The sequence below is a fragment of the Aythya ferina genome (assembly GCF_964211825.1).
Source record: "Aythya ferina genome assembly, chromosome: 20".
NCBI classification, from domain to species: domain Eukaryota; kingdom Metazoa; phylum Chordata; class Aves; order Anseriformes; family Anatidae; genus Aythya; species Aythya ferina.
This window is the reverse complement of record NC_140318.1, coordinates 6,338,906-6,790,871: the sequence shown is the minus strand read 5'-3', so window position 1 is coordinate 6,790,871 and position 451,966 is coordinate 6,338,906. Positions and strand designations below refer to the sequence as shown.

The following is a 451,966-nucleotide window of genomic DNA, read 5'->3' as shown; positions in this document are numbered from 1 at the left end:
AATACACCCCTCACGCCCCGCTGCAGGAGGGGCGTTGTGGCATGGCACACGGCACACCGCCTCTCCGCCACCCGTCCCCATCCCATAGGGATGTCCATGGACGAGCATTGGAGCCTCTCGTTCCTCTGGGAGCCAACACAGGGCTCTTGGGGCTTAGACAGCCTCACCTGGGCCCACCACACATCCCAGGCCGTGAGCCCCTCTCTAGCACAATATTTTGGGTTTGTCTACGAGGGAAATGCTGTCGGCGTGGCTGCTCCAGGCGCTGTAACTCGCTACACTTCCCCCAAATCCATCCCCTTCTCAGAAATGAATGGGGCTTTATTCCGGCCCCATAATATAATTATTATTCCCCAGCAGCTATTGCCGAGCCATTTCCCCCAACCCTTCTGGGCCTGGCTTTGTGCGGGCACAGCCCCGGGGAGCGGGGGCTCCCCCCTGGGGGCACACAGCTGGCGGAGGGGGCGGTTTGCTGCTCCTGGGTCTCCCCCAGCCTTTCCCACCAGGTTATTGTCTACGAGAATGGGAAGGAAGAAGCAGAGCAGAGGAACGATCGTCAAGGAGCAGGTTGTCTGGAACAAAGAAATTCCTTACTTTTAAATAAAAGCCGGGCAGCCTCGGTGGCTGCCCCGATACCACAGTCAGTGCTGCAGGGACGGACAGCCCAGCTCCCGGCTCCTGACAGAGGCATGAGCAGCACAGCGTCGTCTGCTGGATCTCTGATTTCCAAAATATTATATTGTCTCCTGCTGGGGAGCAGCCAAGCAGGAGAGAATATAATATTAAGCAAATCGTGACCCCTCTCGTCTCCACATCCCCACATGCCCCATGCCGTCGCCCCGTTTGGAGGAGGCTCAAGGAGACCCCATGTGGGCCAGCATCTGTGGGCATCCATGGGCTGCTGCACATCTGGCCCAGCTGGCTGCCTTCCACGCTGGCTGATGAGAGCTCATAGAAAGGGTTGCAAAAAGAAAACTTTGGCACCCATGCCCTGCTGGTGGCCCAGAGCCCTCGTGGTGACACCGCAACCTTCCCAGCACCAGGCTGAATCCCCCCGATTCTGGGCAGGGGCTGGGGAAACAGCCAGCAGGGAACCCGGTGCAGGACTTGCTGCTCACCCCAGTGATGTCTGGTGTGGTTGCAAGTGCTGCACAGCTCAACGTGAGCCCCAAAAGATGAGCACCCCAAAACCCAAATCCACTTTGGCATCCCTCAGGCACAGCGCTGTCCTGCAGCAGTCCCGCTTCCCTCCTCTCCATGACCTCAGTTCGAGATGGGAAAGTGAGAGGTGTGCATTGAGCGAGGTGGAACCATGGGGAACGAGCTGACAAAGAGCAGCCTGGGTTGTGTGGGGCAGCCCAGCCGCCATGCCTGCTTCTTGCACAAGTTCGGAGGGTATCGCCACCCTCCCTGGAATTGTTCCTATTCCATCAAATCAGCAAGATTTTCTTCCCCAGCGGAAAGTTTCTGTGAGCTATTTAGCAACCGGCTTTCTCTGACCTATTTGCAAGCCCCAAGCCTCTCTCCCTCCACCACCCAGTGCTCGAAAGCTTTGATAATTCAATGAGATGTTAATTCTGACACCCAGCATAACTCACGAGACAAAACCTTTTTTTTTTTTTTTTTTTTTTTAATTATCATTAATTGCAATGCAGGAGTAATGAATCTTCTCAGCAGCTTTATTACCTCCCATTAGGCCAAGGTGTACCGAGTCTTTTCTGAATTTGTGGCAGCTCCTTGGTAGGCAGAGCCCCAAAATGCCAGCACCATGCACAGCACCCATGGGATGGGGGCACGGCAAAGTGTCAGCATGGTGGGCGAGGGCAGGTGGCTGCCCCCTCTTTAAAAAGCTGGCTGCTAGAGGATATGGGCAGCTTTAGGTACATCACGGTCCTCTTTTGGGGGAAAATCATGCTTTAAATGCAAAGGGTCTCCCCTGTGCAGCACTGAGAACTTTTCCAGCTTTGCTCCAGAGCCAGACCCAGCAGCTCTTTGTAGGAACTGGTGTGTCTCATCCTGCCCTCCTTTGCAGAGCCCTGTAAAGCATTGCCCTGGTTTTAGGGACACTGCTATGTTCCCCAGGCTGCACCTCCATGGTGAATAGTTTCATTAATCCACATGCACGTTCACCATTTTTTAAAATCCTCAAACAATCCAAGGCGTGATGGATGAGACTCGGAATTCCCGAGAGCCTTCGTGAACGAATGCATCACGGCGCGGAGCTAGCCCAGGGCTCGGACAATGATCCTCACCAGGAACTGATTTAAAACAGAAGCAAAAGCCACGGCTTTATTTTCACTGCCAGGGCCAAGCAAGATGCAAGCAGCATGTGTGCTGAGACACAAAACATTTTAAAAAACATTTCTGTTTTTATGATCAGGCCTAACGCTAACAAGAAGACGTCAGAACACGTAGCTTTATATCTCTGTGTGTTTTAGAAATAAAACGCATACGTGCTTGCTTCAGAACAGCCAACATCTGGCATCTTTCTTGCAACTTCCCAGCCAGCAGCACAAGTCACCAGCCGACGAGGCTGCGAAATGCCACACGCTGCCACAGCCGCTGCTCCCAACCTGGGCATAAACAAAGCCAGCATGAGCACAGGTCTGTCATCATTTCGAATAAATGCAATTAGCAGCCAGCCCTTCTCCCTCGCAGGGGGGAGCACCGGTGGCACGGAGTGGGACGTGGCAGCGGTGCAGGCAGCGCTTGTAGGTCCCAATTCTGCACGCGCTTAAAGAGCGGCTTGACTTTAAGTACATCAAGGTCATACAAACGGAAAGCTAAGCTCCTTTTCACATCAAAAATCTCCCGCACATGTAAAAGACCGAATAAATTGCCTCCTGCATATGTTCATCACTGCTCTCTGAGAGGCTGGATTGAAACAGCTCTGCACTGCTGACTCAAACTGCTCAGAAACTGTGGCACTTTGCAATGTGCTTTCATCTCCAAAGTCATCCAAAATTTCCCAGAGAAGGTTTTCAGAGGCCTGGATCGAGGGTGACTGAGTTTGCTGTGCTAACAGAAGCACGGCAGCAGGAGGCTGCCGAGGGTGCAGCTGGTGCAGCACCGCGTGCGGTGCCAAGGGGCGATGCGGGAAACAGCAGCTCGCGCCCTCGCAAGATTGAAATGAAATCAATCCGAGCAGGGAAGTTAAAACTAAATCAAGCAACTCATTGAAATTGCTTTGGAAAAAAAATATAAAAAGCCCTCTGAAGGTCAAAATGAGTGGCTCTGATTTCTTTCCCTGTCAATAATTTCCTACGTGCTCCCACAAAAGGGTTTGATTTCAGCAAAACTGCATTCCCTAATAAAAATTGCTCCTCCTGAAGTGCTTTCTCCTCTTCCTGCTGCCAACACAGCTTTGCCTGCAGCTGGGCCCCCTGTGGAGCTGCAGTTGGTGGCACTGGAACTGCCACCACCACGGCCCCCAGGCTCCTGGTGCCTCCCTCAGTGCTGGAGCAAGACCTGGGCAGGAGTCTCCCAGCCAGAGGGGCTGGGACGGCTCAACCCAAGCTGCACCCACGGCTCAGCAAGGTCTGTCCCACTCCATCATGCTCCAGGGAACGGGCTTTAATTCAGGACAGTCTTGGGGTTGGTTCTGATTTACAGCATTTCTGCCACTCCCAGCAGCTCCTGCTCTGAGCTAAATGAGGCCAGCGATGGTCAAATCTGTGGGGTTTGGGGGAGGAGGTGGGTTTTCTTGAGCCATCTTTTTCCACCAAGGTCATCTCAGCAGGATCCTCACTCCTGCTTCTCCACGGGCTGCCCAGGGCAGCTTGCAGGCCCCATGGGAAGCATCGTTCCCATATACACACCACGTTTCAAACCCAGATGTTTTCCCTCACCTCCAGCTTTTTCCTCTCACTGCAGCCCTGCAGCCCCCAGCATCACCCCCGGCCCCTCTCCCATCAGCAGCCCCGGGGATGCTGCGCTCCTGGCTTCCAGAAGCATCCCTCTGTGGCTGCTGCTTTCTGCTCCCTTTTCAGTTCGGATTATTTCTGCGATGTGGGGCACAGACGGGAGCAGCTCTGTCGCTCGGTTGGAGCAGCAGAGCATCCCTTCAAATGAGATTTAGAAAAGCAGTGTGGGAGAGTTTCTGTACTGCACATCCACAGAAGAGAGCAGCAAATCCGTCCCTTGTCTGACAGCAGATCGTGCAGGCAAGTCCTTGAGCATGAGACACCGAGCTACCAGGGATTATACAGTTCCTTTGAAAAAAAGAGCTTTTTTTCCAGATCCCTTCAGCAAATCTCCTGCTATTACCCACCCTAAATCAGCAGTAATGCTTTCAATCTCTCCCACTTTCTGCCACGTACAAGCATTTTGCCTTTCACTGCAGGGCTTGGGTTTTGTTGCTGATGCTGAAAGCGCATTACTGCCTGGGACGCAGGGACCGGGGCTTGGGGGAAGGGGAGGGGGTGCAGCCCAAATTAAACAGAGCAGGTTTTGTGTTTCCCATTTTTCCACACGTCTCTGTTTTAATGAATCCCCACGGGGCTGAACCAAGGCTGGGGCTCGTACTGACGGTGGGGAACAGCTCTGGGGCGCTCAGCATCGCGTGGGGAGTTTTGTCACTGTGTGGAGAAGCCACAGCCAGGCACTGCCACATCCCAAAACCCAGCCATGATTTTGGGGGACCGGAGGCTCTGGGCTGCCTGATCCAGGAACTAGGATTTGAAGGGCAATCGGCTGAGCCAGATGTAAATGTGACCATGAGCACGGCGGGGAGAGCAGGAGCAAAGAGGTTTCTGTATGCTCCAGGATGACAGACCCACTGCACAACCCACTCTCCAAAAGCCAGATCTGATATTTCTACCCTGACAGGCCCCAGGGCCGTGGTTATCTACATTCTGCATCAGCACAGCAAACCCCTTCTTAAACTGATTTAATTAACACGAGACAGCCACTTGTCCGCACACAAGGGGCTATTCCGACCGACCGGACCCCAGCCAGCTGCTCTGCACATGCAGGTGGTTGTGTAAAGGGGTTGCTTTGGATACTCTGTGATTTTATTTATTTATTTTTTTTCTTAAAAGCCAATAAGCAAAATGCAAAGGCCCAAATGGAATTTTTACCTCTTTTCTTGCCTACATACTTCCTTTTGAGTTAACATCATTTATTAGCAGCCTGGTGGCTAAACCCAAACACATGTGCCGGGGTGTCCTTCCTGACGGCACCGCAGGGCTGAGCGCAGCCCCGCAGCTGTTTAACCCAACCAGCCCTGCACAAGGCCCTGGCCATTAAGCACTGGAGCTTTAGCTAACATGTGCCTTTTAGAAAAGACCCCAGACTTCATTCCAAGGCACCAAGAATGAAAAAACAAACAAACAAACAAACAAACAAAAAACAAACACTATTTCGCTTTGGATTTGTTCCAAAATGTTAGACCTGGTTTTGTTGTGTTTCTTTAAAAATAAATAAATAAATAAATAATAAATGAGGTGATTTATTTCCAGTTTGACTTCGTCTGGCCCTTGCTTCCAGCCGCCCCTTTGTGTTTTTCTCCCTTATAGGTTACAGAACCTGCAGTACCCAGCCTTTCCCCCCTGTGCAGGTATTTATCCTCTGTCATCAAGTCACCTCTCAAGCTCTTTTTTTAATAACACAAACAGATGGAGGTCTTTAAGTTCTCCCTGTGTATGGCTGGTTCTCCATCCCTTCAATCATTTTTGCAGCTCTTTTCAACACTCTCCAACACCCTCTCTTAATTGCAGACACCTGAACTGGCTGCAAAATTCCCAAATCAGTCTCCCTGGCCCCATAAAATAGAAAATCCTCTCCCACCTCCTGCGCACCATTTCCCCTCTCACACATCCAGGAATGGTTTTCAGTCCCGGCTGAGTCACCCATCACCTGGAAGCTCCCATGGAGCTGGTGCCCTGCTATAACCCCCTCAAGTCTTTTTACAGAACCCAACCAGCCCAAATTACCGTCCTTTGCTTAAAGTCTGAGCTCCTTCTTCCTTCCCAAGTGATTCTCACTGAACTGCTGTGATTTCACATTTATTCGGGCCATAATAGTGGTGTTTGGGCTCTTACTGGAAGCGTGCAGCTTGTTACACGCCAGATGCTGGCATTCCACCTTGGAAAAGGGATATTTTTTGTGCCAGGTGTCACCATTTCCCTGTTATCCCTTTTCTGCCCCCAGCACCCTGTGGGGCCATGCTGTGGGTGCTGCTTGAGAGCACAGGCACCGCCTGCAGCCAGGCTCAGGTCAGGGAGCCCAGGTTGGAGCCAGCTGGCCACAAACTGGCCCTGCCCAGCATCTCTGGGACCTGCTGTCATTGCCCTGGCCATGTGCTGTGGCAGCACTATGAGACTTTTTTTTAAAGAAAGCTAAATATGCTGGAAAAATCTTTTTGCACAAAGCACTTCTCGCTGGACAGCTGCTAACATCTCCCCCCTCTTCAACCAGCAGGGGATTCCCCCTGTGGCAAACACTGCTTTTGCAGGAAGAAGACTCCCAGGCAGGATCCTTTTTCCCTGGGAAATGGCTGAATTGCCATCAAGCGAGGCTCCAGCCCCTGAGGAGGGGACGGCAGCGGCCGCTGCATGGCAGTGTTGCTCCACGCAGTGCGCAGCTGTGCAACATCTGCCTCCCAGTCCGGGCTCTCCGAGCATGATGTGACAGCACTTTGCGGACAGCCAGGCAGGCCTGGTGGTGGGACACGGCAAGCCAGAGGTCCCCAGCTCCTACCCAAGGCTTCCAGGCTGGGAATTGCATCCCTGCTCCGGGAGAAGGCGGCTGGCCGCCTGGGGGAGCGTGACCCTGGGCTGAGCCCCCTGCGCAGCACAGCGTCCCCCACATCCCTCTGTGGGGCCTAGCTCAGCACAGCTGCATGGATCAAGGATCAGCAACCCACAAAAACCCTCCAGAACTGCAGAACAAAGACAAAATCCCTCTGTGATGGGTAACAGTCCCCAGGGTGAGCAGCGTGGGGTGCTCAGTCCTCCACACAGCCCCACACAGCTCTTGCTGAAGCCAACAGCAAGGCGTGCTTTTCGCTCCCCCCATCCCCTCCAGGCCCTGCTGGAGAAGAAATCTGTAATTTGAGGCTCAGGTTTTCCTCCCATTGCCTTGGTAACGTGTTTCCTTGTTGCGTCCATCACCTCAACAAAACGCACATCAAAGGCAGGAGGAGGAAGGTGAAGCACAGCGTGGCCGCCCCAGGAAGCCCCATGGCTTCCAGCCGCAGGCTCAGCCCCGGGATCAACCCCACGGGCAGCCGGGCAGACCAATGGTTTTGTAAAAAAAAAAAAAGAGAGACAAAAGACATCAATTTTGCTTTGGTTTAGTGGAATAACAGTCCTGGCGGTGCCTCACGCAGGGGCAGAAGGGGGCTGGGTTTATGCAGTGGAAATCGGGCTGTCCACAGGCGAACAAAGCCCGTGTTGGCTTGGCGGTGGGGGAAGGTGTTGAATTCAAAAGCTGCAGATTTGTTGGCTGCGTGCCTGAGTGCTACAGCCCGCCAGGAGAGCCTGCCCAGGTGTTTCTCAAGGCCTGACTTGTGCCCCAGCAGCCCAGGGGTTGCCCCCCCTCGGTTCGGGAAGCCCAACATGGGGCTCTGAAGGAGAGGCCATCCTCGGGATCAACAGCGCTTCCCTGCACTCCCCTTCCCTTGTCTCCACGAAAGGGAAACAAGCATCCAAACAAACTAAACCTTTCCAGACCTCTGGGAAGGTCCTGAGGATTTATTTGTTGAACCTCTCTGTGGCAGTGCTTCCCTAATGTTGTTACATGGCACCGTTTGCTGCTGAGAAAGTAGAGCAGCTGGTTAAACTTCTTAAAATGAAATGAATAAAATAAAATAAAATAAAATAAAATAAAATAAAATAAAATAAAATAAAATAAAATAAAATAAAATAAAATAAAATATTTTTAAAAATGTGCTGAGCAAAGACTCATGGCCACAGGAGGTTCTGTCTGCAGGCCTGGGCTCACACTGCCCATCACCATACAGGCAAAATCTCCTGGGGGGACATTGGACCAAGCTGTCCCTTCGAGCCCCCTGCACAGATAGCATCAGGTAGGGCTGGGCAACAACCACCCTATCACATGGCAGACGTCCCCAGCTGTCTCTTGGGAGGCCATCTGAATGATGGAGCTCAGTGGGGCAAAAAATGTACAGGACAGGGGGGTCTGGGAAGCTTAAATCCATTCTGTGGCTAACCCTTAGCCTGCTGGCATAGACATTGCTTGCAGGAGAAAGCCTCACGATGCCCCTCTTCTAGATGGCTGTGCTAGAAGAGGGTTAATCTGCTCCTTTCTCCTTTCAAGTCCATTTGCTGGTGCAGTATCAGCAGAACGCTGCTGTGCTTCAGAAAACAACAGGCCAGATCCTGGCTCCCTTTGGGTCTGAACCCAACAGGGAGCAATCAAGCCGGAGCTGTGGAAGCAGCAGCAAGTCCTGACCCTGTTGTGGTCAGCTTGCAGGCTCCATGCCCCACTGCAGATTACTCACACCATAAGTATGAGCAAATGGGGAGGATGGCCATGGGGGGCTGGATCACAGTGATGGAGGCAGAGAGCAGAGACATGAGAGCCCCTGGGCATCAACTGCACATCGTCCATGCACTGTGGTGCCCTGCAGCCTGCAGGTAACGTGGGCAACACAGACATTTCTGTGCAGCCAACAGCTTTGCTCGGTGTCTAACATAAACTTGGGAAATATTTCCTGAGCCTTGAAGTTATATAAAGTGTGTTCCCTGCAGTGTACGGCTTCTCTGTCGGCACGGTCGTGCCTATGCAAGGAATATCCATGGTGATGGTGCCCACGGCATCTCGCCTATACTGCCTGCAAATAGCAGGAGTGCAGCTCTCATTTAAATAGGTGCAGGTGCTTGGAAAAGTGAGGAAACAGAGTCTTTATTCTGTCGGCCAATGCTAGCATGTCAAAATGAAAACATCAAAAGACAGCGTCCATTTCTACATCAAAAGACTACGTCCACTTGACAGAAATGTCATGTCAGGGACAGAAGGAGAAACACATTGCTCCTACCGAGTCACAACATCCTCTTCCCAAACTTTTTGAACAAGTTTCCTTGAGTTGTTCCATTCTGAAACATTTTTTTAAATCTAATTTTAGAATATAAAACAAATCAACATGAAAACAAAAAAATGTTTCTAATTATTAAAATCATTTTGACCAAGAACTAAATATTTTTTCCAGTCTCTCACAGAGAACTTCAAAACTTTCCAGTTTCTCTCCCAGCTGGAACAAAATTCCTCTGCCAGGTCTCAGTCACCCACACTGTCTGTCCAAGCAGCTCAGGGAAGTTCTGCAAGCACAGACAGTGGAGCGTTGCTTTAAAACCCTCTGCCTCTGCTACCAAGACTCCATCCTGAGAAGAGCAAGACATTATGACATACACCTCTGTTACCAGAATCCACACAGATCATGTGAATTATTTTGTTCTTCAGGGCTTATGAGGCACAGAAGTCTTGGATGGTGGAAGCACAAGGGCCATCACCAGCTCTTCACATAAAGAAGGTGACTGGATTCGAAAGACACCTTCACATTTATGCAGTAGAAAGTACATAGCTGGTATTCCCAAGATTTGTCCACTCTCACTATTTAACCACCATCAGGACTTGCAAGGAAAATTGTGAAAGGGATTCCATCTCAGCAAGGCAGAGACAATACTCCATGAATAAATACAGACACATGATTTTAAAGCCAGCCTGGCAGCCAGCCCTGATACAGAGAAAGGGGAGCAGAGAGCCAGAACTTGTGCCTGGTGACCCACTTTGGCCATGAGAGCTGTGAATACAAGATGGTATCTGGTATCTGGTATCTGGTAACTTGCTGCTGCTCGGTTTTTGCTGAGGGGTGCAGCCCCTCTTCCTGCTCTAGCCCTTCCCCACACCTTTTGGCAGTGTCCAGTGCAAGAGCAAGGGCCCCGACTTCTACAGGAGACCTGTCACGGCCCCCACAAGCGTATGCCATATTGCAGGTTGTTTGGTTATTGTGCTCAAATGGTTGAGGGACTGGACAACCTCATGGAAAGAAAGGAAGTGGGCATTCCTCCTTGTAAAACCAGGGCTTTGTCTTTCTGCTTAACACAGATGAAGGGCTCTGTTTTTCCCTGGAATCTGAGGGTCCCTGGTGGGATGCTCAAAACCACACAGCCAAAGAGAAATCCCCGGCTGCTACCACAGGCTCCTGCAGACCTCTTGCAGTGTATATACCCATTAATTCCCCCAGAGCCACAGCCTACCCACCGATTTTTGAGCAAACCCAACCTCCCCAGTCAGCAGTCAGTGCTTGCAGCACTGTCTGGGATATTGTCCTTGCTGTGGGCTCTCTGGGAGCAGCCTCCTGCAGGTGCCTTCTCCTCCTCCACCATCCCTGCTGCTCCCCCTCAGGCCCCTCTCTGTGTAAAGAGCCCCGCAGATGCCAGCACCAGCCAAATGTCTCCATGGATTTTTTTTTCTCAGCCCCAGAGGGATAAGCTTTTGTTGTTAAACCTCTTGAAAAAAGAGATTGCTTTTTTAAGAGTGTTATGGGAGGAAAAGCACCACTTCAAAATTTAAGCAAAGGCAGCATGAATAATACAGACATGCAGGAGCGGGCTACTGTTCCCAGAGGGTGACAGACATGGGAACATGAAGGGAAATGCTTCATTAATGCTTCAAAAATACGGTGCAGGGCATCAGCTTGCAGCCCAGTTCATTACAGAGCTGCTCTGCAGCCAGGGACGCTTGTGCTGGGGCCTTGGCTGGGGCTGCCCGACCAGGGCCACCTGCCCTGCATGGGGACTGATGATCGCCCCCAGAGACATCCTTCCAACCTGTCCTGAAATCACCCAGCCTTACAATCCCACTCTCCCTTATCCAGGAACAGATCCAAAGCCAAATGTCTGTAGTTTGTGGGGGAGAGTTTTCTCCTTGTGCTCCCCTGAGTTCTTGAGGACTTCCAGCCTGACTCAGTGTGGCGCTGGCCCTCGGCACGGCAGCGTGGGAGAGGACCTGTATTTATGGGATCTGAGGCACTCCAGGGAACAAAACCCCACAGATGTGGTGGCCTCACTCCCTGAGGAGGCTGTGGCTATGTAGGATCACCGCCCTGAGGCCCACACCAAGCACCCAGCACCAGCTTCTGCTGCAGCTGCGGGCAGCGCGGTCCCCCCAGGCCCTGTCCCAGAGCCCATTTCTTTCCTGTCTCTCAGACAGCTGTTTACATTTTTGTTTGTGTGAATAATCTCAAATATGAAGGCTTTGCTTTGCTTCTCCCCCCATTAGATAATATTAATTACTGTAGGGAGCCAAGTAGCTTGGAAAAAAAAGGGGGAAAAAAAAAAACGTTCTGGAAAAGTTGCAGGCCTTGCAAGTATTTAAAGGGCCATCTGCATCTCCTCCAAACTGTAAAGACAAATGCGAGCAACAGTAGCACATATTTATTCAGTAGACATCACGGCAACATTTTTGCTCCTGTCTCAGCCAAGAACTAGCACCAGGAATGTAAGGCTTGCTGTTTCCCAGGTCCTCCTCTCCTTTGGGAATGCAGTAGTGAGGCTGTTTGGATGCATGGACCCGAGACCCAGAAGAAGTCCCTCGGGTTTTGGGGTCAAGTGCCAGCTCTGCCCTCTGCCTCCTCATCCACATGCACTTCACCTCATCTGTCCCTTTTGAACTGCTGCATGTCTTTTCCTCGTAGGTTTTCCAGTGACATCCTGGGCTGACCTCCCACCTGTAAGATGCTTACCCCGTGCAAACAAGAGGTATTCCTCTGGCAGGCAGGGAGGCAGAGAGGCAGGTTTCCAATCCCCACCTCCTGCCCCACTCACTGCTCCACCTCTGGGCATCTATCAGCTCGGCTGAGACTGCTTCAGGGTAGAGACTCTGTGGGTTTAGGAAGCCGAGGACATTAGGAGAGAACAATGCAGTCCTGCAGCCCTTGGTTAAGGGATTGTTTATTGTAATACAAACAATATTATGAAGGTTTTGATGCACATATGTGAGAATCTACTCTACTGCAGCTGCATGGCCATAGCAAGCAGGAACAGCACAGGCTGCCTGAGGGGAATGTAGATTTGGGATCAGGTCTGAGACCTCTCACCACAGGCAGGCAACAACCAGACAGTTTAACAAACCCACAGGCTCACTTGCAGAATGGCCAGCAATTCCCTCTGAGGTACAAAGAGGCAATTGGTGACGTGGAGGTGGGTCCTTATGGCTGGGACAGGGAATGCAGCCAGCAGGAGAGCACAGAGCCAGTCACACCACGATTTAGGTACCATCCCCATGGGAAACGTCTCCTCATTTCACATCTGGACATTACTAGACATAATAAGGAAGGACCAAAATCCATTTTAAAATGTGGAGTGAGACAGACTGCTTAAGAACAATAATAAATATCAATAAGTTTATTAATAATTCATCCAGTTCAAGCAAACGTCTTCTCCAGGTGGTTATTCCATCCTGCTGTCTCTCTTTGACAATGAGCAGGGCTGCTTAGGCCTGTCCCTGATTTTTCGTTTGGAAACCAGCCAACAAAGCCTCCAGGTGGATGCTGCTGATTTACAGCCCATCTCCGTTTGCAGCTATATTTACCCTGAGTTTTTTGTGACTTACCTTTCAGAGCAGTCATCAGTTTTGAAATACAGGAAGGAAACGGCAGCGATTGGAGGAAACCTAAAGTGAAATTCAGTAACAAATCTCCTATATTAATTCCCGCTCCATCCTTCTGCTTCCTCAGCACTCACGTTGGGAAGTTGTGCCCATTACTGGCATGCTTTTCGACAGAGATATTATATTGCTATAAATGTCAGACATTTGAAGAACAATGCTATCTATTAGCATGTAAAAGAGTACTATTGTCTGCAAGTTACTAGGTTCAAAGACAGCATTGTGCTTGGCAAATTGCTTTCTGCAGCTCCCAGCAAACCGTCTCCAAGCGCCCTGTCACTGGGAGCTGATGGCTCACAGTGGTTAGAGACAGAGGTTCTCATCCAGCTGAAGCCAAACAAAAGGAGAAAATTAGGTAGGGAAATTGTATAGAGGTCTTCAATATGCTTTTGTTGTTTTTGTAAATAACTACTAACTTTTCCTTTCGACCTCAGCTTCTAGATCTTTCCATCTACTTGCAGTAAGCACAGACACCAAAATGAGAGAGGCCTTCAAAACCCAACCTAAGTCATCTGCTGCAGAGGGAGCGCTGCTCAGTCCATGAAAAGGAGCCAGGTTTAACCACCCAAACACCTGGTCTTTGACTGCAGGGGAACTGTGCTTCTTGTGCAGGGTGGTGGATGGCTTCCAGCTGCTCCTCCAGCAGCTCTGAGCCACTTCCCATGCCCAGCCCCTTGCAGGAGCTCAGGGCATCGCTGCTGTGCTGCAGAGTGTGTGCAGAGCTGCTGCGTCTTTGAACCTGGGTTGCAATGACATCTTGGCATGCTCTGGAGTGCCACGTATAAATAGTGCTCATCTCCTACAGCCCTGCTGTCACCCTTTGTCTTGCAGAGAGGAGAATCTATTTCTCTAGTTCAGTAACTACACCAGGGCACTTCTGCTCTTGAGCCACCCGATTCTCCCTTCCCCTCCAGCAGCACCACTTGTCATCAGCTCCCATCTGTTTCTTCCCACTCGATGAATTCAGCAGAGGGACTTGTGTTTGTGGGTGTTGGGCCCACACTTATGACTTGAAATTTGACTGTACAATGCATGAATCAAAGATAAATCTTTGCTGTGTGAAATATTACAGCAAGCACCCAGCACCCAGGGGTGGCACATGGATGGCTGCAGGGGGAGAAGATGACCTGAAAGAAACCTTGTGGAAACAAGTAAGGGTGTGAAGAATATACTAATGGGTATGAAACTACATCTGGAAAGCCTACATGCAGTGATTTGCCCCAAATCATGCTGCTATTAGGAGTTATTACCCCACTGGAGCATGCAGTTTTGGTAGTTCAAACTCTGATGTCCTCCTTCAGAGGGGCACAAGAGGGGTCCCTTGCCAATCTCCACCAGCCTCAAAACACTTCCTCAAAGGTCCTCTGGTTCCTCTGCTCCACCTTTTTCCCCCAAGGCCCCTCTTCTCAGTGCTGGAAGAGCTCAGCTTCCATGTGGGCAGTGAGACTGGTGCTCACATGCATCTTGGTATGAAAGCAGCAATAACCCCTGTGACTTTGTAGAAACAGGGGCTGGGGCACAGAAGCCGAGCTGGCTCTGAGGCCAGGACTTGGGGGAAGCAAACGCAGAGCAGGTGGTTGCAAACTGCACTTAGAGCACCATTAACAAGCACTGCCGATTAGACTAAACAAGGGCTCATCAGCATGCAGTCCAAAGGCCACAGGCTGTGAAGGGAGGATAATAGATGAACAACAAGAAGGAGGGGAGATGAAAGGAAAGCGGAGATGGGAATGAGTTTTAATAATATTGTTTCCTAATTACAGCCCAGCAGAGGGAGCAGATGCAGGCTGTACGACAGTCAGAACTCAGCCAGGAACGTGCTGGAGCTGTGGCAAGCACCGGCTGACACAGGGGACACAGTGGTGGCACAGCTTGGTGTTGTGCCTGTACCTCCTGAAAGCCGTGCTTGCCCAACACCCTGCTGATAGTGCTTCTTTTTGGGCTGCAGAAAGCAATTCGAGGTCTTCTGACCTTGGGCAGGAGCTGCCCTGGTGGGGTTGGTAGGAACAGCAGCAGCTTCTTTGGGCTGGGGATGGAAAGGGAGAAGGTTTTGGGGTGTCAGCTTTGTCTGAGTTGTGCTGGGCCTCTGTGGAAAGCAAGAGAAATGGCACACACAGTGCCTGGCATGGAGACGTGTCTACAGTACCAGGTGTGGAAGCATCTCTCCAGCCATGGCACATCCATCCTCCCAGGACAGCAGGAACCTTTCTCATTAAGTCCCAAAATATGTATGAGGGGGATTCAGGATCATCCTCCCAACATAAGAAAACAAAACGACTTCCTGCACAACCCCATAGCACTGTTGGGCCTATAGGGCAGCACCCTGAACCTGTCCCTAGCACACAGATGGGGCCAGTCGTCACCTTCCCCATTTCACAGAGCAATGCACGTGCAGGAAGAAGATTTCAACCCCCTGAAAACCTCTCCCCCAGCTTGGTCCGGTGGCTGTAAACCCCCTACGCTCGTCCGAGCTGTGTGCAGAAACCCACAGGATGAGGAGCACTAATGCGTGTTTTGGCCCCGGTCCAAGATAAACGCCGGCTATAATAACCCTCGGGGGGAAAGCCAAACAGAGGAGCCCATTGTTAGGGACAGCCCGGCACGTTACGCTTCATTTGGGCCAACAGCACTTCCCGCACGAGGCTCAGGGCACCGGCTGCTTGATGTGGGCAAGGTGGGCTGAGGCCAGAAATCGGAGGAAAAGGGGAAAGTAGGGACAGGGAGCTTCACATGTTGGTTCTTGCATCAGCCTGGCCCACAGAGACACAAAAAAAGCTTGGAAGAAGAGTAGCTGGCAGGTATGTCGGGCTGTGCTGGTGTCAGCTGGAGGTCCTGGTCTCTAACAGGGGAGGAAGCAGCGGTGGTGCCTCCTGTCCCACGCTCCCTCTGTGCATGTGTACAAAGAGGTCCTGCTTCAGGATCCCCTCTGGTGAACTCTTGTCTGGTTCCCTTCAGAGAGAGCTACAGAAGAACAGCGCTGGGTGAAACCCTGTGGCTCTCTGCTAGGCATGGCACGAGCTGTGGTCACTTGGGGAAGCTTCCTCAACCCCTGTAGACATGGTGAAGGGACCCAGGGTAAGGTCCATCCCTGCCCCGTGAAGGGAGGTGACCTGCGGCCTTCTCTGTCTGCAGGAGATGGTGGGGGGCAGCCGTAGCAGAGACGTGCCCCATGTCCCACTCATGGCAGGGCTGCTGACAGGACACAGTGGGGCCATGGGCCGGGTGATGAAGGGACCCCAGCCATGCGGTGGGGCCTTCTCCTGCCCCTACCACGTGGAGGGTATCCTCACCATCCCCAGCAGCCACGTAGGGAGCGGCAGGATGTTTGTTTTTCTGATGGCTTGCTTGTGATGCACGTCCTTCTGGCAAAATTATGAATTGATTATTATTTAGGAGGACAGTGCTGCAAAGAAACAGTGACCCGCTCCCCAGCAGAGACAGGCAGCTCTCTGCGGCACCCAGAAGATCAGGATCAGGGTGCTGCTGCCCTCATTAGCACATATGAAAACTGCTGTGGCCCACATCTTCAGGTCAGTCATATTGTTCAACACCTAACTTGTGGCTCGAATGGGCTGTAAAGCTTACATCTGGTTTAAAAAAAAAAAAAAAAAAAAGTGGAGGAGGGGAAAGGGGTTACTGCTGTTGTCTAGTCTGTGGGTGGCTTGCTATCACATGGAGCTGGCGTGTAACCACTGCTACGAGGAGCTGCAGGCGGCGTGCCCACATCTCAGGGTACACGCGGTGCGGCCAAGATCCAGGGCTCAGCCCCAGCAGCTGTTTTTGGGGTCAGGGCTGGTGCCTGCACCACGCTGTGCTGCTCAGCAGCTCTGGGGAGCACCTGGGGCCCTTTACACTTGTAAGCTGTTCTGATAGCCCAGAAAGGAAGTGTTAGATGTGCAAAGAGCTAATCACAAATGAGCTGCTGGGTTGTTCACAGCATGGCTGAGCGGTTCCTGCGGGGACAGCAGTGCTGTGCTCCATGCAGGTCCATGCAGGGGGTGCAAGTGGCCATGTTTGTGCAACAGAAGGTGCAGTGACACCTGAGAGAAAAATAAAAAGGGTGTTTTAGGAGCCAGGAGGGAGAGCAGATGGTGCTGGGAATGACACAGGTGCCCCGAGTCACAAAGCTGTGTGCTCTGATGTGGGATGAATTGCCACCAGCTGGGGGAAGCTGGAGGTGGGCTTTGGCACTTGCTCCTGAGCACTGGGGGTGTGAGGTGTGTCCCAGGGAGGTGCTCAGCTCCTTCTGTTGGTTCCTTAGGATTGCTGGCATGAGGATGGGTGCGTGTTTGGCTGTGGGCAGGTAAGGTGAGACTGGGTGATGTACCCTGGTGGCACAGGACATAGCCCTGCATGGGGGAATGACTGGGGGCTAGAGGTTTTCCTATGGGGTTTCAGGAGGCTTGTTCCCTTATGGAAATGCCTATCCCTGTTCCCTAGCTCCAAGGCTCAGTGGCACTCTGGAGGGGGCTGGTGCCACTCAAGGTAGCAATGGCTTCTCTATTTTTTTTTACCACTCCCTGACCTGTATTTCAGGGAGTTTTAAAAATCCTAGCAGTGGAATAAGCTGTTGGGCACCAACTTAAATAGATACTGGGCTGGTGGTGAAGATACAAACTTGGGGCATTCCCAAGCTTCCTTTCCCCAATTCCTTGTCCTCGCTGGCCCCTCAGATGTGCTGTAGCACTGGTGGATGCAGGGTGCCCCCATGATGTAGCCTGAGCTGTGCTTTTCCTTGGTTTATTTCAAATCCCTGTGGCTCTCAGTCTGCTTGGAGGGAGGGGAGGATGGAGGAGATGGCCAGCTGGAGCATGAAGCTCTGGCCTAAGCATGTGCCTGACTGATTGGGGTGTCTTGTTTGGTTGATTAATGGGTGAAGATCAGGGGAAAAAAAGCCACCTGTGTCCCCCTGCTGGGAGTTCAGTGCTGTGTGAGAGAGGAGCTGCTGGGTGCACGTCCTCTTTCTCCATGGATAACTGCCTGCCACCATTCAGTTTGTCACCACAACATCGTGCACATCAGCGCTGTGTCCTCTCCTCCTGTGTGAGCAGAGAGGGCGGTGCCCAAGCTGGAAAGCAAGAAGTGATGAGAGCAGAGTCCCCAGCAGTAACAGAGATGCTGCTGAGGGACATCAGCATAAGGCACCGATCTCCTCCTGTAGCAAATGCCAGCAGGTTTCTCTAATTTGCAAAACGCACATGGCATGTGCCAGCAGATGAGGCACGTACTGGACGTCTGTGTGTGTTTTTTGCCCTGTGCACTGGAGATGGCAGCAGAGCACTCCTGGCTCCTGTGCATCTCAGGCTTTTAAATATGCTTCTCACTTTGAGACCAGCTTAAAGAAAAGTCGGAGCACTGATGGCTTTTTGAAGTGCTCGCTGTGCTTCTGATGTGCTGGTAAAAAGACAGATTGGCTCTTAGGAGGGAGCTTTTCATCAAAGTGTGTTGCCATTGATTTTACTAGAACCGTTGTTTCTCTGAAATGCCAAGTCTATTAGCAGATTTCAGGGCTGGAGGCAGCTCTTAAATCATCTGGTCTTACCTCCCATACAACCCAGTCCTTGCATCTCTGTCCTTTGGGCTCTGTGCTGAGCTGGTGCTTGATAAATGAAGAGAAACCTGCTCCAACCTAGAGGCTGTGTAGTCTAGGGGAAATGGATTAGTTACCTGGCCATTTCCCTCATAGTCTTTGTTTGTTTGTCAAATAACTTATACTAAATCATGACTGCAACTGAATTTGCAGGCTTTGTGGCTTTGTTTTGCTTGGTTTTTAACCTCTTGTTTCTTGGTTGGGTTGGTGGGAGCTCACAGCAGATGCTTGACACTGAATTAAAGATGTCTTTGGTCCAACCCCATGTGGTAGCTCTTGAGATTGTGCTGCAGTGTACGAAAGTAGCTGTGTGGACCGGCCCAGTGCTGGGGGAAAGCATCCCAGGGAAGCACCTATAAACTGGAGGCACTTGATCCAGCGCTCTTGCTGCAGTGATGCATCGCCTAGGAGGTGAGGAGCTTGGCTTTGGCAGTGTGAGATGTGGCAGTGCCCATCAGCCCTGTAGGGACATATTTAACTCACCTCTATAAGGGCTGTGGCTCAAGCTACCTGCCTGAATAACAGCTCATGGGGGTCCTGACTGCTACTGATATTATCAAGCTCCCACCAGTATGTACTGCTGAGCAAGGAAAATGATATTTCTAGTTTAAAGTTTTTTTTGTTTGTTTTTAACAGGGGTCAGCCCAATAAAAGGTGAAGGACCTTTGTAATTGGAAAGAATAAAAGTGAGAACAAGCAACCTTTCTTTGTGGTACAACTTTCATTTTTGGTTTGAAAGGACCTAGTGTTTCATAGGGCTTATTTGGGGAAGGACAAGGATAACTGTTTGGTTCAGTTCCTGGCTAATGCATAGGCTGTTTTGGTATTTTCTTAAAAACAAACTTTTAAATAGCTTTTTGGCTTGATTTGTTATTGGAAATCCAGTTGCCTTACGCATGTTTTTTTTTAATTGTTTTGATGAAAACCAGCATTGAGTGGAAGGATGTTGTTCCGTGCTGCAGAGCGGGTGCAGCTCAGCACAGCAGACCTCAGCTGCCGATTTGCACGCTACATCAAAGCCATGCAGGGAGGTAAGAGAAGAACAAATCCGTGTCAGTAGGTCTGAACACATGATGCAGAGATCTGCACTTCCTGGGGGGTTGCAGGAAACGTTGAATATCGTTGGATGCTGCTGCAATATCTCACTTGAGCTGCGCCACAAGAGGGCAACCCGAGGCCACGAATGCTCTGATCAAGCCCAGGAGATGCTGGTAGATCTGGGGAAGGATGACATGCTGGAAAATCAAAGAATCATTAAGGCTGGAAAAGCCCTCCAAGATCACCTGGTCCAAGCATCACCATACTACCAATGTCACCCACTAAACCCTGTCCCTAAGCACCACGTCCAACCTTTCCTTGAACGCCCCCAGGGACGGTGACTCCACCACCTCCCTGGGCACCCCGTCCCAATGCCTGACTGCTCTTTCTGGGAGGAAATGTCTCCTCATCTCCAACCTAAAAATGCAGCCACCGCCTCCCAGGTGCAGAGCAGGACCTGCCAGTGGTGGTGTGTTTTGTGGGTGTCTGTGCAGCAGTGCCCATCCCAGGGGGCTTTCTCAATGGGAGCAGTTTGTTGGTGTTGGCTCCATTTGCTCCGGCTGCTTCAGCATCGAGTGGATCAACGCAGAGGCTGCTGCTGTCAGCCCGGGGTTAGCGGGCTGTACTGTGCCCTGTGCTGTTAATTACTATCTGTCAACACCAAAAGCAGTAAAATGGCTGAAACCAAAGGCATGAGACACGTTTCCTAGCAGAACTTGTCAGTGTTACATTGCTGCGTGTCTTGGAGCAGCAACAGGCTGGAGGTCAGCTGTGTGACCCCGTCCCCTTGCAGAACGGCCGCAATGGCTCTGGTCCATGCATGGGGAGCAGAAAGCAGTGAGAAGGGGTCATGGCCTGGATCCCACTGCAGCAAAGGGAGTTGCAATCAGATATTTGGTAAAAGCCCTCTCTGGGAAGGGTGGCCAAATGCTGGAGCCACTCATGGGGATGTGGTGGAGCTTCTTGGGCTGCTCGAGGCCATGCAAAACCAAACACCACCCCCTGCATCCTCCTCCGAGGCCAGGGGTGCTGCATGACTGCAGCAGCAATTGGGATTGGAATTGGGATTGAAGACACAATTCTCAGCTCACCACCGGCAGTGCCAGGGGAAATGACCCTGTGGAAGCAGACAATGGTTTTAAACCCTCCTGACAGAGGAAGTGTCAGTCTGGAAATGGGTGGAGTGAGCAAAAAGAGCCTTAGAGCTGGTTTAAAATGGGTGGATTTTCAGAGAGGGAGCTGGAAAAAAGTATTTTTGCATGAGGAAGGGGCTTTCTGGGGCTGGCTGCCCCCAGCCCCGGGTCATGCTGGGCTGAGCAGCCCTGACTCAGAACAAGGGCTTGTTTAAATGGTGGCAGGAGCGCAATTAAAACCGAGACACTCTGAATTTAGAAGTACGTAACAGCAGGAAAAACAAGCCGCGATGAGTTAAAAGAATTGACTTAGGCCAGCGAAGGCCAGTCCTGAAATAGATCTCGAACAGGGCTTGTTGAAAATGCTTCCATCAGAACAGTTTCCTGATGGAGAATTTGGCATTTCTACTCAAAGAAATCTTTCAAGAAAAGCATCTGCTTCTGTGGAAAATTTCATCTTTTCGGGCTGGAAAAACGGAGCATGTGAAAACCAAAATCTTTCAGCCCAGGGAAGCGTCGTGCCAGTTTTCAGGCATGCTCCACCTCTGCAGTGAGCTCTGCTTCTGGTTCCTGTGGTCCCATGCTCCTCCATACAGGAGGGGAAACCCCCAAATTAACAAACCCTCACCCCCGATGCTTTTGGTAGCTGTTACACAGAGAGTTAAAGCCCCCCTGGTGGGGCTGGCTGCAAGGTCAGCTTCTGGAGCACTGTGCTGCAGCTCCCCTGGGGCACTGAACTCTCTCCATCACCTCCATGCCCCATCCCTCCTGACGTGGGCTGCTGGAAAACCTGTCCCCATCCCATGCTGATGTTTTGTGCATCCTGGGAGGTGCCTGTCACTGGGCTGCCAGGAAGGAAAATTCATTTTTACCAGCTTTATTTTATTTCATGGAAAATAGTTCATCATCTAGGTGTTTGTGTATCTCCTTGCTCCTGGTGGGAATCCAGCGTGTCAGATGGAGATGATGTCCACCAAGGTCCACGTGGCAGGGTCAGAGTTAGCCTTGGAACCTGTGTGTGTTGCCTCAGGATGTGTTGCCCCATAAAACAAGTGTTGTTTAGTTTGTCTAGGCTTTACTGTGCCTTCCTTTACCAGCAGTGAGAGCTTATTCTTCAAAAGCATTCAAGGAAATGGGGAGGTGCAGGAAGGAGCAGTGACACTGGGTGGGACCTGTGGTCAGGTGCTGAGGAGGGCTCAGAAGAGGTCTGTGTGTTATGGATAATACCTCTTCCAGGTCCAGTGCACAGGGTAAATAAAATGGAAGGAGGTCAGTGTGCTCATCCAAGATGAAAATAGATTGTCTATATGTGCTTTAAACTTTAAAATCTCTGAATTGTTGAGCTCCTTCACAGCAGTGCACCAGTGTCTGTGGTGTCTGGCAGCTCCTGGAGTTCCCAAGTTGTCTTCTGCTGGTGTGTTGGGCTGGAATAAGCACAGGACATGGATGTTTTGGGTTTTGAGGGTGCTTCTGCATTCAGCTGGACCCAAGAAGAGGAAGCAGTTTTAAGTTTTGATGCCCGGGATAGCCTGAGTGTCGAGATGGGTTTGAGCAGGGTGGGGCTGTTTTGCTTCTGCACGAAGGCCAAACCCTGGGAAAGGGAGGCACACCTAGCCCTGGGTCTGGAGGAGACCTTCAGGGGAGTTCTGAGCTCTCATTCCAGTTCTCTCTCACTTCTGCTGTGTGTTTTTTTTTTTGTTGTTTGTTTGTTTTTTTCCCCCCTAGAGTCTTTGGTGTGAGTAAATGATGCTCACCTGATGGTGTGAGGATGTCTCGCATGTCTAAGACTATGCGATGCTTTAAGGTCCTTGAGCAGAAGGACTTGTAAAAAATAAAATAAAATAAAAATCTGATTAGTTATAATGTAGAACAACCAAAGTTGAAACCTTGCTCTGGTGCAGAAGTGCTTACATCTGTTTTTAAGCATTGCCTTCAACAGAGAAGGCTGGGAAAACTCCAGGGCACTCACAGAACCAGATACTTATATTCATGCTAAGGAGTCCAGACCTGAAAGGTTACGGGGGGAATGTCCTGAATGCTTTGTGCTCCCGAGACTGTGTCTGCACCAGGCTGGCGAAGGCTCTCTGCAGTCAGTAGAGGGAGTGTCTCGTGGCTGACTCCTGACAGTGAGAGAACTGCTTTAATTCCTAGCAGCCCTGTGCATGCAGAAAACTTCACAGAAAGGGGTTTTTGTGCGTGTCTTTGCCTGGGCATTGTCATCAGATGGGCTTGCTGCTGGCGTGAGCGAGGGGCTGAGCTGAAAACCCGCCCAGACCCTGGGACAAATGTGTTTTCCCCACGTGAACTTTATGAAAGAACTTCTCAGTCCATTTAAGAAAACAAAAAAGTGTTAGGAGCAGAGGCTTGGCCAAAGCTTGGGGTCCTGGTGCAGAGACTGGAGGGAACAGAAAAGCCTCAGTGGAGAGCGTTTCTAAAAAAACAACCCTGTACAGGCCAGGCTTGTGCTTCAGTACTAGCTCAGGGCCTATTTACCAACCTTCCCCTGCTCACGGGGAAGAGGAGAGATGTGTTAAAGAGAAAATAAGAAAGAGCCCTGTGCCTGGAGCAGCAGTGATGGGGAGCCCCAAATGCCACTGCCCTCTGTCCCCTGGGATGCTCCATGCTCCTGGCAGGGGACGAGCTCTCACACTGGTCCCAGGAGTCTTTTATTTTATTTTTTTCCCCCACATCTGGGCCTGGATCTATATTATGACAAAGCCACTCAATCAATAGCGCTTGTGTGCCAAATCTCACCGCTGCTCTCAGGAGTAAGTGTGCTATTGGCAAAAAACACCTCGTCTCTTCCAGATGGCCAAGGCATCCTCCAGCGCTGGGGAACTATCGAGTCTTCCTGCGCTGCCAGGATTTCTGAAAGATGTAACTGAGACAGAACATACTGCTTTAATCAGCTGGTGATATCTCAGTTGACTTTATTTGCATCTGCTCCCCACCGATCCTGTGGAGCGAGGCAGACCCGAGGTCAGGCTCTGTTGGACTGGGGCTGCACGAGCTTGGATGAGCTCCCTTGGACAGTCGGTGGTGCACAAAGGGCTGATGAGAAAGGGATTCAGCTCGGTGTGTTGGCACTTGTGTGTGGTGCTTGTATTAAAAGTCCTTGCTGTCAAGCCAGCCATCACTTATAATTAGCTTTTACTTCTTCTGTGCGCCTCCTGGCAACAGTGGCTCTTCCCAGGCTGCCTGTGGGTGCAGGCTGTGGGAAGGCTGCTCCGGGCGTGCGAACAAATAGTCAGAAATGGCTCAGGAAGAGGAAAATGGCCCCTTTATCCCCATCTCCAGCTTTGCCAGGTCATCTCAGCAGGAGCATCCCACCCGTGGACTCACTGGGGAGCACTGCTGGGGGGAGGCCAGGTGCCCCTGGGTGCGCTGGGGAAGTGCAAGGGCTTTGGGGTGGGCAGGTTTGTAATCACATTAAGGTGGGTCTGTTTTGGGGGAGGGCAGAGGGAGGGTGGGTTTTGTGGAGGTGCTGCATGGCCGTGCTGGCCGAGGAGCAGAAGGAGGAGATGATCTGCTGATGAGTTGGAATGAGCAGGGCCTCGCAGGCAGGAGCAAGTGGTGAGTCCTTGAAGCAAGCGTGCCATCAAAGCGTTTGTGGCATGAGCCTGGCAAATACCCCATTTCTGGGCATTTTGGTGCATGAGATCTCTGTGCAGGCAAAGCCTTTTGGCTGGGTGCAAACCCAGAGCAGCGTGGTGTTGGGGAAGCATTGTGTGCTGCTCTCATGTGCAGAGGTCCCATCGATGCTCCGTGCCACCTTCTGGCATGTGCCCACAGGTGGTGGAAATGGTCCCAGGGCATCTGCCACATGGGGAGTCTGGGCCCTCAGCTGCTAGGAGGTCTGCCCACACAGGAACACAGATTACTGTGCTAATTGAAGCTTTAAAGTCCAGGAAATAAGATTTTCTTTGGAGCGGAGAGAGGCCGGTCTCTCTGGCTGCAGGGCGGAGCGCTCAGCATAGTGCTTTTTCTGCCTGGGGCATCATTGTGGATCGCAGCTGAAGGGACAGCAGCAAAAAGCGTGGAGAACAGGTGAGATCAGAGCATATTTATAGTAATGATAACTCACGTGGCAGGCAGGATGGAAGAACCTCTTGCTGCTCTGATCTCAAGCGCTCTGTGGACTGATCCCTTTGGCAGCCAGGCGTAAAACTGCACGACGGAGATGGCTTGAGCAGGTTGGTGTTACTGACAGGCACAGTGAAACAGCACCTAGGCTGGCAACGAGTTTTCTATTCTGAGGGGATGCCCAAAGCTTTGGGATATCCTAAAATACAACTCGCCAGGTTCTGAGACTCTGTGAAGGACCTTTTTTATTTTTTCGTATTGCCCTGAACACTGTAGCATCGAAAGTTGCAGACGCTTGAAAGTCAGACCGAGACTTCCTCGCAATAATCCCCCCAAGCATTGGAGATGTCACTGTTGTCTAGTCTGTGTATCCTAGACATTACTAGTTCCATCTGATTGCATTTTTATGTTTGCAAATAGAATAATCTAATGACCTAATTTCTGAAGGAAGACTGTTATTTATTAACCATGATGTAAATCCTACCAGCATCAGAATAAAGAACATCAGGCTTTTGAATTTGTTATTTTTAAAGATCCAAATCTCAGGGGCAATTAATCATTTTTCTGACATATTGAATTCAGTCATGTGTTATAGCAACAAAACTTCATATGGGCAGTTTATGATGCAACATTAACTTGTCAGCAAGAAGGACAATTCATGACTGTCTACGACTAGCAAGTGGCAGGCATTTGGACAACTGTCCCATAGTTTTGCAAGCATCAGCAAATTTTATTGGCAAGGTCTATGTAGGCAGAGTATAATATACGCTTTTCTCATATATATTATTAAGAAAGAAAAAAACAACAAAAAAATATAATCCACTGCCAGGAGTTTCCACTTATTTTCCATAACGAGAGCTGGAGGGTCTGTAAAATCTGGCCTCATAAAGAAGTTGCATCGGATGAATTTTTCTTTTACGAGGAAGATGGAAGAAATCTGGGTTTGTTCAGATGCACGAGTCTTCCTAAATTGTAATTCATTGGCTGTGTTACTGCCACGCAGAGGGCTCTGGCTTAGATGGGGCCTGGAGTGGGTGTCTGTCCCTGAGCCTCTGTCACCCTTGTCACTGGGCTGCGATGCTGGTTGGGGCGAATGGAGCATAGCAGCCCCAGGAACAAAGCTGCAAAACTGCAGGGTTTGGGAGAAATGATGGCCTTGGCACACCAGCAGCCTGGCTGCTCTCAGGGTCTTTGAGATATCGCAGGAAGGAGCTGCAAAAGGTTGGACAGAGGAGAGGGATGCGCTTTGCTGTTGTTTATGTTGGGGGCTCTGAAGTGTCCTTGAAAGTGCACGGAAGTGGCTTTGCTTTGATGCAGTAGAGAAGAGAGAAGCAGAAGATAAATGTGGGAGGAGGGATCACACAGGGGAAAAGCAAAGGGATCAAGAAGAGATCTCCATAGCACTGTTCTGGGCAGATATGTGCTGGAGCGAGTCCGTCTGCCAAGGCCAGAGGCTGGGCTGCTGCAGGAGCCGGGCTGTGAGCGGATCTGGGACCTGAAGCAGGATTTCAGTAAGTTGGGGACATGCAAGGGGCCGTGGTCTCGGAGCAGCAAAGCCCATGCAGTTATTGTGCTGGGGTCTAGCCAGGGAGCAGGGAAGGAGTTGCAGCCATGGTCTGGCTTTGGCAGCAGAGCTGGGAGGTGAGGGTCACAGCAATCGAGGACATGTGGGGGAGGCTTTGTGGGGCAGGAGGGAGAGAGATGAAGGAAAATTTTAACTGTAATTAGGCTGGGTTCAGGGCTGTGCCTACACCGCAGGACATCAGTGGGAAATCAGTGGCACTGGAGTAGCCTAAAACTGCTTGATGCATTCCACAAGGCAGGAGGGTACTAAGGCTAAGTGGAGGTGGTTATGAACGGCTCGTCTGTTCACAAGAGGTTTGCACTGAGCCTTATTGCAGGAGTGAGATGATGGCCTGGAGGAAAGTGTGGGAGTAGTGCTGGCCTGTGCCCAGGTGCGTGCGGACCCAGCCGAAAACGCCCAGCCCTGTAGAGCCGGCTGCATCCAGCACGGGGTTGGGTGTGTGGTGGAAAAAAGCAGCGCTGGAGGAGCCCGTTAGGTGGGCACCTGGCTTTAAAGAACACAGCTGGAGGAGAAACTATAAAGGCAGTGAGGATGGGAGGCTGCACAGTGCATGTGCAGTGTCATGTGCATGGCGTGGCCTCGTGGTGGATCTCCGTGGCCCAAGCTGCGTGAGGAAGATGTGTGCAGCAAGGCTGTTTCCGTGTGAATGGCTGCAGATTGAGTGGGATATTTGGGCTGTATGTATGGCATGTCCTGGCTGCTCCTCCCTGGCCACAGATCACACCCTTCTCCTGGCAAAGGGAGGCTGGCCTCCTTCTTCCCATTGGGAGCAGGGAGACAGAGACTGCTTAGGTTTAGGCTGGGTAAAAGGGGCTTCTGTAGCAGCGATCTCTGATGGAAAGCACAAGTTACATGCTGCCTGGAGGTGGAAACGCGTGGCCTCCAGGATCATCGTATACCTCCCAGAACGCTTGTTTTTTGTTGTTAGCAATCAGCTGATCTGAGGCAGTAATACGTTAAAGACTTGCTTATGAAGGGCATAAATGCAAATTGTCCCAATGCAAAGGAAACATCAGGAGTGTAAGAAGTGATGAGCTCAGCTGAACTGGGAGCTGCTCAGTGCCCCGAGACTCAAAGAAGCACACAAAAAGTGGAAACTAGATTAAATGAATAGGTGCACCTCTGAAAAAACAGTAGCAGGGCAAAACCGTGGTGAGTAAGACCAAGCTTTCCTCTGCCTCCTGCCTTTCCTGGAGGGAAACTGATGGTGAAAGTTGCCAGAGCATTTCACAACCTCAGCTTGTCTGTCGTGCCGCATGGTTGCAGTTTGCTATTTCGGTTAATGCTGTACAGCCACTGATGGTGTGGGCTCACGATAGAGATCTTTAAGTAACTGGCTGGGATGAAATTAATCCTGAAGTGTCCAGAGTAGTGCCAAAGAGATTTTTGAGCACCAGTTTGTTCTTGGCTCCTTTCAAGGGCTGCTGAGGATGGCTGAGGTTACACAAAACTGAAAGGGCAAACCTAGTACTTGGCTCTGAATAACGGGGGAGGAAAATAGGAACTGCAGGGCAGAGTGGCTTATCTCTGGTTTCTGGGTTAAAGGAGCAGCTTGTGGCTGCCTAGGGGATACCAAGGCCTTGTCAAAAACACAGCCTGCTAAAGCAAGCAGTCTGCTTCAGTAACGTGGGGAGGGGGCCCGTGGGTGGGTAGGAGCAGTGACCTTGTAGATAAGGTTTCTGATGTCTTGTTACTTGATGTTGTGAATGAGCTAGGAAAATGTGGTGTGGGTTGCAATGTGATGTATGTATCTGTAGTTCATTTCTTCCAAATTATTAATTTGGAGAACATTGCCAACCTGCAGGTATGAAGAACTTCCCGTATTCCAAGGAGATCAGGAGTAGTGCAGTGGTGTTTTGTCATGGTGTTCGGATGCCTTAATGATCTGGATGATAGTGTAGGACAGTCATGTAGAAGTTGCAGGTAACAGCAAGGTGGGAGGTTTTCAAGTGTGCTGGAAGATGAATTTCAGCTTGATCTTGAGGGAACCCCTCCTAGATCAAAACCAAACCCTGTGTGATTCCCTAAAAACACAGGTGAATATGTTTGGGAGCAGTCCACTGCATGATTGCAGGAAGGAAAAAACCTGCCAGATCCTGTTCCTGCAGATGACCGTCCCAGCCTTGTTCTGAAGGAAAATGGGGCTTTGTTGGCTTTGCCAGGAGGTCCCCAGAAACCCCCAAGAAATAGGAGGGGAGATAAAAGTGAAGGTACCGCATTCAAAGTTGAGGAGAGTTCATGGGAGATCCCAAGATGAGCAGGGTTTTCAACTTCTGTGCTGTTGATTGGGACATTGGGACAGGAGCTGCCATAATTTGGCAGCCGGGGCTTGCTCTGCTTCTGCTCATCACGGTGCCTGGCCAGGAAAGTGACAGGGGTGTCTTCAGCTGCTCCTTCTCTAGCAGGCTGCTGGCAAGGCCCAGGATGTAATTCCCTGCACCTGCTGCTTGGGAACCTCTCCAGATCCTTCCAGGTTGTGACGAAGTGGCTCTGCGCTGCTCCTTTCCAAGAGAACAACGTGATCGATGCGTATCTGCTGAGACAAGTCGGTCTGTGCAATGTCAGCGGCTTGCGGAGTCCTGTAGCGTCGGCTTCTTTCGGGTGTAAATCTAGGTATCGCTGTGATAGTTGGGAAATGGAATTTCAGTTTGAGCTTGCCTTTGCTCAGTTCCAATAAATGGCTATGGGTTGAAATGTTTCTTCTGGTTGCGAAGAGGCTTTCTGCATATTTTCCTGAGCTAGGTGGCTTTCAGGTGAGCACCACAAGGAAATATCTGCATTTCAGTTGCACCTCTGAGCATTTCCAAATATACCCCTGTAGTCTCAGAGGGGAGCAAGGGTGTTGAATGCAAGGTGATGGATTTCTCTGAGCAGTAAAATCTTTCCCCTGGTGACTTTTTCTTTTTGAGTTATGGTCTTGTGTGTAACCAACTGTTCTGGTAGAGCTTGGGAAAGAGGCGTGCTGGTGGTTTGCCTGTCTTCTCACCAGATATTACCTTTTATTTTCACGTCTATTTAACAGCATGAGGAGAGGTGCCGTTCTGGCACTGCAGTGTTGTCAAAGGCTTGGTTGCAGTCAGCTTCATGGTGATGCACATTCTCATGCTGTTTCTGCATGCATCTAGGGATGCTTGAGCTTTCTTCAGAAACCTGCAGCTTCAGGAGCCTTGTGCATGTACCTGAGATAGTGTGGGCTGGTTGCTCCTCAAGAACTGGCTGCGAAACATAAATGTTGTGCTGTGCTTACTAAGATATTGTGCGCAAAAGCTAGCACCATGTACATCTGCTGGAGTGTCTCTTTGCAGCGTCAAACACTAAGCAAACTCCTCAAGTCCCCACCAAGCCTTGCTTTGCAGAGCTGGGGCAAGCCAGGTAAGTGCAGGGAGTTTATTTTAATACGGATGAACTGTTTCAGCCTTGGGAGCTCTCCAAGCAGATGCCAGCTACGCGGAGACAGAGGAGCTTGCTTGTTCCTGTGCATCTCTTGTGCCCTGGGCCTCAAATTCCACTGTGCTGATGGCACAGGCAGAGATGCCCTTGCTGGTTTCCAGCCAAGGTAGCGATGTGTTTTCCTGCCTCTGTACATCTCCCTCCAGCTCCTCCACTGCCCGTCCCAGAGTGCACAAACAGACCCTGTCACCTCTGCTCTGCAGAGCCTGATTTTTCATCATCAAAGTCACACCGAAGGGAGGGAGTTTGCACCAAAAAGCCTGCGTTTCTTGTTGCTCCTGGTTTGTAGCCAGAAGACCTCAACAAGCCATCTCGCTGCATGCCAGCCGGCCAACAGAAAACCTCCTGTCAGCCCCCTTGCTCCCACACACAGCATTTACCCACCAAATTCCACAAACTTGCCCATAAAATGCAATTAAACGAGATGCCCAGAACAGTTTGGACCCATAATGTTTTGCTGACTGCTCAGCAGGGCCCGATGGCTTGTCTGAAAGCTTCCTCCCATCTCCTGCCTCTGCCTTAGCACGTCGCTGCTCCCTGCAGGAGGCTGAGTGGCTGTCCTGGATGGGGTCGGGGCTCTTGATTGCTCCCTTTCCCTGCTTGCCAGTCCATTGACGGAGGCTGCGTCATCTTGAGCAGGAGGACCTCCATCTCAGGGAGTTGGCCTTTGCTTATTAAAACCCATTTCTTTCAGGATTGCCTTTCCACAGCTTCTGGATTCAGAAATACTGAATCCATGTCAGAAGAAAACGTGTTCGAAGGTGACAGTTGCTTCAAGATCCAGCTGTTCCTTTGCGCGTGGGTGCCTTCCTGGGGGCTGTCATTTCCTCAACCTGTCTTTTTAATTATTTTTTTTTTTTGTCTCTGGTGGATGGTATCGGAGCGTTCCTTGGCTGCAGCATGCAAATCCTACAAAATCCCTTGATCCCCCTGTCTAGTTTCAGACTTGTTTATGGAACAGAGTCTGTGTAGGTATTAGTGGCTGGTTAGCAGTGGAGGAGCAGAGATGTGTTGCAGCATCAGACTGGATTCTCAGTGGTACTTGGCACAGGTAAAAAAAAAAAAAAAAAAAAAAAAAAAAAATCCTGTCCTGAGGATTGCTCAGAGGATGTTCCAGCCCCGGCTGCTCTGGAGGCAGAATGTGGCTGAGCTGGGTAGCCTTAAATATGAAAGGCAAGTTTGAGCTGTGATTTCTTGGCCACTTATCCATGTTGACTTGGCCGTGAGACCTGATGGCACAGCCGTGTGTTCAGTAAGCTGGCATCTGCCATCTGGCAGGGCAGTGCTGCAAGTTTCCTCCAGTCTTGTGCTCCGTCCCCTCTGTTTATGTGAAGCCAGTGGGGAAATGCAGCATTAACTGATACATTGATGGTTATCAGAGCTGTTTTGCTTTTATTTAATCCAGACTTTTCAGCCTCCCTCTGTCTGATGGAACAACGTGTAACCGAGCACAGCTAGTGCCTTGTAGGAGCGATGACGTGCTTGGGAACAAGTGACTTTCTGCATCGTGTGCCACGGGCTGTTGACACAGGATCACCCTGCTGATGGATCCCATGCTTTTCCCTGCAGACTGTGGCACAGCTCTGTGTTATGTTCAGATCTGCCAGTAAGATTACCAGGAGGCAAGTTAATGCAGCAGGAGGGGGAGACCTCAGATGGGCTGGTACAGCACATCCCAAACTTGCCCTGCGATGAAAGGCTGGGGACCTCTGGATGTCAGCATCTGGGGCCTGCCTGCAGGTGCTGGGATGGTTTGGGACAGCTGTGCAGGTCCTCTGGCTGAGCCCCCAATAGAACAGAGAGCTCTGAAGCACACCCCTGAGAGCAGAGAGATGCTGAGACTATTTCTGTTCTGATGGGACTTCTCTAGAATTCCCTGTGGTTGTGGTTCTGCCTTAATTATCCCAGATCTTGATGCCATATGTTAATTTCCGAGTGCTTTGCTCAAGAGAAGAGCCCAGCATTTCCCTATAGGTTCTCACTTCATTAATGTATTGTCAGCCCATAACAGAGCATTCCCTGCTGTTAAAGCAGCCCCAAGACCAAGATAAAACTCCTTGTGGACATGGGGAGGCCTGAGCCAAGACCCTGAGGAGCCCACAGCTGCCTTCCTGTTGAGAAATCTGAGATCGGAGATGGTCATCTCTCTGCAACCCCTGTTTTTCCTTCACCTTTTCCTTTTTTTTCCTTTTGTGTTTAAAAGAATGATATATATATATATTCCTTTGTATAGAGGAAAATTCCTGCACACCTAGCTTCTCTTGTGTGTGTGGTGTTTTCACGTGGCTCTTTTCAACCTGGCTTATTTTGGTGTTTCCAGGTCAGAAACAGGAGGACATCACCGCCCCCGGTCCCTATTAGCGAGGGCCTTGTTGGCCATAACAGAGGATGCCTAAGGCATCCTTCCACCTCTCCCACGCCAACCTTCTCCTGCACAATTCCTCTTTTCTTCCCCAAGTGAAAGAGCTGCCTGAGGGCTGTGGGGATCACCTGGCTGTGGGCATGAGCCCGGGGATATTTTGGGCAGGGGCATGCGAGGGCTGGGTGCGTGCTGTTTGCCTGGGAGATGTATCGGGGCACTGTAGCTCCACGAGGACCTTGCCATGTTACACAGCAGCTTTGTGGCTGAGCAAAAATAAATGAGTGACTTATCCCACTGCCAAGGACCGTCAGTGGGAGGTCAGTGTTTGATATTTCCACACCCAAAAAAGCAGCCCCAAGCTAGAATTACAGTACAAAATACCCATTCAGACCTCTCCAGCCTTCTGTTTTCATTGACTTCCATCCCCTGCTTGTACACACAGAGTCCCTTCCTTTCCAAAAGAAAACAGTACCGCTGATAAGGGACACTTATCTCAGCAAGTCATTACAGAACAAGCAAGCTTTTGTGTTTGCATCTGATTCCTGCTGCGATGTTAACAAACTCCTCGTATGGAAGCTTTATTTTCCACTCTAAAGATGGCCCTTAGGGTAATATGCGAGGTGCATTATATATCTCATAAATACTTCCCACAGATGTTCCTTCCTTCCTTAAAAAAAAAGAAAAGAGAGGGGGTGACTTCTTAAGGTTTCAGCGTTCTGTCTGTTCTGTAGAGTGCTTTTAAACAATGATCCCTGGCTCTGCTGCACATGGATATTTACCCTTCCTGTGCTCTCTGCTGGGATGTTGCTGCCCTTTGATCCTCTCGAAGCACTAGCCGGTGCTGGAGTTTTCTCTCTCGTTGCAGTGGGTTCTCATTATGAACTGAAAGCTCATCCTCAGTTGCAGCAGTTCAAATTCAGTGTGCTATTTCCCTCTGCACATGCCAGGGCACAGCATGTGCCATGGGTAAGTATTGAGGTACTATGATTATAGATCTTCATAATGAAATCTGTGCTGCAAACAGGATTTCCAATCTAACTTCAGTGCTCAGCACGTTCTGAGGTAGACCCTAAAGCTGAGAACTTTGCAGAAGAAAGGTCTTTCATGGCAATTGAGGATGGATATTGGCTTCCTGTAATTCTGTGGGCCTTCCTGTCGAGGAAGGTTGGGCTGATCTCCAGGTGCCAAGGAAGCTTCCTCTGCAACCTGGGAAAGGGGAGGTAGAGAAGTACCACCAAAAATCCAGCAGTCGGGAGGCTGGATGTGGCCTCTCTGCGGAGCTGTGGTGAGATGAGAGCCAAGCTCAGTGGTCACAGTGCTCCCCCCAACCTTCCACCAGCCGCATGGTGTGCAACTGGAATTAGTTCAGGCCAAGCGGCGAGTTGGTTGCAGCGCTGCAGTAAGGGGGTGGGAGGCAGCTCTCCCAGCATGGTGTCAAGCAGCTACTCTGCATGCAGCTACTCCGCATCAACCTCGTGCAGCCAAGATCTGATGCAATTCTAATTTTCGTTATGTACGCAAAACAAATTGGAGTGGGCTATAGCTATCCTTGACAAATAAACTAAAAACAAGAGCTGGTTGGAAAACGTCCCCCATCCCAATGGGATTTTTTTTTTTAGGCAAAATCCCAGATCGGAATATTCCAGTTCTTCCACGTGATGCTTTGCATTATGTTCCTGCTGCTCATCGGCAGGCTGCCTCGCTCGCGCCCACCGCTCCCTGGTGTGCTCCTGTCCTGGTCCCCGTGTCGGGGGAGCCCCTCGCAGCAGCAGCGTGCGGGATGCTTCGTGCCTGGGAACGTTGCCTGGTGAGCAGCAGAGCGACCCTGAATAGCTGATTACAGCTTCCCATGAGATATCGCGTGCTCTGTGCTTTGTTCAGCAATTTCTGATGTTCCTTCGGAAGGAAAGGTCACACAACTCTTAATGTGAATGAACTTTTTCATTAGGAAAATTTCTTATGGATTTTCTTTTCTGTTTTGTTTTCCTTTGCTTGCCACCTTTTAATTAAAACAGCCCTGTTTTAAACAAACCACTCTTTAAAGAGGTTCTGTTGACATATTCAAAACTCCCTCCATCTTAAATCCTTTTAAAATAAGGATTAAGTCTGGCCACTTCCAGTCACCTGCCCAAATAAATGAGCTTGCAGTGTACTTGAGTTCAATAACCTGGACTGCTCTGGTCAAAGGAGAATTTCTAAAGCCATCAGTGAAGTGTTCCTGGTCAAAGGAGATACGAACAGCAACCAGCTTAGTGTTGGGTGTGTTGTACCTGCTCAGGGTCCTCTCCTTGGATCGTGCTGGTTCTAGCAATGTGGAAATGGAGGTCCTAAACTGCTGCATGTCCTACAAGTGTGCATGCCTGGCAGATCATTCCACGTGGTGCGTGTAGAGTTCTGAAAGAACTGAGTAGGTTCCTCCTGTACCAATCACTTTTCTTGTGATATATTTGAAAGCCTGAATAATTGGAAACACTTAAGTAGCCTTCAGGGAGATTACTGGCATGCCATGGCATATAGGCTATAGCTTGTTAAGCTCTTGGTGAAAAGCTACATATGTTTTTGGCCTTGCCTTGGAAAAGAGAAATTGAAAACATGGTAAATGACAGAGCTGGGACCACATCCCAGAAGGCTGTATCTCTCGCTGTCTGTCTCTTATCCACCCTGGTGCCTGCATGTTACCCTTCTCTGTCTGCGGCTAATGGTTGCTGTTACTCAAACTTTGATAGCGAGGTGACCTCGGAAGAAGCTGACTCTTAAAAACAGCGGTGTTATGACATGTTGGATTTGTGTTTTCTCTGGTATTTTCACCTTCCTGTGCATCCCAGTTCAGTTCCAGCCAATTTCTCAGCACGGGGAGCTCGCCCCATCACTGCAGTAGGAGCAGGACGTGGCTGCTGCAGGTACCAGCTGCCTCTCGGTGGGGGACTTGTGATGAAGGCTGGGCAAGTGCATCTGTCCCCTCTTGCTGAATTGAGTCTGTATGGGGGGAACAAAACCACAACCTACGATACTTCTGAAACAACTCCTTTACTAATTTTAACTATTGCTGGCAGGAACAGCTTTCACGCCCTTGTACACGCTGTACTGCGTTAGCCGTAATGATTCTCTACTGTCATATAATCTAATTGCAAAAATGGGCCAAATTCTGCCGATGGCACGAGGCCAGAGCAGAGAGCTCCAGAGCCCTAATCTCCCTGGCTTTATATCCTCCCCTCTTGCATCTACTTTTTTCATCTCCGATGAATAGAAGGCTTCATCTTTTTTAAACTCCAGCAGGACAACACACATGTGGACTGACTCTCCCACAAACTCCTCAGTAACACTCTCGCTGTTTGGGGGAAGTAAATATGCGAATTTCAAAAGTCTTTCTGTGTGGAGAATCTGTTTGGATTTGAACAGGAAGTGGGGAGCAGGCATATAGGTAGTAATATTAATGAAGTTTTTTATAAAGACTTCATTCAAGGCTTTCAAAGAAAATATGACTCTTATGGGACCCACAGTTTATCTGCCAAGTCCAAGAATCTGGTTGGAATTTAAAATATATATTTAAAGGTCTCAGAGAAGTAGCAGATTAGAAAATAGAGCAGCTTGGGAAGGGCACATGGGAAATTAGTGCCAGAAGAGGAGATGGGTCCTTGGGGGCCGAGCTCTGCAGCAGGGTGCTGAGCCACCAGACAATAAATGCTTTGCTTGGCTATGGAGTGGCAGGAAGAGGGGGTGACTGGTGTAAATCCAGTCACCTCTTCCAGCTCTTGTGCCACGTTCAAGTGGTGAAGGATGTGCAAAAGGCCTCCTGCTGATGGATGTGTGCTTTTGCAAGACCTCGAGTTCAGACTCCTTCCTTCCTTCTTTCTCCCACACGCTCATTTTCTGCCTTAAAAATGCAGCTAAATAATTTTCATCATTTCCTTGAGGGTCCCAAGGTTGCTTGTTGTGGGACTGGGGGACAAGAGCGTGCAGCAGTCAGGTGAACTGGCTGGGAAGGAGAGGTGTCTGGCGGGGAGCAGCCAGGGGCAGCAGCAGGGCATTTCTGATGGGTCTTCTGTGTCTCTAAGGCCCCTGATGTGTCTGCATCATTACTCTGGGGGGCAGAGAATCAATCTGAAAAATCTTTTGCTTATTTTGGGGAGAACAGGCTCCCTGATAGTGGCACAGAGTTTTCCAATCATCCCATCCAAGCCTGGGAGGCTGTGATCCTCCTTTATATGGGAGAATCACAGGGAGAGCTTGCTCCCTTGTGGTCCCTCACAGCCTTTATTTTTCTTGGGGCTGGTAGTTTGTTTCCTAATCTGCACTGGATTGTGATCAGAGACCTCTGCTGGCTTGCCCATTCCCTATGTCTCAACCCAAGCCATGGTTCATTCATGCTTGGGTGCTTCCAGATGTCCTACTCGTGTCCCCTTTCCAATGTGCACCCGTAGCTTTCTCCAAGCCTCTCTAAAAGCCTGTGTTTGTTGTTTGTGTCGCATGAAAGGCGATGTATGTGTTCACTGCTTTGGGTCAGATGTTGTTAGCCTGGAAAATAAGCAAACAAGCAGAAGCTTGTGAAGGATCACTTCTCAGCTTGGCTGTTTAGTTAGCAACCTGTGTACAGCTCGACAGCTGGGCCTTGCACGCAAGGTGTCAGGTGTGGCAGTGGTCCCCACCAGAAAGGCTTTGACAGATGATGTGCAAACGCCCTGTTTGTGACAGTTTTACTCTTACCTGGCAGTGATCCTTCTTGTTTGTACGTTGCCCCTGTGCTTTGCATTCCCAGTGCAGGCAAAGTACTGCGACTTCAGGCAAATGGCAAGAGCACGAAGCTGCACCCTGGTCTTGTTTAGAAAAGTCAGCAAGGCTAATTTGGAGCGAAGGCAATCTCTGTGCATGGGTCAAAGACCCCAAGAATGTATGCAGGAGCACTCAAGGACGCATCTGTCCAGCCTCGTGCTCCTGTCCCTAGCAAGAGCAGCCAGGAAGAGGGTAATGACCTGCATAAAGTGATAAGTTTTCCCCAAAACATGTTTTGCTGGTGACTTGATTCTAGGGGCTTCCTCAGGCACTGATGGTGCCTTTTGGATTCCACACTTAGCGATTGATATTTTTCCAATTGTTTTTTGCCATGTCCCAAAACAAATGGTTTTACAGCTCAGCTGTGCACTGTGCCCTACTGTAGGGCTGCTTTACGCTCTGTGTGAATGTGTTCATGTCTCCAGAGCTGTGCCTGATGTGCAGGCCTGTATGAGGTGATGGAGCTCATCATTGCGTGCTGGATGTGATGCTTTGGGGCCATCAGCAGCAGTTCAAGGTGGCAGGACTGGTACCAGAAATGTCAGCTGCATTGAGCTTCTGGTATTTCTTTCACCTGGTATCTCTGTTCTACCTGTTCTACCTTTGCTGGGTCCTGGCCAGGTGTTGTTGTTTGATGCAGTGGCTTTGAGGTGTTAGTGATAATCCTCTTTTCTTCTCCCAGCCCCGCAGTCACACTGTAGCACAACAAATCTGTCTGCTGCAGAGGATTTGCAGGAAAACTCTGTCTCTATTTAAGCTGATGACAAAGCTCCTGGGGGTTTAGGCTGTATTTCCATATGATCACAAAACTGTCTTTCAGTGGCAGCAGGAATAACTACCTGGAGAACAGGATCAGGCTCCATCAAAGAATTTGTCAGGTTTTAAACAGTAGCAAAAAAAGAGGTTCCTGTTCTTCTGCATTCGGTAAGGAGACATCAAACAGCATGACCCAAAGTACATCTTGGCTGATGTACTTACTTGACTTTCTTTTCACTGAAGAGCACATCCTTACACTTCAAGTCAACGCAAGACCAAATATCAGTGTTTACATAACAAAAATAACCCGAGGATTTTTTGCTTCAGCATCAGATGAATGGAAAGGATTTCCAAAAAAACATGACTTGGAAATAGATAATAAAATCAGTGAGCAAGCTGCTCTCATGAGCAAGCCTACAGGGTGAAGTCAGGATTTTTTTTTTTAAAGGCTAAAGTAAACTCTGTGAAAATGCCCACCCTGTTGAAGGAGGTTTTTTGGTGACTCCAGTGGCTGAAACACCCAGAAGAGGGTGGATATTTTGGCATGCTGGACAAACAGAGGCTAACAGGAGCAGCGAGCTTGTGACTCCCTCCGTGTATAAAATGATGGTGATTCATCCAGGTTTTTATTTTAATAGCAAGGCCACCAAGCCAGCTAAAATACATCTGAGGTGAATGCCATGGAATAAAAGGATCAGCTCAGGACAGCAGAGCGGTGACGGGATGCCAACGCCCCGTGGTGGGTACCAAGACTGGAGGCTTGTCCCACCAGCAGCCAGGTTGCCAGGCACAAAGGAAAGAACGGGCAACTGCTGCTGCTTTGGCAGGGATGGAACAAAAACAAGCACTAAGCAGTCCAGCCCTTTTGGATTTTCATCATTTTTGTCTACCTTCTGTTAAGTTTCCATAGGCTTAAAACTGGAAACAACCTGGGGCCCTCTTCTCCCCCGCATCCCCAAACCCGACTATTTCTGTGACTTGGCTGGGGCCAGAGGAAGCTATTTCAGTAGGAAATGGTTATTTTAAGACAATCTAGAAAAGGCGATGGCTCTTTGCCAAATTAATAACATAATGCAACTAAAATGTTGCTTTTCGTGTAATGCTTCCAGGGCTAGCACAAAACCAGAGTGCAGTGAGTTTATGGGGCTGCCGGTCATTACCCTGCCTGTAGCGGTGCTCCCCGCTCAGCTGCTTCACCTCCTTCCTCCTCCTGCAGCCCAGGATGTCAGGGGCTGGAGCAGAGCTGTTGTTTCTCCACTGGCCTTAATTCTAGCCAGCGGAAAGGCAAGTGACGCATATTTGAAGGGGTGACTTAAGGCTTTGGACCTGCTGAAAAAGAGCAGCTCTCCTCCTGAAAGCTGAGCAGAACTGTAATCGTGGCACACACAGGATTTCAGATCTCTTGGAAATAATATTTAAAAATTTGTATTTACTTCAGAGAGCACATCTGTGCTTCTGAGTGGTGTTAAACAATATCCAGGACGTGTGAAGGGAGAAGCAGTTGTAGGAAGGGCTGCGTGGCTGGCATACAGATGAGCTCTGAGCTATGCTGCTCCAACCTTCAACCAAATTCTGAGGGCTCCATTTCTCATGCTGCTCTGTGAGACAAAAGGACACATGAATTTTGAGGTAAAATGAATATTAAGGACTAGAGACTGAACCCAGAGCTGTCCAGCTGTTTGTTCTGGATACAGGTTGATTTTTCACATATATCTGAATGAGATTTCAGCTCCAATTCCTTGCTTTTTTTTCAATGTATATAAACGAAGGAGGTGTTTATTGCTGAAGGAAATGCAGTGGGAAGAGCACAATTTTTTTTGGCTTTCTGTCTGGTCTCCACAACAGTGAGAGACTGTGAAAATACAAACAAATCTTTATTTCTGGACTAATTGCTTAAAGCCAGGAGCTTGCAAAAAGCTGAGAATAACTTGATGCAAAATGCAGTTCTGTCACCCCGTTTTCACACTCCTCATTTCTCCATACACTTCTGTTCCCTCTTTCATGTTAGTCCTTCCCTGTAGCCCTGTCCAGGCTATTGAAACCTGTAAGCTCATCCAAAAACTACTGAAGGACACAAAGCTTTCTTTTGACTTAATGAACTTTAAGTACGTAAGGCCTAAACTAACATGGTCCTGCTCCCAGCCCATCTGTGGAAACAAATTCAGACACCAATTCAAATGCTGGTTTGGAAGCACTTTTGACCGTTTACATAAAACTCTGAGATCCTCAGGATTTTGTTTTCGTCCTTAACGCTGCAAAACAAGCCCTCAGCAATAGAGGAAGACAGGGGTTGATTTGATTTGTTTGGGGAATCTACCCTTTTTCTGAATGTTCACAGGCTGGACTTGCAGATGGCACAGCTGATGCCCTGTTCCCTCTGCATGCCTTTGAGCTGGATGCCAACCACCTCCCCAGACCCCTGCTGCTTCATTTAACTAGTTGTGCTGGGGGGGAAAAAGGATCTTTTTTTTCTTTTTCCTCCCTGTCAAAACACTGTCTGACACTTTTGGCTTCTGTTCTGTTTTGTGCAGCAAGCCAGTCCTGGTGCCTCCAACCAAGTGGGACATCACAATGCAGACTTCTCCCAGGGAGGTAACACTGCTGAGGTTCGCTCTGCAGACAAGATGTGAAGGTGGGCTCCTCTGCTAGGACAGCTTGTGCAAAGGCTTCCCCAATCTGAGCTCTTCCACTAAACAATGAGTGCCCAGCTTAACCCAGGGGGAGGAAGTGATTCTAATTTAATCATCGGTTGGATTTTAAATGCACATTACAAGTAGATGGTGTGAGTTAAAGATATCAACATCAGTTTAATAGCAGAGCTGGAGATCCTCGTGTACTTTCAGGTATGGAAGAATGGTGAGAAAAGAGGGGTGTTTTCCACACAGCCCCTCCAAGTGTTCATCTCCTGTATGTGGCACAGAAGTGACTCTGGAGGAGGAGGAGAGCAGCCTTACTATGGAGTGTTATTATGGGACAGACTTTGCCATTTAGGCATTGAAGGAGGTAATGGAAAAAAAAACTCCTGTGATTTTGTTCCCTGGCTTCTTTCTCTAGCCTCCTTCCAACCCATGTACTCATCTCCAACCAGAGCACTGGAAGCACCCAATGGTTCTTGGTTTGAAATCGAAATCTATTCTTTTTTCCCCTCTTCTTAAAGTCTGTGATCTTCCAACAATTGATCCCATTGGCTTCAGAGACTCAAGGCTGGGAATCACTTTGTTTTAGAGTAGTTTTCCTATAGGTTTTCCTATAGTTTTTCTCTGAGGCTTTTTTTTTTTTTTTTTTTTTTTTTTCTTCTTCTTCTGCTCTATTAGTTTAATGCATTAATTTGGCACAGAAGAGGTGGAGCCCATAATATCCTGTTCCTGAGGAAGGAGTGCTGGATAACACTGTGAGCCACTGTTCCAAGCATGGGCTTATTTACTTTAATTAGAAAGTGCACTTGTTGAGTCGTCAATTAATTAGGTAAAGCAGCACCTACTGAGAGCAGATGAAAGAGCTACTGTGTGAGAGGAAGGAGGGAGGGGGAGACATGAGGGATGAAAAGGGAAAGATAATACCAGCGCTGGAACGTAAATGGTGTTGGGGATGCCAGAAAGAGATCACAGGTACAGCTCTGTTACGGCCTAAATTGGAGTCACTGTGCCTAGACTGGCTTCAGGTACGGATCTTGGGCATTTTTGGAGTCATTCTGCAGACTGCTTTATAGGGGATCATTGACCAGGGCTTGGGGATGGATTTACTTTGTCCTGTCCCAGGCCCTGCCTAACCTGCCATGTTCTAGAGGCTATAGGTCAGGCAGGAATATCTTGACTAGCTCATGGTCTTTTGGCTGGCAAATGACACAGCAAAAAAAAAAAAAAGTACAATAGTTTGTTTTAGAGAGGAAATAGTTCATTCTGACTTAAAAGACATCTGAATATTTTTGCTGTTTCATTCCCTTTCTCTCCTTTTGCATTTTTCTTTGAATATATCCAAAATTTCAAAGCAAACAAGCTAAAGTCAGTTTTGAAAGAAAATTTTCATGTTGTGATTCCAGAAACAGGCTATTAATACCAGATGTTTAAAAAGTCATAAATGTTTTCCAAAAATAAGGAGACTTAAATGATACGTCATGCGTAGTCCTTCCCTTCTGACTTCTGTAGTGTGTAGGATTCGTCTCACAGATACGCTTGCATGAAATGAAATAGAGGTTTTGGGGGTTTCCAAGCAGAACTTGAAGTTCTTGCACAAGAATCCAAAAGCTGGAGTTTTAAGCAATATGCCGAGCATCATGAGACTTGTGATAAAATCAGTCTGGGTTGCCAATTTTAAACTTAAACCCATCTCCCCATCAAAAAGGTTCCCTTGAACTTCAGCCCAGAACCACTGGAAGAATTCAGTGGAGCTGGGCTGAGCCTTGGGACTGACCCTTTGCCTGGCAGCCCCGTGCTTGTGGTAGCTTGAAGCAATGTAGCTAATCAAAAATGTGTTCAGCGGCTGGTCGCAGTGCTCTCCAAAAGTCTGTGCTGACAGATCAATACTCTGGCGCAGGACGCAGATAATGGGTCTTCTGTGATCTTCCGTGCACAGGAGGCTTTTTTAAACTGCCCTGGAACGTATGCATAGGAATATTTCAGAGGCTTCAGATGAAATTTTACGCTCTACTGACGACTACACAGCAATTTCCAGGGAATTGTAATAACATAATAAACCAGTCTTCTCAGAGGTTGAAGGAACCTTTCCTCAGCATTTCTGAGGTTCGCTGTCATTCCCAGTCTTTTCCATGCAGAAGTGCAAGTGTGGTTCCACGCTGGATAAAGGCGGTGTTCGTGGTGGGCAGCAGGAACACTGTGAGCTGTTGTAAGCCTTTTCCTGAAACCCTGGAATATTCCTAACAAATACATTTGTGTAATGGCACAGGATTAGGTAATGGCAGTCTTTGGAGCCTGACTCTGCTTAATGTTCGTTTCACTCATGTTCCACTGTGCAGTGTCTCTGAAGACAGAAGCTTGGTGCAACAGAGAAGCTTTTGGCAAATGAGGCAGTGAAATGATTACTACAAAAATACGAACACTTGGGGGAGAGGGTTGGGTTTGTGCATGTGAAAAATAGAAAATTTTGGAGTTGCGCTTACTGTCCATGAGTATAAGAGGGACTCACCGCTCTCTTCCTGCTGCTCTTCTTTCGTTTCTCTCTTGGCTTTGTGAATGTTACAACAAAATCTGAACATTCAGATCTGAAGAGTCCCTGCTGTCTGTCTGCTTCCGTGCTCAGCCCAGCTGCTTTAGCTCTCTTTGTTTTTTATGTCTTTGCGTTGCTGATGCTTCAGTCTGTAAAATGCTGCGGTCCCTTTTATTGACTCTGTTCCATCAGTGTATCCTGAAGCCTTTCCTTTCTTTTTTTCTCCAACATGCAATTTAGCTTTAAATAATTATTGTGAGTTTAGAAATAAATAAATAACTCATGTATAACTTTGTAAATCATCCTTGGAGGTTTTGTACAACAGAGACAACTTCTGAACCATAATGACTGAGGTTTCCGAGGAAGCACAGGGATTCAAATCCAAACCTTTCATTAATTTTAATGAGGAACAGAACATGTGGGTGTGCATCTCTAGAAGTGCTTTAAAATACTTAACTGTTAATGTGTGAACAATCCTGCTTCAACCCCCCCCTCCCTTGATACCATAGTCTCCTGACCTGGTGCTGCTTCTCTGGAGAATAATAGCAAATGTCAAAGCAAGGTTTGCTCCCTTCATGGAAGAGGACCCTGTGGTGTGGATTGTTGAGTGGTTTGATGCCCCACCAAACAGGAGAGAGAGAGACAATAATAAATTTTTAAAATATACATATTTCAGCCCAGCAGCAATACCTGGGCTTCAGGCATAACCTTTGCCATAGGAATTGATTCTGAAGCCAAAGCAACAAGGAAAAGATCTTCGGCTAATGTAGGTCTAGAGCCTTGCGTGTAACTAACAAATATCCCCACCACAGACACTTCTTAGCTGCAGGCCCACCTGCACTGAAAAAAAAAAAAAAAAAAAAAAAAAAACAAACACAAAACTTTGGAAGATGTGTAACTCTGGAACTGGGCAAAGAGGTTTGGATGAATAATTTACATGCTAAAAGTTGTTCACTCCAGGTCAACCAAAGGTATTTGTGAATTTTGCCCAATCCTAAGTGCTTTTCAGCTGGGTAAGGAAAAGTTGAAGCAAACCCAGAAGCTTTCTCCTGTATTTGCACATCAAAGTGTTACTGTCTCCATTTCAAAAATTGTTTTTTGTTAACTTTGAAAGTGATCAGAAAATCCTGGCGTGCTGTGAAACCATAGAATCACAGAATGGTTTGGGTTGGAAGGGACCTATGAAGGTCACCTAGTCCAACCCCCAGTACGTGGGGTTTTGTAATACCCCGGGTGCTGCTGCTTTCAGAGCCAGCATCGCCTGTGAGAACAGCCTGACTGTGCTGTAGACCTGGCACAAACCACTAAAAAAAGCTTTCCTACTGGTATTATTGGTATTTCCATGTTTCTGAAGGGGATGCAGTTTTTCAGCTTTGTATTAATTTGATGAAAGTAAGACAGTTTTGCTTGAAAAAAATGCTCATGGGAGCAAACACCCAATATGATGGCAGTGCTGATTGGGAAACTTGTTTCAAGACCAAATGAAAGACCCTTCCACCTTTGGCATCAAAGCAATGGAACCTGGTGAGGTTCTGCCAAGTCCTATAGCAGCTAAAACCATGTACGTGTGCAGTAACTTTGGTGAGGGGAGACAGAGAACTATACATCGAGTAGCGTTAATCTTTGTTGGTTATTCTTACAGCGATCTGAATATTTCTAGAAGTGACGCGAAGCGTAGCCTGTCTGGTCCATACTCAGTGAATTAAAAAAGCAGTCTAAAACTGCCTAACACTGCTTCTCTGATTTGTCTGTACCAAGGGATTTAAATAGCAATGGATTTTTTAAGGTGGTTTTATATTTTTGGTGTATTTTCCCAAGCTGCCACCCTAAAAAGAGTTGCCTTCATTGAAGTACCAAAGCCAGATGACTTGACTCATGCAGTTGGTCACAGCTAAATTCAGCTTGGACTTCAAATGTCAAACTTTGAATTTGCACGCTGTGCAGGGCTGTTAGAGACAAAATATTCATATTTTCTGAGATGAGGAAGCTGCCATGCCTTCCCCAAAAAAATAAGCAGATTAAAATGTTGTATTTTACATTGTCAGGAAACTATTTCCATTCGGTTCTACTCAGTGCTCGTGTACCAGGCTGGGTTACTGGGACACTGAACTGAGGTTGTGTGGATTCAGCCACAGATTGTAGGGAACAAAGTCTTACAAAGGTTATCGTGTTCATTTATTTCCAAAGGCCAGCAGCAATATCTGAAGATGTGCTGTTCTAAGACATTTGATCAAGAGCTAGAAAATTAAGCCCATTAAAGTATTGATTGAGGCTCAGTACTGAAGTAGCTGCTGTTTGATTTAGAGGAACAATTTGACTTTGCCCTTCTCTGCTGTGAAAGTGGAGAAAATTAGGAGTGCTAGTACCGGCCCTCCTGCAGCAGAAATATCAAAACAGAGCCAAATAGCCCCAGGCAATAAGCTGCCAAGTGGTGGAAAAGGAAAAAAAATCATCTTTAGTTGTGCCAAAATGCCAGAGACCTTGAATGATGCTGCTGTGAAGACGAGCATCCTGTGTAGACTTTGTGTTGTCCCATGAGGGGCTCATGGTTGGCACGGCTCAGGCTTGCTTTCATGCTGGCATGTCACGTAAATCATGTGCAGCACCTGGATGCTCAGCTTTCCTTCTGGAAAGAGTGCCAACGGGTGAACCTGAAGTGAAGGGTTTAGGAAGGGATGTGGAGATTCAGCAAGTGTGCCCACAAGAGAGCTTGTAGTAGGTCTTGGGGGAAGAGATGTCTGGTGGCAGAAGGTCCCTTCTTGGGGACCCTCAGGAGCAGAGGGTTGTTCCTACAAATGCATGGGTTGCTTCTTGCAGGTGTAGCTGTCTCTGGAAGGATGAACTAACCTCTGATGGGCTGTGGGCATGGGGAGGTGCTGTGGTGTGGCACTGGGAGCAGAGATGCTCCGGAGCAGGAGGATGCCTCGGGTGCTGGTGCCAACCTCCACCTGAGCTTGGGGGCAGCAGAGCACACCAGAGCTTCCCGAAACCTCTTTCATCTTGAGAAAGAGAGAGAAAAAGTGCTTTGTGGAGGGAAATAAATAAATAAATAAATATTAATATATATATATATATATATATATATATATATATTAATGCTATGGGATGTGCATCATGATGTTGTCCATGGCAGGGTCCTCCAGCAGGCAGCAGCCTCCTTTTCTCCATGGCCCCAGTGGGTTTGGAGGCTTGCTGCAGACAACTGCTCCTCCAGCTCTCACCATACAGCAACAGGCACCTGGGTTCTGCTCGCCACGAAGCACCAGCACACCACCGGGGTGTCTCCAGTAAGCCCGTGTCAGCTGCAATGTGCCATCTTAAGACTCCATTGTTCATGCTTAATTGCTCACCAAGTCACAAGGGGGCACCCATGGCTAAAACTTTAATTATCCATGGAGAGCTGCGAGCCTTCATGTCCTGTCGGGTTTCCTCTGGCCCCTCAGCTGGCTGGGACTGTGGGGCTGCTGCCTTGTGGAGAGAGTGGGGGCAGCCACAGATGTGAGGAGAGGCAGGAGACTCTGAAGTCAGGTTTTGGCAAGGTGAGAAAATTTCCAGTTCCTTTCTGTTGGGAATAGGGGAGAAATCCCAAGACGCTTCCTTTTGTCTGGAAGCGTAACTGAAGTCTGCTAAAACCATGAAATAATAAGGTAGGACCATTAAAATGATCCTTTTAGGCATTTTTTCCCCCTCCAGCCAATGTTGAATCCCTTTTAGTTCATGACAAATTCAGCACCAACTGTTACACTAACAAGAGACAGTCCTTTATAATTAAAGACAGCTTCATATTTTTGCAATTCAGGGATGGAATTAGAATTCTGGAATAAAAGTGGAGCTTTCTAGTGATCTTCTGCTTATGATGTTTATGTAGCAACCTAGAAGGTTATAGAGCTTTTACAGTTACATAAGGACTTGAAAATACCCACAAGTAAGCTGGTGCTTCTCTGAGGATTGAGTTTTTATTGTCTTCATTTCTCTGTTTATTTTTAAGTTGCTGATTAACTCTCAATACCACTGAACATCTTTATTCCCCCGGGCCCTTCAATAAGAAACGTGGTTTTCTGCGTTTCTAAAATGGAAAGTTGAATGGAGATCTTGGCTGTCTTTCCCCCACCTTCACCCCTTTCTCCTCTCTGGACTGCGCTGACTCCACATCTGTATTAGCGTGTCGTTCCAGCGACATTACGCATCCCTGTGTGTCCTTAAAACTGCAGCTTTAGAAATTTGCAAGATGAATTGCGTTGGCAAGCAACAGCGACAACACTAGTAGTTCTTTCCTCCCCAGCTCCAAGAATGGAAAGAGCTTTTCCCACTTTGATCAGGAAAAGCCTGAGCAAACAGATAGGCTCTGGGGCATCCCCCGGGGTCACGGAGCAGGAGGCAGGGACGGAGGCTTGCAGCAAGGGGTTGTGTGCAGGGAGCCTCCTGCTCCAAGGCACGCATCTACAGACTGTCACTCACACTTCTGATGGGTGTATCACGATAAGGTAAATGAGCCTGGAGAAGGTGTTATGCAGGGAAGAAATCCTGGTGCTTCCCAGTGAGAAATCTGCTTGCTGCAGGGCTGGGTGCCTGGAGATTCCCTTAGTCCATAACTGCACCCCTCTGCTCACTGCTGTTCTCACCTGGCACACAAGAAACCCAGCAAAAGCAGAGGTTTCTAATTACCCTCTTCTAAAGCAGACCTGTCTAATTTCTGCTGAGTGAGCAGCAGCTCTGATTAATTTGGAAGAGGGAGGAAGGGGGTGTAATAGGTAAGGAAGCGTGGATGAACTCCATGCTTCGTTTTGTAATTCTGAGTTTGCATTTTGGTGCCTTATTTTGTTGTTGTTGCTGTTCTTTACATGTTCTGTCCAGCATGAATGAAGTTTCCTCTGGGAGAGCAGATCAAAGCTAGAGCTATCAGCTTCTATCAGATGGACCTTCCAAAAACAAATTAGCAAATCTGTGGTAACTCGTTATCTTCAGGACACGCTGATGTGTGTAAAGCCCACCAGGCTTGCTTGCATACAGCCTAATTATGGTAAAATAGGGAACACTCAGTGTGATATGATACTCTGTAGCCTGTAAGAGATGTGAGGTAGGATATAAAACTCATGGCTTGTGTGACTGGGGACTAGAGTCCCCTTGGGGCTCTCTTTCCCCAGATCTTTAAAAATTTCAGCTGTGGTGCTTTCAGCACTGGGAACTTTTCTTTGCTCTTATTCAGCCTGAGCCCAGCGAGGGCCCCAGTGGGTGCCCAGGGTTTCTGTAACGTGTCAAATAATAGGAGAAGGGTGGACATGACCAGCCTTCTGGTACGGTGTTCTGCTGTATGCACACACAATTCTGTATGCTGGTAACCTTTGATGTGTGTGATGCAAGAGAATGTAAAAAAAAAATATATAATCTATTGTAGTTTAAAAGATGTGGGGGGAAAGATGAATGTAATAGGAAAAGGGTTAACGAGGACACAGAAGTGCGGAAGAGGCATGTGTAAAGCAACCATAGATACTGCAAGTCCAGGAAGAAGGGGCAAGCTCTATTTTGAGCCTCCAAATCCATTATGAATCCCTCTCGCCATCCGGTGTGATCTCCGAACTCCAGCAGATCCTTGTCAGCGCTTGTTCGGGGATGCACTAACCAGGAAGAAACGTGTGCGTTCTGCAGCCGCCTGGCCTCCTCTTGAGGAAACACCTGGGCTGTGTCAGGCTGAAATGCGAACCACCTGCAAGACGGGGAGGTCAGCTCATGCTCCGAGGCTAAACCCCAGGTCTGGTTTGGGCTGGTGGGTGGGTGCTTCAGAGTGTGCTTTGATGTCCCTCCCATGGCCAAAAGGAGGGCACAAAGCCCTGAGGGAGCAGTGATCCTTCGAAGCCAGCCCAAGGCATTTATCAGGGCTGCCGTTGTCTTCACACCACCGCAGTCAAAGCAGAGGTTCTGGGGGTGAGCAGCTCGCAAGGAGGGGAGAGAGCAGCACCTGGGCAATAGATAACCTTGGAAAAGTTGGTCTTAGCTCGTCACTTCTTTTTCTTTTGGAAAACCACTGGAAAGAGCTAGGTTGCTTTGTGGCATTAGGACACTAAGCTCTCCTGCCGGTTGTGTGTAGGTGTCGTTGAAAATGAGGAATCTCCCGGTGTAGGAAATAGGGTATAAGACTGTGAGAATGATGCTCGGTATTTGTCAATCCACGCTTTACAACCAGAAGGAAAAAAGTAGCTGATGAATAGGAGAACATGGGGAAAATGTGAGGTTTTCTAATGGGTATTTTGGGATGTAGGAAACCCTTTCCTATGCATAGGAAAATGTCTAGGTTCTTGTGGGGTGCAAACGTGGAGCGCTGTTGGAAAATCGAGCTGTTGAAACAAAGGCTTTTGTTCTGGGGTCACAAGGAGGGTTGTGACTGTGGAAGCACCTTGAACCAGTCACTTTCAAAATCTTTGGCTTTAATGTGTAACTTCCCTCTGTGTTTACAAAGTGAGATTAAGAGCTTTACTTCCATTACATTAACGAAAGCTGATTTTTAAAGAGCCTTACAAATAATGAAGACCCAAAATCCCTTCCTCAAAATGCAGGTCTGCCTCCAACGTGATGTTAGGGTGAGCTGTTGCTTCATTTCCCCCTCCTGGCTTTCATCCAAAAGCAAAATGGTGTTTTAGGTATCCAACCCTCCGAACCCAATTTTTCCTTCTCGTTTTCCTTGAGCAAACTGGGGCTGGACACGAATATATTCTCCCCACTTGTTTTATTTAAAGCCCATCTTGCTCACATTTCAGTCAAACAAAGGATAAACTCTTTTCGGAACAGGATCGTGACATGCTAATCTCAGGGGTTTCAGCTGAGATTTCTTTGAATTTCCCTCGGATTCAGTGAGCTGCTTCCTCTGTGCTCCCTCCCAGACCCAAGGAGGTTAAAGGATAATCAAAAGAGAAATCTTAAAATTTGCCTGATTTTCAAAGGGTCCCTCCCAGAGATATCTGCATTGGTTTCTCCTTATTTCCTACCTTCTCTTGCTCATTGTGGATCCTTTCTGAAAAAGAAGTGTGCAGATAGAAACCAGTAATATAAATTTTAAAGGTGAGTCTTTTTATTACAGTTGAGCTGGAAGGATTAATGGTAAATTCTTGTAGAGCAGGCACTGTAAGAGCTGTGGTTGCTGAGCTGCAAGCCCTGAGCAGGTTAGGCTCCCTTTTTCTTGTCTGTACTGGACACTGGGAGGCTCATCCAAATCCACCTCCGCTCAGTACCACAGGGCAGCCCATTGTGCTCGAGGAAGATGAAAGCAGTCAGGAACCTGGCTTCAAGAATTATCCCCAAACCTCCAAGCTTTGTAACTCGAAACGTTATTTTAAGATCCTCTTTGAGAAATGTGTTCAAGCCAGTGGGCACGGCAAGGGTTGGGAAAGTGCAGTAAAACCCCAACACAGTCACTGAATCCAAGGCAGATTTTTCAGAAATACAGATTGCTACCATTTGGTTTGTTCTTTTTTTGAATGAGAAAAGGGTTCTCATAGTCCCAGGGCCTTAGGAAACCTCTGTCATTGCACACTTCTGAGGCTGTAGCAGTGTTGCTGACCCTTAAGCCCTGCTGTGCAGCCTCTGCTGCCTGTCTGGGGAGACACGAGGATCCAGCTGCAGCGCCCTGCATCAGCATCCCATGTGGGCTGCTTCCCAAAGTGCTGCCCGCAGCTTTTCTGCGGGTTTGGGCACTTTAGGACAGGTACCGCTGTTAGGACGTGCCTTTCTCTTCTGGATGGCTGTTGGAGGTCTGTCTGTTCCCTGCACGATGCCCACGCTGCCTCGCTCAGGCTCCGCCACAAGATCTGGATACTGGCTGATGCGGGGAAGGCAGCTGAACCCAGCAGAACTGGTGGCTTGTGGTTCATCCACATAGCCTAAATCCCACTGCTTCTTTCCAGCAGCGTACTCTCCCTGCAGAGCGTGCTGTGTTATTTACATTTCTGTTCAGCGTGTTCTTCACTGTCTCAAAGAACAAAAGCTCCTTGGTATGGATGGGTGAGAACGCATAGCTTTGTTATTAATATCGGGACTTTTCCTGCTTGGACTCTTTGCATTGGAAATAACATCCAGTGATTAATCTAGTCCTGGCTTTGTTCTTTTTATAACCAAGGGATTGGCTTTTGGAGGACATCCTGCTTTTTTGGAGGGATTTTGCAAGGTTGATTAATCGGCAGTAATAGTAGCTGCAGTCACCAGAGTTTCTGCAGTGATCGGATGGAGATAAGCAAGTACACGCCGGTGGTAGCTGCCGAAGACACCAGATGCCAAAACTGCAAACTGGTTTTAAACAGATCAGAGGGGCAAAAGCGTTCTGTGGGCTCCACAGTCAGCTTGGACCTGAACGTCCTCTTTGTTTAGCTGAACAAAAACCAGATAAACAAAACACTGAAGGCAATTAGCATTGTTTGCTTGCCTTTGTCCCCTCTTCTCCCAAATCATTGTAAAATTAGGAATAGTGCCAGTGAATTCTGTAGCTATTCAGTGGACTGAAGCTGGTGCATAGGAGATGAGAAACAAATCAGTGTAATACTTCTGTTTTCAATAACCAGCCCATTCAGATTAGGTTTTATTCCATTTTCTTTCTCTGCTCTGGATTTAAGGATGTTTTTTCTATCACCCTTGTAAATGGGAGCACCAAGCATTGCTTTGGCCATGTATCCAGGGGCTGGTGCCATGTTTCTCCTGGGAAGGCTCCTCTTTTGCCCAGCACTGGCAGTCTGCTTCCTTCAGAGGTCTCACTGCAGCCTCTCATGGTCTCAAGTTGTGGATGTACCCCTCACAAATCACAGCGTGTCAGCGGGGACGTGCGCTGGGCCTGCTGTTAAGTGGCCAATTTCCTGGAGGCGAACGCCTTCAAGTTCACAGCAAAAAAAAGGGTTAGTTCCAACCTCTCCCCTCCTACAAAAGCTTTTTGTCTCCCGCTGTGTTGGCTGGGGAGCAGCTCCCATCGCAGCTCATCACTGAGCACCGCAGGAGTGGGATGGTGCTGAAGCTGGGCAGGTACCAGCCGTGCTGTGTGGTGCACAAGGCACTGTCCCTTCATGGGGGAAAATTATGGAGCCTACCTGACCTTGCTTTCCTTGTAGCCACATCCCTCGAGCACCGTGCAGTCCTAGCCTGCAGTGGAGCCCGTCCTTTGCCTGCCTGTACGTGGTGTTCAGCAGCCACACCGGAGCGGTGCAGGTGTGAAACATGTTCCCTCTGTCAAATGTTTACTCCTACAGGTCCTAAAGGTTGGGCTGTGGTTTTATGCATGAATATCCTCGCTCCAGTGTAAATGAGGGTTTTGCGGTCCAGCCTATTATTGTTTGGAAAGGGCACCAGGAAGCACTGCACAAACACGGCTACGTGACCGCAGCAGACAGTGATGGGCTAGTGGGGCCTTAGGGTAAACACAGCCCAGGTGGCACAGCTTCCCCCAGCCCCACAAGAACATCTTCTGGTCTGGGGGGGACAAAGATGGGGACTTCCCATGCTGACAAAATGAAAAGCAATGAGAATGTTTTACGGATGGGTCACTTCTGGTAGCCCTGTGCTTTTTCTCCCCAGCTCAGTGTAACTTTGTGACAATGCCCAAGCTGTTGGGCTGCCTGTACCTCAACTCCCTGTTTAATCCTGCTCCTCCCTGCCTTTTCGAGGATGCCACAAGGCCACATTCATGGTTTGTGGGGCCCTGTGAGAGCAGTGCACAGAACAGGCCACCAACCACCAGCAGCTGTAGGACAGGACGGGACGGCCCCATTAGCAGCGTGCTTGGGCGGTGCCACGTGGCGATGCTCACAGCACAGGATCCCTCCAGAGCCACTGGTGCTCAGCAGCCTCCTTGGGTTCCCAGGGAACACCCTTCATGCTTCACCTTCTCTAACCCTTTTAGCATTGCCTTAGACGTACGGGCTTTGATGTGACTGCAGCTGTTGGCGGCATGGAGTCTGCCCAGAGGGCAGCGAGCTGCCCACAAGCACGGTTCCTTCAGGATGTGCCAGCACAGCCGGCAAGCAAACAGGGCTGGGGCAGAGCAGCCCAGGCATCTGCTAACTCCCAGGGGTGTCACACCTCTGCCTGAGAATCTTTCCTGCTTTCCTCCCTCCCAAACCAGTCCCTGCTACCTGGGGAGATGGGGAGCTCACACACGCCTGGGGGCAGCGGGGCTGCGCTGAGCAGTGGTGGTGCACAACACGAGTGCTGATCGCACAGCACAGCTCCTTCAAACCAGTAGTGGGAGGAAGGCATAGGGACCGGTTAACTTGTGCAACCCTACTCTGGGGGGGGCAAAACCCAGCCCACACAGACCAGGTCATTGCTGCTGTTGGGATGAGAGCAGCAGCTGCCCCACTCCGTGCTCCTCCGGGCTGCGGCAGCCCACGAGCGAGGCTCATCTTCAAGCCTGGTGCGTTAATTAGCTGTCCCGAGTTGAGGCTGATTGATGTCAGTTTGCTACCTTCACTTTGTGTGGTTATTTCTGGCCAAGGGAAGATGAAGCTTGCAGTGGGTGTTTGGTATGTCAATAACTATAATTAAGTTTTTGTGGTTCCCTCGCAAACTCTGGAAACTATAATTTTCAGCATAGTCCCCTCCTAGCATTGCTAGGGGGAGAGGGTGGTCTTTGTTGGACTAAAAAAATATATATATATATTAAAAAATCAGGGCTAGAAAATAAAATGCTGATCAGAGCTATTTACAAATATTTTAATTTGACGTTATTTCTCCTTTAAAGAAGGAGGAAAATAGAAAGCTTGGCATTTCTTGCCCTCTTCTAAATACTTTGGGGAAAGTTTTATACAGAAACCAGTTTGTTCCTGGTGTTTAATAGTGGCATGTTGGGGGGAAAAAAAAAGCTCACGATGAAGAGGTGAAGAGTACAGAGAAGCTGTGTGTCCTCTCCACGATGTCTCCTTGCTGACCATGCACGTAGGACCCACGTGTGTTTCGCAGTGCTTACTGGGCACAGTGGTGTTACGGGGAAACTCCATGGCCTTGGGGCACAGTGGATGGAGCAGGAGCCCTGGATTCTTCCCCTTAAGTCACACCCTTAAGTACCTGGGGCTTTCTGTAGATCGAGTGAACAAGGGAAACCATCACCACCGTGTGGGTGGTGATGAGTTCGGGCTCAAAATAATTGCAAAGTGCTTTTAGGATGCTATGATGAAAGCCATGCTAGGCACATCAAAGAGGTTTTAGGACCGATGACCTGTTCATCGTGCGTTTGCTTGGGTGTATTGTGCCTGTTGCTCTGAGCAAGGCAAAGGTGAGACCACACTGCCCATGTCCATCGGTCAGTGCCCAAGGACATGCCAGCTGCTTGTCAGCAGGGCTTTCCACCTGGGGCACAGCCCCGTAGGAGCTTTAACAAAGCGTTGTTGCCTACAAGGGACACTGGAGATGCAAAACACTCACTAGTCCCTCTTATTCCATTCTGCTGATTAATGCAAGTCCTGCAGTGAATTTTGGTCTGGCTTGAAAGCTAAATGTGGGATTTGGTGGGAAAGGAGCCACAGTCGGAGCTGTTTGGAGAGGAGCATCTGAAGATACACTGAGATTAAAACTTGTCCTTTAAAATCTAAACAAGAAATAGTTTAACGCGAACTCATAATAAAGAAATCCCTGAGAGGAACAGTGTAAGAGAAGAAAGGCAGGTGTTGAAGCTGCCTGTGAAGCAAGATGACACTGATAAAGCATACATTTTGTTTGTGGATGAAGAAAATGTTGAAGCATGGCAAGCTTGCCAGTGGAAAAGTTTGCTGATGACATGCAAATGAGATGTTCCATACGAAGAGGGATTTGAGTGTTTTCTGAGAAACTGGAGAGTAAACAGTGATTCTCCCTTGGTTTTTGGAGTGTAAAACTTGACCCTGATGTAACCCTTGTCAGTCACAAGACTTCTTCAGTCCCAGAGACTTTGGGGAATTGGCCAATGGGGAACAGGCTTAAAAATGGCTCGACTGGGTCTGTACAACGGCCCCTCTATCGTGATGCTACTGCATGAAGCAAAGGAGGACCTACTCCCTTGGCTATGTTTCTAAAATATATAAGGGCCGAATTTGCTGTGCTGCTATGCAAACATAAATTTCAGCTGAACTCACTGAAATTCTTTGAAGTTCTGTTGCTGTAATTGCGCAGTGGAAATGCTGGATTTCGTTTGAAGCTGCTGGTGCGAATCTCTGCCCTTTTGCCAATAGAAAGTGGCAGAAGTTGCCCCATTTGGACCGAGACAATGCAGTGAATTGGAACTTACTGTGTGCTTTGCTGTGCTTTGTAATGGAAAGTCAAAGTTACTTTGCTAACATTCACTCCTCTGTGACTTCTATTTTCTTCTCAAGGCGTGGAGAGGATGTTAATGAGTGTTTGCGGTATTTGTGTATTTATTTCTGTTTGCAAATATACACAGATGTGCTCCTGGTTCCACATGGTGAATGGAGGATGTCCAGTTGCAGTCATGGCACTCTGTCAACTTATATTTGATTAAGAACAAGTTTGGTGATTTAAATCCTCCTAAGCCACATGGGAAGGTGGATACACTGCCTGCTCTAGAACAGCTGCTCCAGGAAGGTTCTCCAGCAGCTCGTGAAATGCATCCCAGTGAGACTCTGTCCTGTAAAAGTGTTAGGTATCCTGTGCAGAAGGAATCAGAATTCCTCTTTTGAAACAATAATAAAATAGGATTGGAGGATATATACTTTTAATAGGAAAAACATATCTAAAATAAAGGCTTCTTGTTCCGTCTTAGTCACGGTACAGAGATGCCAGTCATGCTGCACACACAGTGCTCTGCTTGGCTGCCGTGGGGTAGCTCACACCGAAAATCTGAGCACTGCAGAGCTGTGTGGGATTTCATCCAGGTGCGTGGTTCAGGGGATTTGTCTTTGGCAGAGAGAAACTACCTTCAGTAGCCACACTGATGGGATCAGAGTACCTGATGCTCTGATTATCCCTTTAATAAGAGGATTTATGAATCATATGGAACAGACAAGTCCTACAGCCTTAACGTGGGTGGAGGGCAAAGGCCAGCAAAGCAGTCTGTCATGGAGGCAAAAAGCCTCTCTCTTGCTGGTAGGGCTTTACTGGTCCAAGGAGCTGCACTGGAAAGGCCAGAGTTAGCCGTGGGGCTACGCCAGTGGGAAGTCCTGGTGAAAACAGGGCATGTTGTGACAGCTAGAGAAATCAGTGCAAGGTTTTCTGTTGGCCCTGACAGGCTTTGGACAGGATCTCCATGCTGGGAGAGCTCAAGCAATGCTGATTGAGTTGTTTATACTGTATCTAACCCGCTGCAACATGAACCATTTGTCATTCGGCAAGTTCATCCTCCATCAGGGCTGAGCTGATGGGGACGGGCCAGCCCCTGATGTACCCAAGCCTGTGTCCATCAGATACCTTGGGGAGCAATGCAAAGGCTCCTGAGCTTGTGGTCCTGAATGGAAGATCCCACTGTGAAGCTGACCTGATGCACACCACGCAGTACGGCTGCACTTAAGTTACAAGGAAAATAAATAAATCCCCCAAGCTCTGAAAGCAAGCAAACAAACAAACAAAAATTCTCTTCCATGAAACCCGTTTCAATCATTTCATTTTATTTTCCTCTCCTCCAGGGAGGAGAGGATTTAATTCACCAGTGGGTGTATAAATATTGACTTGATTTTTTTTTTTTCCTTTTGGAATTGGAGGAGCCGAGACACAACCGGGTCTCTTATTAGTTCTTACCCAAACATAAGTAAATACAGTCTTTCTGCAGTGGCTCCAGTTTGGAGAGCTTTACCAAATGCTATTGCTATTGAAGTGGAGAGAGAGAGCAAGAGTGTGTAGATGTGAAGAAGTGTGTTTGCTGGAAGAAAAAGAGCCTATTAGCTTTGAAGCAGATTTGTATGCCCTCGGTTAACATACCGAGTATGTCAGAAGAGAACTTCTCGGTGAAAATGGGCTGTGTTTCTGCTTTATGTGTTAACAATTCAAGAGGAGTATGAAGAAATCGAGCATTGTTCTGCTCTAAGTGGCACAGATTGCGTTTCAGACGGTGCAGATAAAGTGCTAGGAATTGTCTGCTGTACTCCAGGAGATGTATTTGAATTGTGTGTTTAATCAGCAGCTTTTTTTTTTTACATGGGACTTTTCAGCCAGATAAAACTAAATGATCTCTAAAGAACTGTGCATCTGGGCGACTGCAGGTTGTGGTGAATGTAAAAGCTGGTTGGGAAATAGATTTACACTTTTTCTTGCAGGAGAGGCTGCTGCCAACTGCACAGTAAAGTAATAACAGTTTGCTGGCAGCGCTTCATGTCTGAAGGTCTTAAACCTCTTTACACATACAATGATCTATATCACAAGCTTCACTCGGGAGATGAGAACGTAACGGCACAAAAGCAATGGCTTAAGTTGCTTCAGGTCACCCTGCAGGTCAGTGGGATAGTGAAAACCAACCCTGAGCTCTGCTGAGATCTGGGTTAGCTGTCATCCCTCAGCCACGGCCCCCTCCAGGCAGGGGAGAGCCCGACCACAGCTCCAGGCCAAGCAGCTGTTGAGAAAGGAGGCAACTCCTCTTCCTCACCAGGCAGCCACATCACCTCCCATTGGAAGCAGCGAAGCACAGCCACAAGAAGCTGGTTGCAGCAGTAGCTGCCTGCAGTCGCTGGAAGCGGTGTCACGGCAGCACGTTTTAGCTTGGTTAAGCAAAGAGATTCCCTGCTCTGGTTCAGTTGTACCTGGGAGTTACTCTTAGACTACACAAATCAAGTTGTTTTGGTGTTGACACTTCAGAATTTAGTACAAGTTTTTGTTTAACATACATGTGTACGTGTGAGGAGCTGTCTCATCCTTGTCTCTGCTTAAAAAAATAAAAAGTGTTTCTGGTGCCATTAGTGAGCCCAGAGCAGGGTGGAGTCCAGGAGATGCTCAGCTCCATCCAGTCTCACCGTTCCTTCGTTTTGCCATGTACTTATTTCCACTTCAGTTTCTTCTGCCACAAGGCAGGTATGATTTCCCTTTTACAGTGAGCTGCTCCCACAGCCCTGCCCAGCACCAGGACACAGGCGTTGTCCTTCCTACAGCAGCTGAAGCTGACAGTTTTCCACTTTCAACATCAAATCAGACACTAAAAATGCATCATGTTTTACTTGAAGGAAAAAAAAAAAAAAAAAAGAAAAAAAAAAGGAGAACATTTGTTTTCATTTTGTTTTAAATAGTTTTGCCTTAAACATTGTGTCATAACAAAAAGTTGCTTTGGCTTTTTCTAGGCTCTTCTTCCTTTCCCCTTCCCATTGAAACTGCTCAGAATCTGACTCAGGCTTTGTTTCAGTCTGTCTGTCGTGCACAGAACCAGACGTTTGCATTGCATCCTGCTGCCTGGCGGAGGCCAGGGTCCAGCACTGCTTTCTGCCTTCCCGCTGCACTTGGCCAAGCTCCGCATCCCCGCGTGCAGGCACCCGACTGCACAGAGCCAGCGGCACCTCTCAGACCAGACGTCGCACATCTCAGTGGTCAACACCTTCCAACATTTGTTGCCTGCAGCCTCTAGTATTGGTCTGCTGCATTCAGAACAGGTCAGGCTGCTGGTGCCTAAATCAATTCTGCACTGCACGTGCTTGCACAAGCAGTGATCCGCACCCACGTCACTGCTCCTGGGATGTCCAGAAAGCTGACAGCATGCTAGAAGTGGACAGTGCAGCCCAAAATTCAGAAGCAGTGTGGATGTCTGACTTGCAGAATTTTGACTTAAGTTTTAAACACCAGGTTGTGCTCCCTGCCACAGTAAAATGCTGTTGTAGCAGCAATCATGGTGGTAGTTGTCCTTAACCTGCGGGAAATGATTAAGATCAGCAGGCACTGGTAAGCACTGGGGTACCATCCATCCCTGCTTCAGGAGACGGCGCTCTCAGGGTGGTTCTGTTTCATGAAGAAAAGATGTGCTGTTTCTTTAGAGAAAGATCCTGTTACTTGACCTGGCCCAGTTCAGCACGTGTCCACCTCCACCAACCCATCGGGGTCATTTGGCATGCCGGTGGGAAAAGCATTTGTGCTTGCTGGTGCATTACTGTGTTTAACTAGCAAACCTCCAGACGGTGGAAGAATTACTGCTCCACGGGCAGCAGCCCAGTGTTGATTTTGATGGTGGACTGGATTTGTGGTTGTTGTGTTTTTTGTTTTTTGTTTTTTTTTCTATGGAGAGAGGGGGAAATTGGCCTTGGTTATCTGCTGTGCAGCTCAAAATGTAGCACTGGATCACCATGCAGTGCCAAAACCGTTGGAACAGCGTGGTCTGGTGCTTAGATGTAGGGATGCTGCTCAGAACTTGTATTTTCCAGCAGCACCAGTGACTGAATAATCCCTAAACAAAATTTAGGAATCTGCTTAGGACAAATAAGGGAAATGGGATGTTACCAAAACCAGGCAGCCTTTGCCTGGTACCTCAAATGAAGGCAGTCAGGGACTAGGAGCTGTACTATCTTCCCCTGGAAGCATGCAATGCACTACCCTGTTGTGGCTTACCTGTCAGTTTGACACCACATGCTTGTAACATCAGTTGAACTATCAGCTTTGCAGCCATCTGTAACACTGCAGTTCCCTGAATGTCTAAATAGAAGCGTATGGCGGGATTATAATCAGCAGTCAGCATTTCCTTAGGAAGGGTGGGCTTGGACTTGTATCGCTGTATTGTGTTTCCTTTCATTCCGATGGAAAAAGGCTCAGTTTAATGATTAACAGCAATTCCTACCTCTCAGCCAGCTGGGCAGCCCAATGTGATATGGCATAGCCAGAAAGCACAGAAAGATCAGTCTTTGCCAGACATGGCATCCCCGCAGCACCGGTCAAGAGACAAAAGCCTTTAGTGTTCCCGAAAAGAATTTAAAACATTTTACATCAAACGGCTGCAGAAGTTCAAACATGTCACCAGTAGCCTGTGGCACGGGGTGGGATGGGGTTTGTCAGGCTGCTGAGAGGGGGGAAATTGCACTGGGTACTAACTTGGTTGGATATTTGACTTCTGAGCTTTCTGTACATCTCCTGTAGAAGTGATATTCTCCATAGTGAACAAGAAACATAACCCACAGCAGCTTTTCCATCTCAAAGTAGGTGTCAGACAGCAGTCCCTAAAATCAGAACAGAACTGCTACATGTTCTCTCCTCAGCTGAAGCCTCATGTTCTTACAGAGGTAGCTGAAGCCAGACAGAGAAAACCAACAGGTGAATTGGCTGGACCCCAGCTGGGCCAGCTTTTGCTTTCATGGAGTCCTTGACTGTGCCATGCATGAGGAGCCTTCTTGTCAGCCACATGAAGCTCACCAGCAGTTTCTGCTCTTGCCTGGTTCCCTTAGGGTAGGAAAGACTTGAGTTCAGGGCTTGGACTAGTGCCAGTTTGCCCAAACAGAGCTCACAAGCATGAGAAATGGCAGTACGGTCATGTTAAATATGGGATCTGAATGCAAAAGTTGTGTTGGGATTAGGAGGTCCTGAGTTGGGCATCACTTCCCTGCAGCAGAGGGGCTGGGCTGGTCCCAAAGGCAGCAGGAGGGGCTGTGGGTGCTCACTTTGGTGCCAGTGGCCTAGTACAGCCCTGAAGGCAGGGCCCTGTGTCCCCAGCTCTCTGGGGGCTCCTCAATGCCCAGGCTGCTGGCATGCGACATGGCTGCCAGGTCAACCCCGGCCTAGGACAGCCAGGTGCACCCTGTGCTGCTGTGTGGGCTGGGGCTGAGTCCCGGTTCTGTGGGGGGTTAATCTTTTGTTCCTGCTGGGTTTACAGGAGTGGATCCATCCTTCCTCTGGAACTCTGCTGTGGGCAGTGTGTGTTCCTGGGCCACGCAGCATGGCTGCATCCCATCACCACTGGGCCGTCATTCCTTCATGGCAGTGTCACTTGCCACAGGGTGGGTTCCCCTTTCCCTATGGCTCCAGCAGTCCTTCGCCAGGCACCAAGGTTAGATGGAGCAAATCCTCAGCCCAGAGGGCAGTGAAAGGCTCTTTATCCCATCTCGCCTTCGCCTGTTTGTTTGATCCCTCCCACAGGCTTTTCCTGTGCTTGGGGTTTCACACCGCCCGTGCCTTCTGCCCGGTCATGCCACAGCCCTCAATCTGAATAGGGCATTTATCTAAATATATCCAGACACATCCCTGTAATTCCTGGTGACTACTGGGGGCAGCGAAGGATGCGGGACACTCTCCCAACTTGGGCGTAAGAATGACCGAGCTGTAATTCCCGAGCTGTCGCCTTGCAGGCTGAGCAGGAGGGCAGGCACAGGTTAGTGCCTGGGTTTCCTCCGGTCCTCGGAGCCGGTGCTAGGAGCTGCGTGATGCCACCTCGCCACAGCCCCTAGGTGCCTTCACGCCTGGTTTTCCAAGAGGAGCGAAGGGACGGGGCGGTATTAATGAGGGCCTTGATGCTCAACCAAACTACGGACCCAGAGGAGAGGTGGGTGCGGGTTCTTTTGGAAACTGGCTAAACACGGATGAATATTTTAAAGGCTGTATTTGTTCAAGCAGTAATGACATGCTGCTTTTTTTTTTTTTTTTTTTTTTTTTTTTTGAGAGGTGTGTTTTGTCAAAAGCAAGTGTTCTGTTCCCAGCTTTTCTTATTTTGGCTAATTAAACTAGGGCGGTCAATTCCCTTTTTTCCCTTTTTCTTGCATTTTTTTGTATTTTTTTTTTACATTTCACTGCTGTGCTGATTTACTTGAGTTTATTTAGTATTTTAAAATGGCTTCTATTTAAATGTGGAAGGAAAGAAAAATAAATCTGCTAAATATATTTCTATTCAGATCATATGTTGTGGCTTTTCTCTTTTTGAAGAATGAGGTCTAATTTTTGAACCTGAATTCACTTGGCACTACTCTTGGCTTCAGCAATGTTGGGTTTCCTTTTGTTTTAAACTAATTCCCTTTTTCCTACTGCTGGGCTACATTTATGTCTGCATGCTAGCAAAGCTTTTATGCATGTGTTTGGTTTGAAACCATTCATATGAGCAAAGTTAAGTACGTACATAAATATTTGCAGGTTGGGGCTCCAAGTGTGTTTCGTTGTGGTCTCTGCAGCACTACGGTCCTGAAGCTCTGCCAGTCCTTTTGCTTACCGCTTACCTGTCCCTGCTGCATCTGCGTGCATCTTCCCAAAAAGCTGCAGCACGCCTTTTTGCTTTCATTTCTGTCCCCTTGCTCTGGGAAGCTGGACCCTTGTTGTTCTCTGGGATAGTACGGTTTTCTTTGAGGGGAAGGACGGTTGCTGAATAATTGCTGGTTTTGGAAAAGTTAGAAATTAGAGAAGAACAGTAGGCTACAAGGCGCAGTCAACAGCACAGGAATTTCCATGCGTTTCTTTGCAAAGTTGTATGCATATATATGTATAATAGCTAAAGCTTTAATTGTAAAACACTCTAGGCTTGGCTAGAATATGTTTCTCAGCAAGGAATGCATGACTGAGAAACATGGAAAAACAGCTGGGGAAAAAATAGCTGAGAAAACAGAGTTTTATGTGGTTTCTGACACACTGTGTGACTACCTTTTGTCCCTCAAGTCCCAGTCCTCAGAGCTGGTCTGGGTGGGTTGTCCAAGCTCCCGGGACTTGAGAGCACTGCGACAGGTCTGTCCGTGCACAGGAGCTCCCAGCAAGTGTCTGGGCGCATAACGTGGCTGCACGCTTCTGGGAAAGTGTCCCTGAGGAAAGTGGACTGTGAGGCTGTTACTTATTTATCCCAGTCATAACACTGCTTATTTCAAATTCCTTTGTGCTTTATTGTTATTGCTTAAAGCTTCCTTGATAATAGCAAGCGAGAAAGAAAAATGCAGATGTTTCAGAGCAAAGGCATGAATAAAATCTCCTGCCTATAGAAACTGGGAGATGCAAAACCACAGTCCCTGCAAGCAACCACGACTCAGCCAAATGTCTGTATTAAAGAAAAGTGCTCAGCATGCCTGGTAACAGGAGACGTCACAGGAGGTCTGAGCTCTGGTGGAAACCTTAACTTTTGGCCACGCTGAGGTCACCTTTTCGAGTAAAACCTGCAGTGCTGAGTCAGGCCAGCGGCTCCTTGAATTTTCTGCTCCCAGCAAAACCTTCACATTCAGGGACTCGGTGGAACAGTGTTCATCCTACTTGCAGCTGGAGGTTTTTTTTGAGGGGGTGTATCAAGGTTAGGGCCCACAGCCAGATGCTGTGGTTCTGCCTGGTCCTTTCCCCCATCTCAGGGGGCGTGCAGCCCCCTACCCATGCAGAGCAAACCCCGGGGCTGGCTCAGCACCTGCAGGATCCAACCTTTGCAGCGTAACCCTGGCAGCCCAGGCACCCCAACCTGCCCTCCTTGCCCCCAGCTCTGCCGGGCAGCCTCCAGCCTCCCCCCCCCCCTTCACATCCCTTGCTGCAGGGGTGCCCCAGTGCCCCCCTGCCCGCAGGGCAGCGCTGAACCTGCCCCTCGGAGGCTGGATCTCCTCTCATTAGCTGCTGTTTGCTGAAATCGGATACCTGGGGCACCCCAGCCAGCCAGCGGAGTCCCCTGGCTGCAGCTATTTAAAAGGACAAGGGCAGCCTTATAATTTCCACCTCTCTCCCATCCGTGTCCCTCCCGCTCGCAGCCCACCTTCCCTCCTGGACCCGCGGGGCCCCTGCCTGCGTGCGCCCCGGGGAAGGATTACCTGCTGAAATTTGGGGGGAATTCGGGTTACCTGCTGAATTTGGGGGGACCCGGCCCTGCCAGGGAGCCTTGGCTCGGCCAGGGGCCCTGAGCCTGGCAGGCACCCCCTTGGCTCCAGACACCTTGGGACTGAAGGGGAAGGAGGCAGGAAAGGGCTTGGGTGCTTGTGTTTTTTCTTTTTCTTTTGTGTTTGCTCCTTTTGCTTTTTTATTTTTATTTTTTATATAAGTAGTATTATTTTTTAAGAAGTAGACGTTGTTGTAAGCTGCTGGGACAAATGAATGCCAATGAAGGTGGGGCTGCAAGGAGACGTTGCGCAGCCTCCCGCCTCACCAAGTAAGTGCCCAAGGCAGCGACGCTGTGCGAGGGGCAGGGCTGGGGGGCACCCGGGGGCTCGGCTGCACGAGGGGACCCCCAGAGCTGAGGGCTTTGCCGTGTCCTGGCGTGGACAACATGGACAAGAGGGACCTGCCTGTCACCTTGGCTGCGCACGGTGGATGGGGTTTGGGTGGGGGGGATCCTGGCTCGGTGGTGTTTTGCTGGAAGAGTCCAGCACAAAGTCCCCTCTCGTGGCACAGCCGCCTGGGTGGGCTTGGGATCTGCTTTACTCTGCTGGGCTTCACGTAAGGAAACTCCTTCCCCCCTCCCAGCCCCTCAGGCTCCAGCCTCCATCACCTGGCGGTGGGAGGAGAGGGGATCTGGGGATGCCCCCACCTGGGTCCCTTTGCTTCCTCCCCATGGGAGTAGGACAGGGCGAGGAGGGGAGCGGGGGGCTCCTGCGCGTCTGAGCCCCCTCCATGGGCTCTCAGCCTCCTCCAAGCTCCACACCCACGGGGAGAAACCACGTCAGGTACCTCGTACCGTGGGTCCATCGCTGTCCCGGTGCGATGGGCCGGAGCTGCTTTGGGCAGAGGGTTCGTGGCCGGGCAGGTGAGCATGGCCAAGCAGCCATCTCCATCAGCAGCCTCCCCCAGAGCTGGGCCTTCCTCCATGGAGTCACCCTCTCCTGCTCTGTGCAGCCTGGAAAGGGTCTTGGGTTACTCCCCTGCAGCTCTTCTAGCCTAAGTTTCAATTTTTTATTTATTTACTTTGTATTATTTTTTGCAAGTGCTTCAGTACTACAGAGGAGGGCAGCAGAGAGAGGCAGCAGGGACATCCTTAAATAATTTTCATTTCTGAAAATCTGCCTTTTCCTCTTCTCTCTAAGTCCAGAGGAGAGATCTTTGGGGGGGTGGGAGGCACATCTGCACTGCAAATAAAAATAATAATTACAACCACCAACCAAACCAAAAAAAAAAAAAACGTAACAGCTAAGAAAAAATACACTTTCAATCAAGGATTTTGGAAACCAGGGATCACAGCAATTGTACTATTAATAAGGAGGAAAAAAAAAAAAGAGAGGCAAGAAATCCAGCGACCATGGGCCAGCCTGGCTTCCTAGCGTGTACTTTCTGTTCTCTCTCCTTTCTCCCAAGGTAATTGCAGTCTGCCGAGAGGGAGTTAAATGGGATTAAAAGATCTGTGTAAGCAAAAGGACCCAGAAGAGAAGGAGGAAGGAGTGAGCCGTCCGGGCCAGGGGGTGTCTTTGACACAGCTGAGCCCCTTAGAGAGGCAGAGAGCTGAGCTCCTGGGAAGGATGTACCCACAAACCGGCCTGTTCCCCTTTTTCTGATGGATTGCCGCAAAAATTGCCCGAAAGAGACAATGCACTAAACGTGATGGAGCCGGAATCAGAGCCGGTCTCCAGACTCAGAGCTACAGCAGCAGGCAGGGGGTGAGTACAAAGTCCGACTTCTCCCGGCGCTGGGGAAGGGCATCCCGGGGGGAAATGGGGGTTTTGGGGGGCCGGGGGAGCCCGAGGGGCGCGGGCTGGGAGAGCGTGCCCGGGAGGGAGCCCCGCTCCGCTCCGCTGTGCTCGGGGCGGCTGGGGATGGGGTGGGGGAAGACATTCCTGCTGCCAGGGGACGATGTGAAAACTCCTGGGCTGCAGAGGAGAATGGGCTGGGAAGCGGGGAGGCCACGCTGGAGCGGGAGGGTGGGAATGGGGCTGGGGTATGGGGTCGGGGCTGAGAGCGCCTCGGTGAGGAGTGGAGCTGGGGGTCAGGGTGCTGGGTACGGCAGGAGGAACCCCCGCTTCCCAGCCCTGGGGAAAAGGAGCTCCCAGTATGGGAACTGGTCCCAGGGGTGGGCCACCCCAGTGCGGGTGCTGCACCCGCATCGAGATGCAGCAGCGGGCGATTCCACCTCCCCGGGGTCCCCCAAGGCACCTCCACCTTGGGCAGGCACCGGGAGGTTCCCAGCCCCATTGGGGAGCAGGCTGGGAACGCTGCTCCTTGGCCCTGCACCGCGGGACGGGGGCACGAGTACCTGGAGATCGCCACCGCAGTCCTCCGAAAAGTGGGAGAGCCATGGGGAGGGCTGGGAGGCACGTCCAGGGAGGCAGGCGGGTGCGTGGTGGCATGTTCGTGTGCTTCGTGTCCGCGCGCACAAAGCTATCTTCCCATCTCTGTACCTACAGGGACATGAAAAATGAGGTTCCCCACCCTGCCTGTCCTCTTTCTCATGCAGCCGGGGCCAGCTTTGAGGATTTTCATTGTTAAATTTGTTGTTGTTGTTATTTTGCTGGGGACTAGCAAAGGGTTAAGCCCTCTGGTTGCGTTGTCGGATGTAATGATGATTTACCGACACTCCCTTGGAAGGACTGGGATTCTTCTGCCTGGCAGTTTGAAAAAGTTGTGTACAGGATCCCTGCGCTTCTGCCAGACCGGGACGGGCTGTGAGATGGGGGGAAAGGACAGAAACAGGGCAGGGAGATTTGGGGGTGCCCCCCCTTTCCCCGCCTGCAGCCCGAGGTCACCCCGCTCCCCGCAGCCGCCCCGTTAGCGCGGTGCCGGAGCTGGACGGGGATGAATGTGCAGTTTCCTTTGTAGGCTCAGCACACGCCTGCCCTGCATGCGTGTGTCTGTGTGTGTAAAGTTATGTGGCGGGGTCCGAACCGCTCCCAGAGCCTGCAAGCAGCTCTCCTTGGGAAGTTGGTGCATGTTTGTACGCTCACAAGGACTGAGCTTCAGGGCTTTGGGGCTTTTTCTGGCCGGACGTGGCTGTGGTGTGTCTGGAAATGCTGGTGACTGCACCGTCCCCCAGCTGCACCTATTGAACACTGGGTGCTCTCTGGAGCCCAGTGCCTGCCTGGGAGCGTGCGAGCGTGGCTGTGTCCCAAATGGAGAAGTCGACAGGGGAGGAAAGGGGAGCAGGGGGACGGGGACTGCTCTGGGGCACCAGGAGCAGCACTACGAGGCAGTGAGGGGCAGGGCCGGGTGCTGGGGAGACGCTTGGCACAAGGCAAGGTCCCTTCACGCTACCTTGGGGGCATGGTGGCCAAGTTATCTGCAGTCTCACTGCAGATGGGGACAGGGGAACCTTGTTCGAGCCCCAGGGCACGTCAGACCCCACTGAGGCCGGGGCAAGGAAAGGGGCGCCCGGCGGGGCTGCGTGCCCGCAGCAGGGCTGGATCTGCCCTCGCATCTCTGTGCCCCAGGCTAACACCATGCGAGGTGCCACGGAAATCTGCGCTGTGGTCTCTTCTGGTGGCTCAATATGTGCGCCTTTTGTTCCCAGGATCTGCTCGGGGTTAAATACCTTGCCAGCGTGCTGCTGATCCGTTCCCTCCTCGGCAGAGGTCGCTTGCTGCCCTTCGCATTATCTCCCGATGGGCTTTTCGGTGCTGGGCTCCCACTTGCCCGGCGGAGCTGTGTGTGCATCCCCCTGTCCCCACAGCTGGGTGTTCCTCTTGAACCCTGTAGGCTCGGGGAGGGTCCTGGGAGCCCGGAGCTGCTCACCAGGACACCCTGGTGCTGCAGAGCCTGCCTTGGTGTGCTGAGCGTGGTGCTCCTGAAGGCAACCCCTAATGGGAACCTCCTGGTGCCGTCGCTCGGAGCACTGGGTCCCCACGTGTCCCAGCACCCCTGCAGCATCCTCTGGAGTAGGGCTGGTGGCTGGGGAGCTGCCGGACTGCGGGACACCCCCGGATGGGAACAGCAGAGCTGGCTCACCGGTGGAGGGGAAGCAGCTGCAGAGTGAAGGAACCGAAGCCTTCTGGCCCAGGCAGCCAAAGCCTGTAAAACCAGGAGAACACAAAGCTTATGGGCTTTACAAACTTAAAATGTTATTCCTGATCGTTTCTGTTGATGCATTTTCAGTGAGCACAAGCTCCCCAATAACACAGAAGAAGGTTTTGCACTCTGCCGTTCATTGAATGTGTCCAAGCCGTAGCACTCGTGCTCTTTAGCTGCATCTGCACCAGCCCGGCCCCTTCCAGCCCTGGTGCTGCATGCTGGCCTCCTGCTCCTGAGCCTCAGCTCGCCCTGCTTGCTGCTGCAGCCCCAGGTGATGGCCCTAATGTTGTGCTGGGGCTGCCTGGCCCACCCGCTGGGCCCCTCACGGTGGTACAGCACCCTTCTGGTGCCCCTGGGGAGGATGGACTGAGTGGCAGGGCAGCCCTGGAAGGGATGGAGGAAAGGCCGGCTCCTGTTTCAAGGGGAGATGATGGCCTTGCAGGCAGGGCAGGTGATTTGGGACAAATTAGGGCAATGCTGGGCAAACGGCACAGGTGGGCTGGTACCTTGGGGCGAAGAGGAGGCAGCAGCACAGACTCTTGGAGCTGTGACCCAGGAGGGAAGGGCAGTGGTGTGGCTGAGGTCCTGTGCCCAGGTTCCCCTCTGCTGCCACCTCGATGTGCCACCCTAACAGAGCCTCAGCTTCATCCCCTTTCTGCTTTGGGCTGCGGGGATAAAACTGCCCTGCTTCAAAACACCACGTTACGTTGCGTTAAAGACCAGGGGACGCCCAGGTCTTGCAGTAGCAAGTTGTATGAAATTTCTAAATAGAGATATTTTTTTCTTTCTCTCTCTGCCAGTTTTTTGGGGGCATAAGTAGCAATGATGGACACTTAGTGAAGTGCAAATGGAAACAATGGGGAATTCTATACAGCTCTGCCAAACCCCATTGACAAAGTGAAGGAATGCAAAGGCATTTGTTGGAAGGACAAAAAAGGAGTTAGATGACAGATCACGCTTAGCACTTCTGTTTGTCCAGGGCTTCAGTTACTAGCTGCAGACACAAAGGGAAGGGCCGCAGTGAGTGCTCTCACTTCACACAGCAGCAAAGCCAATAACCCGGGCAGTGATGTTGAGCAAAAGGAGACCGAGCAGCACGTTGTCAGGAAAGATCCCCTGTTGTGGGAAGTTGCTGGGGGGTATCCAGAAGGGTGTTTGGGTCATCCCAGCCTCATCAGTCGGTCTTGCATCTAGTGATGAGGAAGCAGGTTGTCAGCAGCAGGAGCTCAGAGAAGCAATGAATACATGAATTCCTGGTTAGGAGGACAAGGACCAGCTCTTTGAACCCCATCAGTCCTTGGTCTGCAGGTAACAGCATAAACCCATGGAAAAACAACATGAGGAGCCTGGAGGAGGGAGGGTTGGCCGCACTGGTGTTTCATCTCCATGTGTTGTGTACGGCAGGTCTGCGTTACCCTCATGGAGAAATGCTACGTGGAGCTAGAGGCACGGGGGGAGCAAATACCAGGCCTGTATGCACCCACACCTTCCTTGTGCCTGGCTGTTCAGGCTGTGCTTGGGCCCTGCTGCAGTATCACTGCCAGGCACCGAGGTCCCTCCCCTCTGCGAGTGCGATTCTTCCCTTTCATCAGACCCTGATGGATCATTCTTCACTGCCAGGGGCCTCCTTCTGAGTAAGCAGCAGCTTTTTCTGGTCCACGGTTGCCAAAGCCCTGAGATAGAGCTCTACAGGCACAGCTCAGAGGCTGTTTTCACCATGAATTAAGATGAGATTTGGCCAAAATGGTGCTGGAGAAAGCCTGGGAACTTCTGGTTTTGCACCCGTGTTCCAAACCCTGGGGCAGGGTGCAGTGATTGGGACATTCCTGTTTAGGATCCCCACAAGGATGGGTGCAAGTCTGGCTGAGAGAGTCCCATCTGGGCTCCTGTAAGAGTGGTGGGGCAGTCCTTGAAACCTTCCTTTGAAACCTGTTTTGTGAACTTGTTGCTGGAAGATATTTTGGGGAGCTTTTCTGAACATTAAAACCTTACAGAGAGAGGTACTGCCTTACATTTTTCCCCACTTGATATTGGCAAGTTTTAGGTAACTCTTAGATTTCATAATTTAAAATGGCCATGAAAACATATCTGTCTGGACCATATCTGCTTGTGTGCTTTCTCCTTTTTTCTTAAAAAAAATAATAAATAAGTGTAGGTGCTGAATGGGGGTTTAAAGTGAGCACAGTTTCAGTCATCTCAGACACGCTCCCCTTAGCATGCTGAGTTTCTCAGCAGAGCCTGGGTACACCAGGCAAAATCTTTGACTGGAGGTCAAAGCTGGTTAATGCTGCAAAAAAGGGTCTAGCACAGAACTATGCAGGGTCAGAACAGGGACATCCACATAATGATAGGTTCCCATCCCTCTCTCCTGAAGCTGAGAGTGAGAGAAGAAATACCATAGTTTCCAGGGTGATCTAGTACAAGATGAGATTTCTACCTCAAAAAGCTGGGCGTGGAATCGATTCTATGGTGCAGTTTATAATCTCAGTACATAGGCTGTGATTTTTGTTTCCTGTTGGCTGCCAGAACTGCTTGGGAGTCTTATAAAAAGTCACCTACAGTCATGTGCACGGGATCTTAAACAACATCTACATTTTCTCTTGTTAAGAACTCTTGTTTGTACTGCAGCTAGAAATGTAGATTTGCCTTCCTTGAAAAGCAATTTTCAGCATCCAGCTGGCTTTCTAGTCTTTTGGACAGGAAAAAAAAATACACCTGAATGGAGGAGAGTGTGGGGGGAATCGTTTTTCCACTCTGCAAGAATGTTAGCAGTTTCAAAGACATCTTGCACTGTAAATGAAGGCAAAAAAAACACTGTTTTGGACCCTTGTAACATTTTGTTCAGCTTTGACCCATCATCTACTCAAACAAGATGTAAAATACTTTCGACTTCCTCTTTTCTTTTCTTTTTTAAGCAAAACTTTTAATTAAAGAATGCTGAAATTGTGCCAACCAATTCCAGAAATTGCAAAGTGTAGAACTAGCTGATCGATATAAGCGTTTTACAGATTGCTTCAGCTTTGTCAAACTTGCACTTTTTTATTGGTAATTCCCAACCAGGTTTGTTCTCAAGGCTGTTATATTGCTCTTGTCTTTAGATTCATCATAGTCCTTTTCTCCTCTGTTACAGAAGCTGTTGGCTGTCAGGTAAGAACTGATACGTTCAGCAGGATTTTTTCTTGGCTTTTGCTCTTGAGGCTGCCACCTGAATGTGACCGTACTGGGGCTGGGAGTAAGACACGCTCTGCACAAGCCATGTGGAGCAGTGATAACTTCTGTAAGCCGCTCTGCCACAACTTACTGCTGTCTGAAGTCTGATTTTTAATATGCATTAAGATAGTGAGTAAGTCTGGAAGCTGAGAACCCAGGGCAGAGTTTTGCTAATTAGTACACTAATTAGCAGTCGTGATTTCGGTGGATCTCCAGACTAGTTCTTAGCACCCTGTACAGGGTCCTCCAGGAGGTGCCAGCCCCAGCAGAGGTGGTGCGGGGACCTTTGGGTTAAGTTTTATAGGAACTCCTCAGGGTGTTTTTTTTTCTAGCTGCTACCTGCATGCCCCTGATTCTCACCGGGGAGATGCTGAGGTCACCGCTGAGTCTGAGAAGTGTTACTGACAGCTTTGCACTTGTTTCCCTCTCTCTTGTCTCTTGCTTTCAACCGTGGTAGCTCTGGACAGATCCCTGGGCTCTGCAAAAAGTACCAAAGCCAAAGTGCTCTGTAGTCAGTAGCTTCAATTTGCTGTAAAGGGAGTTTGTGTCTCCACTGGAAAACTTTTAGGGTTCGTGTGAACCTACATTGTAGGTGTTTAGGGGTGCTTCTTCACCTAGTAACTGTAGCAGTAGGATCCTCGTTTGGGTATTCGTAAGCCCTGTGCAATAAAAGAAATGAACGCCTCTAGTGGGTGCTTCTTGCTAGAGTCTCTGTGGAAATCACCGCTTGTGGGAAGAAGCAGAGATAAAGGAAAGGTGCGCTTGATAGCTCTATAAAAGGAGAAAACTCTTCCTTTACTACTGCTACTCAAACTGCTTATGCAATCCTGTTGCTGCAGAGTTGTAACGGAAAAAGAGCCTGCATTATAAAATCCTGCAATAATTAACAGCCCCATCAGTCACAGGTCTGCCATTTGGAAGCTGCTTTTGCTTTTTCCATTAAGTTGGTAAATTTTGCCAAAGTGTTTTTCTTCAGCGCTTTGGCACTCGGCCCCGCTCTCAGCTCGTACAGCATTGGCTGCGCGAGGGGTCCAGGAGCAGGGCTGGGGCCAGCTGGATCCCGTGCTGTGCATTCGTCTCCTTTATAGCCCCGGCGGTGTCACTGGAATGGAATTACGTGCTGGATTTTCCCTAAGGCTTGTTCTCCTTGCTGTGTTGGTCAACAGGAATTTTGGACACAAGTTTGGGTGGTGCCCAAAGAGTTTGCACCCCTCCGAACGCAGGTGGACTTGGGTTAGGTGTGTTGTGTGCACCAGGCTTTGTACAGAGCTGGACAAATCTGGTCCTCAACAGAGAAAAGGTGTTATTAATGCTTGGGTCTTCTGGCTTTGGAGCCGACATTGTGTTGGTCGCCCCCTTCCCCTCGTGCTCTCATCGGGCAGTCAGGCCCGGTTGCTGGTACCCGGTGCGGCCTTCACTCCATGCACGTGTGGGAGTTGCATCCACATCCTAACACTGTGATCCTTTGGAGGTGAGCACAGAAATGTAGGTCTTATGTAAAGGGTATCTTAGCCTCTTTTAAGTCATATAAAGGTTTCAGCTAGAGCTGGCCATGAGGAATCATTGTATTCTCTTTGCCTTCCTACTCCTCTTGAATGAGCGAGGCCAAGAGCTCTCCTGCACACAGCCACGTCTCCAGGCCCCGAGAGCTGAATTCTGTGGGATTCAGCAGGCAAAAAACAGCCCCATCACCCCAGCTGAAGGTCTCTCGGGTGCACCGAATGTTTCCTGGTTAGCGTATGGCTGGCTACAGGACACGGAGAAAGATTTGGCTACTCCACGCTGCTGTTCCTTCGTGCGTAAACTAAAGCAGGCCCAGAGCTCCTGAAATGTGCAGCCCAGTGTCAGGGTAATGGAAACAGCAAAAGACTGATGAGCTTCATCTCATTTTTTTCCCAGCCGATGTGGGGCCACTCCAGTATTTTGTCCCTTCGAGCTTTAAAATATTAGTTAGTGGCTGGATTCCTGCACAGATTTTTACATTCGAGGCCAGGTTTCCCCGCTGCTGTGTAAATCACCATGGCTTCGTTTTAGCTGTGGGAAAGGGTCTCCTGCTCTAGGTGAGGATCTGGCCCAGGGTCTTGCATTGTCTCAGAGGATTTTATTTTTTTTTAGTTAAAGCTGAGACTTGATGGCAGGAGAAGAGTGGTCTATAATCCCATTTGATAAATGATTCGTCTCTGCCAGATCTGAAGAGAGGAGCAAGCTCCACTTCGGCATCGCTTTGCAAATCCCACTGTTCTCACTGGCTTGGCTGAAGTGAAGAGCAACTGGTGGATGTCCCACACTGCTTTATTCTGGCCGGGGACTTTCTGTAGTTTACTTTTTTTTTTCTCAGTTCCTCCAGCTGCCTGATGCCCTTGCTGATCAAGCAGTTAAATCTCATCTCAAAGACAAGGGAATTCAATCTCCAAACTTTCCACTGACAGTTTTAAGTGAGCTTAACCAAGGAGTTTCCTATGTTTGTTATTTGGCTCCAAATCAAGGAAGTTGGCGGGGGAAAGGGGGCTTCAGCTGCCTTTCTGGTAAAACTTTTCCTCTCTGCTGCTGTTTTCAATGGCACTTGGATGCTTAAAGTTTAGCTAAAACAGAAAGGTTTGCCCAGTTCCTTCTCAGACATGAAGGAGTCTGCGAGAGCGCTGCGCTTGGGAGGCTGCAGCTCTTGCTTTCTAAAACTCCCTGCCGTAACAAACTAATGAGAAAGTCATTAGTGGCAATGGCATAGGTTAGAAGCTGTCCCCCACCTTGGTGTTGGTGTAAAACAGGAGTCGATCTCTGTAGGATTTTACATGTTCAGAATATTTTGAAGTATGTAGTAAAGCAACAAGACTCCCATTTTGTTTGCTGAGATGCAAGGGCAGGTGATCTGTCCCTGCGTGGCAGCCCCTTTCCTACCTGTGTCCTCACAGACATGCACATGTACTGCTGGCATGTCTTTTGGCCTTCCCTTCTTGAATTATTTCTCCATCCTGTTGCATTTCTGCTGCTCTGTCCTAGGCAGGATGAGTGCCAGCAAGCAGCAGTACTGAAAGGACTGCTGACCTGGCACTGGGGATGCTGTGTCTAAAAACACCGGTCTGGTCCTCGTTCAGGATTTGATCAACAGCCCCTAACGCTGGTGGGAAAACCTCCCGCTGAATTAATGGGGGGTTTAGAGGACTTTGAAGCAGCAGAATGAAATCTCAGTCAGAAACAAGCACCATTCTACTGAGCACCCATTTCCTAGAGGTGTGTGAACACCGCCATTGACTTCACTGGACTTGTGGTCCAGGAGAAGGCCTTTAACAGGGCTGTTTTCTGTTGTTAACATTGTAGAAACTCATTATTTTTTCTTCTTTTCCAATTTTAGGGGATTCTGCTTTGTCTGGACTGTGTTATGTTTTAGCTGGTTCCTGGGATTCACACAGGGAAATTCTGAAGGTAAATCACACTTTTTTCCCCCCTCTTTTTCAAACAAAGTAAAAGCAAAGGACTTGTGCATCAGTTTAGGACCATCATTTAATAATCCCTGAGCCTAGTGCACGGAATTAAGTGCATTTATTGCTGATCATTGCAGTGATCCACGTGATGTAGATGACGCAGTTAACAGCCGGCAAAAGAACCGGGTTTTTACAGGTGATTACATGCCCCCCAGGACTTTCAGAAGTGCCTGTCTGCCTGGTGGAACTGGTGGGAATGAAGCCCTTCAGTGTATCTAAAACGTCACTGGCATCTACCTGCATTTGCTAGTGCTTAACTGCTTTTAGGAAGTGCCCCTTGGGGCCGGGGCATTAAGGAATTAAGCACCTCTGGCAGATGGATTTTTCCTTGACCTGAATGCAACCCAACCACTCCTGGTGCAGACACGTAATGTTGTGCATACAGAAGTTATGGGAGCTCTAAAAGTGAAAGCAAATTTCAGGAAGAAGTATCCCATGGGAGTGGTTGATAGGAGAATTACTATGTCTGGCTCGGTCCCCGTGCTGCAGGGAGAGAGCTCTATAGGGAGTGACCAGTCTCTTCACCCCAGCTCCTCTAGGCATCCCTTCCCAATGCTGATGGAGACAGGACAAAAGGTTGGGCTACAATAATCAGTGATCCCCATGTGATGAGGCAGCTTCAGAGTCAACAAAAATAAAAAATAAACGCATCTTTTACAACTGATAGTGGTAGCTGAGCCTCTCTGCAACATCTGTTTGTCAGGGAGCCAGCCCTTAAAATAGCAACACCTCTTCCACGCGGATGTTTTACGCGGGTACATGCTGGAACTGAACAGCTTCCTGCAATCAGGAGACAACAATAAGTGGACTAGCAGGCTCCAGGGCTCTCCTCTCAGTCTCCAAAGCATGAAGGAAAAATAGAAAGTTGGTCAATGCTCAGCTGTAAGCCAGCCCATGGAGCACTTTTTACAGAAGAAAAAATAACATCCCTGCCATCAGTAATTTTGAAAAATGTAATATTTTCCGAATTCTGCTTCAATGCAAAAGAGGTGAACATCTGGCTGAATTACTTAGTCAAGCAGTTTTCAGAGCAAGTTTTATGTCAGCTCATAAAGAGGCAGAATAAATACTGTGTCTTGGCATCTCCTATTCAAGGAGGTTTTAATATGCTGTTTAGATTCGTCTTTATCATGGGAGGAAAATGATGGATAATTATGGGATGGTGCCATCTTTTTTGATTGTTACCATCAGCTCAAAGGAAACTCTTTCACTTCGCTCTTAGTGCGGCAGATATCTCCCTTCTGAGATGCTTCCTCCGTGATAAAGGAATTACAAAGTCCTGCACAATTTCCCTACAATCAGAGACAGGGGACCAAAAAGCAAAACCTTCCAAGGAAGCAAAGGCTGTAAGGAAACCCTGGTGATTTGAGACTCTATTATCACTCAGGATTTTTGAATGAGAGATCTACAAAAACAAATAAGAGCTTGTTCATAGATGTGCATGAGGATGAAATGAGGCCAATGCTAGAGGCTATTGATGACCTCAGTTATTGCTGTAAGGCTCAGAGATCTTCCTGCATGCTGGAAAATCAGGGAACACCGAGGGTGAGTTTTCCCTCGGCATTACAAATCCAAATGATCACGAGGTTAGTGAGTTCATCTGATGCGCACTAAGGGTCTGGGCAGTGACTTTTGGAAATGTAGCGTTTGTTCAACCCAGTTTTAGTTGTGGGCACCAGATCTCAGCTGCTGGAATCCAGGAAGCTGCGAGTTATTTCTCTCCTGCCTTTTGGCTTCTTCTTTCTTTATAAAGATTTTTATGTAGGGAAAGGGGGAGGGAGAGAAAGGCGAAGGGTAGCAATAAAACACTTTATCCCCTCTTTCAGAGATGATCGTGTGCTCGTTGATGTGCTGCGTATCTTGCTTCATGCACAGAGTCTGGTAGAAAAGTTTTCCCCAGTTGCTCAAGCGTTGCTACAGGAATGCTGCAGCGAGGTTTGAGGCACCTGGGAGCAGGCAGCTCTAAGTGAATGGATTTTTTTAAATAATGTGTTTTGATGGAAAAATCTACAGAGGAAAAAAAATGGAAGGAGGAAAAAATGCTTTGCTAAACTTGGAGCTATTTAAAGAAGCCACAATTACCTTGCATTTTACGTTAGCTGATGACATCCCGTCCTCCCTGGAGACATGCCCCACCAGCCCCGGGCTGTCGGCATGGGACGAGGAGGCAGACGGGCTGGGTGCACAGGAGTCCAGAGCTGTGTGCCTGGACCTGGGGCTGGAAAATCCACATCCCTGTCCCGTATGAGGTCTGTTTAAATCAGGCTTTGCGTAGGCATCTAGAATTTGGCTCTACCTTTGTGGGTTTTCAGGGAGAGGAGAGGTTGAGTCGTGCTTTTTTTCCTTTTCCTTAAGCACTGTTTGGTGCAGTTGCTAACAAAGCAGTTGGATTGGTATTGTAAACAGCAGCGGCATCCTTTGAGCAGGGAAACATCCTTACATCTTCGCACAGCAGCTACCAAATGAATAGCTCTCAGAGTGTAAAGCTTCTCTGCCTAGCAGAGACACACCGCAGTCTGTCTCTGGGAGTGAACCTAAAAATACATGTAGAAATTGGAAGCTGGAGTCTAGCTCCCAGCTTAAGCAGTAAATTTAGTTCCTTAGGGCTAAATCCTGGTGCCTTTGAAGTCTGTGGCAAAGGTCCCACTTGACTTTGCTAGAGCCATGCCTTGGCCTTTACTGTTTCATGGGCTCTGGGAACAATCCAGCTTGAAGATGCTGCTGTGATTCCTGCGTTCAGTGGAGAGAGAAGAGCAAGGCTCTACCTTTGTGGGGTGAGGGACTGCCCTGTAGAGCAATACGTCAGAAAAACAGTGAGGGACCAAGGATTTCTTAGTACAAAAGTACTGTTATTAACACTCGAACATGCTGTGCACTGAATTATCCTCTCTTTATGGAGTGGGAAAATATCTGTCCCGTTGCACATCTGTCTGACACATCTTCTCCAGGACAGTCTCTGCTAGCAAATGAGTCAAGCTGCCTTGAAAAAGGGAAGTGGGAATAAAGCTGATCTCAGACAAAGAAAATATTGATTGACTTGTTCTTGCATACAGAAATGGCCATTGTTTTTGCCAAAGACAAGGAACAGAGGTTTTCTCGCTATTCTCCTCCCTTCCTGACCAGAGACATTACAGGCCTCGGACTGGCTTGAGTCTACAGCCCCTCTGGCCAAAAGTGAGGATCTCTTTCTAGTGCCGGTTCTCCAAATATTGAGAATTGTGCTGAATATTTAATAGTTGAGGGTAAAAGAGGCCAAATTCCAAGGCCCCTCTAGAAAAGCAGCTTTTTTTTTTTCCTCTCCTTTGGACAACCTTTGGTTTGCTTTTTTTTTAATATAGGAAAACTACTGCAATCCCCTGATGTTAACTGATGTGCAGCCATAATTGGCACTGCTGCACTTCTGATGGTTAAATTCTTACCTTGAGAGATCAGGGTTTGGATCGCACAGCCCAGACAAGCAGCCTGCTCAGGCTGGCTTCCCCAAAGAGCGCTTAATGCAAGAGTTGGTCATCGAGTAATGGGGGCTGCATTTGGGCAGGGAGGAGGGAAGGAGATAGAGCTGTCCTAGCTCATTTTAACAGTGATTGCATCACGCTAATCATCATCGCCTTGCCTTCATCTGTCTTTACCATGTGGTTGCCATCTTTTGTTAGAGTAAATGCTAGAGCTGGAATAAGAGAATGAGATTTTGGGCACATGAAGCCCTTTTTTCAGGTCTGGGCGTATTTACCTTTGCAGCTGTTCTCTCATAGACCTGAGCATCTTCCCCAGTTAAGTAGCTGAGCTAAAGCTGCAGCCAGCTGGCTCCAGTCTGTGTTGCTGTTGCCTGCTAAGCTGCTTTGGACTCCAAGCTGTGTGACTCCTGTTAGACCTCAGGGCCAGGAACCAGAGGACTCTGCTTGCATGTCTGCTGCAGGCTTCTCCCAGCATCAGCAGCCAAAGATGGGTGCCTCTGGGCAGCAAGTGTCCTGTTCTCTCTTGGACAAGGCACCCAGCTCTGAGGGATGTGCTGGAGGTGACTCCTACCTGCTCAGTGGCAGCCACAGCTAGTTTCTCAGCTCTCCACAAACCACGCCTGGTTCTTCCAACTCATTTTAATAATTTAAAGTTGTAAGATGATCCTCTGGGAAAAAAAATCACTGCTGTTGAGAACCTTAAGCAGTTCAGTGAAATCTAGGTGCAGTTTTTTCATGCTGGGAGGCACCTTTGCTTCCCTAAACTCTCCAAAGTCTCTAAGATCAAAAGCTGCTGCTTACTAATCTGGAGACACAGATACAAGGCTTTCGCTCCCTTTGAAAGTTCTATTCCTTGCCTTCTGGGGATAGAACATGTTGCAATCCCAGCTCAGTCTGTTGTTCAAATTCCTTTCCAGCTGTGTGGTCAGTACTCAAAATTAAATCCCAGGGAAGTGCAGTATTGGTGCTCAGTGGGAAATTTCCTCGCAGTGAGGTCAGCTCCCTCCAGAACATCTGGAGCCGGTCTCTGGTGAGACAGGACAGCTAGCCAGATGCACCATGGAGCTGTTGCATTTTGACAATTGTTAATGACCAAGTTGAGCATGCACTTGCTGTTCACACTATGTGCAGGAGGAAGAGTAATGCACTCTCTATTGTCATTACTTGAAAATACTTGTGTTAGATGATGGTTGAGGTTTCCTGAAACCTGTTGCACGTTTGCATGGACTGGCCTGACCCCTCGTAGACGTCTCACATGGATCCAGCCCTTGGGTTGCCCACCAGCTGACATGTTCTCTGCGCTTCCCTTTCAGATGTGGATGTTCTTCAGAAGCTGGGCCTGGCAGGGAGAAGGCCGTCAAGCGGATGGTCCTCGTCACGTGCAGTTCCTCAAGGGGTCATTCCTTTCAAATCAGGGGTCATCTTCACTCAGCGAGCGCGTGTCGAAGCACCGATCAGCACCATCCTGCCCGCAGGCTCCAGTGTTGACTTGCTCCTAGTGCTGAGCCTGTGCTCCCACCGCATCAACAATGCTTTTCTCTTTGCTGTCAAGAGCAAAAAGAAAAAACTGCAGCTGGGGGTCCAGTTTGTGCCTGGGAAGGTCATAGTATACGTAGGCCACAAGCGCTCTGTATATTTTGATTACAATGTTCACGATGGCCAGTGGCACAATATGGCCATCGATATCCGTGGCCAGACAGTCACTTTATTTACTTCTTGTGGGAAGCGCAGAGTACATGCGGATTTGCATTTTAAAAAGGACGAGGCGTTGGATCCACATGGGTCTTTCCTCTTTGGGAAGATTAACCAGCACTCCGTGCAGTTTGAAGGAGCCATCTGCCAGTTTGATATTTATCCTTCCGCCAAGGCAGCTCATCATTACTGTAAATACCTGAAAAAACAGTGCAGGCAAGCAGATACCTACCGGCCGAACCTGCCCCCCCTCATCCCCATCCTGCCCAGGGATCCCAGCGCCTCCCCGAGTACCCCACAGCGTATGGAGCCCTCGCTTCAGGGTCTGAAGAACTTGACCACTGCCACCCCATGGCTGGAGTTCGGCAGGGTCACGGCACCCCTCAAGCCTCGAGGTTCAGGTGCAACAACCGCCGCGTTGGTCTTGTCCCCTCTGCCGAGACTGACCACCAAAGCCACGAAGGTCACAGTGGCCCCGTCTCCTGTCCCATCGAGTACCGAGACGCAGCCACCCACTCGTTCGCAGCCTCGGGGGACGGCGACCACCCTCAGGGTGTCCCGGCCCACTCCCAGCACGCGGATGGAGAAAACTCCCCTTCCCACTGCCAAAAAGGCCCCACCAGCAAGCCAGAACCCTGCCACGGCCGGCAGGAAGGAGTCCAAGCAAGAGACCAAAAAGAAGATGAACCAAAAACCGACCATCGAGTCCTCGGAAGTGCCCAGTACTGTAAAGCCCGCGAGGAGGAGGATTGATAACACAACCAGCAGCGTCCACTTTGTCACCCTAAAGCAAACCCCGCAGACCCCAAGCAATGGGCTCCTTCCAAAGAAGCATGCGTCGCCCCCCACCAGGAAGGTGGATCCCATCAGTGTCCCTCTGGTGTACACCAAATCACCCCTGGGGTCTGCCCGTCCCGTCTCCAGAGCCCGGGCACAGGCCTTCAACCTCACCACCCCAGCTGCGACCGATGGCTACCAAATCTTTGACCCCCTTGGACCCACTCCGTTTCCATTTTTAGTGGGATTTCCAGGAGTGAAAGGAGAGAGGGGACCCCAGGTAAGTTCAAGCTCTTAATAACTCTTCCCAGTCCCAACTCCGCTGGCTGGTTGGCACACCAAAACCTACAGGGCTTTCTGTAAATCTTAGCGGAATGTGGCAACTCAAAACCTTAGCCAAGCACTATTATCTCTCTGATGACAGATTTACTGTGTATCTCAGGGTAAGCATTGGTGCTCTGTGAAGGCAGATGCCCCCTAAAAGTTGGTCATTGAAGTTGTTGCTTGATGTTAGTTTAAAAACAAAAAGGAAATCCCATCCTACAAATTGCTGATTGCAGTTCTGATGGCCAGGCTGGGGTTCTGCTGTGCAGCCCTGGTTTTACTCAGGGTTCCCGTTACTTCCCAAAGAAAATCCAGATGCCTCAAAACAGGCCACAAATTAACTCTTTCTTAACCCTGGTTATTATTTTGTGTTGTTCCTAAAATTCACATTTCTGGAAAAGTGTACTATTCAGCAAATACAGAGATTGCTTCAGGGGTTGTTGTGCGTTTTGTTTTTTTTTTAACAAACCCTTCTCTATTCTTATGCTGTAACTTATTTTTTTAATATATTTCTTAAAACGTGCAACGAGTTTCCTTTATAAATTTAACTACTGCATTCCACGCTCAGTAACCACTCTCAGGGTGTGTGTCTTGGCCATCAGAAGAGCATTCACATGTTTAGTAATGCTAAAAGCAGTCAGGACACACTAATTATCTGCTAACATGTTTTTTTTTTTAATGCAAGAATGCAAACAGGATCTTTAATCTGGCCAACGTTCAGGAGGATTTGGTGTTCCAACCCAAGCCTTTTGCTATACTGTGTATATGAGGGGGTTGTACATGTATAATAAGTTTCTCCCAGACAGACTTTGGTTGCCAAGTTCCAGCCTAGAGCAAATTTTTACAGCTGACTTCTTAAAATAGTGAAAGAAGGGTTTACAATGGAAAATTTGAGACTAGCTTAAGGAACACAATCAACAGCACTTGTGTCTGCAGATGAGCTGCTCATTGTTGCGACTAATACCTAAAATGCAAGGGTTGTGTTTTGCTAAACCCTCCACGAGTGCTTATCTTCAAGGTTTGCATCCCCCTGCCTTCCGCATTTTGAAGCAGCGTGTTGGCTCTCTCCTGTAGGGAAGGATGCCTGACTTCACAGGCACGTCCCCTTGTACTCATCATGCTTGGGGTTTTGCTAAATCCCTGAGTATGCAGAGGGAGCCTCAGCACTTCTGTCTGTGGGCAGTTTTCTCTGTTTCTTGGGGATGCGTTTCAGGCATCTTTCCAAGAGCAGAAGTTCAGCAGTTGTGAACTGCTCCTAAAACACCACTTACCTGTACCGGGCATAACTGTGTGGCCTGCTGAGCTCTGAAATCCCAAACTTCTTGCCCTACAAATGTTACAAGGCTGACCAAGCTCCAAGCCCATGCTTCCCCCAGCAATTTAAAGAGCGAATTATTGAACTGGAGTGGAAAATCCCTCTCAGCTTGTGAATCACTGCAAAGAAAGTGATTTGGGCTGAGGGGAGAGATGGCAGGCTTTTTCCATCTGCTGTGGGAACAACTGGAGTCCTGAAGCCAGGCAGAGGAGAACATCTTGACGCTCTGCCTGGCCTTATCCTCTCTGGCTGCTGGAAACCGAGCCGGCACTTAGGGAGGGAGAGGTTACAGCTTGGCTGGAGCTGGCGGCCGCGCGGTGTTCGATAGCTGCTGTGACTCACATCGCTGCACCACGCTTCCCTCAGCGTCTCTGACGTGGGAAGGGAAAGAGGAGAAAGGACCAGGATCGGGATGAGGAAATTCATGGAGCGCTCCCATGGCCAGACGAGTGTGTTTCAGAGCAAGCAGTGATAAATGCTCCTTGCCTGAGTAATTACCTGGCACCGTCCTCGTGCTGTTGGGCAGGCGTTTGAGGTGAGGTCAGTGCAGCCCTTCCTGGCCTGGGGGCGATGCCGCAGCCCTGGATGGGGCAGGCCGTGGGCTGGGACCTGACATGTGAAGTCTGGTGCAAGGGTGGGAGGACAAGGTGATTAATTCACTTGTCTGCTTGTGCTGCCTGGTACGAGGTCTTTTCGAGACCCTGTGAGGACTTCAGGTATCCCACTGCGGGCAGAGGAGGGTGTAGGAAAAGCTTTTCAGCAAGGGCTGGGACCACTTTGGCTGTGATCTGCGTGCCGAGACAGACTGGCAGCCCCCTCTCCAGGAGAGGAGAGAGGACCAGCTTTCATCCAGATCGTCCCCAAATCAGGGTGTGATTGACAGATGGGGACGAGGCAGCGATGACTCAGGCGCTGTGGTCTCTGTGGAGTTTGTGAACGGTCCCAAAATAACCGCGGTGCAACCTCAGCCACGCAGAGGGGCCCCTTCGCCACGGTTGAGGGATGTGTCCATGTGGTTAGAGGAATACAAGCAAGGGGCTAAAGGGGACACCTTCACCTGGTAGTAAAAGGCAGCACCATCTGTGGATTAATCTGCCCTAAAAGACCACCACGGTGCTGTGCAACAGGAAACGGAGGCACTGTCCCACATGCAGAGCATTAATGCTTCAGGAATGTTGGGTTTTCTGGGTAGCCAGAGGAGGGAGGATAAAATGCGCTTTTTTAAAAAAATAAAAAATAAAAAAATTGCTTGGGAACCACTAATAACCACAAGCATTTGGGATCTCTGCTCTGAATCTCTTCTGGAGAGGGGAGGAATGGTGCAAAGAGCCCCCAGGCCTGGCGCTAGGGCAGTAGCTCAGCACTGACTCAGCACCTGGCAGGCATCCCGCTGTGTGTCCCCAAGGGCATTGTTCAGGTCTTGGGGTCCTGCATGGGGCAGGCAGGCTTGCAGCATGCCCCCAGTGCGTGAGCAGCTTGGAAAGCCATGAAAGAAGAAAAGACAAAGTTGTGTTTTGGGGGCAGCATCTCCAGTCCTGGCAGGGCTGCGATGGGACGCGCGTTGAGTCCTGGCATGGAAGGGGTGGTGGTGGCTGCCTGGGGCTGGGGCTATGGCAGCAGGGGGCTTGTTGGGGGGCATATGGGGCTGCAGCCCCCTCCCCTGCCCACCAGCAGGGATGCTCATGCTCCGGGCATGCCGTGGAGCTGCAGCAACCCCTTGCCCTAGTGCAGCCATGGTCTTGCTGGGCTGCATATAGCATTACCAAATGAGCGTGCTTATCAGACACGTAGGAGCGCCAGCAGCCCCTGTCTGGATGGCCAGGTCCCCGCGTCTGAACCCCGGTGGCAGCATCCCAGACAGGTGTGGCAGGGCGCTGGCAGGCAGCATCATTGCAAAGGCAGATGTTTCTGAGCCCGTCCCAAGTCTAGACTGCTCCAGCTGCCATCTTCCGCATGAGGAGTTTGTCTTGGAGCCCGGCTGCTTTTGTAGAGCAGCAGTCCTCGCCAATTCAATCAGCGTGGAGGGGAGAGAGAGGTGATTGGGAACGCTGATAAAATATGAAGTGCCTATTTCCAGTCCTCCTTGTACCAGAAAAAGCTGCTCAGGCTGACAGTCTATGATAAATTAAGGAACACACAACGTGTTTGAATGTCTCTTAATGAATGAGTCATGTTTTCTTTTGAAAAAAAAAAAAAAAAAAAGAAAAAGAAAGAAATTGCATGCTTTGTATAATACATGGGAAAAGTTTTAGCTTCACTTATGCAGTTGGGTCATAATTTTTTGCTAATTTAACCAAAATTATCCCCAAAGGGAAAAAATCTTGTAGGCAAACGGCTAAACATCAGAGAGCTCTTAAGTGCATAAGACAAAGTTCATTTTGAAGAGTAGTCATTGAGAGTGTGACTGAGATAGATGTACTGCAAAGGATGTAGGGATGTGTTATACGAATATATATAGTTATAGTTATTTCATAAACCTCTAAAAATAGGAAGTGAGTGATAGAGAATGGGATCCCTCTATTTCTTCACACCCCTTCAGACTTCCTGCCAGGGTCTGGGATTGCTCGAGCCTCTGGATTTCTCATGCAAAGTCTGTTCCTGAAACGTCTGTAAAAAAGCATTTTTTATCAAGCTGCAACCCAAATCTTTTGCTATGTGCTATTGTGCTGCCATGCTATGAGGAATCCAATTGTGGACAAGGACTTTTCAGTGAGAGGTGTTGCCCAGACCCAGAATAAACATCTCTTTCTTGCGGAAATGGTATTACAGGACTGGCTGCCCACCAGCATCTTGGTTTCTGCCAGAATTTCGAGGGCTTTTGTTTATAGCCTGGTTGAAACCCAGATGTGTCCTAATTATAAAATAATAAACCTGCCTCGGAGAAGAACATGACCAAAGTGCTGGACTTTTTTCTCCAAACCTCCAGATCTGTTTCAGGCAGTTGTTCAAGCTGGGTTTTGGTTCAGGTCTTGTCTGCTTCCCTGCGGAGTGCCTGGCAAGAGCAGGGAGGTGAAGAGGGGCTGCTGTGTCTTTTGGGATGAACTTTTCTTTTCTGTTCTCCTGAGCAGGGAAATTCTAATTCCAGTGCTGCCCCTGCAGCTGCTCAGTCCCTTCGTGCTGCTGCCTCCCAGATGTTCAAGGCTAAGCAGTGGATTTGGGGCAGTGGCCTGGCATGTGAAATGTGCCTCGTCTGCCTCCAGGAAGGAAAGGCAGGTTCTCGGTCTGCAGGGATAAATAACATCACTGCTCAGGGTGCCAACCTGGGGAGAAGCTTTCGATGAATTTTTTGAATTTGCTTTTAAGGTGACTTTACTACATGTGTGAGCGTCTGAGATGGAGGAGTGTTGCCTCTTCTCTCTCCTGTTTGCACACAGCAGCGTGCCCAGCTCTGAAATGCAGCCGTTTCTGGGATAGAGGGGAATGGAGCCACTGGTGCTGAGCATGGGAGGCAGAAATACAGCAGAAAGACCTTAAAACACAGATGTGTCAGCCCGTCAGTGTGCTCTGGAATGTGATCTGAATCGTGTCCTGGGCGGTCATCAGCTATTTACTGCCAGGCTGAGTACCCGTCCCTGGGGAAACAATTACAGAAATACTTTGCTAGCTGAGCAATCCGAATCAGTAATCACTCAAAAGGAAGAGAGTCATTTCCCAAACCACCAGCACCGATTCATGTACCGATTATGCTTTCCTCGAAGCTCTCCCCAGACAGGCTCAGCCTTGCTCTGGTTTTGAGACCTGAAGACACCTCTGCTGCTGGGTGCTGCTGGGGCAGGGGGAGCCCTGAGGAGGGTCCTGGTGTGGGAAGGGCAGGGGGATGAACAGGCTGATCTCAGCAGCAGGAGGAAACAGTGAGATTTCGCTTGTCCTCAGGGCCTGATGCATTTCACTTTCAGACAACCTAGCTTAATTTGCAATTTGAAGCACAAAAAGCTAAGAAAAAAAGTCCTTTTTGCGCCAGAAAGTTTCCCAGCAGCAGCTTAGAATAAATCCTGTAATCATTTGGTGGGATCAGGCATCGTTGCTAATGCTACCGTGGGAAACTGAGAAGGGTTAAACTTCCATGTGGCTGCCACGAGCTGCTCCACAGAGCTGTTCAGGCTGGTTAACAGCTCTGCTGCTTGGCTTGAGAAGAGAGAGTATCTGCTTCTGCCACGTTTCTCCTTGATCTCCCATTTTGCTTCGTGTGATAGCGGGCTGTGTGTTCCCTGCCACCGGTTTGCAGCAAGGAGCAGGCAAGAAGCCAGGGAGACAAGACCCAAGGTGCGAGGAACGGCAGCTTGCTGGAAGGCTGCGGGAGGCTGTTGGCTGTGCTGGTGTTGCAGAGCATCCGTGCAGAGGGAAGGCAGGAGGAGTGCTGTGCTCCTCCAGCTGCCAGGGAAGGGAAATTCTGCCTCTCCGAGCCCTTCCCACTGCTCACAGTGGGCTTCCCCAGGGATGTTCTCAAAGGTTACGATGGAAAAGGTGCACACGGGCTCTGTTTGGTCCATTTAATGCTTCCCTGCATGCCCGCAGCAGGGTGAGGATGGAGTATGGGGACTGTCTGGGCACTACCTGCAGGCAGAACCTGGCTCCTGCTGCGTGGCAGCTCTCACTCTTGGTGTCTCGGAGCTTTGTGTTTTAAGTGAGACAGCATCCATCGTCTGTAAGTAGCTGGGCCCCGGTCCAGCCTTATTCTTCTCTGGCTGCCTCTACGGATGTGCATTTTTCTGCGTGTGTGTTTCAGCACTGCTCTCCCCAGGCAAAGCCAGTTGTCTGACGTGGGCCTCGTGTTTGAAAACCGGAGCTGGATGACACAGAGCCTCATGTATGGGGCGCAGGGCAGAGGAGAAGTGAGTCACGAAGAAGGCACGGTGCGTGTCCCATCCAGTCTAGCTACCAAGGAACCACGTGAGAAAGAAGAGCATGGCCTTGCAGCGTGTCATGTTCTACAACTACACGTGTTCAACCAGCTACCCCAGTCATCTCCATCTTGCCTTGCTTATTTATCTGTTGCCATGCTCTTCACGAGAGGAAAAGAGGTTGAAGGATAGGCAGCAAATTAAACTGAAGCAAAGTGGAAGGGACTCCAGAATTCTGCACAGCTCCTTCTGTGCTGCCCCAGCTATCTGCTAACTCTGTATCCCCGCTCCAGTGCAGGTGTTAACTCTGTATTTTTTTTTTAGCTTCATTGTGTTCTGAACAGCACACGTTTTTGGAGAACATTTTAACTCAAGTGGCCAAGTGCAATTGCAGCTGCTGTTAGCAGGAAGGTAGAAGAGGTCACCTCGAGTCTGGTATGCAGGAACACATTTCTCAGGCAGTTGCATCTTCTCTTTCACATCTCCCTGAAGTTTTTTGGTGGAGAAGAGGTTAAGGACTTGAATTAATCTTTGGTAAACTCCATTAACTGTCACTACATCAGTTGCATTCATCTTCTGATAGTTATCTTCCCAACTGAAAGGGCAAGGGGATTTTTTTAATAAAAGCCTGGATTCTGGAGCACAATTATGCGTGGGGCTTAAAAAAATAGTACAATTGTGTCTATTTGCACAGCTGTATAATTGTGTTATGTGCGGAGCCCTGAGCTGGCACAATGGCAAATTAAAAAGTTGTGTGTATTGCTAAAATGAGGGTCAGCTGTATCAGTGAGGGTTGTTGATACAAGGAGCAGTAATACTGTGTCAGCCAGCAGCAAGCAGCTCGCAGAGGGGTCAGATAAAGTGTCCCAGGCCACAGAGGCTGGAAATCTCCAGGACGGGGAGCAGTGTTGGGTAGCAGCAGTGAGCAAGAGCAGTAGAAGTGCATCCTCGCGTGTCTCAGAGCAGGGCATTAGCTGTTCCATCCTCTGTAGGCTTTTACACCTCTAAATCAGTCATTTTTTTTTGATGTTTTTACAGCAGATAGAAATAACTACAGAAAGAAACGTTCTGGTTCATTTGATGTCCTGTCAAATTACTAGCACAGAGAGAGACTTGCCCTGGGCTTTGTTTACTCTTCCCTCTGGCTTTTCCCTACTGTCCTGAGGTTTGGTTGGATGTCTTTTAAAATCTCTCTCTTACACCGATAGTTTATTGCTTACCCGCTGTACCTGAGGCTGGTAACATCAGGGGAGTGTTCCTTTGTCAGTTACCTGTATGGTTCGGGCAGGTTTTCTCTGTTTGCAGTCTTAGGCTGGGCAGGAGCCTTCGGGTAGGGATCTCCAGGGTTTGTTTTTGTTACTAAATCCCGCACTTGACGATTGGAGAGCGTGAACTTTCCGCTCCTCAGGGCCAGCAACGCGCAGCAGAGCCTGAGCAGTTCTGCCTGGAAGCCCTTCAGCAGCGACGGGGTCGGCCCTGCAGCGGGCCCTGCCGTCGGGCATTGCGTTTCTGCAGGGAAAAGCTGCTGGGAAGGAAGCGAGGCCGTGTCGGCACCGTGTGGTCTCAGGGCACGAGCAGCACCTGCTCTGTGCACTGCACCCAAATTCCCCACAGCACGCTGCTCCCTCACCGCTGCGCCTTGGAGAGCTCAGGCCGCCTTCCAAACATCCTTCAGCCGCCTGCTCTGGACCTCTGTCCTCCCTGAACGCACTGAAAGCCCAGCTTTTGTAACCAGCTACTAGAATATAAATCCTCTGGGAGACGCTTTAATTAACAGCTATTGTTGTTAGCCATGTTTGGCTTGAGGGGAAAGGCGTTTTGCAGAGCTATTAGCAGTTGCAAGCGGCTCTCCAGAAATCGGAATTCTCCAGTCCATTGAAAAAAATAAATAAATACATAAATGAATAAATTCCAAGAAGTTCAGACCTCGCTGGTTAAATGTTGTTTCCTAACCTGTTTCAGATCAGCGTGCAGCTGGGCAGCTGAATATCTCCAGCTTGTTCTCACCCCCTTACAAGAGCCCCCGCTTCTCTGACCCGTCTCCTTCCACCTCTCCTGTATTTCAGAGCCATGCTTAGGAATTCCCAACACCGACACCAATTTTATTACATTTTATAACACGCTGCTTTAAAATATGAAGTGCTTGGGTGCAATTAGGTGGCAACTCGTGTCGGAGCTGACAATACCAGTACACCTTCAGGCGGTGTGTGTTGGAACCCGTGGTTTATTCCAGCCCACCCTCGCCAAGGTGCTAACACGTTGCTGCTGCTGTGTGCCAGCACGGAGCAGGAAACTGGGGCTGGGAGGCAGTTGTGTTACCCCTGCCTTCCAGCACGGGTCCAGGAAGCTGGAAGTGTGAAACATGGCTGTGCTCAGGGAAATGTGGCCCTCAGCAGAGAGATGTGAACGCTCTGTCTCTGCTCTGTGGAAATACGTGCTTCTGCAGATGTTATGGGCACGGCTTTTAGCCCCTTACAGTGATAGTATAAATTGAAGGTGGATTCTGGCCTTATCATTACATGGTCCATGTCACCAGGTTTTCTCCAAATGGTTGTGTTATGGGTATTTCTGAAGCAGTCAGGAGCAATATCCTGATGTAGAGCTGTCAGTAATGCTTATTTTTATTTTTTTTAGGGTCCCCCAGGTCTGCCGGGCTTACCAGGACCACCTGGCAAGAGAGGTTCCCGGGTGAGTGGTTTAAAAACTTCTGTTTCTTTCCATCTGTACTTGTATCCATGTGTCCTACTGCTCCAAGGGCTGGTGTGTGGTCCTCTGGCTGAGCAGGGATTGCTTCAAGCCCCACTGCTGAGGTCTGCCCTTCTTCCTTTCTCCCCTTCCATGCTAAAGGCTTTCAGGATGCCACAGCTTGGTGATCTGCAGCCTCGCTGAGCTAAGGTTTGACCTCAGCAAAGCTGGGGACGAATGTTTCCAAATGGCTGTCAGAAGGATGAGGAGCCCCATCTCTCATTGGGTCTCCGGGATCCCTTCCTTCTTGCAAACTTACTGGTACTGGCTTCGGCTGCTTTTTGCCTGTTCTCCACTCTTTCTAGACTGCTTCCTTTGCAGTCCTTCGCTGTCACTGTGCCTTCAGTAGTAGGACCATGGTCTAAGATCAAGGACTCAGTAGCAAGGGCAAACTTCTGTGTTTCCCAAACCAGAGACCTGCTCTCTGACTCATTTTCAAGATCTAGAACAAAACACCTAAGCTGTCCTACAAGATCTGTTGCAAATTCCTGACTTTTTTTCCCTCCCCACACTAAAGTCTGGTGCAGATCTTTGAGCAGTGGATGCCATGCTGAGGAAATGCCTGGAGCTGAGCGCAGCAGCTAGCTGTGCTATGTGAGAAAAGCTTTCTGCATTGGCCTAGCTGCAGAAATAGTCTCTCAAAGCTGGGCAGCGTGCCCTACCTCGATACGGTTAACTGTTGGCACATTTTCGTGGCAGCAGTGTGCCGTCCTGCAAGGTATGGTCGTGGAGCACATTTCCTGAGCGCTGCACTGATGTGGGTTGGGAATCCAACAGATGTAAGTGTCTGAGGCTGAAATAAGGGAATATTTGGATTTGTGATCCAGGCAGCATCCTGGCCTGGCAGCAGAGGGAGATTTGCTCACACATACTTGGCTCAAACTCAGCCCTATGTAATGTCTTTAAAGAACAACCAAGAGGCTAAGAGCTAGAGGGTTGTGCGTTCCCCGAGGACACTTGTTACAGTCCTGTGAGATCTTGCAGCAACTGGTGAAGATAAATGCACCTCCTTTCTGTAACAGTAAAAAAAATAATAATAAAGGTCTGCAGGACCAACTGCAGCACAGACATGGATATCAACAGACCTGAACGCTGACTGAGGCTGTAAGCATAGGGCACTAGATCGCATCAGGCTTGAAACAAAGCGTTCCACATCAGATACGGGTGTTCCAGTGCTAGGTTAAAGGCAGGACTAGATGATCTTAGAGGTCTTTTCCAACCTAAACGATTCTATGATCATGTTCTTTGGTGAAATATCAGCACAACTGGTTATGCAGCTCCAATGTCTTCTGCTTACCAATGTCTGAACAGCGACCACATCAGCAGATGGCCTGGAGTTTGCCATTATTAACAAGTCCCCATTAAGGCCGAGAGCTTGGTCTTACCCCAACTCACTGCTCACAGGGGGTGTTTGGTGTTACTTTTTGCAATCCTGTGGTGTGTAAACAAATTCCGTGTCCGGAGCCCCAGCTGCATCCCCTGCCTGTATGAATGACCAGCTTTCATCTCTAGCTCTGAATTCCAGTACCTACCAAAACTCGAGTTTTTCTAGAAGGAAAAAAAAACATCGTGGAAACCATGTCACAACTCAGTGTTACTCCCCAGCCGTGGCATGCTCCATCCTGTATTTAAGACAATCCCCTGAAAGACAATGAGCAACAAAGGATTTCTGAGCTCAGTCCCTGCCAAAGGTGCTGAGAATCAGCCCAGAAAAGAGTTCCCAGTTAGGAAGTGCTCAGCACAGCTGAGCCTGGCTTGGCTCAGGCTGCTGCAAAGAGGCTGTGCTAATTTTGGGAGGGGGCAAAAGGGTCACTCTGTAAATGTCTGGCCTGGAGCACTGGAGACAGAACTGCTCTGTGCGTAAGATATTTTGACTTTGCAACACGTTTCTAGTATTTTTTTTTCCCGTGGCTCTTCAGGGTTTAAAGATTTAACTGCAAGGAAGAGGAACTGCCAGAAACTAAGACATGCTTAGGGGAATTCTTGCATCTTTTGCTTTTGTTGTGCATGACTCACTTAAAAATAAACGTGCAACACGGCCGGGGGGATGTTCTACCTCTGCTTTACTTGCTCTTCAAACGAAGCAGCCACACAATTTTTACACCAGCCCAGCCCAAGGGCAGCCCATGAGGTGTCCCGTGAGGCTCCAGCCCAAGCTTGGACCTCCCGAGGTGGGGGTGAGTACTGTGTGCAACTTGCAGCGCTGGGTGCCAGGGGAAAGGATGGATTTCTTCTTGTCACCAATGCAGTCTATGGCCTAGAGCATGAGACATAATTGCCCTTGTTGTAGCTTGCATAATTTCTATGTTATTAATGCCTGTACAGTAACTTGGCTTATTTGAAAATCTAGCTGCAGCAATTGACTCATGACCTTCTGTAGCTGTGAAGTCCATAAAGTGTCTGTCTTGTTGATGTAGCGCAGTATTTCTACTCCTTTGAATTCTGTATCGCCTCTGTTTTATTTCCTTTTCTCTCCTCATATTGGTCAGAGTAAAATGAAAGCTCAGCTTAGCCTTTGCGTCGAGGGTGAGACTGTGGTCAGCGACAGTTTGTAAGAAAAGCTGGCTGAAGCCATGACTCTGCCTCCTGGTTTCCAGCAGATAAATCTCTCTGGACTCATGCAGAGTCAGAACGTTGCTCTCCATGTAAGCAAATGCCCTGGTTTACAGTAACAAATGCCAGTCTGTAATAGCATGAAGGAGGCTGGGTTTGGGCGCATCTCAGCGCTCAAGTGCAGCACGGCTTAGAAGCCAAGTGGGGAGCAGCAGTCTTCTTGAAAATGCCATTTCCGTGATTTTTAAATGTTGACCCCCCATTTTAAGACAATTAAATCAGTTGTACAGCCAATCACTCAGAATCAGAGGTCTGTTGAGAGACATTCAGGATGCATGCCCCCCTCTGCAACCACGAAGGCAGAGAGGTTTATTAAATACAAGCCGAGTGTTTCTCTTCCTCCCTGTTGCAAAAGGGACTGACTCCAAGGGAAGGGAGTTAAAATGCTGTGTGTTAAAGTGCCTGTTGGAGGGGAGGCAGTTTTAGCAGGGAAGGCTTTCCCCAGGTTCCTGTGATGTGGAAGCACTTTGCCAGGCACAAGGTGGGATGCGTTTTCCGAGCAGCATCACTCAGGCACGCACACAGCCCCCAGAGCAGCTCAGTGCAGGTTGTGCATCACACTCCAGCCTGGAGCAGGTTTTTTTGGTGACCTTTACACTCCTTCAAACACCAAGGTTTAGCGGGGAGGTGGCAGCTGGGCTGGATTCTGCTGGCGGAGCTGTGCTAACAAGCTCTGCAAGCAGCTGCCAACAAGGGGCTCCCTCTGGAGCCGTGGCTGCTGTGCTGCCGGAGCTTCTCCGCCTCACCCCGGCCTCGAGCAGCTTCGCTGCAGGGCTGCCCATGTGCTGGGCTGCCAGCATCTTTGTGTTGGTCACAGAGTGTGGCTCATTGCAGTCCTCACTGGTGTAATTAGGCCAGAAAAGTGCCCACAACTTGATTTGACTGCAGAGAATCCTGCGAAACATGGTACTTGGTTTTAACTGGTGCTTTTCAGACAAGTGCTTCATAGACCCTCATTATCTGTCGACCCTTTAAAGGAGACCCTTATTATTTGTCCTCTTCCTGTGTGATGGAGACTGAAGTCAATGTGTGACAGGAGTCCAGTTGTTGGCTTCACTCCCAGGGCAGCAAGAAGGAGCCATGGTCTGAGCTCCTAAATAACGTAGGGAGCCAAGTCCCACTGGAAGTCAGCCTCCCCTTCAGACAGGTGAGCTCTCAGGTACCAGGGGAGCGTTTTACCCAAGGGAGGTGTTTTACCCACGGCCACGCAGAAGGCCGGAGGCACAATTTGGAATAAGGCCCCAAAGCCTGGCATGCTGCAGTTGTTCCAGCCCCTCAGCCCACTGCAGCACAAACCCAAAAGGATGGGTGAAGGAAGCACACGAGCATTCACTGATGCTCTGGGATGCCCTTACCATCCTGCTGTGAACCGTAGCAGCTTGAGAGATTGCAAGGTCCCGGTATAACACGTCCCTGTTACATTTGGCCTGTGGTTGCAGAAAGTCTCCCTTTCCTTCAAAATGCAGGGCTTCCCCCCTAAAACAAGCAAGAACTTAGTCAGCTCTTCAGGCTCCCCGGTATCCTCATTCCGTGAGGAAGATTTTCCAGTTACTGAAAAGAAGTGTTTGTTTGGCTTCACTATAAATATTTAGCTCATTTTTCAGTGAGCCAAAGGTCAGAGTGGGATCTGCAGGTCAGGAGCAAAGAAGTCGCTTTACTCAGTGAAACCTCACGACATAATGGGTTTTGAATGAGTGGTCATTCCTCTGACTGAAGCCTTCCAGCATTTAGCAGGAGTTTGGAGGGTATTTCCCCCCGCCTTGTGACTGCTGAAGGGATGGGGGCAGCTGTGCACAGTCCCACTTTTGTTAATTTTTGTGGGCTGTGAAACACTACACATAAAAGCGCTTCTGTGAGCAGGGTCCCATCTCCAGGCACGTCACCCCGAGGAGCTGGATGGTACAGCGCCGTTCTCAAGTGGCTCTCGTTCACGGGAAAGACATTCCAGGGAGATTACAAATACGTCACCTTTGGGAAACCCTCCTCGCTTGGAGAACACATTCAGGGATTGTTCTGTCCTCGCTGCTGCAGAGCCTTGGGCTGCTGCTGCCCCTTGATAACATTTTCCATGGAATTTGTGGTGCAGCTTTTGGGCGATTTCAGATGCAAGGCAGCTTGTCACTAGGCTGGGTTGTTTCAGCAGTTATAAAGGAGTCAAAGCAGGTGGGTAAAGGCACATTTGCAAATAGTAACGTGCTGTGGGATTTTTTGACCCAGTGGTCTCAGCGTTGTCCTATCCTGTGTGTAGAAAAGAGAAGCAAAACTAGTATAATGATGATAAATATATTTAGGAGGATCCTCATTTCTAGATATGAGTGGGGAATTGAATTAAATCCAGGACAGCCTGAGTATAATATAGCAATTAGCTGTAGACCTACAGAGCAATTAACTCTTGAATGGCTCCTCCACGGAACAGGAGCTATTTCGGGGAGCACCGGCTGCAGGTGGGCAGCTGTGCTGGGCACAGCAGGAGGAGAGGAACCAGCATTGGACAGGGTTTAATAGAGCAAGGGTGGGGAGCTCGGGGGCACGATGACTTTTACTGGGGTTTGCAGATCAGTGTGTGGATTAATTTATAAGGCCTGTCAGTTCAGATTTCGTACTGCTAACAGCTCCCGAGGCGGATGCTGTCCCGTACCTTTTGTTACTCAGCCCAGCTAACTGTACCACGCTGCATCTTCCAACTCTGCCAAGAATGTGGGTGTAAGCATAGATTCAGGACTAACCATGTTGGAACACATCAAGATCAGTTATTTTTACCATTTTTAGGACTCCTGCCAGGCTACGCCCTTTTCTCTCCGCAGTTACGAGAGCAGTTTAAAATGTCTACCACAGCCCCCAGATTTGGTTCCGGCAGTCACTGGTGTGCCAGGCTGGACTTCCCACCATCACCCCATCAGCAGGATGTGGCTGCTTCTCGCTAGGATGAGACCACGTTGGTCTTTGGGAACAGGATGGGGTTCTGATCATCCTCTGCTCGGATTACACACTACGAGTCTCGTTGAATTCGGTGTTAAAGCCTCCATCTTGTATGTCAGGAGCCTGGTTTTTTCATAATCACACATTTTATCCCTGAATACTGGGACCAGATGCTTTCTCCAGTCTTTCCTCCTTTACAGTTCCACTTCTGTTTAAGACTTTTTTATGATTATGTCGCTGTGCTTTGGTTTAGCTCTGGAAGCACTGCACCAAATTTGGCTGGAGGAACGATTCGTCTCCTATCCAGGAGCTCTGGGTGGGCGGCCGAGCTTCCCATGTTCCAGGTTTCCTCCTGGAAACTCTCCCTGTCAGCTAGGAGTCACACCAAGCTGTTCCCTCCAGTCTGACGCTGTTATAAGCCTGCCCCAGGCGATGGTGGAGCACAGATTTCAGCTAACTGCACTGACGTGGGCTTAGAGCCAAGCTGCCGACTTCGAAGTTGAATAACAGCTGAATTCCCTCCTCAAATCTAGCAGTAGCCTAAATTTATGAACCCTGTTCAGTGCTACCTAGATTATTGCTTATGTATAAGTGCTTTTTAGGAACTCATCCTTTATAAAGGCTTTCCTGTTCTGGTTTCTGCCACTTGTATTGATTTTCATCCATATTTAGGACCTGGAAGACTTGGGTTCAGGTGCTTTTGCTACTACAGGCTTGCTGAACCACCTTAGGCAAAACGTGAAGTCTCTGCATCCCACCCAGTGAAGTGGACAGATGATGCCGTGTTTTACTGGGGAGATGAAGTTATTCAAGACCACTGGGTGCCCGTGTGCTGTGGTTGCAGCAGTTATATGGGTTTTCAGATGATAATTTGTCATTCCAAGTCCTTAATTTTAATTAAAGTTCTTTCAGTTTCATTGAAAATTCACAGCCAGGCTAAACTATCAGAGAATTTCCGGTTGAAAATTTGGGAGGAAATTAAGAATGGGACAATAAAAGTATTTGGGTAAAAAATGTCCTTTGAAAAGTTCAGTCTCAGCCTTTTAATTGAACAGCTTGTTACAGCAGAGCAGCATGGATTGTGAAATAGTGCTGAGCACTCATCAACTGTCTATACCGCAAGATACAATAGCTAGACAAAAAAGCCTTTATTTTCTATTACAGTGTAGTAAAAATAAAACTGAATAAACATTAGCCCACTGATACTCTTTCAAAAGAGGGCAGGGGCACTGAACTTGGCTGGCAGTCGCACGTTTAATTGCAGCGATCTTCCTCGGAAATCAGATCCTGAAGATTTTGGCCCTACATATGCTAAAGTGCTTATTGGAAATACTACAGCTTACTGAGAAAGCACTTGACTGGCTTTTTATCCCCCAGCCTGTATTCCTCCTAGCTGGAGGGTACATTAAAGTGCTCCTGACGGTGGTGTAAAGCTCACACAGTGCTGGCAGAACAGGAGCCCTTGGAATTGAATCTTCAGGTTGTTTCATCTCCCAGGAACGCGTTCAAGAGGACTTAGAATTATTATTACTTCTGCCTGAAAGGTTAACAGATCTTTTGTGCTATATACAATCCCAGGATAAACTATTCTTAGCTGCTTATTCCAGATAATTCCTTAAATAGGCTTCGGAAAATATGCAGAGTGCTTTTAAAACATGATGTAAAAGGAGATACCGGTGTGTGTGACCTAAGGTGGATACCCTGACAGTGTCAATGGCTTCTGAGACCTATGCAAGAATGCCAAGTCAAATGGTTTAAACGGGGTCCTGCCTCCTCACCTCCCATTTTACTGTCCTGCCATCCGTTCTCTTCCAGGCCTCTAAAGACAAAAATCTGTTTGCCTTGTAGGGGAAAAGAGCTCATCTTAAATAAATAGCCAAGCAATTAAAATTTTCCTTTTTGTAACTACTTCTGTTCTCTTCCATTTTCACCAAAAAACAGCTTGTTACCACCCCCATGCCCTTCCTCTGCCCTCTGCCTATCTCCATCCCTTTTTGCTGGGACTTCTTGCGCAGCTTTCCTTCCCCTGACCCCAGGTAGCTCCTGTTCCTGGCCATGGGATGTTTGGTGTCACTGAATCGCCTCATTGGCATGTATCTTGTGGGGATAAGTAAATGTCACCTTCTGTACAGGTGAGGAATGGGTGGCTGCTGTTACCACCCGCGGGCTCCCAGGGAGGGCCCCGCTGATGCTGTGTCCCAGCGCTGGCAGGTCTGGCCTCCTGCATCTCTTGTGACTGCCGTGGACATCTGCCCCTTGACTAACGTTTTGTGTTTGTTGTGTTTTTTAGGGTCCTCCGGGTCCCCACGGAAACCCTGGCTTACCTGGCCCCCCAGGCCTGAAAGTAAGTATTCGTTGGCATGAGGAGTTTTGCCTTCTCAGAGCTGTTGCTTTCTCATTTCGGAGACGTACCAATAGGGGAAGTTCAGCCTTTTTTCGTCCTGCCCCACACAAAACGAGGAGAAGCTGAAGCCATTTATCCCCTCCCCTCTGCTCGGCACAGGCCCTCCAGCAGCACAGCACAAGCCTTTTCCTGTGCCTGCAGGAGACCCCGCTGTGTGCCTTCGTTCTTGGTTCTCCCTAATTTCAAACACTGCCTAATTAGGATCCTGCTGAAGCTCGCTCTGTGCCAGGGAGCACGCTGCTTTGCTGAGATGAGGGCAGCGGAAGCCTCCCACTCACAAAGTCGCACCACGTCCTGATTTGCTCACTTTATTTCTCATGGATTTTGTGGCCTGTTCATCTGCCTGCGCATCCACACAGCAGTGGGGGGCCGGCAGCACCCACATCTCCTCTGCCTTCCCCCTCCTAAAGGTCCCTCACTTCTCCTTCCATCTGCACAGTTCCTGGGCAGCCAGCACTCTTCCCAAACTGCTTGCTCCTAGATGTCCTCATCTGTGAGTCACCTGTGAGGTGTCAGTGCCAGAACCCCATGTTCTGCCCTTTTTATCCTGTGCACGTGTCCCCCCGTGGTGCTGGGGGCATCCCCACTGCCAGGCCTCTGCCCGTGCCCGGGGACGTTCACACACATTCAGCTCCAAAGGGGAGCTAATTCAGTCTGCTGCAAAATCCTGCAGAAAGGTGTTTGAATTCCCAGCTTGTTCCTGCGTCCAAGACTTTTTGCTGCCTAAAGTCTGTGAAGTTCTTGGGAAATTTGTTTGCTTTGTTTTGGTGTCATCGGTTACACGGGAATAGATTTATGTCTCGTAATGCCTTTCTGGGGCCAAACTGTCGTTGAGTTTCAAGGGGCAGAGCTTCGTAGAGGTTTTCACTAACAAGGAAGCTGCAGGATGTTTCAGCCAAACACAGAGAAAGGTGCAAGCAAGATTCCTTTCTTTTTATGATCTCATCAGTAGGCAGAGCCGTTAGAAGCACTGCTGATGCTCTGGGAAAAAGATTCTGGAAACCTGGCGTGCTGCCATTACGCGATTAAAAATTAGGCACTGGAGACGTGGTGGTGAGCAGCAGCTGTTTTAAATTCTGAAGTATGGCTATATGGCCTGCAAAGTGAGGCCGTAAAAGTTCTATATCTCAGTGTTCTGCATTTATTCTCCATCAGTGATTTCCAGATCACACTTGCTGAGTTTTACAAGTCAAATCAAAGTCCTTTTTACCTAACTTCCAGGCCTGCAAATTCAGCCTGATCCAATCTGTGCAATCAAACTGTTTTTTTATGCTATAGTTTTTTGGGGTTTTTTTTTGGACTTCAGTCCAATACCTTGTCAGAAAACATCATTTGGCTGTAATAAAGCTATATTCAGCTGGCCTCCTATTAGAAATTAAAACTTCCTATAGGTATTTCCCCCCATCCTGCTGAACAGTCCGTCTGGCAGCAGAAGCCCTCAGCTGGGGGATGGCTGTAGCAGGCAGCAGCAGAGATCTGGTGCCATCAGTCTGTACTACGTAGTGTAATTTTACCCAGGCACCATTTGCAGGATCAGACTGTTCTCCGTGAGGCTTTGTCACAAGAAGCATTGAGTTTGCAAAGGGATCTGAGAGCTCAGCCCGGGCCCAGGTGTAACTCCACCTCTAGTTGCTTCTAGAGCCTGCGAAGCCACATTTGCAAAACCTTTGCATGTGAAGCAGCTCTTGGAAGATGTGTATCAGTTCCCAGGGCTTTGACTTCCCTCCTTGCCTTAAGTTCTTAGGTGTTACACCAGTCCCAGAAGCTAGTAGTCACAGAAAAAGAAAAAAAAGGTATTTCACCTCCTTACATTTTAAATACCAATTCCCTTCACCAGGCTTGACAAACCTGCACCTGGAACCTGGTATCTTCTTAGCACATCCAGCCCATGGCCAAAATTATGGATTGTGAAGGGCAGCCCCAACCAGAATTTGTGCTGGGAGCCTTCAAGTGGCAGTGCCAGCAGGGCCAGGTCTTCCCTGGACAACCATTAATAACAGGGAAAAAAAGGAGCAACTTGGAAAGGAAACTGAACTTATGAGATAGATACAGCTTGGAAATGATGACTAACACCAAGTCATTGTCACTTAGGAAGTAACCCAAGAGCACAGTTTTTATGAGCTGAATTAACAGAGCACTCACAAGGTCGGTCAGTGCCTACGTACAGTGGATGTGATTCAGCGCTGCAGCTGTCCGAGATGTCCATGTGCATCTTTTCTCTGGGTACATTGTGCTGGCAAGCACCAGTGTTGTGTTGTCAGACTATTTCTGAATCTGTCCTGTGCAGAGCACACCTTGTTCTGGTGGCTGGAGCTGAGCACTCACAGGCCCTTGTACTGAGCAAGCTAAGCTTGTACTTAGCTCGCTTTGCACAGAGCTGTATGTAGCTGTTGAGCCAAATTCCCACCAATCTGTTTGGGCACGCTTCCACTGACTTCAGTGGCAGTACACCCACTTGTGCCACCCGAGAAATAAGCTCATCCTGCTTTTCTCAGCAATTTATAACGTGCAACACTTTAAAGAGGCCTTCCTGCCACTTCTTGGCATTTCATTTTTTTGTCCTTGGCAGTTGCAACATTGCTGTTGCATCTAATTAGAAAAGACTGATTGTAGCAGATAACCTCTTAAGCAGATGCAGACATATATTTGGCTGGGGATGCTGGCTGTGGGATCTGTAACCTGCTGGGGGGAGCAGGAGGGGCGTTCTTGCTAATGAATAGATGCAGCTCTGAGGATGTCCTAGGAGTGTTTGGGACCAGGAGGGAAGTTACCTGTCCAGCAGGGTGTTTTCCAAAGGCGCTACAAGAGTTGGGTTTGTGTTTCTTATCCAGAAGCCTTTGCCTCAGATGTTGGTATGTTCTGCTTAGTTAGCTGCTCTGGATAAATCTCTCTTGTTACAGTGTGAGGCAAAGTTGAATTTTCCTTTTAGTGAACGGTTTGGCTCTGATGCCTCTGATGTTTGGAATACTGTTAGTGGGATTGCAAAGCTGAGGTGTTTAAATTGCACAGCCATCAACTTCTCTCATGTAGGGAAGAAAAACAGAAGAAAGCAATTTCTTCCTTTACAAGAGGAAGGGGGAAGCGAGAGGCTTGTGGGCAAGGTGCTGATGGACAAGGTGTAGGGGCATTCTCTTGTTGCAGTTGCTGCACAAGAAGAGCTGGGCACTTAATCCTCAGTCTCAGCCCTCAACATCCAGCCATCTGTCCTCTCTGGCCCTGATGCAGTCTTGTTGATTAATCTCAGGAAATTGTGATCACACCGTGGCCGAGCTCCCCCCCTGTGTGAGGACTGCAGCAGTGTTGAAAATAGAAGTGTGGTATGAGACACAGTCCTCGCTAACATGGTCTGGAGCTTTCCAGGGAAAAATGTGAGAGGCTTGTATTCCTCTGCATGGCTTGGAGTCATCTCACGGAGCACGTTTGTGGAGGGTGGTGGGTGTCTACATGCAGCAGTATGTTGTGATCTTGACTGCTGTAATCTGTTCCAAGCAGTGATAGCACCCACAGCCTGCTCAAAGAGTGGGAGAATTGCCCTGATAGCAGCTGTGTGCAAAGCAAGATCGCCTGCATGACTTCAGTTACTGCTTGGAAGGCAGGCAGCCTTCATTCAGGATCTGTACAGACGCATCTGCCTTGAATCAGCAGTGCTCCCTACAGTCCGTAGCCAAGCAGTCTCTCCCTGAACCTTGCAGCTTGTGATGGATGGTGAGCAGGAGAAGGGGAGACAGACACTCTGCAAGGTGGGAAGTATGTCTGGGAAGTCATCGCAGTGATGCTGCATGGAAAATCAGCTGGCCATAGCTAGATCTTTGTGCTGTCAATGAGAAATGCCAGGTAGTAAATATTATTACTCCTTTGTACGATCTCGCTTTCCCTCCAAGCACTCCACTTGACAAAGATTAATTACCCCTTACAACTGTCCTGTGCTTTGGGTTAGTTTTGAATCCCAGGCTGCCGACGTGGCATGCAGAGATAGGGACTTGTTTGTGATCCCAGGGGCGTTACACAGCCAGTGCCTGATACTGTCCTGGCCGTGCCAGCACAATGTTATACAGACCTAAGCTGCTGGGTGTGCTAAGCCTTACCTCTCCCCTGCCAAAAGAATCTGGCACGCTTCAAATCTCTTCTACTTTTTCCTGCTTCTGTCTCTTAACCTGTTAGGTACACACGCCACCTTTCCACTGTTAAAGATTTTAAACCGGGATTTTCAAAGGCATCTACTGAAATTAGACGTTCATATGCTGCTGAAATTCCAGCCTGGGTTTGTCAGAAGGTCGGTCTTCAGTTGTACTTTCTCTCGTCATGGTTGTTGAACAAGAAAATAATGCATACTGCCACTTAAGATAAAGTGTGCCTCTTCCCTCTGCCAGCCTGAAAGCCTCACAATTGCTCTGGCTGCTGGTGCTGTCTAATTAGTGTAACTTTCTCTCCAGTTTCATCTATTCCCCACAGTTAAAGAAAGCAACAGCAGCTAGGAAGTTGTTAAGAAGGATGGTTTAGCCACAGTAATAGGCTTGGTAATTATTTTTGTGATGGTACTTGTAGACAAGGAAGAAATCACAGCTGTCTAGTCTAATAAGTGTCAAAAGTCCTGACGTTGCCATCTTCCAGATATCCTTTCTTTAGTCAATTTAATACTGTCAAATACTATTTAAAACTCAACCCTTTAGCAGCAGCACTCACTCACCCAAACCAGCCCCAGGAAAACAGAGCTGTACCTAGGGGCTGTAGGGATAGCTCTTTAGGAGTAGCACTTGAGATGCGAGGACGAAACAGAGATAAAACCATGTTTTTCTAATCTGGGGGCTTGGTGAAAGCAAAACAATGTCTATGAGCAGGATCCTTAGATTATGTCATTAATTTAAGGTTTTTTGTTTCAGGGTCAGAAAGGAGATCCTGGGCTGTCGCCTGGAAAAGCTCGCAGTGGACAGAAGGTAAGACTGACCAGACTGCACAGGCATTGAGACTGTGTTGTACTTATTGTATAAGCCCTGTGTGTTCATGTGGAGGTGGTCCGTACTGCAGCCATAAGCAACACAGACACTCAAGTAGATTGTGGACTTAAAATTAAGACTTAGACCCTGGATTCAGGACTAACGAGTCAGCTAAGGTAGTGGCCACAGTGCACTGAAGTGCTTGCTGCCACAGCTTCTTGTCATCCAGGTGTTTACCTGTCTTAGGTGTAACCTAAAGCCCAAACTTAAGTCCCTGCTGCTGCAAGCATGCGGCTGCTTAAGCTAGGTGCTTAAACAGTGGATATACATCTGTGTGAGATACAGCCACACACCGCCGTCTCTGGGCATGCAGCTGTAGAAAGAGGCAATCCCAATACACGCAATTAAAGCCTTGAAGGCAAAAGAAATGATGTTCTTGCTGAGGAGCAGTGCTTTGCCTCCCGTCACAAACGCAGCCCGCAGCAGACTGCTGCTCTGAGAGCAGCTTCGCTGTCTCGCTGGCAGAGAAGGAGAACTTCTCAGACCACTGCACTGCCAAAGTGTGGATCCTGCTGTGTGGTAACCAGAAGCCTTCCCACCAACGTCTCATCAAATTGACACAACGCACACACAACTGGGAAGTGTGGCTGCTTTCTGGATGTAGCAACTGTTAAGGATCAGAGTTCTCCTGCTAATTCCTTTCAATGAATTATGAGCCCCTTTTTTGCTGTTTCACAGCTGAGTGAATTTTACTGAAGCAGCAAGGCCTCACAGAAGTCTAGAAATGAATAGAAGAGCGATCAGAACTTCCCAACACCTACCTCAGTTACTTCTATCAGTAGTGTCTGCACAATACTTCGTAATTCATGTTCGGGGCAAGAAGCCTGCACCTCTTCCTTTCATCATATGCCTTGCTGTAAATTCACAGCTAATAGAAAACATCAGCCATGAAGAGCTCAGGCCCTTCATTTGAAACCAGATGCTGCAATGAAGTAGTGCACGCCACACAAACACGAGATGGAGGGTGACACTAGCACACAATGAGATGGCTAAATCTGAAACGATGCCTTTAACTTAACAGCACGAGATGCCTTTTGAAATGTCGGGTACTATATCAGAACGGCATCACATGGAAACCATCCACACGGACAATCTGGAACTGTTCTCCTGTAAGCATGCTTAATGTAAGAAAGGGAGAGATCCAGATCACTTTCAGCTCATGTTAACAAGGCTTTGTTCCTGTTAGCAGTAATAGAAACAAGAAATTTCCAGCAGGACTTTGGAGCAATGCCTAATTTTCAAGCTAGATACTCCAAGCGTTAGAGACCCTAAAGGTTTGATCCTAATCAGAGGAGGCCAAAATGTACTTGTGCTAATGGATCAGATGTTAGAGAGTTCTCACACCAACGTGTTCTTTCTATGATGATTTGGATTTGCCAGCTGGGAAGTGATGCAATCCCTTTTCAGAAGTGCAGGCCACTGAAAAACCTCTCCCAAGAGCAGCCTGTAAAGTTTCAATCCATGTTACATAGGCAGGTTAAATACTTACACCAACAGAGCCACCTGAACTGGAGCCATGAGCTGAGCCAGCGTGGTAGCGCAATAAGAGCAGAACCACAGGATTTGGCAGGGGGTATCTGTTGTTCTTGTTGCATATAAAAGCTAGAATTTTCTTGCCTTGGAGATTTAAACACCTATGGAAAGGCAAATGAAGCAAGTGGCTGAATGAGAGCCTTTTTTAAAAAAAAAAAAAAGGCATTCATTCTGCTGGTAAAAAGCTGGGCTCCAGCAGCAGCTGTAACTAATTAACTGGGTTTATAATTTATATGAGCCAGTTTAAAAAGATGGTGTTTAAATCTACACTTCTTATCCATTCTGTTTTTGAAGAGTCGCAATTAGAATCACAAATATCAATAGCTGGGTACTACCATAGGCAAAATAATTTTAGTAACAGTGTGCTAAGCACAGGGACAATGTTGATGAAAATTAATGCGACTTGCTTGCTTCCTACAGGGAGATGTGGGCTTACCTGGTTTGACTGGGTTCCCTGGACCACCTGGTAGAAAGGTAAGTGTGTGTCCTTTTCTAATGGCTAAAATCACTATTGTTAATTTAAATTGCCTTCCTCTAACTCTAGCTGAAAGATTCAGTTAAGCACTGGTACCCAGCAAAAAAAATCTTCTGCCTGTTTCACAGGTGTGTAAACCATGACACAGGGCTGGAGCAACTGCCTGGGGGTTGTAACAGCAACACTCTGTATGAGTACAAAATGAAATTCTGAATCCAGGTTTCTCTTCCTTCTTTCTATTTGGTGTCCACTGCACTGCATCATCCCTCTGTGCCCTGACACTGGGTCCTCATCAGGAGGCTGAGTTCAGATCTGGCTCAGCTCGTATGTTAACTGGGTGGACCTAGAACCTACATCAGTACTCAAAGGTTGGATTCAGGATAGGTTTAGGCACTCCAGGGGAAAACCTGACTGTCTCTCCTGCTAAAGCATGTTTCAAACAAAACATGTGTAGGCCTCCCCTCTATTTTGCCTGGAGACTGACAGCACCAGTCAGGTTTTGCTTTATTTGCTTCCACGTTGATGTTTCAACATTAGCATTGCCAACAACATGCCTCTGCCTAGAAAACGACACACGGGGATAGAGCACAAGATCCTTCCATCCTTTATGTTGCAGCAGAGCATGTACGTGTGTTCACATGTACAAGTCCACACCGCAGTACCTTAGTGATCCCTGCCTTGAGTCCGCACCTTTCATACATCAAGGACACTTCAGCTGACCTTCGAGCTCCAGGCTGTTTTGACAGGTTAGTTTGGTTTTCTGGAAGCTGTTGAAGGGAGCTGCTTGATAGTTGTGCTCAGCAGACATGACTCTCCTTCCCAGTGAGCCAACATTGACAGAGCAAAGCCGAACAGTTAAATTTAGCACTCTTGGTTCAAGCACTTTTGGTCAATGGGCCGTTGAAGATATACTGCTGTTCCTCAGGCCAATTAGCTGCACACAAACACCACCTCAAGTATGCTTTAAGACTGTAGGGAGAGAAAAAAGCTCTGAAGGAAGCTAAAAGAAACCCTTCCTCTCCGCAACTGCTCGCTGTATGCTTTATATTGGAATCAAACTGGCAAGGGTAGGGGACTGTGTTTATGTTTCTACTTCCAAAGCTGATCATGCTGTATGGAGCTAGGAGTAGAAAAGCGATTAATTAGCCATCTTTTGCTGTCACAAACAACTTCTAATAAATAAGGTGCAAAGAATATCATTTTCCTGGTATAACAGCTCATAAAACAAAACCTTGTGGTTATGATCAGCAAAATGCAATGTCAGGAGAGCAAGGCCTCATAGTGGAAAAAAATGGAGAAGGAATAGGAGATTGAACAAACATTCCTGAGTCCAGCACATGGCCTTCACATCTGATCTTGGCTCCCCTAGGACAGGATGAAGGCAGGGGTATGCTTCTGTTTCTCTGAGTAATGAACAAGTTGGATGCAGAATTTTTTCCTTTGGTACAGCTTAAAAAAAAGTACCTCCCAGTAGCACTAGCCTGGCAGTGGTTTTGGTGTAACCTGGCTTTTATTAGCATCCTGTATTAAGAAAAAAAAAAATAAATTACAGCTGTTGGAGAAATGTTTGGAAAAATCTTTTTTTTATTTGGATTCCCTGCTGGCATTCTCCCAGTGAAAATATGCTGGTGTTTGGCCGAAAATAGGCAACACAGCTTGGCTACCAGAAAACAGCTACGCCTTGGAAATGGACATCCCTCCCTCTGACTCCATGGGGGACAGTGAAAAGAGCTCTGAGGACTTTGATCTGAGAATTCTGTGTAGAAACTTTCGGAGAGGCAAAAGAAACAAAACACTTCTCTCACTAAATGAAACAAATGTCTCAGCAGCGTGAGCTGGAGCCACAAGCAAGCGGCATACGGTTTTGGACAGCATGGCTTACACCACAGCGCCTGCCTCGTGGATACACACCTTTGGCTCTTTGTAGGACCAGAGAGCCTGGTCTGCCATGCCCAGACATCTCAGCAGCACTCACTGCATCGTTACTCTCGGCCTCAAATGCTGTGGAGGAGCCAGTGGTTGTAGCAAAGTGCAAGGTTGTGCGGGACAGCAGCAGTGAGAGAGAAGCAGCTCTGCTAAAGTCACTCAGGGAGTAAAGGCAGAGCTGTGAATTGGTCAGTGCTTGAAAACACATCGTGTCGTGCCGATCTCACTCGCTGGCCTCTTTACTCCTTACATTTCCTATCAAAGTGCAGGATGGTTCCTTATAGCCAGGATAGCGTGAATTATAAATATCATCACAGATGAGCAAATCCTTCACTGGAGTGCAATTTCCTTTCTAAATCACAGCCCTTTGTGTTGAACACCCTGTAATCATCAGGAAGTGTTTGGATAAAAGAGCAAATGCAGTTGTTTTCATACCCTCTGCCCTGTCATTTTAGAGCTATTTGAAGAGGATTTAGCAGGTAAATGCTTTCACATTCCAGCTAACTTCAGCATATACAAGCTTTTCTGTTTTCTCCTCATTATAATTAACCTGAGACAGAAATAACTGCAATATACCGTCAAGAAACACACATTTGAAGCTTCCCAGAGCTCACTATAAATAGTGAAGAGGATATTTAACAGGATGCAACAGTAGTAGAGTACGTATTTAACTTCAGTGGAATTCACTTACCATTATAGAGATAGCAGTGCAGTGCTTGGTGCAGACATTAGCTCAGGTCATGCTTTGAGTGCCTGAGGGGCTCTCCCCCAGCCACCTGCCCTAGGTGGACGGCAGAGGCTTGAAATCCCTGTCCTGCAGGAACCCAGCCAGAGCAGGATGATCCAGAGCAGCCAAGCCAGGCACCTCTGTCTTGTCTGGATGGAATTAGACTTCTCTGGGGGTGTATATCCATGGAGGTAATTCCTCCAGCTCTCTGGAAACAAACGTAGTTCCTGCTCCAGGCCGTGGATGGAGGAGCTGGGCAGAGGCCCCAGGAAGAAACCCATGGGCTCCATGCTGTGCCAGGGTGCGTCTGGCCATGCTGAACCCCGGGCTGTTTGCACTGGCAGCTCTCTGGAAGGGGTGAGATGGGCACCAGAACAGACGTCCTCAGCCTCACAGCACCCTGCTGGTCCCTGCTGCAGGGACAGGCCATGTTTGGCCTTCCACACCCGGGCAGGTTTGGAGCTTTGCAATCCCAAACATCTCCCCTCCTTTCTGGGCCTTGTCCAGGAGCCAGAGAGCAGCTAAACGTGACAGGATCTCGAGGGGCAGACTGCTGGAGGTGTGCAGGGAATCCATCTGCTGGTGCTGCTCCAGCAGCTGCTGGGCACTGCCAATGTAGGAGCCACGGGCTGAAACGTGCTAACAGTGTTCGGAGAAAGGACCTTCTAGGAAGTTCAGATAAGGGCCAGCCGGTAGCCAGATGGTTTTTCAGATCATCCACCGCCTTCTCGGGGGTGTGCAGCTCAGAAAGAGCAGGCCGTGATACATCAGCAAGGTTGAGCAGGGGAGAGATGCGGTGAAAAGGGAATTGATGATTTTCCAGGCCAAAATGTCTGAAATAACGAGCGAGGAGGAATGCGAAGGGGAGTGGGTAGTAGCCAGGATGGCTGAGAGCATTGCATACCTCCGCCAGCGCAGGCTTAGGCTGCAGGTCTAAAATAGCCCATGGGAAGAATAAAAAAGCAGTTAAGCAGAGGTGTGGACCTGGGAGCAGGAACAGGCCTGGGTTCATCTGGTGAGGGAAGCGAGAGGCTGAGGCCGTGGCCAGGGCTTGGTCAGGGCTTCCAGAGCAGGGGGCTGCTCCCCGTGGGCTTCGCAGACAGGCAACGTGTGCGGGAAGCCCTGGGCTGGGACAGGGCGAGGAGCAGGGGCTGAGTTGCAATTAGCAGTTGTAACCCACCCTGAAAGCCTTTTGTTATTTCTGTAGCATGTGCGCAAGGATTATTTCTTGTTTGTTTTCTCTGCCCGTTTGTTTCAGGTTAAATTTTCTGCCCCCCCCCCCTCCTTTTTTTCTCAGTCTTTCTAGTAGCCCAGCTAAACAATCATCTCTCTAACCGAATTTAATCTTCTAATCTGCTCTGACTCCACTTGACGGAGTTTTGATTTATTTTAAATAGCTGAAGTAACATAATAAAGGGAAACAAAAAAATCTGAAGTGCCTGCCACTTGCAGTATTTAGCCCGTGTTTGGAGAGAGATTTAGCTAAATCCTGGGGAAAGGGAACTGTCTTAAAATACATACTGATCAGTCTGCAGCTGAACAGGCTACCCTTGTAAAGCTCCGGTGTCTGCATCTCAAAAAAAAAAAAAAAAAAAAAAAAAAAATAAGGAAACTGAAGCAGGTTTATGAAAGACCTGTGAGAATGATTTGAAGCCTGCAACACCTGCCAGCGAGCAAGATGGATTAAGAAACTCATTCAAACTAATTCAGCAGAAAGCAGGTTAAGAGAGAGCTCGCTCACCATTTTAGGTAGCTTGATAACGAAGAGCTCTGCATGTTGTCATACCTTGTAATAATTAGATTAGAAAAGCTGGAAGCTAGACAAGTTCAAGCTAGAAACCAAGCTGAAGCTTCCCATGACAGTAAGTGGTTTTGGAGCTTTTTCCTATGGCATTTCAACTTCTAAAGCAAAAGTGAGAGCTCTCTCTGAAATGCGAGTGACCCACTTCATGTAAGGATTGGTGCAAGAATTGCCAGATGAAATTACACAGGAATGATCACTGCTTTCACCGTGGGCTTGAGATCTGCAGTTGAGATCCAGGCTTTTCTGAAGGCAGCAGCTCAAGTCCCCCAGATTGCCCAAAGCCAATGCTTTACCCTACAGGCCTGTGGTTTCCTAAGGATGACAGATAACTGTGGATTACGAATAGCCAGACCTGACCGTAGATACAAATGTCTGTCTGTTGATGGAGCAACTCCTTCTCAAGTAGCCACCAGCCAGACCCTGGTGGTGCAGGCTGCTGCCACACTGCCTTGCAGCACAGCCTGGGACCACGGGCAGGATTTGGGCTGTGCAGACAAACTAGTACGTTAAAAGGTTAGGATCGTGTAGTGCTAGCCCATATCCAAAGACCTGCTTCTTGTCAGAACTTTAGTCCTACCTGCAAAGAGAAATTCAAACCAAACCTTATATACATGATCATTTTTGTTTTCTAATTCATCTTTTTCACCCTATTTCAACAGGGATATAAAGGCTACCCTGGACCACCAGGTCACCCTGGAGACCAGGTGAGTCTTCTCAATTTCCTCAACCTGCAAAGAGGGGTGGATTGACTGACTCTGCTGCTAGTTTGGATCCTGTACAGCCTGCTCAGTGTGGACAGCCAGCTCCTGCCAGGGGCAGCTTGGTACACACAGGGGATGCACAGTGAGCTCCCACACTGCCAGGAGCTGTGCACACACACTGAGCATCAGCAGGTTGGTGAGAGGACACTGCCTTGGAGTTTCTAAATTGAATTTCTAATTTTTATTGCTCGACCACGTTAGGTTTATGTAGTGGAAGAAATACCAGCTCACCATATTCCCCACTTTTTTTTTCTTTTACATTAATTTCATCTGGAGTTTACTAGCCGCATCATATTTAGTACTAACATGTATTTCCCCTCCCAAAGCCTATTCCCCCTCTTCCCTTTTCTATCCCCCCTTTATTTGGTTAAGTCTGATGTTTGCAGTTCAGAAAAAAAAGGGCAATGAATAGCAGGCCCTGTTAGCAATGATGTTAAAGGATATTATACATGAATCCATTTAGTTCTGAAGAATTTTGGCAGTGCTTCCTCACCAGTAAAATGCTTCCATATGCCAGATATAGATGCAGCCTTACACCTTCTCTTAGCCTCCTTGTTTCGAACTATCTGCTGCTTTCACTGCAGATGGAGGGAGAAGGAGAAATACCAACACTTGCTTAATGCATGGATCCTACTGACAGGGCTTCTGCTTGCTTTTTTCCCCTCATTAATTTATTTTGCTGTCCACTTTTAATATTTTCTTCTTTATAAATTTGCATAAAGTTAATTCATTCCACCCCCTCTCAAAGTAACTGAAAAGGTTTCTCAAGTGCAGCATTCACCTTACCTTGTCTCTCTTCTTTCCAAAGGGTGAACGAGGACCAGACGGAAGCCCTGGTGCCAAAGGTTATCCTGGCAGGCAGGTGCAGTAAATCTCATCGTGCTGTGCACAGACTAGGGATTTGGGTGTGCAGGTAGCTAAATATGTGCCATGCTAAATACATGCCCCACTAAAGACAGTGCAGACCCCTGGAACAAGGAAACTAAGAATCACTGAGGTTGGAAAAGACTTGATCAAGTCCATGTCTGGCTTTCCTTCTTCCCTGCCCGAGATCCTGTAGCAATGCCATGGCCTTTCACTGAGGGAGACACTAAGGTTGTTAGAATGTATTTTATGACTGTAATGGATAAAACCTGAATTTCTGTAACAAAATCTATATGGTTTTGGTTCACTATAAGACTATGAAAAAACAAATAACAGCAGAGAAACAAACATGAAAGCTGCTAACCCCTCACTTTTAGGCAAGTTCTTGCATCTAATGTTGAACAGGTTAGAAACCTGGGACATAAAGCGTATTTCTGAATTAAAAGATTTTAGCTAGTAAAATTTGCCTATATAATCATATACATATATATTCATATGTATAAAGTTATACGTGGTCCAATAATATGTATAAATCGAATTTGTGGCTGCAAAAAAAAAAAAAAAAAAAAAAAAGAAAATCAAATTTTTGTCTGCTATCTGAAAAATAAAATTACTAAGACAACATTAGGAATGGTGGAGCATGCAAAGGAAAATGGAGCAGGATCAGACACCTTATTTTCTTACTGATGTAAGATGTGGAGTAGTTGGAAGAAAAGTAAGAAGTAGAATTTAAAAGACCTCTAATTGGAATCTCTATGCAGGCAGGAGACAGGCCCTGTAGAATTTTACAGTGAAATGAGTTTGTCATGTTTTTTTTAAATGGACATATTATTGTTAGATTCACCCATTTTTGTATTTACATACATAATTAAGAAGGTAGGCAGATGTCAAAGACCCCAGGAAGTCTGCTGTCTTTCAGACTTCCCATGAGTTCATACGAGAGTTTTTACCCAGATGTACATGGTATTGGACTAAGCATGAGCTAGATCTTCAGAACAAGTCTGCATTCCCCCTGCCTCAGACTATCAGTAGTGTATGATCTATTTTAAATTCTAAATTAGATCGATACCTCGCTTAGCAAATTGTAGGTGGAATACACAGATGCCTGCTGGAGAATGCAGATGGTAGACCTGGAGGGAAGTTTTATGCACCTGACTAAATGCTGCATTCATACCCTGAAAGGCTCTCAGAGATGTGTGTGCCAAAGAATCTCCTAGGTGTGAATGTGCATTAGATGACTAATAGAAAACGGTCCGAGCTTTAATGGACATACAAGGCTAATGAATGCTGTTTAGCAATTCACAGCAGTGCTCTGCCCATCAGATAAGCAGGGTGAAATATTTGCGCTTGACATACGAAGAACAAAAGCACTTTCTTCAAATGTGGTTTGGGTCAAGAAAGTGACTTTTCTTTTTTAAAGCAGCTTTTTTCAGTATATCTGAATGCCGTGTGTATCCAGCATCGGGGCTGTTTACTTTAATGAGATTTTACTACTTGTTACTCCTGTCAGCTGTGCTGGCTCTGCAGTGCTATGGGAGAGCGAGCTTGGCTCTGTTTTGATTTGTGCATCATAGGCAGAATTGTTAACTTCGCCCCGGTGGCTGAGTTCTCTGACTGGCAATGATGCATGAGCCAGAAAAGAGCACAACTTGACTTTCAGATCCCAGGCTGTGCATGCAGTACTGCCAGCTAAAAGAAATACGGACATTGCCTTTTTTTATTATTATTACTCTTTTTGCTTCCAAAAAAGCCCAACAACATTTGGAATTGGATAAAAATTGATCTGGAAACTTGCTAGAGGACAATAAACATGAAAATTCATCATGCATTTTTACAGGGTTCCTTTTCACAGCAGTAGGGACAGAAATGGATGGTAATGCTGCAGAGGGCTAGAGATGTGCAGCACCTGCACTGCTACGTGACCTTGTAGGCTGTAAAAATGAGAGGGGCTCTGTCACTGCATCAGGGCCCGACTGTGTTCCCCAAACAGGTATCAAAATATATTTGTCACTGCTATGTGTGTTCAGTTAGGCAGGGAAATGAAACGAGAGCTTTCGGGTACAGAGGATCACTGTATGTTGCTTCTGAAGTGTAATGCAACCTCTGCGCCCTGCTGCATGAGTCTTTCTGATCTTTATGATCAGAAATCATTACTTGAGCCCCGGGGAAGGCTCACTACATGCAGCTGCCTCAGGTTCTGCAGAGGCACAGCTCCCCAACAATGGGAGATTTGTGTTTGTGTCATTTTGTTGGTTTTTTTTCCTCCTTTGTTGATACGCCTTGGACTCAGCACTGAAAGCAGAACCACGCAGGGACAGTGCTGGAGACTTGGCAGTGCTCGTTAGGTGAAGTTAAAGCCTGTCCACATTTGTCTTTGTTTTCTCCCTTCTGTTCTAGGGCTTACCTGGCCCCATAGGGGAAGCTGGTCCAAAAGGCAGTCGGGTAAGCAGCCTTTGATTTGTGTTTACTTGTTTCTACAAAGGGCTTCTCAAGAAACTGTATGCTTAATTTTGCAAACCTGAGACAAGTTCCTCTAAGTTGTTGGATTCAGGGGATTTGAATTGCACACTGGTTACTTACTGAAACACTGTTAATTTTTTTTAAATTAAACTCTGAATATACCAAGATTAAAGATCAATGATAGCTCTGATGATGTAAAGCCAACCCCTTACATTGCAGGAAGGGAAGAATGGTATACAAATTCCTACAGAAGACCAAAGTCTGAACTTTCTGTAAGCCCCAATTCCCAAAGGCCTCTTTAGTTTCAATAAATGTGGTTCAGTGGTCTTTGACCGTGCTGAATATGGGCTCTTTTGGGTATAGTCTTGAGTTTGGGAGTGATTTATATCATTATGCAGAAGGGTAAGCCAGCATCTTGAAGCCATGTGCAAATATAAACATTAATATTTCTGTTCTGCCTCCTTTTGCTCATCAAATTGAATTTCTGGGAGTTCTTCCTCACTGCAAAGGATTTTATTTTTTTTAACAGTTAAGACTCCCTTTAATCACATTTTGTTCTTTTCCTGCAATTGTAAATTCACAATGAGATTCTGACCCAATAAAATTCCCTCTCTCCCTGACACGTGATACTTTCTCTATATGCAATAAATTCAACCAGCTGGCTTTCATCACTGGGAAAACTGCAAGGAATAAACAAATGCTGACCCTCTAGCTAGCCGTATTCCTGAGCTGGGGAGGGAGAACACGTGCTCAGTGTCCTGCAGGGGAGAGGAAGGTCTGGGAGAGAACAAACAGCTTGCTCACCTCGCTTCTGCAAGCGGTAACATTTTTCCTGGTGCATCCGTTTCGCTGGCCTAACCAAGATCTCATGGAATTGTCAACTGGTAGCTGTATAATTCTGAGAGCACTGTTTAGCAGAAAGACTTGAAAATTATTTTCTGCTTTGTACCTGAGTGCTGCGTACTGAAGTATTTCTAGCTTCCCAGGAAAGCCACTCTCAGTTCAACTGCAGTCAATCAGAATTGGGTACAGATCTCTAAGGTGAGATCTCTGCATTTTGTGGAGTAAGGCAATCAGCTGTGGGCTCTTCTCCACCTCCCCATCTCTGTTTTTTTCTTCTGCAGGGAGTAGTTCAGGAGTCGCATGGTTTGTCTTGGGGTTCAGGAGGCAAAGGCAGGCAGCATCATTACAATGTGGCCGTATTTCCCAGCGGGATATCATCCCTAGAGGAAGCGCAACCCAAAGGGAGCGATGGACTGGTGAAAGAATTTGGTGGGGCTGACAGTAAGAGATTTAGTGATGATGGAGAAAGAAAGATGAGAGAAAATCAGTGTTAGCACTTGGCTCTTGTAACAGCGAGGTGCCACTGAGGGGGCTCCCTGCTGAAATTCACTTCCTCTCGATTCTGCATGTTTGGCACAAACAGTCCTTTGCAAAGGACCAGCACACAAGGTAACTTTGTGCTAACTGCTGAGCAAAGAGGATTAAACACAAGGCTTCAATTGTTGCAAGGGAAAGGAAATGTAGCATTTTATGCAGCGCGTCCTGTCTGAGCGGGATCTCAGAGGCGCACAGAAACATCGCGTACTCGAAATGCGACCACTGCTGCTGAGCGTGGAAGGAATGGGTTACTTCTGCCATCACTCCTGCTAACCTTGAACCAAGCTGCCTTTCCCTCAGGTATGCTCAGAGCCAGCCCAGGTAAGGTCTTTTGTTGCTGGCCTCTTCCTGCCCGGAACCCTCCTGATCCCTGGTGTGAGGGTATGTGCCCTTGGACTACATCGTGGAAGCCAGCACCATGCAGTCCATGGGCATATACACTTGCCTCAAGGTTTATTTCATCACGGCTGCCACTGACCAACGCTGGAGGATGCTCTGCTGCTCTTCAGGAAAGACAGACTGACTGGATGCTAATGGATAAATAGAGCTGACTACTTGTTTCTTCTTCCCTTTAGGGATATATTGGTCTCCCGGGATTATTTGGGCTACCAGGGGCTGATGGAGAACGAGTGAGTATTTTCTGAAGAAAACCTTGGTGTATTGCTTGACTGCAGTTCTTCAGAGCCTGGTGTAACCTTTTCTATCCTTGTTCCTGAGAAAAGAGGCAAGCATGCCTAGTGTTTGAACACTCCGTTAGCCTGTTTCTGCCCTTGCATGAAGATCTGTGTCCTTGTATGGTGCTGATATTCAGCTCAGGAAAACCCACACTTCAGGCAGGATCCTCAGACCACACTGATGTGTAGGAAAGAGCTTTTCTGTGTTGTGCTTCACTAAAAATCTGCCATCCTCCTCACCCTTGCAATCTCATCTTAGTGGGGTGGGGATGGAGAACAACGTGAGTGGGAATTTCCTGCTCTCACAGAAGTGGCATCCCAGCCACAGTATCCCAGCCTTTTGGGTGTCCAACTGGAGGTGTCTGGAAGGAGCCTGCCTCTCGGAAGCAGCAGTGCCTGGGGTTCCTGACGATGGCTTTCCTTCCAGTTGCATCAAGTTGGGCAGTCAAGACTGTGGGGCCCATGGAAGGGCACCTGTGGCTGTGTTCCCACGTGTCCTCCCTTCCTCCCACCCTCTCCATCATGCCTTCTCCAAACCCATGTGCTCAGAGCCTTGCAGAACCTCTCTTGCTTTTTTGCTCCTTTTCCCCAAGTCCCCCCACCTGCCTCATCTCCACCCATCCAAGGACTCCCTCTTCCCCCAGCACGAGCTCCTAAGGAAGGGCACTGTAAGATGAAGCCTGTTTTATTCTCACTTTTTCTCCCTCAAACGCAAGCTCCAGAAACCAGAGAGGCCCCGGGAGCATGTGGGAGTGAGTGTGCCTGCCTGGGAGGGGACTGCCCTGCGCTCGAGAGTCGCTGATTTAATGCTTGTATAACTAAATAAGAAACATAAACAGAAGTTCTCCAGCGAGCGCCTTGGCGGTGGCCTTCAGTCGGTTCCAGACCAGTAGCTTAATGACTGCTCCTGCTAAGCACAGCCTCAGCCTGTTGCCCTGGGTGGGGATGCTGCCTGCGTGTGTCCTCGGGGCCGTAGTTAGTGGGTGAAGGTTAATTGTCCTCTGCTCTCGCAGCTGACTGCAAGGAGCTGACATTTTGCTTCCCGAACAATGCCGCAGTCATTAGGCTGGTTTGCATTCCCCTTTCTCTTCTCGTTTTGTTTTGTGTTGTTGGTTGGCTGTTTGCTTTCTCAACCAGACCTATTTTTTTTTTCTCTGTGTGTTTTCCTTGCAGGGGATCCCTGGAGTTCCTGGGAAGAGGGGCAAGATGGGTAGGCCGGTAAAGTTTTTCCTCGTCTATTATGCAGACTTTGTTGAATGTAAACAAAACACACGGCTTTTGGCTGGGCCCTTCAGTGTCTTCTGATGGGAACTAAATGGGGAGATCAAACAAACCTTTCCATGTCTCTTTTCTCAAGCAGGAAGAAAACTGAAGATACAAGTACTGTTCTCTTCCTTTCATGCTCTGCCCACTGCACAGGCATTTCTGTTCTTTGTTGCACTGCCCATGCTCCCTTGGGTCCTGCACTGCTCAGATTCTCTTCTGCAGTGTCTTTCCTCGTGTTCCCACTGAATGTGCTGTTTAATTCGTGCTGTGACTGCAACATCCCAGGTTTCTGTGCTTGTTCTACTGGTCCCATCACGTTTCCCTCTGTTTGTTGTGATTCTCTCCAACCTTTGTATCACCTTGGTTTGTATAACGCGAGCATGCTTTGGTATAGGCACGTTTCTGTCCTTGATGGTACAGACAGGTGAGATGAGGACATGGTTGATGAGCAAGGAGACCAGGTAAACTTGAGCATGACCAGGAGGAAGAGGCGTCTGAAGGTAGGGATGAATAGAAGGTGGAACTGAAAGCTGCACAGAAGGGGGTTTGTGCTGCCTGATTGAGGAAATCAGTGCAGAGATCAGGAGTTGGTGCAGAGAGCAGACACATTCATGCTCTGGTGTTTCGCATCACCTTTGCACCTTGTTCTTCATGTCAGCCTGAGTGTCTCAATCTCCTGACACTGCTCTCACAGGCTCCTTGTAAAATATCCTCTCACCCACGCACGGAAAAACCCAGTGCTTTCCCCTTGTCCCCTTGCATGCGAGCGTGTGCTTTCCAGGATCCCCACGCCCACCGCGTGCTGTTCTCAGCGACAGCCGTGCAAGCAGCTCGACAGAGCCCCATTCATCTGGGCTGGCTGCTCTTCTCTCGCCAGGATGGGGGAAGGTCGAGAGGATTTTTTTGGGGGCGGTGGTGGAAACGTGTACCAAGTCTTACAGTTTTGTAAGCCGCTCGTTGCACCAGAAACCTCCGTGATGAATAACTGCAGCGAGCCGCTCGATGTAAGGATGACTCACTGACCAGAGCAAAACAAACAAAGCAACTGTCGTTAGGTACAAGGCTTTCTGCTCTCCGGCTCCTTTCTGCACAGCCCATGCTGTGGGCTCAAAGCATCCCAGCTGTTGTTTGGCTCGCGCCTGTAATCTTCCAGGCAAGGGTTTTTTGTCTTGTGGTCACTGTTATGAACAGGGCACTCCCCTGAGACCCAGGAGTCTCAAAACCTTGGAGGCATTCAGGCTTGGGATCTAGAGAAGGGACTAAATGGCTGCACGTGAGCACCTTTGTTCTTCTCGGCTCTCTCTGAGAGCTGTGGCTCCATCCACGTTTCGTGCCATCAGGTTTAATAAGAACTCCTGAATGGACCGATGCTGCTGCTTTGTACTCCCAAGCGTGAACAAAAAGGTTATGTGGCATCTAGAGGTATTCAGGGAATCCCTGGGAAAGCAGAAAGCAGGAACCAGCTGAGCTGGTTCTCTTCCCAGCACTTATCTCCTGGCCGGGGCTGTCTCCCAGCCGGCTTGCAGCGTTCGTGAGCCTGCTGTGATTTTTCTGGTCTCTCACATCCCCGCTCCGCGAGGTTTGCTGGCACGGCTGCTGTTCCTGTTCTACTTCAGTGCTGTCACAGCAATGGAGAGCTCTTGGGAGCCTTTATTAGCTACCATCCGAGGCTGGTAAATGCTCCGGGGAGTGGGGAAGGAGCTGTTATCAAACACATTCTCTACCTAGTTTTGCTCGGTATGAGACAGCAGCGGATTAAGAGGAGCAGGGGGCTGGGGGAGTTTGCATGTGACACCGTGGGCCTCCCAGAATGATGTAAGAGCAAACGATTAAAATAGACGAGCTGGACATGAGTCAGATTTTGAAAGCGTTCCAGGGAAGTTAAGTTCTGCAGAGCTGTGCGGGACACGGTGGATCTGTCGTGGAAACAGCCAGCCCCACCTCCAGCTCCGCTTTCCCCAGTGCACTTCCCACCGTGGGCACTGGGGCTCCTGGGCGAGGAGAGGCTGGGGCTGGGGTGGGAGAGAGCCGTGGTTAGAGCACAAAGTGCTGGGGAGAAGGAAATATCTGCCCTCTGCACATCTCCAGGTCTGCTGCCTGTTTTAGAGGTAGGCTGGAGGCCTGCAGCTGAAGGGGCTGGCTGCTGAAACCTTCAGTTTTGCCATTGCGATGGCTGGCAAAAATGTTTTTTGTAGTGTTTTTATGGATTTTTTATGGCATTCTGTTTGGTGTCTGGGGAAAAAAAAAAAAAATATATATATATATATATATATATATATTTATAAAAGCCACATTTCCATGATGGCAGCAGGGCCATGCTGGGGGGAAGGAATGATAGATGCTGCTGTCACCTTCCATCATGGCATGCAAGCGATCTATCAGTCTTAATTCACCTTTAGAACGGAGACATGCTGACACTGAAGTAACACGCAGGAAGAGGAGATACGGCTAGTTACCATTGGAGGTGGGAAAAGCTGAAAGTGGCGTGTTTTTCTTACACTATGGAAGATGGGTAGCTACAGTCAGGTACGTCTGTGCTGTAGATTGTAGTAAATTTCAAATAGAATATGATATTTTCAGAAGTTCTCGTGTCCTGTTAGAGAAAAACTTAAAGGGGGAACTTTGAGGAAACGTATCCAAAGAGCTTTGAGCTCTTTTTGGTTCCCCTTTGTTAATGGTGAGTGCTTGTGTCCCTTATTCTTTTTTCACATGTGTAGAGTATCAATAGCACACCAGCAGTGCTGTCTTCTGCCTGATTTTAGCTTATAAAGTGGGTTTTTTAGTAGTATTATTTTAAAAGAGATAGGAAGGAACAAAACTTAGTTCCAAGACACACTTAGTAATTCTTGTGTTTGTCTGAAGTCTGTTCACATCTTAGCAAAGACGCCCGAGGTTGCCTTCTGCTCTGAGAGCCCAGTGGTGCTGCTGGTCCTGTGCCTGGCCCTCTTGGAGCCTCGCTGTGCCAGGCACAATTCAAACACCTGGAGAAGGAAGAGCCCTGGCCCAGAAAGGCTCCGTCAGTTTGGGTCCTGGGACAGCAGAGGACCAGCCCAGCCCCAGGGCTGGGAGGTTGAGGTAGCAGTAGGGTGAGCCAGGTCATTAATACATCGAGCAGTCGTTTTGGCTTCCCTAGCAGTGCTGGTCATTACTTATTTATCTTTTGCTGCCCCGTACCTCGTGTTGGTGAGCGATACCCAGCTGTTGGGCGGTGTGAGGGGGCGTCCTGTGTGCCTGCAGACCTCCAGCCAGGGGGCAAACGCCTGCCAACAGCTCGGGCACTGCCACCTGGCTCTGCGCAGCCTGTGGTAAGTGCCAGCATTGCTGTTTGGAGGAGATAACGTGATGTGGAGCTAGAAGTACAGGCACAGAGCGAGGCTTTGCACTCGGGATGCGTGGCCGGGAGGCTGACAGCTCCGCTGGGGGAGCGGCCGGAGCGTGCCAAGGCCAGGTGGGGAGATGCTGCACTGCCCAGGGGGAGGAAGGGGATGTGGGGACCCATTTTCCCCACAGTGTGTGACGTCAGAGAAGCTGTTTGGCTCTTCCTGGGTTCGTGCAAAGTGGGGATAACACTCAGCTGCCCTTTGGGCTCAGCGACCAAAATGTGGCATGTGAGTGACAAGGATTGCTGCTCCGATGTCAGAGAAGAGGTTCGGCGTGGGGATTTTAAGCATTAGGGAACCCTATAGGGGTGACGCCAAAAGCCTCCCTTCCCTCTGCCTGTCGGCCGCAGCATGGAGGTCACGAGAGCCAGCAGTGATCTGGCAGCCGCTCTGATGTAGGCTCAGTATTTGTTGGGAGCATCAATGCGGTGGCAAGCTGCCGAATCTGGCATCCGTTCTCCAGGAGCTGACCACAGCCGGGGTCCCCCTTGCCAGCTCCCAGCTTGTAATGCGGCGGTGCCTTCTTGCCAAGCTATTTTTCATGTCTGCTGTCTTCTTCCATGTTGACTTATAAAGTTAATGTCTTAACTCATGCCTCCAGTGAATGCCAAGCCTCCAAATACTCTTTTTTTCTCCATCTGATAAGTTGTTAGAAGTGCATGCGATAGCCCTGCACTCCCTACTGCAGTGGGAAGGCTGTTGCATCATCTGAGAGTGTATTGCCTTGGGAGACCAGATAGCAAAAAGCAGGGCAGCCTTGGGGTTGTGGAGGTTTCATTTTACAGCCTCCCCCGACCTCCTGACGTACGGCTACGATAACTTGGTGGGGAACCTAAGTGTGTGTGGCTCTGCCAAGTTACACAGCCGTAGCTGTTGTCCGTGCAAACAATGGGGGGACGAGTTTTGCCATGTGTCTGGAAACGCTGGCATAACCTCAAATCACTGAGAAAATAAATTGTGCTCCCTTCTGTAGGGATTGAGACTTTAAACAGCTCCAGTCTTTTTTCTGCTTTGGATGAAGCTGAGGCCCTTCCTTGCATTTTAGAGGGAACCAAGCTAGAGTCTCCTGCACTACACGAGCTGAGATTTGGGAAGCTGTTAACAGCGTTTCCAAGTACCTCTTCCTTTACGAATCACTGCCAAACTCCTTCCCTGGAGTGGTCTCCTTAGAGGCGCAGAAAGGCTGCCCATATGGCAAACGTGGCACCTTGAGAGCTCTCACCTATGGCACCGAGTATTGTGGCTCACATGGGCTCAAGTATAAAAATACTTTAAAGAAATACTGTAATTAAATTGTAATTTTAATTTTAATTGTGCTGTTAGGGGTGTTTGTGCAGGTAAACCACCAAAATGAGCTTCAGGAGGGAGTGCAAGTGGGCTGTAGGAGCTGATGGAAAGGACTCAGGTAGCTCGCTCTGTCTTGTACTGATACCCCAGCATGGCACCAAAAACTTTGTGTCTTCTTTGGAACTGATTGATTTTTTTAAAAATGCTTTTAATCATTCTGTTTGCAAGAAATGTAAAGTGGAGGTCCTGAAAATTGGTAATTAGCAGAACTCCCTCGTTACTGAGAGAGACTTCTAACCTGTGTATTGCGTTTTTCCTGCTAACCATCTAAGTTGATTCTTTGCTATCATTTTTCTTTATTAGCTTAAATTGTTGAAATAATTTAGTTTGAGCAATCGGTGACTTCTTTAATGCTTAATCTGGTTGTTGAGACTGGGCAGCTGTTCTCTTCTGCCTTCTGGGCCAGGCTCACTGCTCTGAAATGCAGGACCAAGCCCAGAGCAAATCTCACGGTCTCTTTTTTGGCCCAAATTGCATTCCACATGTCCAGAGTTTCCCAAATCTCTGTGGTGAGACACTTGTGTGGTTACTGATCACTCTGATACCAGCACATGTTCTGTGCCCATGATTACAACATCCAAATAATCTGGCAAGCTGGACAATATTGGCATATATTTAATTTCTTAGAGAATAGGCAAAAAGAAGCACTGAAAGCATAGGCAAAAGGCTTTGAAAGGTGCCAAGACCCATAACTTCTGCTGAAACCAAGGATGTTTCCAAGAATGTTCTCGGTGATTCGTCAACTGTCATTCAGAAAGCTCGTGAAGAATTAAATCAACATCTCCTAAGCACGAGAGCATCCTTCTTCCTTCGGGGAAATGTTCATTCATAAATCAGACCAAAGTCCAAAATGTTTTTCATCAGAACTAAGAAAAACTAACACAACCGTCCCTGTTGAATCTGAAAGCATTTTGATCTTGACTTTCTTAAATAGGAGGCTGCTTGATTTGGAAATCTTGGCCATGGATAATTAGAGGCATTGGCAGATTCAGTGCTCTTCAGCATTAGGTAATAGAGTCTGTGTAATCTGTGCTCTGTTAGAGCCCCTCAGAAGCAGGACCAGATCACATACTTGCATAAAAGGAGCAAAGCTGATGGTTGGGAGGGCGGAGGGGCTGTAGGGTGACTTCAGTGGTGTCTGGCTGAAGGGGCTTCGGGGGAAGCTGGCTCACCGCAGGTGGAACTGGCTGCCCTGGAGGGCCAGGCTCCCGCAGCTGGAGGGGTAGCTACACTAAAACCTGCCACGAAATCTTTATCCAAAGGGGATGTGGCATGGAGATGTGAAGTGTGACACAGACAGAGAGCAAACCTCCCTCTGGGGTGACAAAAGAGCAAGCCCACCAGCCCCACACCCCGCAGAGGGGGCACCCCCCTTCTTTGCAGGGATGCGAGCTGTCACAGTCCTGGGTCTAGACTGAGCAGGAGGCAAAGGCTCCCACGTAGCTGCGTGAAGCAGAGCTGGCAAAGAGGCCAGCCAGAGCAGGGGCCTTGCCAGAGGCCCCGCAGCGTGACTCTGGCCTCTCGGGGACCCAGCGCTGGCCCCGAGCCACCCTGCTCACCCTCGCACCCACCTGCGGGGGACTCACGTCTGCGCCCTCCACCAGGAATGCTCTCAGAGGTGTCAGCTGCCAACATAAGCTACATTTGTTTATTTTATTCTCCCTCTTTTTTTTCTTTTTTCCAGTCAATGCCTTCTCTCACCCTCAGCCTCGTTTCCCCACCAACTTTTTTTTTTTTACCTTTTTTTTTTTGGTTTAAATTGTTTGACTTGCACGCTCCATCCCTGGGGAGACTCCTGGGCAGAGATTTACCTGGCCGGAGCCAACTGGCAAATGCAGCCTTTCGCAGACAAGACAGGAGGACTGGTTGGTTCGAGCAGCTTCACCTTCAGCCAACAGGAAAATAAAATCCTATTTTTGGAGAAGGATTCTGTTGGCGCGCAGACCTGCCAGGATTCCTTGCAGCAGCAGCTGCCAGACTTGCCTCCCTTACTCCACCAGGGAAAGTGTTTTAAACTGGATCAGATGGCGCATGCATACAACACACCCACCCACACGCGCACACCTGAAAAGGCCTCGGGGAAGCAAAGGGCTCGGTGTATCAGACCACTCTCGGTTTCCCCCAGGATGGCTGCTTGCGGGGCACGAGGCGAGAAATGGTGGCAACTGCTCGGAGCAGCCCTTTGGCTGACAGCAAGCAAGGGCAGGCTGCTCTGTTTGCTTTAAGCAGAGGAAGAAAGGAAGGGGAGGTGGAGGGGGATGTAATCCCCGCTGCAGGAGGAGCTGTTTCCAGAGTCTGTCTGGGTCTGGTTGTTCTCAGCAGGAGTCTCCTGGCATGCGAGAGGATGCCCTTTGCAGGGAGCGGGATGAACAAGGATTAAGGAACTGTTGGGGGACCTCAAGGTGTAGGTTTAGTCACTGGTCCAGCTTCAGGCCTCTTGGTGTTACCTGGGATAAATCAGCTTGCGTCTCTGTGTCTCGGTTCCCTCTCCAGCACTGGTTCCCTGCCTTCACCGAGTGCAGCAAGGACAAAGTCTGCAGCCACGGCTTGGGGTGGGCAGGGGGAGCACAGAAGCCCTGGGTCCTGCTTAGTGCGAACCATCTGCTTGTATGGTTTTTCTCCAGCTCCTCTTCAAGTTTCACCTCGCTTCTTTCATTGAATTTCTCCTTCAGACGATGTGAAATCCATTCAGCTGAGCTTTACTCATTTTTTTTTTTTTTTTTTTTTTTTTACCTTCCGTATTTCCCAGCTGTGAGATGGAGCCAAAAGTTTTGTCATACCTGCCTCCAGGCACGGCGGAGGAGCGCCCCGCTGGCTCCTGGCCGGCAGGACGTGTGAGGCGAACCTTTTCCTCCCAGCTCTGCCGCCCTTTGCCATCCCTTCCCGGTCCTGGTCCTTCTCCGCGTGTCCCCTCCCTCCCACAGAGCAAGCAGGATGCTCAGCAGGATGTTTTTCACTAGGGTGCTTTCATTTGTTATCCCAATTCTTTAGCAGAATTTCCAGGGACCAGGCTTCCCAGAAAAACAGCTGCACCCTGAGAAAACAGTGGACTTTTCCATACCAAAAAAAAAAAACCCCTCTGCATTCACTGCATTCACTTTGGGAAGGTCAGGAGACTTGGGAAAATGTGCTGAGCTCTGTGATCCCTTTTACAAGCCTCCTGTAATGGGCACGAAGCGAGCTGAGCTGCCTGCCCCCGTGTTTGGGCTCCTTGGGCTGCTGGAGCAGAGCACAGGAGAGGAGACGCAGTCGGACAAAACAAAGGGGTTGCCATAGTCCTTTTGCAATTCCTACACTGCTTGTTTCAGTTGAATAGCTCTAGTTTTGTTCCTGAGGAACATCTCTGGCCTTCAGGCTGAGGCAAGAGGGGAGAGGATCTGAAAAAATAGCTTTCACAGACGTGCGAGATCCAGGGAGTTAGGATGCTGTGGTCGCTGGAACTGTTCTTGTGGTTTAAACTGCTACTGCTTATCCCATGGAAAAAGAGGGCTTCCTTTTTCGTTAGGGGCTTAACAGATTGATTGCCTCCTGCTGTGAACAGCACTGTGCTACAAGGCCTTTGGAGTCTTTGGAGACATCCTTCTTCGTGCCACAGCCCCCAGCTTTGGTCTCGTTTAACGCACAAGGCTGCTCATACTTGTGTTGCCAAGCTCAAAGTGAGGGGTGCCTGGAGTTCATTGAACTGAAGCTGCTCTTTCCCTTTCTCTCCTCTCCTGGGTTTTATGATGGAGGCCAAAAATTACCAGGGGCCCAACCATCCTCCCAGAGACCTGTGGGCTGGGTGGTGCATGTCCCAGGAAAGCAGATGGCACGTTAAGGTGCTGGCAAGGATGGGACTCTGCTGCTGCCTGCTGTCCTGGGGCTGGCTGTTGTAGCTGTGATGCCAGCCTGCATCCTTCTGGGTTTTATTCTCTGTTTTCTGCCACTTTGACCTTTTTACAGCCCATCCCAAGGATGGGAGAAGCCCTAGCTCTGTGAGGGAGCCGCAGCATGCTGCTGTGAACGGGTTTCCATCTCGAATCCCTTGCAGGGTGGTGTTGGCCAAGTAGCCTCAGCCCAGGTACATACCCAGCTCTCTGCCTCTGAAACAGGAATAATCTGTGTTGTAAAATACTTGGAGATCTGCTGTTGGAACACCTATATAAAGGCTAGATGTTTATTAACTCTATTAGTAAATGCCTCGAATTTCCTGTGTCTTTATCTTTAAGCAGTGAGGTTAGTACTAGAAACCGAGACGTAAAAAGAGATTAGTGGGAAACATTCATTTAAATAGTTTCTTATCTGAGCACTTTTCTGGCAGAAAAGTGCATTGTTTATATCGCTTTGGAAGAGATTTAACCCAAATTTAGAAAATCCTCTTAGTCTGGAGCATGCATTTCCCTAGATGATATGCTGCTGTGGCTGTATTGATTTCATTTTACTATTCCAACTAATAAAACCTTCCCAAACTGGCAAGGCCTTAGCTCAACAGAAGACACCTCAGAAGCCCCAGGGCCAGGTTGCTCAGTGGCATCTGTGGGTCCCTTTGTGCCCGGCTGTGCCCCCTTAGAGAGGGAGGCTGTGGCTGGGGGTGTGCTGAGGGCTGTGCCTGCACTCTGCAGCAGCGTGAGTACAGTATCGGGCTGTGCACACTCATATTTTCCTTGGCAAGTTGTACGACTGTAAACAGCAAAATATTCCAAGGCAGTCTTTTTTTTTTTTTTTTTTTTTTTTTTTGTCTTGCTTGAGCAATGAGTTTTCCCTACAAATCTCTGTTCGGATCTTATTGATTCAGCATGTCACAGAGTTATTTTTCCTCTATTTTTATTAAAGAAGGTTGTACCCCCTCGCACCCCCCGCCTGCTTGTTATATTTGACGTCTTTGTCTCTAGATGGCAGAAGGCTTTTTCCAGTGGTTGCTTACCACAGCTTCTTGGCTTTGTGCACAGGCTGGAGGGATGCAGTGCCCAGCTGGAAAGGCAGACAACTTTCCCATTCGCCGTGATGCCTGTAAAATATAAGCATTGAGTCCAAACAAGCAAGCGATAGCTTGCATCCATTCATGAGAGTGTACTGTAGGGAACTGGTACAGAGGAGGTGAAATCCTAGCTCAGAAGTCAGTAGCAAAATTACAGTTGTCTCAGCAGATCCCCCGTATTTCACCTGGGGTGTGACCAAGCAGCTTTCTGCCTGGTTGTGTTGGCCACGAGTTGTGAGCCACTGAAGGTGAGTGGAGGTCTGGCTCTGGCGTGGCAGCCTTTTACGTGTAAATACAGTTCTTAGTTTCCATCCTGATGTCCACGGTCAGAACAGCGTGGAGAGGAAAACAGGATCGTAGCCCACGTCTAGGAGGGAGAGCCTGGGGCTAGGCTCTGCCTTTGCTCTGTCCATGGGCAGCTCTTCCAGCAGACAACCTCCCTCTGAGCTCAGACTTGAAGGAGGGGATGCCGTGTCATATTTTATCTGAAGCTGCTGGTGTTTGAGCAGGTCCCTGACAGCTCTCCGCAGCCTGCGCCCCGCCAGCCCTTTGCTGAATGGAGTGCAAGCTCAGGGGAAGGCTGGGGCTTAAACTCAACGGCCTCCTCCTTGAAGACAGAAGTGTAGAGACCAGCAGGGTTTGCTAAGCACAGTTATATCCCTGTGCTGAGCTCTGGCTGAGGGACACAGCACGACAGGACAGGGGAAAGCCAGCTGCTGGGTGCGTTGGTACGTGGGGCACAGGGGACTTGGTGCAGCACGGGGTCTGTCTGAAAGAGAACATTATACCATTGAGTTCTGGCTCAGTACCTCTTTTATAATGGTTTGATACCTTCCAGATTTGTATCGGATAGAATGAGATGATGCAGAAGGCCTTGTGGTTTAGTTAGCATGGTCTTTCACAGCTCCGGGGTGCAGACCGTAAGGAGCTTGGAGCCGTTTGTTCCTCTGGCACACAGCAAGGTCATAAATGCATCGGAGTGAGTAGTCCTGGCATCTTTGGTCAGCTCCATTAAGCATCGGCATGGGCTCCGGCGGGCATTAAGCTATTCAGCTAAAGGGGGAACTGTTAAAATGACCGTGGTAGTTAGTGGGATGAAATGACGCAGATTGACAGCCCATTTTTGAGGACAGTCATTGCAGCAAGGTTTGTGAATTCTTCCAGAACGTAAAGGATTTAGGATTGACTTTTAAGGAGGTATTGCATTTATCGGTAGGGCATTTCTTCCTAAAGAGGACAGGAAGGACTGTGTCATTAAATACGGAGCCTGATCCTCCGAATGTGGGATTAAGGTTTCACTTGTAAACTACACAGCGTAATCCTCAGGGCTGCATACCCTTGTGGGACATACTGAAAGTACTTCGGTGAACCAAAAGGAGAAAAAAGCACTGATTTTCACCTTTCTCTCTCCTTCGCACTCTCACGCTTTCTACATGGTGCTGCTATAGCCTTGCCTGCCATCTGAAGCCTGCCCAGGGCTGAGAGCTGCTGCTCAAAGGCACAGCTGATGGAGGACCGGGCACAGCCTGCGAGGCAAGGCATGAAAAGTTGGGTCCAGCAGCCTCAGCAAGGGGTGCTTTCCACAGCACGGCCAAAGAAAAAGCCTTCCTATCTCCTCGCTGGGTTTTCCTCTCGAGGCTTCCACCACTTAATGTGCAGCTCACAGCTGAGCCTTGTAAATGAGACTTCTGGTTACCCTTCACTGGCCCCAGGAGAGGGGAGTGAATCAGCTCTTGGCCCCGCAGAGCCTCTCGCTGGGCGCGTGCTGGTGGAGCAGGGGTGGTTTGGACGAGGACAAGCAGGTGGCTTGGCCCAGGCTTCCTGGTGACCTGCTGTCAAGTGTTGCGCTGCGTGCTGGGGACAGTTTTTAAGCTGGCTGCCTTCACACCAGGCTGCATCAATAAGTAATACTGATGTTTTCCTCCTCAGGGTTTTCCTGGTGATTTTGGGGAGCGAGGACCTCCAGGCATCGATGGGAACCCAGTAAGTTGATGGCTTTTCCCCTTGTTTCTTTTCATTGTGGTGGACATATCGTGCTAGTGAGAGCTGAGTGAAGCTTCTCAGCTTGGTGGCAGCTGATAGCATTTTGGTGTTCCTCCTGAAAAACAAATGTTCGCCCCTGCCCTGCTCGTGCATGCTGTGAATTCCTGTGTTCAGTTCAACATCCTGCAACTGCCGGGTAATCACGTTGCCATTTAGTTTCTGTCTCCCTCCATCACCTTTCTTACACCTTGGTCTTGATAGATGCTTTCTCATCCTGAGGATGTGATTAGAAGAAAAATCAGGTGAGAGAAGGTAGGGATTCTTCTCGTGAGGAGCAAGCAGTGGCCAGAGCATGTGGTCCATGCCACAGGGCCACAGGAATGGCCCTGTTGACTCTGGTGTGCTTGGGATGAAGCAGTATGTGAACAGAGCAGCAAGACAGGGCCCACAGAGAGAGGGATACATCGTCATAAGGCACCACGGATGGCTACGTGACTGCATGAGCCCTCTAAGGTGCAGTCCTGCTACTCAGTTGCAGAGAGATCTGAGACAGTGTGTAGAGAAATAAGCTGCTCCTATCCTGCTTTTCACCACATCTCATTTTCTGATGAGGGTTAGCTAGCTGCTACTGTATGGTTTGCATCTCACTAGCATGTAGCTGTGAGCTTCTAAAGTGCTCCAAGCTTCGTGCCTTTCCTCAGCAAAAGGGAACCTTCGGCACCTGTACAAGTGCCAGGTTGCCTGCTCTGGAGCCTGGGTGTGCTGGGGAACAGCTGCAGAGTTCTGGGCTTCTGCACCCCTGCCTCGTGCCTCCCCCAGCCCCAGCACTGTGGTGAGAGAGGTCTCCAGGCCCCTGAGTTCTCGGCCTCCCTCTGGTCTCCATCTGACCCCTGCTGGCTTTCTAAGAATGGGATGTGTCTCCTGGGAACTGGGTCAGGATGGTCCCGGAGACCATCTGAGCAGCTGGATGCTAATAAGAATTATTTTGCTCTGTTCTTGTAGCACTTCATGCCAAACAGTTGGGCATGTGCTGTGTTTTCCACTGCTCACAAAACATGCCATTGTGGATTGTAAAATTATCAGATGTATTAATTATTTGAAATTATTTTCTGAATGGCTCTGTCAGTTCTTCCTCAATTAGCAGACGAGGCGTCCTGATTCATCTTTGAGATTCATACTGTCTTGGCTGTTCGCACACAACATCGCAGTGTGGCTGTGGTGTTCAATGGAGTGATTTGTGTGAAGCAATCCGCGCCTTACACGTCTTAAGTTCCCATTCATCACATATGCGGCATAAAAGTTATTTTCACAAGCAGCCCCAGCCAGCAGGCCAAGCTCAGCTATGCTCCAGCCTTTGTGGGAATTGAGCAGAAGAGTTACAATTGCAGTGAACTGAAAGAATTAGATTCCCAAGAAATCCTTCTGCAGTTTTCCCATCCCTCAGTCAACATAAGCCGTGGGTCAGAGTGGAATCAGTAGTCCCAGAGTAGAAATCTTTCTAGATTGTATTGCTGTTTCCAGCCAGCCCACCAGGAAGAGCAGGAGTCCTGGAGGTCAGGAAGGCTCCTTTTCTACAAATAATTTGTTTTGTTTTCATTTAAATTCGCTAGTTGTCTAAGCCCCATTCAGAAGATGTGCTCGATGTTAGCCGAACGCCAGTTCCCAGAGCATCGGGGAGCAGCAAATGTACTTTCCGTTAATTCATCCAGAAAGATCGCTCTTCTTTCATCTTATCAACGGCTTTTAAATATTAATGCGCCTTGGAGATCGTAGAATGAAAACAGACTGTTTCGGCGGACTTGAAGGGAGGTTCACAGGGTCACGAGTGGAGTCACAGACACAGAAAAATGCCAGAAAGTCTGTTTGCGGAACAGACAGCTATGCCGGGCTTGTTAGGTGGAGCATGCAGCTAAATCACGGGCAGGCTGCCACGGGTCCTGAGCTGCCCCATCCTCCGTTTGATCCCCGAGCACTTAGGCCGCTGCCGTCGCACGGGGACGGCCGAAGCCGCCAGCCTCTGATCTTTCCGTGCCTCCCAGCCAGAGCCAAGGCTCCCGCGACCGCAGGGGCGTTCTTCCCTCCTAGCAGCTCGCTGAGAACTGTCAAGCCATTGCATTCCAGATTCCCGTTCCCGGAGCGCTTTAGCCACTCTAATTAGTGTCTTAATCACAGGAACTGGACATGGGAAAGGACTGTTGATTCATCTCCTTGTCTCGTGTCCCAGTGCCAGATTCATGCACTGCAAAGGAGGATGGAGCCCCGTTTCCCTCGCAGGTCAGGGACCAGCCTGTCGCTGCTGATGGCCAGGAAGGGAGCACCTGGAAATCCTTCCTTCCCAGCCCAGGGAACGGCTCAAACAACAATTTGTCTGGCCTGCCTCTCCCAGAGGAGTCCACCCCCTCCTCTTCCAAGAGGAAATCCTTTTGCATTAGACTGAGGCTGTGTGTTTCCACATTTACCCTTTCTCTTAAGGAATACCCTGGTGACATAATTCAGAAATCTAGGCAGTCCCACGCGGTGGGACCCAGAGCTGAGCATCCAGCTGATCTTCCCAACCACCCTTGGAGCCTGCAGAGCTCCTGGGGAGATCCAGGCCACCTTACAGCTCCTCTGCCGAGCATCCCCAGGGATGTTCCCTCTCCTCCCCGACCCTAGCAGTGCCAGGCCTCGCCTGGATGCTCGAAGCCGACCTTGTTGCAGTAGCTCTGAGGACACAGAAATCCCACCCATGAGGAACAATTGCTCCACAGATGTCCCAAGTATGCAGGAAAGGAACCGGCCATAAAAAAGCAATTTTAGGCTGGTTGAGATTATGAAACGCTTTTTGTGTGCGCTTGCCCAATAGTCCTTTACTCCACTTCCCATAAAATAAACACACATAACCCTTTGCCCAGGAAGGCCGAGCACGTTTAGTCACGTTGCGTCCCCTTCTCCTTCATTCTTTCACTGGGCAAATCTTGCCATAAAAGGGGAGCTTTATTGCACTGAAGGGGACTCCACCAGATGTGCGCCATAAACCGAGCTGGTCTGTCAAAGAAAGTAGCCAGTGTGATCCAGAGCAGGGGTAGGGTTGCCTGAGCCAAGGGGAAGTTTAGCAGTTCCAGTGCACTTGTTTGGGGAGGCCCTGCTGGAGCTGGAGGTGTGTGAGGGCAGCTCCTTGCTCCGACAAGCAGCCCGCTGTCTGTGCGGCCAGGCAGCAGGATATTGGCCAAGAGAGAGGCACAGGGACGGGCTGAGCTTCACAGAGGGGTTGGTGAAGTGCTTGGGGAGCTGGATGGGTGATTTGTTGGGGTCTAACAGCTTCTCTGCTGCCCTGCGCCAGTAAATGCTCCCAGGCACCTGCTGGCACCCCTGGCACCCGCCTGTCTTTGGGATGCTGGCACAGAGGGAGTTTGTGGTGAAGCTGCGAATTCAAAGCAGACCTGGAGAGCAGCCTCTGCCTTGAAATGGGGAGCTCTGAGCCACTTGGAAAGCCTCTAAGGGGAGGCCAGATGGATGAGGCAGCACACAGAGGAGGCTGCAGGTTCCCCATGTTACAGCACCTCTCCTGGGTGCTCTCAGGCGAGGAGCAGCCTCGGAGTACCCCATGTGCCAACCACACTGGCCCATCCGCCAGCACCAGAACCCAGCACACCCTCTCGTCAAATTGCCCAGTTTTATTTTCATCTGCATTCTCCTTTTTTCACAAGTTTTACTGTTTCTTACCACTATCGAACCCTCACCTTTCCCCGTGCAGAGCAGCACCTTGCTTCTCCATCCCACCCTAGCTTTGCAGCCCCTGTGCCCCCTCTCTGCCTGAGCCTTCCCATCCCTCGAGGCAGCTCCTGCTCTCCTGCCTGCCCCATGCATATAAAATGCTGCTTTTATCCAGCCTGCTGCTGGGAGGGGACATCAGCCTGCAAATAGCTGCAGAGCAACAAGCAGCCCTGTGTCTGCAGAGGCTGAGCACCCACAAGAGCAGGATCAGTGGAGTGGAGTCTCTCCATCACTTTGGCCAGGGAAAGAGGTTGAGGAGGGGGGAGGAAGGGGGAGGGACGGTGTTTTCTCTGCCCTCAAGCCCTTGAAACACTGAGCTGCCTTTCAGCCTCTGTTTGTCTACAAAGAGCCCATAACCATGTCGGTCTGTCTTTCCTTTTAGGGAGAATTGGGAGCCCCAGGTCCTCCTGGAGTCCTTGGACTCATTGTAAGTATAAAAACAAATGGAGATCTGGCTTCTCGTGGCTTTAACCCTTTTGGTGTGCATAACTACACACAGATTTTCTCCTTCCTGTGCCGGGCAGTGAAAGGGATAACTGTGCATGGGGGAGGCGTGACGGCTGGGGAGAGAGGAGTGGGCTGGTGGACCAGGAGGTGGAAGAGAGCAAACACTTTCTAAGCAAAAGGGAACAGAGTAAATATTTACTGTTAGAGCACTTACTGCTAGATAACTCGCCCTTTTGATAACATTTACCAGGGTATTTCTTCTAAGATGCAATATTCATTCCATGCTAGAATCTGTTGTCTTATAAAAAGCGAGTCCCTGGGAGCAGTAACCCAAGGATGCACAGTTCTTGCTCACTGGAGAGACCACGTGCAGGAACTGTCTGTCCTTTGGGTATAGAGAAATTTTGCGCATGCTCCCACTGTCCCACCACTAATCCAGGTAATTGCATACTTAGCCAAATTCCACCCTTCGTTACACCCCTCCCCAGCAGGAGATAAATGGCTGTAAGGAAGGGTGGCAGCTCATCCCCTGGCAGCTGTGGCGGGGGTTAGTGAATACCCAGCTGAACGTATTCTGGTTTATTTTTAGGGCTCAGTACTTGTTTCAAGGTATTTCCTTGCACAAGAAGTGGTAGGCTCTGTTAGCAACTATAGCTTTCTTTCAAAATAGTTCCTCCTCAGCTATGATAATCCGTGAAAATTTAATTTGCATTGAATGGTTAGAAACCGTCTCCTTTTGCCGTCCCATAACTTAATTACAGGAGCATGTAAGTCAGCCCAGATTAAGGCCTTGGCTGCACTGGGCATTGCACAAACACAGAGCACCAAACCTGGAGATTTTATACTCCTTGGAGGAAAAGCAGAGAATATGGTGGTATAAGTGTACCTTGAATTTGGGGGATTGGGGCAAAGGTAGATGGTTTCTGTTGTGGGCTTCTTCCTGGCTTTACTTCTGAGGCAGAAAGTCAATCCTTGGCAGCACTGTTTTTTTGGGAGTCGCGTGCCGCAGCAGTGACACTCAGCTGCTGGCACTGCTCCAGGCAGATTAAAACCTCAGCCCGAGATTCAGTTCAAACTGAGCAGGATCCTGTGTCCCGGGAGAACAAGCAGCTCCCGAATTTGGGCTGCCGAAGCGACCCTGGCGGGACTGATCTAAGGGTGATTCCTTCTGTTTCCCCAGGGAGAAGGGGGCACTTCCAGCCTGCCTTCTCCTCCCTGCAGGGCAGCAATCAGCTTCCCTGCCCTGGACTGGCTGCAGGGCACACGGAGGCATTGGGGTTTGCTCCTGGCTGGCTTATGTCCGATCCCGATCCCTTCCTTCCTCCCCTCTACAGCCCCCCGGGGACCGCCTGTTCCCTCCGCGTGCCCTGCAGGTGTTTGGGCTCATTTAAAAGGGTTTGGAGAGCAGAATTAGAGGTAACTAAAGCCTCTTGCTCTCCTAATTAGCTGTGCGGGCAAAGCTTTGAGTAAACGCCTTTCTACAAGAAGCCTTTATGCTAGGAGGCATGAAAAGGGCATCTGTTAGAGGCCGTGGCCCAGCGCTCCCGGCGGCGTGGCTGCGGGCCCTGACTGCGGGCCAGGGCCGCGCTCCCTCGGCAGGGCCGGCCCTGTTTATTGACACGCTGCCCGTATCACTGGCTCCCTTCATGGGCTGAGAGCAATCAAAGCCTGCTTCAATGTCGGCCACTGAAGGCTTCCTTTTATACGTGCGTGTGCAGGTACACACCACCACCATGAACTCCACTGTCCCGGGCGGCAGCTTCTCGCACAAGGCCCGATACGTGATGCCAGGCTGTCTTCTCCCTGCAGCCGAGTGTCCATGTTGCTGAGGCACCTCTGTCCTTTCCCTCCTGTTTCTCCCCTTTCCTCCCCAAATCAGGCTAGATATCAGTCTGAGTAGCAACCCAAATCTCTTGATCACTTCCTTTTCTTCTGCTGTTTGGGTCTGTGTCCTTTTTTAAACTCCCTTAACCTCCCTCTGGAGAACTCAGGAATACTGTGGTGGCTTCTTTCTGAGACCACGAGTAACTTCACCAAGAATAAATACACTCCAGGACTGTAGTAAACCAGCTCAATATTTTATTTTTTCAAATGGTGGAAGAGGGAAAAGAATCTATTCATAAAATGTATGAATTTAGGAAGAACAGACAGAACCAAAATCTCAGACCCTACAACAGTTGCAGACTTCAAGGTGTTTTCTTAATTAATTTATGATTATTTTGCCACTAATTTACCACCCTGAATTCCTTAACTAATAGAAGCTAAATGTGAGACGAACATCCCATGCATTTTTACTTAGAAGCTGTCCACATATAAAAAGTCTCTTGACTGGTCCCAGGATGCTGCTTCTGCTGGTCAGTGGTGTGGCTCCTGTAAATTGAGGGATACTGGGGGACTGGATGAGAGAAGAACGTGCCACCACATACAGATGTCTGTTGGCTTTGCACCTAATGACTTCCATAATTTTCTTTCTCTTACTAGGGTGACATGGGCTCTGTTGGACCTATAGGCTATCCAGGACCAAAAGGCTTAAAGGTGAGAGAATACCTGAGTTATGTGAGCTCTCGTCCCTCCATGGCAGGACTGAAGATCATTCTGTTCCTCCCTCGGGTGACCATCCTGAGGGAAAGGATGGTCCCCAGTGTTGCTTGTCCGTTCACCCAGGCACAGAACTGCTCAACACAACATCCTGCTGGTGGTCTGCAGTAGGTGCAAGTTACTGGAGAATGCCTGGGGCATTTTCCCTGCATGCCTCCAGCCCAAGAAGGGTGTTTGAAGGTTTGGTGGAGCGTGCTTTGGGAGCAGCCTGGTATTTGGCCTTGGGGCTGTGCCAGGCCAGTGCTGTGGGTCTGAGCCACCAGCCCCACCAGGGACATCGATGTCAGAGACCTGAGCAAGTCTTTGTGGTGGCTCAGTCTCAGCTTGAACTTTCTTTTGTTTCAGGGGCTGATGGGAAACCCTGGAGAACATGGACTGAAAGGTGATAAGGTGATCTGAATACTCCCTTATTGCACTGTGTTTTAATTTTGCATGGGAAACCCCCTTTCTAGCTTCTCTTTCTTACTCAGCACCATGGTACTGATTCCACTCTGGCTGGCTCTTAGCTCCCTCCCTTCCATCCTACCCCTTTCTTGAAACCAAAGTTTTGATTTTTCTTTCTTTTATGGTATCTGCCACATCCCCTTTTCCATGGGGCTCTAGTGTAGATCAGTTATGCTCAGCTCCTCTTTGGAGCTTCTGTGTCCCACTGATGATGATGGTAACCGTTAAGATTATCTGGTGTTTTGCTGGGCTTTTATGTTTTTATATTGGCTACACGATGGGATGGGGAGGAGGGTGAAGACCTAACACTGGAAGTGGGTTTGCATAAATGTGTTTGGAGGAAACGTGATATAACAAAGCAGCACAGCTCGCTGGAACAGACAAACAACTGGATCCCCAGGAAAACATGTTGTGTGTTAGGTACCTCTGCTCCTGTTCGAGAGGCTCACCTCAGCTCAGCTTCCTGCCGAGAGGAAATTGCCTTATGCCGAAATGATATAAATCACTTTGGAAAAAGAGAAAAGGAGAGGGGCATTGATGGCAATGATTTAGTGCTGCTGGCACAGAAACACGCAGCTTGAGCTAAATCAGCATGAATCTGCCTGTGTAAATGTCTCATTGTCATGAGAACCATCCTCCTACAGATACTCAGCTGCAGGATTTATTTAGTCTGAAAGAGTGGGAGGTGCAGTCATTTATTGTTGGCTCTGATTGCTCAGGAGGGCAATGCAAAATGACCATTAATTGTATTCTCCTCCTTCTGTGTGATGTTTTATTCTCTTATTAGATGTTTGCTTTTAGAGAATGATTTAGTAGCCCAAAACAGCACATGGAGGAAGTAGTGTCAAGCCAATTATTTCCACTCTTATTACGTTATAGCAGTTCTTTGCCAGGGCTCCTGTCTGCAGTTTCCATTTCTCCCCTGTACTGCCTTTTCGCTTTTGTAGAGAGGAAGGACAGGGCAACAGAAGGGCTTTTTCTCTAGGACAAGTTTAAGACATCGGAGATGGTTTCTTGACTCAAAACCAATTCCCAGAGGCCACAGACTCTTCTGACTGCTCCTCGGAAGAAACCTATTAAGAACTGGCCAGCATTTAAATCAGTGTTTAACAAAACTAAACTTCATGGACATTCCAGTATCCACTGCTTTACACAGACTGCTGTATTTATCCCCAGTATTTCTCCAGTTGCTGCTATCACAGTAAATGACCAGTTTTCAGCTCTCCCTGGAGCTATCTTCACAACAGTCCCAAGAGCAGAATTACCCACCATCTCCCAACAGCCCTGTGCTCAGTCTCACAGCTCCTCTCCTGGGGTGCTGGGAAACTTTCCTTTTCCTTCCAAGCTACCTCTCTCACTGCATTTTCCTTGGACAGGACAGACTCCCTTCCTGGCTTTCGTTACAGCCCTTTCATGATCCAGGACTGACAAACCATCTCTCCTGCTCAGGCTTCCTCTGTCCCTAAGGAGTTGACCTTAGTTTGAATATCCTGGGGCGCTATCAAACGCTCAGATCAGACTAACAATGATACCAGAGCTAAGAGAGAGCTTCCAAACAGCTTGTGTGTATCCTCTCCAGCAGTCTGAAGGCCAAAGGGATGGAAAACACAAGGCAAAGGGGAACCAGATTTACTTAGGCATCGATGGCCACAGTTCTCATCTGCTCTGGTGAATGCATGCAGCTCTGACATTGCAGGTTTTAGCCAAAGCATCCAAGTTTGCTGTACCTGCTTGCATGAGTTCCTCAGTTCTCCTTATGTTTGGGGGAGGATTTAGCCAGAAACAGCTTAGCGGGGTTTGTTCAGTTACTTGGTTCTTGGCCCAGTTTATAATGCATCCCTTCTCCAACTGATCAAAAGGCTGTTGTGTTCATTTACTCCAATAATTCTTCAGTGAATTGCGCCTCAAGACATTTTATTTTCTCTCACTCCAATTTGGGCTTCATGAACAAAAACACTCATCCCCTCTTACAGCTTGTTTACATTTGTGTTTTAATTGTTTATGCTCTGGTACCACTGAGAAATGTAAATGATAGCTGGTCTTGCTGCATTTCCTCAGTTAATAGCAAGGGAAAATCACTGCCTTCAAATAGCTCATGGTCTAAATGTACACGTGGTTGGAGGATGGGATGTTTATGCTCTTCATTAGGGCTTCTGAGTCACAGAAGTGATCGAGGAGGAAGATACTAGAGGTGGGAAGTGTACCCTGGCCTCTTGGACTCTGTTCTTTCTAGCATCATCTTTCCTCTTGTTGCCTGCCTCATTTCAACAAAGATGTTTTCCATCTCAAACTTTATTTAGAAGCTGTGTGATAAATCTTTCTTTATTCCCCCACTTTGTTTTGGCCTTATGCATTTCAGCTGAAGGTGGTCTTAGAACTGTCTGGCCTAAGGAAATCTCTGGTGTCGGAAAGTAGAGGCAGGATTTCTGTGTTTGCGTAGTGCCCAGCCCTCGGGCTGCAGAAGGACCCTGCATAGAGCTGATTTATGTTGGAGGCTCCATTCTGTCATCTCCAGCAGTCGTGTCACTGATAATTTCTGCTGCTACTGCTATTTTGGGGCTGGAACATCTTAACTGATTTCGCTGATTGCTTACTATTCGTTTTCTGTCCATTAGATTTTGACTTCATTAAAATCATCCATCATCATCTTCAGACAAAACTATCTTACTGCTATGACCAGAAACATAAGCAACCTGCCTGAGTCATGCACTTATTCTCTGTGCCTGTCAGTCTGAAAGTCTGCCTCCTGCCATTCTTGAAACATTTCCAGAGCATGATTGTGTGGAAATCTGCCTCTGCAGAGATCCTCATTTAAAGCTCGCTCACCTCCCAAGTAACAGTTCCCTTCTCTGCTGAGTGTTGGGGATGCAATTACCAGGTGAACTTAGCTAACTGATCAGAGAAAACAGTCCAGCCACTGCAGGCTGGTGTTTGCTGCCTGGAGCACACCCATCCTGCTGTGATACGCAATGAGTACGTGAGGTCCTTGAGCTCCCTTTGAAGAGCAGGTTAGTTCAGACTTCCAAGCTGATGCTTTTTGCCTGCAGTGCCTTCACAGGGAATGCTGCAGAAGGACGGGCTGGCACCATACCTTGAGGTTGCACGGCCCATAGAGAAAGTTGTGTTAGAGTCTGGGAGTCCTGGTTACATCCCTGCTCATGAACAGGGCTCAGGAAACAGTTCAAGATGTATCGTTTCCCATAGGAGCTGAGCTGCCATCTTCAACTGTCCAAGCGTCTTTCCTGAGACTTTAAGTGGGCACCCCAAATTGCTAGTTCATCTCTGAAAGAACCGAGCCATGTGCCAAGTGTGCTGAATGTGCAAGGTGAATGCATCCAGGTCCTAGCAAGCACAAATGATGCTCAGGCAGTCGACAGGAGCTGTCAACCTCACCAAACATCTCCATTCCAGCAGCACGTCAGCACCTTACCCCAGAGAGTCCCAGCCTACTGAAGGCTGCATCTTGTATGAGGATGTTAGTTGGATTCTCTTGAAAGCAGTTTCTAATAAACCCGTTTAGAAATGGAAGCTTTCTCCGAAGACACACAAGGGATTAGTGCAGAAGTTTCCCATTATCCAGCCAGAGGGGAGAGGGGTGAATGTTCTGCTCCACCATGGCTTTCAGAAAGCTGGTAAATCTAGTTAAACGTCACATTTAAAAAGGGAAAGAAAAAGAAAAAAAGGCCCTAGATATTTGGCAGCATCTGAAGTGCTAGATCAGCAAGGGCAGAGAGCAGCAAACCTCTCTGCCCCATGCTGACAGTAATCAGTAACCATTCATAATTATCAGCTCCTAGCAGATGAGAGCAGCCCCGAGGGTCGCTCCTCGCACCTTCCATCTGCCACCACCTGTGGATTAGCCCAGCTCTGAGGAGCAGCGGGGCTTTTGAGAGCATCCCACATCCTCCTTGGCAAAGGACGGGTCTTCTTTCTGTCACATTTTTACAGATCTTGGCCTCGCAGAGCTGACCATGCTGTGCCACACGCTGCTCCCTGGGGACCCTGCAGTGTCCTGGGGTACCTGGAGCACAGCCCGGCCCCATGCCTGGCCGGCCCCATCAGCTGCAGCCCACTGAGCTTTCTGTGGATGTGCTGATGAAGATTTAATTAGATGTCTGCGATCTCCTGTGCAGCCCATCTGTCTCAGTCTCAGTCCAAGTGTGTGGCCTCATGCAGATTTGTCCCCTTTGCACAGGAGCAGCTGGACCAGAAGCAGTTGAAGCCCAAACATGGTGCAGAGTGGCTGGGTGCCGTGTGCCTGAGGCTGCTGCCTCTGCCCCCTTGGGAAAAGGTCCTCACTGCGATGCTGTGTCTTTCAGGAATGCTGCTGCTGTTGTCCTTTGCCACGACAGGGGTTTTCATTGTATTTTGGGTGTTGTTTCCTACGTTGCCTTCAGTATTCTGTATTCTGCAAGGGGCAGCAGCTTTATGTGCAGAGCCTTTCTGCATCCTTCTCATAAAAGGTAGCCCAGAAGTTAATGGTGGCTTTTGCAGCTTTGGATTTCCCACAAAATGGGCCTGTCTTCTGTTTCCATTTCCATGTTTTCCTGGAGGCAAGGAGAGGAGGCAGACAGGGCTGTGTCTGCTCTTACAGGGAGAAGTGAAATTACTGCATAACCCTGAAACAGAGTGGTCTTGAGAAGCCACGTGATGTGATGAGCACAGGGGGAAGGTGGAGGAAGCGGAGGAAATCCTAGCTCCTTGTTCCTATGAAGGAGTTTTATGAATGAGGACATCTGTAACTAGTGAAGGACATGGCTCGGTAAAACACCTCAAGTAGTTTTGCAGTGTTAGCTCCCCATATATTGCCAAGCAGAAAACCCTGGAAGAAGAGATGTGGGATCAAGAGCAAAATGAGGTTTTAGCCCAGACACCTGCTCTGCGTGCTGCAGGCAGCAAACCTGCGTCACGCCTGCTGATCGGCCGCTTCCTTCACAGCCCCCTCTGTGCAGCGTTGCATGAAGAGGGGCCTCAGGGTGAAGCTGCGTTTCTTTTTATAGGTGAAACATGAAGCACAGGCAATATCCCATGGGCAGATCCCATTTGCAATTCCACATCGTGCATTCCTCCCCCTCCCCATGAACAGAGTGCTTGCAGCCCCTTCTTGTCATCTCAGCATCATTTTTTTTTTTTGTTAATAAATACTCTGACCTCTCCTCTTTACTTTGTTCCTCGAGTTAAGCACACACAGCCTGAGTCAGTGTCAGATTTATGTCCAAGGCAGCTAAAAGTGGGTGCCCTGAACCTCAGTTTTGCTTTGGGTTATTAATGGCCACTGCCAATGCATCGTTTGTGCCCCGCTGTTTTGCTGTGCAGGAAAATGAGCTGGGCCATACAGTAGTTTTTTGCCACCCCTATTGTATCTAATGCTTGTGGTTCATCCGAACCAAAGCTGTGTAAATAGCTGATTTTTTCCATTTACTTGCTTTGCCAAAATAAAAGGGGGAGACGGAAAATAGTTTAGATGAAGCAAACTGGTTTGACTCAAATTAAAATACTTCAAGCTAAAAAAAAGAGTAAATGCATTTAACTTTTTTTAAGAATGGCATTTCAATTTTGATATGTAAAAGACTTGTTTTGAAGATGATTCAGTCAAAAGTTCTGAGAACATTTACCAAAACATTTAAGCAAATTTAGCATGAATCCATGAAATGTTTCCGTCATTGAATCTTCATGCTTCTTAATTAACTTTCTTCTGGAAAAGTTGTGTCCAAAAAGTCTTTCCCAACTCAAGTCTTACCCGTTCACAATTTCATTATCCCATGCAAGTTGCCACAGTACTTATAATTACTTCAACCCTTCGATAACAAGTGGGTGGCTTTTGCCTGAGTAGAAGTAGACTTACTCTTTCATCTCTCCGTGGGCTTTGGCTCTGAAGCAGAAGTCCATGTGTCTTCCACGTGGAGTATGTTTAAACATAGATCCTTTTACTCTTCTGTGTCTTGTTCCCTTACTGGGAAGAACATTTTGGATGCGTGTGCCATGTATTGGACACAGCTCCTCAAGCAGTTACTTCTGGTGGGTCTTATCAGTGTACCCAGTTTTTGATAGTCACTCTTCCTTCGATTTCCTATGTATTGAATTTTTATTTATATATGAATTTTCTCTGCACCCTCCTTGACTCAGCTTTTATTTATGTAAATCACTGTACAAATGAGGTTGGGAGGGACCTCAGGATGTTACCTGGTCCAACAGCAGGGCTAAGAGGTAATACAAGATAGCCACTGTTTCTAAGAAATCCTTCCTTTAGGGATAATGACTTCTACACAGGGAGTCGGAATGCATTAGGAAGTCCTGAAGAGGGGAAAGACAGCTCAGGTAGAAAATACTGTCACTGATGCTGTGCTCAAAGTTGGGATCCCCATCCCAGCAAACAGCAGCCTACCCCTGCCAGGGAATCTCACCCAAAATGCTGCCAGTGGGATGGTTGTAAAGCGTTACGAGAAGTTACTCTTGTTTTCTTTTGGGAGAGAACTGATCTCTGGTGCCCACAGCAGGGACCCTGAGTATTGTTTTCTGTGCTGTAGAGCCTTATGAGAGAAAAGGTCCATTCATCAGGCGCTAAGCTAACTCTTCTGTTCAGCTGAATTTTAACACTTCGCCACCTTCACGGTTGCTATTAGCCAGAGGAACATAGCCTCTCTTCTTGCAGCCTCCATGGAAACACAATGCTTGCACTTTCATATTTTTCTTTCCCTGCAGTTTCATTTTTCAGTTCAGAATCAATGTTGGGAAATGCACACAGTGTTCAGGATCATTGTTACAGTTAATGCTATCTACAGTTTGTCACCAGTTCAGCTTTGAATGGAGCTGGTGATGAGCCTTTGGCTGTACATTGCACCGTCTAGCATCTACCTGGGCATTTGGGCTATTGCTGATGCCTATTTTAACTCTCTTTGGTGGTGTGTATCCAGGGTGATCAGGGAGGAGCAGGTGTGCCAGGAGATGTTGGCTTCCAAGGAGACAAGGTAATTGTTCCCCTTTTCTTCATCATTTTTTCCCCTTTTATGGGTAATTTGTGTGGCCACCAGCCTCTCTATGCATCTTCAAGCCATGAGGAGCTGGGGCTAACTGCAGCCTGTTGCCAGGTCCTTTTCTTTAGATAGTTCCCCTTTGGAGTACTCTGCTAAAATTTATGTCATTAGATGGATTTTGTTGTTACTTATAATAAAAAATGTTCTGCTAGTGGCTTTCCATATAAAGGGCCATATTCTCATGCAGAAACTGGAAATGATGGGACAGGGTTGGACTGGTGTGCCTGTGTGTGGTCCAGCGGCTGCCGACTCAGAGAATTTGAGTACTCGGTGCAGCAACTTAAACCCTGACCCAGTGAAGCACTTAACGCTGTGCGGAACTGCTGAGCAAATGACTGCTCCCCCAGGACTACAACGTGATGCTGACTTCAGCTGAGTAAGGCTGTACTTAGCACCGCACTGGGGCCTACATGGCCCTGAGCCACAGCCAACTGCAGCAGTTCATGTGCTCCTCAGGGCTAAAGTCATCCCCGGCTTTAGCACAGACATCTCACTGATACCAGGGCAATCACCCTGGCCCCTTGCAGGGCTAAGAAACTGCTTAGAAACTCCTCCTGTCTCTGCAGAATCTGGGGCTGGAGCAGGGGGAATTGGTGTTTTTTGATGCTTTGTTGTGTTTTCTCAAAACTCCTCTCTTTCTCTCTCTTTCTCAGGGTAGCCAAGGTTTGCCTGGGGTCCCTGGGGCACGAGGGAAGCCAGGCCCCCTGGTAAGTAACCAGATGTCCTCTGCTTCCTAATCTCCCTTTCCAAAGGTTGAGTGCCCAGCTGGAAAGACAGCTTGGCAGGGGTATGCTCTGCTCAACAGGAAACATAGCAGCTGGGAGCTAGCTCACTTTTCTCCATTTTTTTCTGATTTCTGCAGGGAAAAGTTGGTGACAAAGGTCCGGTTGGGTTTCCAGGACCACCTGGCCCTGAGGTATGTCCCACAGTGCTGAGGATTACTGTCTGGTGGGATTTATTGTTCTTTAGTCAATGGAGGTCCGGTTTTGTTCAAACAGGGAAATGGGACAAACTGTCCATCTTGTACCCTCTGACAACCCTACACTCACATTGCCTGATCTGCAGTTAATCTTTCTGCCTGATCTTTCCAAGCCCTTTTCTTCCTATTTTGTTACTTGCAAGTCCCATACGTAACATCTTGTTCTGTTCCTGTTCCAAAAGGTCCGTCTCCAAAGATTGTCCGTCCCTTGGCACACAGCATGTCACAACCCATCACCTCTCCCCATCTTTCACTTTTAACAGCTTGGCAGACACTCGCTGCAAAGCAGAACATCCTGTTGTTTTGCGGAGGGAAGCTCTCAAGGCTTTTCTTAGGAGCTTCCAAAAGTTGTAAGAAAAAGCAGTGGTGAACAGAGATAGAGCCCCACATGGTCTCACAGCCACCAGCCAGTCTCTGTGAACGCTAGTCTTTTTCATCATATTGTTCTTCGACCCTTTTTGTTCTTTGGCTGTTCTTCTGGGGCAGAAGATTCATTTCTCGAGTCTTACACCTCACTTTCCACCTACCCTCCTCTTTTCAAGCCTGGGGCTTCACTCCTCTGCTAGGATATTATGGGACATCAGTGGCTATGAGGGGACCAAGATAGGTTCATGACCCATTCTGCATCTCATGTTTTCCTAGTTTCTTCTTTCTCTATTTGTCATCGATATCCTGAAGGTTTTGTGGTTGTTTTTTTTTTTTTTCACTTCTTCGCCTGCAAAATACCATTTCAAGTAGAAAACAACCCTCACTGCCCTTAACAAAAATTTTTATGGTGATACCTTAAACCCGGGCTCGGCTTCCCCCCAGCGTATTGTGGTTTTTCTCCCTCATAAGCAACCAGACAATGCCTGTGAGATGCTAGAGAGCCTCTTCCAGCACGAACGATGGTCTGTTTTCCCTTCATCACTGCTCTGGTATTTTACTGGGTCTGGAAGGGCTCTCGGTCAAGTGCTGCCACTTAGCAATCTTTGCTCTTTGTTGCTATTGGAAATAACTGCAGATTCCTTTGTGTGCTCGGCGAAGGGGTGGTGGGTGGAAAGGAGCCGCTGCCTGGCTGAGGGCGGCTGCTAATGAGCATGTCAGCACCTTTCCTAATTCCTCGCCCGCTGCCCTTTGTCGCCGAGGCGTGCAGTTTGTTTCTCGGAGCAGTGAGATTATGCGCTGACTCATAAAGATTAATTAAAACCCAAATTGCTGTTTTTAGCCCTGTGATGACAGGAAGGCCCTCACAGCAATAAATCTCCTCAGATGATGGACCTAAAGGGAGCTGCTGGGGAAGGCTGCCCTTGTGTCCAGCCGATAGCGCGGCTCCCGTCGCGGTGTTTCCTTCCCTCTGCGTGCTGCGTGGTGGCCCACACACGGACACCACCAGCATACAACCAGTTTCTCAGCATTCAGCCTTTAACTGAACCTCTCACAGAGGCTGCAGAAGTCCTTTGCACCCAAACCATCTCTCCTTTTCTTCAGGGCTTTCCAGGGGACATCGGCCCGCCAGGAGAAAATGGCCCTGAAGGCCTAAAGGTGAGTGGAGCTGAGAGCGAAGCTCTGTAGGGGTGGGAGGCAGCCAGGGAAAACAAAGTAGTGGGAAGGGGGAGAGAGAAAGCCCTGGAGATTCCTCAAGACTGTCCTGGCCAGCCTTTCAGCTTGGTCTGTTTGGCTTGAGGTCCCTCCAAGAGTGGGGTTTTCTTTTTTTTTTTCAACTTTTTTTTCTGTAACAAAATTGACATTGGATGACGTCCCATGGCTGTGAAAGAGACTTTCTCATTTTAATGGCCCTTCTGAGCTTATGTTACTATTTTTCTGAGTATCTTTTCCTTTGGCTTCTTCTCAGGGGAAGCCGGGAGCACGAGGTTTACCTGGGCCAAGAGGACTGCCTGGACAAGAGGTGAGTGTCCTCAGACAAAAAGCAGATTGGATTTAAAGAATAATGTTGAATTTTGAAGATTAATGCACACTGAAGTGGTGCCTGTGTTTTGAAATCCTTCTGTCCCTCAGAATTTGGAAGTAAATGCTTATATTCACCGGTCAGAAACCCACAGAAGAGGAGCTTCCCCTAGGCCCTGAGGCCCTTGCTTCCAGTCACTGCTGGCATCCCTTGACCCTAAACTCTGCACCGGCTTTTCTTCTTAAGTCTGTTCCCCCACACCCACACACACTCCCGAACGGATGTTAATGCCCTTTTCCCTGCACATCCCTTTGCACAGACATGCCCTGACCTGGCTTTTGCTTTCTGCTCCTTTCAAGTGTGTTTTCTTTCAACTGTGAGACCTGCAGACTCTGCTGTCTCACATGGAGCAACGTTATTTGTAAAAAAAATGCAGAAACTGAAACTGCTATTTGCAAAGATTTGTTTGCCCCAGCATCTCAGATCTTGCAGCTTTCACCTTCCACTGCACAGGAAGACTTGAAGCTTAATTCCAGTCACAGTCATTGAAAAGGGAAAATTGTCATTGATTTAATTGTCCTAGAGCTGCAAATACTTCATGGCGGCAGCAGAGAAGGCCCAAGAGCCCTCCTGTTTATCCCATTGCAACTCCAGCGGCTACAGTGTAGTTTATTCTGGGTCAGATCAGTGTAAGCTGTTTGGAGTCATGATACATTTTGCAAAAAATACTTAGTGCACACATGGGCAGCAGCTCAGACTAATAGCACCAATCATTCTGAACTTTTTCTGGGAATTCTTTTGCTTGCTCTCCAAATGTGATTAATGCAAATTAGCTCATTTATTTGCACTGAAATAGGGAAAAAATATTCTAGGCAATTTACAAAGTGAATCGAAGCCCTGCATTCCAGGTTCAGGCAGGCATGACCAAGCTGCCTTCAATTTACTCTAGTTAGTGAGCATAAAAGTAAGATTGAAGACATGGACATGGACTTTGACGTGAGCTGTGCTGAGGGACTCTGAATGTGCACCACAGAATACGACTGTGCCTTCACTGCTTCTGTTACCTGTGGCAGAAGGTCAAGGCTGTGAATTACACCCTCTTTACAAATGTGGCGTACTGTGGGTGGCTTGTCTGAGCCCACCGGGCTGGGTTCCTGACTTCCAGTCCCAAGTTCAGCCTGCCAGCTCATGCCACTTCATTACCACGGCTGACCACCTAAATGAGAGCAGCAAGAACCGTGGCTGCCAAGGGCGCTTTTAATTTCTCTTGGCAGTTGGTTTTAGACACTTGAGATAATTTTTGTGAAGCTTAATTGAAGGTCTCCTAGAAACTGTAGATCTGATCCTATCACATTAGAAACTGGTGCAGAGCCAAGGGAGAAGACCGAGTCCAATTGCTGTGTGAGATTTTGAGATAGCTCCATCGTGTAGCAAGTGTAGTCCCATTTGAAAGCAAAAGGGAAACCTCCATGCAGTTGCCAAATGGTTCTGTGGGAAATTTTGCATCTCTGTTTTCGTGGGGCAAAAAAAAAAAAAGAAAAAAAAGAAAAAGAGTAGAGAGCTCAACAGCATCCATGTCCCTGCCAAATCACATGAAACAGAGCCCTGTGAGCATGTCCAGTGTATCCCATGGGCCAAATTCAGCCCATGATAAGCCCACCCAACTGGTGTTGACTTCGGTCAAATTTTGGGTGGCCTTTACTGGCAGGACTTGACTTCAGACTGTATTTCTGATGTGGGGAGAGGAGTTGGGGAGCCTCAGAGATGTTGAGCTCCCTTCTGTAGGGGTTCAGCAGGAGTCAGTTTTTAAAATGTGACAGCTGAACACACAGCCTGTGTTTAACTGCTGCTCATACTGCAGACCTTTCATTCTTGTGCATGGTGAGACCAGGCTTTGTCACTACTTTGCCCTTTATTTTAATTTCTTTTCTCCTCAGGGAGATGAAGGACCCTTAGGACCACCAGGAGTCCCTGGTCCAGAGGTAAGTTTTAGTGGTTTACTCAGTTACTACCAGCTCTGTTGACTTTGCCATGAAATTGTAGTTGAAATAACATGAAGCTTCAACCCTTCTGGCTTGAAGTGGGAAGTCATCTGCTCTTCTAGAAAATATTGCATTGTCCAATTGCTTGATCCAGGACGTATGAAAGTCACAGAACAGTCTTTCACAGGATGTTGAGCAAGACTGATTTTATAATTTGTTTAAAGTTTCAGACCTTGAAAAACTATCTAACATTCATGCACAAGATAAAGTACTTTGACTGGAAAGCATCTTTGTAAGCAGCTCTGTTGTTTGCTTCCTTGATTTATGGTATTTTTCAATGAAAGTAGAAGGAAAAGTAAGAAAAAAGACAGGACATTGAAGTAGAGTCCTTTTTGTCATCTACATCACTCTGAACATGGTGATGTATTGCAGAAATGCAGTTAGGAGAAGCAGAAAGAGTATTATTGTATCTGTGAGCCTGCCAGCTCACAGGGTTTTATAATGGTTATGAACATAATTGTTATTGCAAGATAGTGAAATATCTTGTAAATTGGAAACTGCTGAGAGCTTCTAAGTGGATGAGGAAATAAATTTTTATCTTGCATTTCCCCCATTATTCTATTAGATACTTTTATTCCTTTCTTGGAACAACGTAACAAATCCAGTTACCTCAGTGCCTGGGGGAACGCCGTAATTGTTCTCCTAGCTAGAGGGAAGGATCAACATGAACCCTTGGGTCTGCAGGTTTATTCGTGCTTTTCTAAATTTAGCTGTGGATGTCAACCTGGCTTGCTCCACTGCAGGGACACTCCTGCTCCCAAACCCTCTCTCGATGCCAGGGATAGAGCCCACAAGAAGCCTACATAGCCAAGTCCCTGCCAACACCAGGGAAGTGCCATCTTTGGATGCTCAGGAAGCTGGTGTCTTTGCTGGCATCACAGGAAAATTTCTGGAAGTCAAATAAATCCAACTAAATACTGCAGAGAATGAGCTAAAAGGCAGCAACAAATACCTTGGCTTGGTTGATTACAGTCCATGAATAATGTTTCTGATGTGATGTTTAAGCAATGGAATCGAGCTGCAGGGGCAGAAATGTGCTGAACCTTAGAGTAGCTGTCTGAACATGTTCCACATAAATCAAACCCAGTGTCACTCAAGACAGCATTTTCTTCTTGTGTTGCCTTGGCATCAGTGAGGACTGCTGCATCCTTAGCACGAGGGATTGGCTGGGAGTGTTGCTTGTAAGCTGCACCTTGTCATATGGATTCACAGACACATTGCTGTAACCCCGGGCAGCTGCAGGAGTCATTATTTAGCTTTTCATATTTATTGTGTATTTCAGGGTCGACCTGGCCGGAAGGGATTTCCGGGAAGACCTGGTCCTGATGGTCCAAAGGTAAGGAAAGAGTTGGTTAATGATCAGGGAAGCAGTGAGTAGAAAGGAGAAGAGGTAGAGGGATGTCTCTTTTCTCAATTTCATAGTGCTCCAAGCCTAGGGTATTCATTTCAGAGAGGACAAGGGGAACTGAGGTTTTATCTTTTTCTCTCAATTTTGGGGTCTCGGTTCTTGCTTGGTTTCCTCAGAAGGAAGAATGATGGTGTGTTTTTTGAGCCATGTGCTTTGTTATATAGTGTTTCTCCTCTGATATTCACCACCACAACCCTCCATCATCTCATGTTATTTTCCATTGTTTCTCCACATTTTTGTTCTAAAACAATGCACATCATTCCTATCTCTGCTGCCTAATTAGCAGCAGGAGCCATCCCAGGGCAGCCCGCTCCACAAACCCACACTCAAAAGGAAAGAGAAATCCCAACAAAAACAACCTCTTCAAACAGTAAATAGCAAAAATGTGGTCTGGCAGCACATCTGGAGTATCTGCCTACTGAGAAAATACAGCTGCCGTCACCCAGAGACAATACTGCTGAGTGGTGACTCTGGCCCCTGGATGGCCTGTCCAGGGGCACCGTGCTGGCCTTTCGTGCTGCCATGGCTGTCCCACATGCAGGTTTGGATTTCTCCTCTTCCTCCTGTTTTTCTCTTCAGCCCTCATTTTCCCCATTCTCTGAATTTCTCTGATCCTACACTATGATTTAGCTTGTGTGTGTCGTTCCTGTGGTTTTCCTGCTCCATGTGACAGTAATTTGCCTATGGTGGAGGTTTTGTAAGAGCAGAATCAGGGTGCAGCATTGCCTGGGAATATTTGGGTTGCTTTTTGTTATTGTGACCCTTCCACCAGCCGGTGAATTTTCTCTATCCCTTTTCCTCTGTCACTCAAGAACAGCACCTCCCCATGGCATCCACACTCTTGCTTCTACTAGATGTTCTTCAGATCTTTTGGTTAATCACTCTTAATCTGTGACTGATGCATTTCTGCCTTCATCTGTCCATTTTACTCAGCTGTTCAGATAGAAACATGATGGGGTAGAAACACCCTGGCTTCAAGAGGATCCCTGATGAGAACTCACACCTTATTAACCATATGGATAAATCACCCAGGACTAGGCTATGCCACAGGAGAGCTGGCAGCTTATGTTTCAATGTTTGAGTTTGGTTTGTGTAGGTTATGTTACCACAGCACAACCAGCAACTTTTAGGGGCATTTCACTCAAAACAGCACGTTTCATGTTTGTGTCATGTTTGTCTCCATGTTTGTGGCAGCTATGTTTCTTGCTTTGGATTATTTTTCAAAAAACTGGGCTTTGTAAGAAGTTCTTGTAAGAGGTTGCCTCTTGCTGGTTTTCCACAATTCAGAAGCAGCTTCCCAAATGATGGTGTACACAGAATCATGTTGTAATGAGTGAGGGGCTGACTGGGAGCAGCAGCTAACCATGTGCCTCCTCTCCTCTTGTCATGCAGGGCGAGCCAGGAAACCACGGCCGACCAGGGAAAGTTGGTGAGCAGGTAAACTCCTTGTTTTTCTTGTCTGTTTGATGGTCTCCTGTGTTTAACACCTTCTGGATGAGCAGTGTGCAGGCAGAGGGCAATAGCCAAGAGCTTCTGACCACCTCAAACCTCTCTGTGGTCCTGGTGCTCCAGCTGTGACATAGGAAACACGTCTCGTACTCTAGCTGTAGCTCTCAACAAACAGCACTGCCAGAGGCCATGGGGTCTGTTTTGAGCTAGAGGTTTTCCCATAGGCCATCTGATAAAGTCACAGTTCAGGTGGACGTGCTGGCCATGCTGGCAGCACTATAGCATGCAAAACTGGCTGTGCTTCTCTAGGAGGCAAAGCCTTGGAAATGAAAGAGATTATGGAGTTCTCTGTATTCCACTTATTCACAAAGGGGCAATTTCCAGGCTTTGCTTACGTAGGCTTTAAGGGTAGGACCCCCTGCTTTGAGGTGCTGCGCTGCTTTCAGAGGAGACAGCAGCCAAAGGACCCAGGCCCTGGGCAGGAGAGACACTGAGCTGCATTTCAGTGTACCGCAAGAGAGAACGTTCTGCTGGGTTAGCAGGGGATGTTCATTATCCCTGTAGGCTTCAGGGGAACCACAGGCATCAAGGAAAGAGAAACAATCGTTGCCGTGTCTGTGATTGAAACCAACCAGCTTGTCCACCACCAACCCTGAAATTGCAGCCGCGGAGCCTCCAACATGTTCTCTGCGTTCCTACATGACCACACCAGGCTGGATGCAGCCTCTGGCCCTGGCAAAGAGGGTGTCACTGCTCAGCACAGCTGTCCTTCCCAGCACTTTCCCTGCCTATGGTCAGCAAGTTTGGTTTGGTTTAGTTCGTCAGTCTCCCTGGCTTTTCTTTCCTCTGTATCCAACAGCTGAGGGTCACTTACTTGTGGGTTTCTGACCAAGCGTGTCAAAAAAAAGCCATGATGGATCCTGTTCAGTACCAAGCAATCTGATGGGCCTCGGTATGAATCAAGGATGGTTCATATCAAGGATTTATGGCTGGAAATTAGAGGCCCTTCTATACTATGGTTAATGATTTACTGCATGAAGAGCAACAACTGAAGAAACAAAGCTGCTCCACACACCTGAGGCTGCAGCCCAAGTGCTGTTTGCAGCTTTAGCACCCTGTGTATGGCCTTGGGGAGCACCTCCCAGTGCTCCGTGCCTCAGTTTCCCCTCCTGTAGAGGGCACAAGTCAGTGCTGCCTTCCAGTCTGGGGCCTGGTGAGAGGAGAACTGACAGGGAAACACCTTGGGCTGAACAGTGCTGAGCACTATGCCTCCTATTCTCAGGTGGCACCTGTGGATACTGCTGTATTACGGTTAGAAATAAATATTTAGAAGTGCTTTGAGAACCTTAACAAGATGTTGCCACTGAAGGACAAAGCATCATTAGGATTATTATGCTTTACCATCCCTCGGGACTGACCTTGGATGCAAACTGTAGGCACTGTTTGCTGAAAAGAAAACACAGCTGGCCTCCGCTGACACCGAAACCAGCACAGTGGTATGAAAGCTGCCTGTATTATTCTTAGTCAATTAGTCTCTGTCTAGAAATATCACCCAGAAAGAATTTCCATTTCCATACCAGTTAAGTCATTAGAAGAAAAATGTCGCAGCGGCTTAGTGAGAAATAACCTCTCTTCCCATCACACCTCTGCTGAACAGAGTGTTGGCTTTTCTGTCCTCCTGAGCCTCAGCATTTAGTTTTGGGGCTGCGTTGCTTTTTTGCAGAGCTCTGAGGGGTCAAGCTAACAAGGTCATTTGGTGCTGAAAGCCACCTTCAGCTTTTCCCTGTTTGCTCCTGGGGAGGCCTTGGAGGCACAACAGCAGTGGTCAGGCATCCCAGACTTGCTGCTCTGCCCTCCCTGTGAGTTTCCTCTGGCTGGAAACCCTCAGCATGACAGCATGAGAAAAGACCAGCCATCCATCTCGTTGCAGCTCTCTCCCCTTTCGTACGGACACCTGTTTAAGCTAATGTGGGAGTTCCTGTAGTGTTTCCAGACACTTGAGCTCTCATTGAGGAGCTGAGTTTTTAAGGCACAGGGCAGTTCCTGATGCGTTGTTTTTCCATCACAAGGATGCTGGCTGGGAAAGTTCATTCATAAGATGCCTGTCGTCTTCAAATGCTGGAAGAAGTCCAGCTGCAATCTCCCCTGTACCCTGAAATGTGTGATTTAACCCTTCCTTGCAAGTAGATGGAGGCAGAATAACATGATGAAGAACACGGAGCCACTGGCCCAGGCCACCAGCTTTCCCATCCCAGAGCTGGGAGTTCACCTCAGTGTCCATCCTGAAGGTCAGAGAGCCCTACAGGAGAAGCAGCACCCTGCACTAGAGGCTGAAAATATCAGTGAAGACCTGTGCCAGCTGAAAAAGGCCAAGGCTGACAAACGTCCTTAGTGGGAGTGAGGTCTTGTCACGGCAGGAACAGCTTTCTGAATCCTTCCTCCCGTCCAAGAAGCATGGCAATGTCGTGGTCATCCATGCCCCCATCACACCCTGCAGGGAAGGCAAACACTCATCTAGGGGGTATTTCTTCCTTCAGGCAGGAAGGATGTTGTCCCAACAACAGCAGATGTTATTCTGAAATAATTTGTCAAAGGAAACGAGCACTGTCGGTTCTCTATTCTGTGTGTTCTCCTTGCAGCACCCTTACAGAGGAGGGAGGTGCTGTGATATCAGTTCTGCAGGTGGGGTCTGACGTGGAGTTGACTTGAACAGGGTCAGATGGGTCGCTGAGAAGCAAGCAGGGAATTCACTGATGTTCCTACATCTCACAGCAGCGTCTTCCCAGTGCAACTACCTTTCCTTCCAGCGTCTCTTTCTGAGCTGCAGACCCACCTGGGATCCCCATTCAGGGCTTTATGAGCACTCGAGGGCACGCAGCCTCCTTGCTCTGACCAGGCACGATGTCCACGTGTCACCACATTCCCATCACCCATTTCCCAGAGGGACGTGGCCCCGGGTAGCTGTGGTGTGCAGAGGGTTAAACCGCATGGCTCCTCTTTGCGGGTCAGAGCGTCCTCCCTTAAACTGCGATATTTACTGTTTTACTTTCCCTTTCTTTCATCTGAATGGGAGGATTGTACATTTACTCCCTCCCGCCCTTTGTCCCTGCTTTGTTTTGTTTTGAGTTCTAGCGAACCAGTAAAACAGAAAGGCCACCATCGGTTCCTGCTGGGAGCGACTGGCGGTGCCGTCCCTGGGAGACCCTGCTCACGCTGCGCTCGCCGTTCGCTTGTTCCTCTCAAATGGGCTATGATTTATGCAAGGCCTCATTGCTGACTTGCTCTCTGTTGATGCAGCCAAGAGGGGGGGCTTAATTATGACAGGGCTGGAAAATAAATGGGGAAAACCAGGCAGGAGTTAGGAATTACAATCTGCTGGTCTCCCCCTTTCTGCCCCTCAAGCCTCCAGCAACTTTTTAACAATCTCCATCCTTTTTCTGCCATGTCCTTGGCTGGGGAGTACAGCAACTGAATCAGGAGCGACATGCTGAACTCCCCATCCAGTACAAATGTTTTACATTCCTTCCTGTATACTGTGGCCCTTCATCAGGGCAGCCACCGCTGCTAGGACTTCACGTGCATCATTACGCAATCTGCCTGCAGTCATGTGTGATGTAGAGCTTCTTTTCAACCCTGAGAACCGGGGGAAAAATGTTATGCCACAGCCATTTTAGTGTAATGCCCATAATTCACACACACTTTGATTTAAAGGTTGCCACCAATGACTTTTCTGGTTCTTAAAACCTAAATCTTCTGCTGCGTATATTCCCTTCAGCACCTGTACCATTCCGGCCAGTGAAGGATATCGTTACCCGATCTTCCCTGCTTGTTTCAGAGAGTCCCAATAACTTACCAAGATTTATCTTGCCTAGACGTATCTATTCCATGCTCTGTCTGCCTGCAGACAGCAGCGCTGGTTAATCCAGCCCAGAGCAGCCAGCACTGGCTGCAAACACCGCAGAGCTACCGTGCTGGAAGCCTGTCCACATCTCGGGGTCCCTGCTCTCCATCTGGCTACGGTGACACCACGGGATGCTCCTCTTCCTCGGTACGCTGGGAGCAGCAATGTCTTCCCTGGAGCAGCAACGTAATGTACCAGAACAGGCAGAATTTTCCCCATTTCTGGAGTGAAAACCAGGCCAGAAATGTTGGCTGCACTCCCCCTCCATCCATTTACCCACACAGCAGGTGCAGCGTTTGCCTCAGCCCTGCTTGCGTTGGCAGTGCTGGCAGCTTTCTGCCCGAGCTGCGCTAACAAATGGCACATCTGTGACAGAGAGAGGGGTCTCGGGAGGGTGCTGGGCTCGTGGGCCGCTTGCTGTGCTGCAATCAGGGCTCTGCATGCCATCTGGAGAGCACCACCAGCTTGGCCGGGAAGCACAAGCAGTACATCTCGCTTCATGACCCAGATTCCTGAGAGACTTCAGGGTGGGAGCTGATGCTGCCACGGACAGTGTGTCAGAAGTACCAGCCTGCAAGCCTGAGTTTGGGTGTACAAGTTTGGATGCACCCCAGCCCCTGCGAAATGTTTTTGGAATAGCCGTGTTCTGACCGGTAACAACATTTGCTGCAGGAGCAGGGAATCTCTGTTCTTCTGCAGGGACTGACCTAAGTACCCCAGAAACATCTTAGAGAGCATCTTCCCTCTCTTAAAGGGAGAAAGGAGAGGGATGTCTGCAGGTTTCTGATAAATTGGAAATGAATATATTTACTCTTTCTTGCTTCTTTTGTTTATCTCCTTTTTGTTTAGCAATACATTGCCTTGTTTCATCTCATTGCTTTTCCATCCTCCCCTCTGCCTTAGCATTTGCCAACTTTGTGGCCTTGGGCTATGGAAAACCTCAGTAACTTGAAGCAGTTATCAGCTATGTATCCGCACTTGTGTCTAATTAAAGGGATAATTGATTCAGCAGCCTTTAGCAATGCCACCCAGTGGCAACCTTGCATATGCAGATCCTGCAGGTTTGCCTGCTGTCCCTTGGGTTCCTGCGGCGGGCGATCTGCTGCTCGGTGGAGCGCGGCTTTGCTCTCGCTCCGTGAAGCCTGGCCACAGCAGCACATTTGTGCACTGGGTCTGCTGCAGCTTCAGACACAGCAAAGACGATGTCAGTACTGATGGAAGGGTTGGTGACATGGAGTCCCTGGCGGGATAGCAGAGCTCTCCTGGTAGTTGGTGCCTTCCTGTGATTAGTCAGTATTTCCATTGCAGCACAGCAGTTGCCTGGGACATCATCCCTGGATGAATTTCTGATGTAAGCATCTAACTCCAGGCTCTGCACTTGTTGCCTTCTCCCATGAGTTTTTCCAAATGCTTCTCACCTGGATATTGCTCCCATGCAGAGCCTGACAAGAGCTCTACGGCTCCACAGAAGCGCATGGCTGCTCACTGCAAGAGGCACAGCCAGATGGGCATCCAAGGGAGGGATGCTTCTGTGCCATCAGTGTGCCTCGGGGAGGAGCTCCACTGAGGTTTGAAGGACGATATTTAATTGCACCATGCGAAGGACATTAATGCATGAAGACTCTTGACATTTGGAGCTATTATCAGAAGTTACTCCCTCTGAAAGGCACTGGAGAGTGACCCTCGTCGTGGTTTATGTCTCTGAATACAACTGCTGGGTCTCGCATGTGGGAATAGCAGTGAGGGTATTTTATGACACAGCTTTATGTTGTGAGCGTAACTTCATGGAAAAGAGGCTTTTGGTGGCAGGGGGAAGACACACAACCTGTGAGTAGCTCCTCTGTAGCACCTTGCACCATCAGAGCACTGCTGTGAACAGCCACAGAGATGCACCGGCTGCACAGAGCTCCTCTACAAGCTGCACGTGTATCTTGGGCCAGCTGGGGATGGAGAAAGCAAAGAAACAGGAGTATGGCAAGGAAACCTTTGCTTCTTTTCTTGCTGTCCCCTTAGAAAGGGGATATCAGGGTGAAAACCTCCCGCTTTTCTGGGACCACACTCCAGAGCGTTGCTTTGCAGGTATAGCTTTTCCCCCCGTTGCGTTTGTTCGTTCTGGATGTTTTCCTGAGGGTGCCATTTGAAAACCTCCTTGGTGTTGAAGTGCAACAGAAGAACTTGCAATTTATTATGAAGATTTTGAATTACTTTTACAAAGAGAAATAGCAGGATGGTACCAGTGGAGAATCCATCTCCTGTCTCTGACATGCCCAGCAGCCACCTCCCGGTAGCCGTCAGGATGTTGTCAAACAAGCCTGGGCATGGCTGAACCGACAGCACCCTGCCAGCTGTGGGCAGGTTAGGAAGTGTTTCAACAGGAAGCGAATCCCTTTAGTTACAGATTCACTGGACTAACTAAATATAGATAGCTATCTCCCAATGACCCTTGCTGAGACTAGGGACGAGGTCATGGGAATTGCGTAGCGGGAGAGCCGGCAGTGGCAGAGAGGATGCTCTTCTGCATCCCCAGACCCAGAAACGCACTGGGGTTGTTGGGGAGGGTGCTGTACACCATTTCTCAGGGATCTTAGCTCAAGATAGCTTGTTTCCATCTCCCTAATTAAAAGCAGTTCTGTGTTTTTCTTCATTATCCAAAATGTTGTTAAATGCTGACAAATCCTGTTTAGATTTTTTTTTCCAAGATATGTTCTGAGTAGTGGGGCAGGTCTGCTGCCCTGCTGGCCCCTCTGGCTGTGTCCTCAGACTTTTATTTCCTACTAGCGTCCCAACAGCATGATACTATCCAAGGCAAAATTAGTTTGCACGAAGGTCTGAAGTGGCTCAGTTAACCCAGAGGAAACGTAGCCAGTGCAGCGGTAAAAATGACGGTGAGTCCCAGCTCTGTGCGACCCAGGAGCTCCCGCTATCGATGCTCCTGGGGAAGCTGTGCTGACGTTTGGGGAAATGCTTGCAAAACAAAGCCACACCACGGCCTCGGCCTTTCTACGAAACGTGCTTAACTCATCCCCTATAGCGTGTGTTGTGGCTCTTGCAGCTCCTCGTGCTGCCGTTCCAGCTGGCGCCCAAAGCAGAGCCAGCTGTGGAGTGAGCCGTTCCCATGGCCAGGAGCAGCTCCATGCGCTCTGGTAGCCAGGAGGAATTACTGAGCTGCATTCGAGGGATGCTCTGCTGCTTCAGCCAGCAAGGTGGACCAAAGAAATCGTTGACTTTCACAGCAAGTAGAACTGAGAATTAATGGTGCTTTTCTCTTTCCTCAGGGTCTAATGGGCTTCATTGGTCCGGTAGGGGAGCCTGGAATAGTGGGAGAAAAGGTAAGGTTGCTTGCAACGAGCTGGTTGCTCTTCCTGTTGCAGGATGAGGGAGACTGGGGCGGGGGAAGATTGAAGGGATTTAAGTTGTCGTGTCAGTGTAACACCCAGCTGGGAAAGCAGCACATCCAGGGTGTCTGAGTGAGTCGTAGGCCAGGCACAAGTCACCCATTTTGCATAGGAATTAGTATCCTTACCCTCCAAGGAGATGCTGTCAACTCTTCTCTGAAAACACCGATTATTTAAGCTGTATTCATTCATAATCTGCCAGAAGACTTGTATTTGACAGTCAATTCTGTTTTTCCTGGAGACAAAGGACCCATCAGCCCTGTGCTCCTGGTCACAGGGGAGGTCTGAGGGGTTTAGGTTACAGATGGATTCGTGCAGAGATGTGCTCACAAACCCAGGCTGCATTGCTAACAGGGTCACACAGGACCAGGGCTGAGCCTGCTCTAGACAGGAGGGCTCACCAAATTCCCAGGTGCAGAAATCATCAAAGAGCACAGCCGTGTAGCCGAGCAAAAGGCCTGTCCAAATGCTTCACTTTACCAAGGACCATGCTGTCTGCCTGCCCTGTGCTAGCCTTGGGCACGCTGCTAAGGGCTGGTGCCCTCTTGTGTACAGCACAGATACATGCTTCCTCCAGGAAGAAAAATGACTTTATTTTCCATAAAAAGCAAATGGCCGTTAATTCCTTTCCTATTAGAGTGTAAAATTATATTCAGGGGTAGCTTTTAAAGACAAATCATCTATGTCATTCATTATATTTCAGCTGCAGAGTGCTGGTTTTCATTGGTGGCTTAATTATTCACAGTCCAGCCATAAAGATAGTAAAGAGCATAAAATGATGCATTCCGCACATCAGCTCACTCGCTCTCTTTTATTACTTCAAGCCCTGTCCTCTGGGTAATGATGTCAAGCCTCTGTGACAGTTACGCTGTGTTCACTGCAAATGCTTTTTATTGCTTGTCTGCGGCAGCCCTGGGGAGCCCTGTGCTCTCCTCTGGTGGGGCAGTAGCAGAAGCAGGCTCAGTCCAAACTGCCAAGGCACACAAGAAGTAAAAGGAAGGACGTGATGAGAGCTGCGTTTTACAGGAGGAAAGCATAGGAATAAAGCATCTGTGAAGTGTCCAAGGTGGTTACGCAGAAAGTCAGTGCCTGAGTGAGCCCTGTGTGGGTCTCAGTGGCAGCTGCAGATCTGAATTGAATGGGAAATATGAGGTCTGCCAGGCAGGAGACATGGGAAGACCTTTTTCCCACTCCAGTAAACTCCAGTATCACATCTGTCCCTGTTCTGTGCCAATGCCTTGACCACATGAGCTCTATCTAGCTGCAGACCAACTGTAACACAGTGATGTTACACTGGTGTCCAAGCAAACCCGGGCTGTCCTTTTATAATCCGCCCTAGGAGATCTTCAGCACAGCTGCGACTTCTATCAGACTTCTCCTTTAACAACACAAACTCGGAGATGACAAAAATAACTATCATCAAATCAAAACCTTGACCAGGCCTCCAGTTGGCATAGCATCCTGCAGCTTACTATGTTGCTGCGAGCTAAATGAAGTGGGAAATATGCTTTCATTAGACAGAGCTGAGTCAGCAATCTCTGTCCCGAGAGCTGCAAAATTTAAGACCGAAGCCAGTAGAATCCAAAGATTATCAAAGAGAACAATATGGTTAATACAGACTTAATAAAATCCATACATTCACAGGAAAACAAAAAAGCCGTTGGTTTACAAGGGCCAACTGGTGACAACACATACTCTGGGGCTTGCTTTTTAATAAGATGCTCAGAGCCCAGAAAATATTTCCCCTTACAGTATAGCCCTTGGAAGGTAGGTCAGAGTTTGGGCGTAAACTCCTTGGCAGCATTTGCTAACTCCTCCTCTTCATCCCCCCGAGCACACAAACACAACACACCTAATTCCCGGTGCATTACGGGGCACAGGCATTCGTGGTGGGAATTGCCAGTCTCCAAAAAGCAGCAGCTGACATCCCATAGCCAGAGCTCTGCCCACAGCATCAGGGGGTGTGGTGGTGCTCGCAGAGCCTCACACCTCATCCCCCGTCCTTGGCTGAGCTGAAGGGCCAAGGATGTCCTTGGAGAAGTGAGACGTTCTGTTTGTGGGGATAAGTAGGACTTTTGGAATTAATAAGTAATTTTGGGGGTGTATGTTATTGATTTTAATGCCAAATGGTGGCTTGTTTTAAAAGGACTGGTGTCTTCAGGGCAGGAGCTGGGCTAAGGAGGAATCCAGCTCCGGATCCCTCATAAACACAGGCCTCCAGATCGTTGTTTGCACTGCAGTCTCACTATGAGCCACAGGATGGGACCCCTAAATGCCTATGATTTCCTGAAATCACCAGCCATCTGTCCCAGACAGCTTCTCTGCCTTTTTCCAGCGTGATTCTCTGCTCTCAGCAAGCCCCTCATGACCACAGCTCTCAAATCCATCTCTCTGAAAAGGGCAGGACGTGTAGGAACTGGGGTAGTGCCGAACAGAGGCATGCAGGCCGTGGGTGGGATGGGCAGGAGCTCTTCTGGGATCCAGCCCCAGCACTGCCTGGACTCGAAGGTGGTCCTGAGTGGGTGGCTCGATTCTTGTCCTTCAGTGGTTTGAAGTCGATAGAAAAGTCTCATCTCTTGGGTCACAGAGGGTCAGCTAATTCTTGCTGTAGTCCTTTAGCTACCCTGATGAGGTGGGTGCCTAAAGGAGGATGCTTAGCACTCTGTACTGGAAGCCTCTGGTGGAAATCTGACGGCACAGGCTGCAATCTGTGGGTCTTCCAGTTGTTGCATTGCTCTACATCCCCGTTGCAGCCAGCACAGAGTGCTCGTTAGCACAACTCCTCACTCTTCCCCATTCACTTTTGTCTCTCGCAGGGTGACCGTGGCTCAGTGGGACCCCCGGGCCCTCCAGGAGTCAAGGGGTCGATGGTAAGGAGTAAGTCTGCATTCTCTCGCTCTTGCTGCTGCCTCTCCCTCTGTCCTAGCAAAGGGTGCAGCTTCTCCTGCTCTTTTGGTTACGTGAGAATAGCTGCAAACTGGTCCTGTATCTGGGGGATGGAGGAGGCCATTTGTGGGCTGGTTATTGAGGTGTAACCTCTCCCCAGCACTCCTGTTCAACAGTCTCCCCAGTAACACTGGGTTTCCATGTGTGTTCTGCATCTCCCAGCAGCTGAGGACCTGTTGCATCAACAGATAACGAGGAACTACCCAGGTGCTATGGCACCCAAAGGCACCCCGAGGATTATCTTTTCCCAAATGTTCTGTCTACGGGCCAGACAGGGCCTGGGGGCAGGGATTTCCAAACCTCTGGTGGTCACATCCCAGCATGAGATGTGGGGCTGCCTGCACACACAGCCAGGCTGCTTTGCTTTGCCATTTGCACCACTCTCTGGGGACCCTTGTCGATGAGTTTAACAGAGAGGACTTAGTGAGATCCTGTCTTGCTCTGCCATGCACCCCCTGCATACCATAGCACAAGACCCAAAGACGGATTTTCACATTAATTCAGCCCCCTCTGTTCTGGGCTGCTCAGAAAATCTCGCTGCTTATATTGCTGCTAGAGTTGAGGTTGGGTTTTTTATGGTCTGGCATTTGCCATGTGTGTCCCAGCTGTTTTGCCCTGGCAAATAACAGACCTGCCAGACCTTGCAGGCAGCCAGCAGTGCCTCGTTTTCTGTCTTCTACCTTGGGGGAAGAACAGCTGAGCAGATTTCGGGAACTAACACCAGGCATGTCTTTTTCCTTCCCTTTCAGGGGCACCCCGGGATACCAGGAGCAGTGGGTTTTCCTGGAATCCCCGGACCAGCAGTAAGTAAAGGTTATCACCTCCTCGTAGTGCTACACAGCATCCTATATCCTGGGTGTTCATGGATTGAGTCAAGCAATCGTGTCCTGGCTGGTTTGAGTTCAAAAGACAGTTTGTGAACAAGACCTCGTGCGCTGTCAGAGTGGGGCAGCTGAGCAGCAGCCCCCAGATGTGCCCTTTGTCTGGATTTGCTCATCTGGTGCACACGCAGCTGGGGCTGGAGCAAGCAGTTGGTGAGGAGGTAGATTTTACTCTGGCTCCAGTTTCTCACAGCCTCTGTTTAGGTGGAGCTCCAGCTCTCCCAGCAGCACGAGTGCTGCCCCGTGAAGGCAGTGCACATTGTGTGCTGGAACCAGCAGGAAGGCAGCTTTGGGTGGGAACGGGGAACAGATTTTGCTCAGCGTGTGAATTCCCACGTTGTGGTTAATTGAGAGGAAGATCACAGCAGTGAGATGGGCAGTGCCAAAGGCTTGGCCTCCAGACCCGTGGCAGCTCTGCCCAATGCAGTGAGCTCAGGGATGCTCTGGGCACACCAGCTGCAGCCAGCTGCTGGCTAGGGACAGATTTCACAGCTGCGTGTCTATTGTGATGATGGAAGGAAAGGGTTTGAGGTCAAGCAGCGCCCTGGGGTGACCTGAGGAACAGCAACACAGCACTGGCCAGTCCCTTACAATCAGAGCCCCCAGCAGTGAGCTGCTGCCTGGCCCCTCGTGGCAGCATTTACGCTTGCTGTTGACAGAAGTCTAGGAGGCAGATGGATATCTTCAGATATCCCTTTTTAGCACGTTAGCTGCTCTGTGACTTGGGGATGGCCAGGGAATTAGGCAGGCTCCGTGCCTGTAGGCACTAGAGAGGCCGTGACAACGTCCTGGGCAGAGCTGGGCTCTGCACTGACCTTGTGGCACAGAGCTCAGCCCTGAAGCACTGCCCAGTGTACCCCTAACTAGTACCCTTGGTGAGGGCTGAATTTTGTCTCACTGGGACAACAGTATGGGTAAGGACATCAGCTCTGACCAGGGATGATGAAACCTCCCTGCAGAGCTCTGGGTGCTGAGACCATCCCAGGTCCTTCAGCTTCCCTCGGTGCCCTGTTCTCCTGCAGGCAAATAACCAACAGGTTCATCCAAGCAAAATGTTTCCTCCAAGGCTGCATTTAAAAAGTTGTAATTCAGTAAGTCAAACTTCCCCGCAAAGCCAGTAAATCAAATAATCCCCTAATATTAAATCCCCGCTCTTATTAACTCCAGCTGTTTCTGCCTGTTTCTCCACCAAACAACCCTTCATTATTTGCTTCTGAAGCCAGACCTGTGGTGTGTTGTTGTTTATTATCAACTGTTAAACTCTTGGAGATGAAGCTGTCCAGTGGGCCTCAGCAGCCCTGATGGCTGCTTAATTCGGTAGGGGGTGAATGGAAAGCAAAGGAATAGGCAATGGTAGGAAAATCTGCCCTTAATTTCAGCTCACTGAGGCTTGGGAATTTATTTTCTCTCTTCCTTCTCACCATCGTGGTATATCTTTTCTGTTAATTTGTAATTTTGAAAATGATGTATACATACTGGTATATTAAAGGTCACTCATCTCCTAAAATACTTTCTTGAAATTCTGAGCATGGTATTGAATTGCTCCCCTCAAAATTTTGCCACCACAATTAATCTTTTTGTGCTCATTTTTTTTCACATTGGGATAACTATTTGGGATAGCCTGAGATTTACAGGAGAATATTCTAAATGCCAACAAAGACTTTCATTTCAGTATGTGTTTTTCATAAAAATCTGCATAAAACAGGCAACTGACACATCTACTGCTTCTCCGTGCCAGTCACTACTGACCTCACCAGCAACACTGAGATGTGCTATAATTACAAATATAGTTACCATAAACTAACATTTCCATTTTGAGTGTGAACAGCAAAGCATTTGTATTCTGGGTTTACATGCCATGCAGAATAACTCGGCTCCAAAAGCAAGATCTTTATTAGCAGCAGTGGTACAAGCAGAAGGAAGATCACAGTCCAACTTTGTTCTAGGCCTTGGTGGAGCTTGCAGGGTTGACAGTTGGCAAAAACTCTGAATATATAAATAGCAAACTTGATGTGGAATTTTTGAGAGAGTAAGAATGTAATGTGTCATTCTGAGGTTTTCTTTTCTGACAGCAGAAAGGCACCAACTTCAAATATGGGTTATTCAAGTTGTAATGTAGAAATAAGTCCTGTTAATTGAACACATCATTCAGTGTTTGAAACTGATACGTGTTGAACAGAAGAATAGCTATTTAATTTTCTTCTGTATTTCCTGTATGCATGTTAATGAATCAAACATGTACAAATTCAGGATAAATGACAACATGAAGCCTTTCTGTAAGGGTGTGATGAACAGGATCACCCTCAACACCAACAGTCTGAATGAAATTAGTCTGTCTGCCAGCATGAATGTTTGTGCAGCACTAGCAGCACAACAGTTACTTGAAAATAAAATCAGAGTTTGGCTGAAAGGGTCAAACTTGGATACCTACAATGAGGTGCCTGATTTTGGACAACTGAAAAGCACATCCTGGTTATTATTATTTTTTGTACTGACACCGAGCAACAGCTGCTTTTAATAGTTTTGGAGGGAATTCTGGATCCTCAGCCTCTCTTCAAATCATACCACTTACACAGACAACAGGCTGCAGATACTTAAGCTTACAAACCTCAGCCAGCATCCTTGGCCTAAATGTTGATAATTGAGAGGCAATCGGTGAGTTCACAAAAAGACCATTTACAGACGAGGAAACATGGCCACATCTTTGGCAAGCGCTCGGGGAGCCAAGTGGCTGCTCCAGGCTCTGTGTCCATGTCCCCTGGGGATCACACGGGGACGTGGGGTCTCACCCCCAGTGCTGCCTGCCTCCTCCTGCAGCTTCACTCTGTTTTCTCTCCCCTCCCAGGGTCCAGCAGGAGTCCGCGGTGCACCAGGGACCAGAGGGATGAAGGGCCGCAGGGTAAGTGCTTCCCATGGATTTTTTACGCCTCTCCTCTTTCAGCCTTTGGAAGAGGAATCTGGTGGAGTAGTTTGGGGGTGTGAAGATGAGCAGTGATTGTGGCAGCACCTCCTCAGCTGTGTTTCTGCTGTGTAGAAGGGTCACTGAAGCAAGTCTTACCAGGGACGCGAATACCAAGGATGAGCAGAAGAGTGTTCAAGTGTGGTCTGTCGTGGAAGCAGTCCCTCTTGGCTTTTCCAGCCACCTGCAATGTCAGACAGGGTTTATGGATGTTTCTGGGGAGGATGGTAAAGATTTAGTCGTCTGAGGGTGGGCCTCAGCTGGGGAAAAGTGTGCAGGTAAAGGACCAACAAGGTGCCTTTGTTGCCAAGGGACAGTGAGCAGCTGAGGTGTGGTGTGATTTAACCAGAGGCAGATACAGCAGGATATGCTGTGCTAAGAAATAGAATCAGGAGCTGAGGCTGGCAGAAATGGGGCTGACAAGGAGCAGAAGAGCCTCCCCGTTGAGCCTCGCTGGAGGCAGTCACACCTTCTGGCAGTGTTGTGCGTGGTTTCAGAAAGGTGTGCTGTGTGCTGTCGGTGCTGCAAGGTACAAGCACGTCCTGTCTTCCCGTGTGATTTTCCAGTCCATAACACAAGCTCTGATTTTATCTGTGCGTATCTAACAGTGCCACACCATGAAGCATGTGTGAATACGTGCTTTGCGTGGGGAGAGCAGGCCCCCAGCTCAGCACTGGCGAATGGCACTGGGTAGCATTGCTGACAGCGCTGCGAGCACCCCTTACACCAGATGAATATTTCACACTCAGTGTCAGTTCATCTGTGGCTCTTCCTGCTCCATTTGGGTGACAGCCGACAGCAGAATGACCTCTAGACCTGCCAAAGCTGCTTGTTTTCCTGGCTGTGACATCCAGCTCATGTCCCACTGAGCTCCTCAATCTTTCTTCTTCTTCAGCAGGACATTCGTTGCAGGAGCATCTCTGCTGTGGGTTGTTTTTCCCTTTGTCCAGCTGCTTTACAAAGTATTAATAACAAGCACACATGGGTTCTGCTGAAGGCCCCAACAACAACATATTTTGCATTTCTCCCTCCAAGGATCTTGTGATATCTGTTTCCATGTTTTGTTTTCAAAGACGTAGGCTGGAGTAAACTAAACATTTTACCCACCCCCAGACTCTGCTTCTACTGCAATTCCTGCTTGGGGAATTCAGGACAGCGAAATGTTTCCCTCTACCAGAGCTCATACTCCATTCAAGTAGCTGGGACTGGCAAAAGGAAATGGAATAACCAGCTAGAAAGCTTTATAACCACAGAGTTATGTACCCTGGAACTGCTGTAACCTTTAAAAGCACAGCTAGACGGACACCAAAGACATCCAAGCTGAGCAGATGTATATCAGGGTTCAGCTTTTAGTGTGGGGCTGGGAAGAAAATTCCTTGGCTCTGCTCCCCTCAGTGGGAAGACTCCTGGGTCTCAGTCCCCAGCTCCTCTCTCAGGGGGTCCCTTGAGAGTGAGGTTTCTCTGCTACGCAGCCATGATTTGGGCTGCCCGGGCTCTCAGTGAGCACAACAGATGAGAAACTGGAGGCGTTCTGCCACGGGAGGCCTTGAGTGGACAGCGGAAAATATCTCAAGGTAAAACTGCAGCACAGAGCTGAACGGGAAATGCCTTCTGAATGAATCCCAGGCTGTGTGGGCTCTCGGAGAGGTGGGTCTTCTGGGAGCACTGGGCATTTCTGCCCAGCGTACAGAGGGACAGCGGAGTCCCCACTGCCTCCTCCCAGCCCCCAGCACCGAGCCTGTCCTTACAGCAGGAGCAGCACACACCTGCGGTGCTGGGCTCCTGGCTCATGGGAGGTTCACCCATGTAACTCCTGTTCAGCTTCTTACATCTCTTTTGGCCTAAAGTCCTTAAGCCACAAAGAGAGTACGGCTGACGGGCCGTTTTCAGCTCCACTTGTACTGGCAGGAGTGATGAAGGAGATGGATATTTATTATCTTGCTAGTAAAACCAAGAGCCAAGGTGGATTCAGCTCCCACGGCAGGAGGTGGGCTGGCACAGCAGGGACCTGCCTTCAGATGGAGCTGGATCGGGTGCCAAACCCTCAGGAGCAATCCTGCAGGGCAGCAGCTCCCACCAGCGATGTCCATCCCCAAAACGACATACCACATGGTAGAGATGCTCAGCTTGGCAGCCACAGGCTGCGTTTCCTCTCCAGAACCACAGTAACACAATCCCTACAGAATTTGCAAGACAGGCATCCTTTCTAAGATCCCCAACAGAGGGAAGGAACTCGGGCATTGCTTTGAAATCCTACAGATTTCAGTGAGTACGATGTGGGAACGTTGCTGTTGTAAGGACCAGCAGATCTCATGCCTGGAGGATTTCTGGTTTGTATCTCCATCCCTCACGTTTTGTTTCTCTTCATGCTCTCAGAAGAGATTCCAGGCACATGCTATTCTTTGTTTGCTTAGTTTGTCCTGCTATTCCAGCTCTTGGTTTTCTCAGGATGGGGAAACGATCCCCCAGTTGTAATTTCAGGCATTACGCTCTGTCTGTCCCCGTTTACAGAAGGGGTGTAATTCGATTCAGAGTGGAAACATGAATGCAGCCTCTGCCAGATGTTTGTGGATTCCATGAGCTCTGTGGATGCTTCGTTAAAGTAATTTCACTTTTGAAGAAAATGTAAATAGCAAGTATGGTTTTGATTGTAAAGAACAACGGAGACTTTTGGGGGCCTGTATTTACGTTGTGATAGCTTTTGTGTTGTCGAGATAGAAGAACAACTTTTGAAAAGAAATTTCCTTAAGAACTGTAACTTTCTTTTCAGTCATGACAAGACGGTTGTTCCTCCTTATCTCTTTGTTTTAATCAGTCCCACAGACGTGGCTTCCTCTCTTCTCTTGGAGAGAGGATGAGAAACTGGGACTTGCGAGTCCAGGCTCACTTCCCTTCTTCATCCTTCAGTGTAAAACCTGGGCACGTGGGTAACATTCACATAACGACAGCCGTGCACATGTTTAACCTAATTGCTTAGCCACGTCAAGGTTTGTGTTTGGAGGAGGCTGATTCTGCCGGTCCCTTACTCTATCTCCTGTATATTCCAAAGCCTGTTTCTGACGATCAGCTCCATGCAGGAGGACAGTGCCTGGCCTCCAGCGTCCTCTGCTGAGGAGTTTGGTATTGAGGAGCCTAGGAATTGACTGAGAGCCTCTACAAAAGGCAAAATATTGACTGGAGCACTAACTTTGCAACTCATACATAAAGCCACACCTGAAATCCTTCTGTAAAGTGACCTTGCCCTGTTCTGGCCAAGGTGTGTCTGTCCATGTCAACAGGATCTTACCCTCCCTGGAGGGGATGTTGGATATTGACAGAGGCGCTTTTCAGGTCCCAGAGCACATTTCTCTCTTCCATCCAGCCATCAGGTTCCTGCATTAGGCATTGCCCAGGTGCAGCCTGCAAAGAGGAGGCAACAAGGGCACATCTGCACCCTCCGTGCGGGGGGACTGCTATCTCCTGCCACCCAGCCCCGCTGCTTTGCAGCAGCACTGACTGCAGGACTTTAAACACTGGGAATTTGTGGTGTTCTGTAACAAACCTGGAAGCAGTTGCTTATTCCAGGCGTAGCTGAGAAGTTGCTTACGGAGAAATAGCAGAGGCATTTTTGGTTTGCTCCTAATTGTTCTTTCTAATTGGCTGACAAGCATTAGAAGTGTTGGAGGAAATGTTAGCTGCAGACCAGTGATGTCTCCAAGCTCCAGCTGAGTCATCTGCTTGCTTTCCACTTGGCCACACTGTGACAGTGACGTATCCACACTTGGATGAGGGGTGGCACTTGGTCTAGTGGCTCCTGTGCCGTGGTGGCACTGCCCCAGGACATCCCTGCACTGACCGTGGGTGAGCTGCTTTGGGATGGGCACGGCAGTGCCTTGGAGCTGCATTTTCATCCCACCTGGCTTTGGTGAAACAGGTGAGCGGGTTCTCAAATGCTCCCTCAGCCACAAACCTGTATCTCTCTGTGCCTTGGCAGTCCATGTGCAAAGGAGCAGACAGATCATGATTTAACCCTCCTTTTTTTCCTTTTTACATTGTAAATCTGCCCAGAGCTCGCACTGCTTGTACAGCCCTGGCCCATCAGGACCTCTCTTGAGCTGCATACCACCATAGGAATTGTAACACAACTAAAGAGAAGCTTCCTTCTCTGTTCATGGGCTCCTGGAGGTGCTGGGCTGGTGACCAAATCCTGCTTTCTCTCTGCACCCTCCGTACCGTGCTCTCGGGACGAGTGTGTGCCGCGTCTGCCCTCGTGTGCCCAGCCGGGCCGCAGGGGAAGGCAGTGTGCTGCGCGCCGCGGCGCTTGGCATGGGATGCTCCTGGAGAGCCGCCAGGACCTCGCTCACCCCTCTCTAACCAGTGTTGTCAGTAAAAAAGAGTTTAAAAGATTTCGCTAATTGGCTAAACGTAGCCTTTCCTGTCAGGGCGAATTAGGGGAAGCCTTCATCCTGGGTTTCAGCCCAGGAGGCTTGGGGAAGATGAAGCTTGCCACATGCGTTTGTGAACACGGGGTCACTTTCTCCTCCGGCAGGTCAGAGGCTGATGAGATGTGTTGTGATGGGATTAGCCAGGTGACTGCTGCGAAGGGAGATTGCCCTGGCAGGTCCTGCCATGCTGGTGACAGGGCTCTGCTGGAGGAAACGCGGATACTGCAAACACTGCCCCGGCCAGCCGAAGGGCTGGGAGCACCCAGCAGCCTCCAGCAGTGTGGAAAACCCCGGGGCTGGGCAGGGCAGGCTGCAGAAGATGGCTCTGAAGGGGCGAGATGCATCCTGCTTTGCTTTCCTGGCAGCCTGTCCTGGAGCGGAGACCTCTAACCAGGGTCACTGCTGCCGTTCCCATGTCCCACTTGCCTCTGGACCCTGTTCCTTCATCCTGTAAAACCAGGGCCAAGCTGTTGAACCCTTCCCCTCTGCACAAGCAGGTCAACCCATTGTCTTGGCTAGTACAGGTGTAATGCCCCAAACAACCAAATCGCTTCTCAGAGCCAAGGAGGATGGTTAGTTTTCGAAGGAGGGCAAGGAGCTGGGTAGCAGTGTGCCGGTGCCATCCACGTGCTGACACCCCACTGTCTTTGGCAGCCCAATTCCCAGCCTGGGGCAGGTTTTTGTGTTTTTCTGGGTCTCCTACATGCTCCCCAAACCTCCATGTGCTGCTCTCCCGCTGCTCCAACATACAGAGCTGGAGCTGTCGGGAGCCCTGGTGTTGAACAGCTTTCTATTTTATATCATTGTTCTTTGCGGTTCTCAGGGACATGGGTTAGTAAAATCTGCTCTGGGGTCTTGTGGGCAGCATGAGCCAAGGCAGCAGCCTCTGGAGCTGACAATAGCAGCCGTGGTGGCAGTGTCACCCCTCTGGTTGTGCCATCCCTGCCTGTGCACAGTTCCCCTCTGTCCATCCGTCCCGTGGAGCAGGCAGAGCACCGAGAGCCGTGGGCTGCTGGCATGCAGCACAGGCTCTTGGTTATTCCGCCTCTGGTACGCTCAGCGGCACGGGGGTTTGCCAAGCACAGTAGAAGTTTTTGCATTATTTTATATGGACAGTGTTTGTCTGCTGTAATAATTTGGCGAAGCTTCCCGTACATCTTCTGCTGCTACACTGCCGCTCTTTGTGCGTCTCCCTCTTCGCCTGTCATACTGGAGTTGCTTTTCTAACGCGTTGGCTCCCTAACGCTCTTATTACTTTTGGCACTCGGTTTGCATCCCGATTAAGCGCATTGGCTCCTGTTTTCCCTATTTCCACATTGGCCTGCTCTCAGAATTCCTCTTACCATTACATTCTAGCACCGCTCTGTGTTATTATTTATTATTTATATTGCAGTAGCGCCTCGGAGTCCCAGCTGAGATCACAGCCTGATTACGAACACGCCATGTGTTAATACAGTCCCTTACTATGCCCTTTGTGGACTTCTCTGTTTCCCTGCCCTCTCTGTTTATTCCCCATCAGACTGACCCATGGGTTTCTGGGGTTCGGAGGATGCAGGGGGCTGCACCTTGGGCTCTGCTACCGTGAGCTCGGATGCTCATCGCAGGTGCTCTCTCACCAAGCCCAGTGCTCTCCTGGCTCAGCACCCTCTGGAAGAACATCATCCCCTGCTGCAGGATGCCAGAGCCGTGCCACGAGCTGTGCAATTTCAGCTCATGGGGTCTGGGATCGCTCGCAGTCCATACTCACGTGGGTGCCAGCAGTGTCACATACACCTCGGGAGCTCCCAGCCTGTCGGACACCCGCACGCACCCAGGTGCTGGCACAGGACCAGAGGTGCCAGAGCAGGCACAACCTGGCTGCTCCCCTCCCAGCAGGCATAAAAGCATGAGCACCTGCCTGGTTCCTAGCAGCTGCCCCCTCCTTAAATAGCAGGTAATGAACTCAGCTGCCAGCAGGTTTAGCCCTGGGACTCAGGACAGTTGTGAAGGGGCTGTGTGGCAGGGGCTTTGTGCTTCTCCGTGTGCTCTGTAGCTTCATTGCCCCAACTGTGACCATGAGGCAGGTGGTGTGCCATGGGGCAGGTGGACCAGCAGGGCTTTTAGGAAGGAAGCGAAACCGTTCTGTGATTCTGTGATACCAGGAAGGCTGGGACTGTGACCCTGTGCATGGCAGAGCCATCAGCATGGAGGTGGTGTCTGAGAATTGGGCTGTTCCTGACGTGCCTTTCTCTTCTGGTCTTGGTTTGCAGCTGGTGGTTAGTTGAAAGGGTAATAAAAAGTGTTCTGGTGCAGTGTGCTGGTGAATGGTGAGAAATGAGGCAGAACAAAACACAGAAGGGATCTTCTGAGCCCTGGGCTCCGAGCTGCCCTGCTCAGCCCAGCGAGGTGTAGGTTGGCTTCCCCAGGGCTGCTCTCAGTGTCCTTCCACAGCTGGGGTGACTGCTGCATTCCCCATGAGCCGTATCCTCTACACAAATCCTGTAAAGCCTTAGCACAGGAGCGGAGCTCAGGCACCCAAACTTCAACCTCTGAGCTACAGCCCTGCCCTGCCTGCAAAGCCCAAATGCCCCAAGGGTTGGAAGTGCAAGGACAGCCATGGTGGTTGAGGCTGGAGTTATCCACAGGTGGAGCTCCCCAGAGCCATCTCCTTGTGTGCCCCAAACCTCACCTGGTGGAGGTGGGAGTTGTCAGGCTGCAGCAGGGAGGCTGGGAACCTTCCCCAAACACAGGCTGCACTGCTGATTACAGTGGCAAAGGAACCTTCCTTCTGCTCTTCCTTCTTTCCCTCTTTTTCTTAATTTATTTTCCCTTCTTTTCCTTTTTCCAGGGTGCCAGAGGGCCTGATGGACCAGTAGGCGAGCCGGGGTCACGAGGTGCCAAGGTGAGTGCCAGCTTGGCTGAGATTGCTCTTAGCAGCATTATGAAACACCCTGGACAGACCAAAGTCCCATCCTCCTCCAGAAACTGGGGCTGTCCAATGGCTCCACAAGAACCAGCCAGCAGGAATGAGTCCTCCACGCAGCCAGAGCAAAATCTTCCTCCAAAGCAGCATTTGCTCAAAAGGACGTAGGTCATGCAGCCAGTTGCCCAAACTCCCCACTGGTTGGGGTGCTCCTCAGGGCAGGATGCTGGGCGTCTGGCCTTTCAAAAGCTGCAGGGAACTGGTGTGGATATCTGATGCAGAAAAACACAAGAGCAGGTGGGGTGAGGCAAAGAGCTTCACCAATACAGCGTGTGCTGTCTTTTTGCCTTGCAGGGCCGTCCGGGGGAGCCAGGCAAGATGGGGCCAGAAGGGCTGCAGGTACGTCCCCTAAGGGACCCAGTGCCTGCCAATTCCAGCAAGGCACAAACCCCCTGGGGGTGCCGACGGTGCCCAGAGACCTGCAGCTTCTGGCCAAAGTGCTGCAGGTGTCCGAGCACATTTCCAGCTGCTAATGGCTGTAACCGTGTGTTCACAGGGGAAGATGGGCGAGACTGGGGAGACAGGATCGCGTGGCTTCCCAGTAAGTGCCCATCACTGGTGCTTTCTTTTATAAACTCGTTTTTACTCAAGTTCTTATATTTTGGTTCCTGGTCCAGGAGGAAGAACTTGGAGTGTCTCACACTTACAGGGCCACCTTTCCGCTCTTCTTACTGCATGTCACTGCTATGAAGCATGAAGGATTGCCATGGGGTTGGAGCTAACCTTGGTGTCGTTTATTTTTCTAGGGTATCCAAGGGCCTTCAGGACCTCCAGGAGCAAAAGGGGCACCAGGCGACCCGGCAAGTGTCTCACCATTCTCTCTCCATCTGTCTCTCCATGCACATACAGTCTTCATTTCTTTCTCTGTCTGTTTGTCCCCGCTACTGATTCCCATCTCCATCCTGGCCAGTTCCAGTGTGGTCAGAGATGTGAAAGACATGGCTTGAGTTCTAGGAGGCCTCAGGAAAGATCCGGTCAAACCCCTAGAAAGGAAAAGGGGACTGTGGATCAACCAGGGACAGTGTGGGATACAGTCTGGGCTGGATTTTGGAGGGGAAGAGAGGAAAGAAATGCAATGTTGGGTCTGGACAGGGTCAGATGTAATGAGAAGAGTTGGGCTGGGCTGAGGGGGGAACAGGAGGGAGTCTGACGGTGTCAGAACTGAGCCTGCAGCTTTGAGGGAGGCACTGGGAGATGAAATGTGCAGACAGACCTGCAGGAGAGCCAGCAGGACCACTGAAACAAGGTGAGGGGCCTTCTGCTGTCTGTGTCTGCGGGACTGTCCTAGACTGGAGGGAGAGGATTAACCAGACACTTCCAGGTTACCATCAGCGGTTGTTCTAGGTTGGAGCCAGAAAGGTGAAGGGCCTTCTGAGCTGTTGTTTGCCTGTTTTGATGCCTCAGAGCACCCATTACCTGTCCCTCCGTCTTGCTGGCCATCTCTGGCACACTGCGTAGCTCTGCTGTGATGTGGGAGGGAACCAGTGTTTTATCTTACAGGCTGCAGAAATGATGGCCCTTCAGAAGGGAAAACAGTTGCATGAAAAGAGCCTTGTGTCTCTGTTTTCCAGGGTCCACAAGGACCACAGGGGCCACCTGGGCCTTTGGGAGAAATCGGGCATAAGGTAGGTCTGGTCTTTGCTCCTATTTATTTTCCCTTTACATCGAGAGTGGCAGGACTGAGGGAGAATCAAGGGTGCAGAGGTGAAAGCTTTCACACCCAGGGACATGAGCAGGAAGGATTTCCCTCAAGTCTGAATATCAACTTCCAAAGCAAACAGTGAGAGCCAGAAATCCGAGCATCATTTTCATCTCAGGGCATGGGCACCCCGCTGGTAGGTGGGCAGCCCCATCTCCACAACAAGAGAAACATTGCAAAGCTGGCCACCCTCCAGCAAGCACACCTCAGGCGTGGCTCCACCACCACTCCAGGGACCACTTCTGTACCAGGGAGCAGAGTCAGAAACAAAATAGAGCCTTCAAAATAAAAACTGGTCTTTTCTGCCTCCCTCACTAGTCCCATTGCTGACCAGGCACAGTTTTGTCAGCCAGCCTGGACTGCTGCAGCAGTCCCATCAGAGGTCTGCAGCCAGTGGAAGGAGCTCAGAGAAACGCCTGCGCTGCTGACGGTGCTTTTTGGGTTGCTGTTGCCACGAAGCAGTGGCACAAACACACCATAACCAAGGCAGCAGCAGCTGCCAAACAGTGCCCTGATGCAGGAGATGCCTCCATGACTTGCCCCTAATTCATTCACAGTCTTGGCCTTATTTGCTTCTCGTTGAAATATTAGAGTTTTGGCTGATTATACCGGGGTACCAGTCCCCTTGGGTAGCTCCTTCCACAGGTCCTGAGCTGTGAAGCAGCCATGATGTTTCGCTTGGTTGTGGAAACAGCAGCAAAGGTGCCTTTTAATACAGTCTACTGCAAAGTGTATGAGTCAGGAAAGTTTCCATTCTCATGGCTGCTAGACTGGATGGAGCGAGCTCTCAGCGTGGTAAACCACACTGGGGAGCTGGAAAGCTGCTACCAAGCCTCTCTGGATGCTGCCAACCAAGAAAGTACAGAGGTTTATTCAAATCTGTGTCTCTTCCAGGAGCCTTTCCCTGCACTGGCACTGCTGGGGAAACCAAAGCAGGATTTTTGCTTTCATTGGAGCTTGAGTTTTCTCTTTGCGTGACTTGACCATTTGTTAATAAACCCAGCACTCACCCTGCTCCCTCCTCTGCCCAAATCCATTTCAGCAAGCCAGGAACTGGCTTTATTCCCTGTGCAGCCAAGTGCTCCCTTTGACTATATGCTCTTTTTTCCTTTATTCCTAGCTGCAAAGAGAAGGGGGATTGTTGTCCAGAAAGCAAGTATTATAAGAAAATAAAGCCCTCAAATCCCTTAAAGACAAGCTTTGCTGTCACATCTTGGGGCTTGCTTTCCAGACTGTCATTCCCCATTCTTACCAGCAGTAGCAGAAAATGTACAAAGATTAAAGCTCCCAATAGATCTCAGCACCAAAGGTGTTTAAGGAACTGTGGCCCCACGACTGCAAAGCTGCAAGTGGCAGCTGCACACCTAGTACGAACGATTTGCAAGATCATTCTCTCTTCTACCTTTTTATACCTTAATTTTCCATACTTTGCAGCTCAGGCACTCATTTTTGGCTGTCAGAGGGATACTGAGCCCCTCTGCCAGGGTTACCAGCAGAGGGTTGGAAGGAGTTACAGAGGAGCCTGGCAGAGGAGGCTGGGGGCGTGAGAGAAGAGCAGAGCCCCCGCAGGGACCAGGCACAAGGGGATGCTGGCTTCTTTGATGCTGCATACCCTGAGCCAGCTCCGGGGAAGTAATTACACTGCAACCAGGGCTGTGCTATCCCAGGAGGGCTCTGCTAAAGGAATTATGCCTTTGATCTTGCTTTCTACTTGGTTACAATGGGTTTTTTCATATTTTTTTTTCCAGGGACCGCCTGGCTCAATGGGACAACCTGGCCTTGCAGGTGAACCTGGCATGAAGGTAAGAAAAAGCCCTCAGTGCGATTTCTCTGTCAGAGCAGGGAGGTAACAGGCACTTTGGTTCCTACAGGGGTGGGTAGCATTGCAGGCTCACCCTCCAGCAGCCAATGTAGACAGCACAATCGATAAAGATAAGGTTAAAAGGAAAAAAATAAATAAACATTTTAACTTCAAGCCCTTGGCTACCAATTCCTGAGCTCCATCACAGCAGGGGAAGCTGTCAGTGCCAGGGACAAGCTCTGTCCCAGGGATCTTCTGCCTTGAGCTGAGGAAGGGCCGTGGCAATAAACTTCAGCTCTTTCACAGGTCTAAAAGCTGAGCAGAGAAGCGAGTCCTCGAGACCCAGAGATCCAGGCAGCTTCTGATGTGAAACAAGAAGAGTCTTAGGAAGGTCTCAAGCGTAAAATACCCTCAGACAAGGTCTTGCCACAGTTTCCAAGCCTCAGCTATGTGGGGACTGAGCTCCTCTAAGGGTTATGGGGGAGGGAGCCCTGCTCCAGGGCCATGAATGCACCTTCTTGTCCACATGGAAAGGCCTATAAAAACCATCTCTTTGTTTGAACAAAATCCCTGTGCAGAGCAGCTCAGAGGGGTTTTTATTTTATTTTGTCCCCCTCTCGGCTTGGTTTGAAGGTCTGCTCCTGTGTGGAGAGCTTGTGAACAGTCTCTGTGTGGGGATTAAATGCAATTTCCTCTTCGCTGTTCTTCGCTCCCCACCCCCAGCCCCATCCTATGCCATGTTTTCCTTGGCAAATCTTCTGACAATTCACTGGTGCTACCGTGTCTGTGGCGTCCTGATACTGCGCGGCTGTCTCAGCTCCCGTGCTCCCGGCTGCCCCTGCTCTGCCATCCCTGGAGCAGGACACGGTGATTTGCACAAGCACCCCTCTGCCCCCTGACAGCACAACTCCTTCCCCTTCTGCCCCTGTCACTGCATTTCCTGAGCTCTCTTCCTCGCAAAGCAGTTATCTTGGATGGCACACATGGGAGGCAGCTGCCCCATGTCCCTTGTACCCTCAGAGGGAAATCCCAGCCTCGCAGCCTGTCACCAAGATCCATCTGCCAGCTCCAGACACCTTCAGGTCACTCATTTGGGGCCCATTGAAGATTGTGGATCTTCTCTGCCCTCTGCAGTCATGCTGGGGCTTGGAGAGCAGTTGGCTGTCTCCTCCATGAGACTGGGATGAGATAAGGATAATTTAATTAAAGGGAACAGGAAGAGGAAAAAAAAATAGTGAAGGCTGCGTGGAAGCACAGAGAGGGGAAAAACAATTTATTCTCTACTTCCCATCAAGGAGCAATGTTCAGCCATGTCCCGGGAAATAGGGCCTCGGTACATGTAGCAGTTGTTTGGGAGGACAGACATTTTCATAACAAAAGACAAGAGCCCCCTCTCCCCTTCCCATTTCCCACCCTTTATTGCTGAGTGTGACACCACACGGTATGGGATATCCCTCTGGTCACTTTAGGCCAGCTGCCCTGGCGATGTCCCCTTCCCATCTGTCACCCACCCCTGGCCTGCTGGCTCTGGGTGAAGTCCTGGTGCTGTGCCAGTACTGCTCACCAAGACACAACACTGGTGTGATACCAGGGCTGTTCTAGCTATGGGTGCAGAGCACAGCGCTGTATGGCTGCTGCAGGGAACGTTACCCCCATCCCAGCCCCACTCCTCCATGCCCTGTCCTGGTGGGTGTCCCTGTTCCAGCCCCCGAGGGGTGCAGGAGGTGCAGGTGATGCCAACCTTGCAAGATGAAGGTGTTTGTGTGAGCACAGGGACAAAAAGCCAAAATGAGCAGCGCAAAAGGAAGCACTCCATACTCGTTAACAGCATCTCAATGTCTGTGGTGCCTTCTTTCTAGGGTGATCCTGGCCAGCTGGGAGTTCCTGGAGAGCAAGGCCTCATCGGTCAAAGAGTGAGTACAGTCACCTTCTGCTCGGGCTCCTCTCTTACACCAGATCCCAGAGGCAGCAGGCAGGGCAGCACTGGCTGCTCCGTGCCACATGGGAGGGAGAAGGGACAGGATGAGTTCATGGACTGAAGCTGGCCATGGCTCTTGTCCCTTTTCGGGACCAAGATCAGCTGTTGGAGCAGGATGGGGAAGCCCCAGGTGAAATGAGGGCAGACTGAGTCCCCTTTCCAGCACAGGGAAAGAGCTCCTCTCCACAGCTGGGTCTATGGAGAAAAAGCTCAGAACAGAGCAGGAGGCTGAGCTGCTGCTCTTGCCCAAGGAAGAGCTCGATCAGCGTTAGGGCATGGGATGGGACACATCAGAAGTGCTGGCCTGGGCTCCTCTTGCTGCAGCCTGACCTGCTGCCATGAATCATCTGCTGAAGGCATTGGGGGGGAGGGGGCAGAAAAAGAGTGTGTGGGCACAGCTTTATGTTGCTTGCTTCTGTCTTGCAGGGAGAACCAGGGCTGGAAGGGGACAGCGGACCACCCGGGCCAGATGGAATCAAGGTAAGATGTGTGATACAAAGGGTCTGCAGCAGGCAGGGCATTCTGGTGCAGCGTGCCCTCGTCTCTGATCCCCTCACTTCTTTGATGGGTTAATTTATTTAGAAATAAGAAGTGAAGATTTTTTTTTCCTGCAGACACACATAATGGACTCCTCGTGTTTCACTCCTCTACCCACATTTTTGGCATGTGATCAGATCTCCAAAAAGGTCAACTCCTTCAAGATCTAGTTTCCAACAATTTGTCTGTTTTATTTGAGTTTTTACAGATTGAATTTCCAGCTAATCAGGAATTCCTGGGGCTGGCAGGGGAAATCAAGAATTGTCCATCATTATCCCCTGCACCGCTGACCAGAACATTGTTTGCAAGGAGAGAAATCAGATCCCCTTCCTCTTGGCAAGGTCCCAGGTGCTTGCTCAGGGCTTGCATCGCTCTCTTTATCTGACTGCTGTGAGCTTGCTACCTTGCCTTTGGAACAGGACTCTGATTTCTGTCCCTGCACAGCCGGCCTTTCCAAACAGGCCAACAGTTTTGTTCCATGGAAAGAAAAAGCAGCCGGTCCCACAACAATGCACTTTATTGCTTCGCTCTGGTTAAGCTATTTGCCATGTGTCTCTAGTTCTGCTTATCTCTGAGGGCTGGACCAAAAGATTCCCCCTTAAAGACAGTCAAGTTGTCTGTATTCTTTTGCCACCCCGGTTGTCCCCAAGAGCTCTTGAACCAGGCAAGGTTTCCTCGAACTGAACTTGTCTCTGGGTAGCAGAAGGGCCGCTGCTCACTGCTGTAACCCAAAGAGACGTGGCTCTGCTCTAGCACAGCAAAGACTGAGTCCATCGAGGCTGGTTGGTGCACCAGCATGGTGCTGCTCTCAGTACAGAATCGGCCCTTTTGATGATCTCCATGAAACGTGCCATCAGCTATAAGAGCAGACATGGCATGATACCTATTGCTCCAACTGCAAACCCTTCGCAGGGTGAGATAACGCAGTTTTGTAGTGTTCAGTCAAGCCCTGGGCTGCTTCCTGCTGGCAGAAAGAGCCAGGTGGCTGCTCCAGACAAACCTGTCCTATTTAAAATCTTCCAGCATCCTGAGCTCAGGGCTTCTGGGTGAGGCAAGGGAGTTTCTCAGATGTTGTCCGCTGTCTCATTCACGTGGGAGGTTCAGGCCTCATCGCAGGAGAAGCAGAGTTCACATTACCCTGTGTAATGGGGGAGTTCCTTCTCCTCCAGCCAAGAAACTTTAAAAAAAAAAATGGTTTTGCTTATTTTTTTAAATGTCAAGTGTATTATGACTCATCCTCATTCATCCTTTTGGTTGCAGGCTCTCTTCCTCCCAGACTCCTGAAATATTAATTATGTGGTGTTTTTTTTACCTTGCGAGAGGCATTTACGGTGATCCGTGCATGGTGTGGGTATGAAAACTCCCACTTTCTCTTTTCCACAGGGAGACAAAGGAGAGCAAGGCCTGGAAGGAGAGAAAGGAGAAAAAGGCACTGAAGGACTGAAGGGAAAAGAAGGGCCTCCTGGATATCCCGGCATCACAGGTGTCCGAGTGAGTCTGAGAAAGCATCCTGCTCACCTCCGCCAGGCGGTCCATGGGTTTCCTGGAGCAGCCAGGGGTCTCTTCCCAGCTGCACTGGCTGTCTGTGTGCGTCACAGCCAGCCAGGTGCACGTCTTGGCCCAGCACAGCTCCTGCACCCTCTCCAGAGGGTCACTGTGATCTGGTTTCCAAATTTTGGTGGTTGCATCTTGCCCCAGAAGGACAGTGATGAGCGCTTTGTGCTCTTGTCTAAATCCCCTACGTGCAAGATGACTTCTGCCTTCCTCGTGGCTGAAGCGTGAGCCCAGATGTGCAGTACGGGCATCTTTTGCAGTGAGGGGACAAAAGGAAGTTCTCAGTGTTTTGTCTGGGAGGCTGGATTCCATTTAAACCTTAGCAAGAAAGAAATATGCATTTTTATTTGATTTATTTTTATTTCAAGGACAGCAAATACTGCAGACGTTAGTCCTGCTGTAACAGGACTTGCCATGTTGCAGCAAAACACGTGGGGGCAGACTGAGTGGGAGATGCAGGCACTGAACCAGGACACTGCTTAGGGCAGGAAGTCATCCAAGACATGGCTTGTTGCAAGGGTTGGCGTAAAACGTTATTTTTTTTATACACAAAAAAAAGCTGCATCCAGGGGGAGGGTTGGTCTTTGAGACGTGGATCACTTCTTTGGTCTGCTGCAGGCTTTGCGTAGGCTTTGGGACAGCTTGTGCAGCCTGGGCTTGCCTCTCTGCTGCATCTGCCCTGGCTGTCCCAGCTGGCCTCGGCCTGCAGTTTGGGGATGGCCGGGCTTTGCCCTCTGTCACTTAATTTGGGTGATTACTTGATTACTTCTGTTTTTCCCTTCCAAGGTTTCTCCCCTAAATATAGGTAGGAGGAGGAATTAGTAGGAAATGATTTCCGAATCCTCAGGGGATATCCTAGGCTTGTGTGGTTTGTCTGGAGGTCTGATCTCAATGCTATAGGAAACAGAAACATAATTTTGTCTCTGAGACGAGAGCTGCAGGGCCAAGGGTGTAGGGCAGGATCTGGCCTGGGCTCATTCGGTGGTGCTGGGTGCAGGATGGCGCTGCCCAGTGCCAACGGGCTGCTCTGCAAGTGAAGCCAGATCTCTCTGCTTGTAAAGGGGAGTTATCAGCCTGATGACATGATTTATATATTCTGATTATTGTGGTGGATCTCAGCTGTCAGAAGCGTGGACTCAGAGGCTCATCATGCAGGGCGATAGCCCAGACAGGTCGGATGCAGCCAGTGCTGCTGGAGGTGCCAGGCTCACCTGGGGCACGAGTTTTGCTGCCTCTGCAGCCAGAGAACAGGTCAGCTCCCACCCTGTGCATGCCAGGAGGCATGCAGGGACCCCGCGTCTGAGCGAGGTTGGTGGCAGCTCCTGGAGTCCCTCCTGGGACAAGGGGAGGCTGCAGGGCAGGCAGGTGTCCTTGAGCACGGTGTGGATGCTCGATGCTGGAGTGCATTGTTTCTCTCTTTGGTGATGTTGTGGCTGCTAAAAAGGAGAACAGTGTGAGGGGATGGAAGCAGCAAAGGAGCTGGATGTGTGTTGTTTTGGGGCTGAGGTGGTGGTTTGAGCACTGGCTTGACTGTAAAGTGGAAACACTGGCTTAATATGGCAGTCCTGCACCGTAAATACGCAGAACAAGGCTGTAGTCCTGCCCCAAATAAGGCTGCTTCCCCCTGTGCCCACAAGGAGCCCTTGCAGGGTTGGTGCCATCCCGTGGTCCCCAACGTCCCTGCTGCCTCTCAGCACATGGCCCTCCACGTGCTGCTCTTCTGGCTGCTTCACGTGTTGACATTGCGCGCTTCTGAGAACCAATAAAAATACCGAAATCATGCAAAGGCCTTATTAAGTTATAGGGCATAAAATATAGGTTCTCGCAGACTCCATCCCTGCTCTTTGCCAGCATGTCCCTGGGAACATGATGCCGTTTTCTGTTTTATTTATAAAAAAAAAATACTCAATAGAGCCAAGATTCCGGCTCATAATCACTCCCCCCTTTTTTTTATTATTTTTTTTTTCAGCAGAGTGCTATATTTCCATCTACTATTTTAACGTTTCTTTGTATATCCCCTACGTTGAAATTCGAGCAGACTTTCAGGGACCCACACAGGCTTGAGCCAGCTCTGCCTCCTGCCAAGTGCTTGGCCATTACCTAATGCACAGGCTGGTGTTCCTGCGCTCACCGAGCTAATTCAGAGATGGAAGCCCTCTGACAGAAGTACAAATAATTTTTCTCCTCCCATTTTTTCTTGGAGTTTTTTTATCCTAGCTTCCCATGGAGAGAATGTACAAATATTAGTGGGATCTTCCTCAGGTTTCTGCCAAGGTACAAAATTCATGGACCAGAGACGCAAACCACGAGCAATAACCACAACTTCTCCTTTTCAAGCAAGGATTGGAAGCTGCAATACAAAGTCAAACCATCCTCAGTGAGACAAGCCACACAGGCACAGCCAGCTGCAGAAGGGAGTGATGGACAGAGGCTTTTAAGGCTGCTGGAGAAAGATAGGAGAAAGCACATCAGGAGAAAATCTTGAAGGTATTCACACAAGGGCAAGTGCAAAGGTTGCACCATGTCCAGATCCTGTCCAGGATTTGTGCAGAACTGCCCGGTAGCATGGAAATCGCCTGTGGAAGGTGCAGAGGCACCCGCTCCATGGGGACGAGGCACACGTGCCTTGGGCTTGGGTGTGCTGTGGCTGCGGTGTGTTTACACTTTGCGCACGCTGCATCTGGTTTTGTTTAATACAGCCGACGTGACAGCAGTGCTGTGTCCAGTACCCGCTTTAGGTGGAGTTAAGGAGAACTTGTCTTCAGCTCATCCATCTGCAGTAGGGCTGTGCTGGGGCAGTACCCAGGGGTCTCCACCTGTGCTTTGCTGTGGTCTCACCTGGCTCCCCTGCCTTTTCCCTGGGCTAGAGGCAGTGGTTTGTGCTCCAGTGATGCTGAGATATCGTCGTCTGCAGAAGTGACAGGGGAGATGTCCATGCTGTTACTGGAAGAGACGCACAAGGATCTGGCTGCTCCCTGTGCCAACAAATTGACCTGCAGCAGGGAGCATGTTGCTTATCTTCTGCTTCTGGAAGAGGGTCGGGTTAGCTCAAGGAAGCTGACACCCATCCACGGTCTTGGGCACAGAGATGAGCTTCTGCAGCGCCTCGGCTTGGCTCTGTGTTGCTTCTCTGCACCGGTGCTGGAGGGAACCCACACGGCCGTGACCTCCAGGAACAGCACCAGCTCTGGGAACACCCTTTTCATCGCAGATCCCCGCAGCCACACCGCCTCCTGGAGAATTTTCCCTAACACCAAGGCGATGTTTAGTCTTGTTCTTAGTCTTGCTTATGTCTAAAGGAAAAAGACACTTCAGTATTGTATCCCCTTGACAGATGCAGGAAATGAGGCAGACGAGTGCTCTACAAGGAAGCAGACAAGTGCTCTAAAACAATCCAGCTTTACTGCTGGTACATTCTCAGTCTGTGTTGCACACATGGCCAAGGGAAAGACCTGATGCTGGCAGCTCCCCTGTAGCCCCACAGCAGGTCGAGCTTGGCTGGGCTCGTACAAACTCACACACCACTTGGCAACGGACCAGCAGAAGGGATGGAAGGGGAGAGCAGCGTGTTTGGCCCATGAAGTCCTACAACTCCCTGGGAGGGATGAGGGGACGTCCTGGGGCACCTCCACAGGTGCTAGTGCTGGAGGAGGCAGCAGGGACCTGCTCTGCCCTGCTGGGGCACACCAAGGAGAGGCTTTCACCGGCAGCTGGTCCCCACGGCAGGGCACAGCCTGGTTTCACTGAGCAAGGCTGTTTTCCAGAGAGCCATCCCGATGCTGATACAGCATTACCGACGGAGCACACCCGCGCTTCCCTGGGTGCTCAGGAAGCATTTTTCAAAGATTGTTAGCTTTAACTTGGCCCGGCCATCTCCAGCGTTAACATATCTGAAAATCGGTTTCCACTGTGGTTTTAAAGCTCAAACAAAAGCAGCAGGGAGGCCCCAGCCAAGTCTCCAGGGGTAGTTTGTACACATTTCAAAGCCAGTGGATTTCAGCAAACAAACCTGGCAGCCGAGATGGGCCATGAGTCTCACAGCTGCGGTTGGCAGGCTCGAGGCAGCTGGAGCCGTGATGCACAAGTATCCTCTGTCTTTTGGTCACTGCGTCCAAGTTCACACTGCTCCGTTCAACTCCGGGTCCTGCTCCTGCCAGTTGTCCCTCTGGTAGTGAGCGAGGAGTCAGAGCATCTGAAACACCAACATACAGCCAAGTGCAGGATCCAGCTGAGGTTTCACAAATCCATCCGAGATGTGCATCTGTTGTCCTACCTGTCATCTCCTCCCGGTGGTTTCCTACTTCTTCTAACACAAACTCGTTGCTGTCACTCAATCTTGACTCTCCTGGACTTGGCCAATTGACCTCTAGTTGGCTCATGTGAGCCGCAAGGAGCTGGGAACCTCTTCCCCTTGCAGAGCACCACTTTGGGCATCTCCAATCAGGCTGGAGGTGCAGGTCCCAGGCTGACAGCACGGGGAGCAGTTTTTCCTCTGGGGAGGAGAGCAGGAGGAGGCCGTACCTCTGCAGTTTGTGAGCAGAATGGGAGTGGAACAGCCCTTCAACCCCAGCTGTCCTGCAGCAATGCAAGTGTCACGCAAGCTCACGAAAATAAAAAGCTAATTCATCGTAACTGGTAATTGTATGAGGGGACATTGCCATCGAGTCTGAAATACCTGAACATTTTTAGAGAGTAATGTGTCTATACAGAGGATCCAGCTGCCGGTCAGTCCCGTTCTCCACTACAAAGGATGGAAGGAACCGAAGGTTGAAGTCAGGGTGTTCAGCCACCCAGCTGGGCACACAGCAGGGTCACAGAGGGTGACCCCTCCTGGCAGTGCTCCCTTCCAGCCCCCGTCCAGCCCTTCCCGTGGAGGACGACCGGCCCGCGGTGCCGGAGCGCAGGGCCCGGGCCAGTTGGCAGGCGGCAGGCCGTGGCTTTCCAGCTGCTCTCCGTGGCTGCGCGCTGCAGTTTTCGTAACGCGCTGGTTGTCATACAAGGCAGACATCTGATTGCAAGGCTTTTACAGTTCCAGGAAAGCAATTGGAGAGCCTGTAGGTAATGAAATACAACAAGCACAGAAACAAGAAAATCCCTCATTGTTCAGCAAAACTGGGAGCTGAGCTCTTTTCTTTTTCCACTTCCTTTTTAACCTGAAATCCTATCTGCAGTGTCATTCAAGCCACGTCAGGACATGGAAAGCTTTGAGCCAGCTGCTTCAGTGGCAGGAATGGCCATAAACAATGACATCAGAGAAGGTCTGGCTGCCTGTGCCGGCCCTGCTGCCTGGTGCAGATGTGCACCGCCAGGCCCAAAGAGCTCTAGGGCCTTGGTGAGTCCTTTTGCTCTGGTGTGACAAGGTCAGAGTCCTTTTGTTTGCTCTCCCAGAGGGTAGAGTAACAGGACTGGGCAAGAGTGAAGACCTGAGAAGGTGTTCGGAGGGAACTCAATGTGCTTTGAAAAGGGCAAAGCCACTCGCCTGAGAAATGAGAGAACTCGTGGCTCTTGGCTCCAGCACCATGGTCCCAGCCACGTCTCCCCAGGGCAGCGGCAACTCCACACACAGCCTTGGGTGGTGTCCTGAGGACAGCATCCTTCCCATTGACTTACACCCAATGTTCCTGTCCTTTTTCCATCATCTACAAGCCAAAATCTTGAAGCAGAAGGAAGACATGCTGGTCGGGGAAGACCTTGTGCTCTGAGCTCACATTTTCTCTACAGTGACACCATGCCCTGGTCACAGCCACGCTGGGGCTGGTTTCTGGGCTCTGTTATAGCAGCACTGGGCAGGAGCTAATTCCCATCTGCCACACTGCTCTGTTATAGAGCTGTCCAAACATCACTTACAGCAACGTTTGTCCCAAAGCGTTTTTTGTTTGTTTTTTTTTTTTTTTTCGCTCTTTGTTCTTTTCTGTTTCCTGCCCCTGAAAACATAATTCAAAGGTTTTCTGCAACAAAGCGCCTCGCTGCTGCATCCAGCCATTCAATCGAGCACATGAACTCAGCGACAGCTGGCAGCACCACGGCACTGCCATGGCACTCGGCTCAAGAGAGCACTGGGGCTGCCGAGGGACAGTCCCGGAGTCACTTCTGGTTTCAATCTCAGTTGTCCATGCAGGAATCCATGCCTTTTTTTTTTTTAATATATAATAATGTGCTGAGCTGTTGTTTCCTGGACAAGCTGTTTGTGCCCTGATGGATGGGTTGGGTGTGGAGCCCTTGCTGCAGGAGCTCCCTGAGGATGTGGGGCTGCCCTCTGGCTGAGCAGCAGGCCCATAATGATGCAGGAGGTCGGTGGCAGAGGCCAAAGGGGATCAGGAGTCTCCCAGCACCATTCCTGTGCCCTTTGCATCGTCTCAGCGTGGGCTGTACTGGCCCACAGGCTCTGGGTGCAATGCTGCAGCAGCTGAGTGTCTCTGGGGCTTGTGCATGACCCAGCTCCCAAGGCACAGCCACGGCCTCCATGCAAGAGGAGGGGACGCAGCGGGACGTGCTTCTCCTGCCTGTCCCTTCCAGTCCCTACAGCACCAGTTCCTTTGCTGGAGCAAAGCTTCTGTAGCTGGAGGTGCTGTGCTTGGCCGTGGCGTGTCATTGTTTAACAGCCTTGGAGCCGCTGAGTGTCATTCCTCGTGGGGACAAACATCCAGCAGAGCCATAAGCAAGTACTGGCCTTGCAGCAAAAATCAAAGGGGAACAGGGTTGCTTAGGAGTGAAGTCAAACATGCTTGAGCCCTTTGCTTTGGCTAGGGCTGGAGCAAGGGTCAGGGTGAGTGGCTCTGCGTGGCTGCAGCCCCCAGGTTCTCCTTCCCCTTCTGGAAGCGGTGCTGTGACCCCCGGGCAGCTCTGCCCTCCGTGCAGTCCTTGTCCTTCATAATCACTGCCCTCTGTGCACTCCTTTTCCCTCAGTACTCACGGCATCTCCAATGGCCCCAGGTTCAGCTGCTTCTGCCGCAGTCTAAACATCCCATTTTAGGGGAAGGTACGTGCTGGATTTTGTTGTTTGGGAGCTTTTATTGCTTTTTTTTTACCCTCATCTGCTATTCTGGTGTCCGTGACTCAGCCCACCCGATGCACTGAGTCCCCTGGAGCAGACCGCAGCCCTCCGGGGAGCCGGGCACCCCGCAGTGCGTGGGGACTCGCTGCCTGCAGCCCCGGGGCCGTTGGTCCTCGCCGCACGCCGGCCAGCGCTGCTCGGTCCCTGCCGCTCGGGAAGGCAGGCTGATCCCATCTGGTCTTCGTTTAGAGTTAATAGGAGTTGAAATGAGCCAGAATTTGAAATAAATCCCGTTGACTTGGCACGGTTTCTTTCCTGACTCAGACGAAGGAGACGCGCTTTCTGTGCAGTTACTCCAAGATTCCCCTCCTTATTGCGAGAGAGGATTTCGTTCCCCTCCTCTTCCACAACCCCAGGGCGTTCGTGTCCTTCAGAAGGAAGATGTTAACCCCTAGTGCTTGGAGGAGAAAAGAAAGACCTGAGCAGTGCCTATTAGTGCAAGTAGGAGTTGTACTGCCGGAGCGCTCTCTCTATTGCTTTCTTCCCAGTTGGCAGCCTCCAGAAGTGGCCAATTCTTTGGAGCGTTTTGGTGTCATCTGGTGGGAAAGCTTCCCAGATCCGTGGTGCTGAGGGCTTGCACTTCTCCTGCGCCTCCCACCCATCATTGAGCCACCTTTGGGTAGCACCTTTGTCTCGTGTGCTGCCTTAGAGATGAGGAAATAGGGAAGGAAGAAAAAAAAAGGAGAAAAAGAGAAATTCCCAGAAACAACAACTCAGTGGCAGTTCAGAGCAATCAGGCCAAACCAGAGTGGCTCAGAGCACATCGCACTGCTCCCCATGCAATTCTCTTTGCTGCCTTACACTATGAAACTGCTTACGCTGCTTAGAAGAGATGAGTCAAATAGACATCCCCATCCACAAAACCAAAGCTGCATATTTCAGAGCGACATTGCCTGCAGATAAGGACTTGCTCTAGAGCAGGGAGTTTGGGATACAAGGTTTAGTTTTGGATTCCACGCTTCAAGCTGAGGAACTCAACTGAGAAGGAAGTCATAGCGGTGCTTGCAGTAGTTTTTCCATCTGAGATCTTTTTGTAGGGTTTCCCAGTTTGCGTTTTCTTTGAATCCAGCCAGCCAGCTCTACCTGCGCTCACCACTTGGGTTCCCACAGGCAGCCCAAGAGCCTGTTGTTTCCCAGTGATCCCAGCAAAACCCTCTGAACCTTACAGTACAATCAGGTCTTTCTTCTCAAGAACAGTTGAGTCTTTCTTCTTTCCCAAACCCATGCAGGAGCTACTGCCGTGTCTCCTCCCCTTGCAAACTACTGCTAGGCAGAGAGATTAGGAAATGTGTTTCTTATAAATCCAAAACATTTATGTCTTCAAATGCCCGGCCCCAATAATCCCACTAATTTCCTGAGTGCTTGTGAGCTGTCCTCTATGGGGGGAGGCTTCTCTCGATCAAAGTTTATTAAGTAGAGGTTCTCATATGGAGATGTTGCTGAGCAGTAGGAAATGATATGGGGCTTTTTCATTTCCCTTTAAATGAGCTGGCTGGGCCTTGAACAATATGGGCATGGTCATCCTACGCTTCATGCTTACTACCCCTACTGCTGCTTTAGCTTTTCTGCCCTTCCTGCTTCCAGTGCCTCAAACTAGCACCGTTTTTTCCATCACCATTGGCACTTTCTTCTCTTTACTCCCTGGATGCATTCTGGTTCTTCTTTTTCTTCCTGCCTCACTTTTGGAAGAGGAGAGTGACCTCAGACTCCCTTTACTGACACCCAAAACACCCGAAAACATGCTCCACAGCAGTCTTGTAGTCCTGAACCTGCTTGAGATGGGATTTGGGAAGCTGTCTCGCCAGGTGCTGTGTCCTCCTAGAGCCTCCCTCCTGTGCCGTGCTTCAAGCCTGCAGGAAAAGAAGAAAGTTGTCCTCTGAAGTGCCAATAGCCACGGTCTCCTTGAGGCCAACCAGGCTGGGAAGTCTCAGAAACCATGTCCCGAGGCCTGGTGCATGCAGAGCGGAGCATCGCTACGTGCGGGGGAAGCCTGGGGCTGCACTGTAACCTTGTTTGCCCTGCTTGGGGCAGATATCCCTGCAGTTCAGCTTCCTCAGTGAGGTTTTCTGGATGCCTCTGTTTTCCTTACAAACTTATCGATCTGCATTGGACAATAAACCATCCACGTCTCTCCCATACGGGAATATCTAACGCTGAAGAAATCTTAAAAAATTGGCTCCTTACTGAAGCTGGCAATGAAATTTTAAACAAACTAGACCTAAGATGAACATTTTTGCTTTCCTCGGATATTTTGGCATACTTGAAGTCATGAAAAACTTGTAAAAACTGCTGCTTTCTGCTGTCCCTGGTCACAAGTACCACCATCTTCTGAAGATACCGATGTGTTTCTCCAGTGACAGGCACAGTGTGTAAAGAGAAATGGCCATTTAAAAATAATGCTGCTCCCAGAAGAAGCTTGGAAAGATTTGTTTCTTCAGAAAACCAGTGACCCAAAGCATACAACAAAATGTGTACAAACCCCAAGAATAAACATGTCAAGCGTTCAGTGTCTTGGCACACTAACCCAACTGATTTGTATCTAGGAAAAAAGAACCTGGAATGAATTATTGTTATGTATCATCTTTTCTGCATTTCTACCCCTTGTTGCTCTCTCTGCTAAAGGCAGCAGGAAGCCTGGAAACTTCACAGTGCAACGGAAAAGGTACCAAATGGTGCTGGGTTGCTGATGGATTTTGGAGACTCTGCATGAAGTGTCAATCCCGCTGAATTTGATTTATCAATTGATTTATTTTTTCCTGTTCTGGCCCCATTTTTTTCATCCCCGGACAGATGAATCAAAAGAACAGGGAGAAAGAAAACCTGACCTTTTTTTGAAGGCAACCAAAGTTGGTGCTGGGCTGGTTATTGCCCGTGTGACACGTGGCATGTGGTGGCACGGTGACTTCTTGGAGCTGTGCAAACCGCTGCGTGTGTGCCCTGCAAACTTCTGGGACCGCACCAAGCAGCAACCGCATCTGGAGCATCACAAGGAGAGATACCACATAGCTGGGAACCCCAGACAAATGCAGGACTGCCTCTAAACTCATCTGGGCAACATTCCTGCGCAGTTGGAGAAAGCACATCCAGGAAAATGAGCCATATGGTAGGCTTCCCGCGCACCAGCACAGCTCCGCTGGCCAAAGTCCTAGAAAGCGCGCTGGTGGAGCCCAGAAACATCCCTCGCTGATAGAGCTCGCTCCGCTCGAGGAGGTGGCTGAGGCTGCAAGATCCAAGCCACGTCTCGGCTGCCAGCGCTGCCAGCGTGGTTTGACCCATTTATTTACCCCGGCGATGCTTTTAACTGGCCGACAAGGGCTAGCACAGCGAGGGAGCCTGAAAGGAAGGGCTCTGTGGTTTACCGCGAGTCACTGCTGGTCGCTCAGCTATCGCTGACAGGAGGTGGAGATGCTGCCAAGTTTTGTTCTCCAGCGATGGAGAAGGAGCCGCACCCCGGCTGAAGGGCTCGGGAGAGCCTCCAGGAGTGGATGAACATCACTGCTCACCCAGGCTGGTGCATCAGGAGGGGAAAAGACAGCCCAGGAAGATTTCAGAGCCTGTATCTGTATCCCAACACGGAAAGATGAGCTGACGGAGCCCAGAGAGAGTGAGACCCTGTCTGAGCACTGCACAGTCTTCTATGGGTCGATTTATTTTTGTGCACAGGCCTTGGGCTGTCAAAGTGGGGTTTGGTTTGTGGTTTTTTTTTTTCCCACCTCTCTTAAATGACTCTGGCCCTGTAGCTGCAGTGCATGATTGTGGCAGGAACTTGGATGCTGGCAGATTTCAGGAGTGATGTGGGAATTTTGTTTCTCGTTAGGGAAGAGTTAAGACCCAAACCCATCTTCTCAAAAAGCAAAGACATTTTTTGGGTGCGGGGCAGAAGCACTTTTCAGTCATTGCTTCCATGGGAGATGTGTCCAGGTGGGGGGACCAGGCTCTACGTCCTGCTCCTCTGATGTCGCTGTGGGACGTCTGCATTTTTCGCAAACCCTGTAACACATCCTCGTCCTGGGGAGGCAAACACAAGTAGCATGGAAGTATTTGTTTCAAGAGATTTCACATCACAGCAATTCAGGAGCACGTCTCAGCGTGCAAAATGACTCTGCTGGAGAAGATCGACAGCTTGGCCCTCACCAGGGCCAGGAACAGATTTAGCTTCAAACGTCCTTTCTCCAATTTGCAAGAAATATCCACTGCCCAAACTTCCAAAAGATCTTAGAGCACAGCCCAGGGAGACCAAAGGAAAAAAAATTATTATGCAACTAATTGGAAATCCCAGTTGTGTCTTTGTTCATTCAGGTCTTGTTTTGACAGTAAACTTTTGTGAGTGGTACCACTGTTCCCTCTCCCAGTTTTCAAGCCACTAGGCATCGCAGTGTTCCTGCAGAGCAGGGTCTGTGAGCGTTCACATTGCTTTGCTGTGCCTCCAAGCACCGACACGTGGGGAAGCTGAGCGCCCTGGTACCCTGGCAGGGGTTGGGTTGGCTGGGTAGGGGTGGCCACTTCCCAGTCGGATGCTTTTGTTGGCGAGGATTTCTTTGTACTCCTGTCAAAAGTGTACATCGCGGGGTGACGCCAGGGCCTTGTCACCCACAATTCATCGCCTGTTGCGGCTGGGCAGAGTCTGTGGGAAACTAATCCCAAAAGTGCTCTCTGGGGAAGTGGCAGCACAAAACAGCCAACAAAAGCCCCGAGCAGACTGGAGAGGCAACAGACCAGGACCCGTGAAGTCCTCGCAGAGACTCGTCCTTTGTGAAGCTCTGAGAGTGCTGGCAAGGTGGGCTCTTGAAATGTTTGACTTATTTAAACGGAGCTGTTCCCTCGGGGGCAGTGAAGAGCTGCCACGATTCTTCAGGGCTATAATAAGCCTGAATTGCTCCTTTGTGTTAAGAGCAGGCACTCAGGAGGCCCGTGTTTGAGATCAGAGTGAAAACCCTCAGACATGGCCAGCTTTCCAAGTTGCTTTTGTTCACCTGAGAGACCGCTGCTGTCCTGCAGCATCAGCAGGGGTGCAAACGATACCTCCTTAACGGGGCAGGGGAGAGATGCTGTGCTGGTGTGTGGATGCTGCTGAAAAGCACGTGGCAGCTGCCAAGAAGTCTGAGTTATTTTCTTCAGTGATACTTCTGCTCGTTTCTGTCAAATCCAAAATATGTTGTCTGCCTTGCAGCCAACGGGGTCAAACATTGAAAAAATAATTTCCCTGGGCTCCCCAAGGAGAGTGTGCTATACTTAGCTGCTCGTCGCCGCTAATTTCGGTTTGTGTGTGTGCGAGGACAGCTGGTGGGGTGTGCTGCACGTGAGACATCCACGGAGGGGCACAGAGCAGGCCAGCGTTTCTGTCTGTCCTTGCTGTGGCTCCCACCTGAAGTGCTGCATCCCCGTGCATTTCTCGGTGCCTGAGCAGCACGCTGTGGTTTCTGTGTGCCGTTCCTTGCAGGGATAGTAACACGGGGAGATGGTTTCTGCATCGTGACCTGCGTATGGCAGGTAGATAGAAAATGAAACAAGCAAGTGTTTTGTCAATGTGAAAATAAAGAGGATTGCTGCTGAAGCAGTGGTTTCACTGCCATTGTTCTAAAACCCTCTAAAAAGTATTGATATCCAATTTGGTGCTTCAGCTGATGGTGAGGGAAACGACCCTTTGTGCAGCAGGGGCAGGTACCAGTTTTCAGTTCTTTGGGTGCTTCAAGGAGCACTGCTGAGATTCCCCTTCCAGGCCCTCGAGGACGGACGGACACACCAGGCGGTGGTTTGCCATCCCCTGCCTGTCCTTGCCATGTGGGGTGAAGATGAAATCCGCCGCCTTTCTGCCCTGCTGCTCTGTGATCACGGGGCACAGGAGTCCATGTCCACATGCTGCAGCAGCTGAAGAAGAAACTTGGCCATGCTCCTGCCAAGCACCTGGGAACTGTGCCCGTGACTGCCTCACCTCCTTGTTGGCTCCCTTGGGAATGGGATGGGATGGGAGAGGATGCTGTCAGGGTTGCAGGCACCAGGACCTGAGGACCTGGTTGGGACAAGATTTCTTTGCTTTCTCATTCCAACAGCTTTTTAAATCTTTCCTAGGGACCAGAAGGGAAACCAGGAAAACAGGGGGAAAAAGGCAAGCCTGGCCAGAAGGTAAGAACATCTCTCACTGATAACCTTTCCTCCTCTGGATCTCCCTTTTCTTTGCTCCTCTTTGATATTTATCTGCACAAGTTGTTTTGTCCTGCGTTAATGTCTGTGCCTTTGTTCTGCAGGGCAGCAAGGGCTACCAGGGGCAGCTCGGCGAGACAGGAGCTCCAGGGAAGGAGGGGCCGAAGGGGAACCAAGGCCCTAAAGGATCCCGAGGTACCCTGGGACCTATGGTGAGAAGAGCTCTGCAGATGGTTGAACACAACACGCAGAAACGTGACTGTGCTGGGCACGAGCCCACACAAAGCCCAACAAGGGCTCCAGAGCAGGGAGAGTGAAATGATGCTAGATGGGTTAAATTGACCAAAAGAGCTTAATGATTGCTCTGAGCAGCAGAGGAGACTCCACAGTGGTGGTGGTGCCCGTGAGCCCAGCTCACATTGCAGCATGGCGCTTCTTTACAAGTCCCTAGACGAGCTGAAGTACTGGGGATTTTTTCTTGAGAAGGGAGTGAGCTGATAAGCTATTTTTTGCTAAGATCTTTCCCTTTGAGACTGCACACTCATGGTAAGAGCCGCTTCCAAGTCAAACTGTGTTGTTAAAAGGAACTCTGCCTTGGACTTCTGCCCTGCTTCTACACCCACTCTTGATATAGTTATCTAAAACACTTACAGCAAGAAGAAATACAGCATGGGAAAGGGTTTGAGTTGGGGCTTGAAGGTAAGGTTTTCAGAGAGAACAACTCCGTGGCAGAGAGGGAAGAAAGTTAATTTGCTTTAGGAACGTAAGACAAGCAGGTGTGGTCAGCAGCAGTAAGTAACGAGCACCTCCTCACGCGTGGCAGGCTGGTAAGCAAACTCGTCGCAATTTTATATGGTAGAACTTAGTGAAAGAGCAGGAATTATTTATGAACCGGGAATCGCGGTGATGTTTCAGAACAGTAGCAAATGAGTGATGGAGTAAGGGTTCTGCGGACAGTGTTTTCCTGTGTCAAAAATTATGGCCTCCCCATATATCCTCCCTTAGATTCGTTGGCAAAGCCTCCGTGGATTATTTCACAAGGAAGCTGAGCAGTGTCCGAGCAGTGTGTTGGGCTGAGCACGTCTCTGCAGTCTGTCCTGAGGAAAGAGCTTCCTTCCACACTAAATGGGATTATCTGGGAAGGTTGCTCTTCACTTTAACCTGATGATCTGGTTAAAACCCTTTTGTGCAGATTGATAGAGATGCAATGAACAGCTTTTGCAATGCCCTCAGCACAACCCAGAAAACTCCCTTCCCGGCCTCAGAACCCACACCGCAAGGTTTCCTCCCTGCAGTTTAGGATTAGGTCATGCGTGAGGAGGGTCTCGCTGGTGGACTTCCTAGCACAAAGCCAATTTGGGTATAAAGCGAGGGTGTTTCAGATGGCTGCAGCAATGCTCCCCAGCGGCCAGGGGAGAGGGTGGCCGTGCTGAAATGCTCCCTTGCTGTGCTGAGCTTTGCTTTGTGCAGCCTGGTGTGTCCTCTTCCTGCGGCTGCACGCACAGGCTGCTCTCATGGTGCTTTCTGTGCTTGCCTCTCCAGGGTGCTCCGGGAAGGATGGGTGCTCAGGGGGAGCCCGGCTTGAAGGGTTACCAGGTAAGGTTTTTATTTTCATCCTCTGGCTTCCAGCTCTTCTGAGCTGTAACAAAACTGCCACTGCAGCACGTGGCTATGACTTACTTCTGATCTGAAGTTGGGTTTGGTTTAGTTGTTTTTCTAGTGTCTGTTTGCACCGTGTCAGCTTCTCCAGATCCAGCCTGTTCATCTCTGCCATGACCTGCGTGTGCCTCCACAGCTGGGGTGCACAGTACAGGGCTTGTGTGAGCTGTCAGGAAACCAGGCAGGACCTTTGGTCCAGCAGCTCTCTCCTGTCTCCTCACTTGCTGTCTGCTCTCTGCAGGGACATGCAGGACCACCAGGGCCGATTGGACCACCGGGGCCAAAGGGGGAGAAGGTAAGCTGGCGGTGTAGCCATCCGGTCTGTCATAAACATGAGCCAGCGCTGCTCTGCTGCTGCAGCATCAGTTACAGCCTCAGCACCAACGCTCAGCCCCAGGAGGCCTGCACAGCGCAGTCACACAGGCCACAGGGACAATGGTCATACCCTGCAGCAGAAACGCAAGCTGTGTTCTTGAAAGAGGCTCGTGCTATAGCCATCTTCAGCAGGAACAGCACTAGGATTGCTGTGTCTCAAAGCTCGTGCACCTCCAGCCCACCCATGCTAAGATGAGGTTATCGAAGCGGGGCAGAACCGGTCTCCATCACCCTTGTCCTGTTTCCCTCCACGCTGCCGTGGGCCGAGGGCTCTGACTCAGCCCAGCTGCGGCGAGGGGGCTCGGCGAGGGGTGCTGGGCTGACTCAGAGCCCTCCTTCCCTTTCCCCGTGCATTTTTCCCCTTCTGCTGAGTCAGCGCGGCCGTAACCAGTTCAGGCTGGAGAAGTGACTCACGCCTTAATGGTTTCCTGCCGGTGGGGCTGGCTGCCGTGCTCCCAGGCCAACCCAGCTGGCTCTGGCCCTGCTCTCGGTGCCGCTGGAGCCCCTCACGTGCCTGCAGTAGCAGCGGTGATGCTCCCTCCCCCAGCACAGGGAGGGAAGTGGTGGTGATTGGGAACGGGCAGCCGTGGGGTCCCAGCAAAGAGGAAAGATGTGCAAACTCCTTCTGCTCCTTTCCGTGTGTGGCTGCAGATGTGCGCCTGCAAGCAGGAGCTTCATTGCTTGTAAAAGGAGTTTGTGGGACTCGGGGCAGAGATCCCGAGGCCACGTCCGTGCTGGGCCTTTGAGTGCATCCTTTCGGTGTCAGGACACCCTGTTCGTGCTGCTCCTCTCACTCTGCCTGCAGGCTCCTCACGCTGGTGGCCAGGAGCTTTTGTGCTCCACCAACAAACCTCCCGTGTCTCAGAAACGCTGCAGTTCCTGCTGCTCTTTCTCCTCTCCTGCCTCTGTCACACCCGTGGCACAGCAGCAGCCGGTGGTGCTCCTGCTGCTCAGCACCTCCATCACTGCCTTGCTGCATTTCCACCCTCTGCACTCTCCAGTGCAGCCTGGCCAGAGGTTTCTCACTGTCTCTCTGCTGAAACTTGAGCATCCTGGCAAAACACTGGGAGCTGTGGCAACCAAGAGCAAAACTGCCACTGGCTTTAGAACAGGAGGAGTAACAGATGTGCAGACAGGTATCTCTGTTGAAACTGTTACTGCTGATTTTTTTTAAATCTCTCCACATTTAAATTTGCCATCTTGAAAGCTCCCATCACCCCAAATCATTAATTTGAAGTGCTTGGTAAGCTGTCTCCCCTTCACCAGCGCTGCTGTGACAGAGCTGCCTGTGTCCCTCTGCTCACCCAGCTGCAAGGAAACTTCACAGCCTGCAGCTCCTCGGAGATAGCACGGATCTTGTGTGGTCAGAGCGCAACAACGCTGTGCAATAGCTTAACCATGAATGATAAAATGGACTCTAATTGCAAGTATCCAAGCTGAAGCCTGGCAAAAACTCCAAAGCATCTCATGCATCTGCTGAGAACAGTAAGGCCTGTTAATGACCACGGAGAGCCAGGTCCTGCTCACACCGTCCCTGACGGACAGCAGGTCTGCTGGCACGCTGCAGGGAGAGCCCAGCCTCGTCTGCTCAGTCTCCAGCATCGTTTCCTGCAGCACCCAGGTTCTCCACAAAACCTGCATCTCAGTCTTCTTATCCATCCTTCCTTCTTATCTCCTAAGAGTTGCCTGGACCTCAGCCCGAGGACAGACAGATTCCTCCCCTCCAGACGTCTGTAACCTCGCGCACGCGTGCGCATGTTAAAATGGAAGCCTGGAGCTGGGAACAGAAGAAGAAACGAAAGTGGGTCCGTGGCTGTTCTGTGAGCTTTAAGCTGTGTGGTAGATGTAGGTTTGCTGAAGAAAGAGGATACAGGATGGTGGGGAAGGCCTTCCCTCCTGCAGAGCAGAAGGTGGAGTGGTGAGAGGCATTACTGTGAGTCCAGCTCCGCTGTGCCATCCCAGCCAGCTACTCTGCTGTGTTTAATACGTTTACAGCTCCTCAAAGAGGCCTTGCTCAGAGCAGACGCCTGCACTTGGCAGCTGCTTAAAGCAGTCCAGATGGGATCCTTTTAAAAATTACAAACTGGTGTATCTCACTTTGGGACAGGAGCCAACAACAACAAGCCTTCCCTTCTTCTCCATGCATTTTCCATTTGTATCCCAACATGTTTACTTTGCTGCCCTTTACTCTAACTTCTTTTCACTGCAACTTTCCAAAGAATTAGTGCAGACCTTTCATCTCCCTCTCAAGCAGCTGAGGCATCAGGAAGTCCTGGAGGAGCTCAGTCTCGCAGTCCTAGAGCTCACCAGTCCTGCAGGATTTTCTCAGAAGACAAAGGACAAAGTGGCAATAAGACACAAAACTTCAGAGAGAAGGTCTGTGAGTCCTGATGCTCTTCAGAGCTCCCCAGAGCTGTAAGCTTTCTTTGTGTTCATCACACCCATCTCAGCTCCCAAATGGCAAGGTGTTCACATCCTGTTTGAGCAGAAGCAGTTGGTGCCAAGACTTCTGCGCAGTAACACGTATGCTGGGATTTATTTATTTTCTCTGAGACTTGAGAAATGGTGGCTTTGTTTCTCTTCTATCCTACACTCCTTTGATAGTGACTAGAAATTAAATGAGCTGCCAGGTATTCTGCAGCTGACTTCAGTCGGTGAGTTCATTAGCACTGGAAACTTTGTTGGCAGAGCCTGTTAGGCATTGCTTTTCTTTCCCTCTGTTCTGCCACCCAAATCTCTCTGTCCCTATTGCTCAGTACTGCATTCTCAAGCCATACTGACAGTTTCTCCCCATATATTTTTTTTATTATTATTATTATTTTACCAAGATACCTCCCCCCAAAAAACAGGCAAGTAAACAGTTCATCACCCAACACCTGATCTCCTATGGCTATGTATAACCATAACCTGGGATTATATCTGAAATCCTGGCAGCACCCATCCAACAAATGGTGCAGCAGCAGAGAAAATGCCACTGTCATCAAGCACGTAATGAAGAGAGGTGCACTGAGCTCTTTGCTGCCTGTTGAGGTTAACTGCAGGAGATTTTCCAAATCTCTAGTCTCATTCTACCAAGCTGCAAATGTCAGTCCTGGTGCTCAGCACCATGAGAAGTGGCACAGCCCTGATTCCAAGCTGTGTGCCCAGTCCCTGTGGAAGCCAAGCCATCGGCTCCATTATCAGAGCTTTTTCATTGCTGCTCCAGTTATGCCATTAGCAGACATCATATATTAGCAACGCACCCCAAAAACCTTCTTCCAGAGAAATTCCCACTGAGAAATTGCACAGGCACCTTACTACCAGCAGCTCCAATTCAAGCAGAAGATGAGAGTCGCAGAGAAACAGTCAAAGATGGCCATAAGCACACCAGCAAGAGCTGATGCAACCACTGGAAATCGCAGAAGTTTGTGGAAGATGCGTGCCTGCATAGCCGTGTGGATTTGGATGTTCGTTTTGGATGTTGACGCATACCAAACAGTCCAAACACAGCAGCTCCACAGTGCCAGAACCCCCCAGACCTCCTCGCTCCAGTAGCTGCAACATCAAAGCGTGAGATGCATCCACGCTAAGGAGCCTGAGCGCCAGAGACTGCTTGATAGAAAGTAGCCAAAAACTGAAGGGGAGCAAAGAAACAGCCATGTCTGAGCAAGACTCCAGAGAAAACAGGACACCATGACCCCAAGTGACTTACACAACTGAATTTAAAAAAAAAAATAGTTTCTGTTTTGAGAGTCTTGAGGGATCTCTCCGTGGATGTTTTAGAGAGACCTCAGTTATAAATAATCCGGGTGATGTTATCTGCCAGCCAAACCATGAGCTCTGAGCTCCTGCTGGGGAGCATCCCATCGATGAGCAGAGCTGCTCACACAGCGAGCGTGAGGGACCGACCTTCTCACCTGGTCCAACGTCAGAGAAGCCCACGGTGGTGGCACACGACCAGGGAGCCCGTCCAGACCACCCCCGTTCCCTTGACAGCCCAGGCTGCTCTCAGTGAGGGTGGGGAAGTGCTCGATTAAAGAGTTTGGTTTGACTGTTGGCAATGAAATTCAGAGGCAGAAAACTGTTTCCCATATTGTCCTAATTACATGCTTCTTGCTTAGTTTTAGGAACTGTTGAATATAACTCTTTGCACCTGGCTTCTTAGTGGGGATGGTTAGACCAGGCAGAAACAACCACCAAGAAATTAGGGAAGTGATGTGAACAGTCAGGGTACCACAGGATGTGAAACAAATAAACAAAACAAAACAAATTTAGACGTTCTTTGGATGAGCAATTAGCAAAATCAACGCAGACTTTGACTTACATGCCCATGATATGAGAAGACTGGATAAGATCTGTACAGAAACATCTGCCATATAAGCTGTAATCTATATTCATACAAGTATTTTTACTCACAGGGAGAACAAGGTGATGACGGGAAGGTCGAAGGCCCGCAGGGACCACCCGGAGACAGAGTAAGATGTTAAATCCCATCTCTAATCAGTCCTGGCCTGCTTTTTGCCAGAGGACTAGTTGGGTTGCTTCCTTACTTGTAAAACACACATAAAGCCATCAAGATTCTGTGGATAAGAGGAGTGTTAACATCTAACTTAAGCCTTTTGTTGTGTTGTTGTAGGGCCCCGTTGGTGACAGAGGAGATCGAGGGGAACCTGGAGACCCTGGTTATCCTGTGAGTCTTTTCCCAGTAAATGATTGTCTTATTCCCAGTGCGTGATTCAGAAATTGTAGTCCTGGAGAAGTTCCCCTAATCTGTATCAGCCCCCTGAAGGTCTACCCTTTGCCCAGTAGGCACAATTCATAACCCACTGTTGTGCCTTGTCAACTGCTGCACATGGCTGTGTTTCAAACAAGGAAGAGAAATTCAGTTGTCTTTACCAGAAGTGATAAAAATTTTGCTGAAGTCAAATGTAGTTCCTGCAGCTCAGCATCCAACAGTGCTGTGCACATGCTGGAGCACACTAGACTGAAAGAAGGAGCAGGAATTTCTCATTAGGATTATTTGTGGTTATCAAGGAAATGCCCTGGGGAAGATGTGTACAAGTTAGGCCATTGTCAGTCAGACAAAATTCAAGGCTGATGTGCCAATGGCTGTAAACAGTTTCATGGGAAGATCTCTGTTAACTTGGATGTCTGGAAGCTTCCAAAATCTTAATGCAATTACTCTCAAAAGCAAGACCAGAGTTACAAATGATTTCCACTTTGTGGGACATCTCCAGCTAATTGCTGTTGGTCGGAAAGTCTCTGCTGACTGTCTCACCTCCAAAAGCAGCTGGTCAGAGCAACCCATTGCAGGAAAGTACAGAAAAGTTTAAATTCACTGGAGCAGCAGTTAAGTTAACTGTGTGTATTTAGGGGCACATTAGAAAAACTTCCCCCTTGCTTAGACAGTTTTTAGCAGTTCCACTTAGCTACTTCTTTCCAATGCATATCCATGGTAGCATGCACACTACCCATAAGCTTCAACATTTGTGCATTAGCAGAATGCAGAGATGTTCATCTTACCCTGCCCGTTCTGCTTGTCACACCTGTGTTTGTTCCCCATTCCCACCGAAATTCCCAAGAACAAACAAATGTTCCTTCTCTTGTTTTTTATTTAAGGGTCAAGAAGGGCTTGATGGAGAAAGAGGAAAACCTGGACAGCAAGGCTTACCTGTAAGAGATGCTGCTTTACTGTAAGCTACCCAATGTCACATGCATATGAAAAAAGAGACGGAGGAAGGTAGGAAGGGCTGCAGTAGGGATGTACGGTGAGGTGTGAAACACAGGGTGTGTGTTTCCATGAGCCAGGCCTATGAAATGGGCATTTGCAGTCATTTTTGAGACTAATAAATAGGTGACAGGACAGGGGGCACTTGCAAAAGCCTGTCCCTAGAACTGGCTTTTGTGAAGAACCCAAAAAGGGCTGGAAAGCTTAGGAGGTGGGCAGTGCAAGATGGCAGTGACACTGGAAGGGGCCACTTGGAAATGATGCTTCTGGGGAGAGCTGGTCCAGTGAGACCACAGTGACTCCCAGTTCAGTGCATTGTGAAAGAGTAAATTAAATCCAAATTTAAGGAAATTTATCTATATAAGGCAGAACTAATTTGCATATGTGAGCACACAGACAGACAGACATATTATATCTGTGTACTATCGCAGCCAAGAGTGCAGTAGCACATTCAATGGAGTTCGTACTGGGAAATCAAGTTGAATTGTTTCCCATTCTTTGTAGGGCTACTGGGAAGAACAACAAATTCCAGTTTGGGTTAAAATCTTAGTGCTCTGTCATGTGCTCTGTCTGGAAATGGGTAGAGCTGCTGCATTCCCCAGTGGAGTAAATTTATTCTGAGGGGTGGTTTCCCCGCAGATGTCAGTGTTTCAAATGGAAGCGGGAGCTTTGGCTCATCTTTAGGAAAGGGCATGAGAAATGCGGCTCAGAAACAAGCTGAAGAGGGGGAGCTCTGTAGGTGGGTCCTCCAGAAACTGCCCAACACAAATACACAAAAATCTGGATGGCCAGAAGAAAGCATGGAGATGTGTGTGATGGGGAATTGAACAGGACGAGTTTCACGTTTCCGAAGGTAGCTGTCCAAGATGTGACATCCAGGCAGAACCAAGGAAAGGGCTGCAGCACGCAAAAGGGAGGTGGTACCAACACTCAAGATGTGTTTGCTGTGTGAACCACTCGTTCTGCACGTAGCTTGTGCAGTGCCTTTCTCAAACCAGGCTCCCTCCTGCTCACTTCGGGGCATGGTTTTCCAGGCGCAATCTGGAATTTAGTGATTGATTCCCCCAAACACGAGCACCACCCAAGTGAGGGGGTAACATCGCTTCTTCTCTGATTGATACCCTGTTAAATGCTCTCTGGAGACAGTTCCTTGCTTCTTTTTTCCCCAGGAGGCTTGTCTGAGCACAGGCTGTTCCCGTGAATTGTTTCCATACGGTCAGCGTTGTTAGGGCACAAAAACTGCTGTTCTTTGTACTTCATGCAAGATATTGCCAGAAGAGAATTTCAAGCAGATTTTTCTTGCTTATGTTTTGTAGGGGGATCCTGGACCACCAGGCCAGCCAGGAGCAAAGGGATCCAAAGGTGATGTGGTAGGTTTCAGCAGGGTGGATCTATAGTGTCCCAAGTTTGAAGAAAATGTCTAATTAAGAGGACTGTCATGTGTTTTCCCAATGTGTTTGATTTGGCCTATGGTCTACACCTTGAAAGACTGTGGAAAACCTAGTGGGAGGGCTGTAAACACACATTTAAGTGTCTAAACCCAATAGTTGGTTGACTTTTTGAAAATGGAGACGATCAAGGCAATAACAGCTCCTGCAAGAAAGGTGAATCTTGGGCAGGTCTTTAGTCCTTGCCATGGGTTGTGCCTCCTTCCCGTACTCATCCATGTGCTGCCTCCAGCTCCAGACAGCTCTATCTCCAGTGTGTCCCTGAGGGGATCTGAGCCAGCCGAGTGTTCCTCTCCTTCACCTGAACCATCAAATTTTTTGACTTGAAACCTTCCAGCTAGGGAGTCAATTTATCCATGCAGTTTTTACCTTTCTTGGAGGAATTCCTCTAACTCCTTGCCTTTATTGAGCAAGGAAACACAGCACACAGCTCCTTCAAGGTTCATTGTGGTACCTACTCCAACTTCCACATCTGGCTGTAATGACAGCCTGCTAATTATTCTCACAGAGCGGGGATTTTATTTGCTAAAACATAAGAATGTGACCTCAATACTCAGCACATTCCTGCTCCCTTTTGGCAGGCATTAGGGTTTTTATTTTTACCCTGTTGTGTTAATGCCAGAAGATAGCCTAACCTACAGTAGGTGTTCTTGGCAAGGGAGGTACCAGGTGATAAGATGAATAAACTCTACCCATCAGTGGATGATCTGGAACTACCTTTGGGTCTAATGAGTAGCAGAGACAGCACCCCCAGGAGTATTTATTTCGTGTAGCTGGTCTGCCTGGTCCTCTGCAGATGGAGAAACAATGCACAGAAAATGCAGTGCCTCAATTTAAAAGTGCTTTAGTGCATGACCTCACTAAAAGAGCCCTAGTGAAGATGGTGAGGCTGAGTTTTCCATTCATTCTGCCGAAATTAATCCTTTTTACAGCTAATAAACCTCTGGAGTATTTCTTATACGTCTTTATTCACAAAGCAGCACTGCAAATTTTAGACACAAGGAACCCTTTTCATTTCCATTAACTTCCCAAAATACAGGGAGCTACTTGGGGAGAAATGCCCTGAGTGAATGCCCTGCAGAAGACTTGCCAGTGCCTTGGTTCTGTGCTGTGCTGTCAATGAACAGACAGAGGACGCAGGTTTTAAGCATCTTGTTCTAATGTTTGCCAGTGCATTGAGTCCTCCCTTGAGTTCATCCTGCTTTATTTGTCCTCATCTGCTCTGTATTAGGAAAAATGTAGGTCCTTGCCTTCTAGCTATTCATTCCTGCCCTAGAACTCTCAAGACATACGAAGAATCACTTGTAATAAAACCAAATAGCAGTTCATTCCCCAGTGCTGGAGCAACTGACTTTATAAATCTCCTTTTTATAAAACTCTTTCCAGCCATTATCCAAAAGTATACCCTGAAGTCAGGCTCCGAAGTGGAGTTGTGCTGGAACTGCTGCAGTTTTAGATGTCTTTCTTATTTTCCTTGCAGGGTCAAAAAGGAAAGCAAGGAGCAAGGGGCAGTGCCGGGAGCAGAGGCTCACCGGTAGGTAAAAAATTGATTTTCTGCCCCAGCAGATGCTGTTCAGGAGTTCCATCACTAACGCCTTTGTGATTTTAGGGCACCCTTGGGCTACCAGGTCCTCGAGGAGTGGTGGGAAGGCAGGGTCAGGAGGGTGCCCCTGGTGTGGACGGAGTGCCTGGAAAGGATGGCGTGCCTGGGGTGCTGGTGAGTTCTCATTGTAACCTCATAGTATTGATGCAAGTGCAGCTTAGGAGCTGGAAAAATAAAAGGTAACACAGGAGAAATGGATGTAGTCCAGCCACAGATATCCCAGTTTACATGTACCCAGAGTGGATCCTATGTTGCTCTTCCTATCTCACATACAGGCGTGGCCAAATCTGTAAACAACCCTGTGCTTCTAGCCTGACAAATAGCTTCTTGCATGCACAGATTTTGCAAGTCCACCCATACCCAGATGCATGCTTGCTGCCCCCAGAAGATGTGCACAAGTGGAGACAGAGCGCCGTGTTTCATAACCTCTCCTGGGTTTCATTTCTAGGGAGAGCAGGGAGATGATGGGGAAGAAGGTGTAACAGGGATGTCAGGCAAAAGAGGGAACCCTGGCATACCAGGACTGCCTGGGGCACAGGGACCACCAGGGTTCAAGGTGAGTTTGTGACTTTAAAATGCTTCTATGAGCTATGCAGTCTGTGAGCCTCGTGTCTCTAGAGCTTCGATTCTCCAGGGTCTAATGAAGTCTGAACTCCTGCTGCCACCTTTCACTTAGCTGGAGGCCCAGTCAGTCTCCATCCAGTCTTCTCATTCATCCACCCATCCATTTTCATTAAGTTCACAGCAGCTGAATGTCCCAGCAACTCTTCCTCCTTTGTCAAAGTTCTCTGAGCACAGGCGTTTACAAATACATGTACCCACACTGCGAACACATTAGCCTCCTTTCAGTAGAAACCCGGTTAAAAGAAATGTGACCTTGGAGAAGCTGCAAGGCAACTGCTACAGCCTGGCTGTGAGATATCCAGGATGGACAACTCCACTGAAACGTGGATGTCCTCCCCCTGCTGCCCTGTGAGGCCTGAGCTAGGGAAGGGAAATTGTGCCACTGGCTTTTAGCGTACATTTACCTGATTGGAATTGCTGGAACCAGCATGGGCTTGGGCATCACTTTGGGTGGAAACAGGGAAAAGCTGCTTGGTGACAGCTGGGTTTCTTACTGGTCCTTGCCCTGGTCCAGACAGGCCCCAGGGCCTAAACTGGACCAACAGCAACTGAGCCGTGTGTAGAAAGGCTCTAAGTAGGAACACTGCAGCTGGGTTTGGGGCTATCAGGTCTGATTTAAATTATGCCTCCCCTAACACATCACACTTAAACTGTCACTTGCTGCCCTCCAGCTGCCTTGGGCAGAATAACAGGCTCTTAGCAGAAGTGGCTGACAGACCCTTGTGTAGTTGTGCCACGCTCACGCCCTGGCTGCAGGGAAATTGGTTGCCCTTTGGCCACCTGCTCGACCACCCCAGGCACTCACCACCACGGATGCTCCGTCCCAGCAGCTGGGGTTTGTGCTGCTGCTGGTGCCTGGCAAGGGGAAGAGCTGGGGATGCACAGCGGTGCTGGGTCTGACACCCCGCTCCTGGCCTTGAGCTGCAGTGTTGGTGCTGAAGTCCCACAGCTGAAGCCTTGGCATGACTTCAGCATTTCCGATGGCTTAATCATCAATTGCTCGGCTGCTAGGGGGACGAGATTATGGGAAACTGCCGGGCAGGACAGGCAACACACACAAGTGCAAATGAAGATGCTTCAACCCCTGCTGTGCTCAGCCCCCAGGCAGGCAGCACCCCTCTGCTGCAGCTCCTGCCCCGCATGGAGCTCAGGAGGGGCCCCAGCCGTGCCCCTCGCTGGCCTCGCATCCTGCAGCCCTAGCAGACCTGAGGCATCTCGTGATGAAACCACATTCCTTATCCTGATGAGCCACTTTTTTCCAGCTTTCCATCTATGGCTATTTCGGCTGAATGTTGTTATATTTAGCTCCTGTCCTTTGGAATTGTTTGAATTCTGTTATTTTTAGGGTGAAAGAGGATTGCCTGGACAGACTGGCCAAACAGGGAAGCGAGGATCACCAGGAGGAATGGGCCTTCCAGGGAGCCCTGGCAATGCAGGCCCCAAAGGCCAGCCGGTGAGTGACCGCTGAGCTGAGCAGCGCTGACCCCTCGCTGTAGGAGGAGGTGCAGAGCCTCACGCCAGGACAGCAGGGTGCACCCCACGAGGGTCACAGAGAAGGGAACCCATAAACCTTGCACATCAGTGCCAGAGTGTCAGAGCAGCTCCCTCCAATGTGTACGCTTCTCCGCTCCTCACTGCTCACTTGTGTGCAGAGATTTCTAATCCGTGCCTGCATTCCCCAAGACATCGCGGCTGTGCCCATCTCCCCTGAGCCTCCTCCTCTCCAGACCAAACAACCCCAGTGCCCTCAGCTGCTCCTGCAATCCAAAGCATCCCAAAGGTGCAAGGGGCTGCAGCTCCAGCAGGGACGTGCAGGAGATGCAGGAGCAGTCATCACCCGTGCAGGCTGGAAGGCAGTGGAGATGCAGGTTCAGAGCACGCTGTGGGAGAAGCACCACGAGCCCTCAGTTGAAGCAGAAGTTAAATTCCCACACCTGTCTGCAGGGCAGGCTCCTAATCCTTTGTACTTTTTTATTGTACCGGTGGGATTGCCCAGCTTAGCACTGAGGTGTCACACTTTATCAGCCCGAGGCTATGTTGAGCTATTTAGATTGGAAGCTTTTTAGGCCAGGAGTCACTCTTACAGAGTAGACAAAACTATAACTACTTACATGCTTTAGATTCACTTATTAGAAATCTTACAGAAACCCCTAAGCAGGGCCCTTTTCAAGTCTCACTTAATAAACCCTCTGTCTGCTCAGCATCTTGGCACCAGTGGCATTTCCAGCCACCTGACATGCACAGACATTGTGCAACCTCTCCCTGCCCAGGCAGCCTGAGCATCTCCAGAGCACGACAGACATAAAACCAGAGAGATTAGGACTAACACAAAGCAAGGCACAAGATGGTTATCCTCAACACCTCAATTAAAGGTAGCTGCCCTATTTGCATGTTTTATATCCAACCCTGTGATGGCAGTATTCAGGCTGGAAGGTGGCAGCCAACAACAACAGCATTGTTTTGCCTCTTGTGCCCGCCTCTGGCAGGTTGCATTGCCCAGAACTGGGGCATACCTTGCTGCGTAAACACTGATCAGGTCCCCTCAGCTGAGCTGACTCCATGACATTTAGATTTCTCTAAAACCCTTCTGACTTCTCATTTACTTTTGCCCTAAATTCCCCTAGAAAGAGGGCCTGGTTGGTTCTCGTAAAACAGGAAAGGCCTTAGTCCTCTGTTAGTAGCGAGTTTCCTTTCCAGGATCCGTAAGCGGGCAGTGAAATCACTTCGTATGCTTGGAAAGTTTCTTACACTCCACCGAGTCCAACCAAGACCTTTCTTGCCAAGAAGTTTCTCACTGTCGTGGCAGGAAAAAACTTCCTAACAGTAAGGTCTCTAGACTGACTCTGGAATAGCCTTGTAATAGAGGTGGTGGAAACCCCATCGCTTGAGTCATTTACAACCAGGCTGAACAAGACATTGTAAAACATCCCGTAAAGTACAATCCAGCGTGGGTCACACCGTCCAGCTGAGAGGCCAAACAAGCCTTTTCCATCTCTTGTGTTCCTGAGACTGTAGATGAATCATCTGGTGCATGTTTCTGTCCCATTTTTTTTAATGTTGAATCATTTTGCATTTTAACATCTGAGAAGCCCAGAAATGTCAAAGGGCATATATCCTAAACATTATGGTGAAATGAGGGTGTTTCTATATGGACGTGCTACCCAGTGAGGTTTTTTTTAATTCTGAGTGCATGCTACGTGCTAATCCAAGCTTGATGGCCTTCCAAATATTTTATTATTATTATTTTTCTTAAGAAAGTGAGCAAAAATCCCTGCAGGGATGAATAGGAAAAGAATTAGGGGATATGTATGGCTTTCCTGGTTTTTAATGGGAGGTTATGTTGTAGGAACACATACTTTTTTGACAGTATAACTGAGCATAGTTTGAAATTACCCTTCAGTAAATCAGTCCAGTTGGTATTAGAAATAAAAGAAGTGCTTATTTTAAAGGGCTTGGAGCATGGACTTCCAGGATCAATCTCAGAGTAGATGCTCTTCACCCTGCTCCTGCTGACTGTGGTCCAAGCTCTCCAAGCTAGCCAAGCATCTGCTAGAAATATTGTAGGTATGCCTCTTGTCTTGGGGGCAAAAAGGCTTAGTCTGTGAGATGTTCTGGAGTTGCTTCCAGCCTGATGTTTGTGTAATGCCTCCTTCAGATTTCTCTCATACTTCTTTCTCATCAGTCCTGCTTAGACTGAAGAATACTAATGGATTTCTCATTCTCTGAAGCTGCTGCGCTCTTGGCGTGTCTTCAAGTGACCAGTTCAATGTGAACTTACTGTTGCTCTTTGTTCTTGTGTTTGTCTTGGCTGCTGTTTCCAGGGAGACTTTGGTGAGGCAGGATTTCCAGGGATCGCGGGCATCTTTGGGCCAAAGGTAAGAGGCTATCTTGTGACCACTTGGCTTTCTAGTCTCTCTTTATTGTGGCCAGACAATGCAATAAGTGCTGAAAATTATTTATTAGTAGTAGTTCTGCAGAAACTATTGAAATTAAATTGTGATTCCAACTTTCTTTCATTTATGCATCATAATGTCTGAAAGAATCATTGACAGTGCATTTACATATGCTTTGATGAAATTTATTCCTGTTAAAATGGGTGTGGTGTAGATGGAAAATGGCTGTCCTATAGCCCCCCACCTGCACATCTTGAAGTCCCCCATTTCTACAACATCAACCAGTTTAGACCCATTTTATTGGCATATACTTTTACTGGTGAAGGGGAACCAGTTTGTTTTCTGTAGAAAGTAAAAGGCTTGCAAAAGAGGAGTGGGAATGTTTAAAACTGGACCATCCCATTCCCATAAACTAGGGGCAGCACCACTGCCCTTGCAGCAGGGCTGTAAGCAGGGGCACACGTGTGGGGAACGTTTAACAGGACCTGGCATCTCGTGTTTGCTCACAGGGGCCCCCAGGAGACCTTGGTTTCAAAGGCATTCAGGGACCACGTGGGCCACCCGGCCTCATGGTGAGTGGTTCTGCAGTTTGTTTGGTGTGGGAGGATTTTCTTCCATCCTCTGGCCTCTATTTCTGTGAGGCCACAGGCTGTTAGTTCACCCAGTGCCCATCAGCCAAGCTGTGGCCAAGCTGCCACCAAGAGCACGTGTACTGAGCCACATGGGGCACTCCTGCCTTTAGAGACCGTCGTGCTTTTCTGAGCGCTGCACAAATCGCTCCAGCTACACTGAAATCCCTCTGTTCCTGGAATTTCTGAGGTTTGCCATAGGCTGTGACAACCACACTGTGAGGGCTTGTGTCTTCGGGCCTGTGTTTTGAAAGGGGTTTAATTCAGCTACACAAACACCATGGCCTTGCTGCTGAGAAGCTGCAAAGAGATTTGGTGTCATCACCGAGTCTGCCATGGCAAACTGACCATCGGTTCCCACCTGGTGGTTCATGGATATCTTTTCTTGTCTAGGGAAAAGAAGGAATTATTGGTCCGCATGGCATTCTGGGTCCCACGGGAAGCCCCGTGAGTATTTGCCTTTCTTCTGCCTGTATTTTGTAGCAGGGCACAGTGGTTGAGATCCAAGATGCTTTTGGCCATCTTAACTAAATCTCAAGTCCTTCTGTAATGAGGGAAACAAAGTGATCTTCAAGATGAGCAGCTTGAGAGAAGCTCGAGACAGTCTCTGGCTGAATATGTAGTTGAGGGGGATTACTAACTGAAAAGTGAGGAATAACTCTATTTATGTGCAAGTTTTTGGATAGAGAGATCAGACTGGAAGACAAGAATGTCATTTCAGTTTTGCAAAAGCAAGTTGCCAGCTTTTCCAGAGAACTTGGGCTGGGGGGCCCCAGGGAAGAATGAAAAATAAAAATAAAATAATCAACAGAAAACTGATAAATGTATTAAACTGGGACCAGCTGGATTCAGGGAAGTGTTGAAAATCTCTGCCTGCCCCAAGATGCCAAAGGCACTGAACACAGACTAAAGTTCAGGTCAGTGCTTCATAAAAACATGAGCGTGAAGTTATTCAGAGCTCAGCACAAAGAGGCTGCTGTTGGCAGAGGTGAAAACCAGGAAGATGCCGGCAGCCCCATGCTTTGGACACAGGGGTTGCTTGTGCCTAAAGGCAGGCGAGCGGCTGCTCACGGCAGGCAGGGGCTGGGCACCTCTGTGCTGCATGCATGGGTGCTTCTAAGGGCCTCTGCTTATTCCACGTTTCATCTCTGAAATGTCCAGGAATGGCTTTTTTTTTTGTTTTGGATGGAGTTTAGGGTGGGAATATGATTTATTTAAGATGTGCTTGGGTGCTTGCAAGGCGATTCTGGGTGGCAGTGCATCCAAAAGCGCAGCTTGCAGTCACTGACAGCCGTCTCGTGTGCCTTCACAGGGGCCAAAGGGAGACAAAGGCAGCCGCGGGGAAATGGTAAGTGGGCACCCAGGGTTCTGTTGCTCAGGCATCGGGTCCCCCCTGGGCGAGATGATGCATGCATGCACCCACATGTGCTCATGGATACATGCTGCTCTTAAAACTCCAGCTTCTTTAACTCAATATAGCAAAAGCTGCCACTGGAACAATGACTGCGGCATCTCCAGGCACAAAATGCAGCGAGTGGCTGGAGGCTGCACCCCCTCGTGTCCCTCCCACAGGGACCTGTCCGAGTGGTGGTGGTGCCAGGGCACTTCCCTCCTGCTGCCCCCGTTCCCCTTCTCACAGGGGCCCTGACGGACTCTCACACCTTCCTGTAGCTCCTTTTGTTCTCAGCATGCAGGGGCTGTGTCGGGTGTACGGGACACATGTTGCTCCTCTTCCTTGGGACCCCAACACTGCTCCCAGTGGTTGTTCCACACACAGGGGCTCTGCCGTGACTGTACAGGGTGTAATGAGCATCAATTTAATAATAAACATCTGAAGGTTTCTTTTTTTTTTTTTCCTACAGGGTCTTCCAGGTCCAAGGGTGAGTATTTGATACCACTTTTTTTCTGACTAATATATTTCATTTAAACAAAGCAGTTGCTGCTAGCAAATATAATGCTGTAGGGTGGGTAACTGTCCACACAGGGAACATGATGTGTACCTGGGCATTTGGCATTACTGAGAGCTCAGGAACCAAGGGTAGAAACAAGAGATAGAGCAGGACTGGACCGGGTACAGACAGATGCACCCAAAACTGGGAAATGGAGGAAACAGAGCCATGTCCTGTCTCCAGAAGTGTTTGAGGGAGAAGATACTGTAAAATGTCAAAAATCTGGAGGATTTTAGCAGGGAACAGACTCATTCTGGTGACAGCCATAGGAAACTGTAATGCAAATTGAAGACATTTCACTAACTGATGCCCCTCTGTCTTTAGGGTCCTCCAGGCCCACGAGGACACCCTGGCCCTCCGGTACGTATACATGGAAAGAGTTCAAAGACATTATTGAAACAAGCTGAAGTTACTGCAGCGATACTCTCCGGAGGGACTGTTCACTCCCTGGAAATTATAGCTTAGCCCCATTCCTCATATGCAAAAACGTGTGTGTGTGTGTGAATGGACTAGTGTTTATCGCACTTCAGCCCAAACCATCTCCAAGTATTTTATAGAGACAGCATTGTTGCCTCTCTCACTCATCTGTATTGAGGGACTCGGGGTAAAGAGGATTTCAAAAGGATATAAATGAGCATCTTTGCAACAGTGAGTGCCCATTGTTCTGGCTGATGCCCCTTTTCTGCTTTGATTTCTAGGGACCTCCAGGAATTCCAGCTTCATTTGTAAGTTCTGGTTTTTGTTCATTTGTTAATGACGATAATAAATCATGCAGAGCTGAGGTGCTGTTGGGGCATCAAGAAGGGCTTGCTGGGACCCTAAAAACACACACTCAGGTCTAGCAAGAGACGCCGTGTTAGCAGGACAAGGCTTGAATCACATCCCTAGATTGAGAAGGGATTGCTTGCATCAGGGCATGTTCAGCTTCCCCCAGTCCCAGTTACCATCTTTTTCACCCTACACCAGCAACAAGATGGCTTTGGGGCTGCTTTCCGGACACTGATCGACTCCAGCACTGCACTCAAGACAGAGGTACGGGGGTACTGTGGAATTCCCCCCGGTCTGTGCTGGGGCCGTTCCCAGCCTTGCTCGTTCTTTGTCTGCTTGGAGTTTCTGTCTGCAATGCTCTGCTTTGTCTGCTTCTTGTGGAGTTACCGGGGTTTGTGCATGCAATGAGCCAGTTTGAGGATGCGGTTCTGCTCCCTACTTGTGAGGCTCCAAACTTCATGGCTTTCCCATCATGACTTTGCCAGCACAGCAGCGATTCCCCATGCAGGACAGTGCACGCTGTCACAACTCAATGCCACAGCCTGCCTTTGGCCTGCAGAGTTTTCCTACTATAAAGCAGAATTCCTTGTGGTTAGAGCACCTCGGGCCCCCAGGTAAGTGACTTTGCCTCCTGTTCTCTCCAGAGTTACCAGCATCCAGACCTTCTCATGCTAGACCACGGAGGGGAGATCTTTAAGACTCTACACTACCTCAGCAACCTCATTCAGAGCATCAAGAGACCCCTGGGCACCAAGGAAAACCCTGCACGCATCTGTCGAGACCTCATGAACTGTGAACAGAAGATGAACGATGGTAGGAAGCCCCGAGTTATCCCTCCATCCTGGTCTCCTTCCCTGGGACCAGTAATGCAGGAATCAAGACTTGCCTTTGCTTATGCACAGCAAAGTTAAATTTTCTTGTTAATCCCCAAATCCTCTACTTCTTAGGTACCTACTGGATCGACCCAAATCTCGGCTGTTCCTCAGACACCATACAGGTCATCTGCAACTTCACCAACGGTGGGCAGACATGCCTCAGCCCCATCACTGTCTCCAAGGTACACACACTGCAGCATTTCCCATACAGCCGTTACGAAATGTTTACCCACAAGCATATTCTCCCGGAACCCGGGACAGTGACCACTATAACCCAGCAAGCTGCCTTAATCCCGGCAGCAGGGCGAGTGCAGCTGTGCGGGTAGCATTCAGCACTGCTCTCATGCAGTTAAAAACATACCTACATTGTTGACTTTTCAAGACAGAGCAGCATGTTTCCAGCAGTGTTTAATTAACCCATAACCTTAACAGAGGCCAGTAATCCTGCAAACATGCTGCCCCCAAATGCTTTGTTGGATTAATTTATGTTCAGGTCACTCTTGCATTTTGTTGTCTGCCACTTGAAAAAGTGTGGTCAGCTTAAATACACAAGTTGACGCTGAAGTGAATGCCAGGGAATTTTTCTTGAGGAAGTAACTGGACCGAAAAATACCAGTGGCAGTATCTGGGTTCATCTGCAGTGCCCACCAGAGCTGGCTGCTTTGCTTCCTTGCAGAAGCACGCATTGAATTCAAGCACGCGTTGTTTTTCTCCTACTTAAGGACCTACCAGTTTGTTATGAAAAACAAAGCACCTGCCATGTCCCCATAGCAACTTTCCAGAATGACTTTGTGCCTGGCCCTCGTGCCCATAGTCACACCAGAACCAGTCTGGGGCTCAGACACCTATCACAGCCATCTGGACTTGCACAGAGCCCAGGGAACTCCTTTGCTGTTGGCCCTTGCACTGACAAACCGCTGTCTCCCCCAGCCCCGCTGCAGGGGGCACACACTAACATCTCTGTCACCTTCACAGCTGGATTTTGACATTGGCAGAGTCCAGATGAACTTCCTTCGCCTGCTGAGCTCGGAGGTGGTGCAGCACATCACCATCCACTGCCTGAACACCTCCGTCTGGCGGGAAGGCTCATCCAAGAAACCTTCGGACAAAGCCGTGCGCTTCAAGGCCTGGAACGGGCAGATGTTTGAGGCAGAAGGTCAGCTCAAGCCAGAAGTGGCAGCTGATGATTGCAAGGTACGTTGTCCTGAAAGAGGGGAGAGGTGGAGAGAAATGCCAGGCAGAACCCACTCAGCGTACACAACGGGACTCATGTTATGCCTGTGGTTCTTATTCCATGACCACCCCAAAAAAAGGGGAGAGAAAGGGACTAAGATACCTGTTTAACACTTTAATTTTCCAGTCCAGGGTGCTACAGGGTTCTCCTGTTAGGAAGACTGCCTTCAAACAGAAAGTTAAAATTTGAATTCCAAATTTACACATGTATAGTTACACAGCAGAAGGAGAATTGCCACCAGCAGGCTCAGCTCATGCCCAATGTGCTGCTGTGGTAGCAGTGTGCCTGCATTTGGGTTTTCCACTGCATCACGAGTATTATGATGCCATTTTAATCTGTTTCCCTCAACTTGACCTGGATAAAGGGTTCCCCAAAACCTCTCACCAGACCTGCTCAGGGCTGTTCATACACCACCATGAAACTCACCCCTCTCCAGCAGCAAAACAACTTTTTCTGTCTTTCCCTCCTCCCTGCACAGATCAAGGACGGACGCTGGCATCGGACTCTCTTTTCGTTTCGGACGCAGGACCCTCAGCAGCTGCCAATTGTCAACATCTACAACCTTCCCCCATCCGAGCCAGGAAAGCAATACCACCTCGAGGTCGGCCCCGTGTGCTTCCTTTGAACAACGCCGCCAAACCCGGGCTCCAAGGCTTTGACCCCACTTTTGGCCTAGGTCTTCACACAGCATCTCCCACCTCTCTGCAGCAAGGACAGCTGGGCTGTGTCTTTTGGGTCAACTCTTGCTCTAGCCTTCGGCTCAAGGTCTCAAAGAACCCGTGATCTACTGAACTCAGCAGGTTGTGGAAAGGAGGAATAAGAAGGATGGTGGGGAAGCGGGTATCAGTCGGGACGTGACCAGTGAAAAGGGATCAGGGGACTAGGTGTCCAAGCGGTTCCACACACAAAGCTTTTTCCATGACCAAAGAAAATATTGAGAGAAACCTCAAGCAACTTGCAGCGTGTGGGTTTGTTTTTTTTCTCCCCTCCCCCATTTTTGTCTTACCTGGTTCCTGAGTTACCAAATGTTGTCTCCATTGAAAAGTAATTAAAAGATGATAGAGCTTCCCTCGCAGAGCTCGTCGCTCCCGGACAGCCACGCGCTGCATCGGGCTCTGCCAGGCGGAGCCGCAAGTTGAATCTGGCTGCTCTGCGTACCGGAAGCATTTTGATGTGCAATATTAGAAGAAACAAAAATATATATATTATATTATTTAAAGCAAAAAGAAAAAGGAAAAAAAAAAAAAAACATAAAAAAAAAACTAAGTTCCTCCTTCCATGGGTGAGTTGAACCAATGTCCCTTCTCAGGCGTGGCGGTGGGGTAGGGGAGAGTCCCAAAGCTGAAAGAGGGGAATGGAAGGAGGAGAGGGGAAGAGATTGGTGCTAAAATAGAGAGAGAGGATGGGCTTGTCTGATTTGTTTCTACCTCTCACTGTGAAATCTCTGGTGCTCTTAAAAAAAGTGTGTTATTTTATATATATGACTTTATTTAAGGTTGTGAAGGTGCTACAGTGTCTTGCCACAGACCCAAAAAATGCCCATAGGGCCGTCTCTCTAGGAAGAGAGGTGGTCACGATCTACAGCTAAATCAGAGAAACACCTTTAACGGGATCTTTGAATCACCACGGATGCCAATCCTGCGCGACAACTCGAAGCGCATCCAAAATAATTCACAGGCTGTTTTAAAAGCAAATTTGCCTTTTTTCTTTCTTCTTTTTTTTTTTTTTATTTTTTTTTTTTTATTTTTTTTAAACCAGCACTTCACTGCTTTGGGAGGAGAGCAAGGGCTCCAGCTCACCCGCAGCCGCTGCAGGATGAAGCCTCAGGGCGCTGCGTGGGCCGGTCCCAGGTCACTCACTCGTTTTGCTGTAGCCGTGGTGGCCCCGTGGCCACGGCTCCGCGCGCAGCGATTCCCCGGGCTCAGCGCGTATTTAAACCCAGCTCTGCACCCTTCTGTCTGGGCCCCTCTGCCGAGACTGAGAGGATGGTACCTGGTTCCAGACCCCGGCCGGGCTTGGAGGGGTTTTCTTTTGTTAAGTTTTGTAGAAATCTAGTCTCTGTATGTAAATTTGGAGGATTTTTTTTTTTTTTAAAGAGGATAATTATGGTAATCTTTAATTCTATATAAGGAATAATATTGATGTAATCGGAGCTGTACTGTATCGGAAACGCTTCAGTGCCTGTTTGGAGTTTTCATGTCTCGTACGGACTATGGATTTTATTTTTTTGAGGAAAAAAAAGAAAAAGAAATATATGTGCGTCTCTCTTGGTGTATTCTTTTTTTTACTACTGCCCGCTGGTTGGCTGCCAACCACCCTCGACACAGGTTAACAGGATCCGTCTCAAATACCTCACCCTCCGCGCTCTGCCCCGCTCACAGATACCTCACCCCCGGCCCCCCGCTGCCCGTGTGTGTTTGCTCCCGGCCGCAGTTACCGTCTGTTCTCATTTACGCTTTTTTTTTCCTTTTCTTCTTCATTTTCTTTTTTTTTTTTTTTTTTTTTGACTTAAATAAATATTTAAAACTGAAGCAACGAAATGGGACTTTTATGTTTGTGGTTTGTTTTTTTCCTTCTTCTTGAGAAATGGTATTGGAGGCGAGGAGCAGGCTCCACGTCCAGGCCCCCACAGGGGAGCCCCCAAATCCCCATCCCACAGCAGCACCCACTCAGCCCTCAGGGTGATGCTGAGCCCATGACAAGGCTGTGCCCCGCAGCTCCCCACCACCACACGTCCCCTGCTGTGGCCACCGGCACCTTTCTCATCGTCACCCCTGTCCTGGCAGTGCTGGGGAGCCAGAGGAAAGGGTGGGGGGACCAAGCGATGAGCTTTTCTCCTTGCTGAACCAAAAACTCACCTCAGTGGCTCCGAGGTGACCTTGGAAGGAGTCTTCTTGCTCACAGCCTGGGATCTCGCGGGTTGTGTCGGGGTGTGTGGGGCTGCAGCACTGGGGTCACTGCTGGTACACACAGCTTGTGGTCAGGGAGAAAACAGAGTGAATAAATAAATAGATGCAACGCACGTGGTTGTGCATCCACCAGCCCCAGCCTCGTGTAACGCTGCTGCTCATGTCCTCGCCTTGTGCCCCCAGCCCAGATTTGGCCCCATCCCAGTCCCAGTGCTCCCATTTGGGTCAGACCCAAGTGCTGGGCACCACCGCCAGCACCACAGCCCAGGGGCTGCGTTAGCAACCCAAGGCTGGGCCGAGACGAGCAGCAAGAGGCGAGGGATAATTAAACAAAAAAGCTAAATTTTTTGGCTTAAGGGCAAAGGCTGTGGGCAGGGGTTTGTGTGCCCTGGCAGGGCAGGTACAAAAGCCCCCAGCAGCACTCGCTGCCCCATGGCACTTTGCACAAACACACCTGCAGCCCGCAGCGTGCCCGGCCCGCCACCCGCAGGGTGAATTACGGCTTCTGAGAACAAAGCCCGCGGTGGTGCAACGCGTTTATTTTTTTCTTCACCTTTTCTGCCGGAAAAAAAAAATGCACTTTTCTGCCAGTTTACATCCACTCACCTGCTATTGCTTCACGCCTGAGCAAACAGCCCTGCGGTTAAATAAGCGCCTCGGGGCTGCGGCAGGGCCATATAGAACAGTGCCGGCGGGCGGCCACGTCCCACCCGCGCCGCAGCCTCGCCGCAGCCCCCCCAGCCCCACACGGTGCCAGCGATGCTGCCCTGCCTCCTCCTGCCCGTCCTGGCCGTGGGGCTGGTGCGTGCCCATGCGACCGAGCCCCACGCCTGCACCCCGCTCACCCCGGCCGTCATGGACAACGCGACCGTGGCTGGGGTAAGCCGTGACACCCGCGGTTTTTAAAATATCCCTCGGGCCCATGCGCCCCCCCCGGGGAAATGAGTCCTCAAAGCCGCGCTCTGGTCCCGTCGGCAGCTGCTGGGGCACTGGGTGTACATCATGGGCGCCTCCAACTACCCCCCGCACGTGGCCGAGATGAAGGAGCTGAAGTACGCCACCTTCACCTTCCTGCCCGGCAGCCACGACGATGAGTTCAGCGTGACCGAGACCCTGCGGCTGTAAGCACGGGGTGGGGATGGGCCGGGACGTCCCCAGGGCAGAGCCATCCCAGGCTGTGGTCAGGGCTCTGGTTCCACCGTGGTGGGGGACAAACGAGTGGCAGCAGCCACCCCAGTGCCTGTCGTGCTACCTATCAACACTAAATTTGGGGCTGGGAGCTGTTACCCCACATTTATCCAAGCTCTGCAGCCCGCTAAGGGCTGTCCTGCCTCAAGCTCAAGGAGGCGAGGGAGGGGGCCGCAGCCCGAGGACCCTCCCCAGGTTTATTCGGGGCAGCCGTGCCCCATTTCACCTCTCTGCCCCCCCAGGAACGAGACGTGCGTGGTGAGGAACGCCAGCAAGATCCTCATCTTCCGGCACAACTCCACCCTGATGCATGGTATGGCCGCAGCCCCCAGAGGCAGTGCCCTGCTGAGCCTCTCCCGGCACACGTCCCCCAAAAACTGCCCTTTGTAGGAACCCCCCGGGCCTTTCCTACCCCATACATGGGTCTGGGGGCAGGGGACACCCCCAGCCCCGCACACTGGGGACATCAGTGCCAGGGGGACACTCCTGTCCCCAGTTGCATCCCAGTCACTAACTGGGGTCCCTGCACTCCCCGTGTCTCCCAGTGGAGGGGCAGGAGGCGTCCATGGCCGAGCTGATCAAGACCGACAAGGAGCTGCTGGTCCTGAAGCACAGCAAGGAGTCCTTCCTGGGCCTCAGCCTCTCGGGTGAGCGCACTGCCCCGCATGGCTGCAGGGGGAGCACCCCCAAACCCGTCCTTTTTTCCTCTCCCCCCCCCGTTTTTACGCCACCTTCCCAACAGCACGGACGCCCAACGTGAGCAAGGAGCACCTGGAGGAGTTCCGGGCCCAGGTGCGCTGCCTCGGCTTCACGCAGGAGGAGACCTTCGTCACCTCCCCGAAGGTAGGGACCCACGGGTGGGACGGGGCACCCCGGGACTGTGTCTGGGTGGGTGCGAGCCCCTGTCCCCCCTCCCCAAGGACGCCTGTCCCCCGGAGGGCAAGGAGAAGGATGAAGCCACCTTGGCCACCGCAGAGGTGTAACTGGAGTGAGCCCGCATCCCCCCTGCACGTGGCCCCCAGCCCCTGCGTGGGGACGTCCCCCGGCGCCCGGCTCAGCCTCAGGAGGTCCCGGCGAGTTTTACTCTTCCAACAGAGGACCCACACCGTGCCCTTCCCAGAAGGGATTTGCAGCTTTTCTGTTCTCACATCGAGCTGGAATAAAGCCTGCGTGACACCCGCCTGCTGCGTGCCTTCCCTGCGCCCATATGTGGGATGGGGCACGGCTGGGGGCACAGCTCGGACCCCATCTCCTACCCAGTGTCAGACAAAACCCCAGGGATTTAGGGGATGGGGAGAGCTAACCCTCGGGCTCCTGTCCGTAAGCAGCTCCAAGGCTCCCTGGGGAAGCTGGGGCCCTGAGTGCCTCTGAGCAGGGCAGGGGGGAGGAAAAGCCACTACCAGGGCCGGCCCGTGGGGCTCGAGGACAGGACACAAACAAAAACTGAGCCATCCCCCGAGCTGTGCCCTGCCAGGGGTGAGGGCACGGAGCAAGACACAGACGTGGCAACACACGGGGGGCACTGAGCAGGACAAATAAGGTTACACGGAGCGTTCAGGGCAGACCCCAAGGAAGTTTTCCTGCGAGGAACAGCACCAGGGCAGCAGTGCCGTGAGCTGCCAGCTGGATACGAGGCATGGGGAAAGTCCCTGGCCTTGGGCTGGAGGCCGGGCAGCCCCTGGAGGCCATCCCAGCCCCGCTGTGAGCACAGCTCACACCCAGAGGGCTCCCAAAGCCCCGCGCTCAGCACGAGGCAGCAACAGCGCCCATGCCCCGGTGAGCAGCGCAGTTCCTCACTTGCACAGCCACTACAGCAGCTGCATAGGGGGGAGCGAAACGGGGAAATTTTGGGCAGATTTCACTTTTAAATATGGGAAGTGCATCGCCCTCCCCGTGCTGCCCAGCCAGTCAGAGCCCTGAGCTGGGGCCAGGCACCCGGCCCTCACCGGGGCGATTTCCCCGAAAGCTGCCGTTGCGCCACCGCAGCCCCTGCTGCGCGCAGCCGCCTTGCGAAAGCAAACACCCAAGCAAGCAGCGTCCGTCCATCTGTCCGTCCCTCCGTCTGTCCGTCCGTCCATCCTGCTGGTCCGCTCCCTCAGGCAGCCATGGCAGCGGCCGGCATCGCCACCATCCTCATCCTCACAGCGCTGCCGCCCGCTGCGGCCGCTCCCTGCGAGCCCACGCAGAGCCCGGCCAACGCGACAGCACCGGGGGTAAGGAGGGGGCCGGGTGCTGGATGGGGGGGTGGGGGGCAGGCAGGGAGCCCCCACAGCCCCACACCTCTCCCGCAGCTGCTGGGGACGTGGTGGTACGTGGCCGGGGCTGCCCAGCTGCCCCAGCACCTCCTGGAGCTGCTGCTCATCGACCACGGCCACCTGCGCGTGGAGCCTGGCGCCGGGGGGCAGGAGCTGCTCGTCACCCAGCACGTGGCCGCGTGAGACGCCCGCACCCCCGCCGGTCCCCGACCCCTTCCTCCTAACCCCCCGTGTGTGTTAACATCAGCCCTCGGTGCCCGGCCTCTCCAGAAGGATGTGGGCACGGTTTCAGATCGGTTTTGCCAAGGAGCGGCTCCTGGCTGCTCCCTGCACGCTCTCCCACCCCCTTCATCCCTCAGATCTTAGTTTCCTCCAGCAGCCCCCAGCTTACCCAAACTGAGACCTGCCCTCACCCTGCCTGCTCCATGGACATGGGAGGCAAACACAAACCCTCCCCAGGGCCCTGCAATCCCACCAGCCCCCCTGTGTTTTTCCCTGCCAAGGTCCCCATAGTGGGGCCGGGCTCGGTGCCCTCCTGGCTGGGGCAGGGGGGGCTCAGCACCACGGCTCTGCCTCGATTCCCCCTCTCCACAGGGGCGGCCGCTGTCTCTCCAACAACTCCACCTACTTCCAGCTCCCTGATGGTGGTGGCACGGTGCTGGTGAAGCACGGTGAGTGGTGGCACGGCATGCAGGGCTGTGATTAAGCCCACGTTTCAGAAGGGCACTGATCAATGCCTTGCAATTTCCCACACCTTTTTATTTTGGGATGGTTTTGTGGGTCCGAAGCCTTGGTAAGCTCCATGTGATGCCAGGGCCCCACTGGCGGGCACTGAGCCCACCCCACAGCCAGGTCCCGGCACGCAGCACAGCCGCATGAGGCAGCAATAAAGCCCATGAAGCAATGCCGTGCCGGGAACAAGCAACAAACCTGCCCCCTCCGACGTGGAAGGAGGCCGCTTTATTTTCCAAATGGTTTCACAATCCCTCTGGGAACGGCAGGGAACATTCGTGGCACGTTTCATTGCACTAACGCAGCTCTCGCTCCCCAACGCTGGCGCTGCTCTCTCGAAGCCAAGACCCAGCAGACTGTGGGGACGCTGCTGAACCTCAGCTCTGAGGACGTTTTGCTCATCCAGCACCAACTGCAGAAGGAGAAGATGTATTCGGCGCTGTATCTCTACGGTACGTGAACCCCATCCTAAGGTAACCTCAAGCTGCCACCCAACACCAAATGATGCACTGAGAGCCACCACCTAACCACGCACAGCTGCACAGTTCCACCAACAATCTGTGATTTTTCCTCAAACCACCATGCCAGGGTCAGGGGAATAGTTCAGAATCCCATTAATCCTAAATCTCTGGGCAGAGCAGAAAGAACAAGTTAAAGCCAAAACCCACTTACGCCATAAATATTCAAAGAACAGGAAGCACACGCAGAACACCACAGATATCACCGTGAAATCTCAATATTTTCAAGCCAACCGTGATTTTTCAGTGCTTACCTCCCGGGGCAGAGCACGTGGCTTTGCAGCACCGGCACAGGCAGAGCCGGCCAGGCCCACCCGCAGCCCCGTGAAGCAGCACACCAGACCACGATAAAGCTCCCCGCTGCCCTTACAAGCTGCAGAGCAATTGCTTAAGGAAGTCCAAAGCCACGTTTGGCAAACACAAACCTGCCTTGGTCCCTGCCTGGGGCACGCATCCCTCCAAACACCCCAGGAGCGTGACAAACTATTGTGCAAGCAGTTAAAGCGGGAACAAGGAAGGAGTAAAAATAAAAATAAAATGATGCCCAAGGCTGGCTTTGACAGGTGGGGTGAGGGACCCCAGTACCTCCACAATGAGTATTTGTGGGAGCAAGGGGAGGGCACGAAATACAGACCAGGAGCAGGCACGATGGACCAAGTGTGGCCCCCAAACTGTGTTAACACTTCTGTTTTTCAGCCCGAAATCAGACCGTGAGCAAGGCCCAGCAGGAGGAGTTCGCCCAGCACACCCAGCGCCTGGGGCTCAGCGAAGGGGAGATCGTGTACGCGCCATGGAGGCAGGTGGGTGCCCTCGCCTCCCCGAGGAGATGCAGAGCTCCTTCCCCTGACTTACAGCCCACAGAGCCGCAGCTCCCCAGAGCAAATTCCTGCCCTTCAGCATCCCCAAAGGGAATTGGGGTGACTCTCTGCAGCCACCTCCCCCTGCCCAGAGGGGATCCCTAACCCCCAGTTTTGCCCCCAAACTCTTCATTTTGTACCCTCAGCAGCGGATACATCCCTTGGGAGCTGCAGCACGGGGCTGAAGGAGCTCGTGTCCCTGGGCACACCACGGCCCCACTTCAACTGAAAAAAGCTTGGCGTGCTCTGAAACCAGGGCTGGGAGTACTGAGGGCTCCTCTGGGTCAGGAATCCAGCCCTGATTCCGAAAAGCCCAGAGTATCAGGAAAAAAGCCCCAAATCCCCCTCCTGCTGCCGACAGAGGGGGCAGTGCCACTGACCAACTCCACACCCACTCCCCACACGAACAGAGCTTTTCCCTGCCGTTCTCCACCCAAAAGTTTATCAGGGCCAACCCTCACCCCAGCCCCTGCCCAAGCTAAGGAGCACCCACCTGCCTTCCCCATGCTCGCCCAGATTTTCCTTACAGAGGGTCTCCCACAGCTTCACACAAACCGGGAGGGGACGGACAGAGGGACAGACAGCCCACCTTGAGCCCCCATGGTGGCAGGGAGGTGCCAGAGGTGCTCAGGCAATGAGCAGCACCTGGGGCTGGGCCCAGCTGGGCTCACCAGCTGCTGACGAGGGGACACGGAGGTGTGGGGACTGTCACTGATATTTGGGCAAAATAGAAATGCTTTGAGAAAGCCCAGGTGAGGGGAACGTGCCCGAGCAATGTGTCCTCGGCAGAGCTTGGGGATCACAGCCAGCAGAAGTTTAGGTGCCAGACACCAGGGCTGAAGTGAATTGAAGTTAAAGTGGGAAAACAAATGTAATGCAAGCCTTGGGCTGAAGGAGCCAGAGGTGAGCGGAGGCTGGGGTATCACTGCATCAGCCTCAGGTGTTAGCAATTCTGAGCATGCAGGTAGTACACGTTTTTAGCTTATTTCCTCATTAAGCCTGAATCTCCCATTTCTTCAGAGCAAGCTGGTGCAGTGTACTGGTACAGCACGGATTTGCTTCAGAAACCTGGTTTCTTTTGGGCATGGGTGTAGAAAACAGCAGCAGCTCACTGCGCGGTCTGTGCTTCGGGCAGCTCAAGAAAGCACATGTAATCTCTATGCCTGTTTAAAACGATAATCAGCTGCAAAGAAAAAATGATAAAGAAACACCGTTCTTCCTGCAGTACGTTCTCTCCTGATGCCGCGGCAGTTTCATTTATCCATTTATCCATTTCTGGTTGTTCTGAAGGAGCTGTGTCAAGTGGAGGAAACCCAAGATGGCGGCGCCCAAGGCACGGCCCCCCCGGCCACAGGCCCAGAGCCACCAGCACCGAGCGGGGCCGGGAGCACGATGAGCCAGCACCAATAAATGCTTCACTCCGACACGTTGCTGTTCATTGCTGAGAGATTAGGGCTCAGGAGTGCAAAAAAAAGAGATCAAGCACCCGATTTGCCTCGTGTGTGCCTCACCTGGTGTTTGGGAACAGCAGCCTCGAGCGGCCGTGGCTGCAGGATGAGGCGCACGGGGCGGCCGCAGCCTCACGGCCCCTCATGGCGTGCTCCAGGCCCGGGTTTGGGAGCTGGGCTCCTCCAGAGGTAACACTGAAAGCAGTGATGGAGGCTTACCAGAAGAGGGCAATCGGTTACCACGCATAGGAGCGTGCCAAGCATCTGTAACTGAAATCCATGTGAGGCCAGAAACTTCTCAACCTGCGGGCCGAGAGGAAGATGGGGCTTAGCTGGAAGCAGCCCCTAACTCCTGCCAGAGCTGGTCCATCTTGCCCAAAACGAGCCCAGCTGCTGCTGCCCTTCCCTCTTATCCCTTCGGGCCAGGCTGGAGCTCCCCAGCCTTCACCCACAGCATGCTCGGCTGTGGTGACACTGGTGGAGCTGGGGCTGCTAATCCAGGCCTGCAGGATTTTGATTCCTCCCCAGAAAAAGGGCACAATTCCTCACATCCCCGTAAATTCAGCACGGTGCCGGGGTATGGTGCTGACAGACACCCCACGCCTCCATCTTCACCCAGGGGAGCACAGTGCTGCTGCTCCATGCCTGTGACACTAAGGGAAGGTTAAAAAAAGCACTCGTGGTTGCTGCATGGCTGGGAGGTAATTCAGTCTCAGCTCTAACCTAGTAATTAAGCACTGAAAATATCTCTGCCTTAAAAAGGAGGAAAAGGATGAGCTGCTGGCACACAGCGAGGAGCCCTGCCCCTCTGCAGTGCCACCAGGGTGCCTTTACCCTGCAAGGCAGCGCATGCTGGGGAGCATTTCACTCAGGCTTCTGGCCCAATTTCTTGTAGCAAAAAGCAAAACTGGGTTTTACAGAGTGAAATCAGCACGTTCCCTCGGGGTCTCAGGGCACAGGTACCTGCCAGCCTTTGCTTCCAGCACCTTTATCAGTTTGTGGCAAAATCTTAACACCCCACACCTCAGAGCCAGCCATGGAAGGGCAGGAGAGGACAGCAGAGATGGGTGCTGCCAGCAGCCTTGAGAGCTGCGGGGCAGTGAAGGCTGCGATGTCTTCAGCTGAGCAGAGCTGACGCTGCTGGAAAGCAGCTCCTCAGATTGCAAGGGCCAAGGCTTTATAAGTAGAGTTATAGATGAATAAAAGCCTTGAATGACAGTCAGAGACATACAGTCAGAGACATAAAAACCAACCCCAGTGTGGTCCCCACGGAGAGTTCTGTTTGCTGGTAGTGCACGTGCCCTCTGATTTAGCTGTTTTCTGGAACCTTCAATAGCTCAGTTTTATTGTTGTTGTTTTAGACAGAAATTGGAAAAAAAAAAAAACTTTTGAAAACCTTAAAAGTCCTTCAAGGTTCCTTTGTTCCTTCAGGGGCATTATTTAGACTGCAGAGTTTCCAGATTTTCCAGGACTCTCACTTCTCTGAACAAGTTATGGACAATGAACAGATGAGGAAAACGTCCAGCAGCACTCAGAGCTAAGCCAACCATATCCAAGCGTTTCTGAGCCATTACATCCACCATTACTTTTGATCTCATTTTTGCTCTTTTCTCCCTTTAAGAATTCTTTTCTCCCAGGTCCTTGTAGGGAGAACCATTCCCAGCATCACCATCCTTGGTAAAAGCCATCCTAGTCTGGCCACAGACCACCAATAAGCCAGATCAAGAAAGAGACAGACACATGGCATCTCTTTGACAGACCTTTATTAGCAGACTGTTCCCTACATGAAGGATCCGAGTTAGATTTGCATATTAACAATTTGTGGTTACAGCTACAAAGATGGTTGTCATTTTGCATTGATTTTTGCATTCTGATATTCATATTTCCATTAGGCCACACTGGTAGGAAGGAGCCACTGCAAAATTTACAATAGATCTCAAAAAAAAAGAGGGGGGGTGGGAAAAAATCTTATCACTAATCCAGACCGCTTAGATTCCCACGTGGCTAACTACTGACAGCACTGGATAACCAAGGCAGAGAGCCTCACCTGGAAGGCTCTCCATGAAGTCTGTCAGCAGAAAAGCAGCTGCTGAGTGCTAACAGATCCTTTTCTGACTTCTCAGGCACTTCTCCCCAGTGTCCATTTGCACGTAGAGAGCAGTGGCTCAGCAGCAGGATCTGCTGATTCAGCCTCAAAGCAGAACTGCAGCAGCTTGGGTCCATGGGCAAGTTTCCTCCCATCTCTCTAGAAACTTGTGTTTTCTTTAGTCCCTGAGATTTCTCCCCCCCTCCCCTTTTACTTAAAGATTCCCCAAGATCGCTCTCGATTAGCTGTTGTGACACCCAACATGCACAGACCTTCTACTTCCCAACTTCAGCCATCCACCCAAAACCCCTTCAGCCGTGCACAGAGGCAATTCCGAAATAAGGCAGGCCTCGCGGTGCACCCTCTGCCCTCATCCCTGCTTCTTCACCAGCTCCCTTCTCTCTTATGGCATCCTGCTACAGAATTTCTCTGGGCTGAGGTCCTCCAGCAACAACCCCGGACTGGGGAAAGGCAGCTCAAGCCCCACAGGGAAGGTACGCTAGTGACTTCAGTGTCCTTCCCACGACTCAGCTGTGTGATGTACGAGAACAAATAGAGAACTTTTTAAAACAGGAGAAATACAAGCACAGTAACAATATTTAAACAAGTCTATAAAAATAGTCTGACATAACTCTGTTCAAATAAATACAAAATAAATATGCTTTAAGCAGTAAAACAGTGGAATGCAACGCTGGTCCATCTTGCCCAAAACGAAAAGTTGGATGAGGATCTCCCAGGCCTCAGAAGCCAGATCCTATCAACTAAAGTAGCCCATAATGCAGAGAAATTTTAAAGCCAGCTCTTTCCCTTAGCCTTATGAAAAGCACCCTTTGAAAGAAAAGCAAGCGTGTCCTCGGGACTGAAAGCTCACCTCTCCCAGTGACAACCAGCCCCTCTCCCTAACACCCCTTCCCACAACAGACTCTTCTGGCTCGGGGACTCCATCCCGCTAATGCAAACCTGAACATCAATCTACAAAGAGGTCTAAAGAGATAGATAGCAGCGTAGGCACTGGGTTTGGAAAGGTCCATCAGCTACCCTTGGCACCAGGCAGAATGGAATTCAGAGGTCCATGCGATGCTGCACAGGGGCTCTCTTGTCGTGCTGGGAGCACAGCTGCACAGGAGCTGTGAAGTATTGTCATTTATTCACTAAAGCCATGCATCAAGGTGCCGGTCCACCGAGGACTCTCAAGCCTTCCCCTTTCCAAGCCCCTGCTGAGTATAAGACAAGCCAATCCCGGCATGCAAAGGATACAGGCATGCAGGCTCTAGTCTGCTGCTTCTGTTAGTAAGTGCATCTTGTTAGTGGATTTATGAGACACACTTAAACCTATCAAAAATAAATAATCCTAATCCTTCATCAGGCTGGCCTAAGTAACATTCAGCCTGACCGGATAAACCACTGCCCACCAGCCCTCAAAACCAGTATAGTTCAAAGTTACATTTCATGTCAAGTCTTGGAAGCAGAACATGAATGTCTCCTACCCAAAGGAATATATGTAAACATAATGACAAGCCTGGTGAGGCAGCAGCTCCTACACAAGGTTTGTACAAATTTAAACAACAGGTAGGAAGTTAAACAACTGAATGGAAAAAGAAGCTCTTTCAGCAAGTCAGAAGGTGCTCATCTGCAGGCATACAGCTCCGTACATGTCATATGCTGAAAGCAGACTGTTCCCCGAATCTTTGCTACTTTGATCTCAGCAACTCACGCCTTAGGATTGTGCCAGGAGTTCAGCTCCCGGTCTCCCAAAAGGCCCAACAAAACGGACCACCTGATGGTTTACGTAGAGCTCTGAGTAGCAAGATGGCAAAGGACACCAGATGCTCCCCTCCCCTTACTGACTCACAAACTATCTGAGATTTCACAGCTTTGCTTAGTCAGCTTAGTGTCGACACATTCACAGAATGAGAGATGGCTATACGTCTTGGGATTACACCCCAAGATTTCAGAGTTCAAAGTCCTCAGCATCTCCTGGTCACCGTGACTGCACACCCAGAGTCATCTTCAAGTTTTCATACACCACGTAGCTGATGCTTACGGCCGGGATCACCTTCATAAAGTTCGGGGCCAGACCCCGGTACAGACCAAATGCTCCCTCTGTCTTCAGAATGTGTTTGAACAGTCCCCGCATCGTCACTTCAGGAGCACCCTCCACAGAAGCTGCAACACGAAAAGACCCAGTAAGTCATGCAGCCTACGTCATTAAAACACTAAGATAACCCCTGTCTCAGAGAGCAGTTCTGAGTCACGCGCTTCCTGTGGATGTTCACAGACCAAAGGTGCTTTAGGGAGGACAGCACCTAACTTCTCAGCAAGCCGTGGCTGTGCCACGCATCACAGCCTTTTTCCCAAACTGCTCTGCCAATGCCCTTAGCCCCAGTTCCTAACGTGAGCAAAACAGAACTGCTCTGTCCTGGAGGTGCTTGACACGAGGTGCTAAGGGCAGAACAAAGTCCACTGTCCTCTTGCAGCATGGCAAATAGCCTATTGCTCAGCTGCACGGGCTAGTTAAGGCTGTTTTTGCAATGTTTGCACCAGCAGACCTTTACCCTGCCCAGAGACCATGGCAGCAGTTCACACACTACTACAGAGTTCCCCGAAGTTCTCACCTTGGGCCTGCATGCGTGTCCTCACAAGAGCCAGTGGGTAACTGGCGAGCTGTCCGCAGGTACTGGAAATGGTGCCACAAGCCAAGAGAACAAAGACTCCAGGGTCAGCACTGTTGACAGCGTAGCGTTGCAACCAGGCATTTTTTAGTGTCTGGAAGGAACAAGCTAGATGTTAGCAGTGAAGAAGCAATCAAGAGTATCAAGTTATATAAAAGATCTGGCATAAAGGCCCAGGGAAATGTGTGCAATTTCAACCAGGCTTCTCGGGTATTTTATTTTTTTTGAGCTACTGCTACTTTAGGGGCCGAGGAAAAAACCCTCCTTCAATTTTCTGCTGCAATTCTCTCCAAAAAAGAAGGAATCATGCATGATGCCAACTATGAAAGCAGGATTCTTGTACTGCATTGTCATTTAGGCCATTTTGAGTAAAAATCCACCTGTACCGCCCCCTAAGGCTGATTAGGAAAGCCTTGAAAAGTTATTTAAAATCCTGTAGTGACTGAGAGGTCTGACAGTAATAAAGCTAAAGTAGCCCAACCCTACAAAAGAGTTAAAGGCTCCATACCTCATAGACTGCCAGGTCAATACCAGCATATGGAATGATTCCTAGCATGTTGGGGATGTAGCCTTTGTAGAAGGCAGCCATTCCTTCCTTGGAAAGGATGTTTTTGGCACAGTCCAACATGCCTGAATATTGTCCCGTCTTTCTTAGAGCCATCCGTGTTTTCAGAACCTAGAAGACAGGAATAAATGCCATGAAGACCCACAGGAGAACCAACAGGAGAAAAACACGCAACGTCATTCTCGGGAGCAGGATGTTCAGGACTAGAGCACGCATCATGTGAGCAGTATTACTTGGCACCAGCTTAACTAAGGAGTTCTCAGAGATAAGGGCAGAACACCAGCTCCACGATAAGCTCTCGTCTCAGCACCTCGCTGCCACCCTGCGTGGGCTGGGCCGGCAGCCCCATGGCCTCACCTCCATCGGGTAGATGCTGCTCTGCGCAATGGCCCCAGCCAGAGAGCCAGCCAACAGCCGCTCGTGAATCCTCAGCATTTCTTGGTCGGTGCCGATGAACCGCTTGATCTGCAGAAGCCAAAAAGAAAGGATTGAGGCTCACCAACTATCCCAGCTGCTCTTTTTTCATCCTGTCCTTCCACAGACCCCTCTGCAGCCAGACTCCTCTGCGCTCTTTTACTCACCTGCTCATAGGCCATGAACTTAATGGCAGATTCCGGTGCAATCTTCAGCACGTTGATGCCATTCCCCCGCCACAGTGACCTTGGTCCACCCTCTCGGATCATTTGGGTAAAACCGCCAATAATGCACATGTTGTTGCTGCGGGAGGCATGAACCTGGAAGAGAGCGAGCTTGGATTAGCTCCAGGCCTGATTACGACAGCGTTACGTTCTTCCGTAATCCAGGGACAAAAGGGCACTTTTTTATTTACCCAGAGATTTGCCAAGGCTTTAATCCCTTCCAAATAACTTCTACAATAGAAAAGCAAGCTTCTCTTCCTTTTCGAAAAGTCCAATGTTAGCTAATGAATCTAATCAATATCTCCTTTTCAGAATGGGGGGAAGGGTTAAACAGACAACTCCCATACCTAGAACAGGGCCAGCTACACAGAACAGACTTCTCAGCTGGCTTAAAAGCAGGTGCAAGCTAAAAATTATGTTTTAGCAATGCCTTTATAACACATAACACTTGCACAGGATGCCAGCTCCGCCTGCGGATCCCCACAATCATTTCAACTCCCGTGGGAAAACAACTTGAACCTGCTTCACCAAAATCTAAGCGACAGAGCTCTCCAACTATTGACAGTTTTCACATCTACCTCCTGAAATCTCTCTCTTCTGGACAGTGAGGAATTACTTGCTGACATGACTTTGATCATTCAAATAACCCAAAAAGATTTCTAAAATGCTAATACAGGAGCAAAAGGATTGATGCCAGTCAGAGTGCCATACTGTTCATGATCATTATTATTGTCTCCTCGGCATCACTTTGGCAGGAATATTAGAGGAATCAGCCTGGCTATTCAAACAAACTGGGATTGTTCCATCATACCTGCATGAGCACTTTCAAGCGGTCCAAGGGAGCTGTACAGGTTCTGGACACGGCACCTGCACCTCCACCTGCAACCAGATGTCTCCACCACATCCCCGTTTGCCTCTCTTCCACTGTGAACTCATCAGGGACGGTCAAATTCTCTCCGACATCAAAGATCTGCAAAAATGTAAGGTGTTGAGAAACATTTTATCAGCTGGCAATCTTGCCAAAGTTTTATTGCTCTTTATCAGTGCTAAGTGTTGAAGCAATGAATATGCTCACTCCGAGTCAGCAGCTTATCTGTAACCATTAACTGTTGTGTCTGACCAGCGGGACTGCCAGCACCAGAGCATGTCCAAGGGTACCTTACATTTACAAGGCTTCTGTCTGGGGAGCTGGGAATTGCTAAACATTTGTCTGCATTAAGGTGCCGTGGATCAGGATACGGAACAAAATGATCCACTGCGGGCAACTGCGTAGGGAAAAAGCTGAGCCTCACTTCAACCTTCACAGCTCACAGCCAGTTTAATCTCGTTACACGCTATTTACACACACTGAAATATCTCCAGGAAGCACGGCTGCCTGTCACATCAGTTCCTCCTCTTAATGAGTTCTGAACTAGCAGGAGCTGGCCACCGGTACAAGCTCTCAGAGGTAGAAGCCAAGCAAACACACTCATCTTGCAGAAAGTAGTTATCACCTGTGCCAGAGGCTCCAGAAATAGCGCCTGTGACGGGTGGCAAGATAAGAGGACAGAACAGGAAGCAACTGGCTTCCAGGCAGCTACTGAACCATAAAGAAAATGATAGAGACTGCTGATTGCATCTCCTGGGGGTCATGGCTTTGACTGAGAACCTGGGGAAAGACCAAGACCTGCTGTGGGGGAAGCCTTTCTTACCGTGGAGTGCTTCCAGTACAGGATGATTTCAGGAATGTTCTCCACCGGGTGCAGCAGGTGATAGTCTCGCCACTCGTTCCAGTCAATTGTCATCGTCCCATTTTTATCCATGCTAAAAAGATTTATCATTAGATGAGCACAGACTCCCACTGGGTGACAGATTCCTCCTCCCCTTCCCTTTGATTACTCAGGCCTACGCCAGAAAAAGCTTTGCAAAGCAACTGCTGAAAGACTTCCAAAGAGACACAAGACAAAGCTAGGAAATCTCTTCACCAAACACTGCAGAGATAGAAGCAGTCTCCCTTCTTCTCCCCTCCTTCCCCTCTAACTGAACCACGGAAGTTGCTGAACCCCCTCCTACCAAAGCAAGTCCAGCTAGTTTCCCAACTGAAGGGAAGAAAATACTTACTAGGTGACAGGACCCCAGAAGTGTCCCGTCCTTATTCTGACACACAGGCAAACAGACAGAGGGAAGGTTGCAGAGGAAAGAAAGAGGAAAAAAACAGCACAGATAAGTGGTTGTTAACATGTTAGTGCCACATGCAAAACGCACTCAGCATTTCTGAAGAGCAACTGCACAGCCCCTCTCCAAAGCAGCAAGCTCAGGGTAGCAGGACAGGCAGACAGGAATGCAAACCAGCTCAGGTGCAAGCCCTTCCCCACAACAGGCCAGCAAGAAAAGAGGTTCTAACAGTCACTGCCCATAACACATTACAGCATTTAAAGTGTTAATTCGTTGAAAAAAAATCAAAAAGAAAAGTACTGGGCAAAAAGGGAGGAGCTGACGTGACCAGAAAGTATGTACGGGGTACAGAGACAGAGGTTTCCTTCTCTCAACATGAAGATTTCACGTTCAGGACAGAAGAACCAGCTGACTCCTTACCTCTTCAGTATTTTCTCAGCCTGCTGTTCAGAGATCTTGACTCCCAGGTCCCGAAGGGACTGTACAATCTCCTGAGCATCGATACGGCCTGCAAAGATAAGGCCGTGAGCTCAAGTACGTTTGTGACCAGCTGCAGCAAGCAACAGTCTATTGGTGAGCAAGAGAAAGGCACTTACCATCGTTCTTCTTGTCCAAACTCTTGAAGACCAGTCTCAGTTTCTTCTCATGGTCTTGGAGATAGTGAACAAATTCCTCAAAATCCAGCTGCCCATCCAGGTCCTTGTCTCCAGCCTTCACAATTTTCTGTTCAGAAGACAAAATCCAAAAACCGTCAGCTCCTTTGTTTGCTCAGATCTGCCCCTTCTTGCACCATATCCAAATGCTATTTCCCACATGACTTTGGCCTTTCCCCCTCCGAAAGCAGCTGACAGAATTATGAAAGTTCCTCAAAGAAATCTGAGCGAAGCGTTTAAAAGTCACCTGCTTCCAGGCAACCCTCTTCCAAAGTTAGTTACGCAAATGGAATGCCTCATGCTTTTACTGGGGATACTCTGCTACTATCAGGTATCTCATCTCAGCCCAACATCTTGATTAACATCCTGCGTGACAGCTCAGGAGCTTCCACGGGGATTAAGTGTGAGGCAACCAGATTTGCATAAAATCACCAAAGTTCAGTAATAATAAAGTCAGCAGGAGAAGGAATTTCATGCCTAATACGATACTTAGAGAAGTAAGCCACCTCTGGCAAGAACCGACTCCGACCAGAAAGAGCCTGCCCAGCTCTAGTGGACACGGCCAAAGATAAAAACCCCTCCGAACTGGTTTCAGTACCCCGGAGCTACGTGCTTTAATTGTACAAGTTTCCCTGAGAAGCATAAGGAACGAGGAAAGGTTCTTAGTAGGGCAAAGCTAGAATCCAGATCAGGTGGTGTCAGACATCTAGGACAAGGCGAATGATGAATTAACTCATTCCAGCATGGGGCAAGAGCAGATGAACTGTCCTACCTAGGGGCACGTGGCTCCTTGTTGACAGGAGAGGTGATCTCCAGGCTGCAGGAATGTGGCTCAGGGAGTTCCCATTTCCCTTCTCGCTCAGTCACTTGCCTTTGACAGCCCTCCCCAACGTGAGTCAGTGAGCGACACAAAGCGGTGCGTGATTCCGCCCACTGCGTCGCCTGTATTTCGGTTGTAACCCTGGTACCACTTGTGTGAGCGGCAGGCGGGTTGTTAAGGAGGCTCTGAACCACGACCCAGCACCAGGCTGACCCCGTTTGCCAGGATTTTGTTCAATATTTAGGCTTCAGAGGTAACGGAGAAACCTAAGCTCCTGGTGCTATTTCCCCAGCCTCTGGACACAGGTCTCCATTAGCCAAGTTTTGATTTCACTGCTATTTTAAGATAATTTCAATGCTGAACACTTCCCTATGAAAATCCCACCTTCCCCTTGCCCTGCCGTGTCCTGTCATTGCGGCCCTAATGCTGTGAGGATTACCCCTAATCATTTAGGAGCTTTAAATAAGAAAGTGCCATCCCAGCCGCGCTGACCTTTGAGGCGTGCCCAGCCTTGCTAACCTGCCACTTATCACATGCCTGACGGAAAGTTCAGGCCCGGCTCGGCAGCCAGCTCTGGGCTATAGATAGCCCAACCCCTCTCACATGCTGCAGCCACCCCGACAGCTGAACCGGGGCTTCCCCCTGAGCCTAACCCCGGCCAGCTGGCAGCCACGAATAATTCGGGGACAGCACAGAGATGGGACTGTGCAACTCGCCGTCCTCTATGAACAAAAAGCTGCCTGCAGCTCCTTGCTGTACCGGCAGGGAAGCGATGGGGCAGGCAGAGCCGCTCCCCGGCTGCGTTGCACAGCCACCCACACAGCACGTGGCCCTGCGGCGTGCTCAGGACCCCACGCATCCCACAGCCGGGTTGGTGGCTGCCCCAAAAGCAGCCCCACCGCCGGCTGCCCATGCTCTTGAGAGCTTGGGGGTGAAAACGCTGCCAGCAGCAGCCAGCTGGAAGCACGGGCTGCGAGATGGAGCCAAGCAGAGCGCTCGGCAGTCCCCAAATCTGCCGTGAGCAGGGAGAGAAGCGCTCCTGCACAAGCTCCCCGCTCAGCAGCACATGGCTGCTGCGGCAGCAGGCAGGGCTCAGGGACACGGGGCAGAGCCGGCAGCACGCAGGAGGAAAAGGAAGAGGATGTGCGGCCTTTAATTAGAGCAGAGGAAGCCGCAGCTTGAAAAAAAAAAAAAACTATTTAAATTGCGTCACACCAACTGGTTTCAGTAGCCTGAGAGGCACGGGGCTCCTACCGGAATTAAGGCACAAGAACCCAGGAGCCCACCCGCACTGCTCCGGGACACGTGGCCGTGCCCCAAAATTACAGCGGGGCCCTAACGAGCTTCTCCTCCCCTTGAGCAGCCACTCGGGGCTGTCCGAGCCCCCCGGCAGCACCCAGCCACGGCCCTACCTGCTTCCACTGGCGGTAGGTGGAGAACTCCTGCGAGGGGATGAAGAGGCTGAGGCGGAAGATGGATTTGAGCTCGGCCGGCAGCCCCTTGGACTCAAAGTACTCGAACTCCGCCTGCTCCTGCCCCAGCAGCGGCACGTACAGGCAGAGGCAGAGCATGGTCCTGAGCCGGAGCCTCGGCTGCCCTGCTCCGACGGGCGAGAAGGGACGAGAAGCAAAGGGAAGGCGAGCCCTGAGCCCCGAGCCCTGAGCCCTGAGCCCTGTGAGCTGAGCTCAGCGCGGTGGGAAGGAAATGCCGGCGAGCCCCACGCCACGCGCCTATGAGCGCCCCGGCTCGGGTGGGACTGGCTGCTCAAGCCCTGCCCTTCTACTTAAAAGGGAAGCGGCAGCGGCCCCGGCACACTCGTCACAGCCAGCAGCCTCCCACGAAGGCTCCGCCGCTGGCACCAGCCTCCCAGTACACTCCCAGCCCGCTCCCAGTACGCCCAGAGCCTTGCATCACTCCTCGCCGCGGTTAACTCTTGCTGGGTGTCTCCTCTCAACCAGGAGGCTTCAGCCAACACCCGCGGCACTCGCCTGCTGCTCCATCCACCCCATTGCTCCTTCCCGACCCTGCTGTGTAACACCAGGGACCTGCACGCCCAGCACTGCGGGATCCGGGCTCCATCACCACCTCTCCCAGCAGCACTGACGCTACCTCCCCAAATTACTTCCTCCAAAAGCCAGTAAGAAGCAGTGTCCCAGCCACTTGTCGCTTTCACATCGCATTTGGGATGCCCACCTCGAGCAAAAGCCTCAAATCCCACTGTTATAGCAGCTCCTCTGCTGTGCCCGAGCGCAGTGGCTTTGGCAGGGAGATTTCCCCAGACACCAGCACCCTGACGGAGGCAGCGATGAAGGGCATTGCCCAGCAAACCTCCCGGAGCACGGGCAGGCTTCCAGCACCCCACTGCTCCCAGCACGGCTCCCCCAGCAGCCAGGAGCTGCCCGGCCTCCCCCGGCCCCGAGGCACTCGGTTGTGCTCCATAACGAAAAGTGGCCCGGGCAGAACATTTCCCAGTTTCTGCCACTTGGTGAGTGACTTCCCCAGCTTTCATCCCAAACACAGCCAGACAAGGGGGAGCGTGGCACAGGCAGCAATTACCGCAGGTGTTAATTACAGGCTTGGGGGCGCTTCCTGCAGCCAGGTGCCCAGGATATCGCCCGGCCCCGCAGTGAACACACCGACTGACTGCCAGCACCACTACAGAGCACGAGTTACAAACACAAACTGCATTTCTATCTTGAAACTCTCCATAAAGCTGTCCCGCTGAGGACCCAAACCCGGTGAGCAGGGTCCCAGACGCTTGGTGCTGGCCGTGCTCGAGGCACCACTGCTCGCACAGCGCCGTTTCCTTGTGTTTGCTCTGCTCAAACAGATCTCCCGGCCGGGGCAAAGTCCAGGCAGCGCTCCCCTCCTCGCAGCTTGATGCTCGGGGGGCCCTCCCCACCGCCACGGCGGTGTTTTGCTCTTTAGATTTGGGGAAAAAGCCAAGGGCATTCGGGAGCTGTTTGCAGGGCGGCGTGTCCATGACACGAAGTGAGGATATTTAATCTGGGGGTTATTTCAAGGTTTGTTGTTGGTTTATTTTGCTGAAAAGCTTAACAGCTCGTGCCCCGCAGCCGTGGGGTGCCGCGGGGAGCCGTGACCCATGAGGGCTTCCCAGCACCTCACCTGCCCCGACACCGCTGTGTTACCTAACTGGGCTTAACCTGCTCCCTGCTGACGTCTCTGCACGAAAACAGGATCTGCTCAGCGCCTCCCGATCCTCTTAGGGATCAGCTGCAGCAGCTCACCACAGGCATGCCACCACGCACCCCAGGCTGCCCACCCTGCATCTCGCTGCAAGCAGCGCCCCAACTTCACGCATGGGACCTCCCAGCCCAGGGCCAGGTGCTGAATGACCAAACAGAACCCAAAATTTGCCCACCGAGCCTCGAGATCCCCTGCACGCCTTCCCCCGAGCCGCCAAGCATCACTATTCCAGGCGCTTGGCGGCTCAGTTGCCATGCCGACGTGATGCAGATTTCCCTAATAAACTCCATCGCCAGTTGGCAGCTAGAACAAAAGGCAAAATCTGCACATTTTAGGAAAGAAAGCCTTACCACCTACGTCAGAGGAAAGGAGAGGGGTATCGAGGCTAAGAAAGCTGATTTATGCAGGGTATTAATTACAGGACAGCGAGCTAAGAAGGAGAGGCAGATTACAAACTAAGCTTATACCGGCAGCTCTGCTTATAATGAAGGGAGTTTAAAAAAAAGCATTTACCAGTTCTTAGATTTCACCTAAAAATCACCCTGGTAAGTGTGGAAGCACCCAACAGCCGGACAGGTCTCTGAGCTGCCGGATCCGTGCTGCCTGCACCCCAGGAGCAGGGGCTCGCTGCCCCCTGCCACCACGCAGCCCCCCAACGCTCACGGAGTCCCAGGGCTTGAGATGTGGGATCTCTGGGCAGTGCATCCCCCAAAAACGGGCTGTGTCTCCAGCCCATTGAGCCAAGGGCAGGGCTGAGGGCTGCAAGGCAAGCCAGCCCTGCCAAGTCACCCTCACCATCACCACCAGCTGTCACCCCACAAATTAAGGCAGCAGCAGAGGGCTCTGGGCTCCTTCCACCAGACACTCACTTTTCTTCTCACCAAGGAACCCACCGATCCATTTTCCAGTTTATTCATAGGATTTGGCCCTTGCTTAAACGTTGTGTTAGCAGCTCAACGGGCTGCCACGTCGGCGTTACCCTCCCCAAGTCATTTGTAGTCCCCCAGGCATCTGCCTCCCCGCTGGCTTCCTCCAGCAGCCCCAGGAGGTACCTCCCAGAGGATGGGCAGACGCAGCCATACAAGGAGCAGAGACGACGCCGTTGGATTTTTAATTTACTTGGCTAAAAAAAAAAAGTCCCTAAAAATATCAAGTGGCGGCGAGCGTCACAGCCGCACGGCTAACATCCTGCGGAGGCAACGAGCTCTCGGGGCGAGCTCTGAGACCCGCTCTGCCCGCGGATGGCAGGAGGTCCTGCTGACTCGGGGCTTTGCCTGCTGGAAGTTAGCTGATAATTAATTGTACAGTACAGAAAGTCCTCGCGGAGCACAAACAGCGGACGGAGGGGGGAGTTAATGATTGCAGAGACCCCGCAGAGCAGCGCGGCGCAGCGGTCGGCCAGGCCCGGGGCAGGGCAGGCAGACAAACGCTGTGTGGCACAGGGGTGAGCACACCAGGAGAGGTGACAGCGGGAAAGGTGACCCGCTGCGCTGACAACACCGCTCCAAAGTCACAAGTCCAGGCGGTGACACGGAGGGCAGGTCGTGCCTCTCCTGCGCACACGCCCCAGAGCCAACTCATCGCCTTTCGGGGCGGCGTTTTCGCCTAGGTTCTCCTACACCTCGTGTCAAAGCCTTTGGTGAAGGAGCTGAGCTGCCACCGACGCGAGGATCGAGGAGCCACGGCTGGGAAGCACCCTCAGGCATTTATGGACACACAAATTCCTCACGGAAAGCCCAGCACGGTGCTGTGTGTGCTGTTAGCAGCTACAGGCACCCTCAGGAAACAAAGCGGCACGCGGCGAAGACACTTACCCCAAGGTCAGCGCCGTGCAGAGGCCAGAAGCCAGGAGTCCCCCACATTTTCTTTACCCCTCCCATGACACCGGCTGCTGGCGGTGATTTACAACCTGCCCCTAAGGGACTTTTTACAACACCCCTACTGCAGGCGGGTAATCAGAGCACAGATATACGAGCGAGCCTCGCGAGCTGCTGTCCGTCAGCTGAGCCGCGGTGGCTGGGCGCAGCACGAGCTGGCTGCCCAGCAAGGTAAAACCCATCTGCATAATCCTCCCGAGGACAGCTCTGCTCCGTATTTTACTGGGCAGGGAGGACAGGCTAAAATTACACAGCCCCAGCCCCGCAGCAGATGGGCAGCTCCTTCCTAAGCGGCAGTAACTCCGCGTTATCGCAGCCTTATCCTCCAGGCACTCCTGCATTAGCCAATTTTAGGGTTCCTACAAAGCCAAGTTTCTCAGGGTCACGGAGGCGAGAGGAGATCGCTGTCAGCGCCCTCCCCACTGCAGAGAAAACCTCATCTGCAGGTGCGGACAGCTGACTGAAGGGCCATTGTTCCCTCGGCAGGTACCGGAGGGATTTGCAGCCCTGCTCTCTCCAGGTTTTCATCACAACCTCATCTGTTTTGAGCCTCTGTCCTTCTCCAACCTCTGCGCACAGGAGCGCTCCTCTTCTCAAGGCGCACACGCCTCTGGATTTGGAGGAGGCGCGCGGTGCTCGCTGCCGGCGGCAGGGATGAAGGCAGAAGTCTTCCTCCCTGCAGATATCCCAGCGGGGCCGAGGCAGGGAGTGGCTGCTGCTCGGCAGGATGTGAACACCCCCTGCCCGCTCCCACTCACAGCCCCAGCAGGAGGTGTTCAGCCCCCCCCAGCCCGCTCAGTGCCCATTTCGGGGAGAAGCCCGGCAGCAGCAGCCCCGTTTCCTCACCGAGCCAGCTGGATCCTGCCAGCCACCCACCGCCTCCCCTCCGCGCCGCAGCCAGCCCCGGCTCCCCCAGGGGCTCTGCCGGGTCACAAACCCCACAGGATGCCCCCCCGGCCTTCCCTCCCCCTCACATATAACCCCAAACTGCCAGCAGCCAGCCTCATAGTACGAGGCCAGCAGGAAACTGAGCCGCTTTTGTTCACCTCCCCCCAGACAAAGCCTCGCCATTCACCCGCCGCCAACTGCACGCCCCCCGCAGCCCCCACAGCCCCCGCTCACCCACCGACCCCACAGATTTTGGCCCCCTCCCCGGGGCCAGCCCTGCCTGCTGCGGGCCGTGCTCAGTTACTCAGCACATGGCAGCTCTCTGCAGTTTCCAGGGGGTTGCCAAATTACCAGACCGACCCCCCGAGGATTTCAGGACCTTTTGGGGTCCCCCTCCTGTCACTGACCTGCGTCACCACCCCCTGCCCTCCAAGCCACCAAGGATCCCAGACCCCCTCCTCCCTTTATAAGTATTTTTCTCCTTGAGCATCACACCCGAAAGGTTACATCGTCCCTTTGCAGCCGTTCCCCTGCTCCCCCCCCTTTCCCTCCTGGCAAGCCCACGCGTTGGGCCCGCTCGCTGCTGCCACCCCCTCCCCAAGCACACACACACACGGCTCGTCCCTGCGCGCTCCCCCTGCTCCCCGCTGGCCTGGCCGACCCCTCTGCAGGCCCCTGGAGGTCCCGTTACCTTCGGAAAATGCTCTGCGGGTCCAACCACCAGTAGGATAGTTGGTCTCCTTTCAGTGGGGTCAGTCCCTCTGTCCTGGGGCTTCCCCACCATCTTTGGCCCTTTCTCCCCGGGGCCTGGAAGCGGGCTGCCGTTCCCGGCCTCATCCTCTTTTTCAGCTGCAGGACCTTGGCACACGGCCCTGGGAAGGAAGCTAGACAGAAAACGCCAAAGGCTCTGCAGCATCGCCTCCGCGGCGAGCGTCCCCGGCAGGGAAAGCCCCCCAGGCTCGCAGCCGCCCGCTGCCGAGGGTGCTGAGCACCCCACCGAGCACCCCGGGGACGGGAAGGGGCACGGCACCAGCGGGAGGTTCGAGCCGGCGGCTCTGCAGGCTCCGATTCCTCAGGGCCCGGCTCCTGCGGACGCTTCCTGCCTTTGGAAATTGCTGCTAGCGCGGTCGTGCCTGGCCTGCCAAGCAGCTCATTGTACCAGAGCCTCACAAATCTGGTGGCAACAGACAAAGCGCAAGGAGCCGCGGCGTGGAGAAGCCAAGATGCCGAGCTTTGCACGGAAAAGCCGAGATGCCGCGCTCGGGAGGAGGGCTAGGGGGAAAAAAAAAAAAAAAAGAAAAAAAAAAGAGCTTTTCGGAAAGGCTCCGGCTTCTCAGAGGCGCCGAGGCGCATCCCAGCGGCAGGGCTGAGCACCGGGGCTGCGTCCCCACTGCAGCAGCGCCCAGCCAATCGCCGCTCCCAGCGCCGCGGGGCTCCGGAGCCAGGCAGCGCGCGCAGGCGGCCGGGAGCGCGCGGGGACCCGCGGGGAGCGCGCCCAGCGGGCAGGGAGAGCGGCCAGAGCGGCCCCGGGGCAGCTCAGGGCTGGGCACAGGGGTTACCTACCCGCTCCTGGGGCTGGGCAGAGGATGGGACTCCGGAGCCGTGGCTGAACGGACCTCGAGCTGCTCCCCCCGTCTCCCCGGGGTCTGTCCGAGCGCCATCCATCACCGCAACAGCTGCTGGTGCCGCATTGTGCTCCTGCCAGCGGGCTCCCAGCGCCCTGCTGGCACGGGGTGGCCGCTTATCCAGCACGCTCTGACGCGCCGTGGGTACGGCACCGCCGAGCAAACGGGCTGGGGCTCTGCGTGATGAGCGAGGGATTAGCTGGGCACAGAGCGCAGGCAGCACAAGCAGCACCAGCAGCGCGTGGCCCAGAACACAAAACATCCCCCTGGGAGCTCCTGGAGCTGCTGTGGGGCTGCACCACAGCCCCCGTGAGCAGCACCAGCCCCCCGGGCACGCCGTGTCTGTGCTGGGGTAGCAGGGAGCTCCTTGGCAGCCCCCATCCCTGCCCACCTCCTGTGTCTGCAGAAGGAGGGCACCGCGTGCCTCGCCTCCCGGAGCAGTACAGTGCTGCCCTACAAGCACAGCTCGTTTCTGTACCCCAATAACACAGCACACTGCACATCCCATCACCAAGCCTCCCAACAGCAGCTCGGCGAGCTCCTCACCACGCACCCGACCTCCATTTCCAGTTTTTAACCTTTGCCGGCGGCAAACAGGAGGCGAGTTTTGCTTTACGGGCATCAGATACAGAACTACAACCCAAAACCTGGACGAACCACAAGTTTTAAGCAGCCCATCTGCAAATAGATGTGAGAGGAAGAATGTAAAGCATCTCATTTTAGGGGACTTGCTGCTGCTGAATTCCTTTAAGCAACCTGAGTAATGGAAAAAGGGACGAGCACGCAGAAGAACTCACATTACAAAGAATTCTGCAAATGCGCTTCAGGGTTACCTAACAAGACAAAAATGCTGCTCAATCACAAGGCCCACACACAGCACGGAGAGGTTTTAACTTTAAACCTCAAGGCACACACTGGGGCAGAACCAAAAAGGGAAGAGAGAGGCAGCCACACGGGGCACGAGCAGGGACAGGAGCAGCAGGTAGGGAGGTGTCTGCGTGGTGCTGCTGCCAGCACAGAAGTTACACTGCTTTCTGTGGACCCAAATCACAGCCCTTTGAGGTGGGGTTTTAGCATTTTAATGCTGCTGAGCCAAAGGAGGAGCAAAGCAGATTCTCTGAGCTGGGCACAGTCCCTCAAAATCCACTTTTAGCAACCTGGGGCTACAGCTCCATGAGCAGCAGCGAACTGGAGCTCTCCTGGTGGCCATGAGCTTCAGGCAGCTCCCGCAGCCCCATCAGCCCCGCGCTCACCTCGCTCCCACAGCCTCACCGACACAGCCGGGACACGCAGAGCGCTGGGGAACGACTGCAGGCACGGACGGGGTCGGGAGGAGGCAGGCACACAGCTCTACCAGAAGGATCGGAGACACGGAGGGCAGGGCACACGAGCAGGACTGGGCTTGTGCCAGCGGTCACAGTGCCGGGCAGCTCCGTGCGAGGACCTGCCAGGCCAGCAAACCTCACTGGGAACCACTGCTCGGCTCCTCCGTGCTGGGCGAGCTGCTGGTTGGGGTGTGTGCATGGCAGGGACCCCATCTGCCTTCGCCCATGCACTGTAAACAGTCAGCTGTGCAAGAAAGTACTTGCTCAGGGTGCAGTTCCAGCAGGAACTCGGCAACTCTTCCTCGGCTTTTGTCCTCGCTACTGAAAACCTCGGAGGAATTCCCCCAGCTCCTGGAGAACAGACTTTTCTAATCATATTTGGGAAAAAAAAAAAAAAAAAAGCATTTATTTTACCAAGCGAGGAATGTTATTAGGTCAGAACAATGAAGGCAGGAACAGCGGGATGAGACAGCTGCAGGCAAGGCTCTCCTCCGGGGAGCCGCACACCAGCACCACCCCGGCACCAGGAGGCCGAGCGCTCACGCACAGAAGATGCCACAAACGCAGCAGGTCCAGCCTGAGCCGGCACGAAGGGGAACAAAACTTCATGTTTTTTTTCTAGAAATTGCAAACCGAGGCCGTCCCAAAGCTCCTTTCCCTACCTCACCCCTGGCAGGGTCGGGCTTTCGGGAGGGAAGGGCTCCTGGGGACCCCACTGTCCTGCACCACCGAGGTGCAGCCCTGGGGTGGGGAGGAGAAGGCGGTGATAAAACCCAAACGGAGACAAAGGAGAAGGGAGAGAGCAGGAGGATGCCGTGTTTTGCTTCATTAGAACAGTGCTCGCCTCGTGCTGCAGGCTGGCGAAGGGAGGTCTCCTGGTAGGTGCCAAACCCGAGGTGTTTTGGATCCTCTCCGATCCCACCCTGCACACCTGGTACCTGCCACGTCTCCCGCGGGCCCTGGGGTTTTTCAGGGCCGGCAGCAGTGGGCAGGAGCCGAATCCCAGCCCCTGCCTGCTCTGAGAGGGCTTCTGCACCGCTCCTGGGCGAGCACGAAGCCTTTTCCAGCAGGAACCCACGTCCGATCAGCAGACAGCTAGCTCACGCCGAAAAAATGCGGGAGGGAGGGTGAAAAGAGAGCCGGGCAGAGGGAAGGGGAGCAGCCAAACCTCGCCTCCCACACAAGGGGAGCTGCCCCGGGGCCTGGCGTGACCCCGCGGTGACGCAGCTCCGGGACGCCCCCGAGCAGGGACACCCGAGGAATGCTGCTGGCAGCGCTCTCGCGCTCACCTCTCGTCTTTCCCTACGTAATTAGGGAAAGATGAGACTTGACGGACTTGAAAAGAGGAAAGGGAGCCAAGAGGAGCCCTGCACGGCGCTTCTGGCAGCGCGCTGGAGGAACCGCAACGTCTTGGCCACTGCTGCTCAAGTACTGAAGCTGCCCAGCACCAGGCAGCCCCGCTCACGTATCGGGGTGGTGGGGCAGAGCCCGGCCAGCAGCAGGACGAAAGGCAGGAACCCGGGCACAGGCACAGCGCTGGGGGAGCTCAGGGATCCACCACGGCCGTGTCCCATCCCGGGGAGGGCCAGAAGGGCGCCCTCAGCGCTCGGGAGGCGGTCACTCGGCCTCTCCCTGCACCCCACGGCTCAGCGGGCACAGCCCCGCAGGAAAGCAGCAGCTGAGCCGTGACGGCCCCACGGCCACGTCACCCAGCCCCTGCTCACCTCCGGGGCCACGAACTCCGTGTGGCAGCGCCTCTCGGGGCAGCTCGGGGCCTGGTGGGGTCAGCAATCGCTCCCGGAGCACAGCTCCCTGTCCTGAGCCCCTGGCAGCGATGCCACCACTGCTCTGCCTCGCTCTGACAAACTCCGGGGTGTCACCAAAGCGTACTGGTGTCCCACATTTGGGGGCACAGCCATGAATGGGGGCTCCCAAACAGGAGGGCAGTCCTCGTGGCAGTGCTAACACAACGCTGCGCAGCCAGAGCTGTCACTGACTGGTGTTCTTTGAGGAAAATCGAACTACCCCCAAGTACACTCGAGTTTTGGGTTCGTTTCCCTGCCCTTATCCCAGTAATTCCATTTATTCCCCTCCCGAGCTGACAACCAGCAGTGCCCCAGCTCGGAGCAGGCTGTTTCAGGCTGCTCACCAGGGAAGGCAGCCCGGGTAATTAAACACCGCCGTGCAGAGCTGCAAGGGAAAGGCCAAAGCCCCAGCACCAGCCCAGCTCGGGGCACCAGCTGCCTCGCACCAGCTCCAGGGTTTCAGTGCACCTCGGGGACCCCGCAGGCATTTGGAGCGAGCAGCACCCCCAGGCACAGCCCCACGGGGACACAGGGCACCTCTCTGCAGCACCGGGGCTCACTGGGTGATGGCAGCAGTCGGGATGGGGAGCTCAGGGCCACCTCCACGCCCGGCAGGGCTCAGCCTCTGTCCTCCTCCCTCACCTCAGGCATCACGCCTGGTGCTCTGGTGGGTTGTGAAGGGTTCAAAGGGTTCGTCCACGTCTTTACAACACCTCCTGGGTTGAAACGGAGCTGGCTCAGCCCTGAGCACGGACGCAGGGGGTTATCTGCAGCACAAGCATTGAGCTACACTCTGTGTTTCCCCAGCACCCAGGAGCAGGGCTCTCCTCACACCGCGTTTCAGAGCACGCAGAGCCACCAGCCCCGCTCCCCGCGGGCAGCAGGCACCCCGTTCCTGGCTGATTTAACACACACCACCCCCAAACCTCTGGAGGTATTTAAGGTGTCATTACCATGAGGTGAAACCGCTCTCAGACCGGCTCAGGGCATCTCCACTTGTTCCCTTAGCCAGGAGAGGGGCGGCTGAGAGGCCACCAGCTGGGACCTCAGCCCGTAACACGGCCTCACTCCTGTGCCTGTGACCCTGCGGGGCTCAGCCCCTCCGAGGGGTTACAGAGCCCTGGCCACAAGCTCCTCAACCACCCCGGCAGGATCTGAGATGCACAGACCATGAAGGTGTTGGACGTGAGCACACAGCTCGGGGGGAGATTTCAGCCCGGATTACCAAACACCACCTGAGCTTTGATTTTTTATTTTTTTTTAAATCAAACTCCTGTAGCGCAATAAAAGCTCGGGTTATCTGCCTCCAGAGAGCTGCCAGAGGGAAGCAGGTGAAGGCACGGCACAGAAAGTCCCTGCTGCCTCCACCCCATACAGCTGCTGAGGGTTTTAGGACATTACAGACAGCGTGATACGGAGTGGTCAAGTCTTGGAGAGTAAAATAGTTGCAGAAATAAAGAGTGTAAAAGAAATATTACATAAAGGCGTGAGAGATGATACAGTACTGATCAGAAATAAGATTTAACCTTTACAAAATCGCAGTAACACAAAGCGCTTCTCAGTCCATCCATCGGAGTCCAAGTGCACAGAGCAGGGGCACCACATTCATTCCCTGCCAGCTGGAGGAGCCCAGGAGCCAGCCCCCAGACCAAAGCCCTCAGAGCTGCCTGAGGGGAACCAAACCCCGCAGCAGCAGGGTTATGCCCCTCCAGGACACCTGAAACCAGGACTTGTGGGGGAGTTTGGACAGCGCCTGGAGAGCAGAGAGGGGACAGCAGGCAGAGAAAGGCAGCAGAAGGACTGGGGCAGAGCTGGGGTAGTTTCCTTTGGGAAGGTGAGAGCGAGGCACAAAGGTGAGGCTGGGAGAAACAAGGATACCAGAGAGGCCAAATCCATCAGTTTTTAGCAACACGCCGTCTCCAGACACAGAGCAGGAGGCACAGTGCTGGCTGCACGACCCCTACTCCCACTGAACACATTTTCAGTTCTAAAAACCCACACAAACGTCTTCAGGAGGGGAGGCAGAGAGCAGTAAGAACATGAACTGCTCCCGAGGCAGGTTCGTGCTCCCTGCAGGGGAGATGAGCAGGGAGATGAGCAATGCTTTACAGCAGTTTGCCCGCTCGGGCAGTGAGGTGTGCGCGTTGCTTCCTGGCCCCAGCACAAACAAGCGTTTCTCTGGAAGCCTCACAGATCTGGCACGCGGTATTTGTCAAATGGCTTAAAGATAACAGCACAGCCTTAAAAAAAAACATGGTTTACATAAGCAAATTCCACCCCAAAGGACATCTGGGTCCGACTTCTCTCCCTGCCACCGAGGGCCACCCCAGAACAAAAGGCAGCAGCTTCCTGAACACGGCCCGGGGCTTTATCTGGGTGAGAACCGGGAGCCTGAGGGAGACAGAACATTGCTCCTTTGCTCTGAGAGTGCCAGCCCAGAGCGGGTGCTGCTGCCACCAGGACTCTTGGCCTGCTGACAGAGCTCAGCCGCCCGCAGCTGGCACTAACCTGGCATCGCAGGGCTGGCGTTTGCCCCTGCTGTCCCTCAGGCACGGGGAGGGAGCTCCCCTATCGAATGTTCTCCTGCATGGGAGGAGAAGCGAGAGGTACCCGAGGCCCTGAGCGAGTTACTGAGCACAAGCAGCCCGTGTGATTTGTGCTCAAACCCATCTCCAACACCACGTCTGCTCCATCAGAGATTTTCATCCCGACCTTACACAGCCCTGACTGCGACGTGGCGTTAGCCACCCACATGACACTGTCACCCTGAGCCCGGCTGGGGAAGGCAAAGGAACGGCTTTTAATAGAAGTCCCTGGGAAACAGGAAGTTTTTTAAAAAAAGCCACAGGGCGGAAGCTTTCCAGCTGGCTCTCACGTGCCCAAGTGGAACCCAGAGCTCCGAACCCTGCGTTCAGCCCCTACCCGGAGCTCTCACACTGCTGCAGGGGGGGCTCTGATACCCCCACCAGCTCCGTTTCTCTACCCAGCCGCTTCCTAAGGAGCAGGAGGGGAAGCAGAGGAGGAAAAGGCATTTGGGTTCATGGTGCATCCTCCCAGCCTGGAAAGTGTCAGGCTGGATGGAGTAAAGTCCCCAGGAGGAGAAGGCAATGCGAACTGAGAGCGGCACACGGGCACAGAACATTCTGGGGCACTGCCTCCTGCCAGCCCCCAGGGCTCCAGACCCTCGGGCAGCAGGCCGGCATGCCACAGGGTGTGCACGGCTGATTTATGGGGTGTGATGGGGGGCGATCGGGTTTCGGCACCGAAGCAAATTGCCACAGCATGGCAATTTTAGAAGCAGCAGCAGGAAATCACCCCCAGGATCCTCATGCTGCCCGAGAGGTATCACGCTCTGCAGCAGCAAGGTGCCAACTAGAAAGGGACAACACCTAAAAGGTGGGGGATCACGGGTAGAAGGGAGCCAGCAGCTTCGGGAAGGGTGGATGCAGACGGTCAGGGCAAGCAAAGGGGTCGCTGCTCCCAGGGCAGGGAGGGCGCAGGAGCCATCGTTTCAGTTTTCCTCTCTGCCTCAGAAGCTCCCTGCCGGTCACAGCCCGGCTGCAGCCCTTCCCCTCCCTGAAGTCATCCCGGGACACGCAGCGCTTTTATGGCCCTGCACCCATAACATGGGCCCCGATAAGCTCCTTCCTGACTCATGGGGACCTCAACCCCGCTGAGCACGGTAAAACGGGGCCGTGTCCCTATGGCCAGAGCCGGGGCTCCCCCGTAGGCAGCCCCGGGAGCTGTGTGCCCGCAGCAGGGGGCAGCTCCCGATGCCCAGCACCCAGCGGGGAGCTTTGTAGGGTTCGTGTGCCAACGGCACGGCCCCAGAAACCTTCCTGCCTACGCTCTGAGCCCCTGAAGGCAAAAAGAAAAAAAAAAAAAAAAAGAAGAAAAAAAAACTGACACGGGATTACCGAGCACAAACCGGGCCCGGCCGCTCCCCCCGGTGTCCCCCGCCCCCCGCTCACCAGCAGGTCCAGCTCGGTGCGGTGCAGCCCGAGGCGGCCCAGCCCCACGGCCAGGTCGTGGATGCAGAGGGCGCCGTCGCGGTTCACGTCCAGCTTCTGGAACAGGGCCCGGAGCCGCCGCTCCTGCTCCGAGGCCTCGCACAGCGCCCGCCCGCAGGGACCGGCACCGGGACCGGCACCGGAGCCGCCGCCACCACCAGCAGCAGCACCGTCGGTCACGGAAGCGGTGCCGGGAGCGGCGGCGGCCCGCGGGGAGCCGCAGGGGCAGAGCACGCCGCTCACCACGGGGGACGCCAGCGAGCGCCGCGCCCCCGGCATCCTCCCGCCGCCCGCCCCGCCGCCAAATGGCGGCACTTCCGCCGCCGCCAGCCGCCGGCCGCTTCCGCCTTCGCGCCACGCGCCGCCGCCCCCACGTGACGCCCCCCCGCCGCCCAATGGCAGAGGTTCCCGGCGCTGACGTCGGGCCGGCACGCGCTGCCTCCCGGCTCGCGGCCAATCGGAGCGCGGCGCCGCGCGCGAGCCGGCGTGGGAGGGCTGAGCGAGCGCCTATTGGTTAAAACGCCGGGAGGGAGGCGGGGAAAAGCTGCGGATGCTCCAATCAAATCGCGAGCCCGGCATCCGTTTGATCTTGACGGACGTGGCGCGCACCCAGCAGCTTCCAGAGGGGGGTGGGCGCTGTGCGTTGATTGGCAGGGAAACAACCAATAGGATTAGAGCGGGGAAATTTAGGGGCGGGCCCGGCCTCACTGAGGCCCAATGCCATGAGGGAAGCGGGGAGGCGGGACCTCCCCGCCCCTCCGCTTGACGGACAGACCGACCAACCAATAGCCGCGCGTCTCTCCCACGGGGGGGCGGGACCCCGCGGGTGACGAGCAGCCTTGCGGCCCAACCAGGCGCGGCGGGACGGGGGGGCTGATTCTGGAAGCCATTACGCCAGTGTCGCAGGGCGGAGGCCGTTGAGCGGGGCCCGCCGGCTGCCGGCGGTACGCAAATTGCGTACCGTTGGCGGTTGCTAAGGGCCGCGGCTGGGGGGGGGGAGCAGGAAGGGGGCGCGCGGCCTCCACCGGGCCCTGAGGGGCCCCGGGCCCCCCTCCCCAGCCGGGGGGGGCCGCGACCCCTCGAGGCGCCCCCGAAGCCCCTTCACGAGGCTCCCCTCGGGGCCATGGCGTCGCCGCCGGCCCCCCCGGCCAAGAAGCGCAAGATGAACTTCTCGGAGCGCGAGGTGGAGATCATCGTGGAGGAGCTGGAGCGCGGCAAGCACCTGCTGGTCAACCACTTCAACGCCGGCGTGCCGCTGGCCGCCAAGGCCGCCGCCTGGCACGACATCCTGCGGCGCGTCAACGCCGTGGCCACCTGCCGCCGGGAGCTGCCCGAGGTGAAGAAGAAGTGGTCGGACCTCAAGACCGAGGTGCGCCGCAAGGTGGCCCAGGTGCGGGCCGCCATGGAAGGCCAAGGCGGCGAAGGCCAAGGAGGAGGAGGAGGAGGAGGAGGAGGAGGAGGCGCGGCGGAGGGCGAGGAGGCGGCGGGAGGGGCGGCGGCCGCCCCCGTCATCCTCACGCCCATGCAGCAGCGCATCTGCAACCTGCTGGGGGAGGCCACCATCATCAGCCTGCCCGGCGGGGAGTGCGGCGCGGGGGACGGCGGCGAGATCCCCATCACCGCCGCGGCCGCCACCGTCACGCTGACGCAGAGTGAGTGCGGCGCCCGCACGAGGTGCGGTTGGAGGTCTTGTGGGGAGCCTCCCCATCCCCACCCCAAGTTACTCCGTAACGAAAAGCCCTGTTCCCAAAGCGCTGTAGGGGAGCGGCTCCAAGGTGTTCGTGTACTGGAAGTCGGCTTTGACAGCTGGGGTCGGCCTTAAGAGCAGGAATTGTGCGGTCCCCTTCTCGCAGAACAAAAGCAAAGGGAGAAATATCTCCAAGGCCGACTCCCTGGTGTGCCCCAAAGGAGCTGTCTGGTTGATAAGCGCCGTTCTGGGCCTTTGCCCTTCCGTCAGTTGGTGAATGGTGCTTGGAAGGAGCCCGCTGAACTGCAGGTTGAAGCGGGATTTTGTCTAGACAGACATAGCGTGCCCTGTTCCCTTGGACTTTAGCGTGTACACCCCAGAAGGAAGCCGAGATGAGGGTGGAGCAGCCTTAAATAGCTCATTTTGTGCGCTCACTGTTTGCTGTACGTTATCTCGGCGAACAGGCAGTGTTACAGTTACCTTCATTGAATAGTCCTGTAGATAAAACCACTCCTTTTGCCGCTGCTCCTTACCCCTTTCTGTCCTTTGTTCTCAGTTCCTGCGGAGACGACCTACCACAGCCTGGAGGATGGCGTCGTGGAGTACTGCACCACGGAAGCCCCCGCGACGGTTACGGCCGAGGCGCCCCTGGAGATGATGGCCCATCAGCACGAGGTGTCGGCCAAACCCCAGGAGCTGAAAAGCCGAATCGCCCTGAACTCAGCCAAGCTCCTGCAGGAGCAGCGAGTGACCAACTTGCACGTGAAGGAGATCGCCCAGCACCTGGAGCAGCAGAATGACTTGCTGCAGATGATCCGGCGCTCCCAGGAGGTGCAGGCGTGCGCGCAGGAGCGGCAGGCGCAGGCCATGGAAGGCACGCAGGCCGCGCTCAGCGCCCTCATCCAGGTCCTGCGCCCCATGATTAAGGACTTCCGTCGGTTTTTGCAGAGCAATACGCCCAGCCCTTCGGTGACTGCTGACCCCAGCCAGGCCGGGCAGCAAGATGGCATTATCCAGTGAAAGATACGATGCTGGGACGTCTTTCTTGGAACACAAAACTGCCTCTGCTGCCGTTGGGCCCGGAGCGAGGGCTGCGAGCTCTTGTCGGTGTGAAATGGCCTCGCCTGGGAGGCTGGCCGAGCCCGGACAGCTTTCTTCTCCCCTAATCTTATGCTAAGCTGCCTTTTCAGACTCACCATGCAGAGGGGTAGCCGGGTGTGTAATAAAGCAGGAATGTAACGTTGGTTGCTTTAGTTCCTCAGAACAATAGATTTGTTTAAAAAAAACGTAGAAAAGACGATAATTATTTTTATATTTGTTTGAAAACCTCTCCTAAGTCTGATACCTCGCTTCCTCCCCCCCCCTTTTCTCCCTCTCGCCTTTAGCTGCCTTGTAACAGGGAGAGCCTGGTTGTTGTATCACAGTGCTGAAGCTGCCAAGGTACAGTTACTGTAACTGGTGCATGGCCGTGGGTGATTTCCTGTCTCTTGCTCAAAGCATTTGCTGGAAACGCGGTGCCAGCGGCGCTTCAGCCCTCTTTCTGCACTGCGAGTGGTGGATGCTGCTCTGGGAGCACGAAATGCAGCCCACGCAGGCCAGCATCGAGCCTACATGCGGTTTAAATCCCACCCATGTCCCCTTAGGATATAAATTGGGTTAAAAGAGAGCGTTCACCTCGTCTGTCTGTGTGCGGCCAGGAGATTGCACTTTCAACTCGGCAGAGGTGAAAACGCCGCGCCTTGGTTAGCAGGCGCTGCCCTGGGCTGCGTGTCGGAGCACACACAGGTTTCACTCAGGTGGGCCTGCAGGCGAAGCTCCAGCTCTGCCTCGCCACGCTTGCTCTGTCACCTCCCTGATCCATTCATCCATTAAAGGGCCCGGACTAGAGGGCTTCAGCCACGCAGCGACTCCCAACCCTGAGGGGTTTGTCAGCCCCTCGTTTTAGCGAGGTTTGGAGCATGAATTGGGTCTGGTGGTGGTGTTTGTTCTGCATTTTTCAGAGCTGGAGGCAGTGCAGCAGCTCTTTGTTAGCCTGCTAACAGTTATTTCAGCCGGGTTAGTTTCCTGGCTTTGACCAGGAGGCTGAGAAATGGCTGCGAGGCTCAGCTCAGCCCTTCCTACGGTTACACGGGGTTGGGCAGCGTTCGCAGCCGCTGTTCGTGAGGCGCTCAGGCTGCTGGGTTCAGTGTCACAGGGCACTAAATGAGATTTTAGACAGAGCTCCATGTGTACCTGCATGGAAACAAACTCCAAAACTAAAGAGAAGGAAGCAGAACTCTTTGCCCCATGCCTTGCAGAGCGTTTCACGTTTAATAGGCTTGGTGCTTGCCGGATGCTGCTTTTGAAACCGAACCTTTTCAGAGCTGGTATTTGCTTGCTGTTACATCTCCTGTGGGGCTGAGAAGTGGTGAACAAAGACTGCCGAGGGAGTGAATTGGCACAACCAAACGAAACCTTTACGTGTGTTATGGTGAGGTGCCGAGGGGGTCCTCTGGGTTGGGGTCCCCCGGTTGGAGCAGGAGGCAAACAGGCTCCTGCTGCCCGCCCCTGTAGTGATCTCCTCTCATCTGCAAGTCTGAGGGCGGAGAAAAGAACAGCGCAGCCCCAAGGCTTGGGCCCGAGAGGACTCCTGACCCCCTGACACCAACAGCTCTGCGCTGAGTCAGGGCGGCATCAGCGGCGCCTTCCCACCTTGCCTGGCACCAGCCGCGTGAGTAACGCTCGCCTGACTCCTCTCAGACGCCGTGGAGTCAAATCAATTGCTCAACTGAAGGCTATTTTTAAAGCGAAAAGCTCTGCCCTGTGTGTTTTACCTCGTTTGTGTTTTATTCTCCTTTGCAAATATAAATTTTAATAAAAAAAACACATTTTTGGTAAACAGTTTGCAGTCCGTCGGCGTGCTGCGGGGCAAGGTGAGCTCGTGAAACCAAGTCAGCAGCACAGAGGGCTCAGTGAGAAACAGCCAAAGGCAGCTGTGAACAGCCAGGTGTCACGGTAGGTTTTTTCCTCGTTTATGAACTTTGTGGCCTTGTATTTGCATAATTGTGCTCTTTTTTTTCCCCCAAATCACAGCTTTTACAGCCTAACCTCCCCGCGTGTGACAGACTCCCGAGGGATACCGACCTCCCGGCTGCTCCAGCCCAAAAGGAGGGATGCGGTGCCAGCCTCCCGACTGAAATCAGCGCTCGTCCTGGCGGTGCGAAGCCCTCAAGGTGTCACTGTTCAGAGGAGTGAAGGCGCTGCCCTCGGAACCTCCCATTTTTCTGGTGTTTTCAGCATAAACACGGAGCTTAGTCAGGCCGGCAGCGTTCGGGAGCGAGTTCCGCGTGCGCATTTTTGTCTCATTAAAGAGCTGTAGCAAGGTTTTAAGTACAGGGTGAGCACCGTCATTAGGGGCTTGGCTCATTTCAAGGTCATCGTGCTCGGGGAGGGAGAGAAAAACGTGTCCCTTACAGCCAAAACCAGGGGGGCCGGGCACACGGGGCGCTTACGGGGCAAACACACACACGGCATGGCGCTGAACGGGGAATCTGTGCCCAAATCAGAACAAAAGCTAAGAGGCAACATCTCACAGAGGGCTGTTTGTACTCCTGTGCTGATCTTTTTGTACCAAGAGATTTGTGTTCAGCACCCAGAGCAGTGCAGGGCTGTGCTGTGCCTCGGAGGGGAGGACGAGCAGCCGGCGGTGAGCGGCATCCTGCAGACCTCTCGCTGCTGGAGGAAGAAACGCTTGTGCTGGGGCAGGAGGCACACTGAGTAGCAAATCCAGGCAGCAGCCGAGCTGCTTGCGGCACCACCGGGTGCTTCAGGAGCAAAAACCTGGTCGCGAGGCTCAGGCAGCGAGCGGCGTGCGCAGCTCAGGCACGGCCTTCCAGGAGATGGCACTGCGCAACGCGGCGATGCCGAGCTGCAGCCTGCAGCAGGGTTCTGGGCGCCGCAGGGATGGTCTCAGAAATCACCCGAGTCCTCCAGCCCTCTGGTGGGCCTGCTTCATCCTCTTACCGCTGGGTCTGTTCAGGTCGGAGAGCCCACGGAGGCAGAAATTCAACGGGCAGAGCTCAGGGAGGAGGAACGCCGCTCGCCATGGAAAATTTGGGCTGCCTGGGAACGGGGACACGGGCTGTGATGCTGGGGCTCGCAGCGATGAGTTCACTGCAGCACCGAGAGTGGGCAGGCACATGATAAAAAATGCATGAATTCCTTCCTTATAACCAAAGGAACCGGTTTGAAGATTTTCTTTCCGAGGCCACACACGAATGTGTCAGCATCCCACGGGCACAGCGCGCTGAAATAGCTCCCTGCCAGCTCTGGGAGCCGATCCTGCAGACAGGCTGATATCATCCGCACATCCACCCAACCTGCCTTGCCTCCTCCGACATGTTCTTAGTTTGTCAAGGCTGTTTTGGCAAAGCACTCTGCAGTTGGGTCGTCGGGTTGTGGTTTTCTTTTCTGTTGCCATCTGAGAAGTTATTGCCAACAGGTATTGTCAACAGAAGCGTGGCCTGCTTAGCTCAGTATGAAAATTGAGGCGTTTCAGGTTCTTAGGGTTCTTGAAAGCCTCTGATGAGCAGCTTACACAGATGCCCAGCACAGCTTCCAGGCGAGTCAGCCCAAAGCCCCCACGGCCTGTAAACTGGGTTCGGGAGCCCCTGGTGCCATCCTGTGTGGGGCAGAAGCACGGCCCCAGCGGGGTGAGTTGCCTCTAGCTGGGATCCCGCACAAAAAGCTGCCGTGACAGGGGAAGAGCGCAGTCCCCTGGTTGTTCCTGCTGTGTTTGGGGTCAGAGCGGCGCTTGCCGGGGCTGCAGGCAGAAGCCTGGATCAGCAGATGGGTGGTGGAGGTGCCGAGGGTGGCAGCGGGGATGCCAGCACGGGGGAAGGCTCAGTAACTGCAGCACGCCCCGAGGCAAAGCAGGTTCCACTCTGAAGGTTTTAGGAGTGGCAAAGCAGCCCCGTGGCCTCCCAGCGAGAAGCGGAGAGCCCCGCCGCATGTTCCCAGGAAGCCGGGAGCAGATATGGGAACCAGCAAACACACCAAAGGCAGGCAGCTGGGTTTTCAGGTCTGGCCACGTGCCTGGGGAAAGGAATCCACCGGCTCCAGATTCCTGTGCTCCCTTTGTCTCCGGAGATAACAGGATAACAGGATCCCCGGACCCGGCGGGTCACAACCCCCCCAGCAGGTGTGTCCTCTGCGTGGCCAACAGGAAACCCAGCCTGGTGCAGAAAGTGAAACAGCTCCTGGCTTTTATGGTGATAAGCCCAGTTAAATATGGAACTAGCGAAAACCCCAAGCAGATCAAAGTCGAGCTCGCAGCCGGCTATTAAATTAAGCGGAGAAGATGCAAGCTTAGGACAACCGTACCCCAGGAAAACCTTACAGAATTGGGGAGGGGGGGGTTCAGCACGCTGCAGGCAGGGCTGACACCGCCACCGTGGGTCCTGCAGCCCCTGCCCCGCTTTGGGGGATCCCCGAGCTCTGGGGATGACAGCTCCCTGCACGGCTCCAGGCAGCAGGTGCCTTTGCAGGTGCTTGGCCAAGAAGAATATTTATAGCAGAGAGCATCGTGTGGTATCTTTTTTGTAGTTTGGTTGGTTGGGGGGCGGGTGACAGGACTGGCAGCCCATTAGGGTATTACAGCAGAGCTTCCAGATGTAAGAGAGGAAAGCCATTATGTGTTTACACTGTTGCAGCAACCCTGTGTAATTTAGTTTTCAAACTTTAATCATTTGGCTGCTGGGACAAATGGATTAGTCTGATGATGTTTTCCAGAGGAAGACGCTGATGATGTAGATTACAGGGCTTGATTTGCTCGTGTATCTGGGATTCCTCTGGGATACGAGGCAGGATCTGATGGCTCACCAAACGCATTATCTCACTTCACCTTGCTGAGCTGTGTCCCTTCTGAATTTATCTTGCCTCGTTTCTTCCCCGCTTCTTTATCCCGGTACCCTAAGTCGGGAGGGAGGAGGCAAGAAAAGCCGCCTCTGTTCCTGCTTGCCCCTTGGTCCCAAGACAAGCAGAGCCCGCAGATCCCAGCCCCTGGCTGGCACCTCTCCAGCAGCAGCAGAGGTGAGGCCCAGCATTAAGCAGAACACAAACCGATAAATTATTATCTCCGGCTGATACAATAATGCCCTGAACCAGCAAAAGTTGAGGAAGTGGTGGCAGCGCCGGGGAGAGTCATCAGGAAAGGCTCGGGGCAGGGAGAGCACGGGGTAAGGACGTGGCTGAGGCTGGTGGAGCAGAGGTGAAACGGGCACAGCGGGGCCGGGGTCAGGGAAGAGCAACCACCGGCATAAAGAGCTGGGCGCTGGGGTCTGGGCTGAGCAGAATTAATGTACATCAGAGCACCATGATCGTGTATACGACCCTTTAACAAAAAATTTGGACCTGGATCGGAAAATAATACAAAGCCAGTGGGACAGTGGATGGGCAGACACACTGCCCATCCCTCTGCTACCTGCACGGGGCCCAGACTGACCGACGGGCTCCGACATCCCTCCCAGCAGGGCTCACCGGAGACCCTCAGAGAAGCACTGCTCCTTTAAAAAACGTGGCTTCGTCCACAAGTAATTATGCAGCATAAACACAGAAAAATCAACAGGGTGAATTTCGAACTAATAGAGATGTAATCTCGAAGTCATGAGGCTGCCTTTGTTAGGAAAATATACATACCCCTGAGAATCGGCTACGGTTGCTATCTTACACACTGCTCAGCAGCTCTCTGGGCACTTTTCCAAATCAGTTTATTTTTAACATCAGTCACATTATACCATTAATTATAAAAAACACTGAGGTTTTCAAGAGAAATTTCTGCTAAAACTGCAGGGTAAATATGCGTGAGAGCAGCGAGGATTAAAAGCCCTGCAAACTTTACCATGTGAGGCTGTTGCTACAAACAAGAGAAGTCCTCCGAGGAGGTTATTTATCAGAGTGAATCACAGCAGATAACACGAGGCCTCCTCCCACACTGCAAACAGAGATCATTTGGCCTTTACGTGGCGATGGAAGTGGAAGATTGACACGTCTGTCGGTGGTATGCTCGGGGAATGAGAAGTGTGAGGGACCGGGCTGGATTCCTCAGATGCTTCCCGCATTCAGGCATCCCAGCTTACAAATATTAAATATTTAGCAGGCTGGGCTCCTTCCCAGTAAATTAACAAACAAAGTGAAAAAAACAGCCCATTTCTACTGATGTCTCGAGGCACTGAAAGCGCTGAATATCAGCTGATGGGATGGATTCAGTCCCTAGCCTTAAACAGCCTCCACAAAACCCTGCTACGTGGGAAGGCTGACATCTCCTGCGATGGTTTCACTGCACCAACACAAGAAATGTTTTCCCAGTCCCAGGCCTGTGGATCTGTTTAACCTGGTAAACAAGAATCGGAGCAAAGCATTTGGTCTAAGCCCGTGCTGGCCAAGTATGTTGCTGTGCACTTTTCCTAGCAGATTTACTTTTAAAAGACTTATTCTGTGGTAAAATGATTTGATAGCTCTGATACCGTCTGCATAGATGGCAAAGATTAAAGGCAAGGAGTCTGGGCATCAAAGCTTGGCAAAAAGAGCCGGGACTCCCAGCCTTTCATCCAGGCCTTGCCAGACATGCAAATCAGCCTTGGGAAAACTCCCTCCCACACCAGCCTCAACTTCTCAGCAACACGGCTCCTTCGGCACATCCCTAACCTTAAAAAATAGGCAAATCACGCCGGTGATTGCAGCCTCCTCTGGGACAAGGAGGGACGTTTTGTTCTACTTGCCCTTAAACAATGGAATCCTGCCTAACCAGGGAGCCCAGCCGCCAGCCGGGGCCAGGGCAGCGACACCTCAGCAGGAGGGAGCCATTTTGGCCAGGAGCTGCCTTGAAGCAGTTGGCACATCTCACACACACGGAGGGCCAGGCTCCTGCTGCAGCCATCCCAGGCAGGTCAGCCTGCCCCACAGCCCGCTGCCGGGCACCTGGAGGCTGCTGAGGATGGGACAGGCACGAAGCCCAAGCCCTCATTGCTGCGTCCCCCATGGCCTCAGCCCAGCCCGCAGGGAGGTGCAGACACCTCAGCTCGCCCCCAGTGCCATGCTGGTGGCCCGGGGGCTGAGGTGTGCCTCAGGGAGCCCTGACACCCCCTCAGCGAGCCCTGCAAACCCCAGAGCCCACAGGGGAGACCTCAGTGCAACCTTTTAGTACATGAAGAGGGCTTGTAAAAAAGATGGGGTGCAACTCCTTGCTCGATTTGATGATGATGGGATGACAGGAATGGTTTTAAACTAAAAGAGGGGGGATTTGGGTTAGTGGTTAGGAGGAAATTCTTCACTCTGAGGGTGGGGAGGCCCTGGCACAGGCTGCCCAGAGAGGCTGTGGGGGCCCCGTCCCTGGAGGTGCTCAGGAGCAGGTTGGATGGGGCCATGGCCAACCCGGTCTGGTGGGCGGCATCCCTGCCACGGCAGGGGGTTGGAACGAGATAATCTCAGAGCTCCCTTCCAACCCAGGCCATTCTGTGATTAAACAATTATTTTAAAAGCCACCTCGGGGCTGTTCAGCCCGAGGAAGGGCTCCCAGCACCCCGCTGTGGGGCAGGAAGGCCCCACGACGCCCCGGCCGCACGCAAACCCCCCTCCCACCGCGGCGACCCCCGGGGCCGCCACAGAGCCGCCCGCCTCCCTCCCACTCCCTCAGCCGGGAGGGGAGGGACTTCCCCGAAACAGACAGCCCCCTCCTCCAATCCCCGCACGACTTTCCCCTCCCCTTTCCCAAACCGACCAATCACCGCCCTTTCCTACCCTCCCCGCCTCTTTCCTCCTACCCAATGGGGCCGCGCCGCTCTCGCCCTTCCCTCCCCGCGGCCCCAGGGGGGAGAGGAAGGCGGCGGAGGGGAGGGGCCCGGCGTAGCGCTGCTATTCACGAAGCGGCGCCGTCCCTTCGCCCTGCCTTGCGGCCGCTGGAAGCGTTGGCGTAGCGGCCGCCATTGGCGTAGCGCGCGGAGCGGCGGCGGGGCAGGAGCTGCGGGCGGGGGCCGGGCCCAGGTCGGTGCGGGGCCGGGGGCGGCGGGAGGGGGCGGCCGGGGCTGGGGGCTGCGGCTCGGGAGCCTTTGGGGGACCCCGGGAGCCGCTTGGGGGACCCCCGGGTGTCTTTTGAGGACCCCCGGCTCTCTCCTGGAGCCCCCCGGGTGTCTTTTGGGGACCCCCAGGAGCCTTTTGGGGACCCCCGGGTCCCGCTTGGAGCCCCCCGAGTGCCTTTTAGGGGCCCCCAGGTGCTTTTGGAGCCCCTCAGGATCCGTTTAGGGACCCCTGGGTCCCCCTTGTAGCCCCCAGGGATCCTTTTGGGGTCCCCCGGGTGCTTTTGAAGCCCCCCTGGATCCCCTTAGGGACCCCCGGGTCCCCCTTGTATCCCCCTGGGGTCCTTTTGGGGTCCCCCAGGTACATTTTGGGGACCCCCTGGAGCCCCCCCAGCCCCCAGGTGCTGGGGCAGGGCAGTGAGCGCAGAGCCCTGCTGGCCCCTCTGCTGCCATTTCATTCCTGCCATCCCCTTGGGGGCTGCTCCCTGGTCACAGCCTCGGCCCCTTGGCACCCCTCGGCCTCACCGCCACGGTGCTGCTGAAACCCGCAGCGCCCCGAGCGCCTCCGGCCCCAAAACCCAGCGTCTGGGGCAGGCGGTGACCTGGTTTGGTGGTGCTGTGCGAGCCGGAGCCGGCTGCCTTCCTCTGCCCTTCTTCCCCTCTGCGTTGGGTGCTCCATTTGTAAGATACAGGTGCTGGCGCGTAGGGCTGCTCGGAAAAAGGGAAAAAAAACAAACAAACAGATTTGGCATGTTTTGAGACGTTTCTGTGTATTCTCGCCAGGCTGCGTGTTCGGCTGATCTGGTTTGCAAAGTGCTCCTGGAGCCGATGGGTGGAAATGGAGCAGATCTGTGTGAGCTGCTTTGCAAACAGAAATTAGGAGGGGGATGATGACAGCGGCGAAGCTTGCCCTAGGCAAAAAGGGGACGGAGGATATGGGGAGCGGGCTAATTGGGGCCATACCTCTTCAGATTGGTATGAGCCTGGGCTGAACATTACCCCTCCAAACAGGTTTTAGAGGAGGAGGAGGAGCCCGAGGCTGCCTGGGACTAATTTCCTCATTTCCCTCCCAAAGGCTGACCTGCAGACCTGCATCAAGGAGCTGCGCAGGAAGAGGAGAGAGCAGCTGGCAGCTCTCCGCATGTGCTGCACGCAGACCGAAGGCTTCTTCGGAGACCCAAGATGACTCCCCACGAGAGATGCTTCCTGGAGGGGTTCTGCTGAAGGCGGAGCGCAGCGGCCTCCCACGGGGACAGCTCCTGCTGGTCTGGAGCTGAGACGTGCTTCCCTCCCTCCCTTTTCCCTCGGAGATGTTGCAGAGGTTTAACCTGACCTCCTCCTCCTCACCTGCAGCCTGCCGTGGCGATGATCCAGCAGCCCGATCCGACCACCAAAGAGAAGAGGATTGCGCGTTTGAAGCCGGGCCCTCGTTGTAACTGAACTGGAATTCACTCCCCTAAATTTACGCCCCTGGAGCCAGAGCTGTTCCCCTGCTCGGCTCTGTGTGTGCTGAGCCGCTCCTCCCCGTCTCGTCTGGAGTTCCCGGGCTTTCCACGCTGAATTTGCCCATGGCTTTCCTGATGAAGAAGAAGAAATTCAAATTTCAGACCAGTTTTACTCTGGAAGAGCTGACTGCTGTCCCCTTCGTCAATGGGGTTCTGTTCTGTAAGATCAGGCTGCTGGATGGAGGAGACTTCGCAAGCTTGTCTACCAGGTAAGCAGCCGCCTGCGGGCTTGCCTCCTGGCTGGCCTTCTGTTCCTGGTTAGTCTTTAATTGAGTGGATTGGCGTTTGGCTACCTCTTGCAACCCCTGGCTGTGATTTCAGGAGTTCTGTTGTAGGGCCACGCCGTCCTCCAGAGCCGGGGAAGAACACAGCTGGGTTTTGGTGGCTGCTCAGAGACGGACGGGGTTTTTCAGAGCCGTGGAGAGGAAGGGAACGAGAGATTGCACCCCAAGAGAGATGGGGTTTAAGGATGATGTCCTCTTCTATTTTTTTTCTCCCCCCTTACCCCAGTGTTCACACTATTTCAGATGTTTTGCCGTATTGCTTTCATGCCTGACTTGAAACTTAGCTCTGAAGAAAACCGCGTCCAGCTGACCAAACCGGCCCCTTCTGACTTTGCTCTCCCCTTTGGGTTCTGAGTTGCTGTTGGTGGTGAGGGTGGAAGGAGCTTCCTTTGCATTGCAAATTGCTGTGCAAGGGAAAACTGCTGCCTGCAGTCAGGGTTGTCAGTGCTAAAGATACAGGTTATCTCCTTGAGCAAACGCCATGGCGTCTCCCCCACTTTATAGCTGCAATACTTTCTTTTCCGTATGATTTCTCGTATCGGGATCGGTCCGCTGCACATTTTATAAGGTTGTTTGTGTATTGGCATTTCTCAGGCTCCTTCAGGCAGCTCTGTCCCCGCTCCTGCTGCTAATTGCTAATAAAAACTTGCTTTGTTTCCAGCTCTGCGCGTAGACTATCACCAGCAGTATGTAAATGTAAACGCAAATTCCGTAACAGCCTGGGCTTGCTTTCTGCCTGGCTATGTGAAGGAAGCCTTCGGTGGCTTTCCAACTTGTTTTTTTGCTTTCCTGAGCGAGTACTTGCATTTAAAGGTGCAGCGTGGGTTTGCTGCTAACTGTTTTATCGCAGCACCAAAGCCTGTTTTGCTCTGGTTTTCTTCCTTGTGGTGCTGCGCCTTGAGCTTTTTTATTTTGGGAGAGAAGACTTTATTGGACGAGTGTAAAACATTTGGGAGTAGAAGTGGCAGGGCATTGCTCGAAGCCTTTTTTTTCCTCCCTTTGGAGGCATGGTGCAACCTCGGCTGAAGTCTATAGAAACTGTGGGCGTGGAACGCGGCCAAAAATGGGCCGTGAATTAATTTCTCTTTTGAAGAAAATCTATCAAAAGAGCTTTTCCTTACAGCCTTCCCCCCCTGAGGCTGGGTCCTTGCGCCTGGTGGAAGCGGCTTATCTAAGGAATTTGGGCAGTGTGTGAACTTGGGAAGGAATTAACCCCTCTGCTGCCCGGAGCTGCGATGAACCCAGTCCAACTGGGGCTGGCTCAGGTGGGCCTGTGCTAGGAAACATCCGAACCCATCTCCTCGCTGCCCTCGCAAGCAGCTTTGGGAGCACACTGCGGGTTGTGTGGGGCTGTTTTCTGAGCTGGCTGGGGTTCAGCAGCGCTCCTTCCAGCTCCGACACCAGCTGGGATTCAAACCAAGCGCGGGCGCTGAGCCCCGGTGCCCTGCTCGGCGTGCTGCCTTCCCCTCGCCTCTCTGCGCTCGAACCGGGAGCACGTGGAAACCTGGTCCTGCTGGAAACGTGACGGCTCTCTCGGTGGTATTGAGTCATTTGACCTTTTCCAAATGTTTTCCTGCTGCGGCAGTTAAAGAAACTTGGAGAGGGCTGGATGTCCAGGAGCAGGGAGAAGTTACTGCACCGAGAGGCTGCTCTGCGCTCCAGTCCTGTGACCTTTCTGAGATGGTGTGGGTCTGGGGAAGGATTGGGAGGTAGATGCTGTATCCGTGGTGGTTGGGAAGTCTGTGTGGTTAGTTAGGGCCTGTGATTGCTTGCCTGAAATCAGCCGCTTCCCAAAATGGTCCCATTTGGAGCTGGGAGGTCTGTCGGGTCGTCCCACCATGAACCACTGGTGTCAGTGTTGGTGTGCTCTGCAGTCCCTTTGGGCTGTGGCAAGAAAAAAATGTGTGCAGCTGTGACCGAGCAGACCAGGAGCTCCCGGTGTCCGTGTGTTTCCAGAGCCGATCTGGACGAGGTGTCCCACGTCATTCGGGGTCTGTGAACGGAGGGGGCAGGAGTAGATACAGGACGTGCCAAGTTGGGATTTCTTTTTCCTCGATTAAGTGGCTTATGACGAGGAACAAAGAGGGTTGTCTGGGAAGATAAGGTTCTCCAGGAACTGATGTCTTTCAGGGTGTTCACAGCAGGTGACCCGAAAGCTGGTGCAGGTCTGTGGTGAGCCCGGGGTGGCCGCGGAGCTGCTGGGTGGCAGCGGGTTCAAGTGACCTGGGAGCGGAGAGCCTCGGCCCCATGGGGTCCCTGAGGGGAACCTGGATAAAGTGCCCTCAGGAATTGCCCTCTGAGGAATTGAGGGTGCTCTGGAAGAGGTCCAGGTCCTGCCTGCACATCGCTTTGAGGATCTGCCTCTTGGTTTTGTGTTTTTTTTTCATTTTATCTCACAGTCAGGTGCCCTCCTTCCACGCGTGCTGTGTTAAGGCCTCAGTTACACCGCGGGTATTTCAGTGACTCGAGCTGCAGCCATAAATTTCCCTTCACCCTTCTCCTCCTCCTCCTCCGTTTGTAAAATCATCTCCTGATGTTCTGGCAGGTCTTCTGAGGATAAGACCAGCTGCAGCTTACAGCAACCCACCCGACAGCCGCCCATGGTCTGGGGCTCTGCCGCTGCTGGGTTTTAGAAGTTGGTCTTCTGGAAGTGCATCTGGGGCAGGTGCTGGTCTGTGCCTCGAAGGTCCTTAATCCCGGTACCCCTTAATCCCGGTACCCCTTAATCCCAGTACCCCTTAATCCCGGTACCAGTACGGTTCAGCTGCCTGGGAGTAGCTTTAAAAATAGCAGGCACGGGGCTGTGCTCATGGCAACCGTCTGTGCGAAGCAGCTGGGCTGCTGCATCCTGCACCGGGTCCGAGCTCTCCGAGGGGCCCTGCGCCGCTGTTCCTGGCCAGATGCTGGTCAAACAGCCCCACAGGGAGGGCTGGGATCCAGCGGGGTGAGGGAGCGGGGCTGGCCAGGAGCACGGCCTAAAGCCACGGCCCCACGGAGCTCGTGTGCTTACGTCTTTGGGTATTACAGCGGGGGAAGAGTTGCTTAACCCCTGCTTGCTTACGGGGTCACAATTAATGCGGAGCGGTGGCCAGCTGCTCCTCATCCCGCTGCTGGCAGGGAGTGCTGCTGCTGTGTGATGTGAAGGGGGAAGGCCAGGTGTCAGCCACGTAGTCCAGCACCTCGTCCTGCCTTGTTCCACCTCGTCCTGCCTCGTTCCGTTAGCTTGCCAGCAGTTCCACTCCGGTATTCCTGGCCCTGAAGGAAGGGATTGTGCTCTGAAAGCCCCTGGCTGACTCCAGAGGAAAGGCTTTTGCAAGAGTTTAACGGCACTGAGGGCATTTCCCACCTTCTACGTCATCTTCTGAAGGCAAAAAAATCCCAAATTCCAACCCAGGCTGTGTCTCTGTCCATCTCAGGCGGTATGTCCTTAGTGAGCACGCTCTCTCGAGCACATTTGGCGTTTCAGCCTGGTTTCTGCTCCTGGCACTGCAGCCCCAGTCAGCCCAGAGGCTGGATTTTGCCTCCCGCAGCCCAGCAGCAGCTTTTAGGCAGGATTCAGGGGAGCAGTCGTGATCTGGGAAGAGCCATCCCTGCCTGTTGGTGTGGTCTGGCCTCGGAGTATTTCGGTGCTGCAGCCTGAACCGAGGATGTTCGTACAGCTTGTAACGGGGTAGGGGTGAGAGGCTCCTTCCTGCCGCCCGTGCGTGTGGAGCCGCAGGAAACGCCGGGGCTGGGGCAGGCTCCTGGTGCCGGCAGCTCCCCGTGGATTAAGGCCTCGTCCCTTTCTGTAGGACATCAGGAAAGGGGAAAAGCAGTGCCCTAAGTGGTGAATCAGGAGCTCCTCTTAGGGCAGGTGCAAGCCTCTGAAACCCAGCTGTCTGTGGTGCGAGTTAGAAATAACAAATTCACATAAATAGCTGTCATGCCTGATGCTAGAGACCCTTCAGGCTTACCCTCTTTGGCTCCTTCTGGCCAGAAAAGCCTCAGTTTGGCTCACCAGAGGCTACAGGACTGCTTCAGCCCCGCGGAGGTGTAAATCTTCCCCGCTGCCTGCCTGAAAACAAAGGCGAGGTGACTGCTTTCTCCTGGAGTCAGCCTCGCCAGGAGGGGAAGAAAACCAGCAGAGGAGAAAGAGGAGGGTTGCTGGCTTTTAAAAAATGCTCTGGCTGCAAACGTGTCCGAAAAGGTAGGCCTTCCCCGTGTGTAAACATCCCAGATATGTGGGTCGAGAGAGCGAGCGTTAATGCTCCGGAGCAGCTTTGCCTTCCACGTGGTCACCTCCTGCTCTTGGCCGCAGCCTCAGGAAAGGGCCGGGAGTGCTGGAGGAGAGGCGTGGGGGCAGCCTCTGCAAACACCTTGCAGAAACACCGCCTGGTTGGGCACAGCAAGGGCCTGACGCCTGCACCCCTCGGTTTCTGAAGCTGACGTGGGGAAAGCAGGCAGCAGGGAGGAGAAGATGGGGTTTTAGAATCAGACTGCCAGGCTCGGTGACTGGTGGGCTGTGAGTGTCTGGGTGCAGGCTGCTTTCAGGCTTCCCCCTCGGGGCTGGCAGTGCCCGACAGCGAACTTTTGGGATCAGCCTCACCTGGGTGAGCTGAGCAGCCCGCGGCTCCGAGAGCTGCTCCTCGGGGCTGGGGCCCAGCAGATTTACGGGGTGGCAACGAAATCTGCTCTGGCTGAGGACAAGGGCAGGTAGCAGAGGGTGCCCCCCGCTCCCCTCAAGCCCCGTATTTATTTCTGGAATGCAGGGGGAAACCTGAATGGCTTCCAGCCTGTTTGTTCTCGGTGCTCTCTAGCTGCCGTCAGCGTTGACTCCAGCTTTGAGGCTGTATCTGGGAGGAATTCGGGCATGCCTTCGGCAGCCTGTGGTCTCTGCACGGTTGTTGGTATTTTAACAGGCCGTAAGCTGCCAACAGCAAGTTGTTCCGGTGCTACTTTCTAGACAAACGAGGCAGGCACAGATTTATTTCTTATCATTTCATTGCAGGAAGCTACACCTGCTAGCGTTTCAGGAGAGATCTCCGGCTCCTCGCTCCCAGTGAACCCCTTTTTGCTGCAGGGCACGTCTGTCTGCTCGGGAGCAGGAGGAGCAGCGCGGTGAGCCCTTGCACCATCACCTGCCCCGTGCTCTCTGAGGTCTCCTTCCGTGCGAGGACGGACGGATGTGGCTGTGCGTGGCCTCCCTGCTCAGGCAGGATGTGTCCCGCATCCTCTGCGCTGCCAGCCCTGCCCTGCCGGAGCTGAAGCGGGTCAGGAATTAGTCTCTAGCTCTTTACGTCTACATCAGCCGCCTTTAGGAATATCCTGGGCAGAGGTTTGGAGCTGCTGTTTCCTTTGTAACAGCCCAGGGGCTCATCAGAAATCCCTGCCGTGTTATTTCAGGTGGTTGAATTTATTTCGTGTTGCCCCACCAAGCACCTGCAGGATGAGAGGTGGGTTTCTTTTCTTGCAGGTTATCCCCGCGATGCCTTTGTGCGCTGGCTGGGACACACGATGCAGGGCAGCACCCTGGCTTGGCACCGGGAGCTCTGGTACCACGCAGCGGGACCCAGCAGCCCGTCCTCGAGCCCGCGCCTGAAAGGCTCTTCCCAGCGGCGAACAGTTGTGCCTGTGTTCGCCGGATGAACGGCCGTGTTGTTCGGGGGATTGGTAATCCGATGAGCAAGAAAGGGAATTGTTCGGAGGGGTTGGAGGGCGTCACGGGTGTCACTTCCATGTGCTTCTCGTGAGTCTGCCGTGGAGCTCGATTGATAACACTGAGATGGGGAAAAGGGGATGGGGATGAGAAGGAAAACGCACAGGAAGCACACGGAGACAGAGGCTTGGGAGGAGGCAAGTGCTGCAGAGACAGGATGCTCCAGATGAGGCTCTGTAAGGGTCTGGTCTCTGTAGCGGATGCTTTCCCCGCAGACAAGTGGGCCGGCAGGATCACGCCCATCACATCACGCCTTGCCTTTCAATTCATCAAATCTGGTTGCAGAGAGGAGGCCCGGTGCCGGAAGGTCCCGTGTTGCTGCAGGAGATGGGCCTGAAGCTAAAAACACTTCCCTTGCTGTACGCAAAATAAGAAATGAGCGCCGTGAGTCGGGGCTGAAAGCACCGGGGCTGCTTGCATGGGAGGGAGCACGCGGGTAACTGCTGGGAGGAGCAGGGAGCTGCAGCACGGATCGGTGAGGCAGCTTTACAGAGCTGCATCAACCTGCGTGTGCTGGGTAACCAGCTCCAAAATGTGCCCTCTAAAATAATAATAAGAAACCCATTAAAGCTAGAAAACGTTTTTGGGATTACAACTCTCCCCAGCTGTGCGTTAGCTGAAATGAGGCAAGTCCCTTCTCATCACTCAGTGCAGAAAACGAACGCTGAGGTCTGGTTTAGGGCCCTTTACCAAGCACCATGCTCCAGCCTGGCTCTGCGATGGCAAAGCAGAACGAGGAACCCACGGGAGGAGAAAATCCCATGAATGGGACGCGGCCTCGGGGCTTCAGTTTGGGGCAGCCACCTCCGTTTTGCTCCCAGAATAAAACTTTGTGGGAAGTGGCTGCGGAGAGGCGATCGCTCACGGCTCCGGGGTTAGTGATTGACGGAGGCCCTGCGGCTGGAGGTCCCATTCCTCCTCGAGTGCAAGTTGTGGGTGTGAGCACTGCAGAATGAGTGCTGCCGGGGGGTTGCTCACCCTCTGCTCTGCCCAGTCACTGCTGTTTCCATCCCTCGGGGATAACATTGCTCATCGCAACGCACTGATGGCCAGGAGAAGGGGAAGGAAAGGCTTGGCTGGAAAAAAACAGGCTTGGAGGTTTGTTCACCCCGCCACCAGCTTTCTGTCAGACTCTCAGGCTTTATCCACGCTTAGCAAAGGTCAGGTTGGTGTGGTGTCAGGGTTTTTGGTGGCTTTCACCATGCTTTTTCCTGTTTTTTTTCCCCAATTCTTCCCATTATCACCGTGCCCGCACGTTGCTGACTGTGAGGCAGGAATCTCGGATTTTATTTATAATCCCGCAATCTTTTGGGGTTTCCTAATGCTCCATCGCACCACAACGAAGCAGTGGCTGAGCTTTTTCACTGCCTTAGCCTGGCTGTGCCAGGTCCTGCTCGTGTCCTGCTCCCAGCCTGAGCAGCGCGGGCTCCTTCGGGGCCAGGCTGCCTGCCTCGCTGCAGCTCATCATGCAGCAGCCCCCCTGCGTGGCAGCTCCTTTCCTGGCTCCTGTCAGGGGCCTGTTGTGTTTTATTTCATACTTGGCTAACACCAGGCAGTTACATCTGCATAAATGCCGAATTCCTTTCGAGTGCAGAGCTCAGAGCTGCTCATCGGTGCCCTCAGTAGCCTGCAGTGCTGCTTGCCCCGGGGGAAGCGCTGTGCTGAGGGGCAGTGGATTTCCTACAGCTGTTTCTATATCTGCTGCCTTCCAGCTTTGTCGAATTATTTGCTGGTCCTGGGGGTAGCTGTTGGTGTTTGGCCGCTGTTCTCTTTAAGGCTGCTTTCTGCTGTAGGTTTATGGCCATGGCTTTTCCCGCTCGCTGTGCGAGCGCGACTGCTCTTTCAAAACAAACCTGCGTGCTGCCTTCCCTCCCGTAGGGATTCCTGCTCGTCTCCGACTGCAGGGGCTCTCAGCAGAGGAGGATCACAGAGATGTGTCTGAGTGCTGCTGGTGGTGACAGCCCTGGGGGAGGTAAATGCTCCGACCCTCCAAAACCTGCTCCTGGCAGGCGAGCAGCGAGAGCCCAGCCGAGCATCTCCTGGTGGCACAGCCAGCACAGGCTGGTGTGTCACCAAGTGCAGCACTTTCCCTCGTCCTGCTCCTAACCGAGATGTAATTTGTGTAATTACCTCTGTGATTAGGGTGCCGTTACGTCACGGGCTGTCGGTCCCAGAGAACTGCCTTTATCGAGCTGTGGGTCTGGAGGATCTGAAGCCGATCCGACCGCTGTGTCTCCATCCCCCTCCTCTCCCCCATGCTGGCTCTGGCACTCCTCTGACCTCACTGTCGCGGTGTTAAACTGATAAAATCTAGCCAAAAGGCAATTTGTCCCTTTCTGCCAGCTCTGCGTCTTGAAGCAGCGTGACACCGGGGCTGACGCATGCCGGAGTTGAGGCAAGAGGAAAAGATGGGAAAGGAGAACGGGGACCGGCAGCGCTGGGACTGCCAGCCTGCTGCCGCCGGGATGGCGACGAGCTGGGGATGCAGCTGGCTTTGTCCAGCAGCTTTCTGTCATCTGCAGACCTGCAGACCTTTGAGCAGCCTTTTTGCAGATGAGCAGCACCAAATATTGCTGGAAGGGCCTGAGGTGCAGTGAGAGCGTGCCTCTGCCTTGTCCTTAAAGCCTTGTCCTTAAGCGCAGTGACCTGGTTCGTGCTGCTGAACAACGCCTTTATAAACGAGCCATCATAAAACATCCGCGATGGGAGGGCAAAGCTGGTCTTAGCCCACAAAGGGATGTTTTCCTGGACCATTTCATTGTTTTTGACGAGCTGCGTGCCGTGTGGAGGTGATTCACTGCGAGCGTGTCTGGGCACAGCAGGGTGGTACCTCTTGGGTAACCAAACATACTTTTAGCACCGGGGTTGACTTCAGGCAGCTTATTTACTGAAGAGCTCTTCAGCACACTCGAGCCAAATTGCAGTGATGTTACATCACGCGGTATTAATGAAATTATTCCCGAAACGAACTTGGCCTCGTGCGCAGGTTAATTTACACTACAAAGGCTTCTTGGGGACGGCTGCGCCGGCGAGCTCTCCTGGCTGAAACGGGGCCGATACTGGCACAGGATGGAGCTCGAATAGTTGAGCTTCAGCATGGCTTCCTGTGCCATAAATCTGCCTCGGAGGCCAACAGATTTGTTCAGTGCACGTGTTGCTTGTGTCGGGGATTTTGCTCCTCGTCTTGTGGCGATTTCCTCCAGGGGTCTCATTTTCCAGACTCGCTGTCCCAGCAGAGCCCTGGAATATCCCATCCCACGTCCCATGGCATCTCACTGTGTGGCTGGGGCTTGGTTTTTTGCTTGGGAAGGGGGCTTTCTTTTTTCTTCTTAAGAACAATCCGTTCACAAGCACAGCTTTCTTGCAGCACGGAGTCGTGGCTGTCTCTTGTACCCCTCACGGCAGGGACATCCCCAGAGTTTTCCTTGCTGGATTTTACGTTGCTGTCTGTCTTCAGTAGGAGCCCAAATTTAGGCAGCCAAAGGCAAAGCTGGAATCGCTCAAATTGACAGCTAACACTTAGGGGATGAAGCAAGTTTATAAATACATCAGCAGCGGGTAATCGGCCAATCTTCATTTCACATCCACAGGCTGCCACAAGCAAAAGGCTTCCCAAGCTTCGGTGTCACAGAACCTTGTGCTGTCCCGGGGAGCCTGAATTAACCTGCCTTCACCTTGCCAGCGCCTGTTCAGAGCAAACCCGTGGGGTTTTCTGAAGCTTTGGTTCCTCTCCCTGTTAGAACTGCAAGGCAGGTTTCTGTTGGGATTTGTCCCAAGGGCACGCAGGTACTGGGGGATCTGGGAGGTTTTCTTTTCTCCTCTCCAGTCCCACAGAGGTCTCGTCCCCCGAAATCCAGCTGGAGCGTTAGAGCTGAGGGCTGACCAAGCGTGGTGGAGCTGTTCCTGGTGTTTTCTGTAAATACTCGTACGTTTGCTTACGATAAGGAAGCGCCGGTGCTGGATTTGGCAGCCTGGCACCTGACTCCTGCTCGGCTCATCCAGCTCCAAATGAGCTCAGAACAATGCAGGTGGGAGCCGGGGCGCTGACTCAGTGCGCTCGGGTGCTTTATAAAAAGCCAAGGTGTCTTCCAGCCTTCAATCTGTGCACTGTTACAGACCTGGATTTCGGTAACTGAGTCACCCCTCCAGCTATTCCTTCCTTTACACTGAAGAGTTTGGGTCCCTGGGATGTTTTTGCTCCTGGCACAGGTCCCTGGCCGCTGCCCAGAAGGCGCTGGTGTGCTGGGGATGTGGCGAGCAGCCCTCGGATGTAACAGGAGCTGTGTTGCACGATATTCACTGCTACAGGCCCTTCTCGTCCTTGCTTTCCTGATGGCCGCTTGTTCTTCAATTCAAGAGGGCAGAAAAAAAAAACATAAAACCCTCAAAGCTGCCTGTGCCACACGTCCCCTGCCTGAAGTGCCCCGTGTGCATCCTCACCGCTCGCTGGCCGTCTGTCAGAGCATTTCTCCTGCCCTCACCATGCTCCACCCTCACTCACCCTTCCAAAACTCATCTGACTTGTTCTAGAGCTTGTCTTCAAGGTTCATTATCCTGTGTCTTTTTTCCTCTGTTTGGCCCAGTTTTTATTTCCCTGAGCAACTTGTGCTGTGGCGTTCCATCACCGGCTGCGTGCTGATTTTTGATAACCACCATCAGAAAGGAAGAGTTTAAAGGAAAGGAAGAGTTTAAAGGAAAGGAACAGTTTAAAGGTTTGAAGATTTAGATGCAAGAAATGGTTGGAAATTCTTTTTCCCCTCTAAAACGAGCCCTGATGCTAGGTTTTGGGAGCCCTGGATACACCGGACAGTAGGTCCAGGAGATGATGCACTGGAGGGCTCTCAGCTCAGGGACACCCCACATGGGGTTTCACGTGGGATGTGTGGAGGCCAGGCAGAGCTGAAGCTGGTAATGCCCAGCAGGAACGCTGCTGGAGGGTTTGCTGCTGGTGCTTGGCTGCTGCCCCGCTCTGCAGCAGGTATTGCTGCTCCCTGCCTCGTCCCGGTGCACCTTCATCGCGATTGATTATTCTTGGAGGGTTCAAAAAGCTGCGTGTCTTTGGAAGCAGCCCGCTGGAGATAAGCTTAAAGCCATAAAAAGTCAATTGTTCGCCGACCCGATAGCAGCTCATTTTTATGGAGAGCTTGGAAATCGCTCTTGGAAATAGCATCCTGCTATTTCATGCTCACCTGGGTTTTGCTCTGGCTTTTTCCTTCCCCGCCTCGCACATCGTGGTGCCATCTTCGCCGCAATTGGAGGTGGTCTCAGCCTTCCCCTGGCTTCTCACCAGTACCCGAAGCTGCTTCCCTTAGCTTTGTCTTCCCCATACAGTTGCTGTGTGTCCTTTCTGCTGTATTTGCCTCCGGCTCACGTGAGGACTTCACTCCAAAGGCATCAGAGCTCAGACCTGGCCTTCAGAGAGCCCGTGGGCACCTTCCTGCCCCTTGGGTGAGCGCAGAGCTGCAGGGCAGGCGTGGTGCTGGCGGCAGGTCCTTTTGGTGCCAGACAAAAACCCCTCTGTGTAACTGATTTTTTATATCCACAGAGCCAGGCTGAGCTGTCCTGGGTCTCGATACGATTTTTTTATCCAGCCGTTTCCCAGTCCTGCGTGGTGCTCCCCGAGGAAGATGGTCTCTCTCTCACCCCTCCTGCTTGGAATACGTTTCTGCTGAACCTCTCAGCACCAGGCTGAGATCTCTGCCTCTTCCCTGCTTCTGCTTCCTACCTGCACTTGGCAGCAGGTCGAGGAAGGGATGCAGCCTGCCTTAATAATACGTGCTGCACTCGAGTGCCCGCTCCTGAGCCGTTATTTGGGGCCACCTACAGCTTCTGGATTGTAAACCTAAACCAGCTAATGGCTAGGTAAAGGCTCGCTCTCTGTTATGTGTATTTTCACCTCCCTTTTGTATTTTCCGTGCTGTAAAGCAGCAATTAGGCCCTGTGTGTGTAGCAGGAGCTGTGCCTGAGGATGGTGCAAACCTCGGTGTGCTGGGAGCCCGGTGGTGTGGCTGCTGGCTACAGACCTCAGCACATCCCTTTGGGAGGGGGATCTTGGGGTGCTTTTCCTAGGCCCTACCAAAGGTGCCTCTTCCATTAGGGCTTTGCAGTAGATAACCTGGTTAAAATAGGAGCTGTATCCTCCGGGGCGTAGCACAGGACTGATCCAGGCTGCGAGCTAAGGGAGCTGGGATCCAGGGAGCTGGGATCCAGGGAGCTGCCACAGCAGCTTTTTAGTACTTAAAGGGGGTTACAAAAAAGCAGAGTGACTTCTTGCTCAGTCACATAACACAGATAGGACAAGTAGGAATGGATTAACTCACAGACAGTAGATTTGGATAAGACGTTAGATGTAAGATAAGATGTTAGAAGGAAATTCTTCCCTCAGAGGACGGTGAGGCCCTGGTACGGGCTGCCCAGAGAGGCTGTGGGTGCTCAGGACCAGGTTAGATGAGGCCATGGCCATCCTTATCTGGTGGGTGGTGTCCCTGCCATGGCAGGGTTGGGACTGGGTGTGCTGTAGGGTCCTTCCTACCGGGGCCGTTCTGATTCTAACAGTGTGTGTCTGCAGCTGGAAGCAGAGCCCAGACACACGTGGAAGGAAATGCTGGAGGAGTTGCGTGGTGATGCCATTCAGATGCAATCTGGTGACCTGATTTTGTTTCATTTTCTCCTTTCCCTTGTGCCTGAGGGAACGCCCTGGCACCTATCCCACCTTCCTCCCCAGAAGACCCCCTGCGGGAGTGCCGGGACCCCTCGGAAGGCAGCTTATCGATCTGCACCGTGAATGGATCCGAGCTGGGGCTGGCCTCCTTAAAACAGTTAGCTTTTTTTGTGCCTGATCGCATTGAGACGTGGCTTCAGTGACGTGCTGCCATGTGAAGAGGTGAACCGGCGAGGGGAGCGCTGCGTGCCCGCGGGGATTAGCTCTGCCCCGGGGAGCTCACCCAGAGCCACCCCTCGGAGGCTGGGGGCCGTGGGCGTGCGGGCTGGGCGTCACAAAGAGGAGAGCTCGCCCTCAGCCTTTGTGTAAGTGAGGAGGAGGGGACGTGAATAAGCAGCTCTTTGTGCGCCCTTATCTCTGTACCCTCTTGTTTAGCCCGAGGTTTGCCCACATCTGCTGCTGTGTGCGCAACACCAGACCGAGCCGCGCTGCTCTGCTGCAGTGCTTGGCGTTGGGAAGCTATTTTTGTTGTCTCTGCCTCCCCCCCCCCCAGCGAGCCTGTAGGCTTTTTAGGATGTTTCGTGCTTTTAGCTCTCTTACATATGGCTGCTGCCATAAAGCTCAAGCCAAGCAACCACTCTTGTAAATGGGTCAGGCCAAATGGGTTCAGCGGGTTGTGTGTGAAGCATCACACCCAGTTGGGCACAGCTCAGCTTTGGGGCTGTAAATAGAAGTTTTAATCTCTGTTGTGGTGCTCTGATAGCTGGCTTGCCTTGTGGGACAGACCCCGGGCTTGTCCTGGGGAGCGTGGCTCCTACACGTGGCCTCTTTCTGGAAGCCTTTCCCTGTGCGCTCGTTTTAGCAAGCTCACGGTCAGCATCGTGGCTTTCTGTAACAGTGCTGCTCTGTCCGTGGCACTAAAATCGCAGTTAGTAAACATCTCTAATGTAAAATCTGTTGGTCGTGCCTTCCTCCGCCTGCCTCCAGGGCTGCAGGAAGGCTGTGCGTGAGACCTGAGCCCGGGGAGGTTTGTGGGTTTCAGCAGGCGCGCTGTTAGCTCTGCACGGGGTGGGAAAGCAATAAACCAGCGGCTTGCTGCTGCGCATCGCTCCCACGGGGCAGGTTCCTGCCACACCAAAACACCTTCCTGCTGCTCCCTGCACAGCACACCTTTGCTCTGCGGGGACAGCGGTGCCCAGGGACGTGGCTTGAGGTCCCTTTGGGCTCGCTGCAGGGCCGGAGGCAGGCGAGGAGCTCGAAGCTCCCCTCGGAAGCCCGCTGTTCACAGAAGCCAGCGCAGGGCTGCGTTGGTTTATTCTGCGGCGGTATATTTAGGTCTGCAAGAGTAATTACATAGCTTTGAGTAAGTCTCGAGTCAGAAGAGGGCAAAGCTTAGCCTGGCAGGCATTCAGCCTTCTGGGAGGCTTTTTTTGCAAAATGCTACGGCCAGCTTTTTTTAAAATAAAACTTCTGAAGACCCGTTGAATTGGCACCTAGTGCTTGGCGTTGCTCTCATCTATTTCTGGCGCTTCAAATACAGAGTACGACTTAAAATTAGACACTTTTGGTTTAAAGCTGTTAGCTTCTGCCTCGCTTTTAGGTGCCCTGTGATCAGGATGGAAAGAAACACCTCCCTGTGCATCCCTCGCCGCGCTCCGGGTGTTCTGGAGCTAAATGCAAAACTGCTCCGCATCCGAGTCCACTCTTTCTTCCTATTTTAGTCTTCTCTAATTACCATCCTGATGATAACTTGCTGGGAGGCGGATAGACAAAGCCCATTGCTTCACCCCATGCTGGCTCTTGGAAATGTGGAACTAATTTTTTACAGTTTGGCTTGAAACAATGCTGCTGCTTGCTTGTCTGGTGGTACGGCCCCAGCCCCCACCCTGAAAAGCCACTCCGAAAAGACAAAAAAAAAGTTGAAAGTCCTCGCTGAATGATTGTGAAACTTGTGACTGGAAAGCAGCTCTGAGTTTTATCTCGGTTCCATCCTGTGCAGCCCCCATGCAGGTCCCCGAGCTCCGTGTGCACCTGCAGACATGTTGCTCGTGGTGCTGCTCGTCCCCAAATCCTCTGCTCGTCCCCTGATCGCCTGGGCCGTGCTGCCCACAGCAGCTTGGAAAGGCTGACATATATTGTTAATAAGAAACAGGAGGGCTGTTAGCAGAGCTCGTGAAGCAGCTCTTTATTCCCAGGCAGGACTTTTTGCCACATTTTTTACTCGTTAGCCTCCGCTGGGCTTAGCCGCATCCAGCAGATGCTGAATCAGAGCCGCTCGGTAACGCGAGGAGAAGTCACGAGGAGGGAAACTCGCACGCTGCAGGGGCTTCGGCACATCGGGAGGGTGAAGCAGGGAGCTGGCATTGCCAGCTGGGGTGTGCCGTGACGAAGCTCAGGTGCCTGTGGCACGGGGAATGGTCTGGCCATATCTGGGGTCTGTGCTGTGAGCCTGTGCCCCAGCAGGAGAAGAATAACGCTGCTGACGTGAGCCTGGGGTCTTCATGTCCCACACACCATCCTTGCAGATCTGAAGCACGTGGGTTTGGGAGCATTATCCTACTCTCTTGAATGCTTTTCTCATCTGTGTCTGAATTCTCCTTCCTCCAGGTCACTTGAGTTACGCTATGTCAGGTTTCAGGCACCTCGGGGCTGAAACTTCCCTTGGCTAGCTCGGGGAATGTTTTACTACGGGCAAAGCCCCTTTAATCCCTGTGGAAATGCATCTCCTCTCCTCCTGCCCCAAGGAGTTGGACTGAGCTGAGTGGAGCAATGAGAACCAGGCCTCATCTTGAATGAATCCCAAACTCAAAGGTGCTCCCGGCACTGAGATGCCCGGTGTTTCAGTGCCTCCCATCGCCACCAAGGAGTCTGAGTTCACTGCCTCGAAGGGATCGCGGCCTCCTGCTTTCCCTCCTTTTGCCCAGGGAATACCAGCCCGTATCTACACCACAGAGGGTTATAGGGTTTGGTTCTGTCACCTGCCCCGTTTCTGGTCCCTGCTGTTCCCTTCAGCCGGCTTACTGAAGTCCCACGGAGAAGTTTTGAGGACTGGCAGGGAGCTGCTGGCTCAGGACCCGCTCCCCAGCATGCTGTCGCCTTCCCTTCACCTCAGGGTTGGGGCAGGGGCTGCAGGGCTGCGCTCTGGTGTCTGCCCCGTCCCTCCCAGCAGCAGGCCACACCACGACTGGTCTCGTTTCCCTTCCCTGCAGTCTCTCCGGCTTTTCTGTGCCCGGGTCTGTTGGTGGGAAGCTTCCCTTTCCCTGCTGAAGCAGACAAGGTTTTTGGTGTCCTGGCTCCTTTGTCCCGTGCCGAGAGAAGAGCTGTATGTGAACTTGCTAGCTCGGAGCTGCCAGGAGCACTGTGCCTCCCCCCAGCCTCGTTACTTTGAGTGCTTAATTGGCTGGGGGCCAGGGGCTGAGCTCTGACAGGCTCAGGTAACCGGATCAGGCCTCGGTGTGCAGCCTGCGGGGATCACTTGGTACTCGGGGCCTCGCAAAAGGCCCCCTGCACCTCCTTCCCCTGCCCCTTCGAACCCTCAGTCTTCAAGAGATGAAGCTCGGCTTCCTCAGAGGGCCTTGTGGAGCCCGAGCCCTACCTGCAGCAGCTCCTGTGCTCTGAGAGGAGCCTCCTCCTCCTCCTCATCTTCCTCCTCCTCCTCCTTCACCCCGTGCCCGAGTTTCAGCCTCCAGACTCCGCAGCTGGTGATCAAAGCCGAGTGGTGTGAGGGACGTGGGCTCCTCTTCACCTCGGGCTCTTCTCACATGGCCTGGTCCTGTCTGCCTGCACCCACTGCTGTTTTCACCTCTTCGTGTCCTCCCTCAAGCTGGCTGTTTTCACAGGCTCAGTCCCGGTGTACAGAGCAGGGTGGGAAGGACAGAAAGCACCTTTACTGCGCAGGAGGCTGTGCACAACGGGCGGTGCAGGAAGAGAAGCTCGGAAACCTTCAGCCCTGCTGAGTTACAGAGCCCGGGACTGTCCAGGCTGGACCATGAGGAGCTAAACCAGCTGAGCAGGAAACGGCAAAGGGCTTGGGAGAGTTTAAGGCAAATGCTGATGAGATGATTAACCTGTGCTGGGGGCCGAGCTAGGTTGTAGAGGAGCTTTGCAGACTGTGTTCCCAGTCAAAGGTGACAACTGGGACTGATTTGGCTTTGTACCTGTGTTTGAAGATTGTATTTCTTTGTTTTCTCACAGAGAAGAAGTGCAGGAGAACTGTGTCCGCTGGAAAAAGAAATTCACCTTCGTGTGCAAAATGAGTGCCAACCCCGCCACGGGGCTCCTGGACCCCTGCATCTGCCGCGTATCTGTGCGCAAGGTGAGCGTCCAGCGTCTGCTTCTGGCCGGTACCACCCGTGTCTTGGTGTTGGTTCCGAGCTGCTTTTTTAGCAGCAAGAATTGCAGTGGGAAGGGAGGATTTGTAGGGCTAAGACAGAAACCAAACGGAGCTCGCCTCCCCAGCGAGGGTGCTTGACCGAGGGTGGGAGGGAGCAGGGTGTTGGTACAGGAGTTTGTGAAATCCTGAGACCAAATTCCAGGATTGAGTAACGACTTTCCCCATGTTTCCCCAGCGCAGATAATAGCTTCTTTTCCTGTTTGTTTTGTCTCCCATTATAGGAGCTGAAGGGCGGAAAAACCTACTCCAAGGTAAGAAAGGGTAAAGAAAGGGCAAATGTGTCAGAGTGGTGATGGTTTTGTCTGCTGTTAGTGCTCCGTGCCCAGCAGAAAGCAGTGGCTGAGCAGTCAGAGCGCAGCATGGCTGCTGCGAGAGGCACTCTGGAGAGGCACTCGTTAGTTCTTCGGCCTGAATTAAGTGATTTCCCAAAAAAAAAAAAAACTTAGTTACTGGGACAGGATCCAGATTGCACTGGATGTGGATTTGAGAAGGGGGTTGGGAAGATGTTCTGCATGTCCTCAAACTTTGGGGAAGTTCTGAGTCAGATGTGAACTTTCTGGCTTCTGGCAATGTCTTGCTAATAAAGAAATACAGACTCGAGTTACTGTGCTCTCCCGAACACAGTAACCATCTGTGGCTGGGGCAGGCACCTCGCCGCGCTGTGAGACGGGCAGAAACCTACAGCAGAAATCCCTGTCCTCCAGGGCACGGGGGGCACCGAGGCAAGAAACAAGCTGATCATCAGGGACATCAGTTTTTTGTTTCGTTACACACACGCTCGCCCCACTCGTTTTCTCGCTCAGGCTGTGGGAGACAATGGGCTGGATGCCACCCCTTCGCTTTGTGCTGGAACAAGAGACAATGTTGGCTTGGGAGCTGAGTTCGCACAGAGCCCGAAACCATGTTTGTTTGAAAATGAGTCACTGGTGCTAGTTTCTAATAAACAGATGTTCAGGTCACGCAGAGCCTCGTAAGAATTTCTCCTAATCAATATCCTTCCTGAGACCGTGGGTCTAAAAAGCTGCGAGAGGAGAGCTGCGCTCACACCTGGGTACCGCTGTGCCCTGCGGCAGAGGGCAGCGGCACTGCCCACACTGTTCCTTTTTTTGTGGCTAACATCAGGACGCTGTCTCGAGGGCCTTTGGTTTCTCTCTCGCTAAATTTACGCCGAGGGGGAGGTTTATTCCTCCGTCCTGCAGAGCTGCCTGTCCGGGGAGTGCAGCGTAGCCGGAGGAAGAGGTGTGCCTGGGAGGTGTAAACGCGTTGGCCTCTTCCTCCTCCATGCCTGTCCTGAGGCTTCCCGCTGTATTTGGGAAAAATTAAAGGAAGCTGGAAGGCAGTCTCCGTGGTGGAGTTAACCTGGACTCTTATTCAGGTCGTGCTGTAACCTACTTCCCCTTCTGTCGGTCTGCAGCTGCGTTTAGAGGCGTGTTAAGAGTTTTAGTTGCTCCAGCCCCAAATCAGAGACCAAAGCCTAAGTATTCATCTCTTGAGCTTTGCTCGGTCTCCTGTGAAGAAGTGGAAGGAGTTGCATGCATGCATGTGGTCCTCACTGCCTTCCCACAGCTCTCCCCAGCTGGACTGGATGCTTCGAATTGGGGAACAACCCGTGTGGAGGTGAGGGGTGCCGCACCAGACGGTGGTTATAGGCTTTGCAGTCTTGGCCTGTGGACCAGGCCTGTTCAGACTCATTTCCAGGCAGATTGTTGTGACAGAATTGAGTTACTTGGTACTCCCAATGTTTGTAGCAGCAGTCTGTTTGTGTCCGTGCAGTTATTTCCCCATTCCTACACAACAAGTCCTCACCTTCTTGAACTACCTTCGCTCAGCTGGAAACTCCCCTGATCGTGGGAGGTGCGGAGAGCCCTCCCTACCTGGTCCCCCTTCAGCAGTGGAGCTGTTTGTGCTCAGGAGTTTCCATAGACTCGTGTACCTTTGGTTTGACGTTAATGTCACCTCGGTGTCAGGGGTTATGGAGCGGAAACCACCAGGAAGGCCTGATAAAGCGGAAACTCTTTCCCCGAGCTGGAAGAAACGCCATCAGCTGGCTGGAAAACTGAGGAAACCATTCGGAAAGGTGACATATGAAAACATCCTCTTGCTAAGGGATCCTTCCTCTATATACTGCGAGTCTGCTTCCTGAGGAGGGCTTCTGACCTCAGCACGCAGCGTGGGTGCTGCCAGTCCCGTCCCACATCTGTCCTCTGATGCCCAGCTCCTCACAAAGGCCCTTGTTAGTGCTTCGATGTGGGTCAGGGGGTCTGGGCACCCCTCGGGTACCCCCTTCTCCTTCTGGTGGGGCTGTGCCACCTCTCTTCCATCCTCCAGTTCTGTCGCTCTGACGTGTTGCATTGCACGTGGCTTTCTCTTCCCCAGCTTCTCTCTGGAAGATAAAGTCTCTACTTTTTTGCATTATTGCTGAATATTCAGCAAAAACCTAACCCTCGGCACTGCGAGAGAGGAACACCTGCAGCAGGAACTGGAGAAGCTCGAGTTATGGGAGCCCTTTCAAAGCGAGAAGAGTGGGAGTGAAGTGAGGTCGTTTTTCTTCCTTCCTTTTGCTGAAGAAAGGTTCCTGTTCTGTCCCACTTCTTATTTGCCTTCAGCGCTTGTTCCCCTTTGAGAATGGGACAGAGGACAAAGGTACCTTAATCTTGTTGCTGTCATCCCTTGAATTATCTCGTGCAGGCTGTGGTTTAGACTTTTGATGTGGAATAATGGGAGCAGTCCTGATACGGAACAATGCTCATACAGCAGGGACTGCTTTGGGCTCTAACTCCCTATCAGCTGAGAGCACCACATTTCCTTAGCGTGCTGCTAGTCTGAGGCTCGTGGTTCGGTTCTGTCATCCAGGTGTCAGCGCCAGGGCAGGAGAAATGTCCAGTAATTCACAAAATAACAGCTGGGTAGGGGCATTTGCTTGTCCACCTTCTCTCCGTGTTCTTGTGGAAGCTGACCTGTACGTTGAGGTGATGCTGTGACCTTCTGTGCTGGGGCTGGTTGGTCAAATTCAGGGACAGCATCTCTTTCTGGGCAGGGTAGGTGAGACACAGCTGACTTATTGCCAAAGTTCTGAGTAAAAGAAGCTGTAATTTTTTTTTCTTTTGGGAAAGCACTGTATTCCTAGAGCAGGAATTAGAGCAGAAGAGCAAAACTGCTCCTCATTGTGTTTGTGCTCTAGAGGCGTCCATCCCCTCTTTGAATTTGCCTCTAATCTTTAACTTTAGCACCTTTCCTATTTATTTTCTCTTTGTTCAAGAAAGTTTGGAGAGCTGATAGCTAAATCTCTGCAGACATTTCTCTTCCTCCTGCCTGCCAAACGTGCCACTAGCTACTTAAACCCTGGAGATGCTGAGGAAGCTTTGCTACAGGGGATGCCCAGCGCAGCAGCTGATCTGTGGCAGTAGGGCACTCACACGGCCCTGTGGCTCTCCCCTCCCAGCTTGCGGTGCTGCAAGGCCCCATTCTGTGCTTCAGGACAGCGTCACTTTCCCCTGTAACAATATCCTTTCATCTCCCGGTTCGCATGCTCCGCTGCACTCCGGGATGGCCCGGCACAAAGAGTGCCTTATTATGTTTGTGTGTGTGTGATTCTGTTTTTTCCACATGGGTGACCTAGTGCCTTCCATGTCCTTGGTTATGCAACTGCTGCAGGCTGGTTAACGCTGTCCTGGCCAGCACCACTGCTCTTTTCCTCCCTTGCACAGGGCTGACGTCCCGCAGAGCGTTCACCTGGCTGGGGATGAGGAAGGCAACCTCCCACCCCCAGCTCTAAGGGGTCTCTGCACCCCATCTCTGCGTGTGTGGCTTGTGTTTCTGCCCAAACTCACGGCAGTGCTGTCCTCCTCTGCTCTGGGTGACACTGCATATCCCCTTATTGAAGTGGGTTTTTTTTGTTTCTTTGTTCTCTCCCCTTCCCCTCCATTGTTTTCGTGGCTACAGCTGGGCTTCGCTGACCTAAATCTGGCAGAATTTGCGGGCTCTGGATCCACTGTCCGTTGCTGCTTGCTGGAGGGATACGACACCAAGAACACGCGGCAGGACAACTCCATCCTAAAGGTACAGCAGCTGGTTCTGCCACAGTGGAAATCCTGCTATTGAGTAAAAAAAGATCACAGCCAGAGTGCAGCGCGGAGCCTCAAAGAAGATCCTGTTCTGTACAGAGAGGGTTCTGCTGTTAGCCTGCTGTCTGAGCAGGGACATTTGCTGTTATCACAGCTGCCCTTTGATGTCTTGGCATCCGTTTGGCCAAGCGATAACCCTCGATAACATTTTTTTATCATCAGAGAAAGCACGAGCTTGGGGGGGGAAAAAAGTCTGAAGTGCACTGTCAGGGTTGCCAGGCTGGTGTCCTGCTGAGCCCCTACAGCTCGGAGCCATTGATGTCTGCTTGGGGAAGGGAGGGGATAACTGGCTAAATCCCTGGAGCTGACCTCCTTTAGGGAGGAACTGGGTCTCATTAATCTTTATGCCTAGCCCTTGACCTCCTGGCTGCTAAGTGAGGAGCTCGCTGCAGGATGGCTAACTGTGGGCCTTGTTCCCTCTCTGCAGGTCACCATCGGGATGTCCTTGCTCTCGGGGGATCCCTGCTTCAAAACGTGAGTTTCTGGGTACTCCTCCTGTTCTGGGGGGACTGGGACTCAGACTCCTGGTGCTTTTGCAGTCTACTGTTGGAGACTGAAATTGCTGGGGAGGAGGAAAAGACGTCCTTGCGATAAGGAAGCATGGGGGAAAGCTCGAAAGTGATGGTCTAGGCTGTTGGATCAGCTGGTGTGGTATAGCATGACTGCTTTTGGTTGGTTTGTTCTCTGCTGTTGTTTCCCAGTTTAAAAAAAAAATAAAAAATCAGCTCTAGGGTGGGGAAATTCTGAATTTCAGGGCCAGTGGTAACATTGACTGGTGATAGGAGATGTGAAGGGTGACCTGCGAGAGCTGCTGAAGCATGTGGCAGTTTTCACTCCTGCCCTGTGAGATGGGATGGCAGGGGGAGTATTTTCAAATTTCCCATTTAAACTCAAACCTGATTTTCCAAATCTCTTGTATTCTTCTGAAGGACTGGGGTCATCTCTCTTTTCCCTTCTGGGGGAAGAAACAGTCTTGTGGGTGGTGTTTTTTTTTTTCCTCCTAGTGTCATTGAGTTTTGGAAACTAACAGACGTTGATAACGAACTTTGTGTTTTACACGAGGGACAGTTTCTCATAGCTCTGGGGTTGGTTTCGGTGACCTCCAAGAAGGGAAAGGTCAATGAAGAAAACAGTCTTGGAAATTACCATGTTTCAGCACATAGCACTCAAAATAAAGATGCTGAATTGAAATAGCAACAAAAATAACGTGAGGCTGGAGAATTTTAATTCTCCTTTTCTTCTGCAGGAACCTAGGATCATAATTTGTATTGATTAGTAGAGAAACTGCAGTCATACACATCTTTTATTTTTTTAAATCCATTGTAGCAAGAAAGAACAAATGCAGCAGAGCTGGAGAGCAGTCTTGTTGCTTTGCTAATTGTTGGGGAATCAATTAACAAATACAGCAGTGACGTGTGCCTTTACCCTGCAGTGATCCCAGCCGGTGTGCAGCAAGGTGTGTAAGTGCTGCAGGACTGCCCTGGGCTGGTGGAATATTTCCTGGAATATTTCCTGCTGACTCCCAGCAGTGTGGGAGAAGAAAGCTTTACCTTAAGGTCACCTCTCGTAGCAGCGACATTCTGGGCTAAATGATCTAATTTTAGGAGCTGGCTTCGAGTACATCAATGAGCTTGCGTTGTTATAAAAAGCTGCCTAATTTGTATGTTGTGAATGCCTTTTCACAGTGCAGCAATATTTGTGAGCCTTTCAAACAGTAAATGCAGTGCCATCAGATTCGGAAAAAAAATCTGCTTCAGAATTAAACTCTGAGCATCTTCAGTCCTAACCTTGTAATGGTAACAGATGCTTTAACAGATGTTTCCAGCCTAGGTTACTAGGATTAATTTCAATGACAAATTGAAGCGATGGCTGACAACGTTTGACAAAAATACCTGTTGCTTTTTCATTGTGGAATCAAACCCCGCTGTTAGTACCTGGAAATTATACAGCATCGAGCGTAAATATCCATGTAATGTAAGAGGGGTCAGTGAAAGTCAAACCTCCGCGTTTTCTTGCAGGATTTTTGCAGTCGTCCCCATTTTTTCTTTATATGGTGATGATGTGCGAATGTCTAAAAATGGAAACTTTGCATGTAGAATAGTCCTTGATCAGGGGAGCTGCTGAGAAATGACACTCGTTAGAGGGTTAGGCAGGAACTAAGCTGTGCTGGGAACTCACTCCTGAATGTGCTCGCCGAGCACTCGCTTTCTGCAGCACCCGGAGGAGCCTTCCCCTCCTGGGTGTTGTGCAGGAGGGGAGAGCAGGCTGCTAACCTGACCCGACAGCTGCTGCAGCAGCAGTGGGCTTGATCGAGGCAGCAGGGGCCTTATTAGCCTGGGAAACAAGGTCCCCAAAGTACCTGGCTGTGTGTAAATCACCGCTAACACGGTTAGGGAGGTGCTCTAGTTCTTTGGTGGTTGCTCCCCTCTGCCTCAGGAGGGTGTGCTGGGGGTCTCCTGTGACCTTTGTAGCTGTCTGGCTGCCATAAGAAATGGTTTTAGCTTTTTATTCGTTCTCCCAAGCTATTTGATGGTCCCCTCGTGTAGCATCTTCCCTCGCTCACCTCAGAGCTCCAAGTGAGACAAATAAAAGTTTGGCTTTCTCGCTCCTCACTTAAAAAGCGTGGTATAAGCCATTAGTTACAGCTCGGGCTTCAGGCTAGAGGGAAGTTAGGGCTCCAGCAGGAATATTAACTTTGCCACGCTGCACATGCCATGGCTTTGACCCAAAAACCCTCCTGCAGGAAGGGAGGGGGCTCAGGCGCTTGCAGTTCTGTCCTGGAGTCAGCATTTACAGAGGGATGTCAGCAGCACGCAGAACAACCAGAAAAACGATTCTGACAGCTGGAAAAATACTTTAGTCTCACTGAAAAGTAGTTTGTTCATCAGTTAAAAAATGGAAAGGTCACTCGATGGTTGTAAAAAGCTCTCGTAGGGGTGCTGGGATAAAAGGCTTCTCTCTGACCCGGGTCAGAAAGGTGTAGCAGGATGGCGCTGGGATTTCGAGCTGGCTGAAAACAAGCTGGTTCCTGTTTGTGAGGCCGGCTGGCTGCTGGAACACGTGTTGGGGGAAAAGGGCAGCTCTGGATAATTTCCTGGAGGAGAGTGCGGTTGTCCTGTACGAATGACTGAGTGGTCGCTTTCTGCCTTAGTTTACCTCAACCTTGCTTTTCCTTGGCATCAGCAGTTTGTAAAGTGCCAGCTCTGCAGTCCGGATGTGTTATGGATTAGGGAAGACCCAAGTTTTAGGAGAGGGAGCAAATGGCACGCTGTGCTGTAGCCTGGGGGGCTGCCAGCCCTTCCTCGGGGAGCTGGGGGGGCCTCGTGGCGCAGCGAGAGCCCCCTGTGCGATGGGACAATCCCTGATCCTTGCCCTGCACATCCTAACACTCTTCTCTTCCGATCGCAGGCCGCCTTCCACAGCCAAATCCATCACCATCCCGGGGCAGGACTCCACCCTGCAGCTCACCTGCAAGGGCGAGGGAACCACAAGCAGCACCAGCACTTCAGCCCCAGTTGGCTCTCTGCGCCAGAGCAAGCCGCGAGCGACCATCCTGAGCTCGGGTAGGAATGCCCAGCCCCGAGCCACGCAGCGCCCGGGGCTGCCTGCACACTCCCTTCTTTTTCCCACCAATTACAAGCACAGATTTTTTAAAAACATTTCATGATTTCCCAAACTAATCCTCAGCTCTTTACTCGTTTAAGAAAATTAAGAAAAACAAAATTAGCTGTTAGGAGGAAGCACAAATCTTTGCCGCATGCCTACTTGTGTTGGTGGAGATAAAGCAATTAGTTCTTTTTGCTGTGGATTTAATAATTCATGTGTCGCCCTCATCCCTGCCTTCCATTGTGTTCGGTGCCACTTAACATTGTTCTCCACTCAGCTATTTTGGTGCTCGAGCTTATCTTCTCGAAAAGTTCCTCTGAAGGTTTCAGAGGCTGGTTTAAGGTCTGATGGCCTTGTTCCAGCTGCTGATGTGGAGTTCTTTGGCTTCTGTGCGAGCCCATTTTCAAGGACACCACATTCTCCCGTTGCCTTTTTTCCTTCCCCGCACACTCCCAGCGTGCAGGCAGGCACACTGCACCAAAATAGCTCTGTCACATCGCCTCACGCTTAGCACGGCGTGCAAGGGCTGTTCTTAAAAGGCTGGCAAATGTTACACTGGGGCACTTTTGGATCAACTTGCTGCAAGAGAGGCAAGATGGGGCAAGGGCAAAGAAGCAGAGGTTATCCTGAGGTTTCAGTGCCAAGTTCTGGTGTGCTTTAAATGCTAAATGGCATGGACTCTGACAAGTAATAGCAGGAGAAAAGTATTAACAGGAGGAGTGCCCAAATGGAGGTTATAATGCTTTACTGATAGTGGCCCTTTGCTCCCATGGTGTTAGCTGTTCGTAGTTAAAGGTATTAAACTTCAGACACTAACTGTCCTTCTGGGTCCTTCAGGGCCCTAGAGATGCCTGTTAATTCAGGCACTGGGTGGTAGAATTAGTGATCAGAGCTTGACAGAGAACCTTTTTGTTGTCTTCCCTGTTTCCAGGGTGCTTGTAGGCGCTGTGCTGGCCTGTACAACAGGCTTTGCCAACAGACTTGCACTTTCCTTAATCTGGTGTCCCAGGATCAGTGGTCAGTCCTAGGCAGCGGGCAAGATGCTGGCTTGGTTGTGGTGTAACCAGTGCCTTGTTTCTCAGCAGGTGTCCCAGAAGAACCCGATCAGAATCTGTCCAGCCCCGAGGAAGTCTTCCACTCGGGGCACTCGCGGAACTCCAGCTACGCCAGCCAGCAGTCCAAGATCTCTGGTAACTGTTGCTCTGTGTGGTTCTGCCAGCAGCGGCCCCATCCCTTTCTCTTTCCTGCTGCGAGCTCTTGTGAGAGCAATTTGCAGCCATCTCTCTTACCCAGCCCTGTAATAGCAGAGTTTCCTGTTTAGTCTCTACAGATGAGTTCACTGATGCGTGCATAAACCTCAGTATCTGGGAACAGAACCGCTGCTCTGAGGCTGCCCTGCCTGTTAGCTGAGCTGCCAGGAAGGAGGTAAAACGTGGTTTGTAACCGCTCTGCCTTTGCAGGTTACAGCACGGAGCACTCCCGTTCCTCCAGCATGTCGGACCTGACCCACCGCCGCAACACCTCCACCAGCAGCAGCGCGTCCGGAGGGCTCAGCATGACGGTGGAGTGCCCCGAGGGAGAGCGCGACCACAAGCTAGAGAAGCCTCCCCGGCCCCCCAGACCAGCTCTTCTGCTGGACAGACCCTCTCGGTAGGTAACTGGTGCAAAGCCCCTTTGGGAAGGAGAGACAGAACCTACTCCTTGGTCTTCAAGCAGCAGTGAAGTGGAAGCAGTCACTGGGAGGCAGGCTGTTGCTCGAAGAAGCAAGAGAGTATCTGAAAGTCTGTCTTGAAAGGCTGAGTAAGTTTTCCTTTTATTTTTTCTCCCCAGGAGGAAAAAGGATTCGGTGGAGAGTCATCCAACCCGAGTGGATGACACCAGGATCGATGCGGACGATATAGTGGAGAAGATAATGCAGAGTCAGGACTTCACAGATGTCAGCAATACTGAAGGTGAGAGGATGATCCTCAGAGGGGAGGTCTTGGCTTTTCCTTTAGCAAGGCTGCCAAGCTTTTACAGAGCCACATCTGATCTGTTGTAGGCTCCCTTCCCCACTTGACAGTATTTTCTTTCAGTGCTTGCTAGGTGTTCCTGTGGTAGATAAAGAAACCGTGTGGATTTGAGTGGTGTGGTTTTTGCAAACAGTGCTTGCCACTGTTCTGCAATGCACAGCAGAGGTTGAACAGGAGCTTAAACGTACAGGATGAGAGGGAAGAAATACCAGTTCTTCACGGCCTTTGTGCCAGGGTCAACCCCAGGGTGTTTGTTAAAGCAGGAGGCCACAACTGGAGGAAAAAGGGCACATCTTGGCAAAAGGATGGGAAGAGAGATGGGTCACTGTGTGCTGGTGTTCAGGTCTGAGAGAGCCAAAGGAGGTTTTCTCCATTGCAGCCACACCATTTGTTAAGAGAAAATTAATACCACCTCTACATTTATTTGAATCTTCCAATTTAGCCTAGAAATCAATCTCACATCCTTTATCTAGTGTGTTTTTTCAGTAAGTTTTAAACCTGAGCCTAACTTCTTGTTAGTACTTCTACAGATTACTGTTAGTCACCTTAAATCACTGGATTTGATATTAAATCACATGGGGATCTCCACCTCACTCAGCATGGGTTTAAACTAGGCTGAGAACAGCCACCTCTTGCCAGCAGAACAGGCTGAATTTCTTTTCCAGTGATGAGCCTACAAAAAGCAGCATGGGAGCCCCACAGTTTACCTGTTTAGATGTGTTAAAGCTGACACAAAAACTTACATCAGTGGAATTGCCTTGAAAGAAGCAGCCAGAGGAATGTCATCGCATTCATTTCCCTGCTTTTACTCTTCCAAAACTCAGTGTTGTGCTTGATTTGTACGTGAGGCTCCCTTTTAAAGCAAGAAGAGTTCCCGAGGGCCCTATTACTATGGGAACACCAGCAAGCGTGCGTGTGGATTCACAGAAATACACTTGTTCCTGTGCTGAACATTGTGTAACGCACCTGGGAGAGGGGCACCTGGCAACCAGCAGGAGCTCTGGATTTTGATACCTGCTTCCTTTTCTGTCTGCAGATAGCAACCTGAGGTTGTTCGTGAGCAGAGACGGAACGACGACACTGAGCGGTATTCAGCTGGGAAACAGGTAGGTTTCCTGCAAGCCTGCAGACAGCGAGGCTCCGGAGAGATTAGTGAGCTGTTTGTACCCAGGAAACTTTCACCTTTGTTACGGGAGAGATTTCTGAACATCACGTGCTGCCTGGTGGCTTTATTCCCACATTAACGCCCCCAGGTGTCACGGTGACAGGCTGCAGCCGCGCTGGAGTGCAAGTGAATTGTCAGTAGAAGCTCATAGGGATAATTTGATCCCAGTTGCTAGATCCAAGAGCAGAAGTAAGTGAGGAGTAAAAGGACAAAATGGTAGAGGTTGGTTCCTGTTTGCTTCCGCACCCGACCGAAGGCAGGGAGCTTTGCCTCCTGCTGGACTACAGCAAAACTGCAGCAGCTTGTTCCATTGTCCCTTCTCCCTGCCCCCTCCGTCTGTGTCAAGGGCTTTTTCTCTTGTGAAAGACTTCTGGACAAATAAAACTTTGTCTCGCTGCAATAGCCCTTGACGCCGTGCATTGACTGGCTGCGTTTGCCAAGCTTTGTAGCACCTTTGTAGGAAGAAAAGCAGTAATGGTGAACACAGAGATGCGTCAGGTCGGTGGTAAAATTGGAAGCAGAGCCAGGAACACTGGCTCTTTGCACAGTGTGCTCCCTCCCCAGCCCTTTCCTCTGCCTTCTAGAAGGATTTATGTGCTACACCCAGCTCTTTCAAGTGCTCTAGTGTTAGCTTGCCACGTAGCTGTCTGTTTTGTGTTATGTGCGTTGACGTCCCGCCAGACTGACTCGTTATTTTCAGTATTTTGTGTGAGGTTAGAGGGCGATGTTCATGAGCTGAGAGCTCTGAATAGAGGCTTGTTTGCTCTAAGCGACTGAGGAAAATAACCTGGCTTTCTCCTCCTCTTCCCCTCTGCCTCCTCAGGGTCTCATCTGGAGTTTACGAGCCAGTGGTGATTGAAACCCACTAAATGTGAAGAACAGGGTAGAGCTGCTGGAAACAGGCCCCCTACCCGGTCCGCTGCCACATGGATGCCAACCTTTACCTCTCTTCATGCAGCATTCCAGAAGGGATTTCTCCACGCCCCTCCCCGTACGTTTGCACTGCAGAACCACTCCGAGACCACTCCAGACCGTGCACTTTCCCTGTCGGCAGTACCCTCCTCGCTTCCCAGTTCTTCCAGTGCCTGCCCTCCCCTGTTCCCGAGCAGACACCAGGTGTCTGTTGGACGTATCCTTAGTCCTAGAGGACCTTGTTCTTCTGCACCCCTCGTTCCACCCCTCCGTTCGCAACAGGGGGCGTCTCAGCTTTTGTCTCCCCAAAACGTTGGGTTATACCACTGTGAACTCTTCAAACCACTGGGGGAGGGGGAAACCATTGCAACCAAACCAAGAGCTGCTTGTCGGTGACACAGTGGAAGGGCCGCTTGCAGGGTGCTTCGTGCATCGGCTCTGCAAGGCAGCGTCACCTTCCAAGGCAACACTTTTACTGACCGAGGGGTGCTGTGGTGTGCACTGCACCTGGCTGCCCTCACATCCCCACACAGCTTCTCATAGGAAATATCTCCCGAAAGTGCATTTCAGAAAATTACTGCGGTCCAGATGGGAGCTGATTAAATGGTTCAATGCTTGTTATACCACTAACTGCATCGTGCCCTTCCACTGCTGGGCATGGAAGGGCAGTGCTCACCTATTAGCATTACCAGGAGCACTTTAGAGGTTCCAGATTTTACCTGGAGGAGGCTTAGGCTGGCTTTTCCAGGGTTGTAATCCACGTTTGCTGGACTGATTCAGCAAATAGTTACTGTTGGAGCTTGGAATTCAAAGCCTCTTTTTTGGTTTTTTTTGGCTCAGGAAGGGAGCTGCCCTTCTTGGACTGTGAAAAGATTCTCGTTATCTGACGGCCTCCCCGGGCCGTGCAGTTACCCGCAGTGGTCTCTCTGGTGCTGGTGGTAACAGTTGCCTCTCTGGGCCTGGGCCAGTACGGGAGCTGGTGTTGGTTGGCCTCTCTTGACCTGTCAGCAGGGATCTGCGCCTGAGCTGGTTCCTTTAGGGGCTGGGGAGAGAAGTAGGGCAAGGTGAAGCCCCCGTCTCTGCCTTCAGAGGTAGGATGGATGTTTCCTGCTACGTTAGCCACAGCAGCCGGTCCTACCTGCTCCATGGCAAGCCAGCTCTGACAAGGCTTCAAACTCTTTTTCTGCTTGCTCCTTCAATTGTTCCTCTTTGGGATTTTTCTGCAGTTGCCTGACTCTTGAGCTGCCTCCTTGCAGCGCGTGGCAGAGACAGCAGGCCCTTCCAGCTCCCCCTGATAGATCCTCCGGGCAGCTGCGTGGCAGACGGGGATCTCTGCAGACTCAGCCCTTCCTGTACAGAGACTCTTGGCCTGTAAGCTATTTCTGTGTAGTGCCCTTCCCTCTTTTGCCAGTGTACTGTAGTAGCACTCAGCAGCCATGCACTTTGAGCAAGGGCGCGCTCCTGGCCCTGCTGGGAACGTGCCCTCTGACACACGTGTGCGTGCACACACACGGGCACACACCTGCCCCGCTCAGCAAGGAAAGACTTGTGACTGATCACCTTGTTGTTCAAACTTAGCTATTGTAAAGCCTTCTTAAAAAGAAAAAGAAAAAAAAAAAAGGATTAATAGTGGTCTCTGCGGCCAGAATGCATGCGGATGAGCTACTGGAAAAGGGAATTTGGCAGAACGAGAGATGAGGAATGAAAGGGCCTTGATTTTAATTTTTCTTGTTTTTTTTTGTTTTTTTTTTTGCCCTGCTAACTAAGGATGGCTGCATGGGGAGGGTGTTAGGCAGTGTGGCAAAGCTATACAGCTGCTTGCTCTGTTTTGATGGTTCCTGTCCTCAAGGCAAGAGGTTTCTTTCTGTGTTTGGACAGACCGCACTAGGACAGGGATCTTCCTCACCCCTTTTGCTTCAAAGGGAGTTAAAATTTGGGTTACGGTTCAGAGGGTTACAGACACCGCTTCGGTTTGGTTTATTGTAGGGAAAAGGTATTGATCTTTTGAGTCTGTCTGAAACAAAAGCTCTTTCACACTCCCTGGTGTTTTCAACTGTGATCTCTCCTCCGCTCAGTCTGGGGAGGTTTGGCACTCGCTCGCAGGCTGGGGAGCTTCCTGCTCTGGGTGAGAGGTGCCCTGTGCCGGGGGTGCTCGCAGGACAGGGAGAGCTGCTGCTTGCTTTTTTTCACTCCCTGGGGTGCTGCCAGAAAGCCCGGCCTGGCCTGACCTTCTGTTCAGGTCAGTGCGAGGGCAGAAGCACACCAGACAGCACCGGGTGTCCTTGCTGTGCCCTCGGGTGGCTGTGGCAGGAGCTGGGGGTCAGGCTGCTCCCCGGCACAGCACCTGCTGGAAATCGGGTCCAGCGTTGCAACCAGGACTTGAAAGGGGTAGAAATAAGCTAGGAAAGAGGCCAACCCAGCTCAGTTCTGCTGCTTTGCTTCTATTCCCATGAAAAACAATGGTGGTTGCTGTCAGAGCAACTGGGAGCCAAGGGCTTTCTCCTGGGCTCCAGTTGGCAAGAGTCTGTCGCTCCAAGATGCTGGCAGCCAGGCGTTGTGAATCTCCTCTTCCAGCAAAGCAAGGGGAGCAGCAGTTGAGCTTTTCATCAAGCTGCTCTCACCTCCCCAGCCTGGCAGAGCTGTATCCTGCTCCATCGCGTCGCTGTGGCCATCTCTGGCTTCTCTTCCAGCTGCTCGGCACCTCACTGCTCGGGTTTTTGGTAACGATGTCTCGTAGGGTGTCTGTCTCTTGTCTCCGCATCAGTATCGACTCCACAGATCCCGGTCATTTTATTTTCTAGCTCTCCCACCCCTCACTTTCAGTAAGAAGGCAGCCCTACTCATTCAGCCTAGTGCAGCGCAGCCAGGGCTGGAGGGCCCTGTGGAGGGAGGGAGGGAGGGAGGCAGGAGCAGCCTGCTTCTAGCCCTAGACCTCGATTTGAGCTCCTTGTTGGCATCACTGCCGTCTGTTCCCTGTTGGGCTTTGAACATTGAAGAAGTGAATCAGTTTCCAGACCCAAACCGCTGGCTAGTTTCTTTGTGTTTTTTTGTCTTGAAGTTTATTGATTTTTTTTTTTTTATATAAACCCAGCAGGCTGGTGTTTGTTTTTCTTTTTTTTTTTTTTTTTTTTTTTGACTGCGTTATTGTTTCATTGATATTTTATTCCTGGGGGGCCGAGGGGGGACGACTTTCTTCCCTACATTGTTCCCTTTCTCAGGGGGATTCAGAGGTGACTGAAGTGAGTAAAAGGACCTTATTGGCAAGCCCCTGCAGCCCCTGGGTCTCGGGTGCTGGTGAGCAGGGCTGCGCACGCCCGGCTGGCCCTGGAGAGCAGAGCTGGCTCTCTGCTCCCGTCTCGGGGCCAGGCAAAAGCTGTGGGCCCTGCTCTCAGTCTCCGGACCCCTGCTTGGTGGAAGCCCGTTGCAAAAGGCATGGGAAATTTCAATGTAATTTTTTTTTACTAACTTTTTTTTTAAAAAAAACGGTATAAGTGGAGTGAATGCCCGGGCCGGTAGGCTTAGTTGTGACTTGCTGGAGGAGGTGGGTTTCAATCGGAAATCGTGATGGAAAAAGGGGGAGAAGGATGTTGCCCCTCTGTCGCTATTTTTTTGGTATGGTTGGCACTTTAAATGGGGGGCTTTGTGCTGTCCTCACCCTCGGTGTGATGGGCAGCGGGCTTGTGATCTCTTCCCCCCCCCGTATTGCCAAATCCCTTTGCCCCCTGCAGAAAGCTAAGCCCTTTTGAGTGTTCGCTTCAGGTTTTTAGAGGGTTCTGAACTGGGCCGAGACCCGAAGAAACGTCTTTCATTCGAATCTTAATAGGAGGGGGGTGACTTTTTTTTTTTTAATTTATTTTGTCGTTGCTGTTTTTTTTTTTTTTTCTTTTTAAACTGGTGGCTGTGCAGCTGGACTCTGCACGCGCTGTTGTGAACCTCTGGGAAAAATAAAACCTCACTCCAGGTACGCTAGAGCACCTAGGTGAAACGCCCCTCCTGGAGAGGGGCCCCGTCCTGTCCCCCCCCCTCGCTGCCTTACCTGGGGGCTGCCGAGCCCCCCTCTGCCCCCCTGCCCTGCCCTGACCCCCCAGCCTAGGCTCTAGCTGAATGAATTGACGCTCTGGTGACTTAGCCCTGTGGACAAGGCAAGTCCCCAGGGGCGAGTTGCTGCAGACACTGCCTGGTAGCACGTGTTTGCGCTGAAAAGCCACTTCCTCGCTTGGGGGGGCTCCCAAATGAGCTCCCCCCCTTCCCTCTCGAGCGCCGCGTCGTCCATCAGCCCACCCGCGCCGTCCCGACCCCATCCGTGGCTGCCCGGGAGGGAGGGAGCTGGAAACCTGGGAAAGAGAAAGGAATTGGGGTGAAGCTTGGAGCTAGAGGTGTGGCTGAGCCTCCGAACTTGCCTCGACTGTAAGGAATAATGGGAGAGCCCGTATTTTTGTGGGGGGAGGGAGGGGAAGGGGAGATTATGTTTTATTTTCGTGAAAGCCAATTGAGCTCGGTGATCTTCGGATGAGGCGCACACTTGATTTATATCAGATTCTATAGAGAGATCGCTGATATTTTTGGAAAGGGAATGGGTCTATGCAAACTTCCAAAATTGCTTGAAAGATAGTTTAACATTTTTTTACTTTGAAAATCTAAAGATAAATCTCTAACTTTTTTTCTTAAAGCAGAAGTGCGTTTAGAAAGAGAAGCTACTTCCACTGCTCTATTTTGATGATGATTCTTGGAAAGTTTGGGCTGGAGGGAATGACTATTTTTCACCATTTTTATCTCGCTCCTCTAGTTTTTTGTTTCTTTTTCTAACGGAATGCTGTGCCGTCTTTGATTCAACAGATCGTGTTTGTATTTTCTGTATCTGGTTCCTAACGTAGAGAAATAACAAATATATGAGGAAATCAATATAATGTCAAATGTTGTTATGGTTTGGGGGAAAATAAAGGTTTTTGGTACTTCACAATGATTCTTCTGGCTTTGTGGTTTTGTCCTAGACAGACGTTTGCTTCAGAAGTACTGGCTGAGGAAGTGAAAAGGTCAGACGGTGCCTGCTGGCAGGCAGGGCTTGGCAGCCAGCAGGGCACCGGGTCCCTGCCAGCCCTCCTGGGGGCAGGAGAGGGGCTGGAGCAGGGCAGGCGCCACAGCACGCGGCCAGTAGAAGCAGGAGCCCAAAATCCAGGGGGAAGGTGACCTGGCACCACCGCCAGCCCCTGGCACAGCCTCGTGGTCCTGAACACCGCGTCCCTGCCAGGGCTGCGCTCAGCGGCCGCATCCTGCCCCGCTGTGGGGACGCTGCCACAGCTGAAGCGTGGCTCCAGCAGCACCTGGGGAGCAGGGCAGCCTCTCCTCTTCCTCCGTGAGCTGGATTCACCTTCCCCAGCCTCCCAAAGCTGTAACATCTGCACCTTTCAGTCCCAGGGCCCCCCCACCTCCCCTTCCTCTGAGGCTCCCCGCGTCCCTCGGCTCTTTGGGCTCCCTTTTCCTTCTCCAGCTGCCTTGTGAGCGAACCGGCTGCGAGGCAGGATGTTAGATCTGCCTGCTGGAGCTGTTGGAGCTCCCTGCTCTCAAGATGAGTCACTTCCCTCGGAACTGAGCAGCAGGTGGCTGTGGGAATGGAAACCTGCTGCTGCAGGAGAGGGGGAAAACGATGCTGCAGGAGCTGCAACCATTCAACGATGGGATTTGCTCCCAGCACTGGGGGCTTTTCTCCACCATAATTCAGCACTGAACTACAGGGTCACAGCAGCACCAGGCCTAGGCTTAGTGATTCTGTGATTCTAAGGTTGGAAAAGCCCTCCAAGATCACCTGGGCCTACCACCACTGTCACCCACTAACCTATGTCCCCCAGCACCACGTCCAACCTCTCCTTGAACACCCCCAGGGATGGGGACTCCCCCACCTCCCTGGGCAACCCATCCCAGTGCCTGACTGCTCGTTCTGACAGAAATGTCTCCTTATTTCCAACCTGAACCTCCCCTGATGCAACTTGAGGCCATTCCCTCTGGTCCTACCACAGTAACATGAGAGCAGAGGCTGACCCCCAGCTCCCCACCCCTTCCTTTCAGGCCGTTGGAGGGAGCAATGAGCTCTGCCCCAAGCCTCTTACACAGACCAAGCCCCCCCAGTTCACAGGACTTCTGTTCCAGACCCTTCACCAGCTTCGCAGCCCTGCTGTGGGCACACGCCAGGGCTTGTCGGATTCCCTTTAGGAAGAGCTGGGGGCTGCAGGGCTCCAGGCACAGGCAGCTGGGGCAAAGAGGGGTGCGAGGGTAGGGGTGAGATATGGGGGTAGGGGTGAGATAGGAGGTTACAGGTGAGATGTGAGTGTACGGGGTGAGATGGGAGGGTATGGAGTTAGGGGTGAGGGCACAGGTGAGGTGTGAGGGTATGGGGTGTGATATGAGGGTACAGGTGAGATATGAAGGTTCAGGTGAGATATGAAGGTTCAGGCAGGTGAGATGTGTGGGTGTCATGTGAGGGTATGGGGTTAGGGGTGAGGGTACAGGGTGTGATATGAGGGTCCAGGTGAGATGTGAGGGTACAGGGTGAGATATGAGGGTTCAAGCAGGTGAGTTGAGAGGGTACAGGTTTGATATGAGGGTACAGGTGAGGTGTGAGGGTTCAGGTGAGATATGAGGGTTCAGGTAGGTGAGATGTAAGGGTACAGGTGAGATATGAGGGAATGGGGTTAGGGGTGAGGGCTCAGGTGAGGTGTAAGGGTATGGGGTGTGATGTGAGGGTTCAGGCGAGACATGAGGGTTCAGGCAGGTGAGATGTGAGGATGCGGGTATCATGTGAGGGTATGGGGTTAGGGGTGAGGGCACAGGTGTGATATGAGGGTACAGGTGAGGTGTGAGGGTTCAGCTAGGTGAGATGTGAGGGTACAAGTGAGATATGAGCGTACAGATGAGATGTGAGAGAATGGGGTTAGTTGTGAGGGTACAGGGTGTGATGTGAGGGTTCAGGCAGGTGAGATGTGGGGGTACAGGTGAGATGTGAGGGCATGGGGTGAGCCATGAAGGTTCAGCTGAGCTGTGAGGCGCTTGGCCCCCTCCCCCCGCAGAGTCCCCCAGCCCTCCGCCTCCCGCCACACTCCGGGCGGGGCCGCGCCTACATTTCCCACCACGCCCCGCGCCTCGCTTTTGGGCTCTCCCTCGCTGATTGGCCGCTCGGAGGCAGCGTGACGAGGGGGCGGCGCGCTGATTGGCGGGCAGCAACCCGGAAGGACGGCGCGGGCAGGGGGCGCCCGTCGCTATGGTGAGCGGGGCCTGCACCGGGGCCGGGGCCTGGGCCTGAACCGGGGCCTGCGGGGCCGGGCCCGGGGCTCGGGGCCCCCCCTGACGCTCTCCCCTCCTCTCCCCTCTCCCTTCGCAGGCCACGGCGACGGATCGTGCGGTGGGCTTCGGTCTGGTCGCCTTCAGCCTGGCGCTGTTCGCCTACTACACGCTGTGGATCGTGGTGCTGGTACGAGGCCGGGGGGGGGCTCGGGGGGCGCCGGGCCCTGGCACAGCACGGGACATCGGGGAGCACCGGGGGAGGAGGCTCCCTGAGGAGAAACCACCCCGGGGGGATGCCGGGTGTAGAGAGCCACGCACGGGGCCGGTGGCATCGCCCCTGGGGTCAGGGCTGCCCCCCCCCGGCTGCCCCAGGGCTGGTGGTGCGGGCCCCAGTGCCCCAAAGTGCCCCAAATTGCCCCAAAGTGCCCCAAAAAGCTGCAGTGTCCTTGAGGAATGAATCCCAGCAGGGTCTCAATAAAACACAGCCAGTGCCAGCCGTTCCCTTTGGGCAGGCAGTGCTGGGGGCTTGCTGTGTCCAGCCCCTGCTCGCCCCTCACCAGCCCTGCTGGAGCCCCCGGCCTCCCGTCCGTCCCCGTGGGCTCTGCAGCTGCTGTGTGAGGGCCTCACCACGCAGGCCTGGCTGCTCTTTAATTAGCAATCCCCTCCAGCCGGGTGTTTCCGTCCTGCTTTTGAAACCAGCCGGCCGCAGGTGTGTGTGTGTGTCCTGCAGGTGGTGCCCCCCTGCTGACCGCCCCCTCTCTTTCTCTCTCTGCAGCCCTTCATCGACAGCGCCCACGCCATCCACCGCTTCTTCCTGCCCAGGGAGTACGCCGTTATCATCCCCGTGGTGGCCGGGCTGCTGCTGCTGCTATTTATAGGTGAGCGTTATTTCGGTTGCTCTAATTAAAGCCTTCTAAATGAGGAAGAGAGAAGGGGGTTGCTAGGGGGGTGGCTAACGCACGGTGCTTGTGACGCGCTGCCCGTGGCTCCTGCAGCAGCTGCATGTGGCAGGGACCCTGGCGGTGGGCTCTGTGCGTGCACACGCGCGTGTCACTGGCTCCTTGAGCCTCTGCACGTGGGTTTGTTTCTTGTTCTCTCTGCTAAGATTCCGTTCCTCACCGCGGCGTGTTTTAAAAGCTCCCCTAATGAGAAATACTCTGACCTAATTTGTTCTCTCCTGTGGCAGGCGTTTTTATAATGGTGGTGACGTGGAAGAGCAAGAAGCCCGCCAAGAAATCGGAGTGAGGGGCCGGCTGTGAGACATGAGGAGGAGGCCCCCGGCCAGGAAGGGGCTGCAGCACCGCGCGGCCGCCTCCTCCACAGCTCACTCGCAGCCACAGCACCGAGCTGGCTGCTCTCCCTCCCCACATTCCTTCCTGAGAAGCAGCAGCCTCCTGGAGTTTACGACTTACTGACCAAAAGGGAGCAAAACTGGCCGACAGGACTCACCAGGAGAGGGCCCGGAGCTCTGGCTCTGAGGGTGCTGCTCCCAGCGGGGGCTACGTGCAGCCCCTGGGCTTCAGCTGGGCCATGTGGGAGCTGCCGGGGCGCAGCCAGCCCAGCCAGCCCCCTCAGGTGCTTGGTAGCCCTTCCTCTCTGCTCCTGCTGTGTCCACGTTTGTTCCCTGTTTTTTTTTTTTTTCCTAACTTTATATACTGTTTTGTTTTTTTTTTTAAATCGGATTCAAGACTGTGAAGAAAGAAATTAAGATTTTGGGCTAGGAAGAGGCAGTCTCGTGTGCTCCCTTTGCCTGCTGGAAGGGCTCACGGTGGTGCTGTGGGGCTCTGGTGTCTCAGAAGAGCCCCCTGGTGAGGCCGGGCTCCCAGGGACAGTCCCCACCTCCTCCTGCAGCATCCAGCTGAGGCCGTGGCCGTGCCCTGGCTCACAGAGGGAGCATTTGGCTGCACCTCTGTGGGGGGAACCGCATCCACCCACTAAAGGTGTCTGCAGGGTCTCCACCTTCGTCCTCCTCCCGTGCTGCGTGTGGGGGTGCAGCTCCAGCCTCATCTCCTGCCTCGGGGAGATGAATTTGGGCTTGGGGGGCTGGAGACAACAAGGGGAAGGCATCAGGTTGTGCCTGTTGGCAGCTCTGGGCTGGTGCTGCTCCTTCCTGGGACACCTCCAGGGCAGAGCCTTCCCCGGGGCGCTGTCCCGCAGGGGCCCTGCCCCGTGGAAGGGGCTCTGGGGACACAGAATGCACGCACACGGTGCCGGGCGGTGCCCCCTGAACCACCCCTGCCTGGGTGGCCAGTGCTGGTGAGGGCTGGGTTGCCCCAGGGGTGTGGATCTGCCCCTGGTCCTCACCCCCACGTGGCCCCTGCCCCACTGCAGGCCCCGTGCACTGCTCACACCGCGTGTCCTCGTCCTGCCGCCCACAGGTCCCCCAGCCGTGGGGCTCTGATGGCAGGGAGCTGGCTGCTGGGACAGCGAGGGGACAGTGACGCTGCTGGGGGCCATGGTGAGCGGTCCCTGGGCTGGGGAGGGCAGCGGGGTGGGAGCACGGGGGGCTTGGGGCTGGCAGGAGTGAGCTGGAAGGGGCCGGGACCCCCTCACCCCATCCCCGCAGCCACCATGGGCACCCCGTTCCCCCCCCAGGCTGCTGTGATAGGAGGGACCCCAGCGAGCCGCCCACGTGCCGGGGGGCTCCGTCTGTCCCCGCGGACCCCCCACCAGCACAAACTCGGCCTCTTCGAGATCGGCCCCGAGCACCAATTCTACCTCCTCACCTGCCGCCTGCGCGCAGGGCTCCGCGCTGCCACCCAGGCTGCCATTGACCACCCGCCCGCGGTGAGCACCCCCCCGGCACCCACTGGGGGTCCCACACTTCCCCCCCGGAGACCCCCTCACCCCGTGCGTCCCCCCCTAGGACACCCCCTGCGACGGCGACTGCGCGGCGGTGCTGAGGCAGCCGCACGAGGTAGGAGCTGCGGGGTTGCCCCCGCGTCCCCCCCCGGCCGTGCCGCGGCTCACCGCGTGCCACCGCAGGGCTTCGAGCTGCTCACCTACGCCGGGCCGGCCTTCACCCGCCTGCGGCGCGCGCTGGGGCTGCCGGAGGAGCTGTACCAGGCGGCGCTGAGCTCGCGGTACTTCCAGTTCGTCAGCAACTCCAAGAGCAAAGCCCGCTTCTTCCTGACGTGAGCGGCGCCGGGGCGTCCCCCTGCAGCGGGGTGCGGGGTGCTGCGGGTGCCCCCAGGGTTCCCGGCCGCCCCCGGTGCCCCCCAGGCACGTCTCGCCCGCCGCAGGCAGGACAAACGCTTCTTCCTGAAGACGCAGACCAAGCAGGAGATGCGCTTCCTGCTCGCCAACCTGCCCCGCTACCTGCGGCACCTCGAGGCGTTCCCGCACTCGCTGCTCGTCCGCCTGCTGGGTGAGGGCGGCCGGGGGGGAATTGGGGATCCCAGGGGGGGATTTGGGGGGTGCCCATGGCCTCACGGCGCTCGCCCCAGGTGCCCACAGCATCGTCGTGCCCCGCCGGAGCAGGGCAGGTGCCCCCGCCGCAGCCCTGCCCTGTCCCCAGCACTACTTCACCGTCACACTGAGCGTCTTCTTCCCCGACGAGGGGATCCTTGAGAGGTGAGTCGGGGAAGGGCAGGGCTGGGGCGTCCGTCTGTCTGTCCTGCCGGGCCTGGGGTCCGTCTGCTGCACGCTGCCCACGTCTGTCTGTCCGTCCTGGGGGTGGCTGTGTCCTGTTGTCCCAGCACATTCGATGTCCGTCTGTCCTGGCAAAGCCAGGTTCTGTTTGGCGCCTGCCCTTGGCGCGTGGTGTCCGTGTGTCCTGGGGAACGTGGTGTCCGTCTGTCCGTGGTGCCTGGTGTCTGTCTGTCTGTCTGGGGGACGCGGTGTGTGTCCATCCTTGGGAACACGGTGTCCACCTACCCTTGGTGCCTGGTGCGTCTCTCCTGGGGGACGCGGTGTCTGTCTGTCCTGGTGAAGTGCTGTCCATCCATCCTTGGTGCCCGGTGTCCGTCTGTCCGGGGCCATCCCCCCCATGCCAGCCTGGCTGTGGGGTGGGGTGGGCACGGAGCCGCTGCCCCCCCCCAGGTACGACATCAAGGGCTGCCGCGTGGACCGCTGGGCCGAGCCCGCGAGCGCCGTGGTGCTGAAAGACCTCAACTTTGAGGGCAAGTCCCTCGTGCTGGGTAAGGCGTGGGGGGCACGGGGGGGACACGGTGAGGCCCGGGGGGGGCTGAGGCTGCCCCTTGTGCCGCAGGCTCCCAGCGGCCGTGGCTGCTGCGGCAGCTGGAGCTGGACAGCCGCTTCCTGGAGGAGCTGCGGGTGCTGGATTACAGCCTGCTGCTGGCCGTGCGGCCCCTGCTCCCCGACGGGCTCACGGCACGGTGAGTGCTGCCCGGCGAGGGGACCCCCTGTTTTGTTTTTTGGGGGGACTGAGCCCCCTGCCCGCCTCCCCGCAGGTCCCCGGTGCCGTGCCACGTCCTCCAGGGCTCAGGGCCAAGCCAGAACCAGCGCCCGCTGCCCGGCGGCAGCGACCCCCTGCACTGCATCGACGGGCCGCAGCGGCGCTACTCGGTGGGGCTGGTGGATCTCTTCAGCACCTACACCTTCCGCTGGCGCCTCGAGCACCTCTGGAAGAGGATCCGCTACCGGGATGGGTCCTTCTCCACCGTGCCCCCCGCTGCCTACGCCCGGCGGCTGTGCCGGTGGGTGGAAGCGCACAGCGAGTGACGGCCGCGCTCGGGGCTTGCCTAAAAACCCATTCCTGTGCCAGAAGCTGAGCGGAGATTTATTATTTGGGATGTGGACACCACCCCCTTGCCCGCCCAGAAGTGTCCCCAGAAATGCTGCCCTGTCCCTGTCCCAGGCTGAGCCTCGTGGGGCTCTGTGCCCGCCCTGGGGTGTTCGGCTCCCCATGGGATAAGCGGGGAATGCCGGGCTGCAAAGGGCAGCGGCCCTAAAAATAACCCTGGGGAGCAGCCGGCGGCACCACGAGGTGGCCGTGCTCCAGCCCAGGCTGAAGGTCAGGGCGCTGGGTGTGCCCCGTGCGGCTCCAGGTGCCCTCAGCACCACGCTTTGTGCCTCAGTTTCCCCCCTCGCAGCCTCTCTCGGGGGGCAGCGGGGTCTCCCCACCCCAGGGGGCTGTTTCTGGGTGCAGCCCCTTGCCCCATTGTGCCCTTCCCCTTTCAGGACACCCCCCGTGGGCCAATGTCCCTGTCCCTGTGCAGGATCCGGCCCCACTCACGCCGTGCCCCCCCCAGCACTCCCCAAATTGGCATGGGGTCTCATACCCTGCATCCAGCACAGCCTGTGCGCAGTGGAAACACCCCACATTTCCCTGCCGAGGTGCTGCGGGGCCACCCCGCGTGCTGTTGCCTGCAGCCTGGGCAGGTTGGGCAGGAGAAGGCGGCGGAAACACGGTGGAGAAAACCCAAACCCTCCCCGTGGGGCTGCTGCCGCGAGGCAGGGCAGCCCAAACCATGGCCCTGAGGCACGCAGCCACCTCCGAGCGAGCTGAAGGATTGAAAAAAATCCACGGCCATTTGGGAGCCGTTCTTGGCTGGCGTGGGATGTCCAAGGGTGAGTGGGTGCTCCAGTCCATCACGGGAGGGCTGGTGGATGGGGTCCCCTGTGCAGACGTGGTGTCCTGTGCCACCGTCACCTCCTCTTCCATCCCTGCTGAAGCCTGTTGGGATGGGGGAACCAGCTTCGAGGTGGTGTGTTCAGCCCAACACCTCAAACTGGGGGAGAAGATACAAGGACAGAGCTCAAGGGCTGCGCTAAGGACAGCGCACGGCTCCAGCACGAGGCCCCACAGGCCTCCTGCTGCTGCGTGGGCTCCTCCATGGGCTGCGGGGCAGCTCCTGCCCTCCTCCTGCCCCACTCCTGCCTCCTCCTGTGCTGACGCGCTGGCTGCAGGGCTGTTCCTTGCATCTCAGCCCTCTCTCCCCCAGCTGCCTTTGCCCAGCAGTTCTCTCCCTTCCTTCACTCTGCTCTCCCCGAGGCCCACCCAGCACCGCTCACGGCCCAGCTCTGACCACCAGCAGCAGGTCCCTTTTGGGGTGCCCGGCACTGGCTTCCCTCTGGCACTGGGCAGCCTCTGGGCTCTGCTCCCAGAGCCCCCCCTGCAGCTCCCCGGCTCCCACCCCCTGGCACGCAGCCCCAGTACAGAGGTTGTTTCTCTTATTTCCGTGTCATCTGCTTGGAAAAACAAATGCAAGGTGCGTCTGGCAGCCGTGAGCAGGAGGTTCCTGCAGGTGCTCTGCGCCTTGGCCCCGGTGCCAGGGGCTGCAGGGACGGGCAGGTGGGTGGCAGGTGGCCCCCCGAAGCCATCGGCCAGGACGGGGGCACCAAGAGGCCAACCTGCCCCAGCCCCGCTCCCCAAATACCCCCCGGGGCAGTGCTGCTGCCCCTGAGTGCAGTGAGCCGCTCCGGGCTGGGGGGCACGGGGGTGAGAGCGGGGCTTGGGGACGTGGAGGGACCGGGGGTGGGGGGCTGCAGGGACCCCCAGGCTGGGGAGAGGGCTGGGAGGGCACCGCAGGAGGGGGCAGAAGACTGGGGACAGGGGACGGTGCCCGTCCTGGCTCTGTCGGACCCGGGGGACGCGGGCTGGGGGCCGGGGCGCAGGGGGTGGACGGGGACCGGGGCCGGTACCGGCTCTGCCCCGGGGGCTGGTGCATGGGCGAGCGCTCGGGGGGCGCACGGGAGCGCTGCCGGGGGCTGGGGGCGGCTCCGGGGGCTGCGGGGGGCGGCTCGGGGCCGGGGCGCACCGGGACGAGACCGGGACCGGGGCTGGGGTGCACCGGGAGGGGACCGGGGCTCGGACCGGGGCGCACCGGGGCTGATACCGGGGCTCGAACCAAGGCACCAGGACGGTCCCGGGGCTGGCACCAGGGCGCACCGGGAGGGTCCCGGGGCTGATACCGGGGCCGGTCCCGGGGCTGGTACCAGGGCGCACCAGGACGGTCCCGGGGCTGGTGCAGGGGCCGTTCCCGGGAGCGGGGCGGCGGGGCGCGATGCCGAGGCTCCCCCCGCGGGGGCGGTCCCGGCAGTGCCCGCTCGGCTCCGCTCCGCCCCGGCGCGGCGCCGCCAGCCCGGCTCGGGGCAGCGCAGCCCGGTGCAGCGGGGATGCGGGGCCCGGCGGTGGTCCCGGGGGCCGGGCAGCGGCACCCCCGCTCCCGCTGCAGCCCCCGCGGGGGCTCCCGGCTCGGTGAGGGGGGGGCCGGGGCCTGGGCTGCGCTCCCAGCCCCGGTGGGGGGGGAGGAGGAAGCGGTTATGGGATGGGGGGGTGGGAGCTGGGTTTGGGGAGGTGATAGTAGAGGGGAGGGTCCTGGGGGGTCGGTGGGGGTCTTGGTCCAAGGGGAACGTCCCGGGGATGGGGGAGGTTCTGGGCATGGGGGGGGGGGCATGAGCGCGGGGAGGGGGGTGTTGGGGTGCCGGGGGGTCCCAGTGGGGTCTCCAGCCGTGATGGGGGGCAACCAGGCACCAGCCCCCTTCCTTTCCCCCCTCCCCACCCCACTGACCCCAGCCTGCGTGCAGGCTGTGCGCCGCGACCCCCCAGGTAACGCCGGCTGCCCCCGCGGGACCCCCGCCGGCTGCCCTCACCCTGCAGGATGAGGACACTGGTGAGTACCCGGGGTGCTGGGAGCGGGGGGCTACGGGGCCGGGGCGAGCCCGCGGGCATCACGGGGCTGCTCGCCCCAAACCCCACGCTGGGGCACTGGGGCACTGGGGCAGGGCCCTGCCCGGCCGCCCCACTGGGCTCTCGGCACCCCCCTGGACCCCGGAGCGGGAGCAGGGGCCCGAGCCTGGCACGATTTGGGGAGCTCAGCCCCACGGCTCGCAGCCATGCAGCGCGTGGGTCTGGCTGCGTGCAGGAAGTGAGTCACGCGCAGGCACCGGCGGCTCCTCGTCCCCACCCCAGCGAGTGCCCGAGCCCGTGCGTCCTCCCCCCGAGAGGCCGGTTTTGCCGCGAGGCGTCCCGCTGCCTCCCCGGGCACCCCACACGGGGCCGGCTCACGTAGCCTGGGCCTGGAGAACCATCCCCGCTCTGCTTCCAGCTCCGCTTCTTCCTCGCCCTGGTGTGCGTGGCCGCCGTCTCCGTGCTCTACGTCCTGCTCTGCTCCCTCGCCTGCCTGCGGCCCTGCTGCCGAGCGGCGCAGCGCTGGGACGGCCCCGTGTACGCTGCGCCCGCCGTGCTCAGCTTCCAGGGGTACAGCCGCGTCCCTGACGGGCAGGTGCGTGGGGACGGGGAGGGGACAGCCCAACCACCGTTCCCCCAATGCCTCAGTTTCCCCCTTTCTGGGGGAAAATGGGGGAAGTGCTGGCACCCGGAGGGGGCCGTGCTGACGGCGCGTGTCCCCGCAGCCGCTGCGGCGAGCGCCGTGCCACCGCTGCGCCGTCGTCTCCAGCTCGGGGCAGATGCTGGGCTCGCGCCTGGGGCAGGCCATCGACGGGCAGGAGTGCGTGCTGCGCATGAACCACGCGCCCACCGCCGGCTACGAGGAGGACGTGGGGGCGCGGAGCACCGTCCGCGTGGTGTCGCACACCAGCGTCCCGCTGCTGCTGAGGAACCAGCCCTACTTCTTCCAGCAGTCCCAGGAGACCGTCTACGTCATCTGGGGGCCCTCCAAAAAGATGAGCCGGGAGAAAGGGGGCCCCACCTACCGGGCGCTGCTGAAGGTGATGGAGACATACCCGCGCCTGCAGATCTACACCCTGACCGAGGAGAAGATGGCCTACTGCGACGACGTCTTCCAGAACGAGACGGGGAAGAACAGGTACCACGGACTCCCCCGGGGGCGCTGAGCCCCCTGCTCTGGCCGAGCCCCTGCTGGGTGTCCATCCGTCTGCCCACCCACCCGTCCGTCCTCCAGCGTGGCCGCCTGTGCATTGCAGGGTGAAGTCGGGCTCCTTCCTGAGCACGGGCTGGTTCACCATGATCCTGGCCATGGAGCTGTGCGAGCGCATCCGCGTCTTCGGCATGGTCAGCGACAGCTACTGCAGGTGCGGGGCCGGGGGGCTGCTGGCGGCGCCGGGCAGCGGGGGGGCCGCATCCCGCTCAGCTTCCTCCCTGCGCCGCCAGGGAGAAGAACCACACGAGCGTGCCTTACCACTACTTCGAGAAGGGCCGGCTGGACGAGTGCAGGATGTACCTGGTGCACGAGCGGGCGCCCCGCGCCGGGCACCGCTTCATCACCGAGAAAGCCATCTTCTCCCGCTGGGCCAAGAGGAGGGACATCGTCTTCACCCACCCGTCGTGGGCGGGCGGCTAGGAGCGGCGCCGTGGCTGCCTCAGCCCTGCCCGTGCCGTGGTCGGAGGCCTCTTTGCTGTACCCCCAGGTCTGGTGGGTGTGTGGGTGGCAGCGGGGGGACCCCCACCCCGTACAAGCACATTGGGGACGGGGCTGGACCCGCTGAGCCCCCCCCCCAGCTGCAGGCACCAAGCTGCCTTGGACACAAGGGGACCTCGCCGGCACCACCAGATGGATGCTTGCTGTGGGATTCAGCGTTTGGTGATGTGAGGAGGGGAAACTCAGCCCCCTCCAGCTGCTGCCTTGGCCCAGGATGGAGCCCCAGTGCCGTGGGACCTGGTGCCGCATGTGGGGCACAGGGAATGGGCCCAGACTGTCCCCAGACTGCCCCCGGGGCAGGGCTCCGCGTGCCTCCTGCCCCCCAGCCCGGGGCCACGTGCCCTGGGAGCTCTGAGTTGCCTTGTCACAAGTGCCCTTGGACCGAGACCAAAGCAAACTCCATTAAAGCCTTCCTAATTCCACGGGCCCCGCGCTGCGGCCGCGGCGGTGACAGGAGCCGGAGGTGCGCGGGTGGCGGGCGCGTGGGGACGGGAGCAGGGGGGGACAGGGGGGCAGCTGGGGGCTGCTGGTTCCTCGTACCCTGCTGGGCTACAAATACAACGGGGATTTGATGCTCAGGGTTAGAGCAGGGCCCAACATGGAGCAGGGCACTGGAAGGGGTTATTTGGGACGCGGGGGCGGCGGTGCTATGGGACAGGAGCCGGCCCTGATGTGGCTGTGTGCCCGGAGAGAGGGGGCGAGCTGCAGGCACGGCGTGTGGGGCGCTGATGAACGGCTCCTGGGACGGACGGGGCGGTGAGCAGGGCGGCAGAGCTGTGGGGTGCTGGGCTGGGGTCGCGTTCGCTCCCGTTTCAGCCAGCGCCTGCCGCTTTGGGGCTGTTCCGGGGGGTTTTGGCAGCGCAGCTCCCCACACACGGCATTTGCAGGAGAAGCCGGGGAGCTCCTCGGCCCCACTCCACAGCGGAGCCAAAAACCCCGGGGATGGCCCCGAGTGGGTCCGTGGGCTCCGTGCCGCATCAGGACCTCGCAGCCCCCACAAAATCAGTGGGGTGCCGAGGGGGCACGGTGCTGCGCCACCCCATAAATGCCGCGCACCCACAGGCACCCGCGCACCCAGGGGCACCCCCAGCCACCCACGCCCCCCCGGTGCACCCCATGCGCGCCCCATCGGGGCGGGCGGTGCTTGGATCCCCCCCCAGCGCGTCCCCGCCCCGGGCAGCGTGTGCGCGCGCGCGCGCGGCCGGCGAGCCCCGGGAGCGCGCAGCAGCGGCGGCGGCGGCGGCGCAGTGCGCAGCGGAGCGGGCTGTCCGTGGGGCTGTCCGTGGGGCTGTCCGTGGGGCTGTGGGGCTGTCCGCCGGTCGGTGGGTGCGGGGCTGGCACCGGGATGGGGGGGGGGAAAAGGGGGCGCTGCACGGGCACGGCCAAGGCGGGGGGCAGCGCGCACCGGGCTCGGGTGGCTCCGGGCCCCGGCCTGCCTGGGAAATGCAACGGGGGCTGCCGGGGGGGTGGGAGGGAAGGGGGGGTTATAGGGGATTCCCGGGCACCGGGGGGGTTGCATGACGGAAAGGGGAGGCTGCGTTCTGGGAACAAGGGGGGGTGCGTCCCGAGAATTGGGGCTGCATCATGGGAACCGGGGGGCTGCATCCCGGGAGAATGGGGGGCTGCATCGCGGGTACCGGGGGGGCTGCACCCTGGGAATCTGTGGGGCTGCATCCTGGGAACGGGGGGGCTGCGTTCCAGGAACAGGGGGGTTGCATCCTGGGAACCTGGGGGGTTTGCAACCTGGGAACCGGGGGATTGCACCCCAGGAACAGGGGGGGTTGCATCCTGGGAGCTGGCAGAGCTGCTGCCCGGGTACTGGGGGGGCTGTTTCATGGGAACTGGGGGGTTGCATCCCGGGAACTGGGGGGGCTGCATCCCAGGAACCAGGGGATTGCATTCTGGGATCCAGGGGATTGCATCCCAGGAAGAGGGGGGCTTCATCCCGGGTACCAGGGGGGGCTGCATGCAGGGCTGGGGGAGGATTTGCCTGGCAGAGCACAAAAATGCGGGGGCGCAGGGAGGGCTGGCATAGCGGGGTGACACGGGGGGGCGGCAGGGGCTGCGCGCCGGAGCTGTGGGCGGGTTTGCATCGGGGGGGGGGTGGGGGTGGATTTGGGGGCGGCTGGCAGCGTGGGGAGCCGGGCTGGCTCAGCGCTTCCCCGGCACGGCAGCGATGTGACCCCCGGTGCCACCATGGCCCTGGCGCCGGCTGGAGGGGCCCGGCAGCACCCCGCAGCTCGGGGGGCGCGCGGGGAGGAGGAGGCGGACGAGGCCCCCCCGGCACCGCTCCCCACCCGCTGCAGATGAACGCCCTGGGCCAGGTAAGGGACCCCCGTGCTGGGGTCACCCGCAGCAAAACCCAAAAGGGGGGCCCGGAGCTGGCACCCCCACCCCTGGCACCTGCGTCCCGCGCTGTGCCGTGCCCTGCCCCGTGCGGGGATGGGAGCTCCTGGCACCGACCCCTCTCCACGGGGTGGGGGCACCATAAAACGTGGCCATTCCCCAGCCGTTGGCACCTTCCTGGGCAGCGACACCAGCCCTGAAAGCCCTTCGAGGCCCCCCCGGAGGGTTAAACACCAGCTGCTATGTAATTTTCCATCCCGGCTCCTCCCAAGGCAGTCAGTAAAGAGGCTTCATGGTTTTTTTTTTCTATTTCTAATTGCTCTTGAGTACTAGGCGGTGACTCACGGTGGAGGACTTCCAAATATTAATCAGGGCAGGGCGAGGGGGGAGAAAAACGGGTCCCCCGCAGGGCGGGCATCCCTGGGTGCACCCACCCTGTGGCCGTTTTAATGGGATTCAGCTGGGAGATCCCGCTCACCTTAGGCAGGGGGGGGCTGATCCGGCGTTGAATCGTGTGGCTTTCGCCCCAGCGGCGCTGGGATAATCCATCCTGCACAGAGCTCAGCCCGGTTTGGGGATCAGCCCATCACGTGCGGCTGGTTTTGGGGACGGTCCCCCCGTTGTGGTGCTTTTTGGGGTGACCGCGTGCCTTGCAGGTGCTCGCAGGACGCCAGCGATCGCTGCGCACTGAGGCCGGCCGGGAGACATGAGCGGCAGCACGGTGAGAGCCGGGCACAGTGCTGGGCATCCCCTGGGGGTCCGTGGAGCCCCCCTAAAAACCAGCCTACGGGGCTGGGATTGGGGCGGCCATGCCAGTGCCAAGCAGGGGCTGCCCCGGCCTGGGACCTTCCTGGCAGCTCTCCTGCCTCTCGGAGCATTATTCACAGCAGCAAACATGTTCCTCCTCCATCCTCCTGTTATTCTGTTATCCAGAGGGGGTTGGGGAGTGGCACGTGGCCGAGAGGGGAAAGGGAGAGATGTCCCCGTCCCCATCCCCATCCCCATCCCTGTGTCTCCTCGCTGCCCCCCTCGCAGCACCATGCCGCTTGGTGCCTCCCCACGGCCTTGGGTGTTCTTTAATATCTGGAAGCAGCAGAGTGTGGCCAGGGGAGGGCTCTGCAGCACTGTGCGGGGGCAGCTCCTCCTAAACCCACAGCTGGCGAGGGATGAGCGTGTCGGGGCGCCGGCACCCCGGGGGTTCTCCCATCTCCATCCCCTTCTGGGAGCCGGCACCTGACACTCTCCCCCCGCCCGCAGAGCCAGCGCGCCGCCGTCTTCGTGGTCCTCTTTGCCCTGCTCATGCTGCTGATCATCTACAGCTCCAACAACGGGACCGAGGTCTTCCCCTATGGCACCCTGCGGGGCCGAGCCCGCCGGCCCCCCGACCTGCGGCGATGGGGGGTGAGCAGCGGGTACCTGCCCGTCTCCGGGAACAAGGTACGGCGGGGTTGGGACATCCCGGCGGGCGCTCGCTGCCCCGTGGTGACGCCCAGCAGCACCGTCCCCGTCGCTGGGACGCCAAAAAATTCCCCCTCTGACCCCGCCGGTCGTCCCCAGAGCCTGAGCACCCACTGCCACCAGTGCGTCATCGTCACCAGCTCCAGCCACCTCCTGGGCAGCCGCCTGGGCGCCGAGATCGACCAGGCCGAGTGCGCCATCCGCATGAACGACGCCCCCACCACGGGCTACGAGGCGGACGTGGGCAACAAGACCACGTTCCGCGTGGTGGCCCACTCCAGCGTCTACCGCGTGCTGAAGCGGCCCCAGGAGTTCGTCAACAAGACCCCGGAGACCGTCCTCATCTTCTGGGGGCCGCCCGCCAAGATGCAGAAGAGCCTGCTGAAGATCATCCAGCGCGTCGGAGCCTCCTTCCCCAACATGACGGCCTACGTCGTGTCCCCCGGCCGCATGAAGCAGCTGGATGAGCTGTTCCGGGGGGAGACGGGGAAGGACAGGTACCTCGGGGCCTCCCCTGGCACCTTGTCCCCTCCGTTGGTGGGGACAAAAGGCAGGGCCGGCTCCCGGGGCTGCTCCGTGGGGTTGGCTGCGGTGTCAGGCTGGGGGGATTTGGGGGATTCAGGGGGATTTGGGGGGTTGCTGTGTCTTCATCGTGGCCCCGTTTCTCCCCCGCGCCGTGCCCCAGGGAGAAGTCGCGCTCGTGGCTCAGCACGGGCTGGTTCACCATGGTGATCGCGGTGGAGCTGTGCGACACCATCCACGTCTACGGCATGGTGCCCCCCAACTACTGCAGGTACGGTGTGTCCCCCTTCACCCCCCCCACACACACAAACCCCCAAACCCCAAATCCCATCCCCGGGGGGCTCAGCCCGCTCTCTGCCCGCAGCCGGCGGCCGCAGCCCCGCCGCATGGCCTACCACTACTACGAGCCCAAGGGCCCCGACGAGTGCACCACCTACATCCACAACGAGCGCAGCCGCCGGGGCAACCACCACCGCTTCATCACCGAGAAGCGCGTCTTCGCCAGCTGGGCCGGCCTCTACAACATCACCTTCTCCCACCCCGCATGGCCCTAGGGCGGCCGCGCCGAGCGGGGACCCTTGGGGACAGGAATGGGATCTCCATGGGATGGGGTCTCCATGGGATGGGGTCTCCATGGGATGGGGTCTCCATGGGATGGGGTCTCCATGGGATGGGGTCCAGGCCACGCCGTGCGCCCTGGGGCTGCTGGAGCTGTCGAGGACCGCCTGCCACCGCTGTGCCCAAGGGCTCCACGTGCCCGTGGTGTGAAGGGTTTTGGGGTGGCGTGTCCCCTCCCATGGGACAGCAGGCAGGGGAGCCGTGGGGACACCGCATGGGGGTTAAATCCTGCACAGACCCAGCTCCAAACAAACCTCGCCGGTTGTCTCACAGCCCACCGCCCTGCAAGCACACCCTGGGGCGCTCCGGGGGCACCGTAGGGGCTGCATTGCTTTCACGGCAAAATTTTGGGGACCCCCTCCCCGTTTCACTCCCCTCTGCCATCCCCTGCACTGCCAGCCCCAGCCCCCCCGGCACAAATCCTGACGTTTTCGGTGGCGTTGCCCCCAGAGGGGGGGCCTTGCCCTGCCACCCAGGTAAGGATCCACCCACGGGGTGCCCACCCCAAAACCCCCGGCCCCGTGCTCGCTGCGGGGGGGGGCACACTGCCAAAACCTTTTCTATCGGCACAACGGGAATCTGGGGGCTTGGGTTTTTCTCTTTTTTCTCCCCCCCCACCTCCTTGTCCCGCTGTCTGTACTCGTTTTCCCTTCCCAAACTGAGTGCGTGGTGGTGGGGGGGGGACAGCAGTCTTGGGGGGGGGCTGTTATTTATCTCCCGGTGGTGGAAAATTGGGGGAAAATCCCTCCAAGTGGCGTGTTTGGGTGCTGAGCTCCAGCAGAGCGCGGCGCCGTGCCTCAGTTTCCCTGGGGCCGTGGCAGTGGGGGGGGGGCGGAGGGGGGATGCACGCCCCCTGTGCTGTCAGGGTTACCCCCGGGGGGGGGTGCTCAGCCCCATGGGGGGGTCACCCCGCGTTTTGTAGTGATTTGTACAGAATAAACCTTGCTGCAGTCTGTTGCCTTGGGCCCTGACTCCAGGCTGCGTTTTTTGGGGGGCCGGGCGCTAGCTTTTGGGGTGGGAAATTTGAGAGGGGGGGGTGAGAATGGGGCCCTTCGGGAGCCCCCCCACGTTTTGGGGCTGATCCTGGGGAGGGAAAAAAAAAATAAATTTATTTATTTATTTATTTGGGGGGGGGTAGCGGGGGGGTCCCCCCAGGATACCCAGCAGTGCGCAGGACCCCCAGCCCCTTGGGACCCCATGGAGCCCCCCGCAACCCCCTGCGCGGTGCTGGGGGGGGGGCTGCGGGCAGGCAGCAGTGGTTTTCCCCCCCCCCCCAGCCTGTGTGTGCCCCCCCCCGCTGCCCGCTCCCGGCATGCTCCTCGCTGCATTATATCCAGCTAGCGGTACCCGAGCAGGCAGCTGCCCGCCCCACAGCTCCCGGCCCCACAGGTCAGTGCCAGCCCCCCCAGCCCCCCCCCAGCATCCTAAACCCCCCCCCGAGCCCTGCAGGCCTTCGCCACCCCGGCCCTCACCCACCCCTGCGTGCCCCCCCCTCGGCTCCCCCTCCCCACGGTGACCTTGGGGAGGGCGTTCGGGTAGGTGCTGCGCGGGGGGCTCCTGGGGGGGGATTTGGGGTGAGCCCCCCCGCACTGTAAGGGATTTAAGGGGGATGGGATGGGGATGGGGGGGGTGGGGTTGTGGGGGTAGTGCTGGGGGGGTGGGAGCGGGGCAGCGCTGGGAGCACCAAGGGGGGAGATAGAGGGGCTAGGGGGGGGTGTATGGGGTGGGGGGGATTATATGGGGTGGGGGGGTGTTATATGGGGTGGGGGGGATTATATGGGGTGGGGGGGTGTTATATGGGGTGCTGGGGGGGCATGGCAGGGGCTGCTGCACTATTGCACGGGGTGCTTGGTGGGGGTACATTGCACAAGGTGCTGGGGGGGGCATTTTATGGGGTGCTTGGGGGGTGCTTTGTGGGGTGCTGGGGGGCTATGGCAGGTGCTGCACTATGGCATGGGGTGCTTGGGGGGGGCATTGTGTGGGGTGTTTGTGGGGTGCTGTATGGGGTGCTGGGGGCATTGCACAGGGGTTGGGGCATTGCTTGGGGTGCTGGGGGGGCATGGCAGGGGGTAACACTATTGCACAGGGTGCTGGGGGGCATTTTATGGGATGCTGGGGGGGGACATCCCACGGGGGGGTTTGGGGGTCTCGCTGCTGCTCCTGGGCTGTGCCACCAACGGGCATGGCACGGGGTGCTGCTGGGGGGGCTGGGTTACCGCAGGGGTGCTGGGTGCTGAGTTGAGGTGGGGGGAAAAAAGGGGGGTGGGACGGGGTCTGGGGGCTGTTGGAGCTCCTGACGGGAGCACACCACACCACAGCTTCTCCCGGGCACCCCGCTGCCCCCATACCCGTGTCCCCCACGGGTCCCCGCACCCTCCCGGCCACCCCGTGGGGACACGGCGGGGTTCGGCCCCATGGCACGGGGGGGGCCGTGTCCCGGTGCAGGTTTCAGCCCGTCCATTCTTAGCCCCTGCCCTTTCCCTGCTGTAACACGAGCGGGGCGGCAGCGCAGGGCCCCTGGCCCCGGTCTGGCCGGTTTGGGGAGCGCGGGGTGACGCGGGGCGGCAGGGTGCGGGCAGGGAGCCCAAACCCACAGCAGGGACCTGGGGGTGCAGCAATCCTACAGCAATCCTACAGCAATCCTACAGCAATCCCCCACCTCTGGGGAGTGAGAGCGGGCTGGCCCCCCAAAACCATCCCCTAAAGCCTCCCCTCCGGCACGTGGGGAGCTGGAGCAGTGGAGGCGCTGCCGCCGTCAGCGGCATCCCAGGGCCGTGTGTCACCGCGGGCACGGGGATGTGGTCAGGGCAGGGAGGCGCAGGTAATGCCACCCCGTAACACCCCGTGACACCCCACGTCACCCCGTGTCACCCCGTGTCACCGCCGGCAGCCAGGTAGGCGATGGCCGCGGGAGCCGAGCTCCCCAGCTCCTCAAGCCACGAAATCCAGGCAGCGCCGTGCCTGCCGGATACATCTGATAAATTTTATAGGTTTTAGGGCCAAACTGAGGGGCAGGGCGGCTTCTGCCTCACCACCACGAGTCCCCCAGCGCTCGGCTGGGGACCTGCTGCGTCCCATAGGGGAGGGAAGGGAGAGCTGTTGTCCCAGTAACACCCCGCGCAGCCCTGGCCCTGGGGACCCCCCCGTCCCCGCCGAGCCGCTCACTGCTCCCCTCCCCTCTCCTCTCCTCTCCTCTCCTCTCTCCGTCCCCGCAGCCCGAAGCTCTCCTCCGCCCCGCCGGCAGCATGTCGACAGGTGAGTGCCCTGCTCTGCTGTCCCTGCGGCCAGCTCCTTTGTCCCCTCTGCTTCTGGCCCCTTGGCAGCTGTCCCCCTGTGCCCGATCCCCTGCGTCCCCCTTGGGCCATCCCATGTCCCCTTTCGGCCATCCCGTGTCCCCTTGTCCCCATCCCCTTGTCCTCATCCCCTTGTTCCCATCCCCTCGTTCCCATCCCCCGTGCCCCCTTGTGCCACCCCTGTCCCCCCCGTCCCTCTTTTACCCAACCCCCCGGACCCCTTTGCGTCCACCCCCAGTGTCCCCACCCCGTGTCCATCCCCTGGGTCCCCTTTACGCACCCCATCTTTTGCATCTGCCCCCTGTGCCCTCGTATCCACCCCCTCTGCCCCCCTCGCACCCGCTCCCCGTGCCCCCCCGTGTCCCCTTTCCCTCCCTCCCCCGTCCCCCGGTATCCGATTCCCTGTCCCACTTCGCTTCCACCCCCTCTGTCCCCCCCTTGTGTCCATCCCCTGCCTTCTCCTCCCGTGTCCATCCCCTCTGCCTCCCCCTTGCGTCCACCCAGATCCCCTTGGGGCCTCTTCCCAACCCCAATCCCTTCGCCCCCCCTGCGCCCCCCATCTCCTGCCCCCCCTTTCCCCACCCTCTTGGCTCCTTCCCCGGGTGCTGGAGGGGCTGAAATTTCAGACGGCCGGGCTGGGGGGAGCTGTGCCGGGCTCACCGGTATTTTTAGCTCCCCTCCAAGCCGGATCCTGCAGGTGGGGGGCACCCTGAGGGGACCCCCCCATGTCCCGCAGGCTGGGGGGGCTCCGTGAGGTGCTGGCACCCGGCCCCTGCTCCCCAGCTGCCTGCCCCAGGCACCGCTTTTGGGGACAATCAGTCCCCGGGGGGGGGTTTAGGGGCTGCTGGGGGTCACACCAAGCCCTCGAGGCACCCGTGCCAAGGGCAGGACCCGGATCTGGCCACAGGGATGGATGTGCCCCCCCCGGGGAGCCCTGCAGGTCCCCACCCAGACACTGAGGACAATGAGCATCTCCGGGGTGCCGGGGTGGGTTCCAGGCCCAGGGCTGAGCCCTGTGGCTGAGCTCCATGGGGTCCCTGTGCACCAGCCCGGCCAGCCCCGATGTCCCAGACCCCTCAGGTGACGGGGACAAGAGGCACGCGTGGCCGCTTCGCACCCCGGGGTGGGCAGGGGTCGGTCCCCCCGCTGGGGGGCTCAGCCTTGCTGCTGGGGACGGCTCGTTCGACGGTGCCCTTTTGGCTTTTAGGTTGATTTTTTATTTATTTATTTTTTCCCCCCAGAAAAGCTCAAGCACCACAAGATCATCTTTGTGGTGGGTAAGTGGGCGGCCGGGTCCTGCGGCTGGCGGGGTCGAGGTGGGGCAGGGGGTCCTCGAGGCCACCGGGGGGGTGCTGGGGACCACCAGCAGGGTGGCAGCGCCTGATGGGACGCGATGGGATGCTTCTGGGGGTGATGCCGCGGGTGGGGATGGGGTGGGGATGGGGTGGGGATGCCCAGGTGCTGATGGGGTCCTGGTGTCCTGGGTGCCATCGGGGTGGCGCTACCTGGGTGCTGACGGAGTCGTGATGTCCTGGGTGCCATCGGGGTGGAAATGCCCAGGTGCTGATGGGGTCCTGGTGTCACGGGTGCCATCAGGATGACAATACCTGTGGTGTTGATGGGGTCATGATGTCCTGGGTGCCATCAGGGTGGCGATGCCCAGGTGCCAATTACCCCCGCCAGCAGCCCGTGCCACCCCAAGCACCGCCATCCCCCAGCCCCCACCAGGAGCAGCTCTCTCCATCCACCTGGTGCTGGGCTCGGGGACCCCGTCCCCTTTCTCCCCAGGCTCTGGGGACTCTGGTGGCTCCGTGCCCCTTCCCCCGCCTGCCCCCCAGCTCCCTGCTGTGCGCTGGGGCACTGCCACCGCTTGCAGGTGGCCCCGGCTCGGGGAAGGGGACGCAATGCGAGAAGATCGTGCAGAAGTACGGGTACACCCACCTCTCCACCGGGGACCTGCTCCGGGCTGAGGTCAGCTCGGGCTCGGAGCGGGGCAAGAAGCTGCAGGCCATCATGGAGAAGGGCGAGCTGGTGCCCCTGGTGAGTCCGCGCGTGCCCGCCGTGGTGTTTGTCCCCCTCCCCGTGTGGCCGTGGGGACGGGGTGGGCGCGCGGCCCCACGAGGTGTCCGTGCCCCGTCCCCAGGACACGGTGCTGGACATGCTGCGGGACGCCATGGTGGCCAAAGCCGACGTGTCCAAGGGTTTCCTCATCGATGGCTACCCCCGCGAGGTGAAGCAGGGCGAGGAGTTCGAGAAGAAGGTGAGGGCTGGTGAGGCCGCGGGGTGCCCCCGAGGGCTGCGTGGAGCTGGTGGGAGCAGATCCCATCCCAACGGGGGGCTGAGCTGCCATCGGGGGGGGGACACATCACTCCGGGGCGTCCTCAGGGATAACGGGGGGTGGCTGTGGTGGCGCAGAGCCAGGATTTGGTGTCCCTGGGGTGCCCAGACCCAGGTGGAGGGTGGCACGGGGTGGCACGGGGTGGCACGGGGTGGCACGGGGACACCCTCGTGCCAAGCCCGCGCGGTGCCAGCCCCCCTGTCCCCGCAGATCGCCGCCCCCACGCTGCTGCTCTACGTGGACGCGGGGAAGGAGACGATGGTGAAGCGCCTGCTGAAGCGGGGCGAGACCAGCGGGCGGGTGGACGACAACGAGGAGACCATCAAGAAGCGCCTGGAGACCTACTACAAGGCCACGGAGCCCGTCATCACCTTCTACAAGAGCAGGGGCATCGTCCGCCAGGTGAGCAGGACCCACGAGGGGGGAAGGAATCAACACCTTGGGGGTAAGGGGGCTGATATAGGGTTAGGGTTCCCCCAGCTGGCTTGGGACCCACCAAATCGCCCCAAAAAGGGGCTTGGAGGAGCCGGCGCCCCCCTAACCCCTCCCTGCAGCTCAACGCCGAGGGCAGCGTGGACGAGGTTTTCCAGCAGGTCTGCTCCTACCTCGACAGCCTGTAGCCGTGCCGGCCGCCCCGCGCCCCCCGCCCCGCGCCCCCCCCTCCGCGCGCGCCGGCAGAGACAGCGGAAGAGCCCTCATCCTGTTTTCGTGGACAGAGCCGCGCGAAGGAAATTTCAAGGACATTGTGTTTGGCTCTTTCCCGTCTCTCCCCAGTAAAGTTCGCTTTAATGAGCCCAGACTTTATCTTTTTCTTCTGTCGGAGGAAATGAGTTTTTCTTTCCAGAGATTTTTGGTTTGTTGCTTTTTTGTTGTTGTTGTGTTTTTTTTTTTTTTCCCCTCTCCGAGCCCCCCGAGCCCCCCGCCCGCCTCTGGAGCTGATTAGGGCAGGAAGCGGGTGTTTATCCCGCACGTGGGATGCTCGGAGGAAGGGAGGGAGCATCCCGGCCGCTCGCCCCGGCTTCCCGGCTGCCGCCGGGCTGTGGGGGGCCCGTGACCCCGTGCCGGGGCCAGTCCCACTCACCTTGACCCCGTTCTGCCCGCCGAGCCCCTGGGGAAGGGGGCAGCGTCTGGCCCACGTCCTGCCTCTGCCTCCCTGGGGATGGGGTTTCCATCACTTTCACCCCGTGCACGTGCCAGCCTCGGTGTCTCCTCGCTGCTCCTGCCCCCCGGTGTGTTTTGGGGTACGTGGGGGCTGCGGGCAGCTGTGGCAAAAGGTGTTGGGGTGGCACCGGGGATATCGGTGCCACCGCGATGCCCTGGGTGCACCCTGAGCAAAGGACACGCTGGGGACACCCCCCCTGAGCCCGGCCACCAGGGTAGGGACAGGGTGGGGGTCTTCAGGGGGCTCAATCGCAGCCCCCCAGCCCTGAATATTTGGGATGCTGGCATGGGGACGTGGAACGGGGACAGGGGGCTCCCCAAAGCTGCCCCCAGGCCGTGCTCGGTGTCACTTTGCCCAGCCCCGTGGCAGTGCCGTGGTTTTCCCGGCCGTGGCGCAGGAAGGAGGCGGCAGAGCCGTGGCCGTGAGCTTTGGGGCTGCCATAAATCATAAAAATCATAAATCATAAATCACAACTCAGCCGCGGGGCCTTGGGGCGGGCAGCGGCTCGGGGGCAGGCGAGGCCGCCGGGACGGTGCGGAGGAAGGAAGCGAGCGGGGAAGGCGGGGGGGGGTGGGGGACGACAAAAATCCCCCAAGAAAAAAAAAGAAAAAAAAAAAAGAAAAAAAAAAGAAAGAAAACAAAACAAACCCGACAGAACTCCCGAGCTCGCCAGGCTCGGACGTCAGCCGGGTGCCCGGGGGTGAAGCAGCCACGAGCACAGCGGGGCCGGGGCGCTGCGGGCGGCGGGGCGGGAAGGATGCGGCCATCCGGCCGGCGCTGGGGCACTGCCAGCACAGCTGAGCCCCCCCCTCGTGCTGCTGGGGGCGAGGGGACAGCAGATTTGGGATGCTGAGTAGTCCCAAAGCCACGCTGGAGGAGCTGGGGGAGCCACCTGCCCTCGTTGTCCCTGTCCCTATGGGGGTGTGGGGTCAGCCTGCCTCAGTTTCCCCATGTGGTGAGCGGGGCGGTGGGGCTGGGGGGGGCCCTGCCTCCCCACTGGTCACTTTGGGTGATTTTTGGTGGCTTTGCCCTGGCTGGGGAGCCTCTGAACTCCCCGTAAACTGCAGGGGGATGGTGCCAGGGGCTGTGGCCACCCCGCACAGCCACCCCCGGCTCTGTCACCCTGCCCTGGGGGCCACCACCGAAGGCCCTGCTGGGGACAGGGGCGCAGCGCTGCCAGCTCCGGGCCCTGTCCCCGTCCCCGCGGTCCCCAGGAGGTGGCAGTGCGCTGTCGTGGGAGGCAGCTGCTGCTCACCCCGGGGACCTGGTGGCCGCTGGGGACAGACCTCGCCGCCTGCCCCGCCGGGTGTCACCCCCCGGCCCCCTGCCCATCGTCACGGAGCGGTGCGGGGCCACCCCGGGGACCTGGCCCTGGCACAGGCAGGAGGGACGGGGCAGGAGTCCCCCTTGGCCCTCTTGTTCCCCCGATGTCCCCTTGTCCCCGCAGCCACCCCGCTCCCCTCCAGCTCCTGCCTCGGTGTCGCTTTGCTGGGACCCAGGACGGGGCTGTCCTAGACGGGCCCCAAACCCCAAACCTGCCCGCCCAGCGGGGACATCCCAACACTGGGGACATCCCGGCTGTGGCCTGGCCATGGTGCAGAGGGGGCAGGCAGCAGTGCCACACGGTGTCCCCCCAGCCACCAGCAGCCCCGGGGTGGGTGTCCAGAGCCCTGGGACTCTCCGTGCCATGGGGCACCCTGCCCACGCCGGGACACCACGGGGCTGCCCTTGTCCCCATCGCAGTGGGGCAGCTCCTGCCCTCAGTACATGGGGCAGCCCCCCCTTCAGCACCGCACGGGGCAGGCTGTGCTGCTGTGTGTCCCCTAAACTTTGGGGAGGGGGTATTTAGGGAGGGGGGCGCACCGTGCCTTGGCACCCCGACCCCTGCCTTGGCTCCCTTGGCACCCTGCCCACCCTCAGTGCGGGCACTACAGCCACCCCCTCCTTCTCCCCGCTGCCACCCCAGGGTGGGGGGGCCCCACTTTCTCCCCCTCCTACCCCCCCGCAGCACCCGGGCTGCCTCCAGGGCGCCCCGCGGCGGTGCCCGCACCCTGCGGGGAAACTGAGGCACGGCGCGCCCGGACCCCCCCCAAACCCAAACTCCCCCCTCTCCGGCCGGCACGGCTCCAGGGCTGCGGAGCGGCATTTCCTCCGGGCGCCGACCCTCCTCCTCCTCCTCCTCCTCCTCCTTCTCCTCCTCCTCCTCCTCCCGAAGGGAGTCGGTTTCCTGCCGCCGCCGCGCCCGCTCACTGCGCTCTCGGCTGCGGGCAGCGGCGGCGGCCGGGATGTGCCTGCGGAGCCCCCCCCCGCTGCTGCTGCCGCTGCTGCTGCCGCTGCTCGCCCGCCCCGGTGAGTGGGGAGCCCGTCGGGGGGCACCGGGGACCGCCGAGGGTTGGGGGCTTCGGGCTCGGGGCTCCCCGACGGCGGCACCGGGCTGGGCGCACGGGAAACGCGCAGGGGGGGAGCGCGGAGGAGCCGCCGGTAACTCGGAGGGGAACGGGGGGAGAGGAGGGGAACGGGGGTGGGGGGCGAGGGGTGAGTTGTTGGGGTGGGCTGGGGGTGCGGGGGCTGATACAGCTGGGTCCCAGCTCGGATATTGCCTCCCCTCCCCTCCGCTGGCCCCAAATCCAGGCTGCGTCACCAGGGTCCCAGGGGTGTCCAAGCGCCCTTTCCCCGGGAAGGGGCAGGCAGCGGGACCCCCTCAACGGGGGCACCGACCCGGGGGGGCTGGGGAACGAGGAAAAAAACCCAAAGCCCCCCCCGGTGTCTGTGGCAATAGGGCCAGGGACTTTTTTGCTGCTTTATTTGTTGGCCCCGCAGCCCTTGTCCCGTGACTGCAGGCGCTGCGGTTTTGCAGGGAGGATTTTGGGGGGCGCAGGCGTGGGGACACCCCCAGGCGGGCAGGGAGCTGGGGACACGGGGACAGGGTGCTCAGGGACAGGGAAACATGAGGGCAGCAGCAACACAGGGGCAGTGGGTTCAGCACCTCCCACACGGGTCGGTCCCATGGGGGCTGCTGGGGGTCCCCACTGTCACCCCCGGTGCTGCCACCCCCTACAGGGCCTGTCCCCAGGGGCTGGGGCCGTGCCCCGGGGGCTGTGCTGTGCGGTCCCCATCCGACGTAGCTGTGCCATATGGTCCCTGTCCTATGGCTGTCATATGGGCTCCATCCCACGTAGCTGTGCTGTAGGGCTGTGCCCCCTGCAGCTGTGCCATACAGCCCGGTCGTGTGGCTGTGCCATACGGTCACCATCCCAAATAGATGTGCAATGAGGTCTGTGTCCCATGGAGCTGTGTGTATGGGCACTATCCTAAAGAGATGTGCAATAACGTCTTTGTCCTGTTTAGCTGTGGGGTACGGTCGCCATCCTAAATAGATGTGTGATAAGGTCTGTGTCCTATGTAGCCGTGTGGTACAGCCCCCATCCTACAGCTGTGCCATATGGTCTACATCCTGTGAAGCTGTGCTGTACAGGCCCTGTCCTATGTCTGTTTGCCATATAATCCCCATCCTGCATAGCTGTGCCTTATATCCCCCGTCCTACAGTGCGGTCTCTTGTACGCAGCCGTGCCATACAGGCCGTGTCCTCTGTCCTTGTGCCATACGCTCCCCGTCCCACGTGGCCGTGCCATACAGCCCTTCAACGTGGCTGTGCTACACAGCTGTGCCATACGGTCCCCCATCCTACTGAGCTGTGTGTCCCTGTGCCTTTTAGCCGTGCTGTATGGTCCCCATCCCATATAGCTGTTATCTGTCCCGTCCCACACAGCTCTGTGGTGCTGCCTCTCTCCTACCCGCTGCATGTTCCCTGCCCTGTAGCTGTGCCCTGTGGTGCCCGTCCTAAGGAACTGTGCAATGCTGTCCCTGTCCTATAAATCTGAGCCATACAGCTCCTGTTATGTGTGACTGTGCCCCTGAGAGGGACTACTCTGAGTGTGGAGCTCCTCCATATAGCCCACGTCCTGTATGGCCGTGCCACACCGTCCCAAACACGTGTAGCTGTGCCATGCCCGTCCCGTGTAGCGGTGCCATACGGTCCCTGCCCTGTCTGGTGCAGACCCTTCGGGCTGGGGAGTCCCTGGCAGGCACAGCACCGTGGGGCCGTGCAGACAGCGGGGGGCTTCCAGGGCTGGGGGGCTTTGAGCCCCTGTGTGACAGCACCAGCAGGGACCGGTGCTGCTGCCCCGGGGGGAACGCGGTGCTGGCTCTTCCCTTCCCAGCCCAGGTGAGGCTGTGCCCCTCCTGGGGGCAGAAAGGTCATATAGAGTGGACGCAGGGCTTGTCACCTTCATCCACTTGGGGACAGGCTGATATGGGACGGGCTGACGTGGGACAGCGTCTCCCCCGGCGCTGCACCCAGAAAACCCGGTGCTGGGTGGTGTGGGCACATCTACCCTGTCCCAAACCCCGCTGCCACCTCCACGAGGCACAACAGTGGCCCGGGGGTGACAGCCCCGAGTCCTGCAGTGCCGGCTCCATCCCTGCTGAGCCCTTCCAGCTCATTGCACGAGTGCCGAGGCGGCGCAGGGGGGACGCTGGAGCGGTGCTGCCCGGGAGATCCTGCCCCGCTGGAGCCAGCCCCGGCGCCTGCCCTGGCCCCGTGCCCCCCCCGGCACCCCCGGCACCCCCTGGGCTTTGTTCTGCACCCGGGGCCTTTGATCCTCTCGCAACAAAACAGGAATTTCCCCCCCCCCAGACATCCACGCGCCGGGGAGACGCGGCAGCTCCGTCCCCGCTCCCCGCTCCGTCTGCGCCGCGGCGAGGCCGAGGGCGGGTGGGAGGCTGGAAAAACATAAAGTGGATTTTCTTTCTTTCTTTCTTTTTAATTTTTTTTTTTTTGTATTTCCTGGAGTACAAAAATAAATGCGCCCTTATCTGATTGACCCCGCGGGTGCAGGCTGGGCCCAGCTGAGCGCCGTTATCTGATGCTGACATAATGCTGGAGGCCGCTGCTGCCTTCCCCCGGGGACGGGGACGGGGATGGGGACGGTGCCCGGGTGGCACCGCTGCCCCTCGTCCCCTCCGCAGCATCCCTGCCCCACGCCGGGGAGAAGCCGGCCACGTCCCCACACCCTACGGGATGCCACCCCGCGGGATGTCACCGGAGAGGTGACGATCTGCCCGTCCCCTGCCCCGCGATGCCGGGGGCCGGGGGCCATGCCCGGTGCCGCCGGGGCAGGAGCGGAGGAAAGAGGGCCGCGGGCTGCGGCGCCCAGATAAGAGGCTGTTTATCTTCCTCCCGATGCTGCGGCCGCCGCGCCGGGGGGAGGAAGCGCCGGACAATAGGTGGGCCCGTGGCAGCGTCACCGCGGGGCCTGCGCCGTGACCCCGCCGCCGCGGCCTCGCCACCCCGACGCAGCCCAGGGACGGCTCGGGGGGGCCCTTGCCAGGCTGCCGCTCGGCGCAGCCTCAGTGCCCGTGGCCCTGCACCTCCCTGTCCCCGTCCCCGTGGGGATGTTGGGTGCCCCGGTGCTGGCACAGGGCCCGGTCACCTCCCAGCGTGGTGGCTGGAGCTGCCAGAGAGCCCCTGGGGAGGGGACAGCGCTCGGTGGCCACATCCAAAGCAAGCGCAGAGCCCCCAGCCCCGCGGGGACGCCCCGGCGCAAAGCACCCCGCAGGGCAGGGACCCTCCCGGCCGTGCCACCCATGGGTGCAGGGGATGACTTAGGGACAGCCGGGCTGTGGCAGCGCTGCCCAGGACAGGGGAAAAAGCCACGGTAACCTCCGAGCGAGGCAGGCTCGGGGCTTCAAACACCTTTTTTTTGCTGTCAGGATTTCCCTTGGCAGCTGCGGGGCCCCGCTCGCCCGCCAGCCCCGTGTGGGGCTCTCGGTGTCACCGCCGCCCGCCTGCCTCGCACCTCGGTGCCATTTCCACACCTGGGCTTCCCAATTTCCATCAGCACCGGGGGGAGGGATGCGGGGGGGCCGCTTTTAGGGGAAGCCACGCGGGAGCTCTGGCACGCGGCGGTGCCGCGCGGGGACAGCGGGTTTTTCCAGACCGGATCCGAGGGCCATTAGGGGATCGCTGCGCCGGGCAGGCCCCGAGCAGAGCCAGGGTTGGGGCCGGCGTCGCTGTGCGGGTCCCCTCCCGCCTGTCCCCTGTCCCCAGGCCGCGTGGCAGTGACCGATTTCTCTTGTTTTCCACCCAGACCTCGTCCCCGCTGAGGGCTGCGACCTGCGGCCGGTGGCGGCGGATCCCCCGGTCACCCTGTCCTACAGCACGAGCACGGTGCCGCGGGGCTGCGTCAGCAGCAGCTCCCTGCACAGCGCCAATGAAGTCCACGTCCTCGGCGTCCAGTGGTCCAAGGTGAGCCAGTGGCACCCCGCACGTCGGCCCCGGGCACCATCGGGGTGCTCAGGTTGGGGTTTTCCATGTCCTGCCCCCTCCCTGGTCCTTTTCCAGCCCCCCCTGGGTAAATGCAGCCCCCTCGGCCCCGGCACGCTGCGCTCAGCGCGGGGCTGTCGAAAGCATTTCCTCTAAATCAGGAGCGGTGAGAGGAACCAGATTAACCTTTTCCACAGTGCAACTTCCCCGCACGGCTGCGCTTCCCCTCTGAGCTGAAGCTGCAGTTTCTCCCTGTCCCCAGAGGGGAAGTTTAAACCCTTTTAAAGGCCACGATTCTGACACTTCTCTGGCACCGCAGGGACTGTCCCCACAACCCGCACGTCCCGCGGGGAGGTGGCTCTGCGGGGAGCAGCAGCAGGGCAGAGCCCAGCACCCACGGGGACGGTGCCGAGGAGGGCAGGAGGGATGCAGGGAGGCTCGAGGCGCTCACATCACTTGCAGCGGAAACGCAGCCACCAGAGTTTCACTGCCTGCCTCGGGGCGATAACCGAGCTGGGAGCTCCGGGTGGCTTTGGGGTGGCGCTGGGCACAGCGGGGCAGCGAGCCGGGGCTGCGTCCCCACCTGGTGCGGTCCTGAGAGCACGGGCAGGGCAGGAGGAGGCAGCTTGGTGGGGGAAGACCCCACTGTAGGGCCCATGCTGAGCTCCCCTCGAGCTCTCAGAGCCCCAGCAAGCACAGCACCACGTTTTAGCCCAGCCCCAGCTGCCCAGCACCACGTTCCCCCCGCTGCCTCCCAGCTCTCCCAGTTCTGCTTTTGGGGGCAGCTTCTGCAGTGCCCCACGCCCGCGGCGCCCCGGCACGGCCTCACCCCGCACGCCCTGACGGGAAACCTGGCCCTGACGCAGGCAGGCGCCTGTGGCTGAGCGTCAGGGCCGGGGGTGCCCCGGCTTTGTCACCGGAGGCGGCAGGGGACACGCGCTGATGTCACGGCTGCGGCACTCGGCTCGCCGGCACCGAGCCCTGGGCGCGCGGGGGGGAGCGGGGCAGGGACCCGGCTCCGCTCGCAGAAGAATTACTGGAAGCTGCTTTCTATAAGCAGATCCCTATGAAGAAAAAAAAAAAAAATAGCACCGAGAAGAAAAACCTAAAAAAAGGCCGCGGCGGGGCGAGACGCAAACCGAGCCTCCCTCCACTCGGCGGGCACCAAACAATGGAGAGCCGCAAAACACGCGGCAGGAAAACCAGCGCCGGCTCCTCCCGCCGCCACGGGGCCACCCGGGGTCCCCGGCCACCCACGCGGCCGAGCTCGCCCACGGGGCCACGGCCGGGCCAGGCGGTGCCCTCGACCCCGTGGTGCCGGGCACGAGGCTGGCACCGCTGGTTGTGCCGTGCCTCGGTGCCCACGCAGCCCCGGGCGGCTCGCCGTGCCCGCTGTTGTGCCGGGAGCGCTGAGCCGGGCGGTGGTTTCCAAACTTAGCGCCTGGCTCCCCGGCTTCCTGACGTGGTTTTCCGGCTGAGCCGAGCCCTGCGGCTGCCCCGGGACTGGAGCAGCTCCATGGTGTCAGGATGGGGCCGGGAGAGCCATGGGGGGGGTGTCCTGGTACCCGGGGTGGGGATGCGCCGGTGTGTGGGGTTGGGGATGGGCCAGTCCCGGTGTGGGGATGTCCCGGGATGCTCTTTGGGGATTTCCAGTTCCCAGTGTGGGATGCCCCAGTCCTCAGTGCTCTGATACCCACAGTGGGCACCCTGGCCGCAACGTGGGGTGCTCTGTCCCTAGTGCAAGGACACCCTGAGCCCTCATCTGGGGACAACCAGAGGGTTTTGTCCCTCTGTGGTGTGCGTGAACATCCATGTGGCATCCCTGCATCCCTCACCTGCCCCAAGGCCCTAACTCCCAACCCCACAGCCTCCTGCATGAACAGCCCGATATCCCTCCCTGCTGCCCCATCACCGGGGGCTCACCGGGGGCTCTGTCCCAGCCGTGCCGCGGTGCTGACCCTCTCCTTGCTCCCCCAGGTCCCATCCACCACGCTCAATGTGTCGCTCATGGCTCCAGCCGGCGGCTGCACCCGGCCAGCGGTGCTGGTCCTGCAGTGCTCCCGGTGCTCGGCCTCCATCACCTCCCCGTGCCTGGAGCTGCTCGTCCTCACCGTGAGTGCTGCGGGGACAGACCCCTGGGAACCCTCCTGGGGGGGGGGGCACAGCGGGGCTGGGGACATCCCCAGGGTGCTTGGGGTGCCCACGGGGGACGCCGGTGCCCTCTCCCTCTCCCTCTCCCTCTCCCCAGGGCCGATGCGCCCGGCCCCCGGCGGCGGATCTGAGCGCGGGGCAGGCTGGGCGGCGAATGACGCACGGGGCTTGGAAAAGCTGCCGTTTCCTCCGGCTGCCGGGAGGAAGGTCAGCGATGGGATTTGGCTCCAGCGAGCTGAGCCAGGGCCGGGAGCTTTGTTAGGAAAATAAACCTCCGGCTTTGTTTTGAGGCTAATAATAAAGCGGGCCGAGCTCCCCGCGTGCCGCCGGCCGGCCGCACCGCTCCCCCAGGTCCTCCACGGTGTGACCCCCGAGCCCTGATGGGGTCAGGCCCCTGGAGATGCCCACCAAGATGCCTTCAAAGCAGCGCCCTCCGTGCTGGGAGGGTATTTTCCCGGCTGCAGACGGAGCCGGGGAGGGATGCGTCCATGCGTCCTGCCCCGGCTCACGCTGCCTCTCGCCCTCAGGACGCCTTCGTGATCCAGGGCAGCCCCACGGTGCAGCAGAGGGAGCTGCCGGCGGCCGCCAGCAAGGGGCAGCTGCTGGACTGGGCACGGGGCACCTACGGGGGCATCACGTCCTACAGCGAGCTGCGGGACCCGCGCGCCATCCACCTCCGCCTGGGTGAAGGTGCGTCGGGGACGGGGGCTGGCGGGGAGGGGGGGACACCGGGAGGCACCAGGGTGGGGAGGAAGGGGCTGCAGGGCTCTCCGTGCTCCCAGAACACGCCGGGTCCATGGGGTGGTGGTTCCCTTGGGCACGTGCTCACCAAGCACAGTTTGGTTTCGGTGACCCCAGCACTGTTTGTGCCCCCCCCAGATGCCCGCAGCCCCCCGGACTGCGCCCCCCAGGAGCGCTTCAACGCCGCGCCGCACCTCGACGCCGAGGTGTTTTCCCACGGGATGAGGAGCTGTGCCAGTGGCAGTGCCCACAGCACCAGGACTGCCCACATCATCCAGCTGCAGCCTGAGCACAGGTACGGTGTGTGTCCCTCCAGGAGGGGGGCACAGCTTGGGGAACCTGGGGAAGGGGTCGGGGTCTCTTGGAGACCCCGGACCCAGCGGAGTGAGGGGCTGAGGCTGGGGGGGGTCTCATGCTCTTGCAGCTCGCCCGTCACGGAGGTGAACCTGTCCCTGAGCTGTCCCGAGCCGGCAACGGGCAGCCACATCCTCATCCTCCAGAGCCGCGCCAACCTCACCTGGATCCTCTCGCCCACCAGCTGCAACATCCAACTCCTGGTATGGCCGGTGTGGCAATGGGGCTGGCAGGAGGGGACATCGCCCTGGGGACACCCGCACGGGGACGCGGCAGCCCCCTCGCCGTGCCGTGATCCCCCAGAGCCCGTCCCCACCTCGGTGCGGCCCCGACTGCGGTGGCTGCTCACATCTGGATGCCCCCGGCCCCGCTAAGCCCCCCCCCGTGCCACCCCCGCAGGCCTCTGGCGCCTATAGGATCGCGTCCTTGTCACCGTGGCCCATAATCGGAGAGCCGCTGCCCGACACGGAGCAGGGCCTGGTCGCCAAAGCCTTGGAGAAGAACTACAGCGTCATCGCCTCCTACTCCATCATCCCCGTCAGCCCCCGCATCACCCTGGAGATCCAGGAGCGCGGTGGGTCCCTGGCTCCCCTCCTGGGCTCAGGGTTTTTGGGTTGGGGGTGTCCCCGCTCAGCTCCCCGCGTCCTCTCCCCGCAGAGGTGCCGAGGAAGCCGCCCCCGATGCCCACTTCGCCGGCCCCCACCTTGGACACGCTGCCCAACGACCTGCTCCTCATGCTCCGGCCCTGGAAGTGCACGGATGACACCATGGAGATCATCATCACCAGGTCCCACCTGGAGGTGAGGGCACCGCCAGCGTGCCGGGGGGGGGTCTCATCCCGCTCCGGGTGCCGGGGGGATGCAGGGGGGGGCTGGCCGGGCACCCCGGAGGGAGCTGTGGGCACGGCTGGTGGCTTTTCTCTTAGCCCATCAAGGACGTGGTGAACATCACCCTGCGGGACATCAGCTGCCAGGCGGAGAAGAACGCCACGCACTTCATGCTGCGCACCCCCCTCAGCCACTGCGGCACCTCGCTGGAGAGCCAGGGCAACGCCAAGAATGAGGTGAGGGGATACGGGGGGGGCAGGAGGTGTCCCCATCCCCATGAGGGACCCCGTCGGGGGGATGCCCACGGCCACAGCTCAAGGGCCGGGCTGACCGAGCCTTCCTCCCCTCCTCGCAGCTCATCCTCAGCCTGTCCAAGGGCTCGGTGCTCAGGAGCGCGCGGGTAAGTGGCGGTACCGGTGCCACCGGGGTCACGGGGTGCCGTGGGGTGGCTCACACTGTCCCTGTCCCTAGGTGGCCTTCCAGTGCCAGATCCCACGGGAGCTCTTCCTGCGCCTCTTCCCCACCGCCGCCTTCGAGGTGCCGCAGACGGAGCTGGAGGTCAACAAGGAGGCTTTCGTGCAGGTACCGCAGCGCCCGGGCACCGCGGGGGCCGTGCCAAGGGGGGTGGCATCCCTCACGGCCACCCCGTGTCCCCGTCCCCGCAGGCCTCCATGCGCTGGGACGACTACCCGGCCGACCTGCAGCTCAAGGAGTGCTGGCTGGTGGCCGCGGGGACGGAGCCGCTGCTGCTGGTGCAGGCCAACAAGGCGCAGAGCTCCAGCGTGGCCGTGCTGGAGGAGCCCCCCGGCAGCAGGGCCAGGAAGATTTGGCGATTCCGCTTCACCTACGCCGTCCCCGAGGGCGGCCACGTCCCCTTCTCCGCCGCCCTCAAGTGCAAGGCCGGGCTGCAGGTCGGTGTGGCACCCCCGTCCCGGGGTCCCCGCGGGTGTCCCCGTCCCCATGCCCATTTCGGTGGGTCCCCAGCCACCCGTCTCCATCGCCAAGCTGGGGCCGGCACCCCAGGTCCCCAGAGCCCCTGGGTATGGGGGTCCCCAGCCCTGTCCCCGTGGGATGGTGGCGCCGGGGTGGTGGCGGCGGGGCAGGGCTGTCCCCGAGCTCACCCCAACCCTCCCCGTGCGCAGAACAACACCATCTTCGAGAAGGTTTTGGAGGTGACCGTGAAGGACGTCTGGAGGCCGCCCAACAGTGAGTTTGGGGCTGGGGGGAGCCATACAGAGGTTTTGGGACGGTGTCACCGTGCTGATGGCCTCGTGTGTGTGTGTGTCCCCTGCAGACCGAGGGCTGGGGCTGGGCGCCGTGCTGGGCATCACCTTCGGAGCCTTCCTCATCGGGGCGCTCCTCACCGCCGGGCTCTGGTACATCTACTCGCACACCCGTGAGTACCTCTGTGTGCGTGTGGGGGCGGCGAGGGGGGGCCCTACACACGTCCCATGGCTGGGAAACCCATCCTATTCCCCCGTCCCAATCCTCCCGCGTGTCCTGGGGGGGTCCTGCTGCTCTCGGCAGCGCATCCCTTCTGGCCAGGGCTGTGTGAGAAGGAGCCTGCCCGGCGCGGCCGCGGTCCCCGGGGTCCCGGTGAAGCCCATCTCCATCCCACGCCTTATCGGGGCCGGGGGGGGACCGGGGGGGGACCGGGGAGGGGGCGCGAGCCGTGCGCCAGGGCCTGGAGGCTCTTATCGGGCTGGAAAGGTCAGGTCCAGGATGAGCCATCCCCGGCCGGCCCTGCTGGCGCCGAGGTTTGTTTTTTTGGCCCTTCATGTTTTTCTTCCCCCCCCCCCTCCCCTCCCCTTTCCTATCCTACCCCCTTTCCAATTCCCCCACCCCCCCCCGGTGGTAATGCAGGGCCCATCTCCAAACTGCAGCCGGTCTCCACCACGGCGCCGGCCTCGGAGAGCAGCAGCACCAACCACAGCATCGGCAGCACGCAGAGCACCCCCTGCTCCACCAGCAGCATGGCCTGACCCCCCCGGACCCCCCCTCGCCGCCGCCTCCGCCTCAGCCCCCTTAAAAACCCTTTTTCTGGCCCCCCCCACCCCACCACCACCCCCCCAAAAATTATTTCAGGCTGAGCCCGGAGGGGGCCGCGGCCCCTCGCTGTCCCCGGGGCCGCCCTTACTCATTCAGTGAATGCTTTGGCCCCCCCCCGGCAGCCCGTGGAGGGAGGTGGGGGCCCCCTGTGACCCCCCCCCGGGGGTCCCCAGCAGATGGGGGGGTGCTGGGGGCAAAGGGTGGGTGCCCCCGGTGCTCTCCATCCTGCGTGGGGACAGCATGGCCCCCATGTACCCCCCCCCAAAAATGCTCCCTGAGCAATGGGGGGGGCCCAGCACAGCCCCGATGGGGTCACTGCCCCCCCCCCAGCACCCCCCCCACTCCACGTCCCCATCCCATAAAGGCAGCGGGGCTGGGAGCAGCGAGAGGTTTATTGGGGGGGGGGGGGGGGCTGCGGGGCCGGGGCGGCACGGTGTGACCGATCCGCCCCCCCCCCCCAAAACACCCACCCCCACCCCCCCCAGCCAGCTCCAGGTCAAAGTTACAAACTTTTAATAATAATAAAAACCTATCCTACGTTAAATTAGTCGCCACAACGAGGAGCCTCGGAGTCACACCGGGGGCACCCCCAAACCTCTCCACGGGGGGGGGGGCAGGGAACCCCTGGGGGCACCCCGCATCCATCTCACCCCCCCCTACACACACACACACCCCAAGGGGGGGCCAGGAGTGTCCCCCCCCCCACCTTATGGGGACACCCAGCATGGCCACAGCCACCGCCACCCCCCCACGGGGCTGGCACAGACAGAAGGCACTGGGGTGAGAAGGGCTGGGATGGGGGGGGGCGAAATCCCATACGTGCTCCCCCCCCCCCCAGCAGTTCAAGTAAAGGGCGCAGAACCCCAAATCCCGCTCACTGGGACAGGGAGGGGTCCAGCAGCTTGAGGACCCCTCCCACCAGGTGCAGGCTGCCGGTGACAAGGACACGGATGGTGGCCGCCTCCCGCAGCAGCACGGCCCCGCTGCTGGCCACGGGCTGGGGGTGTGCCCCCCCCTTGGGGGGGGGCACGGGGAGGTGGGGGTCCCGGCCCTGGGCGATCCACTGCAGGGCGTGGGAGAGGCAGGGGAAGACGAGGGAGGGGGAGTTGAGGGGGCGCTCGGCCGGGGGCACCAGCAGCAGGGCTGCCCCCCCTCCCCGTAAAGGGTCCGGCTCCAGCAGCCCCCCCACTTGCCGGGGGGGGGGCAGCCAGGGGGTCTCCTGGCCCCCCTTCTCCTCCAGCAGCCGCCCCCACGTCTTCTGGTTCTCCAGGCAGCGGGTCAGGGCGTTCTCCAGGGTCACGTTGAAGTTTTGTTGGTCTGGGGGGGGGAAACGAGTAAAAAGGGGGGGGTCTGGGGTGGAAAGGATGGAGGGGGGGCGCACCGGGAGGTCCCAAAGCCCCCCCCCGGCACTCACCGGCGCTGCCGCTCACCGACAGCTCCGTGAAGTTGGGGCAGAAAACGGCGTAGTCGAAGTGGCAGGGCTGCAGGGAGAGGGGTGCTCAGCGTGCGGGGGGGGGCACCGGGACCCCCACCCAGCACCGCAGGGCCACTGGGACCAGTCCCAGCCCAGCGGGGCTCTTGGGGGGGGGCACAGAGCTGGAGGACGGACGGACAGACAGACAGACAGACAGCAGCTCCACCTCGTGGCTCCTGCACCCACGGCACAGCGGGGCCCAGGGGCACACGGGGGGGGCGCTCAGCCCCCTGCCAGCACCCGCACTGCCCCCAAAAGCCCCCCCCCAAAAAAAAAAAACAACTCACCAGCAGCAGCTTGAGCAGCGCGGCTGTGTCCCGGTCCCCCGTGGCGTTGAAGAGCAGCACGCGCACCTCGGAGCCGCTGCGGGGACAACGGGGAGGGGGTGAGCGCCACCCTATAGCCCCCCCCCCACCCCACAAGGACCCCGGCACGGCCGCCGGGTGTTTGTGTGCCCCCCCCCGACCCCCCCCCGCGTCCCCTCCTTACTCCTGGGGCTTGTCGTGGCCGAGGGCAGCCTGGCGGAACCAGCGGACGCAGGCCTGGACGCTGCTGGTGGTGTGCGCCCCGTCCAGGTACCACGTCACGGCGCCGTGGGGCAGCACCTGCGTGCGGCCCAGCCACTCCGTGTCCCTCAAACCTGGGGGGGGGACACAGGGGACACAGCTGGACCCCCCCATTTCATCACACCCCCCCCATTTCATCACCGGGACCCCCACAAGCAGGGGTACGGCGGCGGCACAGCATCGCCACGCGGCCGTGCCGGCGACACCCGGGATGTCCCCAACCTGTTACAAAGGCGCTGGTGGCACCGGGGGGGGGTCACACGCGGCCCCCCTACCCCGTACCCACCCCTCACCTTGGATCATGGCATCGCTGGGGCGAAACACGGGCGCCAGCGGCACCGATGGCTGCGCCGGGAGCTCCGCGCTGGGCGGCACCTCCGGCAAGACCTCAGGACCTGCTGCGGGACGGGCACCAAAACGTCGCTCACACGCCCCCCCCGCCCTATTTTCCACCCCGTCTGCCCCCCCCCTTCCCCGCCTTACCCTCGTAGCCCCTCCGCTGCAGCCACGTCCGCGCGAGCTGCAGTGCCAGCGCGGCGTTGGAGCGCTGGTGGCCGCCCGCCAGCCCCAGCTCCAGCGCTTGGCTCCCGGCCTCGAAGGCGTCCAGCTCCGGGCAGACGTAGAGGGGACACTGCGGGGACAGCAGGCTGAGCCCCCCCGCACCCTACACACCGCACGGAGCCCCCCCTGCTCGCTCCCAACCCCGTCCCCGAGCTCACCCCGAGCTCCCGGGCTCGGTCCCGCAGCACCTCCAGCGGCCGCTCGGGCTGCGGCACGGTGAACGCCGGCACGCCGGGCTGTGGGGGGGGGACACACGGCATTAGGGACCCCCCCGAGCACGGCCCCAAACAGCTCCCCACCCGGGGGCGCGGGGGCTCGTCCCTCACCTTAAAAATGCCCCCCTTCTGCCAGGCGATCTTCTCCACCGTGTCCCCCAGGATGCTGGTGTGGTCGATGCCCAGCGAGGAGACGCCGCACACCACGGGGGTCCTGGGGACACGGGGGGGGGGGGGGGCTCAGCGGGGTGAGGGGGGTGGCACGGGGACGGTACGGGGACAACGCGGGCGCCCACCCTACCTGATGATGTTGGTGCAGTCGTAGGCGCCGCCGATGCCCACCTCCAGCACCGCCAGGTCCACCTGGGGACCGAGGGCACGCGGGGAGACATCAGCGGCGAGCGTCCCCGGGGGATTTGGGGGTGACGGGTGACGGGATTTGGGGTCCACCGGCACCACGAGCTGGGCACGGCCCCCCAGGGGTCAGCACCCCCCCAAATCCGTGGGAGCACCGCCCCATCCCCTACCTTTTCCTGCAGGAAGACGTGGAAGGCCATGATGGTGAGGAAGCGGAAATACGCCGGCATGCTGGCCTGCACCAGGTCCTGTCGCGATGGATAAGCGTTAGGGACGACCCCAAGGGGCTCCCCGGTCCCCACTGAGCCCCCAAACCCCCCCCCCCGGCCCCAAACGAGCCCCGGGAAGCCCCCACCTTGGTCTCCTCCAGGCGGTTGTAGACCAGCCAGAAGTACTTGCTGAAGAGCTCCTTGCTGAGCGGCTGCCCGTTGATGCGGATCCGCTCGCGCACCTGCACCAGGTGGGGGGAGCTGGGGAGGGAGGGGGGGACACCAAAAAAAAAAAAAAGGAGAGAGGTGACACAGGTGACACCCTCAGGCATGGCCCACGCGGTGTCCTCGTGCCCCCCCCCGAGCCCCCCGGCCGTTCCTGCCCACCTGTAGAAGCCGGTCTTCAGCCCGTAGCCGCGGAGGATGCGCTCGGTGAAGGCGCACGCTGAGCCCTGGGGATGCGGCAGCGTCAGCCCTGGGTGGCCCTGTCCCCAGCCCTGTCCCCTTCCCTGTCCCCTCTGTCCCTATTCCTGGTCCCCATCCCTGTCCCTATCCATGTCCCCTGTCCCCTCTGTCCCCATCCTGTCCCCATTCCCATCCCTATCCCTTCTGTCCTCATCCAAGTCCTCTCTGCCCCTGTCCCCATCTCCATCCCTGTCCCTATCCTTGTCCCATCTCATCCCCATCCCTGTCCCCATCTCCATCCCTGTCCCCATCCCTGTCCCCATCTGTGTCCCTGTCCCCATCCCCTATGTCAACATCCCTATCCCTGTCCCCATCCCTGTCCCCATTCCTATCTCCATCCCCATCCCTGTCCCTATCCCTGTCCCCTCTCCCCATCCCTGTCCCCTCTGTCCCTGTCCCCATCTCCATCCCCTCTGCCCCCATCCCTGTCCCCATTCCAATCTCCATCCCTATCCCTGTCCCCATCCATGTCCCCTCTGTCCCAATCTCCATCACCGTCCCCATTCCTGTCCCTGTGCCCTCTGTCCCCGTCCCCGTCCCTATCCCTGTCCCCATCCCCATGCTTGTCCTTGTCCCATCTGTCCCCATCCCTGTCCCCATCCAAGTCCTCTCTGTTCCTGTCCCCATCTTCGTCCCTATCCCCATCCCTGTCCCTATCCTTGTCCCATCTATCCCCATCCCTGTCCCTGTCCCCATCTCCATCCCCGTCCCCTCTGTCCCCATCCGTGTCCCCCCCCCTCACCTTGCCCTTCGTCCCGGTGACGTGGATGATGTTCAGCCCGTCCAGGTCCTCCACCTGCAGGTCAGCCACCCCGTGGGACCCCTGCGGCCACATCCCCGGAGGGGGACAGGGGGACAAGGACCGCGGGGCCACACTCAGGGGCTGTGTGGGTGACAGGGGGGTGTGTGTGTGCGCCCCCCCCTCACCTGCAGCCCGCTCCTCTCCAGGAAGCCCCTCATGGCCTCCAGCTGGGCGCGGGGGTCGGGGCGCTCCCTGCGCAGCTGCTCCAGGAAACTGGCGTTGGTCTGCAGCGAGTTCAGCGTGCGGATGGCGTCCTGAGGGGGGACCGCTGTGAGGGACCCCCACAGCCCCCCCCCACCCCAAAAACACCCCCCCACAGCCCCATTACCCCCCTCCCACCCCCTCCAACCCCACTCCCGGCACCCAACCACCCCCCAGGCCCCCAGTGTGGACCCCGCCGCCCCCCTCCCGGTAGCAGGGCGGGTCCCGCAGCCCCCCTTTTACCTCAACCCCCCCCCCCCTTTTGCCCCCCCCCCCCCCTTTCCCCTCAGTACCTGATAATCCGCGGCGGGGGCGCGCGCGGGGCGCGTGCTCAGCCCCCTCCTCCCCCTCCCCCCCGCCGCGGCCCGCAGCGCGCGCAGCCCCCGCGCCACCATCCCGCCGCGCGCGCCGCACAGGCCACGCCCCCTCCGTCCGCGCCGCTAAACGCCCAGTCCCGCTCCCCCCCCCCCCCTTTTATAGCCTTGATGCCGCCGCCGCCATCTTGGTTAAGGGCACACCCCCCACCTACCCACCCCGCCGCGGCCCGCCGGGGGGCGCCATGTTGGAGAAGGGCAGGGTCCCCTCACAGCGAGGGGGGCGCTGAGGGAGCCCCACAGCCCAACCACGGGGTGGGGGCTGCGAGCACAGCCTTAAACCGCCCCAAAATCCTCACAAAACCCCCCAGCAGGGCAAAAAGGCAGCACCACAGCCCCGCTGCCTCCTCAGGGAGGATGCTCGGTGCCCGCTAGTTGCGTTACCACAGCGGGCATGGCCGCCCCGCCAGCAGAGCCCTGTCAGGGCACGCTGCGCCCCACCGCCTGCCCCTGCCTGCCCTCAGAGGCAGCTCCCCGAGCCCTGGGAGGTTTGGCACAAGCAGCAGGTCCACACACAGCGGGGGGAAGGCGCTGGGGAACGAGATCACCTTTATTCACAACCGGCACGAGGCAGCGGGCTGATCGCTCGCAACTTAACTTCATTTATTTTTTTTTTCCCTCCCCAAGTCCCCTCGCACCCGGGCACGATGCGGGAGCCCCCCCCAGATTTACCTTATAGGCGTCCTTTATCATCCTCGGGGGCTGCTCCGCGCGGGGTGCGCTCCCCACCTCCTCCACCACGGGCTGAGCCACCACCGCCGTGGCTTTTACGTTGGCCTGGTTAATGCACAACCTCTCAAAGGCCAAAGGTTATCACCCGCCGCCTTTTGTGCGCATTTACGTGTTCGAAAGTCTTGGGATCCGTGTGGCTCGGGAGAAGACGGCCATGTGCAGCCGGCAGCCGTGGGGACGAGGTGTTGGGCACCTGAAGGAGCACTTGTTCCACGCCAGCTGGGCCCCAGAGCTCCGGCAGAGTGAGGCAGATGCACGCCAGCACCGTGTGCCGCATCTCTGTGCCTGGGGACGGCCGTGGTCCTGCTCCAGACTCACCCACGGAGGGCCAGGACTCAGGAGTGGATGCTTGGGGGTTTGTACGAGTGGCCCTGGCTCCTCCAACATGGCCGTGCCACGCTGAAAGCTCTGCAAGCAGCGGGACAGGGGCTGCCTGCAAGCACCCCCGGTTCCCTTCCCAATCCGAATTCTCGCCGTGGTTAGCGCTAAGCGAAAAGCAGGCAGCCGGCTAGGTGTGTCCCACAGGAATCCTAATTGCAGCAGACGCCGAGCGCTGTGGCAGAGGCCAATGATTCCCACCGTGAATCCCGGCTGCACGGAGCAAGGAGCTGTGTCAGCCACCCCTGGTCGGCCCAGCAGGTCCCTTTCTAGGCTGCAGCCCAAAACTCCAGTGAGAGTTAGTCACTCCAGGCAGTATGACGACACCTTCCCTGAGACACGTCCAAATTACTCAGAGGCACCTGCCTCATCCTACACCAGCTTCTGGGTGTGCGGAGGACGCGCTGTGTAGGAGCTAAGAGCAACTGAGAGGCAGAGACGGCCACCAGCGGGGCCCAGTCTGACCCAGGGCAGCTGCTCCCAGCCCTGCAGCTCCCTGCACTGTTTGCTGAGAGCCTCAGTGAGCCCCCGCACTGACACAGCCACCTCCTCCGTCACCAGGTCCCTAACAATTGATCCACGAGATTACCCTAACCAATACAGATTGCCCCAGGGGACACGGGCTGTGGGCCAAAGCTGCAGGGAAACAACCCTGGGCTCGCAGGCGTCACCTCCCCACTCATTCACTCACTCACACACACACACACACAGCTCGCACGCCGCAGCTCCTTAGTGGCAGAGCTGCTGTGCAAGGAGAGGGGACGGCAGAGCTCGGTTAAAGCCACCAGGCACTTCGCCGTGAAGGAAGTCCCTGCCCAGAGAGAGAGACAGAGAGAGAGAGAGACCCCCGCCGGCACACCCCTGCTCACTGCACCTCCCCGAGCAGCCCGGCCGGGACCCCGCTCAAAAGACCCTGTCGAATTCGGTCTGGTTGGTGGCCGCGGGGTTCCTGCCCTGGTTCGCTGGCTGCTGGGGCATGTGGCCACCCCGCCTGCGCGGCGGGGCCAGGTACTCGAACATGGACTGGTTGTGGGTGGACAGCATGTTTTTGAGGTCCGAGGGCATGGGGTCCGACCAGAAGAAGTCGTGGTTCAGGGCGTCGTCGCTGTCGATGCGTTGGGCGGGATCCAGCACCAGCAGCTTGTCGATGAGGTCGAGCGCGTAGGGGTCCTTGACGTAGGCTTTCAGGCGATCCTTCACCTTGCGCTTCTGGCCCTTGGGGAGCTCCAGCTTCTCAAACAGCTCGTATTTATCCACGTTCGGCCAGACCTGGGAGAGAGCAGGAAGGGGAGGGTTGGGAGGAGATGGTTCCAGAGAGCAGAAGCCACTGAAGCGAACGCCCTCGGGCAAACTGGCGTGAGGCATGCTGCGAGAACAATGCTACTGCAGAAGCTCCAAGCCAGCAGGCCTTGTTCCCACAGCACGGAGACGCTGAAGCGCACACCAAAGCCTACAGACACGTGGACAAGTCAGGACAGAATCCTCCCGGAGCGGGAAGGGGACACGGCACAGCGCTCCTGAGGATGCCACAGGATTTCTGTCCTCCCACCAAAAAATAAAAATTAAAAGAAAAAATCTACTGGAGAACCAGCTCAGGCCAACTACAACATCCAGAAAGGTCAACGGACAAAACTCCTCGCTGATAACAAGCTGGATGTTCGTGGCACCTTTTATCCTTAGGAACCACAGCCCGCTGCAATCACTTGTACTTCCCTCAGCCCCAGACCGGGACAGGCCGCAGCAAGTCCGTGGGTACAAAAGGAACACCTCCAGTGCACCTACCAGCGTCCCTGCAGCCACGTGCACAGCCACCCTCCTCTCACACCCTGTTTGATGACAGCCCCGGCCAAGGTCCCTTTCGGCTCCACCTTCCACTAGAGGGCAGGACCGGCTGCCCTCAAGGAGCTGAGATAGGGCTGAGTGCTCCCAGCAGGGCTGAGGACAGCAATCCTCATCTCAGAAGAGGCCACGTTCACCCTCGGGTGTTCAGGAGGCTGCACAAGGCTAAGGAAACAGCTGGAGCTCACACGAAGCAGCAAATAAGCTCAGTGTCAGAGGACACGGCCCCCAGCAGCAGGCACAATGACGCTGGGCACGCACAGCAGCCCGCACGCGGGGCAGGGAGAGGAGCAGGAGCGTTTGGTCCCAGTCCCAGCCCATGCCACCCCCCTGCAGCTCCCTCCTCCTGCCCTCACCTCCGGCGTGATGGATCCGCAGAGCTGGCTGATGAGGGTGAGCTGGTGCTGCTCCGTGTTGCCCTGCATGATGGGGCTGCGGGTCCACATCTCGGCCATGATGCAGCCCCCGCCCCACAGGTCGATGGGGGGCCCGTAGTCCCGCTCCCCTGCGGAGAGGCGCCGCGTTAATCACCCGGGGAGCGAGGAGGGAGGAGGAGAGGGCAGAGCCCAACGCCTACCTAGGAGCAGCTCTGGCGGCCGGTACCACAGGGTGACCACGCGGTTGGTGTAGCGGTTGGGCTGGCTGTTCTTAGCCAGGCTGAAAGCTCGAGCCAGCCCGAAGTCCGCGAGCTTCAGGACCCCGTCCCGCGTGATCAGGACGTTGGCGGCTTTCATGTCCCGATGCAAGATCTGCACGAGGACGGACAGGGAAAGATTGAGCCACCCAGGAGCCCTCCTTTGGCACCCCGGCCCCGGAGATGAAGGACGAGGAAGGATTTCCCCCCCAGCCTGTGCTGAGACACAGAGAGCAAGGTGGGGCTCGGAGCTCAGCGCGGATCCGGCCCGTTACCTTGTTCCTGTGGATGTAGTACAGCCCGTTCAGCAGCATCTGCATGACTTTCTTGATCTCCGAGAGCGTGAACTTGACGTGGGCGTTGCTGAGGAGGCCGGCCAGGTCGTGCTCGCAGAAGTCAAACACCAGGTAGATGCTGCCCTTGCAGCGGTTGTACGGAGAGGCTGCAGGAGGGGCAAGCAGGGACAGTCAGAGAGGGACCCCCGGTGCCACCACAGCTCCTCCTGACCCCCAGCCATCCCGGAGTAAAACCTCAGGGCACACAAACAGGGAAACAGGGACCCCGCAGGCCTCAAGGTCCTTCAGAGAGAGGCACTAAGGCAGCAAAAACAAGCATCGGAAGAACAGGGAGTGAGCAGCAAATGTCACGAGAAAGGCAAGGAAAGGAGACAAAAGTCTTTGAAAGCTCAGTTTGTGTGCCTAGCAGCTGTGGGGTTTCTTCCCTACAAACCCATCGGTGCACACAGCGCCAGCCAAGCAGGATCAGCACAGCAGCAGCACGGGCAAGGACAGTCCCAGAAGAAAAAAAAACAACACAGGAACAGAGAAAATCTTTCTAAAATAACATTAGAAAGCGAGGCATTCTGCAACCTCAAACGGTATCTACGAAAACAGCCCGGTCCAGATCAATACAATTTAAAACTCCAATTTCAATTGCCATTTAAAGTCAATAGCAGGAAACCTCAAATGAAGCAATCAATTTCAATCTCGTTCCTAGGGCACACGTGCAAACGAAAGGCCGGTTTCCATCAGCTGTACGCAGCAAAACCGCCCATCAGCAAGCAGAACACGAGGGCTGAGCTCCCCCCCGGCTGGGAGGATGCCCGCGGGTCTGTGCGAGTCCCTGACACGGGCACAGCCCTCACCACGTGAAAGGACAGAAGCTGGAGGTCTGGGAACAGTGAGTGCCACATTCCTATTTTTCACGTGAAACTGAGGTCAAAGCAGATTTGGAAGGAAAGTGGAATTTAAACAGAAACCAAACAATTTTACACGTCCACAAAAATATTTACCTTCGGCGTGCCAGACACAGGCAGTCATCACAACTGGCTTAATCACACAAGGAATTAAAAATTAACTCAGTGGCGATGTTTTTCCTTGTACCAGCTAGTTCCAAAAACCGACGGTAATCAATAGATGCTGCGGAGTAAATTCCAGTCCCCAGTCCTGGGCTGGAGGTTTCTACCCGGTGTTTTAACAGACCAGCAGCAGCAGACAGCTGCCACTTGCATTTTATTTAACCAAAGCGACTGGCTAGAGCATGGCAGGCTTTAACATCACCTGTCACCTCCAGAACTGCTGTTTCTGGTAAAATCCACAGAAGAGGATGATGGATATAAAGCAGGACACGTTTTAACCCCATTTTCCTGGGAACTGAGCCAGGCCAGGTACATTGAGCACAGCAGGCACGCTGCCTGCCCCGGGGACAGCCTGCAGGAAGGAGGTGGAGCAGCAGGCAGCTGGGCACCAAACGGGGCCGTAGCACATCTAACCCTGCCCCGAGCCCTGAGCCCCGGCTGCAACACACCCAGTGAGGGGCTGAGCGAGCCTCCAGCTGAAACACAGCTCCCAGCACGACCCCAAAAAAAACACAGCCAAAAATCCATGCCAGGAGGAACCCCCTCAGCATCAGGTGCTCTCTACCACAGGTTTATTTAAAGCCTCTCAGGCAGCACGGTGACAGCAGCATGCTCTGAGGAGGGTTTTTTTCCAGCCAAGCTGCAGCACCCGTTGAGAGGCAGCTTCCCAAACTGGGGGTGCTGTCACCCCGAGGCCCAGCTGGTGGAGCTGCCCCCCCCCCAGGGCACAGCGCCCTGCTCAGCCGCCACGCGGGGCTGAAGGAAAACCCACAGCCCCCCGGCAGCTACCTTTGGTCCTGCAGATCTCTATGAGGTTCACCACGTTCTCGTGCTTGAGCAGCTGGAGGATTTTAATCTCTCGCAGGGCCGTGATCGGGAACTGAAAGGAGAAGCAGAGGGCGTGGGTTAGGAGCGCAGGAGAGCAGCCCACGGCCGCCTGGGGGACAGGGAAGCTGTGAGCACAACAACACGGCAGGGGAGCTGCTGGAGCAGCAAAGGACAGCTTATTTATGTGCCATCAGTGCTTTAAAACGTGACACTGGGACTGTCAGAATTCATTCACCGCCGTTAGTAGGGGTGATTCTGCCACCAGGCGGAGGAATTTTATTGACCCTGACGCCCGGTCTCCCCTGTTTGTTTGCCCGAGGGCACCGCACAGCCCCGCCTGGCAGAGCGGCCTCCCCGCTACCCGTTAACGCTGTTCCTCGAGACCTGGCACATCCCAGCTGTGACCATTATCAGGGAGCACACGCAGGGAGCGAGGACACCCTCTGCTATCACAGAGATCAGCTCCACTCCCCACACGCTCCACCCCGACCTCCCCAGACGCAGCCACACGCAGCTCACCCCCTCCTTCTCGTTCTCCATCAGCACCTTCTTCAGCGCCACCTTCTTGCCCGTCTGGCGGTGCTTGGCTTTGAAAACCTCCCTGGGAGGAGGGGGAGAAGGCTGTGAGGGGACAGGGCGGGGGTAGGGGCTAGGGCTAGGGTTTAGGGCTAGGGTTTAGGGCTAGGGTTTAGGGCTAGGGTTTAGGGCTAGGGTTTAGGGCTAGGGTTTAGGGCTAGGGTTTAGGGCTAGGGTTTAGGGCTAGGGTTTAGGGCTAGGGTTTAGGGCTAGGGTTTAGGGCTAGGGTTTAGGGCTAGGGGCAGGGGCTAGGGGCAGGGGCTAGGGCTAGGGCTAGGCCGCAGCCCCCCCTCCCGGCCCCAGCCGAGTCCCCGCGGCCCAGGCTCTCACCCGAAGGTGCCCTGCCCGATCTTGGCGAGCTTCTCGTACTTGGAGACCTCGTCGCAGAAGGGGCACTCCACCATGTCGTACTGCTTGGCCATCCCGCCGCCGCCACAGCCCCGGCCCCGCTCCTCACGGCTTCCCCCTTCCCCCCACTTCCTGTTTCCCGCTTCCCGCCGCTTCCGGCGCGCCGCGCTGCCCGCTGGGAGTTGTAGTCCCGCCGCCCGCCGCCATCTTGTCAGCCCTCGCCTTTAGGCGGGCTCAGCCCATGGGGGGCGCCGCCTCCGCCCGCCCCTCAGCCCCCCGGGGGCTCGGGGGTGGTGGGGGGACCCTGCTGGGGATCCCCAGCCCCTGTCCCAGTGTACACGAAGCACAGCAAACACGGATGGGAAACGCAAACACAGCCCGTGCCAGGCTCTGTTTGGGGTCGTGGGTGCCCAAAGGGGGGACCCCAAATGGGCAGGGACGGGGACGCACGGCTGGACACAGCCCCATGGCTCCCCGCTGTGCCCACCTCACCTCATTCCTCCAGGCCCGCAGCACAGCGGGGTGTGGGGGTGCCCGCTGGGCATGAGGCCACCATCCAGGGACTGGGGGAGGGCAGGGGCTGAGCCTGGTGCCCAAATTTATGGGGTCACCATGGATGGGAAACAGCTCCGGGATCACCCGCTGCAGCCACCAGCATCCAAAGGGGGGGTGTCATCTGCAGGGCTGGCACCGCAGTGTGTGGGATGGCACCTGGGGTTCAGGGCAGCCCCAAAGCTGTGTCCCCGGGTGGCTCCTGAGCGGGCAGGTGGGGACAAGAGGACTGTGGGGACAGGGGGACATCAAGAAGCATGGTCAGTGGGTACCAGGGGACAACAGGAACAGAGGGGACAGTGGGGACAGCGGGGACAGAGGGGACAGCGGGCTGCCACACGAGCAGATGACAGCATCAGGGAGGAAGCCAGTGATCGAGAGAACAAGCGAGAGGCGGAGGGGGGGGACAGGAAGGGAGGAGCGGGCAGGGACAGCCTTCAAGTTTATAAACTTGTCCCTCCCGGTCCCCGCAGCACGGCCATGGCTGAGGGCCAGAAACGAGGGGGCTTCAAGAAATTCAGTAAGTCAGCAGGGGATGGCGAGGGCGGGCGCCGGGTGCTCACCTGGGCAGCCTGGCCCCGAAGGGGGGGATGCACGAGCATGGTTACCTCTTGTAAGGGAGAGGTTGCATCAGGAAACTCGCTGGGGATGAGAGGGGCTCTGGGGTTTTACGTCCCCAGGGCTGGCTTGAGCCCTGGTGCTGATGGGTGAGATGCTGGGAATGGGACTGGGACCTGTCTGCATGCACTGGGTGCCAGTGTGCACCCAATGGGGGTGAACCCCACTCTCACCCCACTGGGGATTTCAGCTCCCCAAACCACACCTTGCAAGGAGCATTCACCCCGCTGTGTGCCTGGGGGTGAAAGCCGGGGCTGGGGGTGTCCGGGAGCGCTCCAGGTCCTCTTGCAGCAGCAATTTGGGATGGAGGCCGGGGGCGAATCCGCACCGATGGAGCCGTGCTCGGGGATGAAGTGCTGGGAGCGGGGCGCAGAGGAAGCGGTGGTGCCCGCGGGGAGGGAGCCGTGCTCTTTCTCACAGACCTCGGGTTTTCCCCAAAGCCCTGGGAGTGCACATCGCCGGGCCCCGCGCTGAGCAGGAGCTGGCCTTCGCTGCTGCTCTCCGCATTCCTCTGCCTCCACGTGCCGCTGCCGGCGCGGTGGGAGGCCAGCCCCTCCGCTCCCCGGGGAGCTGTGTAAGGGGCTGGGCAAAACCCATCTCCCACGGCCCCGGCTGAGCTGGGATTTTCCATCGGGGCGGGAAGTGAGGTGATCGGGAAGGTCCCCAGCTTTTCCACCCCGTGGCAGCCCCGAGCGCAAAGGATGCTCGGCCCCCGAGGGGGGCTTTAACCCAAAGCACTTCAGCTGCTGACAGAGTCCAGGCCATGAGATTTTGGCTCGGCAGGAGCGGTTCTGGCTTGCTGCAGCCCCTTTGCCCCGTCTGGTGGCGGGGGCACCCTGCAGCCCGTGCAGGAGCTGGGGTCCGAGGGCTGAGCCCCCCACACCCAGGCTCCTTACGCAGCGCAGGGTGCAGCTTCCTGCCTCGGCAAACCCAGAGGGGAAGAGGCTTCGCAGGGCCCCACCATATAATGTAAGCGTTGCAAAACCCCCAAAGCACCCAGAAAACCAAAGCTCCAGCACCGCAGCCCTGCCGCCACCCTTTGCACCGACGCAGGCGGGGAGGCAGCGCAGCGGCACGCAGCGCCGAGGTGCGAAAGGCAGAGCCGCCCAGCCGGGGTTATAAATACTCCTCCGGCAACCGCTGAGCACTCGGCGCTTGCAGGTGGCTCCGGGGAGCCGCAGCAAGGCTGCGAGGGGCTGAGCGAGGAAGTGGGGAGGCAGGAGGCTGCCTCCTGCTCGCAGCCAGCACCGCAGCGCCGGCCCCAGCCGGTGGCCGGATCCTGCTCTGGGCAGGGTGGCAACGTGCACGCGGGGCACGTCCACAAGTCCGGGAGCTCTGGGGCAAACGCAGCGTGGCCTGGCGCTCAGCATGGAGAGCTGCAGAGCCTGCAGAGCCCCCGGCAGCATCGCGTGTGTCCCAGGCCACACGGTGACAACACTGCGCTGGGACCGGTGGTGCAGCAGGGCTGAGAGCGGGCTGCACCATAGCACGGTGCCTGCGCCCACCCCTCATCTCCCCCCTCTCTCCTCTCTCCTCGCCAGAGTTTTTCAAGTTCAAAGGCTTCGGCAGCCTGAGCAGCATCCCCCGCTCCTTCACGCTGCGGCGCGGGGCCGTGGCCCCCAGCTCTTTGGAGGCGGGGGAAGGGGGGCTGCCCCCACACGGCTTCCTGGAGGAGCCCTTCGGCAGCACCCAGGATGATCTCAACACCATGCCCAAGAGCCCCGGCCCCTACGCCCGCTCCTCGGACATGTACAGCCACATGGGCACCATGCCCAGGCAGAACCCGGGCAAGGCGGGGAAGAGCCCGGGCAAAGCCAGGAGCACCCAGAGCTGCCGGGAGAAAGGGACCCCCAGGGACAAGATGCCCGGCACAACCCCAATGAGCGCCCCCAAGACTCCTGGAACCCCAGACGCCGGCACAGACCCGTCCTCAGCCTCTGGGAAAGCAGAGCAGGAGGAGGAAGAGGCTCTGCCCTCAGGCACCCCAGCGATGTCCAGGATGGAGCAGGAGCCTGCGGGGATCATTTCCTGCCCCAGGACGGAGGCACCGAGCCCTAGAGCAGCCCCCAGCCCCGCACCAGGAACGGAGAGCACCAGCAGGGATCTGCTGGGAAAGGGGCAAGAGCCCCCCAGCGAGGGCTCCCCGGACAGGTAGGGCCCCATTCCCTGCGCCGGGCCCGCTTTGTGCTCCCCAGGGGGGGCCGAGGGGCTGGGACGCAGCCGGGTCCCCACGGGATGCACCTGGCCGGTGGCACGGCACGGCCTGGCTCAGAGGCTGAGTGAGGTTTCCTGTGGGATTTCTGCTCCCTCCTGTTTCCGCAGGGGGTGGAAACACCCCGCGGCCTCCCCTGACCCGGCTGGCCCTCCTTCCCCTTCCAGCCCTCACGTCCTTCACCCCCCCAAACAGCCCAGCCTCTGTCCAGGCACAGGGGCAATCCCCAAACCCCCCCCAGCCCCAATCCCTTCTGCCTATTTAACCCCTCTTCAAGGTTTCGGGGGCCTCAGCCCTCCTGAATCGGCTTGTTCAGAGGGTTTTCACCTCAAAATGAACGAGGGATTTTTAGCCTTGCCCATCACCTGGCTGTCTGGGCACCGGGGTCAAACACATCCCTACTGTGGGACTGGGGGCAGGGGCAGAGGACTCCAAATTTCCCCCCATAACGACGTCCCGTCGTGCCAGCCCCAACCCAGGACCCCATAACCCACCCCCTTGCACCCCCAAATCCCCTTTTCCCCCAGCACAACTGCAGGGCTCATCCTGGAGAGGGAAGGGAGAGGGAAGGGGGGGTTCATGTGGTGCCAGGAGCGGGGTGAGGAAGAGGAATCGGGGCTGGGAAGCGGCTGCACATTCCTGCCGGCCGCGAAGGGAGGGCCAGAGGAGGGCTGGGACGGGAAGGAGGAGGGTCTGCCGCCGCGCCCCACGTCCCGGCTCGCAGCGAGCACCCTCCAGAGCTTCTCCCCGTCCCGGAGCAGAGGTTCTCGCCCAGCCACGCGGGGCCGATGACAGCGGTGGGCAGGAGGTTTCCCACCTTGGGGCAGGGCAGGTAAGGATTTGGGATCCCCCCCCCACCCTCCCCAGCACGGCGCAGGGCACGGGGAGGGGGAGGCTGGGAAAGGGGCTTCGCTCGGGGCGCACAAAGCCTCGATGTGGGGCTGTGGGAGATGCCAAGGCCACGGCGTTTGCTGATGGAGAGCACTCGGGCAGCGCTGCTGCACCCCCGGGTGGGCGCAGAGCCCCCATGAGGGCACCCTTTTGCCCCAAAAATTAATTAGCCCCCAGACCGGGGCGGGCAGGAGCCGAGCGGTGTGGGGACGGGTGGTGGGCAGCTGGGTGTCTGGGATCTGGGGAGTGCTGGAGGGGGGATTTGGATCCCCAAAACTTGAGCACCGACCTCCTTTGTGCATCACCTGGGGCTGCCCCGATGATGAGCGTGGCCGTGCTGTTTGCTGGGGAAACTGAGGCACGCGAGTGACCCAAGCAGGGCTTGGCACCGGGGGTGTTTCTGCCCCTCTGGGCCCCGTTTGGGGTTTGGGGAGCCCTGCTGGGGGCTCGGGGAGTGGCCGTGTGCCCCAGGCAGCCCCGGAGCCATCCCCACGGCCGGGCTGTGCTGTGGGACAGGCGGCGGAAGCAGGACCGGGGCTGTGCCGCTCCCCAGCCCTTCCTCCTGCGCACGTCCTTGGGACAGGGACAATCCTTCCCCAGCAGGACATGAGGGGGGGCCGGGGACAGCTGCCCAGAACAGGGAGTGCCCGCGCTAAGGGACCGCGGAGGGGACGAGCGTGGCCCTTGGTCATGTTTTCCACCCCTGGAGAATCTCCAACGCCTCCTGCTTGAGCGCAGGCCCCCAGGGCAGGGCGGGCTGAGGGTGCCCACGCGCCCCAGAAGCTCCATGAAGGATCAGGGACCCTTGGGAACCACACTCAGTGGGGACAGGGGGTGCAGCGCCCAGCCCCGGGGCTGCTGTGACCCCACAGGAGCAGCGGGGACAGCGGCAGGGACACGGTGACCCACAGGAGGTGACCTGCAGGGGAATTTTTGCTTCCCATGGGGCACGGGTTGGGCGCTGCCAGCACCGAGGGGCTCCAAGGAGGGGAAACTGAGGCACCGTGTGCCCAAATGTGTCCCCCAGTGTACCAAGGTGAGCAGAGCCTGGGCTCCAAATTGGGGTTGAACCCACCCCACCAGCCCCGGCGGTCCCCAGCGCAGAGCCTGGCACATCTGCGTGCCACCGCGCTGCCCCCAAAATCTCCCCCACCCCACGGGAAGCCCAGCAGCAGCTCCGAGTCCCAGCGGCCCGGCTGCGGCCGCGCTCCAAAGGCAGCCCAGGAATTTCTCCCAGGCGCTCGGCTGCCCCCAAAAATGCCGTTTCCTCCAGGAATGTGTGGAGCCGAGGGGGGGCTGCGGCCCCCGGCCCTCCCTTCTCCCCCTCCCCAGCCGCAGCTGCTGCCCGTCCCCAGCACCAGGCCCCCCCCTCGCCGCCAGCCCTCGCCGCGTCTCCCAGCTGCTCTCATGCTCCCGATTTCCTGCCCGGAGGCCCCCGTCCTCCTGCCGCTTTTTCTCACGGCTCTCGCAGCACCAGGCGCTCTCTGCGGCCGTGTGAAAGGCAAACGGGCTGGAGAGGCAGCGCCAGGGTGGGCAGGCAGCCCGCAGCTGCCCAAAGCAGCTGTGCGTGTCCCCCCCCCAAAAAATAATAAAAAAATCCTCTTCTAGCTTTTCCCCCGCTTGGTTTCCAACTCTGCTTCTCCTCTTCCGAGCCACTGCAGCCCAGTGGGCTTGGGGATGGAGCGGGATTCGCGTGGTGCTGCACACCGCAGCTCCCAAAGGGCTCAATTGATGGATTGATTTTTGGACTGATTGATTTCTGAGCCAGCCCCAGCCAGGAGGGAGCCCCCAGAGGAGGGATTTGGCCCCTGGGATGGGGTCTGGGCAGTGCCAGGGGGGCTCAGGCCGCGGCAGTGTGGGTGGGTGAGGGTGCTCGGTGGAGCGAGGCGGCTCCCGGATGGAAAGCAACGTCCCGGGGCTGTGACACCCTCGGGTTTGGTTATTTCTTGGCTGCAGCCACCTGCCCGGGCCACAGCCCTGTGCCAGGAGGGTGATCTCGGCAGGCAGTGGGGTGTCCGTGCTGAAGCTTGGAGTCTGGGAGGCGATGGGTGCTGGGTTCTGCTTAAAGAAGTCTGGATTTTTGTGTTTTATTCCGATAGACGAGACCTCAGGGTCGCACTTCCCAGCTCAGTTATGGCCTCTCTACCCCGAACTCTCTCAATTCCATCGGGCGCACCCTACAGACAAACACCTCACCCCACAAGGGCACAAAAAGCAGAGTTGCTGCGTGCTCGGGAAGGAGAAGGGCATTCAGCACCCCCCAGGAAAGAATGGCTAAGAAATGGCCAGCCCAGCTGTTGGGTTGGTTGTCAGTAGGGCCAAGAGTGAACACATCGCTGAGAATGGGAGCTTCCACTGCAGCCTCAGACCCGACACCACCCTGGGTTTGGTTCTGTGGGTTTGCACAAAGCTGCAGAGAAACAATCAGCCCCCCCCGGGCAGCGTGTCCCAACAACTGCCCTGTGGGACTGAGCTCTGCCAGGGCACGGGGCACGGGACCCTGCTTTGGCACGCAGCCCCGGCACCGTGACCCAAGGGGACCTCAGCCAGGCTGTCCCCAGCTCTGCTCACATGGTCCCAAGCCGATTTGGGGCGAGATCCTTTCAAAAAAGCCCCATTCTTCCCTGATTGCATTAGGGAGGCTCAGCTCTGCGTGGGGAGCGGGCACGGGGGCCCTTGGAGCCTCCCCAAACCCACCTCCTCGTGGATCACAGCCCCCCCACTGTGCCACCACCTTCACCCGACCACCGTGACTTGCTGCCCGTTACCCACACAAATTTATTTTTCTCCTTTCCTTCCAGCCACCACAATGGCCTGGAGTCCGGCAGCGAATACGTGAAGGTAAGACACCGAGCGCGGGCGCAGCCCGTCCTGGGAGGGGGACAGGGACAGCAGGGGGACAGCGACCCCGGGGCTGGCCATGCCCTGTGCTCAGCTCCACGTCCCCATCCCACCGCCTCCTCTCTTTGTCCTCGGAGGACATTTGGTGCCAGAAACAGCCGGGCAGGCGAGGCACAAGCCGTGCACGGTCCCCCCGCCGCTGCCTGCACTTCGCGCTCCCCATCCCTCGCGACGTGGGGGCCGCCTCCTCCCTCCGCCCCCACGCAGCAGAGGAAAGGTTTGAGCCACTTTCCGTGGCTGTCACATGAAAGTCGGTGTAAATCTCTCCAAATCTCTTGCTTATCCTCCAGCAAACTATTAACATTCCTGAGGACTCTTCATGTCTGGCCAGAAATTCATTAGCGAGGCGCCTGGCTCTGGAGGAGAGCCGGCCCTGCTGCAGGAGGCTGCTGGCACGCCGGGCAGGAGCAGGGTGATGGCCACGGGGTGCCGGCTCTTTTGGGGTCGGGGCGCTGAAAACCTGCCCAGAGGGCGAGTTGCTGCCACACGATGGCAAAAGGGAGTCTGTTTGAGGAGGGATAGAGTGTCCCGAGTCCAGTTTCTTGACGGGGATGTGCAAAATGCCACTGGGTGTTGAGTAGGGATTTGAAGCATCCCATTCAGGCGGTGTAAACAGAGCAGTGAGCTGGGCAGCGGGGCCAGACGTGGCTCGGTGACCCCCAGCACTGCGACCACCCCGGTGGGACTTCTCTCCTCTCTTATTTCCCTTTGGCAACGCGGGACAAGCAGCCTGGCTGCTGGTGGGAGCTCACCGTGCTGGCGGTGCGATGTGCACGGGGCGGCGAGGCTCCTGCCCGCACACACCAGTCCTGCCAGGGCAGGGTGGAGCGGGTGCCGTGCTGTGTTTTCCCTTGCTCTGTCAGTCTGTGCACCCGGAGGTGGGCAAATTTTATGGCTCGTGGGTGAATGGATCGAGACAGCACGGGCATGGAGCGATGGGCATGGCTTTGCCTGTAGGATCCGAGCTGTTTTCGGTCAGCCGGGAGAATTCCCCGCTGTCCAGGCGGATGCCAAACCCGATCTGTTTGGCCTTTTTTTCTTACTCATCCCTGCGGTGTCCAGATGCAGCCCATGGGCAGGGTGTGTGATTTACACCCCGCTTCCCGTGAGCTACGGAAGCGACCGATGGCTGCGGCGACAGCAGCTATTTTAGGCAAAGAAGTAATTAGCTGGAGTGCGCGCGGCTGAGATGCTGGGGGCACGCCGGCTGACTGCAGGCACCGTGCCTGGCGGGGAGCCCACAGCCCTGCCCGGACGGGGTGCTCAGCACCCAGCAGTGCCCGGCCCCATAGCCTGAGGGGATCGGGGTGGCTGGGTGCCCGCTGGCATCGCTTGGGAGCAAGGCTGGGACCTGGCACCCAAAGAGCTCCCTGCTCTGTGGTGTGAGGGAAACGAGCAGGGAGGAGAAAGGACAGGAGGAAAAGTGCTGGGAAGGAGAGAGGATGAGGGAGGGAGAGGACGCGCTGCAAAGCCCTCACGGACAAAGGCTCGGGGCTCACAGCGCCCAGGTGGGCACAAACATCAGCAACAAACTGGCCAGGAGCAACGCTCACCTCACCAACCCTGCCGCGATGGGAGGTGCGACGCCAGACCGAGGAGCTAGCGAGGGGTAGGCAGCCAGGATCAATAAGCTCTTGGTAATTAACGCACTTTAATAATAGCCTAAGGGCTGGTGTTCCCAAACTGCCTGGGGGATCTGCACTCGGGCTCCGTTTGCTCACCTCCCAGCGGGGTTTGCCAGCCTAGGTTTGGCCCTCTTGTAGGGGAAGGCAGGGAGCTGCGAAACCCTATTACGCCCTGGGGGAGCTGCTGCCAGTAAAGCTGATGTGTCCCAGCGAGTGAGCGCCGGGGGCTTCAGCTTCCCTTTGCGCCTGCGAAGGGGCAGCACGGGCACAGCTCCAGCTCGCTCCGTCGGCGGAGAGCCTCGGATCCGCCGCAGGAGGGAAGCAGCCGAGCCCTTTGCGGAGGAGAAGCCTCTGCCGGCGAGTGATTCACCCTCGGATCCTCGCAGAGCGGCGTCTCCCCACGTGCTGCCATCTGTTCTGTCCCTCGGCCCCTCGCGAGGGGAGAGGAGCGCCCGCGCTCCCGCTAGGGCTGCAGGCACCTCTGGGTGCGGGGCCACCCGCCGCCCTGCACCCTGTGCTCTGCCCTCCTCCTCCTGCTGCTCGGCCCCATCCTAAATCCGGGCGCTACCCTCCTGCTCCCCTCTCCCCTGCAGTAGAAGGGGCAGAGCGCGGGCCCAGCGAGCGCGGTCGAGCTCTTTGTTCTGCGTGGAGGAGCCGCTCTGGAGACCTGTATCTCATCAGCCCTGCCTGCTTCCTCCTCGCCTGGGGACGCGAGGGGCTCGTCTGAATTAATTAGCAGAGAGGCCGTGCGGGTGGCAGCAGGAACACCTCTGAGCTCGCGGCGTGGCAGGGCAGGGGCGCACCAGGAGGCATCTTCGGCCGGGGACGCGCGTTGAGGACGGCTCTCGCTAACTGGAGCTGGTCTCCGCTGGGAGCAGGGCTTATTCCTTCTTCCTTCCTTCCTTCCTTCGGCAGTACAGCCGGGAGAGCAGCAGCGCAGGATTTACTGTCACGTCCCCTGGTGCAGGTTCCCTGCCCTGTGCACAGCCTCGTAAATCTCTGTCCGTTTCTGTCCTTAGTGGAACCGCAGCTGTTCGGGGAAAGCCAGGCAGCAAAGCTTTGGGGCAGGGACATCCCCGATGGAGTGATATAATGGGAGGGGAGCACTGTGCCAGCACCCCAAGTCCTGTGTCCCCCAGGTCTGCTCCCACCACCCCGGTCCCTGCTGAGAGAGGCAAAACGAGGACAGCGGGGACACGGGACGCGGTCCCCGGGGCTGGTTTGTGGAGCAGCAGGGGGCTGCGGGGCTGGCAGGCGGCTCAGAGCCAGCAGTGCCGCCTCGTGCATCCCGTTCCGCGAAACCGCAGCCTTAATTAAACCGGAGCGGAGCCTTAATTAAACGCGACTCGGAGACAGCCTACGTGGGAAGCAGGCAGCCGGCTGCCTCCACGTGGGGCAGGAGCCGGCGTCTCCCCCAGAAAAGGACGGCAGGAGGACGGGCAGGGCGAGGAGGGATGGTGTGAGGGAGAGCAGGGACCGAGCCTGTCCCTGACCCCGTGTGTCACTGCGGAGGGCAGGTTAGGGTGAGGAGATGAGGGGTGCCAGCTCCTTTGGGGGAACCCCTCGGGGTATGGAGGAGATGAGGGGTGCCAGCTGCCTTCAGGGACACCGGTTCCCTTCAGAAAACCCAGTTCTCGGGACATGGTGAGGCTGGATCCCCTCATGGACACCAATTCCCCTCAGAAAACCCAGCTCCCCTCAGGACATGGTGGGGCTGGATCCCCTCAGGGACACCGGCTCCCCTCAGGACGTGGCTGATGGGGGCTGCCCGGTTTCCTCAGAAGACCCCGCTCCCCTCAGGACGTGGTGGGGCTGGATCCCCTCGGGGCCACCAGCCCCACTTGGGGCCACCAGGTCCCCCTCAGGGCCACCAAGTCCCCCTCAGGGCCACCAGGTCCCCCTCAGGGCCACCAGCCGTGGCAGCCCGGGGCCGGCTCCCCTCAGGGCCGCGCTGTGGCGGCTGCCGCGGGTCCCTGCGGGGCGGGCCGGGGCGGAGCAGCCGCTTCGGTGCCGCCTCCCGTTGCCGACAAGGGATGAGGTAATCGGGGAAGCGGCTGAAATTGAAGCCCGGCGGTGGTGGCGGTGGTGGCGGAGGCAGCGTGAGGGGCAGCCCGGGGCCGAGCCGAGCCGAGCCGAGCCCAGCGGAGCCGGGCTGGGGGCAGCCCTGAGGGGGGCTGAGGGCGCCGCGCCATGACGGAGCGCTGCAGCCTGTGGAGCGCCCTGTCGGCGGCCGCCTGCTGCTTCTACCGAGGCTCCTTCATGCAGGTCCAGGTGAGCCGGGCCGGCAGCGAGGACGGGGAAAGCGGAGGGTGGCCGGGAGCCCCTCGGCTGGGTGCCCCCGGGGTATGGAGGTGGTGGTGGCGGCGTTGAGGGGGGCTTCGTGGGGGTGGCGTTGACCTTGTGGACGGGGCTCTGCGGGGCTGACATGAGGTTTCGTGCCTCAGTGTCCTCAGCCTGCAGCGCTGCCCTGCTCAGGTGCTTCGGTTTGGGCTCCAGCGCTGCCCCCTGCATCCCCTCTGGGCACTGGGTGCAGGTCGGAGCTGGAGCCGGAGCCCCGGAGCAGCACTTGGGTCAGGGGCTGCGAGCAGCAGCCCCAAAGGCAGCCCTGAGGGCAGGAGACCCCTCGGAGGGGAGCGTTCAGCTCCCTGCGAGAGGCAGCACATCTCCAAAGGTGCTCCAGGAGCTCCTGCTACGCTCCGAGGAGAGACGGAGCCCAGAGGGACCCGCAGCTCCACGGCCTGGCTCTGTGTGTGTGCTGCACGGCTCGGCCGCGGTGCCGGCACCCGGCCTGTGGCACCTCCAGCGCTGCCACAAGGTGAGGTGTCCTGTCTGGGGCTCTGGCTGAGGAAGGGCAAAGCCCCAGAAACCGGTTCCTTCGTTTACCTGCTTAGGGAGAGCGCCAAGTGCTGAGGATCGCAAGAGCCGAGCAGGCTCTGATCTGAAGCAAGAGCTCCCGGCAGGCTGCAAGTTAAAAAGGGTGAGAAGCGCCCGGAGCTGGCAGCCAAGAGAGCTGGCAGCCTCATCCAGCGCTGCTCGGGGAGGTAGGTGCCGAGCTGTAGAGATTATGCTGGGTAAGACGGAGCCCAGAGGAAGCGTTTCAAGTCTTGTCATGATTGCTGCTGATCTCAGTGCAAAGCCAGGGATTTTGATCGCTAGTGGGGGCGAGGAGAGAGAAAGCAGAGGAGCTGCTCCTGGCTGTCCAAAAGCCACCGAGCAGCACCGGGGGACGTGCCCTAACGCAGCAGTCCTGGGGCTGAGCATCGCAGCGAGCTGCTGCCAGAACAAGGGGGAGACAGGTGGGCGCCGGGGATGCGGGAGGGGATGAAGGGCACTCCATCCCGGCGCCGGGAAAAGAGTTAAAAGCGAAGCCCCGAGTGCTCACCTGGCTCTGCCAGATCTTTCACCGTCTATTTGTGTCCAAGTGTGCCCAGCAAACATACACTGAAGTCCCCATGAATGACTGGAGCGCTTCCAGCTGACAGCCGCATCCCTGCTCACCGCCAATGGCAGTGCACCCAGCCTGGGAAGCACTGACATCATTTCTGGCCAATAGCAGCTCCGAAAAGGGATGCAGCAGCAGCGGCCGCCGCCGTCTCGGAGTGAGATAAGTAATATATAGATGGATGGAGATGTGTGTACACGCACGCCCCGATGCTGTGCTGGAGACCCGCTCCCCCAGGGCAGCGGCGCGCTCCGCCACCCCACAGCGCAACCTGGGGCGCCTGTCCCATCTTAAGGCACCCAGATGTTCCCAGGCAGCACCCCTCAGCTGCTCCCCACCCCTGCCAGCCAGGTGGAACTGCTCCAGAGCTGCCACAAAGGAGCACAGACAGGAGAGGAGAACCTTTGGGTGGCCAGGAGCACTCCGAGGAAAGGCTGGGAGTGCCAGGACAAAGATCCCGGGAGGCCCTTTGGGTGCCTGGAGTCATGGCGAGATGATGCAGAGAGACAAACCAGTTCTTTCCCATCTGGGCACCAAGATCTGTGAGACCAACTGGTTCACACCAGGGTACGTGGGTGAGGTGCAAGCCCATGACAACCCGGGGGTGTTTGCAGTGGGATTTTTCCCCTGTCACAGTCCCTCAGGATGGACCGGCTGCTCTCAGGCACGCGGGGAGCTCACGCAGCAGCCCTGCACCAGGCAAGCGGAGCAGTTCTTGGGTTCGCCATGGCCTTGGCTGCCTCAGCAAGGATGTTTGCTCTGAAATACTCCACCGTGAAGCAGCCCGTTGGCAGGTAGGGAGCTAAGTGGAGAACAGAGAGATTCTGCTGATCCTGGGGCTTTCCCCATGCACCTGCTCCAAGTGGCTCCCTACTCCCTTCTCTCCCACTTGTGCTTCCCAGGCCCCACAGCTGCTCCAGCCGGGGTGAAAGAGCTTGCAGCAGGGGCTGGGATTTCCCCGGTGAGGGTCCCAACGTGGGGCAGGCAGCAGGAGGAGGAGCAGGAGAGGGAGAGCAGCTGTGCTTTGTGCCCTGAGGTTAGCCAGGAGATGCTATCGCGGGGCGGGGTGGGTGCCGCACACCTCGCTTTCCAGGCTGACTTCACGTTCAGGTCTGGGAGGGGGGAGCTGGAAAGCAGGCTGCAAGTCACTCCCGTTTCGTAAGAGTACCTCTGCGAGGAGAGAGAGCCAAATGCCAGCCTCTGAAGCTCTCCTCGCACCAGGCAGAGCAACAGCCGCTCTTCTACACAGACCACAGCTGTCAGCACCCTCCATCCCCCCAGATCTCGCCCTTTGGCTGCCAATTCCCATCCCTGCCCTGCAGCTGGGACCAAAGATGCCTCCCTCTGCCAAGAAAGCAGCAGGTAGAGGCAAAGAAATGAGCAAGGACGGAGAGCCCAGGGAATCCCCTCCCGGTGAGCACTGCCCCCACTGCACGGCAACTCCGGAGGGATCCCGCAGCCCCGGGCCCGTGAAGCAGCCTGTCTGGGCGCCGAACGTGACCGAGGAGCTCTCCTTTCTCCAGCCAAACCACGTTGGCTGCGGCTTGGGATTCCTCAGGCAGAGCTTGGCATCGTCTCTGGCAGCTCCTGAGCTGGTTTGTCTGGTGGGGCTGGTTTGGGGAAGCGCTCTCAGCCCCGTTTCTCCCCCTTCTGTGGGAAGAGGTGCAGGAGGCCGGCACCAGGCGCCCGAGCAGTCCAGGCTCCTCTCCGCAGCCAGCCCTCTCGCCTGCGAGGCCTCGCATCGGGCCCGAGCATCTTTTGATGTCCTTTTGGCACAGCTGAGAGCGCCAAGCGGTGCCCTTTTCAGCTCGGCACTCAGACATCCGCTTACACGCTCCCGACAGCTCCGGGCCGGCCGGGGCTGCCTTGCTGTGCCTCGCCGGCACCCGGCCAGCTGGCAGCCCCTCCGCCTCCTCCGAGACACGCCACAGAGCAGAAGGAAGCCCAGTCAAAGCACGAGGACCCATCCCCGGAGCCGCAGAGCACCAAAGGAAAAGGATTCCTCCCCGTGCATCAGGCTCCAGGCTGCAGGCGGTGGCTTTTTGGTGGCCGTGCAAGCCGGATGGGACCGTGACACCCAGCCAGGAGGACGGAGATGGCTCGTGGCTCCCTGTGCTCACAGCCGTGATGATGCAGAGCCCCCCGAGCCTCCGTGCTAGCTCAGCACCTGGCTCCTGGCACGGCTGCCAGCCGGCTGCTGCCCAAATCCAGGCTTGGAGACGCCGGGCGCTGCTCAGCTGGGTTTGAGTCCCTTATCCCGCGCATTTGCATGGGGAGGATTTGGGGGAAAACCCAGCTGTAGGACAGAGCGGAGAGCTGCTAATCCCCTCTCTGCGGGGTCAGCTGGGGGGAAAGCAGCGGCCCCAAATTGCTCCCAGCTCAGCCCCAAGCGCCGCGGGGAGGTGCTGAGCACAGGGGCAGCCCCGGCCACGGGTGCTGGGCAGCAGAGGAGTTGTCATAGGAACAGCATCTGCTTCGGCCGCGGTCCCCCGGGAGGCAGCTGGACCTCGGCAGCCCCGTGGCTACCATTTATTTTTAATAGGGCTCAGCAGCACCGAGCGGCTTTGTCTCCACGAGGGCCCCGGGGCAGCAGAGGTGCTCAGCACCCCGCGATGCTCGTTGAGGGGGATGTGACCCCAGAACAGCTCCTGGTCGGGTCCCTGCGGCTCCAACAAGCAGGAGGCTCCCCGGAGATGGGAGCAGAGGGCAGAGGAGCACGCACAAGTTGGCCCCTAACACCTCCCGGGGCTGCTTCCACCGCCCCAGCACTTTTTTAATTGTTCAGAGCTGGAACAAGAGGAACAGAGGCAGGTCCAGGCTGGTGAGGGCAAGCCCTGAAGAGCTCGGGCCATCGCGCGGCTCCTTCCCAGCCTCCTCCCACCTCCCCGGGCTGCAGCCACGTCCCTGGGGCAGGATTAATGCCCGAAGTTTGGCTGATGCGTGCAGCTACACCAGGGAAGGGAGCAGCTGGCCCAGGATGGGGTCGGGCTGCCCTGAGGAGCGGGACAGAAGGGACAAAACCCACTGAGGGACTCGGCGGAGTCCTGGGACAGAGGGCACGGGGTGGGAGCGCGGTGCAGCACCCTGAGCCTCCCTCACAGCCACAGGGGGAGGCAGCTCAGGGAGCAGAACCCAGTGCTGGTAAAGGGTCTGGTGGCACACACGTCTCCTTCTTTTCCCTGTCAACGACACGGGGATCCCGCGGACCCCAAGCGAGCGCCAGCCCCGCTGGTGGTGCCCTCGGGGACGCTCCTGCCACGGAGCGGGGCAGCTGAGGGAGAGGTGCCGCCAGCCCGATCTCCCCGGGGAAGGGAGGAGGCGAATTGCATCCTGCAGGCTCAGGTGCACCAGTGGTGGTGAAAGCTCATTTCGATGCAGAAGGTTCCCTTTACATTTGTCATTACTATTCATGCCACCGTCAGGCTGAGCGCAGCCGAGTTAACCCTTTGGGGAGGGGAGATCGCGGCGGCTGCCTGCAGGAGGAACAGCGACGCGGGTTTCCTCCTGGAGAAGCATTTCCCACGGTGGTTTGGCCCTGGAGATGTGCCAGCGGGGAGCTGGGGCAGGCACAACAGGGACACGCTGCCAGGAGACCCCCAAAGTGCTCCCGGTGGCAGGACCTGACCACCCCACCCCATGCACACACACACCAGGGCCCTGGCTGACATTCCCTCTCTGTCTCTCTCACCCCTTGCAGTTCTCCAAGGAGAAATACATCCTCGACTCATCACCGGAGAAGCTTCACAAGGAGCTGGAAGAGGAGCTGAAGCTGAGCAGCACCGACCTGCGCAGCCACGCCTGGTACCACGGCCGCATCCCCCGGGAGGTGAGGATGGGGAGGGGAGGGCGGGCAGCTCCCAGCCCATGCAGAGCCACCAGGACAAGGCTTCTCCAGCCCCAAGCTGTCTGGTTTTGTGGGCAACACCCTCCTGAAACCCAGAGCAGGGGGTGCCCAGGGGGTAAAACAGCCGAGGTGGAGCACCCACGCCTTCCCCCTGGGTTAACCTGCTGGGGTTGTGCCTGAGCTGCTGCCCTGTCCCCCGCCAGGTGTCGGAGAGCCTCGTGCAGAGGAACGGCGACTTCCTCATCCGCGACTCGCTCACCAGCCTGGGCGACTACGTGCTGACGTGCCGCTGGCGCAACGAGCCCCTGCACTTCAAGATCAACAAGGCGCCGGTCAAGTCCAGCGACGGCCACAGCCGCGTGCAGTACCTCTTCGAGCAGGAGAGCTTCGACAACGTGCCCGCCCTCGTCCGCTTCTACGTGGGCAACCGCAAGGCCATCTCCGAGCAGAGCGGTGCCATCGTCTACTGCCCCATCAACCGCACCTTCCCCCTGCGCTACCTGGAGGCCAGCTATGGGCTCGCCAACGGCAAGCACGGGGCGCCCCACAGCCCCGCCGCCCAGAAAGGGGGGCACATCAAGAGGAGGAGCATCACCATGACGGACGGCCTGACGGCCGACAAGATCACCAGGGCCGAGGGGTGCTCCACCAGGTGAGCGCGGGGCCTCGTGCTGCCTGGGCAGGGGATCGGGATCAGCCCCCGGGGACACGGCAGGGTTTGGGGACTGCCCCAATGCAGGAAGGGACCAGTGGAGGCACAGGAGAGGAGCCAGCACCCAGCTGGAGCTGGGGTGTTCTCCTCGACCAGCTGCCAGCCGTGCTGTGCTGCCACAGCCACCACAAGGGGATTTGTTGGTTCGTTTCTGGAGGGCCCTTTTCATTTTAGAGCCCTTTCCAGTGGGACATTTGCAAAGAGTTGCCGAGAGGGGCTGATGGAGCTGCGCTGGCAGGGGCCTGCACAGCCCTGCGGGGCTGCCCTGCTCACACGAAACTTTGCAGCACCTGGGCTTCTCAGGAGGGGTGGAGATTTCCTTCACGTGGCTTTCTGGCTCCTGGCTTTCTTTTGGCAGCCTCAGGGTGCCCAGACCCTGTGCAGGAAGGCAGAGCATGCACACAGATCCCCACAGAGAGGCCAAGGGACCTGCATCCACTCCTGCACCCCCAGCAGGCCTTAGAGCCACGCTGCCTTCTCACACCCTGACCTTCTCAGCCCGAGGGCAGGGTGGGAGCTCGCCAGCAGAAAGCAGACATCCAACTGCTACTGCGGGGAAGAGGGAAGCAGCCAGGCTTCCAGGAGAGCACACGCTGATGGGTCTGGGTCCTTCTGGGCCTTTCCATTCCACTCATATTTCCCCAAACATCTCACCCCGCCGCTGCTCACCTGTCCTCCTTGCAGCACTGCCCTCGCTCAGCCCACTGCAGCCGCAGCACCTCTTGCAACGCCGCTGACTCACGGCACAGCTCAGGCTGTAGCACCTCCCTGCTCTTCTGGGACACAGCTGGGCCCCCAGTGCAGCCTCCAGGCACTTCCACCTCTCCTGAGCACTGTGAGAGAGGGAGCTCGCCTCACCACCACACAGCTCTCGGGCAGAAAAACCACACAGAGCTTCATAAAAACCTCCCACCTCACAGCCAGGCACCACAGCACTAGAAAACAGCCCCACTGCTTCTCACCAGACCCCTTCCCCAGCACCCCGGGGTGCAGTGGAGCTCAAGCCCTGCTCCATTCCCCCAGGACCAGGCTCCTCTGCTTTATGTAGGTTCCCCAGCTCAGGGCTCCAGCTGAGCTCGTCAGGGCTCCTCTTGTTGGTAGTGGAAGGGGGCAGTGCCTGGAGGGGGGGGGGAAATCCTCATCCCAGCCCCTCTGCCCTTGCCCGAGTGCCAGACTAACGCTCCTGCCCCCTCCCCAGCGTGTCCCTGCCGCACCACAGGGACATCATCCGCAACTGCGCCGTCAGCGTGGACCAGATCCAGGAGCTGCACGCCCCGATGTCCCCCATCTCGGAGAACCCCACCTCGCCCGCCTACAGCACGGGTAGGCATGGCCTGGGGACAGCGGGGACACGGCTCGGGCTGAGCTCAGCACCGCAGGGACGTGGGGAGGGGGACGGAGCTGGCTTTAAAACAAGCCCCTAAATGCTCCGTGTTACTCCTCGCTGCTGGCAAGGCCCTGCCTGGCTCTGCACAGCAAAAAAAAAATGTCCCAAAAGAGGGCCTGAGCTGGGGGTGATGCCAGCTGACCGCAGTGCGGCCACGCAGCTCTCCTGGGGCTGCCTGGGTCCTGTCGTGGCACCACTGGGGCTTTCCCCAAGCTCCCCAACCCCCGGCTGCAGCGTTCTTCCCAGGGGTTGGACCCGATGGGCTCTCGAGCTCCCTTCCAACCCCTCCAGCTCTGCGATTCTCAGTGTGTGCACCCCTCCCAGCTGTGCTAACAGCCTCTCTCCTGCTCCCCGCAGTTACACGGCTAAAGCCACACGCCTGCCAAGCACCCGGCATCGCCCCGGCCTCCCCGGTCATCAGAAGGTCCAGCGAGCCCCAGCTGTGCCCGGGGAGCACCAGCAAACCTCTCCCGGACCCTGCCCACAGCACCCACTCCACTCCCTGCCACGGCTACGCTCGCGCCTCCCCCTCGCCCTCCGTGAACAGCTACAGCGACCCGGACACGGGGCACTACTGCCAGCTGCACCCCACCTCCCCCGTCGGCAGGGAGCGGCCGGCTCACGACACCAAGCCAGCAAAGAGCTACGTGGAGAGGCTAAAGGTGGAGGAAGGACAGAGAGGGACTGTGGAGAACGGCTCCGGGGAGGCAGAGGCAGGGCAGAGGCTGAAAGGAGAGCGGGACTTGGGGGGCTTCGTACCCCCCGCCATGGAGACGTGCTCCTCCTTCAACCCTGCCGCCTTCCAGTCCCTGCTCATCCCCCTGGAGAACAAGCCCCTGGAGATGGCCGTGCTCAAGAAGGTCAAGGAGCTGCTGGCGGAGGTGGACGCGAAGACGTTGGCCAAGCACATCACCAAAGTGGACTGCGTGGTACGGCCGGGGCCAGGCGGGAGGGCCGGGCGCTGACCCCCTCCAGGGGAGCGGAGCATCCCCCAGCACCACCCCCCAAAAATCAGAGCGTCCCAGCTGGGCTCTGCCTCCCCGCACCGCCTGGGGCAGGCCAGGGCCGCCCGGCCCCTCCTCAATTAACAAAGCTCTAATCACCTCTTCGCCTTTCTCGCCAGGTCGCTCGGATACTGGGCGTAACTGCGGAGACGCAGCGGCTCATGGGGGTGAGCTCTGGCATGGAGCTGCTCACCCTGCCCCACGGCCACCAGCTGCGGCTCGACCTGCTGGAACGGTACGGCTACAGCACGGGGTGGCAGTGCTGGGGGTGGCACGGGGGGGGACATGGGACCTTTGGGCTCTGCGGGGACAGCGTCGGGAGCGTCCCCGTGCTGAGCTTCACGCTCTGCCTCTCGCCCCGCGGCAGGTTCCACACCATGTCCATCATGATCGCCGTGGACATCCTGGGCTGCACGGGCAGCACGGAGGAGCGGGCGGCCCTGCTGCACAAAACCATCCAGCTGGCGGCCGAGCTGAAGAGCACCATGGGCAACATGTTCAGCTTCGCCGCCGTGATGAACGCCCTGGAAATGACACAGGTACGGGGGCGCCGCCTCCGTCCTCCCCACACGCCTCCCCCCCTGCTGGCTCAGCCCTTGGGGACAACGGGGACAAGGCCCCAGCAGAGGCAGCGGGGTGTAAGCAGGGAAGGGACGGAGCCACCCCCTCCGCCGAGCAGACGGCCCAGCCCCGCCGGGATGCGATTGTTTTTTTCGGTGGTTGGGCTTTTTTGTTTTTGCGCTGGGCTCTGTTCCTGAGAGGAAATGAATCTGCCCTCCGGTACAATACAAATCGGTCTCAAGGCCGCGGCAGCAGCGTCTCCCGGCCGCGCTGCTCCCTTTGGAAGATGAAAGGAGATTAAAATTCAATTTTAAATCAAGCCCAGCTGGGTAGCCTTGCTTCCTGCCTGCACAAAGGAGGTGGAAGGGCTGCCCCCTCCCTGCAGCTCATCTTCAAGGCCGCTGCAGCGCGGGGAAGCTGCTGTCCTGGGGCACGGCAGGGGAAGAAACGCCGAGCCCAGCGCCGGGGCAGGGCTCTGCAGCCTCTGGTGGCGAGTGCCAGCAGCAGAGGCAGTTTTGGGGAGCAGCAGGCGCTGCTGGGACTGTTGTGCCAGGGCCAGGTTGACCTCGGGAGCATCCCACGGGCTGGGGCTCGGTGCTGGGGCTGCGCTCCCCCAGCACGTCCACCCCAAAGCACGTCCGTCCCCTTGCAGATCGCGCGGCTGGAGCAGACCTGGATGGTGCTGCGGCAGCGGCACACGGAGGGCGCGATCCTCTACGAAAAGAAGCTGAAGCCGTTCCTGAAGAGCCTGAACGAAGGGAAAGGTAACGAGAGCGGCTCCCAGCCCCGCTGCCTGCTCCTTCCAGGCTCAGCCGGGCACAGCCTTGTGGCGGGGATGTGTTTGGGAGCTGCGTCCCTCCCCCAGCAGCGCCAGACGCTTCCCTCCTGCCCGCTGCGCAGCCCCAGCACCCGGCCGGGCCCACTTGGCCTCAGCTGCCCCTTCCTTCCCAAGGAAGCATTTCATAACTAAATAAAACCAGTGGCTGGGCACAAACACGGCCGGGCCGAGCCAAACCCATGCGCTCGCATGGCAGTGCGTGCCAAGGCGAGGGGACACCAGCCGGTCTGAGGCAGGGAGGATGAAAAGCTTCATCTCTCCAACACGCAGAGCCCCGGGCCTGCACACCCGCTCCTCGCTGCAGCCCTGGGAGCGGCAGAAAGAGCCTGGCTGGTGCTGGAGGAGGCGGTGGACCCGGGCAGAGCCATGCTCAGAGCCACAGCCGCATCTGTGCTGCAGCTGAGCCAGAAAACCTCTCCCAGGGGCACGGTGGCAGCCCGGCTTTGTAGGGCTGGGTGGTCGTGGGAGCGCTGCACGGGGCCGAGGCGGGTGGGGAGGGGGACACGGGGACACCGAGCCCGCCAGAGAGCCTCAGGGCGCTTCTCTCCGCAGAAGGCCCCCCGCTGACCAACACCACCTTCCCCCACGTCATGCCCCTGGTGACCCTCCTGGAGCGGGACGACGCTCTGGTGGACAACCCCGAGCCCTGGGAGAGCACGGACGACGGCGTGGAGGTGGTGATGGCCCACCTGGAGGCGGCGCGGATGGTGGCCCACCACGGCGGGCTGTACCACACCAACGCCGAGGTGAAGCTGCAGGGTAAGCCAGGAGGGGAACGGGGACGGCCCCTCAACCTCCGGCGCCGTCCCGTGCGTCCTGCGGGCACGGGGTCCCCGTCCCAGACCCGCGGCGCTGACTCTCCCTTCCCCGCAGGTTTCCAGGGCCGAGCGGAGCTGCTGGAGGTCTTCAGCACCGAGTTCCAGCTGCGGCTGCTGTGGGGCAGCCGCGGGGCCGAGAGCAGCCAGGCGGAGCGCTACGAGAAGTTCGACAAAGTCCTCACCGCCCTGTCCCACAAGCTGGAGCCGGCGGTGCGCTTCAGCGAGCTGTAACCCACCCGCACTGCGGAACCCCTCCGCGTTAGGGACGGGTTGGCAATTTGGGGACAGAGAGAGGACCACAACCACCACGACCCCACGTGGCTCACCGCCAGCCGGGGGTCCCGCGGTGCTGTTATAGGGACGGGGACAGCGCCCACGCGGTGCCCATCGCCTCGCCCCGTGTTTTCCTCTCCTCGCACCCCTTGCTGTACATACGTCCCCGCGGCCGCGCCGCGCTGCACACCCGCTCCCCGCCGCCCTGTACATAGGTGTACATAGCCCGGCCCCGCACACAATAAACCTTTGGTGCCCCCCTCCTGCCTCTGCTCCTCCTTGGGGTCCCCAAACACCCCCCTGGGGGGCGGAGCCTGTTGGGTGGGGGCGTGACCAAGCAGCCAGACCACGCCCAGTGGGCTGGGTAAGAAGGGCGAGGCCCCGCCCACCCGCGGGGCACGCCGGGAGTTGTAGTTCGGGCGGTGCCGCCGCCGCCATGGCCCCCGCCGCTCTGGCGCTCGCCGTGGCCCTGCTGGGGGCCGCCCCCCCCGGCGCCGCCGCCGCCTGGGACCTGCGGGCGCTGCGCTGCGGCCTCTCGGCGGACTGCGAGTGCGGCTTCGGGACCGACCTGCGCGGTCAGGGGGGAAGGGGACACCGGGGGGGGACCGGGAGGGGGTTCGGGGGGTTCTGGGGGGGCCCGGAGAGGGGATCGGGGGGTCCCGGGGGGGACGCGGGGCAGGGGGAGGTCGGGGGCGCAGCCCGGGGTGGGGCTGGGACACGGCCACACTGCTTGCGCCTGGGCACGGATCTGTTAAAAATCTCCATTTTCTGAATTTCCGGGTTTCCTGCAAAATGAATTTTCTGAAAATTCGTTTTCTGAATGTCTGGGTTCTCTCAATGCCTGGGTTTTCCTCAATTTCTGGGTTCTCTCAACGCCACGTGGAACTCCCTTCAGGTCTGGAGTGCGACTTGGCCCTCAGCCTGGTGGGGCAGCCCCTGGTGCGGCAGCAGCTGATGAAGGGGCTGCAGCAGTTCCTGCACAGCCCGAGCCCCGCCAAGCCCCTGGTGCTGTCCTTCCACGGCTCCACGGGGACGGGCAAAACCTACGTCAGCTCCATGCTCGTCCGCCACCTCTTCCAGGGCGGGCTGGGCAGCCCCTACGTTCACCACTTCTCCCCCGTCGTGCACTTCCCCCACGCCGAGCACATCGAGCAGTACAAGGTAAGGCCTCTCAGCGCTGCTCGCTTCTCCTTTGGGCTTTGGTTACATCCTCGTGATCCTCAGCACGTACCCAGGCTGTTTTATAGTGAGCTGGAGCAATGCAGCTCTTTGCCAAGCAGCTCCATGAACCTCCTGAAGGATCCTCCAGCAGCTGGGACGTCCTCTGGCTGTTACCACTTTCGTTTTCCCCACAGCCGTCCTTGCTGCGATTGCATTCTTATTCTTTAAATATTTACACAGCCCTCTGCGCACACAGAAGGGCCTCACTTTAGTGCCTTCCACCTAAAGTTCTCCCCTTGCTTTGCAAACAGCCGAAGAGCTGTGAAAGCCCCTGTGCTGCTAGGCTGTAACTCCTCCTTGCACAGCAAGCAGCTCCCGACCACCAGCTGAACCTGTGCCTCTTAAAGCTGAGGAAGGCAAGAAACCAAAACGTGAAGGTTTGCTAATGAAGCCTCAGCAGAGCAGGGGAATCAGCGCACCTGAACGTTTTGTTTCTGGGTGTTTGGAGAAGTGATGGGTTCTTTTGTGTCCTCAGAAGGAATATGCTCAGTAAGGTAAAAGCTCATGCTGGGCTCTTCTCCCTCAGTGCAGGCACACGGTTTTTGCACCATGAAAGGAGCTGGCAACAAGCACATCTCCCTTCTGGTGCTCAGTCGCTGGGAACTCTGTGGATAGAGTGAAAGAGAACGTGGGGAACCGTAGGAGGCTGAACGCCCAGCTTTGGTTTGCTGCCTCCTTCACGCTGCTGCTTTAACTCTGCAACACGAGCTCTACAGTGGGCTAACAACACCGATACGTGGCTGTGCCAGCTCCAGAACAAAGGAGGCCCCCTCAGTGCTGCTGTTCCTGCCCTGAGGAGGTGGTGCAGTGCAGGGACAAGCTGCTTTCGGCACCCTCACCTCAGCCCTTGCTCGGGGGTAGCTTGTTCCTCCCTCAGTATCTCACCCCCTGACGGCTTGGTGGATGTTTTTCCTAGGAGAACCTGAAGCGCTGGATCCAGGGCAACTTGACGAGCTGTGGCCGGTCGGCCTTCCTCTTCGACGAGATGGACAAGATGCACCCGGGCCTGATCGACGTGATCATGCCCTTCCTGGGCCCCTCCTGGGTCGTGTATGGCACCAACTACCGCAAAGCGATCTTCATCTTCATCAGGTGAGAGGCGCCTCTGCGGCGCGTGGGACAGCGCGGGGCGCTCAGCACCCTGCTCCTCAGTTGGGCAGGGGTCGCTGCCTGCCTCGCAGCCCACTTTCACTTTGCTTTTCCTTCTCCCAGCACTCATCCTCTGCAAAAACAGAGACATTATTTCCTTCTGAACAGGTGAAATTGGAGAGCCTGAAAAAGCTTTCCTGTCCCTGTTATTTGGCTGCTGTTACAGGAGTCATTTCAGGGCAGGCAGGGGGCAAAGCTGGATTGAGCTCCTGCATGCTGGAGGCTGTCGGCTGCCTCCTCTGTCCTGCAGCACCGCTTTCCTGGACACCGGGTAAGCCAGCGCCTTGTTCTTGTGCAGCAACGCAGGAGGGGAGCAGATCAACGAGATGACGCTGGATCTGTGGCGGGCCCACAGGGACCGGGAGGAGATCAGCCTGCAGGACGCAGAGTCAGCCATCTCCAAGGCCGTGTTTGAAAACCCTCAGAGTGAGTCCCTGGAAGTGTTGCTGGCGGGGAGCAGAGCCCAGCAGAGGGAGCCAGGCCCATGCCGCACAGCCACCGAGCTGCCTGGCACCTCCCAGGCAGACAGAAAGGGACAGGGAGTTGGAGGGAAGGGAACTGCAGTCCCCTCAAGGTGTCCTGGCAGAGGGAAGGGATAGCCCAGCTCCCCAGGCCAGCAGACCTGTTAACACGCTTAGCAAAGTTGTTTGGAGAAGATGTGTGCTCACAGCCGAGGGATGGCAGCCAGCACAGCACGCTCACTGACAAGGGCCAGTCCCCGCTGCCTGCCTGCATCTCCTCGCTTTGAACTTGTCCCAGGGAGCAGAATGTAAGGCTGACTGCTAAATCCTACCAATTCCTGGAGAAAAAAACAAATCTGTTTGGGGGAGGAGGGTTTAACAACTGGTCGGTTCCACTCCTTGTACCAAACCAGAGCAGATCTGTCCGCAGCTGAGTATTTTGGCTTCACACCAAGCAGCTCTTTGAATTCCAAGGACTGCTGACACTCTGAAGGTAAAACCTGTCTCCTCTTTTGCTTTTGCAGGTGGGTTCTGGAAATCCGGGATCATTAACGAACATCTCATTGATTTCATCGTGCCCTTCCTCCCCCTGAAGCGCCACCACGTGAAGCAGTGCGTCGTCAACGAACTTGTCCAGCAGGGCCTGGAAGTACATCAGGACGTGGTCCAGGAGGTGGCTGACAGCATCCCCTACTTCCCAGAAGAAGAGAAAATATTTTCATCAACAGGCTGCAAAACAGTGGCCTCTCGGATCAGTTTTTTCTTCTAGCCACTGTCAGGGGCCTTGCTCAGCTCCATGAGGAACAAACACAGAGCTGTGGAGCTGCAGAGCCCAGGGCTGGCAGGATGAGGCCCAGGTAGCACAAGTGCCCTCCTGCTGATCTCCTCTCTCCAGCCCCAAGGATGCCACTGCAGGATGCAGCTGTGGGAGCCAGTGCAAGTGATGAGATTTAAAGCACTTTATGGATTTATCCTGTGCCAGGTGAGGGTGGATACGACCAGCCTGGTGCACCGCCCAAACATCTGTGATGAAAAGGGGAAGATGCCAAGAGGGACCACGGCGTCAGGGAGGTTTCTCACCCTGCCGGCAGCACCAATCTGCAGCTTCCCCTCTTCTGGCAGCTACTGATCCACTGTATCAAGATTCTGAGCCCCAAAAATGTTTTTTTAATACAGCATTTTAGCTTTTTTTCTTTTAACTTTTTAAGCGTGGCAGTACCTCAGTTCCTTGGTACAATGTGACAGCGTTGGCATTGACTTCTGCACCACCGGCTGGTGAACACCTTCAACACTGCAGCAAAGTTTTATTCTCAAGGAATTTTTAGAGCCAACTTCTTTCCAGTTTCCTTTCACTGTGAATAGGTGCTGGTAGGGACCAGCTTCACCAGCAAGAAGCACGGGGTCATAATGAGGGAAATGTCAATGCCCAACCCGCCAAGAGCCCAGCTCTTCCTCGTCTCCCCGTCCATCTTTCCCCTGAGGTCCTGCAGCAAACCAGGGAAACGAAACGAAACACCAGACCTCGCCGTTGTTTTACTAGCTACAAAAAAAAAAAAAAAAAAAAAGAAAGTTTGTGCCTAACTCCAGGGGAGACTGTGGTGCTACAAATGGTTTTTAAAATTCCTTTTATTCAATATTGATTTCTACAGCAGACTGAGGAGTTGGTGCTATAAGCTGCTGAGCCTCTTTTACATCCTTCTGCTGGTCAGACCTCGCAAACTTTGGCTGGGCCAGCTCTGCTGAGCTTCCTGGGGGCGCCACTTACGTGGGAACCTGAGGACAAGCGAGAGAAGAGCAGCACTCCGAGCTGTCAGGCATGGGGTGCGTGGCACTGCTGGCCTTTGTGTTAATCTCTGCAGTTACTGGAGCACAGGTCAGAGGAACCAGATCCATTCAGTCTCTGGGAACAAAATTCTCAAGGGGTGGGTGAACGGGGAAATTCTGATGCTCCCCTCAGGCCCTGTGCTGAAACTGCCCGTGCTTGGGCCCATTCCAGCCTGCCTCCAGAGCCAGAGCTTGTGGGACAGCGACTGCAGGCACCACCCAGCTGTGGCCTGGGAGCTGGCCCACGGACAGGCTCAAACATCCTGCCTCTTTCAGAAACGTTGGGTGTTTCTAATTTTAAAATAAATCTTTTACGAAATAAATAGTTGGGGAAGAGTCGTTTACTTGGGTTCCTAATTGCAGCTATCGCAGGAGGACTTGGGAGACTTGCAGTTGTGTGGGCACAGCCGCCTGATGCAACAGCACTTCGGGGATTTGGTGGCCCAGAGATGATGTCTCTAATTAGGTGACTGGAAACAAGATGGGGGCCTTTCCCAGGGGAGAAGGAGAAGTGGCAGTGGCTGGCCCAGACGTTCCCTGCAGAGGAGCCAGCAGAGGTACAGGAAAGCCACGGGGCCTGTGCCACAGCTACGGGCAGCCCTTTTTCCCCTGTGCAGAGCACAGCTCTGTGTACAAGGCCACGTTCCCAGGACTTGTGCCAGAGCAGGAGGCAGAAGGCACGCGGCACCTCGCTCCCCAGGGGGGTCACTGCAGAAGCTGCTGGGTGGCCGTGCAAGCACACAGCCAAGGAAAGGTGCTGGGTGGGTGCTGTGGTGTCCAAGCCCACAGCCCGCATCACAGGCTGGGTAAAGGCTGACCCCCTGTGCCCTGGCAGCACACACAACTTGTCACCACTCTGGCACCATGAGTAATTCAGCAGTTAGCTCTGAAGGCAGCTGAAATGCGCCCCAGTGCTTCGGAGCAAACAAAACTGCCACGCTCAGGGCTGAGCAAACCCCTCTGGGAGCAGGCAGTGCCAGCAGGCTGGCACCTGAGACAAACCTGCTCACCTACTGCTGTCACACCAGGCGTCATCGGCCAAAATTGTGGGTTCTGGAGGGCTCTGAAGCGTTTTCTCCAAGGTTTCTTGGGTGAGGCGTCCGGTCTCACTCCTCAGGATAGGCTGCACAGTCGTTCTTGGAAAGAGGTGGTGTGTGAGGGAAAGGATCTGCAGCGGCAACAAGACAAGACCTGGGTGTCCTCCTGATGTACCAGCACGCACGGAAAAGCTTTCCCCTGCAGCCAAACACCTGCCTCGTGCCACCAGCGAAGGACCTGGCAGCCTCCCCGGGACCTGCCCCGACAGGGAGCCCGTTTTTGTTTTGTTTTTTCCATAAAGAAGCCCCTGATCTATTGAGCAGTGCTGCTGCCCCACTAAGTGCCACGCTTGGCAACAGCAGTGTGGGGACACGCTCCCCTCATCACAGCCAGCTGCAGGAGGGCTTCTGCCTTGCATTAAGTTCAAAGAAACAGGAAAATAAAAATGAAGAGGAGGAAAAAGCCCTGCCCAATGGCTCTACCACAGAACCGCTGTAACAGCCAGGCTGTAACCACTGCTGCTTGGCTTGGACCTGTACCCCAGCAGGACCCCTGACCCCCAACTCATGTTTCTTGGTGCCAGCTGCTGGCCCTGACGCAGAACACAACCACCAGGCTTGTCCCAAACCACCAGGCACAGGCACTGCAGCTGAGGCAGCAAGCCAGTGACTGCCTGTTCCCCGAGCAGGGCAGCGGGGAGCAGCAGCAGGGCCGTACCTCGCTGTCCATGGGGTCCAGCCGCAGGCTCTGCAAGGTGTCCTCCCTCGTGCTCTGCACCTTCTGTGGGCACAGGCGGGCCCGGTGCAGGTGGTGCAGAGCTTCCTGGGGGTCGTGCTCAATGGTAGCAGAGAAATGAGCCTCTGCCTGCTGGTACCACCTGCGAGGGGACAGGAGCACACACAGGGCTCTCCCTGGACCCTCAGGAAGCTGCACCACCCTCCTGCTCACCTCGCCGCCACGTCCCGACAACCCAGCTCGTGCAGCGCCGCCGCAACACGTCGCTGCACACCGAGGTTCCCTGGGCTCAGCTCCAGCGCCTGCTGGTAATCTGCCAGCGCGTGGGCCAGCTCCCCCAGGCGAAGGAAGCAGTCTGCAACGAAGCCGTGCCGGCATCTCAGCGACCTGGAGCAGCTGGGGGCTGGCTGCTGCCCTGGGCCTTTGCCTGGAGCTCTCCGTGCCGGTGGGAAACACACGCCTCGTGTTCAGCCCACCCCAGGTTTCAGCATCGTTAGGCAAAAGCTCTGCGGCCACCAGGAGATGCAGCCCGGTATGGGAGAGGGCAGCAGATCCCAGCCCTGCCCCTGAATAGATCTGGTGGGGAGGGAGCAGCACAGCCAGTGGTAAATCCTCACTCTTGGTCCTCTCCTCACTGCTGAAACAGGAAAGGCATCTCTGGGGACACAGAGATCTTGTCTGGGAACTGGGATCAGGATCAGGAGAGAACCCAGAAGCCCTACTACCAGCTTCAGCCACCAGTCCCTAATGAAGGACCCCAGAGCAGGGCCTTTCCCTGCATGCACTGTGTAGGTACAAGCTGCTGCTCTTTGACACTCCAGCCCTATCCCTGAGCCCCCGTTCTTGCCCTGGGGACCCTGCTTTGACCCCCACTTGCCTCCTCTGTTGACATAGAGCCCCTCCTCTGTCCTCTCATCTCGCAGAGCCTCACCAAGGAGCATCACAGCCTCATCGAGCCGGCCCCGGGCGTAGCAGAGCACGGCACGGTCGTTGTAGGTGAGCGCCAGCTGCCGCCGAGCCTCCTGAGCCTCTGGGCCCTCGTCGGCACACAGCTGCCTCGCCTTGGCCAAGTCCTTTAAGGCTGCACCGATGTCCTTCAGCCGTCGGAGGAGGGCCCCCCTGTGACACAGGGACAGAGAAATGAAGACTCAGACACCAGCGGGGCCAGCTGGCCGCAGTAACACGTCCGCCACCTGAGGGTGAAGAACTCGGCAGCCAAGGGGTTGGTCTCGATGGCAAAGCTGATCCTGAGCAGGGCCCCACGCAGGTCCCCGCACAGAGCCTTCGACACTGCCTCAGCCTTGGCCTCCAGGCCTCGCCTCCGCAGCCTCTGCCGCAGCGCCTGGGCGGCTCGGTGCTGCGGGTCCAGCTCCAGGGCCCGCTGGATGTCCTGGTGGCACAGGGACAGCTGCCCGGGAGGCCGGGATCCCTCAGGACCTGGAGCTTCCACCTGCATCCCCCACCTCCAGGAGGAGCAGCCAGGATCCCTCAGGGACCGGAGCGGCCGTACCTGCCCGAAGTGCTCGTAGAAGGAGGCACGCAGCACGTACAAGTCAGGGTTCCTCGCATCCTCCGCCAGGTCTCTGTTGAGCATCCAGAGGCACTCAGGGAACTTGTTGAGGGCAGCGAGGCACAAGATGCTGCAAGAGGAGAGGGGCATAGTTGGCAGGGAGCCCACAGCAGGACCAGCGCGGCTGAACAGCCTCGTGCTGCTTCACCTCCTCCTGCGAAACACCCTGCGGTGGGGCTGCAGCTCAGCTGCTCGCGTAAAGGACTCCAGGGCCTCGCTGTAGAGCTCTTGGTCCAGCAGACATCGTCCCTGCAGGGCAAGCCTGTCAGCGTGGCCACAGGGCAGGGCTGCAGGCAGGGAGGACGGAGTGGTAGCTCACCTGTAGGTCAAGGACAAGGGCTAAGCGAGCCAGGCAGTGCTGCTCCCGTGCAGGTCCCAAGGCGAGCACCTTCCTGAGGTTCAGAGCGGCCGACTGGAAGTCACAAAGCTGGAGGAAAGCCTCTGCCCGCTGCTCGTACAGCTCTGCCTGCACCACAGACACCCTCAGCCCTTGCTGCCCACCACCCAGCAATACTCAGGCTCCCCGGGATCAGCCTGGTGAGAGGCTAACGCCACAGTTTCACGTCCTGAAACCAGATGCTGGTGTTGCTGGTGTTACTGGTGTTACAGCCAGCCTTCACAACGCTGCCTCCCCTTCCCCGGCATGTCCCCAGCCCCCTGGGACCCACTACCCGCTGCGGATCCAGGCCGATGGCTTTCGTGTAGCAGATGATGGCTTCCTCCCACTGGCCGCAGGAGGAGAACTCCAGCCCTTTCTGCCAGCTGTGGGGAGGAAGAGAGCCATGAGCTGGGCCCAGGCTCTCGCTGCCAAACGTGGGAGCTTGTGGAGCCCATCAGGACCCAAAGGGAGCTCGGCTCCAAAGGCAGAGCCGAGACACACACAGGGCTGGAGGATGGCTGGGGGGACATTGAGAACTGTGTACCCCGCATGCTCCTGCCCACGCAGAGTGCTGCTGAAGGCAGTTAGAGCAGGTAACGGGTACCGGGTGCCCCAGCTGTGACTATGTTCGGAGGCAGAGCAGCCCCAGCACTTACTGCTCCCACATCCTGCCCTGCACAACCGTGCCGAAGGGCCCCGCTTCCCTGGGGCACTCGATGCCGCGCAGGCAGTGGCTGGACCTGAAGATCCTCTGCAGAGCCCTCTCCCTGCTGGCCTCCAGCTGCTCCTCAGGCACTGCTGTCACAAACAGCTCCCCCGCAGCCATCTCTGCGTCCCCCTGCAGCAGCACACAGCTCCCTGCAGCCCTCCTCTGCCCCACAGCCCCTCCTGAGCATCCCCCCCCAGCCAGCATCCTGGGGGGCACCCCAGCCACGGCCAAAGCTGGGAGGAAGGAGGAAGGGAGAAGGGACAGGGAAGGGTCTCCCCGTACCCCCAGGGGAGCGGAGGAGGCAGCATGGAGGAGCCCAGCCCGACCCCACGATGCCGCCCCCCGCCCACAACCACGATGGCTGCGGTGCCCGGGAGCAAGATGGCTGCTCCCTCCCCTCCCCCCAACAAGATGGCGCCGGGGAGGTGCCTTGTGAGGGGGTGGCTGGCCTCAGGGCACGTCCCTGCGGAGAGGGGCTCAGCATCCACCCGTGGCCGGGTGCTTGCAGCGTAACGTGGGGGATTTTGTCCTTTTACCCCACGGGGACATGATGGGGTCTAGCCCTGCGTTGGTGCTGTGCAGTGGGAGGGGGTCCTGGCGGGACAGGTGCTGTCCCCTCCTCAGTGCAGGGCTCGTCGTCCCCAGCTCCCATTCCCCCCTCTGCTGCTGATGAGTCCCTGCTCCCCTCTCTCCCCCTTTTCTCTCCCTCTTTTCTCCTTTGCCCTCTTCCCCCCGCCTCCCGAAGGCAGACGCCGTTTTGGCAGGGTGGCGGACATGGAAACAAGCAGCTCTTGCGGCCCCGCCAGGCTTGGCAGGATCCCGGTGTCCTGGCGCAGCCCAGCACAAACCTCGGCCAGCCTCATGTTTCTTGGAGCTGGGCCCCACACACCCAGGGAAGGCATGGGGGCCGCTCCTCATGGCCCAGCACCATCCCCTCACCCTTCAGCTGCCTGTTTGGGACCAGTGCTGGCAGCTCCATGTCTGCCAGGCATCCTGGTACCTGTGTGCCATCGGAGTTTGTCCCCACGATGGCAGTCCCAGTGCTGCAAGGGGTGGCCAGTGAAGGTGGCTGCAGCTCTAAGGGTTTCTTGTTGGAAGCCCTTAGGGAGGTTCTGGGGGAAATTGGGTGCACCCGGAGAGCTGCAGGGCCAAATTGGAGTACAGGGCAGGGACAATAGGGACAACATACAGAAGGGATCTGAGCAGGGACATGAACAGGAGGAAGGCAGGAGACCCTTTTTAGTTGTTTTGCCAGCCAGCTCTTCTGACAGCACCAAGATATCGCCACCTTCTGCCCCGTCATGACTGCAGGGTGGCTGGGCAGGGGCTGCTGCCTCCTGGGTCCCTCCCTGAGGTCCCTGCTGGTGGCTTTAGCCTCACGCAGCACTTTCCAAACATCACCTTCCCATCCTCACCTGCACGTTCCCTGCTTCGTGGATGCACGGATGCACTGCGGCAGCGTGTCCCAGTGCCGTGTGTCATGGAAAGCCAGAGCTGCCTGGAATTTCCTAGCTCACCAGCTCATGAGGTCTGCTCCCACTGAGCTGGAGCAAGCAGTGGGGAGGTTGTGGGGCCGTCATAGTTTCTGAGTTAGGGTTTTTGTGCCAAAACACTGGAGTTTTTGAAAGCTGGAGGAACTCTGGCTCCTCCTGGCCAGCCCCGTTACAGGTCCCTTGCCAGAGCGGGCAGCCCGGGGAATGGCTTCTCCCCACCACCACCACTCCAGCATCCCAAAGGCCCTGGGCTCTCCTTGGCACGTCCTGCCTGCCCTACAAGCCCTGAGAGCACGGTGGCTCCTTGCCTGCGTCCCAGCGGGCACTGGAACATGTCCCAGGACCCTTGCTGTGCCACGTGTACCACAGCACTGCTGCTGCTTCCTTCATCTGCTCCAGCTGGCAAAAGACCTTCACCCTCTCCATCTGCAGCTCCCAGCCAAGAGTTCCTCAAGCTGCAAGGTCTGCAGTGAGGTTACCTGCAGCCAAGGGACAGGCAATGTGGCAAAGGCGTCCCCAGCCTCCCATCAGCTCTCCATCCTGCCACAGCACCTGTGCACGTACTGTCTGGGACCCTGTGACTGCAGACTGCACGTGGCCATGTCCTGCTCCCTGTTCTCCAGGGGATCCACTGGGATCTTCAGGCCCTCTGCGACCTCCTGGAGCTGGTGGTTCTCCTGCAGGAGGCCCCTGGTGTAGCTGTTCACCCTGCCCTGAATCACACTTTCCTGGATCGTTATTTTGGTGGCTTCAGACATCCTGCTGTGGGGCTCACTTGCCACCTCCCCACCACCTCCATCAGGCTGGGGGGCTGACAAGGAGCTCACGTCTCCCCCCACTCACCCGGACTATAGTTAGTTGAAGCATTTTTAAGAAACTTGCTCCTCCACCTCAGTTTTCAACCAAACATTGCCCTGCAGAGCATTTACCCGCTCCAGGGAGCTGAGGTTTCACACCAAACAAGCTCAGGCTCTTGAAAAGCAAACACCCTCCTCCAAATCTGGCCACAAACTTGACAAATGCCAGAGCCCAGCAGGACTCAGCTGCACATCCTGGTGCTCAAGCTGGTGTCAGATCTTCAGTCCAAAGGTCAAAACCTCCACTGAGAGCATCGGCGCAAACGAGGGAAGTCATTTTCATCGGCGGTACCTGGGGAGAGCAGAGCTCCGCAGGAATGGGTCCTCCTGGCTGCCTCCCACCGCCAGCCCCAGGGGGACAGCAATGCATGGGGCCACCAGCATCACTGACTGGTACCCACCGAGGGTCGGAGCACACCGATGGCTGCCAAGGAGGGATGGGGCTCTCCCCTGCAGCTCTGGTTTGCTAGAAGGGGCTTTTCCCCATACCCCTGCCCCACAGAAGCACCCTGATCAGCACACCACATTGGTACAAACTGGGTCCTCTGTTGGGTCCAGCCTTCACCCCAGGCCTGGTCCTGCCCCAGGAGCACACAGCTCCATTCCCTATCTCTCACCCCACTGTTCCTCATTTCCCTTTTTCCCCTGTTTCCAAAGCAATCACCCCAAAGCACAGCCAGGGCAGGCTCCGGGATGCGATGCGGGGCAGTGCTGCCCAGCACAGCCAGCAGCCGGGCACGTCAGCTCCAAACAGTCTGCTTTAATCCTCCCTGGGCTTCAGCCCAGACGCAGCACAGGTGAGGGACAGGCCCGGTGGGTGGCAGGAGGCCTTCCCCCTTCCTCCCACACCTGTGAATCCACATGAGATGTCCAAAAAAACAGAAAGAGCTTGCACCATTCGGGACAGCGCTGGCAAACCAGGAAAATACATCCCCAGCAGAGCGGTCCAGCAGCCCCTCTGCCCAGCTGGGCACCGGCTCTCCGAGAGCCCTGGGGATAAATCCCACCTTGGGGCACCAGCGATGCTCCCCACGGAGTCCTGACGCCTGGTCCCTCGGGGGAAAGGCAGCGAGCATCCCTACAGGTCCAGGCAGGAGCAACCGTGAGCATCCTGATGCTTTCACACCGGGCTGGCAGGGGGTCTGGTTGCCCCCGGGGAGGCTCATCCAGCAACCTCAGAGCTCATCACGGGCAGAGGAGCGCAGGTAGCCCCCGCCGCCCCGCGGGTCCCTCAGGGTTTTCCGTGAGCCCGTCCAGCCCGTCTGCTTGGAGTCGTCGTCCCAGATGGTGGAGGTCTCGGTGTCACTCAGCCAGTTGCTGTCCCCGGCGTAGTGGGTGGGATAAACCAGGAGGGGGTGAGCCGAGAACACCAGCAGGTCCCGCGGGGCGAAGTGCCGCTTGTAGTCCTCGCTGGGGAGAGCGGGAGGAGAGAGGCTCACACACAGAGCAGGGCTGGAAAAGCCGTGCTGGGGAAGCCACCGCGTGGGGAGGGACAGCGGGTAGCGGGGATGGGCACAGACACTGCGTGCTCAGAGAGCTCTGGGTGCTGGGGGGCTCCTCGCAGCTCCCCGTCCACATCCAGAGCACCGTCCACCTTTCACCCTCACATCTCTCCATTTTGATGTCCTGCTCTCTGCTTTTCCCACACCCCGTCTCCCCAGGGACACCCCCGGTGCTCCCCCTGACCCCCAGCTGCCTCCCCCCACCCCACCACTGCCCCCAGCCTGGGATGCGGGGCAGGGAGGTTCCCCCAACGGGGCTGAGACCCCCGTGCGGGGCCAGCACCGTGCCCCAGCCCCGTCCCCGCCACCCCCCCACGCTGGCCGAGGGCCATTTTCCAGCGGCTGGCGGCCAGGCGGCGGCTGGGGGGGGAATGAGCTCATGCTGCAGATGTTTTCCTCCAGCATGAGCAACGCCGGGGGGAGGACAGGGAGGGGGGACGGTGACGACAGAGAAGAAACACATGTTCCCACAGCGGCACGGCCCCACAGCCCCCCCGAAATCCCCCCCTGCTCCTTACTTGGGGTGCTTGTCGTACATGATGGGCAGGAACTCGTCCACCGGCAGCATTTTGGAGAGGGGCTCGGCGGCCAGCAGCTTCTGCGCCCCGCGGTGGGAGATGGCGTAGGCCAGCGTCCAGTACGAGTACCCGGCCACCACCAGGTTCCGCACACCCTCCACGGGCGCCTCGTCCTCCGCGTTCACCTGCTTCCTCCCCAGGTAGCTGCGGGGCGAGCGGTCAGAGCCAGCCCCGTGTGTCCCCCCCTTGTTGTCCCCTCCCGGCACCTACATGAGGTCCCAGTCCTGCTGCGCCCCCTCCAGCTCCTCCATCAGGCGCCGCAGCCGTGCCGGGAAGGAGACCTCGAAGCGCACGTCGTCCTCGAACACCACCGAGCGCTCCAGCCCCCGGGACACGATCTGCAGGGAGGGCACAGTGCTGTGAACACGCCCCAGCACCACACTGGGCCATACTGGGCCGTACTGGGCCCGCTCACCCTGCAGGAAAAACCCTCTCCCCGTGGCTCCAGAGAGCCGGTGCTGCACATAGGGTCCCTGCCCGGTGCTGGTGTCCCCCCCCCGGTCCCATACCTCCTTCCAGATGCTGTAATGGCTGAGGAAGCAGCCGACTTCACCCTTGGTCAGTGTGCGGCCGGAGAAGGGGTCGTAGTACTCCGGGAGCATGTCCACGCCCAGCACCTTGATGTCGCTGCTGTTGAGGGTGCTGCAAGGCACGGGGTCGCATTACCAATGTGTGTGTCCCCAAAATGCAGCCCCCTCCCCAGGGTGACAGAGGTGGCCCCGCACGGTCACCTCCCGTCCACGGCGTCCACCACGCGCGCGGCGATCTCCAGCTCTCGCAGGGACGCCAGCATCCGCTGCCGCCGGTCCGGCCGCCGCACCAGGTTGATGAGGAAGATCTGGGGAGGAAGAGGAGAGCCCCACGGGGTGTGGGGGGGGACATCACCGTGGGGACAGGGGCTTGGCTGAACGCCGTGGTGGTGGGGAGCAGCACGTGGTGAAGGAGGGATGGAGGGGAGGCACGGGGGGGGCTGCTGGGCACTTACCTCGTCAAAACCCATTTTGGTGAGAGGCTTGGGGGGGACCGAAATGTGCCTGGAGCGCTGCATGGGGGGGCCATCCACTGCCAAGAGGTGGGAAATCCCTTCAATGGAGCCCGGACCCCTCTGGCAGGTACCCAGGGCTGACAGCCCCACATGGGGGCAACACCAGGACCCCTCACCCTGTGCCACCGGGACCCCCCCAGCGCTCACCCATGGCCTCCAGCGTGAGATGCACGAAGTTGACGCGCTCGTCCTCCAGCGTCTGGTGGGCCTTCACCGGGACGTTGATGTAGCCAAAACGCTGCTGGTTGCACACGTGGACCTCAGCGCCTGCAGGACCACAGCAGAGGGGGGTGAACACCACAGAACCCGGCCCCCGAACCCCCTCTCTCTCACCCTCCCCAATCCCTCACCCGCCTCCTGGCAGGAGTAGGCGAAGACGATGATATCGTCGAAGGCCCAGGTGTAGTTGGGGTGAGGCGGGTAGAAGGCCAGCCGCGCCGCCTCCTCCTTCCGCAGGTCGATCAGGAAGGTGGCGTACACCATGGGCACGGCGAAGCAGCCCCGGCGCTGCCGGTTCTTGGTGGGGAAGTAGTCGGCCGTCCGGCGGTAGTAGCCCTGCGGCACAGCGCGCTGAGGGCGGCGGGGCGCGGGGCACGCAGCGGGGCGGCCCCCCGGGGGTGTCGGGGGCGTACCTGGGGCGTTATCCCGCACCAGAAGTTGGAGTAGAAGGTCTGCGAGTCCAGCATGGGGGCCACCACCGATTTGTTCTGCGCCATGAGGAACTTGAGGGTCTGGTTGTTGGTCAGGATGCTGTCCGTGTCCACGTACTGTGGGGCACAATGCAGGGGCTGGAGGTGCAGGGACACCCGCCCGGCCACGACTCCTCCCGCGCCCTATATGCAGGGTGCACCCCGTATTCCACTTCCCCTACCAGGATGTAATGCGCCCGCTGCTCCCGGGCGTAGCTCAGGGCCTCCTGCTTGAGCCTCATGAGGTTCTCATAGCGTTTGTCGCTCCAGTGCTTGGGGCCGAGCTCGTCGGGGTAGGCGCTGAGCGAGGGGGGAGGAAGGCGGGGGTTAACGGGGACGCACAGACTCGGTGCAGGCTCCGCGTGCCGGCCGGCTGAGTCAGCCCACGGCTGCTGCTGGCAGCCGCCCCAGGTCTGCAGCGGGATCCCCATGGGGCCGGCGGGGCCGTGGAGCCCCACAAGCACGGGACGGGGCTGTGCCGCTGCTCGGAGCTGCCCCAAACCCGGCCGGGGAGGACAACGGAGCAACCCTCCGCACAGAGCTCTGCCAGCACCCCGCATCCAAGGGGGAGCTGGAAGGAAAAGGGGGGTTCAAACCCCAAGGAGAGGCTGTGGGGTCGCTCGCAGCCTGGCCCCGTGCCTCCCAGCCTCACCTGGGCCCCTCCGCCTCCTTCCACACCACCGAGTGATAATCCCTGCCCACCGCCACCAGCCACTCGCGCAGCATCGCCGTGGTGTTGTCCGAGTTGTGGTCCGTCGCGCACCTGGAGGGGGGGACGGCAGCCCCACGGGGAAAAAAACAAAACAAAACAAAAAAACCCTTCCCTGTGCTATAAAAACCGCCAGCCCCGCGAGGCCGGGGCAGAGAAGGAGGGGAGCGGGGCTCGCTCGGAGAGGCACCGTGTAATTTGAAGGAACCAAAGCTGCGCTCGCAGCAGGAAGGCAAACGGGTCATTTCTTCCCCGACTCTGCCCCGCCAGCACAGGCTGTCCCGCGGCTCTCACTTGCCCTCAGACCCCGTTCTTGCAGCCCAAAATCAGCTTTGCCTTTCCTGGCCCCGTAGCTGTGACTCCTTCCCCTCTGCACCCCGCTGCGCCCCTCTGCACCCCCTCCCCAAAGCTTCCCCCCACCACACACAGATCCCATCCCCAAAATGATGCCCAGGGGCAACCCACTGGGATAGGGCCGAGCCCCACATCACAGCAGTGCCACCCCCATGCTCCTCGCCCCCCTCGCCCCCAAGCAGAGCCCCCAAGCTGCCCCCCAGGCCCTGGCACCACAGGGACCCCAAGGACACGGGGGGAAGGCAGGGCCTGGCCCCGCACGGCTCCGGCAGCGCCTGCCACAGACATCGGGTCCGGGGAGGCTCCGGGGGTGGCACAGCCCCCCAGCTCCCCCCCAGCACAGCCTCCCCCCTAAAAAAAACCCTCCCTGGCCAGCCCCTGCCTCGTTGCCCATAAAAGCAGCTGGGGGAAAGTTTCCAGCGAGCTCGGGCAAGCGGCGGCTGCAACAGAGCGGGGAAGGGAAGGGACGGGGGCGCCTCTCCCACCCCACCGGCACGGTAAAAGGGGTTTGGGGGGGCTGTGTATGGGGGTGGGGGGACGGGGACAGGCTCAGTGGGGAGGGGGAGGCAGCGTCTGTCCCTGGGGATGTGGAGAGCACCCCCCAAACCCGGGGTGCCCCTCCCTCGGCAGCCCCACAGCTCCGGGAGGGGGGCAGTGGGGGTCTCTGCCCCTCGCTGTGGGCTGTGCCCCCCCCCCCCCCAGCCCCTGGTACCCCAGCCAGGGCAGAGCCCCCCGCACAGCCCCAGCACCTTTGATTACTCGCAGGGTCCCTGCTGCCTGCCACAAACGGGGGGGGGCACTCCCCAGGTTCCCACTCCCCAAATCTCTGCCCCCCCACCCTTTCCAGGGGCTCCCACTCCTCCAGGATCCCATTACCCTCTCCCTTATCCCACCCAGGGCCCCCATTCTCCCCACTCACCCCATATTCCCCACGCACCCCATTCCCCCCCCCTTCACCCCCACACCTCCCAGAGCCCCCCCAATCCCCTAGAGCCCCCCCCAACCCCCCCAGACCCCCTTTACTCCCCCCACAGCCCCCCATCCCACCACCCTCCCCCTCCCCGGAGACCCCCCGCACCCACCCACCCCCTTTCCCCCCAACACCCCCATTTCCCCCCAAACCCCCCATTGCTCCCCAGACCCCAAACTCCCCGGGGGGGGGTCCCGGCGCCCCCCCCCTCACCACAGCGCGATGCTCGCCGGGGGGAAATCCAAGCGCTCCAGTGCGCCCAGGCAGTGCGGCAGCGAGTGCTGCGCGTTGCGCGCCAGCAGGGCGAGCACCACCCGGGGGGGTTCGGGGTCCGGGGGGGTCCCGGTGCCGGGGGGGGTCCCGCTGGAGGTGCCGGTGGCCAGCAGCAGCAGCAGGGCTCGCAGCAGCCCCATGGCGGAGCGGCGGCGGCGGGCGGGGAAGGGGCGGGCTCCGCGCCCGGGTTGGGACCCGCCGAGCTCCGCGCACCCCCCGCCCCCGGCCCGGCCCCTGCACGGACCCCCCCCATCCTCCCCCTCGCTGCCACCACCGCCCCGGAGCAGGAGGAGGAGGAGGAGGAGGAATAAGGGGGCTACAGGGCCGAGGGGACGCCCCCACCACCACCACCACCCGGGGAGGGGGGCGCTTTGTTAGATATTGTGGGGAAATAAAGCCGGCATCCCAAAGCCCCCCCCAAAGCCCCCCGGTGGGGTGAGAGCCAGGCACGGGATGGCAGCCCCCAGGAGGTGCCCCCCGTGCCCCTTTGCACCCCTCTGTGCCCCTTTGCACCCCTCTTTGCACTCCCCCGTGCCCCCACCCTGCGATTTCCACTCGTGTCCCGCTGCAGGGGGCGAGGGGCTGATGGCCACAGGGGGTCCGTGGCTAGTGGGGCTCAGCCACCCCCTGCCCACGGGTGGCCGAGGGGTTTGGCCCCACTGAGCCCCCCCAGCAGCAGGCCACGGGGCCTTTGCAACGTGTCCGAGCTGCCGGACTTTGGGACATTTGGCCAGAAATTCCCTATAACCAACCTCCGGCCCCATAAATACCGCCCGGTACCCACAGCGAGCGTGGCCGGGGAGAGGCCGTGTCCTGGGGAGAAAACAGCCACCCTGGTGGTGCTGGGCATCCCTCGGGATGGTACCCCCAGTGTTCCCAGTGCCCCCAGTACTGGGAAGGGACCGGGGGCGCGTTGCCAAACCTGCAGGCCCACCCCACATCCCGGCCGGGTGTCCGCTCCCTGCGCCTCCATCCTGCTGGGATCCTGGCACCTCCGAAATGTGGCCGGGAGGGCGAAGCTGTCCCACAGCACCTGGAACAAGGACAGGGGAGAAAATTACCCGGGGGGGGGGGACATTGGGAGCACGGGGAGACCCCATAACGGGTGGAAAGGGAGCGAAAATACCTCTACACCCAAAGCTCAGACGAGTATTTTGGGGACGGGGTCGGTCAGGGAGGATCAGGGCGCTCTGCAGAGACATGGGGAGGGCTGCGGGACCCCAAAACCCGGCCGCACAGCGGGGGACACCCCAAAACCCCGCAGCAGGGTCCCCGGGCAGGACGAGGTCCCCGCAGCCGCCGCGTCTCGGCTCCAGCAGCGCGGCCGCTGCTGCCACCTCCCGGCCCCGCGGGGACGAACCGGGAAGGGCCCGGCCGGGGGGGGCCGCGGGGACCGGGGGGGGATGCGGGGCCGTGCCTGCAGCCTGACAGGGGGCAGCCCTGTAGTCCTGCGTCCCTTTACTCCTGCGTCCCTTTATTCCTGTGTCCCTTTATTCCTGCGTCCCTTTACTCCTGCACCCCTTTACTCCTGCACCCCTTTACTCCTGCGTCCTTGCATGCATTTATCCCTGTGTCCCTTTATTTCTGCACCCCTCCAGTCCTACATCCCCAAATCCCTCCACCCCAAATCCCTTCACCCCCATCTCTCCACCCCCATATTCCTGCACCCCTTTACTCCCACATCCCTATGTCCCTTTACTCCTGCATCCCTCCACCCCTGCACCCCTTCACCCCCACATCCCTTTACTCCTGCACCCCCCGGGGTCGCAGACAGCCCTGCCGTGCCCCCAGCACCCCGCAGGGCCAGACAGAGCTCAGCACCAGCAGCAACCAGGCTGTGCAGAGCCCTGGATCCCTGACAGGCCGGGTGCCAGCAGCGATTAACCCACAGAATACCCTGTGTGCTTGTCCCCTGCTGTCCCCTCGGCCAGCACTGAGGGGGGTGCTGGTGCTGCGCCCCGACCTGGGGAAACTGAGGCACGGAGCAGTGCGGGAAGGAGCGCACGGACACCAGAGATGGGACGGGGCTGGCACAGGAGCAGCTCACCCTGCATCACTTGGGGTCACTGCTGGTCGTGCACCTTAAATCACATCGCCCTCAGAGCCCCAGGGGGCTGGTGACACCTTACAGCTTGTGCCAAGCAGTGAAAAAAGAAAAAAAAGAAAAAAAAAAAAAAGAAAAAGAAAGCTGTGAAGGAGCACAAGGAGAAGGGGGAAGCAGAGGTTACCTGCTGTTGTGCCTGTGTGCTCCTCAGGGTGCCAGCTCACCCGGCTCGCTGCGTTTCAGCACCTCCATTGGGGTGGCACAGCGGGGGCCAGGTCCCCAGGGGACCCCATGCAGCAGTGGCAGTACCTGAAACACAGAGCCACCGTCAGGCCCAAAAGCATCCCGCCCCAAAAAGCCCCTTCCCATCGTGCCTGGCCATTATTAAAGTCCTGATTTTATTCGGGTAGGGCTGTAAGATCTCTTTTAGTTTGTTTTTTCCCCGCTCCCCCAGCCGGGCTGATTTGGGGCAGCTGGGTCCTGCAATCAGAGCAGGACCGGGGCCAGCCCAGTGCCTCCTCCACCTGCCCAAATCCCCCACGTGGCTGCTGATCAAGCCCTGCACCCCCTGGACCCCCAGCCCCTGAATCCCCAGCCCCTGGACCCCCAGCCCCTGGACTGCTGCTGGTTCTGGGCCCCAGGACCCCCCAGGATGGGCGCTGAACCCCCTCGCCTCCTTCCTGCGCAGTGAAGTTTCTGTCAGTGTGTTTCCTTTTTTTTCTTTTTTTTTTTTTTTTACAGGGAAAAGTTGCTTTTGGACCCAGAGCTGAGTTTTTTGGCCCTCTCCAGCCTCCTGTCTCCACCCCTTCCGTGACATTCGCTACGTTTTTCAGTAAAGCCTTTGAGAAGTTCCAGGTTCCTCAAACGTCACATTCTGCTGGGTTGAAAGCCTCGGATTCGGTTGCAGGAAATTAATAAATATCTCTATACGCCCAGAAATAATGCGTGTCTGTGTGTGCAGGGGGTTAGTACAAGTCCCCCAGCCTCCAAAAATCCTTTTAAAAACTTATTTCATAGGAAGAACTCCTCCTACGGCCCCTCTCCGCGGTATCCCCGGGTGCCCCGGCCACCAGCGCAGCCTCGGGGCCCCCTCCCTCGCCGTGCCACTGCCCGAGTGACTCCATCCCCTAAAAACCCACTGCCCCAGCTGGGGAAACTGAGGCAGGGGTGGTGCCCGGCTCCCCTCGCCCCGTGCCCACCCCGCAGCCCCTGGGTGCTGGCTGTGCTCGCTGCCCCCCAGCTGCTTGCTGCATCAGCAGCCCGGGGCTGGCCTCGCAGCCGGGCTCCGCTCCCAGCTCTCTGCTAAACCCATCGCCGGGCGCCGCTCGGATTTCCTCCTCTCCAGGCCGCTCCCCCGGAGCAGGCAAAAATATCACAAACAAACCCAGAGCCTCGAAATCCTCCTGCGTCCCACCTGGAAAAATCCTCAGGGGGTTTGGGGCCACCCAAGAGAGACCCCGTGAGAGATGAGGGAGGCTGCTCCGGCCACCTGGGGCAGCATCCTCGTGTTGGATGGAGGATCCGGGGGGATTTTTACTGGGGATGGGGGAGAAAATCACTGCTGAGCCCCTGGATGCTGCCCCTCACCGGCTGGGGGAAGCTGGGGGTGCTTCTGGGGGGCTGCAACTGTCAGGGAGGGGAAGCCCCTTTGCCCCTTGCTGGGATCAGGGATGCTCTGCTCCATGGGCATGACCACGCTGCAGCCTCCCAGCAGCCAGGCTCCGTCCCCATAGGCAGCACAGGGTGCTCAGCCCCAAAACACCGCTCAGGCTGGGACCCATCAGCGGTGCCAGGCCAGCATCCCCCCGGAGTACCCACTGGGGGCACTGGGGCACCTCAGAGCAAGGGGAAACTGAGGCAGGGAAGTGGGAGGATGCCCCCAGCGCATCTCCTGGCTCCCAGCCTCGACCCCAACCTGTCCTGGCCCTACTGGGCAGGATGCAGCCGTGCCAGCACCCTGGGGCACTCCAGCAGGGCGCACTGCTCCGTCCCCCGCTGCACCCTCTCAGAGGGACGATGCCATTGGGGTGCCCAGGACAGCACTGACAGGACGGGTCCCCCCACGATGCGCTGACCCGTGCGCTGCCGTCCCCTCCATCCCCTCCGTCCCCTCCGTCCCCTCCATCCCCTCCGTCCCCTCCCTCCTCTCCCACCCACCAGGACTTTGGGTCGGGCCCCGTCCCAGCCCGGGCAGCTGTGACCGAAAACAAAGCTGTCCCCGCACAATGCCCTTCTGTCCGTTCCCAGATGCTGACCGCTGGGGTGGACAGCGGCCGGGCTGGAGGCATTGAAGGGCCGTGCCAGGCCCCTGCTGGCAGGGGACAATGTTGGCAGTGATGGAGAGTAGGTATTTCAAAAGGTTTTGTTTTCGGCTGACCCGCCGAGCCAGCGTGACCCCGCAGCCCCCCACCCACCCGTGCTCCTCCGTCCCAATAGAAACCGGCCACATTCCTGACCTCGGGGGGGAAAAGTTTAAAAACTCCTAGCGAGGAGACAATACCGGTGTCATGGCATTGATTTAGGAGGGACTCTTTCCATCACAAAGGCGAGACAAAGGCGCTCGGCGCTGGGAAAGGGGCTTCAGCTCCCGGCTCAGGAGCGGGGCCGCGGCATTGTGCCTGGGGAGCCGGCCTCGCCGCGGGGCGGGCGGCCAGCGGGGCCCGCCGGGTGCCACCAGGTGCCACCAGCCTCCCCACCCCAACCCCGCGGCCACCCCAGGGACCAGGGGCTGGTGCCTTCGCGGGTGTCACCGTCACGGGGCAGGAGGTAGAGCGTGGGGTGGCCAGGCCCAGTTTTTGTCCGTGAGGCAGCACGAGGACAGCCAGCAGCTGAAAACCCGGAGAAATCCCCGGTTGGGGGCACCCGGGGGCGATGGCTGAGCAGCCATCCCCTTCCTGGGGGTGCAAGCCCCCAAATCCCGAGCTCCCCCCACCCTGTGGGGTCAGAAGGGCCGAGATCCCACTTGGCTGTGCTGGGGACAGCTCCGGGGACGAGGGACGGTGCGGGATGAGCGGCCGCTCTGTGCACCGCTCAAAGGGGGCTTTGTGCACCCCGGGGTGCGCGGAGCTGCCGGCACCCAGCACCACCCGCCACCACCAGCACCTCGCAGCCCTCCCCAGCACCAGGTCGGGGCCCCCCACACCCCAACCACCCCCTCCTCCACCAGCCCGGGCGGCTCAGCCCCAAACCATGGCAAAACCCCCCCAAAAAAGCCAGGAAACTGCTTGAGAAGGCGCCCGACTTACGGTGTCCTCTGCCGCAGAGCTCAGCCCACGTCTCCGGACAGCTTCCCAGTGCCGAAGGGCTCTGAGGCTGCACTGAGAGGGTTGCTTTTTTGTTGTTTTTTTTTTTTTTTTTTTTTTTTTAAACAGGAGAAATATTTTTCTCCCGGTGCTGGACGGCTCTTCCGAAGCGAAAGCTGGAACCAAGTTCATTGGCTTTTCTCGCTCGCTCTCCTTGCCCTAATTTTTTTTTTCCTGGCAGCCCGCGGGAGGAAGGGAGCTGGCAAGGTGATGCTTTTGAGGAAGAGGGGGACTGCTGGCGAAAGAGGCTTTCGCCGCTCGGGGAGCCCGGGAACACTTGGCATCTCGGCCGCTCTCCCGAGGGGAGCCGGGGGCGGGCGGCGGGGAGGCTCGTGCCGCGGGGGGCTGCCACCGCGCCGGGGCTGAGCGGGGAGGCCGCTGCAGGTGGAATCCACGGGCCCGGCCACAGGATGCACCCGAAAGCCAATGACATCAGGGTGGTGGTTTTCTGCTTTTTTTTTCTTTCTTTCTTTCTTTTTTTTTTTTTTTTTTTTTTTTTTTCCAGGATGAAATTTCATTTGCAGACGCCTTCCCCTGCGGCCCGCGAGCGCTCGGGCTCCACGGCGACGTGCAGCGAAATTCCTCCCCAAGCCACACACAGGCGAGGAGGGAGCGGAGGGCAGGGCCCAGGGTTTATTTTTCCCACTTGGGGCTGAAATAGATCTCAGTTCCCGACCCGCTGGTGCTGCACGGGGCACCCTGAGCACACGGGGGGACGTTTCAGGCAGGTTGGGGGGGCCCTGCCCGGCGCCAGCGCCCCGTTGGGGACCCGGGTCCCCCCTCGTGGGGCCGTGGGGCAGGAGCCGGCCCTGGCCGCCCAGCCCGGGCTCGCTCCTTGTGCCTCTTCCCTGTTAATTTTGTTTAGAAACTTGTCAGGTTGGTACATAAAGGAGGTGGAAAGATCAAGCCCGGCTTTTCATCAGTGTGGGAAAAAGTATTTCACTAATCCATATTTATTGGTGTAAGGAACCGGGGGGGAGGGAGAGGTACCCTAATGGTCAGGAGCAAAGGACAGAAGGGACAGTTTAAGGCTGCCCTTTTCGGAGGGGTCACATGTCACCAAAATCTTTCGGTTGTCTTTGGATTGGTTACATTCTGTTCTCTTTTTTTCAATTGAGGTTGCCAAGCAACTGGCTAAGACCAGCCAAGATATTTTCTTTATTACAAGTGGAGCAGAAAGCAGCAAGGAGGGGAGAGATAAAAAAAAAAAAAAAAAAGGAAAAAAAAAAAGGAGAGAGGAGAAGAAGTTTAGACAATTAACATTTATAGGATCACATAACTTCATTAACTCGGCCGAGATTTGGGAAAGAGACTTTAAAAAAAAAAAAAAAGAAGAAAGAAAAGGTGGGGGGAGCGTTGGGAATTAAAGCGAGTTAAAAGGCCGCCAGGTCCAGGGGCTGAAACAATGCCCAGCGCCCAGGAGCAGCGCCGGGGGCTTCCCCGCGGGCCCAGCGCCCGCTGAGGGTCCCCAAAGACCCCAAAGACCCGGCAGGTCCCCGCTGGTGGCTCCCAACCAGCTCAGGGCCTTTGGATGATGCTGATGCTCTTTTTTTTTTTTTTTTATGCTCTTGGTTTCTTTTGATTTTCACACTCCTAGGAGCGGGTTTAGCACCAACGGCGCTGCCAGGGAGGCGCGTGGCTGCGGTGGGGGCCACGTCCCCGTGTCCCTCCTGTCCCTCCTGCCACCTGGCCACGGCGCAGGGCAGGGGCTGAGGGGGACACGAGGGTCCCCACGTCCTGCGCCACCTCTGTGCCTCCTCCCTGCCTCAGGGACACCCCTGGTGTGGGTGCCCGGGGTGCTCAGGCCTCACCCGTCACCAGCGGTCCCCTGCCCAGGCCTGGCACAGCTGATGGCTAGGGATGGGGACGGGGACAGGGACAGGGACAGGGACACCCGGCACCTCTGTAGGGCTTCTCAGAGCATCCCCAGGGCTGTGGGATCTCCTCTCCCATCCCAAATCTTTCCCTCTCCCCACGTGGCCGGAGCCCTTACGAGGAGATGCAGGGTGGCGAGGAGGGGCAGGGACCCCCCCAGGAACCCCCCCAGCCCCCAGCCCCCTCCCCAAGCCCCCCATGGCTCTGCCCAGAGCCCCCCAGCTCCCTGGTGGGCTGTGATGGGGCCAAGGCAGGGAGCAGCCCCACGTCCTTGCCATGGCTGCGGGGACCCCGGGCGAGTCGGGGCTGGGGGTTTTGGGGTTGGGGACCCCCGGGCTGGGCAGAGCAGGCGATGCCCCCGCTCCACAGGCCGGCTCCAGCAGCTGCCGGCCTGGCGAGTCAGTAATATTCATCAGGGGACAACAATGAGCATTATTTATCCCCAGCACCGGGGAGGGGGGGGGGTACGGGAGGGCGGCGTGGGGTGCAGGTGACCCCACACCGGGGGACCCGAGCAGTGCCCCCACCTCGTCCCGGAGCAGCAGGACCGGGGGGGGACCCCAAAACTCGCGCAGAAACACCCCGAGGGGGGGTCAAAGGGGGTGCAGGGCACAGCCAGAGGGGGCTGAGCGGGGGGACCCCAGCCCCCGGCGGGGCGAACCCCGGCTGCTGCCGGGGCCGGGCTGGGGGAACCCGAGCGGGGCGCACCCCGGGGACCCCCCGAGCAGGGACCGGGCAGCCCGGGGGCACCGGGCCGGGCCGGGCCGAGCCGAGCCGGGCCGGGGGCTGCCGCGTGGGAGCTGTGTCTTTAAGAGATGGCTGGCTCCAGGTTGCAGCTGCTGTTTCTGTGCTATAGAGACAGTGGAGATTCATTACTCCTAAAACACAATGGGCATTTATCACCCCGTGGTGTTATTCAAATCCAGTACCAATTGAAGGTCATCCCCATTCTTTTCTCGCCGGCTCTGCAACACATTTATTGTTGTGCCGTTCAACTAAAAGCCCTGCCCGGCCCCGGCGCAGCCCGCAGAGCCCCGGCGTGCGCATCCCTCCCGGGCGGATTTGGGACCCTCCCGGGTGGATACAACGTGGAGGACGAGGGGCAGAGCCGGCGGGGCTGGGCACGGCACGGCTCGGCACGGCTCGGCCCGGCTCGGCTCGGCACGGCTCGGCCGGGGGAGGCGCCGGCAGCAGGTGCAGCGGAGCCCAGCACCGCGGCCCCGCTCCGCCCCCGCGGGACGCACTTTCCGAGCCCCGTGGAAACTCGGAGCCCCGCTCCGGAGCCGCGGGGGACCGGGAGCCGACCTCCCGCAGCCCTCCCCGGGGGCAGCCGCCCGGCCCCCGCCGGCTGGGGGCAAAAGCGGCGGCAGCGGGCCGGGCTTTCCCCCCGCTCCGAGAAGGGGGGGATCGGTCCCAACTTCGTGGGAGCCGCTCGGTGAGAAGGGGCCAGGGGAGGGAGCAACTCGGGGTTTTTTGATATATTTTTTTTTTCACCTTTTTTCTGATTTTTAAAAATTTTTTATTTTTTTATTTTTTTTTATTATTTTCCTCCTCCACTCGCGCGTTCGTGAATTTCGGCGATTTTCCAAGTGGCCGGGTTGGGAGGGCGATGCGGCTGGGAGCGGTCACTGCTCCGATGCGGCGCGGGGCCGGGGGCTGTGCCCGCAGTCGGCGCCCCCCCGAGCCCCCCGGGCTGCCCCGGGCACCCAGCCCCGCCGGCGGCTGCCGGCCCCGGTGCACCGAGCCCCGGCTCCACCGGAGCTGCTCCGGCAGGGATGAATTCGCCGCTTTTCGTTTTCGGGCTTTTTTTCTCCTTTTTTCTTTTCCCATTTTTTTTTTTTTCGCTTGAGCTTGGTTTAATTTTTTTAAGGGCTGATTTTTTTTTTCTTTTTTTTTCCTTTTTTTTTTTTTTTTTTTTTTTTTAAAGAGGGGTAAGAAACGAGTTGTTAAAATTAAACCCGCGGCGGTGAGATTAAATCGAAATCGGGATGCGAGGCGCCGCGGCTGCGCTGGAAACTTGTTGGGGCCGCAGGAGCGGCTCCGGCAGGGCCAGAAACCGGGCACCGAGCACCGGGAACCGGGCACCGAGCACCGAGCACCGGGGCTGGCGGCGGCTCCGGGCCCCCGTGTGCTTCTTTTCCAGGCTCCAGGCGGCTCCCCGGAAGATGCTGCGAGCCCGGGACGGGAATCTCTGCTCCTGATTGTCCAAACGCAATTCTTGTGCGATGGAGCCGTACGAACCAAGAATTGTGTCTGGACATCTGTGGCAGAGATTTCAACTTCGGCGGCCGGGCCGAGGACGAGGCGGAGGACCGGGACCCTTCTCCCCGCACCGGCGGCTCGGCAAGGTACCGATTTTGCCGGCTGCGGCCCGGGGGGAGCCGCGGGAAGGATTTCGAGGAACCCAAATAAACGCCAGTGGCCACCCCTCACCCCCAGCTCTGCCGCTGTTTCCGTCCTGCTGCGCCAAAAGCCGGGCTCCCAGCCGGGGCCGCCGCCGCTCCGCAGCCCCGACCGAGAGGGGCCGGGGCCGGGACAGGGACAGGGACAGGGACCGGGATCGGGATCGGGGCTGGGGCCGAGCCGGGAGGGCTCCGGCTGCGGGGTTTTCTCCGGGAGACCCGATTTCTCCGGCGGGGATGGAGCCGAGCGCTGCGGGAGGCTGCGGCCGCGCTCCCCGGCCCTGCAGCGCCTTGCCTTGCATCCCTCCGAGGCAGATGTGGCTCTCTCCGTTTATTTATTTATTATTATTATTATTTTTTTAAATGGCGTTTTCATTTCGTTTCTTTCCGCCGCCGCCCGGCCCCGGGGCACACGGTGGGGATGCGCAGAGCACCGGGCACGGAGGGAGGGAGGGAGGGAGGGAGGGAGGGAGGGCGGCCTCCCCGCCGGGGCTCCGGGTGCACGGCCCCGGCCGCAGCTCCTGCTAGCAGGGACCCCCTTCTCCTCCTCCTCTTCCTCTTCTTCCTCCTCCTCCTCTTGCGGGAGGAAGCGGCCGCAGCCCCCGGCTGGCCCTCGAAGCCCGCACGGCTCGGCCCGGCCCGGCTCGGCCCCGGGGCTCCCGGCGGCAGCGGGACAGGAGGGGCCGGGGGCTCAGCTCCGGGGTCTCAGCGCCGTAACCGGGCCGGGTCCGGGAAGCAGCGGCCGTGGAGGGGAGAGGCCGGGAGCAGAGGCGGTGAAGGGAGGCACGCTGACCCCGCCAGCCTGGCCGCACCGCCGGGGCTGCCAAGGAAACCCGGGAGGAGGAGGGAAGCATTGCAAGAGCCGAGCAAAATTTCACCCAGAGCCTATGTAGGACAAAGCTGGAGGCAGAGAGTGTTTTCAAAGGGTTTTTATTTCAGAAAGTTTTTGTTACCGGGTTTTGCTGCGCCTCTCTCCCCCCCCCTCCCCTTGCCCGGCATCCCTCACCTCCCTGTTCCCAGATTTCCAGCAGGGATTGGCAGCTTTTACTCCAGCAGGAGCCGAGCACGGGGCCCACCTGCACTAGCAAGGGCTAACGCTTCCCGGTGAAGGCACTCATCCTGCCGGGAATGAGCAGCTGGGGGGGATGAGCACAGAAAAGCCCAGCCCGAGGCAAAACCGTGGTGAGATGCAGGGCAGGCAGCAGAAAAAAAATGCCTTTTCCCAGCTAGGTTTAAGGCCGTTTTCGAGCCACGCAGGTTCGGTGGTTTTCAGCCAGTCCTACCGTCACCTGGAGCCCCCTCCTGCTCCCCTCGCCCAGCAGGGCCAGGGCAGGGAGGAGCATTTGGCCTCTCCGTGTGGCTCACAAATGGCACAAGCTGGGCTGGAGCTGCCTCGGCCGGGTTCGGAGAGGGCCGAGTGTCGCTTCGCTAGCGGTGGCGTGCGCTGAAGTTCAGGTCTCTCAGCTGCGGCAGCGTCGTAGCTCGCGGTGCTCGTGGTTACGCAGGTTATGGCGGGGTGAACGTGACCGAGGAGTCACCAGAGCAGCCAGCCGGGGGAATTGCTCGTTGGCACTCCCTCCCCGTCAGGCAGAGGAACTCCTCCACAGCGCGGGACGGGAGAGGCTCCTGGCGTGAGCGCTGCCCGAGCAGGGGCTGGCACGCTGTGCTGCTCACTGCCTCGGCTCCTCCTCGGCGTGGCGGGGAGCTGGAGGTGGTGCAGGGCAGCTCGGAGGGCACGGAGAGCAGCTCCCGGCACAGGCCAGCCCCTCTGCCCCATGCAGGAACCACGGCAAGCTGTGTGAAAACAGAGGTGAGCAGGGCCGGGGGAGCGTAGGAAGGGGCGAGGAAGGAAGGCCGCAGCGCGGTGCAGACCTGCGGGGCCAACGCCGTCCTCTCGGGCTCCTTCCCCGTGCTCTCGCCGTGGCAGGTGGGCCAGTTCGCCCGTCCGAGGAAACTTCTGGAAGCTGAATGGCATCTCTGTCCTAGCAGAGCCCCGCTCTGCCACTTGCGCTGCGCCCACAGGACGTCCTCGGGGCGCGCAGCGAGAAGCCTCCCCCTGCCGCTGCTGGAAAGGGTTAAAAGCCTCTCCCTCTTTCCCTGCTCTCCACTTTTACCGTGCTCTCAAGCCCCTGCCTCCCGCCCTGCCCAGCCTGAAGCAGCAGCACTGGCGTGAACCCGCCCCGCGCCGCCTCCGGCTCCGCATCTCTCCAGGAGCAGCGCAGCTCCCCGCTGCTCCACACCTGCACAGAATGAAACGAAGGCTGATCAATTCTGTCCGTCACCTTGACAGAAAGATAATTTGCTGCCCTTATCGCTCCGTGCTGTCTGAGAGCAGGCATGGGTTTGTTTACCCTCCAACCAAATGGCTGTAAATTGACATTGTTTGTGGACCCGCGCTTCACCCTGCCGCAGCTCAGGTATGCAGGAGGCATAGGGCACCAGAAAAACAGAAACAAAAAAGCGTGTTTGTCTACTGCCTGCAGATAAATAGTGAGACAGGTGGAGAGCCGGCACAGAGGGCTCTGAAGCTGTAACCTCCACCACCTCCCAGTAAAGCCACCTTTTGTCTCCTTGCACTTCCCGTCTCATCCTTCCCCAGGCAGCCCCGTGGCTGCTGCGATAGCCTGCACAACCCTAAACACCGCGTGAAAAGATCCCCAGCACCAAAGCAAAGGCACCACGCCTCACCCCAGAGCGGGTACAATCCCCCCCAAACGCCTCACTGCCTGCAAAGAGGCACCATCAGGGTCCAGCAGCCCTCTTCCTTCCGTCACAAAACCACAGTTGCACATGCAGCAGGTGCTCTCTGCTCGTTAAGGTACTTGAAGTGCAGTCAGGAGAGGTGAAATGAGGACCAAAAGATGGATGCTGTCTCAGCACACAGCAGGCCGCACGTTGGCGAGGCTTTATTTGGATGTGTAGGAACAAGGGAACATGGTGGGAAGGTGCCGAGACCGGGCATGGACAGTTCAAGAGAGTTTTGGGTGGGTTTAGGTTTTTGTTTGTTTGGTTTTGGCCAAAGGTTTGGATTTACGTCCTCTTGTTTTTCCAGGAGTTCACCCGCCGTGTAATGTCGAGATGAAAAGCACATTATCCTGGTCCTGGAGTTTGTAATCCAGCTCACCCTGCAGGCCAAGGGAAAAAAAAAAAAAAAAAAAAAAAGAAAGAAAAGAAAGAAAAATGGTTGAAATGTCACTTCCAAATACTAGCTGCAAAGAGAAAACATCTTGTAAAAAGCTGGTGAGCGTTAGGGAGCGCAGAAGGGGATAGACGGATGTTTTCATCTTAAAGGCAGCAAAGGTGAGAGATCAGAGAAGGAGCTGACACTCATTATCCCAGGAACACGCCGCTTTCTGGACCACGGTTTTGACAGAACAGGTGGTTGCCTGAGGCAGGAAAATAGTTAGGGACTGTTTGTTTGCTGAGCACAACAGTGGGCTGAAAAGGAGAGGCATGAAGCAGTTGCTTGTTTGGGTAGAAACCTCCCCAGGGCTGTCTTCACCAGCTAGGGCACCACCCTGCTCCTGCTGAGGGGTCTGGCTCAGGGCTGGGAAATTGCCCGGGACCCCCCAGGCTCTTCCCTCCTGCGTGGATGAGAGCTGCGAGCAGCCAGGGGTGAGCAGCCCGCCGCCGGAGGCTGGGGAATATGAGGGCTCTCTCCTCAGACAGCGGCTGGCTGATGAGACTCAGCAGGTTAGAGCGAGGCTGCAGGCTGTGGAACAGCCCCGGTGGTACAAGGCAGGGCAGAGATCCCAGCCTGCCCCTTCCCCCTCAAATCCCAGACACTTGGCTCGGGGCAAGAATCCGAAATAGCTTCTCTGAGAGCAACTGCAGAACAGACAGAGCAATATTTTCAACAAAGAAAAAGTCAAAGTGAAGGAGTACAGACCATTAGTTCCCAGTCTGCGTCGTTGATGAGCACCAAAATTCCTGGCCTCCTGCAGAACACAGAAATAATTAGGATACAGGGCGGCTAAAAAGCTTCACAAATAGTTAAGAACGAGGGACGTTAAAGCACAGATCACAAGCTGGCTGCCTGTAAAGCCAAAGGGAAAAAGGAATCCTAGCATGGAGGTAGGAACAGGTACAGTCTGTGCCCTTTCTAGATCAAATAAAGGGGAGGCAGGAGCAATCCCAGAGCTCATTTAAATCAAAATGCACCATTCCTGAGGATGCTCCAGGATGACTATATTTCCGTACCACGTAGAAAAGCCAGGTAATTAAAACCCCCACACATCAGTCGAGCGCAGAGAGCTCGATGGGAAGGAAGGGGAAGGCATTCCGGAGCCCCTACCGAAGGCGGCAACCACCTGGGATCCACTGCGAGCCCCCGGTTCCAGGCAGAGGGATTCCCCCTCTTTGATCTTCAGTGTCCTGCAATTGTCTCTCCTGTTACCAGGGGACCTGGCACACGCTTCAGCTCACAAAGATCCATGACGAATGTTAAACACCCCCAGCGCCACCCCGCAGTCAGGGATGGTTTGCACAGCTCACTCTGCTCCATTTCTCTCTCTCTCTCTTTTTTTTTTTTTTCCTTTCCCCCTCCACGAGGCTGGCCCCATTTTGACAATAAAAATACATTTCCCAGAAGAAATGTTTGTTGGCACTTCGCCGAGCGACTGCTTCAGTCCCAGTGATGTCAGCAGGGAATGGACAGACCTGCTAGAAGTCCTGGAATTGGGGATATGCGAGCTGCACCGCTCCAGGTGGTAACGCGGAGAGCAGAAATTATCTGGGGTCCTGCTTTGGGTTTAAGGCTTAAGGATTTGGGGTGAGGGCTGCAAAAGGCAGATGAGCTCTCCAGGGAACAGTGGGAGGTAGAGCTTGGAGATCCTTCCAAACCCAGGGGACACCCTCCTCGTTATCATGTCAGCATATCCCCTGTTTTCAGGGACATTTCCCTTCCTGCAACCAACAGGAAAAACGCAGCCCAAACCACGGGCATCACCAGAGAGGGAAGCGCAGGGAAGGTTCACGGCAGCTGTACTTACACAGATTCCCCTTGCATAAACAATTCCGGCCGTTCCTTCAGCAGATTCGTTTTGATCCACTTTAGCAGGTTCCTGATATCCCCTGCAAGGAGAGAGGAGAGCAGGTTACAGGCGAGCTGACAGCTCCTGGGCAGTGCCAGGACAAAGCGATTGTTCACCCACCAAAAGGAGACGAGGAACGTGCAGGCTAGATGGGGAGAGCCCCACTCCTCCCATCAGAGCAGGACTGCCCCTCAGCAGCAGCTACCCCGGCAGCTCAAAGCCCTCAGCTCCCTGGGTTGGCAGAAAAGGGTTGCTCCTCCCCGGAGAAAGGGCGATTTGGGGACTGGTGCCCCCCTGCCTGAGCTGGTGGGGGTAAAAAAAGGAAGTCTGAGAGCTGGAGCAGCTCTTTGGCGAGGGCCTCTTCCTTCAAACCCCCTGCTCTGTGCGCTGCAGGCATCCCACAAGGCTGACGCAGCAGCACCGAAGCAGGAGATTCCTGATAAGATTCCTTCAGCACACCCCACGCCCTGCGCATCCCGGACTTGCCCAACAAATCGCTATTTAACCCAGCATTTAATTCAATTCTAAAAGTCCAGACAAGTGTGCCGAGCATCTGAACGAACAGCAGAGACACCAGGGGTACCGAAACCAGCTCCAGCTCCTGGAGACGTGCTCTGCAGCTCACAGACGTGCACAGAACCAGGCACTGAGCAGGCACCACGCAGGCCCTGCCCGTGCCAGGTGTGTTTGGGGCACTCATCACATCACTCGGCGTTGCTCCTGCTGGCGTAGCCGTACTCCCCGTGCCCGGCCTCCTCCCTCCCCACCAGCTCCCTCCCCGTGCACTTCGTGCTCACGGCTTCTTTATTAAAGCTCAGCCTTTATCTTTCCATTTCGGTAGGTGACAGGAAGGATTTGTCTTCATGTAAAAGGAGGAGGAGACACTGCTGGCGGGTTTTTATAGTATCAATTTTACTTTGTGATGCAAAAACAATTTCTTTAGTGATAGCATCAGTTAATTTCCTATTGGAGAGGTGAGAAGAGACGGTGGGGGGGGGGAATAATCCGTTACAGGGTTTAGAGAAGCTGACAAATTACAACGTGGAGTTCTCCTGCATTTGCCTCTATATTTCACCATTCCACAGCCCACTTCATCACTCTGAATCCACGATCAGTTATTCTCCCGGGGCTCCTTTAAACAACCCTTTGAAAGCCCTGGAAGAGTTTTGTTTGTTTTAGAGGCGCGAAGCCGCTTCCCGGAGGCGGCGAGGGCTGGAGCTGCTCTCGGGTTCTGGTGACTCCTGCACGTGTGGCAGCCCCGCCGTGCTTGCAGGGAACCCTCCTGCACAGAAATCCAACCCCCTGCGTCTGATTCACCAAGCGTTTGCTTCGTGAGCAGCAAAAATAAACGCACTGGCAGCAGCTCGACCCAGTCCCTGATGTACAGTGGGGTTTTATAGGACTGTGGACACCCAGGACTGGGGTTCTTCCAGTAGGGTCACCCCATCGCTGCTGTCACGCTAAGGGTGAGCAGCCCTGGAGATGGGGACGTGTCTTTTTTCCTAAGGAAAGGGGGAGCTGCTGGGATTCCGCCCCCATTTCCCCTGTTTCGTGGCTCTGGACCACAGAAAAATGCTGCTGCAGCGTCAGGCCCTCAGGATCCCACACCCAAACGGCTCCCGCTCTCCACCACCAAGAAATGAAAGCTGGGGAGGAAGAAAGATGGAGAGAAGCCTTCGGGAGGAGGAGGAGGAGGGGGGGCGCAGAGGGGACACCGGCCCCACCAGCAGCGCGCCCGCGAGCTGTTTCATATTTATGCACTTGCGGCGGGGCACGCAACAATGAGCTGTGCCAGATACAATTCTCCCTGCCTGGAATGAGCAGCCCTTTCCTCTGGGACCTTTCGGGAGAGATCATTTAACCAGAAACACGCTGCACCAGCTGGATAAAAGGCAGCCACCTAGACGCAGGCTGGACGGAGGGGCGAGAGGACTGATTTATTTGAGGCCGCGCTGGAAGATTCCCTCGGCCCTGCTCCTCCCGTAATAAACGTTATTTCCAGCCCCACCTGAGCCTACATTCATTTAGCCCTCCCCACAAGTCACGCACACGCACTGAAGAATTCAGGCAGCAGGAAAAAACTGACGCCCTGTGCATGCCTGGAGCTTCCCTGCTCTTAGCAGTGATGAAAATGAAGGCCCCTTCTCTTTGGCCAACCTTCACACTAATACTTGCAGCTGATTTCTCTGCACTGAACCTTGTTTTTCCCCCCCCCACCTTCATGTCTTTACAATCTGCGCACCAAGATTACTAGAACGAATCAATTACAGAGGATGAAAAATGACCAGAGACGCCCCAAAACCACCTCGGCCACGGAAGCTATCGGAAAGGAACAAAATTGCTTCCATCGCAGTTGGTCTGGGGAGAAGCCATCCTGCAGCTCAGCGCCTTGATCAGTTCCTACACAGCATCACGATGGCAATAACCAGAGGTGAATTACCTCCTGCCTCTTGTCTTTGACATACGTGGCGTTCCTGAGGCAGTTTCTGAGCTGGGTCGGGCCCAGGTTGCTCCCTGGGTGAAGGATTTGCTGTGCAAGCAGTCAGGTCCCCACACCCAACAAAGAAGGAGGGGAAAAAATAATCCCCACCAAAAAGCCACCCTAACTGTCCTCACCGTTGGCAGCATCAGCAGAGAAGCCAGAGCGAAGAGGCCGGGGAAGCTGAAATATTCTCAAACTGCAAAGGAGGGACCGGAGCACATGGTAGGAAATCCCTGCCTCATTTGTACACAGAGACAGCTTCTGCTGCCTGTGCTAACAGTACATCAAACCTCTCCAAATTCTCGGGAAAAATAATCTAAAGTTAATTAAAAAAAAAAAAAAAAAAAAAAGGAAAACTGACGAACGTTTGAGAAAACTGCTTAGTTCAAGTGCACAGATGGGAGCTCAAACCCACAATACATGCATAAAACAAATCACCCAGCGAAACACACAGCTCAGGAAAACGCCGAGCGTGCTCGCAGTGACACAAAGTCATTGGCTTGTCACGCAAGCGGACAGGATGCAAAAACTGCAGTGAGCGTGCATACAAAAACCCCACAGCCTCGGCTCGTTTTCAGCCCAGCTGCAGTACAAACGCTCCTGGTAGTGGCGGGGAGAACTGCACAGCCTGCTCGGTCCCCTCGCGTCTCCTCTGAGGCCTGATCTTTTGCGTTATCCCCACTGTTCCTTGATGAGGAATCTGCTGAGCTTCCTCTGCAAGAGAAGCGCGCCTGGGACTCCATTTTAGCACTGCCTGGAACAAGAGCCCGGGTTCATTCGCACCCTGAAACCCAGGGCTGAAGCCCATAGATCTTCCCCAGCTCAATAAAACCTCCTTGGCCTGACAGGTTCATCAGCCATAGCTCAGCAGAGAGGGCGCTCCCCGTGAGCAGAGAAAACAGGAGCCTGGAGTAAGAAACACCAAGCTGGGGGTTGCAGGGGAAGACCCTCACACCGAGCTGATACACGTGCAGAAATGCAGAAGGATTTTGCATGATCCCAGTTACACAAACACACAGCCCCGCTCCCAGGAGCTGCACAGGGCACGGGCAGCCTCGCACACACACGTGCAGCGCCCGGACACCTCCGTGTCCCCGGCCTTAAAATCCCAATAATGGCCAGCAGGCAGCACAGAGCGCCCAGAGGGCATCCCGAGGGTGCAGTCACACCCGTATCACGCCTTGGCTGCAGAGCTGAGCGCTTCTTTCAGGGAAGAGGGGAACCCTACAAAGGGCGAAGCATGGAAAATTCCCTTCTGGTCCGCAATAAAGAAGATCTATGCAGCACTGGTCACTAAGGGGTCAGTGCCGCAGGAGCACGGCGCTTTCCCGGGCCGCCTCGCGGATAGCTCCCCGTGGGGTACCGCTTCTTTGACCCAGAATCAGATCATTTATCATACTGACCATGGCTGAGCTCCAATTTGCTGAGGTCACTAACTCTGGACGAGCGCCGCTCCACCCACATTCTCCGCCACTGGCCTGTAACCATGACAAAGCCCCTTCCCTGCCGCTCCTCTGCCATTATTCCCCCTGCCTGCATGGAAATGTAGGGAGAGACGATCTGTAGCCCCCTTCCCTGCTCAAGCAGCATGTTTCTAAAGAGACAAACCGGCTCCCGGTACCTGCTGCCCCGCCAGGTGAACGCTTGCTGTGTGCTTTTCCATCTCACGGCACTCCGGGAACATGCTCTGTAAAAGAGCCTGCTACAAAACCTGACCTGAGGGATGCTTCAGCCTCTTGCAGCCTCCCATCTGATATGCAAATCACTCGCTGAAGCAGACGATGGTGTGCCATAAACCGCAGAAGAAGACCTGGAATAGCTTAGAGAAATGGAGTCACAGGCAAACGGGCTCGGTGCTGCGCAGAGCCAGGCTGAGAGCAAAATCCATTTTGTCTGACAGGCACACGAGCCCACCCTGCCAGGCGCTGGAGTGGCCACTGCTTTAAGTGCTACAGAAATATCAGGGGGTAACTACAGGAGAATCCCACTTGTTCCTCTCTTCTGTTGTTGTCTGCTCTAAGCAAACATCAAGGTCTTGGTTTGTGTCATTTTTATTTGTATTACAACACCCTCCTCTCACTTCCCAGCCCGGAGAGAAGCCTTAGCAGCTCTTCCCCATTTCCTTGTGTCCACGGGATCAGAGGGCTCTTTCATCGCCCTGCTGTTAGCTGCAGAGGCTCAGATCCCAGCCGTCACTGAGCAATCCTCAGCCCTGAGGTTTTATCACAGCTCCCCCGAGCTGCAGAGGAGCTGCTTGGGATCTCCCGTGCCCCGCAGGCTGCTGGCAGGACACCACAAGTTCAAGGGATCTCCAATGCCCCTACGTAGCCAGCAGCGAGGCTCCAGATCCATCAGCTCCCGTTACAAGAAAGCAGCTCTGGGCTGCTCCTCGGGGTAAACCTAATCCCCGCGCGTTCCCGAAGTCAGAGCATCTAATCCCGTAACACCCGATGCTATTGTCACTCCAGCCTCCCAAAGAAATGCCAGTGCACCAAACCGTCTCCTTTAGTTAGGATCACAGATCGCTGCTGCTGGTCCGGAGCCTTGCCTCCTGTTCAAAATTATCGAGGGAAGGACCTGGGAGAGCCTCACGGGCTCCTGCACAGGCAGCAGAGGGCCAGATGAGGAAGCACAGACATGAAAAACAACAGGTTAACAGCTCCTGCACTTTTATCCCTCTGGCAGCGCAGAATTACCTGCAACAAAAGCGCACCCCCAGCCTTGCCCGCTCCGATTCTGAGATGCTCGAGCCACAGAGGCCTGCTACCAGCCCCCCAGGAGACTGCGCCATGGTCTGACAGTTTTGCAGTCGGGAATCTTCCTGCGGCGCACCAAACTCCCTTTTCTCCACTCCTCCCTATCAATCTGTGCTCGATGGCACTGCATCACCCCGGCTATCATCCGTCCTTCCCTGTGACCAAGGAGATATCCCACCTCACTGCTTTTCCGCTCATTTATCCCGCTTAACCTTGAATCTTGCTGGTTATTTTTTGTTTTAAGCTGCTGAGGAAGACAATTCAGAGGACGCCTTACTAACTGCAGGCACAAAGCTTAGCCAGAACCCAGCACACTGCATTTTTCCCCTCTCTCAATTTTTCCCAGCGCCTGGGTTTTGCGTGCGTGCGGAGGATTACGAAGGAAAACCCTCTCGGTGTCACAGGAGACCAATGTGAGACCCCACAGAGGAAGGTGGCTGCTCCTGCAGGAGCTGCAGAGGGATTCCCTGGCAGCCTGGCACCGCACACAGCCAGCCTGGCAGAGGGAATCCCCCGGGGCCGGGCTCTCCTGGGCACTGCCAGCTGGAGAAGAGCTCCCTGAAGCAGACCCCTCGCCCCCCTTCCAGCCGTGCTGGTGGCTGGTGTCCCCTCTGGCTGCTGGATGAGTCAGTGTCACAGCCCAGTGACTGCCATCGTTTTCTTCCCCTAAATGCAGGGACCACGCCGAGCCCAGCCCTCGCCTCTCACTTTCGGGCTCGGCTCCGCTGGGCTATTATCACTTTCATACAGGGCAAGCACCATTAAACCGATTCCTGCCCACCCAGCCCAGCCACCCCCACGGATACTCCGAGCCCCTCAGTCTTACTTGAAAGGGGAAAAGAAAGGGCCAGTGAGATGATCAGGGTGGAGGAGAGGGGGGGTAAGATTTACAAGTGAATGGAGGTAAGAATGGAGCAGTTTGTGGGATAAAGGGGCTGCAGAGGGAGCTTTACAGATGTGCAGAGGGACGGCGGCTCATTGTTTAATTAAGCAGAAAGTGGCTCTTTTGAAAAGCAATTTTGCACAGGAGCTCTGAGCTCAGCAAACAACTCCTGCGAGTGAGGGCAGGAGGAGAAAGGAACAGCTGGCCCGGAGCCGTGTGAACCGCATGCTAAGCGGTTTAAAGGGCCCGGATCCTCCTCCCCAAGCCCTGCTCCGCTGCCACCCTCAGAACAGTGCTGTCAGCGCAGCAAATCCCACCGAGAGAAAAGAGAGAGCCGAGGGAAGGAGGGGGGGGGCACAGCGCAGAGAGGTTATCCTGCTAGGTGCCCGCACTGCAGCGCGGCGGCCGGGGAGGCGGGGAAGGGGGGGAAAAGCCAGGCTTTGTTAGCCCTGGGGATTTGGTCGCACACAAGAGCTGGGTTCTGGCTGCCTGGGAAGCTCCCCGCACAATGAGCGGCTCCGCGGCCTCCCTCGAGGGTGCTGGGGCTGCTGCTGTAGGGCTGTGACACCTCTCCCCGTCCCTCGTCCCTCGCCAGGGACCTGCTGCTCCTCCTCGGGCTGAAGCTGGGAGCTGGAGCACTGAGAGCAGCCGTGGTGGGGATGCTCCTTCACAGCATCACTTCTGGCTGCAGGTGGGGTGCCAGCCCGGTAACTCGGTGAGCCCCCTTCCTCACCCCAACACGTGCAGTGATTCCCTGCCTCCTCTGAGCCCTGCCGTGCTCCAAGACCTGGCCGCGTGGAATTCCTCACCTACAGCTTCCTGCCGGCCTTCCAGCAAGCCTCTGCGTCACCTCCACCACTTTGATTCCTTTCTGGAGCAAGTTTTAAACCATCAGGGGTAATGAACAGAGCAATAAAGGCATCCCAGAGTACTAATTACTTACCAGCTACCCCGCGCTACCTAGCAGCAGCACTAGGCATTTAAAGACAATTTTTACCCTGGATTTTCAAACTTTCACTCTGGGCTTTACAGGGTTTTGTGCAGCACCCAAGTCCCTCCAAACACATGCCATTTTTAGGCCTGTAGCACAGGTGTGATCTCTCGAGATCCCCAGGCTCTTTTCTGAGGGGATGAACTCTCCCAGCTCCCCAGCAGTCCTCCACGCTGTGCACAAGGCCCCTGGGAAGCAAAGCTCTTGAGGAGCAGTCCACGCTCTTCTCTACAGGGATTTTAACATAAGCAGCACTTGGCAGATTATTTTAATTTTCCCTCTAAAAGAAAAAAAAAAAAATCTGATTAGCAACAAGCCTTTTTCCCTGGGGTTTTGGTAAAAGGAAACCACAAACAATTACCAAAACAGCCTGATTAAAAATTTATCCTTCCTGACTTGGAAGTGCCAAAACACACAGCGAATTCTGGATTAGCCCAGAAGGTCCAGGTGACCACTGCTGCTCCTAAACCAGAAGTCCACCACTGAAACCGCAGGAGAAGCTGGAAGTGGAAGGCCCACAGCACAACTGGCAGACACTTTACAAGCAGCCCCAGCCCCCGGATACAACACCCAGAAAACTTTTGTAAGCACTCCGCAGAAAACTTTTGTAAGCCCTCTTCGCCAGCGGGACGCTGCTGATCTAAACCTGAACCGACTACAAGGGTTAAGCAACGGCAGCTACTTCCCACCCCTCCAGCGGCGTCCATGCAATTCGCATGGCCATAGACAAATCCACCACTGTGAGCCCCAGCGAGATGGAGGAAGGAGCTCCGCCACCACTCGCAGAGCAGTCATACAATGATCTATTTGATTACTGAAGCACTTGGTTAAATTACTGTGGCTTGTTTCAGGAGGAAGCTGCCAAATACATTTTCAGTTTTTAATTTAGGGTTTCTCTCTTTTATGCTCCATTGTCTCTAATAGCCTCTGAGATGCTCGAAAATAAAGTTGATTTCCCTGCCAATTTAATCCTCTCTCCATGTGACAAATATCCTTATTCCCCCAGCTGCCTTCTCCCACACACACTGTTTTTATGAGGAGGCAGCCAACGGGGCATCAGTGCCTTCAGATCCTAACAGCATTATCAGTGAGATCACCAGAACAGCCAGCAGCTCGGGACGAGGCTCTTGTTCAACTTCGGGTCCTCTTTCTGCGGCAGCTCGAGGAGATTGCACAGCCCTGCACGAAGCTGGGCTTCTGCAGAGCTGCCTTTCCCTGCAGATACATCACACCTTGTGAAGTTCTCACTTGGCAGCAACACCACGACAGCAGCGCTTTGGGAATAAAGAACTGCTGTTTTCCTGGCCTTGTAAGGATACAAAAAGCCCCTCGGATAATAAAAAGAGGTCCTGCCACACAGCTGTACCCCTTGTGGCTCGCTCTTGGCCCATTTGCAGCTTCCTTCCTCCTGCCTTGCCTAATCCCTCCAGGAGCACATCTTCAGGCATCAGAAAAGGGCAGAGAAATGAAGGTACAAAAAGTGAACTGGATTTGGAACCCACCTACTTTCCACCCAGTGCCTGTTACCAGCAAAAAGGAATGGGCTCCGCAGAATTTTGTTAAAGCAACGTTATCATCATTCAGAGAACGCTGCCCGTGTCAGCTACAGAGCATAATTTGTTTCTTTTTCTTCACATAAATACTTGTAGAATATAAAATTATATCCTCATAAAATCTTCCCCCTCCCCTCCCCTCTGGGATATATATATAAATGCCCAAACAATTAAAATATAGCTGGGCCCAACGTCCCAGAGAGAAGAAGCTGCTCTGCAAAAAAAGAGGACAAAGACAAAAATAACCCAGAAAGAAAGGAAGAGTGGGAAAGAGAGGCCAAACTGGCCAAAAATAAGCTTGACAGCTAATGAAACCAGTTAAAATGGGGTTATAAGTGCAGGTCTTCAGGCGGTCCTTATACTACAAAGCTTTCCCCAGAGCATTAAGCGATGAACACAGAAGGCAAGGTAAGCAGGGGGCCACAGCGCAGCACCGAGCTGGTTTGTTTCTCTCATCAGTGTAATTCTGGCTGCACAGGGCAGCAGGGAACACACTACGTAGATCTTCCTTTACCCAGACAGCTGAATCCTACTTCCTTGCTGGGAGAGGACCATGGACGGCATGAGGAACAGCATAAAATTGCAGGAATTTACCAAATTCCTTATTTACACATTTCTGATTTGATTCTATTGATCTCTTACCTCTCCGATGCAATTCTCATCTGGAAAATTACGACAGGAGTCTCCAGTGATCCCCTAGATTGGGCATTACTGCCACATCTGCTTACCCCATCCTCGTGCTGGTGTAAACACTGCCAGAGCCTCACAACTCAGAGTGTCCACTCCTGAGCTTCTGCCATCCCCAACCAGCCCCCAAACCGACAGCACCTTGTCACGTGAAAACCTGTGAAAGAGCCTTCACATCAAGCAGCAGGCTGCAAGCCACGGGAGCTGCAAACCGCACCCAGTGCCCGTTCTGCTGCTCTTACAGGTGCAGGGATAACAGCAGCTGTAAAAAGAAAGAAAGGCACGGCGGCACAAAAGCCAGAAGCAAAAATCTATCAGATGAATCTGGAATGAATCAGCGGAGATCGTGAGCTCGAGCCCTGAGGCTGAGCCAGATCTTCAGGGAAAGATTTATCCTTTAGGATAAAGCCAGCTCTCCGGGAAGTCTGCAAAAGTCTTCCCAGCAGCTCTGAATGGGAATGGGATAGGCCACACACAACTGCACCAACAACCACCTGGCTGGAAGATCACTCTTTGGCATCACTTCCCCCCTCCCCGGGCAGAAATCCACAGCTCAGGCAGCAACCCCTCCTGCTCGAGGGTCTGATCACGGTCTGAACGCCAGCGATGCCGTGCTTGTCAGCAGGAATCCTGAACACACAGAGCACTAAAGAAAATGATGCTCTAGCCCCCACGTTCATAAACCAACCAAACGAGCGTTTTGGCAGTTCTTTACTAGCTCCCGTTTAAGGGCCCTAAGTGCTCTAACAGCGCCGGAATTCAGCGCTGAGCCCTCCTGTGCCACATGGAGCTCTCACCACGGCTTCAGTAGCACCAGGGGAACGTTAAGCGACATGACTACATTCACCACACTAGTCGGTCTCAGATCGTGTTCCTAGACTCACTAACGACACGATAACACGCTATTTCAGTGCTCCTATTACGTTTGAATTACCTATACTTATGTCCAAGTACCCGTACAGATCCCTAATTACTTACAGGCATAGCAAGGAGATTTCAGGCCTGAACGTTCACAGCGTGTAGGTTGTGGTATTGCACATTCACCAGATAGTAGCTGGTAACATCCCTTGATGCTTTGTGTTCACTCAGTTTCCAATCCCACCCTCCAGCAGCATAAAGCACTGCTACCTAGCTGGAAAAATCCAAAACCTACCTGCAGCAGGAGTATGTTGCAACTGAAGTACGCACACACACAAGTAGGAACAAGAGAGTTAACACAGCCCTTCCCAGGGCTGATAAGCCAAATCACAAAGCAGAGCTTGTAACTGCATCACGGGGATGCTCGAAGCTTTCACTGAACAGCTTCTTAGTTTTTATTGCAGGTAAGGCCACAGGCAGCATGTCCAGCATCGTGTTCAAGCATTAGCTTTGCCCTTTTCAATTGTATTGCTAATATAGAATGATTACACGTACTTAAAAGTATAAAAAATAAGTAGATAAAATACACAAATGTTACACTGCTCTACACACGTCTCTACACAGTGCATGTATACGCACATTTATTTATACGTGCCTCTTGGGAACCTCAAAAGAGTCAAGGCAAAACGAGGTAGAGCGGGTTATAGGAGTGCCATGCATCAAGATGAACGTAGACATGATGGGCATGTTCCGAGGCTGGTGTCTGCCCAGGAGGAGGGAGGCCAAAGGCTTAACAAAGGACTCACTTCATGATTTGTTACAGCATACGGGGGTGTTCGGACTATTTCTGCTTGGTATTCACTTTGAGGCCCAAGCAGCAAGCCATCTGATCAACGGCATGCCTGAAAGTGCTTTTAAAAATACATCCATACCTGTAAACTACAGCAACTGCTGCACAAATAAGCTTTTGTTTTGCATGTGAATTTCATTTGTGGTCATTCTTTCAAGTTATCCAGCAGGTTCGGATACTCACAAGGCTCTGGCTGAGAAGGCAAAGTCACCTGATGCTTTTTAACACCATCGAACAAGAGTTCTGCACCACCTCTGAAACAAAAAGAACGAACTGCTGAGTTCCTCTTTATTGGCAGAAGGAAGACAGGACAAAAGCAGCAATTTCCACAGATGCCACAACGCAGCACACAAACGACACAGAATACATTCAGTACAGGATTCTCTCGGTCTTTTCTCCACTCTCAAACTGCAAAAGTCCCCTGGGGAAGGTGCCATCTCCTGTTGCCATCACACACCAGAGCCACAGTCCAGAACCCCACGGTGCCCGAGCAGGAAGGTGGCTGCATCCCAAAGAGCTTACAGAGCAGCAGGCAGCGCCCAGCCTTCCCTTTCCCATTCGCTATCGGCTCTGCTTCAGTTCCAACAGCATTACAGGCACTGCGCTACAGCTCTTCCCGAGCACCTTTCAGCCAGAAGCCTCCAGGCATTTCAGAAATATGAAAAATCGCGGCGTAGCTGTGGAGTCACCATTTCCCCCGTTTCCACTTGTAAGCAGGGAGAGGAAGTGACTCATGCGAGGTTACACGGCGAGGCAGAGGCAGCGCCAGCAATCCTTGAGTCCTGGCAGGCCTCTCCCGACCTTGTCACTGCAAAGCGCTCCCTCGCAGGAGGGTCTTGCCCAGGAGAAGCAAGCTGAGCAAGTGGCAACAATTACAAATTAACGTAAAAAATACAATCTTCCTCTGCTGAACGACCTAACTTCCCTTTTCTGAGACTCAGAACTTACCTGCAGCACTCACCCTAGGTAACAAAGCAGAGCTCTGAGCCACAGCTCTGTACAGGAGAGCAAGTGTGAACAAAGTACGGAATAGAGAGACCGGCAAGTGCAGGGGCTGGTCCTCACACCTGACAAAACGGGAGTTACATTCAATGCACCTCATCTCCTTTGGCTCTTAAAAAAAAAAAAAAAAAAAAAGTCTTTTTTGTAATTGCAACTTAATAAGGCTCAGCAGGTTCCTCATCTGTATCCATTTTTGGGGGGAGGGGGAAAAGACTGAATTCTGACTGCTTTGAGCTTGACAGACACAAGGCAGCATTCCTGGTGTGAGGCAGCAGGCCGAACTCAGTCTCAGATTATAAAACCTCACCGTGTGAGTAGGAACACAGAGCAGAAACGTGCGTGCTGCCATAAAACACGGCACAGAGGCAGGCAGGATGACTTCTTGGTTCCAGACTGACCAGGATGGCCAGAGCTTGAACAACTGGGAAACCCAAACCACTCAGCACTCAACTGATACTGAAAAATGCCTAACCCGTTTGGAAGGAACATCTAACCGTGGCAAAATGCTATTTTCACTTAAAACATTTAAATTTATTTTTTCTTAACGAGATTACATTCTGGAAAACTTTATGGGTGCCTTGCATCTCCTGAAAACGTTCTCAATAAATTATTTAAAATAAAAAATCCCCGCCTAAATATCAGCAAAGGTGCACCCCCACGTTACCAAGTTCCTTTAAATTCGATATCTAAAAACGCCGCACTAGGTTTTCTTGGCTCTGCCATGGCAGAGCACAACAGGAGCCTTGTTGTGCCCTCAGCAGCATTACTTATATGCAGCAACTCTCCTAAAGAGCACTCTGTTGGTGTTCTTCCACCAGCTCACAAAAAATAGTTATGTGCAAATTGAAGCAGCGATTATTAACATGAGCTGAGACTCGTGCAGAAGAACGAGTCACAGTAATTATATGAAAAACATTTTTTTATGCAATGAAAACAAGGTCACGCTTTGTTACAGCGGGAAATGTAGATTGCAAGATAAGGTCCTTCTGTGATGCGCTAGCTGGGGAGAACTCAGCTGCGATTTGTACATAGAGAGCTCATTTATGCATTTCCAAGGGAAGCAAAAATGCATCTCACTCTTCTGGGAAAATTAGGAGAGTTACTGCAGCTGGAAGCGGGAAAGACTGAGGAAAGGATTCTTAAGGAAAGGGGCATTTCAAGGGTTATGGCGTGTCTGTGTTTGCGAGAGGGTGGGAAAAAACAAATAAAGAGCAGCCTTTTAGCTTCTGCTAAAAGAAGGCTTTAAGGAAGGAGCACAAGTATGGTCACAAACGCTCGCAGCCTTCCCCCACAGGCACTTTTCAGCTTCCCAGGGGCGGAGGGGCGGCACCGCCGGCCAAAACGCTGCGAGCGAGAACCCGGCGGCCTCACTCCCACCTGCGGCAAGGGGCACGAAGCGCACAGCGAGCACGCGTGAACACGCGGACACACACAGAGAGCACAGCCGGAGTGCGAGGTTTTTATTCATTATTTTAATAATTAAAAAAACAAAGGCAGGGGGAGGCGGGACGGGAGGGGTACGCTCGCACTGAGGGGCCAGCTCGGCCCTCGCGGCCGCTGCCCCGCCCGGCCCAAGGCCGCCGGTTGCCCCGGGGAGGCCGCAGCCGCCCGGCCGGGCCTGGTGGGCCCCGGGGCCCCGTCACGGCGCCACCGGCCCGCGGGGAGCGCCGGGCGCCGGCACCGCCCGCGGGCCCGCTCGGGGCCTCGGCCCCGCTCCGCCACAGGGCCGCGGCCTTCTCGCGGACACGGGCCCGGCCCCTCCCGGCCCTGCCCGCCGCCCGGCCCCGGCCCCAGGCCCCGCCGCCCGCGCTCACCCGAACTCCACCTGCAGCGACACGGGCGCCGCCATCTTGGCGGCGGCGGGCGGGAAGGGAAGGAGGCCCAGGGCCGCGCCGGAAGTGCCCCGGGCGGGCTTCCGGCAGCGCCGCGTTACCATGGCAACGGGCAAGGAAAGGCGGCGGCCTAGGTCTAGGCCCGCTGTCCTCAGGGCGGTGCGCTGAGCTCTAGCTGCAGTTTGTGCTGTTGTAAAACACTGAATAAAAAACTGAAACACCAAATAAACCTAAACCACTCCAAATAAGCCTAAAACACTCCAAATATACCCCAAAACACCCATCCCGCGTTAAATTCCCGTCTCGCCATTCACTGGGCCCTTCTCTGCCTGCTTTGGGTGCACAAAGGCCAGGAACGGCGGCAGCTTCCCAGCTCTAGGGCCAGGCCTCCCTCCGCCCGCTGCCCGCTGATTGCTGGTGTTAGTGGGGACACAGAGATGGCCCTGCTGGGTCTGCCCGAGTGCCGCTCCTGTAGCCAGCGCGGAAGATGGCGTGCGGCTACTCCGCATCCCCTTGGCCTCCTGCAGCAAGCACATTGCCGCAGCGCAGGGCCCCATCCAGCACCGCGCTAACAGCGTGGCGCACATCTGTCGCCCGTTTGTTTGCTCCTCCTGTCCCCAGAGGGAGAAGCGCGTGCACAGGCGGCCGCAGCCATGGTGGTGACAGCTGGGCTGTGCCGTGGTGCAGGCGGCACTGGTGGAAAACTGCAGCCCCTTAACCCTCCCTCCTGCAGCCCTCCACTCAGTGGAGGGCTCGGCTTTAAAATATACATGTCCACGTGCACACATGGAGATAGAAATGTCATATAGACGCGTATACATTATGCATTATATGTAACGGGCATAAATTTACGCAGACAGATTGCTCTACGTTTATGCTAACGGGGGTCAAGGCACGCCTAACCCCAAGAGCAGAAGGTGGTGGTGTTTGTAACAGCCTTTTGTTCTGGGAGGCGATCATTCTCTGGGCTGGGCCCCAGGAAAGGCGCCATGGTCCCCAGCACGACCAACGCCACTGCTGCTGCTCGAGGTTATGCTATGGCAGAGGCAAGAAGCCGCTGCCTAAAAATTCCAGTTGGATTTTGAGATATCTCTAAGTCCTGAGGACTCTGGGTATCTCAGAGATATGGCTCAGGATGTTGAACCAATTGTATAGGAAACAGGCAGAGGAAAGAGAAGCATTAGACAAAAATCTTATTTCTATACACTTCAGAAATGACTGAAGCACTCTGTATACAGAGGATCTGGTAATCTGGGCTCCAGATCAGTGTTTGTAGATACGGTTTTATATGAGCTATTCTTCTTCCCTCCAGAAATCATTTATGATGCCAAATAATAGCAGAACTGGCTCCTAAAAATCCCGATTCCTGAGCTATAGAAATGCAACAAAAAACTACAGATTTAGTGTTAGTGCTTCTCCGTAAAGGCAAAAAGAAATTAAAAAAAAAAAAAAAAAAGAGAGAGAGAGAGAGAGAACGGTAATAATAAATACCAATTTGGTTCTTTCAAGCATTCAAAGCTGGTTACTGTTAACAATTGCCCTGGAAATACAGTCAGTAAGCACATGAGCTATGGGGGACATTTTTATGGACAATGTGTGCTTGGGAAGAAGAGCAATTCCCATCTCTGTGCCGGGTGCTGAAATCTGAGCATCACGAATTTACCAGCATATGCTTGGGGATGGGGAAAGAAAGCATGTAATCTCCTTGAGAAAGTGTAATGCTGACATTGTTATTTCTAAAGCGTTGTAAACATAGATGGTATTTGATAATCAGGTACATAAAGAAAAAACATAAAGCCAATGTCCCTGCCGTGAATGTGTGCCCTGCATTCAGCCTGCTGTAACACACCGTCTTCTTGTTCAATCCCAGGGATATGTCATTGTGCAATACTTAAGCTAAACCTCTCATTTCCAGTCAATTTTCAATGTCATCCTCTTGGTTCCAGGCACAGGAGAGCACTGGCTGAGCCCGCCAGGCTCCGGCATCCCCAGGTCTTTGCAGTGCTTCCCTTGCTGAGCCAGGGCGAGGGGGCCAGGCTAGTCCTGCTACGCCTGGCCTTCCCCTCCCACATATTCAACTGCACCAAACAAAAGAACAGGTTGGAAATTGAGCCTCGCAATAAAGAGGGTTTAATTTCTTTTGTCTCAGTCCTGGCTTTTTGTTTTTCAGGTTTTTTTTTTTTTTTTTTTTTTTTTTTTGTTTTTGTTTTTGTTTTTGTTTTTGTTTTTTTTCTTTCTCCCCTTGAGTGCAGAAGGGGTATGCCTCCATTCCTCTGCCAAGGGTTTATTCTGGAGGAAACAGTTTAGGTTGCCATCACATTTTACAGGGAAACATACTTTATAAATACAACAAGGCCCAGCGCTACATGGAAACATTTTATCAGAGAGCCCTGAGCTGACGATTCAATTATTTTTCAATAAAACATCAGGGGAATGTGCAAACAGCTGCTCGCATCCTTCCACACAGCAAGTCAAACTTCAAGGGGAACAATAGATGGCGAAATGGGAGCCATCTCTGAAGCGGTAACAATGGGTTTCCTCGCTCGGGGCTTTGTTTGATTTCCCAGTCTCAGTTTTGAACTCCCTCCGCCGGAGAAAGGCGCGGGGGTAGGACGGGGCGAGGGGGAAGCAGGCAGAGGGGAAGGAGGGTCAGGGGGAGTTAAAGCCTTTTGCAGCCTTTCTCTACCATTCATGTGGTAATTGGGTGTCAAGCAGAGATCAGTAAGATGGAGCCCGGCCTCTGTGCCCGGGTTAAACTGCAGCAGAAAGAAAGCGGGAGCTGAACCGATGGAGGCCTGAATGTCATTAGGGCGGGAGGAAGCGCCTCTCCCCCAGGAGCCCTTCTGCCGGGTGCGGGCCATGGAGGCCGCTTCCCTTTCAGGGCGCCCCTGAAAGCGTCCAGACAAAGCGGGAGGGCGGCCGAACAATGGCGCACCCCCGTCTCCACCTTCAATAGGGAGCTCTAAACAGGCGTTTAACCTTCAGAATAGCTGAAAGCGATACTCCAAGCTGAGAACACGGCTCGCCCGCCGCCCGTTAGCCTCTTCCTGCGGCCGAGGGCGAGCAGGGAGGCTCCCACCGCCATCGCCTCCTCGGCCTTGTTGGTGTGGCACCGAGGGTGTGCGGCTCCGACGGGGGACATGGGAGGTGGCATAGACAGGGCAGGATCAGGACCTGGCTGCTGCTCATCCCAGCATGATGCCGGTGTCCCCAAGGAGCACTGAGGACAGGGCAGGGCCACAGGATGGAGGTGGTGTGGCAGGTGGACATGTCCCACATCACAACAGAATCCAGGCACCGATGCCAATTCAGAGCAGGGTGATGCCCTGTCCGCACACTGACCATGATCTCCCACTCCAGATGTCACCAAGAATGTATTGACTGACCTAAACCACCGAAAGCTCTCCCACAGCTTGGCCTTGCATCATTTGTGCCTACAGAGGGGTTTCTAACTGAACGAGGGAAAAAAAGGGTCAATGCCCAGGCTATTCTGGAAGCTATTTCCCAGTGAAACAGGCCAGGCTCGGAAAGAGCTGAGAAGGGTCAGTGCCTTTCCTGTTCCTCACCCCACTGCTTGCTTGTGAACAGGAGCCAAGCTGCAACCAGCCTCTCAGCCCCTTGGCTCCCGAGTGGGGTCTTTTTGCACAGAGAAGGGCAGCAGCCGCCCCTTCCCCACCACACAGGGTGCAGGATGACCTGCAACACCGTGCCATTTGGGCCAGAGGATGCGAAGCTGCCGCCAATCCCCGGCCTGCTCCTGCTTACACTGGAACTACTCAGGGGAATCACATATTTACATTTGTAAAGAGTGCACCAAAGGATAGGCCCTTCTTTGCTCCACGACGTTTCTGTGCTGCTTAAAGGCAAAGCCGGCTGGCCAGCGCTGGGAGGAGCAGGCGGGCGGCATTGTCTGGGAGGACTTCAGCGCATAAAGAGTGGTGGAGGAGGCTGGGAGGCTTTAAAGCTGGTTGTAGGCTTTCTCTGCAGCAGAAATTAATTTCACCCAAAGGTCCTGAGCATCTTGCAAAGCCCCTGCCTGCCTTTGGGCTGAAATATCCTCCAGTTTTGCACACCAAGCATGACCTCAGCTGGACTGAGAGCTGGAAAGAGATGCTGATCAGAAAGTTACAGCCTTGTTTTTCTTAATATTGTCACTGTCCGGAATGATAGATCTACAAAAAGCAGCCATTTCCATGGTGAAAAGCACGTTTAGTTTGTAAAGCTCTTCGGCTTTGCTTAAATTAATAGGCTAATAATAACCCAGGAAGGGATTTTAATGTTTTCCTAACCTCATGCAAACAGCTTTTTAATTTTTTTAATTAAAAAAGAATAATACCTCATACTTTATGTATAGTACTTTTATCTATATGCAGCTGTTGAGCCAGACTCCAGCTTATTGATCAAAGGAGAGAGATAAGTCTTACAAGGTTTCTGTAATCACTGAAAAGAGGATTCAATTAGCTTTTTCCTTAAAGAAAAAAGGTAAATAAAAATCTTTTTATTTATAAGAGAAATAGAATCAGATTAGGCATGGGTTGCTCCCTACCAAACACCTCTCTGCTGGAGGCATTTTGTCCCAGCACAGATCCAGGGCTCAGCAGAGCATGCACGTTCCTGGTCTGGCAGCTTCAGTGCCACTCATACCTATGCTTCCTTTTTTCTCTCTGCTCCAGCCAGGTCCCAGCCCTTGGGACAATACAAACTGGTCTTACTTGCAAATAAATAATTGCCATACTTCCATAAGCTTCCAGTGGTATTTGTATTTATGTGTGTTGGACATGCAGTGCTCCTGACTGAAGTTTGCTTATTTGTTTTCACCTGTAACTTTCTCTCAGAAACAGGGACTGCACCTTCCTCCCAGTCCCTCTTCCTGCCTCTTCCGAGAGCAGCTTTGCACGCACAGCAGCATGGCTGTTTCTTCCAGGAAAGGAGAAAAAGTGCTCCCACCTCTTCCCGTACCACTTCAAACCATGCATTTCCAGCCAACAGCCCCCAAGCCTGCCTTGAGGGAGGTCAGCCTCTCATTTGATCTCTGTAGCAGCGGGCTCCTCAGAGCAGGCTGTTGTTCAGCAGTGGTCTGGGGCTCAGGGTAGCCCTGCTGCAGCTGCAGTTTCCTCCAGGCAGAGCCCGGGGTGCTGTGGATGCCCATTAGGCCCAGACCTAACGCAGCCATCTGCATCCAAAGCTTCCTCCCCAGGCCAGGCAGAAGCTGCCTGGGCCCCAGCATAGATAACTCACCCCCAGCCCCAACCCACCACCTCCCTGGGGGCTGAGACCCAGCCTAAAGAGGCCCCCCCGCGATGTGAGATGTTTGCTGTGCCCAGCCTGCCCTCCACCGGCAGGCTGAGAGAGGAACAGGGTCCAAAAGTGGGACCTGAGCACCTGCAGAGCTGACAGGCAGTGCTGTGTTGCTGTCCCCCACAGCAGCCACCAGCAGCCTCCTAAATATTACCCCTCCCCAGGGCTGGATGGAGAAGGTCTGGAAGGAAGATTAAGCTATGGAAGGGGATGAAGCATGGCAAATGTGGGGAGAAGAACAAGCAGGGAGTGGAAACACAGCATGAGATAGAAAGAGGAGCCAAACATGCCAAGGTAGAGGAGGAGGACTGGTCCAGGACATACTGGGAACAGGTCTGGGAAAGAGGAGGAGCAGATGAAGGGACCTGGGGAGGGTCTCACCAAGGTTTTCACACAGACACTGAACCCAGCAGCAAAGGGCTTGATGCCCCCTGCCCTGAAATGAGCTCAAGCCTGCACAGGGAGGTCGCATGGTGGGGTGACAGCTCCCGCTTCCCAAACCAGCAGTCCCCTGCTCCCACACACTGCAGGACTGCACAAGCAAGAGGTAGGACACTCGAGCATAGCCCATACTCGCATTTAATTGTGAGGACAGGACAGACTGGGGCAGGCAGGTACGTTGGTGTGGAAACACAGCTAGAAGAGCAGACACACCCTGCCCTTGCAAGAGGCAGATGTCATTTTGAGGAGTAATCCTGCTGAAAGCATAAAAACAAACCGTAAAAAAAAAAAAAAAAAAAAAAAAAAAAAAAAAAAGAATTAACCCCAACCCCAAGTTTTCTCAGGAATGGACATTTCTGCATGGTCTCCGAGTACTGGAATCAGACATTGCTGCTGAGGCTGCATCACATCAGACACAACACAAGGAATTCACATAGCACAAGTCAGGTGTTTAACATGGACATTTCAGTTCAGAGGCCTGTCTCCTGCAGTGGAAATGGGGAGAGCTCCTGGAGGAAGGGATGCAGAGCACACGAAGTCAGGCTGTCACAGAGACAACCTTCTGGAGAACTTTCTCCTCTCTAGGCAAGTTGCCTCCTGTGTTCGCGGCACAGGCATCGCAGCAGGAAAGCCCCTTGAGTTGTTCTGTGATCCCAAAGTGCTGAGTATGTCAAAGCAAAGGCAAACCAGACCCTTCATTCCCACTTGTCCACCTGCTTTCTGCAAGGAAGAAGGTGCACAAAACAAAGCTGCATCCATGAAAGGTGGAAGTAAGAGACCCAGAGAAGTGTCCACAAGATAGCAGGGGTCGCTCATGTCCTTCACCATGGAGCAAGGCCACAAGGACATACACGGCTGCGCCCAAGCTGGAAGAGGAGGATCAGTCCCAGACGAGCGTCTCACCTCCCTGCGAGAGAAAAGGGCTCTCCAAGAGAGGACAGGTCTGGGATGCCCCTCCCTCTACTGCACAAACCCGGGACACATTCAAAAGTACAGACAATAAATTAAGATTGGAAAAAAAACAAAGTCAGCATGTATAATATATATCTATATATGTATATAATATAATGTGCGTGTGATTGTGAAAAATAGAAATGTCGTCCCCAGAAGAGAGCAAGGCATGGTGGAAACACATCCCTTTCCCTCTCCTGAGCCCAGCACTACCCTGCTCCCCTGATTCACAGCAAAAACACGACACCAGCGGGCCACGCAGGGTAGGGGATGCGCCTGGCACCCAGCTTCCCTCTGGCAGTTGGGGCCCTGCGCCAAGGAGGAGCTGGCTGCGTGGTGGAGGAGTGGGGAAAGAGCCCAGCACTGGTCCCTTCACGGCCTTCACAAGGAAGGGTTGCTGCAGGCAGGGAAAGGGAGGGAAAGACAGGAAAAGCAAAATGGAATGGCAAGGACACCCCACTCCTCCTCGACTGGCCGGGGCCCTGCCCCTCCCATGGCACAGGACCGCCACCGCTGTACCAAGTAGAAAATAAAGCCATAATGAGTCTATGCTTTGGTATGTAACCATCCCCCTCCCCTCAGTCCCCCCTGCATTCCCCCAACCCCTTATCTGTAAAACTCGTTAAATAAAATCTCTAGCGTGCCTTTATACCGCTCCTTGAACCTTTTTTCCCCCCCCCCCCCAGTGCCTGCCCTGCCCTCTCTCCCCCAGCAGGATCTGGGGAGGTGCCTTGCTGGAGCCCCACTGGTTACAGCTTCTGCTGTCCCGACTGGATCCTGCTGAACGCCTCCTGGTCCAGGGGCAGGTAGCGGCCTTGCCTGCAGTCCAGGAAGTACAACTTGTCCTTCACGAGCGAGGGGTCAAAGCCCTGCTTACGCAGCTCCATCTTCTGGAATTTGTAGGTGCCTGTCACGGGGAAAAGAAGAGGGAGCGAGGGGTTGTAGGGTTCCACACTCCCGCCAGGCTGCACCGTGCCTTGCTGCCAAGCCTCACAGCACACCGCAGGGTGGACAGCTTTGTGGCAGTCTCAGCAGCAGCCACCCCCCCGAGGCACCCCAGTGCCAGCTGCCACCCCCAGCCTCATCCTCACACTCCCCTAAGCCCCCAAACCAGCAGAGGAGCTGGTGAGGCGAAGGACTCCCTGGAGCAGGTGTGCTCCATCCCAGTGCTGACCCAGCACCCTGCAGAGAACACCGTGCCCCCCCCGTGTGCTCCCCCAGCTGCGTGCCCTGTAGAGAGCACACGCTGCAGCTCACTTGTCTTGGAGACTTCGTGCAGGACCCGGAGGAAGACGGGCCGCGCGTACAGCGGCAGGGCCTTCTTCAGCTCGCTGGCAAAGGTCTCCAAATCACAGGAGTTGTCTGGGTCGGCGATGGCTGCCATTCCTGCCTTCCCTTCAATACCTGAGAGGCACAAAAGAAGGGTGAGTGCCTGAGCGCACCGTCCCTGCGGTGTCACTTCTGTCTGCCCCACATCAGCGAGGGCTCTGGCACAGGCCCTGCTCGGTACCGAGGCGCTGACACGTCCTGCTGTGTCACCACCCTGCAGCTAAGGCTGCCAGCGACACCCCGCGGCCATGGTCACCTCCTCCCGGAGGAGGCATGTGTAGCCTGTCCAGGAAGGACACGGGGTCCCTTCCAAAGCAGCCAGAACCAGGCCAAACCTCAGCCTGAGGGAGGGAACCCTCTGGTTCCTGATAGTCACATCCCCAGTGGCTTCTTCCAAGGAGCCTCAGTCCAGCCTCTTGCAAAAGGAGGCATCAATCTGGACAAGCAGGACACCCTCACATATTTAATTACCACAGGCCTGCGTGCCTCCACTGATTGTCCTCTCCCCTGTAAGTTACCTGGGATCTCCACCCCATAAACAACAACGTCTGTCAGATTGAGGATGCGGCTCAGGGTCCCCTCCACCTCCGTAGTGGAGACGTTCTCCCCCTTCCAGCGGAATGTGTCTCCAGTGCGGTCCCGAAAGTACATGTAGCCATATTTATCCATCACCAGGACATCCCCTAAAATAGAGAGGAAGTGGGGGGGGAAAAAAGAGGTGTCAGAGGGGCTAGGTGTTTCCCCAGAGCATCTCAGGGTAGTGCCACTATGCTGGGACAGTCCCCAGGCCCACCCAAATACTCAGAGCCATAAAATAGTTTGGGTTGGAAGGGATCTTAAAGATCATCCCGTTCCAACCCCCCTGCCATGGGCAGGGAAACCTCCCACTAGACCAGGTTGCTCAAAGCCCTCTCCAACATGGCCTCAAACACCTCCAGGAATGGGGCCTCCACAGCTTCTTTGAGCAAACTCTCACTCTGTTCTTGGCAGACACAAGGGCCCCGCTCGCCTCACCTGTGAGATAGGCAGCGTCTCCTTTTGTAAACACGTCCCTGGCGATTTTCTTGTTGGTGGCTGACTGGTTCAGGTAGCCATCGAAGTGCTGCAAGGGGTTGCTCTTGACAATGCGGCCCACCAGCTGCCCCGGCTCCCCTGCAGAGAGAAGGGGTGAATCAGGGAAGCGACCACCCACGGCCAAGAAAAAACAGGAGGTTTAATGGGATCGGTGCAGTTTAACCAAGCAAGGACTCGATCCTAGCTAAATTATCATGAATTACACCACGAAAGATTCACACGGGGCTGAGGAGACACATCCCTGTGGTTGCCCTTACCTGGCTGGCAGCGGATGCAGACACCATCAGGCCCCCGGATCAGCTCCATGGTGTCCTCGTCCACTTTCACCAGGCCGATGGGGTACACCCCCGGCAGGATCCTGCTGTTGAAGCCGCAGGACCCAACCTAGGACAGAAGGCACTCAGCACTACGGGTAGCAGGGACGTCTCTCCTGCCCCAAGCCCGCAGAACACATACATCCAGCACACCAGGGAGCTGGCACCACACAAACACAGCCAAAACCCTGCAGGCAGATGTTGACGCGTCCCAAACCAGAACCAAACAGCCCTGCTGGGTTTCAAACCCTGCCAGGTTTGCACGCTCTGGGGCAGGGGGAAGGTGGCAGGGCCATACTTACGTTGTTGTCGAAGTTTCCCAGGCTGCAGTTGCACTCGGTGGCCCCGTAGAACTCGGCCACCTGGGCGATGCCGAAGCGGGCCATGAACTCCTGCCAGATGGAAGCCCGCAGCCCGTTGCCCAGCGCCATGCGCACCCGGTGCTGCCGCTCCACCTCCTGGTAGGGCTGGTTCAGCAGGTAGCGGCAGATCTCCCCAATGTACTGCACGATCTAGGGGGGCAGACAGAGGGGAAGGACACATCAGGACCCTGCACCAGACCTTGGGGTACACAGGGGCTCCTCAGGGCAGGTAGGAACGGAACGACATGCGTGGAGTCCCCTAAAGAGGTTGTGCTAAATCCAGGAGTCTTGCTGGCTTGTCCCCTGCCCGCCCATCCCTATAAAACCTATCCAAAACCTTCTGGCTAACGCTGGAGTACCTGAAGGACTTGGAAACGTGGAGTGGTAACTAGAGGGGGGAAGGATGCAGCTCAGGACAGACAGGCAGGACTAGTCCAGGGCTCCCCTCGCAGCAGCCGGGCTCGCCCCGGCTTGACACGGATCCCCAGGCTCCTGTCCCCAGTCCCACCCAGCCCCCTGCCTCGTGGCCTCACCGTGCAGTTGTACTTCACGCAGTCCTCCCAGAAGTGCGAGGCCGAGAACTTCTTGCGGATGACGATGGTCATGCCCTGCAGCAAGCACTGCCCGATCCCCACGATGTTCCCTGCGGAGAGGCAGCCAGGGAAGCCCTCAGTCCCCACACAGCTCCCACCCAGGCAGGGCAAGGCGCACGCCACGTGCTGGCCCACAGCAGGCGGGCGTTCATCTGGCCAAAAAGTGACCCTGGGTGCTGGGGAGGAGGCAGGGGGCAGCACGACAGTGACACTGGGGGCAGCGCTTTGTGCCCAGCTATCCTACATCTCAGCGAGTGAGGTGGGCACTGCTTCTGCTTCCTCGTGACTTCTCACGTGGGGCAGCGACACAATGCAGCTATTCCAAAGCCAGGCTAAGAGCTGGGAGAGCTGCCCACCCACACACACACACTCGCCCACTCCAAAGGTCAGCGGGATCGATTCCTTGCTCTCAGATAAAGAGAAAAGCCTCGCGTCAGACGCCGCCAGCAGCAGCCAGCTCCTCTTTGAGGCAGAGATCGGGGCTGCCCCAGCCCCCAGCCTGAGCCCTGGGCTTGGCAGAGGGGAAGGGGAGTCCAGACAAGCAGGGCTGCAGGGGGCACGCGTTACCTGCAGCGTGGTACAGCGGGAGGCAGTCGTACATCACGTCATCGGGCCTCATCCGAAAACCGTAGAAAACCAGGCTGGACATGCGGAAATACCTGGGGTGGGAGAACCGAGGGGCACCTCAGCAGCAGGGCCAGGGGCTTGGTGCCAGCAGGGCAGAGCTCGGCTCCCACCCTCCCCACAGCCCCTGCCCGCTGCCTCACCTGCAGTTCACCACGATGGCAGCCTTGGGCATCCCCGTGGTGCCGGAGGTGTAGATGTAGAAGAGTTTATCTGGGGAGCAATGAGGACACAGGGTCAGGTACCCGGTACCACTGCAACCAGTCTAGCAGCTGGCTGAAGCAGGAGGAGGGGACAAGTCAAATTGTGCACTCTGCTCATGCCAGTTGAGCCAAAATTTGATTATGTGACAGCACCAAGAGCGTGCTGGGTTCACCCCTGGCAGGATCAGGCCTGCTGGACACACTGAGGGCACAACGTGACACTGCTCCACACACAGCTGGGCTTCAGGCACTGCAGTAAGACCCTGTGCAAGTACCCCAGGCCCTGCTGCAGATGCCTGCCCTCAGCATCCTGAGGGGACATTCTTGCTGGTGTTGTAACCAGCTGAAAACACCAGAAACTCGTAAAAACACCACCCTGAACCTGGCTCCCCAGAGCTGACCACGTACCGAGGAAGCCCTTGTCGGGGGGGGTTGGCTGGTGCCGCTGGGCCATCTGCAAGAGGGGGTCCAGGTGCTTTGCACCAGAAAGTGCAGCCTCAGGGCTTCCTTCCCCTGACCAGTAGAGATGGATGGACTTCTCCAGGGAGGCCTGGACTTCCTGCATAGCTGAGAAAGTCAGGGAGAGAGGTGGAGAAAGAGAATCGAGGTGGTGAGTACAGCACCGAGACACCCAGCCCCCGCAGACGGTCTCAGGAAGGCAGTGCCCCAGGTTGCTGAGCACAACGAGGGTGCTGCTAAGTCCCAAAAGGCCCGAGAGCCCTCCCAGGCAGATGTTGTTCTCATGTTTAACAGATGCCGGGGCCGCAGCCCAGGCTCCTTCAGAGACTTGAAGATCCTGTTCTCCGCCTCTCCCTAGCCAAAACCTCCTGGGTGCCAAGAGGTCTGTTGACACCGCAGCCTCGGGGGTGTGGGCTGAAACACGAGGAGCTGGAGCCGAGGCGCTGCGGGGATGTGGCTACCAGCCACAGAGAGCAAGGGGGGAGGCTCGTCCCTCACAGCATGGCAGGCCTGGCCCGGCCCAACCCAGGGCTCCACGCAGGGAAAGGACCCGAGGGGCACCCGGAGCACGAGGCAGGATCCTCACACCCACATGGGCCTGACTGGGAGCCGGGTGGTGCACGGGACCTGCCCATGGCCAAAGGGACCGAGGTGGGAGGGGAGGGACGGACACCGATTCCTTGATAACTCAGCTGCTGGAATTTGGAAGAGACCGTGCTGTATTTCCCGCAGGAAATGAACACTAAACCCACAGACCCCTCACCTTCCATCATCTCCACCCCAAAAATCACCGCCTTGGAGCTGGAGATGGTGATGCAGTGCAGCAAGGCCTCCATGCGCAGGTTGGAATTCACCAGGGCCGTCTCCACCCCGATCTTGGCCAAGCCGAGCCACAGCCCCACGTACTGATTGCGGGACTCCATGAACAGAGCCACCACGTCACCCGAGCGGAAACCTTGGCCGTAGAAGAAATTGGCCACTTGGTTGGAGTACTCATCCAGCTGCCGGAAAGTCCAGCTCTCGCCGGTGCCTTGGAAGATCAGCGCCGTCTTCTCCGGGTACTTGCTGGCGGTTTGCTGGAAGATCTTGGCGATCGTGTTCTTCTCCTTCACGTGCCTCCACACCTGCCACTTCACCCGCAGCAGGACCAGCCCCGTGCTGCCAAAAAGAAGGGGAGCAGGAGGGAAGCTGCTCAGTGAGCCCTGCAGAAAGACTTCCTACAAAGCTGGCAGAGCACAGAGGCCTTGCATGGAGCTGCAGGAGCCCAGCGCTGCTCAAGGCCTTACTCTAGGCCAGCAGCAGCTCTGGATGCTTCCCCAAAACAGCGTGGCCATAGGCAGAAGCCCTCTGCAAAAGCCAGGAGGCCAAGGACAGAGGTGCTGTGGAAGGCTGCAGGCAGGGATGTCCCCCTTAAAGGGGCACCCTGGAGCCTCGGGGGCTCTCCAAGAGGTGCCACCACTCTCCACCAGCCACATTTTTGCCAGGACCTGGCACTGCCTGGTACCAGCCGACCCTGCCCAGGCTCTTAGTGCCGTGCCAGCAGTTTTAGGGACAGAATGAAGTACAAGGACAAGGTCAGCCACTAGATTTCAGAGCTCAGCTGAAATCTATCTTTCCCGGGAAAACTTTGACCGAGAGTTTGGAGCCATCCGGGCGCGGCAGAGGGAATCTAAGGAAGTGCCAGGGAGATCTGCGGGCTGGGTGCCAGCAGAAAGCCAGAGCTGTGCAGGGAGCCGGGGGCTGCGCTCACACACCCCAGTACAAAACAGCTGGGCTGCCCCAGCCAGGACACCTACGTGACATCCCTTCGTACTGTCTTGATGAATATGAGGAAGAAGTCCCATCCCCCGGATCCCAGGTAGAAGACGAAGAGCGCGGGGATGGCCTGGGCCCAGGACAGCTCCAGGCTGACCCTGAAGAAGAGCAGCAGCGCTGCGAAGGCCGCCAGACGCAGCATCGTGGCCTGCAGGGAGAGAGAAACCACAGAGATCGACCCACGCACCCCGGAGACGGCAAACCCACGGGCAGGGGCTGCATTAGCAGCCCCAAAGCCCCCCCAGCATCACTGCTGCTCCTCGCAGCGAGGATGTAACGCAGCAGGCCAGATCTCCTGCAGGTGTAACGTTACCAGAGCCTGGCCACGGGCGCCAGGTAAGCCCCTGGCACAGCACAGCTCTGCTTAGTGCTCGCCAAAAGCCTGGCTGTTCCTAGTGGGGAGCCCCAGCCAGGGACACAGACCCATCCCAGCAGCATTAGATGCAGGATAACGTCACTGCATGGATTTGGAAGTGTTGTTGTGCAGCAGGCTCCGTATAGATTTTAGAAGGCACCAAGGCAAAGCCAGGCAGGGTGAGCTCAGCTCTCACCCCAGCCCAGCTCCAAATCCCTCCCCGCAACCCCACTGTCCCCACAGCATCAATTCCCCAATACGCCTGGCTCCAGGACAGCCGCCGTGAGTGCCGGAGAGCTCAGCTTCACCAGCTCCCCAGCACAGCTCGGGCAGGAACAGGAAACTCCGTCCTTTAAGCTCTGCTCGTGTTTGTAAACTCTGCTGTCAGCGGGCAGCTTCCTGGCCTGGCGCTGTTGGAGACGCAGCCGAGAGGCCGGGGGGCCATGAGGCCGGGCACGGGGCAGAAGCAGAAGGGCTGCCCCTGCCTCCAGACACACAGGGACCCCGTCCCCATGCCCCGTGGGCTGTCACTGCTGTTCCTGCCCCCCCAGCAAGCAGCTCCTCTGTCCCCATCCCAAACACCCCCCCCACGCAGCTCCAGGACCCGGCAGCGATCACAGTTTAGCAGAGGCTCTTTTCAGGTAGCGGTGTCAGGCAGAGGAAAGAGACAGTGGCACGACCCCAAGGGCTGCAAGATAAAACGGGTCCTTCCTGGCACGGAGCATGGGCCACAGAGGAAGGAAACCTTCGTGTAATTTCCCTTTCCCTCTTGAAAATGAATGCGCTGCTCCAAAGCTGGCAGCCGCGGGTGGCTCTGCCACAGCGCACGGAGCTGGGAGCCACGCTACAACCCCAGGGCTGCCCCACACGGGACAGACAACACGAGATGGAGGAGCTGAGGCCGTGCCACACGGTCACCGTGCCCTGGCACGTCACACTGCCTGCCTGCAGCCCAGCAGCAGCGGGTTGGGATGTAGCAGAGCCCAGGGTGCTGCTCCCAGCTGTGAGGATGGCCCCCAGCACGCAGAACCCAGCCCAAACATCCCCGCTCACATCCAAGATCTCCCAACAAACATCCCCCATGCTCAAGGCCCCACACCGCAGTCCCTCAGCCCTTTAGCAGGGCAGCACCCACTGTATTTCCCCCCCCAGGAACCTCTCTGCTCAGTTTAACGGGGACATTCCCGGATCACCACCAACCCCCTGCGCCTCGGCCAAAGACCTGAGCCCTCAGCTCCACGGGGCAGGGAAATCCAGGCGGGGGGCACACTGCGTGGGCTGCACGGCATTGCAGCGCCCACGTGAAGGCGAGGCAGGCCCAGGCAGGCGCCTCTTATCCACCGCTCTCATCTCTCCTGCACGCCGAGCACACGGTGCCCCCGTGCCTGAAGCCGGGAGGGGGACACGGCAGGGCTGGGGGGTCCTTATGGGTTCAGCTCCTGTCCAGCTGAGCCAGCACACGGAAATTTGGAGCTGTCTGTAGCTCCGCAGGAGGGTGGCGTGATGGAAAACGCTGGGATTTGTCACCCGGGCATGGAAAGCCGAGGAGAGCTGGGGAAAGGGCTCTGCTGCCGTGGGGTGGGGGCAGGCAGCGGGACCCCAGGCTCTGCAGCTTCCCCCAGCCCTGCCAAAACCCCACACGGGGCTGGAGCTCCCCGTGGGCAATGCCCAGGGTGGGTGGCACCTCCGGGGGGGCCACAGCTCCGTGAGGGACCCCGCTGACCACCACCCCCCTCCTCCACGAGCAGCCGGCCTTCACCAACAATTTTGGGTTGAAAAAGGGCCGGTTCAGCCCAGCGGAGGGGCACGGAGGCCGTGACCGTGGGCAGCAGCAGCTCCTCCCCGGTGCCCCGGCTGGGGGGGCCGGGCTGAGGACCGACCCCCCCGGGGCCCAGCCCCAACCCCAAACAACCGCAGAGGCCCGGAGGCTCCCCGGGACCCCCCCCCCCGTCCCCTCCGGTCCCCCCCGATCCCCCCCCGGTCCCCCCGGTGCTCCGGGATGGGGTCACCGGGACCCCCCCCTCCCTCCCCAGCCCCTCGCTGCCGCAGTCCCCGCCCGGCCCCTCACCTCCTCCCCGCCCTCCCCGCTCCCCGTTCTCCCCATTTCCCCCCCCCTCGCTACCGGCAGCGCCCTCCCGGCTGCCCAAAACGACCGATTTCTCCCCAAAACGACCCCAAGCCCCCTCCAGCCCCCCGGAGGGGGGGGACACCGGCGGGGCGGGGCGAGCCTCCCGTTCCCATACCCGTACCCGGAGCTGCACCGGGGACACCGTAAGGGAAGGAAGAGGGGAAGGGGGGGCCCGGCTCTTACCGGGCTGCGGCGCTCTCCGGTGCGGCCCGGCCACCTGCACCGCCACCGGGAGCCGGAGCGGGGCCGGGAGCGGGGCCCGCCCGCCGCTGCGGCACGGCCCGTGGGGCCCGCCGGGAGTTGTAGTCCCGCCCGGCACCGCCCTCCCCGCGGTCCCCGCCGCGGTTACGGGGCTGGCGCTGCCCCCGGGGGCTGCTCCGGGAAAATGGGATCGGGATCGGGACCGGGAACGGGACCGGGGGCTGCGGGGGGAGGTGGGGGGGGAAGGGGAGGGGGTAGGGAGGGAAGGGAAAAGGCGGCGAGGGCGGCGGGGCAGTCCGACGGCTCTGTGGCGCAATGGATAGCGCATTGGACTTCTAGCGCGGCGTGACGGGAGTCATTCAAAGGTTGTGGGTTCGAGTCCCACCAGAGTCGTATTTTGCCCCCAACCGGGAAAAGGAGGTTCTGGGCTCACGGTGACACCGCGGGGAGCCCCCCCCTCAGACCCGGGTGCAGCGGGGAGGGGAACGCGGCTGTGGCTGAGAAAATGAAGGGGGGGCTCTGATTTTTAATGTCTCGGTTGCAGCGGGGGGAGGGAGCAGGCAGAAAGCATGGGGCAGCCCTCACAGCATCCTCCCAGCCCCACACCTCAGGGCTCTGGCCCTGCTGAAGCCCCCTTTGGGTCTGGGGGACACAGCAGGGGATGCACGGTGGGGTTCAGCCCCCTTTGTGCCCCCCAACCTCCTCCTCTCTCCCCGAGGAGCTGCCTGCGCCAGCGGTGCTGCTGTCAGCGCCAGCAGCCGGACAGATGTGGGCCGGATGCCGGAGGACGAGGCTATTGCAGGCCCGGAGGTGGATCCCCGTGTTTGTGCCGTGGCTTTATCTCCCATCCGGGATGAAAATCTTCCTCTCCGTGTCCGGACATAACAACAAACCACCCTGACGCTTCAGAGCAAGCAGCAAACCGGCAGCAGGCACTACTGCGGGGTTCCTGGTGTGTTTCTGATTCCGTCATCACCCCTTATAAAAAAAATAAATGACCAAGAACCCACACAACAAAACCCGACAAAACCCTCCAGCACGGTGATGTGGCAAAACCAGGAGGCTGCCAGGCGAAGCCGCCTGACTGCCTCGAAACCGGGCAGGCCGCTGCCCCACAGGCCGGCCTACAGGGCCAGGCTGAGTTTGGGGCCACAGGACGTCGAGCTGAGGGCACCGCCTGTCCCTTGGCACCAGCTGTGCCACTGCTATTGGGAACTGTGTGGGAACGAGCCAGGGAAGGAGATTTTGGGGGCACGGCCCTTCCCTTGGCTTAATAAACATGCACCAGTTGGGGGGGCAGCACGTGCTTCAGCAGCTGTGTCACCTCAGTGCCAGGTGTCCATGTTTGGGGTACAGCGTCCCCAAAAGCCAGGCAGCCCCCCGCTGGTGGTGATAGCAGAGCTGCCACTTGTCTGCAGCAAACACAACCTGAAAACCACACGTTTTTGTATGGTTTGTGCCTGGCCTGCCAAAACCCTCCCCACTTAGCCCCTGCCTCTATTTGTACAGATAGGAAAAGCAATGGTAAAGGCCAGCAGGAGCCACGGTGGCACTTAAGTGATGCAGCTGAACAGATGCAGTTTAAAATTATATTACGTGCTATTTGTGCAGCCCTGGCACCGGCCCAGCAGGCGACCCGCAGCCCGGCACTGTGTGAGCATGGCGGGCAGGCCTCTGGCGTCCGACCTGCAGCCAAACGCCCCTCGGGAGCATCAGCTCCTGCGCTTCTTGGTCACTGCTCTCAGCTTTCTGGATGAGATGAATCTCCCCTGCCCTTCAGTTTAACTGCCTTGAAGCCCCAACATGTTTCTGATACGGAAAAGCATGTTTCTGGGTACGGTTTTAGGGCTAATTGCTCCTATCACCTTGACCAGTACGATACGACAGCTCCCACACACTCTGTATGTTTATAAAATATCTTTTATTATCTGCTTAAAATAGGACTACAAAATCTGGGAGAGTATTTTGTAAATTACAAGAAACCAGCTCTGAATTAGGACTTAGCCTTTTTGTTAGGGACAGGAACTCCCTGCCCTGCAGGACGGCAGTGTGGGTGCACCTGGGGGCAGCGGCACCCACATGTCCCCTTTGCCCAGTGCTGGGGGTGACTCAGGGCCATGTCCTGCTGTGGGATCCCAGCCCTCTGCCCTGCTGCTCCCAGCGGCTGCAGCCCATGTGCTGGTGTTAGCATGGACTTCAGAGGGGCCTTGTCAGAGCCAGGGTTGAAAATGGGGAGTCGCAATGGAAATCAAACCTATTCCACATGTGCAAATCCCAGCTGCAATGAGGCTGCTCCAGGAATGGGATGGGGGATTCGCAGAGCTGTGTGGCAGCCCCAGCCCACAGCCCACTTTGTGCTCCTGTCCCCCTGGGGATGCATGCCCGGCCGCTTGCCTTTGCCACCACCACAGACAAAGAATGAGAGACCCACGTCAGATCTCCCCATCGGACAGGGAGGGTGAGTGGAAGGACAGGGATAATGAACCACGGGCTGCACCACAAACTTTATTAAGCGAGAAGGAATTTCAACAGCAAGCCTCCACGTACAAAGACCCACCTGCCTTGTGGCTCTCTGCCGTAGCATTTCACAGCTCTGCAATCCAGCCACTGGCAGTCTGGGTGGCTGTTTAATTAAGCCACACAGCAATCAGCTCCCAGACAGCCCAGCACAAACCACCCCAGCAGCCTCCGTTGCTGCTCTCCCAGGATTCAGCCCCTTATTCCCAATCACGCCATTTCCTTGTCTAAGAGGGGGACAACTCCTACTGAAAGCCCAGTACAATCGTGCAGATTTCACATTTTTGATGGGGAGGGACTACAGGGAGACCAGTGGCCGCCTGGGATCTCTCCAGCAGCAGATCCAGCAGGGGTTACATCCAGAGCTATTTCCCTGCCTGCTTCTAGAGAGGAAAGAGGAGCCGGGCTGAGCCACCCTGCCCCGGGCCACAGCACACTGCACCAGGACACCGATGTTCTCCCTGCGTGCCAGGGCGTGAGTCGTGTCTGAAAGAGCTTGAGCACTGCTGAGCTGCTCCCAGGGGCACAAAGCACTCACGGTGTGGTAACACAGCCCGTATTGATCCATCGGGGGAGCAGAGCTGGGCACCAGCATGGCTCTGGCTGCTGCACACCCCAAACCTGCCCCTGGGCTGCTCTGCAAATCACAGGTTTAGCTCTGACCCAGCACTAACATACGGCTTTAAACCTCTGGGAGGGAGGATTTACCTGATTTACCTGTGCAGCATTAGAGCTGCAGAGCACCAAAGTGGTGGTTTGCTGTGCTGGCTCTGTTCCCTTCCCATCCCAGCATTTCAGAGCATCAGTTCCAGAGTGCTGCTGCCAGTGGGACCTGAGCAGCCAAACTCAGCTGGCAAAAGCACAGCAGGACTTGCCAACTCCCCACCAAATTACAAACGGCACAAAGGGTCAAGTTTTGTCATGGCAGGGGCAGATGCAGCGTGGCCTCTACCAACAGGAGGCTGCCAGCTCTTGCCAGGAGAAAACTCAGCCCCGGGACAGGGCCGGCTGGTGGCAGAGCCACACGGGGCTCACATGGCAGGAGGAGATGGAGTGCTGCAGGGGAGCGGCTGCTGTCTGCCAACGGGGGATCCCCCGTCCCCTCCCTGTAGCTTGAACTCTCACACTCTCACAGCTGGGGGTGGGAGGATGCCAATTTCCTCCCGCAGGGACTCCACGCTCTGCTCCCAGCGCTGCTCGTAGTAGACATTCAGGATACAGCTGGCATTGCGCCCGCTCCGAATCGCCCAGGGAACCAGCTCCGTAGCCAGGACCTGCAGTTTTCTGGAACAAAGCACGCAGAAGATGTTCATTTTGATTTTCTCCTCCAAGTCCCCGTTGCAGGCAGATGCAAACCCTGTGCCCCTCCACCTTTCTAGCATTCCTCTTGCTTATCTCACAGGGGAAACTCAGACAACAAAGAGGACAGCGAGCTGGGAGGGTTACAGTCAGCAGCAAACCTGAGACCAGAACTCAGGTTAACATGCAACCCCGTACTGTGCTGGGCCACCAAAACAGCAGTGTTGGGGCAGGGAGCAGCACTGTAAGGGTCCTGCTGGCTCCAAACATCAGCAGCCAGGCTGGGCCCCGCTCCTCCTGCCTGGTGTGCTGGGGAAAGAAGATGCTGGCAGCACACGGGAGAGTCTGGGCTGGAAAACATCACCAAGGCTGGCACGTCCCCAAGGGCAGAGCCTCCCTCATCGGTGCCTACCGTGCGTTGAGACGGACGGGGCCGAAGGCTGCTCCCAGGATGCACATTGGCAGCCCGGTCTGGACGGCTTCGAACCATTTCACCACGACCTCGCCTGCGAGGAAGGAAGGTGGCAGTGAGCAGGCAGGGAGCAGGCAGGGAGCACGATCCCATGCCAGGACAAGCCCCCTCCTGCGTTACCCACCAGGGACAGCTCAGCAGCCGCCCCCGGGAGAGCAGCACGGGGCTATCAGAGTCCCAGCAGCTTGGGAAAAGCCCCCCAGCAGGCTGGGTTCCTGCAGATCCTTAGCAAGGAGATGCTAAACCAGGATTCCCCGCACGGCTCTCCCCGTCTCTCAGCATGGAAAAGCCCGTTCCCAGCCCCGGTCCCATCTCAGCCAAAGCCTAAGAGACCTGAAATGCCGGTTCCCACGGGTTCATCAGCCAGGTTCAGCTTGTGACATGCCACTGAGTCAGACACAAAATGAGGGCAAAGGACACGGGGATACACGGCTGGGGAACAACCAGGAACCCCCGGCTCTTCTGCCTGCACTCAGAGCTTGTGACACCGCGCTCCCTCGGGGCTGCACAAACACCCACCCACCAGCAGTGCATCGCCCTGCAGGGTGACAGAGGGTGCATGTCCCGTGCTCTCTTAGCTTCCTCTTGCAGGACAGCGATGCTGCAAACCTCCCCACACGCCTCTCTGGGCTGAAGGATTGGGGAATCCGAGCAGTCTGGCCCCGTTTGGTTCCCGGGAGCGGCCGGTGGCCGCACACCATCCCCGGGGTTTGCTGGGCAGCTCAGACCGCCGAGCCCACGGCTGCTCACCCAGCATGTTGGTGGGCATGCCCAGGAGGGTGTGCATCAGGTCGTGAACCTCCCGGTACCGCTGGATCACATACGCCAGCTCTTCGTCATCCACAAACTTGGCTGGCATGCGGGTGTCCGGAGAAACCTTCTGTCAAGGCAAAGGGAAATGTTCAGCCCCTCCAGAGCTCAAGCGTCAGGTCTCAGTCATTAATCAGCGACATGAGTTCCCCGTCAGCACGTCTCCCCCCTCCTAGTGATGTGGATGTCATTGACATAGACAAAAACCACACAGCACCCGTGACGTACCCAGCATCACGCAACACCCTGCGCCACATCCCAACCTCGCAGATCCCACTAATCCCCTTCATTTCCTGAGGGTGCCCTACAGGTTTTTTCCACGGCTCTAATCTCCCTCTAAAGCTCATCTGTGGCTCTCGGCACAGGCTGCCAAGAGACCTATTAGCACCCTCTTAACCCCCACACTCACATTATCCTCCAAAAACCGGACGTATTCGCGGCCCAGCGTGCCGTCGGGCAGCCCCCGCAGCCGCTCCATGTCCAGGGTGGAGAGGCGGATGCGAGGCCGCTCCCTGAAAGGGAAACACAAGTCAGCGAGCCTCGTCGTGAAACCCCCACAGCTGGGGGGCTGAGGAAATGGGGACCTGGAGACCCCCACCCCAGCTGCTGCCCTCCAGGAGCATCTTCCTTGCATGGACCCTGACTGCTGGCCCCATCCCTCGTCGTGCTGGGTCACATCATTGCTGAAGGGCTCGACCCAAAGCCTTGGCACTAGGAGCTCCCGTCTCGCTCCCCTCCAGCAATTTTAGTCGGAAGAACCTCGGTCTGCTCCTCACCCAGCCGCCGCCGTGCTGGCTGGCAGCCAGGCCCAGGAGCAGATCTCCTCAGTGCCCCTGCAAAGCAGCCAGGACTTCAAAGCAACAGCCCCAGATCAGGGAGGGAATTTGTCCTAAATGCAGGTTTAGTTTCTTTCCTGCTCGGGCTTTCGTCGCCAGCCACGTGGCAGCCATGCACGGAAAGGTCTCCTTCTCCAGGTTGCTGGCAAACAGGCCCTGGGACTAAACAAAAACCTTTTATTTCTGTGCAAAGGACGATTTCTTCTCATGATAAAAGCCTCGCAGTGGATCCAGAAACTGCTTAGCTCCTGGAGTGGAGGTGCCAGGGAGATAAGCAGGACCTGCAGCAGCTTTACCCTGGCTGCAGAGGCTTCCTTGTAAATCTGGTGTCAAAGGGACCTCATCAGCTTGAAAAAAAAAATACTCGCATGCACAAATCTGGCTGCTACAAATCCCTGCTGCAGCAGCAGGGCAAGGAATGGGTGGGATTGTCTCTCCTCAGCCCTCGGTGTCTGTGCTGTGCCCTCACTCTGGGCAGTTTCCCCGGGGCTCTGTGTGCTTTGCTGGGTGGATGTGCAGAGCCCCAGGCAGGATCAGGCTCTGCACAAACACACGACACGAGGCAGCCTTCCCCAGCCCCTTCATGGAACAACACCCAACCGGCAGGCGTGATGAATAACGAGAAGTGGGGAGAAGGAAAGCAAACGAGCAGTAAGATCGTGGTTAATAAGAGACTTATTAAGTCCCTCCTGCTCCTGAGCCTTGTCCTCGATGAGTCCCTGTAGACACGGAAGCAAAAGCGATCAAGTCTTGTCTAGGAAGACAAGAGGCCTCGTTTCACAGCTTAGGGAGATGCCGTGGGCGCCTGGAAAGGAGTATGGAGGTGCCCAAGGAGAAGGCAAGCCAGGGGAGATGAAGCCTCCAACGCAAGGAGACGCAGCAGCAGGCACAGGGGAGAAAACCCACCGCGTCCGTGGATCTCATCACAGCTGGGACAGACAGCAGCTGCCAGTGACAGCAGCGAAGCAGAACAGACAGCAGAGCTGAAACAGGGCCCAGGGGCTTCTGTGCTGCTGCCCCCGGCCCTGCCACAGGCTGCTGCCTCAAAATCATTCAAAATAAAGCAAAATCAGCAACCCGGGGGCTGGGAGCTGAGGAACGGGGTCGGCGGTGAGCTCCCTCCTCACCCCAACCTGCTGCGGAGAGAGGTGGAAGGACAGACGGACAGACAGATGAGGGACAGGGACGGATGCGGATGCGGAGGGACGCACTGGAGGATGCGGTAACCTTCGGGGTGGTGTCTCATCTTGTCCCGCAGGCTCGGCAGGGCCAGGCAGCCCGTGGTCTCCCCAAGGACTGCCACCATGTCTGCAAGAGAGAGTGGGCGGTGAGGCGTGGGCAGTGGGTGCATGTGCACTCGGTTTGGTGCCCCCCGGCCCCCCTCGGGGGACAGGTGAGGAAACTGGGGAACGATCCCCGCGGCCAGGATCAGACGGGGAGCTTGTGGCAAAGAAAATCCCTGCTCGGCGAGGATCTTCGGCCTCGGGGCTGCTCCTCCTCACTGCCAGCTGGGAGCGGGATGGGGCTGGGGGCACCGCAGGAGACTGCTGGGGGTGGTGGGGACCCCTCGCCCCCTCCCATAACCCTGCGCTTGTGCCTTTCTGGGCCAGGAGAAGGAGCAAAACCCCACTGCATCACCCAGGGGACGGGGGGCTCGGGGTGGGCTTTGCAGGGTTACCGGGGGTCGTAGGCAGGGGGGACCCCCCCGGGGCCACCTTACCGTGCCTGTAGGGATCCCGCAGTGCCGCCAGCGCCGAGCCGGCAGCCAGCAGCGCCTTCTGCAGCGGGCTGGTGGGGATGTGGCCGGGGTACAGCGGGAAGCCCCCCTCCTCCTCCATCATCACCTCCTCCTCCTCCTCATCTTCCTCCTCCCGGGGCCTGCCGCGGCTCAGCCCGGCTCTGCCTGCGGACAGCGGCGGGGCTCAGAGCCCGGCGGGGCCTCCCCGGACTCTCGGTGGGTAACGGGGCAGGAGGGAGGGGAGGGCGAGGGGGCTCTTACCTGGACCCCCGGGGGTCGCCCGCAGCAGCGGGACCCCCAGGACCGCAGCCGCCCGGCGCAGCATGCCGAGTCCCCCGCCCCGGAAGCAAGCGGCGGGGCGGAGCGGGTGGCACGGCCCGGAACGGCTCGGTACAGCTGGGTACAGCTGGGTACAGCTCGGTACAGCTCGGCACGGCATGGCGAGCATCCCCGCCGGGCTTTTCGCCGTCTACAAGCCCCCGGGGGTGTCGTGGTGCCGCGTCCGGGACGCGGTGCGGGCGCGGCTGCTGCGCGGTGAGCTTGGAGAGGGGGGGGGGTTGCGCGGGGCACCGGGATCCTCTCTGGGGGTCCCCGGTTTTTATCCTCCTTCCTCACTCCCCCCGGGACCTTTCGGTGTTTTGGCAGAGCTGAACGAGGCCCCGGAGCCCCCCCCGAGGCAGCGCATCCGCTTCCTACCCGCAGCCCCCGGTGCCGGTGGGGAGCCGGGCTTGGTGCCCGCATGGGTGCCGGTGCTGGCCGAGCACCCCCTGGGTAAGGGTCTGGGGTCGGGGTTGGGGGTGCCAGGAGCGTGGCGGGGCCGTCCTGATGCTGCTTCTTCCCTTGGCAGTCCGAGGCCCCCGGTTCAGGCAGCTGAAGGTCGGCGCTGGTCACCGGCTGGACGTGAAGGCCTCCGGAGTCTTCGGTGGGTCCCTGCCCGCTGCGAGGGCACGGGGAGGGCAGGTGGTGAGGGATGGGGTGCTGCGGGGCTGTACGGCCGTGCCTGGCTGCCCAGGGGGAAATAAAAGTGCTTAAACATGAGAAAAATGGGTTGTGGGGTGCTGGGAGCGCTGGGATGTTCTGAGACACCGAGCTCTGCTGTGTGACACTGGTAGTTATGCCCCGTAGTCCTGCCGTGTTCCTCAGGCACAGCTTTTGAGGAGACGTGGCCCTGTCTGGAGGGGAAGGAAAGCATCACTGATCGTGCCATGCTGCCTAAATGCAGGTGTGGGTGACTAAATGCAGGTAATAACGGGTGCCCCTCTCTCCCGTGTTTCAGTGCTTGGCGTGGGCCACGGGAACAAGCTGCTCACAGATCGCTACCACTGCCACCTGACCAAGGTAGGTGTGGGCCCTGACTGGGCTCACAACACCCCAGTGCAATGCCACGGCTGACCCCTGCCCAGTGCCCCCCGCTGGCCTTGTGGCAGAGTCCGAGTCTCAAACCCAGCGACACTTCTCAGAGCTTTTCTGGGTCCAGAATTTCATCTTTCATGTGCGTATCCACGTGTAGCCTATGTGTAGAGGACGCAGGAATCTTTTTGTCCAACATCGTAGCAGCTCGCACTTTCTGCCGGCTGCACAGTACAGTATTGGTACTCCATTGCTCACTCTTTCCTTGATAAATCACGCTCCTTGCTCTCCTTGAAGGTTTACACCGTCGGTGGGCTGTTTGGGAAAGCTACTGAGGACTTCTCGGACACCGGGAAGCTAGTAGAGAAGGCGACATTTGGTAAGGAACTGAGCTAACACGTGTAAAAAACCAACAAAACAAATAGCATTCCCACTGAATCCAAGCAGGTAACTTACACAGTGATAAAAGGTATGCCCTAAATGCTTTCCAGTCTGTGTTTATGCATGCAGCCCACGTGTTGCAGGTGTCTTAGTCCCCCTGTGCTCAATCCAACTGCAATAAATACAAGGCCAGGCTGAGTCCTGAGCACAGTGGTTGCTGTGGGTGGGGTGAGACCCAGACCTCTCCATAAATCATGCCTAGAGATAGCGGTTGGAAGCTTCTGCTGAATGAGGCTCCTCAAACACTTGATAGGAGGAACTGGAGCCAACATCTTGAAATCAATTAAGAGAAATGATTCTTCCTTTGCAGAGCAGTGCTGTGCTGCTTGGTGCATTAGCATGGTACAGCGAGTAGAGTTGGCTCTGCCCTGCTAAAGCCACCTCTCAGCGGCTCTCAGCAGCCCATTTAGATGCAACTGCTTGCCAAAGGGATGGTAATACCCTGATGGCACATTTCAGACTGCTGTCTTTCCAGTTTCTGGATGGATAATTGAGACTTTTGTTTCTACCTTAATATTTGCAGATCATATCACAAGGGAGAAGCTGGAACGGATTCTCGCTGTCATTCAAGGAACGAATCACAAGGCCCTGCTGCTGTACGTATCCAGTGGGGAAATGCAGCTGCCCTGGTATGACTGCCATTTGCTGATCTTTAAAAGAAATGAGGTGATTTTGTTTACCACAATCAAAGCCTTTAAAGGTTGGAGTGCTAAACAAGAACAGACAGAAGTTACTTGGAGTGCTCTGCACTCTGGTTGGAGGCAGCAGCTAAGTGTGCCTTTTGTGTTCTGAAATCTCCAGCTATTTTAGGACCTATTAGCTACAGCTGGACCTACAAAAATATCTTCTAGACGTGACCAAGCACCTCCCTGCTAAACTGTGCTACACTACTGACAGTACACATAGCATAGCATTAAAATTATGCAAAAACTTGATGCATAGGCAGGTTTAATAATAACAAGTGCAGCTCTGCTTTAACTGGGAGCGGGTATATTTTGAATCCCACTGAAGAGAAGTATTCAGTGTCTGCTCTGCTCCTTTTTTTCCTTTTCCAGGCATTCTAACATTGATATGAAAACACAGGAGGCCTATGAGCTGGCTGTCAATGGTTTGATTCGCCCCATGGGAAAGAGCCCACCGATAATCACAGCAATCCGGTGCCTCCAGTTTGCGCTTCCAGAATTCCAGCTAGGTAGGACTGGTACAAACTGCACTGGGGAAGTCTGAGCATATATCATGGCAAAAATATTGGCAAAATTCAGTTTCTTGTTAGTAACAACGCAGAATGAATTGGTGGGAACTCTTATATCAACTAGCAATCACTGTAGAGATGCATGATTTGTAGCTTCCAAAATCAAAAGGATCTTAGACTGAGGCAAGACATCTTGTAAAGCAAATACCTGTGGGACAAAGTTCTTCCTTTAACCAGTATTTTAGTGTAACACAGCTCAGGGGATGTGGGAGGGTGTTTAAGCATGGTTTGCTTTTCTGCAGTTTGTCTCCTATTCCTCACACATCATTTGTCTCTTATTACAAAGGTCCCTCTTCTTATCCACTTTAAAATAGCTAAACCTCTGTACGATTCTTCTGAATCCGTGGGTTTGTTTTCTAAAATACTCATTTCTGGAGGACCCAGGACATCCTGCAGTATTCCAGAAAATCATAATCTACCTGTACTGTATGTTAAATAGTCTATTCTACTGAATTATTTCTTTCAGCATAAGTGTGAGGGTCATCTGTGTTTTCAGACAGGGTCTGAGCTTGTGCCATCTCTTGGCCTGTTCTTAAAGAATCTCTCTGACCTTCCAGAAATCCACTGCGTGCACGAGACTCAGCAGTACCTCCGAAAAATTGTTCACGAGATCGGTCTGGAGCTGAAATCATGTGCTGTGTGCACCCAAGTGCGAAGAATACGCGATGGTGTTTTCACACTGGACGACGCTCTCCTGAGAACGCAGTGGAACCTGCAGAGCATACGGAACGCAATTTCGGACTGTCAGCTTAAAGTGAGAGAGGAGTTGGAGAAAACGCTGGGCCATCAGGATAAAAGCGTTCCTAAGATGGCTGCTGAGGTGGCCCACGAACACCACAAGCAATCTCTGTAGCACAATAACGTCGCTGCACGCTGACAGAATGATGGACAGCAGAAAGAAGGAGGTTAATTGCAGTTCACTTCCACCCTTTCCTTGAGATGACTTTAATCAGAGAGGCATTTTTTCATTGACAGGCTGTATCTTTTTTTTTATTAAGCATTGCAAACAGTTCATTAACAGGAGTTAGCTGTGCCAAAATTCCTGTTGACTTCAGGATTATTAGGTTGCCAGGGGATAGAGAAACCCATTCCCAAATTGTTGAGCAGCAGGAAATACAGACAGCATCTTACAGAGCCGTATTCCCTTGATTGCACAGATCTGTTTGTTCCTTGCAACCAGCAGCATAACTTATCTACTGCACAAATTTTTATTTTCCCCCATGTTCTCATAGCAGGAGTGTTTTCCTTACATCAGCCCCACTTTCAGACACACAAGAGCCCAAAATCAGATTAGGAGGCAGTGAAGGAGAAAACACAGCTTACTTGAAGCAACACAGGGAAATGGCTATAACACGGAGTAGGCGTGTGTGGCGGGGAAGGGGGCTTGTAGAGAACTGATACAAAGATGATTTAAAGATAAGAATAAAACTGAGAGCGACCCCAGGGGAAAGAGACTGTTACAGGGTGCAATACTTACAAAGAACACTTATTCATTAAAAAAAGCTTTTTTTTTTTTTTTTTTTTTAGTACCGAAGGTATTCAGGGGTCTGTGGTATCCTGCCCTTTAGCAGCTGCCTGCAGACAGCGTGTACTGCTCTTCCATGATACGAAGTTCTGTAATACCAGTTGTTTTCTATTAGCTCATTAGACATGGACTGGACTTAGCAGAAATAAACTTTGTAAGTTTAAATGGAAATTCTGAAGATATACTTGCCGTTACAACCTGCAGTGTTTTCCCAGCTACATATCTGAACTACAGACTTGTGTATTTCCAGATTTATAAACCTTATAAAGCAATAGAAGGTATTTGTTCCTCTGCTGGATTTGGGTAAAGGTGAGCATGTTTTACCCTCGAGGTAGCCCTGAAAGCATAAGGAGCAACTCTGGGAGGAGCGCTAAGAGGGACTGTGGGGAAGCACCCAAGTAGTGGAGTCCAGGCCTGAAGCATCCCTGAAGTCCTTAACTCAAACCCTGGACTCTTCCCATTGTTCTGGCTCTCCCTCCACTGCAACTAGCAGCCAAGGCAGCCGTGGAGCACAGCTGCCACCCCGTGGCACGTTCCTGTGCCTGCTGCAGACTCACCAAGGGCAGTTTGCTCTTAGCTGGGTGGGTTTGTGTGCGTTCATCCATCGTGGACAATGGACGGAGATCAGGACACCTTCCACTGACGGCTGTCTTGTGCTGACTGAAGCGTAAACCATCCCTGCAGAAGAGTGAGTCTCAGAGCTGGCAGAACGCCGGCACGGCTACAGCTGCACCAGCACTCCTGGAACTGCACGAAGTAGCCAAATTTAGGCCGTACAGTCACCCTCAGTCCCAGCACCTGACATTGAAACATTCACGCTTTCAACACAATTTTGCATTTTAGGACACTGCTCGCTTTCAGTGACTGCATTTAGAAGTGAGCTAAGGGAATTCTGCCCCCAGCCGTTACTGTCACGCTGCCTCCACTGAGTCCCCAAACAAGATCTGAATAATAGATCTCAAACTTGTCTTAGAACGCATTTTCAGGATTTGTTCCCCAGTTCATTTCATGCTTCCCAGGCTCTTAAAGTGAATTACTGAGAGATGTGAGAGCTGCTTTATTCAGATTGGGTAGTTCAATACAACTTCACATTTTACTGTAGGAACGATACAAAAATCTCTAGGTACCTGAGTGGTTAAGTACAAAAATACAAACCACTCAAACTTCTCCAGATCCAATCCTCAAAAGCAAAACAAAACCAAACATCTTCAACCCTCTGCCCTCCCTGTTTCTGAGGGTTTCTCTTTTCCTTCAAAGCAGCCATTCCATTGCACATTTGTATGCCCTCACTTCCTCCATCCATTCAGCAGTAACTCTTCCACCTGCAGATCAGCATATCCAAACTGACCCTGGATGCTGAAGAGAGGCAAAGGCTTGATGGGAATAGTCTTTGCATCAACCTTGCATTACATTTCCAATAAAAAAAAATAAAAATAGTGGTGATTGGGTAGCATACAAAAACCAAATTTGTCCGAAAGTCCCCATCTCCAACGCCCCTTTCCACAAGCAGGAACCAGCTGAGAGATTAATAATTTGACATTCCAAAGCCTCTTAGAACAAGGCTGTTAACAGCACCCCTAAAAGTTCGCAAACACACATCTGAGACAGCCTCCTGCTGGATCTAAACAGGAATGACAGCACAAAACGGGCCGGTAACAGTCATTGCAGGATACGGCAGTCCTCAGGTTCGGTGCTAGTCATTGAGCTCCAGATCATATTCAGGGTACAGCTGCTTTGCAGTAACCCCTTGGATAACAGTTCAGGTGTGCCCAAAGGCTTCCGCTGGGGGCACTTTTTGATGGGAGAAAGGGGCTCCGTACGCGTTTTCTGGGGTCCTATTTTAAATTTGTCTCAGTGTTCCGGTTAGGGTTACATTTAGGGTTGTTCAGAAGGAGCGAAGACACAGAGTCTGGTTGCATGTGGGGCTGCGTAAAGGCTCCCCTGGGGAGTTCAGGTGTACGCAAAGGCTTCTGTTGGGGCACTTGATGGGGTTAGGGTTAGGGTTAAGGTTAGGGTTAAGGTTAGGGGTTAGGGTTATGATTAGGGTTAATGTTAGAGATTACGGTTAGGGTTAGGGGATAGTCTTAGGGGAAACTTTAGAGTTACGTATAGGGTTGTTTGGAAAGAGCAAACGCACAGAATCCATGTGCATGTGCAATTACGTAAAGGCTGCCCAACGGAGTCCAGGTCTACCCAAAGGCTTCTGTTGGGAGCATGTTTTGATGGGAGAAAGGGGCTCCGTACGTGCTATCTAGGGTCCCACCTTGTTGAGGGATTGTTGAAACAGCAAAGATCCCATGACTTGCTGCAGCTGAGCAAGCCACGCTACCAGGACGACTGTGAGAAGTTCCCATGACAGTGTTCCCGCATCGCCCAATTGAGAAATTGAGAAAAATATCTTTGCCAGCAGCTGGCTTCAAGGACGGGATCTACACGAGTGCTGACCACCAGGGGGCTGTGTTCTTGCAGGTGGGGTTATTTTCATGCAGTGGTTTGTCTGAGTGCTTTTGACCAATAATCTCGTGTGAGTCTCTCTTCTGAGAGACTCCGAGCACAGACCCGAACAGAGAGATCGCGGGGAGACGCGGGAAAGTGACGTAGTGCGTCGAAACGCGGGAAAGTGACGTATTCCGGATTTACGCGGGAAAGTGACGTAGTGCGGCGAGACGCGGGAAATCCGGGGCCGAGTCGCTGCGGGAGATCGGCGGCGTCCGTGGAAACGGCAAACGGGCGCCACCGTGTGGCGAGCTGGCGCATAGCACAGCGGTGGAGATCGCCCCTCTCGTCTGACATAACCACAGGGCAGGAGGCGGCCCTCCAGCTTCTCTCTGGTGTTTTCTCCAATCCAGGTGTATCTTGCAGTGTAAAAAAGACCAAATCCTTGGTGCACCGGGCTCAGAAGGAGGGTTTGCTGAAGGGAATCCCTCTAATGTTTGGCCCAGCTGAGTGGCGGCACGTAGGGGATCGCTTATGGGGTAACGCCATCTCCAGTGGGAAGCTGGATAAAGATGCACGTGGGACGTGGCACACAGTGATTAATGTATGGAAACCGAACAGCAGCTCGCTGTGGCAGTGGTGCAAGCCTTGTCAGTACCGTCTGGGACTGACAGACTGCCGAGTACAATACCTGAGGCCTCAGGAACGCGGCTGGCACGATCTTTATCGTCAGTTCCTGCACCCACTCTGGTTTGGGGTATGACCTCTCCAATAAAGCAATCAGCAGTAGAAATAACTAAGGGGCTACCGGACCAGAGTGCTGACGGGGAGTGGGGGCTGCCCTCCTCACCCCCCACGCCGGAAAATCTTGATAAAGCTGCGCTGCCAGCATCGGTGCCGCTGCCAGGCAGCAAGAAATCCACCCGGGATGCTTCGCCAACGAGAGGTGCGGCAGCAGGTTGCAAAAATCAACCTTCACTGCAGGAGTTGTTCTAAGAACTGCTAGTGAAATTCAAGAACTTAAAAATTACGGATTCAGAGGAGCTTCCTCTCTTGTCTGCCCCACTGGAGCCGACTCCCTCATTATGCGTCGCTTCGGCACCAAGGAGGGCCAGGTGCTCCAATGACATACGTGACACCATCACAGAGGGGCACTGGCATGCTACATCCTTGGCCTGCCCTATTATTATCGACCCTGTGCAATGCACCGGGTTGTGGCAGCCTCATGATTGCAAGCTTCTACAACAAGCTCAAAAAATGGTTATGGACTATGGTTTACAATCCCAGGCGGCTCGACAGATAGTTCAATGGATTTTCCGGGCAAAACCAATGTGTCCACTTGACTATCAAAACTTGGCACGCTTATTGTTAACTCCTTCCCCATTGTTATTGTTTGAAAGGGAATGGTTGAGGTTAGCACAGGGGGAAGCGGGTCAACTGCGTCAACCGGGGAACCCTCTGTATGGGATCACTGCAGGGATGTTAAAGGGAACGGGTCCTTATCTCAATACCCAGATTTGGTTGCAGTTCCCTGCGATTATTCACCAAACAGCAGCGCAACTCACACTGCGGGCTCTTCTTAATCTCCCAGGGGAAAAGAAAGCACCTCCATTCGCATCTGTAGAACAAGCCCCTGGGGAACCATATGCTAAATTTATTGATCGGTTGTGGGCAGCAACTCCTGATCATCCTGATCTAACAGCAGAGTCTAAAAGCAGCGTGTTTAAAATGCCTGCATTTGATAATGCAAGCCCAAAAACTCAAAACATCTTAGTTACACTGCCGAGAACCACACCAGTAGAGGACATGTTGGTACAGAGAGCTGATCAGTGCAGGCAACCAGATGTGGTGGCACAGGACTGTCACAGGTTTGGTTTTACGGTACCCCCCATTAACAAACAGGGCCAGGCGAAGCGCTATGAATGGCTAGTGCTCCTACAGGGGATGAGGAATTCCCCTACATCGTGTCAATTCTACGTGGCCTGGGCATTACAACCAATTCGGACAGCGTGGTGTGACGTAATTATTTTCCGTTATATGGATAACATTCGGTTTGGTAGGCCAGAATGCTTCCACGATTCAGATTTAAAGTTTACACTTTGGAAGCAAAAGGGTTGAAGGTAGCCCCACAGAAGGAGGAGCTGCTCCAAGAACTGCTAGAGAAATTGGAGAACTTAAAAATTATGGATTTGGAGGAGCTTCCTCTCTTGTTTGCCCCACCGGAGCTGACTCCCTCATTATCTATATTTAACTATTTTAAATTCGTCTCAGTGTTGCAGTTAGGGTTACGTTTAGGGTTGTTTGGAAAGTGCAAACACAGAGAGTCCAGGTGCATGTGGAATTGTGTAAAGGCTCCCCAGGGGAGTTCAGGTGTACCCAAAGGCTTCCGTTGGGAGCATGTTTTGATGGGAGAAATTGTTGCCTTAAACACATAGATCAGAATTTAATGAGATTTTTTTTTCTCTTGAACATAGGAATAAAAGAATGTTTCAGCTTGGTAACATAAGGCTTGCTATAACAACGTGACAAAAGAGCTACAAAATTAACAGGTTAAAGGTAGCAGTACATTTCTAGAAATGATCCCCAAAACTCCAAACTCTTGTATGTATTTTATTAAATAGGACTCCTAACTAGTTGAAGCTACAGATTTAGCTGTGAGGGAAAAGAAAGTTAAATCCATGTTATCGAAACTGAATTCAGCAGTTTGGTAGGAAAAACACACTCAGCAACTTTGGTGTGAGATGAAAATCACTAATTTATGGAATTAATTTGACTAGAAAGAATATCTTAGTTTATGAATACTGAATGTGACTGAATGACATTTAAATAGTTCCTGAAACATTCTATTTAATTTATAGGCAGAATATACTTATAAATAGTAGAATGACATACATTACAAAAATATACATTCCCTCAACCTTTTCTAACTCTTTAAATTATTTAATAAACTCTTTAATCCTTTAAACTCTTGGCTCGTATATCATTAATAAATAATATTTTTTTAAAACAATTTCTGTACTATTTAATGAATAACCAAAATGCATGTCTCAAAACTGCAATGCCTTAAGAAATTATTGAGAAAAAGACAACTAATCCAGACAAAAAAAAAAACAAACAAAACTTTCCTAAGTTTTCTTGTAACAACTGTAGTTACAGACAGAGAAGCTGCATCATTCACCCAGTGCCTGCACTAAAAGGAAAACCGTATCATATTTTACTTAAAAACTACTTTTGAGGAGAAACTAGCCTGTTTACAGATGAGAATCTCTGGCCTTACCGGTTAAACAGAGTGACAGTATATATAAAAAAGGAGCATAATATTATTCCAGCTGATAGCCAAAAAAATAAAATCAGTATAATATGTACTGGTACCACAGCAAAGATATTCTTCATTTGTTATAAATATTTATGTTATTTTTATGTAGTCTTATAAACTGTTTAGGAAGCATGAGAAGATGATAAATTTAAATATATTTGTAAGGTAACTGTAAGGTAAACTATTTGTTTAGTTAAAGTGACTAAGTAAAAATCAGAAGTCCAAGAAAACGAAGTTCAAAACCTAACAGCATGTCACCAAGCCTGTACTTTTTTTTTTTTTTTTTTTTTTTTTTTTTTTTTAACATTCAAAGATTCAAAGAATCCACCAGCAAGATTTCAATCAAGGCTACCAAACAATTCCAGTCAGACATTGCAATTAATTTGGGTATCTCGAAGACAATAGCTGAAAAAACACCAACAGATTTGAAAAAGTATACATACTGACCACAGAAATGGGCCTGAAAAGTTAACCTTTTTAACATTTGACACATGAAAATAAATAAGCAACCCTCTAGCACTCGCTGCTGTTCCTCTGTTAGACTCTCGACAATGCCTTGGGTTTCCCATAACTTCCCTTTCTTCTCCTGAAATGAAAAATGAAGGGCAGAATTAATGCAGTTGTGACGATTTTACACATATTTTTCTGCAGGTGAAATAATTTATGGATGAAACTCCCTCTCGAAGTGTAAATTTAGTGGCTCTTGTCACCTGTTTTCCACCTCTTTCCATAGCTGATGTAGCAACACCCACCTCTTTTCTTCCTTGCCTTAATTACTCCCCTTTTTGTTCCTGAACCAAAACCAGTTCTGTGTGCCTTGCATCACCCTCACATAACCTGCATCCTGAAATGGGGGGGGTTAAAGTTACCCAATGCACTTCCCCCGAGGCCTGCTGAGAAGGCAGCACTGTGCAGGCTTCAGCTGCAGCCAGCCACGAGACCTGCCTCTGCACGTGGATTTGCTCAAGGCTACGCAAGTTTTCAGCTCCTCATCCCTTCTGCACACTCTATTTCTCTGGATTCTGCTGTATCCTCACTTCAGCACTTAATTTTGTTTACCTAACTTAGGTCAAAGATGTATTTTCCTTGTTTTTACTTTCTCACATTTCCCTGCTTTTGTGGGCTTAAATACACCGACCTGTTTGTTTAGGTGGTTTAGGTGTTCAGAGGCCCAATACACTTATATTTATTTTTTAGCAATCCCGGTACAAATTGAAAATACCATTCTAAAGATGACACAGGCGTATTTTACCACAGAGAATCTACCTGAAAGTCTCTTTCTGCTTTTTATTTCGAAAACAAGCTTTCCAAATTTGCAGCTAAAATCACCTGAGGCCTGTGCCATGAAACCAGGGCAAACTGCAGCTCTTAGAGGTCTGAAAAACCTCAACCAAGCAACCAACCAACATATACGCTAATAAAGGAAAGGGTGGCAGAGGTGGTCTGTTCCTTCCTTTAAAAAAAAAAAAGCAGCTACACATCCAAACACGTTCCTAAAATAGCAGCACAGAACTGCTTATCAAAAATGAAGGTAGTCCTCGTGGTCCCCTGAGGATCCTTGAAGATTGCTTTTCCCGGAGCACAAAAAAATATAGTTGCTGTGATAGAAATAAAACGAGCACAGATTTATCTGAGAACTCCGGTGTTGCATTCGGGGTGCTGTAGGTTACCAGTAGCCACAATAAGGAGTTTGGCAACTTAACATCCAAATTAGATTTATGCTTTGAATGAAAAAATAATTATGCATTAAAATCCAAGACCAGCAGTCATTGAAAATCTGACTTCCTTACTTTCTTGATTAGAGCTGAGTTCACGGCTCCGTGTGCATACTGCCATAGATACAGGATGGAATTAATTTCCTGGGAGGGCTGAAATCACGGGAGGAGGAGGCTGGTTCTGGGCACTCAACCAGTGCCTTGCAGCTGTCACTGGGGATGCCAAAAAAAGGGTCAGGGGGCACACAGCCTCTGCCTGCTTGGCAGTTGGCTGCCTCTTATAATCGGTATCAATAGGAAGGAAAAAAAAAACCCTCATCTGTGCCATTCTGGAGGCTGCAGCAGCTGTGCTCTGAGGATGCCACGCAGGCCCACATGGAGGACTTTCCCCCTACGGCACAGGTCTCACCTGCTGAACGATGCCTCCGAGGGAGGGAGGAACCCCTCGTGCTGCTAACGAGAGTGGCAAGTATAGGGAGACCACTTCTTGACCATAAACACCAGGAAACAAAACTGCTCTTAGGGTTTGGGAAGATTGCAAGCACCCTTCTCACCTCCAAGAACACGCTTTTTTTTTTTTTTACACCTATATATTTTGTATGTTCTTCTACCTTTTTTAAGAACATTCCCTTAGATAGTCACATCTTTTAGGGTGTGGGTTCCGCCTCACAGTCCCGAGGAAAGCACAAGCTATCGGCACTGGGGATTAGGGTCTCGGATTGCTGGTGGCTGAGGACAGCAGGACGCAAGAAGCGAGAGCAGCAGATGAACTGAGATCCTGTTCCCAGGCTCAGCTGACACAAACGCGGTGACCGACTTTGCAGGAGACATCCTTCACTCAGAAGTGTTACCAGCAGAAGTTAATTGCATCTTTGGACTAAGAACAGGAGGGAAAAACTGTGACACAAAAACCACTACTCACTAGCGATGATGAGAACAAACCATAGGAGCACTCTGGTTTCACGGTCCATGGTCAGAACCCCGTTTATTAAACATTATAAACTTATCAATGTACACCATTTCCTATATACAAATCAAGTTTATCAATTTTTAAAAAGTGCTGTTTGAAATTAGTTTTTTATTTAAAGCACAAGGTAATCGGAATTGCATCTTAACTGGAAGTGAATCAGTTCACGAGTAGTACTGAGCACACAGACACATTGACAGGGGCACACGACACCTTTTAAATCTTAAATGGTGATTTACTGAAATTTTGAGGAGAAACATTCAGCTTATTTCATACAAACGGTACACAGTGCTTCCATCAGCTCTATTAAGCACAGTTTAATCCTTTTAAAGCAAGGTACTCTGAAAACTTCTATTTTAAAATACCAGCCTATTTACCTATTCCAAACAAAAGGCCTAAATCCTGCAACTGATTCAAGGCAGGCAAAAATATATGCCCGTGTAGACTTAGTGCAGGCACGTGAGCTAAGTAAAAAACACTTTCCCAAGGTATCCTACCACAAAAATGAAATGCATACTGATCTCTTAAGCCAACCAACCAGCCCAAGGACTACAAAAAGGTGGCCAGACAGTAAGAAATGTCAAGTGACCACCACAGACGTGTTTAAAATGTAGCTGCACAACAGTACAAACACACAAAGGATGTTCTTTATTCCTCTACATGCCACGGTTACTTTTCCTACTCTATGCTATGCTGCAGTCTGCCAATATTCTGCAAACGCAATCACCTCTGGGGATACTAAGTGATACCGGATCCATTCTTGACTGCTTTTGCTCTGTTTTGTGACGTTAAGGCCAGCCTCCAGGAAGACTGCTGAAGTGATTAAGAGACCAAGTGACACTAAATGGTAGCTTGGCTGAGAGAAGGTCTGCAGAAGACTGGAGAATATTGAATCAATTCACAGGACAAGATGCAAGAACGAACTACTCAAAGGACTTCACCACACACAAATGAAAATGACCAGCCAACAGCTTAAATTCACCCCTTTCAGATTTTTCAGTGAAACCGGTGTGGGGATGCTTTTATTGTGATATGAACGCACTACTTCAATGTCACTTAAAGTCAGTACAAAATAAAAGACAGTAGTGAAAAATTGCTTTATTCCGGGTGCTGGAAAGAGAGGCAGAGAGAGCTCTATCAGTACGAAAGAACAGTGCTGAAAATATCCTTGGCGTTTACGTTAGGAACTTCCTACAGCAAACCTAGCTTTGCTCTATTGCACAAAAATTGTAAATGAAAAAAGTTCACAGAAATGTAACATTTCAGAAACCACTTTTGAAAAAGGAAAGTAAGGGCACTCGATCGAAGAAAGTTCATTCAGAAAAAATCAAACCCCACCTCTGGGTAACTGCAGGGCATCAGAGCTGGACTCGAGAGCAACGAGGAAATGGTTCCAGCCTTGCAGGCCCACGAGTACGAAAGTAGTGAAATCCACAGAAATTGTGTTGTCTAAGTAGACATGCTCCTTCACTTTCTTCCCCACTTCAATTGTGCTTTGAGTCACCTGCTAGCAGGAGGTTTCCAGCATTCAGAAGGTACTTTCAGCAGCTGCTGAGATCGCCTTACACAGGCCGTGTGGACAGACTGACCCACTTTGTTTACCTGGATCCGCGTTTGGATCTTCACGGGTGGATCTCCGCACCCACAGCTGCATCGACGCCACCGGAATCCTGCTCAGCGAGCTCACCCAACAGTCCTCGGGGTGGGAGAGCTGAGACCCGCGCGTAAAACCACTACAAAGGATTGTCCTAAGGCAACTCGAATGTAAACAAATGTCAGATAGTCTGCTTCCGAAGCACAGCACTTGTATTAAATGCCGTGTTCTCCTAGGATCTCTCAACACATTGCCAAGTGTGTTCTGCGCGCAAACAGGTTTCCTTTCACTATATGATTAGAGGCCTCATAATTTAAAGCATGATCAGCCAGTATCATCTTATCTACAGCAACTACAGCATCCTGTAGTAATGTGAGCCCTAAAAATCATTATAAAAAATATTTCCTTAGAGCGCTTTAAATAATTTACAAAATACTACAAAACCGAAGTATGCTTATCCGTGATATCCCTGTTAAATAGATGCCTTTTTCACATTAGTGTGTGTATGATATACGTATATCAGCCTCTCCCACCATCTCTCATGTCTCAAGTTTTAAAGTTTTATCAAGATAATTGTAACAACAGTTATTTCCTAAAAATACTGTTACTGTGGGAAAAAAAAAAAAAGTGTACTTACATATCTGAAACCTTTATTTTCAAGAAGGAATCTGGGCAGTCCCCTGCGGGTACATCAGTAAGTTTTGCACAGTTTTTGTCTAGAACTTCCTGCCCTTGGTCCAGCTCACAATCAGCTTCCCTATTCTGCACGGCAGGCAGTTTTCCTTCCAGATTGGATCTGGATACCTGAATTTCTTCCTGCCTGTCACTGTCCTGGTGGAGAACTTCTTCCTCCTTAATGTACACGTGCACGCTGTTATCCACGTGTGCTCCTCCGCTAGTTTTATCCGCTGTCACAGTTAGCTCCTGCAGCGGGCAACCTGAACTTGGGTCTGACATGCTGTCCTGCTGGCTATTCTCTCCATTACTGCACACACATCTGCTCTCCTGACACGTCTCTCCACTAATTTTATCAGCTTTTACTGCTGCCATACCGTGTTGTGGGAGAGGGGGACCTAAACTCGAATCTGCCCAGCTGTCTTTGAGGATACCTCCTTCCTTCATACGTATCTCTACGTTCTCAGCTTTGGATGTTCCTCTGCAAGCCTTATCTACTGTTACTGCTGCCACGCTCTGTTCCTGCGAGAGGAGATTCGAATGTGAATCTGAGTGGTCTCCTGCAGTGGCAGCCCTTTGGCAGCCCTCTGTGATACACAAAGGAGCAGCCTCCCTTCTTTCACAGCTTTCTGCTACATGGGGACCTGATGCTTCCACAGGGAGCTTCTGAGAAGAACTGGGTTCTTTTATTGCTGTCTCATTCTCCCTGCTAAATTCACCTTTTGGCTGGGAGGCTTCTCTTCCCTGCTTAAGGATGTCCGTATCCTGGGAATCTACCTCCATTCCTAATGCGCTGCTCTGGCTGAGCACCTGCTCTGCTTTTTGCTTTTTCATCAAAAGCATGGATTTCTTCCTTTCCCGAGCGTACTTGAGACCCGCGATAAATTTACTCGAAATTTTTAAGTGAAAGGTGTTCTTTCTTTTAGATCGAGATTTTGCATTAGCTACTTTGCGTACTTTACAACCTTCATTTTTGCTGTTTTTAGCTGGAAGTGTTTTCTGCACAGGTTCTTTATTAGGGATGTCCTTTTTACCTGTTGCATTTCCAGGTAACTCACCAGCAGCACCACCTTTAACCCCCCCTGTTCCTTGTTTAGCTTTTGACTGACCAGTAGTATGAAGATAAACATTCTCTGCCGAGGGAGCAGCTTTCTCACTGTCAAGTAACATTGCACTTTTCCCTTCCATTCTCTGAGAGTTCTTCAACTCGTTGTTTTGCTGGGACACTTTAGTCTTTTTACTCTGACCCAGCAAGAGGCCAACCTCATTTTCACCTGGCTGTTGCTTTGCCTTTCCTTTATTAGCAGTTTGTTTGGTCACCCTCAATAGGTCTAGAGTTGCATCATCTTTTTGCATCTCTGAATTGCTCACAGAGTCCTTAGCCTTTTCTGCCAAAAATTTCCTAATTTCCTGTTCAATGCTGTCGTCGCTATCCACTGAACTGCTATCATCAGCGTCTGATACAGCTGTGAAAGTACATTTTTTATTCTTAGCTACCCGCAGGTTATTCTGGTTTGAAATTGGTTCGGGTTTATATCCTTTTTTAAGCTGTAAATCAAACTCTAAGTTCTTAACGGTTTCTGGCCTTTCATTTGAAAGTCTGACATTTACGTTGTCTGGAGGATTTCTGATTGCATTCTCTTTCACAGCTTTTCTAGGTTTTGAGAGGCAACTTTTCAGTAGCACAGGATTTTTACATTTCCACTCATTTTGTTGGAGGCTGCTAAATTCATCCAGCAGCTGAGCGTCTGTCTCGGTAAACCTAACTCTCTTCTTGCACTGAGATTTCTGCTCCTTAGACTTCTTCTTTAATTTTCTTTTAGACCGTAAAAGGTCCTTGATAGCACTATCAAGGTCCTCATCACTATCCAGAGAACTGCTCTCATCAGCCGAACCGTCTCTCTCTTGAGCGTGGATGGTATTTTTCATAAGCTTTCTTGCACCACTCTGAACCTGCAAAAAGGGATTTACAGAATCCAAGGCCATGCATTTGTCAGCGGATCCGCACAACTCAGAAGACATCAGCTGCTGCTGGGTAGTCTCGTTGCTGTCGAACCTCCGAGCATCACAGAGTTCTTCAGGGCTGCTCAGGGCACACCCCTCGTGGAGCAGGGGAGATTTTGAATAGGTATCCGGCTGGAAAAATCCCGTCCCCAGCTGTTCAGGTGCTTTTGATGCATCTTGTTTCACTATTCTGCCTTCCCTTTTAAGTCTCCTTTTACGACTCAGTGATAGCTTCAGCGTTTTGGGAAGAGAAGGCTCAAGAGTACCAGTGAGGCTGTTCTGATCAGATGGCAAAGGCATCTGGATCGAGCGTGACAGGCTGGGAGGCTTTGTTACGAGGCTTTCCGACTGAGCTTTCAGAGCCAAAAAAGCTCTGATTTCTTGCTCTATGCTATCATCACTGTCCACGAGGCTGTTGTCACTTTCACAAGCGGAGGACGAGAGAAGCTGGGGAGAAAAGAAGGAGTCCGTAGCGAGGGATCTGTTGTCACTTCCCATTTGGGATGGCATGATTGTTTTGGAAATATCGAGGATAGCTTCTGCACACATGAGTTCTGCAGATGTGTCTGCCCTGCAAGAGGCCTGCAGCGTGAGCTCACAAGCAGCAATCTTGTTCTCTGGAGGTACAAAGTGTCTGGCTTTTTTCAGTGGTTTAAACAGCTTGTTAAATTCATTGCTGGTGCTTTCTAATTCTGTCGACTTTGAATTAATCTCTTTTCTTTTGTTGCTGATAGGGTTTTTATGTTCTGGTGAGGCACTTTTTGTTGAGCTAATTGTCAGGCTTGCAGAAATGTTGGCTATCCCCTTGGCGTCAAATTGTTCCCTTTGCAAAAGGACCGAGCCTGTTGGGTGACCTCCCTCCTTCCTGATCTTCTCTAGCTGATAAAGCTGAATGGCTTCTTCAATGCCATCATCGCTACTTGAGTCAGAGGCGTGCACGCTCTCATTCAGAAGTGCTCCCCTCGTTTCCCAGTAATTAGCTCCACTTGCTTTATTTTGCTGCATTAACCAGGGCTGGCTGGCAGTGGCCATTTCTAGATACGCGCGGTTCACTTGGTTGAAATCACCGGGCTCTTCCTGGATTTTAGCCTTCAGACACTTGGACTGCGTGCTGGTTTTCCTTAGCTTGGGATGGTGTCTCAAGAGGAGCGCGTTACAATCTTGCTTCATAGCACCACAGTTTGTTTTGTTAGTTGGTTGTTTGTTGCTTTTTAGGACAGATCTCACCTGGGAATCTTTTTTATCCTCCCCGATTACACACTTGCTAATTTCTTGCTGCTTTTTCTCATTCAAGAACTGCACTATTTCAGCTTGTATGCTTTGTTCGAAGGAATCATCGCTGCTGATGCTTTGAGGGGAAGCGGGCTGTAGCCTTTTACCAAGTCCCAGCTGGTCAGACAGGTACTCTTCAGAGAGCATCTCTGCTTTAAATTTCACAGGTAGCAGGTCGCTAGACATTTTGTTCTGGGAGAACTGTCTCTTAAATCTTTTGTCTCTGCTTATATTTTCAGAACACTCTGCATTCCTCTGTAACGACTGGTCACTTTTGCTTTTTGCTTTCAAGTACTCTTGAATGGCTTCCTCTATACCTCGGTCAACAGAATCGTCGCTATCAGAGTCAAGCAAGAGAGTCTCAAATCCCACGTTCACTTCCACTTCAGTGTCGACTGAACCAGCAGGGCAACCACGCTCGGTATATTTAGGATGCTTCCGCAGCAACGTGCTGCTGGATGTGACCCTATTACCGGCGCCCTTTTCTCCCTTTTGTTTCTTCTGCATAACACAACCATACTCATTGTTCATACCCAGGGGAGACTCTTGACTTTGCAGGCTGTTTATGATCATCTGAACTTTTGCGCTTACAGAGGTTCTAGTGACGTTCCCTTCAGATTCAGAGAAGCGAACGGGGTATCTACAATTCCTTGCCGGCCCAAAGGACTCCCATTGTGTTTGAAGAGCTACCAAGGGAGAAGCATTCATAAGGAACATTCTAGCAGGCAACAGCAAAGTCCACGAAGGAGGCGTTTTTCAGACCGGTCTCTTTTCCATCCTATGATAAAAAAGAAGAAAATATTTTACTACATGGAACTTTTCAGAAGTTAGATATGTAATAATACTTGGTGCTAGAAACTGTAAACCCAGGACAGCTTTTATTAGTTCTGGCTGGGTATTAAACACAAGCAGCAGAGGAACTTGAGTAGCTCGAGGAAAAAGAAAGGGAACCTATTTCTTCCTGAAACATGCTATACTGTAATAACCCTGAGAGAGAAACCATTCTGACCTCACTGCAGGACAAAACCTTTTGGTAGACACAAATCTTCAGGAATTTGCGAGAGTAGTATTATATTATAAACCCCAAACAGAGCGAGGCCTGTTTAAAGGGACAGTGAAAAAAGTCGACAGAACGACTGACACCCCAAACAGAACTTCCATGCGGTCGCTCAAGGGCAGAAGGTTTCAC

At 54.3% G+C, this 451,966-nt stretch overlaps 23 protein-coding genes and 2 long non-coding RNA genes across 61 annotated transcripts in view; 14 read left to right on the top strand and 11 right to left on the bottom strand.

Annotated features, from left to right (window-relative positions):
• The first annotated feature begins 16,088 nt into the window (after positions 1 to 16,088).
• Positions 16,089 to 213,574, top strand: COL27A1 (collagen type XXVII alpha 1 chain). 9 transcript variants are annotated; one of them, XM_084494233.1, is made up of 65 exons: positions 16,757 to 16,807; positions 16,892 to 16,933; positions 19,150 to 19,251; positions 39,929 to 40,029; positions 64,635 to 64,933; positions 73,834 to 73,904; positions 78,732 to 80,167; positions 89,002 to 89,055; positions 96,935 to 96,988; positions 101,929 to 101,982; positions 103,996 to 104,049; positions 109,167 to 109,211; positions 110,077 to 110,130; positions 112,530 to 112,574; positions 114,548 to 114,601; positions 115,820 to 115,864; positions 127,526 to 127,579; positions 131,718 to 131,762; positions 134,264 to 134,317; positions 134,726 to 134,770; positions 141,739 to 141,792; positions 142,512 to 142,565; positions 142,721 to 142,774; positions 144,308 to 144,361; positions 144,672 to 144,725; positions 146,663 to 146,707; positions 148,050 to 148,103; positions 149,568 to 149,612; positions 156,801 to 156,854; positions 159,737 to 159,790; positions 160,616 to 160,669; positions 163,593 to 163,646; positions 170,958 to 171,011; positions 171,387 to 171,431; positions 171,589 to 171,633; positions 171,839 to 171,892; positions 172,664 to 172,717; positions 174,540 to 174,593; positions 176,452 to 176,505; positions 176,997 to 177,050; positions 178,491 to 178,598; positions 191,785 to 191,838; positions 191,961 to 192,068; positions 193,399 to 193,452; positions 193,757 to 193,810; positions 198,288 to 198,344; positions 198,506 to 198,559; positions 199,489 to 199,542; positions 200,914 to 200,967; positions 202,526 to 202,579; positions 202,655 to 202,762; positions 203,097 to 203,204; positions 204,618 to 204,725; positions 207,094 to 207,147; positions 207,675 to 207,737; positions 208,188 to 208,241; positions 209,107 to 209,142; positions 209,657 to 209,674; positions 210,068 to 210,103; positions 210,442 to 210,468; positions 210,710 to 210,775; positions 211,156 to 211,324; positions 211,459 to 211,568; positions 212,362 to 212,580; positions 213,099 to 213,574. In XM_084494233.1, the coding sequence occupies exons 5-65, from the start codon at positions 64,878 to 64,880 to the stop codon at positions 213,243 to 213,245; spliced, it is 5,238 nt and encodes a 1,745-aa protein (XP_084350359.1). In that variant the 5' UTR covers positions 16,757 to 16,807; positions 16,892 to 16,933; positions 19,150 to 19,251; positions 39,929 to 40,029; positions 64,635 to 64,877; the 3' UTR covers positions 213,246 to 213,574. The 9 variants fall into 9 exon arrangements, with proteins under 9 accessions (XP_084350363.1, XP_084350359.1, XP_084350355.1 ...); XM_084494229.1 differs by having other exon boundaries at positions 16,763 to 16,933; XM_084494230.1 differs by lacking the exon at positions 19,150 to 19,251 and having other exon boundaries at positions 16,763 to 16,933.
• LOC311421852 lies at positions 213,364 to 221,900 on the bottom strand. Its single transcript, XR_014685080.1, has 3 exons — positions 221,573 to 221,900; positions 215,479 to 215,593; positions 213,364 to 213,770 (listed from the first exon to the last, which is right to left on the bottom strand). It is a non-coding gene; the product is annotated as an uncharacterized lncRNA (long non-coding RNA).
• Positions 216,135 to 217,898, top strand: LOC311421847 (alpha-1-acid glycoprotein-like). Its single transcript, XM_084494254.1, has 6 exons — positions 216,135 to 216,408; positions 216,508 to 216,650; positions 216,960 to 217,030; positions 217,263 to 217,364; positions 217,460 to 217,560; positions 217,638 to 217,898. The coding sequence occupies exons 1-6, from the start codon at positions 216,289 to 216,291 to the stop codon at positions 217,698 to 217,700; spliced, it is 600 nt and encodes a 199-aa protein (XP_084350380.1). The 5' UTR covers positions 216,135 to 216,288; the 3' UTR covers positions 217,701 to 217,898.
• On the top strand, positions 218,194 to 222,503 carry LOC311421846 (uncharacterized protein). 3 transcript variants are annotated; one of them, XM_084494251.1, is made up of 6 exons: positions 218,695 to 218,930; positions 219,009 to 219,151; positions 219,567 to 219,643; positions 220,010 to 220,156; positions 220,919 to 221,022; positions 222,370 to 222,503. In XM_084494251.1, the coding sequence occupies exons 1-6, from the start codon at positions 218,823 to 218,825 to the stop codon at positions 222,487 to 222,489; spliced, it is 699 nt and encodes a 232-aa protein (XP_084350377.1). In that variant the 5' UTR covers positions 218,695 to 218,822; the 3' UTR covers positions 222,490 to 222,503. The 3 variants fall into 3 exon arrangements, with proteins under 3 accessions (XP_084350378.1, XP_084350377.1, XP_084350379.1); XM_084494253.1 differs by having other exon boundaries at positions 218,699 to 218,930; positions 220,046 to 220,156; XM_084494252.1 differs by lacking the exons at positions 219,009 to 219,151; positions 219,567 to 219,643 and having other exon boundaries at positions 218,194 to 218,930; positions 220,046 to 220,156.
• Positions 222,504 to 224,273: 1,770 nt separating this feature from the next.
• SLC25A25 (solute carrier family 25 member 25) lies at positions 224,274 to 247,158 on the bottom strand. 6 transcript variants are annotated; one of them, XM_084494238.1, is made up of 11 exons: positions 246,814 to 247,158; positions 231,239 to 231,365; positions 231,063 to 231,150; positions 230,589 to 230,624; positions 230,180 to 230,291; positions 229,300 to 229,458; positions 228,432 to 228,584; positions 228,208 to 228,315; positions 227,794 to 227,961; positions 227,229 to 227,379; positions 224,274 to 226,779 (listed from the first exon to the last, which is right to left on the bottom strand). In XM_084494238.1, exons 1-11 carry the CDS (start codon positions 247,129 to 247,131, stop codon positions 226,595 to 226,597), a joined length of 1,605 nt encoding a protein of 534 aa, XP_084350364.1. In that variant the 5' UTR covers positions 247,132 to 247,158; the 3' UTR covers positions 224,274 to 226,594. The 6 variants fall into 6 exon arrangements, with proteins under 6 accessions (XP_084350364.1, XP_084350366.1, XP_084350368.1 ...); XM_084494240.1 differs by lacking the exon at positions 246,814 to 247,158 and adding an exon at positions 238,779 to 239,334; XM_084494242.1 differs by lacking the exon at positions 246,814 to 247,158 and adding an exon at positions 233,528 to 233,838.
• A 598-nt stretch (positions 247,159 to 247,756) lies between these two features.
• On the top strand, positions 247,757 to 249,834 carry NAIF1 (nuclear apoptosis inducing factor 1). The gene is made up of 2 exons (XM_084494248.1): positions 247,757 to 248,504; positions 249,096 to 249,834. Exons 1-2 carry the CDS (start codon positions 247,976 to 247,978, stop codon positions 249,557 to 249,559), a joined length of 993 nt encoding a protein of 330 aa, XP_084350374.1. The 5' UTR covers positions 247,757 to 247,975; the 3' UTR covers positions 249,560 to 249,834.
• Positions 249,835 to 258,166: 8,332 nt separating this feature from the next.
• Positions 258,167 to 260,067, bottom strand: LOC311421850. Of its 2 annotated transcripts, none has more exons than XR_014685078.1 (3): positions 259,600 to 260,067; positions 258,671 to 259,166; positions 258,167 to 258,297 (listed from the first exon to the last, which is right to left on the bottom strand). It is a non-coding gene; the product is annotated as an uncharacterized lncRNA (long non-coding RNA). The 2 variants fall into 2 exon arrangements; XR_014685079.1 differs by lacking the exon at positions 259,600 to 260,067 and adding an exon at positions 259,388 to 259,588.
• Positions 259,158 to 292,909, top strand: EEIG1 (estrogen-induced osteoclastogenesis regulator 1; the record flags this gene model as incomplete). 2 transcript variants are annotated; one of them, XM_084494246.1, is made up of 11 exons in its annotated part: positions 259,158 to 259,303; positions 275,929 to 276,049; positions 276,349 to 276,378; positions 280,070 to 280,186; positions 280,679 to 280,725; positions 283,660 to 283,814; positions 284,943 to 285,047; positions 285,318 to 285,507; positions 285,688 to 285,809; positions 286,906 to 286,975; positions 287,858 to 292,909. In XM_084494246.1, 11 exons carry the CDS (start codon positions 259,158 to 259,160, stop codon positions 287,901 to 287,903), a joined length of 1,149 nt encoding a protein of 382 aa, XP_084350372.1. In that variant the 3' UTR covers positions 287,904 to 292,909. The 2 variants fall into 2 exon arrangements, with proteins under 2 accessions (XP_084350372.1, XP_084350371.1); XM_084494245.1 differs by having other exon boundaries at positions 284,940 to 285,047.
• A 2,230-nt stretch (positions 292,910 to 295,139) lies between these two features.
• Positions 295,140 to 296,951, top strand: DPM2 (dolichyl-phosphate mannosyltransferase subunit 2, regulatory). The gene is made up of 4 exons (XM_084494256.1): positions 295,140 to 295,201; positions 295,319 to 295,408; positions 295,997 to 296,099; positions 296,408 to 296,951. The coding sequence occupies exons 1-4, from the start codon at positions 295,199 to 295,201 to the stop codon at positions 296,464 to 296,466; spliced, it is 255 nt and encodes an 84-aa protein (XP_084350382.1). The 5' UTR covers positions 295,140 to 295,198; the 3' UTR covers positions 296,467 to 296,951.
• Positions 296,952 to 297,046: 95 nt separating this feature from the next.
• PIP5KL1 (phosphatidylinositol-4-phosphate 5-kinase like 1) lies at positions 297,047 to 299,949 on the top strand. The gene is made up of 10 exons (XM_084494244.1): positions 297,047 to 297,161; positions 297,600 to 297,679; positions 297,817 to 298,008; positions 298,088 to 298,138; positions 298,207 to 298,355; positions 298,464 to 298,588; positions 298,668 to 298,794; positions 299,263 to 299,360; positions 299,432 to 299,558; positions 299,634 to 299,949. The coding sequence occupies exons 2-10, from the start codon at positions 297,677 to 297,679 to the stop codon at positions 299,902 to 299,904; spliced, it is 1,143 nt and encodes a 380-aa protein (XP_084350370.1). The 5' UTR covers positions 297,047 to 297,161; positions 297,600 to 297,676; the 3' UTR covers positions 299,905 to 299,949.
• Positions 299,950 to 302,235: 2,286 nt separating this feature from the next.
• Positions 302,236 to 304,948, top strand: ST6GALNAC4 (ST6 N-acetylgalactosaminide alpha-2,6-sialyltransferase 4). 2 transcript variants are annotated; one of them, XM_084494249.1, is made up of 6 exons: positions 302,236 to 302,383; positions 302,713 to 302,798; positions 303,234 to 303,410; positions 303,541 to 303,953; positions 304,072 to 304,179; positions 304,259 to 304,948. In XM_084494249.1, the coding sequence occupies exons 2-6, from the start codon at positions 302,787 to 302,789 to the stop codon at positions 304,446 to 304,448; spliced, it is 900 nt and encodes a 299-aa protein (XP_084350375.1). In that variant the 5' UTR covers positions 302,236 to 302,383; positions 302,713 to 302,786; the 3' UTR covers positions 304,449 to 304,948. The 2 variants fall into 2 exon arrangements, with proteins under 2 accessions (XP_084350375.1, XP_084350376.1); XM_084494250.1 differs by having other exon boundaries at positions 302,305 to 302,383; positions 302,702 to 302,798.
• Positions 304,949 to 305,733: 785 nt separating this feature from the next.
• Positions 305,734 to 310,434, top strand: ST6GALNAC6 (ST6 N-acetylgalactosaminide alpha-2,6-sialyltransferase 6). 2 transcript variants are annotated; one of them, XM_084493636.1, is made up of 7 exons: positions 305,734 to 305,848; positions 306,701 to 306,850; positions 307,529 to 307,593; positions 308,130 to 308,309; positions 308,430 to 308,827; positions 309,016 to 309,123; positions 309,217 to 310,434. In XM_084493636.1, the coding sequence occupies exons 3-7, from the start codon at positions 307,579 to 307,581 to the stop codon at positions 309,404 to 309,406; spliced, it is 891 nt and encodes a 296-aa protein (XP_084349762.1). In that variant the 5' UTR covers positions 305,734 to 305,848; positions 306,701 to 306,850; positions 307,529 to 307,578; the 3' UTR covers positions 309,407 to 310,434. The 2 variants fall into 2 exon arrangements, with proteins under 2 accessions (XP_084349762.1, XP_084349763.1); XM_084493637.1 differs by having other exon boundaries at positions 305,747 to 305,792.
• Positions 310,435 to 310,779: 345 nt separating this feature from the next.
• On the top strand, positions 310,780 to 315,893 carry AK1 (adenylate kinase 1). The gene is made up of 7 exons (XM_084494255.1): positions 310,780 to 310,859; positions 312,686 to 312,725; positions 314,005 to 314,040; positions 314,640 to 314,803; positions 314,907 to 315,023; positions 315,312 to 315,503; positions 315,656 to 315,893. Exons 2-7 carry the CDS (start codon positions 312,716 to 312,718, stop codon positions 315,719 to 315,721), a joined length of 585 nt encoding a protein of 194 aa, XP_084350381.1. The 5' UTR covers positions 310,780 to 310,859; positions 312,686 to 312,715; the 3' UTR covers positions 315,722 to 315,893.
• Positions 315,894 to 318,471: 2,578 nt separating this feature from the next.
• ENG (endoglin) lies at positions 318,472 to 329,255 on the top strand. Of its 2 annotated transcripts, none has more exons than XM_084494594.1 (15): positions 318,472 to 318,612; positions 322,414 to 322,571; positions 324,567 to 324,701; positions 325,268 to 325,430; positions 325,620 to 325,776; positions 325,906 to 326,038; positions 326,235 to 326,409; positions 326,493 to 326,635; positions 326,761 to 326,898; positions 327,018 to 327,062; positions 327,134 to 327,244; positions 327,328 to 327,573; positions 327,805 to 327,868; positions 327,957 to 328,058; positions 328,546 to 329,255. In XM_084494594.1, exons 1-15 carry the CDS (start codon positions 318,549 to 318,551, stop codon positions 328,689 to 328,691), a joined length of 1,980 nt encoding a protein of 659 aa, XP_084350720.1. In that variant the 5' UTR covers positions 318,472 to 318,548; the 3' UTR covers positions 328,692 to 329,255. The 2 variants fall into 2 exon arrangements, with proteins under 2 accessions (XP_084350720.1, XP_084350721.1); XM_084494595.1 differs by having other exon boundaries at positions 328,526 to 329,255.
• Positions 329,208 to 334,738, bottom strand: FPGS (folylpolyglutamate synthase). Of its 6 annotated transcripts, none has more exons than XM_084494599.1 (15): positions 334,608 to 334,738; positions 333,486 to 333,614; positions 333,301 to 333,381; positions 332,481 to 332,545; positions 332,240 to 332,354; positions 332,055 to 332,132; positions 331,829 to 331,890; positions 331,639 to 331,741; positions 331,471 to 331,548; positions 331,235 to 331,382; positions 331,045 to 331,149; positions 330,675 to 330,825; positions 330,473 to 330,548; positions 330,126 to 330,192; positions 329,208 to 330,028 (listed from the first exon to the last, which is right to left on the bottom strand). In XM_084494599.1, the coding sequence occupies exons 1-15, from the start codon at positions 334,626 to 334,628 to the stop codon at positions 329,586 to 329,588; spliced, it is 1,722 nt and encodes a 573-aa protein (XP_084350725.1). In that variant the 5' UTR covers positions 334,629 to 334,738; the 3' UTR covers positions 329,208 to 329,585. The 6 variants fall into 6 exon arrangements, with proteins under 6 accessions (XP_084350725.1, XP_084350726.1, XP_084350727.1 ...); XM_084494600.1 differs by having other exon boundaries at positions 333,486 to 333,584; positions 334,608 to 334,651; XM_084494601.1 differs by lacking the exon at positions 334,608 to 334,738 and adding an exon at positions 334,320 to 334,346 and having other exon boundaries at positions 333,486 to 333,584.
• CDK9 (cyclin dependent kinase 9) lies at positions 334,468 to 340,754 on the bottom strand. The gene is made up of 7 exons (XM_084494602.1): positions 340,610 to 340,754; positions 340,223 to 340,304; positions 339,665 to 339,755; positions 337,794 to 337,960; positions 337,462 to 337,633; positions 337,241 to 337,389; positions 334,468 to 336,314 (listed from the first exon to the last, which is right to left on the bottom strand). Exons 1-7 carry the CDS (start codon positions 340,699 to 340,701, stop codon positions 335,949 to 335,951), a joined length of 1,119 nt encoding a protein of 372 aa, XP_084350728.1. The 5' UTR covers positions 340,702 to 340,754; the 3' UTR covers positions 334,468 to 335,948.
• Positions 340,755 to 341,611: 857 nt separating this feature from the next.
• SH2D3C (SH2 domain containing 3C) lies at positions 341,612 to 362,565 on the top strand. 3 transcript variants are annotated; one of them, XM_084494218.1, is made up of 12 exons: positions 341,612 to 341,699; positions 343,339 to 343,948; positions 347,702 to 347,741; positions 356,566 to 356,694; positions 356,916 to 357,364; positions 358,623 to 358,747; positions 359,169 to 359,740; positions 359,935 to 360,050; positions 360,183 to 360,354; positions 361,029 to 361,140; positions 361,767 to 361,973; positions 362,088 to 362,565. In XM_084494218.1, the coding sequence occupies exons 1-12, from the start codon at positions 341,660 to 341,662 to the stop codon at positions 362,261 to 362,263; spliced, it is 2,748 nt and encodes a 915-aa protein (XP_084350344.1). In that variant the 5' UTR covers positions 341,612 to 341,659; the 3' UTR covers positions 362,264 to 362,565. The 3 variants fall into 3 exon arrangements, with proteins under 3 accessions (XP_084350344.1, XP_084350345.1, XP_084350346.1); XM_084494219.1 differs by lacking the exons at positions 341,612 to 341,699; positions 343,339 to 343,948 and adding an exon at positions 344,652 to 344,841; XM_084494220.1 differs by lacking the exons at positions 341,612 to 341,699; positions 343,339 to 343,948; positions 347,702 to 347,741 and adding an exon at positions 350,895 to 351,697.
• Positions 362,566 to 362,713: 148 nt separating this feature from the next.
• Positions 362,714 to 367,283, top strand: TOR2A (torsin family 2 member A). 2 transcript variants are annotated; one of them, XM_084494227.1, is made up of 5 exons: positions 362,714 to 362,880; positions 363,201 to 363,466; positions 364,443 to 364,618; positions 364,974 to 365,101; positions 365,661 to 367,283. In XM_084494227.1, the coding sequence occupies exons 1-5, from the start codon at positions 362,742 to 362,744 to the stop codon at positions 365,903 to 365,905; spliced, it is 954 nt and encodes a 317-aa protein (XP_084350353.1). In that variant the 5' UTR covers positions 362,714 to 362,741; the 3' UTR covers positions 365,906 to 367,283. The 2 variants fall into 2 exon arrangements, with proteins under 2 accessions (XP_084350353.1, XP_084350354.1); XM_084494228.1 differs by having other exon boundaries at positions 362,836 to 362,854.
• On the bottom strand, positions 366,509 to 371,641 carry TTC16 (tetratricopeptide repeat domain 16). Of its 4 annotated transcripts, none has more exons than XM_084494225.1 (11): positions 371,339 to 371,641; positions 370,975 to 371,065; positions 370,623 to 370,769; positions 370,452 to 370,552; positions 370,244 to 370,373; positions 369,927 to 370,141; positions 369,611 to 369,852; positions 368,947 to 369,088; positions 368,716 to 368,875; positions 367,963 to 368,128; positions 366,509 to 366,909 (listed from the first exon to the last, which is right to left on the bottom strand). In XM_084494225.1, the coding sequence occupies exons 1-10, from the start codon at positions 371,593 to 371,595 to the stop codon at positions 367,967 to 367,969; spliced, it is 1,647 nt and encodes a 548-aa protein (XP_084350351.1). In that variant the 5' UTR covers positions 371,596 to 371,641; the 3' UTR covers positions 366,509 to 366,909; positions 367,963 to 367,966. The 4 variants fall into 4 exon arrangements, with proteins under 4 accessions (XP_084350351.1, XP_084350349.1, XP_084350350.1 ...); XM_084494223.1 differs by having other exon boundaries at positions 367,971 to 368,128; XM_084494224.1 differs by having other exon boundaries at positions 367,971 to 368,128; positions 369,927 to 370,123.
• Positions 371,642 to 374,481: 2,840 nt separating this feature from the next.
• On the bottom strand, positions 374,482 to 385,269 carry CERCAM (cerebral endothelial cell adhesion molecule). 3 transcript variants are annotated; one of them, XM_084494213.1, is made up of 14 exons: positions 385,151 to 385,269; positions 382,090 to 382,214; positions 380,784 to 380,894; positions 378,208 to 378,318; positions 377,738 to 377,855; positions 377,499 to 377,633; positions 377,217 to 377,421; positions 377,014 to 377,133; positions 376,807 to 376,883; positions 376,553 to 376,659; positions 376,331 to 376,463; positions 376,032 to 376,159; positions 375,762 to 375,965; positions 374,482 to 375,151 (listed from the first exon to the last, which is right to left on the bottom strand). In XM_084494213.1, exons 4-14 carry the CDS (start codon positions 378,279 to 378,281, stop codon positions 374,917 to 374,919), a joined length of 1,536 nt encoding a protein of 511 aa, XP_084350339.1. In that variant the 5' UTR covers positions 378,282 to 378,318; positions 380,784 to 380,894; positions 382,090 to 382,214; positions 385,151 to 385,269; the 3' UTR covers positions 374,482 to 374,916. The 3 variants fall into 3 exon arrangements, with proteins under 3 accessions (XP_084350339.1, XP_084350338.1, XP_084350337.1); XM_084494212.1 differs by lacking the exons at positions 380,784 to 380,894; positions 382,090 to 382,214; positions 385,151 to 385,269 and adding an exon at positions 379,802 to 380,026 and having other exon boundaries at positions 377,217 to 377,382; XM_084494211.1 differs by lacking the exons at positions 380,784 to 380,894; positions 382,090 to 382,214; positions 385,151 to 385,269 and adding an exon at positions 379,802 to 380,025.
• A 7,081-nt stretch (positions 385,270 to 392,350) lies between these two features.
• On the bottom strand, positions 392,351 to 408,488 carry URM1 (ubiquitin related modifier 1). Its single transcript, XM_084494217.1, has 5 exons — positions 408,394 to 408,488; positions 405,761 to 405,831; positions 394,476 to 394,557; positions 393,374 to 393,422; positions 392,351 to 392,609 (listed from the first exon to the last, which is right to left on the bottom strand). The coding sequence occupies exons 1-5, from the start codon at positions 408,426 to 408,428 to the stop codon at positions 392,541 to 392,543; spliced, it is 306 nt and encodes a 101-aa protein (XP_084350343.1). The 5' UTR covers positions 408,429 to 408,488; the 3' UTR covers positions 392,351 to 392,540.
• Positions 408,489 to 414,272: 5,784 nt separating this feature from the next.
• Positions 414,273 to 424,684, bottom strand: SLC27A4 (solute carrier family 27 member 4). The gene is made up of 13 exons (XM_084494330.1): positions 424,541 to 424,684; positions 421,856 to 422,022; positions 420,823 to 421,217; positions 420,009 to 420,167; positions 419,541 to 419,610; positions 419,341 to 419,432; positions 418,714 to 418,823; positions 418,121 to 418,330; positions 417,762 to 417,888; positions 417,445 to 417,582; positions 416,949 to 417,113; positions 416,359 to 416,505; positions 414,273 to 416,008 (listed from the first exon to the last, which is right to left on the bottom strand). The coding sequence occupies exons 2-13, from the start codon at positions 422,014 to 422,016 to the stop codon at positions 415,851 to 415,853; spliced, it is 1,932 nt and encodes a 643-aa protein (XP_084350456.1). The 5' UTR covers positions 422,017 to 422,022; positions 424,541 to 424,684; the 3' UTR covers positions 414,273 to 415,850.
• Positions 424,685 to 427,050: 2,366 nt separating this feature from the next.
• COQ4 (coenzyme Q4) lies at positions 427,051 to 432,678 on the bottom strand (the record flags this gene model as incomplete). The annotated part of the gene is made up of 7 exons (XM_084494619.1): positions 427,051 to 428,359; positions 428,787 to 428,880; positions 429,597 to 429,726; positions 430,066 to 430,168; positions 431,704 to 431,800; positions 432,213 to 432,395; positions 432,492 to 432,678. The coding sequence occupies 7 exons, from the start codon at positions 432,676 to 432,678 to the stop codon at positions 428,197 to 428,199; spliced, it is 957 nt and encodes a 318-aa protein (XP_084350745.1). The 3' UTR covers positions 427,051 to 428,196.
• TRUB2 (TruB pseudouridine synthase family member 2) lies at positions 432,632 to 437,072 on the top strand (the record flags this gene model as incomplete). 3 transcript variants are annotated; one of them, XM_084494618.1, is made up of 9 exons in its annotated part: positions 432,632 to 432,764; positions 432,876 to 433,001; positions 433,078 to 433,152; positions 433,507 to 433,568; positions 433,878 to 433,959; positions 434,545 to 434,617; positions 435,077 to 435,213; positions 435,831 to 436,178; positions 436,801 to 437,072. In XM_084494618.1, 8 exons carry the CDS (start codon positions 432,668 to 432,670, stop codon positions 436,124 to 436,126), a joined length of 948 nt encoding a protein of 315 aa, XP_084350744.1. In that variant the 3' UTR covers positions 436,127 to 436,178; positions 436,801 to 437,072. The 3 variants fall into 3 exon arrangements, with proteins under 3 accessions (XP_084350744.1, XP_084350743.1, XP_084350742.1); XM_084494617.1 differs by having other exon boundaries at positions 432,668 to 433,001; XM_084494616.1 differs by lacking the exon at positions 436,801 to 437,072 and having other exon boundaries at positions 432,668 to 433,001; positions 435,831 to 436,245.
• Positions 437,073 to 441,831: 4,759 nt separating this feature from the next.
• Positions 441,832 to 451,966, bottom strand: part of PPP1R26 (protein phosphatase 1 regulatory subunit 26) — a 12,641-nt gene continuing 2,506 nt past the window's right edge. For both annotated transcript variants that reach the window (XM_084494206.1, XM_084494205.1), the window contains 2 exons: positions 447,464 to 451,555; positions 441,832 to 443,136 (listed from right to left, as the gene is read on the bottom strand). In XM_084494206.1, coding sequence (XP_084350332.1) covers positions 443,088 to 443,136; positions 447,464 to 451,494 — 4,080 coding nt within the window. In that variant the 5' untranslated portion in view covers positions 451,495 to 451,555 and the 3' untranslated portion in view covers positions 441,832 to 443,087. The remainder of the gene's footprint in view (positions 443,137 to 447,463; positions 451,556 to 451,966) is intronic.

Coding starts and splice junctions, on each gene's coding strand:
- NAIF1 (XM_084494248.1), top strand. CDS start 247,976: ATGGCGTCGCCGCCGGCCCCCCCGGCCAAGAAGCGCAAGATGAACTTC. Junction 248,505..249,095: donor CACCGTCACGCTGACGCAGA/GTGAGTGCGGCG, acceptor CTTTGTTCTCAG/TTCCTGCGGAGACGACCTAC.
- COL27A1 (XM_084494237.1), top strand. CDS start 64,878: ATGGAGCCGGAATCAGAGCCGGTCTCCAGACTCAGAGCTACAGCAGCA. Junction 192,069..193,398: donor GAGGTACCCTGGGACCTATG/GTGAGAAGAGCT, acceptor TTGCCTCTCCAG/GGTGCTCCGGGAAGGATGGG. Junction 199,543..200,913: donor CTGGACAGCAAGGCTTACCT/GTAAGAGATGCT, acceptor TATGTTTTGTAG/GGGGATCCTGGACCACCAGG.
- CERCAM (XM_084494211.1), bottom strand. CDS start 380,001: ATGGGGCTGCTGCGAGCCCTGCTGCTGCTGCTGGCCACCGGCACCTCC. Junction 377,422..377,498: donor GGTGCGGGATAACGCCCCAG/GTACGCCCCCGA, acceptor GCTGTGCCGCAG/GGCTACTACCGCCGGACGGC. Junction 377,134..377,216: donor CTACTCCTGCCAGGAGGCGG/GTGAGGGATTGG, acceptor GTGGTCCTGCAG/GCGCTGAGGTCCACGTGTGC.
- CDK9 (XM_084494602.1), bottom strand. CDS start 340,701: ATGGCCAAGCAGTACGACATGGTGGAGTGCCCCTTCTGCGACGAGGTC. Junction 340,305..340,609: donor ATCGGGCAGGGCACCTTCGG/GTGAGAGCCTGG, acceptor CCCTCCTCCCAG/GGAGGTTTTCAAAGCCAAGC. Junction 337,634..337,793: donor ACTACATCCACAGGAACAAG/GTAACGGGCCGG, acceptor GTCCTCGTGCAG/ATCTTGCATCGGGACATGAA.
- SLC25A25 (XM_084494238.1), bottom strand. CDS start 247,131: ATGCCGGGGGCGCGGCGCTCGCTGGCGTCCCCCGTGGTGAGCGGCGTG. Junction 227,962..228,207: donor GCAGCATCTACCCGATGGAG/GTGAGGCCATGG, acceptor CCTGTCTTCTAG/GTTCTGAAAACACGGATGGC. Junction 227,380..227,793: donor TTGACCTGGCAGTCTATGAG/GTATGGAGCCTT, acceptor TGTTCCTTCCAG/ACACTAAAAAATGCCTGGTT.
- FPGS (XM_084494596.1), bottom strand. CDS start 333,956: ATGGTGGCGCGGGGGCTGCGCGCGCTGCGGGCCGCGGCGGGGGGGAGG. Junction 332,546..333,300: donor TCACCGGGACGAAGGGCAAG/GTGAGGGGGGGG, acceptor CCGCATCCCCAG/GGCTCAGCGTGCGCCTTCAC. Junction 330,826..331,044: donor CAGCGATGCCATGATCCAAG/GTGAGGGGTGGG, acceptor TCCCCCCCCCAG/GTTTGAGGGACACGGAGTGG.
- URM1 (XM_084494217.1), bottom strand. CDS start 408,428: ATGGCGGCGCCCGTGTCGCTGCAGGTGGAGTTCGG. Junction 405,832..408,393: donor TCGCTGCAGGTGGAGTTCGG/GTGAGCGCGGGC, acceptor TTTTTGTTTCAG/AGGTGGTGCAGAACTCTTGT. Junction 392,610..393,373: donor ACGCAGACTGGGAACTAATG/GTCTGTACTCCT, acceptor CTTGGCCTGCAG/GGTGAGCTGGATTACAAACT.
- PIP5KL1 (XM_084494244.1), top strand. Junction 298,009..298,087: donor CCATTGACCACCCGCCCGCG/GTGAGCACCCCC, acceptor GTCCCCCCCTAG/GACACCCCCTGCGACGGCGA. Junction 299,559..299,633: donor CCCGACGGGCTCACGGCACG/GTGAGTGCTGCC, acceptor GCCTCCCCGCAG/GTCCCCGGTGCCGTGCCACG.
- LOC311421846 (XM_084494251.1), top strand. CDS start 218,823: ATGGCAGCGGCCGGCATCGCCACCATCCTCATCCTCACAGCGCTGCCG. Junction 219,152..219,566: donor GTCACCCAGCACGTGGCCGC/GTGAGACGCCCG, acceptor CCCTCTCCACAG/GGGCGGCCGCTGTCTCTCCA. Junction 221,023..222,369: donor TGTACGCGCCATGGAGGCAG/GTGGGTGCCCTC, acceptor GTTGTTCTGAAG/GAGCTGTGTCAAGTGGAGGA.
- DPM2 (XM_084494256.1), top strand. Junction 295,409..295,996: donor CGCTGTGGATCGTGGTGCTG/GTACGAGGCCGG, acceptor CTCTCTCTGCAG/CCCTTCATCGACAGCGCCCA. Junction 296,100..296,407: donor GCTGCTGCTGCTATTTATAG/GTGAGCGTTATT, acceptor CTCCTGTGGCAG/GCGTTTTTATAATGGTGGTG.
- ENG (XM_084494594.1), top strand. CDS start 318,549: ATGTGCCTGCGGAGCCCCCCCCCGCTGCTGCTGCCGCTGCTGCTGCCG. Junction 318,613..322,413: donor GCCGCTGCTCGCCCGCCCCG/GTGAGTGGGGAG, acceptor TTTTCCACCCAG/ACCTCGTCCCCGCTGAGGGC. Junction 327,063..327,133: donor CGGTGCTCAGGAGCGCGCGG/GTAAGTGGCGGT, acceptor CCCTGTCCCTAG/GTGGCCTTCCAGTGCCAGAT.
- TOR2A (XM_084494227.1), top strand. CDS start 362,742: ATGGCCCCCGCCGCTCTGGCGCTCGCCGTGGCCCTGCTGGGGGCCGCC. Junction 363,467..364,442: donor AGCACATCGAGCAGTACAAG/GTAAGGCCTCTC, acceptor TGTTTTTCCTAG/GAGAACCTGAAGCGCTGGAT. Junction 364,619..364,973: donor GCGATCTTCATCTTCATCAG/GTGAGAGGCGCC, acceptor GTTCTTGTGCAG/CAACGCAGGAGGGGAGCAGA.
- ST6GALNAC4 (XM_084494249.1), top strand. Junction 303,411..303,540: donor GCCGCGTCCCTGACGGGCAG/GTGCGTGGGGAC, acceptor GTGTCCCCGCAG/CCGCTGCGGCGAGCGCCGTG. Junction 303,954..304,071: donor AACGAGACGGGGAAGAACAG/GTACCACGGACT, acceptor TGTGCATTGCAG/GGTGAAGTCGGGCTCCTTCC.
- AK1 (XM_084494255.1), top strand. Junction 314,041..314,639: donor CAAGATCATCTTTGTGGTGG/GTAAGTGGGCGG, acceptor CACCGCTTGCAG/GTGGCCCCGGCTCGGGGAAG. Junction 315,024..315,311: donor GCGAGGAGTTCGAGAAGAAG/GTGAGGGCTGGT, acceptor CTGTCCCCGCAG/ATCGCCGCCCCCACGCTGCT.
- LOC311421847 (XM_084494254.1), top strand. CDS start 216,289: ATGCTGCCCTGCCTCCTCCTGCCCGTCCTGGCCGTGGGGCTGGTGCGT. Junction 216,651..216,959: donor GTGACCGAGACCCTGCGGCT/GTAAGCACGGGG, acceptor CTGCCCCCCCAG/GAACGAGACGTGCGTGGTGA. Junction 217,561..217,637: donor CCTTCGTCACCTCCCCGAAG/GTAGGGACCCAC, acceptor CCCCTCCCCAAG/GACGCCTGTCCCCCGGAGGG.
- ST6GALNAC6 (XM_084493636.1), top strand. Junction 308,310..308,429: donor TGCCCGTCTCCGGGAACAAG/GTACGGCGGGGT, acceptor GGTCGTCCCCAG/AGCCTGAGCACCCACTGCCA. Junction 309,124..309,216: donor GTGCCCCCCAACTACTGCAG/GTACGGTGTGTC, acceptor CTCTGCCCGCAG/CCGGCGGCCGCAGCCCCGCC.
- SLC27A4 (XM_084494330.1), bottom strand. CDS start 422,016: ATGCTGCGTCTGGCGGCCTTCGCAGCGCTGCTGCTCTTCTTCAGGGTC. Junction 421,218..421,855: donor ACAGTACGAAGGGATGTCAC/GTAGGTGTCCTG, acceptor TCTTTTTGGCAG/CACGGGGCTGGTCCTGCTGC. Junction 416,506..416,948: donor TTATGGGGTGGAGATCCCAG/GTAACTTACAGG, acceptor TGTGCCTCTCAG/GTATTGAAGGGAAGGCAGGA.
- SH2D3C (XM_084494218.1), top strand. CDS start 341,660: ATGGCTGAGGGCCAGAAACGAGGGGGCTTCAAGAAATTCA. Junction 341,700..343,338: donor AGGGGGCTTCAAGAAATTCA/GTAAGTCAGCAG, acceptor TCTCCTCGCCAG/AGTTTTTCAAGTTCAAAGGC. Junction 343,949..347,701: donor AGCGAGGGCTCCCCGGACAG/GTAGGGCCCCAT, acceptor CTTTCCTTCCAG/CCACCACAATGGCCTGGAGT.
- TTC16 (XM_084494223.1), bottom strand. CDS start 371,595: ATGCTGGCTGGGGGGGGATGCTCAGGAGGGGCTGTGGGGCAGAGGAGG. Junction 369,089..369,610: donor GCTCTATGTCAACAGAGGAG/GCAAGTGGGGGT, acceptor GCTTCGTTGCAG/ACTGCTTCCTTCGCCTGGGG. Junction 368,876..368,946: donor TGTCGGGACGTGGCGGCGAG/GTGAGCAGGAGG, acceptor GTCCCCTCGCAG/GTGGTACCAGCAGGCAGAGG.